At 37.8% G+C, this 516,342-nt stretch overlaps 5 protein-coding genes, 2 long non-coding RNA genes and 1 pseudogene across 12 annotated transcripts in view; 3 read left to right on the top strand and 5 right to left on the bottom strand.

Moving 5' to 3' along the window:
- LOC131352725 (uncharacterized) overlaps nucleotides 1-3,384 on the top strand; it is an 8,215-nt gene extending 4,831 nt beyond the window's left edge. The window contains exons 2-5 of one of the 2 annotated variants that reach the window (XR_009204551.1): nucleotides 1,657-1,759; nucleotides 1,901-2,010; nucleotides 2,117-2,160; nucleotides 2,280-3,384. This is a non-coding gene — a long non-coding RNA (uncharacterized LOC131352725). Of the gene's footprint in view, nucleotides 1,760-1,900; nucleotides 2,011-2,116; nucleotides 2,161-2,279 lie in introns of both variants that reach the window. The other variant, XR_009204550.1, reaches the window with a different exon arrangement.
- A 57-nt stretch (nucleotides 3,385-3,441) lies between these two features.
- On the bottom strand, nucleotides 3,442-5,273 carry LOC131352917 (pepsin A-like; annotated as a pseudogene).
- Nucleotides 5,274-10,096: 4,823 nt separating this feature from the next.
- Nucleotides 10,097-14,114, bottom strand: LOC131353281 (kelch-like protein 10). The gene is made up of 7 exons (XM_058390200.1): nucleotides 13,947-14,114; nucleotides 12,745-13,234; nucleotides 11,497-12,111; nucleotides 11,114-11,263; nucleotides 10,718-10,834; nucleotides 10,507-10,598; nucleotides 10,097-10,314 (listed from the first exon to the last, which is right to left on the bottom strand). The coding sequence occupies exons 1-7, from the start codon at nucleotides 14,072-14,074 to the stop codon at nucleotides 10,206-10,208; spliced, it is 1,701 nt and encodes a 566-aa protein (XP_058246183.1). The 5' UTR covers nucleotides 14,075-14,114; the 3' UTR covers nucleotides 10,097-10,205.
- A 3,593-nt stretch (nucleotides 14,115-17,707) lies between these two features.
- LOC131353339 (perforin-1-like) lies at nucleotides 17,708-23,812 on the top strand. The gene is made up of 3 exons (XM_058390290.1): nucleotides 17,708-17,898; nucleotides 18,318-18,861; nucleotides 20,534-23,812. Exons 2-3 carry the CDS (start codon nucleotides 18,326-18,328, stop codon nucleotides 21,546-21,548), a joined length of 1,551 nt encoding a protein of 516 aa, XP_058246273.1. The 5' UTR covers nucleotides 17,708-17,898; nucleotides 18,318-18,325; the 3' UTR covers nucleotides 21,549-23,812.
- Nucleotides 23,813-23,828: 16 nt separating this feature from the next.
- smarcad1a (SWI/SNF-related, matrix-associated actin-dependent regulator of chromatin, subfamily a, containing DEAD/H box 1 a) lies at nucleotides 23,829-36,024 on the bottom strand. Its single transcript, XM_058390289.1, has 23 exons — nucleotides 35,617-36,024; nucleotides 35,369-35,468; nucleotides 33,160-33,289; nucleotides 31,405-31,471; nucleotides 31,184-31,260; nucleotides 30,951-31,061; nucleotides 30,755-30,836; nucleotides 29,224-29,708; nucleotides 28,430-28,626; nucleotides 28,018-28,108; nucleotides 27,613-27,712; nucleotides 27,368-27,427; nucleotides 27,141-27,216; nucleotides 26,872-27,007; nucleotides 26,619-26,750; nucleotides 26,149-26,244; nucleotides 25,942-26,059; nucleotides 25,660-25,775; nucleotides 25,203-25,391; nucleotides 24,976-25,094; nucleotides 24,671-24,853; nucleotides 24,271-24,377; nucleotides 23,829-24,180 (listed from the first exon to the last, which is right to left on the bottom strand). The coding sequence occupies exons 1-23, from the start codon at nucleotides 35,756-35,758 to the stop codon at nucleotides 24,119-24,121; spliced, it is 2,976 nt and encodes a 991-aa protein (XP_058246272.1). The 5' UTR covers nucleotides 35,759-36,024; the 3' UTR covers nucleotides 23,829-24,118.
- A 26,343-nt stretch (nucleotides 36,025-62,367) lies between these two features.
- Nucleotides 62,368-64,862, bottom strand: atoh1a (atonal bHLH transcription factor 1a). Its single transcript, XM_058390150.1, has one exon. The coding sequence runs from the start codon at nucleotides 63,834-63,836 to the stop codon at nucleotides 63,033-63,035; it is 804 nt and encodes a 267-aa protein (XP_058246133.1). The 5' UTR covers nucleotides 63,837-64,862; the 3' UTR covers nucleotides 62,368-63,032.
- Nucleotides 64,863-69,579: 4,717 nt separating this feature from the next.
- grid2 (glutamate receptor, ionotropic, delta 2) lies at nucleotides 69,580-495,655 on the bottom strand. Of its 4 annotated transcripts, none has more exons than XR_009204631.1 (17): nucleotides 494,851-495,653; nucleotides 446,964-447,119; nucleotides 253,585-253,869; nucleotides 239,213-239,418; nucleotides 219,966-220,019; nucleotides 214,484-214,657; nucleotides 207,319-207,480; nucleotides 200,063-200,182; nucleotides 168,874-168,975; nucleotides 154,862-155,059; nucleotides 148,544-148,856; nucleotides 120,165-120,303; nucleotides 113,639-113,834; nucleotides 94,620-94,786; nucleotides 78,874-79,114; nucleotides 75,052-75,132; nucleotides 72,366-72,500 (listed from the first exon to the last, which is right to left on the bottom strand). XR_009204631.1 is itself a non-coding variant. In XM_058390630.1 (17 exons), the coding sequence occupies exons 1-16, from the start codon at nucleotides 494,936-494,938 to the stop codon at nucleotides 74,682-74,684; spliced, it is 2,784 nt and encodes a 927-aa protein (XP_058246613.1). In that variant the 5' UTR covers nucleotides 494,939-495,655; the 3' UTR covers nucleotides 72,368-72,500; nucleotides 74,642-74,681. The 4 variants fall into 4 exon arrangements, 2 of the variants coding, with proteins under 2 accessions (XP_058246611.1, XP_058246613.1); XM_058390630.1 differs by lacking the exon at nucleotides 75,052-75,132 and adding an exon at nucleotides 74,642-74,864 and having other exon boundaries at nucleotides 72,368-72,500; nucleotides 494,851-495,655; XR_009204632.1 differs by lacking the exon at nucleotides 72,366-72,500 and adding an exon at nucleotides 74,823-74,864.
- Nucleotides 321,556-346,871, top strand: LOC131353528 (uncharacterized). Of its 2 annotated transcripts, none has more exons than XR_009204634.1 (3): nucleotides 321,556-321,647; nucleotides 322,777-322,940; nucleotides 346,502-346,871. It is a non-coding gene; the product is annotated as an uncharacterized LOC131353528 (long non-coding RNA). The 2 variants fall into 2 exon arrangements; XR_009204633.1 differs by lacking the exon at nucleotides 346,502-346,871 and adding an exon at nucleotides 341,623-342,062.
- Nucleotides 495,656-516,342: the final 20,687 nt, after the last annotated feature.

Genomic DNA, 516,342 nt, shown 5'->3' with positions numbered 1-516,342 from the left:
GAAAGTAAAACATCTAACACTGTTTTGCTAAATACAGATCTGTAACTACCATGGCCATTGCTAGGCCATTTATAGGGGCTTCAGCCCCCCAACATTTCTACTCAACCGCTATTCTGCGATTCTCGCCTCAGTCCCCTTTAAATTTCATATGAAAACGGCGGCAGACTTTGGTTCCTCCTCGTTTTTCAGCACGTTCTTCAATCCGCAGACCGAGGATCAGAAGACAGAGTGTGTGTGTGTGTGTGTGTATGTGTGTGTGTTTGTGATCAGACTCATATTTGGCTTGTTCAGTACTCAAATGTTATACACATCTATGCAATACAGTGGAATGCAATAAGTTTACCATCCTACCGTGTTAGTCAATCCAGGCGCATTTCTAGGATTTGAAAACATCAGGGGCTGAGCCTGAAACATCAGGGGCTAATTAGGGAGAGAGGGTAAGCAAGAATAACATGTTTTGCAAGAGCATTTTTATGTAATATTATTTAATAATAAACACAAATTAACACAAATAGTATGTAACTTTAGAAAATTTAATTCAATCTTTTTTGACTCCTCCCATCATTTCACTAAAAAGGAGTTCATTAAATTCTTTACATTTTCTCTCTCACACAGGTCTACCATGCAATATTATCTCTTTTACAGCTTGTGTGTGAAGCAGTGCCGTGTAAATTCTTTTTTATTTATTATCATTTTACAATAATCTATATTATACTTGCACCTCTTATTTCATTCCTCATTTATGCTGCCACTACTGTATGTATTATTCTTTCTTTCTTTCTCTTTTTTTTTTTACCTCTCTTCTCTTCGATTATTGTTCTCTCATCTCTCATTCTCTCATCTGTGCTTGTATCTTGTCTTCATGCTCTTGGTGATTTTTCTATCCTATTTCTTTGAGGGTGGAATCATAAGAGAGTATCTCTTTGACTTGACTTGAACAAAACGTCAATTACCATACTAGTATTTATAGTGCTGAGAATTTCTTTTTCAATTGACAGAACAGTCGAATGATGGAGTCTGTTCTGGCCCATTGTTCACCTAAGCCATGTCTGTATTTTAACTTAAGTACTGCATTAGTTAATAATAGAAAGTCATGATGTTCAGACTGTAATGTCTTAGCACTTTAATAGTTTATATTTTATTTAGATCTATCTTTAGGCTTATTTAATTTAAGTACGTCTTGGGTATGGAATAATATTCAAAAGGGTCCTATGTGTCAGGGGTTTTCATAATCAAAGATAGTGGGCCTCCTTTTTGACACAACATACATTTGCCTACTTTTATCAACTGTGTTAACATTAAAAATTAAAAGTTAGACTATTATCTGGATAAGAAGATTGTTGTGTTTTCTGACCGTTTTTATTGCTGTCATGCTCAAGGGCTGTAAGGTGTTTTAGTCACGTGGTGTGAAAGCGGCACTGCACAGACCGACAGGTGTATGACATTAAAGTATCACGAGAGCGGTTCTAGAGCATATTTGAGCGCACACTCTCACAGTATTTTGGCCTGTGTGTGTGCGTGCGTGTGTGTATGTGTGAGCCCCCCTTAAATGAAAATCCTAGAATCGCCCCTGTTCCTTGACAATATATTTTAAAGGTTGACTGATTTTGTTTTATTATTTTCTAAATGAACTTGATTTCTTGCATGTTGATTCAGGTAGTGAGACTGAACTGAACCCAATAAATGCATTTCCAAAATCTACCATCTCACCAGTCAGTTCAGCACATAACCTCTTAGAGAAACACCAAGAGATATCTAGGTAAGCCCACTCAAACACACTTACACACTTTCAATGCATGACAGTCTATGTGTTATACATGTTAAACCGCCCACATTTCTCTACTGTGGACCACTGCATGGTGATATTTAAATCTAGTTTTACTTCTTGTTTCCTGATCAGTACTAAATGGAGCTTGAAATTCATCCTGGGAACCATTTTTGGCAGCATGGTAATCATTGTCATTATGGCCATCTCACTGGCTGTGGTCTACTACAAAAAGAAATTAAGCGGTAGGAATGAGTTTCATTCATTGGATCTTGATACCGTGGACAAGACCTTCTGAATAGACAGCAGAAATTAATATCAGTATTACTTCTGTGTATTCTGTGATTTCAGATAAACATCCTAGAAGCTTCCCTAGTGCACCCATCATCATACAAGTAAGACTGATTCATCTAACTTACTCATCCTCATATGACTAGGACAAATGCAACTTATTTTACCACCAGGATATATCTTTCACTAAAACATTTTGCATTACTGTCTTTGCATTCTGCAGCAGCATCCTCAGGAGCTCATCTACACCACAGTGGACTTCAAGTTCCATCAAAAAACATCCAACATTAATAACAACCTGGACATCCACACCTTAGGACCTGGTTCAAGCAATGCATTAAAAGCAAAGGACAGTGTAGAGTATGCTACAATAGTAGGGGTTTTATGATTAATGAAAAACATAATCATGATATGTGACTGTTTTTATTAGAGTGGATGACTGAATACTTTTGCCATTGAAATATTACAGTATTCACATATTACATAGGCTGCAATGGCCTATTTGTGTAGAAACTATTTTCTGAGGGTTTTGTTGCGTTTCTTTTGGGTTTCTTATCAAACAAGACATGAGCTTTTATACTGTGAAGTGTGCACATGCCAGTATTTACTTGTTTATCTATGTGTTTATCATTGAAGTCTTTGCTTTTGCTCAATATAAGTTTGAAGACAGTCAATATTAAACAGAGTCACAAGTTTTCTATTTTGCATTCTTTTCTATCAATTCTCATTACAAAATATATTATTGACAATTCGAGTGAAAAAGTCGTTGTTAGTGTTTGGTATGTCCCTTTTTGCTTTACTGACAGTGTGCACTCAGTCTTGCATGGATTTCAAGATGAAATTTGTGCAAAACTTTATGATCCAGTGTCATTTGAACACATGTGAATAGACAAGATTATATTAGTCATGAGGAAAATCTGACCTTTTGTACAAAGGAGTTACATGATATAAATAGGGCCTTAAAATCGAGCCTTGAATATTAAATTTTATTAAATATTGAACATCTACTTTCTGATTTCTCCAATTTTAAATGAAAAATCCCAGATTTTCAACAGACTTTTAGACCCCATTGTATATGAACAATAGACAATACTGGTATCAGAAAACAAAAACCTTTTGATATCCTAGACATATTCACCATAAAATGAATCGTTTTTACCCAAGGCACCTGACTATGACTATGTGCAGATGGATCCAGTATCATCAAATTACCTTTAATACCTTTATAGTGGTAAAGCACTAACACAAGTTGATATGTGATGAATATTTTTATTTTATTGCTTGCTTTAATGCTCATTTTAATTGCATGCTTTCATATTTCATTTGCAAAAGACCAAAATAAAAGTTTGATATTTAATCCTTATTGCCATTAGTTCTTAATTGAATTAGTAAGACATCACAGCCAGGCCCACAGAGCTGTTCCCCCTGTTAAAGATTGTGTACCAATTCCTGATGAAATCATCACCCAAGATCCAGGAGAAACTGCTTCCAAAGTTGCCACCTGAGAAACCCGTTTGGCATCCACTGTAGCCCTGGAAGCAGAATAATGTGATAGAATTACTTATCTACATGCATTTCTTTGTTCTCCATCTTTGTTTCTTTGTCTCACAGTTTCTCATATAGTGTAAACACAGTGAAGTGAAGTCACAAAGAGTGGCATAAATACCTGGGTGACAAATGATGAGGGGGGGATGGAGAAGGCATAGCCTTTAATGTTGAAGATAACTGAAGGCATGCTCTGGACACTGCTGGAGCTCACAACAGACTGCAATGAAAACATTGGTATTCTCACCAAAGCCAGTTTTAAACTAGTTTCATCTACTCACATCTCCATATTGGTCATCTACTCACATCTCCATATTGGTCTGTCTGAGCACCAAGATAAGAATTCAGGTTGCTGATATCTGTAAGGAAAGGACTCAGGAGGCAGAGAGAGAATCCAAACGTGCTTTAATTAACTCAGGCAGGTAGAAGGAAAAGCGTAACTCAAAAAAGGCAAATGGGCAGGTAGGCAAAACGTAACTCAGGTAAATCAGAAAAGGCAGGCAAGCTGACAAACAGAGCATGCACTTACGGCACATACACCTAAACAGTCTTAATACTCGCCGCTGACGTTAGCGAGAGGGGGCTTTAAATAGGCGCCGAGATGATTGGGTACAGGTGACGTGATTAATATTCTGGTGATTGAGAGCGGGACCGTGTTGCTGGGGCCGGCGTGCCTGTTACAATATCACTGCTTGGTCCAACAATTAAGGAAGTCCCGGTATCAACAATAGCTTGACAGCCACCACTACAACCAACAACTTGTCCATTGATGGTCACACTGCAAAAGATCAGTTAAAGCTAATTGATGGTTTATTTCACTGTGATCCATCCTACCCCAATCAAAGGAAAATGTGCTGACCACTAATCTAGTCCCAATTTACCTGCCATGGATGTAAATTTCAACAGAGCCCATGGAAAGACTGGTTTCAGTGATGAGATCTTTAAATATTCAAGTATAATAATCCTATAGTAATATAATATAACAAATAATAATATTCTAATACTCACGGCAGGCTTGGCTTGAAAAATAGACAGACGGCACCCACAGTTTAGATCAGCCTGTGTCCATAAGCACCGTGAAGGACTGAGGAGGTGTTCCGATGGTGATTACACCATAATAGTAAAGCTAAAAGGCACAAGTATACATTTCAGAACACTGGTTTTTATAGTGGACATTGTATTAACCTCCGACTGGTGAATATATTGAATATATAGGAGTAAATTAAATAAAAATCCTAATTCAGTAACTCGGTTCTGGTAAACATACATCTGCATCGTTGGTCATGGGCTCTTGACCATTCTGAACAAACTTGACCCAAGGGGTATAAGGTATATTTCTTCCTGTATTCCTCCCATAGGCCTTTCTCCTGCAGCCTCTCCCATGTAGTTTTGCCCTTGAACAATGGCACCCTGTACCATAAATTATAATGATATTAATACAACTTATACAGCTTTCTAAGAAAATAACACACAACTTAACATAGCTTTACAAACAGTGAAAGCACAATAAGCATAATAAAAAAACAACCTTGAATGCTGCATTCTTATATCAACACAGAGGTAAAAATGTGACCAGACATTTAAAATAATTATACTTCTAAAAAAATATCGCATCTTACTTGATGCACTGCGAGAGTGCCACCAGCGCACACAGGATCAGAATCTGTTTCATTGTCCTCTTCTGTATGAAATACCACACAGAGAGACTGGATGCATTTTGCTTTTTATACTGTTCTACTACAATCTCTTTCCTTTACTTTTCCATTTTCAGCTGATGACTAGATGAGGAATATCTTGTTGTGTATCACTGAAATTGTTTCCATGTGTTTTTCTGAATGTTTTTGGAGCTTTTATCTTAGAATGTCAAACTTTTTTTTTTTTTTATCAAGGTTACCAGGTCCCTTCCTCATTGTGATAACTGAATACATTTGATACAATTAATGAATTATATCAAATGTCAATAATGTGCTGGCATTATGCATACCTTAAGCTTTATCACAGTAAAATGATTGCTGATATAGCAAGAAAGAGATATACATAAAAACATGACCGTAAATTATGGATAAAATCTTTATAAACATATGTTATATTTGCATTCATTTCAGTGTCACACTATTCATTTATTTGTTTGTTTGTGTTTTTGATTAATTAATTCAATTAACTTCAGAATTTAATCACAATATTTAAAAAGTTACTTTAAGAAATTTGCAGTAATGTTAAAAAAAATATGCAACAAATAATCCTGGTTAAAGAAGTGTTCAATTCATGTTTGTGGAAATCAAAATATGAGATTCAAAATCTATTCTATTTTAAACACTGATAAATTCTGGCCTGACTTACAATCTTTTGTTATCAGTATTTTCCACATAAACACAGGGCCATGTTTTGACATGTGATTTCATTTCCCACATCCAGTGGATTGTTTATAATACTTCTGATAAGAAAGAATATTATTCCACTGAATTTGAACTTTTAAGCCTGCAGTAGTACAATATCCATCACAGTCTATTAATTCATAAACACAATGAAGTTTTACTTTTCTTCTATATATGTAACATCAAAGCTAATTCAATAGAAGGAAAAAAAGGCTGAATTTCAAATTTCAGGTATTCAGATGGGTTAATTGATGATAATAATGATTTTTATACTCATCACACAATTCAGTGAGTCCTTGTACCTTGTGGATGGGAGCTTTTCAAAAAGAAGCCACTCCTATCATATTAAAAATGCTTTATAACGGTGATCATTCAGAGCATTTGATGTTCGAGTCTGGAAGGTGCATGCACAGGATGCTGGGATGTACAGATGTGAAATTTCCAGTATTTGTGTATTTGTATACATTTCGGTGCTTGTATTTGTGTATTTGTATTTCCAGTTTCCAGTGCGACTGCTGCCCTACCCCTGGTCGGAGTCTCGCCGCTTGATGGTGCCCACTGATGCTGTGGATGGATCTGTGTGGACCAGGAGACAGCCATGGACAGAGCCACTTGGGGACTTTCACACCATCACAGATATGCCATTTCATCTGTCAGCCCGTGACAGCAAATAACTAGTGTTTATAATGACCTTAGAAACTACAATGACCTAATAGTTCCTCATGGGTCATTGATTGCTGTTGTAGAAAGGACATTAATCAGCTACAGTTTCATTATTTACTGTTTAGTGTCACCCAAATGAGGATGGGTTCCCTTCTGAGCCTGGTTCCTCTCAAGGTTTCTTCCTTTCCATCCCAGGGAGTTTTTCCTTGCCACCGTTGCCACAGGCTTGCTCATTAGGGATAAAATAGTCTAATTATAGAATTTAATAATTTATTCTTATTTCTAGTTAATTAGTTATTTTTTTATTATTATTTTTCATTTTCCCCTCCCCTTTCTCTGTTTTCTTCTTTTGTAAAGCTGCTTTGAGACAATGTTCATTGTAAAAGGCGCTATACAAAATAAATTGAATTGAATTGAATTGAAATCCGTGGAACACAACAATACCAGGATTTTCAAGTTGTTCAAACCGGTAAAACCTCAATTACTTAACTTGGATTAGATGATCTGTGATAACCTGTTGCATAGTTTGGAACTGGCTACATCTTCCTATGAAGCTGTGTTCAGCTGAACTCTGCTTTTAGCATGAGGTTGCATAACTGTATTGAATAGGGCTGAAACAACGAATCGATAATAATCGATGAGGAAAATCGTTGTCAACGAATGACATTATCGATTAATCTGCCGGCGCACGTCACCACGCATTCAATCATCGTTCCAGTCGCACATCGGAAGAATGGAGGAAAGTACAAGGTGAAAGTGTGTGACCCAAGTCCTCTAAGACATGGGAGCATTTCATATTGGATTTCTCATCAAATGTAACTTGCAAACTTTGCAAAGCGGAGCTTCAGTGTCACGGAAACACGACAATGATGAACGAGCACATAAACCGCATGCGGGAATCACAGATGAAGGAGAAACTTCAGGACGATAAGTTTAATGCAGATTTGTCATGTGCCATATCTGTGTGCTTAATGTGTTGGTCATTCACACAGAACGTGTTTTATTTCTAATTCCTTTTCCATTATTTTTTAATGAATGCGATATATGAGTATGTTTGACCGCTGCGCGCGCATCTTTTCCAGCCCCTCGCGCAGCTCATGTTCAAATCATTTCAACTTTTCCAAGCAGCGCAGCTCATCAATGTCACTCACAAAACATTGGACCAATCAGAAGGCCCCAGAGGCGGGGCAAGCGTTGCAAGCCTCGTTTACAGTAGCAGGTTGTCATGGCAACTTCATGGCACATCCTGAGCCCTTGGTGTTCTGTACTGCGCTTTTAAAACTATTCCTAAACACAGAGTCTTGTATTTGTAAACACAAACATACCTTCTGTGTGAATGGTTTATTCTGTGTGAATGGTTTATTTACATGTTTACAGTGTCCGGTGTTTACTGTGTAAAGAGCGCTGTTACTCCTCATTCACAATGTAGATGATAAACAGTGGTAATAGATGTAGTGCAAGACCGTTAAGTACTGTCCAATTAAAACAGTTTGATCAAAATAAACAAACAATATTTCCTTTTAATCAGTATTTGTTACCAATTAAAAATAATGCAGTGCAAAATTTCTGGAAGACTGAATGGATCATACCTTGGTAGTCTAGTAGTTCTGCCTCTTTAAGAAACACAAACAGTTTGTGGTTTAAGTTTTAAAAGGTCAAAAGTTTTCTGCTTAAAAGCTGGAAAAACATTGTGGTAGTGTAAAGTTTTAGTTTTATGTTCATATTTGTAATACCCAATGTGTACATTTAATTTGAAATAAAAATAAAAAAGGTATTTAAAAATGTGGTGTTTTTATCCGATTAATCGATTAATCGAAAAAATAATCATAGTTACAGCCCTAGTATTGAAGCTCTGCCTTGTACAATATACTGTACAATTTGAGTTCATTAATATCTGAATCATTAGCTTAATTTGATTCACTAAAATTTTAATTATTCCCTATAAAACGGAATTTTTTTTTACAAATGTAAAATAGACTATAATCTTCTGATCAGGTGAGAGAAAAATATCAGCTAGAATCAAGGGGAAGGTGTACAAGACAGTGGTGAGACCGGCCATGCTGTTTGGTTTAGAGACAGTGTCACTGAGGAAGAGACAGGAGTCAGAGCTGGAGGTAGCAGAGCTGAAGATGTTGAGGTTCTCTTTGGGAGTGACAAGGTTGGACAGGATTAGGAACGAGTACATCGAGGTTAGGGAGGCCAGATTAAGATGGTTTGGACATGTTCAGAGGAGGGAGAGTGAGTATATTGGTAGGAGAATGTTGTACATGGAGCTGCCAGGCAGAAGGCAAAGAGGAAGGCCAAAGAGGAGGTGTATGGATGTAATAAATGAGGATATGAAGCTAGTGGGTGCAAGTGTTGAGGATGCAGAAGATAGAGATGATTCGCTGTGGCGACCCCTGAAGGGAAAAGCCGAAAGAAGAAGGAGTCTTCTGATCAGGTGAAATTTATAGATACTGTACCTAAAGGGTCCTTCGAATATTTTTTTCCCTTCGTTTTTCCATAACAAAAAATGTTTTCTCTGTAAATCACATGACACGTTCTGTGACATACAATTTCAAATCACACTTAGAAACAATGAGTTTACAGTTCAAACCTACGTTAAAGGCAAAAATAACATAAAATGAAATAAATACACTGGGTTTGTAATGTTTTTTTTAAATTGCTCAGCTTGGCAATGCACAATGTTCAAAAGTGTCCAGTGATACAGTTAAGTTGAAACAAAACCGCAGGTGACTATGATTTGATATGAATGATTATTATTATTATTATTAGTAGTAGTAGTAGTAGTAGTGGTAGTTTTTATAAAAAATGTTGTCCCAAGGTGATTAAAAATATCTCATAACAAATAATTTATGGAAAGTTTGGAAAATCAACATTGATACCCCCTTTTTCACAAAATTCTGCTGAAAAAGTCCAAAAAAAAGAAAAGGTGTATAATTGTTTCTGTGCCTAATTACAAAAGGCAAAATTGCACATTTAAATAAATATTTAACCTGTCCAAATCTTCTGCATGTGTAAATGAAGTGTCTTTCATTTTATTAGTTAACAACATATTTATTAAATAGATTTCCTCATGTCCAGCTTTAAGATTTCTAAAGTAATTTAGGAGATATTACCCTTACAGTTCACATTCTAGTCATTTGGCTGCATCTTACTCTTCCCAGGAGATTACGTAGGTTTTTGGATTCATATACGTCACCATTTTCATTCCAAAAATCAGTTACAGAGTGTGTGTTTGTGTGATTGCTCCGTATGATTGAAGGGTGTGGTAGACATTTTCCAGTATATTTTATTGGACATTTAAAATGAAAAGCAAGTAACAGTTTTAATAGACAATATTAATTTATTTTTTAAATTAAATGATGAATAAAAAGACAAAATTATTGTGTGTTATACACTTAACTTTTATACATATCTGTAAAAAAAAAATGACAGAAAATCTCAAAAAATATATTTATCATTTGAAAAAAAAAAAAGAGCTGGAGAAAGAGGTTCTCCCAATAAAATATGGTTTAAAAGTTTTAAAAGCTTTAAAATTTTAAATGTTAATAAAAACTCTACAACTACAGAAGACCATCACGATCAGTGATGTAGTCAGTGATGTTTGGAAGTCCAGAAACCACACAGCAGCTGATTGCACTGCGGGAAATGTTCATGTTCTGGACTTCAAACCTGCAGGAAATAAAAATTTTGTTAAGTTCATGATGTTTCTGTCTTTAATTATCATCATAACATCAGGTTTATGCTGGGGTTCTGGTTTACTACAACACACACACACACACACACACACACTATGAGTTTCTGCTATAAAAATGTTAAATCCAGAACCCCAGGTCTCTGAACATGACAGTAAACGGCTCGTACCATTCGTCTTTATACACATCGTAGTACTCGCATGTGGAGGTGGTGCCTTCACTGCTGTAACCACCAATCACATATAAGCGACCATCCATCACCTGGAAGAAGAAGAAGATGACAATATGATGTAGAGATAGACAGCAGCCAGATTTTAATTCTAATTCATTCCAGGGTTTGGAGTTGGGTCTAAGTCTTGTTTTAAGGCCATGTTTGTTACCTCAATGCCAAAGTTGCTGCGTTGGGTAAACATGGGGGAAAGAATCCTCCAGGAGTTGGTTTGAGGGTCAAAGGCCTCGATGCTCTGCATACGACTGTCTCCATCAGAACCTCCAACCTGTAAAAGATCAGGCTTTCTCTTAGTCAGTGTGAAGGAATAAATTAATAAATGAACGTAAACAGTGTGAATAGAAACATGTCTCGTTCCCATCGCTTACAGAGCAATGATATAAACTTCATTTATTTCAAATTTTCATTGGATTATTTTCACTTTTAAGATGTCACCACATTTTAAGATGTCATTTTTGTTTAATGTTTGAAATTTCTACATTCATTAGAATGTACATAGTTCATATGGTTTCATTTTTCAGATGTGTGTGTGTGTGTGTGTTCTTACCGCAAACAGTCTGTTGTTCAGCACAGCAACGCCTAAACCACACCGACGCATGTGCATCGGCTCGATCAGCGTCCACTGTTCATGATCAGGGTCATAACACTCAGCCGTGATAAGACACTCGTCTCCATTGAAGCCTCCACAGATGTAGATCTAAAAAAAAAACAAAAAAACAAAAAGAAATCAAGGTCCTGGGTGTCTCCAGTTTCAGCTTTCAGGTCTCCTCAGGGACTGGAACATTATATTAACTTCAGGGTTTGATTTTATTTTTTTTTTACCCAAAGGCCCCTAACCCTCTTTGCTCCAGGGTGCTGTATGAAGACTGACCCTGACCTCTGACCACAATTCACTGTGCTTGTGTGTTTGTGTGAGAATTGAATGCTTACCTTGCCATTTAAGGCGGCAGCGCTGGCATCACTTCGCTGCTCGTGCATGGATGGGATGACGCTCCACTGGTTGGAGCTTGGTTCATAACATTCGGCTGTGTTAAGCACCTCGGTGCCGTCGAAGCCTCCCATAGCAAAGATGCATCCGTCCAGCACGGCCACGCTAACATAGCCGCGACATGAGTGCATGGGCGCCGCCTCACTCCATGTTCCCTCCAGAGGATTGAACGTGCACGTGGTGTTGAAGCACCCCATGCTGTCAAGGCCACCAATGATGTACACCAAACCATCCAGGAACACTGTGCCGTGATACGCTTGAGCTAGCTGTTCTGTGCTGGAGATGCACTTCCAGCTGTCCAGCTTCGAGTCGTAGGTTTCCATGGTGCTCATAGCAGATTCACCATTAAAGCCGCCGATGGCAAACAAGGTGGAATACGGAAGCCGTGGACGGGTAAACGGATCCGAGAATCTGTTGTAGGGCTCAGCCATGTTGGAGAAGTGCATGGCCTTCATGGCCCGGGTGATGATGGGCTGACACTCTGGCAAACTGCTCACATACTCGTTTTTCTTTATATTTTCCAGGAAGTATTCTGGAGTCACCAGAGCCAGCCGCACCTGATGGAAGGTCAGAAATTTCAGTTAGAAAGTGGAAGAAAAAATTGGACTATTTTTTCACACTGTGTGATTTCACTAAAGTTTGAGATTATTATGTGTCAAATTAAACAAGATCCCTATAAATTCTCTGACTGAGAGATAACATGTTTATAGGATGAAGATCCTCGAACGATATCATTGTCAGCTTACATCATGAGTCAACAAAAACAGACTTTTAAAAAAACCGGAGGTTTTCAGAATAAGGAGGTTTTTCTGGCCATGTTTTTTTTTATTACCATAAAACATCTTTTATTATCATACCATGTTTTGTTTATTACCATCACCACTATGTATTTATAGATGTCCACTGAATTTGCTGCCTTTCTATTGGTTGTTTTAGACAAGTGAGAATTGAATCAAACATTTTGTTTTTTTTGGCACTAAATTGCACAGATTATGCATCCAAAAATCTTAGGTCGTGACCAAATAATCTTCTACAATGTAAGGTTTTTTTCTGAAGTAACAAAATCAGCTTAACTAAACTCAGACCTATCACTGGAACCCTAACTGCATGTTTACTGTCTGCTTTCAGTTCTCCTCTAACTTGTACTGAGGATCGGTCAGGATGGTCTGGTCGAGTGTATGGACACTCACCTTCGGCAACAGGTTCACGAGGTGCTGCATTCGGACGCTGGGATCATACCTGATCCACAGGTATATAGCTTGGAATGCTATTTTCTCCTCCTTGATGTTCAGCTCGTCGTTCTCCAGGATGTCACTGAGCTTCTCCACGGTCAGGTCCAGGAGGGATCCAGACGGTGAGAAAACGACATCCTCAAAGTGATGCACCGCGTACATGTAGGCCTGATCTCGCAGCTCACAGCACGAGTGAGCATCAGCAAACTGCCAGACCCTTAAGCAGTTATCTGGGCTGAGATGCTCCTGTAGCAATTCACAGCAGCTGCTTATGAGATCGTCGACGACCAGGTAAATGGCCGTGGCCAAGAGAGTCTCAATTTCATCCACGGTGACTTGAATGTGCTGCGTGTACATGTAGTGGATAATAATCTCCATCATATCTGGAGATACATCAGGGATGTTGTACACTCTCTGATCCAGACTGTCCCATCTTGTAAACAGAGCCCTGTGAGATCAGGAAGAGCAGAAAATATATCAGGAAAAATATCTAGGTGTAACCGGTGCAGTCGTGACACCCTTGTTGGAGTTGACGATGTTATTGGTTTGAAAGTTAAAGCTTTGAGAGCTGATCTTTTTAAGCAGAATACAGACTAAAGCACTAAAGCACCGCTGCATAACTCCCTAGGTAAAGATGAAGTGAAGGCTAAATCCCACTGCACCCTATAGTCGCACAGCATTATGGGTATTTATAAACCTTAAAGACTTCAATCTTTTAATAAGACTGAAATCTATTAAGTCTTTAAAAATACAAAAGGTAGAGAGACATGTAACAGTTCTGATGTTTACTGAGAGCCATTTATATGAAGTGACACAGGAGAATTTTTCCACTCAGTTTTCACTCCGTTCTGCAAGTAGAACAGAAAAACCTTCCACTTTTTTATTTAAACTTTAATTTCAACACCAATATTTCTTTCACTTCACGACAGAGAGTTTTTTTTATTTATCGACATGTAAAAGTACAGATTTCAGTCAGAGCAATGTGAGGAAAGCAGTGTCAGCGTTCAGAAACCATTCAATCAGACTAGCCGAGTTCTGTTTATTTAATAAAAAAGATAAAAATCATTTCATCTTTCACTTCATCTGTTGTACAGTTTTCTCATTAGGGAACATTTTCTAAGATGAAAAGTTTTAGTTTAGTTTAGTTTAGTTTAGTTTACCTGAAATACTGGCTGTAACCTGAGAGGATGGTTTTGTGGACGTTGAAGTCCACCTCTCCCACCCTGAGCACGGCGTCACATAGTGACCCGTCCAGCCTCATCTCATTCAGCACTCTGAATAAGGACATGTTTTCACTTTCTTCTCTCTCTGTAGCTGTTACTAACTCTGTTAATTCACACTTTTCTCGATCTTTCTAGACGTGGTCTATCTATCTATCGTGGTGGTCGTAGTGAGTCTGTGGTCAGTGGAGCTCCGTGATGTAATGCCCGTTGTCATGGAAATGGAATCAGAATCGGAATCAGACTCAGAGGGGTTTTTTTTTCTTTTTTTTTTTTGTTTTTGGAGGTTTAGACCTGGGCAGGTTTGGAGCTCTGGACACTGAACTCTCAGCTCCTTCACACTCGGTTTTCCCGTAGAGGAAGATCCAAAATCCCAAACATTTAGAATCCTGAATGAAGTGTGTGCAGAGCTGAGAGACCCCTCTCCTGTCCCTCTCCCATACAGCACAGTAACTGTACAGGACACTCTCCATTCATTTACCTCTCCACTCCACACTGTCTATACACTCACCTCTATCTATCTATCTATCTATCTATCTATCTATCTATCTATCTATCTATCTATCTATCTATCTATCTATCTATACACTCACCTCTATCTATCTATCTATCTATCTATCTATCTATCTATCTATCTATCTATCTATCTATCTATCTATCTATCTGTACACTCACCTCTATCTATCTATCTATCTATCTATCTATCTATCTATCTATCTATCTATCTATCTATCTATCTATCTATCTATACACTCACCTCTATCTATCTATCTATCTATCTATCTATCTATCTATCTATCTATCTATCTATCTATCTATCTATCTATCTGTACACTCACCTCTATCTATCTATCTATCTATCTATCTATCTATCTATCTATCTATCTATCTATCTATCTATCTATCTATCCACTCACCTCTATCTATCTATCTATCTATCTATCTATCTATCTATCTATCTATCTATCTATCTATCTATCTATCTATCTATCTATCTATCTATCCACTCACCTCTATCTATCTATCTATCTATCTATCTATCTATCTATCTATCTATCTATCTATCTATCTATCTATCTATCTATCTATCTGTACACTCACCTCTATCTATCTATCTATCTATCTATCTATCTATCTATCTATCTATCTATCTATCTATCTATCTATCTATCTATCCACTCACCTCTATCTATCTATCTATCTATCTATCTATCTATCTATCTATCTATCTATCTATCTATCTATCTATCTATCTATCTACTCACCTCTATCTATCTATCTATCTATCTATCTATCTATCTATCTATCTATCTATCTATCTATCTATCCACTCACATCTATCTATCTATCTATCTATCTATCTATCTATCTATCTATCTATCTATCTATCTATCTATCTATCTATCTATCTATCTATCTATCTATCTATCTATCCAATATTAATTGAAATCACAATTCTACTGCAATATAGACATGTGACACATCAAACACTCAGCACAATGAGGGGAACTGGGTTATGTGTAAGCTGATGATGTCCCATACTAGTATTTATAGTGCTGAGAATTTCTTTTTCAATTGACAGAACAGTCGAATGATGGAGTCTGTTCTGGCCCATTGTTCACCTAAGCCATGTCTGTATTTTAACTTAAGTACTGCATTAGTTAATAATAGAAAGTCATGATGTTCAGACTGTAATGTCTTAGCACTTTAATAGTTTATATTTTATTTAGATCTATCTTTAGGCTTATTTAATTTAAGTACGTCTTGGGTATGGAATAATATTCAAAAGGGTCCTATGTGTCAGGGGTTTTCATAATCAAAGATAGTGGGCCTCCTTTTTGACACAACATACATTTGTTAGCCTACTTTTATCAACTGTGTTAACATTAAAAATTAAAAGTTAGACTATTATCTGGATAAGAAGATTGTTGTGTTTTCTGACCGTATTTATTTTTTTTTATTGCTGTTGTGCTCAAGGGCTGTAAGGTATTTTAGTCACGTGGTGTGAAAGCGGCACTGCGCAGACCGACAGGTGTATGACATTGAAGTATCGCGAGAGCGGTTCTAGAGCATATTCGCACACTCTCACTGTATTTTGGCCTGTGTGTGTGCGTGAGCCCCCTTTAAATGACAATCCTAGAATTGCCCCTGGTGATCTGAAGTCAATCAATCAAGAATTAGAATCTTTTTATGGGTAAATTTACACACATGTAAGAGCATGAGTAGGATATGCATAACTAACATGTCTTTTTGTTTATATTTTCCATTTATGAATGGAAAAAGCCAGAATGTGATGTTCTTACAATGCACTACAAGCATATGAATGTGACATGGTTAAATGTAAACTTGGTTAAACCCATACACATAAAAAATAAAAATCAATCAATTCTACAATATTTTGAAAGACATTTTACTAAAAAAAATGTTCCACAAAAAAGATTCATTGTATGCATTGAGACTTATGGGACACACTGTAGAATGAGGAAGCTGGAAATTACAGTTCAATCACTTAGTTCCAACTGTTCACCAGTTCAAAGAATAACTACTACTATTACTATATTTCTTCTTAGCTAATCAATGTTACTAGCATCTTATTACTTCTGTTGTTCATGTGTAATGCATAGAATATATTGCCCCCTTTTTTTTTTTGCTTATTGCATCACACAGATTTGCAGGGAAATTTCAAACTGACATTGGCCTTGTTTTCTATACATAGTACAATTACTGAATGATCACATATTGGGACACTAATGATGTCAGAGGAATAGTGATACTTCTAAGAAAAAATATAACATTGAATCTGCCTACATTAAATCCTTTTGGCTTCCTCTCTGATAGAGAAGTGCTCTGCCATACAGCTTTACATTTAAATGTTTCCTCAGAGACAACCATTAATGGTCTATCTTTAAACCATTAATGGTATTTTACCTTCAACTTCAAAATACACTATATTGCCAAAAGTATTCGCTCACCTGCCTTGACTCGCATATGAACTTTAGTGACATCCCATTCCTAATCCATAGGGTTCAATATGACGTCGGTCCACCCTTTGCAGCTATAACAGCTTCAACTCTTCTGGGAAGGCTGTCCACAAGGTTTAGGAGTGTGTTTATGGGAATTTTTGACCATTCTTCCAGAAGCGCATTTGTGAGGTCACACACTGATGTTGGACGAGAAGGCCTAGCTCTCAGTCTCCGCTCTAATTCATCCCAAAGGTGTTCTATCGGGTTGAGGTCAGGACTCTGTGCAGGCCAGTCAAGTTCATCCACACCAGACTCTGTCATCCATGTCTTTATGGACCTTGCTTTGTGCACTGGTGCACAGTCATGTTGGAAGAGGAAGGGGCCAGCTCCAAACTGTTCCCACAAAGTTGGGAGCATGGAATTGTCCAAAATGTCTTGGTGTGCTGAAGCATTCAGAGTACCTTTCACTGGAACTAAGGGGCCGAGCCCAGCTCCTGAAAAACAACCCCACACCATAATCCCCCCTCCACCAAACTTTACACTTGGCACAATGCAGTCAGACAAGTACATTCTCTTTTTCAAGCCAACATAATAATAATACAAACTAAAATCCCTTCTGCATGTGGAAACACGACATAAATTTTGTAATGATATCAACATGCCTTCTTCCTCTACATAATCCTGTCTCATTCCCAAGAATACGACACACCCTCACATACCACAATCGTTTAAGCTCCCTCCCACAGTACTGGAACACTCTAAAAATATCTAAACAAAACCAGTTAACAGATGAATTCTGTCGACATTGGAAAGAGAAGAAGGAAGAGAAAGGAAAACACTCCTGGCAAATGCCTCAGCCTTTCAGGGTGAATCTTTTCAGCTGGAGCATTCCTAGAACCGGAGCAAAGTGATATCGTAACAGCATTCGGGTATTTATCACAAAATAACTTTTAGATTCATTTAATTTTGAGAAATGAGATTGTTTCATGTAGGAGAAATACAAGATTAATGTGAGATATAGTTGAATTGTAGCTAGTTTGTGGTTATAATTTCCTGAAAACGTTTGTTTGTGTGACCTAAATATGTGGGATAATTTTGCACTAGTGGAAGGTAGGTGTGATTTTATTTGTAATAATCGCACACTACTGCAGAAGAAGGGGAATTTCAACTGAAAATGCTATGAAGTAGACATTACCTATTCTGTAAAGAGGTACTGTATGTGTATCTGAAATAAGCTTCCTCTATTTAGTCTCAATAAAACCTGTAATTACAACAGAAAAAGCAATGGTATAATTTTCAGGCACAGTGAATGGTACGCTTACATCAGCCTTATTTTATCTCTTTTTAGAAGCAGTCATGGGCCTTCACAAATGCACTGGTCTCTACTTATTACTCTGTATCAGCACAATTTTGACCCTCTGTCATCAAAGTTCAGCCTGTCACCTGGGAACGCAGACAGAATGTGAGAAAGCACCCTTTGTGCCTGGCTACAACCTTGCAGGAGAAGGATTTGATGTAGTCAGCCTGAGACGCAAAGGTGCCTATTTGATAAATGTCGAATCCCACAAATATGACAACAATACATGTACTGTGTGTGAGAACCGCTTCCAACAAGGACAGATGCAGAAACTTCCCTTGGCCATTGTGGACTGGCGTCCTTTGAGTCACTGTAGCAAACAGCTCTCAAGCGCTCTTTATTATTCCACTTATTCACTTATCAAAAGCTCCACATCACAAATCAACAATAACTGGGGAGTAGGCCTTAGCCTGGATGATTTTGGTAAGGCTATTTTAGGAGGGAGTCATTCAGACATAGCGAACTTTGCCCGATCGCAGCAGATTATGGACAAGATGACCTTTGCTCTTCACGAGATCAGCTGCACTTATTACAGGTAAACACAGATGACATGTTTTTCTGTGGTATCTGCCACTCCTTACCTATGCAAAAACATATCCGTCTTTTATCACAACTTTAGCATAATTAGCTAAAAAAAAAAAAGATTTTCCTCTTTTGAAAATAGTAGGTTATGTTAGTAATTATAATAAGTACCTGTAGCTCTGAGACAAAATATGGAACTGCTAGGGCATTTTCCTTAGCAGAATGAATCCACTTTTCCTCATCTGTTCATTTTTTACCCGAGTACTAAAAGCAAAGTTGTCTGTCAATGGAGTAACCTCCTGACTGTGTATGTCATGCTTGTCATCTGACCATTCTGATCAATCTGAAATCAATCTTCATTTTAGAAATATTGTAAACTATATGAAAAGCATTGGGAACAAGGTGAGAGAATTCATCCTGAATGAGATGAACTACACCTGCATATACCTGCTTTGGACTGTGACAGATGTAACCCATGGGAACATGCAGAGAAATGCAAAGACAGTAACCCAAGTCTAAGACTGGAGCCTGGAGTTGTAAAGCAGCAATGGCAGACACTGGTGTTAGCATGCCATCTGCTGTTTTCTACAGAGAATGAGAATGTCCCTGCTTATAGCTCTCTCTGCTTATAGAACTGACACCTAGATAGAGCATGTATGCAAATAAGAGTATGTTGGACCCCTTGCAAGCATGCAAATACCCTAAGCTCACTCTCAGGTGTCAGTCCCAATGTGGGGATATGGGGATTGGTGTGCCTGGGGTAGCAAGTCCTTTCAGCATGGTAGTGGGCACAGAGCATCAGTAATAGGAAAAACCACAGTCTGCTTGGCCAAAATGTGTCTATCAACAATATCAGCTGCACAGTCTGTCTGGTCATTTCTAACAGTGACAGCAGTGGAATATATATTCTTTAATTTGGCCAATCATTATGACCAAGAATCTTTGTTTCAGTCCTGTCCTTGAACCACATTGGACAATCCAAGTCCAAGTTTGCCAACAGACTGTCTCCTTCTCTGGCACAGGTGATCCAAATGATGTGAACCACTTTTTGAATTACCTGATCTATACACACAGGCTAGCTGAGAGACAGTGCATTCTGACTGTAATGCCCTTTGTATGGAAAAGGTGTGCATCTCCATAAGAATAACTAAATAAGACAAGCTAAAATGGATTCTTTTGATAGCAACAAGTGGGAATGATCTGTCTGGAATCTCCAGTAATGGGTGTTATGTTCTTGAGGGCCATGAGTAAATATGGTGTTAGCACTACCCGTTACATTGCAAGTGTATCATTCCACTGCACCTGCTCTTTTACATTTGGTTTATGTGCAGTGCAGGTGCAGCTCTATTGAGGTTACCAGTCTTCTCTTCCAGCAACATTCATTTCAGTCATTTGGCTTCTACAGCTGGCATTGCAGCAATTATCCATGCTCTAGGACACAGATTCAATCTGCTTCTTCTGATCCATGGCAAGATGAGAATGGAAAGTAGGACAAATGATTTATAGCCAATAAGTGTGCTTTTAGTACTCGACCAGGAACCATTTCAGCTTAAAAAGGGAAAGTGTTGGGATATTTTCTTAACTCTAGTGGCCACATTGTCCAGGTAGAAACCTGGAGTCATAAGTTATAAGGTAGCAAAGTGAAGAACAAAAAATAACGTTTTTTATTCCACATTTCTTTCCAGCTACAGGGTAGTGAATCAGCCAGAGCTCAGTGAAGAATTTAAAAAACATTTACTTCAACTACCTACACACTACAGTGAGAAAACTAAGCCCCAGTATCAGAGGATTATTGATACATATGGCACCCATTACATCCGCCATGTCTATTTGGGAGGACGCGTGAGACAGGTCACAGCCTTCCGAACCTGCCTTGCAACCCTAATGGGGTTTTTGGAGATGGATATAAAGAACTGTCTGAACATTGAGTTAAAAATCGCTCTAGGATTTCTGCCTGCAAACATATCATATTCTAATAAATGCTCAAACATTCTCAAGGATAACATGAACACAGGCTTCTATCAGGGCTTCTTGACACAGAAGTTTGAGGTCTTGGGTGGCGAAAGTTACATCCCAAGCCTTGCGTTTCCAGCCGACAGGTATGCAAGCTGGATGAACAGCTTGCGTGAAAACCCAGAAATAATTTCCTATGACATTTTTCCTCTCCATCACCTTGTTGCTGACTCAGAGCTGAGTGCCAGCCTCAAGAACGCAGTGTCTGACTACATTAAAGAAAATATGCTTCCTTTGGAGAAGAATCCAAGCCACAAATGCAACCTAACGCCAAACTTGGACCACAACTGCTGCCCTCTGCGAGCACATCGTGGCACCATGAGAGTGGTGGTGCAACGGGCCAATGGTCTCAAGGCTGACCCATTTAGTAAAAGCGATGCTTATGTCAAAGTGTGGTACAATAACAAGTATGAGCAAACATACATAATAATGAATAATGATAATCCAGTATGGTACATTCCTTACAATTTTGGTTCAATACAATTTGGTCATGCATTAATATTTGAAGTGTGGGACAAGGATGTAAGGTACGATGACTTCTTGGGAAGGTGTTCCATCTACCCTGAACGTGGAGATCACTCACATAGTTGTAGGTTAAACAAAGGAGTCTTTTATTACAAGTACATTGCAGAATGTGACACTCACCTGTCCGGTCACTGGTGTGGACATTACTCCCCAAAAGCCTAAATACTTAATTCAGGCAATTACAACTACGAAAATATGACAAATTTTTTTTTTTTTTTGTATATCTATACTTCAAATGTCATTTCAAGTCACCATTAAGAATAGACATGTATAATCAATGAGTTCTAATTTGCTTATTAGTGTCAGCACTTTCTAAATGGAACCATGCCTATAAGAAAACTTCCCTGTTGAATTTGCAGCAATATTTCTGGGTTAAAATGAATTTACTTTGTACTGCGTATATAAAGTGGGGTCTGTAAATATTTAGACTTAAGCAATTCTTGTAAATTTGTAAACTTGTGTAATGCAGTATATAAGAGCTGAAATACAGTACTGAATATGTTATTTACATCCAAATATGAATTGTGTAGGAATTACAGCACATTTTATGTGGTCCCCCAATTTTAAAAAATTATTGGATAGTTGGCTGCTCATCTGTTCCATGGGCTGAGTGTGGGGTGTTGTGTGATTCCCTCATTATTTCACTTACATATAAGCAGATAAAAGGTCTAGAGTAAATTTTAATTGTGCACTTAAATTTGGATTCTGTTGAAAAAGTTATCAACATGAAGCCCACTCTCATCAATTAGCCTGAAACACTGAATTAATAGTTTTACTTGGCTTAAATGTGTGGGTTTGTGTTGGCTCACATTCATTATTTTTCATTTTGTTTAATTAAGTCTAGTAACAAAAAACAATTCCCTGACTAAGTGAACTAGCATGAGAATGTGTTTTTTTCTAGAGAGACAAAGCGCTACTATAATTCACTCTCATCTGCCAAATGCTGTAAATGACCAAACTGTTACAATGGGACTGTTTGTGAGCCAAGACACAATAATGATCTGAAGTCAATCAATCAAGAATTAGTATTAATTAATCTTCTTATGGGTAAATTTGCACACATTCGAGAGCATGAGAAGGATATGCATGCTCTACCAAAATAAAGGAATTTTCATGAATTACTAAATTCTTATGTAAACACTTCTACAAATGATTTATGAATGAAACCATTCGAATCCATCTTTATAAATAGAGAGACAGAGTTCGCAATAGGCCAAATCTGTAGCCAGCCTTGTGCATCTTAACACATTGTTCTTTCGGCTGCTCCCTGTTCAGTGTCGCCAGTGGATTGTCTGGTGATTTTGGCACAGGTTTTATGACGAATGCCATTCCTGTCGCAACCCTCCCATTTTATCTGAGCTTGGGACCAGCACAGAGTTAACTCCTCAGTGACCAGGTTAGCTCCCTGCCATGGCAATGATAGTACAGGATCCTGCCGCTGGACCACCAGGTGACCGTGCATCTTAATATGTAAACTGCTAAATCTTAGTCTTGCTTAGTATAATTTGCACAATCATATTGATATTACTGCTGTCAAGAACAATTCAAGAGCTTTGAGTCATGACTGTATGAGCTAGCATTTAGTTAGTGGGCATTAGCTAATCTAGTATCAGGTATGTATGAAATGCAGGTAAATATACTGCTGGTAGCTAATGTAAAACCTCAACTGAAAACATGCCAATACACAGCAGTCAAAATTTACACTCAACACAACCTATTTCTTAAGTGGGGGCAGAGTATGATTTGAAACTAGCTGACTATTCCAGCAAATTACCATCTGAATAGAGAACAGGTTCTTTTAGGCTCTGCTCATTTTAGTAGTTGAGTACACTTTGAACATCAGCCAAGGTCATACAGTCTATAGTAAATTGTTGGGAAATGCAGCTAGTGCTTGCTGCCTTGGTTTACACGACCATTTTGTTTACACACAGGTTTTACTACTTATACTCTATAACTCTCAAGTCAAGCACTGTTAGAACATCTTACAGTAGAACAAGACATGGCATTGACACAAAACTGGCAAGAGTTTTGTAGAGTTCAGCTGCATGCTGGAAAGTTTGTGAATGTTCATGAGGCTTGATCAAGTACAAAACTTTTAATGAAATAACTTCTATAAAAATGTAATTTCCCTTAGGGAAAATAATGGAGATAAGCTCAGCTGAACATTTAAAAAATGACTATTCCTAAAAAATAATATGTGGAGATGTAATCTTAAATGTTTCACTTCCATGGGAATAGGCAGGGTTGCACTGATACCAGCCACTAGAGGGACTTGAACATTTTAGGTTCTCTTTTCCCAGTCACAACATCAACTAAATACATACTTTTTCACTTTGTTCTTAATAAAAATAAAATAATAAAAAAAAGCAACTAAAAGAGACTATAAAAATTGTCTTTATTTGACAGGAACATGTACAACAATATACAATACAACACAGACGGCTATAGTACAGTTAATCCAAAAAAAAAAAAGACTAATAAGCTACTGGCACAAACATTGCCATCATAACCCTGAAGCTGGATTCAACTGGGCAGTGCTGGGATTCAACTGGGCATACTTTCAACATGAGCCAAAATGAGGATATGAGACAAAACAGAATAGTTTACCTCAAGTAAACTGTGAGAACTATGAAGTTGTTACTGACTATATGGCAATCAAGTGCATGTGTAGTCAGTGTTTTTACTGAGTCAGCCATTTAGCAGTGGTGCATTTTCTATACTTATCACTTTGGTCAAAGGCCCAGTGATACTTTTAACAGCTCAGCCACATCCTCTGACATGGAGCCCTCTTCACCTAGGAGGGAAAAAAATGGCTTAATTACTGCTGTTCACTGAAACAAGTGGTTAACAATTGCACAGAGTATTTTCTATGGCTTGTGCTCACCATCATCAGTAGTCATGTCTTGTTCAAGTTTGAGTTTCTCCTGCCCTAGGCGAAGCATGCAGGCCTCAATGGAATCTTTACTAATCAGTTTTATAACCTGCACAGCCCTGTAAATAGGCAACACTGTAGCATAAATACAAAGTGATCTAAACATTTCTGGTATGTTTGTGCAGCAGCTTGGAAAAAATCTTCACATGGTCAAATTTTTTAAATATATTTATGTATTATTTTTTACATTTTTAAACAGCTTTCCTAAATTACCAGTCCACTTCTCTTTTACATTTGTCTCGATCATGATTAGTAACAGCATTCAGCAAGGACATAATGAACCTGAAACAAAATCAGAGACAACCAGTACAACATGCAATCTTGCTTTGATTCATGTCCATACTCTACTAACCTGCGCTGCCCCATTCGATGACAGCGGTCCTCTGCTTGTTTGTCATTGAAAGGATTGCAGTCAATATCATGAAGAATCACCACATTAGCAGAGGCGAGGTTGATCCCCTGGCCACCAGCACGAGTTGACAGAAGGAAGACAAATATTTCAGGGTCTGTGTTGTATTTGTCTATGAGGCCAATTCTAGACAAAAAGGGGGAAATTGCCAAAAATGACATTGTGATGAGAAAGAAGAATTAACCCATAAGGGAAACTGATGTATGAAAAAAAAAAAGTTATATATGGTGAGCAACATGCATACTAACCTTTCTGCCATAGGAGTAGAGCCATCCAGCCGAACATACTGGTGACCGAGGTGTTTTAGCAGAATCTCCACAATGTCCAGTACCATGGTGAACTGGCTAAAGAGCACTACTCTGTCACCCTGAGCAGAACAAATGTTTTATATCAGAGTGGCCAGCTAAAATGAAATGGTCTACAAATGAGCAGGCCACAGAAGGACCCTTATTTAAATTTCAATGTCCCACATTACCTGCTCCTTGAGCTTGGCTAATAACTTGGTGAGCAGTGAAAACTTTCCGGAGTCCAGAAGGAGCTCTTTTTCCAGCTGAAACTTGGAGATGGAGCTGTATTCCTTACAAAGGTTATGCAGCTCGAAGTCTGACATCACCTCCATGTCTTCCTGGATCAGTGCAGGGTCTGCATCAAAATGTGTTGGTTCCTAAATAACAAAGCAAATCACAATTAGAAGAGCAATGAGAGCCTCACCAGATTAGTGGACGGTGTTACCTTCTCCCAAGACTTAAAATAATTGAACATTATGCTGCCATTCATTTACTCACTATATGATAATTACTAAATTCGCTATGCCTTTTCTTAGCCTTGAAATGAAATTAACCTAATAAATAAAAATACACAATAGATAATCAGCATCGTTTTAAACTATCCACATACCACTATTCCCTCTAACACAATTACCAGGTGCTGACCTTCAGCATGGCTCGGCTCATGGCTGCAAGCTTCTCTGTAGTATAGTACTGCCGGTGTAACAGTGGATGGTTGGCCATTTTTCTTAGCTGCATCATCACATTACACAGCTCTCGCTCTGAAAACACAGATGCAGGTGTATTTATGGATAGTTTTTCTTTGTGCTGATGTGCACTAGACAAAGAAGTGATTACTATATTAGCTTCATTTTTTTATAACATGTAAATATGTACTTTGAGATTATGTTTTATGTAAAATATGCACAATTTATGTTAAACACATACTCTCTCCATTAGCAGTGTTCTTGAGCCTACGAAAGAGACCATCATAGAGTTGCTGCTGAGCATCACTCATGGGACACATTTCGATCTTCTCCACCTTGGGAGGTAGTTCTTTCAGCACCTATGTAATTACACAGATTACTTTTTAAACGTTCCTGTGCTTTAAGTTTTGGCAACACCAGGTTTTTATTCTAAATTCAGAGTCATTACCTCACTCTTGACCCGTCTCAAGATGAAGGGCTTCATGATGAGTTTGGCTTGTGCAATTCTTTCTTTATGGAAACTACTTTCCTCTTCTGATGATTTCTAACAGACAATAGCATGAGGAATATTGTGAATGAAGACTACTTTATTATTCAGACTATAAAGCACATTACTGCAAACAAAAGCAAATATAAACAGGAAGGCAGCAAAAAAAAATAATGCAAATATTGTATTTAATGGATTAATCATTCCTCATCTAAATGAAGTAGTTTTCAGATTCATGCTATGGTCCCATTAACTAGAAAATTGATTACTATGGCATTCGCAAAATTTCATCGGTCACATACTATAAAAAAACAACAAAAAAAAACAACTTAACACCACAAGACAGGCTACTGGTTCTTTAAACTTAAAACTAAACCTTTAAACTTGCAAACCTACAAAAAAAACCATCCCATTTCTCGCATTTGCCCTACCGTGGAGAACATCTTGGAAATCTGTGAAGTGCTGCTGGAGAACATGGAGGGCATAATGAAGTTGAGCAGAGATATAAGTTCCAGTAGGTTGTTTTGTAAAGGTGTTCCAGTGAGCAACAATCTCTGTTCAGCCTAGAGAAAACAAACATTTCAAACTAGTTTCATCCAAATTGAAATGCTTGTGGAAAATATTTGAAAAATATTTAAAACACAAGTTATGTCAATTCCTTATGCCATATCAAACTGCACTAACATTGATGGCCATGAGATGGCGGTAGCGTAGTGAGTTCATGTTTTTCAACATGTGACCCTCATCAAACACAGCACACTGCAACTTCAACTTGCGAAAGAGACTGCGGTCATTTTCATTGCCTATTGTTAAGTTATATCTGCAAAAGGAACAAAAACATTCACAGAACATTACATGGCACTAAAACCACACAATTCCTCAACAATACCAAGGTCATAAATAATGTCCAGTAAAGGTGAAGGTGAGATCACAATTTTTTTCCACAAACTTACGTAGAGACAATAACATTGAATTCCACTTGGTTGTTGAGAATATCGTGGCGGAGGTATTTACGGTCCTCTACAGAGCCTACATAGAAAAGACATAAATGTAAAACAATGCTACCACTGATGATAAATACCAGTGTGAAACACAAGGTCTTTTATAAGCAGAGTTTAAATTTTATTGCTTATTAAACTTTAAGGAATGAAAGAATATAGAATTATAGTAATTTACCCACCATAATAAACAATGACCTTCAGGCTGGGACACCACAGCTCTAACTCTCTTACCCAGTTATCTGAAGGGAGAGAAAGTTTACTTCAAATATGCTGATAAAAAAAAACTGAGCTAAGGCACCACAATACAGATACAAATAACATCCTGCAGTTTTGTGTCAGCTGATAGATGCCTTGCAAATTATTATTTTTATTTATTTTGATAGAGAGATGGAGATAGAAAGATAGATGTGTGCGTTGGTCTTACCCACTGTGGAAGAGGGTACAGTGATAAGATGAGGGCCTTTAATCCCCTTCTGATAAAGATGAGCCAAAAAAGAAATTGCCTGAATTGTCTTTCCTAAGCCCTGAAGGAAAAGAAGAAAAAAAGAAACAGATTATAAAAGGGCTTTTGCATCTTTGCCAACCTTGAGATGCAGAATTCAGAAGAATCATTGTACAATTTGTGCTGATTTATTCATTTATTGAAAGTAAACTCCCAACATCCAGCAGGATGTAACCTTCACTTCATTTTAGCAAACCCAGAAAGGTGACTTTAAATTGAACAGGATTATTCCACCTATCGTTACATACACTTGGATAATTTGCTTATACTTGCTTGAAATTATAAAGTACAGTAAGGTCACAAAAGAAAATGAAAGTATAAACTCACCATCTCATCAGCCAGGATCCCACTAAGATTGTGTTGGTGTAAGAGAATAAGCCACTTCAAGCCTATCAGCTGATATGGTTGTAATTTTAACCTGAGTAATACAAAAGTAATTAACAATTAGTAAATAAATGATTTCACATTACACAAACAATAATGCATCTGCAATACATCTATTACTGATACAGAAACATTGTTGTGGATGGCTAGCCAGGTACTACATTTACGACTCGGACTAGCTTCTAATTATTAACTTTTATTTAATTATATATCTATATTTATAAATATTTATAATATTTATCATGGAAATGCCATTCATCCTAACTGAAAAGCCTGTAAATCACATTTTAGTGTCATTTTGTAAATCATTTTATGTGCCATTTCCACAAGAAGTATATAGTAAATGAAAGCTCACTTGCTGTTGAGGGAGGTTGGCTGTTTCATGGAACCCATGCCATTTTCTATAACCTGGGATATGTCTTTAGTCATCTTCCTGGCTATGCCCTCACACTTGTTCATGAGCTGCTTCAGTACTTGTCTTTCCCTCAGCACGTTCCTACAACCGTGTACCAACTCCATAGACAAGCCATTATCCTTATAGAACTGCTCATTCTGGGGGGGAAGATAACAGCAGAGTCACACAAGCAAAGAATACTGACCATTAAAAGCCTATTGTTCAGTATTTCCTTACGTAATTCTAAAATCACATATTTGCCCTGTCCCAGCACATCTGATACATGAGAAAGTATCCCACCATCACCCAAAAAATGTCTTAATAAAATAAAGGGGCTTAAAGTCTGACCTACATAAATTAGTACCAAAAAATCATCTGTTGTCTGTGTGCTTTTCTTGCATTGTCTCCCTTATATTGTTTGACTGATTGTATCGTTAGTCTATGACCATAGGAAACCAATATTAAGCTGTATTAATTGATGGCAATTTCAGAGGACCTCAAATCTTCTCTTACAAATAAATGAAAGAGTTTTAACTCTATGTGAAGAGCACTGCAAAAGCTAAAAATAAAATGTGGTCATTTTGTCCAAGTATACACTGGACAGCACTGCACTTTAGAGGTGAAACAAGCACTACAAGAACGGAAAACAGTTTCAGTTTCAATATATCAGACAACCTGGTTATAAAAGCTACTCTATAGAAAAGCATCTTTTTTTCAAAATAAATAAATACATACATACATAAACAAACCCTTACCACATCTTTCCATGTGTTAAATGGTCTCAATGAAATAATCTTCTGGGCTTTTTTCAATGAGCAGCCAGATATCAAAGTCAGTTCATCCACTGAAGCCTCCTGGAAAAACTGCAATATCTGCTCCTGGACCCCAGGATCAAAGCTACTGTCCTCACCTTCCAGGTCAAATTCAGAATCAGAATCCTCCTCAGCCTCGCTATCAAGCTCAGAGTCATCAGAGTCTTTGATTTGTTTGGGTTTTATCTTCTCCGTTTTTGCTCTTTCAGACTTATGACTAACTGTTTCACTTTCTCTTGAGGTCGATCTATCAGAGGGGGTCTGTGGTCTTGAAGGAGATTTACTTGATACAGCTGATAGCCACCTTGTCAGACTAGAAGAATCTGGCTTTTGCTTCTCTTCTTCACTGCTCTCTTGTCTGCTCTTTGAAGGTTTTGAATTACTTGACAGTTTTGGCGTTGTCTTCTCGATTGCTCCAGGGCTAGAGTCTACAGAGGTAGAAAAAAAAAAACAAACACACACCAACATCTTTTAAAATATCACTGCTCACAATTTTAAGTGCTAGTCAATAAATCTGAAGATAAATTTTATGGCTGGAAAAACATTATTTGACACAAAGCTCACACTTTGAAACATGTGGGGATCAGAAACACTCAACAACCTGCATCATGAAGTAGAGTACTCATTCATAAATATATGATACTGTTAAAGGTTTTGACATTTACTATAAAAATAACTAATAACTTCTGAAATATCTTAAATTATGAGATAAACACACAGTTAGGCAAGTGGCAAGTGTGTTAGCATATAATGCCTGAGAAAAACAGCAGTAGTTACAGTCAGCAGTTAGATACTGCAGTGTGTTAAATCTTCTGAGCAGTGTCATGCCCATTCAGACTGCATGCTTAATTTTATATTAAAGATATTAGCAGTTCTCTGTTTTTGCTGCCTTGATCACACATAAGCCTAACACTTCAATAGGTGGCAGGTGTTGCTTCGCTGTTTATGTAGTAGTAATTCACATTACTCAGCATCTGCATGCGGTCACGGGCTTGTAGCCGCACAATTTTTTTTTTTTTGCTGAAGAATTAAAGTGTTGTTAGCAAAAACCCCATGTACCACAAAAGATTACAAAACTTACTTGCAAACGCAGAGGTAATGCGCAATTTACCCTCGCAGTGTATAAAGATGATGGTTCAAAAATCTATTTGCCTACCAACAGCCTGTTTGTGTGTTGTGCTCCCTTAAAAAAAAAAAAAAAAAAAAAAAAGTAGGTGCATGATGCCCCTGCTTAGGCAGTCTGTCCCGGATAAATAGATCAGACAAAACTAGTCTGTCAAACTAGTCTCAATAATTGTACTTTTACAATATTTTAACATATTGTGAATGGAAACCTGAGACACATTCAGGCAATGCTTATTTACAAGACTGAAAAAAATGGATTGCATCTTGACACCAGCATATTGTATGGAAATTTTTGAATTTTTGGTACAACACGACTAACCAACATGGTCCAAAAATATTTCACTCTTACCAGATTCTGAAGAAAACATGAGCAATGATCCCAAGGCATTTTTAAAATCCCACTCATGCTCTCTCAGAACATCTCTCAGTACCTGTTTTAAATAAATAAATAAATAAATAAATAAACAAACAAACAAACACACACATCATACACAGCCCAAATACATACTCTAGCACTGCCTTCTAAAGCAACAATTTTAACCCACCTCTTTACCCATTTCTGGAAATTTCTTTTTTAGTTTGCAAACCATAGCATCTTGTTTTTCTCTGTTTGGCTCATCATTCTCCTCTTCAGACTCTGGCTCAAAAGCTGGCTCCTTAAAAAAACAACAAAAAAAAACACGCAAACTGAGTTATCAAACACACATCCACAGATGACAATTATTTATTTAAAAATTGTCCAAATCGAGCAAAAAAAATACACAATGTTAAAGATTACCACAGTTTTCCTTCGCTTCTTTGGCTGTATCTCAGCATCATCACCATGTGTGGTGCTTCCTTTTGTCTTGGATAAATCTGTCATATCAATAACACCAGAGATAACTAGCTTTACAATATTATATGCATTTCTGTTAGCCTACTTTGAGAGTTACATGAAAAATTGATGAATTAGAGCTTTCTGATGTAACGTCTGATCTAATTAATAGATTGAGTCTATACCTTTATCTTTGTAGGCCACCAGACAATATGCTACAGCTCCCTCCAGCGTGCTGGTACTCTTCACCACCTGTTACATAACATTTAACAAAGCTTAAAAGTAATGCAACCTGAATGCAAAAATTGTCTCGTCCTGGTGCATTTTGACAAGTCCAGCTTATATGTAATTAACTTATCTTTCATGGTTTCATATAGCGATTAAGGTTTTCGAATAGAAGCATGGCTCTGAAAGCAGTTCTGACTAACATGGAAGATATATGGTTAATATTAATGTGCATATTCTAGTATACTCTTGTTTCCATAGTAACTTACACAGGGACTTGTACAGCAGACTAACCTAATAAACTAGCTTTAAAAAGGGTGGAAGGGGGTGTTTTAACTTGTAAAGTAAAACCTATGATTGATTGGGTGACCTTTTTCCTGTAAGGAGCTATTTACGGATTATGCAGTTGTATGTGCTTAGTAACATCCTTTTGCAACAGCCGGAACTACCGTTATGCAAAAATAATGCACGCTTTCTGAGTCGAGCATTCATCCATGCTGTGGTATAAACTGTTGTATCTGATAGTATCTTTTTGTTTATTATAAAAGTCAGCCATATTTTAACACAAATTAAAAGATTTGTATTACAAAACATGCCATACTTGCATCCGAGGGCATTTATTATTTCAATAGCGTGTAGTTAGCTTATTATTATTAAATCAGTAGAAACAGTAACCTCAAAGTTAGTGTCTTTCAGGAAAAGAAAAAAAAAAAAAAAACAAGTCATTGGCATTTTCCACCTTGAGTGCTGCTAGTCATTACATAATTATCATTGGCGCTATAGGACGAAGTAATGCCACTTTGTCTGCCAGTGAATCAATGTGCTGGAAAAATACAAGAAATTCAAACTAAAAGCTGCATCAGATTCACATTGAAAGCTGAGTATAAATGTTAAATCAATAGCTGATTTGCTGGAAAGCGAACAATGACTGTGCCGTTTTAAATGTTTTCCAGTTCACCTTTTCCTACCAAACTGCTCTGCTGCCAAGAAACATCCAGGTTAGCAACTAGTTTACACGGTTGGCATTTAACAATAATAATCTTAGTTTTGTTGCACTTATGGTGCTGCTACTTGTTTGTGGTCTATAAAGAATAAAAAGACATGGTGTACTGTCATTGTAAAATAATCAATGGCAGAGTGCAAATCTTCTTAAGGCATTAGTAAAGCTGGATGTTGATGTAGATACTATCATTACCTCAGTGTGCGCTGCTCTTTTAGGCAAACAAGTGACCATGATAGCCCTATGTCCAAGCTAAAGTCTAAAGAATGGAGCTATGGTAAGTCTTTCAGCAGGGTAGATGGTTATCTTTTGTTCTTCCTTTCCCCATCTCAAACTTCTACATGTAACACACTTGTGCAGCACACCTGATACAAATCATTTTCCTTGTTACAATCCACATTTCAGTGGAAGATGAGAAGTTTTGGTAATGTGCCTACCTTCGTGGGCAACATGTTCATGCTAATGTCTAGTAGAACAGGGATGTGAGGAGTGATGAAGCATGCTTGCCAACCTAAATCAACTCATCAGGCTAGATTATGCAATTCAGTTTTTGTGCATAAACTGTTTTGGTATTTCAGTTACTCTGGGAAAAACTCCCACCACTACCAAGTTCTTCGAAACCCTATTCTTATGTAGACAACATAACTGAATCACATATTACCAAGCACAAACAATACTAGAACTCAAAGCCCTGCAAAAATTGATCCAAATTTACCTCCAGCAATTCACTTCTGTTCCTCTGAGGGAACATTTCCAGAAGCTTGGTCAGTTTTTCATCCATCTCAAGATCTGTCTGCTTTTCACACCCCTTGGTATTCCACGCTGACGAGTGTATTGTAGGAACCCTAAACCACAAGCATATTTTAGTCACTTTTATGCAAACAAAATGAAAAACCCTTTATAGTTTTATACATATACCCTTAAAACACTTTGTACTGAATTACAAAACACTGTATTGGGAAAATGATATCTGTAGAGAGAGATCTGTGCCACATGGAAGTATGATTGCTGAATAAACTAAAATGCAATAAACATAGCACTTTTTCCCTAATTGGGTCCCACATACAAGTTTACAATCATTTTGTGCCATCAACAAAACGGCATCAATAGCAGTGTGACAAATTCAAATACTGTATGTGCTGCATGCAGTAGATCTGTATAAAACTGAGTAAGATGATGACGGGCTAGGGAAAATTGGTCATTATATTCTTATGTATGCGATCATATTCAATTAAAATGTTTTGACTGGATGTTTTTGGTATACATTGTAAACATCATGCTGCTTAATGAGGAGTTAAATAACGAAAGGCATTGCAGGAGGCATGAAACCTACAATGCTTGATATCCTCTATGTGTAGGGCTAATCTCTGCAATTGTGATTAGGTTTGATTATCTGTAATCTCCCATGTATGTATGTGTGTCTGAAAAACTGGCTCAAAGATGCATTTGCATGGGAATTAAGCAGCTTTTCTCCAGACTTTACATTTCATCGAGCATCTTTTATGAATTTTCTATAGGAGCTTTGATGCTTACTTATTTATCCCAAAAACGTTTTAAGAACTGTCGAGCTTTTCTGAACAACTTTAAATCATGTTGATCGAAATGATTTTGATTCAAGTGTTGGAAAATAATTAGCATTTTGTTGTGTGTATGGGACGCATATCTAAGTCCATCGTGTAAAATTTTGAACATTAAAGACTCAAAACCTTAGTGTTTAGACAGACAGACATATACATACATACATATATATATTATTTATATATTATTTATTTATTTATTTATTTATTTATTTATTTATATATATATTTTATTTATTTATTTATTTATATATATATATATATTTATATATATATATATATATATATATATATATATATATATATATATATATATATATATATATATATATATATATATATATATAAATATACATACATACATACATACACACACACACACACACACACACATTTATATATACACTTTAATTATACATACCATATACTATCTGTATATTCACTGTAGTACATACATTGTACATAATGCACACACATTCAGCACAATTATAATTACACCTTTCACTTTATCTGCTGTAAATACTACCTGCACATACCTTTCTATGCACACTCTAACATAGCCTTATTTATTGATGTACATATTTACCTGCACATTTGCACAATTTCTACTATTTGCACTTCTGGTAGATGCGAAACAGCATTTCATTGCTATGTACCTGTACTTTGCAATGACAATAAAGTTGTATCTATCTATTTATCTATCCATCCATCCATCCATCTATCCATCTATCTATCAATCAGCAGAAAATATAAACGATCAAAATATATACAAGTGACGATAAAAATAAGAGACCACTGCAAAATAATCAGTTTCTTATGTTTTTTTTCTTACAGGTGCATGTATTGGTGAGATGAACAGTTTTGTTTCATTTTTTGTGAACTGCTGACAATATTTCTCCTAAATTCAGAATAAAACTATTGTTATTTACAGTGTATATTAAAAGGAAATGACATCACATCAAAATAACCCAAGATCATGCAGTATTTGCAGAGCTTTAATAACTCAAATAAAACAAAATGCAAATGATTTGTAAACTGATTGTTAATGCTTTGGCTAAATAACATTAAGAAATCAGTATTTGGTGGAATAACCCCGATCTGCATGCGTTTTGGCTCCATGATCTCCACCAGTTTTTCACATTGCTGTTGGGGAACTTTATACCACTCTTTATGCAACAAAAGCAAACAGCTCAGCTTTGCTTGATGGTTTGTGACCATCCATCTTCCTCTTGATGACATTCCAGAGGTTTTCGATAGGGTTTAAATCTGGAGCTTGGGCAGTGGTCTCTTGTTTTTGTTTAACGCATTGCATCTTCTTGCTAACCTTTATAAAACAGATCAACTCACCTTGCCTTCTTACAGGCCTCATCATCAGAGGACACATCCTCCAGGGCATGGCGTGGGATTTTCCCTCTTCCTCGTCTGCCATCAGGTTTCACTCGGCGTTCTATAGACACATACAGAAATAAAGGCTCATTCACCTACATCATTAAGAACAGCCGCTATTAGCAGTGCAGATGCTAACAGTCTGCTATACAGAGTAAGTGTTGCTTCCTGTCCGCTAGCTCCATCACCGCTCCACTGTAAACACTTACCCGGGTAATTCTCCTTATCCGAGTTACAGTTGTTGACCAGTCTGCGCTGCTCTTGTTTGGGTGAACTGACCGAGGACGAGAGATTTTCACCCGTCTTCTCTTTCTGATAACGGAACCGCTCAAGGTTGAATAAACTACTCATCGCTATATTTCCAGCCACTAGACACCGGGGGAAAAAGCTTTAACGCAGATTTTGCCGGGTATATAACACCACTCTGACGAACACAGGAAGCAGAAAAACACTCCAGAGTTTCCACTACAATACAAAGTACGTCACTAAAGCTTTATCCATGCCAGAAAAAACACGAGTCTAACAGTTTAACGCTAAAAAGCCACAAAGTCTCTCCAGGGGAAAAAACTCAACAGCCCCGAAAAAGAAAACTACCCGGCAGCGTTACTGGAGTTATTTCCCGCCACTAGTAAGCCTGCGTCATTTCCTCTTCAGGTCTCACTGACCAATAGAAACAAGGAGCTCACTGAGAGCCTGATTCCAGACCAGCGGAGCAGAAAACCATGAAGGTTGCCTGATTTGTTCTTAGCAGACTGCATGTATTTAAAAATATAAGATAAGATAGACAGACAGACAGACAGAGATACAGGCAGTCAGATAGATAGATAGATAGATAGATAGATAGATAGATAGATAGATAGATAGATAGATAGATAGATAGATAGAGGTGAGTGTATAGATAGATAGATAGATAGATAGATAGATAGATAGATAGATAGATAGATAGATAGATAGATAGATAGATAGATAGATAGAGGTGAGTGTATAGATAGATAGATAGATAGATAGATAGATAGATAGATAGATAGATAGATAGATAGATAGATAGATAGATAGATAGATAGACAGACAGGCAGACAGACAGATAGATAGACAGACAGATAGAGATACAGGCAGGCAGGCAGATAGATAGATAGATAGATAGATAGATAGATAGATAGATAGATAGATAGATAGATAGATAGGCAGGCAGGCAGACAGACAGATAGGCAGGCAGGCAGGCAGATAGACGGACAGACAGACAGATAGATAGATAGATAGATAGATAGATAGATAGATAGATAGATAGATAGATAGACAGACAGACAGGCAGGCAGGCAGGCAGATAGATAGATAGATAGATAGATAGATAGATAGATAGATAGATAGATAGATAGATAGATAGATAGATAGATAGATAGATAGATAGACAGACAGACAGACAGACAGACAGATAGGCGGGCGTTATGTTGCATTGTACAGCAGTTAGTTCTGGCCCACTTATATAATTGTTTGAGCATCATTCCATGAATGCTTATATTTCCTCTATCATCTGTGTTCGCACCATAAAATTCGACCTCCTAATTCGAAACCATACACTGTAGTGTAGGTGACATCATCAGAGGACATGCCAAATGGTAAATTTCAGGAATATAACTTAAAACTTAAAATATAAGTGAAGGATTGTCAGCTGAAGTTGCAACAAAAGAAGGGACAATAATTAACAGAAGCATCTGCTAAATGTTAAATGTATAAATCAATGTGAGCCAAGGTGATAGCTAGATTCTTCAAGATCTAATTCCTCTAGCAGAGCAAAATAAACAGAACAAAATAAAATAAAATATGATTTTCTTGCAGTTCTTGTTTAAAAAGCTGTTGTACAAAAGCAAAGCTAGACCTACAGCAAAGCTGTGCATACACGATCAGGCATAACATTATAACCACCTGCCTAATATTGGTGTTGGTTCCCCTTTTGCTGCCAAAACAGTCCTGACCCATCATGCTCTGTGTATTCTGACACCTTTCTGTCAGAACCAGCATTAACTTCAGCAATTTGAGCAACAGTAGCTCGTCTGTTGGATCGGATCACACGGGCCAGCCTTTCACTCCCCATGTGCATCAATAAGCTTGGGCTGCCCATGACCCGAGTGGCCTGCAGCACAAAGCCCTGATCAACCCACTGAACGCTATTCTGAAAACTGGAATGCTGACAATGTGCCAAACCTCCATGCCCAATGTCAGTGTCCAACCACACTAATGACCCTGTGGCTAAATGAACAAATGACCACAACCACAATCCAAAGTCTAGTGGAAAGTCTTCCCAGAAGAGTGAAGGTTATTATAACAGCAACAGGGGACAAAATCAGGAATGGGCATTTCAACAAGCATATATAGCCAGGTTTGTTTGGACATGTAGTGTTTGATTTATATTGAGAAATGAGCCACAAAGCTAATTTTAAAACTTAATTGTGAAAAATAAAGCTTCTAATCCCTTCCAGACTGATGTGGAGTCCCCAGAGAGATGGAATTCAGCTTTAGTATACATAAGGGACTTGCCACACTCTTGCACACTGCAAAATAAATATATGAATAAATGAATGAATAAATAAATAAACAAACAAACAAACAAATAAATAAAAAACACATCTTAGCAACTGATAATATATTGAATCTAGTCAAGTGAATTTATTATTATTATTGTTATTATTATTATTATTATATTCTACCCTTACTGTCTTCTATATCTTATTATAAAATTACAAAAATATAAAATGAATAAACCTATTTCCAGACATATTTTGCTATTTTTAAGCTTCAAACAATTATTTGTTGCTCTATTGGCAGGTTTTATTGTTTTATATTTTAAGCATTAATTTCTAAAAATAAGCAAATTAAATGTAAAGATTAAAATAATTTAATATGCCTAGAATAGGCTTAATAATTGTATATACTGTATATGTGGGTTATTTGCATCTTTTAACAAGAAATTGTACATAAATGCGACTAGATCCAAGATCAATTACTAATTTTTTTTTTTTTACAATGTATTCAAGGTGACTTTTTTGGGAATTGGGCAGTACTCGAGTTCCAGTCACTGCGGTGCATACCATTTATGGAACATCTTGCACCTGAAGCCATACAAGGCTTAGGTATTAGGGACTCATGTTCAGGAGTGTTTCCTAGAGTACTAGGTTACAGTCCACAGTCATGGATCATCTTGTGGGGTAACCTGGCTGGGGGTGTCAAATCTTCCCCTCAAACTGGTATAGCATATCTGCTCAAGGAGGAAGATTCTCCAGGGACCACTGGCAAAGGTAGCAGGTAGCTTATATGAGCCTGAGAGTGGGACTCTCCACACCCAGTGACTGGCAGATGGGGAATGCTGGACTGGGTTAAAGGCAATGCTGCTTTAATGATTCTGAACACTGAGCTCTTCTTTCCAGCACATCATTTTCAGCAGGTTCAAAAAACCTGGCACACAGAGTTTAGTTTAACACATCAAAACAGACTGTGTTAACCCCAGCTTGCCATTGTAGACCCCAATGCCCATATTAATGAAGTCCAGCCAACTTAATAAGCTCAGGATGACCCTCTCTGGATAGACAGCAGAGGACATAAATGCTTGGAGGAGGTAGCACTGATCTCCATCAACCAAACCCATTAAAAAAAGAAGTTGGAGTGCTGCTACTGAACAAACAACACAGAGCAGTGAAGCAAACTCTTCCAGATGCCATATAGGCCTGTATTGCCTGACTGTAAGGAAACTTGCCCCACAGCAGCAAAAGGTTGGAGTCTATTGCCAGAATCTTAGGAGTCTATTGCCAGCTTTAGTGGACAGGTTACCTGTAGTTCCATTGATAACTTTAGGCCAACATCTTCCATTCACAAGCTGTTAAGCAAATAGCAGCGTATGGTGTTCTGTACATCTGGTCTGACGTGTATGAAGTGAGAAGAAGAAAAGGAAAGACTGCTTTATGACATTTGTTTATAGCAAAAATGCATTTTAAGGTTTTAGTATGTGAGCATATGTACACAACATATCCGGGTAATTGTCACTGACACTAGTGGTTATAAGGGTTGAAGATGAACTAATATTCCCTGATACCAGTATTTATATTATATATGATGTCCATAACATATAAATTTTATATAATTATAAAATATTAAATATAATTTATAATTAGCCTGCTTACTGTGGAAATGGCAGAGTAGGGGGATGCTGAGAAGGTCTGTTGTGGCATGTGGAAATTACTGGTATGCAAGCAGCTAAAATAATTTTCCATGATAAAATAAATTGTTAGCTTTTTTTTATTTTATTTTTTTAAACACGCAGTCTGTCAAGAGTTAGGCATTATGTACTTTCAATGGCATGTCCCCCTTCAGGCTTGGAAGCAATTGTCCAAAAATTAATTGGTGAAGAAGATGGCTAAATGACTACATGTCTACTGATGTCTAACGTGCACTTTTCACACTTAAATTAAATTAGCTGTTTGTTTGATATACTCATTTTATAGGAACACCTGTACATCTGCTCATATCTGCAGTTATCCAATGAGTCGATCATTTGGCAGCAGCATGATCATGCAAAAAATCATGCAGATGCAGGTCAAGAGCTTCAGTTGATGTTCAAATGAAACATCAGAATGGGGAAAATGTGATCTCTGTTAATTTAACCGTGACATGATTGCCAGTGACATGATGGTCTGGTTTGAATATTTTAGAAACTGATGATCTTCTGGGACTTTCACACACAAGAGCCTCTAGAGTTTAAACAGATTAGTGCAAAAACAAAACAAAAAAAAATGACTGAGTGACAGCTCTGTGGGTGGAGACACCTAGTTGATAAAAGAGGTCAGAAAATCATCTCAGCATGCACAAAAGATCAAACCTTGAAGTCAATGGGCTACATCAGCACAAGATGACATCAGGTTCCACTCCAGTCAGCCAAAAACAGGAATCTGAGGCTATCACAGACACACACATGAAACATATCAGTTGTAGACTTCAACTGTCTAGTTTTGGTGAGTCTCTGCCCATGACAACTTCAGATAGCCTTAGATTTCAGCCTGCAGATCCTCCAGATACAGGATGTTTTTCACTCCACTTTGTGTAAATTCTAGAAACATTTCTATGTGAAAATCCCAGGAGACCAGCAGTTTCTGAAGTACTCAAAACCAGCCTGTCTGCCACCAACAACCATGTCACAGTTAAAGACACAGATATCTCACATTTCACCATTCTGAAGTATGATGTGAACATTAACTGAAGCTCTTGATCTGTATCTGCATGTTTTTATGCATTGTGCTGCTGCCACATGATTGGCTGCATGAATAATCAGGTTTGCAGGTGTTACTGATAATGTGGATAGTAAGTGTATGATTCTCATATTTATCTATACTCTATATCAACATCAAAGTCTACAGCATCATGGTCTAATATAGCTCAGTAGCGCCCCGGTAGTCAAATCTTGGCTGCCTAACAGGATGATATTTGTTAATGTTTTGGCTAAATTACAAAATTATAAGAATATTGCTATCATGGTTTGTAACATTGTTGTGTAAATGAGTAATCTATTCAAATATTTCAGATATTTAGGAACACCTACAAGAAAACCTTCAACACCTCCCAAAAGAATTAGTCCCCATTACAAATTTAATTGACAATCCACTCTAAAGTACACACAGGGCATGTAACACAGGTAAAAGGTAGGCTTGTGTTGGTTTTTGGTGATAAACAAAAGCTGACAGGTTTGAAAGTAAATTGCTCTTCATTATTATTCAAACTATTATGCATGACCATATAGTCATAATGCATAATAGTCTCAATATGCTCACTATCTCATGACATGTCTAGTCTTATAACACAGGAGGACAAAGATAAGATTAACTTTAACCTTCTGTGGATTAAAACTAGGTCAATAGATCCAGTTATTATTTACTGTTACTTGTTTTGAAACATAAGTATACGCAGAGGAAAGAGGGAAAAAATTAGTAGTTTGTCCACTAGGTGACACACTTTCCTTCGAAAGTCCTGAATGGAGCACTTTGCTTTGGACTGTCTGTTCATCAGATGTGCTGGTGAGATATAGGGAACAAGCTTTCTACTACTTTCTGCATCAACACCTTGGACTCAATACTATCTGCAAAAGCTGGCAAGCAATGCTTTTTAATATTAATTATATTTAGTGTGAAATTATTCTTTCAGTAAAAATGATTCTGTAGTTAATTATTGTTAGCTTGCCTGTGCTAGTTATTATCAAGATTGAAGGCAAATAGAACTGTTTTATTCTTAAATATTGTTGTGACAAAATCGGAAAATTGGCTACTAAGAACAAGCTGTCCTGATATTTATGTATTTAGATAGTTTCCAAGAAGCTGTCTTTAAATGACATTCGTTTTACAGAATAAGTGTCATACCTTAAACAGCAACTTAAATGTGTATAAAAGCAGTGATTTGCAAGGTTTATAAGCAAGTTGGTTTTTTTTTTTTGATCATGTTTATTCCTAACCCTGTTATTTGCAGCTGCTGGTGATTATACACTGTTTACCATTTACAAAATTAATAAATGTTTAAAAACAAAAACTATCTTTCTGTCATTCCAGAAACAACCTTAAACAATTCTCATTTCATGATATTCTGCTCTATTAGCCCCTAGTATCTCCTGTTTTCTGTTGTAGGTGGTTTTAGTTTTTTTTTAGTCTTGTTGCGATCCTTATTGCCCAGGTGTCATTTAGATTTGCTGGTTAATCCCTGAAACCCTAAGTGTTCTGTTAAAAATTGTAACTCAGTCCTCCATGTTTTAGCTAAACACTAGTTACATATGGTCTATGAACCCAATTTGACCACCATGACTACTATCATACAACCATCTTTCCCTGGAACCTTCTTGCTGAACCAGCACAGTTCCACACCACAAGGAGGTAAATGGGAATCCCAGAATTACAATTATATAATGAGCATTCTCTGTCACCCCTACTAACTAACCAGGTGCGGTGAGAATTTCACAGATAGCATGCACCATGTAATTAGAAACAAGACATATCTCATGATTATACTCTAATGTGTTCAGATGGCTGCTGTACAACACTGGGAGGGGTGATGTAGCAACACTGACAAGGTGGAAGATGGTAGTCAGAGGACCAATTGCAGTCTCATGGCCTTAAGGTGCTTAAGCATGTGTATGGCAGGTGAATCGAAGGAACTGGGATTCAGTGACTTAAAGCTGCATGTGCACAGTATTTTTAGCTGTTCTGTATTCAAAATGCAAAACTGATGCCTCGAAAAGAGTGCTTTTTTATGTCAGCACGCTTGAAGGGCTCTAGAAAACAAAGCAGCTTCTGCAGTATTCACCCACACATCACCCAGCACCAGAACTGAGATGTTATTCAGTCAAACTTCTCAAACATCTGCAGATTGGGTGCTTCAGTTCTAGTATACAAAAAGCTACAGGGCATGCCGCCTGCCATACAATATCATAAATTCTTATTAGGGCATCATTAGTGTGTCAGTAATAAGTACTTAGTGCACATATATATGAATAATGCTTCATCTAATTAAACGTAACTAACCTGTTTGTTTGTGATTCTTTATACTAGCCAGAACATGACATGGTGAACAGTGGCTTGTCTAAATCCCCATTAAAGCCATTAATAAAATCGCTGAATTGTTTTTTCACCATAATGTAGTGTCATAATGTGAAAGAGTAAACTTAGTATTTGTTCATCATGCCATCCAACCATACATGGGCTGGTGCCATCTATAGAGTGGTGCCATGGCTAGTTTAATGGTACTTGTGATCCACAGTCTGACATGATAGATGCAGGCTGTCTTGGACTAGCCACATTCAAGGACTTGTACACTGCACCTCTTATTGTACACTTCAAAAGCCTCCCACTGAGGTGCTCCATAACTGTGATTATAAAGGAGTAGCTTTCCTTAAAAGTTTAGCCACAGCATTTAGTCTACATGACTAAATTTAGTCTAAATGACAATATTAGAACAACAAGGCTAATTATTTTGCATTTGCTATATATTAAAGTTATTTGGGTTTGAGATCAAAAGATGAATTTGATATAGATCAGATACACTACATACAACATTCAGATTTTAAGCCTATGAGCTCTAAAGCCTCAACTTTTCTAGATATGCTACTGTAGCTGATCCTGCACTTTGACCGCAGCTCCTTTTTATCTAGCAGTCACAAGACAATAAAACAAACCCAAAAATAATAAATAAACAAAACAGAAAGCAGACAACCGACCCCCCCCCCACCACCACCACCAATTTCCTTGCACTACACATTGCTTTATACCCTAGTCCACTAGGGTATACCATGTAGTCCACTAATGCAAGGAGTGGGAGGCACTTGGGATTAGGTTAAAAGTACACAAAATATTTTTTTGTCAATTAACCTGCACATCTACATAATTTTACTAGTGATAAGAAAGTTAACAAGGTTAGGTCAAGCAACAAAGCAAACTTAATAAAACTAGCCTCAAACACAGAAGTAAAGCTAAATGCTGAAGGAAGACACTTAAAAAAGAAACACACAAAGCAAATTAGAAAATGAAGAAACCCATTTGGAGATGCAACTTAATCAAATAACATAAACTGAATTGAAAGTAAGATACAAACTGAACAAGTATCTGTAAAGAACCAGAGTACAAAACAAATTTGTCAGCATATTTAGAGAGGAAAGACTAAACTAGACATTAATTAAACATAAACAAAAACTAAGCATAGACAAGAGCATATCAAAATGGTATAAAATCTAAAATGGCACAAACACAAGTACATGAACTGTGGCAGGTAAAGCGCATTCTGAGACAGAGAACCAGTTTGCCACATGGAATGGCAGATTATTTCAATGTGTTACTTACATACTTATTTTATTCAGTAATATACATGTCAGACTACACCATTTCCTAATAATACAATAACACCTACATCTTTTCACATGTTGCATAAAAACACCTCATTAAAAACAGCAAAAATCATTATTGCTAAAATAATGAATAAATCAACTGTTTACCAAATTAATCACTGGAAATATAAATACGGGTATAAGGGTAAACCCTTCACCAGTATGTCAAAATAACATGCAAACATGCATTCACAGAATGCTGCATTATACAGCATCCTCTTGTATGTGTAGTTAGTCCAAATTTGATGCTGCTTTGACGTTTTAGCTCTAGAAAACACATTCCTAGCCAAATATACTGTATAATTTGTAGTATTATAAGGACAGATGAGTGCAAGTGCAGATTGTTTGGTTTCATTAAAATCAATGTCACAGACAAACAACAACAAGGCAAACTCAGAGGTAGGCAAATGGTCAGGTAATCAGTGCAGAGGCATTAACTAGACTATAGTAAATCAGTTAAAGTGATGCAGGCTCTGGTGAAACACTGATCCAAATATATAGTTCCAGGCTGGAACCTTGACAAATACAGTGCTGGAGGCAGCACTGAGAGTTCAGATCATTTTAGTGTGTAATGTAATTGTAAACAAGGCGGTGTCAGTAATCAGGTTACTTTTCTTTCTAATCCAGGCATCTTTCACTGCATAGGGTTGTTTATCAGGGCAGGTAAGTCTCCATCATTTATTGTAACTTCAAGTGTTTGCTTTACCTTTTCTGAAGGCTACAACTGTGCTGCTGCATTGTTAAACAAAGCATTACCACACCTTGCCAGACCATGTCTCACAAACATGACCATTCTTAATTCAATTGATCATATAAAAAATAACATTGTGCTTATATATTATTTAGTTTATATTTGGCCACAGGTTGATATTGTTTGTAGTTGTCTAGACTCAGTAGTGGCTTGTTCAGAGGGGCAGTAAGAGCAGAGCAATACAATCCATTTTAACAAATGTGTTGATGTTCATAAAGTCCTCATTCCCAACTTTGACACTATATTTGACAGATTTAAGCTGACATAGATCTACTTTTTAGATGTTGCAAAACTTTGTATGAGACTCTTAAAAAAAAGTGTACTAGATATCTACCTGCCTCAAAGCACTGACAACTTTGATCATTAATGGATAGCATACAACTTTTCAAATCCCAGACTAATACTACGTACACTGTGTAGAACTTGCTCACTGCTATTCCACATAATATTACAAGTAAACAAATACAAGATTATTAAACCTATTTCTAGACATTTTACTCATTTCAGGTTTCAAACCTTCTTGTTTTATTAGCAGATAACTTAGCTTCTTTTTAGAAATATTTTTTGAAATTATAAAGAAATCTGTCAAAAGACCTATACTATACCTATTTTATGTATGAAATTAGTCAAAATTACAGTCTAGTGATTTTAATAATCTCATATATGGTTTGCTGTAATTTTGACTATATTCAAGATATTTTTATTTACTAAGATATTTTTTTTTGGCAAAGTGGTGCCATGTCTTGTGGTGCCATGACTTATTTGTTTAGTTTGATGATGACATGAGCTAAACATCTTTCTTGTGACTACAAAGAGGGAGAAGAAGTTCCCCAAGTTTGGGGGAACCTTCAAGTAAATTTTGAAGTTTGAGAAAACTTTGGCCTCACTCTAGCACCATGAGTGTTCTTAAAGTGTGTGTGGAGGCATTAGGATCCTGTCATACTTCAATGGCTAGCTCCTGTGTGTCCTCACCAGGAAGCAAAACATGTCCACCTCATGCATAGTGTGGTATTGGTGAAAAGAGCTTGGAGAAAATAGCATGATGAAAAAAATTCCCTAGCACCAAAGGTTTGGCATAAAATTTGATTCACTAAGAGCTGTAGGCATTTTGTAATCCAAGCAGCAGATATTATCAAGCTTTCAGAAACAGTTCATGGAGGAAGCTCTCTGCTGATGACACTAAAACTGACTGCAGCTGCAGTAGCAGTAGCATTGGGCCTCATGGAATCTAGAGACTTCCAGAATTGGATTATAAACTTGAGGCTAAACCACAAGTGCTTCATTCAGAGGTGATTTCTTACCCAACAAGAGAGGTACAAGCTCTAACGTACTGGAGATGTGAGGCTTTTCATTTGATAGGGTTTAGCTCAGATGGAGTGGTGTTCCACCAATGACTTCCCTTGCTGGCTGGAGGGAGGAGCAGTGTAATGCCTCAGAGGCACATATGGAGCCTTAGTGTGAGATCAGAACACATAAACCAGCTGAAACTAAAGCCAGTCTCTCTGAGACACTTGACTAGTTTATCTGTTCCTGTGGGTTTGTCCCTGAGTGAAGGACAAGCTGAGGACTATGACTTAGCAGTCCAGGAAACACTCCTGAGAAAAGTATGTGGGCCTTGCATGCTCTTAGGACTCCGTGATTGGTGTGCACCATATCCTGGATCCACTGCACTGACATGTTATTAGTATTATGGTCTGTTAGACAATTTCTAAGCCAAAGGTGTATGAGGTGGCCTCTGCAGTATGTCACAGGACAATGGATGACATCTTAAATTTAACAGGACAATTTGAAAAGAAGCAAGATGCCTTCATTTCCTACTCATGCAGGATGCTGAACTGAAATTTGTTTCTTTTACTGGTTCCTGCCTTTTTGATAGCAGTCACCACAGCCTCAGAGTTTGAGAAATGGACAAGCCTTCTAGTACATTCAATATTTTAGAAACTACGGTTCTTTTGCAGTTGTTATCTTTGTCTTTTCTATATATAGCCTGCCATTTAAAAGTTGTTACACATTAAGATGAACTCTCTTACACTTTTATTTTATTATTATTATTTTTTTTAACCAATTTTTCATTAAGGTTATTGACGTAATATCATACATGCCTATCTCTGATGCATTTAAATGCTTAATTTCTCAGGTCATTATTTTAAAGAAGCAAAAAACCCACAATTGTTCTGTACTTCTGTACTCGACCTGTTTTTCCAAGATCCTGAGAAAAATAAGTAGTGATAATAATTATAAAGAAAACAATTATTTCTTATCAGCCAGATAAGTCCATATTAACCCTGACAAATGTTACTCTCGTGTTAGTATAACTAAAAAGCAAGCAAATTATTAAATGCTCCATTGCTGTTAGACAGTAAATTATGATTGATTTTTTTTATGTTTGCTCTTGGAACCAAATATGGAACCAAAGTTGTTTTGGCACAAATCTTTGGAGTAATGACTGGCATTATGAACAGAGCCAAACTGCACTTGAGCCAAGAAAGTATATTCAGCACTGTGTATAGTTCTTAGTTGTGCTAACCGGCCTATGCTGCCGCCACTCAGTCGCCCCTTCCTTGTCTCTATGGAGACACCTATAACTTACACCAGTGCCATGTAGACAATGGACACTCTGACACTAAGGTTGATAAGACTTCTGACCTCTCACAGCAGGTCTCCAAATCTTGACTCCCTCTTAGGCTTTTCTGCATCTTAATTCACCAGATAAGTTTGAGAATGAAGGTTGTAGCCTAATACTAATATCTAAATAAATATATAGCTATAAAATTACATATCAAGCTTTTTTTCTGTGAGTTAATTCAGATTGTTTTTGCTGATATTACACATGTACACAGTAGGCTTTTGCAAAAAGAAATAATTCATTTAACATCCTCAGTGTAGCTCTGTTGTGTACATGTAAAAATGTTCTGAATAATATTTAGTCTGGAACGTTTTTAACATGATCATGTTGTCATGTACTTTTGAAAATGAAGTTATTTCACATTATGCTGGATAATGTAATGATAGTAAATAAATAATCAAATCTTGAGACTAGTACTTTTTCCTGATGGTTAGCTGGTGCTACACATGATACTGTAGTAGCAAGGTGAATAGAAAACAAAAGTTGTAAAAACCTTCCAGGAGCAAGGTAGGACCAGCGCCAAGTAAGAGCAAAGTATAATGTGAATTGTTTTGGAAGCTACCAAAAGGGAACTAAATACTTTTTCTCTATTCTTGTCCCTAAGTGTGTCACTATCCAGTCTGCAGTCTCCAATTGTGACACTATCCAGTCTCCATGGCTCCATGTCCGAGACCCGACGGCGGCGGGCACTACCTTATCACCGTGGCAACATGTCTGGGATGTCACCCCCCCCCATTCTGTAAAACACAATGCAGCCCCCATCTAGCAGCAAGATCATCAAAAAATTAATTGCTATTGTCTCACTATACATCCATCATACATTACCTAACAGCTGTCAAGGCAGAGTTAAAAATGATGATGGATAATACAAATAGATACTAATGATGATGTTAATGAAAGATTCTGATACACTGGTGTAATTAAGCAATTAATAAAATGATTGTTTTGGTACAATATCAGTGGTACTGACTGCATGAAATAAGGTACAATCAATTAACTGACCAAGTATGATGATTATTTGTAAGCATCACATTTTTTGGAACTAACACAATATTATTATACAGTATTTGTCAGTGTGAATACTCAAAGAAGTAAACAATATGTAATAGTGCAGGTGAGAAGAGTGCATGTGTGTAGACTTCATGTTGCCCAGTCAGGACAGAGAGAGTCCACACCAAGTGTGAGAATGTTGTATGTGTGTGCAGAGTAAGGTACTCCCTACAGTCCAGTGATGGGTCGTACCCTGGCGGGGCGGAGGCCCAGGATGGTGCTGCTGGGGACTTTAATTAAATCAGCCCACAATGAACCAGAAATGAAGGAGAGCAGGAGGAGGGAGGGGGCTGCTATGGTTGATGTGGGGGATCTGACAATCTCCAGGGGTAAAAGGCAGTGTGGGAAGAGAATGTGCACCTCCTCACTAGGTCTCCTCTTTGTGTCATACCGATGCTTATATACTGTGGGAATTCCCAAGGAATGAAAGATGGAAAGATTTGATTCAAAACTAAGATGTCAATATATGAGTAATTGCTCTAATTATCATTATATTAGTTATACTGATAAAGGTTATATTAACCATGAAAGATTTGGGAGTACATAAATTTAACTGAGCATGTGAATTAGCTCTCTGAATTTGTATTCTAACCATTAACGCTTATTAGTTTACTTTTCACAGTGTAATAGGAATGGTTTTGTTAAATATAAAGACTGGGCTAAATATAAAAGCTGGTAATTACTTTTCACAGGATATTAGACACCAGAGAATGCAATCACTTGACTGACTACTCAATCATGCGACACTCAAATTAGCAATGTGACAGTAATAGGTATAATTTATACAAAGCTATTATTTAATGGCTACATTTTAGAACTGCCTCCATTTCAAAATGAAAACTTTCTGGATTTCAAAAGGCACTGACTCAAGTGTGATTTAACAAAGAAATTGGATAATAATATGACAGGATCACTCATGCACATTCAGGTCTATTCAAACCATGAATCAGCCATAAGAGAGTGTGAAGCAGACAATCCTGACAAGATCAGGGATGGATGAGACCTGCAGTCAGACGGACAGGGGGGTGATGAGAGATGAGTCCCCTCACCACCCTCCCACTGATGCGGACTGGTGGGGTTGGTCATAGAGGGACGAGCACCGCAGGGGGGTGGTGACAGCCACAGCGGAGGAGGTTCAGCCCACTGTGGGGGCCGATGTCTGACATGACCTCTCTCAGCGTGGCCTCCCGTCATGGCTTCCAGAGGTCCCCCTGTGCGTGTGATCGATCTTTGTCTCTCAGTCAGTTGCTTTCACTGCCAAAGAAGTCTGCATGCACTAACAGGTTTATAAAGTGATTGATTTATCTTTATAAACACAATAGTTGTTTGGATTGAAGTCCATCAGTGGTAACAATAACCTTCCTCTGAAATGCAATACACCTCAGATAATCATTATTATGCTTAGACAGTGTCATAAGTCAGATGCCAACGTAAGCCATGACTTCCTGGTACTATTATATATGAAAAGAACTTAATGGATGTTTATAATAATGTCACTACACAGTATAATGTGATGACCTGTCCATGCATAAAATGATACTTATCCTTGTACAGTGCATTCATTTCTAAGTAGTATTGTCACTGCATCTATATATAGAACGACAGTTTCCTGCTAGCACCTGAGAGGTGTGATTATCTGTTCAGTGAATAAAGCAGGATATAGTACAAATCTACTCTCTCTTTTATCTACATCTGACACACCATGAAAAAATATATTGCTTGCTTGTAACATAAGCTCACATATTTAGCCAAGCCTGGTACCTTCATCTGTCCACTCTGCCCACCCCCTTTTCTTTGACCTTCACTATCTCTTTCCACCTCTGAGTGCTCAGGTCTCTCTGCCAACAATATTAGTATCCTCGAGGTGCACTTTGAATCTTCCCAAGCATGTCCACCTTTCTGAGACTTTTTTTCTTACACCACCAATGGATTCCTGCTCTCTTTCTTTTGCTCTCTCTCTCCACTCTCAACCAGGGGGCCGTTGCTGTCACAAAGCCGCCACTGTGTCTCTGACTCGCTCGCTCTCTTGCTCTCTGTTTTTCTCTGTCCCTCTGTCCCCACTGGCTCCTGCAGGAGTAGTGGAGCATGAATCAGAATTACTTATCTCCAGTTTTCCCTGCCTCACCTTCCTCTACTCTAGCTCCCCGGGACAAAGGCCATGGCTCTTAACGGCAAACAATGATGCAGACCTGAAAAGTTACTTTGCTGAATTTCCCCCCTTCTCCACTAGCCTACCCCCACCTCCAAGTGTCTTTCTGGCCGTCAGTCCCCTTCCGCAGCGTGCATGAAAAGAACATCTAATGGCCGCTTGTTAGCCACTCCACTGGCTGCACTGATCCGCGTTATCTGTCCCATCAGTTGTTCCCGAGATGCCTGTGTGAATGTCAGGATGATCCCAGCCGGGGTCATGTTTTTATTCACCCAATCGGCCGCAGGTCCGATAAGACAATTTGTCAGAAAGAAATCAGAGAAGGGGACTTAGGACACCAGGGTTCACAGGGAGCTCAAGGGGCCCCCTAGACTGGAGATCCACTGTACTTCACCTTTCATCCACACTCACCTCTGTATACTATCAGTCTCTGCTGTTCAGTTTACATTTTAAGTAATCTAAGTTCATAGAGTTCAAAGGTCTCCTTCTTGACTTAGAGGTCATTTTGAGCCTTTCACTATTATGTTGAGATATATACTAAATTTGAGACTCTTTAAAATCCTATATGAACTGTACAGGAAAGTTTATTTCAAAAAACTATATAATATGATAACCATTATGAATTATTCCGTAATTGGAATAATTGGAAAAAATGGGATTAAGAAACCTAATTAATTAATTAATTTTTTTACCACTAAATAAAACTCTATTCTATTTCTTCTCTTTAACTCTAATTGTCATGAAAGGTTTTGGTTTATAATTTTTGAAAAATGAAGCTAAAAATAATTCATTGTCTTTACTTAACAAAGGTTATATTCAAATTCAGTTTACTCACATTTTTAAGGAAGCAGGTGAACTTTTGCTTCTAAGTTATCCGTCTTAAAATGCCATTCAGTGATGATGATGTTTCACACTTTGCTTAGCCCAATTTAGTTATAGAACGCTCTCATATTGAGGCTGTCTAAAATGTTCTCGGATTTAGCAAAGTTTTATCTAGAGATCCTGCTGAGAGACATTGTGCTTAGCCACAGGCAGAGTTGTGGAATTGCTAGTCATCCCTTTTCTCTCCCATTCTGATCAGTATGCCTCCCCAGTGGTCAGCTTCCTGCTCTACCCTCTAATCCAATCATGCCCTGTCCCCATAGTCACAGTGAGCTTTTGAATTTTACCGAATACCCACCAAGAAATCTCTTAAGCTGCAGTTATTGCTTGGGATCAAATTTGCTGCGAGAGGGCAAGTCTTTAGTGATGTGATTTCAGTCAACCTAACTCAATCTATTTCTAAAGCTTTTCTTTTACTCTCTATCTTTCATCTTGGCTTGAAGCGATGGCATTTTAATTTTCATTCTCGTATTATAACTTATTTAGTTAGCTACCACTTTTTCTTGCCTTCAACATAGATACAGGTCGGTTATGTCATTGGTAATGACATTACATCTCTCTCAGGGACTGTAGGGAGTGTGATTTTTTGGGGCGATTATGTTATTGCAGATGTATCCCTGCTTCTAGGAGTCCTTGTGTAGATGAGACAAGCTAGTAATAAATGTGTTTGTTCTTCATTTGAAAATATTGAGTTGCAGTGCTTCTGTATATAGGTGGTGGTTTGGTCACTTCTTGCTTGCAGGGGAGTTGCAATAGTTTCTCTAATACTGATGCGTTTTGTCGGATTTGGATGTTGAATCAATAGAGAAATTTTCACGAGAGAAAACATATTGTAACCTAAGCTTTTAGTGCCCTTTGGCTCCTATAGGATTTGTAACTATTGTAACTAGCTTAGAAGAATCTCTGTCATAAACTGATGAAAGTTTTTTTTTTTAATCATGTTTTGTTGAAAAATAGAATGTACATGATGACTTGTTTATTATGTTTCTTCATTTAGATGAATCAAGCCATTGCATTATTTAAATCGATTGAAATAATTATTTCAGTCTTATTACAGTGTAAATGTTGCTTTTCTGATATCATGATTTAAGATAATAAATAATTAAATGATTTATTCTTGTTTATAAATAAGCCAAAGTGACTTGAATTAGTAATTTTAGTTACATTACTGCAGTTGTGTGACAGAGAAGAGTGTGTGAGGCAGCCTTAACAAGCTTAATGAAACATGTCAGTGTGTTATTTTCCGCTCCATGCCTCAGTCATAGGCAGTCAAAAGCCCCCTACTGAGGAAGCTGCATTGTTTGGATGCTAGACTAGCGTCCCAGAGGTCCAGCTTCTCAGTCTCTACCAGTAGTTACTATTGCACAAACACACTTCTTGACCTTGATGACATTGTACCCTTCTTCCTACAAGCAACCATCACACATACATATAAATGACAGGTGGCCAGTGGTGAGCTGGAGCTGTGTGTCACTCATAGTGCCTCCACTGAAAGAAATGGGGGATATAACCCATAGGTCAGGGATCCCACCACAGGCTTTCACACAGTGGCAGAGGCAGTAATTAACTAGCTGACTGACAGGGAATTGATGGCAACAGGCAAAGTGGAAGGAACACTCACATCACTGTCATCTTATTGGTACAGACCAGTTGGATACAAGAACACCATTGGATGCTGTCAGAATAAGCTTACAGTGTTGCTTTGTAGCTAAAATCTGCTCATTTTAAATAATATCATCTGATTGGATGCACCATTGCATATGCCATATTAATGAATTTCAATGTGATTTTTATAGGTTATCTCAAACATTTAAGAAAGGACAGAAATCTACATATATATTCTTTTGTTTAATATCTAGTCAATAAATTCAGAATTATTTAATGCAAACATGCATAGGTTGTAGTTGAAGATGACAACATCTTTCCTCTGTTTCTTGTTGTTTCAAACAGTTGCAAGTGTGTCCGGGAGGGTTACGTAGCAGTGTGACTCATGAGATACTGAATGCAGAACTTCTCAGTCAGATTTGAGGGTGGGACCACCTCAGTCTGTGAGGTAAAGGAGCTCCTCCGCAGATAACATGTTCACCTTTGAAGCATGCACTTAAAAGGGTCTAAATCTGCAGAATTAAATGGTGTCTCTCCCCCTTGCTTCTGAGGGGACATTTTCTCCAGCTACATAAAAGACCTGGGATCGCGTTGCAGCACCGTATTCACTGGTCCACTTTGTTTTCAAATGGTTTTGTTGGTTGTGACACTGCAGTCATCCAACACCTTCTAAGAATCTGAACTGTAAAAAGCTCTTGTTCTCCAGCAGCTAACCCAGAAACAGACTCGGGGGCCCAGAGACTGTAATGTCCTGTGCATTGGTAAAAACGCTCCCCTCTGGCGATCCACTTTTTGCTCTGTGCCCCAGGGCTTCCTCAGTGTGTTGGATGGCTAATATAGCAACATCCACCACATTATCTACTTCTTTCACATGTTCCACTCAGCCTGCAATTCGTCCTCTGACTCATCACACCCCAAGAACAACATACACACTCACTACAATATATCACTCACACACTTGCATGCATGTACATATATATGATAGTTATCAAATTTTAGTCATAATTTAAAGTGTAATCATTTGAGGTTTACTATGGAAAGAATAAGGAAAGAGCATTCAGTGAGTACTTAAATGACACATGCCACACTTGGCCACCTTTGTTTGCTTCGGAGCAGAGGTAGTCATGAATTAGAATTTTCATGTCATAGTAGGAGGGTGTCCATCCTAACAGACAGAAGGAGACTTAGGGACTCACAGAGGCAGGCAACAGAAAGACTATCCACTGCATTAACCTTCTGCGGCCCGCAAGAGCTCTTTCTTCACTCCTCTTTCAGCAGGACCCAAGGGAGAGGAACTCTGAGCTCGGCCCATTCTCCCTGAGAACTTTGATTTCCTATTAGGTTCCTCTAGCCTAGTGGGAGGGGGGAAGCCCGATCGTCTCACGTTCGACGGCGGGCCCCGTGTGGGACAATGGCCGGGCCCGGCCTGGATACAGGCCCTTTTGTTAGCTGTGCCATTTTGTTTTTTTGCCCCTGTCTCTCTGGCAGAGTATGGAGTGTTTGCATCGCATGCTCATCCCCAAAGTGCACACTTTTAGATTGGGGTGGGGGACAAGGATTGAAAGAGAGGGATTATTCAAGTGAGTGTCTTTGCATCAGGGGACAAGGGGGAGCAAAGAGCAACAAAACAAACTTTTTCCTCTGAGAATATTTTGTAAGCATATTCAAATTAATCAAAACAGTGCAATAAAATTGTGTACAGTTCACTGTTTTAATACACTTGCATTAAAAAGCAGACATCTGCAATGGTTTCTGGGTTAAGGGAAAAAAAAAACAGTGAATATGGGTGCATTCTGCCTAAAACCCACAGAAAAGTCAGCAGAGTCTTTAAAAATCTGAAAAAAAAAGTAAAAAAAAATAGTTTGCCATGACTATCTTGGTCTCAAGACATTAAGAATGGATAAATGGTTAAAGAAATAATTGATTCTGACAGTGCCGAAAGGGTGGGAATACAATGTATATTAATATTATATTTATAAAGAGAAAAGAAAACTTTTCACTTTATTGGTTTTCAGTGTTTAAAGTCTAAAAGTCCCTTTTATTAGGTAGAGAGTTCTATGAGGCACTGTGTATTCTGTTGTCTTCTAAATTGTCTTTCTTTCTCTTTAATAACTGAGTGAGACAGACAAAAACAGAGGGAGAGAGAAAGAAAGAGAGAGAGAGAGAGAGAGAGAGAGAGAGAGAGAGACTCCGTAATTGATTGATTGACAGGTGCAATGAAGCAGAACTAATCTGCAAAGGAGCTTGAGGATGTGGATTGGACTTAATGATATAACAACAAAGGATGTAAGAGTTAACCTGCTAGATTAGATAGATAAGTGAATAAGTGTGGGAAAAAGTAAGAGCTTCCCCCCCAACAACTTTTGAGTTTATTACATTTAAACTCAGTGCCTAAACTTCTTTTATTTAGCATGACCAGTTTGTGGAAAGATTTAAATCATGCTCTGATGTGTTTATTAAGATTTATAAAATAACACGTTGTCTTTTGTTATGTAATAAAATGTCTAAGTGACTATGAGTTTGTGTCGGCAAATTGTGTAATTTAAGATTAATTGGTTCCTGAGAAGTCAGGCTTGTTAACTAATTACTCAGATTTCTGTGAACTAATTACTTATATTTCCTTGTGGGCTAAGTAAATGCAGAAGGGTAGTTGGTGTTATGGTGTACACTGATTCAGCGAGAAGGGCATTTATTTTAGGAACACCCCCAGGCAATGACGCTCACCTCTCTATTCCTGGGTCTCCTCAGTGGACTAATGTTACTGTGGTAACAATTTCTCAACTGAGTCATCATAAGACTGAATAGTATTATTGTTTTCCACACAGCATTTATTCTTTTGAGTTTCGGTGACTGTAAATAGAAATCATTTTCTATTGTCTGTTAGTCTGACAGTCATGAGTCACCTTTGCAAAAACATTCACAATACCTCAATCTTGCTTAATAATAAACAGTTATATGCTAAAATCTGCCATATCATATTTGGTGAGTTTACAACACTGCCCTGAGGGTGCAGAAGTGACTCAGACGAGTCCTTTCTGTACCATTTCAGAGTGATCTGTGACCAACTTTCTATATGCAAATCTCAACCTTTACCGCTGTAAGGAAAACCTCTAAACTGATGTCAGATCAGATTGCAGCTTCCAACTAGTGCCCCTCTTGTGGTTTTTTCGATTTGTATAATTGCTTTTCTGTAACTCTGCATTGTTGTACATTCTTGTTCGGGGCTAAACAAGAGGAACAGAGAAGAGAAATGAAAGTGGGCTCAGACGTGTACCCCTAATTGTACGAATGAGGGGTGGGTGGTGGAAGGCTGGGGGGTTGCTTGTCTTGCACTGGCCTGAAAATGATACCCTTGTCTCTCCCTGCCTGACCCGCTCCCCTTTACTCCGCCCACAGGATACCTGAGAGTGGGGGTCTCAGGGGAACTGCACCAGGCAAGGCTTTCAGTGGCCGTGAAAGGAGAGCAGAAAAAAAATTGAGAGAGAGAGAAAGAGAGAGAGAGAGAGAGGGAGAGAGAGAGTAGAAAAAATCCTAACAATATACAGTATCCATCCCTAGAGTAGAGCTAGCAGGTGAAATATTATCTGCTCAGTCACTGTACAATGGGGGCAAGAGTCCTTTAATAGATGTGGGGCCTTCACAGGTGAGTGGGTGGGACTGACAGTTCTCTCCAATCCTGTTGGAGTTAAATGAGTTCAAGGCTCCAAGTAGCAGGACCAGAGAGGGCTCAGACTGATGGAGCATCCATATCATCCATGTTCAATGTTTGACATATTCATTCATTTAAGAGGGCTCTATTAAGAGAATTAAACAATGTTTGTTGCTGTCTACTACTCTAAACAATCTGGACCTGCAGATAGTGTGATGACCGTACAAGGGACATTAAAGAATTTGAAAAAGAAACTTAACATACTGTACATTCATAATAGCAACTAACATTAATGGTGCAGTTGTGTTCTGCAAGTAAAAAAAATATTTTAATGTTTGCATGTTCTTGGTTTGCATGCATTTCTGACATAGTAATATATCCAATCTGAACCTATAGTAAGTGCACAAAAACATGACCAGATTTAAGTGCATGACAACAAGCAAAGCCGGAGTCATGTGTTCTCCACGTTTATAACTTCCAACTCCAATTATTACAGATTTATCACTCTAATATGCCTACCCATTTTCATATCTACCTTTTTTTTAAAACAAACAAACAAACAAACAAAAGAATCACTGTCATGGTCTGTGGTGTACAGTAAATGTCCTGTAGCCAGCTCTGACAGTAGAGACTCACCGTCAGAGGCCACACAGCCTTCACACCTCAGAAGTGGCACAGCGTGCTGGGCGTAATCCAAGCTGTGAGGAAGTCGCCGTAAAGGGTAAATACCCCTAGAGTCGAGGTGTTTCCTATACATATACACACACATCCATATCCTTGCAATGAATGTAACTGAGACTCGGAGGCCACTGAACGACATTATAATTGGCCTTGCCATTGTGAGCTTCTGAATGGGATGGTTACCCAAGAAGCCTCATGTTGGTCTAGGTACATTCGCTTTGAACATTTTGCAGACACAAAAGGTCAGCCTGGGGAGGAACAAAGATGAGAGAGCTCTGCAGTGTTCTTTCAGTTTTCCTTTGGCACTGTGAAGAAAGACAAGTGGACAATGCTGTCTAATAAACAGTTCATACTTCCTTTTTCCTTATGCTGCAGGCTAATATTTACACTACAATCAAATGCTTTGTTAAGGAAAGCCTTGTGACTTAATAGATTTTAGATGCAATCAAAAGAATAATTTCACACATTGATACAACTTGTCACTGTTGTTGCTAGTGTTTTTGACCTCTAGTAAGAGTTCAATTATTGGCTTGTATTATTGGCTTATAAGTTGTTATTATCATAAAATGTAGGTATTATCATTTTTGGGTGAACGTTATGTGGATAAAAAAAAACATGTATTCATTGTAGAAAACACTATCCCTGATCTCATATAAGAAGACTTCTACACTGATATGCTACACTGTTACACTGTTCACTCTTCTACACTGATATGCATCGTCAAGGGCTACGGACTGCTGTGAAAAGCTTATGCATTATTCATGCCATCATCTCATGTGACATTTTCTATTATTTTCCCTGCATGCTCGGATAATGATCTTCCTAAAAAGGCACCAGCTTTTTTTTTTTTTTTTACCTTTGTGGTTCATCCACAGGTGCACATAGTGTGTGTTCATGCCACATGAAATTAAAGTTTTATGCAGCTTCTTCAAATTAAGATCCAAATGGTCCTTTTGTTGCTGGAAGAGCAACAGATGCCCAATGAAACCAATGTTTGGGCTGGGAATGATACACTGGACCTGGTGCTTAAGACTTAGGTTTAGCTGTGTCAGAGGATATGTGAAGATGAACTTCTTGCTCCTCCTGTGGTGTGACTTCCACCTTTAGTGCATCTTATCTCACACTGCCATGCTCGCTCTCTCTCTCTCTCTCTCTCTCTCTCTCTCTCTCTTTCTCTCTCTCTCTCTCTCCCCCTCACTCTCTCTCTCTCTCTCTCTCTCTCTCTCTGCTTGTTGCTCGGACTTGCAGCAGATGGAGAGTACGGCCTAGTTTTAGCTTTTGTTCTGATGTCCCAAGAGAGTCCAAGCCCTTTTTTCAGACTCCTACTCTCCTTATCTCCTATGAAATGCAGGGACTTTGCTTTTCAATGGGGTAAAGCACAGAAACAAACATGTACTCTGTCTACACATGATGAATGAAAAATACTAACTTTTTTTTTTAATTGTGCAGAATATCCAGTTGTGTATGAATATCAATTTATACATTCATGAACAGGATCTGATACCAGATGAATAAATGGATGCAACATAAAAATAAATGAAATGAAATAATATGAAACAGTGTAAATAAAAAATATTAATTTAAACAGAGTCAGAAGTCGGAGGTAATGGTAAAGCCTCATTCTAATTTGGTTAAATCCTGTAGGTACAGTGTGAGAGGAAGCGATTAATTATTATATATTTTTAATAGACATCATTTTTATGAGATAACAGATAGAAGCGGATAGGTTAATGCACTCTTTGTTTACGCCCAAGAAGAACCGTTTAAAGCATGTGAACGGTGATTAAGAAGATGAAGAACTGAAATGAACAACTGATGGTTTTATAGAGTCTAACAGAATGTGTTGCTTCGTTAATTTCCCCTTTCAACACAAACACGAGCGCGCACGCACACACGCACGCACGTGAGGAAAGGGCGTGTTGTTTACGTTTTGCCCTCAACGCTCATGCATACTCAATATTTCATGAGACTCGAAACAGTCTCGACTTATGCAGTCTCCCAGCTGTTACCACCAACACTACACAATTAAAATGAAGCGACAGTGTCGATGCTGCAGGGGCATTTTCATTTGAGTTTGGTGCGAGCAGTGGGGGCTGGGGGCAATTACTTAAATTACTAAGGGCATTAGAAGCCTGTTGCTCTCTGGTTAACAAGGACTTGTTGTTTAGTTAACAGGTTGAAATGAAAAAGCGTGTTTCAAGTCATACAAAAAATGGCTGAAGTTGTTTGAGATGCGTATGAAAAGAAAATTGCAACTAAGATACACTAAAATAAAGTTAAGGTCAATTAACTCAATCACGTTTAAAAACTTCATATAAAGCCACAAAGTCGTTTTCTTGCAATATAACAAACAATATCCTGCACTGTATTTTTTTCTTTTTCCAGTTCAAGTAGTTTCAGTGTACTAGTTTGGAACCTATTTTATCTTAGAAGACTAATTAAAATTAATAACTATAACTTGTATTATAGACAACGTAAAAGTTAATGCGAGCTGATAAAGATCTTTTACTGACAATTCGCCGCAGGTGAAAAAAAAAGCCTCAAAACTTTATTGCTCTGAAATTTGAGAGTATTTGTCGTTTAAGCGTCGCATGTAGCAGGAACAATACAGATAGCTTCGGTCGTTCAAGGGAAGATAACGGTATAAAAATAAAAGTTGTAAATAATTGATCAAGGCAAGGGTACACATGATATTGCCTGTTATTATCCACATGGTAATCTGATTGGGCAAAACACGGGGTGGTACTGAGAGCGCATAGTCGTTAATAATTTGTTAGCTTTTCCAGTGAAATGTTTTTGCAAGAATAGTGGTGGTGGTTCCACATCAGAATATTATGTGGAAGTAAGAACATGAAATTATGTAATTATTAATGGCGCACGTGTGTGTGTGTGTGTGTGTGTGTGAGAGAGAGAGAGAGAGAGAGAGAGAATGCACGGGAGCAAGTTGGCGTGCGTCCGCTTGTTTGTAAGTGCGTGCACGGGCACCTAGAGTTTACTGTGTGTGTGTGTGTGTGTGTGTATGGGCACCCGGTGCGTATTGGCGGGCGCGTGAGCGTGTGTGTGTCTCTGGAGTCAGGTCCTGAGGGACAAGGCAGCTCGCGGTGTGTAAGGACGTGGCGCGCTCACCAGCTGACAGCGCGTGCTACTCTAAAGACATTCAACACCGCGCGCACGGGCCTGCCAACAGAGCGCGCGCCAATTAATATACACCACTACAGCAGCCGCGCGCGCAGCTCTTTATGTTCAGTACTTACAACGCGTCTCTGAGACTGACTTGAGGCTATACTGAAGATTTGTCGGTCACTTCAAAGCCAAATAACTGCATAGATAAATAAGTTGTTAAGGTGCTGATTGCGAATATTTATTATGTTGTAACATACAGTAGCAACATATGGACAGCGAGGACCCCAGTAATATACGACCGAAGCGATTAATCTGAGAACTGTTGCCTATAAAACTTGTGGCAAATAATTTATTGCCATTGCGGTTTCCTTAGTTGGAAATCCAAATAAGTTATGCAAGGTATACTTGAAACTTGGTTTCAACGACTTAATTAGCAAAATGCGAATACACAAACGTGCATATTTCGGGAATTAATCGTATTTCTTTTTAACATGGATCCGTGTATTATTATTATTATTATTATTATTATTATTATTATTATTATTATTATTATTATTATTATTATTATTATTATTATTATTATTATTATTATTATTATTATTACGAAGGGCATCCAGTCTGCTCTGGCGACATCCAACAGGTAGTAGCGGAAAGAACATTTATTATTATTATTATTATTACTATTATTATTATTATTATTATTATTATTATTATTATTATTACGAAGGGCATCCAGTCTGCTCTGGCGACATCCAACAGGTAGTAGCGGAAAGAACATTTATTATTATTATTATTATTATTATTATTATTATTATTATTATTATTATTATTATTATTATTACAATAGAAGTAGTAGTAATCGTAGTAGTGGCAGTGCAAGGGCATGTTCTTTCTGTTCGACAGTTAGTACTAGTAATTGAGTTTTTTTTTAACCACACAAACCCTTCTCTACCAGTTTGGTAGTGTATTGCAGTTATTATAGTCATTTTTTAGGCTTTCCTCTTACTTTTTGAGTGTATTCTGTTATATCTGGTAAATTAGTACATATATAACGAAATATATCAGGCTTCTTCAAGAAGATACAATGCATTCATAATGATATTTTAGCTACATGAAGAAGATTGCTTGAATCTGAAGCCAACAATACTACACGGTAATACGCGCTAGCTCAGATACTATTTAGACTAAATCATGTTTCACTTTTAGCAGTGTGTTTTTAATTTGCAGTTAGTTTATAATCACTAAAATTAAAAGTACTTTACACCATAACTATTAACACTATTTAGAGAGCAACTTTGTGTGTCCTAATTTGTGACATTTATGAGAAAATACTGACCAGTCAAAACGTTTTTCACGTGGGAAAGCTGAATGCATCATCATCCCCATCACCACCACCACCACCATCATCATCATCATCATCATCATCATCATCATTATTATGATCACCATAATCATAACCAGAGACATCAGTAAATAATACAAAAAGCATTTTGATTCTAGTTTTTTTTATTCCAAAATCAAATAAAACATAAAGCATGTGGCAAATTTGCTAATTTTCAACATTTAAAAAAAGATAAGGCAAACGGAAATAAATAGACACTTTAACCGGCATCTCCAAGCAGAAGTTGAATACAAATAATAACCTCGCGTCGAAATCGAATATTCAAACTTAACAAATGTACAAAACATCTAATGGCTATATTAAATATCCTTGACAAATTGGCATAACTAGACTACATACAAACAACAGAAAAAACTCGTTCTATTACAAAGCGTGTTTCTCAAGCCTATGGCCCGTATTTAAAGTGCAAGTGAAGTTTAGAAGTTGCAAATTCATCGAGTTAAAAAACAAACAATCAAACAAACAAACAAACAAAAAAAACAATCGTATTCTTGTCGTATTTGCACAAATTGGGTCACTTTTTTTCGGAAGACAAAGTTTTTGCATGACATTCGGGCCCATGGCACTGCTGCGCGCGGCAGTTGACGTGGCGTGGGGAATCTCGCCAATGTCACGACAAGGCAAACAGATTCTATTGGCGTACAAGTTACTGAAAACTACAACAATAACAACAACGGCGTACAATTCAGATGGTCATGAAATCGAAGTCAAGACAACCAATTCAAACTTAAACCTGTTACAAAAATATAGGGCGAATACGATTGACACGAAGAACTGACGGACATCTGGATCTCTTTGAGCGTCTCTAAAAGGCGCGGTGGCGACTCAGCTTCAGTTCACACAGCTCGTCTTCACTGTGCAGCTCCGCGTGTGGCTCGTCCGAGTCGCTGAAGTGCGAGTGTGGCGAGAACTCTCCATCGCTCCGACTCGACCGCGGGGAGTCTTTGCTGCATTCGGAGGCAGACTTACTCGCTCCGAGCGACACAAACGCGTCTTCCTCATACGGGAATGACACGCCGGCGAGCTGAACAGGAAACGAGTTTGGTGATCTCTCACCTCCGAAGACGGGCGGCAGCACATCACCATTATGCGCGTCATCCTCTGCGCCGGGAGCACGCAGCAGGTCGGACAGCGCGTTGATGTAGATCTGTGCCATCTGGAGTGTCTCGTACTTGGACAGCTTTTTCTCGTTGTCTAAGGAGGGGATGACGCTGCGCAGCTCGTCGAAGGCGTGGTTCAGACCGTGCATGCGCCGGCGCTCTCGTGCGTTCGCCGCTATGCGTCTCTGCTTCTGCACCACGTTGGCGGGCTTGCTGGTCGGGGCGCGCTGCCTGCCCTCATCCGCTCGTGTCGCTCCCTTGAGGCGGCACAGCTCGCGCACACGTACGGCGCCCCCCACCCTTGCGCCCTTGTTTAAGTGCGAACCGGACACGCCCTCCGTGCTTGAGGACCCCGAGCTGTGCGGCAGGTATTCCGCGTGTGCAGGAGCGAGCCAGGCGCGTGCATCGCCGCCTTCCATCAGCGCCAAAGTGAGCGGAAAGCGCTCCCCACGCGCCGCGTCAGACTCCACCGTCCTCGCGTCTTCGCAAGAGTTAGCCATGACGTCCATTTTCGTGTGTTTGTTTTCGTCACGTCGGGACGGAGGTTTCCAAAAAGATATGAATTAACGGTGAGTGTGTGTGAGGTGACGGGGGCTCTGCTCTCCTTCCTGCACCTGTTGCGCGTACTCCTTCCACAGGAGGATTTCTTTACTGGGTGTCTCTATGCGACGCGCCGTTTTTAAAAGCGGCACGCGCCTGGGAGCCCCCCTTCTCAAGCCGGTCGCGTGGCGCTTTGACCAATAAGAGCACTCGGGGCAGGCGCGTGTGACCGACCAATGAGAAAGCCGCAGAGAACTCGAGACAGGTTATTATGTCCAAACTTTTTTTTTTATAGTACCGCTGCCTGTTTAACTGGAGTGTTATTATCACAATGGGTTGTCCCACAGGACGCGCGCAGAAAGGTGCAGGAATGTGGAGAGCGCGAGCAGGGTGCAAAACACACACAGGCGTGTGTTCCACAGTGCAGCTGGCATGGGCATGCAAATGCACCCAAAGCAAAGAAAAGGCTAATGGGACAGACTGGACAAAATTTACTCTATCCATTTCTTAATATTCTCAAATGAGACAGCAAATAGCTTACGCCTTTATCACACCTTTAATCCTGTTTTCTGTCACAGATCATGCCAGCCTAAATTATTTCTTTAAAACTCACTACCCGGTTTAAGTAGTTTAGAGAGGTTTATGTAAAAGTTTAATAAGCGAATGAAATATTTCAGTGTAGCCTATGCTGAAAACCTATCCATGATTTAATCAAACACAACGCCCTTAAGATATCTAATATGTCATATAATTACCACGGAATTTAAACTAAAAAAGTATATATATAAAAAAAGATCTAACGACAAATGCATATTACTCACGTTAACACTTATTTAGGTTCTTTTTGTATGTGAAAAAACCCAATACTTCCCTTGTGAGCGCTGAATGTTGCAACCATCTCAAGTTTCATTTTCTTTAGAACAAGCTCTTTTGATTAGACTGAAGAAACGCCCTGTTAGGTAAAAAGCGTCTAATGGATAAAACATAAAGCACAGCGTTGGCGTTTACTGTCACGACCCTAATTCAAAAAAGTATTATTATTATTATTATTATTATTATTATTATTATTATTATTATTATTATTATGTACAGTGAGTACGAAATATGTGTAATTTAGGCTTCAATTGAATAATAATAATAATAATAATAATAATAATAATAATAACCTTAAATAAACCAATACTGTAAAAACCTGAATACTAAATTGCTATACACACACAAGAACAAAATAAATTCAAATTTCCTAGTTTTGCTAAAAGTTTTACACTGCAGGATCGGTGACTTTGTGATTAATAATAATTAAAAAAAGACTGCATATTCTGGCAACACACAAAAAAAAGATCCTTCATTTCTTGTCTCTATGATGCCTAACATCACACTCTCAACACAAATCTAGAACGAGGTTCAGGTTTATGTTGGTGCTGTTCAAACAGAAGTGGATTTGATGAGATGGAATAAGAGGCGCGATAAATGGCGCATTTCCGACGCTGAACCTTTGTGTTGGATGTATTCATGAAGCCGTGGCGCCTGAGCGCACTGAGCCGGAGCCGCGTCCAGTCAGCCTGCGTGTCTTGGAAGAGTTCCTAAAGCAAACAACAGGTTGGATATGGTTGCTGCCGATTATTAAAGTGTCTCGGGGACAAAGAGGACTCTATGTTCCATTGGACACGCCAAGGGGACTCTTTGGACAGAAGACACACACTGGGGCTTCAGCGCGAGCGAGTCTGCGTGCTGCATTCTTTATTCCTGTCGCCCAGGAAACGCCCACATATCGCTTAGCTGATAGATTAAAAAAAAAAAAAAAGGCACACAACAACAATAACAACAACGAGTACAAAAAGCCCCTATAGTGTTAACCTTCAATTCTATAGAAAATAAATAATTTTGCCTTGACTGCCATTGAGTGAATCGAAAATGATAATATATTTTTATTATATATCTGTTATAATATAACTGTTGTACTAATCATCTAAAACAAATTCCATCACATCTAACTATTTGCTTATAGTTTAGTCCTTATAATACCATGCGCTATTCAAGGATATTTATCTGGAAACCTCGGGTTTCACCGGTTGATGATGCTGTAAAAGGTCAAAATGCGCTCACTTTTGTCTTACTGTTACTACTTAGGTCAGTAATCTAAACCCCTGTCCATGGCAGGTAAGCTAGACTGGAACGTGCAAGTCAACGAACCTAATCTTTACATGCGCCCTCCAGTGGAAATTGAGCGTACTGCAATATAACTTGAAATTACTTTGTAATAAAGTTCCAGGGACTACAGGAAAGCAATTTTCAATATCTACTATGTTATATAGCAGTTATATAAACGAAAATATAATTACGGATAATATTCTTATAGTTTTTTTGGAGCCTAGGAAGTGTTTTATTACTATTACGTCACTCTTATTTTACTGTCACAAGACTGCCTCCTGTACAAGTGTACAGGAGAAAACTATAAAAGTCCTCTTAACTGTGGTGACTCTAGACACTGTGTGAAACCTAGAAAAAATACATGAAGCCCTTCTAATCTTGTATTTCTGATTGTTTGTGTATTGTGTTTTTAGGTGGTGCAATGCATTTCTGATTGTTGGTTATTGAATAATGATTTTTTTTCTCCTAATTATATAATACATTTTAAAAATCCAATACGAATCACATTTCAATGTCACTATAGGCTGATCAGATTTTTCTGGTAAAACTTACTTGGAATAAATGTTACCCGCATTGGTACTTGTAACATGGATTATTTTGAAAAATACATTTAATGAGCAAATAGACAATTAATGGGACATGCAGCATGGTTTGGTTTGGCAAGCCAAAATACCCATAATCCAATTCGTTGTTGCCTTTTCCACTGGCAAGCCAGATACTATTGTAGTACTAGTGCGCCAAGCTGGGATATATGTCCATTTGTCAAATGACTTACATGAAAAAACCCACTAACTGTTTCTCTGGATGACATTTGTCATACATGCAATACATCTATTGCACATTACATTAGTAAACAAGTCATTATAATCCCTGTTTTATTTGTAGATTTTGAGTACCAGTGTAACTATTCTGAGGTGCATTTTCTAATGCATTCTTCATGAACTAAAAATGTTGTTTAATGAAATATATTTCCAAGAACTTTGTATATAAAGTTCTAATTAAACACATTTTAATGTAAGAGTTTGTTCCTTATAAGGTAATTCTTAATTTAGATTAGATGTGTAGTTTATTGTAGATGATGATGAAGATGATGATGATGATTATTATTATTATTGTTATTATTATTATTATTATATCCCTGTACTGCTTAACCTACATAGGGTTGTGGGGAACCTGGAGGCTATCCCAGGAGATTTAGGGACACACGGGACACAACTGCATATTGCACTAAAACGTTATGGTCAATATAATGATGCAGTTAGCCTACAGCACATGTCTTTGGACTGTGGGAGGAATCTGGAGTACCTGCAGGAAAGCCATAAAGCAGAGGGAGAAAATACAAAGTCCAGGAAAACTCAGAGGTGCGAGACAAACATGCTAATCACTAAACCACCGTATCTCCTCCTCCTCCTCCTCCTCCTCCTCTTCTTCTTCTTCTTCTTCTTCTTCTTCTTCTTCTTCTTCTTCTTCTTCTTCTTCTTCTTTGTCTTCTTCTTCTTCTTCTTCTTCTTCTTTGTCTTCTTCTTCTTCTTCTTCTTCTTCTTCTTCTTCTTGTTATTATTATTATTATTATTAAAATTTTAGGTCAGTATGTAGTCCAGCCAGTTTCAATATGAATTCATGATTATGAATTTTTCTGATTGTTAAAAAAAGACAGAGAAAATAATTACACACCATAGTGTCCTCCAGGTGAACCTGTTATTCCTAATGATGTGCTATGATCTCATATAAACCCTGTGAGAGAGTAAAGAATGAGAACTCAGTAGCTTGTTAATGAGTGATAGTGATTTGTTACTAAGTGCTGCACAATTACAGCACGTAGAAGAGAAACATTTCTCATAACATGTTGGAGATCTGATTTAAGAGTTGACAAATCAGAAGGCCTTAGGGCAATACTAGAGAGGGAAAAAAATAACAAGCTCTCAATATGGAAGGCTGTACGATAAGAAGAATCAAGAAATAGAGGCTAGAGTGAGAACACAACTGAGAGTTATAAGAAAAATTCTTGTGAAATGACTGGTCTTTATATTTAATATTTAAAATATTTAATATTTCTCCATAAATGTTTGTTATAAACAGTCTAATCACTATTACAAAGTGCCACATATTCTTTAAGAATAAAAAATATTTCTCAGGAACACATGAAGCAAAGAATATCTAGGTATACTACAATGTGCATTTCAAATCAAATTTACACCCTAAATTAGACCTAAAACCACTGAAAGGCAACATGAATAACACTAATCTCATTAAAATTGCACCTGCCAAGGGGAAATAGATTTTGGGTAAAAAGATTTTCAGTTTTGAGAAGTGACTTTTCACTTCCCAAAACTGCTGTGTTAGAAGCAGCAAAATGGGCAAGTATAAGAATCTGAATGATGGATAAATTGCGATGGCTAGAGAACTGGGTCAGACCATCTTCAAAACAACAAGACTTGTAGGATGTTCTTGGTATGCAGTTTTTAGTACCTCAGGGAACTGGTGACTGGTTCATGGGCCCCCAAGGCTCATGTCTATGTGTGTGGGGAGTAAAGGTCAGCCTGAAAGTGCCTACAATGGACATGCAAGCATCAAAACTGGAGCATGGAGCAGTGGAAGAAGGTGGACTTGTTGGATTAATCATATTTTCTTTTAAATCATGTAGATGACCGTGTGTGTGTGTGTGTGTGTGTGTCACTTATCTGGGGAAGACATGGCACCAGGATGCACTAAGAGGGAAAAAGTTGACAGGCAGTGTGATGTTCTGCTGTGAAACCTTGGTCCTGGCATTCACGTGGATGTTAAGTTGATATGCATCACCTACCTAAACATAGTTGCAGAACAAGAACACCGCTTATTGGTAATGATATTCCAAAATGATAGTGGCCTTTATCAGTAGGATAGTTCTCACTGCTACTCTGCAAACATGACAAAGAGTTCAGTGTATTGACACCACCTCCAAATTCTCCATATGAATATAAACGAGCATCTGTGGGATGTGCTGTACAATTAAGTCTGATCCATGGTGGACTCACCTCGCAACTTATAGGACTTAAAGGATCTGGTGCTAACCACAGATACTGCAGCAGGCCTTCAGAAGTCTTGAGGAGTCTATGCCTCGACGAGTCAGAGCTGTTTTGGAAGTACAAGGGGACCTACACAATATTAGGCCGGTGGTTGCAATGTTACGACTGATCAGTATTCATGTTTATTTAGACAACATATGCAAATTATATAGTAGAATTATGTAAAATGTATCTCCATGCTGTGAGCAGTCAACTGTTAACTAAGGCTTTTAGGAGACTGTAGCTAAACGCTATCATTTTATATTTATGCATGTAGTAGCACTTTGTACCATCAATCAACATTCAGTAGACATTTAGCTCAGTGACATTTGATTGACAATTATTATTTATTTGATAATAAAAAAGGGTTACCAGTATACCAGATGGAATAACTAAAATAACCAAAGTAATACAATTTATAGTCTAAATTAATACTCATCAGTGGAGTATATTTCAAAACACTCAAGCTGGAAAGTCTATGAGACAAATCCTTTACATTAATATTTGGTCATGTTGGGATTAACCAAGCAATGTGAAAACAAAACTAGCAACAAGCGCTTCAAACATATACTGTCAACACAGTAACCATGACCATAAATATAAGATCACAAACATCCTTCACCTGTGACCAGTTTGACTGTATTTTTTTTGGCCCATATATTCATATGATCAACAATGGTGAGCCAAGAACTTGGCCTTTTGAAGTGTTGCGAGGGGCGAGCCTAGAGGGGGTTGTACATGCACTAAGTAGCCGTGGCTCTTCTCTAGTCATTCAAGCATGATACGATGGGCTGCTGTGCTATTCATTGCGTGCCAGAGGGCATGACGCCTGGTGCACACGCTCAGTGATCATCCAAAACCAGCCCGGACCTTCGACCACACTACCTGGGGTGTGGTGTAGAAACCATTGCGTCTGGAATCAAGGATCTCATCTTTGGCATTAGTCAAATATCTATGAAATAGCTTCCATAAACCAAGAACGAAAAACACAGAGGACCTGAGTTACTGATGAAACTGGCTACTGCAATAAAATGCCAATACAACGAATGTAAAGCGAGTCCTCCGATACAGCAAAGACAACTAAACCCACTGTAGAAAACATGTTTATTAGACAAATTATACACAGAAAGCTTTGCCACTTGTAACAGAGGCCTCAGTTTGTTCCATTAGAATAATATGCAACACATACAACAAAATAGGCCTATATTAAATACTGTACATTATAATCAGTTGAAAATGATCAAGGAACTCCTGTACATACTATGTAAGAAATTAAAAATGTTACAGGCTTAGCAAGTCTTACATGTTTTTTTTTTTTCTTTTGGATAAGGACTTTCATTCTTACTCATGAATCCAAAAATTAAAACAAAAAAACAAAACAAAACAAAACAAAAAGAAAGATGAAGTTAAAATGGGACTAAAATTGAAAGCTTAAAGACTGTCTTATCAGATGGGTTCTGGGGAGTTGAGTTAGTGTAAATGATGGCTAATGCAATGCAAGGTTTTAATGTTAAACTCTATATCTTCTTTAATTCAACAAAAATTATCTCCATGTAAAATATACATTTTAATGTCTCTTCATTTTATACTAAATAAAAATCTTTAATTCGATACTAAATAAAAACTTTTCCTATTGTCATTCATAGCTTAAGAAAAGTACATCTAGAATGCTGTCATCAAAACACTGCTGCTTTTCTCTACACACAACATTTGCGAATTAGTCTGAGGATAACAAACTGAAAGCTCATTCTAAACAACTAACATTAGTTATATTAATACAATGTTAGTGAAAACTGTTTGAATGTTTTTCGTGTTTTTATTTTTTTTCTATTTTTAACGTCTCAAAATGTGTCTTTTTTAACCTGTCATCACACTTTGATGGCCTTGTTTGAACAATTAGCGCTTTTAAAAAAGTTAGATAAATATTACCCCTTACTGTTTATGAAAGGAAATAGAAAGTTATTTCAAATAATTCCCCAAAATGGGCTGTCTTTTCTCTACCTTCAGATGGCCTGGTGTCAGTTTGAGGACACGTGAAGAATTAAAAAGAGCCCCTGGCCTAAGACTCAGGAATCCATTTGAAGGTTTTCTTCTTGACTTCAGAAACCTATAACACCTAACAGTAAGATGATGGCACTGAAGCATTCGCAAAAATGTCTATAAAAAAAAAAGAAGAAAAGAAACAAAATATAACCTGCACTATTTTTTGTACCATTGTTTAAACTTTCCAATCAAACACATTCCACACAAAATGATTTGTTCTAAGCAAAAAAACAAAACAAAACAAAAAAAAAACCCAACAAAAAAACACATTTAGAGGCCTCATTTGCAGTTGTCCTTCTATGCTTTAACTTGGTTTATGTATATTTTTTTCATTACATCTTTCTCTTATACATTGTTCAGTGTGTAAGTGAAAAAGTCTCAGAGAGACGGCACAGCCAGACGTAAGGATGTCAGAACATCAGTCTATATGTCTGGAGCTCAGGTGCAGTGTAGAGCAGCAGAAGGACTTTATTCTCTAGCTATTGACACCCAACTCAGCACACCACATGGCTGAACTCAGTACCGAGCATTGACCAGCATACACTGAGAAGCAGACAAGATTTCTCAAATAAGCCTCAAGTTTATTGCCAGTCTGTAGGTCAGTCTGCAAAGTGCAGTGTTTTTTTCCCTTTTTGTCCGGAAATCAAAAGAAAGAAAAAAGAAATGTAAACATCCCATGATCTTTAGATTCATCGAGTTTTTAAATCTCTCCCCACAGAGCTAATCCCCAAAATTCCATGTGAAAAAATGAAGGCAAAGTCATGTTTACACAAGAGATCTCCCAACAATCACGACAACAATAATGAAATTTATCATCATCCTCAACAGGTAGGTGAGTTCAGGCAGGACGAGCACCCCCAACAGCGAAAAACGTAAAAGCAAAGCTTTTAAAAAGCAAAAAAACAGGACAACAAAAAAAGTAGACGGGTATTTACATTTGGATCTTGTTTAGTGTGTGCCTCCTCATATGGAGGTGCCCCGGTCTGGATCATTGCCGTAGCTGAAGCTTGGGGCTGGTGTGGGCTGGTAAGGGATGCTGGACATGGTCTTGATGGGACTGCGGAAGAAGCCTCCGTTGGGCGCGCGCTGCCTGAAAGGCCCGGCGCCAGTCCGCTGGTCGGGCATGGCGCCGAAAGCGAAGCCGGATGCCGCCTTGGCAGATAGGCTGCGGCTCAGCGTCTGGATCTGTTCGGGGATGAAGGTGGTGGTGGTGATGTGTGTGTTACGGAAATCGCTGATCTGCTCCAGGGCCTGGCGTGCCGCTGGCAGTGAGTCCATGTCCAGTGGTGTCAGATCCATTGAAGAGGTGGAGAACTGCTTGTGCGGGCTCTCGTCCTCTGTGCACAGGCTGTTTACGCGCCGGTGGAGGTGCTCCAGGTCTATCTCCTTGTCATCCTGAGACGAGGGGTTGAGAAAGGTAGGAGAGGTGGAGTGGGGAAGGGGTGGGGGGAATAGAGAGAAAGTGAGAGAGAAAGACAGAGACAGAAAGAAAGAAAGAAGGAGGAGGGGTGAGGGTTGTTATAGGAGCAGCAGGAGCAGAGGACAGAAGAAGTAAGGGGTATAAAAGTGAAGAAGTGGGTGTACGGTCGGAGGAGTAGAAGTATAGGCGAATGTGTTAGTGTGAAACAAAGCAGTGTGGCAAAATGTGATGATGGTTAGCAGACGAGGCAGACGTGAACAGACGTGTTGTAGGGATGAGTAATGAATAAGGCAAAATAAGTCACATGCATGTGTGATTATAGAGATTATAGAGATTTAATTGGGAACAGGATTGGAAAGACATGGTAGTGAAATGGAGTTTTGGATTTGGAATGTGAGCAGTATAAGTGAACAGGTACAGGATAGAGAAGGCACAAAAAAGGACAAATGAACGATAGTAACAGGCAAATGGAATTTTTTTTGCCATGGGATCAAGCATTGTGTAACAGTAATGGCATTTTTAATTAAAGGTTAAAACGGCAGATTTACAAAATCCTACCCTGTGATTGAACTATTATGCTATCAACATAACCATTTAGAGCATTCAAGTGACAAAAAAATTGAAGAGATGTGTGTCCAGATGATTGCATCTCACACACCAGTTTAAGGCTATTTTAACAGATATTAATTATTAAATATTAATGCCCATGATCCTGCTTACATAGCCACACCCTTAAAATGCAAACATAGACCTTTGGAAACTTTCCAATTTGATAAGCAACATGATTGCCAAACACACACAGACCCTTCTTGTCTTGATTGTTTCGAATGATGGTGGTTTGTATCATTTGTATTTTCTTTCATTCACAGAGACTGGGGCATGGTGTAGTTGAGCTTTTTCATCTGTGAGCTGACTGTAGAGCTGCCAGATGGTAAGAAGACCCTATCTTTAATATTAATGGCAATGAGATCATTAAAGTTGCCTATTAATATTCATGAACAAAATTGATCTGCCAGTTTTGTTTTATTACCAGCCACTAACCTAATCACCTCAGAATTATATATATTATTATATACATATTTTATATATATATATATATATATATATATATATATATATATATATATATATATATATATATATATACACATATTTTTTTTTAAAGTCATAGTATCTGCAGTGAGCCGTTCAGATGAAACAATAGCCCAGCGGGCAGCAGAAGCCCAACTCTGTAGAGGTGTAAAGACAATTGTAGGGGTACTCATGGGAATTTCAACCATTTAGATAAGCTTTAAGCAGATTGTCAAAGAACAGGACATATCAGAGCTGATTAGAGCAAAGAAGAGGAAGTGTGGGGATTCGTATATAGATTGTGTGCATATAGCTTGTATCCGCAAGTGCATTTGTTAAGACGTTAAGGAACGAGGCAACTTTGCTGGTCTTTGCTTACGTGATTGCAACAAACTTTGGCTATACAAATTATTTCCTAATGAGAAGGCCATGGAATATAGATTATACTGTCCATTTTAAAGAATACCATTTAACTCATTTAAGTTTTTCTTGAAGCAAGACATTGATGAGCCTCATGAATCTAAGCTACAGTTTTGTCTTTTAATTTCAAGGATGTAGTTGCTCTGGTGTGCTGTAATTTATCTTCTGGCAACTATGTAAATATAACATTCACATCAGTTCCAGGACTAGGCTTTTCTAAACGTTTTAGAAAATCATCATTCTGAACTGAAAATGTATATAGTAAAAGTTACAATATATCAGAATTACTGACCTACAGTAGGTGTCTTTTCAAGTAATTTCACCTGCAGCTACTTCTTTTCAAAAGATTCAAATATAAAAATGTTCCAAATTCCCAGACTTCAAATTACAAACATCTCTACACATTAGTCACCTGCATATAATCAAACTGTTGAAGTTTCTAGAACATCTTCACAGCAATGGCTTGTCTAAATTGCTCAGTCACCCTGAATAATGAAACCTCTGGGAATCTCTCAACAGGCAAGATGTATTTATTTGTGCTTTACTTATGGCAGAGCCAATTCATAAGGCAAATTGTGCACTTTGCAGATTGCCGGGGGTTTATTCCACTTATTCCACTACCTACGTGGGCTTGAAGCTTGGTGCATGCGGACAGAGAGGGCGGCTCAGTGCTGGCAGAAGACAGTTCGCGAAGGAATAGCAAACGTGTGGCGCAGGCTGGAGTCCAGAGGCGGTGCACAGCATGCAGGCGACAGGTGATTGGATGTGGGCCTAAGCGTGAGTGTGATGTCACTCCGAGGCTCATGACAAGACTCGTCTGGCCTGGCAGACGGCCCGTCAACTCGTGTCTGTTCAGGCCAGCGGGCCACAAGCCAACAGAAGGATGGTGGGATGGACAGATGGATGGATCAGGCAAATGGGACGAGGGAGAGGTCGTTTAAGAGAGGTGGGAGATGAGCAGAAAAAGACAACAAACAAAACAGTCAGAATATAGACTTTGTTTTGGTTCTTTTCTATTTCCAAGGAGCCAGATACCTGGAAAGGTGAGATGGTAAAAATGGCATATTGCATTTCTCTCCCTCGCCCGCTTTAACCCCCTCAACACAGAGTACTTATCTACAAAACAAAACAAAAATAAATAAAAAACAAATAAATGGAATGCTGTCATCTCAGATGAAGACAGTAAAGACTTTTTTTGCTGCTTTTGGCAGTAAATCAGACAGTTTCTTAGGTCAGAATCATGATCAACACAGAAGATTGTGTGGTGCTCAGCAACCTCAGGTGATTTTGGGCCATTAGCTATTGTTCCACATGAATATAACTTAGTCGAAAAGAACTCTTGTTCATCAATACTCAATTTTTATTCTTCAACAAAGCAATAGTGGCATCTCTGTTTTTTTTTTTTTAAATTATGGAAAAATGATCTGTCTGTTGTTCAAAGATATTTAAAGAGGACATGCTGGACTCCACATAATCACAACAGCAATGACACAGCAGACATCTAAAATCACTTTTTTTCTGGTAAAAGACACAATTTGCTTGCTCATCACACTGTGCATTCTCTGGTTCTCCTGATCCCAGTCTATCTCCTCACTATTGGCATGTGTTAAGACAACACTGCACATTTAGAAAGAAAATAAAAAGACACACCAATCATTGACATTGAAGTAAGAGGCCTGACTTGGAAATCACAGAGAAGCAGAGAGTGGAAACAGGGTCAAGCTTACACCATGACTTATGCAGAATGTGATAGTGTGTGTTAAGAGACAGAGACACAAACACAAACCCCTTGTTCTAAAATTTGGGTGTTTCAATGCACTTGATGTTAGCAAGGAGATATTACATGGAAGGCAGTTAGGACAGGTTAGAAATGTGTTAAGATGCAAGGACACATCGTTTGGAAACTATGTTGCTGAATGGAAAAAAAAATAAGGCAGACAATGGAAACTAGAAAGGTTAAACAACAATGATTTAAGTTTAGGCCTGAATGTGACAGATCACTGATATCCATACTATGGTGGTAACCGCAACAACATGGTAATGTGGCATAAGTGGACATCTTAGCTTTTATCTTTTGTTTTCTATCAATCAGTTTGCTCCAAACATTAAACTGATTGATCACTGGACTGTGAGTAGTGTGCTCATCGATGTGTGCCTGTGCGTGTAAGCTCTGCCAAGCTTCAAGTCTGATGGAACCTTCTGGAAGAGTGCTCAGAAGACCCGCCTCAGCGTGATTGCACCACAGGACTCGGGAGGAGGTTCAAGTGTGACGGCCAGCCTTCTGGAAGCCACTTTAGAAATCCTCACAAGAAATCAACTTTGCATGTCACCTTACACTGCTAATAATCATATCAAGCACTACCATTAATTACTCAGCACATACTATGTGCTCATGTGCACTCACAAAATAGGTATGCATAGCCAGAGCAATAATTAAAGCATGCACAGGTGTTTCTGGTAGCAAATTGAATCTACATCTGTTTGCTATAAACAATCAATTAATATAACAGCCTGTAAGTGAGCTGGGAAGGAATATAGGGAAGTGAGGTGAATATGAACACTTTCAGGATGAGGTTAAATTCATGTGGACCTAAAGTTTTGTTCAACAGCTCTCCAGCATGTTTTTTTTTCCTCAATTTTATACATGAGAAAGATCTACAGCAATCTCCTAAACTGTATAATGCAATTCATGTTTTAATTCAAAGTCTGAATGTATACAAGCTGAGACTCCAAAGTAAGCTTGTGTAAAATTGATTTTTCCCTGCTCATGATTTAACATTAAAAACGGAAATAAACTATTTAATTCCCTCAAAATAGCCATAAAAATCAATAGGAAAGTCAACTTTCGCCATTTCAGGTTTAAAGAGCATATGGGAGAGGATAATATCAGCTGTGCAGTCGAATTCTGCTTCATGGCAGTGCAATCAAGTAATACCAAAGTTATTTACAATAAAAATAAAATTCAAGTATATTTTCAATAATTTGGAGGGGGCGGGACTTGCAGGTAATGTCACAGTTAATATCAGACAGTTCATAACACCGGCACAAATCATTCTAGATTCATATGTTGACTAGATTTTTTTTAACTAATTCACACTAGAGAAATCTGAAAAATAATATTCAGAGTAAACCTCGCTAAATATCATGGCATTGTAATTAGAAATGATTTAACTGTTATATCGCCTGTAAGAATTTGCACCTTCTTGATAGAAAATGTTCTTTGCCTGTAACAGCAGTGCAACAGTTTTTTTCTGGCATGCTATGGGGTGATGTGTGACAGGTCTCCCTCACTGCCTGATGAAAGCTGTTAGAAAGACTTGAGGGAAAAAGTGGCTCAATGCAGGGCCAAAAAGCAATCATCAGCAGTTTTCAAAAGGCAAAGAGGTAGCTATAGTCTTTTTGTTTTGTTTTTGGTCTTACAAATAAAACCCTTATTTTGATTTTGGTCTAAGAAGAGGAATTAGGACTTGATGGATTGGAGCAGGTTCGGGCATTACCAGACAACAGGAACTGGGGTAGTGTTCACTAAAATAGGTACAATTTGACATTTGAAAAGATGGCATGAGGCAATTAGGGTTAAATAATTTCTTCACCCAGAAACTGATCAGGTGATGTGGGCTTTCAAAAGCCGAAGGTCTTTTGTACCTCTTACGTTGTTTCAATTTCCACTAATTGACATGCATTTCAGTGTTTAAGTAGGTAATAAAGCAAAACTGAGTGACCATTTAGAGTGCTCAAGTGCATTCAGAGTGTTTACAATTACATTTTAATTGCTATATCTGAGCTACCAAAAAGCAAAAATATGCCGTATTTGGTTTTGCCATTATTGTATTTTTGACATTAACAAAAAGCAAAAAGGCATGAGGAATTTTAATGCATTAAGCAAGTTCCAATAAAACCAGACTGAATCTTTGGGATACAAAAACCAATCTTCCAGCTGCTGCTTTATAGCATTTCTTCGATTTTAATTTGTTTTTGGTGGACCTTGCAGGAATTTCAACATTGTGTTGTTTCGAGAATGCACTTGTGAGAACATCGATTTTATAAGACCTGTTTGATTTATTTTAAGACCAATTCTCTATCATGGCATGTCCCTGAAACAACATTTAGTTCATTTCTTTGGAGAGTCTGTATTTATGTCTTTGTCTCAAAGAAAGTAGCATTCTGTTGGCCAGCAGGGCTCTATTTTAAGAGTTTTTTCATCAGTGTGGAAATATTTTAAGAGCTTTAAATTTAATGTTACGCTGTATAGCCAAATGTTTGTGGACACCTGACCATCATAACTACATGAGCTTTAATTCCAGATTGAGTCCCTGTTTTGCTGCTATCATAGCCTTCACTCTTCTGGGAAGATTTTCCACAAGATTCTGGAGTGTGGCTGTGGAGATTTTTTGTTAATTTTGTCACAAGAGCATTAGTGAGGTCAGGCAGTGATGTCAGGTGAGCAGACCAGGGGTTCAGTTCCTCTCAGAGGCCCTGAGGAGTTGAGCTCAGGGCTCTGTGCAGGACATCAAGTTGGGCTTCCTTTGACCTTGGCACATCTTGTGTTAATAGGCCTTGCTTTGTGCACGGAGGCATTGTCATGCTGGAACTTATAATCATACAGCATACAGAGACATATACATGTACAACTGTGTTGTATTTTGTGTGTTCCAATATGATGGTCAGGTGTCAAACCCTTGGCCATATAGTGTAAACAATATAGTCTCCTTACAAGATGCTAGAAAAACCCCAGTACTTCACGCTGACCCTTGGCAACAAAAACTAAATTGAATCTAGTTAATGACTAACTGACAAATTAAGACTGTCATATCATTTGTGCCCAACCCCTAACCATTCTCATGATGTGATTCTCACCTCCTTAGAGGGTACTCTGGATCCCTTCCTCCGTGTCCACCAGGTCTCGACAGTAGCAATAAGGCAGGACAGCACCACACCGGCTGCAAGCACAAAGAACACGCCAGCAAAACTGTGGATGTCCAGGGCGCTGGCACTTTTCTTGGTCCCCATGGCAGAGTACAGGTCACATGGGCTTTCTCTAGGCCACCACTTCAGCTTCAGGATATCCATGTCCCCGTTCTGCTGCAGCTCCAAGATCCTAAACACAGCATGGAACAGACCTTAGATACTGAACCGATGTGGAGCCCAATCTGTGAGGAATAAAGAGCTGATATATCCTATAACATAAATTGTATACTATATTGAAGTCCTGACCTGATCAGAGGTACATGTCTGGGACAAACAAATGCAGATTTTCTGTTTTCAAGCATTTCAAGAATTTTCTCTACATGCTACATTGGCACTGTATGTCTGATTACCATGAACCTGAATTTATTTCCTGTACCCTCGAAATAAATGCAAACCTGTTTATTTATAACTCACTTATAATGGATGTTAATTGGGGCTGACAGTTGACATTAAAGAAAAAGTTCATTTCCAGAACAAAAGTCTACAAATAATTTACCCCCTTGTCATCCAAGATCCTCATGTCATTCTTTCTTCAGTCATAAAGAAATTATGTTTTTTTGATGAAAACATTTCAGATTTTTTCCCCATACAGTGGACTTCAATGGTGCCCGCGAGTTTGAACTTCCAAAATGCAGTTTAAATGCAGCTTCAAAGGGCTCTAAATGATCCCAGCCTTATCTAGCGAAACGATCGCTCATTTTCTTAGAATCTTCTTGGAGAAGGAGGACCGCTCCAAAGTTGTTGAACTTTGTTAAACTTTGTGTCATTCCACACGGAACAACTTTGGAGTGATCCTCCTTCTCCACACTAGTAACCACTGGGTCTGTAGTTCTACCTATGTCACGCGTGACCTTCCGACGTGATTACATAGAACGTAGCATCATGGACGTGCATCCCAGAGCTAGTACTAAACAATCTTTTGTGATCAATTTTTTATTTTTCTAAGAAAGCTAGATAAGACCCTTCTTCCTCGGCTGGGATCATTTAGAGCCCTTTGAAGCTGCATTTAAACTGCATTTTGGAAGTTCAACCTCGGGGGCACCATAGACGTCCACTATATGGAGAAAAATCCTGAAATGTTTTCATCAAAAAACATCATTTCTTTACGACTGAAGAAAGAAAGACATGAACATCTTGGATGACAAGGGGGTGAGAAAATTATTTGTAAATTTTTGTTCTAGAAGTGAACTCCTTTTATGCCAAACATGCATTTTTGTTTAAGGCTTTAATTTGCCAAAGGTATTTTTTAACATAGTTGAGTGCGTTTGGTTACACATGAACGCCACAAAAATGAAGAGAAAGTGAAAATGAGAGTGACTTTTTGTTAAATTGCTACAGTCTTGGAAAGTTGGGTAAACTACAATTACATAAGAACAACATTAGCATGGCTTACTGTCATGTCATCTTTGGAGTGTAGAGATTTGGATGTATATTGTAAGGAATAAAACACAACACCACGTGCTGTTATAGGAAAAATAAACCTATGTGAAGCAGAGTTATTATTCATGGTCCACTCTTCTACAGCAGCAACTTGCCAACAAACACAATTATAAATGTATTAATGAAAAACACATCATGCATCTTAACATCTTACAATTCCATGTAATGCACTGGAGTGCCTGTGAGACAAGTTAGTTAGCAATTATAAACAGTTATTCCCTCACCAGTCTTCTCCCATAAATATTAAATGAACATCTCCTTACAGAAATATCACCTTATCAAAGATAATACAGCTGTTGTTAAATAACTGCACAATTTAATACAGCAAAACAGCTTATTAATAGCCTTAGGTTATGTAGCAGGCTGCCACATGAGTCCCTCTGAATGAATTATACTTTATAATAATGCGTAGTAACATGTTTTACAGAGAAATACATCAAATCCTCATTCTTATCAGTAGTAATCTCACATGTACCACAGACGCTACAGTGTTTAGAGTGAAAACACTGCACAATACCTTTAAGTTCCAATTTAGCCAATAAAGAAGTAACACATATTTGGCATTCCACTGTAACTGTCTCAATAGCTGTTAGCCAAATTTAATCTTCTACAGGATTACAATCTCATTTACACTGCGCAGCAGAGGTCTGTACACTACACCATTATCCACTTTTTATGTTCTGCCCAGTGGCATCTGTTGCTGCAGTGCTCAAAGTTCCAGTCTGTTTGCCCGCACTAGAGGGCAGTGTCTCCACAAAAATGCAGGCAGATGACAGTCTAATTCCCTGTCCAGCAGTCATGAGAAACAAGCATGTTTTAATGTAGAGGAGCAGTTTGCAGTAATGCCACTGCATTGACAAGCGTGATGATGAATACAGAATGCAGAGCTTCATCACAGTCCTTCTCACTGATGGATTGTTTGCATCTCTGTCTTTTGGACACAGTGTAAAGCTCCATGACAAACTCATTCTCTGAAGGGGATGAATAGGGACCTGCCAAGCATGAGCACTCGCTCTCACGCAAAAAACATGCAGACGCAAATGTACACATGCAGGGAGTTGAATGATCTTATTTTGTACAAATGTGCGCACATACAAATGCAAACAGAATGTGTGAATTGAATTGTCTATTGAACGCTGACAGTATCACAGTAGCACTGTGCCATTATATGCACTCAGAATTTCACAATAATTACAAAGTACGTTAATATAATACCATGTGCAATATCATACCATCATGCCAAGTGCAATATCACATCATGTGCAATATCATATTATGTACATTATGTTCCCTAGTTCTTAGTTCCTCAGCACATTTTTGTACATTTTGCATATATAGAATATTTCATTTATTTTTTATTTATATTCCATTTACATTTATTTCTCTTGTAATCTGAAGCAGTCTCTGGCAAAAGGATTTCCTTCGGGATTAATAAAGTTCTGTCTTATCTTATCTTATCTTATCTTATCTTATCTTATCTTATCTAATTTTATCTTAATGTTTCATGTTTAGCAGATAAAAAAAGCATCACTAAAATAGATAATAATAGCCTTAGAATTAAAGTAACATTTTTGAAAAGGGAACCATGACCACACTGATAATTACAACACCTAATAGCAAGTCTTTCAGCAAATAGCAACCTTTTAACTTCATTACATACAGCAAGCCAAGCGAAAGTAAATTATTTTACTCATCGCAGTAGTCTTAGCAACTGATTAGATAAGATTTTAGTCAGATAAGTATTTACAAAGAACACTGTTAAAGAAAAAAACACTCATTCTTAACTTGTCCAGTACACTGAAAATTCTCTTGCTACCTTTTTTTCCAATTAGTCAGTCATTATCAGTCAGAAAACTGGTACTGCTGAGATGTAAAAAAGCAACTTTTTAAAACTCGATGCAATCTCTTACTCAAAGTGCCTCTTGTTGAAATGTTTACTCTGGGACTAGACAGTGCTGCTTTAGAACCAGACTAACCTAAATGACACATTTTAAAAAGAAAAAAAAAATAAACAGCACTAACACAGAAGAAATGGTTGTCACATTTTTCGATGTGCAGCCCTTCATGAATCTGCTTTGTACCTCACTAACTGGCAATATTCAGCAAGCTGAAGATTATGCATAGAGGGAGTTATTAGCACACAATTAGCCTTTGTTTGTGTGCATCACTGTAAGGGAGTAAATTGGCATGAACCCACAGAAGCAGAATCTAATGAACACAATCTATAATTATTAAGTTAAACCATGGATATGACCAGAAGCAAAGCACTGAGCCTGCTATGTTACAGAGGTGCTCAGAAATACTATCTGTCCTTCTTCATATTATGCCAGCTGCAATTCTATATTTTAAAATTCTTTATTAAAGTGCATGCTTCTAAATGTGTGAAATGAACCTGGTGCATTTCCCCAATTTTATGTGGTTCATTTTAGCAAGTAAGAACACAGGAATATCACTTGGGTGTGGATCAAAACAACTGGTCCTATAGCAACTGAATGAGCAGGTCTTGGTCCAGTTCCAAGTGAACTTGTGTGGCTTGATTGCAGAGCGAAAGCAATTTGACCCTGAATTGACCCAGCTTCAGGAAGTGAACCAGACATGTTGTGTATTTTTGGGCAAAGCATTTTCTTTTGTAGATGCAAGCTGCTGAACTGACCCATGAGGAGCTAACTGTACAGAGTACAGAGCTTTAGCACTGATGAAATGCCTTTAGTTCTGGACATTTGGACTGATGAACAAAAATAAACTTTGGATGCAATACACTAAACAATTTTAACATTTCTAACTAAATCTAAACTATAACTGAATCATGCTAGCTCTGACCTTTCTCTGACTGGGTGAGTCCTGCAGTTTTCATGCAGACTTGCCAAATATTTGTTTACCTTTGGCCATCACTGCATTTCAGACCAATGAAATAAATAGTTTTATGAAGACATTTTAAGTGCAACGTTCCTCAATTTTTTTTTAACTTTTTGCTTAAATTAAATGTTTAGTGTCAAACCAAAGCAGACAAACCAAAACTATCAATTTTGCGCTGATACAATGGTGACAATGATAATAAACTAAACTGAAATTATCATCAAGTGCAACAGATGAGATATTATATACGGTACTAAATTATATTGTATTCTACACATAAGTATAATAGATTTGTTATTCATAGAGCTGTAAATATAAACTGCTTTTCCCCAGGGCTGTGTAGATGTTATGAACCACAGAGGCATTAGAAAACACACTTCCTGGACAAATGATATAACTCTATGCATTCTCTCACCATCAGCCACTCCTTTTCAAGTGAAAATCCATTAGATGCACTGGGGATGCCATATAATTAATCAAAGGAAGCACTACAACTTGGGGAGAATGGCAATCAATGAAAAGGCAAACAACTAGTCATTGTTTATATTTACATTTATTTATTTATTTTTGTTCTTATTACTCACTTGCCTATCCATGGGAGCCCACAGAATTATTTACCATAAAGTGTGTGGCATTGGATCATTCATGAATTTGCAAATTAGCTCTCCTCCACTCCATGGGTATTATTTATTTAAAAAAAAAAAAAAAAAGTAAAGTGAATAAATATATTTTGAGAATCGAGATCTGAAGGTTTGGTAATGACCTTGCAGGGTTTTAGCAGCTGTGCCCAGGTAATTTAACACCCCTGTTGTGTCATACATTAACATCCAGCCACTTATATAGAGGCATGTAGAGAGAAATTGGATGTATAAGGGATAAAGGCTGGGCAAACTAAGAACAATCAAAAGTCTAGTATTACTCATTTGGATTCACTTCCTGAGCAGGTCAAAACATCAATGACATTATCTGTCATATCTAATTATTTTTCCACAAGCTATAGTTTAAAGCAAAAGGAACATACAGTGTATTTAGAACTCTGTAAGCCATACTATATGGCTCAAGCTCATGTGGATAAATGGATTTGCTCTCCAGTTGCTTTTTTTTTTTCACCATTTCTTCTGAGCATCCAGCTGTTTTGTTAAACCATTAACTACACAGACCCACTGTGTCTTTTTCTCTCTCCTCTCATGTCTTCACCTAAAGTTCCAGCAGAGAAACAACACGTTATCAATTTGCAGCTGTGAGCCTCTAATATTTTTATTAAGTTTCCCACGTTTACAGATGGACCGGCTCTAAAGCTGTCTTGTTGTTACTGTGCAGTGAAGAGAGACTAGATCTGCTTGACTTATGTGTGGAATATGTGCTTGCAAAAGCAAAGCTTTAAAAAAAGTTAGCAAGAAACATCAGGAATGAACAGGAGCTATGCTTATTGAGCAGGCTGTGGAGACCCGAGTTTTTGCCCTGACACTGCTGGCTCTTGTCAGGGTGCCGTCAGCGATGACTGTACATGTTTAATCAGCATCACAGGCTGACAGGAGTGTAAGAGCTTTTTGACTGAGTGTTCACTTTTGTGAAAAATAGCTAAATTTTTTGGTTACCTGAAGAATTATACTAAACCACAAGACCCTGGTATACTGATTTCCAAATACTAATTCCAAGTGCTGATAACTGATTTGTGTATTATGTCAGTGGCCAATGAGCAGATGCTTTACAAAAATGATGACCTAGAAGATCATGTCAGATAAAAATAAACGATGCCATATGGAAACAGTTTTGAAATAAGCTATAATGAACATTAGGTACTAATTCTCTCTATATCCTTAGAGAAGTTAGTGTTCAGAAACTCACAAAATTGCATTAAGATTCCACCAATTAAAATCACACTAGAATGTAGACATGAGTGTTAATAGAAATGCAAAAAAAACCAACAACCTGTTTCCTAGTCTCATTGCTATTGGTTTCAAAAGTGCAAACCTCTGTGAAACACTGAATATAAATCGAACTTTACTGAGGCAGCATTTTGATTCATAATTTTGAGAATTTTAATTCGTCTTCAAATGCCTGACATGCAAAAACTAAATCAGCCTAATGGTTGCATTCATTCATTCAGATTTGGTTAAAAAAAATCACTGTGGGCTACATACATGCCTTCTTTTATTTGCAGTGAGTATAAACAAAAACTCCCCAAAATATTGAACTCTCTGTAGATAATTTGGGACTTTTCTCCATGATGCTTCAGATTTTCATTGATTATGAAATCCACCTGTGTATATATAGTATTTCCAGGTGAAGACCATGTCAGTTGGTGGCTTTATTCTTCTCAAGTACAACTTTTTATTGAAGATGGGACGCAATGACAGGCAATCTTCAGTTAATATTACCTGGCTGTAGGTGTTCAACATCATATAGATGTGTCATTGCACAACAGCTGGTCAATTTTTCCTGAATCTCCTCTGGCAGTTTGGTTACACAACTGCAAATCACTTGCAGTTGGATCAAATCAGATCCATGTCTAATTGCTGAGTTAATCGTCAACATTCGACTTGAGTTAAACACGTCATTGATGACATTATCTACCTCAATGATACGTGAAAGCAAAAACTGTAAGTTTTTCAGTGAACCATTTGGCTGTACGTTTGCTCAAATCTCATTCCTCTCTTCTTTGTGGGCACAGGGCAGGATTTTGTGTCTCTCTTCTCAAGGTCTGTCTGTCATGCAGTCTCCGCACTTGGCTATCGTCCCTCCTGGGCCCTCGCACTCCGATTAGACTGTGGACTGCCCTAGCTGTTGCCATGGCAACCAGCTGCAGCAGAAATGATCACATGTTATTAGATGGCTCTGACTGCAGGCGGACAAACTGCTTGATATGACTGAGAAACAGAGGGAGAAGGAAAGAGAAAAAAAAGAAGAAGAAGAAGAAGCAAAAAAAAACAGAAGGCAGATTTTTTTTCGCGGCTGACAAAACGAATTAGAAGACTGCAGAGGCGCCAGAGCTGTCCCTCCTAATACAGAGAGACCGCTGTATTTTAGTGCAATGCTCCCCTCTAAACACACACACAGATAACCAAAAGACTCCCAAGTATAAGAAGCGTGCAGTGTTAACACAGTGTATTTGCAAAATACCAGCACTGCAGTTGCATGGTGATAGGAAAGAAACAATGCTAGCACCCTGGAACAGCATGACAATGGACTTGAAATGTCATGTGTTCACATGCACAATTTGTTCAGAGGCTTTCACACTCAGTGGTTAAAACCTGCTCGTGTGAGTGTCTGCCAAAGGCTTATAACCAGCTCCACATCTGTCCTGTTAATGGAACTGCCAGTGTTCAGAGCCAAACATCAGTGATTAGCAACCTGAGGTAGTTCCAATGACTATACTTCAGCATTTAGATCAATATTATCAAATTTAAATTTCTTGAAGGTGCTGCGTGGATCCCTGGCCAGGAAGACAGAACAATTCTGTTCATATATTTCCAAACATCAGTATATGAGTTCACACAGTGCACCATGAAGAATAACTAGATTCAATAAAAAGTCCAATGCCATATTAACAGTGATCATTAAGATACAGGAATTAAAGTAATCATTAATATAATTAAATATTCAAAGTGATACATGGCAAGCAAGTCAAGCATACATCTATTAGTTATACAGATAAAAATAATAAAAACTCATAGATGTATTATTGCTAATTTAGTTAAAAAAAGAGAAAAAAAATATTTCAGTACCAATATGTTGAATAGAGTTGAAGTTGGTCTAGTCTTAAAAATCATAGTAAACAAAATTTTGTCTCTGACATGACATTGCTACAGGTATAATGAATGAGTGTATATAGGAGTGGACAATATGGCACCATTTTGGCTCCCATAATGCTCCCTTCTTGGTCTAAATGGGAGTCTCCATCTTTCAAGGGTCTTCATAGTAGAAACCCTGGAGCCAGAGCATGAGCAGTAGACACTGCCAGTCAGACAGAAGATCTGCCTCTTATCTGCCTGTATAATGCTACATTCAGACATTCAGAGACTCGCAGCGACAAAGTGAATGGAGACCATTCATTCATGACAGCTGGCGACTTCTTGTGACATGAGCGACAGCAACCGTTAGCGACTAGACGTGGACATGTCCAGCAACGTGACAAAGTTGAGAAAAGTTTAACTTTATGCAAACATGGAGCAATGGGAGTAAAGACAGTAGTGTGTACATGATCCGTGGTAAAAAGCACCCACTTGATTCTTCTTCATCTCATGTGATATGTATTCTGTTTTTCTATATTTCTGTAAAGCTGCTTTGAGACAATGTCCATTGTTAAAAGTATATATATAAAATACATAATTAAAATGTAAAGTGCAATATTTTTTGCATACTGTTGTATATTTTTATGGTTGCTTTTACCATTCTCAAAAAAAAGCATTTCAGAGCTATTATCAATTAATTAATTTATTTTTAGAGTTTAAGGAAAACTCTCTGCTTTCCATGATTTTCATCTCACTCTGACAGCTGAATTAATTTACTCATCTAAATACAGAAGTGCTCTTTTATGCTCCACTCATTCTGCTGGTGGAGTTTGTTTAAAAACAGAGTGCCTGCCTAACCTTAAAAATCACTTAACATTCGAGTGTTAGCTTAGGGCCTGCAGTCACAATTTAGCTAGTATTAACTGCCTTGGTTTATAACATTACTTTGTTTACTCACAATGCTTTAATATAAGTGCAATAAGCTAGCTAAGACATCAAAATGAGCAACATACCAGAAAACCCTCAAAAAGAGTTTACAGCACAAGACATTTACTGTCCTGAGCTTCAGGTATGTGTTGTAAAGTTTGCGCACATTCGTGAGACAAACTGTCCTGCAATGAAACACTGTTTCATTTATTTAATTAATTACAGGGAAAATATTAAGGAGATATAAGAAGGTTTAAATTGCTGAAAATAATTGATGGAGATATAACAAAGTTTAAGCTTGTGTCCAACTGCCTAACATGGGAATGGGCGGGGTTAACAATTGTGCCACTAGAGGGCCACTGAGACATTCTGGCTTCACTTTTGAAATCACCTGTGTATGTAATTAATAGCTGTAGCACATTGACCTTATCTGTGGTCAAATTTAAAAATGAAGAGGACATGACATAAACTAGAAAAGGTTTTCTTAATTAAATATTAACCCAACCACTTTACCCCTGAAAACACTAGAAAACCCAGACTTAGAAACATCGGTACTGTCATTTCGAAAATTATAGGTATCAAAACATATACATAGACACCTATTATACATAATAGGTCAAAAATAGAGATATGCATTCTGTACCTGCCTAAGATATTTTAAAAAAGGGTTATATTTTCAAAATATAACCAACCTTCCAGTTACTAATGATGAATGAACAAACACATTAAAATGTATCTCAAACTAAAAATGTACTAATGCCTATAAGATATCTGGCATAAAAAATGCCAAAATGTTATTCAGTTCCTTCTCATAGAACTTGTAGTATTTATTTATTTATTTATTTATTTACGAAGTGACTGATTAGACAAAAATGCATTTTTTGTGTGATTGCCAAGACATCTTTAGATTTCCATCTAGAAAATGTATTTTCCTTACTCCATCAGCCTAATCAAAAATGGGCTAACAAAAGCCTGCCATTATCAAACATAGTGATTGCTACATGAGTTGCAGAATATAAATCCCACATTTTAGCATTATATGTAGCCAATACATTTATGTATTACTGCAGAGAAAGATAAAGAAAATAACACATATTCACTACATAGATAGCTCTTCTGATTATAGGCCACATCACCCAGTCATTTTGCTGGCTTATCCCTTTATGCATAATTTTACATTTCCAGATATCAAATCTTTCATCATAGTTTACAAAATGAACACAATATTGCATTAAGACTTTATAACATTGCTGAAAATATCTCTGTTTCTAGCTTTCATGGTGCTCTACATATAAGGCTCCTTCACATTTGTTTAAACTGCAGGATTTTCAAAGGCAAAAGTCCTTATTCTGCCCTCCAAATGGTATACATATTTTCTGGTAGTATAAGCACTGCCTGAAAATGCTGCTTACCTAGCAGTCTCATTCTAAAATGAAATATGATAGCAATCTAGTGTGTGCTAAATATGGTAGGATAATGTATGGCTGACTTTAGGGCTGTCATAACTGCTACTGTGTAACAGCCTGTCTGGTTCATGCTGTGAATTTTTTTTCACTAGCTAACACAACACTGACCTTTCTGAAAGAACTTTTGCTAAAGAGGGCAACATGCTCCACTGCTATAGAGAGTTCAGTCTTGCAGTGATAAGAAAGAGACACACAGCATCTCCAGCCTAAAGAAATGCTTCAGCTTGCTTTAATGGACGATTCAAAGAGGGAAAGTTGAACACAATGTGATTTTTGCTTACCTGTTATATGTATGTGTAGTTATGTTTTTGCCTTTGTTCAAGTTTTTCCTTTTATTTTAGCCTTGAGCATTATCTGTATGGTCTTGAGTGTGTCCTTTGCACATACACCTCAGTATAAAAGTTGACTGTTTTCAACATATATTTAGACTTTGAAGCTCAGACTTTTTTTGTGCACAATAAACCCATCTCTTTGACCCTGGCTCTTATTCTCCTGATTCTTCAGTCAACTTGCTTCTGGTGAAACCACACTATTTGTGATCGACCAGAAAGAGTGCTGCTACAGTATTTTCTCCTAAATACCTTTTTAAAAAAGCCAGTGACCCTTTGTGGGTGTAGCAGAAAATTCTGAGCTTAACAAAAGTCCAAACAGACAATCTCATAACATCTACTCTCACTTTTTCCCTCAGCAATGACTCAGGAACCTCAGAGGACACACATTATACTGTATTAAAATCAGAGCTGACAGCTCTCCATGAGGCCCAGAGTGCTCTAATAGCAATGTCAAGAAATTAAACATGACTGTCAATTAACAGCTTATTTATTTTCATTAGCACCATTAGAGACAGTGCAGGTCACCACATACCAACAGAATAAAAAAAAAACAAGAACAGCGTGAATACTGGGAGAAACTAAAGTTATGAACAACTCTTCTCAAATCCTCGAAGGTTGTAGCAAATGGAAATAACAGATCATGCACTCAAGATCAAGACATTCCTTGGGGTTCTGTACTACCCCCAAAATGGTTCTGTATAAAACCCTTGAAGAAACCCTCAAGCAGAGTCTTACATGGTTCTTTATGGTTGCAAGAATGCATCAGGTGAAATCAATGTTGTTACTATCTGAAATTGTATCTATATGTAGATAATGCTGTATGATTTCATATTTTAGAAAAGATAAAAAAGTTTATCAATTTGGTGAAATAATTCAAACTGAAATGAGAGAAATGCTTAAATAAGAGGTAGGAGTGTTGTTGTATTTACTCATAATGCAATGCAGTGATAAAGAAGACACACAGCACCTAAAGAAATGTTTCAGCTTCTTTAATGGACGATTAAAGTCCATTAAACGATAAAGTCATCCAAAGTGGGAAAGTGTGGGATTTATTGTTGTTTCTGTGATGGAAGATACATAATTTGATCATTTAAGATCAACACAATGTGATTTTTGCTTACCCTTTATGTTGTTAGAATTTGCTCTCTTTTCTTGTCTACAGTTGTATATAATAGTATTAACCCCTAAATGATTCTCAAAAGAACCATCTAACTTGGACTCAAACACCCTCATAGGGTTCTTTTCAATGAAACCTTCAAAATAGTTCTATATTTAGAATCATTTGGGGTTCCAGATATGAAGCAAGTTCTATATATAAGAGTGCAGAAATCAGTACTGCTGCAAGCATCAGCACAGTGAATTCTTCAGAGAAGCTTATTTTTAAGCTAATTGGAGAGTCGTAGACTCTGCCACCATTAGAGGACAAAGAACAAAAGCTAAATATCAAAGCCCTGAATGTGAATGCAAAACTACAGACTTGATTACAGTCCAGAAAGTCTAAATACCCCCAGTGGAGAGGGCATTGATAGCAAAAATTACAGCAGGACAAAACACAGTGAGACAGAATAAAATGACAGACTGTATTAGCATAAATGTAAATCAGAACACAGCATAAAAGCCTAAAGATACGAATGGCTTTTAAAAAATGTAATAAAAAACATCTGAGTATATGTATTAACACCCTCTGTGCAGAGTTTAGATTATTTCTCAACAGGCTGCTCACATTGTGCGCTTCTGAAACATAAATCTAGTGGAATTGAAAGCCACCATCTTAACTGCTTTTATGTGGGGGGTGGGGGTGGGATGGGGATTGGTTGCACTGGGGGGTAAATGGAGTCCGATAATGTGCAGTAGATACTGCTGATCGGACAGTGGGTTCACCTTTCGCTTGCCCATATAGGTCATGGACACTCTCCTTCATGCTGGGAGGACACACTCAGAGCGATATTGCCTGAAGTGTAGATTAAGGCGGCAAGTACAGTATGCTAAATGTTACATTACATATACACTACTCACAAAAAGTTAAGGATATTTGGCTTTTGGGTGAAATTTATGGAAAATGTAAAAAGTTCACGCTACAGTGATATTATATCATGAAAGTAGGGCATTTAAGTAGAAGCATGCAATGGTGATTTCCTCATCTCAAACAATTTATTGAAACAAAAGCCAACAACAGTGGTGGGTATACCACAACAAAAAATGTCAATGTCTCAATAATTTGTCATGTGCCCTTGACCATCAATTACAGCTTGACAACGACGTCTCATGCTGTTCACGAGTCGACTTATTGTCTGCTGAGGCATGGCATTCCACTCTTCTTGAAGGGCGTGCCTCAGGTCACTGAGGTTCTGGGGTGCAGGGTTAGAAGCCTCTACACGGTGACTTGGCTGATCCCATAGGTTTTCTATGGGATTTAGGTCTGGAGAAAGTGCAGACCACTCCATTTGAGGTACCCCAGCCTCCAGCAGCTGTTCCCTAATGATGCAACCTTGATGAGCTGGAGCATTGTCGTCCATGAAGATGAAATTAGGCCTGTGTTGTTCATGCAGGGGCACAATGACTGGATTAATGATGTTATTCAGGTAGTACTGGCTTGTCACAAGATGTAGGGCAGTTCTGTATTGAGTAGACGTACCTGCCCAGACTGTAACACCACCACAACAGTGGCTGATGCATAGCGCTCTCCTTGACATATCCAACATCGTTGGCGGCCATCATTTCTGCTCAACGTGAATCGACTTTCATCAGAGAACAGCACTGAGGCCCACTGGTCCCTCGTCCAGCGTAAATGCTCCCTCGCCCGATGCCTGTGCCTGGTGGTGTGGTCAGGTACCCTTGCAGGTCGTCTAGCACGCAGACCACGCTGATGTAAATGGTTTCGAATGGTCTGACGTAACACTTCGGTGCCTCTCACCTCCATTAAATGTGCCTGGAGTTGAGTAGCATTCATCATCCGGTTCCGCAGGGCACTGTTTACAATGAAACGCTCATCAACATGGGATGTGGCCAAAGGACGTCCACTTCTATGCCTTTCTGTGACTCTTCCAGTCTCTCTGTATCTCTGTCGCAACCTGCTGATGACACTCTGTGACACTCTAAGCTCAGTTGCCACTTCCCTCTAGAACATCGTGTTTGAAGCCTCGCAATGGTGAGGTACTGCTGATCTGGTGTGGTCTTGGTCTCACGATGTCAAAATGTGAACAGCATGATGAAGAGGACTGTTTAAATACCAATTCTAATTGAACCAGAAAATTTATTGGTCGATTCATGGATCAAACACCAGCTGTGAATTGAGAAGGTCAAATTAAGTTCACCTGTAAAGGTTATAGTGCATTTTAGGTGCATCCTGAAATTTCACCCGAAAGCCGAATATCCTCAACTTTTTGTGAGTAGTGTATAATTTGCCGTATCATTTATGCAAGTATATTGATTTTATCAAATACATGAAACTGCCTGACTGAGTGACATTTGCTAGCTAGCAGACATTGGCTAATCCATGTAAATAATAATCACCTAATAACATACCAATGCAAAACATCAGCCAACATTTACATACAACAAAACCACAATCCCTGTTAGAACAGTTTACAACACAACAAAACATGACTTTGCTACTGAAATGTGAAGAGCTTCAGGTGTGTGGTAGAAAGTGTGTGTGTGTGTGTGTGTGTGTGTGTGTGTGTGTTCATAGAGCGCGTTTGGCAGCCTACCACTAGAGGGCCTTTTTCACATGCGTTACAATGTCCACACATAGACACAGCCATTGACATAAGCAGCTCAGAAAAAGTTCTCTCTTCCTGCCACACTGTTCTGGTAATTTGCATTTTCTTATGAACACTTAGTCATGCAGCGGAGCACATTCAGCTCCAGACTGATCCAGCCATGTGTAGCAAAGATCCTTCTTAGCCACTGCTATCTATCTCTAACCCAGCAATCTATCTCTTTTTGCAATTAATATATGCAAACTCCTTTCAGCTAATGATTATGTTACTGGAGAAGATTGCACAAGTGGCATTTTGTAACTACTGACATCATTCATAACAGTCCTGGGATTTCAAATTAATTTTCAATTAATTTTGGAATCTTCTTCTAACATTATTACCAAATTTCAAACAGGCTTTCTAGTGAAAAAGGACAATAAATCTTAATGTTGTAAATGTATACAAATGCTGAAAACAATTAGTAGAAAAATAATGGGTTTTTTTGCATATATGTGTATATGCATGTAGAGTATGTATATATGCATAAATTACTTTTTTCCTGTTTTTTTATGTTGAAATTATGTGAAATAAGCATTATTGATATAAGATAGAGTGTGGCTTTATGCTATTAGAGTAAAATAATCAAGACTTATATACTCATAGTGAAATATTACTTATATTACTAAAATGGAAATAAAAGTTAAATTGCTGAAATGGAAATACAAATATTTGACATTTTAAAAAACAATTAAGCCTTGCCAAATGTGTTATTTTTTTCTATACTACTTAATAATTGCTAAACTGCAAGCAAGACCCATATGTTACTGAATTTTAAATTCAATCCAAATGTTGGAATAAATCTGTAGAATAGACTTGAAGTGAGAATGTATAGTTTGTGCTTGCATTTGTGCACATCATTCCTGCTACTAATCTACAGGTCAGCATATGGATAAAATAGAGCAAGCTGACACTACAAAGACCTCCATTTCTCAAACCATTAAAAGTGTTTGAAGTGGGCAGCAACCCTCTGACCTTATTAAAAGTTACTCACTGCTGATAAGGCACAATATATTTTGTGATTGCATGTATGCTGCTGAAAATCAGTATTTGCTCCATGTTTAAAGATTTTAGATTGCAAACAATGCAGGAAGCAGTCTGGGTGCTTGTGTCATATGGTACCTCTGAGAAAAGATGTCTCTGTATGGGCTGCCGTGCTGCATGGCAATGCCATAGCCTCTGTCTGGTGCATTGTTGCTCACAGTGTAGAAGGAGCAGTCCTCATCGTTAATGGCCACATACTCCAACACAGCTGCATCCCACACAAATGCAAAGCGACCGTACTTTACCTGAGAGGAAAATAAAAGAGAAGGGGGTAGACAACGCAATCAAATGAGAAACTTTCAAAATAATAATTATTATTCTCAAAGACAAGCTGTCTGGTAAATATGCATGGAGTTAGACAAATTATAAAACCAAATAGGAAGGCTGAAAGACTCATTTCTAATAATGCAAACAGGTGTTGACTGTATTGGTAAGAATAGTGAGAGGGAAAACGGAGTTGCTGAAAAGGAAAACATCTGCTTTCAATGGGAACACAATGGGGTCCTTTATCTCCTTTAACTGAATGACTTATAATAAGCTTATTAATACAAACTGGAAAAACAAGACTAAAAATGGACCCATTTTATCAGCTAAGGAAAATGAACTTTACTAGGATTAAAAAAAAAACAATATAACAATATGGTTATATCAATAATCACCTGTTAAACTCGTTGCTGATTTCATTCTGTTTCTTAGGCTATTAAATAACATCCGATCCCAAATCAAACTAAATATTTGTATTAAAAATACACCTTTTTCCTTATTTTTTTTATTGTGCTATAGAATGAAGAGCTGCTTAATAACCGAGAAGCTTAAAGAGTTAAAGCACAAAAAGAAAAGAACATTTTCTAAAAATCCAAACCATGAGACTTCAGTCTGGTTTCATCAGCGCCTTTGCCCCGCATGCATCCTGTACTGATTGCATGCCGGTAGACAGAATGACAGGCATTAGTTTGCGGTATGTAAGGTACTGCCTTAAGCCATTCATGTAAAAGAAGTCCTCTCCCCTCAAAGGGAACATTTCAAGGTTAGACTTTATGCAAAAATCAATGGGCCCTGACACTATGGCTTCTTTTACAGCGTATCAGGGTCTCAGGTGAAGTTATTTTGAATGCTTCATGATCTGGGATTTTTGAAATGGTCTGATATTAATATAAGATTAATGATTATTGCTTTATTTAAGTAAAAATTTAAGCAGAAAGAAAAAAAAGCCCTCATTTCATTTCCAAGGCATGTATCCGACATTGAAACATTTTCATGGTCCACTCATAAAAGCTGCACATGTCTGCAATCAAGCTGCTTTAGGAAATCAGAGAGAGAGAGAGATAAAGAAAGAGAGAGAGAAATTTCCAGAGAAACTGCTAAGTATAAACAACTATAAATGGCCAATGCATAAATGTGTAAGCATAAATATCTTACTTACTGCACACCATATGACTAGCTCAAACATGTGGCTACAGGTCATTATGTACTACTCTGTCAATTTGTTGATATGAAAATGCGATTTAAAAGCTTCTCCATCCGAATTCCCAGAGGATTTACATTCATTCAAGTTTTCTCATGACAGAAGGAGCTGCAACACCTCTGCAACCACAGCAGTCACAACATCAGCAGTTTAGGAATTCAAATTAGGTCTACATCCACATTTGCCGTCTTATCTCTTTTCGTCTTCGCTGTAATTTCCACGGATGAGTGCATTAGCTCTAGCTATATAGCTATATATATACACAACCTCTAACCACCAAGACACTGTCTCCATTTTTTTTTTTCAACTGGGGGTCTACGGACCACAAGAGAATGATTAGAGAGGGTTCATGGCATTGTTTGAAATATAAAAAGTGGTATTTTTATTAAATAGTTCAAAATATAATGAAGAGGCCCAAAAATTTGTGAACATTTTACTGGTCCCCCAGTATGCAAAAATGTTTCTGATAGACTAAAAATCTGAGGGCTAAATTGTCATGGCTAGATAACGGGGACAGAGTATCTTCAAAGCAGCAGGTCTTAGTCTCGGTTCCCACCAAAAGTGGTCCAAAGACCAGCAAAAGGATCTCGGGAGCTCAAGGCTCATAGTTGTGTGTGAAGAGTGAGGGCACCAGACCAGTCAGAGTGCCCATTCTAACCTCTGTTTACCAGTGAAAGCACATACAATGGGCATGTGAGCATCAGAACTGAACCATGGAACAATGGAGGAAGGTGGCCTGGTCTGATAAATCAGATTTACATTCTTTTTTGGGTCCTGGCATTCATGTGGATGTTGCTTTCACCTATCTAAACATAGCTGCAGATCAAGTACTTCCCATCATGACAATGGTATATTCTAAAGGCAGTGGCCTTTTTCAGCTGGAAAATGGTTCAGGAATGGTTTGAAGAACATGACAAATGTGTTGCGGGATGTGCTGGAAAACCTGGTCTGTCCTATAACTTTCTCTTCTGCTAACATCTTGGTGCCAGATACAACAGCACACCTTCAGAGGTCTTGTGATGTTCATGCTTTAACAAGTCATACATAGCTGTTTTGGCAGCACAAGGGGGAGAAATGCAATATTAGGTGATGATTTTAATGTTATTAAAACTGATTGGTGTACATTATATTATATGAATACTATAAAGGGAGGTGTGGGTCAGGGCTCCTTGAGGATCAGGTAGAATATGCTAGAGGTCCACAGATACAAAAAGGTTAAGGGCAACTGTGCAATTCTAAGAGTGATATCATATGAGATGAACCCTTTTAACAACTAGATATACTTTATTTACCAGTGTTTAGCTCTAACAAGCAGATTGTAGGCATGCTTCCTTCCCTGCTCTCTAAGTGACTGTGTAAGAACATTAAATTGAAGACCAGAGGCCGAATGGAGTGCATCCAAGCATACCAGGGGCAGTTTCCATTGATTTCATTTCAATTGACCTCAGGAGGCCAGGGTGGAAAAAAATTCAGGTAGCACAAAAAGCACGGCTGCATTAGAGTGAGCCTGGGCCACAGAAAGGAAACGTAACCAGAGTACCATGACACAGAGCAAAAAACCTTGAGGTCTGGTTAAAAGAAAAAGAAAGAAGAAGGAGAGAGTGGGGTTGCTAGTTCTTGAGTCAGAGCACATTAAGAAGAGGATGATGAAGCAGCTCTCGGATTGACAGTGGTGCAGCCTGCAGTCATGGCAATCAGGGAGGTTTGATTCTAATTGTGCCAAGGTAATTTGAAGCAATTTTCCCATGAACAAACGATGCTGTGCACATCCTAATCACATCAGTATTTTCCAGGGGAACACACACACACACACACACACACACACTCTTGTGAGATTCATCAGTACTACAGTACAGCTGTTTAACACATGCACAAACATGCAATCCCATACACATTGCAGGCAACACTTACATTTTTTACATCATTTTTGTAACCTGTGGCAAAATATTCAAAGACATTTCTTATCTAATGATCAGTGTGAGCCTGGAAAAATTACTCAGTTACTACCTGAACATAAAATTATGTGAAGTCTAATCTTTTGAGACTAGCAACCTCCCATACGGCAACATAATGGACATAATGGATCTTTTTATTTTATTTTATTTTATTTTATTTTATTTTATTTTATTTTATTTTATTTTATTTTATTTTATTTTATTTTTTTATGTTGAACCATCAGTGAAATGGCTTTGCAAAAATAAAAAAAAACATCAGGCACTATTTAAAGCAGAAAAAGGTCAAAATCAAATGTCAACAGGCCATATTCACAGTATGAGTAATGCATGTGATCTGTTCAAAACAAAATAAAGCATATTCAGGTATTCAGGCCTCAGATGGAACTACAGACTTACGCTCCGCTTGGACAGATGCACAGGAATTGCAGAAGTGTTTAATTTATGCAAATTTCTTACCACAAAATTAAGCCCATTCTTAATCGTACAATGCCTGCCCTAATGAAGAGTATTATTAAGTCCAGTGTCACAGTCTGACAGTTCAGATTCACTCAATAAATTGTGAAATATTAAAATACACAGATATGGCATTATGAAAGAATAAACCATATGAATCGTCCCTGTAGAGACCACTGTTTAATGATTTTGTATGCGAGGAAGAGATTAGAGGAGAAACATCATAATCAGAGAAGTTAATTCTAATCCGTGAACTTCACATGGGTAATTTTAGTAATTCTGAGTGGGTCAACCAGAAAATCAAGTTAAGTACCTGAGTAAGCCGACTCTACATACAAAGAACCTGTTAATTATAGAACAGAAAAAAAGAAACCTGGCAACATTGAAGGCATGAACTATGAGAAATTAATTCCAATAATATGAAAGGGCTTTGAAAAAATAAAAAATAAATAAACTTTTCAACTTGGGTCTCTGAATACAGCTCAGTGTTATCATGAGTGAAAATCAATTATTAGTAAAAGTAAAGTACTTTAAAGTACTTTTAAATCAGAAAGCAGTCTCTTCTGCACCGCAGCCATGGCAAAGGTCTGTGACACAGACCTTTTTTGACATAACTGCCACTAGTTTAATTCTCATTAATGCCTCTGCATTCATCTTATTGAAGAGTTAAAGATTATTATTACTCACTTTTCCTGTTCTTCTCCCTCCTTTTATTGTTGAGAAAATAAAATAAAACAACAAAAAAACTATACTTATGTGTAGACATTCAATTATTCAATATTCAACATTCAAACTGTTCTTGTCTCATGTGTTTTGATGTATTTAGATTTAGTAGAAATGTTACTAAAGTAAACTTAGTTAATTACTAATGTAATCTTATGATACTGGTGAATGAAAAAGCAGAGCTTCAAAAAAAATATTGTAGTGAGTAAAAATATAATTACAACAAAGTAATTGCACTTCATTATGCACCACCCCCTACGAAAGGTTTAATAATAACCTCTGCTTTCCTTTGTTTGAATACAGTGACATTTGTGTTTACACCATCCCTCATCAGGTGCACTCCTAAAAGGTCATCAGCAAACATAAATTAGCTTCAGTGTCACCATATTAGCTGAAGACAAGAGCACATTAGTTAATAACGAAGGGCATATCTTCAGGAGACCATCCAGCTACCCTGTGAGGCAGCCAGCTCTTGTTGCTTTCATGCTGGGTCTTCAAGCCTTAAAGGTCTGATGTTAACACTCCTAGTCCATCTCGTCCTGCTTTCACTAATCAGATATTTCAAAAGTCGAACTGCTGTTTTTGGTGTGCAGATTTAGTATGTAAATGGCACGAATGGAAAGATGATGAGTGGAACCAATTTTACATCATTTGTGGTATTCTAAAAAAGTCTGTCTAAACCTTAGTTATATAAACCGTATAAAAGTAGGTCTCATGCACACCAATATTCTATTCATGCATAATGAAGTATACAGTATTAAACACCAAAGTAGATTGCATAACTACGTGGGAGTTGATAAATGAAAATTTAAGTATTACCAAAAAGAAAGAGAGGACATTAAATGACCTCAAAATTGTATATGTAGATGTCTTTCAAGCAAGACTAAGAATACTATGAGTGGGGTGACACTGGTAATTAATAATGACAAGCTCCAGTGACCAAAGACACCACAGTCCCAGCCACTTGGTTTCTATGTGTTCATGAGAACTGCTACTGGAAGCAAATGTCCAAATTGAAAAAATGCTACACCTAAACTGTAGATATTGTCACTTTTGGAATATGTATTTCAGGACTGTAGGTACAGGTTTCAATTCCAATTATGCAGGAGCTTTCCCTGATTCCAGCTGTTTAATTAATTAATCTGGCCCTTTCTGGCTTAGATTAGATAGCCCTGATGTTTAGTACATATCTTAAACACATATCCTGTAGTTTCACTGTTACAAGGTCCTTATCATAAGAATTATAAGATGGATTTAATGCCATTGATGAATGGAACTGAATTGCTTTATAATTGTCTGACTCATGTTGACTTCTGTAGAGGATGCAAGGTGGTTAGGGTTGCCAGATTTGCACAACAAACCAGCCCACTGGGATTTATAAAATAGCCCTGAATCTGGCTCAAAGGTCAGTTATCCAGCCCTTTATGATCTGAGATTCAACTGCACAATCATGCCTATTGCTGCCAAATACATTTACAAACATTTACAATTACAAGATTTAAAATTACAAACATACAATTTGTGTACATGTAGCCTTTGTCGAAGTTTTCTTTGTTTTTTCCAGTTCAAGTCAAATAGCTTTGACTGTCATTTTGAACATATATAGCGCCGACCAGTGTACATTCTCATTGTACATTTACTTTCTTTTCACCCTACAAAAACACTACAAGCTACTTTTAATTGCCCCTAGGGGATCCAAGGTGTATTCGGACAAGGATAGAAAGATGAATTAATGAATGTTTAAAACCTCCAAACATGCAGCAAAGTCCCTCTGACAAGCCCATCACCCTCCCAATGTCCTTTGATACAGTTTCTCTTTCTTATTAATCAAAGCCAGAAAAATGAGTTTATTCTTTAAACTAGAAAAGAGTCAAAGACTTTAATTGGGTGTGTTTGGATGTGGATGGTTGAACAGCTATGCTTTTATAAGGAAAAAGCCTCACACACAAATGACTGGTTCTCAAAACAGACTCTCTGTGGAATCAACACGCTAAGAGAAGCAGAAGTGTGAAGACTTCCTCTCCTGCACTGCTCCTCCTCCTCCCTAAGTGGCCTTGAGCTGTCATTAGTGCTTTATGTCTTCTAGAAAACTAAAGAAAGGCAATTAACAGTTTATCATAAAACATATGCAGATTGGCAAACATCTCCTCAAAGACACAAGCTGGTAGGGGAGAGGGGAATAATTAAGGACAGATGTTTCATAAACAGTCCAGGACCGTTCACTGTGCTAGAACCAAAACACTGTTACTGATATAAGACAACATAAATTGCTTTAAAAATGACATGAGTCCTGATTATGCAAAATATAAATTCAAAACTTTTTTTGTCTTAAAGTGCAACTGTGAGACTTTCAGGCATCATATTCACAGCATGTCCTTCATAAATGAATAGTTCATTTGCTTAGCTAAAAGCAAACAATTTTCTTAAAAGCTTATGTTTAGAAAGGTTTTGAATGGATGAAAACTGCTTTCGAAGTCTCTTTAGAGTCATAAGACATTCATATTTCCCATTTGTTTCTCTTGTGATGTGAAGATGTTCCTTATATTAGTAACACTGAAAGAAAAACACAAAAACAATTCTTCTGCCATGTTTTGATAAACCTGTCAACGATCTTACTGACAGTTAGGGATAAGAACACAGTTCTGTAATTGGTAGTGAAAGCTCTACAACAGTATGCAACAGGTCTGGCAAAGTGCAAGAAAAAGAAATTCCCCTCTTGTATTGAGGTGAAACTGACTATGGCAGCTGTAAATCTGTCTCAGGGCCAGAGGTACACAGCTCTTTGGGCATAATCAGGCCACATTTTGTGCAAAATTACTTGTTTGTTAAGTACCAAACCGGTATGCCAAAAATAGAAAGTTCGGCTGACTCTAGGCAATTACTGACAGCCGGTTTTATGCATGATTATATCCCTCTCCCAAAATCAGAAGTAAATCAGCACCTTGCTTGCTTTCTCAGAGCTCTATAGAGGTGTGACCAGATGCATGACGTTCCCACAGAAACAAAATACTTTTATTGTTACCTTTATTGTTTGTTTATTCCTTCTCATTCAGATGTTTAATTAGGACCTGAAATAACTATTAAGGAAACCATTTCCTTTAGTGCCGCTTGTCCATTGGTCTGCTTTTTTACAAATCTGCAAATGCTTGTTACCCAATCTGGCAACCCTGGTCAATCCACAAAAAAAAGGAGAAACATTTATTATAGCCACATATACTTTGTGGCACAGTAAAATGTTTTCTTCACATATACCAACTTTGGGGCTGGAGCACAGGATCAGCCATGATACAGTGTCCATGGAATGGACAGGGTTAAGAGCCTTGCACAGGGCCCCAACAGTGGCAGCTTGTGATCGGATTGTGATCAGATTGTGATCAGCTAATCTTCCAATCAACAACTCAGAGCCTTAACCACTTCAGCTACCACTGCCCTTACACATATAGCAATAACTTACATCTAACAAATAACTCCATCATAATAAACAAGGCTATGTGAGATTAACACTTTTCTAAAGGCTAAAGAACCTGCAGTTGGCAATGTTTAATACAGCAACAGCACATTTCTAATATAGAAAAATGTGATACATTAATGACTTTAAGTAGAAAGAAGAGTTAATTTCCTCTGTAGCTACTCTCTGGTAGGGTTCTTGAACGTATGGCAGAACTTCTCCACCACTTCACAGGAGCTTCACAGCAATTTGTTCCTCATGCAGAGTGCATTTAGCAGACAATCTCAGGCGTAGTGTGTGCGATGAGTTACAGCCATACTAAACTGAGTGTTCATTTCATATGCATTGTGAATACATTTCGCGACTGCATCAGACAGTATTATGTGCTGTGCCTCTTTACATATGCACATCTGGCCCTCTGTCACCTCAAGTGTTCTCTGTTAATAAATGGAAGACTACAAATAACTATAATGGCAAATTCAGCCTTGAAAATGAGTCTACATATAAGCCTCTGTATTTCTTTGATCTTTTTTTGCCAACACACTGGAGTAATAAATAATCCTTCTCACAAGTGGGCGAGTGGGAAGGAAGATGATCCGGGCGTGTTTCTCTTTCAAGCGACCGCACAAAGGAAACAGAAAGAATGAGGACGTAGTGCTGTAAGCTTAAACGAAGGGTGGAAAGCACTATGACCCTTGTGTGTTCTTCTGTACTTTCTGCCCTTCCTGCTGCTTTAAAAAGATATAATTTTTTTTTGCAGGATCTGAGTTGTAGGTTATCTCTATTTGACAAGGGCACCATTTTACCAAGCGTCTGCCCCTTTCTCAATTTGTTTCAGGCTAGATGTCCTGGACCCCCTGAGAAAAGCATATACGGGGCCCTTCACTCCACTTCATCTCTAGAGGCTCAATTTTTCCCCGACTTCTTAATGTCAAACCATATCCATTTAAACTACAATGTGGGACAAGTCCAAGAGGAGTTACACAAACGTTTCACTTCTAAAGATGTGTGAGTAGAATGAATACATTACTATGCAAAACTGGAACACTCTATGGGCCGTGATCAGAGTTGAGTTACGAGAGCGTACTGAGGAATTAATACCAAGATTGCACACAGCAGTTTTCAGAGTTGGGAAGGAGTTTGCTGAAAACTGAGTCAGCTCTCACTTAAGCACAATTCTATCCTTGGACTTTAGTCCATATTCATGCATGATATTGGCTTGATGTCAGCTTGAGTGTGGAGCATTATTAAGTCCAGCGCCACTCTATTATAAATTGATGTAACCACAATGTCACTCTGAAATGTGAGCATTATAATTAAATTAAAAAAATATAATATGCCACTCAAGGCTAATGCTCAATGCATAAACATGGCACAATTGATTAATTAACAGTATTATTCTTTTAAAGTGCAAAAACAATAAGAATTAACATATCCTGTCTTTGAATATGAGGAATTTCTCCTGCATAAATATGGACATAATCTTTGGCCTTAAATCTTCAACTCTGAATATGATCCAATGTAAACAATCTATGGGTGACATACCTTTAAATAAATGACAAGGCAACCGATGTGCTCAACTGCAGCCAGTGTTTCAATTCAGTTCTGTAAATATTGAGTTTTGCAGCAGCAGCACGACGTCTGCCCTGCCCTCCATTGAGACAGCCAGAGAGAGACAGCACTGCTAATTATTAAACCATATTTGCACTTCCAAATGTTCTGTAGTTCAAAGTGGAGAAATTAACTGGCCATTAGTGTAAAGGATTGCGTTATGTTCGAGGGACCCATTATAGCTTTGGACTCCTTATACAAGAGCTTCCTAGCAAATGGATTTTCTACAAATATCAATAATAATTGCATTATGAGTGAATCTAGATTCATGTGCATGTTGGGAATTCATGAAACCTTCACTGGTTGTGCTTATAGAAAGGAAAAATGATTTGTTTTGATCCTCTGTATAAATGTAGAGTGATGCCAGGCTAATCAAAGAAATGTAAAAGGTCAAATATGAAAAACGGAGCAATTTTCTGTCCTGAAAGTATCAGGACAGTTGTTCAGCTGTCTGATGAGTTGTCAAAGAGCTGCAGCTTGAGAAGATCCAAAGACAGATTTGTAAATGTTAGTATTAATGTTTTTCATTGATTGACACTGCAAATAAAAAAAATACAACACAACAACAAAGACTGCAGATTTCATATGGATCAGTATTATATGGCTTGTACTACAGAGGAGACAATGTTGTGCTGCAGTGGGTCAAAGTCATCCCTGCTCCGCTCTCCCGTGTGTCAGTGTGATGACAGCAAAGCACAGATCACAGAGGTGTCATCAGCCCTCTGGGGAAAAAGCAGCCATGTTTCCCTCAGGAGACGACGTGCACAGGGTTCCAACTCACAGAAACGCACGGGTGTTCAGACATGCAATGTGGTGTTCAAACAAATCTGCCCTCACTCTGATACATGTGTACACATCCACACTTCACAGACATGTATTCCTGATCCTCAATCTCACTGATCCCCTTACCACACACACACACACACACACACACACAGTCTGTTGAAAGTTGTGTATGTTTTATTACAGTTAAATCACTATTATTGCCACAGACCCGATGAAACTATACAGAACCGCAATAAAATAAAGCAACTGAAATCTTTGTGGAACTTTAATAAAGCACTGATTAGGATCTGAAAGCGAGTAATTTAAGTCAGGCACAGGCGGAGGGTAAAAGTGTTAAGTCTAAAGATACAGACAGTGTTAATTTTAACTGTAAAACATAAATTACTTTGAATTACAGTGATAAAAATTTATGTCTAATTTATCTGTAATGCATGTCTAATTAATGTCCAATTATAGTGATGAAGATTTTGGCCTTTATACTGAGATCGTTCTAATAAAATGAAGTCATTTATAACATTTCCCTGTTTACCTATATCATGAAACAATTTTTAAATTGTTACTGTTTAAACCAACACACACACCTGCATTGTATATTTCCATTTACAGCATTTAGTAGATGCTCATATTCCAGCAACTTACACAAATGCTTTGTAGCATCTGTTCAAAATCATATCCTCATGCTACTATAAATACACCTGGACCTAAACATTAAGCTACATTAAGCTACAACCCTTTTAGTCAGGAGCTGGCATCAGAGTTTTGGTCGGCAGACATCTTTTATTCAATTGTGTCAGGATGCCTCTGATGTAGATCCATTCCAAAAAAACGTGATTACAGCTCTAAATCGATTTCACCACCACAGAATGTAAGCATGATAAAAGGCTGAGTTCAGACTCGGCAACTTCAATAAAAAAGAAAAAAAAAAGAAAAAAGAATATAACATTGTTTTTCCTTTAATGTCAAATATAATATATTGCAACATAAAAGCAATTCAAAAATTAAAACAAAAAAGACTAATTTCCAAAATTTGGTCTACTTTAACATAAAGTCTTCCACCTCAGCAGCTTTATAAATAAGCCCTTGATCCAGATCCTATTATTTAGAATTTTGTAAAATATTGCACATCAATAGTTAATTGTGTGCTCAATTTAATGAAGCCATAAGATACTAAAATGTTGTGTGCATGGGTTGCTGTATTCTCTTTAGCATGCTTTTAATTCCATATTATGAATTGCTTAATTATTAATATAATGCAATAAATATCTAAATAAATATCTAAATAAATAAATAAATAAATAAATAAATAAATAAATAAATAAATAAAACATGCCCAGGGTCTTTAAGGATAAGCTGAACAAGCACTTATCTGCTACTTAAAGTTATTTTTTAAACTTTAAAGTTTAAGGAATGTTCAAACTTTTACTTTGCTGTTTGAGATAAGTTTTTAAGATGTCTCTAAGATGCCATGTCCTCCCATGTCCATTTGGGGGAAAATAAAATCCCTTTTTGTGGACCTTAAAGAGTTGATACTATTAATTAATTATGTATTCAATCAGCTTTTAATATCAGACCATAGTTTTTTTTCCAGGTTTTTTTCATATTCAACTCTCAATATGACCCATACAGCATAAATTTAACTGTATATTTAGACTACAATATTGCATACTGCTAGGAAATGGGTTAATATTAAAACTACACTGCATAGAAAGTTATTCAAATAAGCACAAGTTAATGCATCCTGAGGAATAACTATAGCAGCATCTGTACAATAGTACCTATTGATATGTATATTGGAGTTTGGAGGTATTACAGTTTTCTGCCTTTTTTAACTTTTTTCTGTAGACCTAAAAATATACAGAGAACCATTTAAAAAAATACTGGTAATATCATGGTTTAAGCAATATATAAAAACAGAGAAAAATAAGAGTCACTGGTAAGCATTTACAGTATTACAAAACATCATGCCTTTCATTATGACTAGCAAGACACAAAGTAAATCTTTTGAGTAATTATGTACATTATGCAGTATTACATCAGAGATCAGAGCAGGTGGATGTTTGTCAAGTTTTATGACAGTTGTCATGAATTATGAGTCATAACATCTACCATTAGTGGCAGGATGGCTGAGTGGCCTAAAGCACCAGACTCAAGGTTCAAACCTTCCACCTGATTAATGGAGATTTCTGGTCTCTTATAGGAGGTGTGGGTTTTAAATCTCACTTCTGACATAATAGGTTGGTACATGACAAATAAAATACTTCAATCTTGAACTGAATAAAACAAAGTGCTAATGTACTAATGGACACTTAGCATGTGACATAAGCTACCCTGACATCAAACATGACAATTACTAGTAACAGTAACTAGTAAATCTTCCACGACAATTGTTGAACAAGTGAGACACGGGCTTGTGCATGTTGTTATAATAACCACAACATTTACAGCAAATTTTTAACCTTTTTACAAGTACACAGGCATTCCAATCCACTTAGACTTTTCAATCAGTAAAAACAAATTAATTATTTTATCACCAAGTCTGATATAAAATGAGTCAGGACACTGTTGGCTTTTAGTATGGTATGTTTTAACCTCTTTTTGAGATAATTGCACACAGAATTTTAGTGGATGATAACGCCTTCAAATATTAGATGATGGACAAACCCTTTGGGCATCTCTGAGTTGCGAAATGGGTTCGATTTTACCGTTTAATTTGATATAAACATTTGTGTAAAGAAAAAAAGTAATTGTTTTTTGAAACTTTTCTATGAATATATTGCCCCTAGTAGGCTAGGAAAACACAGATATACTTAGGAAAAACTACAAATTCTTAAAGCCCTGAGTGTCTACTTTCATATGAGTCATTAACCACCACTGTGGAGTGTGACATGGCAAAGAAATTCAATGCTGAACATTAACACCCCCAACAGGTGCAAATTCCATTTTTCAGCCCTGGTAAAAAGAGTTTGTGTGAGAGAGAGAGAGAGAGAGAGAGAGAGAGATATTGTGCATGAATGACAGAAGTGTAGCTCCAGTCATTTAGACTACACCACAGATCCACTATCTCCAAGTGAGTTGAATTGAATTATATCACTTTCACTGAGTAAATGTATCTTCATGTTGACACCTGAGCATTTAACAGAGAAGGCACAACAGTGCGAAAAAAGCACTTTCCTCACAATCACATTACATGCTTCAAATATTGCCTGCCAAATGATTTTAAATGGCTTCCAGAAATTGCTTTACCTTAAATAACCCAAGCACACAGGTGTGGGTGTGTATACTGCATGCATATATGTGTGTTTGTGTGTGTGTGGTGGCCAGCAAGAGAAAGTGAGATGCAAAGCTAGAAAGAATGGAAAAGAAAGGCAGAGTCAGTCGGGGCGAGTCTAGGTGGATTCTCTCTCTTTTAGATCAGATCTAGCCATTCTCTTGGATAAGTGCAGGCCTAGAGGACACGTTTTAAAGGCTTTGCTGTCTGTCTCTTTGTCTCTCTCCTTCCCGCTGCCCAAGTGATATATTATTTTCTCTGTTTTCCAAAAGTCCATTAGGTCTTGGCGGTAGGCCATCGTGTCTCCCGCAGACAGAGATAAAGACGCAGTGGAGCAGCGCGAGGGCAAACAGAATGCGAATGAGGAGGCTATTGCTGGAGCTTACTGTGAAAAACACACAGAATTACAGCACACACACTCACACATACAAGTACACACAGACACACTCATGGTGCACCCCTCTACTCTACACATTCTCCTATAGCTTTGTGTTTTTTAATTCATTTACAGATCCATAATTGAACTTTTGTGTTGGGGGAGAAAGAAGACGAGATTCATTCCCTTCCCTTCACAAGAATACAGATGTGAAATTTAATGACCCAATTTTGGTCATCTTGCTGGCGGACTGGAACCTTGTTAAACAAGAGATTAAACTCATCTTTTAGACACTGTTTGTCTTCAGGTTTCTCACACATCGATGTTTCCTGCTCTGAATTTACACCACATGCAACTTTTCACATTATGTGATGAGATCATGCTCCTTGCCGCCTCGCTCGCTCTCATCAGTAATGCTCTTCCATTTGTAATTTTCAGCAGCACAATTTATCTGGAGTGGCTCATTAAAAGTGTGAGTAAGAGCAGGGTGTTCGGGGTAAAAAGAAAAATAATGAGGTGAGACACGGGAGAGCAGGATGCGGGGTGTATTTGTCTTATCTGATATGGCACTCTTGTTCACATTCAGCAAAATGGAACAAAGCAAAACAAAACTGTCGATGCCTCAACTTTCATTTGGTTATTTCCTGGAAAATGTGAGGCTGAAAGCATGAAAGGACAACATAAAAAATAAATAAATGAATAAATAAATCAATCCTGGCTTGTACTCTTGTGGCCAGGATTTTCATCATGAATCAAGTGTGTAAATACTTTCTGATTTGAGCGGGACTTCAGAAGTAGCTCAGTTTCACTGTGCTAATGGGCAACAGTTTGCATAAATGCACTAAGTGCAAGCTAACAAATGCCTGCCTAATTCTAGATAAAACTAGAATTAAAGAGGCTCCAGAAGACTGGACTTAATAAAGACAATTCCACAACAAAGTCGATCAGCTCCCAGTGAACCTCCAACACCCAGTGAGTACGTTTTTCTTTCCTCACAATTCTCTTATCTCACTACAATCTCAATACAATACACTCTCTTCTTCAGCCTCATGCTTTGTATCTCTCTATTCGAGCCTTCCACTTAAAGCTATAGCCGCTGGGGGCTCCTTCAGATGCCTAGCAACAATTCACAGCTAAATCAATCTGAAGAGAGAAGATAAGCCTCAGCTGATACCCTTTAAAGCTGCCTGCCTAGTTTTCCTCAACTCATCCTCTATTTATCCCTTCCTGTCGATGTCCACTCAAAATTATGTACCCCCCACCTTCTGATTCTCTCCACTTGGCCAGAGAAACATTAAACGTTACCCTGAGTCTAGGGGTGTAGGGTTTGTGTGCATTGGATGTTGTGGTTATTATTATTATTTTTGGGATTGAGGGGGGTGTAGTTTTGAGGTTAGCTGCATATTGGGGGTGACTGCCATTTACATCATTGTCAGTTCACTACCAAGTTGCCTGAGCTCATCCTTCCTTGTAGGATTAAACTACATCTGTTGTTCCTCACGTTTCCTGTGTTTGTGCACACTTGTTCTCATTTATCAGTATCCCTTACATATTTTCTGTGATTTCTCCTCTTAATTACTTAGCGTTGGTTGTTTTGGTAGACGGTTGTCAGTGTTACTCGGTTTATGCTAGGCCATGTGTACTTGTTTTGGTCCCTAGTTCTTGATTTTTCTCAGTTTCTCATCTTGCCATGACTTTGTATGTTTGGTCAGTATTACTGTTACTGAGGTCACAGCAGATAAAATGGTGGTGATCTGCAGGGGTAGATACAGAAGGATCTGGTTTAAGATATTAGATTCCCCATATTACTAGATGATGTTATAATAATTACAGTGGAACATTGCTATTTTTTATTTAGTATTATATTTTCTTTTCTTTTTTTTGTAATATGGCAATATTGGCTGATGCTTGATCATGCCTTATCATTTTGTATATCAAAACTGCTTCTGCTACTGTGCAGCATCCACACAGATTGCATAAGTATGTCAATAAGAATGTCGCATTATATGTACCGATCATGTAGTGATATTATTTACCATATTTCCTCACATATACACCTCCCCGACCTGGAAATACATTCCTGGCTCCACAGTGAATGGTGGCTTCTCGAGGTGATGAGCAAAGCTTCTACTGGAAGCAACTCAAACTGCAGTGAGAATAGTCACACCATTATTGTAATACCTCCCACAGTCACACACCAGGATCTCATATCTCAGTGTGACAACACACTAATGAGCTAACTGAGAACAGGATAAATGATAAATAAGTGTTTGTGTAATGAATGCAAAAGTAAAGCTCATTTTGTAACAAGTGTTTGCTTAAATCCAAGGAACAGAGACCGAGAATGAGTGCATTAGGTCCCATTTGGAGGAGCCTCGATGCAAAGCTTATTGTAATGAAGTCATCTTGAATCAGGCAAAAATATAAATGGATTACAGTTACTAATATGCATAAATGTTATACAGGGTGTCATGGTGGCACAGTGGATAACCTTGCAGCCTCACGGCTCCAAGCTCCTCATCTTTCACATGTTCTCCCTGTGTTCCTTAGGGTTTTGTCTGGGTTCTTGAGTTACCTCCCAGTAGATGGACCGTGCTACTGCCAACTGCCCGTATGTTCACAGTATATTCATGGTGCACTGTGATAGACTGATATCTTGATCTAGCTCCTACCCAGTCCCTATCTATCCCCACCCCTGACCAACACACAGCATAAACCTGAAGATCAATGAATGAAGGAATAAATATTACATGATATCATTTCACTTTTCACTTTTATGTTGTCTCATGAAGGTAATACTTGAATGTCAAATTAAACTTTTAGAGTGATTAATTCTGACATCAAATGTTAAATCCTCAAAGGTACAAATTATCATCTCTCTCTCCCGTTTTGAAATCATTCACATCAACTATATAGAGATCTCACATGCCCACATGCCGTGCCAATCAAACGCAGTATGTCACCATGCGTAGGCTAGTCAGGAGATGAGGCCCTATAGGGAAAGCCATTAAGCATAATAACTACTCGAGACCACAAAGGGTCCATGCGCAATAGGACACCAAACACTGATAAGCTACAACAGGGAATGCAAAGCTGCAAATGTCATAGGAAATATGAGTCACCATTATCTCACAGTGTTATACTATCAGCTTTATCTTTACCATCTTATCTGTGATAAAGAAGCCCAGCCTACCTCGGTACTACATCATCATCATACCTCAATGATTTTTATTTCAATCTTGGTGGCTGTTTTCACGCCTTTGCCGATTATTCAGAGATCTGACACGGCTAGAGACAAAGCGAGGAATGAAGCAAAAGCAAAGTGAGTGAGAAAGAAAGGCTCTGTGCTTTCTTTCACAGCCATTGTGAGTGAGTTAGACATATGCATATTCCAGCACTACAATCAACACAGGATATTCTGCAACAGCATAACCAGCAATATTACACATCAAAGACAAAAAGGATAAAAGCGTACTTATCCCTGACGCTTTCAAGGTCAAAAGAGGGCGCTATGTGGATAGTGAGGGAAGAACAGCACTGAAAACAGAGACCTGTACATTCATGGCACTACAAAGACATTGTCCTGCCATACAATATTTATCAGAACACCTGCGAGTCGAGATTGCCTGAACAAAGCGCAGTGTAATGGCAGCGAGCCTTAATGAGCGTTTCATTCTGTCCAACCCTCATGTGATCAGATGAAGGTGTAAAACCTGAGCTTTCATGCTTTACTCCCTATTTAATTGCGGCATGCGAGTTGAGCTCAATTTCTGAGATAAAACCAACCTTGGAAGAAAAGAAAAAAAATCACAACAATAAAGCATTAGGCTGCAACATAATATGTAATTAGCAGGAGAATGCTTCTTGTAAAATCAGTTAAACCGTACAAGCAACATTAAGAAATGTTATCTCAATTTCTTATTAATAAAATGAAAACAAAAACAATGCTGATACTGGTAAGCAGTTTAATATTAAGTAAGTAAATGTACTATACCACATCTTACTATAAATGAGTATGGCAATTTTGGTAAAAGTTAATTGGAAATTTAAACAGAAGTGTGTAAACTGTAGGTCGCCTTAACACATGACGCGCTTCCCAAATGCTCCTTCCCTGTTTTGTTTTGATTTCCCTCCAAGTTCTTTGTGTTTACATTGACATATGCATTTATTTTGATCCTTCTCCTTCTATACCCAAAATCCATTTTTGGTGTGTTTCCCGATTACGCTCGTCTCTTTAAAGCCTGTTGTGTTCTGCTTTCATTCTAGGTCTCATCGATATTACTGTGCATTTCGGAGCTGTGTTTTCTTGTTTGCACTAGTTCCTTGGGTTTTATATCTTGTTTTAACTCATGTTTGTTTTCTCACTTCTGAACACAGACTATTCACATCTGCCTGGGATTTGGCCACTGCCAGGAATTATGACCATGATTATGAGACACACTTGTGAATTTATCTACTTGCATCCTACTGTACATATTACATTACTTATTACATATCTGTAAATGATTCCACTTTAAAAAATTATGAACAAGCACATTAGTAGTAGTGTTACATTCACTCTTCAAACCGTTAAATTATTTTTCACATACAGTCATGCAGTTTTTCAAAGAAATCCAGTGGAAAATCTTGCACATCTTTCCACAATTCTTTGGTTGTCTCATTTGCTTGATAATTTTCTCTTCTGACACAAAGTACCTTTCCATAAATATTGCTGACTCTTGAACTGACTATGAATGTTGAGTTGATAAATTCTTGTTTCATGTATCTTCAAGATCATGTTAGTTTATATAAAATGTTTATTTGCTATTTTTAAAATCAGGGAAGGCCCAGATTGATTGGAGATATTAAGCTTGAATTTTATACACATCAAGATATCTGCCATGATAATTGTTTATTATCTATTAGCCAGAAATCTGAACATCTAATGCCATTGTCGATTGTGGCCCATATACCCGTTCCTGTAAATAAGCATCTTTCTGCAACTGATTCATAAGTGTGATGGCCTACCGCACCTTGCGAATACCCTCCTTTGAGTCCTCCACGTTATTATCGGCTCCTCCTGACTGGTTGATCATCCTCCACATCTGCGAGTACATGGGATCTCGCTCAAAAGGGTTCATGCCTTTACTGCGCAGCTGGTCATACACGGCGGAGTCCAGCACAGTGCCGTACGGCAGCTCTGTCTGCTTGGACAGGTCCTGGAGTGACCTGTAGAAGACCACACACACCACTGAGTACACACTGAGTACACGTGTCCATGCTTAGCGCTCAGGTAGACTCACGAGGCAACTCCAAATACGGTTAGGATCGGCAGATTTATACAGTCGCGCAGGCACAATTTGGCATAAATACATTCATGCATTCTTATCTTGCTCTCACACCACCCACACTCATTTATACCACACGCATATTATTATATCACATTAGATCACACATTATGTTTATTATATTGCAGTTTGCTTCAACATCCGAGTTAATCTTGCCTCCACTTAAAAGCTGGCGAGCCCACAGAATCGTACTTCGTGCAGAAATGAACATTCAAGAAAAGTAATTGAAATATAATAAGCACATGGCACAATCTGTACCTTTGAGGGGAAAAAGCTTTGCTAATTGAAATATTAAATCTTCACACATATCAAACAGTGACACTTTCTCTTTTGTGCTAAGCAATCAATTGTATCACTTACTCTTTCTTTTTTTGCTCAAAATTTTACAAATATAAATAAATAAAATCCTTTTAAGGGCAACAAGTATGAGCAAGTGCTTGCTTTCATTAGACCTTTGAGAGGATGTCAGCTAGAATCACAGAAGAGTGGTTTGGCTACTTTAAAGATTACTGCACTTAGCTGAGCTAGCTTTGGATTTACTGAATATTATTACATTAGACAGCTGTCATCTTTCAAAAATCATCTTCTAGTGCTTAACTCCAGAGGCTTTTTAAGATTTTATGAACTTGAGCCACAAATGTTCATCTTTCATCGCTTGAAAATTATACTCAACACTTAATTGACAGGAAGTCTCCCTACACCTTGATAATAGTGGGCGTGTAGTGTCATTTAACTCTTATAGAGAATTGTCCGTCAGACGCCTTAAATCAGACTGCAGTACAATTACTCTCCACTTGGCGGCTAAAGCGGGTGCTAATCATACCTGTAAGTTTAACCTCGAGTATGTGGACAACACTTAAAAAATAGAGAAGCACTCCAGATTTATTGAATGGAGACGAGCAAACATTAATATAGATATTGAATGAGGTGATTATTAATACTTTGGGCTTAAGCATATGAGCATGCTGTATGGAATTATACAGTTTTCTTAAATAGTGCTTAGGTTATGTCTTCTGCATGTCACTTGTTTCAAAATGATCTCCTAAATTGCTGAAGTGTTTCCCTGGAGAGACTAACAGCACTACACCTCCTCCTGTAATCTCTAACAAGGTTTGAGACACTAGTAGATGATCTTAGATTAATGTTTCATGCGGATCATTTCAAGCTTCTCGTGTTCTGAGGTTTTCACCTCACCGTTCATATGCAGAGAATGAGTTGGTCATTGCACAAGAATTATTTATTTAATCATTTTAGTGTTGATTTTGGGATTATTATCTAGTTGAAAGATCAATACACTAAAATGTTGTGTTATTTAGTGATATTTAACAGAGTTCATAATGCCACAGGAGGCCGTCCCTGAAGGCCCGAGCTGCAAATCAGCCCGAATAATCAAGCATCACCTTCTACATTGAGCTTTTATTTTAATAGCATTTCTTTCAGTCGCCAAACATGTTCATGTAATACACAGACAAAAATGTTTAGGTCTGAACGTTCAACTCAATTCCTTTGTGTTTAGTGTTTATTTGATGCATTCGTTCTTTTTTTAGGGTGCTTAAAAATCCTAGATCTGACAGTATGAGAGCCATAGTTAGCTGACACTCTTCATCACACCGTATTGTATAGGCATACATTTAACTCATTCAAAACTAAACCATCCTTATCCAAACCACTCACTGAAGAAACCTCAGAAGTAACTCAGATGAAAACCCATTTTCTTTTCGACATGTTCCCCTAGAATGAACGTTACTCTGTGGTTTAAAAAGTGTCACTAAGAGATTCTCTAGTTGCTGTTCTTTATTCTGTCAAGAGTAGAATGCGCTAAATCACCAAATGGAGGCACTTTTCTGAGGAATCTCTTTGGCTGAACAATGTAAATGAGTTTTTTCTTTCTCAGAATTTGAGAAGACTTCTTGCTTTTGTTACCCAGCAGGCAAATTGGTAGAATTATGCTACACGTCATTCAGCACAGCGCAATCAGCACGACCGAGACACGTTAAACTCCCTCACACTTGTGTGTGTGTGTGTGTGTGTGTGTGTGTGTGTGTGTGTATATATATATATATATATATATATATATATACACACACTATATTGCCAAAAGTATTCGCTCACCTGCCTTGACTAGCATATGAACTTAAGTGACATCCCATTCCTAATCCATAGGGTTCAATATGACGTCGGTCCACCCTTTGCAGCTATAACAGCTTCAACTCTTCTGGGAAGGCTGTCCACAAGGTTTAGGAGTGTGTTTATGGCAATTTTTGACCATTCTTCCAGAAGCGCATTTGTGAGGTCACACACTGATGTTGGACGAGAAGGTCTGGCTCTCAGTCTCCGCTCTAATTCATCCCAAAGGTGTTCTATCGGGTTGAGGTCAGGACTCTGTGCAGGCCAGTCAAGTTCATCCACACCAGACTCTGTCATCCATGTCTTTATGGACCTTGGTTTGTGCACTGGTGCACAGTCATGTTGGAAGAGGAAGGGGCCAGCTCCAAACTGTTCCCACAAAGTTGGGAGCATGGAATTGTCCAAAATGTCTTGGTATGCTGAAGCATTCAGAGTTCCTTTCACTGGAACTAAGGGGCCAAGCCCAGCTCCTGAAAAAGAACCCCACACCATAATCCCCCCTCCACCAAACTTTACACTTGGCACAATGCAGTCAGACAAGTACCGTTCTCCTGGCAACCGCCAAACCCAGACTCGTCCATCAGATTGCCAGATGGAGAAGCGCGATTCGTCACTCCAGAGAACGCGTCTCCACTGCTCTAGAGTCCAGTGGCGGCGTGCTTTACACCACTGCATCCGACGCTTTGCATTGCACTTGGTGAGGTATGGCTTGGATGCAGCTGCTCAGCCATGGAAACCCATTCCATGAAGCTCTCTGCGCACTGTTCTTGAGCTAATCTGAAGGCCACATGAAGTTTGGAGGTCTGTAGCGATTGACTCTGCAGAAAGTTGGCGACCTCTTCGCACTATGCGCCTCAGCATCCGCTGACCCCGCTCCGTCAGTTTACGTGGCCTACCACTTCGTGGCTGAGTTGCTGTCGTTCCCAAACACTTCCACGTTCTTATAATACAGCTGACAGTTGACTGTGGAATATTTAGGAGCGAGGAAATTTCACGACTGGATTTGTTGCACAGGTGGCATCCTATCACAGTTCCACGCTGGAATTCACTGAGCTCCTGAGAGCGACCCATTCTTTCACAAATGTTTGTAAAAACAGTCTGCATGCCTAGGTGCTTGATTTTATACACCTGTGGCCATGGAAGTGATTGGAACACATGATTCTGATTATTCTGATGGGTGAGCGAATACTTTTGGCAATATAGTGTATATATATATATATATATATATATATATATATATATATATATATATATATATATATATATGTGTGTATATATATATATATATATATATATATATATATATATATATATATATATATATATATATATGTGTGTATATATATATATATATATATATATATATATATATATATATATATGTACACACACATTTTTTTTATAAAAACTCCTAATAAACATTAAAAAAAAACAAAGTTAATATACAAATGTGAACACTGAACTTTGAATTTAGACCTCAAAAAAATGTAAGCATGACTTGTACTGAGAAAAAAAAAGGATGGAGCTAAGATGAATCTATCAAAATTGACAGCTTTATGACTGAATTACAGCAAAAGGAATGAAAACTCGGAAAAGGTATTGTGAAAAACTTTCCAACAAATACTACCAATCTCTAAAATTTTGACCGTCTGAAAATAATAACCAACTGAAAATAAAAGTTGAAATGAATCAGTCTGTTGGCTATTATTTTGGAATGAACTTTTAGAGAAATAAATTAGATGCCTGAACTGACAGGAAATGCAGGGTAACATGAAATGGATTGACCTTCGATGTCTTTAGCGGAGGTGCATGTAAAAATCTGACCACAACTGTTTATCGTCTCGAGTGAGGAGCAGTATTAAGTCCAGCACCACTATCTGTCAATCTGATGTAACTGTAATATATATAAAACTGAATTTTATGTTTTGAGCTTTGGGAAATTTATGTTTTATAAAGACAATGAAAACTGTAAACGTGTAAACTAAAAACTAAGGAAAGGCATTTGAGGCCAATAGTCAATACATAAATATGACACATTTAATTTATTCATTGAAATTGTTGCTGTAAATTCCCTGGAAAGGAAGAGAACAGATGAGGCAGCATATTACGAGACTTATCTCAAGGGCAGAATTTTATACAGATCGAAAATTATGAATTAAGTTCAAGTGAGCTGTAAATGTAGCAGAAGAGCGCTTGGTCAGGTTATAATTTAACTATAGGCACATTTTCTTTATAGAAGATCAAATTACTGTAAACACTGCACACACATGCACACACAAACACACACACACACACACTGGATCAAGTGCTATTTCAAGTGCTGCCAAGAAATGAGAGTGGAAGCCATATTATTAAAATTGTTAAGACAAAATCAAAATGATTGATGTGGTAATTAAAACTAGGACTATTCAGGCAGCAACATATTGGCAATGTGCTAGATTCTGACGGATATTTACTCCATGTGAACTTTTTCATTGATGGCTCATTGTATTAGCCCTTTTTTTTATTCGTTCATTTTTAAATTGTCCCTTGCTTTTATGTTACACCGTGTTAGAGCTGCCTGTGACAAAAAAAACTTCCTTTCCCACAGTTTTTTGGGGGATTAAAAGCAAGTGCTTGTGTTTCAAGACAATTTAGGCTGTGTTTAAAACCCCATCTCATACACCTGATGAAAAATCTAACAACCTCGGGCGGTGAGAACTACGTGCAGGGAAATTTTAATAACCAGAATTGAGTTGCCCAGGAACTTGGCTTAATCGCTTGCAAAAGCTGACTCTGAGAATTTTTCCCACATGTATATTAACGCACCTATTTAAGTCGCCAACTTACATCACCAAATCTGAATTCAACCCTTAGAGCCTATTTACTCTAGCTGGTAATCAAACTCCAGTCAAAATCACAAAACCATCTAATTATGAGATCTGAATGACTTTTTTTCCCAATAATATTTCAATGCTTCCTGACAGGCATGGTTCATCTCTCACTTTTAAATACAACAGACCCATGGGGGTGGAGTTTAGGCTGTAATTAAGACTGTAATGACCCCATCACTGTCTACACATTAACAGATAATGCATTTAAATTTATGGAAATCCTAATTAGCTGGATAGAAGTAGAACCAAGTGATCTAAGCGCAGGCTCATTAATGACAATCTAATGCAAGTGAAAATAAACAAAGTGAGGGGAAAAAAATGCTGCATTCATTTCCCTACTCGCCTCCTCATATTTAGCCGTTTAGTAATATAAAATATTGTACAAGCACAATTAACTCTATCACTGCTAGGCGTTGTGGAATATGATTAGTCTAATAACCGTGCTAGATTAGAGACCTCAGTGAAACAAGCGAAGGCCCTGAGCTATGCACAGTTTATTATATATAGTCATGTGATTTCCCCTGTGTATGCTTATACGTGTGCCCTTGAGCTCTTTTGCTGCCTCTCTGTGAGTTACCTGGGCATGGACGTAGTTATTCATCCATAAATCATAGACCTAATGGTCAAATAATGAAAACCTTTTCTCACATAAGAACATAACACACATACGGCTACACTTTGAAATACAAAATGTCCATTCCTTTTCCATGGAGCTTTGTGAGTATGACCAAAGTGGTGTTTGGATCTCAGTTGTTTACACACAGCCTACCCATAAAGCCCTGCTCGCCTGATTTATTTGTGTGTGATACACATCAGTGTTTGCATGTGTGTGTCTTGGGAGTGATGGATACAATTAGCTTCTTCTGGCTTCTCCTCACTTTAGGACTATGAAGAATGTTACACTAGCTTGCATGTTCTTGATCCTGCTTGTCTTATTCAGCTCAAGTCTAATACATCAGTGTGGCAGTAGAGTTTTCCATCTGGATCCCATGCAATTGTATCTGGGATGCAGAATGATTTTTGTTCCTCCCTTAAGGAGACAAGAGGCGAATTGATACAAGTTTGCTCAAGCCCAGATAATAGTATTGCCTAGAAATTGAGGCGAGAGAGAAAACAATCCTGATATCATTTTCCCCAATACAAAAATGCAATGAAGGTCTCAAAGGTAAGTGCAGGGCTGAGTTAATAGAAACATTATTGCAGACACTTACTGGATAGAGTTTTCGATGCGCGAGATGGTGAGGAAGGCTGCCAGATTAGCCGTGTAGGAAGAAATGACGATTAAAGCAAAGAGCCACCAAACACCCATCATCAACCTCGTGGCCAGAGTGGTGTAGGGTACTTCTCCACCTAGAGAGAGAGAGAGAGAGGGAGAGAGAGAGAGAGAGAGAGAGGATTGATCATTTCATGAAGGATATTGACAAGTGCAAGGTATACAAAGGGTAAAAAATATAAACATCCTGCAAAAAGCAATTCAGTAAGTCAGAAAAAATTTATGTCCTCTGTTTACGGTATTAGAAAAATATCAAACATTAGTTTATATTTTTATATATTCATGTAAAATATACATAATATTTAACAATTTTACAATTATACATAATTATAAAAGTTGTGCTAGAGAAGAAGTGATAGTGTACCATACTGCATTCTTTTAAGTATCAGTTACGGCATCACCTAATTGATACCAGCACATTAAATATAACAGTAATATGAAAACTATAGTGTATATAGTGTCTCTAATTTAGACATGTATGTGCAGGGAAGCTTCTGGATCTAAACTGAAAGCCACCTCTAGCACTGCCGAGGACAGAAGCTGTACAGGATTGGACATAAGTGATGGATTTGCTCCATTTTAATTTTTCGGTTATGTTTATGGCTAAGGTTAAACATTTGTGTAATTTATTCTTATGACTCATGGAAATCAACCCAGCTGTCTGTGTACCAGTGACTTCTCTTAGTCAAAGCTCAATACTGTAGTCCATACAGATAAGTCTTAAAAAATAAAAAAAAATAGATAAGAAGATAAAAAAATCTCCTTCTACCATGCACTCATACAGTCTTCTTTCCACATCCTAATGAGGGCGAGAATGTAATCAAGACTCACATTAGCTACAATGTTCTCTAGGGAATCCTTTTTCAGATTTTCTTATTTATGACATGTCCATGTTTGGAGGACGTTTATGGCTTGGAAATGTCTTCTTTAAAGGTCAATTCTTTTTTACTTATCTTGAAGCTTTAACATTAAATTAAAGTTTTTGGACTTTTAAATTTGAAGAACTGTCAGGAGGTCTCTCTGAAGGTCTGGCAGAGTTTTTCCCCCACAAATATAACTGCTGCAGCAATTTTTCATAAGCATACTGACATTCTCTGTGGGAATGATATTAAAAACCTTGGCCTCATCAGTAAGGCAGAGGTTATTGCATAGGTAAAAGTGTCAGAGCTATATAAGAACAAAGAGAAAAGAAAAGAAAAAAAAAAACCCTAACAAGCTATTATAGCTCACCAGATCAGAGAGCACTGTTAGCTTGCAACACCTTCATACAAGAAAAAGCTGAGCATTCCCAGTGTATTGCGGTGAATTATGAAGGAGAAGGATTTGCAAAAAGGCTGGGTAAAAAGCGAATATGACACCTTCTCTGTGGTGAATATTGCTACAACTGGTCCAGAAAGAAAGCTGATTGCATCCCCTTTTTTTCTGACTGCAGGATGTTGATCTTTAGAAAAATGACCCAGCCAGTATTGTAGCTTTTATCTGGGAGACTTATGACTGAGATTCAAAACCACCCCGCTACGCACATCAAAATCAGCAGGCACTATATCCAGCAGGTTCCGCGCTCCCCGTTCTTTTATTCAGTAGGAGACCAGACGTGATACACTCCACTCAGCCCCTCACAGTATGTAAGCATTCACTTGGAGAGGGGCCTCAGACAAAGAGATCTATAGGCAAAAGAACCTTATTGTGTTTGCTCATATTTGAGAGTTAGTTAGGGATCCAAACAGAATTGTTTTCCAGACCGTTAATAGGAGTACACTTACCAAACTTAAATATGCAAATAAAGATGCTTGAACTTCAGGGACAACTATTAAACAAATTGCTACAGAAAACTCTTGCAGTCTCAACAGATTACTTCAGCTTTAATGAGTTTACATAATGAGTCTTAATGAATCTACTTACTGAACAAAAGTAAAATACTGCTGGAATATCATGCATAGCTCAACTGAAGTAACTTCAGGGTAAAAAAAAAATTAAGGTCTCTATGAAGGTCCCTGATGAGGGTGAGTAGATGGGGCACTCTGCTTGCTCTCTCTTCCTGAGATGCTGAACTGAACTATCATTTAAAGGGTATTCTTCAGAGTACTGTACCATTTACTTTTTCATTATTTTTAAATTTACAGCATGTGTTTTGGGGCTACTTTAAGCAGAATTTAAGACACAAAGTATCTTAGTGGACACCAATATGACAGTGTATCTAAAACAATTCAAAAAATAACTTTTCTGAAACAATTTGCAATTATTGTTTAAGGACACGTGTCCGTTCTCGTCTTGGATTTGTCCATTTAAATGTGTATGTCCCACAGCTTTTTCACAGTAAACATGGTTCCTTAGTGCATTTATGGCTGTGAATCTTCCTCCAAATTTTCCTATCCCTTTGTTAAGGGAAAAATGTATTTATTTGTAGTTATTTTATTCTGAGGTAGAGTGGAATTTTACAGTAATATGACACATTTCAAAAAAGAGTTTTACCAGTGTTCACTGCCAGAACTGCCAGAGTATCTTTCTACTTCAGACAGCTGATTCTATTGTACAAAATGTCTAGGCTTCTCCATCAGAAGGATTAAGTAATATATTTAACATCAAACAGTAATATTTAAAATTCATTATAAGGCTATGACTCAGACATTTCAGATGCCTCCTGGTGATGTCCCTGTAGCTCTCTATCATCATGTGACAGCTGACCATGGCTCAAACATACAGCAATTCCAAAGACACTTTATTTTATCACCTATTATCTTCCTTTTTAAACTGGACTAGCGTAGGTGAAGGTGTCTGTAAAAATGTATCCACCTTTGAAATACAGCTCTCATTATACTATTTGCTAGTCTCCATATTTAGCTGCTATCACATCTGATGAGATTCAGCAGGGTGCGGCTTTTACGGCTACTGTTTGTTGTGTAATTTAGTCAACTTTAACATACCGACTTCTTATTTCAAAAAGAATCCAGTCACAGCTTCAAGTCAATTCATGGGTATTTAAATCAACATATAAGTGATTTTGTCGCAAATGATTTTACATATCTGGCTTACATGCTAAATGATAGTCAGCATGATACCTCCATGCTTACTACAGAGTGTTTTGACTTAAAAATCAAACCTGCAATCTACCTACTAAAGCAGCATTGCATAAAAATGTTTGCTGATACTTTATTTAATGGCTACAAAAACTTTTAAATTTAACCCAATTATGCCCAATTATTTTTGTAATAATTAGCATTCAATTTAATATAAATATAAATATATAATATTTATATTTATATTATATATTTATTTATTTAAATATATAAAACTGCAGTATTTGCTGGAGAAATGTTTTCCACCGTATCGGCTTTATTTTCCTGGCATGGTGCCATTTGCAGTAGGTTTGGGTGTGTGAGTGTGTCGGAACACATGAATACATGTGTGTATATGACTGAAATTTATTCAAGTCATCAAGTATCCCATTAAAAGGCTAGCTGGCACCTAATTCCTTCAATTTGCATACAGTTTAGCAGTCAGAAGCGTGGCCTTAGCGCATAAGCCTCTATCTCACCATGCAGCCACCCTGGAGCTCTCAGCATTATAAATAATCTAAATAGAAATAAATAAACTCTAAGGTGTGCCTCAGAACATATTTCTTCAGCTTCCGTTCTCTGGATGGGAATGTAGCAAGCTTCAGGCATGCAAGAGGAAGGGAACAACAACAACAACAAAAAAGTGACTGCAGTGTGTATCATCTGTGAACACAATCTAGCCTTGGGCTGGAAACATTTTCATAGCTAAGCCTGTACATCCAAGAAATAAATCTCGCTGCCGCTAAAGCTCAAATACAGAGCAAGAGCAAACACATTTTTCATGCAATTATGTCAACTTGAAGTGCAATAACAATTATGAATGTTTAACATGAATGAACATCTTATCATCCAGTCATCAGACCTGTGCTGAGGAATGGTGCTGACTGAAGCACGTCACACATGTTCCATTCAATGAGCTGATCTGTTCTTTGTGAAATGTTGTAGAAAGTTAAAATGCTTATAGAGTAGCTTGATATAAATAGGAGAAATGACATGAACATCATGCGTAAGCCAACTCTTGTTATATGACCAACCAAAATCTGAAAAGTTACATAGTTATAGCCTCTTTCAATGGTTTGATGTGCATTTTACTCTTATATGAAGCTTATTATATTCTGCTTTCTGAGACGATATCGTAGACAATCTATTCAGAAACATGTGTCCTCTCAACTACTTTTAGACTTGGATAACATTAAACCATTTAAAAACCCAAGTCACAGTGAGTGAGGTGAGGTGAAAGAGCTCCTTCTCATTAGAATGAATAAGACATTCACTTCCATTCCCTTTACAGCACTATCTGAAGGAAATGCCACCTCACGCTGAATGCATATGCATATTCATGCAGTCTTGACAATGACAGACATCATTCCCATGATGAGATCTATAGAATGGAGCACAGCAGCTCATGACACATTAGACAATTGAAATACGGCAGGCTAAAAGTATCATCTTTGTTCTGTTCGCTTGTCATGATGTGATGCACACTGACAGCTTGATGCTATCAAAACATCCAGAGGGTGCAGGAGTGGAAAGAACATGTTTTTTGAGGGGGCAGAGAGTTTTGTTCAACACAGTTTTTTTACTATCCTGACAAGAGGCAGAACATTACATATAAAGAGAGACAGTTAAGATTTAAATTCCTGCTCCACAGTGATTACATATAGTCTGGAAAACTAAAGATATTCATGCAGGTCTTCTTCCAAGAGGGATATTGCTTATATTATACATACATAAGTGTTCTAAATCCTTCCTGTTTTTTCCAATCTTTCTACAAAGATTGGAGCTGTAATTGGAATAGGAACTTCTCCCAGCGGTTCCCAAGACACCAGCTCTAGCTGTGCCTCAACATTTAGTTATGCTAATGCAGAGTCTCCAGAGAGATGACAATCAATGACCATGCAATTCACAGCTCTGTGCATTTGAGATATATTATATCTGGCATTATCTCATTCAATCATCCTTATTTTGTAGCACTTATCTTCCACAGAGTTGCAGGGAGCCTGGAGTCTATCCAAGAGGACTCAGGGCACAAGTCAGGGCACACCCTGGATGGGGTGCACAATCACCCACCTTTACACACTCTTCAGACACTTTATAGATGCCAGTCAGCCTACAACTCAAATCTTTGGACTGAGTGAGGAAACCAGAGTACCCAGAGGAAACCCCAGAAGAATGGAGCAAACATGCCAGAATCAAACCCCCAACTACAGAGCCGCTAAGCAAACATGCTAACCACTAAACCACCATGCCTTTCCATCAGATAGTATTCATTTTTTGATTTTACTTTACTGAGGTCTCTAAATACCTGAACAGATATACAGGTTAGACAGATAGTAAGCTAGGTTGGTAAGGCAGTTAGTTTGGTAGATCAGTTGATGGGAGGGTAGGTCATTTTACCAAAAAAAATCAATCAAAATCTCATACCCTGCCTCCTGCCCATCATCAACATACCCCAGAAAAGAAGAAAGATCTGAGAATTTCTGCAGGTCACATTACTCAGAGTTGTAGAGTACTGTAAAGTAAAGGTTTATAGCAGCTGAGCAGATACAATCGCTTGTGGGACCCTTGGCTTGCTCACTCTCCTTCCTAATATACAGTGCTGTAGCCTAACAGAACAAGGTCTGCTAGTCAGTCCATGCAATCTTTGAGGCAGAAACCTGCATTCACCCTGTGGCATTCCTTGCACTGCTGGTTAAATAGTGTTGAACACACTAGGAAAACATGACTGCACATAATCCACACAGTGTTACCAGTAACCCCTATACGGCATATATATCTCTGCATCATCTGCACTGATATGAAGCTGATAAGAATACAGCAGGCAGTCCTATGATGGATTAAACAGTTGACTAAGGTGGACCAGCCTCTTAATCATCTTTACAACATGAGAGGACAGTGCCACCAGTCTCTTGCTAGTTGTTGGTATTGGGAGCGCAGTACTGGGGTAGAGAACTGCGCACAACTGGTTGGCACAAGCAATCAGTACTGACCCTGATGTTTTGTGGTTCTATGGGTTGGATTCAGACTGTTTTTTTTACCTCAGAGGGCTTGAGACACTAGAAATAGTTAACTCTAAATAGAATCATGGGTTATGTTTTTTCCACATTTCACACTGTATTTTCCTAAACCCTGGGTTAACATTCTTATTTGCACATTTGCAGTGTCAGCAGCTATGACTGGATAAATACAATGCACGAGCGGTTTGTAAATTTCAGCATGTAAATCCTCCAGCAAAAGTGGTGCAAGCCATGCTTTAGAGCAGCAGGTTTTCAGAAACCCAGGTAAAAGTGGTGCTAACCCCGCTTTTAAGTGACAAGTGTGAAACATTTCTCTTCACAGGGTTGAAAGCGGGGTTTAGAACAACGATATCCTGGTGCAGTATAAAAAGCCCTTAAGAAACCTGACTCTCTTTGATAGAGACTGTTGTTGCTGTGGTGTTCTGTGATCCATGGCATCCTTGGAGCACACACCAGTATTTCACTTTCTTTGTTCCCGACTGTACCGTGTTGAATGCACTGGACAAAAGTGACTACACTTAATCCACACCCTCTGCATCATATACATCACTGCATCATCCACACCAACATGGGGTGGACAGACAAACTGCAGGGGTCCGATGATGGATTACCCAAGGGTCTTAAAGTCAACCAAGGCCAGCCAATAAAGTGTGTGCTACCAGTTTGTGACTACTGAGGCATGCAAGTTGTCCATTCTTTGCAGATGGGACACTGAACAATGCGTTCCACAGTACAGGAGCTTTGTGCAGGCCATCAGTTATGGGGGGATGGTGTAGCACGGAGGCTATAAAGGGGTCAGGAAGAAAGTTATGGTGTGGAAGGATGATAAAAGGCTGTTCAAAGTTGGGATGCATGAGGACTGATTGACTGACTGACCTCCTTCACACCACACAATATTATTCACACAATCATATTATTCCTCTGAACTATCATTCTTATTTAAAAGGGGCATTACTTTTCCTTTTCACATGCCTCACCTACTGATTATATATATATATCCTTCCTAAAGAACCTCAGAATCACAGGTTATCCAGGGTTTGTTGTTAGGAAAACAATATTAGTAGTTCCCTGGGAATCAGGGGTGAATAAATCGCTAGCTCGGTTGCCAGTGACAAGCCGATTACATATCCGGGCTATTAATATTTCATTTACAGTTGCCTAGAGGACAATCGGGTTCAATAAGCTGTTAAAATAACACCAGTGTTTTTATGCGTCTGCCACTAGGTGGTAGAGGCATTATATTTTCATGGTGTCCATGCTTGTCTGCCTGTCTGAGATTCTCGCTAATGTGAGATCTCAAGTTTGACTGGCTGAAAGTTTGCAGGAATTATCATTAAAACCAGCAAATGAACTGATCCAAACAGGGTCAAAGACAGTTCTACTTTTTTTCCCCACCCAGCTCAGCAAACAACACAGCTCCCACATTCCGTCAGCTTGTATTAAAACAGTTCATTGAATGAAAATGAGGAACACGTCAAATAACAAGTATGATGAAAAAAGTGACGAGAAACTATGCTAGCTACATAATAAGTCCATCATTCTTTGAAGTTATATTACATTAGCTGCTGCTTTTTTCCCTTGGTTGAACCTAGCTGAACTGAACCTCATGGGTTTGAGCGGCACATTGGAGCTTTCTTTAATGCTGCAGACCAGTTAAAAGATTTATGATGTGCCTACCTTTTAGGAATGTTGTTATCTACCCTGATTTTGATATACCAGCTTACCACAATATCAGTACTGTCCATGGCCTCCCAGTTCCCTGTGATCACAGGTTGCTACAAGCCACAACCTTGTATAGTTGTGTCAAATCAGAGTGGTGCCAAATTACAAGGGTTTTGTTTTGCTACTCTTACATATTCAGTATTCCGTGCCACTGTCAACAAGAATGGATACACCAATTTCATCCAGTCCAGGGGGATTTTGAAATGTATAAAAAACAACATAGTGTGCCCAGCAAGGGAGATTTTTCCTTCTCATCCATTTTTTTTAAAACAAGAGGAGATTATTCACCGCTACAGTATAGATGGTTCTGTGGAGCAATCCAATGCATATTTACAACTGCAAATACAGTATACAATTTCACTTGTACCCTCTATACACAGATACTGGAAGCCACCCCCCCCCCCAAAAAAAAAAAAACAGTTTTGTTTACAAATAGACAGATTGGTGGATTAGACACCCCCACCACCACACACAAGAAGTGCTGCCAACAAGTCAACTCTTATATTAAAGTTGTCCAGAAAAACAGCAATTTCCTTACTTCTTTTGATCCCCTAAGCAACATAATGAAATCTCCTCCCTTTGGAAAGCAAAGTGGCTGATTCAGCGGATCCTTTTCGCCTCAGTTGCTGGTTTCTCATTTTGATTTTTGCAATCAATATATACAGTGCAATATCATTTAAGCGACTGTAATAATGAAAACAAAATGACTTTCCTTTTCTCACTTAAGATGAGATGGATATTATTGCTTTTAATTCAAATGAGACAAAAAAAATGTCTCAAATGAGAAAAATCCCCCAAACTGAAACTGTTATCTGTTATATATATCCAAGAGAGAGAGAGGTAAGTGTCATTCTCTCTATTGCACATCTCAGCTAAGCAGCGTGAGCTACTTCTCGCAAAACTTTAAAAAGTAGCCAAAAGATATCAGTCTTAGTATATGATGTCTTAAAGGATTTGAAGACACTCAGAGCTTAGCACAGAGCAATCTGTTCCAGCATCTGTTGTTGTTGCTTAGATTATTTTTCCCCCTCTCAGTGTTATTGCACATCATGGAACCATTAAAGTATAGGCCTGGCTATAAACATTTTTTGTTGCTGTATGGAAGCATTTACTGATGATAATATTATAGCCAGCAATACTCTGCATTCTATTATTCTAAAATAGTAAATGTGTATGGTTTTTCTTTTAATTTTTAATACTTCTATGATATGTTGTTAAATATAAGCTTGTTTTATAGACAAGTCTAGACAGATGACTAGACACTGTGTTCTCTCACTACTCCAGCTAGTCATCTTTCCACACATTGATTAGCTTCATGATAATCTAAGCGTAAGCTGTACAAATCACTTAAATCTTGCTAATATGCTGTTATGGCTCATTTATTGCCTGAATTGGTTGACAGACACATAGGATTGTGTAAGGGTACATTTTGTTAACTTATTTTTTAGCTCTATGTTGTTTTATGTGGCACCAGGATCCTGGAGGAACGTTGTTTTATATCACAGTGTACTGTGTCAGCTATATATGGTCAAAATGACAATAAAAGCTTCTTGATTTGACTTAATATTGTAATTATGTTTCTTTACAATGTGTTTTGTAATGGTTTAGCTTGGCTCACGTAGGTAACAATGTGTGTTTGTTGAAAATCCTTGAACAGCAAGTTTTTTTCTCCAACTCTACACATTTAGTGCTAGCTGAAATTAGCATAACAGCATAACAGAGCCTGAGCTTAATGTGTGGAACAGTAATAGTGAGAGAAAGGTGGTGTATGAGTGATGAGGTGTTTGTGTCACATACCAAACCAATTAAAAATGGCTCAGTGCAACGGTTTCACTGGTGTTCGCATGAATATGGAGGATTCCAGTATGGTGGACCATAACGACTTTTCTGCTTAGTGCCCAATGAAGATTCCTAACCCTAACCATGCACTTACATGATATAAGCAGAGGAACACCAAGTATAGTTGTGAAATCTCTTACATGCAAAAAAAAAAAAAAAAAAAAAAAAAAAAAAAAAGAAGCACTTTTGCTTACTCTGTGTATTGCAAGCTTTTATGGCTAAGAGGTGCTGTACATTTTTCTTTTATAGTCCAGCATCGGAATGAGTCCACTGGAGCGATTATAGAGTAAGTTCGGTTTTCTGATAAAGAGCCAAACAGCAACTTGAGCAAAGCTTTCCTGTTCATCATCACTCTGGCTTACTGCAGATACAACAGGCTTGGCTCAAGTTGCTCTTTCAACAGTCTCTTAATATTTAATCCAAGCCTTGTCACTGTCAATTTTTCCCGTTTTTATTTCGGTCGCGACTCCATTAACAAAGTAGATGTGATGACACGTGAATTAATTCCAGAAAGAGCCTCGTTTTGAGTTTCATTTTCTGATTATTTGATTGTGACGAGACATTTATGCATCCTCAATGAGACATTTTATATTGGCAGCACTAAACGAACTATCAATCCAACCGACTAAGACTACTACAAGCAGCTCTAGCTCTGTACAGTCAAAAATGGAAAATAAGCATGTATAATGCACACCCTTGCCGTTATAATTACAGAATCAGTTTAATGGCACAAGATGTTGCCACTTAGCTAATTACAATGGATATAAAAAGTCTACATACCCCTGTTAAAATGGCAGGTTGCTGTGAGGTAAAAATAAAAATTAAACGAAGATAAATCATCTCAGCACTTTTTCTACCCGCAGTGTGAAATTACAGCATCTAAAAATTGAGTAAAATAAAAAAAAATATTTTAGGGAAAAATAGGAAAAAGTAAAAACTTTACAATAACCTGGATGCATGAGCATGCACACCTCTACTTTGTTGAAGCATGTTTTAAATTTTATTACACCACTCAGTCTTCTTGGGTAAGAGTCTGTCAGTGTTGCATATCTTAACCTGGCAATATTTCTCACTATTTCTTGCAAAAACATTCTAGATTCATCAAAATATAAATGTATTTCCAGTACACTGCCCACTTCAGGTCACCCCACAGAACTTTAGCTAGATTCTTTATGGCTAGGTCAATCAAAACATTGATCTTCTTTTGGTTAAGTCATTCCTTTAGTGATTTGGATGTATGCTTTGGGTCATTGTCATGCTGAACGGTGACATTCCTTTTCATATTCAGCTTACTAGCAGACGCCTGAACCTTTTGTGCTAAACTCAACTGTTTTTTGTAGTTATTCCCTCATTTTGTTGAATGACAGCCATTATAGTGTTCTATAGTACATCTAATGTTTCTAATAAAAATTCCTTTATACGCCTCATCTGATCAATAACTTTCAATAAATGAGATGCCATACATGCTTTGTAAGCTCTTTGGTGACCAAATCCTATAGAAAGAACTAATATTTATTTGAGGTTAATCAGAATCATGTCATTGATGAGAGCTGTATGCTAATTACATTTGAATATAAGATTGAATGTGATTGGTTCATTCTGAATGAATGAATCATAAAATGCTTCCATTATTTTTGTACTTAATCTATGTTGTCATTTTACACTGAGGGTGGAAAAAATTCTGACATGATCTCTCTTGGATTCTTTTTGTGTATCACGAAAACCTGTCATATTAACTGGAATTTGCAGGCGTTTAATATCCATGGTAGCTGATGTCAGACCTAGCAGCTTGTAGCTTCACTGAACGTTTGCGTATACAATAACGTGTGACAAGGTGAACAGAACTTCTTTTGAACAGTTGATGTGAACAGCGATATTCAGTAAATGTAGCTGCCAGTAGAACGATGACATGAACGACATGGAAAGAATAGCAGAACCCAGAAGTCAATACAAATTCAGCAGTTCATGATTCAGAAATAACAGCCCTTGGAGTGGCTGATCAAATCTGAACATCCTATGTTATAATTTGTAGTCATGTAAGAAAAGTGCATTAGATCCAGGCAGCCCCAACAGAGACCTTTGATTGAATGTAGGTGACACTTACTAGCAATCAATCAAGGACAAACATGGATACAAATGGAAACCAGTGCATAGATGATGTCCTGGAGAAGACCATTTGGAAACGAGCATGATTAATGGACAGAGAATTTAAATTGTGAAAAATTATCCACCCCCTCATTTTTATATGAGAAAGAGCAGAAAATGTGCAATCTGTGAAACTTCAATCTTGGAAACTCTCTATATTTCCATGCCACATAAAAATGAGACTTCAGCATTCAGAGGAGATACTTAAACACACAAATTTGCTGACAGAGCACACTGTGAATAACATGACAATTATTCACAGAACAATTTTCTAAGCTATTAATCTCACATATATAACTTTGATGATTATTGATTAGCCTCTTTTAAAACTGATTGTTACTGGATCTCAAAGCATTTGCATCTTGTAAAACAGATTTTGCATTTCCTCTGCCTTAAAAATAAGAAATAATTTGTTTTCACAATTTTTTCCCCTTTCTGGCTGCTATGACTTTCTAATGTGTAAACATTCTTCTTGACAAAGCCTTCATAAGAGTGACACTTGAACTGACTGATGCTATTTGACTGTTGGGAAACATGTTGTCATGAGCTTAAATGCACTTCTTACACTTCTGTCACAAGATATCAACTATGTTTTTTATGCCACTTATAATGGAACAGCAATAGCTTGAAAAGCTCAAAAAGTCAACTGCTGTTTGTGTGGCCCCTGTAAAGATGTACAAGATGAAAATGGTTCACTCTGTATAATCTCATGGACTGGTTTCTTCACTTCAGGATGTCAGGAGCACAACAGCACACTAGTAATTTAACTCCCCAGCACATTACAAAGCCTTTCATGAGCTACATTAAACTGTGAAGTACTTAACAGGACTACATTAAAACGAATCTAAAATATGAATCATTCCCAGTTTTAATTTTAGTCTGTAAAAATAATACAATATTGCATTGAGGTGGTATATATCCAATTATATGAACACAATACATAAGACTATACAATTTATTTTTTCACTAATTGAAAAATGATGTTATAGTTTTATTTTACACTCACCACTCTATTTTATATTAAAACATATTTTATATATTAATACACAGTTAACTGTTTAAATGGATTAATTATTAACCACTAATACTGAGCACTGTTATGTATTAATGCTGAAGCTGTACTCAGGAAGTTAGCATTTATAGCAGGGAAAGACAACCCAATTTGAATCTAAAAAACATTTCACAATACAGCCACATCAGTCAAGAAGCCTAGATCGGGTTTATATTGTACAACAAAATTATTAAAATTCAATACTGTAAATGAAAATCAGTGTACATGCCAAACAGTGAACACTTCATGGTTCAGATACTCTCACTGTGTTTAAGAGAGAGACAGAGAGAGAGAGAGAGAGAGAGAGAGAGAGAGACAGACAGACAGACAGAGAGACAGATCTCCAAGGGGAAGAAATCCTGGAAATGAATGATATTGAGGGGGCACAGATAGATACTGAATTGTGCATGAATCAAATTATATTGGGACAAGTGAACTGAAGTGTAGTGAATCTATACTGTTCAAGAATCTATACTTATTTAACTGTATTGTTTTTGCCATGTACCATATAGTCTGAGGGATTCATTGTTTGATGTTTTGATGTTTAATAATAAGTGTGCTTTCGCTATGAAAAAAAGTTCATAACTAATATCATATCTAATAAAACTAACAGCATCAGCCCACTGAAAAGCTGTTCTTCCATCTCTTTTTCATGTAAAGACAAAAATACTTTCATGTCCCTTCACAGGTTTTATCATGACCTTTATGTAAATCGCTTAACATTGATTTGTTAAGGATTCAAGGGTAACGCTTTATTTGGATAAAGTAAGAATGCACTCTGAGGTATTCTGGAAGAGCCGGATTAAACTACACACTAGAGAATATGGAGCTCAGAGTAGCATGAGAACAAAAGATTGGTCACTTATCCCTCCTTCAAATGTGCCAGTAGCAAGACATCCAAACACAGACAAAACTTGGACATGCACAGCAACTGCACAGGATCTTTCTGTCAGCCAAATTAATGCTGGCACTAAGTTGTTCCACTGCTGTGGCAAACAGAATCAATGTATGAGCCAGCCAAAATAATTTATCCTCCCAAAATAAATAAATTATACACATTGCTAAATATCCAATCTCTCCTAAGCACAGCCTGTGCTAACTCTTCCAGTTATATCAACTCTGCCATTTGCACCACCTCCACTTACAGCTACCATATGCCCAGACTAGCACACCCTGCTCATACACAGAGGCATTTGTACTTCATTAAACAACTGGCCATATTTCTCTTAAAATGGATTTAGTTCAGGTTGATTTTTTGACATTTATGGTCATCAATATGATGCCTTAAAAAATATTAAATTTAATGTGCATCATAATAAAAATAAACAAGCATTTTAACTTGACAGCGTAATCCATACATAAAAACCAGCAACACTTTTGCAAATTTGAAGCTGTGTTAAAGTTGATCAGCCAAGCTTTACATTAATTAGAATTAATGTATTTTACACATCTTCTTATGTGTAAATTTATATACACTCAGTAGCATTTATAGGACACAGAGGTTTTTCAGTTTTTCATGAATACCAAATTTCTTGTGTAAACTCGTTTAGAAAGGATTTATTAATAAATCTGTTGGTGTCCAGTTTGATAAATGAGGCCCAATAATTGCGATTTAATCCATCACTTTTCTTATCCAGCACAGGGTCTCAGGGAACTTGGAGCTTATCCCAGGGGACTCAAGGCACAAAGCAGGGGACACCCTGGATAAGGCACAATGACACACACACACACTCTATAGATAATTTAGAGATGCTAATCAGCCTACAACACAATTCTTTGGGTTGGGTGAGAAACCTCCAACCCTCAAGGTGCCATTAGAGAACCAATTAAAGATCTGACCTTTTTGTTTCCTTTTGGTCCCCAATTAAGTTATTTGCCATTTCTCACTCACTAGCCAACTGTCCCTTATCACACAACAGCTACCAACAGGGGAAAGTGAAGCAAGCAAGCTTCCTCCAAGACATGAAGCCAGACTGTGCATCATTTCAAATGTCTGTTCATGCATCAGGAAAGCATAAGACAATTGGAAGAAAGTAGTAAGAGAGTTATACCATGTGTAGCCAAAATAGCTATCTAGCCCTCTTTGGGGTCTTAGAAACCCCAGACACTCTTCAATGGCTTGAAACATATGATTTACTTTATCATACTTTTTAAGGATATCAACTTGTTTCAGATGTCCTTTAAAAAAAATTGCACACCTTTTATCCTTGGTAAGAAATAGTGTAAGGAAATAGTGACAAAAAGGAATGGTGTATTTTGTCCAGCTTTTGCTGTTCAGAAGAAACAAGGCTAGCCCTCTCACCAGACTGCCACAATGTGCTCACAGTTTTCCCTGCCACTATGTCTTTGAAATCATTTCAAATGTTGTCCTGTGTCATACAATTTGATGACAAGGAGACAAGGGGACATAGAAGGTAACATGACCAATTGGCAGCTATTAGGGGCGTTTTGGTAGTGAGTTGAATAATTGCCCTGGCTTTAGAACCCAGGTCCAGTGTTACTCTTGATGAATGTCTTGATCATTTCATAGTGAAATGTCCCTTTTGACGAATATGTGCCAAGCAAGTCTGCCAAATACTTCAAAAAATATGGTCTGCATGTGACTCAAAAACATGTGGTGTGTCCTCCACCACTGCCTTAGTACCTTGTGGGGCTGGAGTGACATTGGTTTCATCTTGTGCCAGGGTTTCGTGGGGGCTGTGTCTGGATATTCCAGATTGTTGTCATTGTGTGTAAATATTATACATTTTTCCATAGTTCATCTGAACAATGGACTATTATTATTGTTCATTCGACTGTTTCTATACCTTTAATAAATGTTTTTCAGTGAGGTTCAAACTGGTCCCAAAGAATGTGGTTCTCTATAATCTAATGATTATAAACAGTTGAATAAAATTATATACTTAAAACAAAACAAAGATTCTACATCATTATCAATTTCAGCATCTCTAAAACGACTGTAGTCTTTAAGACACCCGAGGAGAAGGGAAGTGAAGTGGATATGAGGATAACGGAAGACTCCCAATGGGTTAGGACTCCCGGTGAATGATAGCTGTGACACAGGGTGAATGCTTTTCTGCTGTGAAATTTTACAATTGTTAATGAATTTTTCCACTAGTTTATCCTGCAGTGGAAGGCTCAAACTGTTACAATGTACAGTTCATTGCTCTTTACTTTTTTCCCCCCAGAAACTAAGAAAAAGGAATTTGTGCCTGTTGTGGGGGTGACAATGTTCAGCATTAAATTTCTTTGTCATGTCACACTGGTGGTGAAACATAGTGGTGGTTAATGACTCATAGAAAGTAGTTTTTCCATAAGTATTTCGGTTTTATTTAGCCTAATAGGGGCAATATATTCATAGAAAAAAAAAATCACACAAATGTTTATATCTTAAAAGTAAATGATATCAACCTATTTCTGCCCCCTGGGATGCCCCAGTGCTTGTTCATAAGCATCTAAAATTTGAAGACAGTATCTTCAACCACTAGAATTCTGTGTAAGGTTATCCCAACAGAGGTAAAACCATCTCAAACTGAAAGCCAAAAGTCTCCTGATTCATTTTTATACCAGACTTGTCAATTTCCATTCCCACTGGTTGAAAGGGTTACTGTTATGTAGACAATCTATACACACTTAGAATATCAACTTGTCTGTTTATTTATTTATTTTCTATTTAATTGGATTGTCCAGTTTATAGCTCTGGATATTTAGATCATCATCATCATCTCGTCCCTAGTCCTTTTAAATTTCAAAATTCATCTAGACTCTGATACATTTTATGACATAAATAAATGTGCTTTGACGTGTTAAGAATCGGTTGGTCTATAAATGGTTTGTAGAGTGTCTAAAGTGGACTATCCAAATGAAGTGTTAGTGATTTATGCAACAATGTTTTATTGTGTCCCGAAAGCTGAGTGTAGATAACCTTCAAATAAAGTGCTACCAAGCATTCCATGTCTGTTGAGACACTGATCAATGTGGCATGACGCCAGTTGTAAAGCTGCCTGACTCAATGATTATATGACTATCATCAGTTGTAGATAATACTGCACACAAAGGCCAAAGCTTTGCACATAAAAGGACGTGTTGTTTTACATGTTATGACTGTTAGAAATGCGATGTTATTATTCCACTACAGCATTCGAATGAGCTGCGTATTGAATTCCCCTGGGGTTTATAAAGATGTGAACAGTACTGGTTTATCACCCAGACTTACAGCATTAAACAGCATTAAAACCAACAGCCATACTAAGGACGTGCTACAAAATAAATATTTGGAATAATAAAATTTTGCTTCATATGAGTGCAGGGCAAATATGAAATGAAGAGAAATGGCATAACTGCACCAGCGTTTAATTGAATTAAGTGGGCCATAACCATGTTAAGTGCTTGTTGGCAGGCCACTAATTAAGTGCTACCCAGCAGAATATGAGAACATGCGAAAGAGTCATTAAAACCTAATAACCACAATGCAACACTTTGTAAGGAGAACGCTATTTGGATGGTCCAATTTTGATCATCAACTGATTAAATTGTCAATTAAATGTCACTGAACTGTCCATTAAAGATAGCAAGTGACATTAATATGATGATTAAGTAAATGTCATCTATGTCTTAAGAACTAATTCACAGAAAGAAAGCTGTTCAAGAAGTTGTCACGTACATCTCACTACACTGTAAATATTGATCAACTAATAAGCTATCCATGTACCTCCTAGTAATCTAAAATCATGTCCGTAAGTGATTTATTTTGCTTACACAACAGTAATTTTCCAACAATTACACATATTTCACTTAATAATAAAAAAAAAACCAACATATTGCTTCTCTGTGTAAAGTAACAGTGTTATACCGCTGTTGCACTCAGATCTGATTGACCAGGTGATTAAGTTTCTGTAACAGCACGGCTGTGATAGCAGTGCTACTTCAAAATAACATACATTTTATTTTAAACAAAAAAAAAGATGCATGGAAGGAGATATTTAACATTTCTGGAAATTCTTCCAAGTATTTGGGAAAGAAGGCTTCATGGTTTGAGATTTACAAGTATGACAAGCTGGATGTTTAGTTTTTTCTTTTTAGCTTTAGACAAAACAGAAGCAGGTAAAGGAAATATAGCTGTGGATGGCTGCTGTGATATAAATGATGACAGAAAAACCCATTATGCAGATGTTCCACATGTAACTAAAAGACACAGGAGCATGGTAAATTAGCCTGGCCAAAAATAAAGTGAGGCACAGAACTGAATACAGATTTAATTACACTGGCCTCATGACATAAACTGTGGTAATATAAGGAGAAATTTAGTTTAGAATCATGCATGTGTGACCAGTATGCGAAAATGCAATGTCCATACTTTATCCTATTTACTTGTTCTACCTTTAGAAGTGTATATCAAATGTATGCTAATACATGCTAATATTTACCAATCTTTAATTATCTCATGCTACTTTGGGCAAAATGTCAGCAGTTTATATGACAGCTTAATGGGTTAGAACTGCCTGAACATGGTTTCAAATGAATGCGACATTCATTTTGAAAAACAACTCATTTCACAAAACCAAACTAATTTACTCTACATTGGCTTTATTCTCTTTTAGTTTTGTTTTTGTGTATTTTATTAATAATGAATGTTGTTGTTAATAATGCATTTGCAGGGATCAGAAGTAGAAGCTGTGTTACCAGGATTAATAAAGCGAATTGAATCAGCTGACAATTACTAGATTTTCTTTGCCCTAGAACAGCTGAAAAAGAGATCCAGTAAAGGTTACATAGGCTAGCAGAGTAGCCAAAATAATAATAATAATAATAATAATAATAATAATAATAATAATAATAATAATAATAATAATAATAATAATAATAATAATAATTTTTATTTCCAAGAGGGCATCATGTACTGACTGAAATGCTAGAAATAAAATTATTTTTCTTAGTATTTAATGTATTTATTAAATAATACAACTAATAGATTAATAGAAAATTTGATGATTATCAGCAATACTAAGAAGGTATAGCCCTAACAAACAGAACCCATCCACATGTGTTTGTTCCATTAAAGAAAAAAAAGAAAAATCATCTGTTGCCAGCCTTTCTCTTTGTTCCCTATCCCCCTTGAGAAGAGCATGTTAAATAAATCTTCATGTTAAATAATGATCTCCTCAGAGAAACCTTCAGCAGAACAACTATGTTTTTCTGTGTTAAACAAAAAACACTTTATAAAACTGAGTGTCCAACATCAACAATTCCCTGAAAATAAGTGTTGCAGCTGGCAGGCACTGCTCTCAGACCCTCGCTGTATTAAAAGTTTAAACATCACCTTCTGACCAATCAGATTCAGGAATTCAGCATTTTCTTTTCTGTGCTATATTATATACCACAATGCTATAGAATGACAAAGTTTACAATTAACAGTAAAAAGTGTTGCAGAGTCTAAATAGGGAAAGCTCTAATGAGCAACAGGTCTAATGGCAGGTAACTATGGCAACAAACTAGCATTTAGGAGATTGAAACCTTTGGCTGATAATATGACTCATTTGAGAGAAACAAGGATAACTTGACATGTCAAGTCAAGACAGCAATACTAATGATCTTTGGTAATAATGTGTTTTTTCCAGGAAGTTGAATTACCAGTAATTATGCATTGTTTTTTTTTTTCTGTGAAAACATGGTGGCTTCTCTAACTCTTTATAAACTTATGTTTATCTTATGTTAACTTAATATTCCAAATTAACAACTTATTCATATGTAGTAATAATAATACCACTATGTTAATCCCAACTAGAATTTAAGTTACATTTTGAAATAACAAGATATTAAATAAAAGTCTTAGCTGATGTTTTAATTAAGACAAAATAATGAGATTGTGGGATGATATAATGATGTAATTGAAAAACAAAATTATATGCTCTTGCATTCGATGAAACAAATATCAGCCTGCTTTTACCAGCGTATCTTGCGACAGATTAAACCAATTGGCTCATTGTAGACTGCAGCCAATGTTCTCATCCTTGGTGTCCAGCACCTGTGTCAGTAAGGTCAGTGAATTTGCAATGGCTGCTGGGAAGCTATCCAGGCCTACACGGTCAGCTGTAATTATGAGTTGGACCACATGAAAACAGGTACTGGACTGCAGTGGGATTCTCATTCATAAGATGAAATGGAATGGAAATTCTTGTGTTTTGTTAGTCCTCTGTTGCAGTCTAAATGTTACGATTTCTATTGTTCAGACCTCAGGGTGGGTGTTGCGGTGTTGGGCCAGTAACTGAACAGATTAAAGCTTATAGCAGACGGACAAAATTCTCAGTCAGAATCCTCCACACCGGGGTCTCTGTCTGTTAGCGATAAGGGGAAGGGCCAGAAGGACAAACATCGCCAGATTTGGGCTGTCTTTTAAATTTTCCTTTAAATGTCAGAAGAAAAAAGCCTTCTTCAAAACCATTAAAAAGTCCTGCCTCAATACAAAATCAAGTGTGAAGAATAATGCTGGGGAGGGGGAAAAAAATAAGGGCAGACACCTACATTGTCAGGAAAAGAAGAGGATGTTATGCTTTTTCACATTTCAAAATGTGATAGAGGAAGAAAAGAATGATGAGGAGCACATTGAAGAGCAGGATGAAAGAAAGAAATGGGGAAGAGTAGTACTAGAAAGTGGAGATGAAAGGATTTCGAGGGACCTGTGGATCTGCACTTAATGTGCTCGTGCTTTGCGTGTATGATAGTGAACTTCAGAGAGACAAACAGGAAGAGAAAAAGAAAAATGTGTATTAGCGAGATGCCAAGAAAAATGCAAGGTATTCGCCAACACTTTTCTGAAATAAGAATTACACATTGTTCCTTTTGTGAGATTGTCATCTGCCATCGCTACAGAAAGGTGAAAGGGCGTGGTCAGTTCAGCTGCAGCATGATAAGTCTTTTCAGAAAGATTGTGTGTTCAAATAACTAGAGCCAAAGGGGAGCTTGAAGACATATCTATTTGAAAACAAAATTCTATCATATAGAAACATATACCCAGGACATTAGACCTGCAGGTCAGTAATGCTATTGCTCCCCTGAATACTAAGGAATTCTCTTCCACATTTACCTCTCAGTAACACTCGGCTTTACAATATATAGGCACATGGTTCACTGCTTTAACATCCCTCGGACCACTGCCTGTCTTTGGATCACTGATTTGGTTTTATTGTTTTCAATTAACATTTGTCTTTTGGCTCTTGCCTGCTTTTTTTTTCGAATTGTGTTTTGGAATTGTTAATGAAGTTTATACATGTGATCCTCAGTATTCTGTCATATCCTGTCCTTTATAGCATCAATATCCTAAAATAAGCCTTCCAAAGAAAGCTTTTTAAAAGGCAATTTTCTAGTTTTGATAAAGCTGGTTTCATATTTGAGATTGCTTGTCCAATGATGATAGCATTCAACATAACTAAACTGTAAAAAGTTTCAAGCAACATATGAAAATCATCCACACCTACTTTAAATTGATATTGTATATTGAGCAACGCATCTCCCTGCCTTTAATCGGCATGTTATATTATGCTTGATGTGTAGTTCTGCAGGTGTGACAGGTTCCTCTCATCTGGAACTTTTTTTGAGATCTGAAAGCGCCTCGGAAATGGAGAACAACACAGCACATGAAAAAGCCTTAAGTGAAAAGTCTAATTTAAATACTGGTCCCTTGCATGAAACATCCGTCCATCCATTTTCTTTACCATTTATCCTACACAGGGCTGCAGAGAGCCTGGAGCTTAACCCAGGGAAGTAAGGGCACAAAGCAGGGGACAACCTGAACAAGGAGCCAAGCCATTGCAGGGCAATCACACACACACACTCACAGGGTCTGTATGTATTATGGGTACAATGTATGCAGCTGTCGGAGCAAAACATGATGACAGACATAGGAGTACAGCCGTGTGTCTAAGTGTACATCCTGGCCGTGTGTGTCACAAGTGTTTCACAGAACAGAATATAAGCTATGTACTAGTCTGACCTTCATGCTCTCAAGCGCTGATCACATTCCACTGACAGTCTTAATTACCCTCCCATCTCTCTGTCTCTCTGTCTGTCTCTCTCTCTCTCTCTCTCTCTCTCTCTCTCTTTAAATATTCAGCTAACTTCAGATTCAGGCACCCACAGATATACTACACCTATTTTCATAAGAGCATCAACAATGCATATAAAAAGTCTGCACACCCCTGTTAAAATGTCAGGCTTTTGTGATGTATAAAAATGAAACCAAGATCAATGATTGCAAAAGCTTTTCAACATTCAATGTGAAATTGTAACAAATATTGCCATTGGAATTAACCTTGTAAATATTCAAATTAATTGAAAAACAATCAAAAACATTTTTGGGCAATATAGGAAAAATAAAAAAGTAACAATGAGCTGATTGCATAAGTGTGCACATGCTTCTATAATTAGGGGTGTGGCTGTTTTCTGAAACAAGCAATTACATTCAGTGTCATGTTGAAAAGTAATTATTATACAGCTGTCAACAATGACAGTGATGTCATGATTGAATAAATGATTCTGATTAACGCCAAATAAAATTCGACTGCTTCTGTATGATTGTCTTCATATTTTTAAAGACATTGTCCATAAAGAGCTAACAATGCATGCATGACATCTCACTTTTTAACTGATCAGGAAGGGGGTAGAAAAGAATTAACAAATCATTAGTTATACTATGGAATGCTGTACCAAAAACAGAGAAAATGGAGTGCCACAGTAACATCACAGAGAACAGGATGTCCCTCCAAATTCTATTAAAGGACAAGACACAAACAGGGAGGTTGCCAAGAGACCTACAGAAACATTAAAGGAGCTGCAGGAATATCTGACAAGCACTGATTAGTCTCTGCATGTGACAACAATCTCTCATATTCTTCACATGTCTGGGCTGTGGGGTAGGGCAGCTAGACAGAAGCTATTTCTCACAAAACACATCTAAGCTTGACTAAATCACCCCAACCTTGTGGCAAAATGTGTAATGTTCTGAAGAGTCCAATTCTAAAAGGTTCAATAATTCCATAATTTCATAAGGAATGTTTAGTGTAAAGCACATCACCAGCAGAACACTATACCCCTGGGGTAGTATGGTGGTGGCAGCATCATGCTTTAGGGCTGCTTTTCTATAACCAGTACTGGGGCTTTTATTAAGGTGGATGGAATCATGAATAGCTACAAATACCAATTTTTAGTGCAAAAGCTTTAGATGTCTGCTAGTAAGCTGAAGACGAACAGGAATTTCACCTTTTACCATGACAGTGACCAAAAGCATACATCCAAATCACCAAAGGAATGACTTAAGCAAAAGATCAGTGTTTCAGAAAGAGGTAGCCAGACCTCAATTCAAGTAAAAGTCTGTGGGGTGAACTGAAGCAGGCAATGCGCAAGAGATGCCCTTATAATTTGATGGATCTACAATGTTTTAGCAATAAAGTTAAACAAAAGTAAAGTTTTTTGATTATTTTTAGTTGTCCTTTACTTAACCTTTTCAGTGCTATGAGATGGAAGTGAAGACATATGCAAATGCAGTTTGAGGTTTTATTAAAGGGGCTGGCAACCAAATCCAAAGCATCATTCAAAATCCCCAAAACAGGCAACGGTCAGCAATCAGCAAACATCAATACTTGGGCAAAATCCAAACTTACAAATAAGGTGCAGAACAAAGTCAAAACCAGAATAAAAATAAAGAGAGATGAAAGCCTGGTAAGTTAAAGCAGACACACAACAAGCATTACTTCATAATGTGTGTGTGGAACTGTAGTTCTTATATACTGTGTGGAGTTGATTGTTTTCAGGTGTGTGTGACAAGTGCTGCATCTCAATTCGTACTTATACTTTGCACTAAATGTATGTACTCTTTTTGCAAAAAAGAAAAATATTACAAGCTTTTGAAGTGTGTAGCAAAACATTATTGCAAGTCCTGGAACATACTATACATCATGTAACAGGAGACAATGCTGTTGCCTAGTTACACACACTCCTTGTTGCACTTTCTTGTTATATTTTTCATTAATCCTTATGTAATTTATACTAGATAATTTAATTCACCATTCAGTTATTTTTCCACATTCCATTCGCAGCCTCTGTCGAAAATGTATATGTCTACATGTCTTCCCCTCTAATTGCATACTTATGCACTATTCTACACCATATTGTAGTATAATAGTCTGAGTAGCATGTTCACCCTGAAAATTCACTGAAAGTCCACTTTAAGTACATGGATGACGTACTTATTCAGTGGAAAAAACTGTGTGGAATGTTGGACACTTCATGAACTCAGTGCTCGCAGCTTTGCTTATGTAGCAGAAGAGGGACGGTCAGGCTACCAGATGCTGATGCTGGATGAGGGGAAAAAAAATCATGATAGCAGACAACATTCTGGTGGACAAGACCTCTTACAAATGTCTTAAATAAATTAGCCCATGTTGTATGATTTATTGCTTAAAATAAATATGTAGTTTTTCTGCACGTCACAATGAATGCATTCCACGTAATTTCCATTTTCATCAACTGGGAAATGGTTTATGTTTCCGGTTAGTAAATAACAGTTAGTGTTCCATTTAATACTATACTACTCTTCTAAAATGCATACACTAGACAGTAGAATACAGAGCGCACAGTGTAAGTGCATAATGTATGAAGTACATCATTTGGGGCATAGCTATTAATTCTGTAGGTTTCAGGGGAAGTCCATGGGTATAGTTAGTTGTAGTCCATGGCAGGTATATTTGTCGGTGGCTGTGTTTTCTGGGAAATTTCTTGTCAGTTCTGGTGTTTACCTGACAAACAAATTTATTTATTTATTTTTTGCTGCAGGTTGTAGCAGCAATGCAGCACCATCAAGTCCATCAAAACATGCCTCTAACTAAAAACACTGCACACGTAATAAATTCTATTAATAAATAAATCCATTTAAAAAGACTTTACACTGTTTCAACACGAGTGCACGATCACGTGCTGTGAATAAAGAAAAAGCCACTATAAAAACTTGCAGTGGTGTTTTTATACAGATCTGCAGTTCGTCATGACGGAGTGTGTGCAGAACAAGCAGCATTTAGACACAAGTAGGATATAGCAATATTTTGGTGACAGGCTGGATTCATTATACGCGTGTGTGTTTGCCTTGGCTTTAGAAAATAACTCTCACAGTCCTCCTGCCGCTGATATAAGAAAACACGCATTAAAGGTGCTTTCACTTCTGACACACTCATCACTCTTTTACTTTGTGTTCATATCCTAGTTTGCACCCTTTTGTTCTTCACATCTGTAATTGAGTGCCAGTGAAAAGCTAACAGGTTAATTAGCCACAAATAAAATGACTACCACTGAGGGTCATAACGTCTCCAAACATGAGATTACTACAGTTTTGTTCAGATTATTTGGTCAAGACTGTCTCATCAAGTAGCATTCAGCTACTGTTTAGATTGCTTACTTATGTGTTAATCACTCATTGACTAGCAAAACAAAAAAATCTGAAATGCTCTGAATAAAAACAGAGGGCAGTGCATTTTCTTGCTAGACTTAAAAAATCTTTAAAAAAAACTAAAAATGAGGCAGATGGTATTTGACTATTCTGATTTTAATTTCATATAAATATTTACTAAACAAGGGTCATTTCCAAAAAAAACCCAGTAGCTATTAAGGAGAAGAGGGAAACAAGTTCAATATAAATGAAGTTTTTAAATAAAGCATTGATAAGTTGCTAACTTTGCCGAATAAAGGCTATATTCATTTACCAACTATAAAATAACAGCTAATATTAGCCTAATTAGTACTTTTTACCCATCCACTTATTATTTTTCTCCTAGTTGTAGACTCAATCAGAGAACTTTGTTGTTTTTGCGTGGACTAATTTTCAATACCTGGGAAATTTGCAGCTCCAGATTATCCCCAAAGCCTGCTTGAACAAGTGAAACATGCAGATGATTCAAAATACACAAACGAGGATCTTTTGGTAATTAAAGCAGCACTTTAAAGCAGCACTTCAGTGTGATTAACACATCCAGTGCAATGATATTCCTGTTGTTGATAAAATCCTGCACTGGGCCCATTTTCTTCAATCTGAATGAATTCAGTCTGAATGCAGATTTTCAAAGTACTGCTTACATGTACCCCAAACACTGCAATCTGGTTCATTTTATGCGCATTACATTTATTTCAATCAAAATATCTGTTCAAATGTAAGATGTAAATAAACATATGCAAGGTATTTTTTAATCCGACTGAGAAAATAGTCAGATTCATGCATTTAACTAGCTATTTTTTTTCTTGTTTAATGAATTATTTCAGAGCTACACTACTCCCTTCAATCCAGTTGAAATTTATCGAGCTTAATCAGATCGGTTAAGTTGCTTACATTAAAGTTTTTTTTTGATGGCTCAATCGGATTACTAACAGACTATTTGGCTGCGTATGAATCATAAAACAAAATCTCATTGTGGGGATGTTTGCTGTGTATGTACATTAATAATTCATTTGGCCGCAAGCTAAAGTAAATGGGAAACTGCAAGAAACATGAAAAATCAAGGAATTGTCTAATGGGTAAAACAGTGGTCTTCAATCAGTGGTCGTCCACAGAGGCCTGGTGTAGCTGCATGTTTTCATCTCGGCCAAACAGGAGGCACACTTGATAGCTGGTTAGAGCCCAAGATGAACTGATTACACAAGGAGAAACAGGTGTGACTCCTTTCTGGTGTGAATGAAAGCCACACCGGCCCTTTTGTGGCCAAGGTTACAGCCCCCTGGTGTAAAAGTCTAAGCTTTCCTGCAGTCATATAAGTGCCAATAAGAAACCTCAACAATGATAAAAACAAGTTGATGAACTCAAACATTACATGACATTTCAGGTGTCGCTGAAGCACTGATCCAGGAAGATGATTGTTTAAAAGACCACAGAGTAGGTGAGATGTGTTTTGTAGCCAGTGTAAAGTGAGTCATCACTTTCGACATCATTCCAGCCACGTATTTTGCTCCCCACACTCATTTCCGAGAGTGAGACAGAGACCGGCCTTATTTGTCCAGAGCTCCATTAATAAAAAGATGAAAAAAAAAAAAAGAATCAGATAGAGAAATAGAGACACAAGTCATGAATACATTTTGGTTCCATTTCTTTCATGTGACAGTGCTGTAGCAAACGCAAAATCTTGGTCATCACTTCGGCACTTTCCATCTGAACTGCTTACAAATACAAAATCAATTCTATACGCTCCAGGTGTGAAAAGCTCAGGGAGATCAGGAATTGCGGAAAATACAACAGCCACATATAAAGTGCTCCGTATGTGCACTTATCTGCGTGCGTTTTCACGGCTGTGTAGCATTAACTGGGCATTGTGGCATCTTATTCGATTGGCCACAATCAGTGTCATTTAGAAGTTTTTCAAAGCCTGAACAAATTGTACCACTGTTTTGACTTAAGTTCACAGATGCATTAATGAACTGCATTTGTCAAACTGACTGCGTTTTGAAAATAAACGAAAATTACAAGTCGAAGACGGATAGCTATGGATATAAAACAGCAATTAGCATATATCATTATCGTCATTATAATCATTAGCTGATGAAACTAGACAATTTACTGATTTTTCAGAGAAGCTGTCCATGTTTGTTTTGCAAATTAAAGCCTCCTGCTCCTCAGCATCTGAAAATATTTTAATGAATAATTAGATGCAACAATAAGGCTAACAGTGCATGCTGTTTCTTCTTTGCTTTGGCAGTACACCAGCCTCTAGGTTATTTTTCGCTCTCTCATTACCAGGCATTTCCTACTGTATAATTTTTTATTTATTTATTTATTTATTTATTTACAAATTTTACTAGTTTGAATTTATTGAATGAACCCTGCTGTTGTGAATACACCAGAGACAGATAGCTAGAACATCTTTGCAGTACACAATAAAAATATGGGCTGATCTTAAACATCACTAAAGACACCACTAAGCATCTTAGCTAGCATGTTATGATTATGATGGTTTTATTTGAACTTCTCAAATAAATTCCTTCCAAATGTTTTGTTGGTGCTTGAAAGGAAGATGTTTTAACAAATCTTAGCACAGGACACGGATAAAAGTTTTTTTAAAAAAGTAAAGATCATAAAGTTATTTGCTGTGTGTGGAAAAAAATGCTTTTAATAGATCATTTCAGAAACACAGCTATTTCAATGTTAAAATGTTATTAAGCTAATAAGCTTCAGTATTAAGACATTTTATATTGGACTTTCTGGCTTCATTTTGTACAGAAACATTTATCTTATACCACTGGCATAAATGTTGTGAATGCCTGCGCTATACTGCCAGCTTCCCGGCTCTGAGAAAAAATATTTTAAGGAAAGTCACAGATTCTGTAACTGACCATAAAATGATGCACAGTTGACAATAGTTTGGCTTATTGTCATTTTCCAAAATGGAAAAAAAAAACCTAACACCCACCCATTAAATCATATGCAAGCACTAAGCAGATCAAGCCAGTCCAGTCCACTCACCCTGCTGCACGAAGGAGCCGTAGACGAACCACATGGAGTTATAGAGAGTGGTAGAGGACACAGATCCCATGGGCAGACGTGGCGGGTTGAGCCAGTTAAGCAGGTACACCAGCGTGCCTACTAGGATCACCGTGCCAGCGATGCACGCCCACAGCGACAGGTCGAAAGGCGCCAAGCAGGCAAACATGTCCACCGTGCGTTCAGCTTTCTTCAGCAGCACACCCACTGAGTAGTCCATGTAGCGTGTGGTGAAGTCCACAACGCTCTCTCGCTCAGGCGTGATGGTCAGCGCGGAGATCCCCACGTCTGCTCTCTAAGGAAGCACAAACAAGCTCTGGTTTATTGCACACAGCACAGAAACACAGACAAAACCTTAACCTTACCAGTATATTGCACGTTGTGTATATCTAGACTGTCCATAAATACCTACAAATATTACACCTATACCCATCAGCCATAGCATTAAAACCACCGTATATTGTGTGGTCAGCCTTGTACCACTAATACAGCACCTTGCTATCATAGCTAATATAAACTTCTTCAGCAACGTGTGCTACTTCTATAGGATCTGGCCAGATGTGTTAACCTTCACTCCCCACACATATCAGTAATTCCTGGGCTCCCAGGAGTCTGTTGCTGGTTCACCAGTTGTCCTTCTTTGGAACACTTTTGGTATATAGAACACCCCACAAGACCTGCTTTTCTGAGGATGCTCTGACTCAGTGGTAATAATAATGCTATTCATTTCACCCCTCAATCAGTTTCATGTTATGGCTTATCAGTGTACATAACACATTTTTATGTAACGGATTGTTTAAACCCCAATGTGATATATATTGTAAGCATGCCTAATAATAATGATAATAATAATAATAATAATAATAATAATAATAATAATAATAATAATAATAATAATAATAATAATACAATTATATCAATCAATCAATAAATCTGTCTGTCACTATTTGTCATTTATCTATCTCTCCCTCTTATATGTACAGTGAGGGAAAAAATTATTTGATCCCCTGCTGATTTTGTACGTTTGCCCACTGACAAAGAAATGATCAGTCTGTAATTTTAATGGTAGGTTTATCTGAACAGTGAGAGACAGAATAACAACAAAAAAATCCAGAAAAACACATTTCAAAAAAGTTATACATTGATTTGCATTTTATTGAGTGAAATAAGTATTTGACCCCTTTGCAAAACATGACTTAGTACTTAGTGGCAAACCCTTGTTGGCAATCACAGACGTCAGACATTTCTTGTAGTTGGCCACCAGGTTTGCACACATCTCACATCTCAAGGAATTTGGGTCCACTCCTCTTTGCAGATCATCTCCAAGCCATTAAGGTTTTGTGGCTGACTCTTCAGCTCCCTCCACAGATTTTCTATGGGATTAAGGTCTGGAGACTGACTAGGCCACTACAGGACCTTAATGTGCTTCTTTTTGAATCACTCCTTTGTTGCCTTGGCCGTGTGTTTTCGGTCATTGTCAGGCTGGAATATCCATCCACGACCCATTTTCAATGCCCTGGCTGAGGGAAGGAGGTTCTCATCCAGGATTTAATGGTACATGGCCCTGTCCATCGTCCCTTTGATGTGGTGCTGTTGTCCTTTCACCTGGGGATGGTGTACTTGGGGTCATAGGAAGCATTCCTCCTCCTCCAAACATGGCGAGTTGAGTTGATGCCAAAGAGCTGGATTTTGGTCTCATTTGACTGCAACACTTTCACCCAGTTCTCCTCTGAATCATTCAGATGTTCACTGGCAAACTGCTTCCTTTAGCAGGGGGACCTTGCGGGTGCTACTGGATTTCAGTCTTTCACAGCATAGTGTGTTACCAATTGTTTTCTTGGTGACTATGGTCCCAGCTGCCTTGAGATCATTGATAAAATCCTCCAGTGTAATTCTGGGCTGATTCCTCGCCGTTCTCATGATCATTGAAACTCCATGAGGTGAGATCTTGCATGGAGCCCCAGACCGAAGAAGATTGACAGTCCTTTTGTGTTTCTTCTATTTGGGAATAATTGCACCAACTGTTGTCACCTTCTCACCAAGCTGCTTGGCGATGGTCTTGTAGCAAATTCCAGCCTTGTTTAGGTCTACAATCTTGTCCCTGACATCAATGGACAGCTCTTTGGTCTTGGCCATGATGGAGAGTTTGGAATCTGATTGATTGCTTCCTTCTGTGGACAGGTGTCTTTCATACAGTTAAGGAGCTGAGATTAAAAGCACTCCCCGAGAGTGCTCCTACTGTAATCTCAGCTCCTTACCTGTATAAAAGACACCTGGGAGCCAGAAATCTTTCTGATTGATAGGGGATGAAATACTTATTTCACTCATTAAAATGCAAATCAATGTAGAACTTTTCTGAAATGCGTTTTTCTGGAATTTTTTGTTGTTATTCTGTCTCTCACTGTTCAAATACACCTACCATTAAAATTACAGACTGATCATTTCTTTGTCAGTGGGCAAACGTACAAAATCAGCAGGGGATCAAATAATATTTCCTTCACTGTATATATATATATATATATATATATATATATATATATATATATATATATATATATATATATATATATATATATATGTAGAAAGAGAGAGAGAGAGTGCACATGCTTATACTATGAAACTGTATAAAATACTCACACACTACATACTGCTCACGGTTATGATTATAATCATTTCAATTTCCCCCATGTCACATCAAAAGAAGTGGCAAGGCATGGGACTTATTTTTCTTCACCACAATAAATAACTCAATATCAGATTGAGAAGCAAACAAACAACCACAGGAGCATATATTTTAGCTTGAGGCTATATTGGCTGCTGCTGAATGGAAATTGCATCTACAGTGCTCAGACGCAAATCAGCATCCTATTTCTTTTTTCTCCCCCCCCTTCCCCTCTAGTTCAGGAACATTCTGTGTTGTCAAGCAGGCAAACAGGAAGAGCAGAGCCTATAGGGCTGGGTAAGAGGCTCTGTCAAGAATCATTAGCCACGTGTGCATGTGTGAATGTCCATTTTCATTATCAGTGAGCCAGTGTTGAGACTCACCTGGCTGACTCTCATTAGCCAGAATGGCCATCGTGAGAGGAAAGGAAGAGACGGATGACCTCTGTGTATGCACAGGGTTGTAGTCCTGTCCACTTCCTGTGCCTTTAATAATATCTGCTTGTGGCATTAGAGACACTGCCTAAATCAGTTCACTAATATGCTGTGAAGAGATGAAATTTGTGCACATGCAAAAAAAGCATTGTAAATAGACTTTTTTGTTTCTTTATGTAAACATGGGCCTTGAAGAATTTTGTACACTTGATTGTGCAAATCCATTAAACCTGAGGCAAAACAACATTGCCACATGATGCACAAGCACTATGTAGCATTATTGCCACAATGAAAATAGTCATTTATCGGTATACATTATTTCAGCGCTAGATAATATTTCGTTCTTCATCTTCTGCTCTCTCACATTATGGCATCTCATTTGACTAGTTTTCCAAACTGAGGGAGATGAACGACACTTTTACTGAAACTTTCTCCGCACTGCATCTGTCATAATGATAGCCATTTTATCACACTGCATGCAAGACTGGAATACTGCACACATTTCTCCTGAGCTCACTAAGCACATCTGAACACATCTGGTCCATGCTTCATAATGATTTCTTAAATTGGCCCAAATATGTCACTAACAAACCTCTTTCTCAAACTTATGTTAGGGGGAAAACAAACAAACAAACAAACAAAACATAAACAGAAAGGGTACTCACTTAAGGTAAACAGTGCAAGCTGATGATTTTTATCTTTCTATCCACAATTAAATCACAGCTGACTAAACTTGCTAATTTCACGGTCTGACAGGAAAGCTAGCCGCTTAAACTGCCAGAAACGGTCATTTTTACAGAATATTAAAGCTGTTCAAAGATTTGAAGTTCTAACCTTACTAGCATAAAGAAATATCAAAATATCACTGTGTGTATGTGTGTGTGTGTGTGTGTGCGTGAGAGAGAGAGAGAGAGAGAGAGAGAGAGAGAGAGAGAGATTCAGTTTGATTTATATAGTGCTTTTAGCAATGGACATTGTCACAAAGCAGCTTTGTCCTTTTTGTGCAAATTTGAACTGGTGAAATTTCAAGCCCATGGTTATTCTTTTAAACTTCTACCAGTGCAGACACATATGTAATTACTTTCTAGGAAAGCTATACTCTTGTTTGATGCATGTGAATTAAAGAGGGCTTCAACTGATTGCTGAATGTCTTGGCCCAAATCTGCAGACATTCTGCCGTCATTTTCATTTCTCTAATTGCAAAAGGGGAAAAATCCTGAAAAGACTGCTATATGGCCAATAATTACCAGTTACCAGGAAATTCACTCTCGTTTCAACATGGAGTCTATCTTGTTGAAATTATCTGCTCACTGACGGAGACCTAAAGTGCAAAGCTGTCTGTGGAAACTCATGGTTTCTAAGTGCTACCATCCACAGTTTCCATTCTACTTCCTTTAGGTTACTGAGGTTAAGGTTAGATTTCTGTGCAGACACAGCACTAACTAGTTGCATCAATAATTATTTCAGTCAAAGGTCTTTTATATTATACAGTATCATGGTTTAATATTCTCAACAGTTTTATGAAGTGAAAGAAGCAGTACAACTTGCAGGTCAGTTTTTATGCTGCAACTGCTGAATGGATTAATTCCTCTTTAGTAACTTCTTTATCCTTGTCAGTGTCTCAGTGGAATTTGAAGCTTACCCCAGAAACACTGGGTGTGAGAATTCACCCTGGATGAGATGCCAGTCCATTGCAGGAAACATTCACACACACACACATTCCCACACCCATCCACAACTCTGGGCAATTTAGCACAGATGATAAGCATCTTTGTTTTGCAGACCATCGTAGGAGACTGATGAACTCACAGGGAACCCATGCAAACATGAGAACATTATTATGATAAACTATGTTAAGCAACCTGATGTAAGGTTGCTTCCCCTGATATAAGGAAATGAATATTGTCTTACTATATAAGAACAGTTCTATGAATACCTTCATTTATCTCTCACACTCTTGTCATAAAGTAAACAACATAACCAAAAGCAAGCCAAATTCCTAGTTTCGGCTAGAGAAAAATAGCAAAATGCTCAGGTCTGAATGAATTAATAAACATATAAGCTTAGAAAGGCTTAGGACTACAACTGCTATGACTGATTTAGTGACCAGTCACAAAATAGACTTAATGATGAATTTCAAGTCAATTAATTTAATTTTACTTACTTGCTTTTAACTATTGAAATTAATAATTTATCCCTAATAAGTAAGTCAGAGGGAATGGTGGCAGGGAAAAACTTCCTGAGATTATATGAAGAAGAAACCTTGAGCCAGACACTAAAGGGAATCCATCCTCATCTGGGTGATATCAGATAGTGGGATTAAATAATGTCCTTTCTACAAGTGTGGAGTAACCAGGAGTTTCTGAGCAATATGTAAGTATGAGCATCTCTGAGTTCATTGTAGATTTAACATGAATTCCTACTTGCCAAAGCAATCAAATGTACAATGATGGAGGCTTGAGTGCAAGAATTTCCTGGTTACATAATTGTGCTTTTTGAACATATAGTACATAGTTATAAAAGATAAACGATTTGTAATCACACTATCTGGTTTCATCCAGACGATGCTGGGTTTTCTTTTGTCTGGTTCCTTTCAAGGTTTCTTCATGTCTCAGGGAGACAGTATCGCCTCTGGCTCGCTTATTACAGATAAATTTATGAATATGTAAAATATCCTAAATTTATATACTGTATTTCTGTAAAGGTGCTTTGTGGTAATGTCCATTGTTAAAAGTGCTCTACTAATGAAATCGAATTAAACACATTTTAAGCTGCCACAAATCAGTGTGCTCTCTGTGTTTATCTTGCTGGAAATTTTGATCTGTTTTCTGGCTGTCTGGTTGAGAAGCGGGCTATCCGTAGGGACGGTGCAGAGTGGAGAGTGGCACTGAAGAGATACTGTCAACAGCTCTGAATGGAAAGCAGCATGCAGTGCTGTGTAATGGCCCTGAAAATGCTCAGATGACCTCTGACTGCTGAAATAATTTTACCTTTTTGTTTGCTGGCCTGTAGAAAACATTTCAGCTCTAGGTATATCCACATTCAGGGAATTTGTGCCAGTTTTTCTGTAGTCTCAACACCAACATCACAAGTCAATCAGGATTACATAGTTATAATATTCAACTACACATATCCGGGCTTTGTTTCTTAGAGCAGGAAAATGCTTTCCACCTGTTGGATTGACTTTCTGAGCAAATGGCTCACCTTGAACACCAGCTCTCCAATTAGACCATTCCAGCTTCCATCGGCTTGTTGGCTGCCGTATTTGTGGTCAGGAGCCAGATAGATTTCATATTTGAAGCCGAGGTAATTAGACAGAGCATCCAAAACATCGATGGCGAATCCTTGATACTTTTTAGGCTTCCCCAACACGTTCTCAGACACCATGACAAATGGCTCCTCCTGCAAAATACAACAACAAAAAAAACGCATTGATATTGTAAAATTAACAATAAGTCCAATGAGCTGTCTTCCTTGGTCCCTGACCTTCCCTTGTCTAGTATCCAGCCCTATCTTTATACCGAACCCTAGTTATACCAAAGTTTGTTGTCTGCTTCAGATCTCATATTAAATCTATTCCCCTTATCTTGCTGTATTATGTTTAGCAGTTTCTTGCTTTACATTTATTGCTTATCTTGCTTGGATGTGCCTTTATAGCTTATTTCACCATGCTCTTGTTTACTTCACACATTGGTCATTTTCCTCAGATTTAATTTGCATTTATCATGTTTTGCTTTCTACTTCCTAATTGCCATTTCTTTCTTTAAACGTATGCAATATTTTATAAAGTTCTTTTCTCTCACACTTCTGTTAATTACACACACGAATGTGAGATTTCACACCAAAATAGTGTTTAAAGAAATTACAAAAAAATTAAAAATAAAGCCACGAGTAATGTTAAAAAACATGTATATGCATTGATCTTACTAAGATGTTATAATTATGGTGCTCAAGTGGTGCAACAGAAAAATAAAATAAGCATTATACCACTAACATCTGGAGATTACACACTACAGTCGCTAATAGGTAGGAACTGGCAAATGGGGGGGTGGGGGTGTCCAAAGATATAATTCCAAGATCATGAAGTCCATTTAAACTGATATTGGTCTGTTAAACATACTGTACATATGTAAAGATTGCATTTCTTTGTTACTTTACAAACATGCATTTTGCATATGTTATACAAGCTATATATAATGGTTAAGGCTCTGGGCCAGGGCCACTGTTGGGCCCTTAAACAAGGCCCTTAACTCCCTTTACTCCAGTGTCCAGAGCCACTGTACATTGGCTGACCTTGGTCTCTTATCCCAACTACTTTATAGGCAAGGATGTGTGTGTGTGTGTGTGTGTTAAAAGCTCCTTCCTCCTTCTTGACATGAGATTAATTTCAGCCAAACCTGGAGCCATTGTATTTTAAACACAGCAGGACAGAACAGCATGCACTGGAATCTATAACATTAAACAGCATAAAAACCTCAAAACAGTTGTGTCTATCTAGAAGTTCAAAAAACTGAATATACAGTATTTCCCAAATGTATGGATGCTGGAATGGAATTCAGCATTTGAATCAGCACACACACACACACACACACACAAACACACAAACACACTAAACATCAAAAGGCAAAGCAATGAAAACAAAAGCACTGTACATTGTTTAGTTAAAGCTCTTCTTTTTTCGTTTGCAGTATGTAATAAAGCTTTAATGTCACTTCACATTAATGCAGCTTCATGTGCTCGGACATTATTATGTGCACAGTCACAAGGGCTTTACTGCTTTGTCACTTTCAGTGAGCAGTGATGAAAGCAAATAAGTCCATATGGCTTTGATTCTGCTGGAGAGCAGCTCTGGACACCGTGGACTGGATCAAAATTCTCAGAAAAAAAAATCAAGTGTAATAAGTAGAAATGTGAAATGGTTACAGAAAAACTTTCTTAATGGGAGGTTTAATTTTACTGTACAGGTTGTCTTGACCACAACAGCTCCAGTTTCTACAGCTCATGATCGTTTAACTTTAATAAGATTCTAAAATTAAAGAAGCAGATGGCAAATGAATGCAGATATATTGTTTTGTCCATGCACGGTAAATGTGTCTAGTGTCAGAAAAATATTGAAAGCTTTGGTGACTGGTTCATTCAGACTGTTAGAAATAATTTGTATATGAATTTCAACACCAAGAAATAGCTGTGTAAAAAAACGATTCATATCAGAAAATCAATCCAGCAGTCTCTGAGGCCTCGTTCACATCCTGGGTGATCTGATTGTAAGTGGACAGTTGTGTATAGAGTCCAATGTGTCTCATAATCTGATCGCTCAAACGACCTTCTGAGATAATTTGGGAAGCGTATGAACACATAACATTCATAGTGTGACAGCAACAACGGACCAACTAATCGACTGTGTCATTGCCCTAGCTGGAAAAATGTAATCAAATTTATCCTTCCATTTTCTGTACTGCTTATTCTACACATTGTTGCAGTGAGCCTGGAGTTTATTCCAGAGGATTCCGGGCACAATGGCCTGGACCTTGGATTGTGTGCCAAGCCATCGCAGGGCACAATCACACACTCATTCACACACTATAGGCAAATTAGAAATGCCAATCAGCCTACAAAAAGCATGTCTTTGGACTGGGGAAGGACACTGGAGTACCCAGAGGAAAACCCTGAAGCACAGGGAGGACATGCAAATTCGTGGTGGTGTGAGACAGCTACTAGTGCCAAAGACCAATCCATTGTACAATCCATAATCAAATTTAAGTGAAGTTGCTTAAATGCTTTTTACAACTGCCCAGTGACACAAAAAAACTTACATTAACACAGATTTGCTTAAAAGAAAGTAGAAAAATAAACATATAAAACATAAATATATAAAGGATACAAAAGAAAGAATAAGAAATGACTATATGTGGAATAAAGTGCACATTTGTGCAGTTGTATGTACAAAAGTCATATATTCATTTCAAGACTATGTCATGCTAAAGAATAGAGTTCTCTACTGCCAGGCTAAAGGATAAATGTGATGTGAGGAGATGAAAGCAACTGGTTTTTCTAGCTTTTTTCCATTCATTTATCAAGTCTTGTTAGCAGCACATTATCAAAATAATTGAAACATCTCACAAAGCTAGAGGATTTGGGAGACATTTCTGCCTAGAAACAGATGTAGCATAAGACCGATGTAATAAATGTGCAAGGGCTTTAGGAGCAAAAAGCCTTCAATCACTTATGAGTAAGACTATAGATTGAAAAGGCTCCGAGTAACTGCTTCTTTCATGGAGACCATCTGCAGTGACTGACCCAGCTAGACAGATGGAGGTACACAATCTCGGAGGGTTTACTCAGAAACCAGACCACACCAGTTATTCTGAAGACATGGGATGATGCGATTTGGAACAAATAAGTGCTGAGTGAAAAAAGGTCTGCAAACATTGTCACAGACTGTTGTGATGGCTCTGGAGGAATTCTAAAGGTCACACAATTTTAAGGGAGAAAAAAAACCCCATAAACACACACACAAAAAAAAAAACAAGAAACACAAAACTTTCTGTGGAAGTTCATCAGCTTAAGTTGACTATATTTCTGTTGGCACTTGCTATTTTTGGGCACTGATTTTTTTTGGGGGGTGGGTTAAATGTAAATATATGAATATCAGATTATAGAATGGTTCTACACAAGCTTTTAACTGACAGATTTTACATCATCAACTCATATTTGTAGCTCTCTGTTTGAGAAGAAATATACTGTATCTCTTTCCAGTCCATCCATCTATCCATTCTCTACACTACTTATATATAATATATAATAAATAATAATCTTATTGGATCATGAGAAACCAGAAGCCAAACCCAGGAGACCCAGTGTACAAGGCAGGTACACTCTGGACAGGATGCCAGTCTATCAGAGGGCACAATCACGCACATACACACTACAGAAATGCCTACAATGCAAATATTGGACTGGGGACGGAAATTCGTATACATGGAGAAAACACTAGGCATGGGGAGAACATGAAAACTCCATATGCTGAAGCGGAAATCGAACCCCCAACCCTGGAGGTATGAAGCAAATGCACTAACCACTAAGCCTCCATGCCCCCATCTTTCCAGTTTATCTACATATCAAAAAATGAAGCATAGTGATCTTATAGCATAATAGCATTGAAATCTTATAGCATATTATCTATAACAGAATCTCTGCAGCTGAATTTCCAGCACAGTGCTTTACAATGCTCTATAGATATCTGTAATCAGTATTTAAGCACTGCACTCACTACAACCTGTAAATTACACTTAAGTGTAAATGTTGTAATGCAAAAAAACTGCCACTCAAACCTGTGGTGGACAACTAAGCATGACTTATTTTTTGCCTCAGTTAAATGACAAGTAATTAACCATTACGAACTTTCTTTCAGATGCTTTAACAATATACTGTATATCAAGATGCCAATTAAACTTAATTAATGTAAAAAACTTGTTGAAGAGTGGCTGACGGAGCCAGGGCAAGAAGCATTTTATTCCAGTACAAACAACCAGAAATTGATTTTATTTCCTCTCTAAAGCATTCTTGCTTTGGCTTTATGTTCCTGCAGAGTGCACTTGTATTATGATGCCTTCTGTTACATAAAGCAGTCTTCCTGGGTTAAGATTTAACCCTAGAGATCTTCAGTCTTCAGGTGATCACTTAATTTGCATTACAGTCCAAAGGCATTTGAGTGATTAGTGCTATAGAAGATGAGAATAAAGGAAAGAGTAAGGCATCTAGAACTTAAAGAAGTGACAGACTACTCCAGCTTACAGACTGAACTTTAATCAACTTTGTTCCTCTCTTAAAGTCTTAAATTTACTGTCAAATTGTCATAAGCAATGTGCCCAGAATGCTGTCAAAACCAAATTGGAAGGCATTAAAATGTGCTCAGGAGCTTATAGGACATTATATCACATCATTCAATCTATGACATAATCTTAACGATCAAAGTGAGAGGCTGCAAAGAGATATGTAAATGATAAAATTCCCTTTTCCTGAATAATATCTGGAAGTCATCAGGCTGGAGAAAGTAAAATGACCCTAAACGTAAAAGTCTGTTGCGATAAGAGAAGCAGATAAAAGATTTCAGGGTAGGAAAGAACTGCATATAAAGAAACAGAATAATGTCCATTACTCATCTCAACAAGAAACCACAATAGACTATGATTCTGAGCCTTTTTCAGCCCTGTTGTCTTGGGACTTTCCTTGAAACCAGGCTCAAGTCAGATATTTTATCCTTATATGCTGAACTGTGCAACTGAATAATAATAATAATAATAATAATAATAATAATAATAATAATAAGAAGAAGAAGAAGAAGAAGAAGAAGAAGAAGAAGAAGAACATTAACTTAATTACACTGAAGACATAATTAAAATTTGGTTGTAATTACCAGTAAAACATTCATTTGAATAAAATATTTGGAAGCAAGCATTAATTAATTTAAGAAAATTACTATTATTCAACAATAATTGGTAGATATTTGGTTAGCATGAAAAACACCCAGACTACCAGTACACTTTTTGTTCTGTAACTGTTCACACTAATTACTGTGTAAGCCCTTTCTTGGCTCTCTCTGAAACTCAGGTAATCATCACTGTGTAGTGATACAGAGAGCTTCAATTACATGTCTCCCAACAGGAAAACCTGGATCCCCAACTGTTGATGCTAAACTGTGCTGATTATCTCCAGGAATTGTAAATGGCTATGAAATAATTAAACAAATATAAAATGTTCTCTAATTCTGGTACCTAACAATCCATTAACTAAACTTTTCCACTGATTTTAACAAGTTAAAAGAAAAAAAGAATGATTGTCAAATCCTGCTTTTCTTGCCTAGCAGACTGTTTAGCACAATGACACTTTCTTCCGAGGTGTAATGAGAGCAGGCAATTTATTTATTTGGACCAAGTGAGACTGAAAATACTAGCTAAATAAAACAACAAAAGACAATTTAGGTGTTATCAGTAGGTGTTTAACCAGAGTTAAAAACAAACAAACAAATAAATAAAATAAATTACCCTTCTTAGACTCACTCTTAAATACTTGTATCAGTATATCGCTAATTGGACCAGATATTGTTCACCAAAGCTAAACAAGTGAATTCAAATCAAAACCTTCAACAGGCCAAATAAAACCCACTTTTCTCTAGCATCAGTACTTTCCTGTAATACCATAGCTTAAAGTCTTTTCTACTTCCAGTACATATCCCTGGACTGTTTTTACTGGAGCTCAGTTATCAGCTATAAACTTTGGGCCAATACATGAAAAGTATCAAGTCTCCAAAAGTTTCCAAAACTGAGTACTTATATAAACTTACATAGCTTAGCGCTACTCCATCATTACAAATCAGCATCGGCAACTCCTTTTTTTACCACCTGCAAAAATTCCTACATTCCTTTTTCCTGCCCTTTACACCTGATTAGTCCAGGCACTCGTCAATCAACCAAACGTCCCTATTAAGAACCTCATTTAGTTACAATTTCCTGGCGGAAAAACATAAAGGACTCTGGGAAGTGTAGTGTTAATAGGAACAGCTTACAAATACATTAAATATGAACATGTATTAAACAAAGTAACCTTTCCACAGTTATTTATGGTTACCCAAATCTTAAAGAAAATGTGTAGGATCCAAATCGTTGATAAATAATAACCAGGCATATTTTATCAGTGACATACAAATGCTTGCATTCTTTTTTGGAAAAAGTGGTTCTAAATGTGCTGAGACAAAAATACTGTAGAATACTACAATTAGTAATGATATTAGGAGGATGAGAATTCTAAATTGGTACAATATTTTACAGAAAAAATATTTTCCCGAATATGTTTTAGAATAAAATATTTAATGAATTAAAACCTTACAAAAGTACAATTTATGAAACTTAATAATAAAAAAATATTATAAAATGATGATCTGAAAAATTATTATTTATTATAATGTAACAAAAAACAAAACATGGATAAGTAAACATTGGTTCTCTTAATTTTCAAGGAGGCATGTCTGGCATGGCCTTTTATTTTATTTATTTTTTTCGAATCCTGCATTCTTCAGTGCCAAGTAGAGACTCATACCTGAAGCTAGCAACTCCCCAATCACACTGGTGATTTTTTTCAACCTGGACCGACACAGTGAGCAAATCAGCAGAGCTGTCTCACTGCCTGATACAGTAACAACACATTCTCAGACCACAAAGAACCCCGCAGAGCATTGTGAGAACAGCTGAGAAGATCCTGATCTCTCTTCACACCATTGATGCCTGTAATCTCAACCGTTCCAGCATCCAGCAGCATCCAGCAGTGATGTTTATGACCACTTCAACCCCTCTCACATGAATTCATCACCCTTGAACCACCTGACACAAGGTCTAGGAGCATCTGTGCTACCACCACCACCAACTTCTTCCCTGAAACAGTTACTATATGCAACACCTTCCTGCTTCCCAACACTCACCTGTATTAAGTAAAACCTTTGCAAGGACCACCACTGTACAACCATCACTGCACATCTGCACTTTAAAATACAGCTGTGCCACAATAATAACTGCTACCTATCACTTGGTCTTGCTATTACCCGCTCTTCACTGCTTTCAGACAATTGTTTGAACTAGTTCTCCCATCAATACTGTTCTCTTGACCTGCTTACTTTATGTGCACTTTCACATGTACTGTATTTATTCTATATTTTTCACTTAGCTCTGACATGAATGTAACTGTACTTTATGTAGTCCAGTGTACTGTGCTACTGTTTCATGTTTGTCTTGGAGAAATGACATTTAATTTCAACATATACAGGCTATACAGAGAAATGACAGTAAACACACACTAGACACAAATGTGTGTGTGTGGCCAGTTGGCTTTGTGTTTTCTTTTAGTTTTACTTACTAGCATAAAAGGGTGATGCTGGTGCAGATGTGGTGCAGATGTGCCTGTGGTATTAGACATATTTGACATATTCAGCACACTACTGCTTTGAGATAAATTGGAAGATACTTGTTTAGAAGTTAAATGTGTATTACTCTTCACATAATATAAGCAGGATTTTACAACTTTTGTATGAAGCCTGTTGATGGTTTGATACTTAGATGTATCGAATCAAGAGCCTTGTTTGAAACAAAAATATGCCATATTCCACACCGCTAATCACTATACTTTATCTTCCGATACTCAATATGTAACAAAATATATGATTGTTGGAATTGTGCTAACAAATTTCCACAAAGGAGCATCATATGTTCATGTATATTTGTTTGACTTTTTTTTAACAAGTTAAATGGTTACAAGTGTTCTATTAGGTAGTATCAGGTGTTCTATCAGGTAGTATCAGTTTATGTTTCATTTTAAGTAATTATAAAAGCACTGACATTTGCCAAATACAAATGGCAAAAACTGATTGGAGGTAGAAGTGTAGAAATGAGGCACTGGTGAAAAACCAATGAAAACATGAAAATACCTTCTTTTAACAGTAAATCATCCTGGTCATGTAGATTCACCTTCCAGTGCTATCAACCCATTAAAATATGGTGAATAGATAACAGTGATATTTCACATAAAGCATCACAGACTTGGTCCCTGATACTGCAGTCCACCTTTCAGGTGAACTAGCTGATCTCAGTACCACAAAACTCTATCTTACTGTATGTGCAGCATAGTCAAAGAAGCAGTGCAGAATAACGCACCATTTCTTACATGACAACTCCTATCACCCAACACCTTGTATTCACCACTGCTGTGTCCGGCATTGGCTGCGCCAGTAAAAGTAATAGTCCGCTGCTTATTTTTCATATTGGCTTTAATAAATCCCTATCGATGAATGAAGAGTTTCTGGGAACGTCGGGCAGATTTATCTCAGAGAAGGCATTATTGACTGCATGCTGCCTGCACATTAAGCCAGTGCTTTCTAATCCACACCAGGCCCACCTCGCTCAATAAGCTATTAGTGGGAATGTGGACATGCATGCCAAGGCTCACAGCAGCCAAGAGGCGCCATCTATCAGAGTCCCTCAGAGGAGATGCTGACGTAAGTTACTATCACTGCCATTGGAACTTTGCACCGTTTTCAAAGTATACCGCTTGGTTTTTATTGTAGCACAATTTATCCTTTATCTACACTTAACATGTGAAATTCGCCGGTGGGGGTAAGATCATATCGATTCCCTTCTCGTTATTTAGCCATTCTTTCCATTTAACTACATATTGAGTTATTCAAGGTTGTACAAATGAGGAGCAGGCAGGAAGTGGGGGATTATACAAATATAAATGCTATACTGTATGAACATAATTATCATATTTTACAGCAAAACAGGAGTTGGATTAGAAATAGGATTGTGTGTACAAGCATCTACTGTATGCCTCACTCATTTTTTCTTTCACTCGTCCCTCACATATGGCTGACTTTGGTAGCGTATGGCAGAGCTTTTCCCTCTATCTCAGGCTTATCCCTAGGATCTCTGCTCCCCTCTCTCTCTCTCTCTCTCTCTCTCTCTTACTCACTCTGGCATACTGTTCTGATCCACAGTGACAGTGATGAAGACAAGAATAGTGCTGGGGTGGTGGGAAGCTGACAAGCTCTATGGCAGCGGCAGTGTTTCCCTGCCAGTCCGCCCATGTCTAGAGCAGCTCGACACTCTTGACTCAGGTGCCTATCAAAAACTCCATGTTAACTGTGCTATAAATCCTGACAACACAGTCCCTGGGACACTCAGTTACATCCAGTGAACTCATGAACCCTTAAAACCTTTGTGACTAATCTATCTGCCATCAAGAAAAAAAAATTCTCTTCATTTATATGGAGCTTTGATTTATAAAAGACTAAATTTCCCATGGGTGCAAACTCCTTTCACCCATAAACACATGTTGTTATTGCAGGGAAGTAGGGAACTCAGCAAATATTGTTTTCTTTCTTTCTTCTTCTTCTTCTTCTTCTACTATGACTCATTTGAAGTGTTTTTAATGAAGTATTATCACTGTAAAGGGGAATTTTGCACTTAAATACTTCATGAGCTCATTGGTCTCTATGGGAAAGCAATAGGTCACTGGTTGGATAGTGCAACAGTAAGCTTTAAATAACTTGAAGTGATGTTATTCATGAGTGTTTGAGCAGAACTCAAGCTCTGAACTTCACACATCAATCTACAGTAATAGAGTACCTTAATTTTAGAACTCATTCTAGTTGGACAACTGAACAAGTGTTACTATTCATTTCAATTCGTTTTATTTAAAATGTGTCTCTGCAGGGTCTTGCATTTGAGTTTTTATCCCCAATGGTTCACTAAATTCATTCTATGAGGTTTGGGATCTCAGATTATTTTGAATAAAGCAGTATAGGAAACCACTTAACTTTTTAACTGCAACATATTTCTCACAAATAGGAAAAGTCTCACTATAATAATTCACTTTTAATCCATTTTGTGCTGAAGACTGCTGTAATGAAGCTCTTCCTACAATGAGCAACTTGGACATATCCATACTAAGCACTTCCTGTATATGCCTATGTATATATCTCCCTTTATAGAGAAGATTTGTAAACAGCTTTGTGGTGTTCACCATGACAATTTACAGTCCTTTAAAACTTTCTAAATGATGTTAGACTAAATGCTGACTCTAGCAATATGAAAGTGTTAGTTATAGATAGCGAGTTTTATTTGTAACACTGTTTCCTATATATAGAGAGAAATAGAAAACTATACATCTTTTAGACTGATTATAATGGTTAGGACTGCTTCCAGTGGTCCTTAACTGGTCCTGGTTAAACAGAAATTAGATGTTATTTTGTCACCATGGACAGTAAATCTGAGTGAAACTCAATGACTTACTTAAAGCCTTATGCTTTCTTGATGCCAATTCAAATGACATTATTAAAATCATAGCTAAACAGACAACACACATCTTTTTACCTCATCTGTTTAAAATGTCCACACAACTTAATTTAAGTAATAAAACCGTAGTGTGTATGCAGGATATAAGCTATCTAATTCACACACTTTCAATTCACTATTTTGACATTTCTGAGTAATAAAATAATGACAATAGTGCTGTTCATTTGATGTTTATTCTTTCCTGTGCCCATAGTTTAGAGGATAACATGACCAAGCGCCCATATGCTATGTTTACAGCTCACTTTAATTTAATTTATTTAATGGATGCCTTTAGGATGCTTCTTTGTGTATCTCTCACATTGCTCCTGAATAGTGCCTAAAAATTTCTGTATGAATCCTTGCTATATGCACTTACTTCAAATCTGAATATGGCTCCTTGAATCCAAGACTCTAAAGATCATGTCAGACATTTTGGCAAACTACTGGACTCAGATCTCAAAAGCATAAGAAGATCCATGTGTTCCATATCTAAACAGATTGTAGAGAAGCTCCTTCATGCCTTCACGTATAAGAGAGTGGATTACTGCGTTGGTCTCTTTACTGGTCTGTTTCCTCATTAAGTGGTGCGTTCAAGTCATGAGGGAAAGATTGGATTTCTGAGCACCTGAGCACCACCACAAAGAGTGTGAGAGTTAGGGGCACATCAGTTAGAAAACATGGAAGAATCAATAGATGCAACTTTCAGTAGATGATGGTAAATTTGTTAAAATTAAATCTTTACTCCGCTCAGAAGCTGATTTCAGTTATTATGTGTTTTACATATGCAGCAAGTTGTTGAAATTCAAGCAAATTATTTAACAATCATACACCTATAGGAATGAAATGGTTTGATTTGCACTGTTGCACAGGCATTTTGTTTATAGATGCTTTCCCCTCTCTAATTTTATAGCATTTATTGATACAAAAAAACGGTTGCTGTATTTTTTTTAAGTTAATTAAGAGAAGATTGAATTCAGTGCACCTGATGTTGTAATTACGACTTCCCAACTCGTATATACAAACTTCCCAGGAGGACTTAAAGAGAGTGGAGCACATCACACCTCCAATCCTCATATCCTTACAGTGACTACCAGTTAATTACTAGACTGATTATAAAGTGCTGCTACTTGCTTACAAATCATTTAATGGCCTTGGAGCAAAATACATCTCTGACCTGCTTGAAGAAAACAACCCTGAGCAGGCTGTTCAGATCATTAAGGGCCGGTCAGCTAATAGCACCTTAGACAGTATCACAGGCATCCATGGCTTGCAGACTAAAAGGTAATTGGACAATTGATACTGCTCTCTAAGTGTGAAGCACAGTGTTCTACTGCAAGCATGCATCTTGGAGGAAGCATATGCTTGCATTCGCTCTCTCAGATGAATTAGTTGAATGATTTGGCTCAGATGAAACAGAAAGGAAGCAGACAGAAGTTGGGAAATGGTGACACCTAACATTAGCTCTGTTTCCGACTGTGTTTTATGAAGAAAATATCAATCACAAATATAACTGAACAAAAATCAAAAACATTATTAGACTTTCTTGAAGTAGAAATGCTATGGTTAACAGAATTAGGATAAACTACACATTGTATTCACACAATGATAGTGTACTAAAAGAAGGACATAAAAGACTTGAAAAGGAGGTAAACAGCTGAATAAATTCCTCTTTCTCATAAATTTTGGAACAAATAGTCTTTTATATTAAACAAATTATTTAAAAAAAAAAAATTGTGAAGTCTACTGGAGAAATAATAGAGAAAAAAAAGTGTATGTGTGTTTTGGCAAATATGACAGAATATGAGATCTCTTGTATAAAAATCACCTGTTTCTAGTTTGTAGAAACGTAAAAGTAGGGTAAGTAAGCTTCTGAGAATGTTTGTACCAGCATTTTACTTCCTCCTGTCCACTAACCATTCATTAAAACATGGTAACAATGGTATGTTCAAATGTACAGCGGTGGCACAGATAGCATCCCGCTCATTTCTGCATCCCAGCACCTGCTTCTACATTACACACAGCAGCCGAGGATGCACTCCATCGGGGGGAACTAATGCTGGAATACATTTGTGTGAATGGCAATTATTTATTTATTTTGGCAAATCATCAACTAGTGATGGACAATAACACATACGAGAAACATAATCATAATCACTTACAAAACAGTTGAGTTGAATGAAAAAAACAACTTGTCTTATTTTTGTATTATCTTATTTATATTTTACTTTTATGTTAAAAAATAGAACATCAAAACAAGAACAAAAAACTATTAAATTATTATTATTATTATTATTATTATTATTATTATTATTATTATTATTTACTATTTTAAACATTACATAGAAATTCAAATGCTTAATATTAAATAAAAAATTAATTATTTTCAAAAGCACTCTTTTCCAATATTGCTACTATATTTTCAGATTGCACATTCCTATCAGCTAAATACAGGCATGTGGATTCGGTGCCTAGCTAATAATATGCTGAGAGAAAACTAGCCAGACCTGAATAATATATTATATGTGTGATAAGAAGACACTGTGACTCATAGCCAAAATTTTTACCAAAGACTGGCTGGCAATTATTGTTATTATAAATGAAAGACAATGGCTCTTTAATATATCATGCAGTTACTGCAGTTAACCATCTAAGCATCTTGTCATACTTTGGTGTTAGGTTACTTCATCTATAACATCAGACATTAGTTGATTAGGTTTTCCAGTAAGCTTGCTCATGTATGAATTGTTCACCCCGCCTTCTTCCAATCCCGCAACTGGTAGCTTTTCTGTTCTGAGAATTCTCTGATGTGCATTCATTTGGTTTGGTCAATTACACTAGAAAGAGTCATCATTTGGGAACAATTACTCACTGTTTCCTGTGCCCATTCCCAGGTACACACTCTGAATTTTGTCAGACCGACATTTCATAATATTTTCAGCAAGCATATCACCAAAAGCAGAAAAAAAGGTTAGAGAAGGAGTGAGACATGAACCAGACATAGCATCTCTTTTTTCTTGTACTAACTTCAAAGCAGGGATATGAAGAATTCAGACAACTAAATCTTTAACAAACTCAAGGGACTCACTCAAATCTGTGCTGGAGGCAATATAGAAGAACTGAAATCTCAATATACAGCTAGCTCTTACTCATCCTCCAATCCCACACTCGAGCACACCAAACTTCTTTTCAACGTATGTACGAGAGGTGAGAGTATTGGTGAGAGTCTGCATTCCTCGGGATCCAGTGAGAAAATGACCATGTAATTCACATCCAAATCTCATCAGCTAATTACAGAACAAAAAAAAGCATGCTGTGGAAAATATTAAAAGTAGCTCTTACCAGGACAGTAACAACACGTAGCACCACCCCACGCATGTTGTTCTCCAGTTTCCGGTCTGACAAGGTTCCGTTTAGCCCATGGACAGGGTCCCAGGTTGCCAGCTTAAAAAATAAATCAAATAAAGATAAAAGAAAAACAAGAAAATACATCATTATTTAAATCTCATAAGAACAGAGAATTTAAAACAGGTCCAAAAACAGAACACAGATCATGTTTTTGTAATCTCTACACAGTGCATTACACAAACCTAGAACTAAACATAGAAAGATAAATAAACCATAAAAAGGTTTTCTTTCTTTTATTCTTACTTTTTATTTATTTTTTAGTTATGCAACACTGTAATGTACTCAAACACTTCATCAGATCTGACTGATTACTATCTGGGAATGCAAGTATCAGCTATCAAAATAATATTATTATATTTCATCTAATACACTTATGGAGCATGTATTACTGTATTATACTGTATTGTACAGTATTACTGTAATACTGAAATAAGTCTTAATAAAATACCAATGTCTCTGTTATTTAATCCCAATAGAAAGTAAAAGCAAAAGGAAATATACATAATATGTGTACTCACAATGCAAAATTTAAAAGAAATGCTGATACAGTCCTCTTTTTTTCTCTTTTAATTTGATTTTCCCTTGCAATGGCTGCTATATGACACTTAACAATAAGAGTACATGTATAATTCTGCACTAATACCCAAATTAATTCTTATTTAAATATGAAATAATGATGATGCATGTACTAATCAAGAGCTAACCTTAACTACGACGCGAGTCTTATGAACTCATGCATGAATAACGATCAGCTTGATGTTAGCACATGTTTGTTAGTTAATATATTAATTAATATGTAAGGGTAAACTTAATCAAACATGCGCTATAATGATGAATAAAAATTAAATCCACATCATTTCAAATTGTTTATGTAATTTGTCATATGCAGAAACATCATTGCCTGGTGCTGGATAACTTTTATAATTTACACCGATCCTCCTTACTGAACCTAGAAACAGACACTAATAATAAACATCAATAATTTCATCTCAACCAGTTTTGTGTCATTCTCTATAAATTTCTCATTAAATTCCACTGCAGTACTAATACATGCTCCTTTACCCACAAGGGTGAAATGATTACAGTAACATTTATTCATGTAGCCGAAGCTATTAACTATTACTATTTAAAACCAGCTCTTTTTCTCTTGCTCATGTTTTGGGCCACTGTCTCTCAAAATATCTGCACACATTTATATTCTTTCTTATAGAGCACATTATCAATGTTTACAGAGCAAGTTGTTGTTTAACCTGAAATGTTAATTAATACAATAACAAACAAACTGTACATGTACTTAAAGTGGTTAATATTTTGCATGAATTCATAATAGTTGCATCCTAGTAAAGGTTAACTTTTCATTAGCTCATAATTAGTACATGCCTTCACTTATCAGTAGTTCATATTAAGAAGTGTTAATTCAGCTATTTTTTTATTGCAAGATTTATCTTGGTTTATTTTTTTTTTACATCATAAAAACCTGCACTTTTATCAGGAGTGTGTATACACTGAAATTCATCAATAGAACTTTAAAGCAGGAAATATCCTTATAAACGTAACACTAGTTTTAATACTGAACAATATTTTTTGCTCCTTTTTCCTTAGTTTGCAAACAGACTCTTGTTCTTCTTCTTTTTCATTCTCTTTTCTTTTTTCTGATCAGAAAGCTACCATTAAAAATGATGTCCACTTTTTCCGTGTCTCGCTTATCTGTGACCCGTTTTTCTTTGCGCTGCAAGGTCGTGTTCACTGATGATGTCACTGTCATTTCACACTTAAGATATACTTAAGTTCTAAAATGAAAACTAGTTCTAATGGGAAAAATAGTTCTTTAGGGTAAATACTTTTTTTGTCAGATTTCAAACATAAGACTAAAATCTGAATATTTTAATGTGTTCATTTGTGCACAGACTTTATGTTATTACACTTATTCACACTAAAGGGCATCAGCAGTTCACCTGCTGGCAACTTTTTGGGAGTGGGGAGGAAACTGAAAAACCCAGATGAAAGTCACACTGATACATGAACAGCAAGCAAACTCCAAATGGATAGTAATCTTAGCTCAGGATCAAAACAGGGAAAATATTTTACTTGGCTAAACTTGTTTAAATTGCTGTTTGACAGTTTAGGTTTTTTCTACACAAAAATATGCACTCCCACATTTAATTTCCCTATATTTAGGGAGTGAATGGCATCCAAATTGAACTGGTTTGATACTTCTGAAGTTAATGAGTCAGAACAGATTTAGCTATGGGCTGTTGCATGCAATTTTATCTACTGACCTTTCCATATGGATAGTTCTTAATGGTTATTGTCAAATATTGCTGCATATAATGGTATGACAATAAATCATAATGATCAGCTTTCTGCCCCTGTGCTCCAGACACACAGTAGTCCAGCCAAGATGGTCAAAAGCTTTCTGACACTGGGCAGAAACCAGAGGTAGATGGATAGATAGCACTAAACTACAGAAACAGTATACTATACTATTTTCAAAATCCTTACTAGAACCAAGGTTACATAAGAAAGTGGGATATTAGTCGCTAAACATCACAACACAGCAAAACTGTATAATGCTCAATTAGACAAACATTCATATCTACTAATGTCCAACAAGACTACTTACACATCCATAAGTGTTCATTAACATTTCAAACATACAAACAGGTGTATTGGGATGAACCAAATAAAGTTACTAATCCAGAACACCAAATGCATTTAAAATCATACTTTCTACTTTCGGAATGTGTTAGGGACTATAATTTAATTGTAAGTTTAGAGAAAAAGAGCTAGTCTTTGTTATAAATCTTTGCTATAAACTTGCCTACTGACAAAATCTACCAATGATGCCATTTTTAATTAGCAAGCATAAAATCTTACATGTTAACCATGTATCAAATAATCGTGTTAATAGTTTATTTAGTTTATCAATTAACAAAATGGAAAGTTAAAAAACAGAATAGAAATTCAAATCAAGTCAATATTTCAGGTGACCCCCTTTGCCTGCAAAACAGCATTGATTCTTCTATCAACCCTTGTACACAGTTTTTGAAGGAACTCAGCAGCAAGGTTGTTCCTAACATCTTGGAGAGCTATCCACAGATCTTCTGTGTATGTAGGCTGCTTCAAATCCTTCTGTCTCTTCATGTAATCCTAGACAGACTCGATGATGTTGAGATCAGGGCTCTGTGGAAGCCAAACATCACCTCCTGGATTGCTTGTTCTCCTATACGCTGAAGATAGTTCTTAATAATATTGGCTGTAGCTTGAACAGCACATCTTGAAACCAGAGTCTGCTTTGAAATCTTTGCCTGGGAGAGACCTTGCTGATGCAGTAGAACTATCTTGTGTCTTGTTGCTGTGCTCAGTCTTACCATGGTGAGGCACAACCTCATGTTAGTAGCAAAGCTGGCTGTTCAGACTGGCTGTTCCTCACCTAGATTTCAGCTCCTACACAACTGTCCCCGTTTCAGTTAATGACTGGGTTTCAACCTACATATGAAACTGATTATCATTAGCACCTGCTCAGTATAGTTGGTTAATCATACACTTGACTCTGATCCTACAAAATCCCTGACTTTGTACAAGTGTAAGAACTGATGTTGGTTTAAAGCCAAAGGGCAAAAGGTAGTGTCACCAAATATAGATTTGATGTAGATTTTTCTTCTGTTTGCTCACTTTGCATTTTGTAAATTGATTAAAATCAAACAATTAAAATATATATGTTTGAAAGCATTCTTACTTTACAGCATTTCTTTACTCCTGCCTAAAACCTTTGCACAGTACTGTGTATATAAGACCTTTATGTATTGGTAATGTCAGACAAACAATAAATAAGAAGGAGATATGGAGATAAATGTCCAACCAATTTCACACTGTACTATAAAATAGACTTCATTTTAAAACTAGAATTAATTTCCTGGTTAGACAATTGCACTTTTTGACCATATTATAATACCGTATAATAGTTCTAAAGGGAAATGATTTGTAATTACACTCTGCAGTGTCACCCAGTTGAGGATAGATTCCTTTTTGAGTCTTATTCCTCTCAAGGTTTCTTCCTCATGTCATCTCAGTGAGTTTTTCCTTAGCACTGCCTCTTCTGTCTTGATCATTAGGAATAAATTTAAATATAAAAATTATAACTTATATCCTGAATTTATAGATTTCTGTAAAGCAGCTTTGCGACAAGGTCCAACAGTTGTTAAAAGCGCTATACAAATAAAATGTAATTCAGTTGAATTAATATGGCCTGTTAAGTAAAATGAGTTTAAAACCCCTGATTTAAACATTTAAGACCTTGAACATGCTCTTAAAGACTGACTCTAATAATTAATCTTCCAATAGTAGCTCAAAAGCTCCAGCCCCGCTACTAGGAAAAATCTGTTTCCATAAGAAATTTCTAGAATAGGTGCAGCTTACAAAACTGCCTGGCATATTATGGCTCTACTCCTATAAATTACAGCATGTGGCAACAGCCGTACAGATCGTTCACCTGCATAACAATCAGTGAGAAAGAACATTTCAGCATGAAAACGTCTCGTTTAAACACAAGGATAAATCACTGGCTAGTTGAACGAAGCAAGTGTGTGCTGTGCAACCAATCGATTTGCCACCATGCTCTGCTTTCCTCACAGTCAGATAAGGTAAAAAAACAAAAAAACAAAACAAAAACAAAATCAGTAGATTTTGCTTGCATAATAAAAGAAAAGGTATAAAAAACACGAGTAAAACAATACAGCCTAAGTGTGTTTTTTATTTCAAACATCAAACGAGCCACTCCTCTTCTAAGGATTACACAGAGGAGAGACGAATGATTTCCCTGCTCACAGCCAACATGAAGAAATGTCTACTCTTCCCATCTGCTTTCAGAACTCATCATAAAATACAGAGCTCCTTTCATGACAGAGAATAAACTGAGGCGTGTAGTGAAGGAGATGATGACAGCCACACATGTGCAGCCACACAGCCCCCACACACATTTCTGTAAAATGAACAAAACAGACCTTAAGTCGACATAATAACTAATTTCATTTATGTTTCAAAAAGCTCTTCCAGAATGTGGAAATAATGCATTTAAATGACTCATCTAAAAACACTCTGCTATTGTCAGCAGAATGACAAACAATATACAACACATCTCAGTGTTACTCCACATACTATCACTGCATGTCATTAGAGGGATCATCGAGCATTTCCCTACATAGATTTGCATAATACATTGTCATGGATTACACAGTGAGGGCAAAAAAGCATTTCCAGCAATGCCTGTGAGCACTGGGCCTTAATGCGTGTGCTTTAACACATGTAAAGGTACTGAATGGAACATGGCCACAAATGGAACATGGTCTGAAAGTAGCATTTTCACCTGTTATTACAGGATGACCCTCTTTGTGCTGCGAATGTGGTGTGTGGGTGTATGTGTGCGTGTGGGTGTGTGTGGATGAGAAGAGAGAGAGAAAGAGAGAGAGAGAGAGAGAGAGAGAGAGGGAAAGAGACGGAAAGAGAGAGAGAGGGAGTGTTTGTGTGTCAGATAGAGAATGTATGTGCTTGTGTTTTTGTTTCAGAGAGGGAGACAGTGTGTTTGTGAGTGTGTGTGTGTGTGTGTGTGTGTGTGTGTGTGTGTGTGTGAGAGAGAGAGAGAGAGAGAGAGAGAGAGAGAGAGAGAGAGTGTGTATGTATGTGTGCGTGTGTGTGTGCGTGTGTGCGTGTGTGTATGAAGCGAGAGAGAGAGAGAGAGAAAGAGAAGACAGCTACAACACAAGAACATTTAAAACTTTATAGTATAAAGCAAACCAATCCTTTCCCATTATCACCAACTAAGTGTGCAATTAAATTTAATTCATTTTTTTTTGCAGGGGTGTTAAAAAGAGAGTTTTTATTTTTGGTATTTGACAGCTCATTCCCAAGAGACTCGTTCATTTGAGCATGCTTAAAAATCTGCTGTGCTTTAAAGTGGGTTATTAATTCTTAGTCATATCATGAATTTCAAGTCTTGGCTCAGGATTCACAAAATCCTCTACCAAAACGTGTCCAAACTAGTTAATTTTCTTCTGCAAGGGTTGACAAAGTAAACGACCTGCAGAAAATGATTGCAGAAACTCACATGTCTAAAGAATAAAGAAAAATTGTTTGCAATACATTTCATAAACCCATATAATCGATATAGAGCTGTTTGCCAGTGGACCTTTGAAGAGACGCAGCACAAGTCCACACATCAGGACCTGTGTGTGGAAAAACTAGGGACAAATCAGATCTTAACAAATGTGGCAGGAAAATCTAGGAGGCACACTGGCCCAGAGACTTAAACACTTCAATGTGAATTGAAAAGATGATGCTATGCTCTATAAGACTCCTTTATCCTGAGCAGTCAAGCGGAATATTCTCATTTTTAGCAATACCTCTCAACAAATGCAACAGCTACAGTATGCTAGGCACATCAGACTCATGGTGATGAGAAGATACATTTACTATTCAAATTAGTTTTTCTGGCTGAATTTCAAACCCAGTGCTGGTTGTTGTCATCTACTAACCGGAGAGATAAACTACCTCATCCTAAGCAACGTTCCCGAGAGCTCTCAGGAGTGAATAGAAGGAAAGAGAGTAAGGAAGAGAGAGAGAGAAGTGGGGGAAACAGGAAGAAAAGCAGGTAGCGCATCTCCTTATCTTCCTAGCACTCATTTCTTTTTGCCGAACATCAACAAGGGGGCCTGTCCAGACTCTGTGAGGAGAATGGCACGATTAGCATACCATAAAGCCTCTCTCTGTCCCAAGCTAATCTCCCTTTGTGTGCCATCCTATCATGAGTATTCTTGACATTTCTACATCTTATGCAAGGACTTGCTTCCCTTAATCATACTGCCACTGATAGGTGTGTGTGTGTGTCTGTGTGAACGCAAGCAGGTTGTCTAGGGACAGGGTCTCATGTGTAGGTGACGGCCAGCTCTAGTCACATCCTGGCAAATTAACAACATCTCCAGGCCTGCTGGGATATCATTAATATGCAGCATGTGAATATTAACATGACCAGCAAGACAGCACATGATCCAGCTAACCCAAAGAAGGGCAAAAGAAGAAATAAATGACCAGGCTTATGCAGCAACCTGGCCACAATCTTGCAGCCAATAATTCAAAAGTGAATCAGTCATAAGGTCACTTTGATCTCTTCCTGTAGAGGTGAAACAGGTATCCCTTATTTATATGGTACCTATCAGTGTCTAGGTTTTACCTGCAGAGATTTTCTCAAATCCACTTCTTACTGCAGAGTAGACTGAGAGACACTGTGGACCATCTTCATTCATGTGAATGTTTTCTATTCCAATTGAGCTGTCAACTTTACGTTTACATGCAGCCTAATAATCTGTTAATAATCTGACTGACAGCTCGATCAGATAAAAAAAATGAGCATGTATACACCACAAGGTCTACAGGACTAGAGTAAACCAATTAAAGCCAGTCCAAATGAAATTCCAGAGCAGTCAAGCAGGGTGAGAAATCCCTTATATAATCCATTAAACAGAAGAATAATAGCCATGTAAACCTTTCTGTTTGATTGCTTTCGCTATCTGAATCTGCATTGTGTTCTGCGCTGCGTTACGTTCAAGCTCTCAGAAATCATTTCGAACTCAACAAACAAATCAGTGTGATTAAAAAGCTAAATGTGCTATATGGCTTTTTTGTTGTTATGGCAAGGCTGGCACCGAACCTTGCTTCCCATATGCGCACACCTTTGAATTGGATTATAGAGTATAAATGGTAATAAATGATTTTCTACAGAACATCAATTTTAGGATACAGACTATAAACAGCTCAGTCTGAAGCTGTAATTGGAATGAGTTCATACATAACATTGTCTACGACTGGACATCAAGGCAGTACAGATGCATGCAATAAAATGTAATGCTGTTCAGTCTCATGTGAACACCTGTCTTCTACCCTTCTGCTAACTACCGTTAGGCTGCAAGACTCTGCGTCAGAAAAAAAAACAGTTTGTCTATGTTAATGCATGACAATCAATATTGTACCTGAGCATGCCAAATCAATGACTTGCTTCTATAAACTTTCGCAGCCTTGCTTGAGGGTGTTTCAGTCTGCTATCAAATTGCAGTCAGAGAGTGTGCTTGGTGTCACTAACGTGGTGCCTCAGGCACTCTGTAAACATAGCCTTAAAGCTCAAGCACTCCGTGGTTCTAGCCACGGTAATGACACGCTGACAAAGCAAAACGCGGTCTGCTCGGCCCGATAGCTACGGTTCGCCCAGTCGTATGACCGAGTGTTTAATTGCCATAGCAACAGCTAGCTGCTTCACTGCATGCCGCTTCGATCTTGGTCTCCCTAGAGCACCAGGTCATGAATATTTCAAGAATCCCGGCATGTGACAGCAAGGATAAGTTTCAGCTCAAGGAAAAAAAAATCACTCTACATTCAAAAGTCATAATGGAGATGAGCTAAGCACAGAAAAAAAGAAATGTGTTGTAATGGCCTGAGAGCCTGACACCCTGTGGAGTAAAGCACCGAATTACCTCTCGCTCTTGTTAGGGAACCAGGTGGTTAGGGATGGAGGGTCTGAACTTAAAATAACCATGAAGCATATAATTTCTTTAATATTGAGCAATAAATTGTTCAACTTGGCATTTTCACACAAATGTCATTTAATAAAAGATGAAGTAGCAGAAACACCTACACTTACCACTGACAAGGTTCTATAAATTAGACACACCCTCAGCCCTACCCTACTGCTGCACCCCCTTGCACTTGTACTCAGTTTTCACATGGCATGTGTTTGCATATTGAACATGATATTGAATGCGTTTATGATTAATAAAAATCTTTATCCTTGAAAAACATTCACCTATCACATATATATTTAAATCTGACTGATATTGTTTATTCAGATTTTCAGCTTCAGTTGGTTAAAATAACATATAAAACACTCCTCCCTTGTTTAAAAAACTAGTCAGAATAATTCCTCCTTTGTTAAAGAAAGAAAGAAAGAAAGAAAGAAAGAAAGAAAGAAAGAAAGAAAGAAAGAAAGAAAGAAAGAAAGAAAGAAAGAAAGAAAGAAAGAAAGAAAGAAAGAAAGAAAGAAAGAAAGAAAGAAAGGATGCTAAACAGGCAAAGCATATTAGATTTATGAGAGTCCTGACAGGATATAGCAGGAGTTCTGCCTGTAGCCTCCACGGGTCACTTTTTTTTTGGACAAGGCGAGATGTCCCATTAAACGTCTGTCACTCTGCACAGCTATTGTAACAGCAGTGTCTACAGGCTTACAATGGAACAAGGTAATTTAAGTGAAATACAGGACAGCATGTCAGTAAAAGTTTCACTGATTTTCTTTTGTTTCTCCCTCCAAGTATGCACAAGCTTCTTCTAATAGAAAAAAATGTTTTTTTGATGTTTGAATGTGTTTACTTTAAACTTACTGTATATACAGTACATGATTCATCAGCACAATATTTTACTCTGGCATGCAGCTATTCAGTGTTTACTGACTTTCGGACGCAATTTGTCAAAGCAAATATAAATATAAACTGGTAAATATTTTGAGAAAATAATTACAAAGAAGGATGTAATTGGACATTTGCTTAATTAAAACCACATATTAAATTTAAACATTCATTTGAGATAAAGACTAGGAAACAAATAATGAATCTGAACATGGTGTTTGGAAGTCAATTCGTATTCAATGTGTCATTTTAATAGATGTTATGCAGTCGTCTACAGGATGTCAGTAAAAGCAGAGGATGCAGAGCAGAGAGAAGTAATGGCTGGATAATAATAATTAAAAGATTAATCATCTTTGGAGAAGAATTAGCAGTGTGTGTTTGAGGCTATTGCAAGACATTTCAACAAAAACAACACACATAGTGTTCAGAATCTTTAAAAGACACATCCGTGGTCAAGTGTCTCTTCTTGATTGGATGGTTTCTAAAAATATAAATATCTATCAATAGTCACTTGATTTAAGATCAACATAAGTATAAAAAAATCAGTGTGCAAGCCACCTTACAAGCTAAACCTAGTTTTCTAAAGTCATCATATTTGTGTTGATGTTTCTTATACAATAAGGCCACAATGATAAAATAAGCAGTAATAAATTGTTAGAATTAATATTGATCTGAATTAACCTACAGGTGATGAAATATATTGATGTATTTATATGCACAAATTTAGGCAAATCAAAACTATTTTTTTTCTCTTTTATCAACAAAATAAATACAATTTAAACTGAGATTAAGTACATGGTGTATGTGTGTATGTGTGTGTGTGTGTGCGTGTACACCAGATGTCCCCACATGGACAGGACTACCTGACAGTTTAACCTTTGGCTGGTTCCCTCTAGGAAAAGGAAATGTTATGTATGCATTAATAATTACATCAATGGAAGATCCTCACATGAATATATGCCAAACTATCGAGTCGTTTTTAGGATTCTTTCATGAACATCAGTATGATGTCATTTTGAAGGTCAGTAATGCAACATTGAATAGTTCTATATCAAATTGTCAGTGTAATATATTATACTAGTCCCTCCTGTGAAAGTTTGATTTAGTCAGTGAGGGCTGGAGACTGATAAATGCAAGTGGGGCAGCTGTAGGGGAAAGCTGTTCCTAAATACCAGAAGCAAACACCTGCAATGTATGTGCCGCTCTGTAAATCTACTTATACCACAGCACTGTTAAATTCTCAAATCAGAAGGAGTGGATTAACATTATATAAGAGCAGCTCTGACAATTCGGCCGTTATCCAAACCACAGGTTTATATTAAAGTGCTCATTTTAATGCATCATATATTCTCTATAACAGCTTATTTCCAGGGGCATGTATAGCACTAAACATAATAATAAACTGAATAAAGATTGTTGATATTTATGAAAGAAAAATATCTAATTAATGATATGTTAAAGCTTTCTCTAAGGAGATGTTTATTTAACATTTATTAAAGAAGATTGTGTATCAGTATTTTATTCATGGAAAAAACTTTGAAATTTGCATGTTCCAGCTTCTTGGGATCAAGATAAGCTGAGTTTTATTAAACATCAAGAGAAAGAAAACAAAAGAGGCGTTAGGTAAAAGGTTAGGGAATGACTGTTAATACCTGCTACAACATAAATGAGTGAATAAAACTAAACTCAAGCTGATGGAGACGATAATCACTATACTCACAACATTCAACTACTAGATGTGCAAGAACGTCTTATCTTGCCAATAGTTATTTATTCTTTAATTCTTCTCTTTTATTTATTTTAATAGATTAAACGTACATACACTGACCAGGCATAACATTATGACCACATGCCTAATATTTTGTTGGTCCCCCTTTTGCTGCCAAAACAGCCTTGACCCTGTGTATGCACTGTGTATTCTGACACCTTTTTATCAGAACCAGCATTCACTTCGTCATCAATTTGAGCAACAGTGGCTCATCTGTTTAATCGGACCACACAGGACAGCCTTCGCCCATGACCCTGTCGCCGGTTCACCACTGTTCCTTCCTTGGACCACTTTTGATAGATACTGACCACTGCAGACCGGGAACACCCCACAAGAGCTGCAGTTTTGGAGATGCTCTGATCCAGTCGTCTAGCCATCACAATTTGGTCCTTGTCAAACTCGCTCAAATCCTTACGCTTGCCCATTTTTCCTGCTTCTAACACATCAACTTTGAGGACAAAATGTTCACTTGCTGTCTAATATATCCCACCCACTAACAGGTGCCATGATGAGGAGATCATCAGTGTTATTCACAGTGTTATTCACTGTCTGTGCTTATAATGATATGGCTGATCGGTTTATCTGCTCACTTTGCACTATTTTGCACATTTTGTACACAGTTTCAACTGTATATCTGTTTACAATTGCATTTTGTACTGTCTGTTAACATTTATGTATGTTTACATCAATATCTGTTTATATCTACACTATATTTGTTTAGATCTTCATATGAATCTATTCACACTTTTTGTATCATCTGTTCACCTTGTATGAATGTGTGCACCTTTTAAATGAGAGCCTTAATTTCGTTATGCAGCTGTACAATGACAATAAAGTATTCTACTCTATTCTGTTCTGTAAATAAATGAATTAAAAAAATCTTGCCTCACAGACATTTTACAAAGTTAAATGTAACTGGTTAAAAATACTGCTCCTTAATAAATACACTAATCAGCCATAACATTAAAACTACCTGCCTAATATTGTGTAGATCCCAGTGTAGGAGCTTTCAGTGGTGGACATTAAGTTTTTCAGCAGTTTGTGCTACAGTAGATTTTATGTGGGATCGGACCAACCGTGTTAGCCTTCACTCCTCATGGGTATCAGTGAGATTTAGGCACCTGTGACCCTGTAGCTGGTTCACCAGTTGTCCTTCCTTGGACCACTGTTGGTAGGTATTAATCACGGCATACTGGGAAGACCTGCTGTTTTTGAGATGCTCTGACCCAGTCATCTATGCATCACAAATCTGATCCTTACACTTTTCCGGCTTCCAACACATTAATTTCTAAGACTGGCTGTTCACTTGCTGCCTAGATATATCCCACTTCTTACAGGTTTCATTGCAGGGAGATAATCAATGTTATTCATTTCACCTGTCAGTGATTTTAATGTTATGGCTTATCTGTCTATAAAATAGTAATCACTGGCAAACTGCTGTGGCTATACTTCACAGCAGTAACATTAACTCCACTTCATGTCGGGGCACATCACACCACCCTGTGCTTGATTATTTTGCACCCTGTTGTGCTTTGTTCCTTCCAGAATTAATATGAGGAGACCCATTTCACCTACAGTGTTGTAAAATATTCTCTATCACTGCGACTGTGACAGAAAGTAGACTCACTCATCTCTGCTAATACATGCCCCCTAGCTACAGAGGCAGAGAATAAAAAAATAATAATAATAAATAAATAAATAAATAAATAATAATTAAAAAAAAAAAACAGTAAGACACAGACATTTTCAAAAGGAAGCAGAGGTCTAAAAATGTGTTTTTTCTGGACATCAAAAGCTGCTTTGAGGCTGGACCTTATTATATAATTTTGTAAGGTGAATTTCATCCATTTTATTTGTAGTGCATTGAAAGAGGAGCGTCAGGCCAGTGATGGTAACAGAGAGAGAGAGAGAGAGAGAGAGAGCAGAAGCCACAGGAGCATATTGTAAGGTCTCATCCCATGCCTTTTCTCTTTATCCAATTTGTAAGGCCAAACACAGAGAGCACTGGGGACAGCCTAATGCAGTCATAAGAGCCCCAACACATAAAGCATGTATGGCATAAAGAAGAGAGGGGAGAGAAAAGAGAGCGGTGAACCAAATGTCTTCCTGTAGATAATGATGTGCTGCTGCTGAATATTTCAGTGTGAGGGTTGTTAAATGTCTTTTCATGAGAGTCATATTGTGTGCTGAAGATAGAATGGGACGGTTTCTGACATTTTCTGATAAACTTACTTATCAACCTCAACAGTGAAAACAGTGTAACAATCACACTGGGCTCTGAGATAGGACGATAAACTGAAAGTGATAAATTGATAAAACTGAAATAAAGAATATCAGGATGGATTAAGATTTTCTTCTATAACACACACAAATCATCCAATGCATGTAAATCTCCAAAACTCTTCTTTTTCCATAACTTAAAGCAGCAGTTTAATCTCAAAGCACAAAACGCTGAGCATACTGTCATACAGTACATACCACTTCTGTTGAGTGAAACTCATAATTGTGCTGTCCGACTCATGAACAGATTGTTCCTCAACAACATTTCTTTTTTAATAATCAGTTTGCAAAGCCACACGCACTGACCTTTGGTGCGGTTGGGTTCAAGAATGCGCATACAATTCTCAGCTTGATAAAAAGTGCGCAAAACACAACAATTTCAACAGTTATGCTTTTGATTGCCTGGTTATGCACTTAGTCATACAGTAGAAGGAAAATCATTTACAAATCTCTCTCAAGGTTTCTTTTTTATTCCGTCTCGTTTTTCCTTGCCGCTGTCACCTCTGGCTTGCTTATTAGCAAGAAAATTGATAAATTTATATCCTAAGTATATATACTATTATATATATTTAAAAATATAATATAATATATATATATATATATATATATATATATATATATATACACACATATATACAGGGGTTGGACAATGAAACTGAAATGCCTGTTTTTAGATCATTAGTATGGTGTAGGGCCTCCTTTTGTGACCAATACAGCATCAATTTGTCTTGGGAATGACAGATACAAGTCCTGCACAGTGGCCAGAGGGATTTTGAGCCATTCTTCTTGCAGAATAGTGGCCACGTCACTACGTGATGCTGGTGGAGGAAAACGTTTCCTGACTCGCTCCTCCAAAACACCCCAAAGTGGCTCAATAATATTTAGATCTGGTGACTGTGCAGGCCATGGGAGATGTTCAACTTCACTTTCATGTTCATCAAACCACTCTGTCACCAGTCTTGCTGTGTGTATTGGTGCATTATCATCCTGATACACGGCACTGCCTTCAGGATACAATGTTTGAACCAATGGGTGCACATGGTCCTCCAGAATGGTTCGGTAGTCCTTGGCAGTGACGTGCCCATCTAGCACAAGTATTGGGCCTAGGGAATGCCATGATATTGCAGCCCAAACCATCACTGATCCACCCCCATGCTTCATTCTGGGCATGCAACAGTCTGGGTGGTACGCTTTTTGGGGCTTCTCCACACCGTAACTCTCCTGGATGTGGGAACGTCAGTGAAGGTGGACAATACATGTTTCATATTGTCCACAGCCCAAGATTTTCGCTGCTGGCACCATTGAAACCGACGTTTGGCATTGGCACAAGTGACCAAAGGTTTGGCTATAGCAGCCCGGCCATGTGCATTGACCCTGTGGAGCTCCTGACGGACAGTTTTGGTGGAAACAGGAGAGTTGAGGTGCACATTTAATTCTGCAGTGAGTTGGGCAGCTGTGGTTTTATGTTTTTTACATACAATCCGGGTTAGCACCCGGACATCCCTTTCAGACAGCTTCCTCTTGCGTCCACAGTTACTCCTGTTGGATGTGGTTCATCCTTCTTGGTGGTATGCTGACATTACCCTGGATACTGTGGCTCTTGATACATCACAAAGACTTGCTGTCTTAGTCACGGATGCGCCAGCGAGATATGCACCAACAATTTGTCCTCTTTTGAACTCTGATATGTCACCCATAATGTTGTGTGCATTGCAATATTTTAAGCAAAACTGTGCTATTAATCTGCTAAATAAACCTTCACACTCTGCTCTTACTGGTGGAATGTGCAATCAATGAAGATTGGCCACCAGGCTGGTCAAATTTAGCCATGAAACCTCCAACACTAAATTGGCCAGTCCAACGCCTGTATATATATATGTATAAAATTATATAATTATAATATATATATAATTTATAAATATATTTAAAAATTAATTTAAAATATATGTATATTTATTTATATAATTAATATATTAATATAATATATTAAACACACTATATTGCTTTGGGCAAAAGTTTTGGGACACCCCTCCAAATCATTGAATTCCGGTGTTCCAATCACTTCCATGGCCACAGGTGTATAAAATCAAGCACCTAGGCATGCAGACTGCTGAGGTTCACAGTGTGCAGAAGTCACCAATTTTCTGTAGAATCAATAGCTAAATTGTTATAGCTGAAAAGGGCCAACGCTACAGATTAAGAATGGGATGTCATTAAAGTTCATGTGCATGTAAAGACAGACATCCCAAAACTTTTGGCAATATAGTGTATATAAATATATATACATATTTTAAAAAAAGTAATTATTTTAAACTCACATGTACCTGAAATCATATCGTCACTGGACTTTTTTGACTTTTTATTATCCCAGTCCATGTGGTGCTTACTAACAAAACTAAAAATAAGTCTGATGAAACTGATTATGCACGCAGATCAAATATACAAATGAATCCCAGGACACTGATGTCGATAATATTTAACTAAAATCAAACCACATTTCTTGGTCTGTTTGAACAGAAAATATAGACAGCAAGACATCCACCTTACATCATTATTTAGGACACCGTCAGTTTTTGTCCCAGTATTCAGATCTGGGAACAACTCAATAGCAATTTTTAAGTCCTGAGTGACTTCCTGTCACTTCTTCTGCTGTCTTTCTATCTTGTTAAGGATTTTTTTCTGAATAGTGTTGGAAAGTATTTGACAGGTATCCATAAGAACAGGAAGCCCAATCCAAGCTATAGAGATGGTGGTGAAAGAGCTGTATTGTCACTAGGGATTGGCCATGTTGCCAGGATTGGAAAGATTTGACTGCCAAGCCCAGAAAAAAGATCCTGAGTCACCATAGTTCCACACGTCTTTATGCTGTTTCTATGTCTGTATGCTATCTATAGAACTACATACACTATATTGCCAAAAGTATTCGCTCACCTGCCTTGACTCGCATATGAACTTAAGTGACATCCCATTCCTAATCCATAGGGTTCAATATGACGTCGGTCCACCCTTTGCAGCTATAACAGCTTCAACTCTTCTGGGAAGGCTGTCCACAAGGTTTAAGAGTATGTTTATGGGAATTTTTGACCATTCTTCCAGAAGCGCATTTGTGAGGTCACACACTGATGTTGGACGAGAAGGCCTGGCTCTCAGTCTCCACTCTAATTCATCCCAAAGGTGTTCTATCGGGTTGAGGTCAGGACTCTGTGCAGGCCAGTCAAGTTCATCCACACCATACTCTGTCATCCATGTCTTTATGGACCTTGCTTTGTGCACTGGTGCACAGTCATGTTGGAAGAGGAAGGGGCCAGCTCCAAACTGTTCCCACAAAGTTGGGAGCATGGAATTGTCCAAAATGTCTTGGTATGCTGAAGCATTCAGGGTTCCTTTCACTGGAACTAAGGGGCCAAGCCCAGCTCCTGAAAAACAACCCCACACCATAATCCCCCCTCCACCAAACTTTACACTTGGCACAATGCAGTCAGACAAGTACCGTTCTCCTGGCAACCGCCAAACCCAGACTCATCCATCAGATTGCCAGATGGAGAAGCGCGATTCATCACTCCAGAGAACGCGTCTCCACTGCTCTAGAGTCCAGTGGCGGCGTGCTTTACACCACTGCATCCGACGCTTTGCATTGCACTTGGTGGTGTATGGCTTGGATGCAGCTGCTCGGCCATGGAAACCCATTCCATGAAGCTCTCTGCGCACTGTTCTTGAGCTAATCTGAAGGCCACATGGAGTTTGGAGGTCTGTAGCGATTGACTCTGCAGAAAGTTGGCGACCTCTTCGCACTATGCGCCTCAGCATCCGCTGACCCCGCTCCGTCAGTTTACGTGGCCTACCACTTCGTGGCTGAGTTGCTGTTGTTCCCAAACACTTCCACGTTCTTATAATACAGCTGACAGTTGACTGTGGAATATTTAGGAGCGAGGAAATTTCACGACTGGATTTGTTGCACAGGTGGCATCCTATCACAGTTCCACGCTGGAATTCACTGAGCTCCTGAGAGCGACCCATTCTTTCACAAATGTTTGTAAAAACAGTCTGCATGCCTAGGTGCTTGATTTTATACACCTGTGACCATGGAAGTGATTGGAACACCTGATTCTGATTATTTGGATGGGTGAGCGAATACTTTTGGCAATATAGTGTATGTTCGTGTTATTCTTTACTGTCTTGTCTATTTTTCTTAGTCACCATTCATTTATAATCAATGTATTATTGTTTCTATTGTTATATAAATTTGATTTCCCTCATTTTTTCCCTTTATAATCTAGTTGCTAGTCAGTACCTATGATTTTGATGAATTTAAGTGTTTCAAATAATTTTAAATAGCTTGCATTTATTGAATTCAGATTCTCGATTTCTGGCTTTACTTTAGGGAAACATGCTCTCGTAGTTAGAAAAACAGCAACAACAACAAAAGTTAGTATGATAATGCCTAAATTTTAGCTTAGAGTTGAGAAAAACTAATCAGTTCCTATATGCACAAAGGAACTGTGTGGCAGACAAGACAATGCTTCTTTTGTGAGCACGATTCTCCTAGAAATTTAACATCTCCTGTGGTGCGAATCCACCTGTTTGCACCTTACTCATGCTTTTCGCCGGATAGATGAAAGCACTTCTCACATTTACACCCGTACCTGACCTTTAAAAAAAAACTCAGGCATAAGAACGCTACCTCATCCCAGTGGCTTTATCAAGGTTAAAGAATTGCAAAGAGATTAAAGCTTGAAGTGATCAGGTGGATAAGAAAGAGATACTGAGGGAATGAGCAAGAGAAAGCGAGCGAGAGAGAGAGAGAGAGAGAGAGAGAGAGGGAGTGAGAGAGAGAGAGAAAGAGAAGTTATTGAGAGTATGTGAGAATAATGGCTTTACTTGAAGGAGAGTGGGAAACAAAGAAATAGGTATAGAGAGAGACTAACTGGAAAAATTAAAGAGATTGTGAGAGAGAAACTACAGTATGTGTAACCCTACAATCACAATAACAAGCAACAAAGGACAGCTGGCCATGTATGTTCTATGTACAGTGAAGGCAATTACTGTTTGAAAAAAAATTAAACGGTTAAACATAAAACTGTCATTAACCATAACTTCATCTCATCTTGTCATAAATGCTTATTTAATACATATAGTGGCATTGCAAAGAAGAATGAAGCAGAAGGGAGTAGCAGAGATTGTTAGTCAGTGTTTCTGGTAAGATTACAACCAGTAAAGTTAGCTCACTTTGCCTGAGAAGTATAGAAACACTACAAGAAGCTCTCTGAAGTATAATCAATTGTATCTGCATGTATGTACTGTTGTATCTATCTTTTTTATTTGTATCACTGAACAAAACAATATTGCCACATCCACATTCAAGGCAGACCCCAGCAGAGGTAATGTTTTCCAGGGCACTGATACTTTATCACATATGTCAGGGGATAATCCACGGCTTGGTGTGCAGTACACAATTTTAATACACGATGAGATGAGTAATGCACACCCAGCCGTGGATTATTCTGCTTATAGCTTGATTATTTGTCAGCATTAGCAAGTTGTTACTGTCACTGATGTATGCAGTGCAAGATTTGATTGAAAGAATAAAAAGTCTTATTATTCATTTTTGTTATCGGTTGTTAGATCTAGAATTTTGCACGCTTTAAATTATATAATGAGATGAATTAGTCAGGTAAGATTTAATTGAATAAATTAAAATAAATAATCATGCAAGAGAGAGAGAGAGAGAGAGAGAGAGAGAGAGAGAGAGAGAGTCTGAGTGCTGAGTTTAACTACTTTAAAAATAAATTTTACCAAAATTGTTATATTCAAGTTAAATGACATGCAAAAATCATCTATTTAGCTAAATAAGGTAAATGTTTACAATAGCTGTATGATACTATGGTAACATGTTATTTTCATTATGTTTATCAGGGAGTGCATTCATTTAGAAGAGTGATTAAACTGACTGGAACTACCTGAGCATTAAACAGCATGAACACACACCTTCCAGCCAATCAGAATCGAGTATTCAGACAGACTGTAAGTACAATAGTTGTGTTTAAACACATATTACAGGGTATATGGCCACAAGTATTTGGACACCTGACTAATGTACCTAAATGTGCTTGCTGAATATCATATTCCAAAAACATTAATACACAACCAAAAATGTGATGTCCACGTACTGTATGCTGACACCAGGTTGTAGGAGGATAAACCTGTGTCACACTGTCTAGAATTGCCCTAGCTAATACTTTCATGCTGGAGCAGCCTTTTTAAATTAAGCTCGCTCCATGTCTCTGTCACAGATAGACAACAAATAAAAGGACTAGTCAGTTCAATGATACTACTCTACTCAAATCTCTATTCTAATTCATCTCTCATTCCACACAAATTGCACATAAGAGATCTGAATATATTCCTTTACAACCTATCTCAATAATATGCAAAATAAAATGCGACAAAAGGGTACAGGGTAGGCGGGTACAAAACAGTGGAGAGAAGGAAGTGCCAAAAGAGAGACCACCTGATTGAAGGAGTTATAGAGACACAGTCTAAGAGAGAGAGAGAAAGCAGTGGTATATTATGAGCACCAGAGTGTGGAGAAGGTGATAGAGTGCTGAAAGTAGGAAGCCACGTTAATCCGCTTCCTGTAGGAAGATGGAGATGGAGAATGAGTGGAGCTGTGCAACACAGCCATGGGAAGCTGGAGAGGAAACACCCGCTGTAATCCCCAGCTTTACATGCTGTAATTCTGCAGGGGAACCTGAAACACACACACACCTGCATGCACACATCAGGACCACTAAAGCTGCCTGCCAATATCCACACTTTAAAATATTTATGTTCAGAGGTGGACAAATTGTAAAATCATTAGCAAGCACAACTGAAAAGTGGAAGCTACAATGTGCCTGGATTAGTTGGATTTCCATGGATTAGTTGCCCAGAATCCTAAATGACTATGATAAAAATATCACACAGCAAGCTAGTTTTCTATTTACATAAATTAATACAGATTAAAGTGAACATGTATATGATCAAGTTTGCACCCTGTGCTCATGTTACATATAAAATAAGTAAATGGAAATTACTACTATTTTATCTACCTCTGTGCTTATTAAGCTGTCTAATAAACACCATTCTACTGTTAGCCAGCAGATCACACATTTGTAATACCATGAAGCACATTACATTTGAGCATACAAACCAAATGAAAAGTCCAGTTTTGTAAAAGTCAATAAGGAGCACATTTTCTGACATATCTTCTGGCTAATGATAAATTAAAAATACTAATAGCTTGAAATTTGCTCAGACAGCATTTCATTTTCCATAGTTGTTATAGTTTTTAAGATGTGCTGTATTAAATACAAGGATTTTTTTCATTATTAGTATTTAAAAGCATTCTAGAGAATTCCTATGAAAAATTCTGGAGAATTTCAAATGCCTCGGATATATCAGCAGAAGTCCAAGAAGGCTATGATACTGTTCTAAAAATGTTACAGCTCTAGAGGGTAGGCAGAAAAATGGGGAGCCATTTGAGATGCCGGGACAGACAACTGGCAATAAGCACTCTGTACTTGTAAAAAGGAAAAACAACCTGATGTACAATTTGTGTGTGTGTGTGTGTGTGTGTGTGCCTCCAGATGCCACACACTGTTTAACTCCACTACTCTCTCTTCTTTCACACAGATCCATGGAACAACACCATAAATAAATAATACAGAAGCTTGGTGTACTGTGTCTCGAAATAAAGTAGGGATCTCCTCTGGCCACAGAGCTGAAGATGCATAACACCTAAGAGATTTCCTACCCATGGGTGGAACAAAATATATGGCTTGAGGACGAAAATCCTTCTAAGGATGCTTGGCTTAAAGATGTTTATCACTGCAGGACATCAACACAAGCATGAAGCATATGTCAAAAAAGCAATATACTGTATACCTAAAGGGGTAACATCTGAACATAGTTCTTACAATTTCATAGTTTTATAGTATCATAGTTTAAAAAATTCAGTAGAGATAGATATCATTTTTTATTTATTTCTTGGCCTTTGTGGTTGATCTTCAAACATTCTGAACATAAGACCACTCTGACCAGAAATCGTTTCCTAACATGAAAATAGAGTGGTACAAGTGAATCAAGCACAGCATCAGTGTTGCAGTATTTAAGAACAGCATTATTACCATTATGGTCATTTTATTAGACACACCTACTTTTTACTTTTGTTAAAAAAGGGGTATCAGGACAGAACTGGCTGGAAATTTGTGCACATACCATCTACGTTAAGCACAGATGTGTATGTTTCAAAGATTGATAAAAAGGAGCTGACAGCCAGTCCAAGGAGAGTTAATGCCTAAGAACAACCATCCACTTACATTCAAGGTCAGAATCACATGTGACTGAGGCAGTCCTCTGTTCTAAGCAAAATCCAGTCTGCACTCACGTCTCATACGTGGTCTATACCCTGCATCTGTCTGTTGTTATGTCTGAATTCTGAATACCTATGTGAACGTTCTTATTATTAATTCCTAACTACATGCGTGCAACGCTTGTCAGGCATGCATTTCCGGGTTCCATGTTGCTACTTCCGGTTCCGGGACGCAACTTCCGGTTTCGCGATCTCATTTCCGGTTTCCGCCATTTTATGCTCCTCTGTCCTATATAAGCTAGCGAGCAGTCCATGCTCCTTGCCAGATGGTCTCTTCAGTCAGCCTTGAGCTTCTGAGACGGCATCCTGCCCTTTTCTTCAGTTCCTGTCTGCCTGGTTTGTCTCTGCCTTCCTTCAATCAATGACTCTGCCTGTCCTACGTTTAACCTGTTCTCTGGATTTTGGATTATTGGACTGTATGCTGCTAATGACTCTGCCTGTCCTACGTTTAACCTGCTTTCTGGATTTTGGATTATTGGATTGTATGCTGTTAATGTCTCTGCCGGTCCTACGTTTAACCTGTTCTTTGGATTGTGGATTATTGGACTGTATGTGGTTGTTTCTTTTACTGATTCTACCAGCCTGCTGTATCCTGGTTTTTCAGTTTTTTCTATTGAAGTTGACTGAACTCCATTTTTTGTGCTGTTCGTAATAGACTCTAAGTTTGAACTCGGACTGTGTTCTGCATTTGGGTCCTCACCTGCCATCCCTGACAGTACCATCTGGCCAACATGGACCCAGCAGAGCCACAGAACATGCAAGCCCTTCTAAGCTCCTTGTCTGAGACCTCCACCTCTCACGAACGTCGTCTCCAGGATCTCGCCTCGGCTACACACGAACTGATCCGTCGCATGAATCAGCTTTCAGTCACTCCACCCTCTTCAGCTCCCTCGGCGACAACGACACCCACGAGCTCACCAGGTCATCTTCGAGAGCCACACCTGCCTTACCCCGAACGCTTCTGGTGAACCAGGACTATGCCGTGCATTTCTGATGCAATGCTCAGTGATCTTTGAACTTCAACCCTCTTCCTTCCCATCAGACCGCTCCAAGGTAGCATATGTCATCTCCCTGTTGTCAGGCAAGGCCAAGCTCTGGGCGACCGCCGAGTGGGAACGTCAGTCTGTACTCTGCTCCTCCTTTGAGTCTTTTTCCGATGCACTCCGCAAGGTCTTTGACACCTCTGCTCCCCAGCAGGATGCTTCATGCTCCCTCTTTGAAGCTTCACAAGGGAGCCTAACCGTGGAGGAATATGCGGTGGATTTTTTTCACATTTGCCATCGACAGCGGGTGGAATGCCACCGCACTCTACGATGCCTTCTATCGGGGGCTGGCTTCTGAAATTAAGGATGAGCTCGCTGCCCGGGAGCTACCAGCCGACCTCGACGACCTGATCGCCCTGGCTACCCGCATCGATCGACGCATTCGGGAACGCCAAACTGAAAGGTCAGCCCGATGTCTTGGACGACCCAACTACCGACCCACTGTCTCTCGCTCCCCGCCTTCTCCTACCCTCCCTGTCTCTGCATCCAGGAGCCTTCCTCTCTCCCATGCGAGAGATCATGGAGATCGGTCATCGTCACTTATCCCCTGCTGAGAAAGACAGGCGTCGGGCCTCAGGACTATGCCTGTACTGTGGAGAGGCTGGACATTTTGCCGCTTCCTGCCCGGCAAAAGGCCGGGCTCATCGCTGAAAGAGGGGCCAGCGGCGAGTCTACGACCATCAGTCCCTTCCAAGCCACTGCACAAGATCCGCATCTCAGTTGACCAGCGGGGCTACGACCTATCTGCCTTTGTGGACTCCGGAGCTGACTCTGAATTTATGGATCATGACCTGGCTAAACAACTAGACCTTGGGACGGTGCCTCTGTTCTCGCCCCTCCAAGTTCGGGCCTTGGACGGCCACGTCCTCCATCATGCCTCCCAACGCACTAAACCCTTGCTTGTCACCATCTCTGAACATCACCAAGAGTGGTTGTCTTTTCTTCTGATCCCTTCACCATTTGCCCCTGTTATGTTGGGCTTTCCATGGCTCCAGAAGCACAATCCTCACGTGGACTGGACCAGCGGCCGTATTCTGGATTGGGGCACCTACTGCCTAGCCCATTGTCTAGGATCTGTACCTCCGACCAAGGTGTCTGACATGGACAAACCACCCCCTGACCTCAGCTCAGTACCCTCCGATTATCATGACCTGGGAATGGCATTCAGCAAGGTCCGAGCCTCCTCTTTACCCCCACATCGTCCATATGACTGTGCTATTGACCTCCTGCCTGGCACTACCCCTCCCCGGGGTCGGCTCTACCAGCTTTCAGGACCCGAAAGAGAGGCTATGACCCAATATATTCAAGATTCCCTCGCGGCCAGGATCATTCGTCCGTCTTCCTCACCTGCTGGGGCTGGGTACTTCTTTGTAGGGAAGAAGGATGGGTCCTTGCGTCCATGCATCGACTACCGTGGGCTTAATGCCATTACTACCAAGAACCGTTACCCATTACCCCTTATGTCTACTGCTTTCGAACTCCTCCAGGGAGCCACTGTCTTCACCAAACTCGATCTCTGCAACGCCTATCATCTGGTGCGTATTCGAGAGGGTGACGAATGGAAGACTGCATTTAACACCCCAACAGGCCATTATGAATATCTGGTAATGCCGTTCGGGCTCACTAATGCCCCTGCTGTATTTCAAGCCCTGGTCAACGACATCCTCCGGGACTACCTAAACCAGTTTGTCTTTGTGTACTTGGATGACATCCTCATCTTCTCCCACTCCCTAGAGGAGCATGTTCACCATGTCCGGTCGGTGCTCCGTCGCTTGCTTCAGAACCGTCTGTATGTGAAAGCCGAGAAGTGTGAATTCCACACCTCCAGCACCACGTTTTTGGGTTTCATACACTCGGCCGGTAGCATACAGATGGATCCCAGGCGGGTGGAGGCTGTGAGGGACTGGCAGTGCCCTGAAAGCCTTAAGCAGCTCCAACGTTTCCTGGGGTTCACTAATTTCTACCGGAAGTTCATCAGAGGTTACAGTGCCGTTGCGGCACCCCTGCACCGACTCACTTCCTCGCTACACCCCTTTTCATGGACTCCAGAGGCTGAGCTAGCCTTTGCCCAACTTAAGAAGCTCTTCACTCCTGCTCCTGTCCTGATTCTTCCGGACCCATTGCGCCAGTTTGTGGTGGAGGTGGATGCATCTGACTGTGGGGTGGGGGCCGTCCTGTCTCAAAGGGCTTCTAAGGACAATCGACTTCACCCCTGTGCCTTTTTCTCTCACCGCCTTTCCCCAGCTGAACAGAAGTATGCCATCGGTGAACGGGAGCTTCTGGCAGTGAAACTGGCCCTGGAGGAGTGGCGCCACTGGTTGGAGGGCACTGAGCAGCCTTTCATTGTATGGACTGACCACAGAAATCTTGAATACATTCAGACAACCAAACGACTCAATCCTCGACAGGCTCGTTGGGGGCTGTTCTTTGGGCGTTCTTTTGGGCCCTTCGTCGGTAACCATCCGTGCTCTTCATCTGGGGATCGAAAGGAGAGTGCAGCAGGCCATCGCAGGGATACAGATTCCAGGCAACTGCCCCAGGAACAGACTCTTTGTCCCTGATCACCTTAAGTCTCAGGTCATCCAGTGGTGCCACAGCAGCTGCCTGTTTTGTCATCCCGGGGTTTCCCGTACCTTATCTACTCTCCAACAGCGTTTCTGGTGGCCATCACTCAAGCACGACATCCAGAGATTTGTGGCAGCCTGTCCCACCTGTGCTCAGCAGAAATCATCCAGGACCCCACAAGCCGGGCTCCTGCGCCCCCTTCCGACCCCCAGACGACCTTGGTCCCATATCTCCCTGGACTTTGTCAACGGACTATCTCCTTCTGCCGGCCACACTACCATCCTTACTGTGGTGGACCGATTCTCGAAAATGGTCCATTTCGTGCCCTTGGCCAAGCTTCCCTCCGCCAAGGAGACTGCCCAGATGCTACTATTACATGTCTTCCGCTTACACGGGTTGCCTCGCAATATTGTCTGACCGGGGGCCACAGTTCACCTCGAGATTCTGGAAGGAGTTCTGTCACCTCCTGGGTACCTCCATTAGCCTTTCATCTGGCTTCCACCCGCAGACCAACGGCCAGACGAAGCGATTAAACCAAGAGTTGGAGACTGGGCTCAGAATCCTCTGTTCTGAAGACCCTACATCCTGGTCATCCAACCTCATTTGGGTCGAATATGCCCACAACTCTCTTCCCTCGGCAGCCACAGGCCTCTCCCCTTTCCAGGCCGCTTACGGCTATCAATCACCTCTGTTCTCTTCCCAAGAATTAGAGGCCTCGGTTCCCTCTGCCCTCGCTCTGGTTAAATGGTGTCAACGGATCTGGAGGAGGACCCGCTTAGTGCTTCTCTGCTCATCCAAAAGCTATGCTCGGTGGGCCAATCGTAAGCGCTACCCGGCGCCCCCCTACCATGTTGGCCAACGTGTTTGGCTGTCCACTCGGGATCTGCCCCTGAAAATCGCCTGTCGGAAGCTCGCTGCTCGCTTTGTTGGTCCGTTCCCGATCTCTAAAGTGCTCAATCCAGTATCCGTCCGACTCAAGCTTCCCCAGGCCCTTCGCATCCACCCTAGGTTCCATGTCTCCAGACTCAAGCCTGTCTGAGCCTGTTCGTTAGTTCCCTCCACCAGACCCCCTCCTCCTGCCCGGGTCATTGATGGAGGCCCTGTTTATACGGTTCGCCGCCTTCTACGCTCCAGATGTCGGGGTAGAGGTTTCCAGTATCTTGTCGACTGGGAGGGCTACGGCCCTGAAGAATGCTCCTGGGTGCCCGCACGTCACATCCTTGATCCCGACCTTGTTTCCCAGTTCCACCGCGAGCACCCTGATCAACCAGGAGGGGCGTCGTGAGTAGTCGTGACTACTTCCGGTTCCGGGACGCAACTTCCGGTTTCGCGATCTCATTTCCGGTTTCCGCCATTTTATGCTCCTCTGTCCTATATAAGCTAGCGAGCAGTCCATGCTCCTTGCCAGATGGTCTCTTCAGTCAGCCTTGAGCTTCTGAGACGGCATCCTGCCCTTTTCTTCAGTTCCTGTCTGCCTGGTTTGTCTCTGCCTTCCTTCAATCAATGACTCTGCCTGTCCTACGTTTAACCTGTTCTCTGGATTGTGGATTATTGGACTGTATGTGGTTGTTTCTTTTACTGATTCTACCAGCCTGCTGTATCCTGGTTTTTTCTATTGAAGTTGACTGAGAACTCTGCCATTTTTTGTGCCATTCGTAATAAAGACTTTAAGTTTGAACTCGGACTGTGTTCTGCATTTGGGTCCTCACCTGCCATCCCTGACAACGCTACTCAACAAAAACAAGATTAATACAGATTTGGCATAGATTGGGGTTGGCTTGGTGTGTCTGTCTATTTTGTCTAATGTCTATTCAATCAAATCCAACTATCAGCATTATTACAATAACATCCGCATCACAAGTCCCAAAAATGTCGTTCTGACAAACTGGTAAATTGAGAAGAGACCGCAGCCCAGCATTAGACGCCCAGGACATTTAACACATCAACTATCTACTGGGAGTTGTCCAGGTGAATTGTGCAAAGAAAGAAAGCCTCCGAAGCAGGACAAATCAATGAGTCTCTCTCTCTGTCCCTGTGGGCAAAGGCAGCTCTTCTAAAAGAACACCTGAATCTACCTAATGGAATGGAAAATTGGGGGAAATAGAGTAATGTACCCACGGGGATATCCTTTCCACCATGCAGTTTTCACATAGTTAATATGAAAATTCCTACAACCTTCACTCGGTCAGTACACTATTACTATTCAGAAAAATATCCACCTGATAATATGCCATTAAATAAAAAAAAATCTGCTTAACTACCCACAAGTCCTTGTAATGTAAGTTGCTCCAAAGCGCAGGTCAGGCATTACAAAAAAAATCATGAGAAAACACCAGCTAGAAACAGTAATAACTCAGCAGTAGGGAGGTAGGGAAATCAACCTCTCAACCATTCACATTGAGATGACATTGAAATGAAATGGATATTTTTTAAAAGTTAGCATTTAAGTGAATAATATATGTCAACAGGAATAACACATGCATGACACAACTTCCTCAACTTCAAAATTTTCAAAGGCATGTGTTACACAGTGGATAAAGAAACACCATAAAGACAGGCAACAATATAGAACATGATCCGCAGCAAGGCAGTAAGCATAAGGCATAAAGCGTAAGCTTTCTCTTTGCCACTTCAAACAGGTAGTAAATTAACTAGTTACCTCAGTCCCTAAGAGTATTTACATTTTACGTTAAAAGCAGGCACTTTTATACAAAGTGACTTACAAGTGAGGAAATACAAGCAAAGTTATATACCCAGCCGAGGACAATGTAAGTAATGCTAGACACAAGATTTTAAATTAAATTCTAGAGCAGCAAGGTGCACAGAGGTGTAATAGCTAGCATTTTAAGCAGGGTTTTTTTTGTAGTAGTGACAAGTTAGGGATTAGTTAAGTGTTCACAGAAGAGTTGGGTCTTTAGCCTTTTATTTTTTTTTTTAGTGACAGATTCTAGATTGGATTGAGATTGGAATTTCATTCCACCAGTGAGGGACAGTCAGTTTGAAGCTTGAAAGAGCACTGAATCTACATCATTGTCATAATAACGGACTTCTCAAAAGTTATGTTACAGACGTCTGCAATGTCTCCTCTCTTATAGCCAACTCTGCCGCCACATTTTTCAATCTGCTGCTTTATAATGTGACATTACAGGGCAGTCTTCTGGCCTTAGAGGGCAGTGAAGATCACTTATTTAAACATCACAGACTCCCAAGAGTCATTCTTATTGACAGGGGCAAAAACAGTGCCATCCTTCCCGCTCAGAGATCAGAGCCAATCTTACTCTGTTGGACTCCTAGCGATGTGCGGCAGTGGCTTCATATAGTTCTGTTCTTGTCACTGTTTTTATTGTGCTCTGTGAAAACACCTACCAAACTCAGAGGTTAGACTGGGTATTTTAATGCAACTTCAGTGAATACATTTTGGTCTTATTAATGCAGACTAGGAGGCATGGCGGTGCAGCAGGTACTGTAGCCTTGCAGCTCCAGGGTTTCCAGTTCAATCCTGAGCTCAGATTTCTCCCAACTCCCAAAAACATGCTGGCAGGTGGATTGGCTACGCTAAATTGCCCCTAGTTATATGTGAGTGTGTGAATGTGTGTGCGTGGTGTCTTGTGATGGACTGGTGTCTCATTCTGGGTGTACTGACCCCCCCCCCCCTACTTCCAGTGTTCCTAAGATATTTACCCCCATGGAATCTGAATCCAATGTGACCCTGACTAGGATATAGCAGTTACTGAATATGAATGAAAAAAAGAGTGAATAATGCAAGCCTACTGTGACATGTTCCTGGTCCACCGGTTTGTTTTAATATATATTGCACCAAAGGTACAAATGTTCCTTTTCTATTTCTGCAACTTGATATTCCACATAGTTCTTCACCAGTGGTGAGAGAGAGAAGGAAGTGCCTTACGACATGTTTGATCCCTTCAAAAGCAATTATCTTCCCTCATTAAGAAATCTTGCTTAATGTAATTACTTTGTAGTTAAAATATTCATTTCATCCTCTGGACGTGCGGTACGGTTCTGGGTTTGTTACAGAACAATTATCTTTAATGAGATCAGACAATTTAATCTGTGCACAGTGGCATTCAATGCTCTCGTGTATATTAGCAGGCTGTGAGCTAAAAAGAAGGATGAGCCTCTTCGGCCAATGACAAGGCGAGAATCAATAACATGCCCCTCCTCCATGGCCAACTGATGACCCTCGTGTTTACGACCATGTCACAGCCTCATCTGATTCCTTTTCTCTGCCTGTCAGTTTCTAATATGACGCTCATGCATGGAGTTCTGTATTATACAAGATGTCTCCATTTGATTAGGTTAAAAGCACAGGCTAGTGGATTTGCAACATAAACAGTATAATCAACTGTAATAAAGCACTTGAAACGATTATGTAGTTTATACTAGTTATTCTTACAAAAGTGGCAGTCTAACTAAAATCAAACGTTGGAGGCATTGCTATGATAGAACTGCTATGCAGAGGATTCATTATGCATTGACGTTTCTTAAACAGTCTGAGCAGCGGTGACTCATTCACCTTCATCATTGCTTCTTCCATGTCTAAGCCATCAGGATTAAATTATAGTTGGAGATCTGGATCAGGCTGCCAATTTATTTCAGTAGAAGAGACACAGAAGGAGTATTATATGAAAGCTACCACTGCAGAAATGGGACTTCGGGCAATAGTAATTTTACCAGTGATTTGACCCATGGAAACAAAAGGACAGGGCAAAAAATGCTCATGACACCATCTAGTATAACATATAAAAATCACTAAAGCTGAAAAAGTAGTGATAAAGTGGTAAAATTGGGTAGATTTTAATGGCAAGGCATGCTTTTCACTGACATTTTACTCCTAATCCACCAAAGTGCTGGAGGCTTTCAGTCTTCAATGTTGTCACCTTGATCTTAATGAGTGCTGCTAAATTTAGCCCAAGAACACTCTCGGTTTGGCCTCCCAGGCAACTTTGACAGTGACATGCACTTTATATAGCGTAGTTCTGTCATGTTACTGGCTGTTAGTTCATCAATCAAACTAGATTGTGAATGTGCTCTACATAACATTGTTTCCTTTAATGAGTGCTCAAATATCCAATAGGCTTTGTGATGAAAGTAAAAAAATAAAAAATAAAAAGAACTAACACAGGGGGAAGTTTTATAAGCAATATACTGCATGTCCCTGGAAGCTGATCTGTGCTGAATGATGGATCTGTAATCCTCAGGGAAAACACAGATGGATGAGAGCTGACATTCACCCAAGCAACTACACTGAAATATGACTAAGGCAATTAAAGCAAAAAACAGGAGATAGAAAGCATTAATTATTTTTTACAAATCACTTAGGGGATGGGTTTTGCATTATGGTTGCTTGAACTACCACCTGACTTCTGCATACTGAAGACAAATAAACAACAAAACAGGGTAATCTAGATAAATCTAGATGAATAACCTGCACCTGCACTATGGCCTTAATTACACTGCTGTGATCATCAATTAAGAATATTTGCTCTTTGAAGCTAACAACACAGCAGCATCGCACTTCAAAAAGAGAGATGATATGAGAGCAAATGAGCTTTAACTGAGACAGAACTGATCGATTTGTTTACACAGCTCTTACCCTGCTGACTCCACGGCCACGGTCCTCTCCATAGTTGGTCCCCAGGATTTCAAAGAAGATGTTGGGGTTTGTGCCATTGTCGTTGAATTCCAGCAAATTTGTCAGACCACTAACTCCACTCTGAAAAAGCAAATACAATACTGTTCACTATACATTACATTTGGCAGATGCTGTTATCCAGAGCGACTTACATTTATTTCATTTATACAACTAAATAGTTAAGGGCTTAGGGCCTTGTTCAGGGGTCCATTTGTGGCAGTTTGGTGATCCTGGGATGTCTTAACCAGTGAGATACCTCTCCCCATTCATATTGATACACATGGGGTACATTATTAATCATTACTTAATACAGTAGGAAACATAAAAGAAAAGTAATACACCTATTAACCAATAATTAATGAAAACGATAATTTAAATTTTGCTTCATTTGTTTCATTGTTTCTTCTTTTTACGTTTTAGCAAGGATGCATTAAGAAATGCATCTGACCTCATGGTCAGATGCATCTGAATGCATCTGACCTACACTGACCTAATAGTTCCTCATGGGCCATTGATTTCTGTTGTAGAAAGGACATTAATCAGTTACAGTTACATTATTTACTGTTTAGTGTCACCCAAATGAGGATGGGTTCCCTTCTGAGCCTGGTTCCTCTCAAGGTTTCTTCCTTATTCCATCCCAGGGAGTTTTTCCTTGCCAACGTCACCACAGGCTTGCTCATTAGGGATAAAATAGTTTAATTATTAAATTTAATGATTTACTCTAGTTATTTAATTATTTTTATTTATTTATTTTTATTTATTTTTTTCATTTTTCCCCTCCCCTTTCTCTGTTTTTCTTCTTTTGTAAAGCTGCTTTGAGACAATGTTCACTGTAAAAGGCGCTATACAAAATAAATTGAATTGAATTAAATTGAAATTGAATAGCACATGCTCATTAAGTATGGGAGCACACATTCCCTCACCAGCCTGTCTTTTTCCTCTCTGTTTAACTTATATGACAAAAATCTGCAGCGTGCAACGAAAGTGCAAACTCCTCTGTCCTGAGAACTCTCCAGTGGCGAAAAACTTACTGACTGTCACAAAACGCTGACACCCGAGACTCCTTCCTTAAATTTATCATATGAATAATTATGTTTTTCTTATTTTCTTATTTAACAACAAACACATGGAAAAAAGATCTATTTATTATTTGGTGTGTCACAAATGTCCCTTTGGAAGTAGCATAAATAAATAAATAAATATACACACATCAATATAAACCTATTGTTGAACTACTCTCAAATCTGCTGTTATTGAAAATTAATCAACACCTCCTGATTTAAGAATTGTGATAAAATAGCATTATTAAACCGTTAAAACTAAACTTGAGTAATCGTAGTAATGATTATTAACTAACATTATTTCCCATCATCAATGAAGCAATGTTAATATCAATGTGCGTACTGCTTAACTGATGTCTATGATGTTAATGTCAAGTCTAGTTTTCTGAGTTTTGATTGTTTGATTGATTGAACTTTGATTGATTGTTTATACTGTCAGTCTGGCCTTCGGCTGTTTTTTGACTTTGATTCTGCCCAAACATTTTTACATCTGCCAGTCTGCAAATAAAATACACTGCACCTGTTTCCTAACCACTTTCTGACAGTTAACTAGTCTGAATCAACTCATTACTAAGTCTTCATTTACTCGTAGGCAAATAACATAAAATGTAAGGCACCATACTTAAGAATTTCAGTACAACAAAAAAACGACAAATTAAAGCATTCTCTGTAAGTGTATTGAATGAGTATTATTTTGTATTTGGGATATTAAGATACAGATAAGCTCCAATTTACTTAAACTATAATAAAACACAAACAAACTTCTTCAAATCTCTTGTTAGTGCCCATTCTGACCTACTTATGGATTGGCAATGATAGAGTCTGACTGGCTGTAATGTTATGATTCTCATGTTACTTCACTTACCAAAATCACCTTTGTTCACCTTCAGAATATTGCTAGACCAGTCAACACCCACAGAAAGTTCAATTCTCAACTTTACTGCAATGCTCTTTATTCTGCTAAACTCTACAGTAAATCTCGAAACAGCTAAGGTCTTCAACTCACACTGAAAAAAATCTGCTTACCTTATACTTATTCCATATGAAAGATATCAGTTACTTGCCCATTTCCATATTCAATATTTAGAATAACCTTCAAGGCCATCCACAGGTATAGACCACAGCACAGTGATGACCTTCGTCATCACTCTTCTAGCATATGCAGTCATAACTACGGTATTGTGTTTCTACTAATGCTTCTGCTCATGGCCATGAGCTTTGGGGTTTTCTTTATCAGTCATTGCGTTTCTCAATATGTTATGTTTATTTATACATCTAGACATATCTGTACATATGCTTCATCTCTGATCTCTTTACCATAGTTTGTATATATAAAAGTGTAATGCAGGGCGGACATGTTTGTAAGCTGCATTGTGGTTTGCTTGGGATTGCAGTTTGTGGCTGATGGAGACGTGACAATCAAACAGTTTTATTAAACTAATTGCTACATCACGTTCAGCCACAAACTCCAAATCCCAGCAAACCACATGGCAGCCTACAAACACGGTCGCACAGCACTACAATCCCTACAACACACATACTTCCCAGTTTACAGTCACCCTGTTACTGAATGTACACACACTTGTTCAATCAGTCACTCACACATGCTCACACTTTGGAAGGAAATTCATTCATTCATTACCAAGCTTTCTTTCATTCTGAGTTCTGACCACAGATTTTGTCTCTTGTTTACCTGTGTTTCTGCCTTTGCCTTTCATATCCTGCTTGTTGATTGCCTCATCACAGCCTGTTTTTGACTAAGATTTTAAAATATTTTGGACTGTTTGCCTGAACTTTCATTAAAGATTATTATTCACCTGCATTTTTATTTGCTTCTGTGAGGTTTTGTGACACTAATCATTAGCATTAACAACTTTTCCTGTGACACATTCTGTGCCTTATTAGCCTTATTAATAGCTACAATTAAATTACTAATAATAGTGCTTAAGCATTACTCTATCATATTCAAACCTTATTTATTATTATTATTGTACAATGTTTTTACTATGGCAGCCTTCAACACCATATTACCCAGAATTCAGTGCGGCCTATAAGCATGGCTGTTCACTCTCTTATGTTCACACTCCTTATGTTATGTTATGATCCACACACCTGGATTAATTATATTCACAGCACACTCTCACAGTTTAATAGGACTTTCAGTTCATACATGCATTGCGGTTTTGAGCTAGTTCTGGTTTTCTCATGTTGACATTCTGCAAAACCCAGTCCATGCTGTTTGTTGATCTGCCTGACCCTTGCCTGTTTGTTTATATTGTTTTTGAATTACATGTCTCTCGTTTGCTATGGTTAATAAAACCAGTGAGTCCCTGCACTTGTGTCCTCATCTGATTCCTGACATCCTCCTTTTGTCGACCTCTGTTTCCCAGTGTGCCAAGCACTATTCTGATAGTTTGTTTTTTTGTGCCATGAGAGCCTTTGTTGTGATTTTAGACATGTCCCCTACCACCTTCATCCTGTTATTGGTGCATGCCCTGAATGTGTCCACCTGTGTCCACCTAAATTTTGATTGTTTTGTTATGCCTTGTTCTATCATTGTTTATTCGTGTAATCTTGTTGATTATTACAGTGTTGCTTTTGTGACAATTAATAAACTAGACTACACAATAAAGTTTAACCCTAACTATAAATTAGAAATATTCTCATTATTGAAATAGCTTGAAAACCTAGCTGCTTAAAAATGTAAGCACAAAAAATTGTAATTATGCTTTAAACGCTGCTTATTATTCACCATCATTACATTTCTGAAGTGTTGTCTAATAGACATATGTTACAATATGAGACACAAATAGACGTAATGATTCAGTAATGATTATTAATTGTCCCTATTCCTTATGAATTGTCAACAAATGGATGTGTGTTTTACATTTGCACAATATGGCACAATTTTACGGTTTAAAAATGAAATAGTTATTAATCACTGTTTCTTTTGCTGGAGTGTCATAGTTTTTGTTACTCAGCATGCCCAGAAATCTGCCAGCATTCACAAAAGGGAATGCTTGTGACAAATGATCAATCACAGAATACTTATTTCTGTGTGATGTCAAGGGGGAGATGATAAAAACATTTCTGCTTGCAACAACCTGGATGCAGCATACTTTCCTCTCACAAGACATATTTCTAAGGTGTCTCAGACTGAAACTAGAATATTGTGATCCTCACAACCTTCTTTTCTTTTCACTGTTGACACAATGTTCAAAGGGTTGTTTCCCTGTCAGACTGATAAAAAGGAAAGAAACTGTGTGTGCACAACAATGCAGATACAAGTGACATTGTAACTGGCAAGATTCTGATAATTGTGGCCATATAAATGTATAATACAGTTCAGACTGTCTATGAGCAATGCATCTGAGGTTGAACCTAGGGAGCTGTAAGAAAAAGAAGCAATGTAGATTGCCTTTGAAGGACTGGTTTGGGAAACAATGGCCTGCAGTAATAGCATTCAATGTTTCCTGCTGTTGTGAAAACACTTAACATAATTTTATTTCCATTTCCGTTTCCATATCCAGTTCACAATCCAATTTAACTGGTAATAATACATGCAGGATAACCATGCTGGTAGTGGCAGCTACCACTACAAGTCAGTCATGACAACAATGTGAATAATGACATTAAAAAGAAGCAAACATTGTATGTATTTGTGCCAAACAAACCTCTTATTTTTAGCAAAATGTTCACAAAATAGCCTTTGGACTTTGCTCGCTTATTCACAAAATATCCATAACACACAAAATCCAATTCAGCTTGACCTGGCACTACTGAGCAGAGAGCTACAGACCCTGAAGCAGTGAACTACTCACAACTGACTGTGAGCCTACAATCACAAATAGTGAGATCTGTGAGAAACTTTGAGGAAGAAAGACAAAAATAAAATAAAAAAAAATAAACACAACTTTTTATTACTGGTTAGTGGAATTTAGTCTGGCCATGCTAAGCAAAGCAATAGTTTTTAGTAGAACATTTACCAAAAGAGGCAGCTAACAGCCCAGTGATTTGATTTTCGTATTTTATATAGCAGGACAGAACTATCAAGTTTTTTGCTTGAATTTAAAGAAATTACATTATGGCCTTTAGGTATGCTCTAAGACGAGGCTAAAAGGTGATGTATGTATAGTAACAGCTTGCACTATCTAAGCAACAGCTTACACTTTATGTTTGAGGTGTACAATTTTTACCACCAGGGTTCTCTGCAAATTCATACAGTGCATATATTACAGTGAACACATATACAAAACAGATTTTCCAGTTTTGATGGTATGCATTATAAAAGACAAATGTGTAAAGAAAACTTTAATCCATTCCTCAAACCCCAGAACCCTAAACATAGCACATGATTATAAATGAACCAAGGAATAAATTAATCAAAGGCAATTATAACATCCCATGGAAGTTCAGTTGCTCCCAAAGAGGAAATGTAGTCCAAGTATTTGCACTGTATGAATTTGCCCTAGAACCCGAGTGCTAACAATTGTACTTTTGGTATAGATAGTGCATGTTGTTACCTATATATATGTTATATTCATCCATCCATCCATCCATCCATTCTCTACTCCGCTTATCCTACTGTGTCGCAGGGTATCGGAGATTATCCGAGGAGACTCTGAGCACAAGGCAGGGTTCACTCTAAACAGGATGCTAGACTATTGCATGGCACAATCACACACACACACACACACACACACACACACACTCACACCCATTTATACACTACAGATCATTTAGAGATGCCAATTAGCCTACAATGCATGTCTTTGGACTGGGGGAGGACACCGGAGTACTCAGAGAATCCCCCCAAGTTTGTACTTTTTGAACAGCAACACATCATTTATCATTGGGATCAATGATATGAATAAACAATGGACAATCTTATAAGCACAATTTAGGAAAGAAATGGGTTGAAATCCCTAGCACTGGTCACCAAAAGCTTATAACATATTGGGCTACTCACTCATATCAGTATATATGTTTTTCCCTTCTGACTACAAAAGTTATAGCTTGCTGAAAAAAGCAAAAAATTACTTTATTTCCAATCAAATCTGACCTTAGAACACTAAGCTATGCTTGTGGCTACACATAAAGAAAGCCCATATTTTTTGTTAGAAAGTAGTAATCATAAATAAAAAAGAAGGGCACAGTAAGATTATGTACATTTATGATAAACACCTTCCAAGCCTTAAATCCCAAATTTTGATTAATCTGCACAGCATTGTTCCACTGCTTGGGGAGTAGAATAGAGACATTTACCTGGTTGCTTTACAGTGAAATGCTCAAGTGTCATATGATCTAAAGGTCTCTTTAAGGCACTCTATATCCTGGTACACCTAAACTGGATACAGTGTGTGTGTGTGTGTGTGTTTCAGGTTTAAAACAGACCAACAAATGATCTTAAATGATGAATTCCACAGAATGGTTATCGTTCAATTTTACATTTAATATGGACTGGCTCAAGATTTATTTCCACCATGTGATCAGTGTTTTTGAGGCAGGTGCACTGTGACCTGGTGAAGTTGTTACTGAAGATGACTAATTCTGCTACATACTGTATGGTACTGTATGAATTTGCAAGAAAGCTTAGCAAAGGCAATAACAAAACACATGGTCATATCTCAGGAGCTCCTTATACAATATGAGCAAACAATGCTCAAATGACTGTCAAACTCCCAATGAATACTGTAAGTATTAAAGATCTGTGAATTTATACACTGTGCTGTAGGGCCCAAGTACTGAACAGTCGCAGTTTATATAACTGCCCTCAGCAGGGTAATATCTCTAGTGGCAGAAGTCCTGATAAGTCTGCATTCAGATACTCTACAGCACCCTGGGGGCAAGGTCATTCTACACAGAGCATAGCCAACACACACACACACACACACACATACAAACTTGTGTCTACTCAGGCCTGCTGTTTTCCAGGCATGATAGAATAAAAACCCCAGGTTGAAAGCATGTCTGCTGGTGAGGAAGAAAAAGGCATTTTGGAAAACATCTAGCTGTCCATCAAAACCCTGCGGGTGACAGAATACACATTTATGCCTGAACAAACACAAGGGATATGCACACAAACTCTCACACAAATGTTCTGTCTTTTCAATTTACACGCCCACATAACTCTCCAACACTCTGGCACTGTCCTACCTTTTTGACAGTCTCCAGCATGGAGCGGCCACCCTGCCATGGCTTGGAGCCTTTGCGGATGCAGGAGAGGCTAGCCATGCTGTGCCACTTGCGGTCCTCTAGCTTCCTGTGGAAGGTGTTGGCCAGCAGCAATACTGTGTCATAGATGTAGCGGTTGGTAATCTAGACAGATGGGGTAGGAGAAAAACAGAGAAAGAATGGTTTATGGGAAGCCATAAGGCATTTTAATTAATCATTACCTTACAAGAAAAAAAACACAAGGTTTGTGAATCCCACAAAAAATACAATAAAGAGACAAAGGGTTGTTTTATTCTGTTCTTGCAGTAGCAAGAGTGCCACTTGTACACGGGTCAACTACAATTATACAAACCACTGTGTTATCAGTCCAAAGACTGCAGATGTTACAAGGATCCTCAAGGATTTTTAAATGGCTACGGGTTACAGTTCTTACATGCAGAATGTCTCATCTGGGTTATGTAATCTGATTATGAAAATTAAGTACTTCTAATGAGTGCTGATTATGAGAGAAGATGAATCACTGAATAGTAATTATTTTACCATATTACTGTTCAATTCTAACATCTGATTGACCAGAAGGTATTGATTAACTTTCCATAATAACACTGGGTGGTTTTTATTACTTTTTTTTATTTTATTAAATTTTAAATTCTAGCATTTAACATAGGAACCTGTGCAGACTTATAATTAATGGATTTAAACGTGTTATTTATGAACAAAAGTAAAATGTATATTTGATGATATGGTGAAGTTTTTTGCAAGAAGAAGTCATCTTGGTGTCAGTACTTTGTAATGATCACTAGGTTTCTTATCAGTGAAGGTGAAGAAACTTCAGGACAAAAGGCAAATTTGCTTTCTGGTTCCTAGGTAACATACCAAAGTACACATTTCTGTCAGATTAACATTAAGAGAAGGTAGTAAGGGAAATACACAAATGAACCTTTCTTAAAAAGAATTCCTAGCATTAAATTGAACGATAAACAGTTAAAAACATAATTTAGTTCAGGAATAAACTGACATACAGGTAGCTACAGCCTTCAATCCTAGGAATTTTTCTTACTGCCTGTTCCAACACCGTGCAATAAACTGGGAAAGAGGCATTTATATTTGCTGCTCCTTCTGCCTGGAAAAAATTGCAAAATGAGTTGGAACTTAGGGAGCTGATCCCTGTGGATACTTTTAAAGTAATTTGAAATGGATTGGTGACAAAAGTATCTGGCTATAGATGCTTTGCCTGACTCATGAGTCATGTACTGATATTGATCCTTTTCTCATTTTACATTTTATTATATTGTAATTTGATTTAATTTATATGATGTTTGTATGTATGTATGTATGTATGGCTACAATCTGTTAAACCCACACAAACTGTGCTGCTGGTGATCTTGGCCAGGATGCTTTTGAAAAAAGAGATTTTTAATCTCACTGTGCTTTTAAGAGGAAGAAGACTTGCTGTTATTGGAAAATGATCAACTTTAGACTGGTAACATCACCGCTTGCTGCATCATACCAACCCATCATTGATTAATTACTTATAACAGCATGTTGAGTTTTATTCCAACCTATTTTGTGGAGACATATTACTGGCAAATTTCAACATGTTTGTGCTCATGGACTTGGTATTGGCAACAATTACAATATGCACAGAACTGGTATCAAGTCCAACAGCTCTGAAAATATCTGGGATGGTGTCAAATCATTAATGATCCAACCAACATAGGAATCTTCATTTGAAGTAAGGGCCTAGAAGTAATTTGACTTTTCAAGTGATCTCAAGATTAACCATGATCAGTAGTGGATTATATTTCCTGGCTAATCGAGCCAACATTAGGAAGCAGTAGCAGGACCAGTGGAGCCTGGTGTTTGTAGCACATGTTTTGAAGACTGCAAATATCTCCGGCTTAATGTTATTTGCGCGAGAGATTCAGATCCCCAGCTACCGTTCAGGACTTTAGCTGATGCTTGTTTGTCTTTTCTTGTGTTTCCTTTTCTTTTCAGTCTGACAGCAGGAATAATGTAAAGCAAATTTGCAGGGTGGAGGATAGAGGAGTGGAATTGATAATTAGATCATTACAACATCCTCCACTCCAGATACGCCTACACACACACACACACACACACGTGCGCACAGACACACACACACACACACTGCAAACACAGAAACAATAGGCTATGTGGAAGGAGAGTTAATTCCACTCTGATTGATCGCACTGCTCTAATCTTGCCCAAGTGTTGTCTCTGTTTTAATGAGGCCATAATAAATAGTGTCAAGTGGCCATTGCGCTTTTCCCATTGTTGATTAACCCACGAAGCTTGTGCACACTTGACAGTGTGGGTGTGTGTTGGTGTGTGTGTGTGTGTGTATTGTGTGTATGTGTGTGTGTGTGTGTGTGTGTGTTCGTTTGTGTGCATGCATTCAGTCTTTATCCAGGCAAGAATATTCCAGAAATTCTCTGGACATCAGCATCTGTCCTTTGTAATTGTTCAAATAACAAAAACCCACTTTAGACACTACCAAAGAGGTTTGTCTCTACATGAATAAAGGTAATGAATGCTCCTGCTTTACGGTACTGATAATTAATTTAAAGGTTGAGTAAAGTATTGTGAACAATTAGAGCAATTACAAGGCCAGTGTTTGTGTCTGTATTGTGTACATTACAAGTGTCTTAACTCTGTGTGTAACACTGGATATCTCATTGCTTCTGGTCATATTTGATGATTAACTCCCCTTTAACTCACCTCAGGTTTTTAATGTTCTTAGAATCTGAAGTTCAGTAAGATTTCATTTGAGTTAACAATGAGTTTAATTGTCAGGTTGGCTGTGTTCTGTATATCATAATCTCACTTTCTGAACTTCTACTTACTTTCTGATACTTTCTGGTTGATATTGTTGATTCCTGATTATATGCATTTAATAGATTACTTCTCAAATCTCTAATCTGACTTCTTACTATTGCACATTTACATCAGCCTTCATCCCACTGTTTTACCAAAGTTTTCAGAGGTTAGACTCACACAATCAGCCTTGCATGTACATTTGCATTCACTTGATCTGCTGTAAGCAGACATATGACATTTGTAACAAAACACATTTTGAAAATGCAGTTCACTTATATAATCTGACTTACACCTGACTTTATCAGGGTAAACCTGCATTTCCTTATAAACGTTTTTTTCCCTGCTAATATCTAGAGGGTGCTGATATGAAAGTAATTATTAAGAGCAGCTAATGAAGTATCTACGTTTCTTGGTATTCACCAATTTTCTTTTATATTTACCAGCTATTCTCAACTCTGAATTCGCGTGTTTATTTGCCTTAAAGAGAATTCAAGCATACAATATAGTAATATTGTATTGCAATAAACATTTCTGCACTGCGGTGCACAAATTTGATGAACATCTCCTAAATGTGATTCAGCATTCTATTAATTACAGTATACATCTAATGCAGTTGTACTATCTGAACACCAGAGGTCCTAATCTGCAAAATCCTAGGGTTAAATGATATAGAGTTCACACGGGGCCTGATAGCTCTGGATTAACAGTCCTGTACCTCTGTGATCTATGATACCCAAGAAAGAGACCTTGGAAGTCAGGGATATTAGCCGAGCTCGATTTCTATAGGGTGCCTCAGACTCGAGCTATGGAGCCAGTACTGTGAATCAAGTCAAACTCTGACCAGAGTGTGATGTTGCTCTCATAATTCCTACTGTATATTTGAATGGAATATTCCCAGTCATATATGTGATCTAAAATTAAAATGAAATGTGTTAGCCAAATTGCATGATATGTTTCTCCATATAATCAGAAAAGAATTATGTGTATGTTGTTTTTGCACTGATGTTTTTAAGAACAGTAAGCTAAGTTTTATGGGCTGTGACGCCACACGGCACTCCATCAATGTCCAAATTACACCAGGATTCTTGTTTTTTCATGCTGGGAACAGATGTGTAATTTTATTTAAGGATTTCTCTCTTTTTTTTTGGAATTTATCTAGCATAACTTGTGTAAAGCTGTGCATCATGCAACGCCTATAATCTCATCAAACTCTTAATACTTTGTACTGTACGGTAATCTGTGTCTAATCATGTCAGTCTTTCATTATCTTACATGTGGATGATGTGGGTTAGTGTACAGTATGTGGACCCTGTGTAAGGGTACATCTTCAGTCTGTTTCAAATGGATCTTTCTTCTTAGTTTCCTGTGGCTCCACCCTGAGGGTCTGACTGACAGGTACAATGATGTGAAAATGAAAATTTAGTTGACCTGCAGGTCATTTTCACACAGAATCAATGCAGCACTGAGAAAATGAAATGGCCAAAGGGAAAGAAAGTCATTGTTTCTCTCTTTTATTTGAATTTTTCTAGCATGGACTTTAAACATGAAATTTCACATGCATGTCCAGGCAGGTCATATTGTATTATGTATTTAAAATAAAGCTACTCACTACATCTCAATGTTGCTGTGTACGTGAATGTCAGTAGTGAAATTGTCATCTTTTGTTCCAAATATTACATTTATAAAAGAAGCATTGACTCCTAATTATGTGACTACATAGCTGGCTTTTTATATGTAAATGTACTGTACTTGCATATATTTTAACTTGATTTAAACCTTAATGAGGGTTAAAGAACCACTCCAGCTGAGTTTTTTTTTCCTGCTGTCACAACACTATGTTCGAATTCCATCTGTATCACCGGCTGCTGGCTGACCTGGCCTAATCACACACAAAATTAGCAAGTGAATTAATTATAAACATGAGCTTATACAGTTTGTTCTTTGTGCTTTTGGCAAAAGTTAGGGGCAGAAAAAGTCTTTGGCTGTTTTATATTCATGTCTTTGAATTGGTTCTGCCTGTGTATCATGGCTAGGTGAGTGAATATTTCAACACACTGCTCGATGAAGTGTTAAAAGTGTCAGATTAGGCCTATTTTATCATGCTGATAAAATTTATTTGACTGTATACAATGGCAAGGTATGTTTATAATAATCTGACCGCCCAATACAGACAGTTTGCCTGAATAGTTGGAACTTACTCACAGTGAGAAAGAGCATAAATAAAAATGTATCAGGTTGACTACTGATACAATACAGTTTACAAAATCCCTTCTTCAAAGTGGATAAATCTGTAAACGCTGATGTATTGTCATGTGACCTTCGACAGTCCCAAGATTGTAGAACTTACGGCAATGTTTAAACACTGAATAATGATAGAAGCAATGAAGAGTCATGTAAAAAAATAAAAAATACTCAGGTCAACACAAATGAAAATAGTGGAAATATTGAAAAGGTCAAGTCTCAGGCACCTAGTTTGCTTGTCCAGCATGCTGTTTTTACCAGTTTTGAGAAAGCTGTAAGAAGTCACAACAATGTGAACTAAAATATATGCCCTGTCCAATAAGCTGAATATATAAAGAACATATAATGATAACATATAAAGATAACAGCTCCATTTCTGGAAGGATTATTATTATTTTTTTCTTTCTGCAAAACTTCAGTTAATGTGTTTAATGGAGTTTTACTCAACAATCAGTGCCTAATCATGTTCTGAAAAACAAGTAAAGCAAAATGGCCAAAAGAAGAATGTGCTGTACATTTTCAACAAAATATACATTTGCCTTTGGTATTGCTCTGACTGAGTAGAAACACTACTTGATTTTAGGTTTGTGTTGCATGTTTATTGACAGACTATAAATGAGAAATTGGATTAGTGTGGATTTTTAGATCCTGTTTTCCTGTGACCTCTCACTAGTGCTGGGTAGATACACGTGTTTGTGTCAAACAGACCAGCACAAAGATGCTGTGCTTTTAGAGTATGGGAATGAAATAAGCCCAGTTCTGGACAAGACCATCCCCCCATCAAAACATTATTTAGGTTTCAAGTCGGAAATGATCCAATTGAGAGATAATGGGATTTACAATGATGTACATTTTTCAAGAAATCTGCTGGTGTCAAAAAAGAAATGATCCACACAACCTCAAACCTCTAGCAAAGATGCCAGTGCTCCTATTTGCCTTAACAGCCCAGTGGGAACCATCCAGAAAGTGGACTGGCAAAAAGAGCAACAATCCTGGAAAATATCCTTGACTGTCAATACTGCCTGTTATGGAGTGGTGCCATCATTACATTTTGAATGTGCTCAGTGGTTCCTCCCAATTCTTGTAAGTTTTCATCTTGGAGAGGAAATCAAACTGTGTTTTGAGAGAGTGGACACAGTGGGGAGTTGATTCAAAGGTTGTGGGAAATTCTTTCTCTTTTAGGGCCAACAGATTCATGATGTGGTAGCTGGAGAAGTGGGAGAGAAAACAGGAAACAGGAGAGGCCAGTGGAAGCCTGAGTGCTGTAGCCTCTCTTCATGGGTCAACATAATCACTGGTCCAGAGGGAGCCAGTGAGGAGGGGGGGAGGGGGGACTGAGAGAGACACTGAGGGATAGGAGATGATACGCTCCAGAGCTGTGTGAAATTGGGCTTCTTCTGGCCTGAGCTCCTGATCTCTGATCTGTTCTCCCTCATTCCTGCCAAACAAGCCTAGACTAAATGCTCCACTCTATACTGCTCTAATATACACATATGAACACACACACACATTCTATGCATAATAAGTCAAATCCCCAGAGATTAGTAGTCAAAACACTGGTATTCAAGTGTACTCCAGAGACATTCCCTGAAAATGCAAGAAGAGACATCTTTAATTATATGAATTAAACGTCGGGTCAGTGATTTCTTCTTAAAATTAGTGTTATAATATTTGGCAAAGTTCAATTTTGTTGTCATGAAAGTATCTACCCTGCAGAAACTAATGGAAAAAAACAACAATTAATGAGGAGCACCAACGTCAATGCAATAAAAACTGGGAGGCATCTCTACTGACCTGCCTATCAGAAAGGAAAGAATCTCTTGCACATGCATCCTTCTGTTTTGGGGTTGTAGTTTTGTATTATTTGTTTGAATTCATTTTAAGTTTTAAAACTGGCAGCTGTACAAAACTCACTATACTGTTATACTGACCTATTTGTTACAAATTTTGCACTACACAGTCAATTAAAATGATATTGTCAGATGATTTATTATATATTCACTATGAAAATGAATACACGGACAAAGTGAGACTGTATATGAGTACAAGAGAATATAGAGGGAATTACCTCTAATGTCTGAGCCTTGGGGTCTTTGGGGTTACAGAGGGAGTTGTTGATGCGGTGGTTGTTCCTCACACATTGCTGGCTGGTGTTCTGAGGAAGAGGGAAGGTCTGACGGATGAGAGTCAGCCGTCCTATAGACTTCATCACCAACTCCTGCACATCCAGATCGGAGATCTCCTGCAGACAGAAATCACACATGAACTTGAATTAATTGGGATGATAAACAAATGCTGCAAAAAATAGGAACAGATGCTGATCCACTTAACTATTAGCTCTTTTATGCTGGACAGTAAGGTATGGCATAGGACTATATCTAATCCAGATCTAACTGTAAGGTGCTAGAGTACCTGTGCTTTCTAACAGATAATGTTATCCAAGTAGAATTCTCTGGAGGTTGTAGAGTGAAGATGGGACTTAGTTTTAAAATTCTTTTTGTGGCTAAATCTCAAAATATGTTTGGGGTATATGGGGCAATAATATGAGTCAGTAAATGAAGTCAAAATGTTACATCAATATTTACTCAGGGAAAGTAGATGCATTTTCAGAGATAGGTTATGCAGCTGCTTAAGTCGATTTTCTGGGCTACCCATTCAAAATATGCAAATCACCTGTGTGGAGTGCATGCCTCTGGGATTGCCAGAGTTTTCTTGAGTACACACATCCAAGATGGGTTTTCTCAATAGCATTTAGATCAAAACATTTAAACAAGAGCACTTGCTTTTGGGAAAAAAAAAATAGCGAGAGATAGAAAATGCTGACTGAAAAAGGAAATAGTGTTTTTGCTGCTAACTGTAATATGATGTAACACACACAATTTAAAACAAGAAAAAAATAGAATAATACAAAGATTAATATGAATGAAAAGATGACAAGCATGTTAATATATTTCTAATAAAAGGCTAGTATATTGAGTACATTGAAATTTTTGCATTAGTTCTAGTTGTAATTATTACATTAATTACATTCATTGAATTAATTTGGCTCAATTTAACAATATGGCTTCCACCCTCACTTTCTGAAAGCTTATAAAACAGAACATCTTTTATTATATATTTTTTTTATCATGCACTGATAGTTACTTGTGTGCAAAATTGAAAGTAGACATGAGATACTAAATTGAGGTCATGAAACCATAATGTGTCTAATAATATAATTCCAATGTTCTTATGATTTTAATCCACACAAACATAAATGGTGATGGTTGTAAGGATAAGTTGTGCAAGCACTCAGCTACTATGGTTACAACTCATATTAACACCTAATTTTATTCATGTGAGAAAAGAAACCTTTTCATAGTTTAAAAGGGGCAATAATGTGGATGAATTACTAGTGCCATTTTTATGTATATAATATAGGACTAGAAGTACATTCCATTATATTTTGAGTGTATTTACAGGAAATTTCATCAACCTGTAAAAAGAGAACAAACCTTTGAGAGACTTTCACTGAAGACTGTCAGGTAGAAAGCAATTTACACTATCGATTTACGATTTAGCAATTTACAATTCTGTGACAAACGCATTTAGCCAATTAATGATCTCTACCATTCCTTATACAAGTCATTTTCAGTACTACTGGTACCTGCGAATGAACTGTAAATCATTTTAGCACTGGAACTTCATGTACCATGGAAACAATGACAAATGATATCATTGTTTAGAATCAGCATTGAACACTGTTAGAAAAGAGTCACATTCACACACTTTCAGTTCAAGATAAATCCTTCAAGCACAAAAGTTCTTGAGACCCCAAAGCCTCTCTCTACTCGCAGTGATTCTCCCAGGTACACAACAACTCTATCTTACATAAACTGTGAACTATTTATTCTTCCGGCAAGGCCACTGTCCTCCTTTTGCCGTTAGTCAGAGGACACCCCATTCACACTCTCTGTCTTTATAACTGCTGCCAGAGATTAAGTAGACCATCTATTTATAATAGCCATTTATATCATAGATATTTCCCTTATGGGTGCTAATCTAAGGGAAGAAGGTGAGTGCAGTCATAAAGTATGGAGAATAGAGCGAAAAGGGAACACGAGCACATACCTCATACCTCATGCGACCCAAGGAGGAACTTGTACTAATTTAAGCCCAAAGCCATGTTTCTGGTGGCATGATCAGGGATGATGAGATGGGAGCAGATGTGGCCAAACTGCACCGTCTGACAAGTCTCACTTTGGGGAATTTGCCATTTCTACCTGTGACAACTTAATTCCCAGTGACTGGTTTTCATAAAGCAAGTCATCTTCATAATGCTGCTGGGGTTCCACCCACATGGAAAGGACAAACTTTTTCCTGCACATAGGCCAAACAGCGCCTGATTCCACCCTTCTTGTGGGCAGAACACAATCCTGTATGCCCACCATTCTCAAAAAAAGAAATGTCTTTCACAAATGTTAATTAAGTTTTTTTTAAAAGAAAAACTATGGCCACCAGGCAAGCAAATAGGACAGAAGCTACATGAGTTCCTCCTAATAGTTGACTCATACTTTAAAAACTTAGTTGATGGCACTTTAGAGGGCAGACACACTCTCATGAACCTGAAAATGTCATAGCCCAGTTACTGTTTTTACCCCTAGCTGACAAATGCAAAAGGCTCTTGATGCTTAATTAGTGGAGCTAAATCAGAATGACACAAATAGAGGCCTACAGGGTTATGGCCTAGTTTAGAGGTACAGTTTTGTTAGTTTTTCCTACCCTTAGATTACTGTCAAGTCAGGCCAGGCATAAGCAATGTAAGGAGTCATGACATAGATAATTTAGAGCTCGCAATGTGATATTGTTTCAGTGTTTCGTGATTATATAAATTCATGGAGTTGGATGTTGGATATTATTTTTTCCATGCTGTGAATGCTAGTTAACTCAACCTTAGCAGATGCACTCCAGATGCTCATTATGATTAGTTTTTACTTATAACTCCTAAGTAACTCCCTGTTTTACAGGATCCAACAGTAAGGCTCGTCAAGATAACTGTGGTCCAGCATCTATTTATTCATTTTTCACTATCCTGTTCTGGGATTAGATCACACACACAAGCAATTTAGACATGCCAATCCATCTACTGGCATAGCAAATATAAGAAAACCAAGGAGGAAACCCTAAGTAAAACCCCAGATAGAACCATCAGCTCAAGATCAAACTGCAAGTTAATGCTAGAGGGTGGTACATACAGTAATGTACTCATGTGGAATTACTCTTCTTGCCCGGCTAGCATACAAACCAACTAAACACAATAACAGCTAACAGTAGCAAATACTTCTGAAAACAACTGACTGGACAAACACAAATATCAGAGAATCTTGATTATTATCAAGGAAAACATATCTCTGCAGCAGTATTGTGACTAGCTAATTACTAATTAGTTTGAGTTTACAGTTCTTATCCAGGATCCAAGTAAAAACTGAGCTATTCCTAAAAGCATTCCTATTTCTTTTGTGGCTCACATGATGTGAAATAATCATATAATAATAAAGTAGAAATCATGTAAAAATAATGATAAACTCCGGTGTATTTTTTAACTGAAGGTTAAAGTATTGGACGCTTTATAATCTTCTTCTTTATCTTTTGGCTTTTCCCTTCAGTTGTCGCCACAGCGAATCATCTCTCTCCAACTATCCCTATCTTCTGCATCCTCAACACTTGCACCCACTAGCTACATATCCTCATTTATTACATCCATATACCTCCTCTTTGGCCTTCCTCTTTGCCTCCTGCCTGGCAGCTCCATGTCCAACATTCTCCTACCAATATACTCACTCTCCCTCCTCTGAACATGTCCAAACCATCTTAATCTGGCCTCCCTAACTTTGTCCCCCAAATGTCCAACATGAGCTGTCCCTCTGATGTACTCGTTCCTAATCCTATCCAACCTTGTCACTCCCAAAGAAAGCCTCAACATCTTCTTTACTTTACAATCAATCAATAAATAAATAAATCATTATGAACAATTGCAACACCCTGATTTTCTAACAGACTTGGTAATATTCAGTATTCAGTAATATGCAATTGTTGTATTTATTATTTTTTATTTGCATTTACATGTGTGTAACACATGTCTGCAAGATGCCTATCTCTGTTTCTATATTTAGAACCGATGTGCCGTAAAGTTATAATTATTTGTTATCAAATGCCCAATAAGCCATAATACTCCTTTAATATCCTAATGAAAATAATGCAATGCAGCAGAGAGGGAGAAGATTGCCATTAAGGTTGAGAATCAATTACAGGAACTGAGTATCTATAAAGTGTTGTGCTTTTATCAGTCACCTAAAGCAGTGCCAACAGAGGTGCGTTATCATTATCATTACCTACTTCACTGCATGAACAGGTTTACACCTTGCTCCAGCATGCTCCAATTAGTGAACCCTTTATGATTTGAATCCAGAACACTTGAAAGGTAGCAGACTGTATGGTTGTGCTGTGACCTTCCAAAAAACTAGATTTGAAGAACAGGACTCTGGAGGAGTGTTCCAGTTTTTCTATCAGCTGACCACAAAATAGGGCAGATAAGGAAACACAGGCATACTGTAGAAAGTCAGGAGGGTTTTTTGAGTCCAAAATTAATTGTGCAACATGTAATGTTAATGATTAGTATTTTCATGAAATTAGATTTCAAAAAAGGTTTTTAAAGTTTTTTAAAAGGTTTGCAAAATGCTGTATTGATTATTGTACTTTAGAAATAGTAGATTTGCTCCTGCATGTCTGTTCAGTTTAACTGAGCACACAGTAGATTTCCTCACTGGGCTGATAAGAGGACATATTTGAATAAGTGCAGAAATTTTTAATTTGCATACATGAACAGTGAATATGATTAACTATTCTGTAGATACTGTATTTATTGTCTATGAAAATATTTCTACTACTACTACTACTATTACTACTACTACTTCTATTTATTATTATTGTTGTTGTCATTATTGTTATTATTTTATTAGTAATGCACAGATAGTGCTCACAAATAATGCTCCAATATCACATGCTACTTTTAACCTGAAAGTACATTTTTGGGTTAATCAGCAGATTTCATGTCTAACGGTTCCAATAATGCCAGAAGACTGCAACCTGAGCTCTGTGATGTTAGTAATGCAGGTACCACAGCATCTTCCGGTAACACATGTAATCTGCTAAAACATCATACAGTGTTAGTGTCTTTAATAGAGGGAGTGATGGCAGCAGACCACAGATATGTATCAAGTAGAGTTATCATTAAAAATGCATGAAAGAAGCAGAAAAAGCAGGAGCTTGTGGAGCAGTGAGTTCACAAATAAACTGTTAAATGTGTGTTTTACTCTGAAAAAAAAAACTTTGATGGATTTTGAAGAAGAAGAAGAAGAAGAAGAAAAAGAAGAGGAAGAAAAAGAATAAAAACAACAACAACAAAGAAGAAGACATTCTGTTTCATATTAAGATGACAAGAAGGTTGAAATATTTGCTTTTGTAGCTTGGTTTCAGTAATACCTAGTTTCTAGTAAATTTAAGAAGCTTACCTCATTTATGATGATCCAGTGGCAGTCAAAAGCAACCAGGTTAGTTTCCACTACCTGTGAAAGAAAGGAACAATCAGTACATTGATAGAACTTCTACACAAAGAAGCATTAAATAATTACTATTCAAATCCTACATGACTACATAAGAGTGTACAGATGGGCATGAGCATTAATTTGCAGATTATAAATTCTCTTACTTCCTTTCCATCTGTCTTTCATGACATTCCTCATAAACAATAATCTGCATTTCCTATTTGCATATTTTACATAGATGTTTCTCATCCTCATCTGCAATGTTCGCTCATCTGTCTTCTTCATCTCCATGTCTGTCTTCACCCCTCTTTACAATCCCATCAATGCTTCTCCTGCCCACTGTATCAGGGCTGAATTCCATTATCTGTAATTGTGTAGGTGACTAAAAGCGGGTGTCATAAACCATGCTGTTTCTAAACAAAGGCAGCAGCTGGAGAGTATGATGGTTGGTGCAGTGCTAATAGTGTTTTAATCTTTCACAAAGACCTAATAAAACATAATTACAGCCCAGACAAGAGGCATAAAGCATCCTATCAACTGGAACGCAAGTGGAGAATGTTTGATTAGGCAAATGGAGCTGAAGAGTCTGTCTATTCCCAGCATGAAGATATAGTTTCTCGGAAAAGACCCGTATAGAAAACCATTTTTCATGCACGAAACACAGACCGTATGTTAAACTGTTATCTTTAATGCATAAAACAGCTATTAAAAGTCTGTCTTTGGAACCGCGGTTATTATATAGTGTGTAATGCATTACTACAGACGCCTTCACCTTAAAAATAAATAAATAAATAAAAAAAAAGCAAACAACAGATGGAGCCAAATATGATGCGACTTTTATTTTGTTACTCCGTGCGTGTGACATTAATATTTTATGCTTGCCAAGGTTACAATAACAATCCATGGCCCAGCAGTTGTGTGGGTGGGTGGAGGGGGTCAGCTTATGCTTCACCGCCTGCTGTGTGTGTGTGTGTGTGTGTGTGTGTGTGTGTGTCGGTCACAGCGTATGACTCAGTCTGTCCTATACATTCAAAATGCACCCTCTGCATATCCAGATGTTTCCACTTATCTGGAGCATGTACTGCAAACAGCAACAGAGCGATGCTTAGCTCGTGCACAAAAAGCAAGAAAGCTGTAAATACAAGTCAAGTGACCTAATCACAACTGTGATATCCTAACCATTAGAATGGCAGCATCTTTGAAGCACTAATTCATCATCTTGTAAGTCGTGTGATTGAGTAATGCATCAATACTGGCAATGTCCCTAAGACTGACAAATAGGCACTTGTGATGTGACTTGGCAGTGCTTTCAGGATGTGGTAAACAACAGCCCTATGACTAAGCCAGTGTCTCCCCTTGAGAGGATTTCAGCAGATCCACCTTCTTTTGAAAAAAAAAAAAAAAAAACACTTTCAAATAACATGAGGGCAGTCCCAAGGTACACACTTCACATCAGTAGAAACAAAGGGGCCAACAAGTGGACTGTACAAAAACCCAATAGAATTTGACAAAGTGCCTGCATCTCTGATTCAGCATTGAACAGGGTTCAAGCCTCCTTCTCACTGAGTGACAAGTGGCTTGTGGTGAGGTTGTTTGCTTGTTAGATCAAAGCCATGTATTCACCCAGAGATTTCTACTCATTGTTCATTACTGTCACCTGCACATCTACCTCTGACTTTAATCCAGGAAGCGGCATTGAGAATTCAGCATGTAAACCCGATATGAATTGAGTGGAGTGCTGTGTTAAAAACACTCTGAGCAGTAAATAAATGTAGCAGGTTATTATCCTCAAAAGTACTTGTCTACATGGGACATGTGCACCTAGGGCCACGAAAACAACACTCCTGGTGTGAGTACTCTGTGTAAACCTCACTAAGGGCAAAAACGTACATCGCTTTATAATTTTCGAAGTGATAGAATAAAAGATGTACATGTGCTTTACAATTTACAGACAACATTTAAAATTAAAATGTGGGTGGATTTTTATAACAATGCAATAAACCAAAGCAAACGTCAAAAGAGAATTTTGTGGTGTCCTGTTAGACTCCAGACCTATTTTGAAGAGCATACAACATCTGCCAGAATTATAACTTATATATCAAGGGGTGGGGTGGGGCAGGGGTTCCCTGGTGGTCCAGTGGCAGGATGGCATGCTCACAGCCTGGATTTGATTCCCAGGCAGAGAACCAACCCAGCCACTGAGAGGTTAAGTCTCAGTGCAGGTCCAAAGCCAGGATAAATAGGAGGGTTGCGTCAGGAAGGTCATGTTGTGTAAAACCTGTGCCAAATCACAATATGCAGATTGGATGATCTGCTGTGGTGACCCTGAACAGGGACAACAAAACAACAACAACTCTGGGCAAAGATATCAGAGAAAGAGATCTCTGAAGAACAGTGGAGGGAAACTGTTTAAAAAGTCCAAAAGCCATTAAAGTAAATTATAAAGTATTAAAGAGTATTTATCACATTAAGATTATTTTATTTTCTTCCACAATTATTATGGCATATAGGACAAACTGATATTTAACTTACACACTATAGCTCATGTCCTGCACTGTATGTACATGAGGAGGTGAAGCACATATCTGATGCAGTCACAAAATACATGTGCAACGATTCAGACATTAAGACTCTATTTGCTCAAAACAGAACAGCAAAAGTAAGCGCACTTACTTTTAATACACCGTAAAATCCCCTGTTGGTTTTATACTAATGAAAAGACGAGCACTTTGTATAAAATGTAAGCAATGAAACTGGATTTCAGTTGCAAACCTGTGGACAGTGTTGACAGATCTGGGTGACAAAAGCAGTCCAACAGAGAAGTAGTATTAACACACATAGTTTGCCTGAAATGTTCTTTTATCAAAGTCCTAAAGTAGACATGTTTCATGAATAAAAAATTAAAAAGTAGCCTAATTCTGTGTGAATTGCCTTAAGTTTAGTACATCGAACAGAATATGTAATCAGTCACACTTTCCTTATCTCCACCCTTCTCGCACTGACTTCCCACTTTTTCGATGAGATTTTCTTCAATACATACACTACCAGTCAAAAGTTTGGACACATCTTCTAGGTCTTTCAGGTCTTTCCTGATGTTTATTTCTTTCTACATTGTAAAACAATGCTGAAGGCGGCCGAAATACACAATAATCTCGTTTGAACAGTTGATATTGAGATATGTCTGCTACTGATGCTCTGTAAAGCCTTCATAACGGCTCTAATCTGAGGTGCTGTTAATTGGTGATTTCTGAGGCTGGTAACTCTAAATGAACTTCTCCTCTGCAGCAGAGGTAAGTTTTGGTCTTGCTTTACTGGGATGGTCTTCATGTGAGTCAGTTTCATCATGGTGCTTGATGGGTTTTGCAAATGCACTTGACAATACTGTTCTTGCAAGAACTATTCCAGAACACCTGACCTTCGTGTCTTAAAATAACAACTGACTGTTTTTTGTTGTCATTACATATGGATTACTTAAGTCCATGTGTGTTATTTCATAGTTTTGAAATCTCCAGTATTGTTCTAGAATGTAGAAAATAAATCCCTAAACAAAAAACATTGAATTAAAAGGTGTGTCCAAACTTTTGACTGGTAGTGTATGTATAAAGGGGAGAGGCATAATCAGAATAAGCTACATGTTTTGGCTTGTACTCCAGTTTCAGACAAAACAGCAATAATTTTTTTGAGACCTAAACAAGCCTGAAAATAGACATCAACAGCTTATATCAGACCCCACATAGAATAACTTGCTATTAAGGAATCCTTTGAACTCAGCTATACAGTATTTAAGTCTCTACCTGTCAAACTGTAATCTCCTCAATACCCCTCAAACTATGGGTTGACCTTTATGGGTCTTATATTATATCCTGATAATTAAGTTCCAAAAGTTAGTACATGCTACTGGAGATTGGAAGAGTCCCACTGCTACACTTAATCTGTCTACCACAGTCATTTCCCACTAGACATCTGTCTGTCATCTGTGTTAGACAGACTTTGACTTGACCAGTGTATAGCTATTATGGTTTTAGCCAGAATGCTGTTGATGATAATGTGTGGGATATTCAATGGGATAAAATTTGTTAAATTTGATAACCAAACAGTCAAACAAGATTTGACATGCACTGTATAGCCAAATCAGTATTTTATGCTAAATGTTGTTTTTTCGTGATTATAGCTTTACAGCAAACTAGCTAGGTAAAGTTTATTTTGTTTAAAATTGAGTTTAAAAATATCTAACATTGGGTATGTTAACCTAACAGATGTTTTAAGCAACTTGCACTGTGTAACCCATGTGTCACTTTTTTTTTTTAAATGATTTAAAGCCTAAATTTGGTTAATGGCCTCTATTTCTTCTCATGTGCCCATAACACCCCCATTAAAATGATGATATTAAAAACCCGCACTCATTTTTCATTCAAATTGAGCCCGGTGCTCGTGATCTGCAAAAGTTCACATATTTCACATAAAATACTTAAGGAACTCACATTTTAATCCAGTTCCACAGATCTTCAAATTACATGGCGGAAGCATGTACTTCAAGATGGCACTTTCAAAGAACTATGATTATTGTTATTATGCCATATTTTCCACCTGTCTGGGTTCTTAAAGTGGTGGAGAAGATAGTGAGTACTCATTATGGTGAGCAAGATACAACGATGATCAGAATTAATGATGCACTATGACACTACACAATACTGTTTCTTTAGATTATACACAGACACCAGAAGGAAGGTATCCTTTGATCGTAAAAAAAAAAAATGCTAGCAAATAACTACTTGATTAAAAAGAAAAAAAAAACAGTACAACATCAACTATGTAGGATCTACGGAGCACAGGAGTACACTTTAGAAAAGTGGCATCATGCAATTAGGCACTGATGCAAAACACTGAAGATGATCGGTTGACATTGCAGCATCATGGTTAATGTGATTTCCAGTAATTGAAGCACAGTGCACTGTATCAGTTCCTGTGTGACATCCGCTTTGTTGCCTGCAAATAAAAGCAAATGAAGAACCCCTGTGACTCATCTCACCCCACATACTTAAAAGGGGATCCATAATTAGTTTTTATGCAGGTGACTGGGGATTCAAGTTCATCTAAATTTGAAATGCTCTATTTTATATGCCATTATGGGTTCTTTAACTATTTTCTAGTGTTTGTAGCCAAATTATAGCATGACTAGCTAATGTGGGTGAGATATAGATTCTTCAAAAACTCCTTAACGTACATAAGATGAAGTACACAGACAACACAGTGCAGTGTTCACATCAGTTTGTCAATGATAACTAAAATAATGTGGCTATATATATATATATATATATATATATTTTAAAGTGAGTTTGTTAAACAAATTTTAGGTATTGTGAATGGGTTTGTTAACTGGAAGACAACAAAAACTGAACTAAGCACTCAAAAAACACTGTAGCATAACAGATCATGAAAAAAACATGGCTGCAGTTCAGTGCCTTCACTTTATCATTATCGATTATCCATCATGTTACACCAAAGCACATGCATGTACATTTTTATTACATGCAACTTAACTGGCTTTGAAAAAAAGACAAAACAAGAGTTATTTGTTCAATGGCATTAGTCAAAAGTCAAAACCTCTTCAAACTCATGTATTTTATTTATAGCATTTAACAAGTAACAAATAGCATTAAATGTGAACTGTTGCCACTACCCAGTCATGTTAGTTGCTTACCTGGACACGTCTAAACAAGAAGTGTTATGTAGCAAGATCTTTATTTATTTTACTTTACTTTGACAAAGTGAATCCTTCACATTCACTTTAATACCACGGGATTTCCATTTGTGGGTCTGTGGTAGGAATGAGCTGAAAAAAAAATGAATATAATCATGTAAGATTGTAATACTTTCATTATAGTTCAGTATAATTACTGACAGAGAAGTGCACATCTCAGTACTGGTATTTTTACATTATTTCGAGATGTAATTTTACATGATTCATCTTGCAGATTGGACTTAATATGTCATAGCTGTTAGTATGCTACAGTCTGACATTTACATTAATGTCAGTTCTTCAAACCTTGCTTTTCATGTGGTCTCTATCATGTAGAATTAGCGTGGAGTGTTTCATAAGTACAGCCGTCATGTCACTGCGTATGCATTCACTAGCACGCTTTCCTGTCACCACATGACAATCACACAGACAGTACAGACAAGGGCAGCGGTAAGGTTTCTGACATATACAGACACATACACCTTGTCTGGCTTGTTACAAGCTCTATTCTGCAATCTCTTGTAACACAGGCTGGAGCGTAGAAGCTTGCAGGTTCATGATCTAAAACGTATCCACATGCCCTGAAGCCAAACATTTAATCTCAAGTTGCTGCAAGGGGAATTATTAACATGGTGTCATGCATTATATATATGTAACTGCACAGAATTCTAAATTTAGGTACAGTACTGTGATAAAGTCACACACACACACACACACACACACACAAATCTGCTATTATTTATTGTTGTTTGTAGTGATGAGTAGATATTTAGAAACAATTCATTTCATCCATTTTGAAAGCTTCATCTCTTTTTTCTAAATGTGAATTCTAAAATCTCACATTCACTTAATTTCCGCTGCAGTCAGTATAGCTGGTATCACCATGGCAAATGCTACTTCTCATCTAAGTGCTGCCCAGCAACACTAATTTTCACAGCTGGCAAAAAGGCAACATTACATTTAGTTGGTGAATAACATGCCATTCACTCTGGCACTAATGCTAGTTTTCATGTAGAATCCATGTAAGAAGTCCATTCCTGATTTTATCTTAATCACATGGATTGTGTCCTCCGGAGTAATTATGTAGAGAGTGAGAGAGAGAGAGAGAGAGAGAGAGAGAGAGAGCAGAGGAAGATCAATTTCTCTGGTCTGAGTGTGCCTTTTGAGCCAGCTAGCCAGGTAAGTTATTTAACTAATGAGGTGAGATATGAACACCTATGAATTAGACAATGTTGTCATGTTAAATCATTTGTAACCTATTTAATAGTGTGTACATATCATGCATGCAGGTACAGTTAAGTGAAAAATATAGTTCATACATGTAGTGGACTTTGTTACATTTTGTGTATAATTGTGTAATTACAAAATATGTTATGACAGCCTGAAGAGTTGCCATCTTATTGTGACACCTGTTTCTTCTGTCCCTCTCTATAAACTTCCTGTGACCTCTATACCTCATCACATTTGCTAATGTAAAATAGAAAGATGTTGGCATATATTTTCATGCCTGTGTCAATCATAATTAATCAAGCATTTACAGATGTGAAGTGAATTTCAAACTGCTACAATTATACTCTATGGCCAAAAAAATATGTGGACACCTCACCAACACACAAATATGTGCTTGTTGAACATCGCAATTCAGATTTAGTCCTCCCCTTGCTGTTACAAAAGCCTCCACTCTTCCAGGAAGGCTTTCCACTAGATTTTGGAGCGTAGCTGTGGGGATTTGCCCATTCAGCCACAAGGGCATTAGTGAGATCTGCACAGTGAGGAGCACTGATGTCATGCTGATAAAACCTTGGACACAGACAGCAATTCAATTCACCCTAAGGGTACTTCCCAAAGTGGGGTTGAGGTCAGGGCTCTGTGCAGGCAACTCTAGGTCTTCCACTAAATCCCTTCTTCATCATCTAATCCTCTTTGCTTATGCAGTAACTGAAGAGGTATAACATAAATATGGATTTTCAGAATCATTTGCTATAGTTTATTAGAAAAACACTCAGATGTTACACTCAATGTAGTGTCCACCAGTTTGCTAGCTATTTTAAATAATGTTAGCTCCCTAGTAGTTTAAGGATATATAAGAATAAATATAATACATATCAAAGAGAATATCAATGATGTATATTCTTTCATTCATTTTCTGTACCACTTATCCTACACAGGGTCTCAGTGAGCCTGGAGTCTATCCCCGAGGACTCAGGGCACAAAGATGAACCCACACACAACCATTCACACTCTATGGGACAATGTAGTGTTTGTAATCAATGTATAAATATGTGTCTTTGGAACAGGAAAGGAAACTAGAGTACCCAGAGGAAACCCTGAAGCACAGGGGGAACACCCTGCACACACAGCATGGTGGTAGGAAATGTACCCCCAACCCCAGAGGTGTGAGGCTTAGTCATTGTGCCCCCAGTACACTGTATATGTTGTATATTATTATATAAAGGCTTATATTCCCAATCATCAACAGTCTTCCTCTTTCCTCCTGCTTTAACCCTCACTTTTGCACAAAGAACCAGCAAAGAACATTTCGTTTTTCCCCATGCACCCAATTTTCCCTTATTTTTCGCTGTTACATATATATATATATGTTTAAGTGATTTAAACCAATAAAACAAGCTACATCAGCTCATTATCTACAAGAGTAAACCCCAACTGAAACATAACAATACCTATAACATTCAGACATTAAACAAACAACTAGCACTGCTCTGTATCATTGTGGTGCAATAAATAAAAGCCAGAGGATGCAGCAGATCAGTCTTTTGTGAGGCAAATTAAAGTGACACTATTTCCAGTTATCTCTCTAGCTGTAGTGCCTTACATAAAATAATTACAGCCTGCTTATAAGCAGCTACCCAGTGGGCACTCTCACTGCCAGCACAGTCCTGGAACTTCAACGGACAACACAGAAGTAATTTTCTTAACACACCTGAACTATATCAGGCAATGTGTGAAATGAAATTAAATCATAAATTGCATTTCATGTAGTGCAAATAACTGTGCCTCAGCCAGCAATTACTGGCATAATCTTTTTTTATATAATGACAATTTACTGATAATAAACATCTTCTTTGAAACTGCCAGAAATGCCAAAGCTCAAAGGGATGAAAGATCTGCACATGAAATGAGTGCCACATACAAGAGATGCATCCAGGTGAAGCCAGGGTGAGAGATATGTTAGCTAATTTCCCTCGTGCTCAATTCCCCCCTTGAAACATTTGTTCCCGAATCTTCTAATGTTGCTCATGTTAATGACTGAGGTTATGCACTAGTGAATTATGAAATCAACTTTTGCTCATGTTTGGAAGTTCCCTTCTGCTGTGCAAGCTGCCTGGAGTAGACCACTGTGCTCATGAAAATAAAGTCCTTCATTTTATACAGATTTGACAACATAAATTGAAAGCTGACTGTCTCCTCCACACCCTTCAGGCATTTTATAGCTCTAAGTGATTAAATGAACTCCCAGCCATTTGAAGCCTGACCATAGTTAAGGTCATAACAATGAAAAGCCCAGACATTTTTATTCTTAGCCTGAAAATTACTGTTTTGGAGATATTACACAAGCAAAATTATGGGTATATTTCAGCTCAGAGATGACATTCAGAAAGTTCTTATGTTGTTTACAAGATTTTAATTTTATTTTATACCCTTTAAATTACCCTCCAATTAACGATAATAATCATTATCTTGCAGTTTTAATCAAAATTTTGGCTTTGCAAACATGTATGCTAATCGGTCCATATTTTGGACAGATTTTACTCTTTAAGTACTAATTGCTAAGTAGTAATTTACTACTTTTGTGGGGGTAACATGGGAACAGGTCATCAACAGAAAAATCAACTACAATTGGTTAATGGGGTCCTGATTAAGGAGAATGAGGCAGGAAAAATGTGAGCAAACAAAAACTGAAAAAGAGGGAAAAAAGTATTGCTATTGCTTATCACAGAGGATGTACCCTCATGGGTAGTGCTTCTCTACTTTTACTATGACCTGGAAAATGAATGTGGTGTACATCAAACATTCATTTATGGTACATAATTAGAACCTTACGGACCACTCTTGCAACTTAATTGAGGTACAGTACACTACATTATTGTTCTTAGATGAAAGATGTATACTGAAGGTACAAAAGTTATAGAGGCCCCTTGAGGATATAATCTCAATGACAAGCCACAAAAAGCCTCATAAACTGCATGCCATGTTTTGTCCTGTTCCAACAAAATACTGTATAGCCAAACTAATGGAGCATTATCTGATGAATTAAAAGCACCAACAAACACCAACAAGCAATTCTCTTTCACTATTAATAGTGTTAGTTGGAGCCAAATATATATACAACTAGAGAGACAACTGTTTCAGAAGGAGGAGGAGTCAAAGAGGCAGTGAACATCAAGCTAGAACAACCTTCAACACAGGGGAATCACTTACAACAGCAACAAGCAAGTGAATCTTATTTAAATTTCTAGAAAAGCACTTGACAAAATGTTTTGTCATGTTATACACACCTCCAGCTTTACTGCTAGAAAACAAAGACGTGGCAGAATTTAGTGCTAAATTGCCTGCTTTACCAGCTACTGTTTTGTGGGAAAAACCTTCGATTACAAAGGAGATGCAGCTGGATTATGAATAACATGCATTAAGTTAAATTATTAAATTCAAATGGATCAACTGGATCAATAGCTGTAACAAGAAATCATACATTATTTGTTATGTAACGATTGGGACATAGAGTGCTAGACATTTTAAAAGTGTGGAAAAACTTTACAGGCATTTTAAAACTTTCTTGCTACAGAACTTTAATCACTGAACTTTCACTACATACTCAGTTCGGTTCCAGATTGTTGATGTCGGTGAGTCAGGTACACAGGCTGTAGACTCTGTTAAAGTGAGTTGCTCTGTGTATGTGTAATATTGTAGGATGTGAAATATTGTGGGTTGACAGATTAGAAGCGTAATCCGCCCACAGGCTTATCAGCACATGCCATGGCTGTGTCATCATTCATCAAGCTTTCTCTACGGGAGAGTTCCAGTTTGAGAATGAATGGAAAACACACTCAGATGCAGATGCACATACCCCGAAGTGAATGGCACAAAACCCAAAAAGTAAATTCAGGGTGACTTGCACATTTTCTAGGCAGCATAAACTGCTGACATAGATGCGTTCTAGAGGAAAGTACAAAGTGAACCTTTAAAATAAATCAGCACAATAAAATATGCTTAATGGGTAATGATTTAAGTGTCAAACAAATGTTATTGTGTTTAACAAAGAAAAAAAAGTAACAACTTATCATATTTATAGGCTGTTACCAAGAGTGTGAATAGCAATTAAATAAAGAGAGCTAAAAAACTAAATGCTTTAAAATGTAGGGGGAAAAAAACAAGTATTCAAATTTTGCTTTCGTTACATGGAGCTCTAACAAGAATATTTTATCATGAAGCATACGGAATGCTATCACACTTACTCTAAGGACAATTCCAACCCATCTGAGTTGCCTTTGATTCTTGAGTACCTGATTGAGACACGCAATAACTCCCCATAAGCCCCTGACACAAGAGCCCTCAAGGCTCTACTCACAGTCCCAGTCATAATCAATGTGTGAGGCTTCTGAACCGCCAAGCAATAAGATAGGACTCGCATGACTGAGATGCAAGTAAACTAGAAATTAATGCATTTGAAATGCAGAGAGCACTTCACGTTTCTGCCTCCAAACTACAGATGATACCCAATTTCAAGAAAAAAGCCCTTCTTGAGAGCATCTCAAAAAATATAGCAACTGAACTTCTCATTAAAACTACAGTCAGAATCGTGTGTAGTAGGCAACTGACACCAGAATCAGACTTTTTGGTCATCAGAAGGCTGAGCAGCAACAAAAAGGGGACAGTATACAAGGAAAAGCACATGATACCCCACTGTGAAATGTGGAGTTGGATCATTGATGCTTTGTGGATGGTGGTTCAGTGGCTTTTGTGAAGATTGATGGCATCACAGATTCTGCCTCTGCCAGGAGGTTTGGGCTTTTTTTATTGTCTTCTTGTGTAGCTTTACAGATGATCAATTTCTATCATACAAGTCCAAACAGGGATGGCTGCTGCTGCATATTATTTATCTAGCTACTGCTTCTAGCTTTGAACAACATGAACCAAAACATGCTGGTATGACAGACAATAGTAAACAAAAAAAAGTCATGAGCATGAGCTAGTTGTCAAATATGAATATTTAAAAAAATAATGAGGCCCAGGCTCGTTAACCTGAATGTGCAGTGGTCCTGTAGCTAGCAATTTCAGTTTATAGTGGTTTAAATTAGGCTACTAATTTGTTTATACTCCTAGAAAAATTAGGATACAAAATTTTAGCTAGAAAATATTTCAGTCAGGTACAAACATCAATAATAAGTGTGAAAGAGATTAAAAATATCTCTAGTTGAAACCAATTACGATCTGCCAGAGCTGGAATTCACACACCATGCTGAGAGTGCAGGCATTTTTCTATCTCTGTATCTTTTTTCCAGTGTATTCCACAGTTTTAGGAGGCATAGTGGTTTAAAATCCAAATACACAGACATATACTCTATAAATCCTAAACTGATTAAATTAAACGATTTGAGCTGAGGGTAGGCAGTTTTATGTTGCCCCACCAGGACATCTGCTGAGACTCCTAAGGTGATGTATCGCCTCTACAGATCCATATAAAATAGTCATGCTCTTTTCAGAATGAAATTAAATACACTGTAAGGATAATTTAATTGAGATGTGAAAGTGTCTGGCAGACTGTAATTGGTAAAGTAATAAATACTTAGGACTGGCTTTTGAGGAAGTGAGTCGGAGTTGTAAATAATGCAATTTTCCATCTCCTGTGCTCTGAATACTCCACTCTGCTTTTATAAATTGCACCATATGTTTTTGACTGTAAACATTTTAAAGTAAAAAATGAATTGTCTTATGTTTCGACCAAGTAATTCAGTAAATTAAAAAAAAAAAGAAAAACGATACAATATTAAACGTTTTTTTCTAATATAATACTTTACATAATTATTTAAATATCTGTAATGGCCTTAAAACAGGATAAAAGCTAATATAATATTTTCTTTAGTATATTAATAACGGATAATAACTGACATGAATGTAGAATTCATATTAATGCACTGATGTAAAATAATAAGCCAATGAAGCTGAATGTTTTATCGCATTCATAACTTGACCAATTTGAAGCAAGACCTTAATGGACATGTTGGCAGCAGAGGTTGCATGATTTAAAATAATATTGTTTGAAAAATTTCAATTTCACTTCTTAACTTCTCAGCATATAAACACACCTTATTCAACCGATTGTCTGTACTTTGTTTGACCCTCTGACTGCTCAGAGTTTGGATTTGGATTAAAGTATCTCTCTCTCTCTCTCGCTCTCTCTCTCTCTCTCTCTCTCTCTCTCTCACTGAGTCTGTTCTGCTACACATTGTTTTTTTATCTGGCAAAATTTAATACTGAACCTAAATATCAGTATCAAGGTTTAATATTTGCACCCACACACCACAGTTTAGTAAAGTCTCAATATTTATTTATTTAATTTGCCACTTTATTGTATTTTACTTTATCAACTTCCTTATTTACTTACTTTGAATCATGTTAATTGAGTAAATGCAAGTGTGCTTCGTTAAAATTTTAAATTAAATGTCAAATGACAAATATTACTTACTAACTTACTTTCTTAAAAATAACTTACTTTCTTTGGGTCATTATAAGTTCATGGTTGGTTAAGGAGACCTAAGTATAAAAAGTGGACTAAAAGTTCCAAAAAGGGGTTTTGAACATTGCTATGGTTTATGACTTTTGCTATGGTTTATGTTTATGGTTCACATTTATGAGCTTGGTGCATTTCACCTAAACCTGCACTATAAACTATAAAATGAAAAGAATTTGACATTCTAAAAGTTAAAAGGTGAAATAGAGAACAAATGGGCTAAATTGTTAGAAAAATGTCTTTATAATTTTAGAAACTTTTTTAGAAACCACCTCTGCCCTATACAAACTGTTCACTCAAGCAAGAGCTGTGGTATTCTTTCAGCGCTGCCACCATTACATAGCCACAAAAGGCTCAGAGCTCGAGGTACAATGCTCATAGCCAAGCAAAGAAGCCATCATCTCCTACTCTCCATTTTAAATAATGCATTTAAAAAAGCCTGTTCTGCTTCTTGCTGGGGTGACGGAAATGCGGTGAAACAGGAAAAAAGTTGCTTCCACATCAGTCATAGGAGTAAGATCACATGAAGCTGACAACCTTACTGTCACTTTGAGTAAGCGTTCTGAGTACAAACTGGACTGCAAAGCACGAGGAGGTCTGCGAAACAACGACCTTGAAAATGTAGATTATCTGCTCTTTACTAGAAATGCATCTACGCTTGACATCACCAGATTGTTCACCTATATCATTATCTAATCTGAGATTTACCTGGACAGCTTTGCCTCTTTCATTTGTGTTGCTTAGGTTAAAATAGATCACACTGGTTGTACTTTTTCCAGTCTAGCTTTTTGGTCATTTTTTCCTAACAGAGGTCTTAAAGGCGCTTGGGGTAACACAAGTTTGACTGTGTTTGTCAGGTTCTTACAATCCAAGATTGAATGGTGGTAAATGATGCCTGCCCAGGCATGACTCTCTATCTCTCCCTGTAGTGCATCCATATGTGTACAGACAGGTTTATCTTTCAGCCTGGTAACCTTGAGTTCAAGCGGCTAAAGCACAGTGTCAAGTGATGCGAGAGCTGAATCACACGCTGACCACGACCAACAAAAACAGTAACATTTTTCCGTACTCAAGCAGTGGAGAGAAAAATGTTTATACTAAAATGCAGTCACCCCTGCCTAATACATTATCTAAAAGGAACACATTCAGGTATTAGTGACAGTGTAAGTTATTAGCCATGTATAATGTTGTTTACATTTTCACACATAACACTCATTAGAGTTTAGACAGAATGGTAGAAAATACAGTGAATGGCAGTTATACAGGTGGAAACACCATCATAGAGGAGGAGGATGAGAGGAGAATAATCAGGTTCAAGTAAGCACATTTTTACAACTGTGATTTGCAGAAAAACCTCCATTCACAATATGGAAACCTGAGGCAGACTAGATACAAAAGATGAAGATCATTGGGTTTCACTCCTGTCAGCCAAGAACAGCAATTCTCTGACCATTACACCTACATGTGCTTACTGTACACGCACACACACACACCAACACACCTCCTGCCTATTACACTGTCACCGGTTCACCAGTTCTCCATCCTCAGACCTAGGTAGTAATCACTACGTACTGGGAACACCCTACAAGACCTGCTGTTTTGGAGTTGCTCTGACCCAGTGGTCTAGCCATCACTATTTGGACCTTGTCAAAGACATTCAGATTCTTATGCTTGCCCATTTTTCCTCCTTCTACCACATCAACCTCTAGAACTGACTGTTCACATGCTACCTAATATAGCTCTACACCTTATAGATGCTATTGTAATAAGATAATCAGTGTTATTCGCTGCACCTGTCTATCTATCTATCTATCTATCTATCTATCTATCTATCTATCTATCTATCTATCTATCTATCTATCTATCTATCTATCTATCTATCTATCTATCTATCTATCTATCTATCTATCTATCTATCCATCTGTCTGTCTATCTGTCTATCTGTGTGTATGTATGCTTTGGTAATAAACATTCTGCACATGAATCTTCATCCACCTCCTATTATGTTACAAATACATCCATCTGTATTGGTCAAGCTGTCAAAGCTCTACACCACTGTTCAGTAATCTGGCTTTTTTGCAGATTATGTGTCATGGCTTATTCATATAAATCGGTACACCTCAAGAAAAATTCAGCTATAATAATCTAGCATTCTTGTGTATCATTTCCCTGCTTTGACGTCCGCACATCTGTCAGTTAGTCAGTGGAGACAGGATGGGCACGTGTCCTCACCTCTCCACACACACATCCTTCAAACAGAGTGACGGCTTTTAGACCCAGGTCCACCTCCTTTGCCGTCACACCTCTCACTTCAGTGACAGCACCTCTTCTTCTTCACCCTGCATCATGTCTTCTGTCTTTCAGCTGTGTCTCTGACCTTCTAGACGACTGGCTCAGAATCTCACTCAGTATGGTATAACCTAATTGCACATATGTGTATAAGAGATCCTCTGACATGCCACACTGATAGGCTATTAAATAGAAAAGCGTGGAGCGCCTTGCTGTCACTGCTGGACATGTGCCAGAAAATCTGCTGTATTTTGCTAATGTAGGACTAGTGTCCCTGCTGAATAGATGTGTTTTAGGAGGGCCGTGTTTGTAGAATAAAATAAGCAAAGATATTTTCGTGGTCTGTTCTAGGGATGTTTTTGATCAAAACATATCATTACACAGGTGCACAATGACTCGAGCTGAAATATAGCAAATGTGAAATTATGTTTGACAATATTCTGAAATAAAAAAAAAAATCAGAGAATATTGTCACAAAACATATTTAAATGCTTATACAAAACATTATGTAATTATGGCTCCATTTTCCTTGTCATCAGAATGGATGGTTGTCACCATTAACCACAAGATTTAGGTGATAAAAGTGCATATGAAGCCTGAAATAACTTACAGTACATACCGCACGGGATATACTGTAGCATCACTCTCAGTTTAAAGCCACTCACCACTTTGTTTTTAAACAATAACCTTATTCTGGCAGCAAATAACAGTATGTCAAATCCAAGTATGGAAAAACATATTGATCCCAAACTTCTGCCACAGTGTATTTTACATCCCCAGCTCATTTCTGGCCAATGTTCTAAAGGCTCTAACACCTCCTGATAGGGGCTTTAACGAGAATGTCCCTCATAACCCATAAAATCAATATCACTGAGCAGACAGTGTTTAAATATGCCAAAACTGGCACAGAGACCAGATTTTATGTGAATTTTCCTACTTAGACTAAAATGGCCTAAATTTAAATGCACAGACTGAGAAAGGAATGCATGCTAGCTCACTTAGCTAACAGATGCTTAATAGCTTTCCCCGCTGTGGTAACAGAGCCCTGACTATATCCACTGTGCGCAATCAAGGGGCAACAACAAGGCTGCAAATGTCACACTCCCATCCATCATGCTTTTGTTTGTAAACAGAACAACGTGCATTCCTCCTAAACCCTCAGAGTACACGGCCGGAAAGCTTCGGGCAATAAGATGTTTGCAAAAGGCACAATACAATGTCGCGAAGTATTCTCTCTGTAAACACACACTGAAGCAATTAACACAAACAACAGTGTCTTGTTTTAACCTTTCCCCAACACAAGGTCTGACACACAAGATTCCTCAAGCCAACACTCTCATTCATTTTAGAAACACCTGAGGCCACAGTCATTACCGCCAACAGTGGCAGACCTATTTATCTGCTGTTTCCTCCTACATTGTGTGGCAGCTTGAATGGTTTTTAATTGCTTTAGACGAAGTCATGTGTGTAAAGGTGAATGTCATTAGCATGTTAGCAAGTATTTACTATTACAGTCTATGGCATAAAAAGGAAGGAAAGCATTTATTTACTTATTTACATATTTATTAATTAATTTCAAAAATGTCATTCTGGCAATCAGAGCATGGGCACGCTAAATCCTCAACGGGAATGCAACAACTGCGCTGCCTTACTGTGATTAAACACTTTTTAGTGTTTAAGTGTCCTGGTCTTATTGCTGGGCCACAACAAGCCCTACTTCAATGTGTCTTTGGCATAGAAGTCTCTGTAACTGAACTTGACGGTTGAATAGGCTCTGGGTTACTGATCAGATGCTTAGCGGTTGAAGCCCCAGCACCACCAATCTGCCATTGTTGGGCTCTTGAGCAAGGTCTTTAACCCTCTCTGCATCATACCTGACACACCAGACCCTGTGCTCTGACCCCAACTTCTCAAGCTGGGATATGCAACTACAGGAATGTAACTGTGCTGTAATGCATGTCACCAGTAAAAATATCTTCTCAGATTAGCCAATTGGTGATTTAATGATGGTGCTGTCTAATATGACATTCTGAAATCTCCTGCTGGTTGGGGATCTTGTGGTTGTAAAGACCACAGCATATGATATTCATACTCAAACCATTCATCCGGGACTCCTCATGCACTGCAGATGAAATCGTCATCCTGGAACAGAACACTCCCATCTGGATATAAATCTTTTATCACAGGATAGGGGTGATCAGTCAGAGGAACTTTGCCTTAATTTAGGACTTTATGGCCCCAAACCATGCCAAAAAAATTGTCACCCATCAATGAATGCGTTGCATTCATTCATTCTTCTTCAGTGCCTCCTTTATCTTGGTCAGGGTCACAGTGTATCCTGAAACTATTCCAGGAAGACTAGACAAGGTGCCAGTCCATCACTCACACACACACACGCACACACACACACACACACACACACACACACACAACACAAATTCTCTCTAGTGTATCTAAATCTACCTGCAGGAAACCCTCTATGAATGCCACACAGACACACACACACACACACACAGGGGAAAACTTTGCCCCACCAAAATCAATCCCTGAACTCCAGGATACATTAGTACTACCTGCTAAGCTATCATGCCGACCTAACTATCTAACACTTAACACAAAATAATTTTCTACCTGTTCCTACTGATTAAACTGGTGGGAACACTCTGCAAACTGTTATTTGAGGACAGAAAACAAATGGCTGCCCACTGAGTTAATATAATTGTTATTCAGCTATGTCCCAATTTTTCTTTCAGGTGCACTAATTATTTTTTTACCCCTTTGTTATGTTACACATTTGAGAAGAAAAATGAATTGACTCTTCTTATTCTTCAGGGCTTTCATAGTGAACAATAAGTGACAAAAATGGAATAATGAAAATTAACATGTGGATACTACGTGCTGCTCTGCATCCTTAATTTTGGACAGTGTTTGGACAGTGTGGTATTACAGAGAAGAATTAGATGTTAGGCTGCACTGACCACACAGAAACTCGACAGATAAAGATTGAAAAAATATCACCTAGCCTTTTTTTTTTTTACAGACTTCATCTGTCTTTTGGGAGACTGTATCCACTGTAGCCTCAAATTACTGTTCTCAGCTGACAGGAGTTGAACCCGGCGTAGTCTTTAAGCACCTCAAGGTGCTTTCCTGTTCATCTCAGTTGTAAAGAGTCGTTATTTGAGTTACTGTAGCCTTTAGTAATAGTCTGGCCTTTCTCCTCTGACCTCTTGCATCAACCCGCCTGCAAAACTACTGCTCACTGAAAGTTTTATTTTGTTTTACTTCATGCACCGTTCTGTACAAACTCTGGAGACTGTTGTGTGTTAAAGTCCCAGGAGATCAGCAAATTCTAAAATAGTGAAAAACTAAAATACTTCAGCAAACAACATTCCCCAATTCTGATGTTTGATGCATTAACTGTGGTGTGTGTTTTACCTCTGTAATGAAGCCCTTGGCACTTGCAGGACTCATAAAGAGAACGGCTCGGCGCAGCGTGTCCCTGTAGCGATGCAACTCTTCCATCCTCATGGTTCGGAACATCCCGGTGATCATCATGTTGATGTTCGACTCCACCTTCTGTAGAGACACGTCCATACCCTGCTGGGACGACCTGTCCAGAAAGTCCTGGATCCCTCTGATATCTAGATATGCAAAAATGATGTCACCACAGTTACATTTCGTACCCAGAGTGATCCTTTCAAGCATTTTATTGAAATGGAATATATGTGCAGTACAGTGAATATACGTTTCGCACAAATAAATGTATCACGCACATTCAGGACCCCATTTATAAGATTGCATAAACCACAGGCAGGGGAAATAACATCTCATTTAACCATCATCTTCAGTCAGCAGGCACAGACATTAGTGCGTTTCCAACCAATCTCTTCTGCCAGGAACTTCAGCTTGAAAGCTGTAGCATGTACGAGAACATTAGCATTTGCGTTAATGACACAGAGATAAGATAGACAGAGCAAGAAAGGAAGAAATGGCAGAACTGGAGCACTGTCTCAGACCTGGGGTAAATAAAATATGAATCTCCTCCAGTTAAAGCAATGCTGGCTGCATGCTCATCCTTCTGTGCAGTCAGCTCTGTCCTACATCAAACCAGTTCCAGCATGGAGAGAGGAAAGCAAGCCGAGTGCACAATTAAAGCAGGCAGAATAATAGGACTGGGGCAAGAAAAGGTGAAATGGAAAGGGGTATCTGGAGACTCTCTAACACTTCATGCAGCACTTTTTGAAACACAAATAACATATGTAGGCATGGAAAGCATAGAGTAAACTACCCTGTTGTAATGCATGTCTGAGGATTAGGCTTTTTTGTAGTGGACACTAGCTAAAGGTGGAATAGGCAATCATGCAAGGCATTGTCCAGGGCATCCACTTTACTGCTCTCCATTTCTGGAAAGCTGAATGAGTATTAATATTCCTAGGCTACCTACAGATAATGAGAGATCAAATTGCTTTTCACCAGGGAAGCCACGGTTTTCCTTTGTTTCTCGCTTTCCCTCAGAGTTCAATCAAATTCAAATGGTTTATCATCTTTTATTGGCACGTCCTGAAAATCAAAAGGCATGATGAGATTAATTGCCAGAAATATTAGCATCTAAAATGTATGAATTTGATGCATTGAATTCACAATGCATAATAGTTGAATATATTACACCTGACTTTCCTCACTGCAGGGCTTTTATGCGCTTTTGTTAACACTGCTTATAATACTGTATAATAAGAACAACCTTAGTCTAAGGCTTCTGCAGAATTTATTATCATGTATCATTGGTTTTTAGATTTTCTTTTGAATCGCTGTCTTTGCAATCTCTTGAGTAAGATTAAACATTATCGCTGTTCAAACCGATCTCAATTTTATTATTTATGTATGTATTCACATATTTGTATTTGTGTACCTTTTACACAAATTATAGGCCTGAGATGGATTTTATTTCAAGCCAAAGATACGAACTTTAAACACATTTTTATTCCCTCTAACTTACAACTGGAATCTGAAACTATGCTTTTCTTTCTCAGTCGAGTAGCAAATGATAGCAGTTTAAGCTGCTCATATGATTGTACTTTATGCTCTGCAGTTCTACTCTAATGAAGCCACCTGTGCGTGTACACACATCTCCAGCACAAGAATATTGGCTAATTCAAGACTTTTTTAAAACAGTCTATTGAATGGCACCATGCCCACATATTATTTCCAAACCACCTCCTGACATGTTTCAGGTGAAAAGACACCCACACAGACACAGAGAGAACATGCACACAGACTCCACACAGACAGTAGCCTAGGCTCAGGATCGAACCACAGACTTTAAAGCTGTGAGGCAGGAACACTATCTGTTACACCACATGATGCCCTGAGTGGTCAGACTACAAAGCTAAATCAAACCTTACACTGGCTGGCCTGAAAAACCTTGCCTCAAGACAAAAAAACAAGCCAAACACTTTATTTATTCTTTTTGTTCTTCTTGTTAGAAATTTGTTTGACTGAAATAATTTTAAATATACTTCAAAAAGTAAGAATGTTCTTGAAGAAAAGCTGGTTTAGGCCAGTGACCTTGATGTGAAAATCAAGTAAGTTTATTCTCTAGTCAGAATGTTAATTCCATTTTAAACAACAGACAACCACTCGATCTTGCTCTGTGGAGAATCTTAGCTAGATCGGTGATAGACAGACACACAGATTGAACAATGGCAAAAATCCCAGTTAAACATAAAACGGGTCTCTCAAGTTCCTGGGCATGAACAAACAGGAAGGACGCTATTGAATTCGGATCAATTCCAATATCTAATCAGTTCATCTGCTGGTTACAATGATAATGCTTTATACTGTTAGCTAGCTCACCAGTTTAACCGCCTATGTGCAGATGTTGCTGTCACGCTTTCTAATGGTTATCAATAACAGACATCTCAAAAGTGATGTAGGTGATATAATTATGCAGTATAGTTTTTTTTTATTTAAGTTAGCAATTAGACTGCACAGAAAACACAATCTAGAGAAAAAGTTCTAGCTCTAGTAAAGTCAGACTCGACATGTTACTATATCACTTGCCAACTGTAGCTTTTAACTTGATGTCACTCATGTAGATAGGTCTATGAATGTAAATTTATTCTTTTTTAATTTTTCGAACATTAATTTTTTCCTCTTTAGTCTGCGACTGGCCGCCGTGGCTGCAAGCCAAATCGGAGACACACTAGATAGTTAATTAGTGACCAAAATGAAGTGATTAAACAAGTGAAATCAGGTGTGGATAAGATTAAAGACCCCTGTCTTAGGTGCAGCTGCATAGAAGGCATTATGTGTCTTCTGTAAGTCTTTTAAGTTGAAGTTAGCAAGAAAAAAGGCACCAACAATGCAGGTGTAGTCTTTCTAAATTTCCTTTCACCTTCAAAGTCCATCAGATGAAAGTCTAAAACTTTAGTCTTCTACCTGGACTTTTTGAAAATGAATGACTTTTTCCAAAATCCAAAACAAGGAAGAGACTCATGCTGTTTGTGCTAAATGATCATGCTTCCAAAAGATATATTTGACATGATATCATAGTACATGTTTTATGTCCCTTTAAGCATACACAAATCATTTGACTATTCTATGAAATTTATAAATGAGAAGTTTATTCATGCTGAATAATTCATCCTGTACATTTTCTTATACAGTATACTGTTGGAGCAAAGGATATACAACATGCTTTTGGACACAGCTGGTGTATAAAGACAGAAGGCAGAAGGTTACATGGTCACCTAAGGTTGGGAGCAACACAAACATGTTCGACTGGGTCGGGAGAGAGCGACCAGATTGTGTAAGGTCATGTGACCTGTCAAGGGTGGCAGGACAGGACATGGAAGCCTGCAGCATGCCAATAGTTCTCATGCCATTTGAGCCTTTCCCCTTGCACTTTGATTGAAGAGATTTTGGGGTGATCTGACTGGGCATGCATCTACGTGAAAATATTTCACTATCATAGTGCTTAAAGATACTTGTGTATAAAAGTATATCACATACACACTGCAAATTTCTCACATCACATTTCTTTATGCATTTGTATATTTAGCATAATGCTTATACAACTTCTGAGAAAAAAACAAAAACAAAGTTTGATTAAGGTTTTTGCTTTAAAAATATTGCAATGTAAGAGAAAAAGTTTCCAGCTGCATGGAGAGATTTTACGCATTTGCCAAAAAAATCAATCTGCCAATTCCCAGGCCACAGGAACATCATAAAGCGTAGACAGATCCATCTGTTTCCTCCACTTACATAGGCTAATAGGGACACCAGAGAAAACTATATTGCTCTAAGGACAGTTAGGTAGATGTCATAAAAAAATAAAAATAAAATAAAATAAAAAAGCAATTTGGTGCTAGTCAGAAGTGACCATCAAATAAATGTACTTCGAATTCTGATTCAAGATTCAAGAATATAGAAGCTTTATTGTCTTGAATCTTGAATGATGATGAAAACGTCATAGTAGTACATGTAATACCACTGGCCCAGGCAGGATCATGATAGGGTTCTTATGTCATACTGCATTTTTTATTACATATACGTAACTGTCCTGCGAGCAACATAAGACCACAGCGTGCAGGTGATGCAATTACATTATATGTATGCAAGATATAAAATTTAGTATCTGCCAATAATATAGTCTTTATAAAGTTGCAAATAGTTTTTCGAACGGCACGTTTCGTCTGCATAGTAAGTTTCCCCAGCTGGGTTAATTAGTGGGGTCACTGCCCCCTGCGCTGCCACTGGAAAACACATCTAAATATGGAGGACAAGTTTCGCAGATTGTTGGAGGAGGGTCCAAGTCACCATCTGTGTGCTGGATCGGGTTGAAAGCAAAAGCAAATCTGTGGCTGTGTTTCTCCCAATGGGCCGTGAGCAGATGATGGCACATGCCTTTAAACGCATGGACACATGCAGAGATCACACCCCAGTCTCTTCATATGGGGTCCTTCAGAGCAAAGTTCCTGCACAGCTTCTTTCTGCTCTTTCATGTCTCTATAAAGCACTCGACATACCTTGACACTACTCTCCAGATTTATAACTGCTGGAATTCTGGCAGGTTGAGCAATTAATACAAGCAGACACGAAACACTGCACTAACGCACAGACCGTGGGGGCCTTAATTTATTAGAAAACACACATGTAATTATAATCAGCGTTAGCATCTCTATTATCATTAGTGGCTGGCACAGCTCTCCAGCTGTGACTCTGCACAACACTGGGGTGGGTTTTGTGAGCCCAGCTTGGAAAACTTTTCACATGTCGCTTCAATAATTAAGCGGATGCTGGCTTGTTAGGCAAACATCGGATTAATTAAACACAGTGTGGGCAAACTCACTGTAATGTTAAACTAACAAGATGTCATGTCCTTTTTTTCCATGACCCAGAAGCAATAGACCTACATTTGTCATCAAATACCTGTAGTAGGAACTGCTGGTAATACATTTACAAGTGCATTAGTGCAGACCATAAAAAGTCATCTGTCCTCCCCAAGTAGGATATCAATTCATTCATTCTGCAAATCTCACAAGAATTACTACTGCATTTTTAGGTTAAATGGCCAAACTGCTGTTGTATCTTGCACATAATATGCTTGTAAATGACTTCCATGTTAGACTAAAGGGAAATAGTGAAATCAAAACAAAACATGTAAGAATTTATACTTCCAAAATGAGGAGCTTCAAGCGTTCTGCTTCACTGACTGTCCTGCTGTTCAGAGTGAAACTCACAATGTCAGCCTTCTTTAGAGCTCTGCTGCCTCTTGTCTTTCTTTTTCAACTTTGTTCTCTTTACTAGGAACATTTAGGTAAAAAAAAACACAGAATAGGTCAAATATATAGTTTAAAATCAGTTATTTTCCCCTTATGATTGTACCTGTACACTGGTTAGAACTAGTCACATGCAGGCTATGGTTAGGTTACACCACCCAACTGAAACAAAAGTCAGTGTTAGCCTACTGCTGTCACAGTATAATTCCACCCCACACCACCAGAGATCCCCATCACCAGAATATTAGGACATTTCTGTGACATTTGGACTTTTTCTTGTTTGTTTCTGAACTACTGGATTGCTTACTGCTTAATGTGTTTTTGCTTTGTTTGGATTGGCTTTTTTGTTTAATTCCTTTTGTCCCTTTGCCAGCTTTTACTACTAATGTTGCATTCAAACTACGTCATAAAGATTGCAGTAACAGGTTTCAACGCACATGAATGGTACCAGGAATAGGAAAGAGAAAAAAACGATTTTCTTTCAGCTCTGTGTTTCCAAATTAGGTGCTTGTGAGTAAGAAAACATGGTGGAATCAATGGATGCAACATCTATAGTTGCCAGTAAATTTGTTGAAATTGACTGAATATTCCTCTCAGAAGCTAATTTTACTTATATGTTTGATATACGCGTCGAGTTATTGAAATACAAGCACTGTATTTAAAAATAAATAAATAAGCATGTTCTTTGTTCTTTATTTTCTAGAAGTAGAATTTTAAAATATATATATATATATATATATATATATATATATATATATATATATGTATATATATATATATATATATATATATATATATATTTTTTTTTTTTAGTTTATTAAAAGAAGGCTCAACTCTTTCTTCCTCTGACCAAAATGACTGTGCACTTAGATCCAACCTCTAGCTCTTACTGTGCACAGAGTTCCAACAACATTTGTTATGAAAAATACTCTATGACCTTGCATATGAAGACAAAAGTAGCATTCAAAAACCTCTGTGTTTTTACCCTGAATCTCAGGGTAAAGTGCAGGTGGAGTTCTCAATGTGGTTGCAATTAGGCCCATTGTGCTCTTCAATATTAGCAGTTCTATACATATATTTTGCTTCTGACTTTGGTAGAGGTTAGAACATCAAGGAAAAGAAACTTAACAGTGAAACAAGAATGTATTTTCTTCCCCAACAGGAAGGAAATGAGTCAGTCTTACTTTATATTAGTGTCTCCCATACCTGTATAGTTACATAAACAATACATGCAACTAAAATCAATAGATTTATCTTATGTAAATGTGTGTGTATCAGCTCAATTTATCCTGGGTAAGTACTCAATGTACAGTGGGTTTGGAATGTATCCAGACACCTTCAGTATTTTCAAGTAATTGTGTTATAAACTTAATTTAAAATGTTTCAAAAACCCAAAGAAGTCAAGAACCAAAATCTCTTTTTAGATAAATATTAGATAGATAAATATTCGGACCCTTGGCTACGATGCTCAAGATTGATCTGATGTCCATCTGTGGTAAATTCAATTGATTGGACGTGATTTAGAAAGGCACACACCTGTCCAATAAACCACAGTGCAGGTCAGACCAGAAACCAAGTCAATAAAGTCCAAGGAACTCTCAGCGAGTTGTGTAGAGACAGATCTGGGCAGTGATATAAAAACTATTTCAAAAGCTTTGAATGTTCCCAGTAGCACAGAAGTCTGGAAACCAGGACTCTTCCTAGGAGGCCCTCAGTCAGGAAGGTGACCATGAACCCAATAGCTGTTCTAACAGAGCTTCAGAAGTCCTCTGCCGAGATGGGAGAACCTGCTAGAAAAAACATGCATCTTGAAAATACTTCCTCCATTATTTTAGAGTGGCTAGACAGAAGCCACTCCTGAGGAAAAAGCATATGGCAGCCACTTAAATGACTCTGAGAACACAAGGAAAAAGATTCTCTGGTCTAACAAGACAAAAATGGACCCCTTTGAACTCCATGTGCATATCTGTTGAGAAGCTTGATGGTGCCGGCATCATGTTGTAGGTTTTTCTCAGTGGCAAGGAGAGTTTGGACTGTTCAGAACTGAGGGAAGGTTTAGTGCAGCCAAATATAGACAGGACCTTGAAGAAAAACTGCTGCAGAATGCACGCAAGCTCAGACTGGGGCGAAGCTTCACATTTTACCATGACATCAACTTGATGCATACAGTTAAGACAACACTGCAGTGGTTGCAGGACAAAATCCCAGTTTGCAGCATTTGTAGAGACCTATTCAAGAGACTCTATTCTGTAACTGTTGCCAAAGGTGTTTCTGAATAAAGTGTCAGAGAAAGTGCGGTTTCTAATACATCTTTTTTACATTTATTACAAAAATTCAATATGATCAATTTTAAATAGAACCTGTAACACAATAAAATGTGCCAAAGCTGAAGGGGATGCTGAATATTTTCTGTTTATTGACAGGTTGTAGTATTATAGGGTTCTATCTGCCACTTATTTCTTATCTGGACAGAACCGTCACAAGGTGTAACAACAATCTGTCTCTAATTTCTCTAAATGTCTCTAAATTCTAATTCACCTATAGAAGCTTTCTTTCTTATTATGTAGAATTAACTACATTACACTATACTACCCAGTACTTACAGTGCTACCCCCCAGGAAATATCAAGTTTCTTAATGCTAAGCTAATTGTGCTGCTTGTGTAGAGTACTCACTGTACTACAGGCTTTATACCAGTCTGTAATTCAACAGTACTTACTCAGCCGTTGTAGTTACATATCTGATTAGTTATAGTTGCAATAGTTACAGCTGCACTGTAAAACATTTCAAGATGGTTAAACTTAGAAACAAAAGTTCATTTGCGGCGTTAAAAACCAAGTTATCCTTTGTTTCAACCTACAAGTGTTCATTTTTAAAAACATAAAAACTTGACTTCAATATCCAAAACGTCTCATGACAATTGGAGTTAAAGCGAAGAAATATGTCCGCATGATTTAATGAGCCTCTCATGTTTTACAATGTGAACAGTCTGGTTACTACACCACTGCATTGAACTGCATCACTTTGTAATGTGGTTTGATGCTATGTTCACTAGTTGCTATAAAAATGAAAAAAATCCACAGATGCACAATATACAGTAAGACCAAAGCATGTTATGTTTATGATTAATCACACAAATTAAATGCCAGGAGAGAATCCCCATCAGTCTTACCAGCAGAAAGTTTTCCCAGTAATTACTGTAATTTTGAGATGATGGAAATGCTACACATTACATTAGCTCAGTAGTTTCAGTTATGGGAAAACTGGGTAGAATGAGGGAAAAGACTACTAGCTTGACAGAGAGGGACAGATAATAGAAATAGATACACTATGTGGCCAAATGAATGTGGACACTTGATGCTCACACTCATGTTGGCCTTTTCTAAATGCTGCCACAAAGTTGTTTAGGATAACACACACATATGCTTGTATAGGATGTCTTATACAAAAACTGTTCAAGCATGACAATGCCCCTTTGCACAAAGTGAGGTCCAGGAAGACATGGTCTGCCAAGTATTAAGTGGAAGAACTCGAGTGGTCTCCTGCACAGAGCCCTCAGCTCAACCCCACTGAACACCTTTGGTATGAACTGCAACACCGACTGCATGCCAGACCTCCTCATTTCAGTGACCTCAGTACATAATCTCACTAATTCCAATAATCCCCACAGCCATGTTTCAAAACCTAGTGGAAAGTCTTCCCAGAAAAGTGAAGGTTATTCTAATTGCAAAGGGGAGACTAAATCTTTAATGGGATGTTATGTAAAGCATTATATTGTTCAGGTGAGATAAACAGAAAGACAGACAAGACAGACAGAGGGACATGCAGACAGACAGCTCACAGCTACTCTAAATCAAACTCCACATCAAATTCCGGTGCTAGTGGAAGTTTTTGGAGACACCCCGAGAGAAGCTTTGTGGGCCGTGACCTGAATGCAAAGAGCTAGATCTGAGGCTCAAGTGAGCTAGAGCTCTGTGCGCTTTGCATCAATCCCCACTCTTAACAGCAGGCTCTTTGCTGTGTCTAATGCTTTGACTATGCCTGCTGAAACCAACCAGCAATAACAGCACTGAAAACAAACCAGCCTGCCACAGCACACAAGCCACAAGTGAGACAACAGGTGAATGTTGTGTGTGAAAACGTAGATTACTGAACTAGATAAGTGTAAAATCTGGAAATGGCAAAAACCGATATGGCAGGAAAACTAAAATATCCCCTAAGAAATACATTTTTTCTTGGGTCCAGCTCAGGGCAAAGTGGGCAGCTGGCTCTGACGCGAGGATAATTGGGTCATTCGCCTGAATCATTGCTAATTATATCCATGAAGGGGGACAAAATTTGATTTACTCTATCTGTTTCATCTACTCATTTGTTCAGCATGGAGTCCTGAAATTTAGACAGTGTGCATGCTAATTCAACTGCATCCTGCAGTTGGCTACATGTAATTAATAAGTGATTATATCATTCTTTGCTTTGTGAGTGGATATGTATATGGACGAAGGTGGCATGGTGGGTGGCATGGTGAACACTGTGTAATTATAATGGGGTCAGTGAAATGTTTTCATTTCTTTATGGGATGTTCTATATAAATTATACATAACTAAACTTTTAAAATCCATATTTAAACCAAAAGTGCTGCACATACTATCCTACTATATAAAATATTAGTATAAAAACAGACACAGACGCACAGACACAATCTAAAAGCTATCATTAATTCTTCCCATAGTACATCCTGGTGCTATCTCTTTGAAAGCATAAGTGACACACACCCACCTAGTCATGCACATGATATAAAAGAAAACTTGACTCATCAGGCCAGACCACCTTCTTCAATTGTTCTGATGCTCACATGCCCATTGTAGGTACTTTTTGAAGTGCACAGGGGTCAGTATGTAAACTCTGACCGGTCTGCAGCAATGCAGCCCAATACATGCCAAGCTGTCACTGTGTGTCCTGACACCATTCTATCATAACCAGCATTAACTTTCAACAATCTGTAATACAGTAGATCTTCTGTGGAATCAGACCAGACTTTCACTCCCTATGTGCATCAGTGAGCCATGACCATCCATGACCCTGTGGCTGGTTCACCGGTTGTTCTTTCTTGTACAACTTAGGCTAGGTACTAACCACTCAGATCCTTACACTTTTATTTGTCCTGGTTCCAGCACATCAACTTTGAGAACTAACTGTTCACTTGCTGCCTAGATACACCCAACCCCTTGACAGGTGCCAATGTAATGAGAGCATCAATGTTTTTCACCTTACCTGTCAGTGGTTTTAATGTTATGGCTGATGGGTGTATAGTATAAGCCTTCTAGAGCAAATCTAATGTTTAGCAGTAAACTGTTCCACAGCCTCAGGATAGTGACTACAAAGGCACAGTCACCCTTGAGTTTTAGCTGGGATCGTGGCCAACAGACCTGAAGATTGCTGAGACCTGGAGGCAAAATATGCCCTGAGTACATAGATGATGTAGGGAGCCACAGGTGCATAAAAGGCTTTAAAACCAAATACAATCATCTTAAACTGGATTCTGTAGTGGACAGTGAAGGAAGCCTAAATTGGGGTAATAGGGGAACTCTTTTCTTGGGACCACTAAGCAGTCTTGTAGCCACAGATTGGCTAGCTGAAGAAAAAAAAACAGGTATCAGGCTTATCCCAAGTCACTTGTTACAAAGCAATAATTGTTACAGAACTGAATAAATTGGCAAACTGGCGAAGGCTTGTCAGGTCAACCCTTCACTGTAAAGAGTTCTGCTTGAACTACTAAACCGTGAAGTAAGCAGGGGACTATGAGGATAGAGAAATCAATTTAGCAACACATTCAATTGTCCAAAAAAGCTATTTTAAAAACAAAGTCAAAGCAATTTAAGGGTAAATTGTTCTAACTGAAAGAATGCTGATTAGAAAAGCACAACTAATGCCCAGTAGATCTATCTTCCGAATCACTGGACAAGCTTTCAGTGAGCTTTAGGCAGGAAGAAAGAGGGGATCTCAGAGGTTTCATTATGGAGGACTGTGTGAGAAGCTCAGCTTCCTGGTGGAACTGAAAACCTATCCGTTTCTCTCCGTTTCTCTGTAGAGACAGATACTTATTTATCGTGGCCTTATCCTGCTGCAGTCGAGTATGGCCTCCACGGGGACTGACAGGAAGATGGAGTTCTCTCACACGCAGCTGTGCAGCTTCCCTATCTCTCTCTTCCTCAATACCAGTCACACACACACACACACGCATTCAAGTACATACACACACCTACAGGCAACACTGATGGTTTCTCTGCCCCCCACTCACTTTTTTTTCCCACACAGACATTCTTTTAGTGGCTTCTGTCTCACTCTCTCTCTCTCACACACACACAAACAAACACACACACACACACACACACACAAACTTTTTCTTGTTCTGTTTTTCTCTTTCTTTCACCCACACACTCACACAAGTCTGACTTTTGTGGACATATAATGAGCTACAATAGAAACAACCGCATATCCTTTTTTTCAGGAAATGATAAGAGGGTGTTGACACGAAGTGGCCAAGTCCAAATTGATGAATAATATCAGCGATTATCAAGAGCCTACATGGTTAACAACGAGCAAAACCACTCAATCCCTATTACGTCTGGTAAGTCGCGTTTGATTATAAAACATGGCTTTTAATTCTGTCGCTATATTACATTCTGTAGCTGTAATTCCTCAGGATTTTTCTCTGTGTTCCAACACGATCGCCTAGTTCCAGCTTGTAGGCAAAGTGTCACCTATGTAGCTGCCCAGAATGTAGATTTCATTTTGGTGATTTAATATGCTACAATGGCAACTAAAGACTCCTTGATTCATAAGTTATAATTCATAAAATCTTACACTTATCTAGTTCAGTAATCTACGTTTTCACACACAACATTCACCTGTTGTGTCACTTGTGGCTTGTGTGCTGTGGCAGGCTGGTTTGTTTTCAGCGCTGTTACTGCTGGTTGGTTTCATAACTAGTAGCTACTAGTTTGCATTCTGTTTCTCATTATTCCTTTATTTCAAAATTTAATTTAGATCAAAGTTAGGATAATAATAATAATAATAATAATAATAATAATAATAATAATAATAGTAAATACATGTCAGGTAATCGCTGAGAAGGTGAAATCAAGTGTGATTTTGTTTTGTTTGTAAGTGAGCAAACTTGACAGAAAGAGAAAACAGAAAGCAAAAAGCTTGACCCTGAGTGCTGTACAAGACATGACTTAAATACAAGAGCTAATTAGTGTGACTGTGAGTCAGGTGTAAACCAGTCATGGGCAGCATGAGTGTCCTGATCATGTGGTGTGCAGTTGGCTGATGAGAAGCTGATCGGGCAGAACAATGACATACATGTTTGAAATGAAGACTTAATACTAGACTAAATGCATAAAAAGCTATAATAATAATAATAATAATAATAATAATAATAATAATAATAATAATAATAATAATAACAATAATAATAATAATGGCCTCCTGGGGGTCCAGCAGCAGGATCCCGCGCTCTCATTGCCGTGGCCTGGGTTCGATTCCCAGGCAGGGCGCCAACCCAGCCACTGAAGAGTTAACTCGCAGTGCCTGTCCCAAGCCCCATAAAATTGGGAGGGTTGTGACAGGAAGGGCATCCGGCGTAAAACCTGTGCCAAATCATGCGGATCAATGATCTGCAATAATAATAATAATGATGGGGAAAATTGATAGAAGGAATAGTTTTGGTTACATATCCAAAAGAAAACAAGTTCATACAAGTCTATGGTAGATATCATGAGCAGCATTTGATTATGTTCTTTGCTAACAGTTACTGTAATTGAAACTCTAATCTGGTCATTTGTGAGTCTGAGTTATGTTAGAAGCACAGGATTTTACATCATACACTGTATTGCCATTTGAACACCTGATCCATCACACCCATATATGCTTGCTGGACATCCCATTATAGAGTTAACCCTAACCCTAGTCCCGCTTTGCTGTCATAACAACCTCCACCCTTCTGGGAAGACTGTGTAACATAGCTGTGGGGATGTGCTCATTTAACCACAGAAGCTTTAGTGAGATCAGGTGAGCTGCAGCATATGAAGATGTTTGCGACAATTGTTTTCAGATGTGGGTGTGATGGTCAGGTGTACATACACTTGAGGCTATATAGTGTATATTGATTGGTTCTAATGATCGCATCAGTGCTTTACACAGCAACAATCAGACACCATTAGGTTAATGTACCAGAAATTTGTTGCTTTGCTGAAGAAACAAAGACCTAGATGAAGGGAAGAAAATTTACCCTGTAGTCAAGACAATATAAATGTCTATATCAAAGAAAATTTGTAGTCATTATAGTTTTTAAGAGGTTTCAAAACAGATCTATAGAGTAAGTGAAAAAACAAAATGCAACTGCAAATGTAAATGTAAAAACACAACTGCAAAACACTAACACTAACTCAAAAGTGCAAGGGTAAGTCCTTAATAAAGATAAAAATAGAGAGCTGGAGAATGTTTGGAGAAACATAACTCTCAAAGAATTAATCAAAGCATTTATTCATGCTTTCATATGACATTATTTTAGATATACTGTCATCTTTGTACAGCATTAACAGTACACAAATATTGCACAATTTATGCAGAGCTATTCAGAAGAAATAATTACTTTTTTATATAATATAAATTACTTTACATTAAATAACTAGGCCTCCAGACTGAAAATGTCCAATTCTTTTTTTCTTGTGATAATCCTGTGTACTGGTCAGTCAGCATTGTACATGTGATGGTCATTCTTTTTAGAGTTAATGTTTATTCATTTGCTGTTGGCTTTTTGGTTCTGCTGTTGCAATTTCTGAAATTCCCAGTGTGTTTTAGGTTTGTTCACATTTTTCATTGTGTGCATTTTGTGTGCTACTGCTAATGAACTAACCAAGCATACTGGGCCAAATGAGGTGTCAAAATGTCTTATTAATGCTCACACCAAGTCCTTGACTTACTGCTACTAGAAATTTGTTCCAGAATGGCATTGTACTCTTACCATAATCAGTGTCATAAAAGATGATAAACTTCTGCCAGGTGTACTCCATCACCACTTGGAAGATGACATCGTTCAGGTAGACAGGAGGCCGGACAAAGAGTGTGTAGTCATCAGGTTGCCCATGGCTGGTTGGAGGGCAGCTGGACCGAGGGGTTCCTGCTGGTGCCCGTTGGATGAACAGATGGGGGATGTGCATGGCATCGGCCAGTGTCTGAAGTGAGCCTGCAGACATGCATCCGATTGAGCTCACCAGAGCAAGGATGCCCCTGTTCATCAGCTCACAGGCTGTAGAAAAGGAGAAAAAGACAGAGAGAGGCATGCTTCATTAATATTGTATGGGTTCTCTACTGTTTGGTACTAGGGAGCACTTTTAGATATATACGCTGACAAGAGAAATAAAGTGAAGACAGAGAGTGGATGTACATTAAAAGTAACTGAGAAACACCAAAAACAAATATAGCTCCCTTTACCAAAGTCAGCTTCTTGTTCGCTTTAGGACATGGTGATTATGTGACTCAAGTTCAGATATAATTGCAAACTTGAAGCCAAGGACTAAGTAATCAATGTGCCTTTTCAGTGTGCTTAATTACTAATTAAATATAGTTCAAATAGATTCAGCACCATCATGAGGTTGCTATTGCTGCCACAGAGGCCATGGCATTATGGCTGCTATTGGATCTCAATACAAAAAAACTTAAGCTCACTAGCATCAGCTTATATTACATACCGCACGGTGTAAAGCACTCTACATGAACCAATTAATTTCTCAAGTGCATAGTTTGCAAAAAAAGAAAAGGAAAAAAAAAAAACAGCCCAGTGATCTATCATTAGAGGGCACTGGTGCTGCTCCTGAGCTCTTTATATGCTCTTTTCACCTCTTGCTACTGTTCCAATCCACAGTCATGACTTTGATAGATGTGTGTGCAGTCATGTAACCCAACCCATCCTCTCTGTCACTGCCCTGAAATAGAGTGTGTTATTAATGCTAATAATATTTTAATGTCAAAGGAAAAAGAAAAAAAACACTTCAAAAAAGCATTCGCTCCAAGCAAGGGCCAACAGATTTCCCTGCCACCCACTGTGCTCCTGGACACACAGGAGCATCAATGCCAGACACATACATTCATCTCACTTGGCTTGTTTCATTGCTTGTCACCAGATTCGGGGAAGGTGAAACATGGAGCATGTCGCCTGAGCTGAGGTGCGATGTAATTTGCCAGTTGGCAGAAAAGTCCCATGTCCAGGGCAAAGCATGACAGTGGCTGTTGAGCCTTTTAGAGATCAGAAAAATTGGTCACTATGAAAAAATACAAAAAAAGCACATGATGGTGCTCAGTATAAAACAATGCAACAAACAAACAAATAAATACCATGAATGTCACCATTTGTTTTCATTCTAAGAGTACACTAGGAGTTTTTACATGCTCCCATTTTCATTAACCTGAATGATTTCAATTTGATTGAAGATTCTGAAAATACTATTTATACATACTCTAAACATTGCAATTTTACATATTTATTTAACATTTACATTACATATATTCTGTCTCCACCTATGACCAGATATTTCCACAGGATGATATGTTTAGGCTGTAAAACGTAAGATTAATAAACACATGTACCACTGAACTGCACATGTGAGCAAGGTATTCCTGAATTTGATTGAGCACGTAGTCAGATTCAAGTGTTCACAGGGCAAATTGTTCCCTATTTACCGAATTATTTCAGATCTACACCACCCCTTTTAAATTCACTCTAAATTCACATTCACAAGTCAATCGGATTGATTGTGATGTTTACATGCTTTGTGATCTGATTGAGCTAACAGATTATTTTGCTGCCTGTAAATGTGCTTAAAATTGCTTAGACCATTTTAGTGTTTCTCCATAAAAACACACTACTGCAAAGCAGAATCTTTTTTCAAGTGATAATAATTGCTATAACAATTCTAATACATGTGTTTTTACCGAGTGACCTAAAATGTCACCATTTCCTATGTCTGTCTGAAATTTTGCTAAAACATGTTTCTGCAAAGTGACAGTGACAAGTTTAGTGAAGCTCGACTTTATGCAAATAAGCACAGCCACAACTCTGTGTTTAGCCTTTATCAAGCTGTGGCTTCACAAAAGGGAAGAATTTCAGTTGCCTGTAACCAAATCCATAGAAATGTCATCAAACTACCCGCCAGCAGCCAGCAGAGCAAGGCATGTGCATGCGGCGACAAAACAGCGTTAATCCTTAGGAAAATATAACTCCCTTCAAGCATAAACATACTTACACTTAAGCAGATTCGCTTAAAAACACACACATTTGCAGCTCACATCCAAGCCATGTGTCAGATATTGGACTACTGGATTAGACTGAATTAACTGCCTGATTCTAGTTTACATTTAATCTGCCAGTGTTTTTATTGATCTCTTCAGTTGATCATGCTAGTGGAATTAGCATGGTTACAATGGAATATTCATTAAAAAAATGCATTAGCACAATTTACTAGTTAATGTGTGTAATTAGTAATGTGATCTAGCATTTGACCGTAGAATATAGCAATTGCCAGTGTGAAGCAAAAAGCCATTATTCTAAATCCCGTGGTCAAAATAAACCACTGGAAATGTCTTGGCGGGTTCAGCCGATGGTCAGGCTGTTAAATCAACTTGAAAATATAACCTCAGAAAAATGCTTTCATAAAGCTGGTGCACAGAAGTAGCCTTGTAGATTAGACTGTTGATATATTCAATTCATGTCATGTACTTTTATGTACTGAAAGGATTGGACTTTAATCAGTGTGATTTTGCAAAAATAAGCCTAAATATTCATCCATTCACCTTCTATACCCGCTTTATTCCTAACTAGGGTCACGGGGGTCTGCTGGAGCCTATCCCAGCACACATTGGGTGAAAGGCAGGGGTACACCCTGGACAGGTCACCAGTCCATCGCAGGGCCACATATAGACAGACAACCACACACACACTCACTCCTATGGGCAATTTAGAATTACCAATCAACCTAATGTACATGTTTTTGGACTGTGGGAGGAAACCAGAGTACCTGGAGGAAACCCACGCAAGCACGAGGAGAACATGCACAGAAAGGCCCCTGCCTGTTCGAACCCGGGATTCGGACCCAGGACCTTCTTGCTGTGAGGCAACAGTACTAACCACTAAGCCACCGTGCTGCTCTAAGTATAAATATATAAACGTATAATATATTTTACGACGCGTGCTCGAGTGCCAGTTAGTGAATGGAGGGAGGAGAAGGTGAGCAGTAAGAACTGTACAACCGCGGGGAATTAGACTAACGAATGTATTGTGTTGCAGTGATAGAAAGGAGTGAGAGAGAGAGAGAGAGAGAGAACTAGCATGTGTACTGGCACATGCTGAAAAGTGATAGAAAAGATGAATAAAGCAGTCCAGCTTCATTATTCCCTAAGCAAAACTGGGAAGTGTTATGTATTATTTTAAAATGTTTCAATGTGATTTTGAATTTTGGCAATGCTACAACCATCAGTGAGAGCTCTTTAGGTTAGCGGGATGGTGTAACTCTTATTCCTTTCTGTCACAGTGACATTAACCAATCACGGGCAGCAGTACACCTAGGCAGAACAGGAAAGATAACACTTTCCTTCAAGTGTGTACAACTGACCTGCATGAGCAGCATTTAGAAAACATGTGGTTTCAGCAATGATTTTCTCTGCTTTGTAGCTGTGAGATGATAGGGGAGAGCTAGCTGGTGAGTAAGAATAAATAATCAGATTCTGAGAAAATTAAGAAAAAAAAACAAAAATATGGGGAAAAAAGTGTGTTCCCCTATAACACAAGACTTTGTGTGAACATTTTAATCTGAAAATAAATTAACTGAGTGCATAGTTAATATAAATTCATGCTAATTAATGCTAATATAAATTCAGAATACAAAGACAACAAATTAGTGCTGGGCCAAAATAATTGTAGGCTGTATATGCCAGGTGATGTGTAAACATGTATGCTCTTAATCTACTGGTATCGATGAGCTCTTCAGAAATAAGTAAATGAATACAATAATTAGATGAACACAACAACCAAGCAAACAAAGTGGGCTTCTACAAGCAGAGAAACACACACACACACACACACATAATAATAATAATTTCACAGCAGTTTAGTGTAAAGGAGAAAACAGTGAAGTAGAGACGAAGGAGCGGTCAATAGTCAAGATTCCAAAGTAAAGCAAATCCCACCTGCTTATCTTTGCCATTCTCACAGAGCTAAAACAAACAAAACAAGTGCTCACCATTTAACAGGAGACACAGACAACTTCTTTGAAAGTCATACAGTGTGATCATCAATCACAAGTTATAAAATAATGAGCTTTTAGTAATAGAGGCCTGTGTGAACCGTACAGGTTCTCTTTCAGGAGGTCTAAGCATTCCTAGGAGAAAAGCTTGTAGAACACAGCCAGTCTATGCAGGGTTGAAGCATTAAGTGTTGTCCCATGACTTGGCAGCCCCACCTGATATAGCGGCAGCGGCAGTCATAGCTGAGTGCCTTTGTAGTGACTGTGGAGTGTTTCGGCAGAAAGGCCCCATTTACTCCTGACAGGTGAACACGACAGAAAGCTCAATATCACGCTCTGCTGCCTTCACAGTGCTTGAACATTCTGTCTAGGCATTACTGCCCTCCCTCACACACCTGCTCAAGCCGTGTTTCCTAATAAAACCCGCTACTGTTTATTCACAAAAAGAGAGACAGCGTTCTGTGTCCTGAAGCTCACATGAGGCGTGTTAATCATGCATGTGTTCTTACTGCAGACTTCAGCTGAGTGTCACTGTCTGCTGAACAGTTATACCAATAGTAGTACCTAAAGTGTGACCATTATAACATTTCAGTATAATTAATGTCAATGAGTCTTCCGTCAGGAATAGCAGATGAAGCAGAAACTTCTGTTCTTTTTATGAAACATCTGTAGCATTGCAAAAATATTACAGTAAATAATAACATCTATTTTGGTGAAATTTGGTCAAATATATCTAGTATTTATTATTATAAGATTACAATAAACCAAATATAAGATTATTAAGCCTATTTCAAGGCTTTCAAGCTTTAAATGATCTATTTTGCTTCTGACTAGAAATTAGCAAATCTGCAGAGAAGAAGAAAATTTAAAGCTTAAATATTGTAAAATATGTCTAATATTATAAAATATGCCAAATACTATAATAGTTGGTTTATCTTAGTCTTATAATATAAAATAGTAGATCATTTTTACTAGATGCAAGATATTTTTTAACTTGCTAAGATACATTTGCTCATATGTTCATCCATCTTCAATTCATCCCTCCAACCTCATTTAGTAGGTTATTATTTCCATAGTAACGACATGCACAAGGAATGAATCTTTTTTAAAACGTGATCGTTGATATGGTTTTCTGTGATGAGACATTTGTTTAGTCAGTCCCTCCAGGATCTTCAGTGGTAGGAGTTTAAAAGAAGAATCCTATACTTGCAAATTCACCAATTTAAGTCTTCAAGAAAAAAACTCCCACAAAACACACACACACACAAAAAAAAAAATCTTGAAACTTAAAAAATTTTTTTGTCTGCAACAATCAAAATCACAAAAAACCCCAGGACAGACTGTAGAGTGGTTTTAAAAGAAGCCCTCAGTTGCAGCATTTTGTAAATGTCAGAATTCAGAACCAGGGCTTTCTGGTTTCTTTCTGCTTCTTTTTTTTTCTTTGTTTGTTTGTTCCTTTGTTTGGTTGGTTGTGGTATATAGGCCACCTTTCATGTTATGAGTTTAAGTGGTATGGAATTGTGTATTAATTATTAAAAACACTTTAATAAACACGTGTGTATAATAAGTCCAAATTCCATAAAATGCTATTTAAGTGCAGTAATGAACTACGACTGCTCTACTCTATGCTGCTTTCTGCCAACCTTTGTCTTCATGAACGAGTTGTAGTACAGATCATATTTAGATACTGAGGAAAGACAGAAATTAACCATCATTCCTGCTCTTTTACTGCACTTCCCCTCTTACTTTGCTTTATGTTTGTCACACCGCACACTGCTAGAGGTATCTAGAAACACACACAACAGTAGGGGAGAATGATTTGAACATTTCCGTATAGGTAACTCTCCAAATGTCACAAAGCAAGCGTTTGATGGAGGGATGATCTCGCGGTATTAAAGGGACCTGTCTTACTGTCTCTGAGCGTAATGAAGACTCATGAGCACGTTAGCATGCCAGCTGGCTGCAGACAAGAGGAACACAATCAATGCGCAGCAGGCCCACCTGCTTCTGTGTGTTTAAAGTGTTTTTAAGAGGATAACGTAGCTCTTCAGAGAGATAAAGAGAAGAGGATGAGGCAGCCTCGTATATCTTTCTTCAGCTTAGAAGAAGGCAGAGCTTGCATCACCATTTTTTAATTTTTTTTTGTAGGGGGGTGGAGTGTGTAAGCACTGGCATGTTCTCTTGCCTCTTCACTTAAATCAGTATGCAGAAGTTTTCTTTCTAATTGAAGCGATTCAAATTGAGCCATTTATCACAGGGCCAATCTCCTCCGGGTAAAGCACAAGCATTGAACCTGTGACTCATTAGAAACCTCCCCAGTATCAATCCTCCCTCTCCTCTGCTTTCATCTCTCACTTACATTCATCTTCCTCATCCTGCTTGACTACTTCCTCCATCCTTCCTAACACCTTAAAGTGGAATCTGAGTTGGGGGCGGTGTTTTACAAGCATCCAATATGTCACTATTGTGATTCCAGTCCCTGTTTGTCACATCAGTACACAACTCCATTCTGTCTTCTTGACACGTTCTGTTAGTTTTTTTCTTTTGTTTCATTTGATTCTTTGGTTTATTTTCATATTTAGTTCTTCTATAATTATCATTGCCAGTTTAAACTCTTTCTGAAAATGTACTCTGGTATTCAGCACAAAAAATCCATGAGAAAACAACCCATTGTTTATTCTCCATGTCACCTGCATGCTAACAGATGCGTAAAATAGATGATGATGCACATTTCATTGCTTTTTAAAAGCAGCTTTAATTGAGAAATGATGCGTTCACTTTCATTTTTATCCTGAACCCTGCAATAATTCAGTCTAACTTTGCCTTTGTGCCTTCACACAGGCTGTGTCTCAATCTGCTAAATAAATTGTATGTTCAAAAAAAGTAATGACACCATCGCTGGTGTTCTAATTTGCTTCTTTTTTTAGTATGCCGTTTGCAACGTGGCCACAGCATGCACACGGCATGCAAAAAAAAAATCTCTGAGGGAGAGAGGGTGAGTGAGAGAGAGAGAGACTGAGAGAGAGAGAGAGAGAGAGAGAGAGAAAGAACTTCTCTACATGAGAGAGACAATTCTCTTTCATGCAGCACCACCGTCATTACCCCACTACAACTCAGAGACTATACTTTAATTTTGATAATCAGTTTCCTCTCTTTATGGACACATTTAGACAACAATGGAGGGAAATCAGCTGTTTGATGATGATGGTAATGATGATGAAGATGATAATGATCACGGTCTGGTTTGCTGCAGCTACAGCCAGGGACAAGGCCAAGCTGCAGCGTGTCATCCACTCTGCTAAGAAGGTGATCGGCTGCAGTCTCCCATCTCTCCAGGAGCTATACGTCTCCAGGACCCGGAGACGTGCAGCCAAGATCACAGCCGACCCCTCTCATCCCGGAAACAAACTTTTTCAGTCCCTCCCCTCACACCACAAGAACAGTTTCTTCCCCACTGCAGTCAGCCTGCTGAACAGTGCCTCACTTCCCCTCAGATGACACATTCTAAATTGCACTACTGTTCATTCAAACTCAGACTTTTGTACACAATATTTATTTCATTCTAGACTGTGTACATACTTCACGTCTGTATATATGTTTGGACAGTCACTTTCACTTTTTACATTCTAAATTGCACTACTTCTCATGCAAGTCACTTTATACAGTATTTATTTAACTTATTCTAGCTCTATTCTAAAATTGTGTACATTTGTACAGACATCTCATACCTGTGTATATGTATATATACCTGACACCAAGACAAATTCCTAGTACTGTAAAGTGCTCTTTGCTGACCCTTTGCTGTACCTGGCAATAAAACGTTTTCTGATTCTGATGATGGGACAGAGTTAAGAAACCAGGTACATAGCCTAGCTAGATAAATAAGGCTAAGAAATGATGAGCGTATGATTATATCATCCTTTAGAACTGGTTTGTGTTGTGCTAGAATACACAGATGTCTCAAAAAACATCGGACTTGTGATAAATAAGTAGCCAGTTTAAATCAGTCATAGCTCAAATTTTACTTCAGTGGCTTAATACTACTACTACTACTACTACTACTACTAATAATAATAATAATAATAATATAATTGTATACACTACTACTATCACTACTACTACCACTACTATTTCTTCTTCTTCTTCTTCTTAGTAGTAGTAGAAGTAGTAGTAGTAGTAGTAGTAGTAGTAGTAGTAAAGCATTTTATTTATAAGTGCTTTTCATTGTACACAAACATTTCAGAGTGCAAAATAATCTGATAATAAAATTTTAATAAAGGAGAAGTAATAAAACAACAACAGTGAAGAATAATATAGAAACAGAATAAAAGAAAAGCTGCATATTTTATAGTTATGAGATAGCAAACTAAGAGGTTGAGTGCAGATTAAGAGCTGAATATAAGTTATATAAGGAGGAAAATGGTGCAAGAAGTCAGATGCATGTATGTAATCCCAGATGACTTGTACATACTACATAGCAGAACACCAAACACTACAGTGCTTCTGTAAGTGCTGGTACTCCTAGATTTCTGAAACTGACACAAACTGAGATTGAGCTCTGACACAAACTGAAACTGAGATTTGAGCTCTTAAAAGATTTGAGCAGTAAAAAAATGACCAATCAATGAAGTCTGTGCTTTATTTAAAATGATAATGAACTGAATAGACATGTTTCACGTTTGCCATTTTGTTTATTTGAGTGCTTTTGTTATGTGAAATTAGTCACTTAATTTAGGTGAATTAGGCCACAATAGGTCACACTGCCAATGTGTCATTATGTTTAGCTTGGAATGTTGCTGAATTCCTGAGTGAATTGCAATAATTACAAAGAATGTAAAAGATGTTATTGATGTGACATTGTGTTTTGAACCCTGAAGGCAGCCTGAAGAAGTAATTCTAGTTGATGCATTATATTAAATGATATTTTATTTCGAGCAAATGAAGTGGACAACTTTAAAGCAAATTCAGAGTTGATTTTTGATCCCAGGTGGTAGGAAAAATAATTGGTATTTGTAACTTTATTGGCATTCAAAGTAATACAAGAACAATACTGTTAATGCCTTTTTTGATGATGATGATGTCAATGCATGAGATATGACCTATAGATATACACTGCTTAAGTTTAAATGAACATCTTTCTAAAAATCCTGTTCACATATTCACATATCACAATCATCCCATATAAATTCATATTAAAGATTATTATGTTGATTTGTAAAGTTCTACTCAGATTTATATCCCAAAGATTCCCAGGCTCATAGTTGCAACTGACAGTCACTGACAAGGGAATCAATCCATCCATCCATCCATCTTCTGTACTATGTATCCTATGCAGGGAGCCTGGAGTCTATCCCAGAGGACTTGGGGCACAAGGTGAGGGACACATTGGACAGGGTGCCAAACCATTACAAGGCACAATCACACTCACACACTGAGTCACACACTGCGGACAATTTAAAGATGCCAATCAGCCTACACTGCATGTATTTGGACTGGAGGAGGAAATCGCAGTACCTGGAGGAAATCGAAGAAGCACAGGGAGAACATGCAAACTTCACACACACAGGGCGGAGGCGGGAACTGAAACACCAACCACTAACCACTAAGCTTCCACACCCCCTGGGGTATCTAATACGGCAAAAATAAATTCTAATACATTTTGGAATTTGCAACATATTGCATTTTCCTACAGGACAACTACGCATGCTGATGCCTACCGTCAAATGTTTTGCACCCATTTTTTATCCTGTCAAAATACGAATGCTAACTAGTGAAGTGATGCTGATGTATCCTCTCTGGAAACAGTTACTGCTATGCTGCGTGGCCGTAAACCATGTTACATGATGACGAGCGGAAGGCATTTCTAGGCTTGGCGAAGCAGTGGAGGAGTGTCATTTTTCGTGCAGCCGGAAAACTGCAGATTATCTTGACAGGGATTGATTTGTTGTGAAATCATATGTTTCATTAGGTTTGATGTATATCAGACTTACAAGGTTTGAGTGCAGCCCAACTCTGGACCTCTTCATCTACAACAAGCATGCTGTGTCTCACTATTTGCACTATGTGTAACTAGGATTTGATATTAAAATCGCTACAGTTTTACACTGAGCAGCAGTTTTTATTAAACTCTTAAACTCCCCAGACCAGTGAGTAGGTCCTGATTTATATTCCTCACTAGCCTTTTTAAACTTTGCAATCAAACTTAATAAATAATATGTTTGAAGATAAATAATGGAATAATAAGCTAGAAGGGTTGAGTTGTATAAAAGAATTACTTACAAATAAACAAAAGTTGTGTGTTTGTCCAATGTACTGAACAAATTCACTGAATGTCAATCAAATGAGCATAAATATGAGCATAGATTTGAGAGAGTAGTTACTGATTTCCGTGCTTACAAGATGAAGCAGACAAAAAAAATGCAAAGTAGAATCATACAAAAGCCACATGTTATACCCATGTTATACTACACTATTTTAGACTATGCTAACACCAAGACACATTACCTCATTTGAAGATTTGTCTCATGCAGCTTTGCAGAGGGGAGGATGCATTTTTTAGGAGGAAACTCTTTGTTGCCCAGTGCATCTCTATTTTAGAAGGTTTAGCCACTGGCAAATTTGAAAGAGAAGTTAGAGAGGGGTAGGGCTCTTCCATACTACTCCCTTATACAAGTACAATACTGACATGACAATGTCTTACATGCAGCCATATCACTCACACTGCAATACATTACATTTCCACATGAGGCAGCAGAAAAGACAACAATGACTTACATGATTTCTAAATTTAATGGAATGCACACAAAAAAAAAAACATTTGTACACATATTGGTTTACCAAATATGATACAAACCATTTTTCTTTTACTGTAGTTTTGCAAAAAACTATCTGTACTTCATAATCAGTAAACTTTTTCTGACATGCTCCACTCCATGCATCCACTACAAACAATGTATTGGGCTTTGTTTACCATGTATGGAATTTGGGGCTGTAAATAAATGTAGCTGTACAAGAGAAAGTCAGGATTGTGTATTTGCGGTTTTATGCACAAATTTAGATCGTGCACACTTTGACAGATGACATTTCATGTATTATGTCTTAATAAGAAGAGTAAAAGTCACTTTGGTAATTTAACATTGTCACCTACATTATTATTAATACTTCTTTGGGATAGAAGTAAACCCCAAAGTGAATTTACATAAAATTGATAAGTGCTTCAGACTTAATTATTAACTGTCTGAAGACTTTGATAATATTATGTGTCTTGGTTTAGTGAGATAATGATACAGATTATAGTACAGTGAGTCACTGGGTGCATTTTCTTTCCCGTTACACAGGTGAATCTACTTATATTTGTATTTTGTTCCTGTGAAAAACAGGTTGGCATCATGAGATGCCAGCATAGCTTCAGTGCTTGGATGTGCTCCTACAAATCTCTGTAAATGCATTATATCTTCTTCTTCTTCTTCTTCTTCTTCTTCTTCTTCTTCTTCTTCTTCTTCTTCTTCTTCTTCTTCGTCACCTTCCACAAGATTTTCCTTCAACTGATATTGGTACAGAGCATTTAATCGAATCTAATGTTATATTCACACATTCTGTGACTCACAGCGGCAAAGAGATCAGAGACTATTCATTTTCAATGACAACGTCCGGCGAAATGAGCGACAGCAATCGTTGGCGACTAGATGTGGGAATGTCCAGTAACACGACAAATATGAGAAAAGTTTAACTTTATGCAAATATGCAGTGACCTGGTGCAGCGACTACCAATGGGATTGAAACAGTTCTCCTTCATCTCGTATGATATGATGCAGATATATGATATTTTTTATATATACAAACACTTTCCCTCCAGAATGTTTCATTTTAGTAGCAAGAAAACTGATTTAAAATGCTAGTTACACCACCCATTGATAAACATTATTACTATGGCAACCAGTAAGAGTATAGCAACTGCTGATAGGCATCCACTGTGTGTGTGAACGACGTTTAACACTGCAGACCAAAATCTCTTATACTGTAGATCTTCAGGCTGGGATGTTATCTATTGACTATGAAGGCCATCACATATGGTTTACATCATTTTCTTACTCATTCAAGCTATTCAGCAAGTCCTTGTGCCCTGTGGATGGCTAGATCATGATAGATCAGGATAGAAATACTGCATCACAAGATAAAGGTGATCAGTCTGAAGACCTCCATATTGATTTGTAGTGACTCTTCTCTCTAAGGGAACAAGTTGGAACAAATCATGCCGGAAAAATGCCCCCATAGCATAACAAAACCACACAGTGTAGGGGTCAACCATTCCAGCCTGTATCGTTCTCTTGGTCCACTCGCCCACATGTACTCGCCCACTTGCTCAGAACATGGTGAAGGATGACTCATTTAACTAGAACCTTTGTACAAAATCACTCTAGACTTCTGAAGCTTTTGTTGCCTTAAACATTGATTTGATGAGGAATTCTATTTGTTCAGCTTCCAGCATCGTCTCACTTCATTCAACATTGGCTCGATTTTCATTGTAATAAATAAAATGCTTTGCTGAATCACATACCCTATGAGTGAAATTCAACAAATAAAAACACATGACAAATATAATAATAGTTTGGTATCACTGAGATATTATCAGTGATATTGTCACCAGGGAAAAAGAAGCTGAATACAAAAAAACAAAAAATGTCTATCTGATGAATAATAATTAAAGGTTGCTTTCTCGTGGCACCAAAGTATAAAATTTAACTGGGAGCAGAAGTCTTCAAGGCAGCTGAAGCTTCAAAACCATTTCCTGCAGAAATGCAAAGTGAGAGTGATTTCAGTATGCTAATGACGTGGCATAACCACTAATGGTGGAAAGAATTCAAATTTGACATTTTTCTTCACAAAGCTATCATAGAACAAGAGCTGCTTAGATTCAGAGGCCCAGGGTGCATTTCAGGGCACTTTCAAGAAATTCCTGGCTTTTTTATTGTTGCATATTTTAAAAATCATACATTAACTTTTAATGTTTCTTTCTAAATTTGATATCATACAAATAAAGTCATAAGAAAGAGTACAGGCACTAACCCCACCCCATCTCTTCCACACATTTTCACACTCATTGAGCTGTTATGAATTTACAAGGGACCATGTTGACAGATAATTAGACTGAAGTCTGTTTTAGACTGTGCATCTACAGCAAGCTTTTAAAATCGCTAGGTGTAACAATGTATGAAATGATTCTCGATAATATCTCAGCCAAATTCTATAACAGACCTGCGATTAATGGAAATCACTATGTTCTGTTTATGTTATCAGTTAAGCTTGTGCAGAAGATGGGACTGCTTAAGAGAAACATTATTTAATTCAGTCTTCGTATTAAGGATGGTTTTGTGTCCATTCACATATTTTATTAATGCTTCATCAGTGCCACTGCAGTATGTGGAGCTATCCCATGAGTTTTGCATAATCCTAGGCCATCCTCTACACTATGAGATTTTAATATTTAATTTCTGACAATGCCAGAACTTTGGAGTCAGCTGTTTTTGGTCACACTGGCAGTAAATTGGCCTTCGGTGTGCACGTAACATTACGCATTCTGTAACATTTGCCCTTCTCAACTCATAACCAAATAATTCTCTAATGACGTGCAATTTGGTTTGTGGCAGCAAAATCTGACAGAAAAATTATACAGTAATCATACAGTATTTCTCTTTAAGGCTTCATGCAGTCCTGTAGGAACCAATGGTCTTGTGTGAAAATCTATATATTACATTAAAAAATTGTAACAGTCGTCCACCACTGTGCCTCTTTATTTAGGTTTGCTTTTCTATACACTGATAAAATTATAATGCACTTTTCTGCTGCTGATCTTTCATCATAACCTTCTGCTGACCTTCTCTTTCTCTAGGAATATAGTCTAAGTATAAGATAATTTCTCTCATTCTGTCTCCCATTTAATTTTTTTTTCTTTATCTACCTAGAAATAAGTGCCTTTTCAGTATTGAGGAGAGAAAAGCAGAAATATTAATATGAATCAATTTTTGACTATGACTTTATTACACATTGAGGAAATCTGGATTTTGGTTAAACCCTCTTCAAACACCACTGATTTCATGGAATGTATTTGCATGATGATTTTTATTTTATTTTTGGCTTCACCATGTTTGAGCTCACTGCTGAGTCTGCAGCCCAGACCTTTCAAGCATGAAACAAGAGGTGACAGCGCCACTCTCCTCTACTACAGTGGCAATCAGAACACAATCAGGTCGATATCCATTCATCCATTATTTCTAAAAGGGCCCGTAACCTCCAAGGTGAGATCTGACTCAGGCGAACAGAATAGAACATATTAAATGTTAGGGGAAAAAAGAGGAGAAAGAAAAAAATGTGCCAGGAGAACACAGAAAATGTGCACCAGGGAGAGAAAAGAAGGAGCGTGAAAGGAGCAACGGCATGAGATAATGACAAGGGCGAAGAGAAGAGAGAAATGATACCAGGAGAAGGAGGGGAAAAAATAGTTGAAAACTTAAGAGAGAAAGAGAGAGTGAGCATGGCACATCTCTGGCAAATGTATGTGCTCAGCAATTTGGGACAAAGACAACTGGAACAGGCTATTCACTCGAAACAGATGGTGTGTATGGCATGAGATCATGTCTGTGAGCTGTAGTTTAAAGTGTATCTCAATGGGAGCTGGGAGTCTCGTCTGCATTTTCGACTGTAAAAGTGTCCCACGGCATCTGCCAGTGTCTTCCTGAAACTTCATATGGAAGCCTTTGCTTTCTCAGATGTGGAGACAGACAGGGACCATCAGTGCCCATCATTCAAATCCATTCACAGATGTTCAACTATCTAAGAATCACACCAAACTCATCTATTAAACTTCCCAAGAACATGAAGCACGAGTTTCTTCACATACTTTATATATATATATATATATATTTATATATATATATATATATATATATATATATATATATATATATATATATATAAGAATCAATAGTGCAGGCGCACGAAGCTTTAAAAATAAGTGGCAATGAAACTGTTCCATTAACCAATCAGATTTCGAGTTGGCATCACTGGGGCCATCTAGCAGGCATACGATTACGTCAGCAATTTTCCGTCCTTTGATTGGATAGTTGGAGTAGTCAGAGGCAGCGACCCGCCCATATACAGTGTTTCTATATTCTCTGCGTCTCATTTCAGATGCTGCGTCCTCCGGAGATTGCAGTTTGCTGCACACGGCATCAAGAATGTCTTTTTGAGAAAAGTAACCGTAATAAAATTGACTGTTCCTTGTGATGTGTGAAATACTGTAGCCGAATTTCTTTTTTACTCTGTTATTTAACGGGTGATTAGTATCTATTGCCATGGCATCCATGGGCGATTCTAGAATTTTCATTTAAGGGGGGCTCAGCCCAATGAGGGTATAATAAAAAAAAATTAAAAAATAAAATAAAGGTTTGACTAACAGGGTAGGATGGTAAACTTATTGCAGCATTCCACTGTATTGCATAGATGTGTATAACATTTGAGTACTGAACAATCCAAATACGAGTCTTCTTGATCACACACACACACACACACTTGTTCTCTGATCCTCGCTCTGTGACGCCGCGGTCTGCGGATTGAAGAAGGCGCTGAAAGACGGGGAAGAGCCGAAGACTACCGCAGTTTTCATATGAAATTTAAAGGGGACTGAGGAGATCACGAATTTGTGTAGAGTTTATGGAGAATCGCAGAATTTTAGGATTTAATCATTACTGAAAATAGTGTATTTGAGTGTTTTCAGTGCATCTCTAGCAGCATTCCATCAATAGGATCAGCCTGTTGACAATTCAGTCTGCCTACTCTACACCATGCCTTTGTATCTTCAGTGAAAACATCTTCATTGTGCAGATCAGGAATAAAGACAATATTTAAATGATATAGGACACCTCAGGTAATAAAAAATGGTCAACTGCAATGTGGCAGCATTTTGTATGAAGCCTAATTTTAAAAAATATGTTTAGAATTCTAAAGCTGGTATTCATTTCTTCATTACTACATTACATGACCACGAATAAACATTGTATGAAATATTTTTTTTATCTTAAAGAAAGCTTGATTTTATTTATTTTTTTGCAGTTTTGTTAGCATATATATATAAAAAATATAGACTCTCACAATAGCTCATAAAGCTATAATAATATGCTATAAATAATAACTTGATAATGGAGTCATGTTGAAATTCCACTGCCCCAATGATTGCTAAATAATTCTAAAAAAAAATTTAAATAAAATGAAATAAATAAATAAACAACTGTAATAATTATTAAAAAATAAAGTGTTACAGACTGTTTTATTGCTACACACTGGTTATGGCTGGCATGGAATGGAAAACAAAACTGTAAACCTTTTGCAAACCTTTATGTTTGTGTTTCATCACTAACTGATAACAAAGCTGTATCTAAAAATGCACAATAAATAAGAATATATATGCACAAACACACACTTAGAAGAGTCCAAGAGTCGACAAATCCTCTCCAAAATCCAGTTACAAAAACATCCTGAAGTCTAATGCCACAATTACCTAAAGTCATGGAGGGCCTGAGAAAGTAGTGTTGCCCATCAAAATAAAGAGAGAAGTGTACTGCTGCAAGTGAAGAAAGAAGAGTAGGATGCAAAGCCGAAAAATTACAGCAGACATCGTCCATGTGATGGTGCAGCACGGCCTCCGGATAACACAGAGTTCAACCGAACTGATTACTTTTTGTTACCTTGAAAAAATAAACTCCCTCTGAATCCAAATATGTTCACCATAAAGTCTCTGTATTGGTCATAGCTACATCATAATTGGAAATTCTGTACATTAGCTTTTTCTCATTAGTAGAGTTTGGGGAAGGAAATACCCACTACAAAAAAAACAATTATGAACTGATTTTAATCTCAAGTCCTGCACTAAAATTTTAATAATGAAAATTCGATGGAATAATAAAGTGTAACAACTGTGTGCTATGTATTGTTATGCTAGTCCAACATCATTACGTCAAGCACGCAGCTAGCTAAGAGCTGGCATGACTTGGAGCATGCAATGTTAATCATTTAGCTAGATTTCTTGGAAGAATTTTGCTCAAATAGTCTTTATAGCTTGTTCTTTTAAAGAATATTTTGTAGAGAATAAAAAAGCCAACACTTTAACAAAGGTGTGCTGATGTAGCCAATCTAATGGAACGGTTGTTTATCTAAATGTATCATGCGGAATACAAGCCCAACACCTACAGCTAGCTCATCATACTGTATATTAAGGCAATAAAGAGAGCTGCTTGCATTTTTCTTAGAATCCACCTTTGTTGGTTGTATAACATCTCTTAGTTGCTTAGTCTTTTTCCTTCTGGTGGATACAGCAAACAAGAACAAATTCCACTGAACTTTAATGTTATTTCTAATTGTAAATGTCACAAATTGTTATGGAGGAGCAAAGAATTCCGGATAGAAGATTCCTTCTCCTGTGAAAATAAATGATTTCTCTGGTTCCTCAGTTTCTGGCTTTCTGTACAATATTTGTTTTGCCTTATCTCTGTAAAGCTCTGGGGAAGCAGTGAATAAGTACACACACATTGTAGATAAGCATGTACATAATTTAGTTTAACATGGATATGACATATTAAGTGTGTCCATATATTCTATGCGCACAAATGACATTTTTGCTCAAGCTGCTATTTATGGTCCTTACATAACATCATGAATGAAATTTTGCCCACATTTTGGTTAACATGTGAGCACAATGTAATGGATAAGCAGCCCTAACACATTACAGCTCAGTTTAATTAGGTCTCAATTATGGATAGAGATTTTTTTTTTTTTAAATTAATATGTACACAGGAGGTTCTATATAGAGACTATTCTTCTAAGTTATAGAAATCAGCAAGGTTGGGAGGTGAAGATGGATGCAAATGCAGAGTTTTATTTGTTGAGTGCAACTAACTAATTTATTAAGTGCAAACTAACCAAAACTGTGAAAAAAGAAGGCAAAAATGTAGACTAGGAGAAACGCAGTGGCACACACACACACACAAAACACACACACACACACACAAAACACAACACAACACACAGAAAGCAGAAATTGAAAATGAGTGCTAATGAGGAGTAACATGAAGCAGGTGTGACTGATGGTCATGTGACTTGCTGGGGCTGATTGGTAATTCACCACCAATTCCCAGTGTAACCATGCAACAAGGACATTAAGGATGTATGAAATTTATCATTTATTGATTTAGAACAAGTCAGGTAAGATGTTACAGGTAAGGTGTTACAAATATGCCCATACACAAAGGAATTACAGCTTTGCATTAATAATGTATTAATTTGTTTTACTGATGTTGACATAAGTACTTTCAGACAGGATTGGTTTTCCAGCCATGTGTCTTTTAGTCACATGGGATAAATAAGTTCGGTATAAATCACAGAGATGGGAGTATTTTCATGGCATACTGTACGCATGGCTGTTACAATTTGACCTTTATGATAAGTGCTTGTTGTAGGGCCCCTGCAGGGCCTATGACTTTGCAAGTTGGGATTTCCTTGATCATTAGCAAGTCATGTGCCCATAACATGCCTGTAGATTGTAACTCTTCACTCTTCAATAACTAGGAAATCGATTACCCCCAGAAGCCTCACTTACTGAAGATGGGATATATAAATAATAGAGGATAAAATATGGTCTACATTTGTACAATATTTTTATATTAAATATAGATATTCTGAAAATAAACTAAATATAAAACTAAATTAAATAAATAATCTCTACAGCAATATATAGCATATATTTCCCCCTCCTCTTTCCAACACATGCACACACACACACACACTTGAGCCCTCTGCCAGAATCCAGCTGAGCCCTGAAAGCAGTACTATGTCAGGCTGAGGGTCTCCTCCCTTTCCTCCTGTTTGAAGCTTTGTTTTCCAGCCTCTCAGTAAGATAAAAATCACAGTAAACAAACTGAAAAAAAAAAAACAGCAGCGATAGCTATGCTTTCTCCTACACCTCTGCCACAAACTCACACAAACATATGGTACTATGACTGACTCCAAGCTGCATACATAAAAGTGCTGAAACTTTCCTTTATTTCCTCTCCAGTACAGCACAGTGGCTCATGCTAAATAATAGGCATCCAAATCACTTCACAATGTCAATTTTAACACAAATCAGTACAGTGTAACTATACAACTTGTCCTAATTATACTTGAACTGAACAAAATTACACTGTATTACACTGCAGTTTAGTGACAAACCTCCAAACCCAAGTATGATGCCATGACCAAGATCTATTATCAATTATAAAACAAGCACAAAATCTATTTTCCAAATGAAATTAGATAAGGTAAAGTAACAGCGTAAATATTAAAAGGGCAGAAGTTAATACGTTTCCTGTAAGAAGACCGCAAGCCATTTATTCTACAGATTATATTTGTAGTATCATCCATCCATCGTCTATACCTGCTTATTCCTAATTAAGGTCATGGGGGTCTGCTGAAGCCTATCCCAGCGCACATAGGGCAAAAGACAGGGGTACACCCTGGACAGGTTGCCAGTCCATTGCAGGGCCACATATAGACAGACAACCACACACACAGGCAATTTAGAATTACCAATCAATCTGATGTACATGTTTTTGGACTGTGGGAGGAAACCAGAGTACCCAGAGTAAACCCACGCAGGCATAGGGTGAACATGCAAACTCCACACAGGAAGGTTCTTGCTTCTTGCTGTGAGGACCTTCTTGCTGTGAGGCAACAGTGCTAACCACTAAGCCACCATGCTGCCCTTGTAGTATCATATATAGCAATATCTTATGTGCATGGTGGATATTCCAGATGAATAGATGGAGGTAAGACTGCTACAGGAATGTTCTCATGCTGGAGGGCTTTGTCTCACTTCTCAGAAAGATGGAAATGGGCAGGTAAGAGAATGACTGTTTATAGCTGCTGTAACACCTCACCACACAACATCATTAACTACAGTCCATGCCTAACCATGTTCTATTCCTTTTATAACAGTGCATTTTGACAAGCCTTTTTTTTTTTTTTTTTTACCTCTGTCAGCCCCTGCTGTAATGCATGGGTAATTACCATCAACAAGGATTTTGAGAAACTCACTTGTATATTCAAAATTCAAAGGGCAGTTCTTGGGACTACAAGACAAATGCTTGTATGTAGAATGCTTCCATAAATCATGCAGTTAAAATTATCATCAAAAGTAAATACCACACATTTTTTCTCTACTTTCTTGTCCCAGTAATGGAAAATTGGATAACATTATATAAGAACAGCTTTGGATACATTCATGTCTGCCTCTTTCTAAAGCAGCAATCAGACTTAAATAAAATTCTACTTTAACAGAAAAGGATGCAGGATGCTTTAGACTGAGTGTGTCTTGCTTTGGACAAGCAAATCTTGGTAAACTCTGATCCATGAATTTGTGATTTAGGCTGCAGTCTCTTCTGTGGAGGAATGATAAAAGTATAGGTCACACAAAAATTACTACTACTTGGCAAAAAAAGGTACTATTATCACTATATTTATGAAAGCAAAAAAGTGACAATTTTTAAAAAGTGGATTGAATTTTAAAAGCTAATAAATTCATAACAGATATTAGGTTGAAAGTCACATATCTGTATTTATTTATGTATTTATTTTTATTATAAATATTTACATTTTATTTGCATAACACTTTTAAAAATGGACAGTTTCAAAGCAGCTTCACAGAAATATAAACATTCAGAATAAAAATTACAAACTTTACAAAACTCTATTTACCCCTAATGAGCAAACGTGTGGTATGGAAAAACTTCCTGAGATAATACGAGGAAGAAACTTTGAGAGGAGCCAGACTCTAAAGGAAACCCAAGGGTCTGGGTGACACCGGTTAGTGTGATTATAAATAATGTCCTTTTTGCAGCTGTATATAGTCAGGTGGATTGTGTATCTAGGAGATTTTTAGCATCTCATAAATTACTGTAATTTTATGAATTCATTATAGATTTTATGCTAATTCCTTCCTGCCAAAGCCATCAAATGTTCAGTGATGGAGACCTGAGCACAAAACCGACTGCCGCAACTTTAAATTAAACCCACTGAAGTTCAAATAAGGTTTATTTCACAGTTCAGAAATGAAATTTTTCAAATGGATGTTTCAGATATCAAGCACTGTGTATTCTACTGTATATTTAAATACTCATATTCAGTGCTCAGAAATGAACCAGTCAAATATGAAAATACAATTTTGTTCAACAGGAGAAAAATCAAGTTTAACTTCTGGACTTCTCGGGGTAGGAAAAAGTACTGTCTTGCATCCCCTGATGTCATTGGGGGCTGGTGTTGTTTGTCTGTTTTGGAATACATGTATGTATATACTGCATGCAGCACATGTGATTTCATAGCTTTCATTTTATGCACTTATTCTAACATGGTATCTGTTCTACAGTAATTTACACAGACTTATATGGCTTTGATTATGCTCCACATAATCTAAGAATAATATTACATACAGCCAATACATTTTACTATACGACAACATGTAAAAGGACATGACTTCTGGATTAAAATTTTAGGCACTGGTCTGGCCTCCTGTTTACTTTTTAGTCTCTGCTCATAAGCATCAAGAGACTTTTCTAAAATCAGGCCAACATTAGCAGTGTGTGCCATTTCTTGGAAAAAAGGAAATAAGCTGAAAAAGGAAGTGACAGCTAGCTGGCTAGACTTATTAAATATTCAAACAGTTTATTTATACTTACAGTTTATTTACAATATTTACAAATGACCTGCAGGCTCAAAGAGATTTCCACTAGTGCTGATATATTTAAGTTTCAGACGTCAGTCATGTTCATTCCCCGCTCTTTGCTTGGCGGTCGGTTACGAGGTTTCCCGGCTTTGAGAGGTCAACAAATCATCCTAAGGAGAAGCTGTACGTCTGCAGGCAGGACAAATGAAGAATGCACTGTCCAATAAAACATTGAGATGTGTTTTTCTGTGCAATAATGCACCCGCCTACACTCCATTTACTCCCAGTGAAGCCTGCGCATCCAGGCGTGGCTCAAAAAGACGTGTGAAAAACCTGGTGTCCAATAAGTGTTAATCTTTCATCCCACTGACACGAATTTGTAATAAACAGCCAGAGATGCACAGGCTTCACTAGGTGTCTGTCAGGGGCTTTTTTTCTGCAGTCTGAGAATCTTAGCTGAATGAACAAACAATGCAATACTGCAGTGAGATATTTGATCATTTTTTGATTCACTAAAATATTGAATTCCACCAAGATTGATGAAAAATATAGATGCTTTGGTAAACATTTCATTGTTGCATTTTAATGAAATGTTAAGGAAAGCCAGGCTTCCTGTTTAGTCTTAAAGCAATCACCTGCGCCTGCTGCCAGATGACCCAATATCTTCAAGCTTAAACCTCTTCTCTAAACAGAAATAAAAACCTGTTCCTTAAGATCTTTATTGTTAGAGTGTAACAGCATTGTGAAGAGTAAATTCACTTTATACTTTCACTTCTGTGATCTTCGATAACCATTTCCCTGTCGACGTCCATTATAAGTGAGTTTTATTTTGTCCATGGTAATCACTTATAATGAGAATATTCCCCATTATTTCATGTACTGTATGTTAATTAAGTGTCCTTGGCAAACACATGTCCTTATTAATATTTGTGTGGATGTCCAGATATCCACTTTTATTCCCAAGCCAGTGAATCCATGTAACCAGCAGGCTAAGCCGCACAATGGGTTTCTGCTCAAATCGTTTGTCTAATATCTCAAGGGAAATGATGCAAACCTGGCCATGTGCATTGTGCCATCTTGATGATTCTGGAAGAATGAATCCTTTCGAGATGAAGGCTGGTTAATTTGACTTGATTAACTGAGTTCACTTGGCAGGGTTTTTTCCTTGGTATTTACTATAACTTTTCAAGCCCTGCTGGTGATTTGCATTGTGTTATTATTCCGTATGTGACACACAGATGAACGTCACAGTAAGCGCAATAAAAAGTTAATCATAAATCAGGCTGATGATTGTTGTTGCTAGTCTTCTACAAAAGAGACAAGAGTCATGCTGTTGATTTGTTTGTTAGTGGCATGAGAGATGCTTATTTTTTTTCTTTAAAAGATTAATATTATTAAAAAAACAAGGACATGCTGATTTATTTTATACAAGAGCTTCATTACATCCACCAACAATAATCAGAACAGCATGAACCGAATGTGTAAATAATTCAGTCAGTGACAACAGAAAAGAAAATATCCAACAATGTGTGTTTTCTGTAAGGAATCTGATGAGGTTACAGGCTTGCCACAATGTTACAGACTGACAAGTGTTTTATTATATCATGTATAACTGCAGGGGATACTAGACTCTATTTAAATGGACTTCATTTTACAAGTGTGAAAGCTGGCAAAACAGCAATTCACAAACTGTCCTTAGACTACTCCCCTTTATTTAGAGATTTTTGTTTAAACCAGACCAAAGCATCAGGAGGTTTACTGAGTTTTTGTCCGTGTCATAGGTCATACAATGGGTGCATCTCAGTCAGCTCCCTACTTCAGTCTGCTGTCAGATAACGAGAGGCTGAGAGGATGTGAATGTAAGTAAGTCTGTTTAAATTAAGAATAACCAGACAAATCCAAAATGTCAAGATAGGAACAGGTCAGACGATCAGCAAACAGTAACAGTGTGACTAGGCAAAGCACAGGATTCAGGAAATTAGGTAAAGTCAACAAACCGGGTAATTAAACACAATCGAAAGCTTGGTCACGTCAGGACAGAGTGGAACTGAATGTTTGCTTCACAATAAATTTGGTTTCTGAGTGCAGTGTGAATGGGAATGTGTGTGTGTGATTAGTAGGAAGGTGACTGTGTATGGGGAAGTGTGTGTGTGTTCTGGGTAGTGATGTCCGTTGCGTAGTATGTGTGGTGCATGTTGGGAATTGGAGTTGACATAGTCAGGGCACTGATCAGAAAGTTAGACATTTTAAAAGCTGTCTCAATCACAGCATCCTTCAATTGCACTGGATCGTTTACTCCCTAAAAAATCTCACAGTGCACCACAAAATCCAGACTGCATCAACGCTCACTATGACACTACTAAAAAAATTAATGGATGAACTAGCCAACTTCATCTACAAATAAGTAGCTTGTTAGCGTAGTCGTAGCTCTCTTTATGCTGTATTTGATTATATATATATATATATATATATATGGTTAGTTTACCTCTAATGACTTAATGCTTTTAAAAATCCACTAGCTAGTCTACGATCCTGCTTAAAGCTCCATGTTAGATGGGTTTTTACAGTGACTGATGAGGACATTAGAGTGTTACCGAAAATAGAGTTCTCAGCGTCCCAGTGTGTCCTTACCCGTGCCTGAACTTGTGTACACAGTATACTGATTCATGACCTAGGGAGCTGATTGAGACGCACCCAGTCTGTTTCTGCTCACTGCTTGGATGCTTATATGACATTTACACACTGAACATTTCCTTACGTACAATTAAATATCTTCCCCTTCATTTGAGTCTCAGTGAACTCGTTGCTCACAATAAGTCTTACCCACGCAAGTCGTTCTGGAGAAGGCCGTCTGCCAAATGCCATAAAAGTAATTGTAAATGTAGGATAGCCTTGCAAACATCAGATTATGAATTCCTGACTAATAATGTATTTTTTCATACAACTGTTGCTGTAATACAAAATCTCCTTCTCTTTTCTAAGACATCTTTTCCAACTGAACATCAACATACTTTCTACTGTTTGCCTTTATAATAGTCAACTATAGAACAGTACTGATGTATAATCCCTCAATCTGTCACCCAGAAGATGATAGTTTTGAATCTCTATGTTTCTTCCTAATGTCATCTCAGGGAAGTTGTCTTTGTCTGTGTTGCCTCTGACTTATGTATCGTTCTGTCAGAATATCTATTGCTAAAAGTACCTTTCAAAAAAAAAAAAAAAAAAAACCTTGAACTTAATTAATGCTGTAGCACTGAAGCAGGTTAGATCATCTACACCAAAAGAAGCAGAGGTCAGTTATCCAGCACACCATGCAACTTAGCTAGCCTTCCCATCACTTTAGTTGTGTTGTTTTTTCAAGGTGAGATATAAACAATATATGTGAACAGAAAGTCAAAAAGGGGGATAGTTAATATTCTGTATAAACACAACAAAACAACACTGTCTAGAGTTCACCTTAGCTTACCCAAGAATAGCTTTACTTCTTTATTACTGTCTTGTCATTTGGCTTACTGACTGAAAGTATGTACTGTACTAAAGAATACAGATTGGTTGATGCTGAAAACTGTGTTGCACTTAGCATTGGATGTGGACTGTAAGACCACATATGAAAACAGAAAAAAATAGGCAATTAAATTGATTATATATATATATATATATATATATATATATACAAGTAAATATGTCAGTTTGCTTGTCATACTACAAACACCAAGCAGAGAAGGCAGACAGGGAAATGAGACGGAGTAGGATACAAAGGTCACAACAGCAGAGAGAGAGAAAAGATGGAAAAAAGGATGAGTGATGAGGGATAGTCAAGAAAAATAGCTAAAACTCAGCAGGAGATTGTATTAAGTAGCAACAGCTTACTATCTTTAGTGCAACAACCTTCATGTTTCTAAGAACAGATTATAAAACTTTCACCCTTTTTTCATAAAGACTCAGGGCTTGACAGGTTCACAGAGAGATTCTGAACAAAAATAAATCAATCAGTACAGCAGCCAGTTGTATGCTATTGTGCTGAGTGGTATTAGTGGCAAAAGGGCATCTGCAAACTTATTACTTACAAAATGTTATATTCAGTTAGCAGAAATAAAAATGAATGTAACAAAACTAACACATAGCAATTCACAATAGTTATTTGTATACCGGTTAATAGATTTTACTGGTAGATGCACTGTTACAGTAGATCAGGGTGTCCAGTTTTACTCGCAAGGGCCAGTGTGGGTGCAGGCTTTCATTCCAATAAAGCAGAAGTGACACCTGATTCCACCTTTTCAAAAGATCTTGGCTTTCAGAAGTAGCTGTGTGTGGCTTCTGTTTGGTTGGAATGAAAACCTGCACCTACACCGTCCCTTTCCGGATAAACCTGGACACCCTGGGCTAGATTAACCATGGTTTCAGGAAGACTGACTGGATTAACTGCAGTTTTTATATGAGCTAACAGGTGTTTCCACAGTGTGTACCACTGAAACATTTCTGTTTTGTTATAAGCCATATCCGTTGTGATTTTGTTGTATCGTAGCATTTCCGTACTGATGCTGCCATATTCAGCATGTGCTTTTGTATCAGCATGTTGGCTCTGGTCAGCCAAGACTAAAACCCTTTCTGTATCTACATCATGTTGGCTCATTCATGAAGACCAAGATCCTCATCCTGTACCAGTTTACCAGAATCTCTGTGTCTCTGTAAATCTGTCAGGGTTATGTCTTCTCACTACAACACAATGTCCTTTGTAAGATTAAAAAGAAATGACTGAAGTCATATAACTGAATTAGCTGTTATTGTCGGGTAAACAACTTGTTATTGAAATCATGTGGTGATGGTAATGAAAGGATAATAAAGGTTGGATTATTTGAATTTTTGGCTGCTATGAATGCATTTAAACACAGCTGGTGGTGTGTTTAATGGACAGAGAAGCCCACCCTCCACAACCAAATCCCTCCCAATCATTACAATCACACACATATGTCTATCAAATATTCCTATCCTTGTGGGAACCTTGGGTCTTCAGTAATATATAAAAACATTAGCCCCTCTCCTTCACCCTCACCCCACCCCACCCCACGCTCCCCACTATCCAGTTAGAGTGCAGTTGTCCTATCTCTCTTTCTGTCTCTCACACCTTTTAACCACCATTTCAGGGACAGTCATCTTGCTCTTTCCGTGTTCCCTGACTGGACCTAGACAGATGCTGTGTTTAATGCCTTAATTCTGCTCCCTGTCAGCTCTCCAATCTCTTTGATACCTCAACAACGATTTCAATTTAAAACAAGCCTGCGATCCAATTTTGCCGACTGGCAGCCTCCCAGTGACTGCGTGCAGAGAGCCATTTGTACGAGCTAGCCTGCCGTCATTTAGGCATACACGATGTTATGTTTCATTACGGAATTAAGTAGCAGTCTTAAGAAGAAGAGGTAACACTTCACAATCACAGTACAGTACATGAATAATCCTGCACTAATGCCTGAACTAATACTTACTTAAATATGAACTAATGATGAGTTAAGGCATGCACCAATCATGAACTAATAAAGAGCTAACCTTAACTAGGATGTGAGTCAAGTACATGTTTGTTAATTAATGTATTAATTACCGTGTAGGGAAAAACTACATCACACATGCTCTATAGCAGCTGTGAACACAAGCATCATTGGCTGGCACTGGATTACTTTGATAATTTACACCGATCCTCCTTATCCAATGTTGAATGTAGACACTAATAATAAACAACAAACATATCATCTCCACCCATTTTGCATGATATTCCATTCATTTTGCTTCAAATCCAACTGTAGTAGTAGTACTGTATATGCTTCTTTACCTACAAAGCTGAAATTAATACAGCAACATTTATTAATTTAGCATATATTTATTGCAGGTATATTCATGTCCTGTTATTGTAAAGTGTTACTAGCAGATACCTTTTTCCTCCAGAGTGTGTTTCATGCAAAAAAATCTCCTTAATAATGTTTTTACTTTTCATTTGACAATCTTCTTCTCTTCAAAAAAAAATTTAAAAGAAGTAAGAAGCAGTCCAGCTAACATGCAATCATCCAGGTGGGGAAAATAAACTACCCAAGGCAACAGCTTTTTTATCTGCATTTCTTCGTGGATGGCATCTCTAAAGCTCTTGTCAACTGAAGCTCTTGTCTTGTCTTGCAATATACCTTAAACAGAGTTTAAGCATTTAGGCAGCCTTTGTAATGAAGTAGAAATAAGTATGTTTTGCTATTGTTTTTTTTTTTTTTTGGAACTCACAGCTTGCTGGGCTTCACATGTAGAAACAACTCCCTGAACATGTTCTAATGACTTCATTTTTCTGCTATTTGTTTGCACGTCAGTCTGCACTGAGCTCCAACTAGCAAAATCAAAATGAGCCAATCAAGCTTATAAGTGGAGATTATAAATGGCAGGATTAAGTAACTCAGCAAACCAAACGTCATGGTTGTCAGCCATTTTCTGACTAAAGAAACCAAATACTTGAATGGCAATCACTGAACGAATGGAAACCAACCTCCATTGAGACAGCTGTAGATGAATTTGATTAGTATCATTTAATTAATAGAGTGAACATTTGGACAAATCAGTTTGTCTCATTTTCATCTAAACAAATATCAAGAGACCTACAGACCACTGCCAAAGGAAAGTGAAAGTGATGCACTAACATGTAGTAGCTGTATATCAAAAATACAGTCACATTACACAAGCTTTGTGATATCTGGAATCTTAAATTCATGAAAAGGCTAGTATTTTACGTGGCACACTGGTGGTTTTCTCTGTGTGAATCAGACATTTGATTCATTGAAATGGACAGTTCAGCTTTTTAGTGTGAGTCTCTATAAAACAACGTTTGTCTTGTGCCTGTAATTCTGAGCAGTGTTTCTTGTTTCTCTCTTTATTTAGCGCTCACGGGTTGCTTATTTTATTTTATCCTCTTTCATTTATCTAGTGCTTTTTACAAGCGACACTATCAAAAGAATTTCCTTTCTCCCTTTGATTTATCTGTATTTCCTAGTGCCTATGAGGGGCAGAACAAGTTTTTTTTGGCTCCATAAAGAAATAGTACTCTGGAACTCATCTGTTCGTTAATGTCATATTGTGTCTCACTTCTGCAGAATTATTGACCTCCGCCTGCTGGGGGTCTTGACACAGCATTTCACCCCATTAGCAATGGTGTCTGTTCTCCAAATTGTTCCTCTGTTTAATTTTAACCTTTGTCTGAGTTTAAGATAATAAAATGATCATTTTCAATAATTATTTTTTTTCCCAAGATAACATGGGTCCAACTACAATAATCTGTGAATAGAAAGTAAAATCAAGCAGCATGTCAGTTTTTGTTTGCTGCCTTTTGTAAGTTTTCTATCCCAATTGTGACAGACCTTATATAGACGCTCAGAAATAATGCATTGTAATACACCGTTACACAAGCATGGGATAAACTGCAGACTTTCTGTCTGTAATGTTTGAGTTGGAGTGCTGTGTGCTATCCAGATAGCGGGAGCTGCTTATTTGTGTGATGGAAGAAGAAAATTTGCACAGAGCACATGTAGACCTTTGGACTGGAAAGCCTGGAGTCACACAACTACATTAGTCCTTAAAATGAAGAGCAGATCACCATAATGCTCCTTCACAACACTACATAATAAAATACCTTGAGATTTAGACTTGTCTGTCAATCCTGGAATGTGTGTGTTTGTGTGTCAGAGGGGGGTGGGGGGATGGGGTTGGAACAAGGGCCTAACATTTTTCAATGGGCTGCTCTAGCTCCATATCATCTGCTCAGTTGGCTACTATATAGTGACAGTAAGACCAGATTTGTCCTTCTCTCTTCATCGCCCTCCCTCTCCATCTGCTTCTCCTTTCCTGTATCCAAATCTCCTCCTTTTCTCAATTTCTTTCCCCTTCTCCCTCTTTCTTCCCTCCTGACTCTGCCCTTATCACTTTGTCCCATTTTTTTTTACCCCTTTCTCTCCCCTTCAGAAGACCTTCTCATCCACCTGAAACAGCATAACCTAAAAGACTCCAAATTAGCATTAGAAGAATGGAAAAGAGAGGAAAGGTTGCCATGGAAACATGATTCAGTTCTATGGCTAGCTAAGGAAAACGTCTTTGTATTTCTGAGATTCGTATTTAACCTTGTTTTGATTTATTCTTAGAAGTGGTAACAATTGTAGGATGCATATTTTACCCCTGCCTCCGGCAGAACATTTTCCTGGTAAATTGTCATGCCTGTAGAGTAATTATGGGAAAAATATTTCATGCAGTTATAGTTACCTGAAATCAGTACATTTTTGTGCATTACCATTTTAACCTTTCCTTTTAGCCTGGTATTCATGTTCAAATTATTCAAATGTGATTTCTTTAGGTTAGGTAAAAGCTCTGGGCAAATGCAGAAGACATAATGAGTAAACAGCAATTGCAGAGATTAGGACACATGCTCAGTAACCACGAAGTCTATAGTGTATATACTTAAAAAAAAGTTGAAGTGGATTCTATGGGCAGACAATGTATTGACTTCTTTTTTTTTTTCTTTCTTTTTTTTAAATAATTGGCATTAAAGCATTAAGTGCTGTTTTGTTGAAAAGGTAAACTGTGTTATAATGCCTACTCCTCTTCCTCACCTGACAGCAGTGCCTGACCTCACTAATGCTCTTCTGGCTGAATGGGCAAATCCCTAAGCGACACTCTATCTAGTTGAAAGCCTTCCCAGATAAGTGGAGGTTATTATAGCATCAATAGGAGACTAAATCTGGAATAGGATGTTCAACAAGCATGTGTATGATAGATAGATGTCTAAAAATTAGCACATCGATACACACTTCATAAGGAACTGGTGTGGTTTTTGCTATTGTAACCCATCCAACCTCAAGGTTTGATGTGATTCTGAGATGCTTTTCTGCTCACCACAGTTGTAAAAAGTCCTTATGTTAGTTTCTGTAGACTTCCTGGCAGCTCAGAGCAGTCTGCTCATCCTACACTGATCTCTTTCATCAACAAGGTGCTTCAGCCTGCAGACTCTCTGCTAACAGGATGTTTGCAGCATTCTGTGTAAACTCTAGAGACACTTGTGTGTGAAAATCCCTGGAGATTACTCACACCAGCCTGTCTGGCACAAACAATCAAGCCACGATTAAAGTCACAGAGAACACACTTTTTTCACATTCTGATGCTTGAGGTGAACATTAACCGAAGCTCTTGACCTATTTCTGCATGATTTGATGCATTGTGCTGCTGCCACATAATTGGCTGAATGGATAAGTGCATAAATGTCCAGGTGTACTAATAAATTGGATTGATATATATAACACCTGTGTCTGTTTTAAAGAGCCATGCTGTTGTGGAAAATTAAACTCCATCGAACCATTCATATTGGATAACTCAACAATGCTGTGGTAAAGATTTGATATACTGCATTCCTTGTATTAGTATGTAAGAAATAGTTTCTATTATTTATTAGTATAAGAGCTATCATTTGGTCTGCTACGCAGTCATGTGACTAGACATGTTGGTCCAAATCATGCTGTTCCTTTATAATGATGTCAGACCGCTTCATTTTTATGCGAAGTATTTTGACAGTTCCTGTTTCCAAAAATGTGTATTGACTTTCGACAGTTAAAGCCAAAGCTGATGCAATGAGGCTGCAGAGAAAGACTTCAACAGGCAGTTAAAAACCTGTTTTAGACATACAGTTCGAGTAGGAGTGGAGTGGAGGAGTGAAATATAGTAAACAAATTAGTGGCATATCTAGAATACCTACTGAATTAAACTTCCTTAGCGTATCATAACCGATTTTAGCTTTAACTTTATAAACTGCAGTGTTTATTTTAAATCAAAGAGTCAAACTAGTTATTTTTGGTTACTGAGGTAAGTAAGGCTTAGCATTAATTTAATGATTAATAACCATGTCACTTGCAGTTCTGCATACATAGTAATATAAACGTGTGTGTCTGTGTCTGTTTGTATTTGTGTGTGCGTGAGATTTGATGCCCTGCTATATTTCCAATTATAGTCCAAATAAGGACTTTTTCTTTGAAAGCATGACCTCCAACACAACTAGGTAAAACCTACCCATCCTTTCCCGCTCGCTCTCTCTCTCTCTCTCTCTCTCAGGACATATACAATATACTAATTCAAACCATGGGTGGAGGCGGCAGCGCACTTTTTCATCTGGAACAAAAAAAACATCTGCTCAATGTAACGGAAAATGTCGAGACATGAGGAAAATGAGAAATAATAGAGATCAGAGAGTGAAGAGAGCACAAAGAGAACAGTTTCAGAGAGAGAGTAAGAGTGAGCCAGACAGAGAGAGAGAGAGAGAGAGAGAGAGAGAGAGAGAGAGAGAGAGAATGAGAAAGGGATGTATGAGAGAGCGGGCGTGAGTGGAGCAGAAAGAGCTGCGAAGTGGATGCTGTGGAACATGAGGTGAGCTACAGGGAGATGAGAACGCACTGGTATAAGGAACAGGAGACGAAAGAATCCTGCAGTGCCAGATGATGAATACCTCCTGGAGACAACTCTCTCTCTCTCTCTCTCTCTCTCTCTCTCTCTCTCTCTCTGTCTCTCAGCATGAGCAAATTTCGTTTTTTCTCTGGAGTGACTGGACTGAGTACAGATTTTTAAGCAGCTGCCCTGTCTCTTAGAAAGGTCTCATTGACCTATTACAGTATATCACAGTCTAAAGCATGAAAGGTCAGGTGAGCTTGGGGGTTTATGTACCGCCACACACTTACACACATACTGCAGTTTAATGATTGCATAATACTGCATAATTTCACTAAACCTTTAGAGGCACAGACATATGCTGAACTTCATAAAACAATGTCATTTAAATGAACTGAACTGCTCTGCGATTCTGTACTCAAGAACAAATTCAGCATCTAATCACCATAGTCTGGCCATTTCCACGAATAAGTGGATATGAATCAACAAAGGAAATTTCTCCCACAAACACAGAAAGCACTTTTGAAGCATTCTACTTCTGGCCTTTCTATTGCCATGCAATGCTAATTGAACTAAAAGAAATTTCCTTCTGTATGACAACCCAGGTTTTTAATCACTTTTATGACTCTTTTATAACCCAAGTGTGATGATATATTACAGTATTAAATAAAAATGGCACTTAATGTTTGTCCTATACCATGACAAACATAAGGGTGCTAGAAAGTGGGGATTCAGTGCAATGCCTAAAAGCAACAGTATAGAAGAAGATTAATTTTACATTCCTGAAATAACCTTTCAGTCGATGGTTCTTTATCATTTTTTGCCACAGCAAACAATAAACCAAGATATTTTGCAAAATGGCAAATATCGTTCTTTGTGGTGCTATTCAAAACGTTCTATAGGAAACAAACCTTTTCCGGCACTTTTATTTGAGTGTAAATCACGGATATATGACTTCATTCACTTTATCTTATTATGCTTATGGTAGCAAGGTCATTTGTTTTGTCCCAGGCTATATATGTTACACCAGTATAAAACATTTACTTCAACCTTTAAATCAATTCACCACTTAGCGTTTGGAATCTTGACAGAATCCACTCTAAAAACCCACTAAAACAGTAACTTATATAAATAGTTTGTGAGTGTGTGTGTGTGTCTGTGTCTGTGTCTGTGTGTGGAGGCAGAAGGCACTAGCTAATATTGCTTATGATAAATCACAGCGAGATATGAATGCTGAAAGAGGTATGGCCTCAACTTGTATCATAGCACATTTTAATACAGAACTAATTATGGCTTTCAAATGCTTGCGATCAATAATAAGAGTGGGAGGGGAAGAAGCTTTTGGAAACATTTTGCTGTGAGGGAAAAAGCTAATTTGTCAAATGGATTCCTGCAACCCTCTCGCTCATGCGGAAGCAGCCCTACTGCCAAAACCCATCCTCTGCTTATTTAGCATTCCTGTTACAATATCATGTCCAATTTGCCCAATCCTTCTAAATGACTGCCAAACATGTGCCAAATTCTGGCAGGGATTTGATTCAAATCAGCAAAACAAGTTATCAAAGGAGCCACGAGGCAGTTGAGTGTCTGTGCCAGGCTAACCTGTGGCAGAATGACTTACCAACAGGCCCACTTCTCGCAGTCAGGGAAAATAGTTTTACTTATTTATGTCAGCAGCATGATCGCTTAGCTGCTTGTTTGAAGATTCGGTCTGGGATGATAAAACCTGTTGTGCTGTTAAAGATTGCCACAGTGCAATCTCTCCATCTCTTCCTGCAATCAAGCTGATATCTTTCCCTTTTTTTCCCTCAGACTCCGCATGTCATCATGTGAAAAGATTTGCCGTTTGATTTGAGAATTGCCAGATATTCTCTCGAGCATTAGGAGTATTGTAATCAGCATTGACTTCTGTGCCACATTTTCACCAACAGTCCTTAGCATTTGTTTTCAGTGCTGGACAAGAAAAATAAAGTACATCATAATATATAGTCTTTTTTCATATCACTAGTGAGTTGTTATGTCCTTTTTTAGCTTTAAGTATTTATTTTTACCACAATGTATTGACTGTATAATTTGTAGCAGTATTAGAGCTGTAGTGAAGCCATGCAGTCTCTGAACCTCAGCATGACTCTTCACACATGCATCATTAATGCCTACATCTGACTCTAATCAAGGATAAGACGGGTTTAAATCAGCTAAAGTGGTCCCTATTAAGTTGGAAAAGGGTAATCCTTAATGGCTTGCGCAATGCACGTGTGATCTTTCAAATAAACAGGGGTTAAATTGTGCAGAAGCACTTGGGAACGCTGCTCTAGCTCTTCTGGGTTATTTAAAACCAGTGCTTGGCTCCAGTATGATAATTGTATGATGGAAATGTAAATAAATTCTAATGCAATATTCGAAACACATTTCATTATATGAGATGATGTGATAAATAGTGATGACAGACAACCCATACACAACTACATGCTAACTAGCCTTCTCTTCTCTACTGTTCAATGCTCAGCCATTCTATAACCCTTTCTTAAGTAAGTCTGTGTTTTGCATTTTTAGATAAAATTATTACCGCAGCTGTCTAAATTGTACTCATATTTTTTCTTAATTTGACAATAAAATTGTGCAATTGAGTCTGTTGCTAAAAGGCACATACAACCTAGCTAACTATATTCCTATGCAACTTTGTCTAGCTAACTTAATATTCATGGTCAGAGAAAAAGATTATTTACTATCAGTTACCTTCAAAATAAGAAATGCTTATGCTGATACTTTAATATCATGTTGATGGCAAAACCTAAGGACCTAAGGTCTGATCACTCAGTTGTAGTTAGTTCAATTGAAGCATAGAATAAAATAAATGTAAAATAAATGAAATAAATCTCTGCAAAAGAAATTTAATATTTCATTAAACTTAATTCAACTTGCTTGCCCATTTGAATTTAATTCAATTCGATTGTATTTGTATACTGCTTTTAACCATGGACATTGCCACAAAGTTGCTTTACAAAAACATATATAATTTCTGGATAAATTATAACTAAATAAACCAGCATGAAGCCCAGAGCTGTGTCTATGAAAGAAAAGCAAGCCATTTGGAAGTTGAGAAAAGATGTTGAGAAATCGATCACAAGCATTGGACATAGCCAATACAACTATTGTTAACTGTTCAAAAACAGAAAGAAAGAAACCACTGGTGTATTAAAAAACATCGATCAGGCGGACCAAGAAAACAACAAAAACAACAGTCAGCGACATCACCAACATCTTCTACAGGGCATTGAGAAGGTATCACAAACCACTGTTTGAAGAAGACTTTAAGAACAGAAATCTAGAGGCCATACCACAAGATGTAAAACTCTCATCCGCAACAAGACTCAGAAAATTGGAATTGGAAAAGAAATACAGAAATGAGCCATAAAAGTTCTGGAGCCAAGATTAACCTCTACCAAAGTGATGAAAAGGCCAAAGTGTGGAGGAAGAAAGGATCTGTTCATGATCCAATTACTGATATTAGATTATCAGTCAACCACTTTATTGGGTCCTGGATATATTGAGGCTCTGCCTTAAACTTCTCCTGGCACAGTATCTGAAAGGAAGGTCAGTTAACATTTTTAAGCTGACATCTTTTGCACTCTTTGTTGCATGTCTTCTTCTATCAAGGTTAAAATCAAGGGGAAGTCAAGCAATAATTCAGGTTCACACATGGTCAAGTTAATTGTAGAGTATATCCCAAGTCCTGAATGCAGATAGATAATTGTCATTTAGCAAAGAGCCTTTTTCCAGATAAAGTTCTTTATAGTGTTGTAGTGGCTGCTTTCCCATAGTGCATTGTAGCTGTTAAAATCACCCCTGAGAGCATATGAGTGATTTCACCTGACCTATGATGTCTTCCAGGTTTTGTTATGTCACAGAGCCTTCAGGTAGTACATTTTCATTAAATGTTTTTGCCATTTGGCTAATGTCCTTAACCAGAGCCACTTGTATTTCATCTATGGGATTTAGGGCCTTGCTCAAGAGCAAGTGGAGAGATTTCCTGAGATTTGAACACACAACCTTCTGATTCAACTTCCTAACCACTTTACTACCACTTCTCACTTCCTACATAGATAGAGCACAGTGTGATGTGTTACTGTAAAGTGTTCATAGAAAGAAATATATTTTGTACTTCCCTACAAGTCCAACATTTTTATTTTTAATACCATTTTGTAGGGATATTAAGATGATTTGCTATGTTCATGGCAATATTTATGTTCAGGCTACCTTGAACATAAATGTTGATAGCACTGTCTATGAATTATGGATTCAATTCTACAAAGTAAATAGAGTTAAATCACATTCCAATATACATGGTTTATTGAATTGGTGGGTTTGAAGTGACTGGAAGTGAAGCACATCACAGAGCAACAGCCCATGCATGCCAGTATCTTTTCTCCATCCTGAGCACAATAAAAAAGAAATGGTGTATGAGATCACTTCATCCAAGTGGACGATGTGGTGCAAAACAACTGTGTGATGCAGCTTATACTTTCTGAGGCCAACAACGTTTCTCAGATGCTGTACAGATAAAAGGTGCACTTTTAAAAAATGCATTATTTTTTCAGAATGGGCTCCAAATAGGAGCCTTTTTGTGAAAGCTAAAATCCCTTAATTATCCAAAGAACACTTTAAGAAACCATAAAGAATTGTTTTTTTTTTTCAATGCATGTCAGAAGGGCCTTCAGAGTTCATGCTGATCTAAATGTCAAAGATTGCATACAATTGACTGCTCTCCACAATAATGATCAGTATTTTTAGCCTTAAAATGAGATATAATTTAATTTGAAGATAGGTTTATGTAAGTAACTTTATTATGTTCATTTATGTTTCTTGGTGGAGTTTGCATGTTCTTCTTGTGCTTTGGGGTTTTCTCAGGGTACTCTGGTTTCCTCCCCAGTCCAAAGACATGTGTTGTAGGCTTATTGGCATCACTAAATGATCTGTAGAGAGTGAAAGTTTGTGTGATTGTGTTCAGATTGGTGTCCCTAGCTGTCTGCTTACGTCCTCTGGGATAGAGTCCAGATTCCCTGCAACACTCATTAAGTGATACAATAAGTGATACAGAAAATGGATGGATGGATGGATGGATGGATGGATGTTCCTTGGTTAACATTATGGATTATTCATTAGGTGAATAATCAAACTTAGGTTTGTGTTTAATGAAATCTTGAAAGCAACATTGCTTATCTAGTGAAAATGTGTATTTTGTTAGTTTTATTAATCTTTAAAGCCCATGATAAACAACAGCTGCTAAGCTGAATACCATTATTGTGACTACATTAAATCTAACCACAGTATATGTATTTCATGAACGTTGCATATAGTTTATGTTTCATGTTTAATGAAGCTTTTTGCTGCATTTTTAAACCTATGTTTAATGTTTTGCATGTGTCTTGGAGTGATACTAATGTAAATAATCATTCAGGTGGAACAGAGGTTGATGAGAAGTGTGGCCATATACTGTAACTGCATTTATCCATTCAGTGAAGTGAGCTTCAAATAGCACATTTCAAATAGCTTGCAAATCATGAGTTCGCCTGAAGGCTCAAAGCCGAAAACAATACAAGAGATTTACAGTTCTGTTTGATCAATCTACACATCTAAATATATTCTACATCCTACAGCTGCAGACTTCTACGTAGAAATGAATTCACAAGACAGTTTGGGTTTTAGGTTTTTGATGAAAGTCTTTCTAGGCTGATTCAGGCTGCTTCTGTCAGAGATGTCCTGCAATATTTTAAAAACAAGTTCTTTGCTTCACCAGAAAAAAACTTCATCATCTTGCTAGTATTTTTTGATGCTAATACAGAAAAGCAAAAAAAGAGCAAGCTGCCACATTTTTTTAAAGCAGGCTACAAACCAGCATACAATGGTGGACCCTCTAACCATGCCGCAGGTTCCTGCTCTAAATAGTCTCGATTATTTCAGATATTAGTAAATGCTCCGGACGTGATAAACTGGCTAGCAGTTGAGCAAGATGTGTATACAAGAGAGGAAGTAATTCTCCAAGAACAAATATCTGCATACAAAATATACCTTTAAGAGTGCGGTGTAAGCAGATGCTTCACTGATGACACATTATGCAAGCATTACACCTCCACCATTCTGCCCCCCATTTTTTTCCATGATGCCCTATATACTGTCAAATCCTCCAAACCTGGCATGCACAATTCTTCTATTAATGTGACTACTGCTTTTTTGTTTCACTGGTTGTTTTCTGAGCATGCTTTCATACCAATTAGCATGTTTCACAGAGAGAGAAATGGGTACTTTTGATTTTGTTTGCTGTTTGTTTTGATTTGGTTACAAACTGAATATAAATAAAACAAAACTAAAAGCAAAAAAAAAAAACCCTCTAAAACACATTTCATCATTTCATTCATTATGAAAACAGAATTAGAAAAATATCTATGATAATTTTGGTTGTATGTATATAATGTATCTGAGCTTACACTATGTACATATTACATATTCATAATACAGTAATACAGTATGTGCCCTTTGCACCTCATGTATCAGCTTCTAGACATCACATCATCAGAAAAATGCTCCCCAAACCCAATGGCACGATTGATTCACTTCCTGAATGTTGGTTCAGGGTTGAAAGGCTTTCTCACTGCAATTTACTGGTACAATTGTTTTCAATTGGAAGCCTCTTGAGACCACCTCACTCAGATGGTCTTGGACCCATCCAAACCTGTGTAACAAACCACAAACCACTAAAACAAAAGAGGAAAACAAACCATGGTTCAATTCAAAAGCACTTTAAGCTACATGTGAAAGCTCCTGATGACAGAAGGTCAGGGATCTGTTCAAATGACTTGTGTTCTTACACAAACTATGTCTTTATGGAACTCACTTTGTGCATAGCAGCATAGTCAATAAAACATATTTGGGTCCTGTAGATTAGCTCCAGGGAGGGGAAATCTTACCGTTACAGCAAGCAAAGACATCCTGATTGTGGAAGTCCCACATGTGGGTGTCCACATACTTTCGGTTATATAATATTCACAAAGTGAGCATGCCTCTTTTCCTGCTTTTTCTCTATTCCACTGAGACTGAACTCTATCCTCTGTCTTAAATCAGCTATAGTCACAAACAAGGTTACCCCTCCACCTCAACCAGCCTGACAAAGACAAAGATTTTGATCAACTGGATGCTGTTAAAGAGATCCTGAAGTGTAGCAGGAGAGCACTTCACTGCACATTGAACTCCCTTAACTCTTCGTCTCTATCTGTCTCAAGCCTTCAGTGATTTAGATTTATAATGATTCCACAGATCAAGTAAACACACACACACACACACACAAAAGAGGATACATTGTTAAATGGACATCAAAGATGAGTGAATGAGACAGAGGGAAAGAGAGCAGCAAGAGCAGGAAGCAACTGTGGCTTTGCACATGAATGTTTTATGGGTATTTAAGCAAAACAATTTCATGCAAATGCATCCACTGCTGGTGTGGTAGAGTTTATAAGCAGCCGGCACTGGCACAGGAAAGCAAGCACACTCATGAGTATAAGTTAGAGTATATTGTGCTTCAATGTAGGGCTACAAAAAAAATTCACGAAACAACTGAAGAATCTGTTGACAATTCATTCTCATCTTTTTTTCTTTTGTAAACAGAGATCGTTTTTATTTAAGTAAACAATAATTTTAGTCTACAATATCTGAGTAATTATCATTCAGCATTGTTATGACCAGATTATTGGGGATCGTTATTAAAAATACAAATTAACAACCAAACAAAACCTGGATTCCTGCTCATTCTTTAAACACAATGGATTTCTGAGAAATGCATACAATTCCTTGGCCAAGTATTACTTGAAACTGAAATGCATTTAAAAGTGTATGCTTTTTAAAATATGACACATTAGCTAACAGATAAAAGCTATTTGTCCTGTGTTGTGTTTCATGCTGCATGTCGACATCAGTGGTGTAAGTTACTTATTACTAATCAACTGCAAATATGTGATGAGGTTGAATCGCTTCTGTGTACAGAGTTCATTCGTTCATGTTAAGTAATCATTTTATCCTGTTTAGAGCCTCGCTGGATCCCGAGCCAGCACAAGGCAGGATGGGATGCAAGCCCAATGCAAAACAATGGCACACACACACATTCACGCTTAGGGTAATATATCATAGCCAACCAACCCACTAGCATGTCTTTGGGAGGCGAGAGGAAACCAGATGAAAAGGCTGGACGCAGGGAGAACGTGTGAAATTCTGTAAAAACAGTAACCTGAGCTCAGGATTAAGCCCTGACCCACTGAAGCTGTGAGGTGCCAACATCAAGTGCTATTTATAGAGTTTTTATTGACAGTTCTTGCAACAAAATGTGCCACTGTTTGAATGACCTTTTATAAAGTTGTCCACAGGTTTGTTGGGAGGTTAAAAAAAAATCTATCTGTGCATTATACAATAATACAGCAAAATCCTCTGGGTCAAGTTTTGTCACTAACACTAACACAACACTAGAGGTTTTGTCAAATAATTCCAATGAAACATTTAGGTATTACTATAGTACTTTAAATATTATTATACTGATGACCAAAATTCTCAGCAGTACATTGTTCATGTTGATAATATCGAATTAGTTGCTGGCTGACCTATGTGGGTTAATCTACTGTAGTATAAAAGACACATCTTTTTCATATCCAACAAATCCAAAGCCACAGCGTGGCAGGCACATCGACGGACACATCACAGAACCTAATTTTACACATTTCAGCCCTCGCTTTCAGTAATTCTCCTAATGCAGCAAAATGGCTGTTTTTTTTCTCAATTTCCTCAGAGGCTGCAAGCTGAACAACCAAGAATTACAATTTTCATACACAGAAATGTAATATGTCAAATCAAATCTTGCCCAGGGCCAACACTGTGTCCTCTCTGCTAATGATGGAATTAAGGTGTAAGAAAGTTAAATTATGAAATACTACCTAAATGACCTAATATACACTGCTGCAAGATAGAACTGTCACAGAAAAAAAAACATTCATTTGAACCGTATGACTCTTTAATCTGAGACTAATCTTCATCATGTTGTCTTCCTGCCATCTGCTGCATGCTCTGTGGAAAATATATCTCAGGCAAGAAATGCTATAGATACATTAGATCTGTGTTGTCATGGGGAGAACAAGCCATACATATGCACTATCAGTTAAAAAAAATGTATAAAAGCATAAAAAACATAAGGGTAACCTCAAGGATACATCTTTTGTATATTTAGTGGGTAATTTTTTTACACAGAAAGGTTAATTTAAATCTCTACAAAAAAGGCAATTTTCACCAAATGAAAGAAGTCTTAATAATAAAGTTTACCTAAATTATCACTTTAGAAAATACTCGGAAATGATTATTACACAATATTTCTGTGTGAAGTTAGTTTCTCAGTGCCTCTAGTCACCATTATACTTGAGTTTCAAGTTCATGTTGCTCTTCCTGTAGTCTCTGAGATCTGTACTACCTCAAGCATACTGGGAAGATTCAGCGCATCATGCATAATATTTGCAAGCGCGAGTTATTTTGCATATTATTAAAACAGAGCCTAAAGGTTGAAAGGACGCATCGACCCAAGGGTACCGACCTAGCAGCAAGGAAAAACACTACTATTTTCTGAGAGTGTACTATTACAGCCAAAAACTGGTACAAACAGTATATATAAACCTATAGAAATGTATCAGTGACAGTATTTTGTCATTTCATTCAGAATTGCAGAAGCGCAGTAGATTTAAATACCGGCAAGGTGCAGTGGCTTGTACTGACACTTAACAACTCCAGAGTCACCAGTTTCATCCTGAGCTTGGGTAGCATCTACACATGATCTAAAACCTACCTCATCACCAAGCACTTGAATTAGCACTTATTTAATTTCTATTTCAAAAAACATCTTATGACGTTGACTGTGTTTTTGTTTCTCTTGCTGTACTAACCTTCCATCACTGTGTTTTAGCTTGATGTCAATATTTTTAGTCCCTGACTTAGTGAAACAGAATGCAGATATATCTTTCTTAGAGAATTTTCTCCCAGCTGTAACAAACTGCCCCAAGGTGTGAATGACTGTATGAATGTGTCCCATCCCGGGTGAATTCCTGCTTTGCTCCCAGTATCCCTGGGACAGACTCCGGATTGATCTTAAGCCTGAACAGGATTAAGCAGTTACTGTAGATGTAGGTCATTGGAAGCCTGGAGTCTATCACAGGGGACACCATGGACAGATGCCAACTCTTTGGAGGGCACAGTCATACACACCCTTACAAACGAAAGACAATTTAGTGACATCAATCAGCTTATAATGCATGCCTGTGGACTAGGGGAGGAAACCTGACTACCTGAAGGAAACCCATGAAGCATGGAGTGAGCATGCAAACTCAATATGTACAGGGTAGAGGTGGGAATCAAACCACCAGCATTGGAGGTTCAAGGCAAAAGTGTTGAAAAAGCCACTATGTTCCCTATGTGACTTTTAATTCTTCTTAAAATGCTTGTATTTCTATGGGGAAACAATAAATTATTGTAGAAGTTACAAAAAGACACAAAATGTAAATAATTACTACTAAGCAGTGCATAGGATAATCTGTATTTCCCATCGTTGTTGCTGCAGCCAACAAATTAAAAAATTATTATTATTATTATTATTATTATTATTATAACCTAAACCCCTCAGATTAAGAAATGCCCAGTGTTCTATTCAGTATATCACATATGTAGCAAATATACAAAGTTCTGCACTGAGGGAGGTGTTGTTTAGGCTCTGTGGATGCGAAAAGACATGTGGGAGAGCTGTGAGATCAAAGCTCTCTTTTAGAGCAGAGAAAATTGCTTAAGACAGATTTCCTGGCATTTCTTTTTTTTCCCCCCCAGCAGCTTTTTCCCTTTCAAGTGTACTTCCACTATATAGTATCATAATCAAAACATGTGCCATCGATCCACTGCAGTGGGGAACGAAATTCTTTGCCGATACTTACATGATGGAATAAAATTGGCAAAATCTCAGGGATCGAAAAATCACAATCTAAAGCTTATCTGAGACAGAGCCATGCCTGGAAAGCTCTATTAGACTGCACTGCTACTCGTAACCATTCTTTTCCTATCAGTGCTACAGCTGGCATTGTGACTGAGAGCAGATCGTAATCTATCTGTGAATTGGATATTACCCTTGGGGTGGCAGCTCTTGCTCGGAATTACGTGCTACTGTACAGACGTCAATAAAAACAGGGGGCTTTGTAATTACAAAGGGACACATTTTCTTTACCATAGATTCATTGTTTTAAAAGCTTTGCTTCTTGTTGATGCTAGAAATTATGGGATTTTATAATCATGTTTCAGATACACTAAAACAGGTGCATGAGTGTATCATTAAGCCGAATTGCTCTGTCACACATGGTACACATGTGCTGTGGAAACTAATGACGTCGCTATTGGATAACACACATGTGCAAGAATGTGCAGGTTCGGTACCACAGTGCACTTCCTGGTCCACAAGACAAGACAGCTTTCACATTACCAATTTTTCATACAAACTCTTCTCTGTTTCATACTAAACTGCCGGCATGAAAGCAATCTTAATCTGCTTTCAACTGCTTTCAATCTGATTCAACAAATTTAGGACATTAAACCTGTTTATGAACACATAGTATAGCTTGGAAAAATAAATTCCAGAACTATTCACAGAAAATTAAATGAAGCCATCCTACTATCACCACACTTACATTACAGCAGAATTCTTTTCTTCACATATCCCAGCTGAGGAAGTTGGGGTCAGAGCGCAGGGACAGCACCCCGGGAGCAGAGAGGGTTAATGGCCATGCTCAATTGCCCAACAGTGGAGCTTGGTGGCGCTGGGGCTTTGAACCCCAATCCTCTGATCAACAACCCAGAGCCTTAACCATTTGAGCCACCACTGCCCCTAAAATAAGAGACATCCTGGCAGGGGTGGGATTTAAACCAACACCCCCGAAGAGCCTGGAGCCTTAATCCAGTGTCTTAGACCGCTTGGCCACACTATCCACAATAGTGGTGAGATTTGATCAGAATATATGTGACTTGAAAAAATATATCTTAAAATATCCACATCATAATCAGTGTTTGGCAAGAAGCAATATGTGAATATGTGAAATTGTGAAGACACACAAAGAGTATTCTGACATTTAATGATCAACTTCTAAACGTGAACTTCATGCCTATATCAGGCAATATTTATGATGAAAGATCTGACAGGATGAATGTTCAAACGAAGCTGTTTCTACATGCAGCACAGGTGAGTCTCTGTCTCCGCGATGTCCTATTGAAGTTATTGACACTGACTTTGTTGAAGACTCTCCTCGTAGTTAAGCAGTTCTGATGTCAAGCCAAATCAATCAAAAAATGTGACAAGCAAGTTTCATTCGCCACACAAAAAGCTCTCCAGTACAAAACAGTCATTCATATTTCTAACAATCATGAAGGACAAATGGAAAGGAATTCAATTTCCTTTATGTCCTGCCTGCTTAAGGCTTTGTCCTGTGCATCACTGGAATTGCAGGTGGAGAAATTCCCATGTCAATTACTATTGCAAACAGTATATGTTATGGTTGGACTGGAAGCGCCAGCCAAATTTGCTCAGATTTTTCCAGCTCCAGATGGCCAACACAGAAAGTAATGTTTTTTTGTTTGTTTGTTTGTTTTTTTTTTTTCACAAAACCTGCTTAGCCATTGGCAAGCTTTTAGCAAGCAGCAAATCTGAGACTATTGAAACATTGGTGCCTTTAAATATTTGGGCAGCACTGGATGGCTGGCTGAAAGAAACTTTCTGTGAGATGCTGTGTCAGTACTATGTCCGAGTCTTATTAAAGCATTTTATAGATAGTTGTGCTTGGGTATTCAGTCATGTATGAATATCTGTTAAAGTCATCTTAGCATTTCAATATTTGTATGCTTAAGAACTCATTGGAAAATATACAATAGTTCAAAACATGTGACACTATTACAACCTTTATTACACTGATTTGATTTTTGCTTCTGAAGCTTCTTGAGTCCTCAGATTTGAGTGTAATCTCAAGTTTTCTATGGCATCTGCACTCTAACTTGTATTGTCTCTTGCACCGGTGTCACTAAATATGGTCTCCAATGAGTAAAAAAAAATGTATGTGTTGTCTTCTTTTTGCATACACAAAGTTTGACAAGAAGTAATACCTTTTAGCATGACTATGCACATGTTAATCTGGGCTAGAGCAGATGAAATACTATAAACACTTATTTAATCAAGTCAGGAAGCACTTCAGGCAGAGCTAAAAAAATTTTGCATATCTGCAGCGCTAAATCGTTAGGGACCATCATTAAGGTGTAGCAAACAAGGAAAGTTTGACATTACTCAGTGCCTGATTTCTGAGGATCTCTCTCTCTCTCACACACACACACACATCTCTCTCCCTGTCTATATCTCTTCTGATAAATAATTCTTTCTATTATTGTCTTGTTATGCATATTATTTCTAATCTTAAGCTTTTTCCTTGCACACCTCTCTCTGCTCAGAGAATACTTGCTGTTTTGGTGCTGAAGCAACCTTGCATTCGTCTAGTTGTATATTTCCCAAAAATGGTTCAAAAACCATCAGGGGCTACCATTTTTGTTCCTCTTTGTTTTTTAATAATAAAGTTATTGAATAATAAAACATGAGTTCATGCATATGGGGTCATACATGCAGGGTTAGTGAACACTTCCATATTGAATATCCAAATGAACTGAATTTCTTGATGAGGGTAAAAGTAGAGAAGAATTGACATTTCAAGCAATTTAATTTGCTCTTAATTTGGTGAATTTTAGACCTTAATTAATCAATTTGAAAGACTCTGAGAGTCCACTTAGTTGATTGTTATGATAATACATAAACAATAGTGAATAGAAATTCAGTTCAGTAGAGTTTTTACATGAATGTTTAAATTTACTAAGAGGATCCCTTTTAATAAGACTAAGCTACATCACATTTAATCTTTACACTTCTCATTGCAATCACATATAAAGAGCAAAGTCTATTAGACTAGGGTTGACTATATTTCAGTCTTTCTTGTTTTATGTCATGTCCACATATTGTAGATGAGCTCCACTACTGAGGATAAGCTTCTTGCCAGACTATTGCGTGTTATACGCCAGTGCAATCAGGCTCATCAAGTTCAGTCTACCTTTCACCGCATTTGAAATGTGTTCTAGCCTTGTCACTTAGAGGTCAGTGAACAGTTATGTTTCTCCGCATTCTTAAAGCATTCTCACTGTAATCATCCACGCCATCATCAATATACTGCCCACACCACACATACACACACACACACCATAACAGCATCTGAACATCCAGTGCAATCTCATTAAAAACAGTAGGCCAGGACATTTATAATCACATTTATAATTGGGAAATAATTGTAAAGTTCAGAATCAATTTAATTAAAATGTAAGACCACTATAGGCTAACCTTTTGCTCCCTTTCATTTCTGAGCTCCACTGTCACACTACACTGTGTTGCTATCTTAATGAGGAATGCAGGCTCAATTCGCTTTACATTACGCACTGTCTTCGCTTTACAATGACTGCCTTTATATAATGAAGCAGTGAAAAGAAACAGAATTCAACGCAATTAATGGTGCTGAAGCAAAGATTTCAGCACATCCATATCTCCCCACTTATATTCACACAATAATATGCAAAAAAAAAAATCTGTTTTCTTAGCGACTCAGATAGCATTCATTGGCATAATTGAAATATTTGCAAATATCTATAAAAAAATCATCAATTTTCTGTACTACTTATCCTACACAGGGCATATCCCAGGGGACGCAAGGCTGAGGACACTCTGGACAAGGTGTCAACCCATCAGTCACAGCAGTCACAGACAAGGAACCCATCCATCCATCCATTATTTGTACTACATATCCTACACATGGAGCCTGGAGTCTATCCCAGAGGACTCGGGGCACAAGGTGAGGAACACACTGGATGGGGTGAAAACCATTGCAGGGCACAATTACACACGCACACACACATAATCTCTTTTTCACACACACACACATACATGCATTCACACACTTTGTGAAATTAGAGATTCCAATCAACCTACAACACATGCCTTTGGACTGAAAGAGTAAACCAGAGTACCCTGAGGACACAGCAAAGAACAGAGGGAAAATGCAAACTCCATGAACACAGGGCAGAGGCTGAAATCAAACTCCCCAACCCCAGAGACGTGAGGCAAATGTGCCAGAATTGTTGTCAAGTATTGTGCTGTCAGCTTTACTGCATCCCTATTCATGTACAGCTGTGCCACACATGTTCCTGGAGGCATAATTAACTCAAACAAATGAATTACATAAAGAGTTTGTAAAATGTATTTTAAAAAGAAAAAAAAGAAAAAAAGAGCACTATACTGGATTATTATCAACAAGCATCATAAAAGTTAATAAGATCTATTTTTGGTATCTTTGTAATCATCGGTGTTTTTAGCCACAAAGTTCCAAAAAGCCCCCAAAAGGCAAGAGGCAAGAAAAAGAAATGGTAGCTGTGGTATTTGTGTAATATATTACATCAGATCATGAAATACTGTTCAAAATGAAGGTGGAACTGTGTGCTTGTATATTACTTGTAAAAGCATTTTTTTTTAAATAATAAAGTGCTGTTTATGTGAGTTTAAACCTCTGGTCACAATTGCTGTGATAGCTTTGTGACTACAACAGCCACAAACAGTTTTACACTCTAGTCTCCACCAGTGAACTACATGTTAAAACTAGAACAGATTTCCTGTTTACATATTTTTTGAATTCAGAACACAGAAGGGAACTGATTTGTAATCACACTCTCCAGTGTCAATCAGATGAAGATGGGTTTCCTTTAGAGAAATTAGACATTTCTGTATCTATTTCTGTATCTATTTCTGAATGCATATATTTCTGTAAAGCTGCTTTGCTTTTATGTCTTTGCATTATTAAAAGCAGTATACAAATAAAACTGAATTGAACAACCATTTTAAACTTTTGCACCTTCTGAGAATAAACTACTTTCATCTTCATTAACATAGCTCTATCCTGCTGTTCTGCTTCTAATCAAGCAAAATAATAATAATAATAAAAGACATTTTCCATATCCACCCTCCCATGCAACTGCCCTACTTTTGAAAAAAATTTGTAATGGGTAATTCTTGGGTATTTTTTTAATAGCACCAGGGGGTGTTCTGGGTTGTAGTGTATTGCATCAGCAGCCCAGTGCTGCTTCTCATTTGCATAGTCACAATTCCCAGTTTAAATTTTCACTTGCCACTTGATTATTGTATGAATTACTTATGATTTCCTGTTGCTATATTTCCCCGGTTATGTTGTTGTTGCTTAAGAATTCTCTTTGCGTTGTGTTTTTCCCCCTCATGTGTCTCCTCACTGTGGCAAACTTTGTAGAAGAGCAGACAGTGGCTGTACAGAACACTGCATTTCATGAACGCCACTAAATAAGATTTATGAGTTCAGCTGCAAGTTAGTCTGATTTATAATACACGTATATTGCATTTCCAGCATGTAATTAGTTTGCTTCAAGAACAGGCATTAAATATTTACTTCAAGGGTAATAATAGAGATTTTAAGGAAAGAATTCAAGCCATTTGTACATGAACGAAGTGCAAATTTGTTTCCCAAATATATTTCAGCTAGAACATTTGTCACGCTACTTCTTTTAACATCTAAATCAGAGCAACATGACCACACTGAAATGGCATCACATCTAACAGGGGTCTGATCCCTTTCAAGAAATGTTTCAAAGCATACTTCGTAATATAAGTAGTGCTTTTTCATACATCTACAGTACGTGACAAACTGGTCATTCAGCACACTGGTTCTTAAAATGAAATCTCAGGGATTTTTGAAGCATATACTCAATGAGTCTGTGATTACTATTATTAATATTATTATTTTACATTTAGAACAATTCTTTGAAAATCACAGTCTGCTGTTCAGTGATCAACATTATATTTATTACTGAGTTCTCTTAGTTATTACCCTGTTCGACTGATCAGTTTTATCCAAACCTTAGGTTTCCAAAGACGTGTTGTAGGCTGAATGGCATCTCTAAATAGTTTGTAGTGTGTGATTATGCCCTGTGATGGTTGGCACAACATCCAGGGTGTCCCCCACCTTGTGCCCTGAGTACCCTGGAACAGACCCTAAGCTCTGTGTAGCCCTGTGTAGGATAAACAGCACAGAAAATGGATGGATGGATGAATAAAATGTTACATTGAGGAAAATATGAAAAATGTGTAATATATTTTATTCAGGCAGATAAATTAAAAAAAAAATGTGTGTAAATAAGTGAACGCTATGCAAACAATAGAATTTATTCAACCGTTTAACAATGAAAACATACTAATCGTTGGATTTGCATTAGCCGCAAATGTTTTCTCATTTGTGCCTTTTCCAGCATCTGGGAGTAATGCAGGCTTATCTGTAACAGCCAAATAAGCCTGCAAAAAATAAATAAAAAAATAAAAAAATAAAATGAAATGAAATAAAGTGGAACAACCTCAATGAAACCTGGAAGGTAATTTGCCAACTATTCATTAGTGGATCAATTAAGTGTTTGTTTAACAATAATCCTGGTCCTGCAGACATGCAGGTAGCTCCACAGGGGAGGACAGCTGTGCACCTTATCTGCTGCAGATGTTGTTGCCTGGCATCTCTCGCCGTCTTCATCCTTGATGAATCGTCTCCCTCTTCTTTACTTTTCTCTTACTTTTACTTAAATTTGTTCTTCGCCTTTACACACACAAAAATTACCACTGATCACTTACTTATTTTCTTATACATCACAAATGATTGACAAAAATGTGGCAACAGTGATGTTATCTATTTTCCGTTGGCTTTATTATAATATTAGAGCACAGTGCTGCTGAATAATCAATTCTGATTTGTCAGTAGGAGTTTTTATAACAATAAAACTCAGACTGTAGTTTCATCAGCCAGATTAGAAAATGTATATTTATTTAACAGATTTTTATAATGTGCTTCTTCTAATAGTGAAACTTACACAAGGACTTAAAAATGAATTATTATTTAATACATTTTTTTTTTCAATTACAGCATATCAATTTTTATTCCTTAGATATAAAAATAAGTATTGTACAAACGCATTCCATGTGAAAATGCTAGTGACTAGCTGGTGAATCAGCTGGGGTTGCATTATATTAAAAGTACACAGTATATCTCAGTCATATATAGCTTCTCAGTTCTTGTGTTCTTATGCGCTCGTTCTTGCAAGGTAACTTTTTGAAACGTAACTTCCGAGATCTGAGAAGTGTCTTCTCCATGTTGTTATAGAGAAACGCCTTACATTCATATGCATATGTAGTAATGTCATTTTGTCCTGCTTGTTTCTGTTTCTTATCGTAGATATAGCAAATTTAGCAAAGCACTTTGTTAAAGCAAAGCAAACGCTTTGTGATGAAAAAATAATACTATTTCAGTACTAAAGACATACATGTTTCATCTACTGAAAGTTTGAAATTCACTATTTACAGCATTACTGCTTATTCCTTTTTACTGGTTGTGTTTTTGAGCTTTTTTGCAGCCTAAAATGATTGGGCTTTTTTGCATAAAACTAATTGCGTTGCTGAAACTACAAGCACAGGATTCTCCATTTAAACTCCTACCTGTGAAGACACATATGAAAAGATTTTGAATGATTGAGGTACTCATGCCCGATGCCTGTGAATTGCAGGGGAATCTGGCTAAATGTCCATTTTGATGAAGTCAGAAAATCTGATGTAATTTTGAAAAATTGCAAACTCCTCAGAATAACATGGAGTTTTTGTGATCACAAATTCACCAAATACTGACGAGTTATACATGATAGGAATATGAAATAACAGCATTATTCATGCTGATAAGTGATAAGTGCATTCTTAAAGGGTTAACACAGTTACATTTTATGTTGCCCTACAACTCTATTAAAGCTATAAAACAGAAAGAAGAATGAAAAAAAACAGGCGTTAAGCCTACTCAGAGAGACTCACATGGACTAGTTTCTCTGGAGAAAAACAGAATGCAGAGCCAAAAAAAAAAAATCAATTGCAAAAAAGGCCTTTGTGTTTACCTGACTCCAGCCAAACTGTTTCTTTCACTATGGGGTCACTGCTTCATCAGCGTTGTACTTACCACTATTTGCTGGACTATTACCAGAAAAATAGGGATAAGATCTTCGCTGTGTGAGAAGGAATCCATGGCAGAATTATCAGAAGAGGTTCTAGCAGACAAATAAAAATCCTACGAAGCATGAATTTGAGAGCTGTTCATTCTTCCAGCTTTCTGCTACTTTGGTCTGATTATTGGATATCAGATAGCTGCTGAGGTCTGTTGAGTCAATCACCTCAACATGTCCTTGGATAAACATCTCAGTTGTTGCATTAGCACAAACCATATACATGAGCATTTTACTGTTTTTGCACAAAAGTGTTAGGTCTGTGATCCTGTCACCTCATGCGAGCGCTGGAGGCTTTACCGGGAAAAGAGAACGGTGTGTATGAGGAGAGAACGGGGAGTTTGGAAATTCTCCCGAGCTGCTGCTTTACAGAGATAAAGCCAAATGGCTGCTGTGGAGCTGTGGGGGGAAAAGATAGGACAATGAACATGCTTTATTTAGGGAAGGCCTTGAAATCGAGGTGCAATTTCACTACACCTTAACAGCAAGTGGCCTGTTGTTAACTGAGGCCCCTGAGCAGTGGACATAGGCACTTAGACGAATTTTACTGTGATGGAAAATAGAATAAAAAAAGTCTAATCTCTCTCTCTTTCTCTCTTTCTCTCTCTCTCTCTCTCTCTCTCTCTCTCTCGCTCTAGATTTTTTTCTTCAATTTCCTTTACATTTAATCCTTCTGTTTCATACATAATGACTTACCAAGGTCCAGTAATCAGTCAAAAAAAACTGAAGTGGGAAGATTGACAGATTACAGAAGTGCAAAGAGTGCTGATGTTAAGTTTCTTTGTGGCAATCTCCAACTCATCAACATGATATCAGCCACCGGTTTCCACTCCACATCACGTAAAGCATTTTATTATTAGCATCAGCTATTTAATAGTCAGGGTCAAGATGTTAAGGCATACAGCAGAGCTAATGCACAACAACAACAACAACAACAACAACAATAACAACACACAAGGTTTTTCTGCATTTAAGCTCTGCAATATTTTCTGTCATTTAATATCTATATATAATTATTAGCATGTTGAATTAAGTGTGAAAACTGCTTCCAAACTTGAGTACAGTCGAACAGATCTCTGACCTACCTGAAAATTGGGATAGGATTTACTTCAAGTAAATTGCTCCTGGGGCCAGGCAGAGTGAATCCTGAAACTACATTTTGGGATTTCACCATCTCTGTTAGCTATATATTCAGAATGTTTTCTAACACTACTTTTGACAGGCTGTGTGTTCATGGCTGTGTCCCAAGCACACAATGCACACTATGGTAAGTTGAAGGGCTAAACAGGGATGACACCAATTGTGTACTGACATGCCATTTATTACAAGTATGCAGTTTGTGAGGTAGTGTGTGTTGGCACTCTAGCTTAAACACACAACTGAGAAGGAAAATACATGGATCTCCTGAGATACCAGTGATTCTGACCCCTTTTACTCTCCAGACCTGCAAGATCCATCATGATACTCTACTTCTGTTTAGAGTTCCCATCACTTGGAGGCCATCTGCTATTGCTGAGGAGGGCCCCGCATAGAGAGCCTAGAGATACATAAGATTACTTCGAATAGAACCACTTACAAGTCATGGAGGCTTTGGACTGCAATTATCATGAGCAGTTTTGCTCTCAAGCCACCATCAGTAAACAAAATAACTCCATACTGAAACTAGAATGAATTTCCTGGTTATATAATTGCACACACAACGCAATACAATTTCTGACTATATAGTGCACATTTATATGAGGGAAATGGTTTTAAAATAACACTATCTGGTCTCACCCAGATGAGGGTGGATTGCCTTTTGAGTCTGGTTCCTCAAAAGATTTAAACTGGACTGAATTGAATCAGATGAGAAATTTGATAGATCAAATCACTCACTTTCACCCAATATCAACAAAAAAACAAAAAACAAAAAAAAAAAAACAAAGATTGTCATTACCAACTGTGTCTATAGCACCTTCTTAATTGGTTAACAATTCAAACTCCACAACAGTGATAAACTGGCTGATTATCATTGTTCAGTGTTGAGATTCCTAGTGAATAAACTTCTAAACCTCTGAATCCTTTCCAGTTCTAGCAAATATCAGAGTCTTTTATTTCATCATTCTTGTTTACTTTGTGTATACTCTCCTACTTTCTCTGATTAGCTGTTAGATTACATTTTGCAAAAAGCAAAATGAAGAAAGAAAGAAAGAAAGAAAGAAAGAAAGAAAGAAAGAAAGAAAGAAAGAAAGAAAGAAAGAAAGAAAGAAAGAAAGAAAGAAAGAAAGAAAGAAATTCATGTTTTTTCTATTGTTCATGGGGGCTTCAGCCAGACCCACAAGCATGGCTTAATATTAAATCTTATAATAAGATATTGAACTTTGTTTTACAAGGTTCTCTATGCCATTCATTTTCATCCAGAAAGAATCTTAAAATAGTAAGGTATGTCATTTGGAAATATGACTGGTTATTTAGAGGATATCATTCACCTTCCCGTCTCTTAAAACCACCCCGTGTCAGATAATAGCACATCCTGAAATGGTTTACGTTTATCCATCTCTGGGGTTTTGTGCTATAAATAAAATCCCTCTCTTTGACAGTTTCAAGACCAGTTATATGCTTAGAGTCTGTTAGTATGATGTCCTGAAGCCTTGGCTCTAATAGTAGTCCATGCTACTTCCTCAGTAAAAAATGCACTAAAGAAAACAACAAGCTAAAAAAAAAACTCTCAAGCCAATTTAATTGAAAGCACCTGAGTAGCACTATAATACAAATTACAATTATTTCTCTCTTTTTCTTTGATAGAGTATCTCACCATAATAAAAGACAACAAGAGCCAGTAATTTAAAACATCAAACCCATACGAGTGTAATAACCGTTTAAAAAGGCTATTGTGTGGCATAAAATCTTAAATACTATAGACAATCAATATATAGGAAGACAAGCCAAACAGCATTAAAGCATATATTCATTTCCTAACATGATCTTTCTAGTATGAAAAGATTCCAAAGGAAAGATTTCCTTCATTAAATTGGAAAAAAATCTATTTAAACAAACAGATGGTGAAGGAGAGAACTGAATGGAGGGCTGCTTGGAGGAGCAGCATGGATAATCCCAATGCCTGGCGCCTCATTCCTTACAGAGATTTGATAATATTTTAACAGAGACCAGCCATGAAGAAAAAAGCCCTCATTAGATGCTTGTGCATAACGTGGAACAGACAGCACCAATTTAGGCACAAAGACAGCACGTAATGCATCAATATCGCAAAAGGCAACCAAAAACATGTAGTGCGTGTGATGGCAACCAACAGCGATGTTTTTTTCTTTGCAGCTGGCAACATCAGCAGACCAGGTGTTTGCAGCTAGTTCAGATTTGTTCAGAAGTAACAGTGCTGCTGGGAGGCAGGACACCTGACGACAGGGGAAACAAAAAGCATTTGTGCTGGGCAGCCTCGCACATCAGAGGCAATGGAGGCATCGATTGAGTCTCCAGTCTTTTACTGTAAATAGTATTACAGAGAGATTAGTGTAGAGGTGTGCGTCTGCCCCACGGGAGAACAGAAATATTACTGGGGGAGGTGTGTGGGTTTTTTTCCTTTCATGCACACAAAATCATGGGAGTGTACTGGATGTGGCAGGTTGCTCATGCTGCACAGTGTGTTCACTGCATTTCATTCTGTTACTAAATGCTTTGGTATGGTGATCATGGTGATTTAAATGACTAGCATGTTACTATTATGGGAAATAGAACCAAATAGATTAATTGGAACATATATCAGCCAGGTATGAACAAAAACAAGAACTGTGGGAGCAGGCAGGATTGGAAAAGAAATGCTGCGAGAGTGGGCAGGATTAGTCAGAATTCCCTCAGGAGTGACTGAAAGTGGATTTAATAATACAAACACTAACATGAAGGGAAAGCTTCCAGAAAACATATCTCATTAAAACCTGTCACTAAACAGTGGAAATGTGTAATCCACTCATACAATTCCAGAGATACCAGTGTGTGTATTTGTATCTAGGTTTATTTCCATATCAGCATCAATGGCTGTGTCATGGCCAGTGCAGATATTAATCAAACATTCAATAACATTTAGCTTATAAAATTTTAACAATTCTGTACATGACAACTCTATAAAAGTTTGTGATAAAAATTGTAAAAGATTTCCTGGGTCAAACTTAGCAAAATAAGTTTTTTTTTGTAGCTTGGCATTGTGTCATGACATTTAAGATAAAACAGAATAAAATATATGCGTTACAGTCAAGGGAGTGGTACAATAATGAAGGTTTTTCCCCCTTGAAATAAGATCTAAGAGTCAGTCTGGTGTGGCAACTTCTGTAGAGTTTTCCATCTATAGGGTTGATATAAGTATGCCATTTTTACATTTTTACATCTGTACATACATATATACACACATACATATTTACACATATATGTGAGATCATTTGCCACTGATCTCTCTTATTTGTTTTTCACACCACAATTCTGTTTAAACTCCAGTGACATTCCCGGGAGATCAGCAGATTTCGAAATACTCAAATCAGCCCATATGGTCACCATACCATATACAGTTTGTGCGAGTGTGTTTGTGTGTGTGTTTGCATGTAATAAGTGTCTATCTATCTATCTATCTATCTATCTATCTATCTATCTATCTATCTATCTATCTATCTATCTATCTATCTATCTATCTATCTATCTATCTATATGTATTAGCTAAATTTGTACATTATTTTCCTTTTATAAGCTAAATCTGTACATTCATTTTATCTGTGTCTTACTGGAACAAAACTACTTATGTTGCTTTCAGAACCTGCTGTAACCAGAGATGAGAGAGAGAGAGAGTCACACACAGAGAGTGTGAACTTGAACTGTGAACTTGAACAGGTCAAAACCTGTGAGCTTGTGATGGCCCCTTTTCAGTTGGTCCCTGTTGTGGTGCATTTTTTGAAGGGCACTGTAAAGTGTGTGAAAAATAAACCTGAGCACGAAACTGTGTCAAAAGCCTCCTTTCTCCAGATTCCTCCTTCCCACCCACACACATCCTACATCCCCAACTGATGTCAAATGTGAAGCTCTACTTGTATGATTTTATGCATTGAAATTGTGCCACATGACTTGCTCACGAAATAACTGCATAAATATGCTGTTACTAATAAAATGGCTGCAGACTGCATATTGATATGTATAAACATTCAGTCAACTAAAACTAATAAAGTTGTGGAAATTATAAGCTTGTATACAGAAAAGTAAAGTAAGAAAATTTTTAGTGCTTCTAAGGTTAAATTGGCCAGAAATGAATGAAGGCATCAAGATAATATGAAGATATTTAATTTACACCAACAGCAGCTTGTTAGTTTTTTACAGGCTGTTCCTTCATTCTCCTGATAGTTGATGTTTGTGTATTGAGCTATTGTTTTCATGGTATCTTTGTTTTGTGTTTATTCCTCAGACTCTCTCATCCACACAGTCCTTAGCCTGTCGTGTCATACAGGAGTTTTCATATCTTTTTCTGAATTTTCTATTAACTTCCTACTTTACACTGTATGGCTACAGGTCATGCACTGCCTTCTTGAAATCTCCTCTAGAGACAGAAAAGGTGGTGTGAACTGCATTCTTTTCCAGACCAGTGCATTCTTATGTATTTTACCAATATTCCAATACTTATTTTATTAATGAAACATGCTTTATAATTCACATGAATTTATACTGAATCATCATAAATTAATTTAATGCAAAGTGCTTATCCCGTGTACACATACACAGCCCATGCTCATACTGTGGCATATTTTGTATTGTCTATTCCATCATGAATGCATTTGTTCTAAGTTTAGCTTTTAATTTGTTTGTCTGTGGGGGGCTTATGGCTTTTGTGGTTAGCAGGTTTGCCTCAAACCTCTAAGGTTGGGAGTACTCCTGGTACTCCATTTTCCTCTCTAGTTCATAGGCTGACTGGAATCTTTAAATTGTCCAGTGTTTATGATTGTGTGTGTGTGTGTGTATGATTGTGTGTGTGTGTGTGTGTTTGTGTGTGTTTGTGTGAGAGAGAAAGTTCCCTGCAGCTACCTTCCACCCTGGTTCAGAAAATGAATGCATAGATGGATAGTTTTATTGTTTATAACCTCCCATGTCTTATCACACAGTCTCGACATTGGTATACATTATTGATATCAATGTGCGGACAGCCCCATATAAATAAACATCACACTGATTACACACACCTGATTGCATCCTGCCTCTCACTCCACATTACAGTTACATCCGCCAGATGAAGTAGAAACAAGAAACACACAGCTAAGAACACGAGTTCCCTCACCAGTCGCTTTCTTCCATTTCTTAGTTAATTAAGATAAATAAATACACTCTGTCATGTTACCATGAAAAAGAAAAACTGCAATGTCCTCTGTCCTGATGCAGAAAACTGAATGAACATTACTAAGCGCTGACACCCGAGACTTCTTTCCATTAATATTCTCCTTACAGAATGTTTCATGAATTTAATACGTTCTTCATTGGTAAACAAAAGGTCCATTGTTTAGTCCATTTATTATTAGCCTTGGGTTATTTAGATCGCCCACCATTGTAAGGGGTTACTATAGAAACGAATATATTATAACTAGCACATTAATATAAACCTCATTTAAATGAGTTCTTAAATGAGTTCTTGGTACTGCCGACAGTCAATCAACGCCTTCTGACCAATCAAAATAGAAGATTCAACATTAATTATTCTGGCAACTTTTGCCCAGTTGATGAAGATGCCTTTATTTGTCACACATTCATTACAGCAGAGTGAAATTTTTGTCTTCACATATCCCACTAAGCATCAGCATCAACATCAGTTCAGTAAATCACATTTGGACTTAAAGCACATATAAAATTCCACTACATTAGTCAGGAACATCTCTACCTCAATCCTAATCTAATAAATGCTACTGGCTTTATTCACAGTTTCTCAGAAAGAGCCAATTACCTGCAATGAAAATCACTGCATTTAAAGCCAACTAACAATTAACTTTATCAGCAGAATGGCACAGCGCTGTTTCGTTTCATCGTACTTGGACTATCTATATCGACCTGCATATTATTCAGTAGAAGCCAGCTAGCGAGGGAAGCAGAAACCCAACGAGAAAGTATAGCTCGAGCATTTCCCTTCATGTGGGATTCTATTGTGAGCTCTCGATTGACAGTGACATATGCTGGAAGACAGAGCATTGATGCCTTTGTGAGACTGGAGGACAAAAGGAAGAACTGTTTAGTTTGACATGATGGAGCTGGACAGGTGAAATGCAGCTCTGGCTTGGTATAGGGTTTTTTGCTTGTGAACTGGGTTTCACAGTTAGCATGGGTCATGGATGAGAAAAATCAAAGAAACTTAATCTCTGGGTTGTTTTGAATGGGCTGTCTGATGTGTGAATAGCCTACAGCTTGTGAGTGCTTTTCATAGTGTGAAGTCTTCCGCAGTCACAATACACTTTGTTTGTATTGTGTGAATATATTTTTGAAATAGTATAGAAAATACAAAATAGAATAAAGCAATACTATTTTTATTTCTTTACTTATTGAGGTGAAGTCACACTGTAGCTTAAAGTCCTTTCTCCAAAGGGTCATGGTATAAGAGTGTGATGTTGATGTTGACACTGATGTTGATGTTGATGCTGGCGTAGGGGCAGTAGCACATAGCGTCTAATCCTGACCTCCTGTTACCGTGTATGCGGTAACTACTCTGAAATGCCCTTTGGAATAAATATATGTGTGATCTGTAACAGACTAGAGTTGCATTCCAGTGTGTATTTCTGCCTCACATTCATATTTTCCCAAGACCAGGCTGTGGATCGTCCCTGACCAGAACAAAGCACTAACTGAAAATGAATGAAATGAATAATGGTTAGTACGTATAAACACATTATACCTGGTCATGCTAAAAGTGCATGAAATAAATGAATATATTATTGCAATTTTATGGTTGCTGTTTAAATGAATGCCACTCAGTTTTCACTGTAAAATATTTATTTGTGATTACAATAACAACTTTGCCGACCCCAGGTTAGAAAATCTATCACGCGTCCATTCTAATAAACTTTTATTTGAAAAGGAATTTCAATTTAAGTTGTAGGTGTGTGTGTTTGTGTGCCTGTATGCATGTGTGTTAGTTTTTTAGCACTCTACACCAATCTGCCACCTGGGTCCCAGGCCTCATAAATCAGTGCTGTGAAATAAAACTGCTTTTTTTTGGTTCCATATGACTTTCATCATTACCATTCAAAGCTGAGCTGCTTCCCTTTATCACAGTGATGTGCCTTTTCTCTCCGTTGCTTCCTCTTTGCCTTTCTTGCTCTCTCACAATCCCTTTTTCATTTCACTTGTCTGGTGTAATACAGAACTTTCCATGTCCTCATATTATATGAGATACCAGAGATCTGAGAGACTTCTGTTTTTAGCTCTTCTTTTTTTTTTTCTTTTGTACTGTGGAAGTTGCAGCAGCAAGAGTTTGATATAAAATCAATAGTAGAAATGGCCCTTCCTAGGTCGAAATCTTTCACCCCTTTATCTTCCAGAGTGTTACGATCCAGCCCACCTGGGTCACTGTTCAACCTTGTCTTATTAGATCCATATCTCTATTTATCTGGTTTGCGGACCTCGATGAGATGCCGTATGTTCTTTTTTTATACTGTTGCTCAGCACCTATGAAATGCCCTTGCGATCCAAATGGCACTACAAAAAGGGCCACAATCTAATGTGCCACCTCACTCCCTAATTAATCACTTAAACTAATTGGTGAGAGAGCGAAAAGCACTTTGCCAAAAAAAAAAAAAAAAAGTGGGTATTATTCTTCCACCCCTCAAACACAACCGGCCACGTGTACCAGAAAGAACTCATAGTGAAGATGCTTTGAATTATAGCACGTGTTAGAAGACAAACAAAAAGGAATAATTTGCTCACTATTGTTGAAGACATTCATTAACACATGTCTTGTCGAGTGAGACATTTCGCCATGGGTGCCATTTGTTCCAGCAGTGACTAATCTCCATTTTGAAGAAGATCTGAGCATTCTTCATCTATCAGAGGTACAAAGAGAATGCGTGCTTAATAACAACAGCGTGCATGATGATTTCATCCAGATTCATGTGATTTCCTTTTGAACATCACATGGACAATAAGGTGCTGTAAACATCATTTCCAATCTGCCGCTGAATAAATTTAAACAGTCCATGGTAATTAAAGTGTACTTAAAATAGACAAGAGCTCTCAAAACGTGTCCTTTTTTCTCCTAATGATTATACACAACGAATTGCAAATTTCCCATTTAATAAACAAAAAGTTTTATTGGCATGGAGTAATAATTCTTGGTACAAGGTGAACCCTATGGCTACTAGTTATACTGTAATTAGTTCCAATCAATTAATTATTTATAATGGAAATAATTAGACAGAAACAGTGATTGTACTATGCTGTGATCTGCAATGCTTATAGTAATGTTGAGAACTAGAACAACCTAATACATGCAAATAACTTGTAAATGTAATAGACACATATTCTATTGAAAAGACATGAAACCTGCGATGTGCCATTCATTTAGCCGTCCATTTCGTATCTTTGGAATGTCATGTATTTCTCCAGACTGATGTCTGATGGTGAGAATTCACACAAAAAAAAGAAAAGAAAAAAAACACTAACTATTAGCACTTCTCTGTCCTCACATCCTTGATCTACACTCACCAGAAAGGGCATGTGATTAATATCAGTGGTAATTATCTTGATCTCCTGGGGTTTCAGCCCACACACTCACACACACTACAGGCTTCTTACCAAGCACCCCACTCCACATCACACCACTGCAGCTTATATAAGATATATTTCCTAAACCTTTGGTCTAACGTGATCAGGCTGATGACACAAGTGATTAATTAAAAACTCTGCTAGCAAGGTGTCTTTCACTAGGCAGCTGGATGAGTCACTAGAATCATCACAGGTTTTTTATTGCTGATGCGTATTTGAAAGAAAAGAGATTGAAGACTGTGGGTTCACAGAGAACACTGACTCACCATCACCAGTCTTAACTCACTACTAATTTGAGCTCTTAGATAATAGTGTTAAAAAGGGGCATGGTAATGATTTAGGGGGATTTCACACTGGGCGTTTTTGCAGTGGTTCAAATCTGAGTGTGATTATTCCCAGCGCCCATGCAGAGTTGATCTGGTATCGCTTGATTCTATTGAACCCTGATGCATTTGCTGGTGCATCTTACCTAATCACAAACGTTCATGGATAACACAAATGCGACTCGACATATTTCTGTTGCTATTATATGCAATAAGACTCCTCACCTCTTCTGTGAAACTAATGATGTTGTCATTGGCTAAAACACATGCGCAGGTCACTCGACTTGAGGAACACAGTGCAACCGAACTCCTCAATCTCCTACGAACTACTAAAATCACCTCCTACAGGAAGTCTCGGGTTCAGTATCACAGTGTACTTCCGGTTCCACATGACAGTTTTCACATTCCCAATTTCTCATGCAAACCTTGTTCTGTTTCAAGCTATACTGCCAGCATGAAAGCTCCACACGGAAGAGTCAAAATGACCGTGTATACTAATAATTGAAAAGTCTATGAGAAGTGAGAATTATTGCTATTTTCTAAGCCCTCAATCATTTTGACAGGGTTAACATAATTGACACAAGAAATTATCTCCAAATCAGTCCAAATTTTGATATATGACAGTTGGCATCAACCCTTCTGTCAAGTGGAGTCACATGTAATGGCAAGGCTAGCATCAAATACCAAATTAGCATGATGTTTCTAAGTCATATTGGCTCATGAAGACAGATAAGGATTATAAGCGAGGGCATAGGTTCATTCATTTAACTTTCCTTCATACTAGTGCTCTTGGAAAACCTAATTAGCCATATTTCTCAGACTTCAATTGGGCTCATTTGTGAAAAAGGTTCTGAAGTCCATTCAGAAGCATGCTGCAGTAAAGCTTCACTACATGAATTAAGGATGTTTTTCCCCACCTGTTTACTACATTCTGTGATAGGGTTACTTTTTTGGTGTTGTTGCTGGTTTCATTTTGCAACAAATTTCATGCACACCAACCTGTTTGCAGAAATCTCCGCTGTTTGATTAGAAAGTTGATAACTTTTTAATGGTTATAACTATGAATTATTTGTCCTCATGCAGGCAATGAATTTTTAGTAGGAAAAAAGCTACTAGTTAACAGTGTGCAAATACACCCCATAGTTCTACATGCATCTTCAGAGTGACATTTAGAGCCACAATTTACAGTGAATACACATTTCAGTTAACCCTTTTGTGGTAACCGGTTTTATATTTTTACTAAAACATTGTTGTTGTAAATCATCCACATCTGCAGATGCTGTTTTTAGAGCTGCCAGTGACTACAATAAACTTTTGTTTCTCGTGATTCTATTGTTCATCACTTGTATTTGATAAATCATTTCAAAATAATAAACATCCATTTAAACATTGTTCAATTTCAATTTTTTTTTCTAGATTTATGACACCAAGGTCTTGATTCTAGTATATTAATATAATATACTAATATATATCACAAAAACGAATGACACTTTCATTGTTAAACGTCATTTAGTGATTGTATACATTAATCACTAGATTGTGTGAGGTTGAGACACTATGTGTAAATTTTTTATTTATTTATTTTATTTTAAAATCTCTGTAGTGCTTTTCCTGGACTATGTTCTGGGTCAATTTGACCTAAACCGTACCAAAGGGACCAAAAACCAATTTATACATGTTTCCAAAATTCTTCTAATGTAAAAGTATTAAAGTTATTTATAGGATAACAAACGTACTGTATGTGTATTGATCACAGAGATCAATCAGAGATCTCTATTTGTTCTTGTTGCTCTGCAGGGAAAGGTGGTCTTTATGATTCACTATTAAGACAAAGAGTCATATGCTGGTTTTCACAGAGCCTGCAGAACATCTGGTGCGCATAATTCTCTGGCAGCAGGCACGGACTGAACGACAGCTTCTGCAGTCTGCTTAATTGCTAGAAGAGCTGAAAAAGACAAATGTCGGAAATGAAATTTTACCTCAGTGATTGAAGTGCTTGGTCCATTTCAGTCCAGACCATCATATGCTACACAGTTAGACCCACAGTTCTGACCCATGGTCAGAGCACAGGGTCCGCCATGATGCAGTGCCCCTGGAGCAGGGGTGGTTGGGGGCCTTGCTCAAGGGTCCAACAGTGGCAGCTTGGCAGCACTGGGGCTTGAACCCCAATCTTCTAATCAACAGCCCAGAGCCTTAACCACTATCTGTATTTGTATTTGATCTAGAAGGAACTTTGTTTAGCATAAGATCTTTGCTTGTTAGCTGTAAGCTATTTTTGCAGTGTGATCTTACCACTATTTAAGTTTATGGCACATGCACAGTGTGCAATTATGCATCAAACTTCTCAGACGTGCACAAATACACACATCTCCTCTGCTATCCCATTTATACCAGCTGCCCATGAGATCCATTTGTGATGTTGGTTGAACTGACAGTTTGTAGTTGCAGTTATAATACTATTCAGTACATCCTTAAGCTTACCAGAGACCTTTAACATTCAAAACTAAGTCTATTCCTGTGAATATGAGCAAAATATCTTGAGGGAGATCAATACTGGAAATGATACTAATATTCTAGCTTTTATGTACCTATCTAAACATCTTTATTTCATTTGCCTGAGGGCTGGAGACAGGGTCTGACAAATGTTTAGCTAAAAAGTGATTTATAGTGTTTATAACACTGAGGGAGATCCACTAAAGCAACCTATAAACAACATGAATAATGAAACAGGATAAAAGCTGTAGTTGGCCAGATAGTGGAGCTGCAGTTCCTGGGCTGCATATTTTAAATCTTGTACACATACTTCACACACAGGATCTTGTTTTACCACCTGCATAGACCTTGCCCAGTGAACTATATAATGTAGTGGGTAAACTTTACAGCGTAAATATCTAAACCGAACACTAATTTGAAGGTCAGTGTCCGGAAAGTAAAGTGATTTCTCTCTTGGCTCTGAACACTTTTTTTGCATTGTACAAAATGTCTCATAATGTACAAAGTGTATTATGAATATACACACACACACACACACACACACACACTTGCACAGATTAAGGATTAACCAGATCTGATTGATGAGCATTCATCATTAACACTCGGCTGAAGCCTGCAAACAGACAGCAAGGGGGTGTGGGGTACAAAGGAAATGCCATAAAAATGAAAATAATAGATGCATGCTACCTCCCTAACCACTAAACAGCCACAAGCCCCCTAACTCCCCCCTCCCTTCTGCCCTCCCTAAAACTGCAGGAACTGTGACTAATTGTATTTGGGTACTTGCCATTATCTTTGATAAGGAACATTGTGTGCTTGCATTGGGTTTTTCATTACCAACCTAATTCACATTAATTCTAAAATAACAGCACTAATTGTTATGTATTCTTTGTAGTTGGACCCTTTTTAACAATGCATAACAGAGTCAGGACGGTCGAGCGCAAGGAGCCGTATTGACTACTGATTAACTGTCATAGCACCTTAATCAATATGACTCTAAATGAAAACCTCTGGGACGATCTGCACGTCGCACACGGGCTTGTTTGTTTGTCTCTGCTTGTCCATGGTTCTGTATGTGAGCTGGTGCTTCTGTGTGGTCCACAGGGAGCTCTGCCTCAGCATCTGTCTCTGTGAATGCATCCCCATGGTCACACAAGACAAATCAGAAATATCCCAAGACAGCAAATTGCCCGTGCTGGAAGATGTTCTATCCGCTGAACCACATTTAAAGACATGCATGTTGGACTTCCTCCCTGAATTAGTCAGCTGGCCATAGGGAGATAGGGCATGTGGGAATGTTACGGTCGTAAGCCAAGCTGAATCATAGGCAGATTGGTAGTAGGGCTGTTATTTACCCAGGCGCCCTCAAGCGGGGTCAGTACTAGGTTAGGGCCATTTCACTGGTATAAATAGCAACTTCTTTGCTGTGTGGATGGAGCGAGGCTATGAGTGGATTCTGTAAAACTGAGGCACAAACCAACCAACAAACAAAACACACATGCATTTTTTATAACTTCAGAAAAAAAAAAAACATTTATCTGAATTACAAAGTATTGCATTTTCATGTGAGGAAAAATAGCACAGCTTTGTCCATTTTGTCCTAATGAATAAAATAAAACTCAGTCATACATCATGACTAAAATCATGTTGTAAAATCATGTTGGTATTTATGCAAATAAATTAATTTAGCACCTGTAGTGTGATTTAATGCCTGAAAGTCACTTCAGGGACGGTAACAGCATGCACAAATCAATACAACTGGAGGGCATGTATTAAACAAAAGAAACTAGATGGGTGACAAATGAAAGGAATAACCTGAATAAATGAACTGAGAGTGATAACGAATACAAATGTTTAGGGTGTTTTTTCTGGCATGGTGTGTGTTTGCCTGACCCTTAGAGGGGTAAAATAACTGAAAATGAATGCAAAGTTTACTAAATGAATGGTTTGATGAAAAATCACATGCTATGGCCTTCACCTTCTCAACTCAACTGAACACATACAGTAGAGATTTTGGACTGACATGCTAGACAGCATTTTTCACTACCACATTAAAAAAAAACCCTTCCATCTATTTCCTGTACACAGGGAGCCTGGAGTTTATCCTTGAACAAAATGCCAGTCCATCACACACTTCAGACAAACTTAGAGATGCCAATCAGCCAATATTACATGACTTTGGACCTGGGGGAGGAAACCAGAGAACCCTGAGGAAACCCCAAAGCATAGGGAAAACACGCAAACTCCCTGTACACAGAGTGGTGGCAGGAATCAAACCACAACCCCAGGGGTGAGAGGCAATCATGCTTGCCAATAAGTCACAACGTCTCCCAGCAAAACACCAACTGAGGGTATATCTTTTAGAAGAATGCTGCTCATCCCTCCAGTACAGTTACAGAGACTTGTAGAATTTGTGCCCACATTAACTGAAGCTGTTCTGGGAGCTCGTTATGGCCCAACAACTATCTTTTTCTTTTCTTTATTATTTTTTTCTGAAGCACAGGACACAGGAGTTTTTAATTTAGTATCTGAACATAGTAATAAATTGTTTTGTGGAGCAGGTTTCTTCAGAGAACAGATTATGAGCATTTTTAAATGTTTCCTGCTCATTAGGGACATTTTTTATTTTATGTAAGACAGTTTTATTTTTCCGTTTTACTCTATTCTTTTCTTCCCTCTCTTTATAGGTTTGCATCAATTTTAATTTAGTCAATTTTGTTCATTTAGAATTTCAAATGCACCAAAACTATTAATAAAAATGTGTGAAAACCTAATAGAAAATTTCCTTCACCTATTTTGCATCTAACTTCATTTATGCAGTTATTCATTGTTAAAAGCTCATAAAATGTCTAATAACCACTACCAATATTATTTAAATTAGTCCCTTTCCCCATTTTTTTAATCTGACAGATTTATTTAATAGATCAGGGCTGAACAGTGTGCTAACACAGCAAGAGTCTGTACTGTATAAGAAGATGAAGGAGAACGGAAAAGGTGAGGATACGTCCTGTTTCTGCATCTGTCCATGTGAACACGTCCATGTGTGGCTGATTCATGTGTAATATCAGTGGGTGGATGTGAGATAAGGTACATATGCATGTACGCATATGCATGCACATGTTGTTAGTGACCAAACACTATATGTAGTCATAACATCTGGTGTTTATGCATGAGCGAGTGTGTGTGTGTGTGTGTGTGTGTGTGGGCATGAGAGTGCTCTAGCTTAGCAGCTCCCAGTCCTGAGTTTCATCTTCTCAGATATGAAATGAACAAAGCATTATTAAAATATAGAGCTCATTCTTAGTCAATTGCATCTCCTATTTTTTATTAGCAGCAAACCAGAACAAGTATGAATGAGAGCTTAGAAAAAAAATGGAGAGAATGTGACTAAGAAAATAATATTAAAAAAAAAAAAAAGGCAATCAATTGAATTCAGTAATTGAAACAGCATCACTTCTACCCTTATCTTTAATAAAGGTAAAAGTAAAGTAGCTTTCATGCTGGCAGTTTAGTCTGAAACAGAGCAGCATTCACATGAACAAATGGTTATGTAAAAGTTGTCATTTGGAGCAGGAAGAGCATCCTGGTACTGAACCTGAGACTTCCTGTAGGAGATAGTGTGAGCTTGGTTGCACTGGAACTTTGCCATGATTCCTATGAATGTGAACGCAACTCAAACTCAGGTCTGCACTTGTTCAGGAGGTGAAGAAACCTGCGTATGTGTTTTGACGACACCATTAGTTTCCAAAACACACATGTACCATGAGTGAGGACACTGTGGGACACAGAAAAGGTGAGGAGTATAACTTACTATATATAATAGTACCAAAAAAATCGGGAGTTGCATTGTGTTCTCCATGAGTGTTTGTGATTTAAGATGAATTAGGATTTGACAGAATTAAGTGAGCCTGTAACCAGACCCATGCTGCAGAACAGCAGGAATAATCACACTCAGATTTAGTCCACAGCAAATGTGAAAATCGTTCAACACTGTGGAAATCTTAATAGCTAAAAGTGATCAGTTTGAAGGTTTTGTGTAAGAATTCTGGCTGGCCATTTTCAGTGATTTTAGCCAGTAAAACTAGAATTGTTTATGAAGTTAGGCAGATACCTTAATAACTGAAAATTCCCTATAGAATCTCCATCTACCTCCTAAAATGAAAAACTTCCCCAAGAAGCCAAAATGACCATGCTTTGTCAAAGTGTAGGTTTGCTCTATTCACTCTGAAGAGAAAAACCTCTGTGGAGGAGTATCTATATCTAGAGAAATGTTTGATTTTAAAGGTTTTTTTTAATTATTTCTTCTTAGTATAAAAATACTTGTAAATGTCCTTAAGGTATAAAAAGTTAAAGCAAGTGAGTTTTTGCAGCTAATAAACAGTTTTTGTTTTTTTTAAGGAGAACTCAGTGACTCCATTCTTGAGCTGTTCTTGTCAGGTCATTAGCAATAACTCAAGGTATGATTTGTATTTTAGTACATTTCAAAGCATGTGTGGAATCAAACTGGAGGTCCTGCACAAAAAGAGGAAATACGAGCTATTATTTTCTTCCTGGTTTAAAAATGAGGTGGTATCCTTATCCCCCTGTTCAGGAAATGAGCTTGAGACAGTGTCATATTCATTGTCCCATCTTAATCCGAAATGTGATTCTCACCCTTGCTTATAGGATAGGTGGTTTCTGGCTACTGTAAATAACTACACATTGAATAAAAAAAAAAAAGAACAATCTTTTGTGGTGACCCATGCCCTGGAGAAAGGACAAATGATCAAGAACATCAACCCTAAACCCAGCTACCTGCCCCAACTCATATGGCAATTGAGAGCCATTCAAATCTATTCTCTCTCTCTCTCTCTCTCTCTCTCTCTCTCTCTCTCTCTGTCTTTCTCTCTCTCCACATCTCTTCTTCCCTCTTCTTGTCACAGGTGATTTGCCAGGCAGGTGGATTATTATGGGCTGGCCCCTGTGGACTCCTCCTCTCCATGTATATCAGTGTTAAATGGAAGAATTCAGCTGGCTGCCTGCACTGATTGGGCCTGACACACACTTTGGGCATTTTGCCTGCCATTGGTTTTGGGTCCCTAAACAGGTGTGTGCTAAAGTCATTCATCCAACTTTAATTCTCTTTCTTTCTAAAAATCTAAGAAAATAAAACCTAAGTATAAGGAATGAAAACACTGGAATATTGGACACCTACAAATGTGGAATGCAAATCTTAGAAGACTATATTTGAATTTATATTTAAAAAAAGAATAAAAATTTAATGGTTTACAAGCTGGCACGATATAGTTTCTATACCTACACCTAATCACTATCTTGTCACTAATATGCATCTTATTCCTTGTTGCCATGGTTTGAGTGTCAGTACCCTAAAAATAGTATTCTTGTGATCAGTGTTACAAACTAGGCTACTCAGCAACAATACATGTTCTGCTGAATGTTCTCCGACTTTTATCTCATTTTCACAGATTGTGTTTTCTAGATGTCTAGGTTTTATTCTGCAATACCAGGCTGAAATTAGGGCAATCTAGCAATATTAAAGGATCTATAGCCTTTCCTTTTTCTTTCTAGTATAAGATGTTGCAACAACACCGGGGAAGTCTGAGAAATCTGCACTTCAGTTCCACAGTTACAGAAAAAGACTCCCTGATTTTATAAATCATTTAAAGTTACACACAATTTCTCAACTGCATAACCCGATGTGATTGGCCCTTATCTAAGAATAACATACAGCACAACTGTCAAAAAGGGTCCGTCCCACACCGCAGACCAGATCTTCTCAGCTAGAAGGCTACTCTGGTGGAATGATTTGGGACAATACACCCAGCTCCTGAGAGAGAAACATGAACTCAAAGTGATCACTGGAAAGAGCCTGGAGAAATGTGCTACTACTACTGCAAAGCAGCAAAAAAAAGTTCATTTTTTTCCCCAAAAGCACAAAACTCCCTATAAATGCTGAGCCATGCTGTAGAATTTTTGTCCATCTTACAGTTGCTTTCCAACTGCCCATATTCACATAACAACACCTTTCTTTCTGGACAGTGAGAATGGTCAGAACAATGCAGGCATTTAATATATCTTGTTGTTTCTTGACGTTAAATAATGAATAATTTCTTGTAATTTGTAACAAGAGGTTACATCTGCTGGTATTGATATGCAAAATGCTTTTCTGTCCATTGAAAAGGCTATTAGCAAGCCAGTGAATATTAATGAGCATTGAACATTAGTGGGGGCTTACAGTAAAAACTGGCAGAAAGCCGAGGGAAAAAAAATGCAGTGTATACATCAATTTATTATAAGCATGGTTTTCAAAGTAAAAAGGCTTAAAATGTGTTTCATGGACCCTCAGGAATAATATAAACATGCCTGAAACAGGCCATTCATATCAAAATCATTTAATAAGGTCTATGAAGGTATTAGCCAGCCATGGATACATTCACATCTCAACCATTGACTGACTTTCGTACTGAAAAATTAATGACTTCATACTTTGCTGTAAAGGGCATGGTAGCTTATTGGTTAGCAATAACCAATTAGTTTGATTCACATCGCCGGGATTAGGGCTTCAATTCCCACCTCTGCTCCGTGTTCAGAGTTTCCTCCCCCAGTCCAAAGACATGCTCTATTGGTTGAGTGTCATCTCTAAATTGTCCATAGTGTGTGAATGTGTGTCTGATTCTGCCCTGTCATGACTTGGCAACCACCCTTGTGCCCTGAGTCCCCTGGGACAGTCTCCAGGCTCCCTGCACCCCAGTGCATTAAAAGCGCAACAGAACATGGATGGATGGACACTTAACTATGTTCTTTTGTTGGGAAAGATATCCCTCACAGTGGGTACCATCTGACAGGAGTCTTCCATTATCAATTTCAACACCGCGAGAGAGCAGGGACTCTGTGCCAAATAAAACACGGGTGGACGTTTCAAATCAGCATGTCAAACATACTAAGGAGAGCCGGGACTTTCAATTCAGCAGTGTTCATGCAATATCAATAAGCACACAGATCAAGTGTCTGACTCTCCAAAGGCAGAGTAGGAAATGTGTTTCTGCCTACTCCATAGAAATGTGACATTTAAAGTCTCCATCACTGTACACTGTTAACTGAGATATCTTACAGATTATAGACTAATCAGCCATAACATTAAAATAAACTGCATAATATTCTGTAGGTCCAAAAAAAGTTCTGATATGCAGGCAGCTGTGATGCACTCTGTGTTAAGACACCTAGCTATCATAGAGGGCATTGACATTTTCAGCAATTCATGCAACAGTAGCTCTTCTGTGGGATCAGACCAGACAGATTAGCCTTTACTCCACATGCACATCAGTGAGCCCTTAGGGCCCATGACCCTGTCACCAGTTCATGCATAGACCACTTCTGGTAGCTACAAACCACTGCATACCAGGACCGCACAATTTGGAGAAGACCTGCTGTTTTGAAGATGTTCTGATTCAGTTGTCTAGCCATCACAATTTAGCCCATGTCATTTGTACATTTTACCTGCTTAGCTTGGTAGCCAGTTCATCTAGTGGCATGCTTATGGGAAACTCCACACAGGATCAGACACACAGCCTTTACTAATTTATGCAAAACTTTAGTGCACCTTTTAGTCAGTCAGTTAAGCAGAGAGTTCAAAACAATTACTAAACAATCCAGATTTGAACTGGCTTATCTGTTGTTTTTATTGAGGGGGGGAAAAAAGGAGACTGCTCTTTTGGCCTGTTTTTAATACATAGTAGATATTAACATGCAGAGCTCTTGCACAAAAAGGTTGAAAGGTCTGGAGAAGCCTCCCCTTGTGTTTCTTATTCACATATTGTTTTCTATTCTGGTTAAAGCAAAGTCATAGACCACAGCTTTCCTGAGACTGACCAGACACAGATGGGTCAAAGACACAGGTAGCCTGGCCATGCTAAAATGTGCTCTGGTTGAATTTCTTCTGCTCAGGTCATGAAGCTCACTCCAATAACAACTCACAGGAGATCTTGATATCTGAACCTCCAAATAACTTGTTGCCAAGTAACTGAGCTCACAGATTGCTGCGATGCCCAGCTAGGGAAAAGCACATGTACTTGGTACACATCTGGATGCATCTGACAAGCAGCACCTGAGCCAGAAACAAGCAGCCAAAACTTTCACACTCAGATAACCAACACCTGGCAAGACCAGATCTAAATGCTTGGATGAACGACACATGAGGTACCGTCCCTGCTAGTTGATATTAAGTGGGGTGTGTATTTGTACACACACCAACAAAAACATCTTAAACATTCATTATAAATGCTCTCATTAATGAGCAACAGATGGTAGGAAAAGTCACCTCAAAAGCAATTACAGGCACTTTTATCTATATACAAAGGAAATGCAAATGCCACGTTCCTCAGAGATCCCAGACCTGGCAACACCTTCAGTCTCTTCAGCTGACATGTTTGTTCAAAAGGTAAACTACTAAATATCAGCCAAATAAAGCATCCCATCTTGTCATGCTAGCATGAATATTGAATATTAGGATTTATATTAGCAAGAAAAAGCCTTTGATTTCTTTTCAAACAATTATAGTGGAATATATGGAGTTTAAATTTATAATTCATTGTAATATAATTTGTAAATGCTTTACAATTTTACATTGAGTATTTTTCAGATTTGGAAAAGTTTTTCTCAGCTTGAAGCTTTGCGTATGTTCATTATTCATGTCATCCCACTTCAACATAAATAAGCTGCTTTTATATTCTTAACAAATATGAACAAACATCTAACTTGTGGCCAAAAATCTAAGTATCAATGTGAAATCTATTAGAGAAATTACTTGATGTCTTTATGAAAATATCTCTGCCACTGGCAGACACTCTGTCAAACTGCAGTTTTTAAAAGGAATGAAAGGAGCTAATTGGAGTTCACAAACCCACATAGTCTCACAAGCCAGTCTGACACTGCCAACAAACAACCAGATATGTTTTTGCAGCCTGTGGGTAAATGTGCTGAAATATCGCATATCATTAATTGCTTTAAACAAAACATTTCATTGGAATAGTTTCCCTTCAAATGAGTGCTGTAAAAGATTTTTAATCAAGTGATTCATCACACACACACATTGTCCAATATAATAGGAACACCTGTACACCTGCTCATTTGTGTAGTTACCTAATCAGCCAATCATGTGGCAGCAATAAATTTTGCAGATACAGCTCAAGAGCTTCGAATAATGTTCACATCTAACATCAGAATGGAGGAAAACTGTCATTTCTGTGATTGTGGCATGGTTGTTGGTGCCAGATGGGCTGGTTTAAGGATTTCTCCTGATCTCTGAAGATTTCACACACAACACTCTCTAGACTTATGTGAAAAACAAAAGAAACATCCTGTGAGTGGAGGGTCTGCAGGTTGAAACACTACAGGTTGATTACAAAGATAAAAGGATACAGACTGGTTTCAGCTGACAGGAAGTCTACAGAACCTCAAATAATCACTCTTTTAAGCTGTGGTGAGTAGAAAAGCATCTCAGAATGCACAACACATCCATCCTTACATTGAATGAGCTACAACACCAGACGACGACATCAGATTCCACTTCTGTTAGCCAAGAACAAGAATCTGAGCCAGAACTGTACTGTTCAATTTGGGTGAGTCTATGCACATGATACATGGCCTCAGATACCATCTACCTCAAAGTTCAATGTTTTGTGCATGCTGGGATGCTTTTCTGCTCACCGCAGTGGTAAAAAGTGATTATTTAAGGTATTATGTCCTACCTGGCAGCTCAAACAGTGTTGCAATTTTTCCTCTTTTCTCAACAAGGCATTTCCAGCAACAGAAGTGTCGCTCACTCAGTGTTTTGTTTTTTGCACCACTCTGTGTAACTCTGGAGACTGTCCCAGGAGATCAGCAGTTTCTGAAATAATCAAACCAGCCCATCTGGCACCAATAACCATGCTACAGTTAAAGTCACAGAGATCACACATTTTCCCCATTCTGATGTTTGATGTGAACATTAACTAAAACTCTTGATCTGTGTCTGCATAATTATATGTATTGTGCTGCTGTCACATGATTGGCTGATTTAATACACGAGCAGCTGTACAGGTGTTTCTATTAAAGTGGACAGTGAGTATATAGTGTGTAGGTTCCTAATCTCACTTTAAACCTAATAACAGTTATTTATAATATAGTCTTTCTAATTGCACCTTTTGTACACTTCACTGCTCTTCACCAGGTTACAGCCTGGTCACAGAAATACCGAGAATACATCTGTCACACCAACTCGCAGTGCAGTGAATGCGTTCATCTCAAAATAAAGGCCTTAACGTCTCCAGGAGAAAAAACAAGTTCTAAATGAAGATGGAATAATATGTACAGCAAGAATAAGACAAAATGATCAAATATGATAAATAATTATCATTTACTGTAATAGGGAGAGCTGTTTATATATAATATGACTAATCTGAACAGTAAGTTCTCAGGTAGTTTGACTGGTTCCATATCCTTTTACCCATGTAATGACTCGTAGCATGAGCTATACTCACTTTCTGTGACATACTGTAAGTCAGCAACTTAGGTTTAAAAGTCAGTATTAATAAACAGCCCGTTCAGATTACTACAGTGCAGTTCAAGTAAATATTGTGGTTGAAATGAACTGGCAGACAGTTGCACTAGACTTAATACTGCTATTCATTCAAGCTGAAATCACACAAGAATTAAATGAAACGTGCCTCTTTTTCTGGCAAACACCACTTCTTGCAAAAGCAAATCCCATGCAACTGTCTGAATCGTGCAGAAGTCTGTAGTTAGGTCTGAAGTCTAAATACCAATATGCATGATTTCTGTATTAAATCCTCACTATGTGCACAAAACACAGCTCTGAATATGACCCGTAGTGACCCAAGCGTAAGCCACACATGGCAGTAGCCTAGTTTGCATAAACATAATTAAAAAATGAAAAATCAATCATGTTTCCAAAATTGAGGAAATAAAGCCACATTCCAGTTTGCATTCATATCTAGTCTCTTGCTCATTATTTGCCGAATGTCATCGACAGTATTCACTTGTAGCATTGTGGGATTTAAATGAAAGACAGCATGACCTTGTGGGCACTTAATCAACAAGGGGCCTCAGAAAGTAGTCTGTTTTTGAGGGAGAATAAAACGCTGGATGTATTTAGAAGCTGTATTGTTCATTCAGAGCAGAGCCATGGGACATATTATGCTAGCCTGTCTTTTAAATCCGGTCGAAATCTACACATCCAACAGGGAGCGGATGCTCAGCAGCTAGCATTGTTGAAGAATATGAGCACTAAGTAGCTGCACAGCAGTTAGTGATTATGTGGATTCTTTCAAACAGTGTATAATTATGCAGCAATGAATCGTCAATATGTCTAGCCATGTTAACTGACACTTGCCATATAAAAGTCATAGAAGAAAGAAAAACATCTTTGAGGATAGGAAAAAGTCACCTCCCACTTTATTAGGAACCCCCTCTCATAACAGCCTAAATTCTGTTATTCTGTTAAAATTGCACAAGGTTTCAAAACATTCCTATGAGATTCTGACCATGTTGACATGATTGCATGACATAATTGCTACCAATTTGTCAGCTGCACATTTGTGCTGTTCTACCACATCCCAAAGGTGCTCTACTGGATCAGATCAGATATGTGCCAAGAAAAATTTCTACACACCATTACACCACCAGCAGCAGGATGAATTGGTGACATGAGGCAGGTTGGGTCCCTGACCCTACCACCTGCATGCTACAGCAGAAATCATCTATCAGGTTTCTAGACCTGTAGCCTCAGATTACTGTATCCTCAGATTATTGTCCTTGGTTGACTGGAGTACAACTAGATGTGATCTCCTGCTGGTGTATCCCACCCCCTTAAGGTTTGACATGTTGTGCATTCAGAGATTTTTTCTGCAGAACACAGCGGTATAAAGGGATTACTTGAGTTACTGTAGTCTTTCTGTCAGCTCAAACCTAGTCTGATCATTTTTCTCTGACCTCTCTCATTAACAAGCCATCTCTGTAAACACGAGGGACTGTTTTTCTAAAATACTTAGGTGTTTGCTGTAGTCCAAATCTGAGTTGCAGCTGTCTATGCAGATGTGTGTTCATCTAACATCATCACAAAAACACATGGAGAAAACAACATGAGTCAATATATTTTCTGTTGTTTTTTTCTCCCAATATCTGATTAATGCATCTCAACTCTTCTCTGTCCCATTCCACTCGTGTGTTGTGGTAACTAATGAAGTCGTCTTTGGCTAAAACACATGCACAGGTTACTTTACTTCCTGTGTGTAGACCCAAGTACGAGCTGCATCACATTCACAGGACAGTTTTGTAGCACAATTCCGGTGCAACTGAACTCACGCCACCTCCTAAAGGTAGTCTCAGGTTCAGTACCATGATGCTCTTCTTGCTCCACATGACAGCTTTTGCTTTACCAAATTTTTCATGCAAACCCTGCACTGTTTCAGACTAAACTAACAGCATGAAAGCACCCATAAACCAATCTGCCTGACACCAACAAGCATGCCACAGTGCAAGTCATTTTGCCATAATTGTGATGTTTAATGTGGATTTTAACTGAATCCCTGTATCTGTACAATTTTATGTATTGCACTTCTGCCACATGATTGACTCCTCTTTGACAATCTTGGATAGAATGATATTTGGTTAGCACTACATTGCATGGCATTTGGATATTCAAAGATAAATTATGACTTTGATTCAATCTGCTAAGCCTTTTAACCATGTATTAGCTACAACAAATGCCAAAATTCCTCCTACCTTCTATCCTTAAAGGTAGGCTTATGCAATTGTACAGGCACAAGAGAAAATATAGATAAGGTGTAAATTTGGCTCCAAACAGCAGCCACTGGACACTTGCATGCCAAGATGCAACTCCAGCTGTTCTGTGTGTCATAAAAATAGATAAAAATAACTGTATGGTCTGGTGATGAAGCTGAAGAGGTTGTCGGGTCTTTCTCCACACATGGACTTGATGCAGCATCCACACCAGCGCCGACTGATGACTCATAGGCTCTTGTTGTCCCATGACGTATCCCATGCGAGGCTACTTCATCAATTCCTTGAGTCCCCAAAGAGAATGAGGGTCTCATTGTAGTACATGTCATCCTGAGGGATCAGCACAGCTTGAAAGGCCTCTGCTGTTGCAGCCTATTAAAATTGCCAGGGTGAGGATGCTGACTAAGGCTTTGCAGCCTTCTTTCAAATTGATGTTAAGGCAACCAATATACCATTCTGTCTGTCTGTATACAAAAGCAATTTTATCATCACTGATGCAGATAACCAAAGAATAAACCTCTTACCGGCTTTTGGGAAAAGTGAAATGTGTATTTGAATAAAAACTTTTTTTAATATTTGTAGAAACGACAGAATGTCATAGATAGTTCATAAAATGACATCAGATAAAAAAACCCATAATAAATGCAATTTGAGAGACTCAGAGGAAAGGAATGCACTGCTAAGCATCGTATGTATCAACACACTTTGATACAACTCAGCTAGAGCCGGGATGTAATATCTGAGCATGTGTGTTGTCAGAGAATGCTGTGGTGGCAATGCCAAGTACAACAGAAACTTGTCCAAGTGCAAATTTCAGTCCCAGATGATTTTGCAGGCTTCAGGGATACCTGTCCAGCTCAAACCCATAGCACATTCAGCAATTTTTAGGCAGCCAAAATGCACCAACCATCTGGCATGCTTATAAGACTGGCAGGTAGTTGAAGGACTAAACTTTTTTTTTTTTTTTAACAGTCAACTCCAGAATTATTGGCACCCTTCATGAAAAAAGTACAATATGCTACCCCATTCACAGTATGACCTTACTGGAGCACCAAGTCAATAAATAAAAACATATTTCTTTTCTTTATATAGAAATGTAGAAGAAATTTTATTTGAAACAGTAAGGCAGGGTTTTAGGTTGGGTTACTGAAGCAAACCACTGATGAAAAAAATAATTTTCCGCTTCCTATTTTTATCATATTTATGAATTTGGTCTTTGTCCTGTAAGCAGGGTTGCCAGGTTCTGCATATCATTTTCATGTATAAATACATACTACTCTTAATCCTAACTTGAATCCTTAACAAAGACTTAGAAAAAATATGCTTTAAATTGTATTTGGGGTGGCATTTCTGTTGAAACCTGGCACCTCTCTAGACTAAGCTAAAAAGTAAAAAGCTCTTGCTGATTCTGTGCTTATTCTCATGCTATTTTGTTACAGAGGTAATACCAAATAGGTGATTTTTATACAAAACTCAATAATCAACTAAATTCTGCAACAGAAGGGGTACTTCTTTGACCACTGTGATAAATTACAAAGTATTTCTACCTGTAAGCAACCTTATATGTGGTCAAAGCCAATAATTGAGCTCCTAGAAACTGAGACTGTTTGCACTTAGTTTAAATGCTCAGAGTAACAATGTTTTTTGCTTCATATGTCTCTGAGAGAATGTAGCAGAATTATACTAATTAGAATTTATGAGAATGTTGTTTTGGTGGAGGAAGTAGTAAGTTGGTCTGTAATGTTTCTTTTAAATAGTTTTTAGGTGACGGGAGTTCTGGCGTTGTCTCTATATTTCAGAGACTTTATGGACTGTGCCCACAAAATAATCGTATTTTTAAAAGAAATTAGCTCTCTTACCTTGATAAGGGGAATTATAGCAGTGTTGGAGCATGAAAGAGAAAAGAGAGGAAGGAAGCAAAATAATTAGTATAATAATAAAAAGTATAAACGCAAAATAAGCTACAACAAACAGAAAGGCAAAATGTGAGACATTTTGGCCCAGTCTTAAAACTGACATTGAGAATGAACTTTAAATGCCAAATGAAATTATTAGCTCGTAAAAATGACTTTTATTTGCATGGATCATAGAGTCATCAAGCAACAAATCCTTACTGAAGTATAAACAAAACTGAACAGATAAAATTCATGTAGTCAGTGCCATTGTGTTCATTCATAGATGACGGACGGACGGACGGGCGGGCGGGCGGGCGGACGGACGGACGGACGGACAGACAGACAGACAGACAGACAGATAGATAGATTTAAGGTGAAAATCGAATTGTTTTTGCATTTTAAAAAAATCCAAGAGAACAGAACAAAATTCACTCAGATGTCCCTGAACATAATGCAATTCAAACAAAAGTATCCTCACATGAAATGTTAAAGAGGATTTCATAAGGCATAATCGAACCCTGTCCTTGTTCTTATATGCCTAAAAAACAGCCTCTAGTGTCTATTTGATGAAGTGTTCTACTGTTGTAATACTAAAGGGAGTAAAGTGACACACTTGGTTGATTTTCCCATTTGAGAGATGGAATAAACTCCAAGACTCTAGAATATTACCATAAATGTCAATATCCAAGGGAAGGCTGCATGAAATTAATTTGTTGAGGCAGGATAATGCAGGTGATTCCCAAAACGGAGAATAAAAGGGCAAAACGGTTGCATCATCTCTTACAGAACGCTTTGCAAACCCTAAACAAAAATGTGAATACACATGCAGTGTTTGTTAGACTTAGAATAGAAATGTTCAATTAAAGGCTATAAATACTATAAAAGTCATTCAGTTATTTATCAATAGTTTGCTGTATCTTGGTCAGGGGTATGGTAGGTCCAGAGCAGAGGAGACCCCCCCCCCCACACACACACACACACTGGAAAAATATACACGGAAACTAGAGGTACAGATGTGAGGGAGCAACTTTACATACTGTACCACTGTGCTTAATAGTTACTGCAGCTAATAGTGCTTATTTAATGCCATAATATGGACAAACTGTATTTCTTTATTCCTATTATCTTGTTGCAAAGTATATGGAGCTTTAATCACTCTTACACATATACGCATATACAGACAAAACAGATTTATTTCTCCATCCATCCATTTTCTGTACTGCTTATTTTATACAGGATCACAGGGAACCTGGGGAGAACATGCAAACTGCACACAGACACACACACACAGGGCAGAGGCAGGAATCAAACCCCAAAACCTGGGGACATGACGACGTGTACATATACGGTTACATACACTATATTAAGCATAATATAATAGAGAGAAAAAGAAAGACAGACAGAGAGAGAGAGAGAGAGAGAGAGAGAGAGAGTGAGAGAGAGATCTACTGCTTTATGCTTATTACAGTCAGTCTTTAGCATATTATAGCATGTGTCACCTTTTAGACCTTGCTATAGGTATGCACAAATGATGTTAATCAGGTCTGGATCTTAATCATGTCTGCTTGTGTTACATGCTTGTTTTGTCTAGACGAAATGAACAGATCTCCTCTTCCCATGTGGTGCACCTGAATTCATTGACTTCCAAATGTCACCCTGAATCATGTATGCTGCACTTGTCAAAGCAAGCCGGACCCTCGTGCATAGCTCTTTTCTCTGCTACAGAAAGTGTATGGTGAGGACGATCAATATGGCATGGGAGTAATACACAGAGCCCAAATATGTGACCCACAAGCTATATATAGTAGAAGCTAGATAAAGAACAGTGGAAGTTACACAACTAACTCCCAACCACCTACCCAAAAGGTGAAAGGAGCTACACTTCTCTCAGGGGTATGTATAGTGTGTATGTATGTGTGTATTATAGTATGCTTTTGTGCATGAGAACAAGAGCAGGCCTATCAGCGATAATATATTTATCCATCCAATAAAAACATAGCAATGGCAATATATATATATATATATATATATATATATATATATATATATATATATATATATATATATATATATATATATATATGATGTATGAAAGGAGATAATCTATTTACAAATGATATGAAAATATGATTGTGACCTTACTGGAGTGAAGGTAAATATAGTGTGATTGAGTGATCCACCTTCTACCTCTAGGAGAACACTGAAGTATCATCCCACATATACCCACTTAGGAAAAGGTCGCCTATACATACAATCCCAGTAACAACAATCCACTTAAAAGATCAAGCTTAATAAGCGCATCATAGCAGCATGTGCCATTGAGCTCAACGTATTCAACGAAACGTAAGGTTTCAGGATTATAAATAAATCTTTAGAACTTGATGCTGGTATTAAAAAGCACATGGATTTGAGTGTGCTCATGCTCAAAAGTAGGATGTGCTCAAGCATGTGCAACTGCATCACAATAAGAAAAAATGAAATGGAAATCCATCTTGGTAAACTATCCAGGATAGGGTTTTATATAAGCATCTATTGATTTCATTTGGTGTCACCGCAATTCTTCAATTCCATAAAATATATTTGGTCATAGTTTTGCCAAATGTTCAAAATATATGTCAGAAAAATATGTTGTTTCTGGGAGATCAGGAAAATACCAAGCATATAGGAGCATATTTATTTGAAAGTATTATCATTAAAAATTAAGCGAATGGTAGGTTTATGACATAAACGAGTATCAGTGAGTTTTAGGTGAACAGATTCTTGAGGAGGGTGGTGCACTGCTCATTTAAATGGGACCTTGTGCCTGGTTTACTCTGCTTTCTTAGGTTACAGCCATCAAGTTAATTATATGGCCACATGTTTGTGGACTCCTAAACATCGTTTCCATATACTGTATGGATCTTCCCCAAAGTGTTGAAGGACGCAATTGCATAGGATGTCTTTGCATGCTATAGCAGTACACTTTCTCTTCAGCTTAGCATGACAGCACACCTGTGCACAAAGCAAGGTCCATAATGACATGTTCTGCCAAAGGTGGAGTGGATGAATGCAAGTGGACTCCTGCACAGAGCCCTAAGCTCAACCCCACTCAACACCTTTGTGATGAACAGGCCTCCTAACTTGACATCACTGCCTGATCTCACTAATGCATTTTTGGCTGACTGAACACAAATCCACACAGCCCCACTCCAAAATCTAGTGAAAAGCCTTCTCAAAAGATTGAAGGCTATTTTAACAGCAAAGGGAACCAACATCAGGAATGAGATTCAACATGTGGGTGTAATGGTCAGACCCATATGTGCAGAAACTTTTGGCCATGTAGTGTAGCTTTGTAAAAGCGGGACTACTTTTGCTAGAGAGTGAATCAGAAACTGCACAAGAAGAAGACATTTGATTGACATTGTAGACAAATCCTTTCCGGGTCATGCAGACAATCAGGTATGTACTTGCCAGTGGAAACCCAGGAATAGATATACCCAGATGTTTTTCAACTCATTGACTAACACTTGCTCTGAAATACTAAACATGGCATTTTGTGGAAAGTACTGTGCACTGAATGGTAAAGAGTTCTTGTTGTCAGGTACATGTATAATGCATCGTGTATCATGCCGGAGGCTGAAACTAGGAGTATAGTGACAGACAGTAACAACAAGATAATCAGAGATTTGTGTAAAAAAAATCTGTTAGAAAGATCAGACAACTTTTACAGACTAATAACCAATATCCCAGTTGCTGTTAATGCAATAAAATTTAATTAATTAGATTAAGCATATACAGTATTTATAAGTCAAGAATGAAAAGTGGATAAATATTAATAGTGAAGAGGTATTGGGAAAGATTAGGCTTTCTAAGAAGTTTGTTTTCTGGGCTGTCCATTTTAGTAACGTGTTGGCAGTAAAAGTCTTGGCCAGTAGATTTGAAACAGATGTTCTTTGCTCAGTATTCTCTGTCAAGCTGTTAATTGTCCTTAAAGGGTATTCCATGAGATGATGACTGCCAAAATGACAGGACATCCGCCAAAGCCACAGCCTTGTTCTTTGTTCACTCTCATTTTTAAAGCTGACATTGAACATTTGGAAGCAGTGCTGAATTCTAACTCAAGCTCTGTCTTCACCCTCTCTCTCTCTCTCTCTCTCTCTTTCTCAGAGAAGAATGTAAAGGTAATCCCATCCAATGAGGCATAATGTTAAATGCTAAATTGTAAGGTCAAGTATCGATCACTGTCAGACAGCGCCAAAGGTGCACTTTCAAGTTGAAACAGGAAGAAATCGATAACGTTGCTATAGAGATACAGGAAATCTAAAAGACATTTGTTTTCCTGTAGCTATAGTATGCATGTGGGGTGTATATATATGCCTTGCTTGGTTCAAATAGTGTTCGATAACTGGGTGTGGATTGTGAGTTATGACTAAAAGAAACTTCTGTGAACAAAGAAGTATCTGTGCTGCTCGTGGTACTAGGTTGCTTTTTGGAGGATCTGTGCTTCATTGGAATGTCTGCAAATAGGGAAAACTGTTTAGCGTATTCAGGCATTTCTGCTGATGGATAGCTAAACATGAGGAAATGCTGCACAAGTGTTATCTGACCTGCTGTCAATACTATCACAGCATGGGTGCCAGTCATGCTCCTGCATTTTAATCTTACTAAGTGGAGGTTAATTAAACACAAATTTTTGGGTGCAGTGGCCATAACTGGAGCGACAGTATAATTTGGACGTTGCATAAACTTTTTTTAAGCTATTGATATGCCTTAGTGTTGTTCATGTTCAGTTTCAATATACTTTTTATACAAGAAGATTATAACAGTAAAAGATGTGATCAGATATGTCGTTCAATTCAGGCTCTGCCTGCTGTTTCATTAATATACTTCATCGACTAATTAGTATTGTTTTGGGGGGTGGGATGGGGGGTTAACTCAGTGAGAAAGATAATAAGTCTGAAGCGAAGACCCAGAAAAGTGCAGCCCTCCATTAGCAAAGCAGCAAGAGTGATTCTCTCACTAAAACCTACGAGGTCATCTCACCTTTAGCTCTGGAAACTTTCCCAAGACACTCAGCAAAATGCTAGCACTGGCCACAATGCTACAGTAGATAGCTCATTAGCACCAGTCCAAACAGCCATTAGCTAACAAGGACAATACTGACTCAGACTAACAGCTTCAACATCAAGGCTTCGACCATTATTCTCTTTCCTGTCAACTTTTATGGGCTTGTTATTGTGAGGACAGTGTATTTAACCAAAAGAAGCAAAATTTAGCAAGCTGACAGATCAACTTCTATTCTAAAAAGTTTTGCTAGTGATTTCCGACCTTGATGAGTAATGACTCAAAACCCTGGCTCGAGCGCTTTAATGAATAGCATTCAGGAGATTGAATCTCCAGCAGCGTCTGTATGTTTAATGATATTTCACTTGGTAGTTTTTCGCCCTTGTAGGGAAGGTTTACTCTCTGATAATTGCAAATCACAGGTTAAGGTTAGGGTTAGGGTTAGGTGAAGCCTTAGCATTAATTATCTTCATTACTAATTATGTTAGTGGGAGGTCTTCACAAGGATTAGTAAGAGAAGCTGTGTGTGTGTGTGTGTTTGTGAGAGGTTCTTTAAAATGCCATAGGTTTGAGATAGAATAAGCTTCTCTGAATGCTATAACATTATACTATGTATTTATTCATCCAGCATTTGAAATGTACAAGACTGCATGTGTTAGTGATTTTGTGCTGAACTTTTCAAATCAGTTTTCAGCATCTCATTTCACAACTTCCAGCACATTGAGCGTTTCTGTTATGTTGTCCTGGTTCTTGCATTAACCCCTTACATGCCAGATCAAAATTCATGTTTCTACTGATTTTCATCTTTAATTCTTCCACAAACTTTAGGATTTTTTTAATATAAAATAAAAGTAGATACACATGAAAACCCTATAAGTAATGTTATATAGCTTACAAAATCATCCATATGCAGCATTTTACACTGTACCAAACAAAGCTAATTCATTCTTGGCACCTAAGGAGCTTTTTATTCACCCCATTTCACAAAGTGGTAGACCTAGCCTCAGGAGGTCTGTGAGTAAGCACCATTAAAATGCAGTATGAGTATCTACAGTATACACATGTACATGGTGTTAATTGCACAGTTAGTGAATTTCACTGTCAATGATGGGGCTCATGTTCGGTTTCAAGCGAAGGAAATTAGACGCAACAATTATACACATCTTTATTGCTAGAGCAGTTGCAAGAGTCTCTGCTTGAAATTATAATGGCAGGATGTTAATCGTTGCAGTGCTTTTAACCAAGCTAACCTCAGCCTGTTTTGCTGTATCTAATGCCCGTGGGAGTGTGATTGCCCTGTTACTCTACCATCCTAGAATCTAAGATACCTAGAGGGCATTAAAGAGTGCACACCAAATGACTAGCTGCTTACTTCATCCCCTACATTAAGAAGCTGGTCCTACTTACACAGAGTGCATTTTAGTTGGTCTCTGCAACCTGCATTTGCATAATGCCTTCTTGGTCATAAGTTAGTAATATATTTGTGGGATGCATGCAGTTGGCTAAGGATGGGATCTAGGCTGCATAAATATATAATTCACGCATGCCCTTGGCCTAACGGAAACACTGCCTCGAACACTGACTGGTATAGTAAAATACCTTTAATTATGCTGGGAAGAAATTTACTTTCAGACAGACTTATTATTAAAAGTGGTTTGTACAGGCACTCGGCAAACGCAGGTAGCTCACATTAGGACACTGACAGAAGCAGTTGCCCCTTGCATACCTAAGCATCATCCATCTGGTGTTTCCATCTGAATAACATGCCAGTGAACAGCAAATATCATAAAATCAAAGCTTTTTTAAGTAAAGAGTGTCACAGCTCTTCAAAAAAAATTAAATGTCAGCTGCTGTGCTAACCAATATGTGGGTGTATCAAAGCAAAAACAAAAATCTTTACCAGTTCTAATTAACATTTTATATCAGAGATTCTTGAACTTTTCAGGCAAACAAATGGACATTCAGAATCTTCTCGATCAGCTTGCACTTCGCAGCCTGTGTTTTGGGATAGGATAGCTAGTCAATAGGGATTAAGTGCATTGTGGGCAGTGCTGTCTTTTCTTGTTTGTAGTTTGCACACATTCTGAATTGGATGGCATGGCATCACAGGGCACCACACGCACACACATATTGTCTTTCATACCTTGGGGCAATTTAGCACAGCCAATTCACCTACTGACATGTTTTTTGGGAAGGTGGGAAGACACCTGGGGAGAACCCAGAGGAAAAACCCTGAGGACACAGAAAGAACATGTATAAAAACGTCATATATGATTGAGCTGGAAACGGTGGTGCTGTGAGGTGGAAACGCTACCTGCTGTGTCACCGTGCCGCCTATTTGCAATTGTAATTGTTTTATCTACTCATAATGGCACACACCTTCTGTCAGCATGAGGGAAAAAAAATCATCTAGGCTGTTGTTTTTAGCCACAACTCAGTTCTGCTCTATGAAACAATTTTCAAGCCTCAATGCCGCTGTCAGTTTCAAAATATCATTATCTGATCAAAAATATATGGGCTTCCACAGGCAAAAATATCAAAGCAGAAATAAAAAGCGTGTAGGGATCTGCTTGTTTCACATTGTGAAACGCAGACTGCACAGCATTGTTTCTGCAAGAAGCAGCTGACCTGTGATAAATGCATTTCCAATGTAATGTCAGGCATAAGATCCCATTTAGCTTCATGTCAGTATGGAGGAGAATTGGGTTCTTACAGACAAAAACAGCACAGGACTCCAGAAGAAAAGCATGTTCCCACTGCATGAGATTACCAGTGGACCTTATAAGATCTGTGGATATTAGCAGGGCTGGAGTGAAGATAGATAATCCTTTTACTGGCAAGGGTTCATATAAACGAAAGACACATGCAACATGAATTCATATAAACAATACCGGAGAACAAAAAATCACCCTCACAGTCCCAACTCTGAAGACTATAAACTCTGAACATATATTCAAATAAGATTTTTGGTAAACTTCATCCAAATAAATTGCCCTCCTACATGGTTTTCTGTGAACGTTACACTCCCCTGCAAATCTGTCCTTATATTTATAATGGTAATGAAAATCCCTGCCATTTCTCTTTTTCTTTTTATGACCAGAGGCACTACATGGCAAAATCATTCCTGACAACGTATTTAGAATGATTTGCATAGCCAGTTGGAAGTCTCTTTGTGAACTGTGCCATAGCAAATCTTTTTTTTTTTTTTTTGGTTTAAATATTTATAAGTAAGTGAAGTCTCAATTGTAATGCAAATGAAATGTGATGAAAACTTTCACTCAAATCGTCAAAAACGTTGAGTCGTACCGAATAACTGTGGGAGGTGCGAAGCGGACCTCGTTTGGCTGCTAAATAAATAAAAATGATACATTCATAGGTGCCTTTCCTCTCCTTAGTTTGGCATCTCTGTAATATTTACCAGCCCGTGGGTCAATCTAAAGGTCTGCCAAAATTGTGAGAAAACATATCTTACAAAGAAACAAAAAGACCTTCGATGCTGCAATGATTAAAATTTTAAAATAATGGCTACAATCAATCTTTTTTATTTTATCACACTCAATATCAATAGTGAAATAAGGATTTGTGTTTAATGCAGGACTAAATGAACACATTCAAGCACAGATATTGAGAACTGCAGAGATTCAGTGTAGACAATCATCTATTACATAGACTAATCCTACTAATAATACAGTACAAGGAAAAGGCTTTTCTTTTGTTGTAAGCACTCAAGCTGAAAGGTTTCACAAAGTCAAATAAAAGTGGGTACTGAGTGCCTTGTTCAGTGCATAGAGTGTATCTGCAAATATAATAAGGGTATATTGTTTGTGCTCTGGGAGAATTGAGCAAAAAAATAGGAGGGGTATTTATGATCAGAAGCAAGCCAATTATGGGCTATTTATGGTGCATGACATTCTTGAGAAGAGAAGAAGAGGAAGAGGGGAGGGTAGAGTACAGGGCAGAGGAGCAGTAAACTAACAGAAGTCAATGAGGTTTCTTCATCCATTCATTTTCTGTTCCACTTATCCTACACAGGCTCACAGGGAACCTGGAGTCTATCCTGGGTGACTCGGGGCACAAGGCAGGGGACACCCTGGATGGGGTGCCAACTCATCACAGGGCACAGTCTCTGACACTACAGACAATTTAGATCAGCCCACAACACATCTTTGAACTGGGAAGGAAACCAGAGTACCTGGAGGAAACCTTCTGAAGTACAGGGAGAACATAAAAACTAGAAACACAGACAGGAACCAAACCTCCAACAGGTGTGAGGCAAACTACTAATTAAGGCTTTTCGTTCGCTATTAATTGTTTTGTGTTACACAACAACACTCAATTCTCAAATCTGATTGGCCAGAAGGTGTGGACTAAATTTTCTTTATATCAGCACAGCTCAGCACGGGCAGCCAGCAGTAATTCAAATCTAATGTGTCTAATGTGTTATCCTTTCTCATTTGCATCATGTAATCTAAGCCTGCTAATAAACAAATTGATGTTGAGCAAAGAAAATCTGATCATATGGTGATGTTTTCTGTAACATGTTTATTGGATGTTAAGTCTTCAGTGACAGTGTATTCTACTCGTTAGCTAGTTTTCAGCTACAGGTATGTCCTGGAGGATTTATTGTGTTCTCTTCTGATCGCTAACATAACAAAACATTTTTTGTCTTGTTGACTTCTAAAAGAGAAGATGAGATATTGACTGTTTATAGCTGCCATAACACAAGTGACAACTGGAACTACTCCCTGACAATTTGATGTGGTATAAGAGGAATAAAACCACAAAACCATAATCCATCATTTTCTAAAACAGCTCAGCCATCATCTTTTATTCCTCACTTAATTACTTTATATGCTTGGTTGCTAATTAGTCACATTAATATCTAATTAAAAATTCTAGATCATGCAACCCCTTCCCCCCAAACCACTCCACTCCTCCCTGCATCCTTCGACTAAATTTCTACTACATCCTCTATGCACATTACATGGTTCATTAACAGTGCAGAAACAAGTCGTTCTAGTGTGTTTCCCGGTACACTGATTTATTGTTCATGATAGCAAATAGCAAATGTCCCTCAGAGATCTTTGCACTGACTAATATAATGCTGACTTTTGTTCAAAAGACAAGATACAGGAACAAGTCGAGACGAAGGTGACTACGACCTTCAGGTGAGGCAAAGAGACTTCAGAACTAAAAAAAAAGTGCCAAGGGAAGATAGCTGTTGCGCCTTTTTTTTTTTTTTTTGAAAGAATACACTCCACAACACATGCTCTCTTTTGCCATCAGATCTATGCATGGCCTTGCAATTTAAAAGGGAAGGAAGGATAAGCATGGCTTTACCCTACCCTGAGCTCCACAGTCTCATCCCCATGGTAACGCCACATCTGCAGGCACGGAAGCTTTCTATTCAGACAGCTCATCAGTGATGTTAGTCACACAGTATCAGGCCTCCATACCACCATCAGCACGGGCTTTATCCTCATGGACCAGAAACAGCTCTCTCAAATGTGCAGGGTATGAAGATAAAAGGCATCTTACAATATAGGAGAAATCATGGGAAATAAATGAGAATGGTGATAGCAGTATAAAACAGTTCAAAAAAGGGCAAGCAGCTATGTTAATAAATCGTTCAGTCCAATAAATCAAAGCTCTTTCTTGTTCCGGCGGGTTTGTGTATGAGTTGTAGAGGTGTTTTTCCGGCTGGTTGCTATTTCTGGACTTGCCATTAAATATGTGCTCAGTTGCTGTTGTGACACATACACAGCCTACCTCATACACCAGCTGTATTTCTATTATGCAATGCTGTACAGTCTCTGTAACCTTGAGGTAATTGGCTAGAATTGAAAAAATGCTCCATTGAAACGCCTAATCTTTGACAATTTGATGTGCTCAGATGAATGAGTGTAATAGAGTGCAAGACCACTGCTTCATATTTTATGAGGACAGATATGCATGTCACTAGTGTTAGGCCTTATCTCCTGATCCTAAATCCCGATAGCTGAAAGATGCCTTTGCTTTAGAATGAAAGCACTTTGTGTAATTTATTTGAGGTAATGGGAATAGGGATGTCAAACTTCAAAATAGTTATTACCTGGGCTGTATCATGGGTTACACTGTGCAACCCTAATATATATTCTCCAATGAGTAAGGATGGTACTTCAGATAAGCAGTTTCATTTTGGCTGATAATGTTGTAGGAGATCAGTCCATTAGCCCAGTGCTGTGGAAACCCTCTCTTGTTGGGTTCAAAGACTTTAAGTAAGGTATAAATCACAACAGAGAGTGCTAAAATAATCAAAGACAGAGTGGTGTGCTGTGGTCCAATGCAAAGCAGAGGGTCATTGTCAATGCAAAGTTGATTATTTTCGAATAACAGCATATCCTAAAGGTTTTATTCCTCTTAAACTATAGCAATATGGCATTATCAACATTAACACACATGAACAAACATTCAATAAACTATCACTATCACAATCCACTCAAATTCACAACATGCAGGGTGACATTCTCTCTTACTTCCATACTAAAGCAGTTATCAACATGAATAAACCTTTCAATAGCATGACCCAAAGTATTGTTTAAACACTTTCCCAGTGATTACAACCATTTAATTTATCAATGAACAACATTTCATGCTTTTATAGCTACTTTTAATTTTGTGTAAGATGTAAAAGACAATATAGTTCCTGTTATAGCAGCTATAAATGGCCGTTCTCTCATTTATTTCCTCTCTCTCAAAGATGCTTACCGAAAGACTGCAAGTTCAAATGCTGTGTCCTTTCCATGCCTGGCGTTGTTCAGCCGTGGTTATTGGGTAGGAGGGATGTGATGCTCTCACTTCCCTATCAATCACAGTGACACTAGCTAATCATGGATGTCTGTGAGCTCATGCATGTAGAAGGGGGAGTGGGTTACGCTGACCTGTGACGGAGCATGAGCAGCTGTTTGAAAAGATGCAGCTGACTGCCTTCATGTATTCAGAGAGAGCACATGATAGCCTGCGTACTCCCAGGTCTAAAGCTCTCATACGATAGGGGAGAGCTGACTGGAAGATGGGAACTGACCAAGATTAAATTAGGGAGAAAATATGAGAAAAATCCCCTATACTATCATGAAAGTATATGCATTAATATAAAACTATGACTTAAATTACAGCGAGCACTACTGTCTAAGTAGAATAGATTATTATTATTATTATTATTATTATTATTATTATTATTATTATTATTATTATTACTAAAAGTAATTAATTATTTATATTATTTTTGACCAAAAACCAATATATATATATATATATATATATATATATATATATATATATATATATATATATATATATATATATATATATATATTGGATTTTGGTCAAAAATAAAAACAGTAAAAAAATTATATATAGTATATAAATATATATAAGAAGTATAGAAGTATATACATTAAGTTATAAAAGAGCATGAAATAAAGGTCACACAGAGAAGACAGAGTGCACCAGAAAATGTCAGCTCTGTGATGAAGAACAGCTGTAAGTTTTCCTAACTGCAAAAGAGTAGCCGCCTGCCTCATCCACAGTTCAATACATTATTATTTATATAGTGCTTTTAATGTGGACCTTGTCACAAAGTAGCTTTACAGGAACATAAAATTTAGAATAAAAATGATAACGTTTGAAAGGTTTATTTAATTAATCCCTAACCAGCCAGAGGCAATGGTGGCAAGGGCAATGTACCTGAGACGAAATAAGGAAAAAACCTTGAGAGGAACCGGTCTCACAAGGAAACCCATCCTTATGAGTGACACCTGTGATAATAAATAACTTCTCTTCTATAAATGTATATAATCAAGTACAATTAAGTAACCAGGAGCTTTTGAGCAACTCATGAGTATGAACATCAACATGATTTCTGAATTCACTTTAGTTTAAACATAAATTCCGTCCTGCCAGAGCATCACATGTTCAATGATGGAGGCACAAGCACAAAAACGACCACAGCAACAGCAGTTCAAAGCCATGACCAGAAGACCGCAGGATGCAGGATATCTCTAAAATAACATCACTGTCTCTGTCCTTTGCCAATTACACATATAACTGATAAAGCACACAAGAGAACGAATTTAAATCCAATATTACACAGGGAAGTTTCATAAAACATGACAGTCATATTTATTCTTTCCGATGAATTCCAGTGTAGGTTAATTACCTGTCTCATAGTGTTTTGTTTAGCAGTCATATACTGTATGTGTTCCTACAGCACTTTTACTCTGTGCAATTTATCCCTGCTACCCAAGACGCTGAGCTGATTTCTGTGGAGAATAAATAATAAAAGACTAGAGAACAGAAGACAACGAAAATAAAACCACCTTTTCATGCAGCTGGAAGCTTTAATGTATTGTGTCATGCCTACGCACAAAATGGAGTACAACGCTGCTAGGGAGGGGAGAATCTGTCAGTCAGCTTTTACACAATTTTCTCAACTCATGATAACCTGTAATTATGGGCCAGAATGTGGCTTATATTGACTAACATGTGGACAGTGAAATGTTACTGGCCATAAACGGATACTAAAATTTACAATAAAATAACAGCTTTAAAAATGCTAAAGGTGAACTAGAGCAGCTTTAGAGTTGTGTATATTTGAGGAAAAATAGAGGAGGAGGCTCACTTCATGCAGATTTATAGAGACTAGAATCTGTTGTTGTTATTTACTGACACTGTAGCAGACAGGGCTTATGATTGTGCTGCCACTATTTGCTGCGTGTCAAGTGTGGCTCAGACATTCCCATAGACGTCAGATTTCAAATACAGAATACAAAAGACACAAACAAACATTTAAGAATGTATCAATCCACCCGCATTCACAATATACAGAGTGACTTGCTGGTTCATTGCTAAGCTTTTTCTTTCTTTCCTTCAGGTTCTCCGGTTTTGGGACACCTGACAGACACATGCTTGTAGGTAAACTGGATGCTTTAAATTGCAATGGACTTGTGACTTGGTCAGGTTGTATTTCTCCCTTGGTCCAGACTCTGGATCCATGCCAAACATAACCAGGATAAAGTGCTTAATGAAGATGAATGAATGAATGAATGAATGAATGAATGAATGATTTAAATGTCAGCTGTTGTTCCATAAAATTATAATTAATTAATTGTTAACATCTAATGAGCAACCAGGTTTGAGGTTTCAGATTTTCAGATACAGCTCTGATATAATCATAGGTTCAAACAATGTGTGGAAACATTACAAATGCAGGAGATCTCTGAAAGAATTTCACTACCTCTGTCCCCTGCTTAATAATTGATGAAACTGCAAAAGCTCTTAATAAAGATGAATGAATTCATTAATTAATGATTGAATGAATGAATGAATAAAAGTTCAAAGCTGTACAACTGACTTTCTGTCCAGCCGGATGACCTGATCAGCAAATGAAGCATTTGGGATTTGTAAAACTTTTTTTTTCCTCTTTAAAAAAAAAGTACCTTTTCCCTTTAATATTCTTCTTTTGTGTACAGCTAAATAATTCTACTTTTTTATTTTAAATTTCCATTCTATTTTTTTTTTAATTCAGTTTTTTCTATTGTTTTCCTATTCAATTTTCATTCCATCTCTATTTTTATAACTCGGTCAGTTGTGAAAAGCATGTTGTACTGTGTATGATTGTGTATGTGACTAAGAACATTTTAATTTAAACTTCACTGCAAGTCGCTAGCCGCTGTATTATGAAGTCAGCAGCAGACGTTCCTACTACTGGTTGTCATAGTAATAATGTTTCTCAGTGTGTGGCGCACCTAGCATTACACTTGACAACAATTCTGCTTTCTTGCCGCTAAAATAAAAGATTCTGTAGAGGGGTTTTGGGGTTTGTATATAAAAGTCAGTAGTATATACATATATACATATATATATATATATATATATATATATATATGCATCATATCAATCATACAAGATGAAGGGGAAGCAGTTTGTGCTGTCTACATGTGCTCTGCTGTCTTCACTCCCATTGGTAGTCACTGTATCAAGTTGCTCCATATTTGCATAAAGTTTTTTCAATGTTGACATGCTCACATCTAGGCAAGGTCGCTGGGGCTGCGGTTGCTCAGGTTGCAGGAAGTTTCCAGCTCTTATTCTAAATGAATAGTCTCTGGTCTCTTTGTCGCTGCGTGTCACTGTATGAATGCAGCATTATACTTTGGATTTAAGACATTTCGCACACTTCGTGCTTGTTCTGATTCATCGTCATTTTGTACTCAAACTTATTCTCCTCATTCCCATTTCACATCAACTACATTTGAAAGGAAGACATTTTGCAGCGGAATCCGATTGTATTCTCATGATACTGAGCCCCTGTGCACAGTGAAAAGCAGCATCATTTTAAGAGCATGCAAAGATCTGTCTTTGGACTGTATAGGTTTGAATGTTTTTTTTTTAATCCTAGAAAAGTTTAAGAACAGAATCCTACTAAAGGATGAAGCTATTGTTCCATTGATTTTTTTTTTTTTTGGCAGGGAAATAACAGCACATCAGCAATATTCTCTGAAGTAGATCTATTGTATAACTGAGATAAAAGCTTAAATGAAAAAAAAGATAGCACTGTACTGTATTATACTTTAACCTGGATGTATAGTTACCTCAATTATTCAGTTTTATTTTTATTTGAAATTTTTAATAAGAAAGCAGAACTAAAATTCAAAAAGTAGAAGAAAAATACTAAATTACTGATGCTTCTGGTCATACATAATTAAGTTCAATATTGGAGAGCACTTTCAGTGATGGACGCTGTCACAAAAGCACAAAGGAATATATAAAAAAAAAAGGAAAACTACAAAGTTTTATATTTATCCCTTATGAGCAAGCCAGACGCAACAGTGGTGAGGAAAAACTCCCAGAGATGATATTTGAGAAGAAACTTTGAGAGGAACCACACTCAAATCCATCCTTATGTGGGTGACATCAGATGCAATTATAAATGAGTTCCCATCTATACTTAGAAACTAAAGTTCACCTTAAAAACGTGAGTGACCTCAATTTGAAGATAAGCTTTGTTTCATCTCAAACAAGTAGTCAATATGATGGATTACTTTAAGTTTCATTTCTGAAAACTTATCAACTTAAGTTCAATATCCAAATTCTGTTGAGACAATTGGAGTTAAAAAGAATAAATAAGCGCGCATAACTTAATTTCCTTTGCTGTTATCAGCCGGCTAAAGAGTCTTCCTAATGATGTTTGCCACAGCAGATCATCTGTTCTGCATGTTTGATTTTGGCACAGGTTTTGTGCCGGATGACCTTCCTGATGCAACCCTGCTGTTTTATCCGGGCTTTGGACCGGCTCTGAGAGTTAACCCCTTACATTACTGGGTTAGCTTCCTGCCCGGGAATCAATAAGTGCATGGAATCCTGCCACTGGACCACTATATAATAGTCTCCCAATTATTCATCAGAACTCTTCACATATTCCCAAATCCCTGCCTGGAGACTCTTTCCATCTCATACCACTGCAGAAGAGAAACACTTCCTGCTCTGTTACACCCACGCTTCATAGAAAGTAAAATAACACTATTGCATATGAGCAAAAACACCAGAGCAGTCTATTCTTCTTGCTCCTTTTTTTAATTAGAGACTGACATTTTAGTTTATTAGCTACACAGTACATTACACCCATGGCAAGCTATTAATTTCCACCCAGCATGTTGCCGGACAGTTAGGGACCCACCGTCCTGAATTATGCTATTCCATTAAAGGCAGTATTTCTGAGGAGTGATGCCTAAAGAGGCTTTATTCCATTTCTCATCCATAGCGCTTCACCATCAACAGAGCTATATCACCTCTCCAGGGAGAAAGCGGATTTAAAAGCAAGTCTACTCGATAGTACATTTTCCTAACAAATCACTCTTATTGATTATCAGTTGTCTGTAATATTGCAGTACGGGCAAAGCGTAAACTAAGCAAGTTCCAGGAGGTATTGGAGGATCTAAGAGTCTCCCAGGCTCCATATAGTGAGCAGTTTAAAACAGATTTTTAAGTAAAATGTAACACTGTTTACAAAACAACCCCTGCATGATTGCCATTTTTTCTCAATACATATGGAAGTTGACTCTTCCACTCATGATGAACTTGTGTTAACACATCTGGAATTGTGTGTGCAATTGCCTATCAATCACTGCCTTGTGACAGATTCCCAATTCAGCAATGAAAACAATTTCACAATGTTCTTCTTTAGTCAAAGGCATTCTTATGGAGCTTTCATGCTGGCAGTTTAGTCTGAAACAGAGCAGGGTTTTAATGAGAAATTGGTAATCGTGAAAGCTGTCATGTGGAGCAGGAAGAGCACCATGGTATTGAACTCGACACTTCCTGTAGGAGGCGATGTGAGTTCGGTTGCGCTGAAACTATGTCACGATTCCCATGAATGTGAACACAACTTGTACTTAGGTTCTTTAGTTTCCAAAACACGTGTGCCATGAGTGACAGATGAATGTTGGGGGACACAGAAAAGGTGAGATGCCTTACTGCATATAATAGCACTATAATAATAATAATAATAATATTAATAAATAAATATGGTGAGACATGTTGTGTTCTCCATAACTGTTTGAGATGATGTAAGATGAACAAGAATGCAGCGGGTTTTGATAAAATTGAAAGAGTTTGAAACCAGACCAGCGCTCAGACTTGAAGCGCAGCAAACGTGCTCAGTGTGAAAACCACCTTAAAGACTATATAAAAAAATATACATAATGTAAACGCAACATGAAATTTTTGGAAGGCAATTGCTAAAAAGTGTTTATTTCCCTTATTTCCCTATTTTTGGGACACCAAAAGCCTGGGATACAGGTATACAGTTTTAAATAGTTGATATAGTTTAGTATAAAGTTTTGCTCAGTATTTTCACTGTGTTTGGCGTAATTAACTATTAGCTCTGCTAGTTGAGGATGTCTGAGGGTAAAAATGCCAAGGGAAATTCAAGCAACTCCATTACAGAAATGTTAGTCATAGAGACTCATAATTGGATATATTCACATGCATTCACAAATAGGATCCATGAAAACACCAGTTATCCAACCAATAATCATGATTCATTTATTTACTCTGGATTAAGTATTTAAACCAGCATCTAAAAACAAGCATAAAAAATGATTGATACATCAGTTCAATTCGATTCAAATTGTATAGCACTTTTAACAATGGACATGGTCTCGAAACAGTTTATACAAACATAAAAAGTCTAAATAAAAATGACCATTTCTATTTATCGCTAATGAGCAAGCCAGAGGCAATGTCAGAGAACTTCTATAAGTCACTCTGTATAAGACTTCTGCCAAATACTATAAATGTAATGGGACATTGCCAGTCACCACTTTCACACCATGGGGCAATTTATCATATCTGCTGTTGCATCCACCTGCATGTTTTTGATCCAGCAAACCAGAGAGCACTGAGGAAACCCACGCAAAAAAACTGCGAGAGCACTCACAGTGCAAAACTCAACACAGACAGTAACCTGAGCTCAGGATTATATCTGAGACCCTGGAGCTGTGAAGCAGCAACACTACACACTACCTACTGCACCACAGTGTCACCTGTTAGCTCACAATCTGACTGTTTAAAATTATACATTTATATAAAAATCATTCGTTTGGTTGTTTCTGAAATCTTGGAAAACTTGTTTTATTCTGTAGACTTGCTGTCAGAATTGTGGTCTTTTTCTTAATTTTCTTCTTTTATTTCTTTTTATTGATGTTTGGAAATCTACTCTTTCAATAACAATGCAGGGGCCATAAAACAGCCATGGGCATTTAAAAACCTTTCCATGACACTGAAGTTAATTATTAAGAATATATTAGTAGACTGGAATAAATAGCACTAACTGACTAGACACGATGCGTAAACTTGTACTAAACTGAGAAGCTTCTAATTCCGGAACACAATTTGAGACATATAGAAAATATCCTCCACTAATACATAGTCCCCAAGCAAATGAAAGATTGTCCACCACTTGAAACTCCCATTCGCTCGTAGAAAGCACAGCAGAAAAAGGCCCTTAACTTAGTGCACCCTATATAGCCTGTCCACAAAGGGTAATTACTCAGACAGCCCTATTTTGCTTTGCACTGAGGCTTTTAGAGGGTGTAACGTCTGCTGGCTTTTTGGTGAAAAGGAAAATATTGAAATGTGTAATTAAATGAGCCAGTAAACAAATAAAACTTCTGTCTTTGTGGCGGCGGAGTGTGTGCAGAGTGCTTGTTCAACATCATTAATGCCACAGTATAATAGCGCATTCAGCCTCAACATTGTGAAAAGAAAAGAGACTTGAAAGCTGAATGCAATACAGTGGCTACAGGGGTTTCGAGAAGCTTTTCAAACTAAAGACGCTTTTCAAACTCATATGCACACCATACCACATTCTCATCACACTCGTCTAAAACCTTCTGATGGAAAGAGAATGAAGATGGTTTATGCTGTTGCCTCGGCCTTGATGTACTAGAAGAAAACTGCCAATAGTCGAGCTCAGCTTGGGTGCGAATCCTTCTTTTCATTAGATTTATGAAAGTTGATAAAGCTGGAAGATGAGGTATATACACTGCAAAACGGTTTTCTAAAAAGGCAACGGTATATGTAAAGACCAGCCATATTTATTAATAGTGAAAGTCAGCTATGTGATTTCTTTACGTGATTGTTTTTAATTGGTGCTTTGTATGTATGCTCGTATGCTCCAATCACATCCTTGCTTGTGGAAAATGTCTAAAAACTTGATGATTTTGCAGACGCTGACAAGAAATGACTTTATCTATAGTTTTAATCAAGAGATAGGACAGAAGAGTCAAACCCTAAATTGTGCAGCCTTGGGAAAATGAGTTTTTCAGTTATTTTCTTTTATAGTTAATAGATATTTATAGCACAGTTTTACTTGGTGCTTTGTCTAATGGGAAAAAATACTCCTGCAAAATTACGGCTCTAGGTCATCATCGGGTCCCACAGTATCCAAGTCCTGATGAACACCTTCCTGAAAGTACTGCAACTTTACTGCATTGGACATGAGGTCAGCTTTGTCCTCGTGGTCATTATGTCATCGATTCTTTGTCTGCCTGTAGTGAGGGTCTTTATTTCTTGTAATCAAATGTAAATGGACAATTATTACCAGTCGACATCATGGACAGCAGCTTAGACAAGCATTAAATGTCACAGAGGTATGCTGCGGCGTATTAATGGACTAATTTATTTATGGCACTTGTTGAGATCATGGGTTGAAGCTATACATTAAGACAGGCAGTAAATGTCCCAGAGGAAAGCACACACTCGAGTATTAAAGAGTTAATTTATTTACGGCCATCTTTGGTTCCTTTACTGCACCTCATTCCTCGCATACAGTTTTCTAAGCCTCTCTCTTCTCCTCTGTGAGCTGTACTGTAGGTGGTTCTTCTCCCTACTCACAAGAGCTTGTATTCTTTTCTCAAGAAGACCATGTGCAAGCCAGACACACTCATTTTCACACACACACACACACACACACACAAACACACACACACACACACACTGTGTGAGATCATCAAGATGGTGCTGACTTAATTACCTATTCATTTTCCATCTATGCATTTAATAATTTAGATCATTATTAAATCCATGACACAAACCAGCAACACACAAAAAAAACAGCTAAATGAACAAAGAGGCACAGCATGAGTGCTGGCTGAGGCATTGTCTATGGTTGAAAACCAATCTAAAAATAAGGATTTCCCAATAGAAAAAAGGCTTGAGCACATAACACGGTGTGGACATGTGTGAGAAGAAATGTTGTGTGCTGCATTTATCCTTCTCTACTCTGTTTTGGCTTCTCAGCTGAACAGGGAGCCGTTCACGACAAGGAGTGGGAGAAATGAAGAAGAGAATGTAGAGACGTTAAAAATCAAGCCAAAAGAAGAACATTTTAGTGTTTACTCTACATTCAAATAGCTGAAAATACCTGAAAAGCATATAAGGTAATAGAAAGGTTGCTTTGGTCCAGACTGGATTGCAGTTGTTGTGTTTTCACACACTTCCCAACTTCCTAGCTGCCTAAGCAAACTGCACATAAGGGCTCAATGCTACACACTTCATATGTGAAAGCAGCCTTGGTTTTATGGGAATGTTTTATGTGCATGTCCACTTATTTATTGCATTGTTATCCAGGGTTTTGGAGATCAATAGCGCACATTTAATCATCAGCTTTGAATAAACAAAGAAAAATTATGACTGAGGAGATTATAGAAATGAATACAATAAAATCCTGACATATTGATAAATATATTGATTAGCCATGCAGTCATCATCCTGAGGCTAAATGACCCTTGCAGTTAATAGAAAGATACTGCTACAATTCTGGCACCGGTATAATGTGAAAGCCACTGATTCAAAGTGAAAGTCTGGCAATACCACAGGTTTATTTTTTGATAGTTTTAATACAGTGAGCCAGTGTCTTTTCAAAGAGACTGAGCTCTTCCTGTTTGAGGAAGAACATGAATGACCTGGAGGAACACTAGAGCACACTCACTGCTTTGAAGAAGATGGTAGTGAAAACGTAAGCCTTTCATACACTGTGGTCTTTATCAGTTTGAATGTCAAAGTTGCATGCTAGTCTTTTTCTGTTATATTTCTACACTTTACAATACTTTCAAAAAAACATGTTTTTCAGCTACAGAGATATGGAGGGTTGGTTGTGAATTTGATTACAAATCTAGAATATTTTCTTAGAAAAACAGACTATAGTTGCTTTTGCTGTTTCTGTAATGATCCAGTGTTGAATGTTTTAAATACAGTGCTTTAGAAATTGCATTTTTGATTTTCTTATAATATCTTTTAATAAACATTTTACAACATTTTTGATCATCCTTAAATAAGAATTAAAAAAATCTTAAATCAGGCTAGCATAATTTCTGGATCAAATTGTTAATTATGTTGCACTACAATGGCATGTTAGGCTGTTTTTTATTTTTATTAATAATTTTATTAATAATTTCTGGCTCAGCTGATGTGCACATGAATGCGGTTGTGTCTAGAAAGTGCTCAAAAAAGAATCGCATAAAAATATACTATCTCTTCATCTACAGATAAACATGATTAATATGCTACATGTAACAAAAAGAAATGATGAACTGGTAACAGAGCCGTGTTTTCTCCCTTGCTAAATACTCATTTCCTGTTACATTTTCAATCCTTTAACCGGTTTGGAGCCCTGATGCTAAATCCTTCAGAGGCAGAGGATTACATTCATTCAAACGTTTTGCAGGGAGTCGCTAATCTGAGTGATATTAACACACCAGGCTCTGGGATGAAATACTATCTGTATATAGTGTAATTCAATCGCAAAAAAAGGCAATGCCGGCTAATTAGTCTAGTGAAATCAGGCCGCATTACAGCTTGTTTCCTTGCTGTGCAGGGAACAGGCATTAGCACTCAGGTGGTAATGTTATAGGCTTATTTTTTCTTTTTTTTTTGACTGCTGCTATATGTAGGCCTTTTGAGGAGAGTTAGGCACACAGTATGCAGCGTCTCTGCGATCCTTGGAGAAATGTGCTGTATATGGTAAAGTGCATTCCATCACCATTAATAACTCCACAACAAAGTGCACGCCAAAAGTTTTCTCAACCAACAATCCCTCCAGGTCAATTCAGAGGAGCTGCTGTTCATTAAACCTGCTCCTGTGTAAGGAGACTACAGTTACACTACAAAATTTTGAGAATACCTAGACAGAAATCCAATACAAATTCAATTCATTAGTTCAATGAATATCATTAAATGTAGACATCAGTAAGAAAGGTAATGAAAGGAGACCAACTGCTGCCCAGTGGAGAAGGATGGAGGAAATAAATTGAGAGGAAAAACAGCAGAAAGATAAAGTTAAATTAAATGACACAGCTGCTTTTTGTTTTGTGGATGATTTGTGATTAGTCTGTCATTTTAATATGTTAATAGAATGGCCAGGGGTTACAGTGACTTAGCTCCAGGGTGGGGGTTCGAGTCACATCTCAACTCTGTGTTTGCAGGGTGTCCTGTTGCTCTGGGAGTTTCCTCGGGGTAATCCAGTTTCCTCCCTCAGTCCAAAGACGTGTGATTGGCTGATTAGCATCTCTAACATCTTTTCAGTCATGCTTATTTTTATCAAGAGCATTCACGTGAAGTCATTTCTGTCATGACGACATTCCTCATCAGTCCCTGTACATGATGATATCATGAACATCTGCGTCACATTAATGTTCTTATGTCTTTGCCTAGTTCTTGTTCTTCTAACTCATGTGTCTGTTTTCGTGTTGTGCTTATTAAACCATCTTCTGCGCTTGCATCCGCATGCAACTCAATATCCTGACAATTTTACATGGGAAAACCTCGAGTTAGAAGAAAGAATTACTCTTTAAAATAATAAAATAACCATAACTGAATTAAATCTTCTAGGTTAACTAGATTATTATAGAGATATTTCGTTTTTCTGAGTGTGTTTTCTGATTTGCTGTTGCATTTTAAGTTTTTTTTTTTTTTATGTGAGTTTCTAGGCCACCATCTATTTGGATTTGTTGCCCTGGTGCTAACAGGATAATAGCAATAGCAGTGTTAAGATCAGTTAACATGATCTGTAATTTATTTCTTCATCAGCATGGTGTTGCTCAGTAACCATATTGACGATCTGCATGGTACATGAGCAGCCAGCCTCGCTGTGATACACAAATGTTAATGAGGTTCAATTGAACATAAACAATGCTATCACTGAGAGAAAATGTCCAGCTCTTTCTGGAAAACAGACACATCATATTAACCATGCTTCCTAAACCTCCTCTGTGTCTATATTTTTCCCTCATCTCCTTTACTCTGATGACATGTGAAACCTCCAAGCTGAGCTGTGAATGTCAATGTTTTTTGTTTTTTTTTTCTTCAGGTGACCGGAGATGCGGACAATAAACTTTAGATTTGATGGTCTGTATGAGGACCTAACTCATAAAGTACTCATGGGGTTTTCTGCTGTCTTGTTCAGGCATTCATGGAGTGTGTGAACAGTTAGGGTTAGGTTTTCACACAGGGCACGTTTGCTGGAGTCTGACTCTGAGTGTGTTTGTTCCCAGTGTCCCTGCAGCGTTGGTCTGGGTTCAGACACTTGATTCTGTCAAACTCTTATTCAGTGACGTAGGATAATTCAATCGTTTGTCATATGTCATCATGAGAACACAATGCTGCTATTATACACAGAAAGACACCTTTTCTGTGTCCCTCAACGTGCACATGCACAGAGAATTTTACTATCTGAACAAGTGCAGACCTGAGTACAAGTTGTGTTCACATCTCTGGAATTGTGCCATAGTTTCAGTGCAACCGAACTCACTACGGTGCTCTTCCAATTTCTCATGCAAACCCTGTTCTGTTTCAGACTAAACTGTCAGCATGAAATCCGCCTAAGATCATTCATAGTGAAGCTTAACAAAGCTTAAGCAAAGCAGTATCGAACTGGGTGTAGAATAATCAATACAATTTTTTAAAGTCATAAACTGTTCATTTGTACAAATCCATATAACTTCTCTGGCAATGTGGTAGCTCTAATTTAGATTTACTTTATTTCTAGCTTGAATTTAGATTGTTGTGTGTAGGATATAGCCTCCAGATATTTGCCTGCAGGATGCCCACTACACACACACGGATACTGCACACACATAGAGGGATATATGAAGATAGAAGGAAACAAGAGTACCAGAGAAACCCCAAGCAGATGGGGAAAAGAAGCAAAACACTGCACAGCATTTAACCAGATAACAAGCTCAAACCGTGAACTGTGGAGCTGTGCAGCACCACGTAACACTGCGCGTAAAACCTGCCACTTTCATTGGCTTGACCTGACCTCACAGAATGCACCATTGTTGCAACAATTGATTATTGTTTGGATTTGACATTTAATCGCTGTCTTGTATACAACACAAAGCTCAGTGAAACCCATTCTTTTTCAATTGGAGGTTAGTATATTATTTTGCAATTAATACTTTAATCTCCTGTAATTTCATCTATAAATATTAATGAAAATAAACAGAGCTGAATCAAGGCTTTGAACTGTGAGGTTTATGGAGCTGCTCCGCTTCGAATCTGAATAATTCAGCTGTTATCCTCTCTGATTGTATAATTTATCGATTTTAAAGGGTTAAAAAGGTGCATTTCCAATTCAGACACACACTGACACACTTATTCGAGATGTCTGAGAAGACTCTATCAGGCTAAGAATGTGTTTCCTAGTGCAGTCTCTCATATTATAGTACATCAGCAAGAACTTACTGTATTGTCTTTTTACTGGAAAAATCCCACAAACTGGCCTTGATAACAAAAGTTACAGACTGAGCAACATGCCTCGAAACTCAACTGGACCTGAAAGTGAGATTTACAGACAGATCTGTAACCGATCCACCAAAGATCGGTCAGCACTGGGCAATCTAAGCAGCGATGAGAAAGATTGGACCGCCACAGATTAAACGTTACATCTGCAGTGAAGATATAACTCATTGAATTGAAATTCGTCATTTAAAGAGGGACAATCCAGACATTGTGGGTGAAACACACAGAATCAGGCATTACAGGATGAATGTGAAGCTAAGAGAAAGAGCTCTTTCATGTCTTAGATACAGCAGTTGATGGAGAACCTCTATTGTACATTAATGAATCTCAGTGGGCCTATGGAACAAAAATGCATTTCCATCCAAAAAGGCGAGTAAAAGAGTCTCATCTGGCAGATCAGAAAAGATTAGAACTGGTGTTTTTGCATATTAACAATTACAATTCCGAGTGGTGCTTTTAGCATTGTGTGACTCGAGGATGAGTAATGCAGAACCACAATCACACAGCATTCATATGCCATTTTCAAATGAATAAATGCATATCCCCCAATAAGGCATTATGAGGCATAAAACCTTTCTGATGTTTAGGATCGGAAGTTTGCAGACTGTGAGGGATAATGGAGCCACAGTATTTCATTTTATTTCTGTGCATATACTTTATTTTTGTCACATTCTGTTAGGAGTAAAAATTCCTAAATTTGCAGGTACTATTAGATATCAGAGCATGTCTGCATGTAGAGTCTGCTATAAATACTTAACATGACAAATGTTTTTGCTTTACTCACAAAATTACTTCATTACAAATTTACACAACATGCTACTCTGACAACACAATACTACAACAACTATTTTATGATGCACACACTAAACATGTTAAAGGTGTCATGGTGGTGCTCGGCTTGCTGGCTGTAGGGCTTTTCACACTTGAAATAATTAACCCTGGACCAGTCTAAACTAAAAAGGAATCCTTGGTTATCATGTTACATGTATCACACAGCTCACACTTTACCTGGGGGTTAACAATTAATCCTGCATAATCATAATCTGATGTTTTCACACTGTACATTCCTAAACCCTACAAAAATGCTAACCTTCTTATCTGCATATTTGTGGTGTCAACAACCATGATTGCATAAATACAATAATTTCATCTTGCCTCACTTTTGCATCAGTGAGAATAAATGTCACCGGGTAAATCTTCCATGGCTGTTTTAAGCCTTATGAGATGCACCAAACAAAAAAGACTAAAAGAAAAGTAAGGTAAACAAACTTTATAACTACTGTTTACACAACATGCAGGGATTATGTGATTGTGCAAATCACATGATATGAGGCACATGCTGTTCAGTTTCTGATTGGGTGTCACATTATAACACTGAATCATTTCACTTTGTACAGTATTGGCAGTGCAGTGAAGGGTTAACACTGCAAAAGTGTTGCTGGAGCTGCTTCAGAGCAGCAGTGTTTCATAAACCTGGGTATAACATCGCGCTAACCCTAAATTAGAAAAGTAAAACATTCCACTAAACAGTTAAATATTACAACTATCCAGGGATAAGCACAGTGAAAAGCCCTTGTGTGGAGATCCTGTGCATGCTTTCTGTGTCCATATGGGGTTCCTCCTGGTTCTACCTCTCAAAACATTCATGAATGTGGAAGATTTGACCGTTAAGAACTGGCCTCTAGGTGTGTGTGTGATAAACGTCCCATTCAGTGTGTATTCTCACCCCACACCCAGTGTTCTCAGCATAGGCTCCAGATCCTACGTTTACTGAAAGTGGGTGAGTGAGACAGTAAAAATGTAACATACTTTTGTTCAGCAGCTCTATGTCTTGTATCTGCTGCATCTCCAAGACATCAAGCTGCACAAGTTTGAATTTTGTGTATCCATCATGCTACAATCCCCGATATGGATTCTTCACACAGATCCTCATCGATGCTTCACGCTATGCCTCATTGGCTTAATAATCCTTGGACCTCAGGAGCAATGAGCCGATCACTCAGTAGCTGAAAGGGAGTTGGTGACCTGGTGAAGACAAGCTATCACAAACCAATTATCCACCCAGACAAGCCCTGAACTAACAACCCATACTCTTCCCCAGTGCTGAGTAAGGCAATTCCACAGAGAGAAGAGTGTAGCTGATGCCAATTCAGTGCGAGGCAGTTGCACAATGAAAGGGCTGATATATTCAAGACTGCTTTTCCTCCCACCTAAACCTGCTCTTCAGCTCCTCCTCTTCCTCTGCCTCCTTCTGCTCACTACTGCCAGCTAAACAACAAAAAAAAAACTCCTACAAATGAGCTCTCTGACTGGCTGTGGGCTGCGCCGCCGTCTCACACTCCTGCCTCATCTGCATAAGCAATATTCCTCCTGCTCTATGGCACTCGGCTTCCATTTAGAGTCTAAGAGAAGCCATTGAAGTGATGTGAGGCCGCTTGTCTGCCTCAGCTCCCTATTGTTGGCCAGATCACCCAGAGTCTCAACTCACCAGACATGCAATTTCATCCTCCTAAGAGTGTTTAGGAAATCCAGAGCACATATATTTTAGCTGTTAAGACAGCCGCACACACATACAAGACATGTTTCACCAACAGACACACTGCCACTCATATGCCTTTCACAGCATTCATATGCCATTTTCAAATAAATAAATGCATATCCCACAATAAGAGGCATAAAACCTTTCTGATTTTTATGATAGAAAGTTTGCAGACTGTGAGGGAAAATAGAGCCACAGTATTTCCTTTTATTTTTGTACATATACTTTATATTTTGTCACATTCTGTTAGGAGTGAAGTTAGATTAGATTACTATACTATTAGATATCAGAGCATGTCTGCATGTAGGTTTTGCTACAAATACTTAACATGACAAGTATTTTTGCTTTTCCCGTAAAATTGCTTCATCAAAATTTACACAACATGCTACCAAAGAACACAATACTACAAAAACTATTTTATGCTGTACACACTAAACATGTTGAGGGTGTCATGGTGGTGTTCGGCTTGCTGACCCTAGGGACACTGGATCAGTCTAAACTAAAAAAGGATTCCTGGGTTATCATGTTACGTGTATCACACAGCTCACACTTTACCCAGGGGTTAACAATTAACCCTGCATATTCATAATTGATTTCACACGGTACATTCCCAAACCCTACAAAAAGGTTCAACTTCTTATCTGCATATTTGTGGTGTCAACAACCATGATTAAGACAGCCCCATACATATACATGACATGTTTCACCAAAAGACACACTGCCACTCACCAGATATGATGTAAATGTATTACCTGTTATTTATTTAATGAAAAACTTCCTTTACTGAGCATCAAAACTAGGAGGCTGTAAGAGAATAAAGCAAACATGTTGGGTTACCACCTTGGGTAAACTTGTCATTTAAACCAGCCGTCTACACACACAAGACAGCGTATGGAGGACAAAGCAATTAGTGTGTGCTGAACATTTTTCCCCCATTTTTGCTTAAGCACAAACACTTTGCCTTGACATTATAAGTGCTATTTAAATGTCAGGAGATAGGACTAGAATCTAATATTCAGCAAGCAGTCAATGAAGGTTAATTAACACTGAGTAGTGCAGAGAAGTGTGGGAGGTTTATAATTAAATGGCCAAGGAATTTAGGCCCTCCAGTGAACAATCATATCTGCTTCCAACTATATACTGCAGTTTAACTTACAAGTGGTTTACTGTAACACTGCTAGGAACTCGATTCAATGTACATTGTGGTTTTCCTGCTCTAAGGCACCTGAATCAGCTCGTGAAATCAGATGGTCCAAAATAATACATTCATGGATTTAAGTCAGTAAGTCTATAGGAGATCTTCTGATCTTGCAGAAATGTTATACAGAAACAAGATCTTAAGAGGAACAAGAATGGCCAGCCTTGTCTTTGTGTGCTAGGACTGCTTATGTATGGTTGGTTAGGAATATAAATAACCTGCTTGCTGCATATGGATTCCTGGTTCTCCACAGCATTCAAGCTGATGCTTCCAGTCCTTACTAGAATATGCTGGAAAAGATATTGAGTGGGTTTTATGATACATTTTTCTCAGAGAGACAAGTGTGGGTGTTGTGGGAGATTCAAATTATGTGTGCCTCGCATCAAGCTCACGGTCTTGCACTGGCTACAGCAGAGACAGATATAGAAACAAGGTGACATTATAACTTAATGGGCTGTTGAACTGTTGTACCCTGTACCACCTTCCTGGCTTAGCCACAGGCCATCAAAACATTGTAGCTGCTTCTGAAGTTCACACTTGTTGACAGCTCTAGCCTTGACAGCAAGCAAGCAATGGCAAGCAGTTACCAGGACTACATTTTTGACAGTGCTTAATTGAGTTATTATGAATATTTCCATTCCAACCTGCAGTAGCGATGTGCAAGGCGGCGAGGTGTTCATTTAGCAGCAGAGCTTCACCAGTGATGCGATTAGTCAGGATAAAAAGTCCACAGACAAGAGGACAACATGATCTCTCCACTTTATTTCTATTATTCTGTTCTAAGATTATTCCAAATATAGTTACTATCTATAGTGGATGCAGCAAAATGGTCTTAAATGGTTTCTAGGGCAATTAACCCTTTAATCCAGTCATTATGGCCTGATCCTTGTGCATCAACTGCAGACCAAACACATCAATCCAGAACCAACCAGGAATTTATTCTGTCCATCAGAAAACACCTACAGTTTACACACTTCTGAATAAAAGCCTGTGTCTGGCTGCAGTGCCATATGCTAACAGCAGTGGCTCAAAACCTATTCTATTATTCATTACTCTGTACATTACTAGTCACAGAAATTATTTATGTACCAAGCAGCAGTGCAACCAATACCTCAGGCTGCAGAAGCAACTTTTATTTGTGCTCTACAACTTTATGTGACAGTTTGTTGACAGAAAGAGGTGGTATACACCGACAAACTCATGTTCACTATTTATCCCAACATCTCTAACTTCACAAAAAAGAAGAACTATATCTTTCTTTTTTGACCAACAGAGTTTTTTTGTAAACCTGGAGACATCAGGCTAACTGGCAAAAGTCAGATTGCTGACAGGAATAAAAACAATCCACACTAGCAAACTGATGTTCGCTTCGCTCTGGAAAAAAATAGTTATCACTCTCAGTCAAAGAAGAACAAAGCAATGCTCTCAAGATCTCACTCAGCCACAAGGATTAGCATTTGGGTTCATTTCCTAATGAGGTTGTACTTAGAACACTCTGTCTTGTACATCAGGGCCACACCAGAGTAACCAAAGCCAAAAGAAACCCTAAAGATATCAAGGTCTAATATTTTAAGCATGTACGAGTTAATGCCTGCATCTTTTTAGACTTTCTGTAAATTATAACCACGTCATGTCACATCTATCTAGCATGCATCATATCTTAACTCGTAACTTATAAGTTACTATATCAACAACAGAAGTTTGACAGACACAAAATGCCAACTGGAGCTTGGAATTTCGTGTCACAATCATAGTGGTTTGTGTTAAAATTTATAACATTTAGTCTGCAATAACATTTATAAATGTCAGTGTATGATCTGGGAATTAGATATATTAAAGCTGCAAGTGTGTTTTATGAGAGGAGGCAATCTGTCTGTGTCTCTGGGAGCCATTTGCTATTCCATAAAACCTCATTATGAGCAACTGCCATTGGTTCTACATCACAAGCATAAAAAGGCCCTTTCTTGTCGCTATGGCAAACAGACGTGAGGAGTTAAGCAGAACTGTGTGCTATCTTGGGCATGGTGTAGTATACGTACAGAAGGGAAGTCCGCGAGGGTTCTGTGTGTAATTAGGTAATAGGAAGTTGGAGCTCTGTGATAATAAAAGCAACATGGACCATGGAGATGTCCATATGAACAGCATAAAAACACCAAAACTTGCCAAATGACATTCTCAAGCCAGCCAAAAAAAATTAGTACAAACAAACAATAAAACAAGTCCAATAAGTAGCACACAAAACAGCACAAGCATGCCAGAAACTCTCACAATACATTCAGCTACTATTCCAAAACCCACCCTGTTTGGGTCACTAGATTGCAAATGGATGTGCACTGCTACATTAGCTTCCATACACACTAAAAATGTGGAGGGGTGACAAATGAACAACATAAATATAAGCAGATAAACACAACCCAGGACAGATCATATTATTATGGCAGCCTATTCCCATTGTATTAAATATAAAAACAGACACATAGATTAGCATTTTTGGTTTCCAGCCCTCTAGTTGCCTTTGGGTCCAGCTCTCGTTAATTTTACATGTCCTATACTACACACTGGAGGTGTCAAGGCACACTCTACAGGCCATTTATTGCTGTCCAGGTTCCCTCAGATATATAGCATAATAATCCACGTTTTTCCCCCCTGAGAATGTCCATACTATGCTACGACTAGCCATTACTTATCAGCATCCGTGTGAAGACTTACTCACGCCACCAAAGCTGCTGGAGCATTGCATTAAACATGCATAATGCATCTCTCAAAATGGGTCTGAGGATCAGGTCTGCTATTTTTTTCCCCTCCCTCGATTTCCTGCTTTATGACACTTTTTTTCCTTAGCGCATGACATCCCATTCCTCACCTGCAGAGGACAGAAGGTTTCTTTCTTATCGCATGCATGAGACGTGAAAAGGCAGGAATCTTGATTAAATGCCTGCTCTAGTCTTCTTTCAGCACTGGCTGTTATAATAGTGGATGAGTCATAGCACTTTCCCCTCACGTTGATAATCATGGGCAAGCCATTAGAGCGGACAGGATGAGAGCAGCCTCCACACCAAGAAAAAAAAATAATTAGCGTTCAGTTAACATCACACATACACATACACATACATACACACACACACACACACACACACTGACCCACTGATCCCTTTCACTGACTTTTCTGATGTCTTTAATGTTTCAAGGAATCTTAGATTTGTCTGCATTAAGCCTGTTAACAGGAAGTGTAATGTTTTACAGATGTCTCTATCCTGACATGTCAGATGTACACCAAACAGGGTTTCCATCCTTTGGTGCCCTTTCTAACAGTGATGTACCCTTCATAACTGCTTGTAAATATTATCTCATCTGAACAACTGCCGGAGAGTAAACAGGGATTAATTAATGTGTAACAGATTGACACTTTAGGGGAGAGAAGATTGTTTTGGAAAAAATAATGTTTAGAAATTTAGGACTTTAAAAGAAATGTGTGAAAGAGAAATGATCAGTCTGACTCATCACTGGAAAGAGTGACAAGTGATAATGGCATGGCATTTTGGCTGCAAAGTACAGGCATTAACAAGCCTCCTTGACAGCCTGTAACACCCATGTTTAGGCTTTAAAAAAAGGAAGAGAATGATTGACAAATCAAAGCACTGAAAACTTGGCAACCACAAGCTCCTTTTCTCCCCGGTCAAGTTTAAAGTTCAAACAGAGTCAGAAATAGTTATCAAAATAGTCCACCTTCAGGCCAAGCCCAATGCAGGTAAACAAAATTAATCGTACTTCAGTCGCTGCAAACGGTGATGCTGAGAGAACTAAGATGGAAGTATTTTTCCACTTTTCATACAGTAGAAACAAGATGTTCTCTCAGGCACATGCACAACAGTGAATGGCATTGAGAGGCATTTGAATAATTGGACCAAATCCAGACATCACAAGCATCTCTGTGCACAAGGATCAGCCAAGACCATCCTCAGCCATTCTCAAATCCTACAGCTGCTTAAAATCTTGAGAATCCAATCTTGACAAATCAAGTCCATGTGTTTTTAAGATCAACGTAGGCTTAAATATAGCTGAGCTCATGTTTATGCCGTGATTCCTAATATTTCACATGTATAAGGTAATATAAATGCCATTTTCTATTTAATACCAAATGTAAGATGTGATGGAGTTTTTAAAGATTTATATGCAGGCAGTTATCACCGTTTCTGCCTAAAACCTCACATACATTAAACAAATGATTACAAAAGACAAGGGATTGAATGGATTAGAAGAAAAAGGTCAGTAAGGAAAAGGCTTTACGACTAGCTAAACATGGTGAGTGGGTGCTGTACGTTCAATTAGACTGGATGCTATTTAAACACAGACAATATAATGGTTTACTATCACTGCTGGAGGATTATACCTTTGCCAAGAGGCTAAAAAACAGCTTAAAAGCCACACACACACACACACACACACACACACTGAGGAAAAATGCCTAGAGTTGAGTTTGATTCCTTTGTTCACAAAGGCAAAACTTATATATATAATGCTTTATTGTTGAGTATTTCACCACAGACAAAAAAAATATATATAAAAGCTTTCTTCTTCCAATTTATTCTCTCTTTAACACTGACCTTTACTTCTTCAAATACTTGATTTTCCATAAGGGTAGGAGACACAGCTGGGATTTCTGCTGGCACACAACACAGTAGAATACAAAGCACACTCATAACCTACCTATTCTCTCCACACAATATAGTACAGAACAAGATAGCTCGGATCTAGATGTATTCATTTCTTATTTGATGCCAAATCTGGAATAGAATAAATCACAATCAAAACTCTGCATGTAAAAAAATGAAACAATTAGCTTGATTTTGAAGGTTTTGGAGACAGTCAATACACTCTGATTTTCTTCAGCATTTCTATATAAGGCTGTATACTCATTATTGACTTGTTTCACATTAATGAGTCCCAATTTTCCTATGGCAGCATGGTGGCTCTAAAATGAGGGCAGGGTTAAACATTGAGTTTTTAATTGTTATATAATATCAATAGTAGCAGTTTTGTCATTTTTACATGGGAAAACTGCTAGTGGTTAGCATGTTTGCCTCATACTGAGGGTTAGGGGTTCAATCCCTGCCTCTGCTGTATGTGTGTGGTGTTTGCAGAGATTTTATTTCTGCCTCTGAGGTTTCCTTTGGTCCTCTGGTATAGTCCAAAGACAGTTTTGATTGGCATTTTATAGTGAATGGGTGTGTGAGGTGAGTGTATGTATGATTGTGTCCTGTGTCCAGGGTGTCCCCTGCTTTGTGCCCCAAGCCTCCTGGGAAAGGCTGCAGGTTCCCTGTGACCCAGTAGGATAAGCAGTGTAGAGAATGGATGGATGACAAACCCACTGCATACTCCTCAACTCAAGCCCTGGTTCAACCAGTCATCCTACATTTTTCAGTCGACATTCATCTGTGTTTTTCTGTTGCTTAAATCTCACCTGGTCTCACAACACATCATACCTGGTGAAGAAATCTCCACATTGTCTATACCCCTTGAGAAGGCTGAGGAGATTCAGCATGCCAAGGATCATCCTCAGTAGCTTCTACAGCTCTGCAATTGAAAGCATCCTCACCTGCTCCACAGTCATGTCTGGAAGCTACACAGTTCAGGACTGTAAGGCTCTACAGTGTGGTGGTGGAAGCATGTCATTAGGACATTATTAATCCTTTTCACCAGTACACTGGCAGTCCATTCTACAGACTTAATGGAAATCAATTCAATGGACATTTTCATTGCGTATAAACGTGAATATATAAACAAATTAATTATTTTATAGCTGCAAGTCTGATATAAAAGTGGTCAGAAAGCTGTTGGCTTTCAGTGTGAGATGTTTATACCTCTGGAATAACCTTACACAGAATTTTAGTGCTTCAAGGTCTTGGGGCATCTCAGAAAGCAGAAATGGGTTTGATATCACTATTTCCTTTAAAGATATAAACATTTGTGTGAAATAAAACTAACCATTTTTGTTTTTCTGGAACTTTTCTATGAATATATTGCCTGTAGTAGGCTAGATAAAAACAGAAAGACTATAAACAGGTTCCATTCCATGCCTTTTTGCCCTCTAGTAAAAAGAGTTAAGAACAATAGCCACCCGAACACCTGCAACACCTATTCACACTTCTACCATCAGTTAAACGCTCCAGGAGTGCGATAGCAGGAACAACACAGCTGAAAAACAGTTTTTAGCCACAGGCCATCAGACTTGTGAATGACTCTTATCCACTACCCCCCCCAACCCCCCCTCCCAACACCACCACCGCTGCCCTCTGATCTTGCCAAGATTTACCCCGCCTTGCCGACACATACATTTACAAATGAAAGTACCATCATGGACTGCTGCTGTTTACACCATGTTTACACAGCACATACAGCATACACATTTTCTTGTTTACAATGAACACATATACATTTTTCTGCAAGTGTACATCTTTTTTTTACCTCTCTATTTTTTATTTGTAATTTATGTTTTTGGGTCTTCCTTATGTCCTGTTTAAATGAGTTTGCTATTGGAGTCACAGTGTAAAAATTTCCTTGTATTGTGTACCTGATTTTTCTCACAATAAACTCTTAAATCTTAAAGTCCAGCTATTTGGAGGATGTGCTTTCAGCACGTTTCTGAGGACAGAAAATGCACCAACATTTATCACAATGCCCTCACATCAATACTACACATCATTAAAACAACAAAATTATTAAGAAGTGGTGTAATTTCAAAATCAGTGCTTAGCCTATGAATGCTCGAAGTGAGAAGCTATTAGCAGTGCAAGCTGAGGAAAAAGTCAAACCCTTTGACAGAGACAGACAGCCGCTAAAGAAAAGGCAAACGATTCTTCCACAGTGAGTCAATGTGTTCATGCTTCATTCAGCACTTTAGCATTCTCCACTTCTCTGCAGGGCAAAACACCACCTGAAGCGCCATTAAGCATTGATGAGAAGACGTAGTTAGCATGGCACCCCATGCGGTAAATCTCCACAAGGCAAAGAATCAAAAAGGCAATGTAAAGTTATAGTCAATCCCTTCTTTCTCTCCCTCTGACTATTCAAGTCAAAGCTGCTTAATGGCCAAAAACATAGAAACTAGTTGGTATTTAGTAGGGATTAGTCATCGTCACAGGGATCATTTAACATGATTCTACTGAGAACAATATCAATAGAAATACCTGTTAGAGTGTATGCTGACTTGCTGAGGTAAGACATTTTTTCTTAGTGTTTTTTTTCTCATGTGTTACTTATTCGCAACAGAGATTTGGCTTTAAAGACACAACTGCCAGATTTACTGTGGACAAACGAAACCAATATTCAAGAGCATTTCTCACACAATGTGACGTCTTTCCGAGTAAATTTAAGTTTTATCCTTTGGGTTTTTTAAAAATCAAGGAGATGCTAGCCTGCAGTAAATTGTGGAGCAATACTTGCCTCCCACAGCACCAGTAACACGTGAAGAGGCGGAGATTGACAAATCCTGTTAATGCAGGAGGCAGAGATGGAGGGAAAAAATTTATCCCTGGAGTGAAGCCATATATGTGAGCCTGTATGTGCAGTCTAAAACGGAGTCATAGGATGCAAAGGGTAAGGTTTGTGCTGATCCTTTAAAGCATCTCAAATAACTCACATGGGAGGGAGTCAAACATGACCCAGAATAATTGGTTTTGTCTTTTAAGTGATTAATACAGATGAATGAGCTCAAGAGCACAAAGATGCGAGCTAACAAGGTGAAAAAAGGTCAGATTGGATTTCAGGCTGTCTTTTAAAAATAGATTTAATTTGCAATGCACTTCTTCATTTCATCAGAGGTCATAACGATGTCTTTATTCAATTCTTGTGATGTAGATTTGTGGTGATTATTGATGACATCTTTCTGGCTGACTTTTTGGATGATTTTTGACAGTTTGACTTTTATATCTCAGTAAACCTCTGAGATGTCTGATCTGTCTAACGATGATTACGTGATGATTATATCAACCATCGACAGTAAGCTCACTCTTATTTAGGATCAGTCATGACATGTATTAAGTATTTTTTTATTTCTTAAGTAGAATTTTTTCTTGATTGAAAGTGTTACATTTTTTCCCAGTTTAACCTTGACATGCCAAACAGTGTGACATCAGCATTACGATTCTAAAATACTCTATTATTAAACAATTGGTTGAGTGGCACTCGAAGAGCATCTACATTTCCTGTAACTGTGCTAGGATGTTTCACTGTGTGTAAATCGCTCAGTTCGCCTGTGTTTGCTACAGAAAATTCCACTTCCTAGCTCAAATCCTTTACTACTCTGGAGTTAGTGACACCATCAAAGGACATGGCAAATGACAGGGGCGTTAGCTGGATTGTTAATTATTCTGGGACGAGCCCAGTTTCTTCATTAGCAAAAAAATATTCCATGATTTAGCTTGATATGACATGATCAGACAAAAAGTTGGACGTATCCTAAAAAATTGCCTCTGGTGTTATCACTCATTAATAGAACTACCAACCTGATAAAATATTAATAAAAATAATAAAACTTTTTGGCTTCCATAAGAGTAGTGTAACTAGCCAAGGGGAGGCACAACTAACAGTTTAGCTGGCTATAGTGCAATAGAAATTAACTTGGAAATCATACATACATTTACACACCCTGTTTCCCTGGCACAGCATGAGAGGATGTTATTGTCTTAATTTCAATCCGTTTACTGGTTTAAAAAAATCAGCATATATCAGTTTCATCTTCACACTAACTGACTGTGTGAACTAGCATTTGGTATAATTGAGACCTGTCAGCCAAGACACTAGTATTTCCACATATTCCACTTATTTTTCTGTAAACCCTGTCTGATTGGTCTTATTTCTGTTCATTGAAGATAAAATACAACACTCTGTCCTCTGAAAATACAAAATTACAACACTGCCGTCTTCTTTTACTGACATTCAGTTACGTCGTAACAAACCACTCCAAGTGGAGAATTATTTGGGCATAAATAAAAAATCTTCAAGGCTACCTCCCTGAACACCCAGGTCAGATTACACCCCTGACAAATGACTGATGCTTCATGAATATAACTTTTGACTTAAAATATGAAAGCTCATCAGTTGAAAATGAAACAGAAGAAGGGATGAGGATGTACAAATCAGTGTGAGCTAGTCTACATGCTGTAAAGCAAATGAGGCATTTTCAGGGTTGATGTCTGCTAGTGGAGCAAATACAAAACAGCTCATTTAGACATATTCTGCCTGAAAAGACACTTACTCAATTTCTTGTTTATAAAACCGTTGTATAAAAGCATTGGCACACTGATTTGTACAGTCTTTCATTTGTGAATACCTACAGCACTCGCCCTGTAGCCAGGCTGATATCCATTATCACCACACTCTTACTTGTGTGATGTTGCTCTAATGTCTGGTTCAAAAACTCAGGAGGCAAGTGTGTAAATTCACAATTATATTCATTCATTATCAGAACTAGAAAACCGGGTGAGATTCCAATCGAAGAGACCACTTCCAGACTTCAACAAAAGTAAGCAAAGCTTAACGGACACAACAGCATAAAAATAGGCAAACTCATCAAAAACTCTTACAAAAATACAACACAACCAGGTAATGTGGCAATTACAAGTTGGGGTGGAGACAGCAACAACAGAAACAAACATGAACACAGGGTGCTTGTCACCATGGGAACATATACATAAACAATCTCAGAAGAGCAATAGTGCTGTTATGAGTGTTGAATATCCGCATATCTGTGATTGGGCTGTAGGTTTGGGGGAACCGCAGCTGCACTGGTAGGCAGTAAAACGTCACTATTACAGCATGAAGTATGACACGGCTTTCATATAACAGCTCTATATACTAAACAAATATATCAAGTAACTGATATTTCAGACACAAAGGCCAAATATTTTGTGTTGTTTTGCTCCGTCAACAAAAATATTTCCTGAATATTTCTCACTAAAAGCTGTAACGGTATCCCAGACGGTATATGGCTGTCTGCGTACTACTGCTCCCTAAGGATATGCAAAATAGGGCACATGAACTAACTCTTTCTCTCTCTTTCTTTCTCTCTCTCTCTCTCTCTCTCTCTCTCTCTCTCACACACACACACACACAAACACACACAGAGATTACTGTTGGACCCTCGTGATGTTTCGTAGCATTTGCTGTTGTAAATGCTGCATGTGTGTAGGTGTGCTGCTGTATTTCCACACAGATGATGTTTTCAAAGCACATATTTTGCATAAATAATCACACTAATTATCCGGCTTGATGCGTATGGAGTTGTTTATCAGGGTTAAACGCAAGACTAAGCAGAAATTATATGTCTACATTGGACTGAGACCATGTGAAATGAAAAACAGCTGATGGTTTTGCACAATGCAGCAAAAAGCTGTTCAGGCAAACGTAGGTAGTGACGTATCAATGGAATCTTTAACAAATTCAGATCTAGAGTGGCAAACTTGAGTTGAGGAAAAACAATACAAAACTGTTCTGCAGTTATAATATACAATAATGTTCAATGTATCAGTGCATATAAATAGCAGTATAATACAGTTTAGCTTTCTTTTAAATACATGAAATTTGCTGCCCATTCTGTGCTACACTGGAGTTTTTATTTATTTATTTATTTTTGTCAGGACCACCTAAATCCGTGTAATGTGAGCACTGGCTTAGTTAGTTTTTACACTGTCACTTTCATGCATTCATCTTACTGCAGCCGAGCGAGCCACAAGCAGCCTCTGCACAAGCAGTGAAAAAAAGTATGCTTGTCCGATCTAAAGCTAGAGAGCCATGGACATCTTCTGTAAGATAAAATAGCACATTGCATGAAAAAGAGAAGCACAGAGATAAGACTCAAGATCCTGCAGCAGCCCCTGGGGCTCAGGAGAATCTCCGAGGACACACAGATACAAGACTCTGCTGTCCTGTTATTGCTCTGCACATTTTCTTAGCACAGATAAAAAAGGGTTTAGGTTTGTCTCGCTTCTCTGTGTATGCGAGTAGCAGCTTCTTCTTTTTTCACTCCCATAGGAGTTACAATTAAGCATGTAAACAAATGTGTGACTACATTTACTGTGTAACATAGTCTGTGTATGAAAAACAACTTTAGTGCCAATTTTTGAAAATAATTATATGTTTACAATTACAATTTGCTATGGCATAACTACCTATCCAACTATTCAACATTAACACACTTAGCTAGCAAGCTTGAAGCCATCATTAGCCATGTTTATACCACATTCGCTGCGGCATTTGTTTAATTGGCGACATCCATTGTGATCTTTGCAGGCTGACAGCCAAGACAAGGTTAGAAAGTAACCTAAATACCATCACTTTGGTGACAATAAATAATTGATTAATTATTAAACAATCAAACAATAATAATAATAGCAATAATAATAATAATAACAATAATTATATTATATAATAATAATTATATAATTTTATTCAGATGTAACTGTTCATATACATAGGTTGAAATGCTTTTTTTTTAAATCTTTGTGTCATAAAAATAGAATTGCACTAAAATTTGAATATAACTATACCAAAAAATGTTAAAAAAAGGTTTTAAGATTTTTGTATGTTCTCAAGAAATAAGCTGGACAGATTTCCATGTGTTTTTTTCACTTAAAAAAGGACTATCTCTCTCTCTGTCTCTGTCTCTCTCTCTCTTTCAAACACACACACACAGCATTACAGTACATCTCTGACAGTTCCAAGATTTGGGTATTTGTCTGTCTGGATTAGTGTTTGATAACAGCCTGCTTGATGTTTGCTGATTTAGCCTTGTCTAGTTTCTGCCTGCATGCTGATCACCTGACCATTTACACAGCCTCACAGCATCTTTCACATATTCCCTCCATTTCCACATGGGTTTCCTCAGGGTTCTCTAGGGTTGTCCTAGGTGTGAATGAGTGTGTAAACATGTGTGTGAATGGTGTCCACTGATGGACTGCTGTTCCATCCAGAGGGGGGGGCGAATTCTGCTGGCTTGCCTCCAGTATTGCTGAGAAAAAAGCTCTGGATCCAGCAAGCACTCAGCAGGATAAAGCATGTACTGAGGAATAATGAATAAATAAATGAGTAAAACCAGTAAACCTGCAGATCCATTTCTCTGAACGAACACTTAATTAAAAGAGAATTTACTTTAAATCCATGAATTCAGGATTGATAGGTTCATTTGTAAGCTGTGTTGTGTAAAGGTACGCCCTTTATATGACAAGCTCTAAGTGAGAGGAGTCGAAAAAGCTATTCGTGGCATATGCAGTGTGTGTGTATGAGTGTTTTTATTCATGCTATACTCTTGTGCTGACATGCTTCAATGTCTACACATGCCTATTCCAATCCACGTTCACAAACCCTTTGTTAATACTGCAAAAGTGACAAAAATGGGGCTCTTAGAGTGAATGGCAGATATTAATGGCCATAAATTTGCCCAAGTTGTTCAAGAAGGGCCATGAAACTGAGAGCCGTCACACAGCAGCACTAATGAGACAGAGAAAGATGGCACAGCTGTTGCTCTTAAGCTAAGCAAAGACTGCTTGAAAATGGACAGCATTTCATTCAAGGTTTTTTTTTTTTAAAGGATGATTACACTAAATGATTAGGCAAAGACAGGACATGACATGCATAACAAGATTGATTGATATATGGACTCTAAAAAACCCTCAATCCTAAATCTCTGCCCAGTCATGGAACAGAAATTAGACAGTAAAAAACTTGCACATTTGTACTCTTACAGAAACAGACAAGGTAAGAAATTTTCTGAATACTGAAAGAAATCTCAATTAACATATTTTGTAAGAGAGGCATCTAAGATGTCCATCAGAAATGATAGTTTATTCAAGTATTAACCCTCAGTAAACCTCAGTTTTTCACATGGATAAAATGCATCTAACCTTAACCCAGCAAACAGGAGACATCTGCCAGGCGTGTAGATCATGTCTACATTACGACAGTGGGTCCCGGACCATATCTGTACGTCTGCAGGTTCAGTATCTGGACGTCTGACTGTGACCACTCTTTGGCATTGATATGCAGTTCAATATTTGAACGCCTGTCTAGGAGTTTTTTTGGGCTTTAGTGGACGTGCAAGACAGGTGTAGGAAATTGTCATACTGTAGGAACGGTCAGTTCCGTTCAAGTGTCAGTTGTTCATATCGCAGTTATTGTGTACTTTCCAAATATTTAATGCTTTGGCAATTGTTCTTAAAACCTTCAAGCCAATAAATTCTTCTTGAAATGAACTAAAGTGGAAAAATAAAAACCAAAACGCTATGCGACAACCACACAAAGCCATCTGTAATCATACACAACTGAGGAGTTGTGGGAGGGATTGTTTAATATTTGTTAATTGTTTCACACACACACACACACACACACACACACACACACAGTGTCTGTAGAGTTCTACAAATAGAAATTATACTGAAATAATAGTAAGTTTTAATTGAATGCAACATGAAACTGATCCAGCAGTAATGACGCTAAAATAAATAAGTCTGTAGTTACAAGACGTTCAACTACTGAAAAGATTTCCATAATGACCACATTTGGACTAAGTCTTTTCCTTGTACAGAGCTCCTGTGGATATCAGCATTGGATGTCCAGAAGGCAAAGCAAAAAGGCGGCATAAAAACATTTTCATCGTGTGATGAAGATGTCCAAATGATGTCTTTTGTACCTATCTTTGCTCATTGGGAAGTTAATCAAGTTTAAGGAATATACTCTTCATATAGACCAAAGTCTCTTGTCATCTGTATTAACATTTTAGTTCTGATTCAGCTCCTGACCTGGGCATTAACTTTCAAATCTAGAAAAAAAAAATCACAATCTGGGAATAAAAATCGGCTAAAAATTCTGTAGCACACACCCGGCTTTGTTTCCTCCCTTTCATATTTATTTCTGAAAGGACATTTTCTATCAAAAGCACCCCCCCATCTCTCAAATCTCTCAAGCACACACACCTGGGTAATTAATCTGTGTATTAATTATTGTCAGAAAGATTACAACAGGCACATTCAACATGCTGCATGTACGAGAGAGAGAGAGAGAGAGAGAGAGAGAGAGAGAGAGATGTGGATCTCTTTATTATAATCTTAGAAAACCAGCACTCTCTTCTCTCTCGCTTTTATCTGACAAAATGACACAGCATAAGCTAGACCACAGCTCTTAAACATTGTGGTTATGTGGAAAGTTCTTCATAATAGACTTTTTGCCACTGCTTTAAAGAACTTTAAGATAAATGGATTAGCAGTGTGAAATAAATATGTCCTTTCCATTATAATTATTTTCAAGTGGAGGAATGTTAAGCTGAGCCGTATCTTCTCTAAAAAAAAAAAAAATGGTCATCTTGGATGTACTTTTAGGTCTGGTTTAGTTCCTTCCAGCTTGAAGGCTGCTGATTTTATTGCCTTTTCTGACAGGAAATAGAGAAAAGACATGCAGTATGTTCTGGGTAAAAATACCCAATTACAGTCACCTACACCAGAGGGAAAAAAACTCAGCTGTCAGAAAACTGCATTTTAAAATATACTGTCATTTATATAAAATGTATGAGGTGTTGTTAATTTAATGCAGGTGATTTTACTGTATGAATTGTTAAGAACTGGTTTATGGTCTTGAGACATGTTCCAACCTTCATTTATTCATTCATTCATCTATCCATTTATCCATCCATTCATTCATCCACTGCTTTATCCTGTTCAAGGTTGTGGTGCGAATACACCCTGGTTCTATTATAGTTTTTATCTCAGGACATTATGCACCCCCACATTCACACCTTGGTGGAAAATTAAGAGTATCCAATACACATACTGGTATGGCAGAGATGGGAGGAAACAGGAGAACCCAGAGGAAACTCACTTATTGCTTGTTGAACATCCCATTATAGATGTAACCGCCTTTACTCTTATAATTCTTCATTCTACACTCATCTGCGAGATTTTGGAGTGTGATGGTGGGGATTTGTGCTTATTCAGGCACAAGAATATTAGTAAAGGCAGGCAGGGATGATGGCATGTAGTTGGTGTTCCATTTCATCCAAAAGGTGTTCATTGGGGTTGAGGTCAGGACGTTGTGCAGGTCACTTAGACCAAACCATGTATTCATGGATGCCACTTTGTACACAGGGACATTGTCATGCAGGAACAAGTTTGGTCCTTTTAGTTCCAGTGAAAAGAAAGTGTAACACTACAGCATATACAGACATTCTGGACAATTTTTAATGAAAATCTTTGACAAGTTATGTCACATCATTACCATTAGGTGACTGAGTTCCTACGTTCTATCCAATGTCAGTCCAAGTGTCAATATACAAACTTCAACAAAAGTTGTTCCAGGTGTTATGCAAACCTAATGTCAAAAATTTCAGAAAGCAGTTTTTAGGCACTTGTCCTGAAGAGCTTATGTAAGTGCAAGGTAGTCTTAAGAACACTATACTGTATACTGTATATAATTAATTCTGAGACATCTGTCTGAGACATGTGCTGGCACACTGTGGTATATTTATTAGCTTGTTCACCATTTCTTATTAACTCCAAAGCCTACTGACAACTGCACACATCTCCATAATCATAATTATACTATATAAGTTATAATATAACATAATATATATACAGTTTAATTTATATATAATATATATAAATTAAACTATATATATATATATATATAGACAGAAATCTGTCTAAGAGGAGGGAGAAGTGGTTGTTAAATCGTTGTTAACTCCATTAAAATCACCATGGTTTTGATGTAAGATGAAAGTGTTCAGTTTTATCACAATGTAACATAATCTACTTGTTGCACCGTGTCTTTTAGGTTAGCATTCATTCACTCGTTTTCAGGAAGAGTTTGATTCTGCTCAGTGATGTAACCAAGCCTTAGCATTGGTTACATTACTAAGCACTAAGCATTTTAGTGTTTAAAATCCATTCAGGTTTTCTTCTGAACAGAGAGTCTAAGAAGTGAGTCAGGCTTTGCTAAAATGTTATTTCTCTCCAGGATGCTGGACAATGAGAATGTTGATTGTCCACCATTGTATTTCCTCCACCCCAGCTCTAGTTCAGCAGGAGAACAAGAGCTCTTCACAATTCCTCATCTGAGATAAGTCACCATCTACCACTGACTCACCTAGTCTGTGCATTTTCACCAAAACGCTCTGCTCTATGCTGTAGAAGACTTAGTTGATTGGTTTACAAGAAATATCTTAGGACTAACAGGTTGCTGCTTCTCCATCAGATGATCTCATCTACAAATATACTGTATTATTTTACAATATGTACAATAATGTGCTGGGGTGGGAAATAAAAACAAAGTGGAATCTAACCTAAGTATATACACTCACTGAGCACTTTATTAGGAACATCTATACACCTACTTATTCATGCAATTAAATAGTCAGTCATGAGCACACTTTCATCAAAACTAAACAACTGAAGACTGGAAAAAGACCAGGCGATTTTTCTCTAATCTCAAACTGTCCAGTATCAGTGAGTCTGAGCCAATGACAGCCTCGGATTCCTGTGCTTGGCTGATAGGAGTGGAACCTGATCTGGTATTCTGTTGTTATAGCTCTTCCACCTCAAGGTTTGATGTTTTGTTGGTTTGGAGATGTATTTTTGCTCAGAACTGTTAATTGTGTGATCACATCATCTTTTTTCCGGGCTTGAACCAATCTGACCATTTTCCTCTGACCTCTCTCATCAGCAAGGCGTTTCCACCAACAGAACTGATTTTTTTTTGTTTGTTTTCCACACTATTATGAGTAAACTGTAGAGAGTGTTGTGTGTGAAAATCTCAGTGAGCAGCAGTTTCTGAAATACTCAAACCAGCCTATTTGGCTCCAACAACCATGCCAGAGACAAAATCACTGAGATCACACATTTTTTCCACATTCTAACGTTTTGATATGAACGTTGCCCAAATCTGCTGGCTCGTATCTGCATGATTTGATGCATTGCACTACTGCACATGCATGAATGAGAAGATGTACAGGTGTTCCCAATAAAGTGCTCAGTAAGTGCAGTTGTAGGTATACTCATCATTAGTTGGTACACTATAAAAACTGGCTTTTGAGCTTCAGTGATTCTGGATCAAGGCTGATTACATTCTGAACGTTAAGTGCTTTTGTGTTGCTAATTGTTTATGCAAGGTCAGTCCAAGCTGAGCTCAAGCATCATATGGCATTGTTTTGGGTTTTGCTTCTACATCAGTTAATTCGTCAGCGTTTGCAAAGATTGCAACAGCTGCTAGATACGGATAGTGTCCTGAAGCTGTGCTGCCATTTCTCTGCGTTGTTTTAGTCCATCTCACAAATGGACATACACACACATACGCGTGCACACACCCACACACCATTAACCATTAACCTTGTTGTGGACCTTCCACTGTCATAATTATTAATGCAAGTAATTAATACTAACCTGAATACCCAAAAGGAAACTTTTTTTTTTTCACAGAAAAGCTGCAATTAATTTTGGAGAGCGGTCAAATTTAACCACAAGGTCTACACTGTAAGTATGTTCTTATCTTTCTGGCACATTTTTATCGAGATACAGTATAAGCATGCTAAAATCTGATTTCTGCAAAGGCCACAGAACAGGTACAGTATGCTTTTGTCTCCGCCTGTATGATCACAGTCTTTGTATTTTTCCCCTCTTTCTGCCTCTCTCATGCCATACAAACAAGAACTCTTACTAGGACACAAAATGGGTATTTGCTTTGAGGCTCAGGCATATCACAGGCATCATGGCTGTACAGTGTGACAACAATATCTCATATATATTGCAGCAATACAGGAATTTCTTATTAGTCATGTTACTTCAAAATCCAGAATTCAGCAACACTGCGGTATAAAACTGTGAAATAAACTAGGGTAGTACTCTGATAAACAGTTATGCCAAATGTTTAGTAAGGAAAGTTATTAAATTCTTCAGCTTTATAAGACCACTTAAAAATAAAAATAAAAACACAGACAAAGCCACAGGCCGCAGAGTCGTAGTCATTAATACAATTTGCATCCTCAACATGCTTTGGTACTGAATTATTTTATTAAGCTCATAATGACTAATTGCATTTGTTGCATCATTGGTAGGGTTTGAAGACAGAAACTTTTGGAGGATGTGACAACATGCCTTAAAAAAAAATTCTAATCTGCTCAGGGCAGAGCTTCCCAGCACAGTTACTGGTTTATTTATTTGTTTAATTTGTTCTGTTGTTTTTTTCCCCTCACATGAAGACTTTGTGACACCCTATGATAATGGTTTGGTTTTGAGGCATTATGCATGCTTGTTGTCCTAACCACAAGAATGTTCTTGTTCCAGTTTATTAGTTCAGCACATGTTGCATTAATAAGGGTAAATCTTTTAAATGGCTGGTGTACATGCCCATAAAGTTCCTTCAGAGAGCCAGCTGCTGAGTCAGGTGTTCCAATCACTTCCATGGCCACAGGTGTATAAAATCAAGCACCTAGGCATGCAGACTGTTTTTACAAACATTTGTGAAAGAATGGGTCGCTCTCAGGAGCTCAGTGAATTCCAGCGTGGAACTGTGATAGGATGCCACCTGTGCAACTAATCCAGTCGTGAAATTTCCTCACTCCTAAGTATTCCACAGTCAACTGTCAGCTGTATTATAAGAACATGGAAGTGTTTGGGAACGACAGCAACTCAGCCACGAAGTGGTAGGCCACGTAAACTGACGGAGCGGGGTCAGCGGATGCTGAGGCGCATAGTGCGAAGAGGTCACCAACTTTCTGCAGAGTCAATCGCTACAGACCTCCAAACTGCATGTGGCCTTCAGATTAGCTCAAGAACAGTGCGCAGAGAGCTTCACGGAATGGGTTTCCATGGCCGAGCAGCTGCATCCAAGCCATACATCAGAGTTCCAGTGAAAGGAACTCTGAATGCTTCAGCATACCAAGACATTTTGCTCCCAACTTTGTGGGAACAGTTTGGAGCTGGCCCCTTCCTCTTCCAACATGACTGTGCACCAGTGCACAAAGCAAGGTCCATAAAGACATGGATGACAGAGTCTGGTGTGGATGAACTTGACTGGCCTGCACAGTGTCCTGACCTCAACCCGACAGAACACCTTTGGGATGAATTAGAGCGGAGACTGAGAGCCAGGCCTTCTCGTCCAACATCAGTGTATGACCACAAATGCGCTTCTGGAAGAATGGTCAAAAATTCCCATAAACACACTCCTAAACCTTGTGGACAGCCTTCCCAGAAGAGTTGAAGCTGTTATAGCTGCAAAGGGTGGACCGACGTCATATTGAACCCTATGGATTAGGAATGGGATGTCACTTAAGTTCATATGCGAGTCAAGGCAGGTGAGCGAATACTTTTGGCAATATAGTGTATATTGTTATATAATGAAAAAATATTTTCTTAATGTTTACATATAAAACCATTGTCACTGTTTAAGGAAAAAAAAGTTTGTCTCTAATGCTACTTGCTGTTGTAGCTGTACTGCCGTTTTAGTATATAATATTACATGAGTGTTTGAAGTTCACTATAGTAGAACAGTACCAATAGCCAGTCAGGCCTGTAATTGTAAAAGTGTGGTTATGAGATTTATGTGCTCTGACAGAGCAAACAAAAGACACTCTTTTATGGCAATGTCCATTTTTCCCCCGTTTCCCCCAACATGCTGAGATAGGAAACGATGCTATTACAACTTGCAAATTACCATTTACAAGGCACCATGAACTCAGCGTTTCCCACTGGCACCACTATCAGCAAGTAAATGAATGTCATTGTGGGTATGTAGTAGGAATGTAGAAAAGCACTGACCCAAGTAAAAACAAATCAACATTTCGATTAACAAAATTGTAAAAAAAAAATTTTTTTTTAAAAGTGTATAAGAATTCATTACAAAATAAATATTGGCTGCCACTGAAGTTTTCATTTTTTAAGATTAATATGCAAGATGGCCAGTGTTGATTGTTCTTTTGAGCTTTACATTTGAAACTAATTTACTCAAATTTCCAGGCAGTCACTTTCCTATTATGTCTAAGCTAATTTATTACTTTTTAAAACTATATAATGTAATTTATGAACTATTTTTCCTACATGAAATGTTCCAGTAAATTAAAAATTTCCTAGTGGTGCCTCGGTATTAGCCTGATAAAGGAGTTCTCTTCACTGAAAGAGTTTTTGTATAAGTGGTGATGACTTACTGATATCCCAGTGTGGTTATGAATGATAAACTGGAATGGGTAGCCAAAACTGAGACAGTGTGCAAGAGATGTAGGAGTTGCCTCTACTGTTTGTAGGCAACTGAGAGACTTCAGTGGGTGGCTTTCTGCTGTGCTATGGATTTTCCACCAGTCTGCCATTGTCTGTGCATTAGTTTGTGCTGAAGGAAGTTGGGGCAATGGTATTGCTGCATTTTCTACAAAACAAGATCTGCAAAGTTCATCATTGTCTTATCAATTAAACGTCATTCTTTGGAAACTGTAACAGAACTGAGAACAGTCAAACTTTTAGCTGTAATGTACAATGACTTCCATCCTCTGCATGCCACTTTGGATAAGTAGAGAAGCTTCTTCAGGGACAGAATGATACACACACCAGGGAGCACCATGTTGGGTCTCTGTGCCCCATAGCAAGAAGATTGTATAATGAGTCACATTACTGTCAGGACAGAACCAATCACTCACTCTTTAACTGGTATTGTGGCACTGAACTGTTACTTCCACACTATTTCTGTTATATAAAGGGAATTGCTTGGTGAAATCTCAAAAATGTCATTTTTATACTTTACTTGTAACCTTTGCCTTTGCATTAATTAGTCCTTAAACAATTGTTTCTGGCAAAAATGAGTTAACGTATATGTATACGAGATAACGTATTTCCATGCCACTGACTAGGCGATAAATTTGACGTCAAAATATTTCTTAAAATGCTAAAATATGGCTGGATTTTTTTTTTAAATCACAGAATTGTCTATATAGAAATATATATATGTATATAATTATAATCCAAAGGTCATGAAAATTAAAAGTTATTTTATTAAGCTAAGCCTCTTATTCAGTTTTGTAAAATTGTGCTGTTTTGTGCTCCTACTACAGCACCATCACAGTTTCCCTAAATAACGTTTCTATCCATCTGTCTGTTTTTTTTTTTTTTTTTTTATAGGCTACCATCTTCTCGGGTACAGACATGCAAAATGAGAAAAACATTGAAAATCAAAGAGGTTGGATATCAAATTCAGTGTCGCTGTCAGTGCTAGTAATAATAACAAAATGAATAGAGAGCTGAGCAAAAAGGCTTCAAGAAGAAAGCACTGACAACAAAGTAAGTCATGCATGGCTCAAGAATCCTCTGTTCTCAGAGAAGAGCATTAACGCTATAATTAAGGCATATAGATTTCATTTTAAATGGTATCCGGTTACAAAGGTGACGTCTATAATATACATATGGTTTATTTTGTTTTATTGTTTTTTTTTCTGCCTCTCTCATCATTTACGTCAGCTTGTCCTGGAACTGTGTAAAAATAATTATTAAAAATAATTATTTTTATTATTTACTCTTTATTTGCATTGTTTGTTGCAGGTGTAAATTTACATAAATTATGTATATTGCATATGCAGTATACTTGTGTGCTTATTTGTTTGGTTGTTTTTGAAGCTTTTTCACATTTTTGTGATGAATTTATATGGACACATGGTGTCCCAATAAGTAAGTACGTCCATCAGTAATTAAGTGAGACAATTAATACTGTAAGTAGGTAAAAAGAGAAAGTCAGTACGTCAGTAAATCAGTCATTAAGCAATACAGCCAGTAAGTAATTATATTTTATTTCTAAAGAATATTTAAAACAACATCCATTGACTAAAGTGCTGTTACATATAAACAAGTATTTTTCATCTTTCATTGCTGCTTTCAACCCCTTCAAACATTAACATTTGTAAGCATATACAGCTCTGGAAATAAATAAAAGCAAAATAATCAGTTTCTTATGTTTTTTTCTTACAGGTGCATGTATTGGTGAGATGAACAGTTTTGTTTCATTTTTTTGTGAACTGCTGACAATATTAATATATAAATTCAGAATATAACTATTGTTATTTAGAGTGTATATTTAAAGGAAATGACAACACATCAAAATAACCCAAGACCATGCAGTATTTGCAGAGCTTTAATAACTCAAATAAAACAAAATCCAAATAATTTGTAAACAGATTGTGTTAATGCTTTGGCTAAATAACATTAAGAAATCAGTATTTGGTGGAATAACCCCGATCTGCATGCGTTTTGGCTCCATGATCTCCACCAGTTTTTCACATTGCTGTTGGGGAACTTTATACCACTCTTTATGCAACAAAAGCAAACAGCTCAGCTTTGCTTGATGGTTTGTGACCATCCATCTTCCTCTTGATGACATTCCAGAGGTTTTCAAAAGGGTTCAAATCTGGAGATTGGGCAGTGGTCTCTTATTTTTTTCCAGACTTGTATATACACTCAACCCATACACACACACGCCCACACACATAATTAAACCTACATACAATTCCTGTAAATATTCCTGTAGACTGAGTCAGACTACTTCAGTCAAAGATCTATCTAGAATAAATAAGCATTCATTCTGAATATTTTCAACATTGATTTATGAATAGAAAAAACTCACATGGGTGCAGTGTGAAAGCATGCAGGCCTCCAATACCTTTCATTCTCAATATATACCACAATATTACAGCATGAAACCCTGGCTCTAAAAAAAGATTTTAAAAATAATGATAGATGTAAAACTGCTCAACTGTCAGTAAATCTTTTTCTGCACATTTTCTACACACTAGACACTTGACTCGCAGGTCTAAACAGTGTGAGGTGTGAAGCATTCCAAGTGTCACCATATATCACAGCATGAAATTGATATCGATTTGAATTACCTTTATTGGTTGACTACATTAGCACTGTAGATGTTAAATGGAGCGCAGGACACGCTATGTGCTTGATAATCGCACACTGGTGAGAGGAAATGGTCAGCAATTATTTTGCATAACACTGTTATATGACACATTTTTCAGTTTTATGAGCGCGTCTGCTGTTTATTTGGCATGGACATTCCATGTGTGATGTAGTAGACTATCACCTATATTATAGCTGATAGTCTTCCCTGTCACACATGGAATGTCCATGCCATTAAGTAAATACATCCATCAGTGCAATATGTTATAGGTCTTATAACATACTGCACTGAACACTCACCAAATTCACACTACATTTTTATTAGTAGAATCCATGCACTGGATATTGCCTGCCTAAAAGCCCTAATTCATTCTGGCTATTTAAAAACACAAAACAGCTCTACATGGCCCCACCTACTGATATTGTATTAAGATGATCAGAACTATTTCAGCTTTACTTTTAGGTTTACACTCAAATACGAGGTGTTGGCTTGGGCACTAAATAGGGAACTTTCAGTGTATATTTCAGCAGCTTCTTGTGCCCTTTTAAGCACAAATCCTCACAGCCATGTTCCAAAATTTTGTGGATAGCCTCCCCAGTAGCGGCTTTTAAACCAGCAAAGTGGGAACAGCTCAATATTTAATGTCCCTGGTTTGGAATGGGATGTTCAGTACACCAGTTTCCAGGTTAGAAGGTTCTTGAAAACCACCAGCCATGATAAACTTACTAATAGTACAACTCTTCCCATCCTTATCCCGAGCCAATGAGATTTAAACACCTTTGCAGTGAGAGTGAAGATTTTCTTCTTTCAAATAAGAAGAAATGTGTGATTATATTATAACTGTAGAAATTCATAGATCATGCCATAGCCCCTATTGCCACTACTGACAGAATGGATGCACTGACCTCTACACAATCCACTGCTAGCACAGAGAGAATTCCTTTAGTGCTCACTGATCATTCTACTAATGAAACTGGCAAAAAAAAAAAAAATTGTAGAAATCCTGCAGGATGAGACCACTGAGATCACTTCCCTTTTAAATGATCTTCCACTCATCTCCTACAGACAGGGGAAAAGAAACATCAAAGACCCGCTCATCAGAAGTGAATTAAATGATTAGCTGAAGAGTAACTGCAGTAGTTCTGCACACAGCAGATCAAGATGTACCACTTTCAAATTTAACACAGCCACTAACGTCACAAACCATAAGGGAGCCATTTTTGTTACCCATCACTACTTGTGTATCATGACAGGAGTTCATTGTATCTCCTGGAAGAGATGTAATCAGCTGTGCGCTGGAGAAAATCAAGAGGAGAATGGCTGATCATTTTGTTCTAGCACATCAGAGTGAAGGATTTCGCCTTTCCACTGCTGAGACACTTCAACACTGATGGACATTAATGACATCTCTGTGTACAACGCTAGGAGTTGTTATGAAAGCAGTGAACTGAGGAAATGTAAGGGAAAATGTTATGTAGTCTGTCCTGTATCCTGTAGTGTTGTCCAAGGTTGAAAACACTTGCAAACTCTTCTCCATGCAGAACATTAATTACATTTTTAGCTCTGCACATGTGGATTGCCCTTTTTAATTAAGACCACAGGTTTGCTTTAGGACTTAAATCCTACTGAAGTGATCGTTGAAAAGCACTGATTTTGAACCATTTCTCTGTTGGATTATTGATAATTGTTTGGGTTCTTGCTTACCTTGCTTAAGATTAATTAGGTCAATTCATTTATGGCTAACCTCATGACCAAAGGAGCCAAGCTGTAGGCTAAATATAAGCAGCAGAATTAATGGCATCATTCATCATAACAGCTTTTAGACCAGCCACAAACAGCCCCAAAGCTTTGCTGATGGCTGTGTATGGCAAAAATGTATGATTTATGATGATTTATGATTTATGATGGTCTCATCTTAGTCGGAGCACATGATTCACGTTGTTCTTTCAATGTATACTTACATTGAACAATATACATACATGAACAAATCTTATGTTTAATGTTTATTTTATGCAATTAATCCTCTTAAAATGTGCCAATAATCATGGAGTTAGCAGCACATGTTTTCAGTTTGACAGTGAAGAACAGTGGCTAAGGTGGAAGAGCAACAGAAACTAAAATCAGAAGGGTTGTGTGTGTGTGTGTGTGTGGTTAAACTGTGACTTTCTTATTGAGGGATAAGTGTTAATATGTTAATGTGGACCTGTATTTAGTTTTGAGCTGCAGGAGTTTGGTAGAATACTATGTTAAATTGCATTTTATCTTTGTAATGCCATTTGTTCAATTGGACTGATAGCATCATAGTTTACCACAGGGCTCGTTTAAATAACTGACAGGGCCGCAAGAATAAAGAACAATTCTTTTAAATTCTGGGATTGTATGCCTAGAACTATTGAAGCAAGCAAACATTTCACAGCAGATCTTGCTTTTGTTTCACTTATGATAAACAGGCAAGCTGGAAAATACTGAAATGTTACAAAGAGGAAATTGTGATCAAACACAATTAAATCAAATTAGCTACAGTATTCACTTGCTTCTTCCATTCTGATGGTAAAGAAATAAATTAGAGTAGGTTTAAATGTTGGAGCTGTGTGCAGGCAGATTTAAGGAGCTTTTTAGAAAATAGTGTCTATCCTTTTGTAAAATCTCATCCTTTGCTCAAGGTCCTTGTACATTTGGGGCTAATCTCCACAGAAATATTACCTTCACAGATCTGGATTAGTCTCCTGGGTTAAAAGGTGAAGTGTTTCACACATATATCAGATTCTCATTGTCTGGATGAGTATAAAATTGAAGGTAATTTTATTCTAATGTACACATTACTACCTGCCTGTCAAGCTCTCACTCAGTGTCTCCATTCAGAGTTTTCCACTTGCCCTGCCATCTAGATGACTAGTGGGCCAATGGCTTGCACCATTAGCCTAAAAACAGTGCTCATCGCTAGTCAACAGTTGGAGAAAAGACCCTGGGGGCTCACGTATCTAAACAGAGACGTTCGTTGCATTGGTGAAAATCATCATCATGGCCATGTGGCTGATTACTCAGCTGCTACTGTGACATGCCATTCTTCTCCAAATGGACATTACTTATATGTGAGATAGATGTTAGTTATGTGTCTAAACATTGTTTGAACAATACTGGATTTCCAAGTGGACTCCCTGTCCTTCAGCATCAGAGTTGATCTAGTAGGTTGAACAACAATGAAGATAGATGCCTGCATGACAAAATTTTGCAAACATTACCACATTATAAGCCACTTAGTAAATTTGCTTAAGGTTTTGCATGCTTGTGCATACACAAAAATGTATTCAAGTGATATTCATCTGTCTAACATGCATAACTAGCTATTTCTGATCTCTTCTTTGTTGAGTTTTCTACATTGCTAGGATGCTAGGAGATTTCAGTCACACCTCAGTGGCTTAGGTATCTTGCTTATGAGTGTACATCAAAATAATGTTGCTGGAGTGGCAATATTCTAGCCTCTAAATGACTCAGGGTATGCTGATGTGACTCAACCAGTACACCAACACTAGTCTTTATTAAGGTATCTTTCTTCACAGGTTGCATAATATCCTGTGACTTTCTGGTAAGGATACCTCCAGGTGTCATATTCTAGATGATGGATATCTACACAAGTCGTGTAAAAAAAAATTGTCATCCTGATGTTGCTTCAGCGCTATAATCTCAGATTCCAGGAAAAAGCCAAAGCCAAACCATGATGCCATATAGGATATATACATATCGGATGTATACATACACACTGTCTGGACTTTATTTTATGGTTGTTTTTTGTTTTTTCATTTACTCTCATTAACAGACAAGTTAGAGTCCATTCTTTTGTTTTATAGATGCTTTGGGCTAGGATTTGGGAAACCCACTTGTTTATGTTACTTCCCTTGACATATTCTCTCTCTCTCTTTCTCTTTCTCTTTCTCTCTCAATCAATCTCTATCAATCTATATCTATAGCTATCTATCTATAAATATAATCCCGTAAAATGGCAATGGAGAATCATTTGTTTGCATTATGTCAGTGCAGTTTCAGCCTTTGACCTATGCTAGCCTCACATGTTGTGTATATAAGCTACAGAATATGCTCACCCATGCCCACACAATTTAGCCCTTTATCATCTTGTGTAATTTCCTAGATATAGCAGGTATCAGATATTTGCACTCTGCAAATGCCAGATAATTGTGCCCTTTATAGCTAACTGATGTCTGTAGAGGAGAGTGCCTTTTGTTTTTGAAGCAGTCCTTTTCTTTTTCTTTTTTCGATAAATAGGAAGAAAGGTGGGATGATATATTTTTTTTCCTTTGCCACCAAAGCTTTGTTTTCTATTTTTTTCAATAAATTCCTATCTCAATAAGAAATCTGATGTCTGGTCTATTGGAGTTGTGCTACAAAACCTGCTTCCATTTTGCACAACACAGCTGTTTTATTGTTTTATTTTTAGAGGACAAAAAAGGCTTCTGACACAGCCAGACAAAAATTTCACATCCACCAATAACAACATTTCATTGGACAATCCAAGGTTGCACACCTGGAAATAGGCAACATTTGAATTTCTGGTCAGTGAGAATGAACACACCACCGATGCTCCCACATACAAGGATGTATGAGACACCTGTGTGTGGGCTAAAATTGGCAGAAACTCAAGACACAGCAGGAAGCACACACATGTTCTAGCCAGTTAGTATGTTTCAATGTTTTGAACCTGCTGGGATTGTTGCATTAATCCACTTCAGTTTGTCCAAAGTCTCTTGTCCATTGGTAGTATGATCATATTGCATTTATAAAGTGGTGCATAATACTGAAGGACTGGGTAATCCACCCCAAATGGAATGAATATCCAGGTCCGGATAGCTTCAATTACTGAAAAAACATGTGAATTTGAGCCATTTAAAATGATAATGCATATGAGAAAAGACTACTAATCTTATATGAAAGCATCATGCTGCATTGTGTATCCATTTGCATCCTCCATTTCAGTCTTAATTCAGCAGCATTATTGAAAATAATAAAATATGCCTGAAAGATGGTCAGTTCACAGTCCACTAATTACAGGCCTTTAGACAAAGAGATGAACCATATGATTGATGCCTTAAATTACATTGTGATGTACAAATGAAATATTACTCCCATATTACCATAGCTGCTTCACCCACATGTATATCATTCTCCTACTTATTGTGGCAAAGATTGCCTGGGTTAACAATGCCTGCTGAGAAACGAGATGGTGATTAACACTTCGAAGAAAATAGAGGCATCTGCACAGGAATTACACAAGGCTGTGTAAGTGTCTGAAGAACATCAGCTAAGAATCAGACAGTACATACCATGTCTCAATTGAATTAGAATGGAAAATGGGGCATTTGGTGCCACTCAGTAGTTCTGACACGCAATGATCACACTAACAAATGCCTTTAAACTATTTATACCCAACATAATAGAGACCAGGCTGGCTAGTCTTAACTTTTGAGCATGCAGTTTGCACAAATAGTATTGGTGCATAAAGCTGAGATAGCATCTTTCACAGTGTTGCATTAGAAACAGGACCCATAAAACCCTCCCATGCATTGCCAATGTGATAAATCTGTAGCATAAGTACCAGAGCGTGTATATCACTCTCTCTAACAAGCTTTTGAAAAAAGCAGAGGAGGCAGCTCTTTTAGTTGAACTAAGCACCAATTCTATATGACTGTGTTCACTTTACATATGGATCTCATTTCTATATACTTTTTCTTTATTCTTTCATTCATCATCAGTAAGCATGTCATGCTGGTCAGGGTTGCATTGGCTCTGGATCACCAGAACATTGCATGTGAAGCAGTAATACACCCCGTGTAGGCTATACTTTTCTTGATTTCAAGAATTTTCATAGATATCATTCCTTCTTTTATGTTGCTTTAATGTGTTACATTGACTGCGAGGCATTGGCTTTGTTATGACCCATAAAGAGCAATAACATGAAGTAAAGTGTGTATATACATATATAAAGTTTCAGCTGGACAGTATAAAGCAAGCATCAGTGCAAGACTGGTCATGCGGCTATATGAAAATAACATATGCTGGGAGGTATGATGCCTCACAATGTGTATACAGCATAGTCTACAGCTTATACCTCAGTGATTTGCCGTGAATAACAATTATTTATTTATAGAACAATACTACAATAAGATTTAACACAAATACAGAACAGAACTAGAATACCCATAATCCCCTTCACCTCACCTGACCACAACATTCTGTTCTCACTTGATTAACGTTTATGTTTAATCAGCACTAGGTGTATAAGACCTGTTGTGTAACACTCATTGTCTAGCTTTTGTTGATGTTGTTGTTTTGTCCCTGGCTCCTACTTATTTTACATTCAAGGTGTTACCCGGCATTGCGATTAGTAGAAGTAATAGTAGTTTTAGTAGTTGTTGTGGTGGTAGTAATAATAATATAGTAGTAGTAGTAGTAGTAGGTCTGGTGGTAGTAGCATTAGAAATTGCGATTGTGGTAGTCGTGGTAGTAGAAATAATAGTTGTAGTTTTAGTAGAAATAGTAGTAGTAGCATTAGTAGTACTAATGGCAGTAGTAGTAGTAGAAGTTGTGGAAGTGATAGTCATTGTAGTAGTAATAATAGTTGTAGTAGTAGTAGTAGTAGTAGTGGTGCTGATGGTAGTAGTAGAAGTATTTTAATTGCAGGTTGTCAGGAAGAACATTTCTATTATATGTGTTATATTTGTGACATTGATTCTCTTGTATACCAGTTTGAGGCGTTTAGAGGCCTGTGACGTTCTGAAGTGACTGACTCTCCCCTTATGATTTATTACTATGGCTTGGTAGCTAATCATTCATTTGTATTGCTTCAGTGCGCCTGTTTTGAATAATACATGTTCAATTCACGCTCTTTGAAAATATGGATGAATATTAAACAGTGCTACTATCTTAAGTATCAGGATCTTAGAATACGCAGGACCAGGATAGAGAGTGAAGCTCAGATCTGAATTGGATAGGAGACGACACCATCTGTAGCACCCTGTGGAGCTTCGTGATTACTACATGGCTCAAGCGCTGATGCTAATCTAAGTAGTTGATTAAAGCAGTTGTTGGTGCAAGTCTGAGTCAGGGTGCCTAATGCCACGTTGTCAAGATGCAGTGAATAAGCCATTGTTATGATGATTCACACAGAACTTCAGCCATAGACCTTTTATTACCAGAGCACAAGATCCACGCCCTCAGAGTATGCATTTCTGTGACCATGCACAGACATGACACATTAAGAATCCTTCATTTCACCCTGTGTGATGTGATTTAAGATATAACCATACTGTATACACTGGAGCAAGCAAATCTCAGTGGTTTCATTACTTATGAGACAGAAGTTCCAAGCTCATCTAGCCATAATCCTCTATCGAATCTGACCAAGCCTCCAGAGAAGCATGTGATGGGGTTAAATATGCACACTGATCTTATAGCAGAAGCAGATAAGCGTTTAGTAAACAGCTGTAATCCTACAGTGATGTTCGCCAATCCTGTTCTATAGTAACCTGATAGTGCCAAACCGATGCTGCTCAAGGATCTGATTAGCTTAATTAGATGTTTTATTGAAAAGATTGCAGTAAAGACAAATTCCCAGCACAGATCTGCTGGGATTGAATTCTCAACCCCTTCCCTCCAAGAAAATTCCAAGCCAATACACTAGCTCTTCTGCTGCGAAACTGAGATGTAAATGAAAGGGAATTTAAATGACTTACCAGAAAATTACTATCAGAATGCACAAGCAAGAGATAGGCAATAAGAGATGACCTTAGCAGCAAGAATAATTCCCTAAATAAAACAGCAGGACCTCCACAACGTACCATCTGCCTTTCCAGCCATTATTTGGATTAATCTAGTGCCCTAGAGTCATGCAGTAACACAGTTTGCTTTAACTGTGCACTCAAGCACAGAGCTTCACCAATCACCTTAATGACCAGAATTTCCTGCACTATTACAAGTTTTTTGTCTTCACCATTCAACCAAATTAGCAGGACTCCAATACTAATGGCTAGGGTTATTTTATAATTACAGGTTCACAAGCTAGATATTGTATCATGCTTAGATGGGAAATGCATCATGGTAGACAAAATCTTTATTGGTATTTTCAAGGTATTGAAAGCAGGTTATTTGGATTTATGGCCTTGATTATTTAAAAATCCAACATCTCCCGTAACATATATGCAATTACTGTATACATGCATACAACATCATACAGTATATACAACCAGTATAGTCTCATTCGGTTTTAAAGTCTAGTTTTTTAAGAAAGGAATTCTGATGCTTAGTCTGTCTATTACTCATTGTGTATTGTGTGTACATTTTATACTGGATTAAAACTGTATTTATATAAAAACTTGTAAATGTAAAGCCTGTAAATGTAAGTTTATATATAAGAACATTTGTACAAGCTAAGCTCGCAAACCTAGGTGTGCAATTTGTAGAGTCTTAGTATAATTTGTTTGAATTATACATACACTATATTGCCAAAAGTATTCGCTCACCCATCCAAATAATCAGAGTCAGGTGTTCCAATCACTTCCATGGCCACAGGTGTATAAAATCAAGCACCTAGGCATGCAGACTGTTTTTACAAACATTTGTGAAAGAATGGGTCGCTCTCAGGAGCTCAGTGAATTCCAGCGTGGAACTGTGATAGGATGCCACCTGTGCAACAAATCCAGTCGTGAAATTTCCTCGCTCCTAAATATTCCACAGTCAACTGTCAGCTGTATTATAAGAACGTGGAAGTGTTTGGGAACGACAGCAACTCAGCCACGAAGTGGTAGGCCACGTAAACTGACGGAGCGGGGTCAGCGGATGCTGAGGCGCATAGTGCGAAGAGGTCACCAACTTTCTGCAGAGTCAATCGCTACAGACCTCCAAACTTCATGTGGCCTTCAGATTAGCTCAAGAACAGTGCGCAGAGAGCTTCATGGAATGGGTTTCCATGGCCGAGCAGCTGCATCCAAGCCATACATCACCAAGTGCAATGCAAAGCGTCAGATGCAGTGGTGTAAAGCACGCCGCCACTGGACTCTAGAGCAGTGGAGACGCGTTCTCTGGAGTGACGAATCGCACTTCTCCATCTGGCAATCTGATGGACAAGTCTGGGTTTGGCGGTTGCCAGGAGAACGGTATTGTCTGACTGCATTGTGCCAAGTGTAAAGTTCGGTGGAGGGGGGATTATGGTGTGGGGTTGTTTTTCAGGAGCTGGGCTTGGCCCCTTAGTTCCAGTGAAAGGAACTCTGAATGCTTCAGCATACCAAGACATTTTGGACAATTCCATGCTCCCAACTTTGTGGGAACAGTTTGGAGCTGGCCCCTTCCTCTTCCAACATGACTGTGCACCAGTGCACAAAGCAAGGTCCATAAAGACATGGATGACAGAGTCTGGTGTGGATGAACTTGACTGGCCTGCACAGAGTCCTGACCTCAACCCGATAGAACACCTTTGGGATGAATTAGAGCGGAGACTGAGAGCCAGGCCTTCTCGTCCAACATTAGTGTGTGACCTCACAAATGCGCTTCTGGAAGAATGGTCAAAAATTCCCATAAACACACTCCTAAACCTTGTGGACAGCCTTCCCAGAAGAGTTGAAGCTGTTATAGCTGCAAAGGGTGGACCGACGTCATATTGAACCCTATGGATTAGGAATGGGATGTCACTTAAGTTCATATGCGAGTCAAGGCAGGTGAGCGAATACTTTTGGCAATATAGTGTATGTATGCTGTGAATTTAGATAAATATTAATATTAATTTCTCATAAGAAAATAAGCAATATGTCACCTAAAATATTCCCTCAGCAGATGTTTTGATACCAGTGGTGGAGAGCACTCCCCTGTAGGCTCATGTTTAATTAGGTTGAGTGACTGCAAAGGCTAGAGCATATGATTTACATAATTTTCATACTCATCAAACCATTCACTGAGCCCTAGACACGTTTCCTAGGATAAAGGTGATCATATGATGAAGGTGATCAGTAAGAATAACTTTATATTGATTTTTGAGGTGGTACGATTCAAATCTCAGGATATCCAGATTTGGTATCAGGCAGAGGGTGGCTCAAATATTGGAAAAAAATAGGGAAACCTGTCAGAAATGAACAGATTATATGTGAATTTGGAAAAGATTAGCTAGAACATAGAAACGTTTACAGGTAAAGAGACTGATAGGATATTTTTTTTATTATATTTATGTTTTATTATATTTGCAACGTCGCTAATTTCTGTGCGAAAGCTTTACGTATAAGCTGTGTTTTACCTATGTATTATTTTTCTGTATTATGTAAGCACTAAATTGCTTCAACAACAAACAAAAAAAACATATTTAAGCAGTTTTTTAAGGACAAAAATTGTAATACAGGTATTATTATTATTATTATTATTATTATTATTATTATTATTTGGATTCAGTATCATTATTGGTATCAGAAAAGAAGTGGCATTGTGCCTTTCCTGTCTCAAAGGTGGCAAGTGACAAGTCCCAAACCATTCAAGCAAAATCTCTCCCACTGTTTTATCCTTTAATTTGTTACACATCTGTACATAGTATCCATGATATACACACATGGAAGAAAAGTAATGCCAGCTTCCAGGTGAAACTGTGAAATGGATCTTAAAGTTTAAAGACATATCAGTTCTCTCTTAACCTTATATTATGTTGCCCGAAACCAGAAATGACGAAAGTGTACAGTTTAGATCAAATAGCCTTTACGAAATTTCAACAAGGATTCACCAGAAGCCTTTTCTCTTTTATTTCAAGTGAGCCTCTTAGATGAAATGCTGCTTCTTTGATGAAATAAAGCTTCTTAGATGAAATACAGCTTCTTGGGTAAAATACAGCAACTTAGATGTTGCTCTCAATCATTGTGTGTTGGTCAGCATGTATCTTACCACAGACACAGACACATTTCATTCAGCAGCACATTTTCACAATGAATGTTACATGAGCCATTTGTTACAAGTTATTTATAAGACAATGTCCATTGTTAAAAATGTTAAACTGAATACATTAAATTTATTTGTTTTATACTTTGTAAGTAGAATGTCACTTATGAACTGTAACACAAGTGCTCTAAATTCATATCTTTAGTACAAAGTCTTTTCTTTCATAGTTTAACAGTTTAGTATGCTGAGGATCAGAGCACAGGTTTAGTCCTGAAACCTGATACCTTGCTTAAGGGCCCAACACTTGTTAGCTTGGCAGTACCAAGGCTTGAACTTGCAACATGATCAGCAGCCCAGAGCACTGAGCCACCAATGCACTTTTCTTTTGCCCTTGAAAAAACTGCCAGCACTGACATCATGGTCGTTTAATTCTAGCTATGACCATTCCTCAAACTCTGCTACATCATTCCAGTTCATAATTTGACTCAAATGCTTTTAATCCTAATAGTTGATAACAATAATAACAACTGAGTTATATTTGTTTGTGAAGCGATTGAGGATGTGAGTGGCACAACCGCACAAATCTGTGAAGGTCAAAAACTATTAAAACAAACAGGCGCTGGGGTGCTATTTATTGGTAACACAGAACAGATGTGAGTGATTAGTACATATGACATGGACATGTGATGTGACAGGGCTGCTGGGTAATTTACATTTATGGCATTTGACAGATGCACTTATCCAGTGTGACGTCCAAATTGCTTTGAAGTCACTGTCAATGAATATGTCAATACTGGATCAATAGGTCGCAGACTAAGAATGGCATCAGTCTAAATAGACCTTTTTTTTTTTGTGAAATAAAACAATTGCTAGTTCAAGTATTTCAGAAAGATGCAGGTATTCATCTGTTGTTTAAAGACAGCTAGTGACTTAAAGTCATAACATAAAGTCTTGATGCATATCTACCTCGTACCATGAGAGATAGTGGATAATGTAGTTCACTGTTTATTTCGTCATAACCATGCTATACTATGTAAGAATTTTGCTAGTTCTATTTCCTAAAATATAAACAAATTAATTGTGAAATGAAAAACCTTTAAAAAAACAAATGGACAAATGATGAACGACCGATTGAACAAACAGGCTGGATTAAGTGTGAGATCTGCAAAGTTGAAATAGTGCTGTGGAAGTGAATGGAGTGATTCACAGCCACAGCACCAGAGATAGCTTTTTCTCAGAACAGAGGTCTATGGCTCTGTCTAACTAACAGAAGTCACTTTAATTCTCAACTTAAAAGTCTTGCTGCTCAGCACGGTTTCATGATTCACGGGATTTTTTTTTTTTTCAATCCTACTCGTATAAAAAAGTCGCAAATGATTAGCTTAGGACACAGTGAGATCACAGCTTTTCTCATCCAGCAAAAGAAAGACAAGCAACAAACCTCTTGCTCATTAGGAATCCTACAGAGCTGAAGTAAGATTGGGTTGCCCAGTTAGACCCTGACACTAATGACCACTTCTAAAGAACCCTGCATCACATTCGTTCCAACAGCATGATTTTGGGAAGCAGTTTGTCAGGCTTTCAAACATCAGAAAATAGTCACATATGCCATCCCTGACTGCACAGTTACAGTCAGATGCTGCATTGTTTTTTAAAGTCAACAAAACACACGCATATCACAGTTCCTCCAGGATTTCCCAATTTTGTGATAGCAGAAGTGGAAGCAAATTAAGAAAAATCGACAATATTTGGAGTTTTCCTTGTGTGACGCTGTTGTGTGACAACATTCAGCCAAGTTCCTCTTCAATTCACATGCATTAAACATGAGTATAGCAATTATAAGTAACTACATATGTGTCTTCAGTGGTGGTCATTAAAAAAATCCTGTGCTTGCGATTTAAAAAATAAAAATAAAAAATCTGCTGCAAAATCAAGCATTTTTGGCTGTAACTATCATGAAATCTTTGTGAAATCCTAGAGGGACTAGTATTGCAAGATTTTACTCTTGTGCTCAATCCAAAACCCTCCACACTTTCATCTGTATTCCCCAGCAGAATAATATAACCTCATCTGGCAAGTGTTTCACCCCATTTTACCTGGCACATCACCCCCATTTCACAGTCATTCTGGCTAAACCTTAAAGATGCAGGCAGACATTACATTCTCCCCAAAGCCACACATGACCCTGTCATGCTTATTCACTGAGAGTCTGAGTGAACCAGGGCTGTTCCAATCATTAGAGCTGCAGCACTATAGCATGAATACAGCTTGAGTCATGCGGAGGGTAGCTTCACCATAAACATTCACTATTCATGAGCTAAGCAGCTACAAGCAGTAATTTATGTTTGTTGTTGTACAGAGGGGAAATAGCAGGTCTCAGGAACTTTTGCCTATCAACAGGGACCATCCACTGTGGAATTCATAATGTTTTGAGTAAAGTTTTTCAATCATTTCTAGCAATCAGCAACCATCCTGTTATATGGTAAGTAATGCACTTACTTATTGGCCTTCCTATAATCTAATAGGAGACAGAATTTTTAATAAAATACATGTTCTCTTAGGAACCTTACACTTACTTGCATATCTATCCTTCCCAGATGTTGCTGCTCAAATGGATGTGTTTGGGCTGAATACAGCTTGGCATCTTTTAATCATTTAGTATTTACACAAACCTTTAAAGATGCTGGGATCCACCAGTCCAAACATTTATTGCCTCATTCACTGCTGCTTCCTAAGGCTAAGGCTGGCAGCATATGGACAGCTTAAAGATCACCATAAAATTGCAGTGGTTGGTTGCACATAGAATCCATAAGGGTGGCTGTGGCTATTTTCCTTGGCGAGAGTGCATTTGCTAAGAACTGTTTGTGTTCATGTCTAATAACTTCAGTTTAATAAGATGAGAAATTAAGTGAAAACAATATTGAATTTAGAAATAACGCCTGTTAATACTATTAACATTTTTGACCACTGCTCTAGAAAATAAATTATTTATAATAACACTGTCTCGTGTAACCAAGATGAGGATGGATTCCATTTTGAATCAGGTTCCTGTCAAGGTTTTGTTCATGTCATATCATCTCAGGGAATTTTTCCTTGCCACCATTGCCTCTGGCTTGCTCATTAGGGATACATTTAAATTTTATATACAGAGTTTATATATTTCTATACAATGTCATCTTGTTGAAATTAAATGAATCCTAACCAAGGGGGGAAAAACATTCTGCTCAATATGTCTGTCCATCTGAGTCATGTACAAGTCAATTCAGCTTCATCAAAAAAAAATCAACACATGAATTTATGGATGGTTGCTTTGGTAATGTAGCGTTACTTAATGTACCACAAGTATAACAATTGAAATATAAATTGCCTATAATCAAAATCACACAGTCAAGACCTTCTAAATGACATTTGTGAAACAAGCACTACAAGCAGCACTGAAAAAATGGAATATGTGGTGAGTCAGATTTAAGAAAAAAATATTCCATACAGTTTATATTAAAAAATGATTATGGTTCTTAACAAAACATGATTTCCTTGCTTATACTATACCTAATTTAAACAAATTTCTTGATTACTAGATTGAATTATGTAAAGTGAGTGTGATCATTTAGTATTCATATTAACTAAATTGATTGTGAAATCTCATGAGGATCTTGGCAGTGATGGGAATTATAACTATAGTATTACATTTAGGTAATTAAATCACACACAGTGGTAATGTATCTGTTGTAAAACCCCAGCACTATGGGTTTGATTCTCAGCTCAGGTGTAAGCTCAGTGTTTGATTTTAATCAGGGTTCTGAATATACTTGCTCAAATCATGTTGGATGTATAAAAAATCTAATTGTGTTAATTTTACTCAGTTCAATCATGTGGAACAGATGTACGCATATAAATGAAGTCATTTCAACTTGCTTTTTTTTTTCCTTCAAGGGAACCATACATTTTCACAACTTGAATCCACACACAACCGCTAAGAAATGTCTAAATATTGCTCAAACCGAACGTGAAGGATAAATTAGTCATGTGTCTAAGAGAGAGGAGACTTGTACATTAATAATTAACTGTGATTCTTTCATCGTTGATTATCAGCCTACGTGGCAAAACAGCTTCCGTGGATGAAGGTTTTAAACCAGAGACATGTTGAAGGACTTTAATTCAATCATTCATCTTCAGTAACTACTTTATCCTGGTCAGAGTTTCAGTGAATCTGGAGCCAATCCCAGAAAGAGAGGGCTGGATGGGACACCAGATGAGCTGTGAGCTCAGGTAACTATTACACATACTGTTAAGGCTTTGAGCACAGGTGGAGCATGCCTTCCCAAACTACAATATAATCTCGGTAAAATTCTAGGTTATGAAAGTGTGGTACAGGAAGAAATATTGGCCCTTCTACAGTACATGAGAGAAATACCACTGCCCAAACAGCAACATCCGGATTTGCAAACAAGAACCACACAAGATTACCCTGCATATGGCAAACCTTTTTTATTTTGCCCATTTTTATTTCTAAACCTCAGTCCATTTGGATAAATGTTTCCTTCAGTTTCCTTTCAATAAATAGGAGAGTGAAAGAGAGTTGTAAGAGAGGATTCTCTGTAAGCATGGCAGCAGTGGTTAAGTTCGAAGCAGTTTGAGTAGCCTGAAGAATTGTTGAAAGTGTTGCCAAGTTCTGTGCTTATCACTGGCTACGTGAATTTAATATCAGTTTGAATTACGCTTATGTATCAGTTCATTAGCTAAGCTTGACTCCTAAGAAATGGATTATTCCACTGAGCAGTGAAATGGGGGTTGGCATTACACACTCACTAAAAGTAACTAGGCATAGAAAACTATTTCATTTAACATGCCAGTGGAACACATCAGTCTGTGTGACTGTTTTATGACAATTTACATCATTCTGGTGGATTTTTTTTTTTTTGTTATAGTCTTCTTTGGTTTATGGTCCTCTTTGGTTTAGGCTTAAAGTTGTTATAATGATGGAATGGTTAAATTCCTACAATTATAAATGAGGGATATGTGAGCAGTGCCATTCAGTCACTCAGACTATTCAACAACTGGCCTTTAAACTATAATTTTGGATCCCAGTTGGACATTGTGGGGTTCTGTGGGCTGCATCCAGAGTGCACTGGCATACAAAAACTCTTTCTCATTGGAGAAAAAAGCTTAAAATGCTGCAAATGAATCTTAATAGGTTTAACGTGAAGCTGATCTTGCTTTGTGGGGTTAATATGCTTAGTTCATTAACTGACCATTAATTCATCTCAAATCATTTTATGAAACATCAAGCTTGCATGTAATAGCATCCTCTTCTTCTTCTTTCGGCTTTTCATCTCATCATCTCTCTCCACCTATCCCTATCTATTGCATCCTCAACACTTGCACCCACTAGCTTCATATCCTCATTTATTACATCCATATACCTCCTCTTTGGCCTTCCTCTTTGCCTCCTGCCTGGCAGCTCCATGTCCAACATTCTCCTACCAATACACTCACTCTCCCTCCTCTGAACATGTCCAAACCATCTTAATCTGGCCTCCCTAACTTCGTCCCCCAAACGTCCAACATGAGCTGTACCTCTGATGTGCTCATTCCTAATCCTGTCCAACCTCGTCACTCCCAAAGAGAACCTCAACATCTTCAGTTCTGCTACCTCCACCTCTGACTCCTGTCTCTGTCTCAGTGACACTGTCTCCAAACCATACAGCATGGCCGGTCTCACCACTGTCTTGTACACCTTCCCCTTGATTCTTGCTGAAATTTTTCTATCACACAGAACTCCCGGCACCTTTCTCCACCCATTCCAACCTGCCTGTACTCGCTTCTTTACCTCTTTCCCACACTCTCCATTACTGTTGACCCCAAGTACTTAAACTCCTGTACTTTCTTCACCTCTTCACCCTGTAATCTTACTGTTCCACTTCCCTCCCTATCACTCATACACATGTACTCAGTCTTACTACAACTGACTTTCATTCCTCTTCTCTCCAGCGCAAACCTCCACCACTCCAGGTTTTCGTCCGCCTGCTCCCTGCTCTCACTACAGATCACAATGTCATCTGCAAACATCATTGTCCAAGGAGACTCCTGTCTGACCTCCTCTAACAACTGGTCCATCACCATAGCAAACAGGAAGGGGCTCAGAGCTGATACCTGATGCAGTCCCACCTCCACTTTGAACTCCTTTGTCTGACCTACAACACACCTCACCACTGTCCTGCTCCTCTCATACATGTCCTGCACCACTCTGACATACTTCTCTGCTACTTCTGACTTCCTCATACAGTACCACAGCTCTTCTCTTGGCACCCTGTCATACGCTTTCTCCAAGTCTACAAACACACAGTGCAACTCTCTCTGACCATCCCTATACTTCTCCATCAACATTCTCAGAGCAAAAATTGTATCTGTTTTGCTCTTTCTGGGCATGAAGCCATACTGCTGCTCACAACTTTCCACTACCTTCCTTAACCTAGCTTCCACTACTCTTTCCCATAGCTTCATTGTATGGCTAATCAACTTTATTCCCCTATAGTTGCTGCAACTCTGCACATCACCCTTATTCTTAAAGATCGGCACTAATACACTTCTTCTCCATTCCTCAGGCATCTTCTCACTCTCTAAAACCCTGTTAAACAAACTAGTTAAAAATTCCACTGCTGCCTCTCCTAGACACTTCCAGACCTCCACCGGGATGTCGTCAGGACCAATTGCCTTTCCACTTTTCATCTTCTTCAAAGCCTTCCTGACTTCATCCTTTCTAATCTTATCTACTTTCTGTTCCACAGAGTTCACCCCTTCTACTCTTTGTTCCCTCTCATTTTCCTTATTCATCAGCTCTTCAACGTACTCCTTCCATCTCCTCTGTACACTCTCCTCACTTGTGAGCACCTTTCCATCTCTATCCTTAATAACTCTAACTTGCTGCACATCCTTTCCACCTCGATCCCTCTGCCTAGCTAACCTGTACAAGTCCTTCTCTCCTTCTCTAGTGTCTAACCTAGTGTACAACTCATCATATGCCTTCTGCTTGGCCTTAGACACCTCCCTCTTCACTCTGTGCTGTAACTCCTTGTGTTCCTGTCTGTGTCCATGTCCCACATATTCTTGGCTAACCTCTTCCTCTGTATACTATCCTGAACTTCCTCATTCCACCACCAAGTCTCATCTTCTTTCCTCCTTCCAGATGACACACCCAGCACCTTACTTCCTGTCTCCCTGATCACTTCTGCTGTAGTTTCCCAGTCATCTGGCAGCACTACCTGACCACCCAAGGCTGTCTAAACTTCTGTCTAAATTCCTCACAACATTCCTCCTTTTTCAGCTTCCACCACTTGGTCTTCTTCTCTATCTCTATCTTTGACCTCTTCTTCTTACAGACCATCAAAGTCATCCTACACACCACCATCCTATGCTGTCTGGCTACACTCTCTCCCACTACCACTTTACAGTCACTAATCTCTTTCAGATTGCCTCTTCTACATTGGATGTAGTCTACCTGTGTGCTCCTACCTCCACTCTTGTAAGTCACTCTATGCTCCTCCCTCTTCTGAAAATAAGTGTTAACCACAGCCATGTACATCCTCTTAGCAAAGTCCACTACCATCTGTCCTTCAAGGTTCCTTTCCTTAACTCCAAACTTGCCCATCACCCCCTCATCACCTGTGTTCCCCTTGCATGTAATAGCATATTGAAAAATAATAATAATGACAGTAATAAAAATACTATGTTTGCCTTGCACCACCCGTGTTTGGGTTATAATTTCCACCTTTGGCCAGTGTGCACAGAGTTTGCATGTTCCCCCATGCTTCTGAGGTTTCCTCCATGTAGTCTGGTTTCCTCTCTCAATCCAAAGACACATGTTGTAGGCTAACTGGCATCTCTACATTGCCCATAGTGTGTGAGTGTGTGTGCATAATTGTGCTCTGTGGTGTATTGATAACCCAACCCATCTTGTGCTTCAAGTCCCCTGGGATAGACTCCAGGCTCATCAGTATATAATAAGCAGTACAGAAAATGGATCAATGGATAATAATAAAAGAACAAATAAATAAGGTACACAATGTGCTGGTGTATCAAAAGAAAAAAAGCTAAAAAAGCAGATTTTTAGTGAAGTGTTTAATGAAATGTACAATATCCTAATGTATTATGACAGGAATCATTTAATTTTATATATAATCAATAGAACAAATATATACTGATAAAAATGAATGAATAAATAAAATAATCTGTAAGAAAATCTCATGCACAGTGTGTATTAATGTATGTGAATTAGGAATTTAAATAGGAATATTTAAACTGCATACTTTTCTGACAGACTATACTGTAGTGTATGCCAGTAGCTTGTAGTTTGTACACATATATTTTAAAATATACCTGAATTCAGCATTTAATTTTATTTTTTTTTTAATGTAATATAAGAACATGAAATGAGCTTTCAATCTAAATTGACTGGTGTAAACATCTGTTATAAGCAGCTATGTTGGTATTGTTTATATCAATATGGAAAAGGAATTTATGAGTGCGAATTTTAACGTGGCCAATTATTGGAAAGCTATGTAAACACTGATAAACAATCAATAGATGAAGACAACTCCACAATTAATAAAACAATCCCAAAGTTGACAAAGTTGTGTATGTTATTTAGTAACATAGGCTTTTTTTCAGTTACATAATCTTTTCAAGTTTAGATTTTCTTACTTTTTTTTTGCTTTGGAGTAGAAAATTTAGGATTGGAGTCTTAATTTCAGGATTAACAAAGCCACTTTTTAGATTTTACTTAAATCTTCACGTTCAGCCTTACGATTCAGCCCCTGAGTACTAAATACTTTTCATGTGCCGTCAGTTCAACCAAACTTCCGCTGTTCACATATCATTAGCTTCTACAGTCTGACTCAGATGGAGGAGACAACTTTCATTTCCATCTCTGTCAAAGCAGCTTCTGAAATATTAAATTCAGTTTTATTTGTAGAGTGATTTTAACAGTGGACATTGGCACAAAGAAATACTGAAATAAAGGAATTCAGTATATAAATTTTAAATTTACAAAAGTATCAATTTACTGGTAATGAGGAAGCCAGAGGCATTGATGGCAAGGAAAAACTCCCTGAGACGATATGAGGAAGAAACCTTGAGAGGAACCAGACTTAAAAGGGAATCTCTCTTCATCTGGGTGACACCAAACACACAAACTATAAATCATTTCCTTTCTATAACTATCTACTACAAGTGCAATTATGTAACCACTAAAACCATTCTTATGAAGTCTATAGTGTTGAACATTTTTTCACTGATAAAGGCTTTAGTGTAAAACTATTAGTTTGCATTTTCATTGCTAAAGCAATCACGGCAAAACTGACCATATCAGTATAATTTGCATTCTTCTTTAATTTGAGAAATTGTGTCGTTTGTTTGAATAGATCAGAAGTGTGTTGGTTAGCTGAGGATCATGGGAAGTGTAGTGACATATTGTCAGCATGAAAGATCTGGAAATGTACAGTTTAGTGCAATTAACTTCCAGTCCCCGTTGATCCTGAGAGGAAAATTAAGGCAAATGCTGCTAGCTTAACAACATGTTTTTGACAGTAGCTGAACTACTTTCATGACCAGTTCAACATTATCTAAAGAACAGGATCATGGTACAGCTACAGAAGATGCATTCTTCTAGTGAGAAAAACAATATGGCTCTCCATGGCCCTGTTTATCAATGTTTATGAGCTTAAAAGATTTATAATGTGCGGCTGTTTTGTAACCTATGCAAATAGAAAACACTGCCTTGAAGCCACAGGTACACACACACACACACACAACACTTATTTGTCACACTGTCAATTCCGCAGATATTGCACATGCAATATATAAATGCCAAGGCTGAACATATACATATAACATATATATAAATAGAACTCTGGCATATGAACCTACATAATGTTTTATTTTTTTATTTGTTTACATTATTTGACGCTGTTTTCTATATATAGTTTTTTTTATGATGCTATTTCTCTTGCATTGCTGTAACTTGGATTTCTCTGCCACAGGGGATTAATAAAGGTACAAATCAATATCTTCAATAACTTTCCGATATGCTTTAGCCTAATATGAAATAACAAGCAATGATGATAAGCATTAGTGTTTATATTATTAAACATCCAAATGTAGCTATTTAATTCAGCATTATTTGGAGGACTATTAGAGGATGGTCAGCTAGCTAGATTGGCAAAAACTGAACCAAGAGGAATGGAGTCTAGAGTATGACAAATAGTGATCATTATATATTACAAGCACCATCTCATTAACAACTTGATATGTTAAAGCAGATTGCCTTCCAAACTAAAGGCTGATGTAGACCTAGGGTTAGAGCTAGTCTTACTGTTTCTTCTCTAGAGCATGTATAATGGTGTCATAATATTAAATAAATATCAGAAACTGTAATAAGCTACATCATGTTTAAGAGTAAGTGATCTGACAGCTAGATCACACTGACAGAATGCAACCTAATTTAATTAGCGAAGATTTATTTTTGAAATATAGCAGCAGGTAAAAAATACTCACGATCTTCATGTAATTTATTCACTGGAATAAATCTCTAAAACACTAGTCTGAAACAGCCTTATCTGCACAGCTTGATTTGCATTGAAAGCCACAATGGTGTGTGTGTGTGTGTGGGTCCAAGGACAGAAAAATTTTAAAGGCTGTCTATCTGTCGATTCTGACTCACTTCCTAACTCTTTTCTTAAAAGACAAAACTTCACTCTTCTGTCTCCATTCCCATTCCAGAAAGAATGTTGCCTGAATGTCATTGTCACTTTCTCGGTCACGTTTGAACGTGACTTCTCTAGTAACGTGCTCTGAGGAAGCTCTTGGTGTGTACGTGACAGGTTTCTGCAATAAAATTGTCAGCTGTGTTTCATGCATCAAAAAGTGAAAGAAAATGAAATAGGAATCAGCAAACAAAATATAGCCGGAGCAGTAAGATGAGTGTGAGGGAATGGGCAAAAATGTTTTAATTACTCCCTGAGTACACTCATCTCGGGAGCAGCAAGGGATGTAAAGTGGCTGTTGTGTGTATGAGAGAGAGAGAGAAAGAGAGAGAGAGAGAGAACTGGGAAGGAATAATGTTTGCAGATGCAGTGCATTACTCCAATGCATCATGAGCAGAGGCTTATATTCATGCTATGTTTTTTTTTTACTGTGCTCCAGGGGCATTACGCAGATTGAAATATCACATGCAGAGCCAAATCTTATTACTGAGCCCAGACTGCACTCACAACTTCTGGCCCTTAATTGACAGCAAAGCTGCTTCTTAAACCAACTTATAACCTTCTTTGGCTCTTAGAATACATTATTCACTATTAAATATGTGCAGACTTGAATGTCTGCTTTTCCTATTTCATTAATATACTGTTATATACACTCACCTGCCAATTTAAAAGGAACACCTGTAACCCTGCCCATTCGTGCCGTTATCCAATCAACCAATTATGTGACATCAGTGAAATGCATAAAATCATACAGACACAGAGCTTCACTTAATGTTTACATGGTTATCTTCTTCTAATCTTCAACATTCAAATTTAGGTGTCTACTGCTTCACATTCCAGTTATGAATAGAACCTGATGTGGTCTTTTGCTGCATGTTTTAGTCCCTCGTCCTTAAGTTTCAGGATGTTATGCATTCTGAGATTATTTCTGCTCATCGTGATTTTTAAAAAGTGTTTGCGTTAGCAGAGCCTTTCAGTCAGCTCAAACCAGTCTGACCATCGTCCTCATAACTGATCTCGTAACTGCATGAGTAAGCAGCTGCATAGTGTTTCCATTAAACTGGACAAAAAGTTTAAATGTAATAAAAACAAACTGCCATGAAACCATCAGAAAATTAAATGCATTTATATGCAAATGTGTTTCATGCATAAATGTAATAGAAAACAGCTACAGCTTTAGAGTTACTAAAAGTAACATTTAAATAAGCATAGGCTATATTCAAGCCTCATTAATACACTATTTATAAGCACATCCAAATCAAAGGAAGAATATATATACGCTACACAAGTGTGTAATCAGTCATAAAAATGTTATCAGCCATGAGATGTAGGACTTATACATCAAATAAAAGCTGCATAACACAAAATAATCCAACACAAAATAATTTGAATCAATGCTGCAGAAATCCTGAAAGTGTTAAGGATGGAAATGCATCTGACTGATTTGACTAACATGCAGATAGCGGTTGGTAAAATGAGGGGGAAAAAATGAAATCCTTAATTAGATTTGTTATAACGCCGCAGGAAATTCATTCCTTTTGCTTGTCAGGTGCGACAAGCACAAGGGCAAAGCACAAATAATGGCTGATCTATGATCTCTGAGTTATGACAAAGCTGAGACACACACAAGACAGATTATCTAAGCAGAAAAGCAAAGCATTGATCTGATTAGAAAACAGGTTGTGTTCCTCCTCACTCTGTGAACGTTGCACTCGGGTCAGATGAGATTTCCAAATTAGGAGGAAGAATGGGTGCTGCATACATATATATATATATATATACAGCTACAGAAAAAAATAAGAGACCACTGCCCAATCTCCAGATTTGAACCCTATTGAAAACCTCTGGAATGTCATCAAGAGGAAGATGGATGGTCACAAACCATCAAGCAAAGCTGAGCTGTTTGCTTTTTTGCAAAAAGAGTGATATAAAGTTCCCCAACAGCAATGTGAAAAACTGGTGGAGATCATGGAGCCAAAACGCATGCAGATCGGGGTTATTCCACCAAATACTGATTTCTTAATGTTATTTAGCCAAAGCATTAACACAATCTGTTTACAAATTATTTGCATTTTGTTTTATTTGAGTTATTAAAGCTCTGCAAATACTGCATGGTCTTGGGTTATTTTGATGTGATGTCATTTCCTTTAAATATACACTCTAAATAACAATAGTTATATTCTGAATTTAGGAGAAATATTGTCAGCAGTTCACAAAAAATGAAACAAAACTGTTCATCTCACCAATACATGCACCTGTAAGAAAAAAAACATAAGAAACTGATTATTTTGTGGTCTCTTATTTTTTTCACGAAGCTGTATATATATATATATATATATATATATATATATATATATATATATATACAGGGGTTGGACAATGAAACTGAAACGCCTGGTTTTAGACCACAATAATTCATTAGGAGGGTGTAGGGCCTCCTTTTGCGGCCAATACAGCATCAATTCGTCTTGGGAATGACAGATACAAGTCCTGCACAGTGGCCAGAGGGATTTTGAGCCATTCTTCTTGCAGAATAGTGGCCAGGTCACTACGTGATGCTGGTGGAGGAAAACGTTTCCTGACTCGCTCCTCCAAAACACCCCAAAGTGGCTCAATAATATTTAGATCTGGTGACTGTGCAGGCCATGGGAGATGTTCAACTTCACTTTCATGTTCATCAAACCACTCTGTCACCAGTCTTGCTGTGTGTATTGGTGCATTATCATCCTGATACACGGCACTGCCTTCAGGATACAATGTTTGAACCATTGGGTGCACATGGTCCTCCAGAATGGTTCGGTAGTCCTTGGCAGTGACGTGCCCATCTAGCACAAGTATTGGGCCTAGGGAATGCCATGATATTGCAGCCCAAACCATCACTGATCCACCCCCATGCTTCACTCTGGGCATGCAACAGTCTGGGTGGTACGCTTCTTTGGGGCTTCTCCACACCGTAACTCTCCCGGATGTGGGAAAGACAGTGAAGGTGGATTCATCAGAGAACAATACATGTTTCACATTGTCCACAGCCCAAGATTTTTGCTGCTGGCACCACTGAAACCAACGTTTGGCATTGGCACGAGTGACCAAAGGTTTGGCTATAGCAGCCCGGCCATGTACATTGACCCTGTAGAGCTCCCGACGGACAGTTTTGGTGGAAACAGGAGAGTTGAGGTGCACATTTAATTCTGCAGTGAGTTGGGCAGCTGTGGTTTTATGTTTTTTAGATACAATCCGGGTTAGTACCCGGACATCCCTTTCAGACAGCTTCCTCTTGCGTCCACAGTTACTCCTGTTGGATGTGGTTCGTCCTTCTTGGTGGTATGCTGACATTACCCTGGATACCGTGGCTCTTGATACATCACAAAGACTTGCTGTCTTAGTCACAGACGCACCAGCGAGACGTGCACCAACAATTTGTCCTCTTTTGAACTCTGATATGTCACCCATAATGTTGTGTGCATTGCAATATTTTAAGCAAAACTGTGCTATTACTCTGCTAATTAAACCTTCACACTCTGCTCTTACTGGTGGAATGTGCAATCAATGAAGATTGGCCACCAGGCTGGTCAAATTTAGCCATGAAACCTCCAACACTAAATTGGCCAGTGTTTCAGTTTCATTGTCCAACCCCTGTATATATATATATATATATATATATATATATATATATATATATATATATATATATATATATATATGAATATATATGAAGAGTTTATTTGCAAACTCTGTGTGCATTCCAAGTGAGATCAATCAAACTGGAGTTGGGTTGTTTTGATTAAGTAATAATAACTCATAAAAATACACTTCATTGAAAGTTCATTGAAAGTATGTTTTTTTATTTATTAAAAGTCTGTTTTTGAACAAAAGCAGATAACTCCAACAGTCGTGTTTTGGCAAAAAGCAGATAACTCCACATTTCATCTTTTAGAGTTAAACAAAACCAAGTAATTGCATTTAAGTGCAATATTTAACATTGTTTATATTAAAACAAGTAGTCTAGGTAAAGAGCAGTAAAAAAGAATAATAATAACCTTTGTAATCTCCTCAGCTGACGATGTAGATGCCTGACAAACTTCTTCTTCTTTCGGCTTTTCCCTTCAGTTGTCGCCACAGCGAATCATCTCTCTCCACCTATCCCTATCTTCTGCATCCTCAACACTTACACCCACTAGCTTCATATCCTCATTTATTACATCCATATACCTCCTCTTTGGTCTTCCGATTAAACGCAATACAGGGAACTTTTCCCTCACCACTGTAACGTGCTGCTTTAGCAATGTTCTGTGAAAATGTTTCAGTTTTTTCCTGTTACGATACTATATCACAGGTTCATCAAGCCTGTCAAAATTATCCATACCATATATCCATTGTCCTCCCTCTGTCCATTCAATCCCATCTCTCCATGTATCCTAACTGTCCACCTCATCTATCCTCTGATATGAAAACGACTGAGATAGGATCATATCGAGTCTAACATTAAACTAGCATCCAGAGTCTGCTTGTCATACATTGCTGACAAAATGCACAGTTTAAAGTCAACTCGTTTTCATGGTAAGAATATTCTAATCTACATTAAATATATAGCTAACAGTCTAAAGTTACCTAGCAACAACCATGTATGTCAACGTTAGCTCAGTCAACATTAGGCTAACATCAACAAGTGTAGACAGCAAATATGATTATCCTGACCTGAGAAAATTTACTGAATCAACCAACTCACGTCTCCTTTCTTTCTTTTCATCCATGATGACATTAAAATCATCTGTTGCTGCTTCTGGTGTTTCATTGCTGACTGTGCCACAACCACAATACCTATTCATTACACCTTTCAGTGAGATAGTTTTAGAGTGTGCATGCGGCGTTCTTGGACTCGGACACGTGCATCGAAACAGGCACACTCTCTGTGTCCTGCTCGGTCCGGCTCCTATGTGGCGATGATGGAGTGTGGTTAAAAAATCATAACAAACCAGTTTGAAAAGTGGGGGGGGACAAAAACAGGATTTTGAAAAGTGGGAATGTCCCCAGTGGAAATAAAGCCCCTGTATATATATATATATATATATATATATATATATATATATATATATATATATATATATATATATATATATATATATATATATATATATATATATCATGCCTGTTGCATTTTTTTGTATAGTAACGTCTCTTTTTACCCAGCTTCTCCGAGTCAATTCAGTCATTGTTGGAGCTGAAGAAGGAAAACCAATAACAGCAATCGAATGGTATTTTGTGGAAAGCCTTATGAACAGTGTATGAGGGAATAACTATTTCAGCTTCAATTTAGCACTGGCCTTACATATACCGAATTAATGTCACAGCGTACATTTTATTAGAGGAGTCACTGCTTCATTGATTTTATAACTTCATAAAAATTACACGCTTATTTCTTTTAACTAACTCCTGAAACTGTAAATTGTTACTTTGTTCACTGAACTGTGTTGATTTACCTGATCCTGAGTAATTGCCTGCTTTTTCACAGCTATGTATAGAATAAGAGTGTGTGTGTGTGTGTACTATATAAGTGGTAGCAGTTAAGATGATGGTGTCTGCTCAGAAGGTTGGGAGGACCATCAAGCTGCCATTACTGGCCCTTGTGCAAGGACCTTGCTTAGTTACATAAATGAGATAAATGTAAGTCGCTCTGGAGAAGCATATCGTCCAAATGCAGTAAATGTATTTGAGAGATATAAAACTTAAGTTTCTAAATCCTTCATTTCTCCATTTCATTCATATTCTGTTCACAGTTGTCAGTGTATTTTTTTAGTATTTCTTGTCAGCTCCCGGTTCCTGTTGGTACTGCAGCTAATAAGTAACAACAAAAACAGACCAGAGATATGAGAGAGAGAGTGAGAGAGAGAGAGAGAGAGAGAGAGAGAGAGAGAGAGAGAGAATAAAAAGAAAATGACAGACCTGTGAAGAATTGAACTTTCCTAGCAGGAGGCCACGTTGCAAGTTACGAAACGAGAAAAACACTATTAATAATACAATAGTACTGCTGAAGCAATTTTTGACGTTGCAGTCAATGATATGTTTTCATAATCATGAGTAATGTATGTCCGTAATTGGTTTTAAATATGAGTCATAGCAGAAATGTAGCTCATATCCTGCAATATCGAGGAAGCAGAGCCTCCTCCATAAATATATTCCCTAGCTCCACATGAAGAAGGGCTGAAGTTATTATGCATATGCAGCACCTGAATATGCATAAATTCATTTTCTTAACTTATTTGTTCAACCATCTCAATTCATCCAGCAAACACAGGGTTGGATATAGGTTTCAGTTCTGCCAGCTGATTCAACAAAGGTTTATAAAAAAAATTTTTTTTTATTATTTATTTCCTTTTTTTGGCATGCAGGCTGATTTCTCTAACTATTTACTTTTGCTATATTATTACTTTAGGTCAAAAACATGGTCAAATGACCTCAGTGCTCTCCCACACTGTATATATATTGTATCCACATATTGTATCCACATATGTATATATTGTATATACATATATAGTGTGTGTATATATATATATATATATATATATATATATATATATATATATATATATATATATATATATATATTGAAAACAAGACATAAATCATTCACGGGGTCAAGTTGGCCAGTTGTTCAACTAATTACTAAGAATCAATCTGAGGCATTAAGCACAGTGCTCTAATGCAAATGGTACTTGAAAGGCTACTAAGGCCAACAAATAAAAAATCAGGTACAAGACGTCTTGAATTTAATTAAAGAGACAAGGGGGCAGTCATTAACACTTGATGAAGGTGGATGTAGGAGATAAATTCTGGCAATCGTAAGTGACACTCTTCTTGATGTCATTACTGTTCTAGAAATTCTGCAAATTGCAGTTGAACTACTTGTAGATGTTAAAAAATCCATAAGGACATGCTGCCAGTTTAAAACACTGCAGTCGATGATACATTGGCATTCACATTCCAGGTGAAACACATCTGCATAAATAGCTACAATTATGCAAATCCACTTTGAACTTGGTAAATACTCTTATATGCAGTCTTGAAGTATGCAATATACTGTAGGCCTGTGCAACACAGCACACTCCTTAGTAGCTTAATGAGAAGCTATTAGATTGAGCCATGTCTGATACACGGTCCAATCCAATAAAAGCACTAAGCGCAGAGGGCTCTGTACCCTCTGCCAAGGCGTGCAGTGTGACAGAGAAATCAAATAAAGAGATCTGCAGCTCTGCAAGAGGACTTGAAGGCACCCAAACAATCGATTGCTGTCGCCCACCTTTCCCATCCAGGAGCATTCTACACTCTTTGGACGCATGAACGTCTGATTTAATGAAAATAATGCAGGAAGCACAAGTGCATTTGCTCCGGCACAGACCTAGTAGAGGAATCTCTTCATCATTCTGTCACTCTTAAAACACGGAGATGCTTTTAATTGATATTGTTGAGATACTCAGTGGAGGTGTGACTTGAAAAGGACAGAATTTGGAGTGTGAGTGTGTATGGGTTTGTGTGCTGATGAGTGTTATTTGCTAATGTAATTTTATAACTACAGCCAAGTTGGCATTTGTGTAGTGGTAATTTATAGCAGTGTCAGATAATCAGCGCTGCATATCGGCAACGTCTGAGGTAGTCACGAGAAAACAACTGCAAGCAAACAGAAAAGCAGTGTTGGAAATAATGACTTCATTAAAATGAATAGAGACAAACATTTTTAGGACTGATCAATGAGGCCTAAAGTAACAGTGAGTAGAGCAGCATGCTTGTATCTAAACATTACTGGGAGGATAATCATAAGGATATTTTCAACTTTTTAACATTTCCAGCATAGACTTGCATTCCTCACTCATATAACTGCTGAGTTTTCCTATTACTTTCACTGCAGTTACTGTACTAAAGACTTGATAACACGTTTTACAAGCTTTAAGATGGGCTTTTGAGGGGTTAATAATAATACATTTCATAAAAATGTATTCATTTTAAAACTATGGCAGAATTCATCAGAGATTATCGATTGTTTTAGAATATAACAGTGCCATTTTTCTCCACTTTCATTTCTGCACTGTGAAAAAGTGAAAGAGAGAAAAGATGAATAGAATAAGTCATGAACGAGACATCTCTTCTCAGTCTTTCACGTCTCTTCTTTATAGCTTTGTGGAGCTGAAACGCTAAGACAAAGGACTGCTGAGAACTAAACAGGAAGCTGAGTGACAGTACTTAGCCTGAATGGGCTTCCATGATTGTAAGGAGGCTCCTCTATAGCCTTCATGGCAAAATCCCAAGTGGTTAATTAACTCTTACAGTGTTTATTTTCTGTCCAGCTGCATGAAAATGAACACTGGGGACTGCTGTGTTGACTCCCCTGGAAACCTGCATGTCACAGCCCAAAGGCAAGATGACAGCAACAAGAGGCTCTTTATGGCACATGTGATGTCTGCTTGTTTAAGGTGTCTGTCATTTGGTAGATTATGAGGCTCCAGGCGACCTACAGTCATGAAGGAATTCGTGAGGAAGCATTGACCAACGGGCTCAGTACAAAGGCTTGCTAATTAACTTCTTGGCCAACTCATGCAGTGATTATCCTATATTGGATCTTCTCAGTATTCACAATGAACGTCTGTTCAACTTACAAATTCCATTCCTTCCAGTAGACCTTCCAATTGGTGCTTAATTGAATGACTATAGAACTCGATTGTACAGTCTCACGAAACATTTCTACACCGTAATGAGATGCTTATTAAAGTATTTCCAAGAAACCTTTGTGCAGCGGCGACCAAGGGAGTCAACAGCCCCTGTTGTTCAGTGCTGTTCTCTCAACAGCAGAACCAGCTACAATTCTGCAAGTGGTTAATGGTCATTGAAGCTTGTTTCTTCCACTGATTCAAATGAGAGCAAATGTGTTGTTTCTCCAAAAGACATAATCCAGACATGCACCAGTACCTCCAGCTAATTAAGCCCCTCTGTAGATTGGTGATTAAATAGAGGGGAACTATGCAAATAAAAAGAGAAAAAAATGACAAATTAAACCACAGGGACACAATAAGCAGCAGTATTTTATTTTATTTTATTTTATTTTATTTTTTTACCACAGTGATCAGTGTGCAAACTTTGTCACCATCTAGAGTGTACAATTTCATAGAGAAAGCAGAGAAGCTGAGAGACTGGTTGGTTGAAATTTCCTTGCTATTGATCTTAGGATTACTTATTCAAATTAATCTGGGAGAATGCATAGCTTGCACAAAAAAATGAATTACCCAGAAAAAGCTAGACCTGTAATGATGGAGCTTTATCAACCTTGAGAGAGACAGAAAATGAGAAACAAAATGAGAAAATATTATAGGGAGAAAATTCCGTGCCCTGTTCATGATACACAAGGCGGCAATCTATACTCATTTCGGGAAATTGGGGTTAGTGATTAGTATGACCTCACCACCACCAATTAAAACAAATGATACCAGTACATGTTTGGCCTAAAAAGGACAGAATAAAAATGAAGTTCCAAATCAAACCTGACAGTAATCTTGAGGGCTTATTATATCTTCATTGTACTTGCTGACCTTGCTTCACCTCTGACCTTTTCATTCAGGAGTCCATTTTGAGATATGCCAAGTGCATCTAATGCCACTGGCACACAGAAAATCTATGCCATGCATATCAAATAGCGAAAGAATAGCAGACCATCAATTCTTTCCTGTCAGTTACTGACTTGCACAAGAGCAAGGTTCATTTTGCTGGGCAAACATTTATGACATGCAATATCTATCCTTCAGATTTTACAGCTATGCCCCAGCAGACAAAGGCAGCAAAAGTGAAAGCTGTCCTCAAATGCAAGTGCCAGATTTTGAAAACAGAGCTATAATCCTTTCATTTTCTCCTGAGACAAGATCAAAATATACAGTTGAGTTCAGACATTTCTCAGACAGAAATTCCCCACTCACTGGTCTCTTGGCGAAAAAGCATTAAGGCCTTTGTCTATTTTACAGTTTACCTACGACCCAGAATTCCATGTTCATTTAAAAAACTTTTTTTTTTTAAAGGTCATTATTACAAGCAAGTACAAGATTTTGTATTAATTTAGTTAAGTTCTTTTTGTTTATTTTAATATATGCCAGTAAGGTTTTTAATGTCAGTCTAATGAAAAACAGTCAACACATAGTCTATGTTTACTTTTAATAAAATGTGCAGCAAGCTAAGACTGAGTGGAAGAATGCTATCACTGTACCTAAAAAGAAAATACCGGTCCTTTCACAGAGCTGGAGAACAGTAAAAAAAAATATATCAGTGTTGAGGGACACCATTATCAACAGTATGAACCATAATTCAAACAATAATAGAAGAAACAGACAGTGAGGTATTACCAAAAAAAGTGGAAGAAAAATAGCTGGAACAAAAACCCTTTCATAAAATCCAAAACAAACATCAGGGAACTGAAAGAGTCCCTAAAGGACAGCATTTATTTTGATTCTTTCACTATCCATGCCTTAGTACACACTTTTTGCCCTTTTTTATTACTTGTCTTTGGAGAAAGTGCATTTCTTCATAACCTGCATTAAAATGTCTTACAGGTTCTAATTTGATAATAATAATTGATGTGTTGTGCGAGGTTTTGCACTCACCTGGACATACTGAACTGATTTCTACCACCTGAGAAACTAGTCCATGTCAAAACATCACGGGAACATGTCACATCTCCCTCTCTGCTGATAAAAGTAATGAGTTCCAAAAGAAAAAAATCATTTATTCCTCCTCCTCCTCCTCCACCCCGTCTTTCTCAAATATGTCGTTTGCTAATAGTGAAGGTTAAAGCTTAGAGGTTTATCTCCTTTCCCAATCTGGCACCGAGCTAACAAGTGATTCAACTGCACAAGTTCTAAGATGCAAACACACTGTATTCCTGAACGAAAAAAACAAAGTGCAAGATCTTTTTTGTGTTTGTTTCTTTTCACGTTTTAAAAAACTTAATAAAATAATAAAAATAATAAAAATTGAAAGATATTACTTGGAAGATCAAGACTCCCAAGGCACAGGAAGTCAGGAAGTAATACTTTGTTTCCATAAACATGAAGGTGATTTAGCATTATATATCTTTAGCCTGTGTCCCCAAATATAAACTATTATTAGATCATATCTGCAATTGTGTTTTTTCAAATATTAATTAGTGCAGGCCTATTTTACAGTTCATTTTCTTCTCTACTTGCATTAGCATGTGTCTTCTCGTCTAAGTCCTCTGTGTCCTCGCCAAAGCACACCTCAATTTCTCACAAACGATCTGGAAATAATTGAGACAGCATCTATGCACAGTATATCTTTCTATGGCCCTATTTGTAATAATCCTGTGTTCCCATTCAATTTTTGCATCAATTCTGCAAATAAGATTTAAGAAATGATTGTCAGAAGTGTTGAACAATTTATATGGTTTGCTAAGCCCACAGCTAATGCAGATCACTAGTGCTATCTATAGTTGGGACTGAATTTGGGTAATGAGCATTTTGTAAAATTTTTTGAGCATATCTGTGGTTAACACTAACTAACTGCATTGCAATAATCTGTCAGTTACTTCCATTGACACATTTTTTTCATACACAGTCTTGTGCCAGTGTTTATTTTTTTCGCATGTAAGCATAATCAGAAATGCAAAAAATCAACTTAGAGGTGACGATTCATAGAATCCTCTCTGATAAGAAAACCCTGTGTTCTAGGTTTCTGTTTGATATAATTTCTAATAAAACATAACCCAGAAAGTTAGGATCCATTGGAGATGTTTTGTTATTTTGGACAATGTAATGCAAATTATTTGTGGATGTGGGAACTGAGCACCCAATCCCAGATGTGTGAGGTAAATGTACTAACCACCAACCCACCATGCCCCCACATGCTAGTTCATACATTAAAATGACATTTGCAGTAATACACACATCTAGTTTCACCACACCACAGTTTTACATGTAATTAACTGATTTATTTGACTTGTGGGTGTGTGTGTCTGTTAAAAATATGTCCACATGACACCCCATGTTGTACACAATATTGTTGAGTCAGCTAATTTTAACTTGAGTCCAAAGCATTGCAGGACAAATCAGGGTGTGAATCTTCTTATGAACCCAGTGTCTGTGATTTATGAACCATTTGTTCACTTCAATCAATTCAAACCCTTTCAAATCAGTTCAGGGGTCGATACGAAAGTGATTTAAGGCACCAGAGATGGTAGAGGATCAAAAAAGGTCATTTAGAAAACTGAATCAATGCATTCATAGAGAAAGTGAATAATTTCTGTATACCAACTAGGATGAATGTGTAGGCATTATACGCAGCTCATTCAGCTGCCTCTGTGATGGGTTACACAGGAGTTAATGAGCCAGCAGCTAGGATCATGCAGTTAGCCCTAGGCCTAGTCTAGCCTCTATTGCCTATACATTATTTGAAGTTTTTAAAAGAATTCTAGCCACAGGTAGGGATTTTGTATTAAAATCAATGTAAAAACCATTACGAGATCTCTTACTGAAAATTAGAGTCATTAGCAACAATGCATTTCTCACCAGCCTCTATATTTTGCTCTGTCTTTACATTTTAATACAAGAAGCAATTAGATTCCTGCATAAAGATTTTTAGTCCAGAAAATAATCTTTCTCAGGCAAACTCAATTTACACTATGTGAAAAAAATACAGATATAAAGAAATACGAAACTGACACCAGGTTTAAATAGCAGAATTGCACTATAAGGTGATATAAGATGTGATCTGCATGTAAGAGTCAAAGGTACTGTAAATTCAAGAAAAAATATATAATTTTAATAAAAGTGCACCCTTCTTTATTGTGTAATAAAATTACTTAGAAAAAGTGGATGTTTCAACTGCAAATCAACCCTATAATAAGAAGAGTCCACATTATAAAGCTAACCATAAATGTTTCAAGAAACATGAAACAATAGCAATAAAAGTACAACTCAACCTCCTATGTTTGAGATCATTCACTTAAATAGCATATAAGACCTCCATGCCTGTAGTCACAAATTAATAGCACGAACAGCTAATGTCCTCACCTTCACTTTGAAATCTGCCATCTGATTAACTCTGAGTCTGACGATGAATAGGCTACAGTCCTTTATCCCCATGACTAATGGATGGATGGATGTAAATAATCAACAACTGCAGATATCTGTACACCGTGCAAGTAGACACTTCTCTGTTACTCTATCTTCTGTTTTTTATTCAGACAAATGGCATCTCATATTATTTTCTCAAATATGCATCATAATATAACATAACTGTAATAGAGAACCATTTAAGTGACATGGTTGTTTTTTTATTTATTAAAAAAAATAATAATAATAATAATATTCTGGGCAGAAAAAAATCTACTGAATAATCTATTGATGCCAAAGGTTAATCTTTCAAGGACAAAAAAAAAGTGTAATTATATGTGACCATGATAAATTATGCAACCTGACTCACAACTTAAAATATCTTGTGGGAATTTCACACTGGGTTAGGTTTAGGGTTAAGAATTTCACATTGCAGTTAATTATAGGTTGGCAACATGCACAAAAATATATATTTACTTTGAAAATTTATATAAAAAATAAAATTAAAAAAAATACACAGATAATGTGTTGTTTTAAGATCTAAGTCTGGAGTAAACTTAACAGAGCTGGAAAATGCATGCGTTTCTTTATAATACTTAAGTGTTTGTTGTATTTCTATTTTTCCTCAGTCTGAATTCATGTACTCTCATGTAATGCTAAAAAATATATACATACACATTCTAAGCTTTGTATAATTAGACTTCAAAGTACTTGTTACAAAAGGTACTTCTCTCATCTAGCCAATGATTGTATTCTACGCTGTGGCTAAAAGCATGAAAATAGGAATAAACTGTGTTATTATTCACATGAAAACATTTCATTTCATTTGAAAAAAAACTGTAATACTTGAGTAGCAACTTTTTCCCATTCCCATTCCCATTTTTCCCATTTCCATTCCCATTCCCACTTCAGTATATTTTTATTTGGATTTCCACTTTTATCTGAGTAAGATTTTAACACATCATACTCTCCCTGAAAAATAATTACTGAGTATTTTCTCCACCTAGTTTCTCTGCATAGGTTTCAGTGGCCACAAAAATCCAATGCAATTGATTTTTCTGTCTCAATAATTTTAAAATAGTTGCAATGAGTTAGTATTTTGCCACAGTGAAATAGATCCTGTGAAAGTCTCAGTATGATCTGTGGTCTCAGAATGTTAATTATAGTGGCTACACCATATTAAAAGATAAGAAAAAGGAGGGAGAAAAAGAGGCAGTGTAGAAGTAGTGCTGTTCATGCCACTTTCAGTACTATTTGTAATATACACTTTAAACAACCTAGACTATATAAAATAACTGTTTATAAGATGTGCCAATCCTGCTTTTGTCCCAAATGCAATGCACTGTGAATGTGATTGTGTTTATTGGAGCAAATGGTACAAGCGCACAGACAAAATGAGAAAGTGTGCTAAGGCATGCACAACACTCATTATAGAAAGTTTAGAGCTGGTGTTCTAAACAATGACACGAGATTGTACAAGCAAATAGAACACTACTTCTTTAATCTTACGTGTAACTCCTTTAAGCCATGATTTGTAATCGGAAACAGTGTCTGCCCAAGTAAATCACTTAACGTGCCAAGCTTAGCGCAGAAAATACACTTGAAATTGTACAAACATTACAGGATTTCACAGGAGACTTCCTTACTGACAAGCCACCCAACACACACACACACAATGGCATCTACAGGCACCACCACTTGACTTGATAGCATCAGCGTCACGTTGTGCTTTCTAAAAAATGTAATTGAAGACTGCTCATAACCAGTGCTTGAGGCTTTGTGAATGTTGCATTTTTCTCTAGGTGCCTGGATATTGTGTTTTCTGGTTTTATAGCTGCATGAAGAGCCATCAATCAACACAGAGGTGCTGAGAGTGAGACAGAAGCAGAGTTTCCCTTGGTCGCTGCCTGCTGGACAGCAAGGGGGCATGAAGACAAAACATATGATCTCTGTCAGAAACAAAACTAATTAAAATGACTTAAAGAAAGCCCTAATGCACTAATTTTACACTTCTCATAGAATATCAAGAGACCTTCTACCAACAGGCCATCAGGTAGCTAGGCAATACTACACCATTGTGGTCATTTCACCATTTTCCAATACTGTAATAATCTCTGACATATTAAGACGCAGTGGCCAAATAAAACAGGTCCCACTAGACTCCTTCTTATTTCTGGGAATCTGTGCATCAGCTCCAGGTGCTGAACCGGGAATAACGGGAGGGCACAAGGACGGCAGATGCACCAGTACTTGCTTAAAAGCCACAGAGTGCTGCCAGAATATGATTCTAAATCCTGTCCATCTGCTGACACTTCTGTCTCTCCAAGAATACCAGCCAGGTGCTTGGACTACTGTGTCCTTATGGCACAGAGAAAACAGTCAATCTGTCTGCTTACATCATAAACATTTATGAAATGTTCGCATTTTAACACCAATTTGTAAAACAACTGATTATAATTATTGAAATAAATAAACCAACCAATGACAAACAACCACTGCTCGCTCTCTATCTCTCTTCGTAACAGACAAGGAGCATAGAAAAGCAAGAATAGGTTACACTCCTTTTAAAGAAAATGCTGCACCTATCTTCTGATAATCCATCTTGAGCTAATATTAGTACTAGCTGTCTCTGGACAGAGTCACCAAGCAAATTATTTTTAAGAAGGAATCTATTAAATCTCATAGAGTGTGACTTGAAGATAATATATTAGCAGCACTGCCTTAGGGGACAATAGTGACAATCCCTTCTGCATGACTGGGAACAACCTATGGGAATTTAATGGTCTAGTCTCTTAACAGCCCATCAGGAAGATTTAGTCCCTGCCACATTTATGCTACTAATGAGTAAATAATGGACACTGTCAGTGCAGACTCAGACATGTTGAAGACTGGAATGCTCATGCAACATCTTATCTGCAGAGCTACTCAATGCAAATTGCCTTTACCAGGTTCACCAGCTTTTTGATTCTCTGATGTCAGGTTAATACAGAAATTCCATTAACGGCAATAGCAAAGAGCATTTAAATGGCAGGTGACGGCTGAGCGCTTTTCCCTTGAGCTGGACAAAGGTGAGGAATGTGATGGGCATGCTGAACCAGGTCACGCCCCAGGGCATGGTCCTCAAGGGGAGCCGCCACTACGGTCTGGTCCTGTTTGCCACCTCAGCGTGTAAACCGTCAAGTCTGTCATGATGCCAAGACAGAGACGAGAAGGCACGCTGTCACCCTCAGGATCTTCTCAAGGGTACAGAGAGACACTTGGCAGCACTCTGCTGCTGTTTACACATCATATGTCACTGAATCAGCCACCTTTTTGTCTACTGTTTAGCCTGATGGTGAATTATGTTGCTTAAATAGATAAAGCCAATAGATCCTGTAGAGATGGCAAGATCAATAATCCAATATCCAATATTACTGAGGGAGATGTATTTAAACAAAGCCTTCATCATTCAGCTTCCATCTACCAAATGCCAACTAACCACTGCAGTGTACAGCAGATGAGATTGAAAAAGTCCATTTTAATCTCTAGATTATTCGCTTTTGACAGAATATTTACTCTGAAAGTTTGATTGGCTTTCCATTACCCTTCACCTTGAGTGATGAAAAGCTGCTAGAGACATTTTACTATATTAATATACCAAAAAATTACAACTGTATTGGATTTTAAAAGTCTTGGAAATTGCAGACTGCATAATTACAAAGAATAATAATGAAAGGAAAAAGAAAAGAAAATGGAGTACTGATGCAGTAGTTTGCCATGATATATTTTTCATTTTTTTAAATTTGAATAGTATTTTTAGCACCATATATTTTTGGCCTTTGATGGAGATGCAGAATCTGTGTAACACTTTCCATAAATCTCTTTTTCGTTGCAGTGATAGAAGTAGAAGGATCCCCTGGGCATTGCTGATTGCTGTTAGAGTGCTTCCTGTAAAAGCTTAAGGTCACGTTTCCACCTTCCACCAGGGCAATGAAGCATCTACAAAACACTCCATAATTCAAACTCCTGAAAATGTGCTAGACTGTAAATAAAGTCAAATAAAATGAATGGCTTTAGTTTAATGATACCAAATCTTAATATTGTAAAGCAGTGGTTCAGTGACAGGAATTCCTACTCACTTTAAATTTCTAACACTTCCTAGCTTAATTAGAAAAAAAAAGTAGCAATATCAGCTACAGGGGCTGGCTATCATTTCAGTAACTAGCTAGAGAAACAATCATCATATCAACTCAGCAAGAACACTACACGTCATCCTTTTAAAATCTGGCAACAGCTTCACATCATTTTAGCTCTGGCGCTGTCACGGTTATTTGCTGGCTTTTTTAGGCTTGAAAATAATAGTAATCATTGTTTGGGGCTACTCTCCATGTCTCTGGCTTCACAACACTGACACTGTCACACAGCTGCCAGACCTGCTTTAGTGTATACAGATGTTCATGTGCATATCATACATGATAATGCATCAAGCAAAACAAAATAAAAACATAGTACTCTGACTGGTGCTGAGAGTTTTGAGCTTGATTTTAACATTTTTTTAGGGGATTTTTGAGTGACTTGCCTCAGTGGTAAAAACCCTTTTTGTTAGTAGCATTACTCAATTAAGTGCAACAGGTTTAAATTTTAATTCAATATTATAGAATTCAATATTATAGAATATAATATATAATGTATAAATGTATATATATATTTGAATATAACATTCAAATATCCACAATATTATGGTAGATTACTATTAAATGAGCACATTTAATATGGAAAATATTTTATTCAGAACTTGAATCATTCAGGCTGATCCATTACTTCCACCAGTAAATTCTATATGAAGTGGAATTTACGCAAACACCTATTGTCACACTGCTGTAGTTGTTTTTGCACTTTTTTGGTATGGTGGCACAGCAGTTTGCACCAAGGTCTCTGATTCAATCCTTAACTTGGTTTACTCTCTGTGTGGAGTTTTGTGTATCGTTTGTCAACAGGTCTGATAGGTTTCCTCTGGATTCATGGATTTCCTCCCCAAATACGAATTGGTAAGGCAAAAGTGTGAATGTTTGAGTGCATGGTGTCCTGACATGGCCTTGCATCCTATCCAGGGTGTATTCCAGACTCTATTCCATATTATCCACATTATACTTCTTGATAGTCTACTATATTTTAAGTTTATTGTATTTTATTATATTTATGTGACAAATAAAGAACCTTGAACCTGACCAGGACCAAGTGTTTAGTGAAAATACTAAGCGAATGAATGAATAAATGGACAGATGGATGGATGGATAGAATGATGGATGGATGGATGGATGGATGGATGGACGGATGAACGGACGGATGAACGGACGGATTAATGTGGCACTGGACACAAACTGAGTGAGTGGAGTACACTATACTATATAAGCCATGTGTAGAAGTCACTAAGCCTACAGAGGTCAGTCCTGAGTGGCGTGAAAATGACCATTCCATAAGATAGATATAACACTAGAGACTGTAGAGAAAACAAAATGTGACAACGGAAATAATTATAGGGCCTGCGTGTGTGTGTCTGGAGGGCAGTAAGTCACGAGAGATAAAAGAAACCTATTTCACGACTAGCTGTCTGATCTGTAGCTGTCTTATTGTGTGACTATACTGAAGCAGGCTTTTTTTTTGCTTTCAGTGGATCGTGAGTATACTGTTAATATAGGATCACAATGTTCTGCAGCCTTCAGCAGTGTGTGTATGTGTGTGTGTGTGTGTGTGTTTGTGTGTTGTTTTAAGCCCATTGCTCTTATTATTCCAGATAAAAGGAGCTTTGTTGGTGGCTGGGTGGAGTCAGATTAGCCAAGAGTCATCTTCTGTCTGCCCCAAAAAGACAGAGGATCTTATTGTGCTTTAATGCACCTTAATGCTTGAAAGAAGTGACAAAGAGAATGTCTCTTTCATTGTGATGCTGTGCAGCATTACTCCAGCTCTGAGAGTGGACTCAGGTTCCATCAAGAACAGGACAGAGGAGGGTGCGAGAAAGAAGAAAGACAGGGCACATGATGTGGTGGAGAGCTGAGCGTGGCATTGCTGCGTAATGTGATCAGAAACGGTGGCTTTTCTAACACCTCCCCACTTACATTTCATCAAACTACTTTCTTTTATTCGATTTGGACTTTATTACTTGGACTGCCGGGACTGTTTTGTCCTCCACTGTGGCTGGATGCAGTATTTATATCTGTTGAAGGCACAAGGTGCAGGAAAGTACGATGAATAAGACCCCAGCAGTATGCAATCGACAGGGCTAAAGGGTCTGTCTAGAGCTGGCACTCATTGGAGTGTAATTTGTGACCCCCTCTCAGTTTGCACACATCTAAATGCAGACATGCAGAAGAATGAAAGCTGGCAGACAGCAATCTCATTACTGCCCTATGTGATCCCTCAGACATCACAGACTCACATGCATACACACATTGGCATCAATAATAACTGCCCTAAGAAAGCTGCACAAACACACACACACACAAACACACACAAAAAAACTACAAGGGCTGCATGTGTATGTGAGAAAGAAGCTAGCAATATAAAGTTTCAACTAACTTTCTAGATTTATACAAATTAAAGAATAATAGATGTTTTATTTATACATCATCTTTCTACCACTCAAGGTTGCTTTATAGTTAAAACCCTGACCAGCATAGAGCACTTGCTAAAGATGGTCAGTAGTCTCTTCCAACAGCACCTTGGGAGCTATGCTGCCCTCTAAACTCTAATGTCTAAATCTCAGTAACCATTTTCATTTTCATTACATTTTTCTATCTTAAGAGCAGCAGGTAATCAGGAGACGTTTCAATCAACATCCTGACCACTTGAAAACTCTCTGAATGTCTCTAGAGTCACTATCTGCAACAATCAGAAAATGACCTTGATACTGGACAGCATAACTGGCATTCTAAAACAATTATCAGCATGCTACAATAGGATATTTCTCTCTGAGACCTTACAAACACTACAGAAAGGTTCATCATATGAGTAAAGTGTTAACCGAATTACCATTACCAGCAATAATAAAATCCAGCTGAGAGAGTATCAGAAGAAGAGACAGGTTACTGTGTTAAATATGAACAGAACAGAGCATGTTCTGCAATGCCCAACATGGCAGCAATATTAACTAAGACCTATCCTTCAATAAATAGAAAAAAATATTATTTTTCTTTTTGTTTTATGTAAAATGCTTAAACTATCAAAAGCCAGACCAATCAAATCCTTACATTAACACAGATGCAGATTTAGGGTACACATGTCAACGGTCCATGACAACAGATACATGACTAAAGTTCTCAATCCTCTCACCATGACAAAAATCAACAGCCAAAACTTACCACTCTTAACATATCATACCATTACCTTACAGTCTATTTAAAGGCAGCATGCCAGCTAAAATATTGGGAAATTCATCTTTTAACTTCAGTTTAAAGGCCAGGCTAGACTATTCTAGACTTGAATATTTGTCAGCTGTGAAATAAAACTGAAAAAGCCAAAAGAGCAAAACTTCAGGGCAACAGGCAGCCAAGCCGTTCTGAAGGGTTGACCCTGAATAATGTCCTCCTGGCCTTATAGGGCGCTAGAAATGCTTAAAGGCCAATTGCTCTCATTTATCAAAGTTACTTTTGGTCATATTTGTCTAGACAAAAAACAGCAATTTCCTTATTCTTCAAAAGCTCAAACTCACTTTTGGTAAGCGTGTGTATGTATTTGAGTGTAACAACCTAAAAAATAATTAATTTACAATCTAAAATGTTTGATTTGCAATTAAATTAATTAAAAATAAATTATAGCAAATATACTTTGATTGACTAAGTCCAATTACAGTACATACAAGACCACCACAGAGCTCTGCAGTATTTCTGATGCATAAATCTATATTTTTATGTTATTACATAATTTCACATCAGCACCCTGAGGTGTAGAATTTCCATGATCCCCAGCCTGTAGCATTACTATATGATTCCTAGTTCAAATAAACAATCAGCAGATTAATAACTGTTTGTAATCACCTTCACTCACATAAGTAAAACAAACTCACTGTCTTGTCCCTGGATTGATTCCATATGCCTGCTGTGATTTATGTTTTAGCCAGCCTGATTATTGTTTACTTCTTCACTCTTACAAGACCATCTGCTTGTCTCACGATTCTGCCCTTCATTGGCCTTTGTTTGGCACCTAAAGATTTAACAAAACCATAAACTTGCATTTGTACTAAACAACACACTAAAACACACTGTGAAATTTTATTCGTTTCAGTTCTATTTAAGTACTAATTTATTTTAGGATTTTGTTAATTCCTATCATATCAACACTCAAACATGCCAGAAGTCGTTTTCTTCATTTTTGTGCTCTGCTTTTCGTTGTTAATTTGAAATGACTTTCACTTATGTCTTACTTATGTAATAGAGTCATAAAAACCCATACACTTCACTGTCTACATCACAGACTTCATTAAAAAAATAAAGAATAAAAAAAAAGAAAGAAAGAATTGCAAAAACACACACATAGGCAATCAATTGCTCAATTAAAACAGTGCAAAATAGTTGATTCTGGGGTTGTTGTTTTTTTTGGCTTCAGGACGGAATATTTTTATTTATAGCATCCTCAGAGACCAGCACCTCAGCTTCAGGAAAATAAATTCTTCCCAGCTTGATTTACTTCTTTCCCTGGATCTGGATAGTCTGCTGAACACTTTCCTTTTATTGGTTGTAATACCTGCATAAATTGGGCATGCTTCCTGTATATGAGCTGTATATTAACAGAAAATTGTGGTGTGTCCTGCATATGACATGTAAATAAGGGACTAGTGGGCAGGAGCGTCTTTCCCTGCAAACTGTAGCTTATTCATCTTTTGTGCCCAATTCATCACTCTTTTGGAAGCATGAGATGAATAATGAATCACACAGTTTAGTACATACGTCAGTCCAGCATTCAAATCTGTGATGGTTTCTATGCAACTCCAATGCCCCATGTAGTGCAAGTATGTTGTTTGTAAAAAGCCTCTTGAGGCTTCACTCATTCAGTCGGTTATGAGAAAATTGAAGCAGGAACTAAATGCATTTGTCAGCTAACATTCAAAGTTGTATGCTCCACCACTAAAAATCTATAAGTGCAGCTCAAGGCAAGACTCAGCTCTACATACTGCATGCATTATTTTACCTCATATGCAGCTCCGCCTATAAATGTCTATTATGTAGTAGTAATACATATTAATGCATTGACAGATGTGAAAAATTCCTCCTGAACTTAGCATAACACTATACATACAACATGACTATAACATAATCTGAAAAGTTCTTCTTTTCCACACTGCATATTAGAATGCAAAAGGGTCATGGGTTACACAAATCTCATGATGCAAACCTCTGTTAAAAGCCTATGGCAAACATTTAAAAAATGATATATAACAAAAAATAAATAAAACATTCCAAAAGGGCAAAGGAGCTGATGCTTTAGGATATGAGAGACAATAATGCCAGCTATATTTTAGTGTAAGTATAGAACCTTATACAGTGTAACTCATTAAATTTTGGGGAGATAACCAAGGATAATGTATGTTATGTAGCAAATTGGGTTGGCATGGTGGCTTAGAGTTCAGCACTTTGCCTTGCAGCTTCCAAGGTTGAGGTTGAATTCCCACCTACACCCTGTGTGCACAGAGTTTGCATTTGCTCCATGGTTTACTTTGCTGGTACAAGTCCAAAGACATGTGTTGCAGGTTGATGGCATCTAAATTGCCCACTGTGTGTGAATGGGTTTTAGAGTGTGTGAGTGATTATGCCCTATGGGTTGGTACACTATCCAGGGTCCCCTGTCTTGAGCCTTAAGCCCTAGAATATGCCCCAGGACCCTGTGAAGGGAAAGCACTACAGGAAATGAATGAATGTAGCACCTTGTGCAAATGATCAATAGATAATGGCAGGCATCTGGACAATAGCTTATAGAAAAGAGAAGAGAAAAATGCAAGCCCACCTAATTGGTTAATGATAGCATCAGGCCACTTGTTTAAAAAATGCTCACTCCTTGTAATAGGCTGCCTACACCCCTGCTGCAGCCCCCTATACACTTACACACAAACATCGATCAGTCTGCAGGAAGACACACAGAGCGCTTAAGCGAGAGTGACACAGTAACGGTGACATTGCTATGGTGACATGCTTCTCCTGCAGTTTTTGAATAAAGGCTCTGATTCAACTGGGCAGGTCTGTTCTTCTCCAGAAAAGCTTAGGCAGTATCCAACTGCAATCCCATTCCAACCACCCTGCTGACTCTAACACTCAACCTGCCAGGAGATGTCATGGCCTTCGTTTTCACAAAGTTTAATGAGATTGCTTTAATAGATCTCATGATCTGCAGCAAATGCTAGCCAGGATGCCACCTGAACCCAACCTTACCCTTGTAATGGCTTCTATTACAATATCCTTCTTCTGACAGTCACAAAATAATAATAAATAAATAAATAAACAAACAAAACAAAACCACTCAACACATTCAGACATTACAGTTCAATGTCAGCACAAATTTAGCCCAAACACCCACACGCTCACACCTGGTATTTAAAGTACAGTAACTTTTTTTTTTAAATAGCATATTTCACCATATTTTGGACATTATGAAATAAAAACCCACTGAGCTTCCTGGTGGGTTTTTATTTCATAATGTCCAAAACAGTGTGAATTTTAAAAATTGCTTCTCATTAGATTGGGGAGGAGAATGCAGGTGTTGTAGAACGCTGGATGAAGTAGACACCAATAGTCGATGAAGCTGAAGTCAAAGATCATAACCCATGAAGTCCACAATTCAACATTCATCTTCCAAAAAAAGGGTGGCAATAATCCAGGATTTGTTATGAGCCATGTAAGATATAACACTCCCCAGGAGAATAAGACCATGGTGGCTTTGTCCAGAGTTTAACTAATGATGTAAAAGGTTACTGTCATGAGGTCAGAGGAAGAAGTAGAGTTTTAGAGGCCACTATTGTAGTATTATGGAACAGAGCTGTTGCCAAGAGGATTTCAATGATGAAAAGAGTTAAAAGAGAGAGTGGACAGGAAGAAGGGGTGTGACACAAAAGTCATGATTTGAGTGACAACTCAAAGATGCCTTATATCCAGTTCATCTTATGTCTAGTTCAGAGATGAAAGCTTCCACATCCAGCTCAAAACACATTTATTAACGCTATCTTCACCCAGGGGAAAGGGCGTGACACTGAAGCCACTGAATTTACCCCTTATTAATAAATATTTTATAAGCCTCTATAACAGCTATCACTACTAAGAGTTATCACCACCCAAGTGAGATTACAGAGAAGACCAATATTATATACTTTCACCTAAGCTTTGAGCTTGCATAATGTACTTTTGAATTACTAGTGATATGACATACCATTTCCTGTACTTTACTACAGGATGGAAGGAGAAGCGTTTCCATTTCAGTGTTACATCCGAAAGCTGCTTTGCAAGGTGTTTGTGCAGTACATATTCTATCAACAGATACAGTATGCTTTCCTGGAACTATTGTTCCTTTAGAAATTGGCAAAAAAATATCCATTTTGTGCACATTTAAAAAGGGCATCTGGACACCCTTAACCTTTCCATATCTGGCCCTCTACTCATCAAATATCCAGTTCCTCATCTTTGACCCCTCTTTTTCTTCACACCTCCTTCCCTTGACCTTCCCTCCGGTGCAGGGCTGAGAGCTCAGCAGTAGAGTTTAAGTGGTCTTCACCGTCATAAAGTGATGCTGAACTTGAAAGGCATGGTTTTAAGGGCCAGAACACAAACAGTTTCTGATTTAATACCCGTATGCTTTATTTGTATCATTTGTATAAAGAACCAGATTCACTAGAATCGAAGCTGCTGTGGAATGGTTTAGATCTAACACAGGGCCCAAACTTGACCTGCAGTCTGGTTTCATTTGGCCTGCATGAGCTTAGAAAAAATAATAGTGAAACAGCCCACAATAGGCCATTCCATAATATTAAATATAAATATAAATGAATAAAACATATGACATGTCGTTCATTAATTAATCATAGAAAATTGTATATAAATTATTAATATATTTAATAAAAGAAATTATAACTGTTGAAAAATTGCTGTTATAAAAAGTGAATAAAACACTTCTGGACATGCCGTTATCAACATGTCAATCTAGCTTCATAAATAAATTACATGAATAAAAATAAAATAAGGTTTCATAAATAAAATAAAAGCAATAAAATGCTTACCAGACTGTCTGAATTATTGATTAATCTTGCTTGAATTCAATATTTTACCAAATCAAATGATCAAATATCTCAGTGTAATATCAGGCTGTTCATTCATTTACCTCAAACTGTTACTGTGAACAGTTCAAGCTGCATGACAGTCTCCTCTGAAGCCCCTGACACAGAGCTAATAGATATTCAGAAAAGCTGTGCATTTATCAGTATCTGTTAGATGTTCATGTACTATTTTAATTGGACGAAAGATAAATAGATGAAAGATTACTGCTGCTTTTTTAATATGTCATTCTGAGTCCCACCTGGACACAGAGGCTTCACTGGGAGTGAATGGAGTGTGGGCAGGTGAGTTTTTCACTGAAAAATACATCTTGACATTTATTGGACAGAGCACTCTTCATTTGTCCTGCAGGGATGCATGGCTTCTACTTATAATGAACGGTCGACCTCTCAAAGGGGCGGAACCTTGTAACCAGCTGCCAAGCACAAAAACACTAATGAACATAACTGACAGCTCAAACTTAAGCATATCGGCATTTGGTTGAAATCGCCTGAAGCCTCTAATAGGTAACTTGATTTGACATTGAAGTTTGTTTATAAGTTGGACTGTTTATACTTGTGAAAAGAGACTGGAATTTAAACAAAAGGGCAGAACAATGACCATGATATGAATTATAAAAAAATAATAATAATCAGTCAAGAAAAAAGGTCCTTTTAACTGTCTAAATGTTATAAAATTGATTGTCTGTGTTTAGTCATAGATTTCCTGTACATGCAGTTATCCAAGCAGCCAATCATGTGGGAGCAGTACAATGTGTAAAATCATGCAGATCATGACCAAGAGCCTCAGATATTGTTCACACCAAACATCATAATGGGGAAAAATTGTTATTGGTGGCAGATGAGATGTATGAGTTTTTCAGATTACCATACATAAAAGATTCTATACTTTAAACAGAATGATGCAAAAAATAAATAAATAAAATATTTCTGACTGAGTTACAGTTCTATAGGTGGAAACACCTTGATGATAAGAGAGGTAAGCAGAAAAGCATCTCAGCATGCACAAAACATCAAATGCTGAGGTGGATGAGCTACAACAGCAAAAAAAAAAAACCATCATGTTCCACTACTGTCAGCCAAGAACAAGAATCTGAGGGTATTATGTGCTGGGTTCAACCAAACTAGACAGCTGAAGATTAGGGGAAAAAATCACTTGGTCTTTTTCTTTAACTGTCCAGTTAGGGTAAGCCTGTGCCCATTATAGCCTCAGATTCCTGTACTTTAAGGGCCAAGGATCCTTGGCTAAGGGAGTGAACATATATAGGTCAATAATGGAAAGCTGTGCTTGCCCTATCCTTTGCAGAGTTAACAGCTAATGCCATTAGGCAAATCCTCAGAGAATTTCAAATCAAAACCTTGTTAGTGCTGATTTTATGCCTTATGTTCAGGGACTAATAAAGCGAGCTACAAAACTTGCATTCCATTTCTTCAGCCTGATTTTTTTTTTTTTTAAATTTTCCTTGAAAATCAAATCAAACCACTGTCTCCTTGAATTATTCCCAGAAGGCCAAAGGCTCTTAATCTATTCCTTGATTTTTACAGACAAATTAGTATGGTATAGTATAGTATAGTATAGTATAGTATAGTATAGTATAGTATAGTATAGTATAGTATAGTATAGTATAGTATAGTGTAGTATAGTAAATATAAGGATAATCATTATGAAGACATAAAATATCTCTCTATACTCAAGGCTTAATTTACATCACTGGAGTCAGACAAGCCATCTCATTAACATTGGCTGCAACAGGTCTTTGCATCTAACTGCAGATGCAAATCCCTGGCAGAGTGATGGATGACACTATCATCTGGCAAACAGTGTGATAGAGGCTAACTTAAGAGGTGAGAAAGAGGAGTGGGAGAGATTAGAGGATGGACAGGGTAAAACATGAGAGCATCTCCCGAATGATTGCCTGTTACAGCACACAGTGGTACGTATCAACATAAAACCCAGATCATCCCAGGATCATCCTCTGACATCCATGGACTTATATTCTGGACATTGAAAGAGTGACTTAGTGAGAGAAAGAGAGAGGATATACAAGAGAGAACTCTGGACGCAGGCCAATTTAGACATAGCAGGAGAATTAGCAGGTGAATTAGATGTAGCAGGAGAATTAGAAGAAGGTGGATACCTACAGCGGAGTTAGAACACCTCTGTCTTGTCAACAAGGGGCTCAATAAAATCAATACAATAAGATTGATTTCCTCATGGAACCTGCTTGGCTTCACCGTGGCTGCTGGCCAGACACTAGAGCTTTGGATGTGAATGGATTGATCAATGGCACATTCATTAATCCCACTAGTATCCTCATCATGATTCAGAAGAACCCTTTGATTCTGTCACTCACAAGACTTTCACTAGGTCATAACCTTGAACCATGCTTACTGACTAACATTCTTGCTCTCTTACAATCTCAGTAAGTGAGTGGGATTATAGGATTGCAATATTGCAAGCAAATATTTTTAACCGGCATATCATCTGTAATACTTTCACTGAAAGACTGACAGTCATCAAATCCAAATATTATTAGTATTACCTGCAATAGAAGACCAAGTGATATACCATGCATCATGCACAGTAATATATAGCCAAAAGTATATGAACATCTATATGTGGGCCTTCTTCAACAGGTTGCCACATAGTTGGAAGCACATATTTGTATAGGATGTGTTGTATGCTGTGGCATTATGACTACAGAATTTACCTGGATTTACCTGGCAAGACAACGGAAGAATTTGAATGGCCTGCACAGAGCCCTGCCCTCAACTCAACTGATCATGTTTGGGGTGAACTGAAATGCCCGCTGCCTTCACACTCAACATATTCACTAATGCTCTTGTGACTGAAAGGGCCAGTCCCCACAGCCACAACCCAGAAACTAGTGGAAAGTAACAGCAAGGCGAGATCAAATCTGAAATGGGAATTTTAAAAAAGCACATATTGGTAGGGTGAGATGTCCGCAAGCTTTTGGCCATATAGTGTATGTTTATATGTGCTACATCAACCGAGACTTAGATTGAAATTGGCCTTTGCAGAACTTAGAAAAGTGGTTTAGTCCTGTGAAATTGGAAAGACATATTCCCCTTGAAATGATGATATGTAACTACACAGAGTTTGACAACTGAAGCCTATAAACATGAGATTACACCATGGTGTTTTTGTGGGACCTCAAAATTCCACATTATTTTAGATTATAGAAATGAAAGGGTATGAAAAATGATATAGCACTGTAGAAACAGTGAGAGTATTAACTTCTAAGTTGGATGATCTTAGACTTAGACTAGTTTATCAAAAAAGATTTGAAAGTGCCTGAGATGCATTAGAGGCCTTACTTCTTAAATTCTCTTGGTACACCTCAGGGGTATCATGTATTACCTGGGATTACATCAGAATTAAACACTTCCTTTCCAGAAGGTTGCTGGCATAAAATGAAAGCAGTGAGACACTCATCTAAGCCTGTGTTATCACTATTCCTGAAAAGGCTTCAAATCAATATAATGGGTGAGTACATGCTGATTTGTATTCTCTTTCAGTGCCTTGAGGAAGAATGGAGGCCAACCGAAATATTCCCAGTGGAGGCAGACTGGTCAAGAACACCTCATTCTGCCTCTCACAACAGGCTGCGAGGATCAGACCTGAAAAGTGTCATTATAGTGACAGGATCCATTGGGGCGAATTTAAAAGAGCACTATTGGGGTTAAGGGGGAAATCTGGGGAATAGATGGAATTATTATTTCTGCTTTAGCTGTGCTTGGAGCAGTTGAAGAAAAAAGAGAGAAAGAATGAATGAAAGAAAGGAGGAGGAAGGAAGTGAGATAGATCCTCTCCGAGAGCTGGAAGCAGTCACTTTAGCCCCAGGGTGTCTGAACCTCTCCTTTCAGACAACTGAAAGCAATGTCTGTGCTTTGGACAACTTCAATATGGGAGGTTGAGGACACACACAGGCACACACATACAATTAGATTTGGGGAGGAAAAAGATAAGTAAATATTAAATATTTCTATGCTAATAGCTGACAACAAAAATAAAGTGAAAAACGGTTCTGTATTTTGATTTGTAATGTCCTGACCTGCTCTGTGGTGCTGTGAAGATTGTGTAAGATTATTTTTACTGTTAAAAACCTTCTTTGAAGGACAGCTTTTTGGCAAGAGGCAAAACTGCCATATACTATCTACTAGAGAGCCTATAAAACTTAAGTACAAGACACTTTCTAGTGGATCTTTGCTATATTGTTTGAATTCATTTCATTATTGCACTGACTGCCTGTTGTAAGGCTGTCAGAAATATTCTTCTTCCCACCACACAGTCAGACAAATTTTCTGCAGCTTAATTTGTTAATAAACGAGGGTTTGTACAAGGGCTGAACATCTTTTTCAGGGTTTAATAAGCCTGGCAGTTATTCACATGGCTACATTTACTGCCATAGCTCAAAACCAACAGCAATCTCTATTAGTTTCCACAACTGTTTTGCGCTAAAGATCAGTTTATTCCAAAAATATCTTCACTTATTCAATTAGAACTAAAGACTTTTTTTTCAAAAGCCATTGGCTGCTGGTGAATGTTTGGAATCCTGGTGTTTCGTTATAATCATTTCCGATGGTCGAGCCAAGTTCAGACTCCCAGCTCAAGCGGATAGATCTCTGTAGGAGCAGGAAGCTCTCTGCCTCTCCCTTGATGTCCAATAGAGACATTCTGTTGAGAGCTGTTTACCAACTTTCCTTCGTTGTTCATGGGGGAGAAAAAAAAAAGTCTGAAAGCATCAGTTTGCCCATTTAAGCCACGCCAAATGAACCTATTTGCAAGGCCAAGTTCCTCTTAGGAACCATGAAGCACTGGCAGCAGGGTTTTAGCCAGCTGTCAGCTGCAGAATGCAGTCATATCGCTGTTTTATTATAAATGTCAGCCTCGCTGCTGGAGACACCTCCCCTATTGATTAGAAGTTGGATAATTGGATTGGAGCTATTTCTCAGCAAGCCTGCAGTTTATCTGGAGGCATTTAGGAGATGAAGACTAAGCCTCGGCATGGGAGGGGATATGAAGTCACACCGGGGAGTTGTAACCTCACATCCCCCCCCTGTTGTGACTCAACATGTAATACAGTGACAGATAGCACACCACAGGAAAGTAATGACTGCTTCTAAGTGTATTTTATATATGTTTGTAATGTAAATGAAATAAATCATTGATTATTCAGCTAATCTTCATCTAATGAATTTGAGAGTTTTGTCTAGACTCAAAAAATAAACAAATAAAAGCAAAATGTTTGCCTCTGAAATATTTAGCACAACAGAAATTGCCTCTTTGGGTGACTAGATCCATTCAGTTTTCAATGTTCCAGTTATGCTTCAGACTCTGTCACTGTCACAGGTCAGATGGTTCATATTACATATCTGCATATTTGACCAGTCTGGCCTTTTAAAAACCAAAATGGCTGTGTGCTTGGGAGAAAAAAAAAACAAACTCCCAAACATCTTTCTCAGTGTGACGGCATGTCCCTAAAAAAGCCAGTTTTACTTCAGCTGTAATATATACTGAAGTATCAAAATGAATGACCATGGAGAGTAACTAGAACATGTAATCATATCTGAATTTTTCTTTTTAAAGTAGATGTTTTAAAGTCTCTCTCTCTCTGATCTTTTTACAGACCAAGACAATTTGTACAAGCTTTGTAAAAATCCATTTATTGCTATCCAGCACATTGCTGACTGACCCAAAACAACATACGACATTAAAATATTGTTTCTAAAATCAAACATGCTTGTTTATTTTATTTTGAAACACACAGACTGAAAATTATATTCAAATATTCCTGGTTGAGCTGTGACCCATAAATGTGATAAGCATAAACATGCTTGCACATGACTGTAAATATGCATGGAATACCTAAAGGAAGCAGTAGGGAAGATTATCATAAGAATTGCTTACCATCTGCAAACCAAATTCAAATTTTATTTGTCCCATACACAGCCATATGACATATGACATGTACCGAAATACTTTTTGCCTGTCCATGAGATGAAAAAAAAGCATAAAAAAAGAAATAGAATAAAATAGTTACAATAAAAAAATAGAGTTTTCGGTAATTAAAATTATATTACATATAAGTAAAAAAAAATCACCCCCCCACATATATATATATATATATATATATGTGTGTGTGTGTGTGTGTGTGTGTGTGTCTGTGTGTGTGTGTGTATCTAGACATTTAGGATTTCTCACTTTGATGTGTTATTCCCACAATAAACTTTAGTCAGGTTTCAGAAAGCCGAGATTAGTTTACGTGGATTTCTTAATTCAATATGAGCCTTTTTATCTTAAGAATGACTTTAATATAAAAAACAATCAATTAATGGTGCTCAGTTGACTCTGTTCTGTTAACACTATTTGATCTCTATGCATTCACTCTGTATTCATGTAGTTTCTCCATCTTTGTTAGGTGGAATTTTGTAGATCTGAATGAAAGCAGGCTTGTCAATCTGTCAGCCATCCCTCACTGTCGTTGACCTTTTCTATAGACAAACAAAGAGTCTGCTGGCAGCTCCTTGAAAAGGACAAAACAAGGTGCATCTATGTAAAATCACAACATAATTACTGGGTTGAGTGCAAGGAAAGCTGTCATGGCCTGTTCAGAGATCAGACAGGGCACTGATGGGAAAATAACCTCTACCCTTCTCTCTCACCCACACACACACACACCATGCGTACTATCTGGCAAATGCTGTCAGAGTGTGTGTGAGGACAACAAGAACAAACTGCTCTTGGTATTGCCTCTTGCTTTATCTGGCCAAGGGACTGACACAAGAAATGACTGTTATCAAGAACACAGTTTTCTATTTGTTCTAAAACCTTTGGAAGAAATTGAAAATATTATTTATATATATTGGACCAATATCTATCTATCTATCTATCTATCTATCTATCTATCTATCTATCTATCTATCTATCTATCTATCTATCTATCTATCTAAAGGTAAGGGAATGAAATATATATACACTATATTGCCAAAAGTATTCGCTCACCCATCCAAATCAGAATCAGGTGTTCCAATCACTTCCATGGCCACAGGTGAATAAAATCAAGCACCATGCAGTCTGCATGCAGGCATGCAGACTGTTTTTACAAACATTTGTGAAAGAATGGGTCGCTCTCAGGAGCTCAGTGAATTCCAGCGTGGAACTGTGATAGGATGCCACCTGTGCAACAAATCCAGTCCAGAAACAATCCAGAAATTTCCTCGCTCCTAAATATTCCACAGTCAACTGTCAGCTGTATTATAAGAACGTGGAAGTGTTTGGGAACGACAGCAACTCAGCCACGAAGTGGTAGGCCACGTAAACTGACGGAGCGGGGTCAGCGGATGCTGAGGCGCATAGTGCGAAGAGGTCACCAACTTTCTGCAGAGTCAATCGCTACAGACCTCCAAACTTCATGTGGCCTTCAGATTAGCTCAAGAACAGTGCACAGAGAGCTTCATGGAATGGGATTCCATGGCCGAGCAGCTGCATCCAAGCCATACATCACCAAGTGCAATGCAAAGTGTCGGATGCAGTGGTGTAAAGCACGCCGCCACTGGACTCTAGAGCAGTGGAGATGCGTTCTCTGGAGTGACGAATCGCGCTTCTCCATCTGGCAATCTGATGGACGAGTCTGGGTTTGGCGGTTGCCAGGAGAACGGTACTTGTCTGACTGCATTGTGCCAAGTGTAAAGTTTGGTGGAGGGGGGATTATGGTGTGGGGTTGATTTTCAGGAGCTGGGCTTGGCCCCTTAGTTCCAGTGAAAGGAACTCTGAATGCTTCAGCACACCAAGACATTTTGGACAATTCCATGCTCCCAACTTTGTGGGAACAGTTTGGAGCTGGCCCCTTCCTCTTCCAACATGACTGTGCACCAGTGCACAAAGCAAGGTCCATAAAGACATGGATGACAGAGTCTGGTGTGGATGAACTTGACTGGCCTGCACAGAGTCCTGACCTCAACCCGATAGAACACCTTTGGGATGAATTAGAGCGGAGACTGAGAGCCAGGCCTTCTCGTCCAACATCAGTGTGTGACCTCACAAATGCGCTTCTGGAAGAATGGTCAAAAATTCCCATAAACACACTCCTAAACCTTGTGGACAGCCTTCCCAGAAGAGTTGAAGCTGTTATAGCTGCAAAGGGTGGACCGACGTCATATTGAACCCTATGGATTAGGAATGGGATGTCACTTAAGTTCATATGCGAGTCAAGGCAGGTGAGCGAATACTTTTGGCAATATAGTATATATATATATATATATATATATATATATATATATATATATATATATATATATATATATATTTCATTCCCTTACCTTTAGCTGTCTAATCCCCAAAACAGACATAGAACTGTACATAATTCCCACAATGTCTATTTGTGAGGCAATAATAATATATTATAACAAATAATATATTTGTTTATATTCAAATAGCACTTTTCAGAATCTTATTCCAGCCAGTGTGTATGCACAGCTAAATTAAAAGAAGTGTCTATTAATTAAAAGTTGATTAAATTAAATAAAATACTCATTTGAAAATTTGTTTTCTATTTGTATTAAATGTCTGGCTCATTTTGGAGTACAAGGTCACATGGAAAGTGTTTATGAGAGAATATCAAGACATTGGATTGGATCTCTGATATAATCATAAAATTTAATATGTAATGCTATATTTATATAGTCAGACCTAAACTGTACAAAAAGAGACAAAAAAGATAAATTGGAAGATTCAAAGCCTGCACAGACATAACACAACTTGGGTGGTGTGAAGAGACCATTGTTTTAAAAAGAAATGAAATTGAAAAAGCCAGCGTAGTTGCACAGCAGAAGGTAGAACAGAACAGATGTTTAAATAAATGAAGAATGTATAACAAGTCCCAGAATCAGGCATCCATAAGAAGTGCAAGCATCAGCACTCAAGCTGAACCATAACACATGTACATCTGTAATTAGGCACTTTCAAAGATATCTTCAAACAAACACTGAAACCACAGAACAGGCTGACAGCCTTTCATGAGTGTAAGCACCTTAGATCAAGCAGTGTAGTTAGCTAATGGGGCATTATCCATTAGATAGCCAGGGTTAGCCAAAACACAGCTTACATCTTAGTGCATACAAGACATGACTCACTGAAAAGTCTCAGTGAATTACGCAGATTCTTAAAATCACTGGCTCTCTGGGCTCTGAGTCTAATGGAGGTCATCAGCAAGGCAAGTGAGCATAATGATGGTCATGTTTAGTGCAAAATTATCTTGCATATCTACATAACACCATAATCAACAACAACAAAACGTTTGCACTATATAGTATAGTATGTACAATCCTACAACTAGAACATGTAACACAGCCTATTAACATAAAACATGTTCTGTAGTATTATGGACATAAATATGTGCACACCTCACCATCACACTCATATAGCATGTGCGTTCAGAACATCCCATTCCCCTTCAATTCCCCTCATACCACTACACTCTATCTTCACTCTCCTGAGAAGGCTTTCCACTAGATTTTGTGGAATGGCATTGGGGATTTGCCCATTCAGCCACAAGAGCATTAGTGAGGTCAAGCACTGATGTCAGGCAAGAAGTCCTGGGATGCAGTCAGCATTTCAATTCATCACAGAGGTGTTCAGGGTTGAGTTCAGGGTTTTGTTCAGGTCACTCGAGTTCTATCATTCCAAACTTGGCAAACCATGTCTTCATGGAGATTGCTTTGTGTCCAAGGGCATTGTCATGCTATGATATGTTTGAGCCCCTTAGTTCCGGTGAAGGAATATTGTAACGCTGTATCATACAAAGATATTCCAGACAGCTAACTATGGTTCTAGTTTGGGAGATTCCCCAAAAATGAGTTACCTTACCTTCCTCCTGGATATCTACTACCTAACAAAATTCATCTTGTTTCAGCCCTGCAGTATCTTACATGTAAATATTTATGTGATTTATTAAGGTCTGGTCTCCTCAGATGAGCACAAGGTCCATATGCTGTTTTTATTTAGCCAGTCATGGTTTAAACAAAGAAATAGACAATAATGCCCTAGAACAGTGAATAATAAATATTGTACATTAATATACTTTCATTATTTTTTTTGTAAACACTTATGTAATAATGAGTAAAGTGCTTATTTCATAATAATTGAGTACATTGCCATATGTAATACTATTCTATAGCATTATTAACTACTGATGAACAACTCAGTAACTTAACTAATTATTAATAAATTTCCATCTGTTTCACTTTACAATACTGTTCCACATATTTATTAACTACTGAAGAACTTTATACTAACACTTCAGTCATTACTATTGAGTTTCACTTTATTGTTTAACTTTATAGTCATATTGTTAAAATCCATTAAAACCACAATCTAAAGTGATTCATACTGTTTGGAGCTGCTATGGCAATACAGGGCTTAAAATGTAAATAATAATGATTTTAAAAAAATCTCAAATAACGTCCTCTTTACTGTAAACCATGTTAGGGTAAAATGAGTACAGACTCAAAAAAAGGATCTTTTTCCAGTCTTCAGTTGTCCAGTTTGAGTGAGTCTGTGCTCATGACAGTCTCAGATTTCTGTTCTTGGCTGACAGAAGCAGAACCTGATGTGGTCATCTGCCACTTCTTCATATCTCATTCATCTCAAGGCATGATGTTTTATGCTTTTCTGCTCACCACGGTTGTAAAGTGTGATTGTTTGAATTATTCTAGACTTCTTGTCAGCTCAGACTAGTCTGGTCATCCTTCTCTGATTTCTCTCACTTCATTCTACAGACTTATATAGACTCTTTAGACTTTTGTGAGTCTCATACTCATACCTATCTGGTACCAACAACCATGCCATGTTTAGTTACAGAGATCATAATTATTATGATGTGTGATGTAAACATTAACTGAATTATTGACCTGTAACTGCATGATTTTATTTATTTTTGTGGCATTGCACTACTGCTACGTGTTTGACTAATTAGAGGTGTTTCTACTAATAAAGTGGACAGTGGTCGTATATAGTATATAGTAGATCTCTAACAGGAAGGTAGAACGATAAGGATTTGCTATTGGGAATGAATGTTGGTGTGCTCAGTTATTAATCATCAGTGATTATAAAAGGGTCATAGTTAACTAGTAGTTCTACAGGAACAATAATTACTTTAAGACTCAGTAATTAATGTAAGACTAAGGCTTAATATTTAAGTTAATTACTGCATAGTTAATATTGCACTCCCACTACCATACTACATAAATTAATTAGTATTATTTTATAAGATAGATTCTTAGTTTCTGCATAGTTACCTATGTATTACTAACATAGTTACCTAAGTATTGCTAATTTGTCAAATTAATACATTTATCATCTTCCTCATAGCTACTTATGGCATGATTTTTCATGAAAAACTTTTCATTAAAAATGTAATAGCATAAATAGTAAAGGTTTTTCCCCATTTAATCAGGCCTCCAATCTGATTAGCAAGATTAGATGGCTGTCTGTACTCAAAACTCTTCAATTTAGCAGTGTTCGACAAAATAAGTGCCAAAGAGACTTTCTATAGACAAATTTCTCAATTTTTTTAAAAGGGTTGGGAAAATCTTCTTATCTTGAAGCCATTTAAAGCAATCAAATTAAGCCGTTCTTTCAGAGTAAGATGAAGGTGAGAAAATGGGAAATGCAGCAAAAGTGAAAATGAAACATACTATAATTATCCAGAGTGAGTAAGAGAATAGCACCTTTTGAATGTGCTCAATAGGTACACATTTTCTGCTTGAATAATTTCCAAAAGTATCATGAACCTGACAGACATTTTTGATATGCTCCTGTAAGGAACTGTAGTAGATTAGAATATTGACAACATAAATGATAACCCCATCTATCTACTATAACCTTCAGTACCTTCTTAATAAACACCTGAAAAGCTCCTTGTGATAAGCTATCCAGAGTGTTTGAGAGCGTGTATGGCATGACTAAGTGCTCATAGTGGCTCCTAGTGGTGATGAGTGCAGTTAGGCATTTATTACCTTAGTGAATACTAATGAGATAGGCACTCTTAAAATCAGGTTTTTTGGAAAAAGGGGAAAAAAGAAGGCCCCTGATCTGTTCTAGCAGCAGACACAGGGAAGCGGCTAATAGTATTTGACAGGACCTGTATTCACTATCCGATAATCAATATGAGGGTTTTACTTCAACCTTTTTTCAGCACAAAAAAGACAACTATTGCTGCCAGAGAACTGAATATAACCCAACTTTACGGCTTCATTTCTATAGTCCATAATGGTCTACATAAACTACATACAATATTCAAAACTGTTTGCTCTACTGGAAGAGCTCAATAAAATACTGGGCCATAGCATAATATTAGGATTTTGGGAGAATCCGTAATTTGCAAAATTAGTAATTCATGCCAAAGCTCTCTTCAGTGTTTACATGCAAACTCAGCCATGTCTAGTTTTGCCAAAAAGCAATAACATAATACAGGAGTGGGCTAGCATTAAAGAGTTGGTCCTAAGATAATCAAATCATCTTTGAATAAAGAGTATACTGGCAATTTGCAAGTCATGTGGACTGGATGGCAGGAGTCGGAGCTTGTGGACCTCAGGGTATGTACCCAGTAATTTGGTTAGGAGAAGAAATAAAGAAAAGGAGAGACCAAAATATTTAGGTTTGTAGTTCAACACATGAAAAATGAATTTAGAATTTATTATTAGTAGTATTAATAAATTAGTTCAGCATGAAACCAAGCCTATCTCCTCAGGCAAGACTTTCAGTGCAAAGGCCAGAGGTGATGGATTTTTGTTGTATGGTGGACTGCAATGCTGATGCTGTTAATAGTATATTAGTATCATTTTCAATAAACATTTACATAAAAATATGAAAGTTAATTCCTACACAATGTTAATTAAAACGACTTGTGATTGCTGACTTGAGAAGAATGGAGTCCTCTAGAAAGATTTCACACTGAGGGTCAGAAAAGTGAAATGGTAATGAATCTGCTTAGAGATCGAAACAGCATAAAATCCAAATGTAATCATAAAAGAGACTAATGTAATTTGATCTGCTTCTATGGAGGGTTGCTCTGGATGGTAATAGAGATACCGTATACACTGCTATAGAAACCACTTACATTTTCAGGCCTTAAGGATTCTGTCAAAACAACCAAAAAGGCAATACTCTGGAAAGAGGTGTGAGTATTAACACTCTGCTTAATGAGGCAGTCTAGCTCCAAAGCTGCTATATTCGAGTTAAAAAAGCATCTATGACACTGAGAATCTAGAATGGAAATCTAAGTGCAGGTTTGCTGATTCACAACCCAACACTTACTCAGGAAATGGTGCAAATTCAAAGAAATGCTATATCAAGCCAACCACAACAGATAAAGGAAAAATAAAGAGGCTCTTCGAAACCACCAGAAAGGTTTAAGTAGTGTGGTGATAAGTGTGTAAGCAAACTATAGACTATAGACTAAACTAAGACTATAACCGGTGGCTTTGGCTGAAGATCTGAATTCAAGAGACTTAAACCTCTGGGTGCTGCCATTCCCAACTGGAATCTGGCCTAAAATAACACCTTTAAGATTTTCAGAATTGTGTCACAATCCTTTGCACGATTTGGTTAGATGTGTTCTGTAAGCTGCTTTTTGTGTGGGTAGGTATGAGTGATGGGTGGATATATGAACCTCAAACTGCTCCCTTGTCTTGCATGACTCAACAATAAATAATTAATGATAAAAACAACAGCATGCTAAATTTGCTGCATTCATGCTTATTGTTTTTTTTACAATGTAACATGCTAATACACAGTCATGCTGCACAATGAGCCAATAACAAACTAAAGATTTGCACTGATAATTTCCTAAAAGTGACATATGGTATAAGAAAGAACAGTGAATCTGTTCCTTATATATTGCTTAATTTCTAGCTCTTTATACTTTGCTGAACTGCTAGCTTAACTCTTTATATGTTGTTTAACAAGTAGACTGCTAGCTTTATCAGAATTTAGATTAATGTCAAGAAGTCTATCTAATGATGATCGACTGAAATTAGTTGTACTAGACCAACTAGCATATGTTCCATTTGCTTAGCATTTTTACTTCAACATAATATTACAAACCTTAGCAAATGTTTCATTTTAAATGTCACACTTGGAACAAGTTAATCACCATATTCATCACCACAGTATCCTTCAGATTCTGACTCTGGATTTTACATAAAGAGTCTTAGTGTAAAGAGTCTTAGTCTCAGCTTATGGCAGCTTTATAAAAAGCCAATACACATGCATACTCTACATTCTGAACCTTGTTAACTAACCAGGGGAATTTCTGAGCACTGACACAAGGGGAAAACAGCTGGTCTATGTAGTATTATGAACTGTAAAAAGAGAAAAATAGTACAAAAGAATTACATGGAATAATTTCAGTATCCAGTACCTATGCCAGGAACACTGTGTGTGAGATGGGACAGGATGTCAATCTATTACAGGGTATAATGCATGTATACATTCACATATCCACTCACACTTAGCAGCAATTAGCCATAGCCGATCCAACTACCAGCAAAACTGAAAATGGCATGTTGGAGGAAACAGAAGAACCTGGAGAGAACATGACTCCACATGAACAGTGAGCTCAGGAATGAAATAGGGACCATGGAGCAGTAAAGATGCTACTGACTACACCATGATGCCCAATTAAACACACAGAATCTAAATAAAAATTCAATTGGAATTGAGCACACGCAGATAAACACAAACTATAACTGCACTGCCTGTGTCTACTTGCAAAGTTTTCTCCTGATGCTCAAGGTTAAAGACATGTCTTATTTTGCTCCATCGTCCTTGTCCACAGCATCTGCCAAACAGTTCAATGTGTATAAAGTGAAGTGTTCAGAAACTAAAGGATAGCACCCACATCAGTGAAGTTTTTGAAAAGTGTATCCAGGCCTCGTGTACTCCATGCATTTTGAAATCATTTAATGTATGATCAGCCTGTCTGTTCTCTGAATTTACTTTGTAAAATATCAAAATATTTGCAATTAATTGCTGTGATGAAAGATAATTGGTGTTGGTTGTTCTGATGATCATGACAGCTAAAGCTTTTGCGCCCTGCTGCATTCCATCATTAAAACCTTGTAAAGAAAAAACAACTTTGAGTTACTAATATCTATTTGCAGTACAAAGACTGTTTAATTCGTTCCTCCTCATTTTAGTTTAGATACTATTGCCTGCAAAGTTTTCAATGAAATAAATGCCTCTGTTCTGTAGTTCAGGGTCAAAGCAATCAGAAGGGAGTGGATCTGAGAGAAAACCTACCTTCCTGCACTGCCTGGAAGGGATTGTTCCCATCCACAAACTCAACCGAGAAGGTGATCTTCTCTGTCTCAAGGATCTCGTTGTTGAGGTTGAGGTCAGCCACCGCCATTCGGAACACCTCGTCATCTTTTTTGGCGGACTCATCAAATATGGCCCCTGGAATTTAAATGAAATCATGAAATGAGTAATAGTAAAAATTTCAAACTCATGTCTGATGTTTTTTAAAATGTCACTATTTGGGTACACAATATGGCATTTGCAAATTTACCGTAAAATGCTATTATCCTTATTTAACAACACATAAAAAAAGGGTTTGCATGCTTCTGCCTGTGTGCTTATGTTTATTATTTCGGCATTCTGAAGGAAAAAAAATGGTTTTATTCAGTGCTATGGTTGATCATCACATGCAGCTAATGCCAAAGTGTTTTGTTTCTTTTTTTTTTTACACAAAAGCAATTGATTAAAATAGTAAAGCTAGGATTAGGTTTAGGTGGAGGCAAAACACTGCTGAGCTGCTGTAATTATCCAAGCGGTGGTAGCATGTGAGTTTGAGTGTGTGTATGAATGTCTGTGATGTCCACTAGCAAATTTCTGGTCACTGCTGTTAAGCTCAGGCATGAGAGAAGGAGATATGTACACATACAGGCATGATATTTAAGAAACAATAAAAACAAAATGTTTTATTTCTCAATTACTACAGCAGTTTGTCACATCATATTTTATCCATTTATAGTTACATTTAATGTTAGTGCTATAAACATTAGCTCCTGTTATCATGTCATGGCAGCTGTAAACAGACATTCCCTCATCAGCTTCATTCTAAATCTCTCTTTTGTCTTTACTAAGAGAAAAAAAATACTTTACATCATAGAGAAATTACAAAGCCCTCTGTACAAAAGACTTTTCAGATTGGAAAAATCAAAGTTTCTGCTTTACCCGTACTGTTGTAGTACTAGCACTGGAGACTCCCTCGAAATTCTTCTATACTGCTCATCAGGGAGCAGTGAGCCTGGAGCTTATCCCAAGTACAGGAGTGCAATTTTCCGTAGAAAGGGTGGAAACCCATCACAGATCATCTCACTCACACCCTACAGACAATTTAGAAAATGCCAATCTGAAGCCACTGGCCTATTTTTGGTCATATATACATTACAGCACAGTGAAATTTCTTTCACATATCCCAGCACAGAGCACATGATTAGCTATGATACAGAACCCTTGAAGCAGAGAGGGTTAAGGGTCGTGCTCAAGAGCCCAACAGTGGCAGCTTGGCCGTATTGGGGACTGAACCCTGATCTTCCGATCAACAACCTAAAGCCTTAACCACTTGAGCTACCACCTACCCCACAGAAATGGGAAAAGTAACTAGAGTAAACTCACAAAGCACTAGGAGTTTATCCAAACTCCAGATACACACAGTTCAGCGGTAGGAATCAAATCCCCAACCACAGAGGTGTGAGTCAAACATACTAACCACTAACTCCTTGTGATACATAGACGTTCCAGTTTGATAAGGAAATGTTAAATTATGTAGATTACAAGTCACAGAATCCTTTGTCAAACTTTGATAAAGCTAAGCAGAAAGAAAAACGAGCTTCATGTCCCATTCTGCAAGACAAACTCATGTACCGAAGACATCTGCCAAATGAAAGCCTGTGATCAGTGGTGTGATTCTTAAGTACAGTCACTGTTCTCAGAGGTTGAGAAAGCTGAAAGAACTTTCAGAAGACAGTTCTCCCTCCACGATGCCATAAAGACACATACTTTTTTTTTAAATCCCCCGCAAAACATCATACAAACATCTTTTATCTGTTGCTGAGTTGCCATAGAAACACAGCTCAACGTGGAGGTTTCAAAAATGTACACTGAAGATACAGCTCACCCTTAGCAGCACTTGCGTCACCTGTGTGGTTAGAAACTAAAATAAAACAATCAGAATTTAAATCTAAGCTCTAATTAGGAGATCTACAGGATCTGTTCCGGTGGCATTGTTTCTTTTGTGAGCATTTTATATGACTGAATGTACATGATCCTTTCATCAAATGACATTGTTACAGTATGAAATATGCAGTATTAGTTGATGAATAAATACTTTTCAACCGGGTCCATGTTATGTACCTTCCATTTGTCTGTGGCTTGGTTCTGCTCCAGGCTCCACCCTGACCAAGCCTTTTATTCATTACAGCCTGTTCTATTGTCAGTGATGAGGCAGCATTGCATGTTTGCTTAAGTATAAGCTGGATAGCTCGTAAAGATATAAGATATGCTGAATAATGGATAAGTGCTCCTCTAGTCTTGTTTTCTAGTACCCTTAGTGTGCTCAGCCTGTCTGACTGAGTCTGTCTGACTCAGAAATACTTAACTGTGTTAATCTTGTTTGATGGATCATGACCACAATTTTTGCATAAACCTTAGGAGAGTCTTCCTACTGGCTCTGGAGGCATATGTTGACCCTCCCCCCCCCACCAACCTTGGCTGCAAGTTGTTGTGCGATAATGGGGAGCTGACTGTTTAGAAGAAATTGCCAGTTGACCAAATTGGGAGAAATTGGAGGAAAAAATAGGGTAGGTTATGCACTTCAGGCTAGAACTGTGAGTAAAGGAACTAGACAGTATTAACATGCTTCTCAGTAGTGCATTTGCAGCAGAAAACATGGTGGTTTGATCCTGAGTAAGTGCAAGTCCAAACCCTGTCTTACTTATGCTTTCAATGCCATCAGGAAATGGACCTATTTTGTATGTCCCCAGAAGGTGTTAGTCACCAAAAGATTGGTTACTAATGCAGATCCTAATCAGCTAATGGGTTTGAAGAGGCTCAGGACAAAATATATCACAGTGTAGATTACAATCAAATCCTTGCCCTCATCTTTTCAATACCTGTGTCTGTGCCTCCTGCTTCCTCTTTGCCCACCTCATTTCTCTTCCCATTTGTGTCTCCAGGGATGCACGGAATTAAGCAGTCTGACCTCTGCCTTCCAAAGGGCTCAGAGTCTAACAGCTGTTACCAAGGGCTACATGATAGGCAAGGGGAAAACAGCTAAGGTTAGGAGACTGCATCAAAGTAGAGAAAGGGTAAAGGGAGGAAGTGCAAGACTCCAGATTTAAATGCAGCTCTTAACCAAACCTTGAAAATCTATATCCCCTATCCTTTGTAAATTTAACTGGTTGCCTGTTCCTTAAGATGTCGTAGAAAAAAAATTCAGCACTTTCAGTGTGCTTTATGGTCAAATGCAGACTCCTCTATTTTATCTATCAAATATCTTATAGTATAAACTTATATCTTATCTCTGCATCACTTTACTTCCTAATTATATAATTTCTTTTTCTTTTAATCATTGTTGATTGTCTGTTGTTGTTTTTTCATTGTTATTATAAAAAATATATAATCTATATCCTGTAATTAAGTAAAGTAATACTTGCGTATTAAGATGTTGGGTTTTTCACTATAATCAAGGACAAGCTATAACAAAACTGCAATTAGTTAGTAGTAACTGAAATTCTTAGACTATGTCTAATGAATTTTATGTAATATATTGTGTATGTGTTTGGAACTTGATCAAACTAGAGCATTTCTTCTTGCCTTGCACTGTGCATATTAATATCAAACAGCTTCTTTTAATATGGCTTACTTGAGTCCACTCTATCACCTGAAGGTGGGCTCCCATCCATGGTATGACAGATTGTGTGTGTGTGTGTGTGTAAGAGCAGCTGTGAATGCTGATTTACAAGCTGCTGTGGTCCTGCACCAAAAAGCTTGTGTGGCTGCAGCTCTTGGGCAATTGGATTGTGAAGGAAAAGGCAAACGTCAACACATAAATCAGAGATCAGCATTATAGCATATCTGGCCATATCCGACATGTGAAGGGCAACTTCACCGTAACTGTAACCTGGCCACTTGTCCTCTTTTTAATTCAGAGTTGTAAATGTGTCCTGCAAAGTCTGTAGGTATGCACTGAAACACTTTTTGGTATTTTTCTAGTTAATTTTACAATTCACATTAAGGAATGTGTACCAACTTAAAACAAAACGTACAACTCAAAACTTGTGGTGTGACATTCAGAGGCAGATGTACATGTGTGAGGACGCAAAATGCAAAACACAGCATGATGTGGGCGGTATGTGTGCTTGTAATGTCTCTGACATTAGCACTCAATTTACTAAAGCTGTAGCTAATCATGCAAACAGCACCTGGGACCTTCTACTAAAAGCACTCTGCATGAGGCGCAGGGTTTAATTCTTTTTAAATGTCCATACGCTCATGTCACAACAAGTAAACAATGTGAAGAGTTTTGATATGGCTGTCATAGATACCTATGATAAATGAAAATCGGTTGTATACAGAATAATGTGTGTCAGATAAAAGTGTATTCCATTTGTCATCTGTGGCATCTACAATATTTGGAAATGTAGCCTGGTGTACGACCAGAAGAAATCAACTAAAATCTGAGTCATATACACTATTATATTCTTATCCTTACAGACGCTGTTGCTTAAAATGTTCCAGACACCAAAAATTACCCTGTCGCAGGCAGTTTCACAGGAAAGAATGCATTGTGCAGTAGGTTTTAGGTCCTCTTTCATTTCTCACATAAGAGTAGTAATCAGGTGACTGCTAAATCAGAACCTTTGGATAATTTTCTGTACTGAGAGTTAAAATAATGTATACGGTATAAAGCAAATATTCTGTCAGCACATTTTTCAATGCCTTTGCCTCTGTCAAGCTGCCGTGACACGTACAGAAAATATGTGCTAAAAGGTTTTTTTTTTTTTACATCTGGCCCCAAGTGTACAAAATGATGCATATCCCACCATAATAAAGTTGAATCCATAGTAAACATTTCAGATGCCACATTAAATTGCAATTTTTAAATAACAGGGAGGGAGAGGGGGTTGCCATTACGTGGCCATAAAAAACAGAAAGCAAAGCGAAAGACATGTCAAACCAAATATGTGTAGCAGTCCAACAGAGCAATTCAAGTAGATAGAGAAGAATGTATTGCAGCAGATCCATCAGCTTTAATTCCATTGGCCATGAAATGCTTTACAATGCCTTATTACATTTCACCAGGCAAACTTTCTAAACTTACACCTACATGTCAGTTAGTGCAGCTAGTTACACTATACAGCTAAGCTACTAGAAAGAATAATGAGAACTGAGGCAAAGCAGGAGAAGCTGTCGGCATTTAATGTATCATGAAGCATTGGGAATATAACGCTAATCTGAGTGAGGAGTCTCTGTAGCTCATTCATCTTCGGTAAGCGATTTATCTCGGTCAGGATCATGGTGGATCCAGAGCGTTTAAATAACCTGGAATAACCTGAGGACGGGTCAACAGTCCATCACAAGGCAACATGCACACATTCAGATCCACTCATTCACACCTAAGGGCAATTTACTGTAAGTAATTAACCTAGCGTTGGGGAGGTTAGAAAAAAACAGAGAACCCGAAGGAAACTCACACAGCATGTAAAATGACGTACTTCATTTTGTAAATTCATTTAAACTCTTCCTGCTAGGCGACGGCTGCTGCTATTCTGTCATGCGTGAACGAGTGCGTGTGCACTGCCATATATGAGTCACATAACAATAATCAATACAGAATGTCTCTTCGGATGCCCAAATATCCTTTATTTGGCAATATCAAGCTTGACAATCTCCAAAGAGCATATCAGGACACTGTCTGCCACCAACACTGTCATTTGTGAAGTACGAGTAGCTGTGAGCTCAGACTGTGGCCGGCATTGATGATGAAGGCACCATGGTAATGTATTAGTTGGTGCTGGCATCAGGTTCCTACTGAATCCTGCCCTCAGATTTATAGCCACAGGGATGCATCTCTCTCAGGGGGATGTGTTGTGCACGCTGATGCCACGGAAACAGGACTGGATTAATAAGGCCGCTGGGCTGGGGCGCGTAGTAATGGACTGATATAATGTGATATAAAAACAGCAATACCAGGCAGAGTTTATCACACTGCCACTGGCCCGCCACGCACAGTCAGCCATTAATAACTCAGTTTCTGCTTTGCAGCCACGCAAATCCATGTCTTCTCCTGCCAGCATGAAAACAACGAATTTAAGCTGAAGAATTGATTTGAATGTGAGATGAGTGGGATGTTCCTAAACCCAAAATGCTGGAGGGTGGTTATAAGCTGAATTTGGATAAAAATTCAATAAATAGATTTAAAAATGGCAGGACTACTGAAGTCCCTTACGGCTAAAAGAAAAGTAACCAAAAAAAATCAATACAGTTAACTGAGCAACTTCTGAATATAAAGCTTTGAAGGAGCTTAATGGAAAATGGCAGGTATAAAGGAATTGTGTGAGACAATCTGAGACTGGGCCTACCGATACAGATCTTGTCTTGCAGTCTGTGAGAGGCAGAGGAAGTATTTTTCAATGCTTGATGGAAGGCTATTCAGAAGGATGTGATAAATCACAGCTACTTGTCAATGATTAACATAATAACATAATCATCTTATGATTAAATGACGGTTTATGCACAAGTGTAATAATTAATTGATGCATCATTGGCATTATGTAAACTGCATTCTCTTGCAACACCTTGAACTGACTTAGTAGCTAAGCAACACAATGCTTATCAACGGCACTTGCTGTCTTACTGTGCTGGTCCATTGGCATTCAGGTAGGAGACTCGCACAAATATTAAAGGGCTTAAATAGCTGCATAGCATTGTCTCACTGACAGTGCAGAGACTTGCTGCATAATATCCACCCTGAGACTTTTTTTTTTTCTTTTTTTTAATAAATCCCCAAAGACATAATCCCTGCCACAAGAATCAGGATGTGTTCCTTCGATCCATCTGGCTTCAAACTACTACACATTATTACAATATAAATTAATTTCTGTTCATTGTACGTGCATTGAGCTACTCTGGATTCTGCTCCATGCATCACAGTCCTCTCCTGCAGCGATCTCTGCTTCTGATATTTAATCAAACCCAGCTTAGAGGGGCCAGAGTCCTTTGGCATCATTAAAAGACAACCACAACACTGATGCGTAACCACCAAGGCAAGAGGGAGATAAAGACCCAGAGGGTTGCAGAAGGAGCAACATCTCTCCGTAGGGCAGAGGGATTATCAGTGCCACTCAGCCTGGCTCCTGCCTGCTCTCAGCTCACACTCTGGTTGTGTCCTTGCCAATGCTGCTTTAACTGGTTGATATAGCTGGCTTATATGGCACCATTCAAAGCTCAGGGGTCCACTGGCTGTTTTTATGCTCACACAGTAGAGCCATATCATGGCAGTCTTTTGTTATGTTATGTGTTTTGTGAGACTTTTATGACCAGGATTGTTCTTTTACACTTAGTCTCTAATGAATTGCAACACCAAGCACGTATTCTGTTGGAGTGCAGGTACAGACTAGCAAGCTATCTGCTTAGATTTATAGTAATTCACTCACTCCAGATCTTAAACGTGTTGTAAATGAGGCGTGCAATGAGTGCTACTGTTTAAATCAGAACCGAGGTTCGTTTTCTCTGAAATCCTCTCAGACGCCATGAATGACTTTCATTACAGCACAATCAGGCACAGACTGTGACAATGGACACGTAGAAGCACTATTATCATTATTGCCATATCAAAGAACAGGCAACCGCCTATTAACCCGAGCAAGCACAAAACCAATGCAACCAATGAGAGAGCCAAAGTAATAACACATATTTGAAGACAGTATTGCTGAAGACAATAGCTAGTCATCTTCCCTATTACCGTGGGTCAGTGTGCCCAAAAAGATGATGTTAATGGCTTATTTGCTGTCAATATTCCTATATTAAGTAAGCGCATTTTGCTACTGCAAGGGGTAGAAATAGGATTTAGCTCACTCGATACAGATGCACGAGGAATCTTAGCATGGCCTTTGTAATGAAGGTTAGCATAAGATGAGAGGAGAGAAGAGATGAGATAAGGGGTACAGCAACTGTGACTGAAAAACAAGCTGAGAAGAAGACACTGATTAGGAAAAACTGTTATTTCCAAGCATATTGAGCACAATATGAACAGGGCTTAAAAGAGATCTGTAAAGAATTAACTGGCCATGGGCTTCCACTTTAAGCCTCATGGCAGGCTTTCTGGCTCTGAGAGAGCCGATGTGTATTATCTCCAATATTTATGCCACAAAGAGCCCTGGTGATGGCAAGAACAAGTTTCAACTGAGCCAAGCCACCCAGAGCAGTTTGACCTTCCGCTGTTGGCCAATCTGTGTCTGTATGTGTGTGTATGTGTGTGTGTGTGTGTGTGTGCAAAGCAAAGATGTTTGGAAGTACAGCCCCACTTGTCTGCTGGTTCATTTAAAACAGAGAGAGTCAGCACAAACGTGCCTGTTGTTTTATTCATCACTGCAGCATATTTGGGTGGCCTGGAGGATGAGGAAAGGAATAGAAGGGGAAGTGAGGAGAGGCGTGTACCAAGTAGAGATGAAAACAAGATAGAATGCAAACCCCCCTTCCCCCAACCCACCACCCGCCAAATAATCTCAGGGTTTAACAGCAATGTTAATTAATACTCACGTTGTAAGCACTGTGGTGCAGAGGTCAGACTTCAAGTGGACAAGAAAAGTGCTTGTGTTGTACAAAGACCAAATTTAAATGATCTAACTGTGCACTGAAAATAAAGTCGGGGGTAATAAAAGCAATGTGGAGGCCAATAAAGTGAGTACCGCTCACACAATGCTCTCTACAGTGACAATACTGGTTTCTGTTATGAGGCAGATGGTTATAGAAGGCCACTTCATTTAACTGCATATCCAAGTGCACATATGGACTTAATAATTATCAGTAGAACACTGATGAAGTGAATAGTTTTGTTCATAGCCGTTCCAGCATCTTTAAGTCATACAGCATTACATAAGAACCAGTCTAACCCTGTTCCTTCTGCTTTGAAACTTTATTTCACAAGAAATAGAAAGAAATATGGTTAAATTTGGCTTAAAATGCCAATCTAAAAAGTAATAATTCTTTGAATGAGAAATTTCAGCATGAGAAATCCTTCTCGGTTAATTCACGTGTAAAAACGGTTGACCTTTAAAGTTTTTTTTTTTTTTTCCAGGAGGCATGAAGTGCAAAACAAACGAATGGACAAAACCCTGAACATATCTGAGAACACAAATGTGAAAGAAAAATATGACAGAAAATTCAGTCACATGAATGCAAATAATGAAACAAATGAAATAACACAATGTAATAACATGAATGAAACAGAAAGAAATCTTTATCAAAATGCACTACACTCTTAATTGCATGATTTTCTACAATGAAGCAGGTGTTTGTTGCGAGCACAGCTGTCACAGAGTGGATTCAGTTGTCTGCTGTTTAAATTACCTTAGAAAACAATGCATAAAAGTAATAAATTATTTACTGGTTTATTTATTCACCTTGTGCCTTTGGTGCATAGTGAAAAATAAATGCCATTGATGTGAAAAAACAGGTGTTCTGTGCGATTGTATAATTTTTGTCTGTAGTTTCTGGCTGGTGTTTGTAGGTCTGAACTGAATATTAGTTTCTCTAGATGAAATAACTGAAGCTTGCTGGTATATGTTGCTCTGCAGTTAACAACAATTTAAGAGATTTCTAAGACTCGTTTAGAGATGATTGACATGCTCTGTATTCATAATGTGACAAACTCTGCTGTCAGTAAGCAGCATTTGAATGACAAATGCGCGTATTATATTCAAAACTAAGCCTGACATGCCATACTTAAACATATAGATGAATGCTTTTAATGTTAGGCTGTTTGACTGAATGCTGATGATAAATAAAAAATACGATTGTTGTCACACAGTAAGGATGCAATGTACCTTGTGTTTTTGTGTAGGATGAGATTCGTGCCTTTGTGAGTATGTGCAAATATATGTGCATTTATCAGATCCTGCTGGTTCCGATTTCTGTCAGTTTCCTCCCTTCCAATAATGACGCATACACGAGCGACATAAGTAATTACTCCCCTTTGTGGAGATCATCCGCCTGTCAAATGTGAGCAAATGAGTGTGCTTAAATGAGTGCTTTCATTTCTGTTTGGCGATATCTTCTATAGCCGAGCAATAATGAAAAGAAATTTGAACCTCTCTTATGTGCAAATCATGGCAGATCACATGGCCAGCTAGTTTCATCTGAGTCTCTTTATGTCCTGCCAATACAATCATAACACGACTAACAATACTAAAATGTATTATTATTATTATAAAAATGTATTTCATTCTGGCTAACAAATTAAATATTAAAACTGAAGAAAATATAAAGAAAAGAACAATGGATCCACCTACTCATCTGTTCATGTAGTGCTCCTGTAATGCTCTCCAAAAATCTTCAGTTTTGCTTACTGATTTTATTTGTGTACTCTTGCAAAAATGTTTCATACTTCCTTAGCAAGAGCATTTGTTGTGACATTTGAATCACAGTAAAGATTATCAATTTTTATTATAAATAAGATATACTCCAGAGTAATGTATGAGGGAGAGCTGACCATCACACATGCTGTTTTTGCTGCTTGATCATCCCATTCCAGATTTAGTCCATCTTTACTAGTATAATAACCTCCCCTCTTTGGGAAAGGCTTTCCACTAGATTTTGGAGTGTGATTGTGGAGATTTCGGCCCATTTATCCATCAGTGAGGTCAAGTACTGGTGTGTGAGGAGACCTGATATGCGGTCAGAGGCTGGATGGATGGATATGCGGCTGGAAAAAAAATTAGGCCACTTAGTTCCAGTGACATCTTAGACAATTGTGTTCTTGAATCTCTGGAATATGGGATCGTCAGATTTCCACAAACATTTGGGCAATTAGTGCCTGTAGTTTATTAAAATATGTTGGGCTTACCTTATGTAAAGGTCCATACCTTTACTTTTTGGTTTCTAAACTTTGAAGAGTGTAATTTGCACAGTAGGATAGGCTTCACAAGGGAGAAACGCTGCTCCCTAAACAGAGTAAATTTAATCTTCAGCTCCATTAGATGTAGTAGAAGCTATAAATGAAAATCAAACATTTAATTTAGAAAAGTAAAAGGTTGGGAAAGAAATGCACTACTTTTTCTTAGTAATTGTCACAAGGTCTTTACCCTCAAAGTTCCTTCTTTTGACTGAAGGTCCATCTTTGTATTTATTCATAGCCCCCCAAAAAACACAGCACCACACAACACACAGATAGATTCATTCTGGTGAGAGAGATTTAACAGCTTCTGCTGAAAATGATTGGGATGGCGGGGGTTATGATTAGCATAACAAAAGTCAAGCATTTACATAAGCACACTAGGCTTCTGTGTGAATCTTTTTCCCGTATAAACAAGCAACAGAAAAATCTTACTGTGGTAACGATGTAGCTGTGCCTACATAAAATTTGTTTATTTTTTTTGCTGTGTTCTATTCGAAAAGCATTTTCCAGCAGTGTAATAAACAACAGAAATCAGAACGCATTATGCATTTTATAACAAGTCGGTTAGATCGGGCTATTAGAGCAATCCTTATGTCCTGATGGTTCTGCCACATGCTCTCCAAAGCAAGAGCAATCAGAACCTTAGAGATCATTTCATTAAGGGTTGTATAAGGTGCATGAAATGTGTCATTCTTTTTCAGTGTTTAGTACGAGTTCTTTTATGCCAGATGGTAAACCACTGTATTAGTACATTATTCACGAGAAAAAAGCAGGGGGTGCTGGGAAAAATACCCTAAGCATCAGCTTGAGAGGTCTATTTGAGAAAAAACGAGTAAATGCACTGTGTGTGCAGTAATATGTTCATTGTAGTATTGAGTTTCAGTAAATAATGTGTAGGCTAACTGCCAGTGGTGAGACAAAGGACATATTCTAACTCACTTTTTATTACTTTATTTATTTTTATCAGGCTGTTTTACCAGGCTGATGCCCAACAGTTTCCCAGCTAGGTCTGCTTACTTGGAGACACTGAACACCATTTAATTTGTCTTGATTCTTACTGAAGCGTTTTGATTGGTTCCTTATGTTAGTTTCTATGGATACCAGCTATTTGTTTTAGAGGACATAAACGTATTGTGACTTCAGATTGAACTCATAAATTTGTGATTTCCACACAGGAAAGTGTCGGCAGTGTCGACTCCAATGGTTATAAAATACTGTTGCTAGGCAACTGGAGAAAATACAGTAAATTAATAAAGTAGCTTATTTTAGGGGCAAACAATTTAGCCAGCAAACAAGTTAAATGTTTACACAGGCAGTGGAAATAAGAGAAAATGAGAAATGAGAACGCGTATTGAGATTTTGGAAAACGTGTTGGTAAATTACAAAGAAAACTCTCCAACTGACTAAAACTGCAGTGTAATTACTGTAAGCATCAGCTGCAATTTCAGTGGGCTACTACATATAAACATCAACAGTGAATCATATGCAAATCTGAATTCCAGAAGAAGTGTACCTAACCCGCTTTTTGTTATACAGATTTTTCTCATACCCATGGACGCTTGCTAGAGCCTTAAACCAAGTTGTCTAATTAAAACACATTAAAGTCTCCTGAACTTTGGATATATGTCAAACTCAAGACCCATATGAAAATATAAGCTGGAGGCAAAAACTCCTTTCCTGTGCCAAACTGTTTACTTTTCGTAGTGAATGAGAAAACACTGTAATCTATTTTAATGCCTGTACAGGATTAATGTTACAGTATTCATCTGCATTATCCTGCTGCTTTATAAGCAGTACGGTGTTGCACATCACACTGGCCTTTGTTTTATTACTCCCGATGTACTGTATTTCACCTTTATCACTATCATTATTTAGAAAAATGTGGGCTGGAGATTGCTTATGCTTTTTTCTGTGCAAGCCTACAGTACAGTGGATTAATTAACAGTTTCCCACACTTATGAGTCTCAGGATTATTGACCAGAAATGTGCTTCAGGAAAATATTGATCTTTTTAGTCATTTCTAACCACTCAAGGAAAGAGATTACAACTACATAAATTAATCATATATTAAAATGTTGTTTTATAGGAATTGTCAAGATATAATTATCGTACCAGTGCATGTGAGTTCTAATTTTGTTTAAATATATTTAGGATAAATCCTCTGGAAGTATAAAATAGCAATAAATAATATGATTTATATGATATCTTTATATACTATATATTATTTATAAATAATATAATTATATTGGAATCTAACTCTTTCCTATTTGTTTTGATATTTACATATTTTGTTGTAATGCATAATTATGCACAATTACTAATGTATATTCAAGACAGCATTACAAGCAGAGCAATTTTATATGATTGCTTGCATATTGCTGTTTGTAGTGGAGTAACAATTTCTATTAGTTAATGCATATTTTCAGATTTTCGTCAAAATATTTATTCAGTCCAATTTTATTAGTCTCAAAGAAGCTTTATAGAAATATAAAATTTTAGAATAAAAATTACAAAGTTTGAAATTAAATTTATATTTATCCCTAATGCACAAGCCTGAGGCAACAGTGGTAAGAAAAACTCTGTGAGACAATATGAGGAAGAAACCTTTAGAGGAACCATATTAAAAATGGAACTCATCCTCATTTGGGTGACACCAGATAGTGTGATTATAAATAATGTCCTATCTACAACTGCATATAGTCAAGTGGATGGTCTGTGGCTTCAGATATATAGTTGAGGTCATAAGTTTGCATAAGCCTGGCAGAATCTGCTAAATGTTAATCTTTTTTTTTTTTAATAAGATCATAAAAATTGCACTTCGTTTTTATTCAGCTTGGCCCTGAATAAGTTATTTCACGTAATAGATGTTTCCATATAGCCGACAAGACACAAAAATAACTGAATTTATGATGATCTGGGAAACATGTAAATATCATATGCAGATTCTAAAGGGCAGTACAAAAGGGAAAAAATAAGATTAAACAAAATAATATCAATGTACATCGATCATCCGGTTAAAAAGTTTACATTCCCCTGACTCTTAATGGATTATATTATCTTCTTGAGAATCAGTGAATGTGTAAAAAGTAAAAAGATGGATCTCAAAATCATATAGCCTTTACTGGCCAGGGGTGCAGGATATGCAGAATTTTTCTGAGGTTTAACTGCTCAGAACAAGCAAGTGACTAAAACTATCACAAAACATAAAAACAGTCATTGATTTCCCATGTAACAGCACACAGTATTAAGAATCAAGTCAATTAACTTTTGAACTGGTGCATTATGTAAATGTCTGTATATTATAAAAATTACATTTATTTTTTTTATTCTCTTCTGCCCTAAAAAAAACTATTTCAGGGCAGAAGAGAATAAAAAAAATAAATAAATGTAATTTTTATAATCTCTATCATTTTTATAAAATGATTAACATTTTGCAGATTCTGCAAGGTGTACGTAAAACGTATGACCCAAACTGTATGAACAAATCTACAATTTACCAAATATTAATGTAATTTTCCTGCCTCTCTTGTGGCAAGATGTGCTTGAATTTTCTCCACTAATATTGTAATGTATAAATAACAGAATCTGTCCGTTAATGTATGCGTTTCTTGAAAAAGGGGGTCAATCAGGCTACTCATTAGTTACTCAACAGTGACAGATTTTTAAAACAGATAAAGCACAACTGTTATGGACAAATACATAAACACACTACATGGACAAAAGTATGTAGACACCTGATCTTAACACTCGTATGTTGGCCTTCAGCAAACTGACGTCTGACATTTGTCTCGAATGTCTTTAAGATTTCTCTTTACTGGAATGAACATACCCAAGCCAGTTCTAACACAAACACACTTTGTCCCACAAACACACTTTGTCCCTGAGCACAAAGTGAGGTTCCATAAAGACATGGATGGATTGGTAGACCAACTTCATGCCAGTAATGTTCATTAAAGTTTCAGTGAAATGGTTGATATGTTTTTTTTTTAATTATGCAAAACGCCTCCCGCCCACACTCCCAATGAATCTGCATGGCTTCTGGGCAGGACTCAAAATGACGTATTAAAATCCTGTTTTCTAATGAGCCTTAATCTGTCATCCCATTAAAATAAATTGTACATAAATCTGCCACAGGATCCCAGGAAAGCAGTGTCTGAGTTTCTAGGTTTTTATGCTGTCTTACCTCAGCACACAACCACATGCTATTGCTCCGTTCCGCTGTTTTTATTCAGCAGCCGGTTAAATGTGGACCAAAGCTCAGCTGAGAAGCCTCAACTGTTTTCCCCAGCACAATTATACATTCAAAGTACCATCTGTTTAAGAACAATTACTTTGATCGTTACTTGGTTTGTTTTTGTGCATTTTCTGGAAAAATGAGCACCACCTTGCAAGAACTGAATTCATTAAATTTTCCGCAGGGAAGCGCAAAGAAAACGAGACAAATGTCAGACGAATTCCACAAAAGAACAAAAAACAATTCCTGCCAACTATCTGGATAACAAATATGGGCACAATTTATTTACTGATCACTCATTTGCCAGTGTAGTATGAATTGGGTCATTTGAAAAGGTGAACAGCAGGAGCAATGCAGAGAACAAAACATAAAAGGCTGCAGTTTTCAAACCTGCAAGAACAAAATAAGCTAACAGATCTGACTGGGTCTGAAGCACCAGAGGGGGATTCAGACCGCATTGAAGTGTCAGGCAGAATTTTTTAGAAAGGCCTAACGCCGAATTCAGCTGTAGCAGATAACATAAAAGGGTGCTGTATGTGGTGAAATTCCTTTCCACTCTACAGTTTAAGCACCACACATTTTTCATCTCCACATGCATTCTCAGAAACATGTAGATTTGCTACGAATTTGTTCTTCAAACCTGCAATTAATCTCAGATCCGATTCTAATCTAATTCCATGTAGTGTGCTGAACTGAAACACAGTGTTGATGTATCGCAGCCTGATCTCACTATGTGGGGGGGAGATAAAAATAAGACTGGAGGATTTTTTTGTATTCGTCAGAAAGCAGAATCTACCCAAGCAGGTTTGGAACTGAGCTCCTGGGTGGATGTACCCAGTGAATATAAGGTCTCTCAGCTTTTTGCTGCGTTGATAGAATACCATTCAAAATGTCTCTTCAAAATGGTGTCAGCCTGCCACCTTTCAGCAGTCACTGCTACTGGATCCTATTTTAAGCTTAACAAAGCACCTATATGATTATCTGTGAAAAATGCTGCAGATTACCGTGGGATTCCTCTGCCCCCTGTGGCCGCTGCTCTGGCTGCTGATTAAAAAAATAAATATTAGTAATACAAAGTGCAACATGGAAGTTATAGTTTAATGCCCTCGTGGAGCATTTTGGATTGGATGTCTTCGTTCAGGGGACAGGTGGTACAAAATGAGAAGGGAGAAATGATGTGGACTCTCAAGGGTGTCTATGAATATCCAACTTAATATCTGGCAGGAGCTGTGCTCTCCCCACTTGAGAATTCTCCAGTCAAGTACCGTTTTTTTTTTTTTTTTTTGCCAGCTGAAATGCACCCAACTCAAATGACCTGTCAAGGCATAATGAGGTCCCTGTACCAATGTGACATTATAAATAATGAACTAATTCCCATCATCCAGGAAAAAGCGCTTAGACAAGAGCAAGCTGGATTTTGATGTCCCCACAGAGCTGTGTCTTTGCAACATCCTGCTCACTTCTGCTACACCAAATGCCCAAGAGATACTTTCTCAGCCTTCACAGGCTTATGGGAGACTCTCTGGTGTTGTAACCCACTTGTTAAAACTTAATGATTTAAAGAAGCTAATTTATTTTATCCCACTGCTCCTGTGACCCAGATAGGGGAATTTAAATAGGGATTTTAAATGAAGGAGGCACATTAATTGGAACAGATTCCTTTCAATTATTAACATCTCGCACAGAATGCTCACGTGAGTGCTAAATTTATTACACTGTACATCACTTGTCCCATTCAATGTTCCAGGGAGGGTCCTAAATCAAGTCCTAGCTTGATGATTAGGAAAGTACAAAACTGGATCCTGCTTACCCAAAGCTCAAATATGGACATTAGTAAGATCTTTCAAACTGAAGACCACCAAGACATCTCTAGAGCAGCACACTTCTAAAGAGACCTCAATGCTGAGCTTGTCCTCAAGCAACCAGAAACCCATGTGAACGTACTGCCTTGTGAACGTACTGCCTTGTGTAGGCAGGTTTACTAAAGTGACTTTTCTACAAATCACATATTGCTATTTAGACATATCTTGCAAAAATGTTTGAACAATACAATTTGAACTTATTACAAGGTGATGTTGAAATGATTAACACAAGTTGTAGACACATGTATGTTTACATTACTTTAGCTAACTACAATCGAGTGGCTAGTATTCATCAAGTATTCAGTGTTCCTAGGTTGGCATCACACTGATATCAAAATATCTTCTGGTTCTTTGCCATTAGTGACACAGAGTACATACAGGGGTTGGACAATGAAACTGAAACACTGGCCAATTTAGTGTTGGAGGTTTCGTGGCTAAATTTGACCAGCCTGGTGGCCAATCTTCATTGATTGCACATTCCACCAGTAAGAGCAGAGTGTGAAGGTTTAATTAGCAGAGTAATAGCACAGTTTTGCTTAAAATATTGCAATACACACAACACTATGGGTGACATATCAGTATTCAAAAGAGGACAAATTGTTGGTGCACGTCTCGCTGGTGCGTCTGTGACTAAGACAGCAAGTCTTTGTGATGTATCAAGAGCCACGGTATCCAGGGTAATGTCAGCATACCACCAAGAAGGACGAACCACATCCAACAGGAGTAACTGTGGACGCAAGAGGAAGCTGTCTGAAAGGGATGTCCGGGTGCTAACCCGGATTGTATCCAAAAAACATAAAACCACAGCTGCCCAACTCACTGCAGAATTAAATGTGCACCTCAACTCTCCTGTCCGTCGGGAGCTCCACAGGGTCAATGTACATGGCCGGGCTGCTATAGCCAAACCTTTGGTCACTCGTGCCAATGCCAAACGTCGGTTTCAATAGTGCCAGCAGCGAAAATCTTGGGCTGTGGACAATGTGAAACATGTATTGTTCTCTGATGAGTCCACCTTCACTGTCTTTCCCACATCCGGGAGAGTTACGGTGTGGAGAAGCCCCAAAGAAGCGTACCACCCAGACTGTTGCATGCCCAGAGTGAAGCATGGGGGTGGATCAGTGATGGTTTGGGCTGCAATATCATGGCATTCCCTAGGCCCAATACTTGTGCTAGATGGGCGCATCACTGCCAAGGACTACCGAACTATTCTGGAAGACCATGTGCACCCAATGGTTCAAACATTGTATCCTGAAGGCAGTGCCGTGTATCAGGATGATAATGCACCAATACACACAGCAAGACTGGTGACAGAGTGGTTTGATGAACATGAAAGTGAAGTTGAACATCTCCCATGGCCTGCACAGTCACCAGATCTAAATATTATTGAGCCACTTTGGGGTGTTTTGGAGGAGCGAGTCAGGAAACGTTTTCCTCCACCAGCATCACATAGTGACCTGGCCACTATTCTGCAAGAAGAATGGCTCAAAATCCCTCTGGCCACTGTGCAGGACTTGTATCTGTCATTCCCAAGACGAATTGATGCTGTATTGGCCGCAAAAGGAGGCCCTACACCATACTAATAAATTATTGTGGTCTAAAACCAGGCGTTTCAGTTTCATTGTCCAACCCCTGTATTTCTACTGAACACTACAATTTCATCGAAATCTTAGCATAACATAATGGCAATAATAATGATGTAATACAGTTTCACACTGCTTTAATGGTCAAATGTACATATATAGAAGGTAAATACTATACTAAAAACAAAAAGTGTTCACAGTATTAAAATGAAAGTATTTCTCTATAAATCAGCATGAAGCTGTATTACATAATAATAATTATCGCCTTTATGTCAGGCTATGATGTCCATAAAATTATAGAAATGTTCTATAATAACTCATTATTGATATAAACCACTGGTGGAGGCTTCTGTTTTAAACCTCCCACTTGCTCAAAGCCTCGATGTTGAGGTCTTATATACATATATATAGATATATAAAAGCTTTGACTGGCACCTTTTTTATGCAGGTTGTCTTGTGTCAGAGCTGCGACGGATGTATGTGTGGTTAGGCGTTTATTAGAATAGCAGGCAAACAAATCCAAACCACAAATAAAAATCATGAAAGGAAGGCAACACAGGCAGAGGTCAGGAGATCAGCGAACAGTTAAAGAAGAGCTAACTGGAGAATCACAACACAGAACAGAAAGGGGTCAGTAATGCCAGGTAGGCAAAACACTGAACAATACTTCGCACTGAACACAGAAACACGAGGGTTTAAACATACAAAGTAATGAAAGGGCAAACTGAAAACTACAGTATCTCGCAAAAGTGAGTACACCCCTCACATTTTTGTAAATATTTTATTATATCTTTTCATGTGACAACACTGAAGAAATGACACTCTGCTACAATGTAAAGTAGTGAGTGTACAGCCTGTATAACAGTGTAAATTTGCTGTTCCCTCAAAATAACTCAACACATAGCCATTAATGTCTAAACCGTTGGCAACAAAAGTGAGTACACCCCTAAGTGGAAATGTTAGATCAAGCCAAATAAGCTTTTATATTTACTTGATTTTGGTATTTGGTAAATAGTGAGCACTGCTTGTGAAACTGGGGATTACTGGATGCTATTACTTTATTGCTGCTACTACTCCATACTGCATTCTGGATTTTTATTCATACTTTATTTCTTCCTGCTTTATTACTTATGGCCTGCCTGGAATCTTTTTTTTTTACATAATAGGATACATCTATTATTATTATTACTATCATTATATATAACCACACCAACCTTTCAAAATAAAAATTAACACTATTAACACCAATTTTGTATTGTTTTAATATGAATTTAGGTCATGCTCTGCTTAATAGAGTGTATTATTCCAATCTATGGTGAATCTGGCTTGTTATGTGACCCATAATCATAGTTTAACTGCTGATATTTGACCACAGTATTTTTCTACAGCACTTAGTGCTTAAATGTGCCTGAAATGTGTTTATCATGAGTGTTGCTTATGTGATGCCACTTGAACTCATAATGCTTGAATAATGACCACACTGATTTTACTCAATAAAAGAGGTACTGAACGTTTAGACAAAACTTATTTTATGGAGATCACCTCATTTTAACATTTCTAGTGTCATATATTACTGCACATGACCTGGACAATAGCAAAAATACACTAGAGAAAATAATTTGGAAATTACATCCATATACAGTCATTATGGAGGTAGACTGCAGGATACTATACATTCTAACAGCAGATTGTAGCCTCCCATTTAATCAATCTATGCATTACCCTGTACTGTAGACTAATTACATATTACTAGGGGTATAACAATATACTCCAGTGACTATTTTAATTTGATACTGATACATGACACTGCCTTTATAATTTCCATTTGCTTAGATTTTTATTTTATTTCTGAATCATAAGCAATGCAAAACCATCTGTACGAAACCAAATCAATCAAAAATTGCACCAAACAGAGGTTTAATATTGTAAACAAAATGTACAAAAGGATCATGCCATCTTAAAATAAATTAATTAATCAATTCTTCCAAAAGTTTTGATTAAATAAATAAACTCTCACTTGAAAATGATCAACTAAAACATGAGCTCAGTAACAGAAATAGAGCCCCAAAGTTGGCTAAAATGGCTGATTTCTGTAGTCTTTGGTGCTTTCTGGAAGCTACTAAAGAGCTATTTTTAATCTTTATAACATGGTTAACCACACATGTAATGTGTATTGTACAAACCATGAGTATAATGTGTGCTGATCAGTGAAATCCAGCGCTACCAGCTTATCATAATTCACAAATGCATTATTTCTATTATAATATTAATATCCATTATAATATTAATATCTATAGTAATATTACATTACCAGCGTGTGCTCTATACAGTTTAACTTTGCAGATTGGGATGTCTGTGGTTCACACAGTGTAACTGCATAACAACAGAATTAACAGAATGCTGATTCCCATTATGTGAATCTCACATTTCTTTTCACATTTCTTTTGCATTGCAATGCACCATGTAACAATGCATCCTTATTCCCTTTATATACACATTATTTGCCAAAACAACCTTTTATTGCATATGTATAAGTCTTTATGATTCTGCATGTGGCTTATTACATGCGTATTCATACATACAAGTGACTACTGATTACTATTGACCACTAGTTGCAAAATGTGGGATATTTTACTAACAGGATAATGCTACACTATTTTCAGAGTATGTAATTGCTATAACATTTGATATAATTCTTGTGATAAGTCTAGTGCTCCTGAGTGGCACAAGAGGAAAATCGTCTGATTTGGGTGTGGTCCTGATGATGCCACACCCATTTATGACAGAGAGTCCAGAAATGGCCATGGTCCTTGAATGGGAATGGTATTATTTTGATTTATAATTAATCGATTTCAAACTCAAGATCTCTGGACAATCAGGAAAAAAATATCCTAACCAGTGCCTAGTAGTAGTGAAAAGCACACAACTGGCACTGAATGTATGAATATGCACATAATAAACCACCTGAAGTATCATGCAGATTTATGCGTATGTGATAGGAGGTTGTTTTGAACAAAGCATTGTTTACTGCATGTGGCTACATTATTATTCACCTACAACACTTTTGTGGTTAGTGGAACATGACCTCTGATCTCGTGCTGCTCTCAATTTGCCAAAACTGCCACCTTCTCATGCAAGTGATTCACAAGTGCCATCTCTGCTTCTGGCCAAATTATTAACCCTCATGGAACAGCAAGGGTGCTGTTTGTATTGCAGCACTTCTCTCCTACACTCAGTGGCTAGGCAGTAAATTTCCTTTATGTCATCATTACTTAGAGGGAACCTCTGCTCACATCAGCTGCATCAGTCACAGATAAATTACTGCCAGTGATCATACTTAGCGACTGTTCCACAGAAGTGTAATAGTGAGAGTAGTGATATGTTACAGCAAGGCTTTTGAGAGCACAGTAACTAAATGGTATTAGATATTGTGTCCTGTGTCTTGATGTTAGATGCTAGACAGACATTCATCACCTACCCATAAAATGTCTACCCATAAAAATATGTGCAGAACACAATGTACAAAAGAAGAATCTAACATTATTGTTTAAAAACCTGCTAAGAAAAGATTCATTGCAGGTCATGAACAAACTAAGTTCTTAAAATGCTCTAGGTTCATTTAAATTCCCTAGTACTTCCCAGTTCTGTAGAAAGGAACTAAATCACTTATTAAATGTGACCTAAGGTATCCAGTGACTTATCTTAATACTTTTTCAATCTTTCTTGCCCAATCTTTCTTGGTTTTGAATCACTCTTTTCCTCCTCTACCTTCCAAATCCTATTGTCACTACATCCACAGCACTGCTTGTTCTTTCACATTTGTCGCTCCCTTTTTCTTACAAGCATTCCTCTTATAGTGCTGTGGCTCACTGGGTGGGTGAAGGCCAGGTTAAGGTATACATAACACTTCCATTCACACTGGGTAGGAGCCCCAATGATTCAAAAAATCCATCTGAACCTGGAAGCAAACATGAAATATGGTTAAACGCAGTAGGCACATGCAAGAAGTCCTGCATAAATTCATGCTAAAACATATTTGTGCTAGCCTTTGGCTAGAAAAACCTCCTGTCCATGGGGCAGGAAGACTGAAATCTACTTAATAAATAATTATGAGTTCAAAGTTGCTGTTAAATATTTAAATATATTTTCAAAGTATGAATTTTGGCTTAATTCTGCTATTACACATCGTAAAAGAATTCTCTGCCCATGAGTTGGCATGAGATTGGTTTTTATAGAGTATGCTTACGAGTGGCCAATTTAGTTCTGTGGTAACCCAAGACAAGCAACAACAAAAGTTTGAAGCATATAAAATCCCAGTGTGTGAACACTTCTGATGCTTATAGTAAAGACACCCACAGACTGACAGCACAGAATTATGGAAAACTCACAGAACGGCTAAAAATAAGGCTAAATGAATCATGCTAATGGATGGAAGAAAGATCTAAAGTCACATAAACAGAATGTTTCTCTTTTTCTGCGCGAATTCAGATAACACTTGATTGATACATTGAAACATAAGCAGAGCATAGTAATTTTCTTTAATCTTAGGTCTACTGTTGTCATCGTATAATCTGACATGGAGAACATGTTATCACAGTCACTGAATTTGGCCAAGATATTATTGGTCTCTCAGACAATATGACAAGCAATAATATTAAAAGATCACTGTAACGGCACTGTCTTCCCAGTTTCAAGTCCTTTAATTTCCATGTCAACTCAAGCACCTCCTCTTCCTCCCAGAACAGAATTTGAAGAGCCTTTGTCTCTAATAAAAAATTCACCAACCATTAGCGTGAAAAATATCACGTATGCCTTATGTAGGGCAACAAACTTTGTCCTACATTTTAAAAAAAGCCTAGAGTTCTGCTGACATCAAGAGATGAACAGCACCTCTGCTTTGGAAAAATATTGGCTGCTTCCACCAGAAAATCAATCCCTGAGAGCTTTTCATTAATCTTCTTTCATGATGAGAAGAATGAGATCACACCTTTCTCTTACCCAACTCAACCCTGACTGATTTAATCCTTGACAAAATAGTCCCACAGTTGAGAACCCATTACAAATTGCCTGTCTGTGCTCTTTAAACCAGTTACTTTTGGGTTGTCAGGAGGAGTTATGGGTCATCTGGCCGCATAGGAATCAAGCCAGCTGTCAGTAATCCAAGGTAAAAAAAAGAAAAATCTTGTGTAAAATTCAGTGAAAGGCACAAGATACAGCACCAAGAAGTACAATCCTCAATTTCCCCAACAAATTTGAGACACACAGTGTGTGTTGAATGTGGCTGCATCAATGCTTTCTTATGAAACTGACCCAGCTGTCCAAAAACAGCCCTTCTGCACTTGTCATCTGTTTACCCATTGATGCAACCCCTGTCAGAGAGTTCCATTTGCCCTAACAGCAAAATGAGAAAATGGAGAAAAACACAAATGGCCTTCCACTGCTGCCAAACAGAATAACAAATAAAACTCCCACTGTTGATGTCATGGTATTAAATGATTTTATTTTTTTCCATTTATGAAAGCCTCTGCTGTCACTCCAGGAAGATGAGCAAGAGGAAATCAGATAGTATCAAATTATTTGACTTGGAAAAGGTAATGTGAGCCATGGATTCCTGTGACAAGATTTTGTGATGTCAGGTCATCAGCTAATGGTAACAATGGCCCTGAAGTGGGTGTAACATAAAACAGACTGCTGTTACCTTTTGCAATCATTGGCCAAAATGGAACTGTCCATCTCAATTCAATGTAAATATGATTCCTAAACAAAACAAAAATTCTGGATGATGCTTTTGGAATTGCTTTAAGGACCAAAATCCATATATATTTTATTACACAGAAAGTTCAACTTTTTGTATTAGTAAGTACTGACTCTTCTCTTTTGTCCTACTTTAACTCCATGTTAACTAATGATATAAACTGCTTTGCCAAGGATATCTCTCACCAAGCTTTTACTTTTACAAGATAAACCATCTATACATTTCATGCATCTGCTAGAAATGTAAATAACCTGTATTCATGTATTCATCCTCAGTAACTGATTTATCCTGGTCAGGGTTGTGGTGGATCTGGAGCCTATCCAGCTAACACTGGACATAATGCAGGTGAATTCACCCAAGATAGTGTATAGCAGGGCATCATTTAGCCACACACACTCACACACACACACCTACAGGCAATTTGGTGTAGCCAATTAACCTACCTACAGAGAAGGAAAAATTCTCACAGGAACATCAGGAAAACATCTGAACCTCTACAAAGCTCAGGCTCAAACCATGGACATGCCGGCACTACCATCTGCAAGGCACCTGGGCTGTACTTTGTAATATTAAAACAAATGAATAAAGCATGTGCTGTCAACTTTAGACTCTTGCCTGAAAGAATAGAAAAAATAATTGTTTAATATAAGTATTGAACACACTGAAACACAATGATTTGGCTTTCCCCCAAACAATCGCAGACACTTATTACTTTCCAAAACAAAAAATAAACACAATTGTTCTGGGGTTTACAACTGGCACAATGGAAAATGTTCAGCCTGTGCCTGGAAGAGCCCAAGTTTAAGTCTTGATGATGCCCTAACAATCCCTGGGCTCGATGGTAGCAAAATTGGCCACACTCTCTAATTGGAAAGCATGGCATACTTTCTCCCCTGTCATTCACAGAGCTTCTGGAGGGAAAATCATTTTCAGTTGATTTAAATAAATGAGATGCTACGCACACGTAAAATCTGTTTGTTATCCATCACCATGGGGAAAACAAAGAGTATTCAAAACAAGACTGATGGTTGTTTATCTGTAAGTCAGCTATTATCTATAAAAAAATATGTAAGCACTAAGTGCCAAGATATTTCAGCTCAATACCTGACTACCTCTGTCAAGAGGTTAAGATTGATCTACAGATCTTTCAACAAGATAATGACAACACGCATACACTAAAACTAACAGAGAAATGATTGCAAGGCACAAAATCAATGTTTTGCAATTACCAACTCAGTCTCTGGATTTGAACCCCATTTAAAAACCTGTGGTTGGAATTGGAGAGGTAAGTCCACATGCACAAACCTAATATCAACAAAGTTCAACTGTTCTGCATGGAAGATTGGTTCAACATCGCTCTAGAAGTGTGTCCAACTGTGTTAGATGTTACAGGAAGAGACTCTATGCTCTTCTCTACAGGACAGGCTTCACCACGTGGAATGTGTCTGACCAGTGTGTTTTTAATAAAACCATTTAAAATAGTAACATGAATTCAACAAAATAAGCAACTAAACACTAAGTGAGTCAGAAACATAAAGAGAGTTCCATAAACACATAGAAAAAAAGATGCACAAAATATTTTTTACAATTCACAAACAAATATTTGGTCCCCAAATATTATTTGAAAAGCACAGTCTCACTCACCATGTCGTTTATTTGTGGAATGGACTATGTGCAACCATGTGCTATTTGTGGAACAGGCTGCATTTATTCGTGGATTTCTGAAACATGTTTCATGTCCACTCACGCAGTTCAATCAACAAATGTGGTGTGGGGTTTCCGTTGGGTCTGCTCTAGCCAATTAGATGGCGAGACATTACTTCATACACAGCAAGGTTAAACAAAATCATGAACTCTATTTTGCTCCAAATTGTGATTGCTGCCATGAGATGCATCATAAAACTTCTTTTTTCTTTTCTTTAACTTTCAAGAGTATTTACTAATCTAATAAAGAAGATTGATAAGCAAAAGAAACCTTTCAGTAGATTTGAAGGCTACATGAAATTAAAACACTAACTTTAATAGAAAAAAATGGTTAGTGTTTTTACTCATGATGGTCTAATATACACTATATTGCCAAAAGTATTCGCTCACCCATCCAAATAATCAGAATCAGGTGTTCCAATCACTTCCATGGCCACAGGTGTATAAAATCAAGCACCTAGGCATGCAGACTGTTTTTACAAACATTTGTGAAAGAATGGGTCGCTCTCAGGAGCTCAGTGAATTCCAGCGTGGAACTGTGATAGGATGCCACCTGTGCAACAAATCCAGTCGTGAAATTTCCTCGCTCCTAAATATTCCACAGTCAACTGTCAGCTGTATTATAAGAACGTGGAAGTGTTTGGGAACGACAGCAACTCAGCCACGAAGTGGTAGGCCACGTAAACTGACGGAGCGGGGTCAGCGGATGCTGAGGCGCATAGTGCGAAGAGGTCGCTAACTTTCTGCAGAGTCAATCGCTACAGACCTCCAAACTTCATGTGGCCTTCAGATTAGCTCAAGAACAGTGCGCAGAGAGCTTCATGGAATGGGTTTCCATGGCCAAGCAGCTGCATCCAAGCCATACATCACCAAGTGCAATGCAAAGCGCCGGATGCAGTGGTGTAAAGCACGCCGCCACTGGACTCTAGAGCAGTGGAGACGCGTTCTCTGGAGTGACGAATCGTGCTTCTCCATCTGGCAATCTGATGGACGAGTCTGGGTTTGGCGGTTGCCAGGAGAACGGTACTTGTCTGACTGCATTGTGCCAAGTGTAAAGTTTGGTGGAGGGGGGATTATGGTGTGGGGTTGTTTTTCAGGAGCTGGGCTTGGCCCCTTAGTTCCAGTGAAAGGAACTCTGAATGCTTCAGCATACCAAGACATTTTGGACAATTCCATGCTCCCAACTTTGTGGGAACAGTTTGGAGCTGGCCCCTTCCTCTTCCAACATGACTGTGCACCAGTGCACAAAGCAAGGTCCATAAAGACATGGATGACAGAGTCTGGTGTGGATGAACTTGCCTGGCCTGCACAGAGTCCTGACCTCAACCCGATAGAACACCTTTGGGATGAATTAGAGCGGAGACTGAGAGCCAGGCCTTCTCGTCCAACATCAGTGTGTGACCTCACAAATGCGCTTCTGGAAGAATGGTCAAAAATTCCCATAAACACACTCCTAAACCTTGTGGACAGCCTTCCCAGAAGAGTTGAAGCTGTTATAGCTGCAAAGGGTGGACCGACGTCATATTGAACCCTATGGATTAGGAATGGGATGTCACTTAAGTTCATATGCGAGTCAAGGCAGGTGAGCGAATACTTTTGGCAATACAGTGTATATTATAGAACATATCAGAATGCAATCTGATATAGCACACTCATTTGTTAATTTGTTAATTCCAACACTAGCACTACATGTTAGTATGGTGGAAAAAAATAAATAAAAGTGCCATTTCAGAATATTCAAACACACAAAAAAGAAGAAGACTGTGATTTTCTCCTACAATACTAATTGTGAATCAGCCACAGAGTCATGACTTCTAGTTTGGGAACCCCTGTGTTAAATTCAAAACAAAACACAACAAGTTTAATTTAAAATATAACAAAGCATATATTTTTTAAATTCTATAACTTATTCATATATAGTATATTTCACTTATTTTCATGAAGGGGGTGCCAATAATTACTGAGTTCAACCTCATATGCTCTGGCACCTAAAGAATTAGACCAGAACATCCTCTGAGGAAATTGACTGCAGAGATTAACTGCCAGGCTGTGAATCTTCTTTATATGTTTTCTATATGGATGAAAATTGTCAGCCCTTCAATGTAAATAAAGGCTGGGGATTGTGGGATAATGGCAAAATGTTTACAAGGAGGTGTGAAGGACGTTGTTCATCCATAGGACAGCTATTTCAAATCATAGCTATAATTTAATGTTTTCCATGCACACACACACACACACACACATATATATATATATATATATATATATATATACATGTACATTTTCAGGCTTTCTCTTAATCTTTCTTAACCTTTAGACAGCTGGAGATGCAAGTCAATCCCCCTACCATATGATACTCTTTTCCCATATGATTTCATGTAATTCAATTCAATAGGTAATGTCATGAAAGATATTTCACTTTCAGACTGGAACATTTTGCATCTGCTTACATATGCCCACATTTTTTCTTCATTTTCTCCAAACTATTTGCCTACATCACACTATGAAGTTCTATTTGTTTTAGTCTAATTCAGGCAAAAACATGCAATCAGACTATGCTGGGGAGAAAAGGCTCAAATTATTTTCACTTTTTCATTCAACAGCTTGTTAATTCAGTCTATTATTCATGCAGCAACAGTCAAATATATATTCAGTATTCTTCCCATTGCCTTAAATGTGTGAAGGTGATTAGGGACTATGGCTGTCAAATTAAACTGTCACAAAGATGAACCAATAAAGGCCACGCTGTCAAAAAGTCAACCATTTTTTATTAGCATATTTGTAGACCCAGGGAAATGATTGTTGCTTTACAACTGCCGTGCCTGGGAAAGTATAAGCATTGGCATTAAGTGTGAGCCGATTGCTGATAAAAATCTGTAATTACAATATAAAAGTGCTGTTTTGAGTTGTTTCAGATAAAACAGGCTACAAATGTCAGTAGAAGGAAACTATGTTTGCCAGTGCAAAGGTGGCTTTTAGGAGTGAATACGAAATCATTTATATGCATCTGCGCATGCATCTGAAGCTTCGGTAATAACAACACGGTGGCATTTACAGAGTTTTCAGTAACATCAAGGTCATGCGCCAAAGTAATTCCTAGCATGGCTAGGGAAAAGTACTGAAGGACATTGCAATGACATGCATTTTATGACAAAGCCACATTAGCATCACAAAAAGACAGCATCTGAGCTCGTTTTACTCTGATGAGGAGAAACAATCATTCACAAATCCCCGTGGCCATAGATGCAACTGTGCTTCGTCAAAGCAGTGCCACCTACATCCAAACATTAAGCCCACACTCTTCTCTCCCAGGGCTCTGCAATGTCATCGTATCCACTGCATGAGAAAAAATTTCCAAATTTTCATCACACACAAAAACATACAGAGGAAAACAGCGACAGAGATACAAGGAGATATCAAGCCAAAGTACTTTTTCATTAAAAGGCAATTTGGAACTCGGCTACTATATAATTTCAATTAGAAGGAGTTATTTAACTCTTTTTACCAGAAGCCAAAGAAAGGAATCTGCGCCTGTTTCGGGGGTGACCATATTCAGCATTGATTTTCTTTGTCATGTCACACTCCACAATGGTGGTAAATATGTCATATGAAAGTAGAGACTCAGAGCCTTACAAATATGAAGGTTTTTATAAGTATATCTGTTTTTACCTAGCCTACAAGTGGCAAAATTTTCATAAAAAAGTTCCAGTTTCCCACACATATTTTTATATATTTAAAGTAAATGATGATATCAAACCCATTTCTGCTCTCTAAGATGCCCCAGGTGCTTATTCATAAGCATCTAAAATTTAACGCCATTATCTTCAACCACTAGAGTTCTGTGTAAGGTTATCCCAACAGAGGTAAAAACATCTCACACTGAAAGTCAGTGTCGATTAATTTTTTATCAGACTTGCATTCATAAATTAATGAATTCATTTTGAATAAAAATGTCTGTGAAGTTGATTTCCATATTGCCAGCAAATTGGAATGCCAGTGTACTGGTAAAAATGGTTAACTAAACAGTGTACTGAGTACTGACACACATATTTACTATATAAAGGGGGTTCTTTACTCTTATGAACACTGAGTTGCTTAACGGAACTACCCAGAACACAAATGCCACAGTGTGTAGCCCATATGCTATGCTTGCAGGAAGAGGTTAAAAATAGAGTAGTGAACACAATGAGATTCTGGAGTCGCAGGGTTAGGTTCAACTGCAGATTATATTTAAATTGCAGAACGAGAGAGAGAGAAATATGGAATGTTCATAACTTAAGATGAATGTGTGTAGTTTGTGTGTGTGTGTGTGTGTGTGTGTGTTTAAACAAGTGTAACGTTTATGTCTGTGTAAAAAGAACCTAGGTCAGTGGGTCAGTGGGATCTGTAAATAATGGGGTGCAGCAGCAGTGCCTAAGGGAAGTGAAGTCAATGGTTGTTCCCACTCAAATGGGTGTCCATGGGTTTCATCCAGTTCAAAGTGGCTGGCTCACTTCTCATCTCCTTGGAAAAGGAGAGAATTCAGGGTCCCTGTATGGGTTTCTAGGGCCTCAAATAAACTAATATGAGGTGAGTGATCCGGTTGGGTGAATTAAATGGTAAACAAAGCACACCTTTCAAAGGGCCATCAAAACCATTTAATGTTTTAGTTCTCCTCATTTAGCAAACTGTTTTGGTCTCTGATTCAAAAATTTCCACAAAAAAAAAAAAGTTAGGTATCACTTCTTTGCTCCAATTAAAAACACTTCTTAAAGATGTGGGCGTAAATCATTTTGCTTCAATTAAGAATTAGTAAGTTCAAAATGAATGGATGAATTAATAAAAAAAATAATAATAAAAAGAAATTAGGATTAATGCATGTCATTCCACTTGACCAAAGATTAAATAAGTATAAATGCAATACAGTATATTTTCTATCCTATTATTATTACTATTTATTTACTATGTGAGTAAAATATTATTATTTACACACCTTATATTTATTACAGGTTATTTCAGAATCATTACTATGTTTTGCCTACTGGGTGACTAGCTATTGTTTACTAGCTTATTCATGTATCTAAAACCTCTGATGATCTACATACATGTGCCATGAGCTATGATGTCATACCCATATTTTATTAACAGAGATTGTGTGTTAATGATTGTAATATATAATACAGTATAAGCGACTTAATTTCAGTAGCAGCATAGATCTGAATATTCAGTAGGTGATATTAAATGATACAAACGTCTGGATCAACACACTCATTCTAATGTCATAGTTCTTCAGTACAGTTCATTCACAAGGACTTGTATAGCTGACGCTACAAATGATCTAGCTTAATAATGAATAGATTAATCGTGCGTTGTATAACAAAGGACAGCATATGCTCATTGATATAGTTTTCTCTTGGGAGATGTTTTATTAACATTTATGGAAAGAGTGCCAGTGCTTTTTAAAAAGCAGCAACAACTCGGGCGTTAGTTTTCTTTTCTTTGTTAAGCTAATCAAACATAATAAAATAATGCTTGTATTGTTACGGAGAAACCAGAAAGCATGAGCTCCACTGCTTTAAACACTTTAGACACTAGGTGTGTCATTAATAAAAAAAAAAAAAAGAAGCTAAAGCAAATTGTTATGGTAAAGGAGTAATACTATCCCCGAAAAACTGAAAACTGTTGAAACACTCAACTTTAAAGCCTGATTTTTGTGTATGATAGATAGATAGATAGATAGATAGATAGATAGATAGATAGATAGATAGATAGATAGATAGATAGATAGATAGATAGATAGATAGATAGATAGATAGATAGATAGAAATTTACAGCTTCCAGCAGTACAGGTAATAGATTAAATAAGAAGGAATGTAACTAAAAGTACATAAAATACCCGAATTTAAGGTTACAAAAATATAACAAACACCAAATATTACAATTTAATAAAATATAGCAAAAAAATATTAATATAATAAAATAATATAATTATTATTTTATATTATTACTCAGCTGCATGTACAGCTAATCAGCTAATCCTGACTAATATGTAATATATTCCTACATGAACAGTCCTGGTTCTATGACTGCAAGTATAATGACTGCAAATTTGTCTTAATTTAATAATATGACATGCGCCCTCATTACTCACCAACACAACAGAAAGCATCAAGCTTAGGAAAGGGGTAAAGAATGTTATAACTTATGTTGGCAGGATAGGACAGGACAGCATTAATTTTTATAGTGTATACTGACAGTTAATTGTGATACTAAATCACTAATATTCATTCAAAATTCATACAAAAAAAGAGTATGACAATTATAAATAAATAAAATTATGCAGATCTTTTGATTAATAGGACGTACATCCCTTTGAAGAAAACATAAGTACAGTTTGAAGGATAAGCTGACCGAGCACTTGGCATCTCACTTTAAACTTTATCCACAGAAAATATGCTCTTCGAGATAAGCAATGTTTATGATTAAGGTGAAAATCCCAGGCAACTCTCAGAGTCTGTCAGTATGCAGTAATCTGAGGGTTGAATATTTTGAATATTGATGTGCGCAATTTTGGTATTAAATCCTCACTACTTCCGCATAACTCCGCTCCCAATGCGGCCCTGTGCCAATTATTGTCCTCCACATGGTAGGTAAATGTTTATTGTGTATATAAATCAAATGTTACACACAAAGCACACACTTCCGAACTGATACTGCAAATCCACTGCCCTTCATTCCAGTGCCAAATATTTAATCAAATGAAGCAGAGCTCAATTGGCAAAGCAGCAGCATAAATCTGTGGGTGTGATGTAGCCCTCCTGTTACACAGCAGCAGGCAGCTGAGAGAAGCCAAATCTCTACTGCACACATGTACGCTGAAATTCACCTGGCCATATCTCTTCTACCAGCTCTCTAGCCGTGTTGGCATGATGGGTTTCTATACTACGTCTCCCAGAGGTCCCATGGTAGAGGCTCACGTTATCCTTGTGTTTAAACCTGTCAATCATGTCCTAGTTAATGCACTGGATATGTGCCCAGATCTCTAGCCAGAGCCACAGATCAAAAATAGCACTTTTCCTCCGGTGTGAGCTATTACAGCTTTAGAAAGTTCATTTATTTGGTCAGTGTTTTCTATATGACCTTCAGTAATTTATTACAGTTTTATTAAACAAAGACCTGCATACTATTTGTCTTGAACAACTAATGTACATTTTACTACATGCAATCTTGATTCTTCATTGTGTTCCAGGATTTCTTTTTTTCCTTAAATGCTTTAAAATACATTAAACCAATTACTGTTCAATAAAAACAACTGAAAAATAGTGATCCAAGCAATAAATTGGAAAGTGCACAGGAATTGACTGTCTTTTAAAGCCATATTTCTCAGAAAGGCACTACTGCTGCTCAACTGTAAACAAATCAACCCTGATAGCAAAGAGCTTCTTCTCAAGAGTGTTCCTGTAATATAATGTCATTTATCTGTCATCAGGTTGGTTATGCTTTCATCTAAATATATTTGTTGTATGCTTTTCATTTTCTGGAAAATGGAGATAACAAATGACATTTGATGGAAAGGAGTCCTGCTACTGTCTATATACTTGACAACAAAAGCACTAGTTTTCACAAACATCATGGCTGCATTTCTTTCTTTCTTTTTTCCTCATCCTAATCAGGTTGCATTGCTTTTTGACAGCTGATGTAGAACATCCAAACAGATGAATAAACGTTTATGACTATAAATTTTTTGACTAATATGTCAATTGTATATGCTCAGAATAATATACACTTCAGTATGAATATGTCAGTCTTCAAGCTTTCCAACCAGTTGCTAGCCGTTTCCTCTACAGGTCAACAGAGCAGCTCCACATCATCACTCTTCTTAAGGTTACAAGTGACAAAAGTCCAGAACAATTAACCTCTCTCCATTTCGGAATGGCTACAGTATAAATGACACATTAAAGCATGATGCAGGTATATAAAATACCTAACTGACTTAAGCCCAAAACATTGTATATTTTAACAAGATAATATCTCCAAACATACATCCAACTCAATAAAGAAATAGTTTCTGGAATAGAAAATCAATGTTTTCCAATGGCTATCTCAATAACTGAATTGAAATCCTACAATGCGATGAGCTACTTCAGTTATTGCAAGCCCCTTTATTCTGTTCAACGTGTACAAGTGGATTGTCCACTTCAGTTCAGATCACAGATTTTCTTATGAGCCAAAGTGAATTCTATAGATTCTGTGTGTGTGTGTGTGTGTGTTTGTTTAGAGTCAGTTTAGTTGGACTTATCATGGAATAATCCATACCCCAAGTCATAATAGCAGCAGAGAGTGTAAAAACAGAAAGATCTATAAAAGAGGAAGGGTCCATGACAAGACGTGATTGAGAGCTGCCTTGATTCAGATACAGCATCCTTGCTCTGAATAAAGACATCTGCTAACCTAAACAGTCCTCAGACAATTTTTCAGCAGCCTTGTCTAATGAAAGCTCATTAATCTGCTCGCTGTTTACAGCAGAGCATTGCCCTCATTGGAGAGAAATAAGCAAACTCACAAAGTCCCAAATTACTGTGCATGTGAGGCTCTACCCACCCATTACTGCCTGCTGTTACACACACAATAGGTGATGTCATAACCAAATTAAGATGTTTATCTTCTCTATCAGAAAAGCACAGTCTTTACAGGACATACACCCCTGCCAAAACCTTTTGGAGCTAGCCTTCCAACATTTCCAAATTGATTATGAAGAGGGACGACACGGGCAAAAGGCTCAAGACATGTTAACACTCTACTCAGCAAATGGGCTGCCACGGCTGTGGTGATAAGCTTTGCTCTTTGATGGAAGTGCAAAGAATTTTCCTCATACTAAGGAGGCAAACTCATTGCTGGCTTTGGCTAGATATGGAAAAGGTAATAAAAGATGTGATTGTGAGCTTGAGGTTCATCTTGGGGTTTAATAAAAGGAATTACCCTGAATCATGTTTCATTTCTGGAAAGTGTAGGGCTGATCGATTTTTAATGACATTAAAAAAAATGAGCTTCATGATCAGTAAAGGTGGTCTACAGCAAAGAGTTGCAAATTTACATGGGCTTTTCCACACTTGTATACAATCCCAAATTAAAAATAAAATCCCAAGTTTTTTTGTTTTTGTTTCGTTTTATTTATTTTTTTGAGAGAGGGGCTGTTTTTTGTTAAAAACCTGTTAATTTTTTATATCTGAGAACTGTAGCATTATGTTGCAGGAACATACGTCAAACAATTAGAACTCACACGTTTCATGTGGTGATCAAAATCAGTAAGCGAACGATCCCAATTAAATGATCGATTTGTGTTTATTTCCTCAGCAGGATATTACTAAAATCCCTCAGTCATAATAACAAATTGGTGTGTATGTGTGTAAAGAGAGGACAGGGCAGATTTGGGTGGGATTCATGACGACCGCTAGTCTGTGTGATTCACAAATCTAATTATCCTGTGTCTTGACATACGGCTTAAAGCGAGATTGGAAATGGGAAGATTGCTGCCTCTTTTTCACACCCATCTAAAACGAGTGTTCTGAGATAAGAACAGCTTCCATAGTATTCAGTTAGAAGAATATGAATAATCCATGCAGACACTCAATCTTTTGATCTTGAAGTGTCAGAATATTCCTTACACCCTTTTCCTCTCATTTAGGATTAGGAGGCATTGTGTTTCTGACCATCCAGCTTTTAACCCTCTTGCGCTCCCATTCATTAAGTCTTACTGAGTGCATTTAACACTATAAAAGTATGTCTGTCAAAGTTCTGTTAAGGCTTTGCATTAAATTGCAGGTGCGTTCACAGCGGACAGAACCCTCAGAGTCCATGAGGCAGCTTCTGTAAGAGTGGGTCAACATTGGAGATGATACTTTTAACATATATTATGCCACCATGACCTGCCACGTACACAGAAAGACCATTAGAAAAGAAGCAGGAAAGCTGCAAATTATCCTGAAATGCTTCAAAAGGTCGCATATTAAAGTCATTTTCTGGTATGAATATTTCATCCACTCGCCTCGAGTGGAAATGTAATATTGAAGAGTGCTGGAATCCCATGTCGTCATGTAGAAAGCAATGTAAAGCAGAATCTGGACTTACTCCAGAATCCAATTATCAGAGGCGAGGCATTCGGCCACAGAGCACAAGGAGATTTTCTATTAATCAGAAACACTGTTCAAATAAAAGCGAATTCTGAGGAGGCGTGCTGCACTGGCTTATAACCAGCCCTATCAGTCCTAACAGCCGGTTTAATGATCAGTACAAATGATCTGTAATCCGCATTTGTGATTGTTCATTTATACCTTCATCTGGAGTATACTTGTTTATCCTGGAAGGGTTTTTATAGCTAAGCTACCCACCTTCATGCTTTTGGGATGTACACAAGACATCCTCCGCCCACAAGAGGAGCTGGGTGTATGTTTTTAGCATAAATTTTTAATGGCAGCATTATTCCTTCAGGGTCAACACATCTAGATTCTATGCAACCAGCCAGAAACATGCAGACAGCACCAATCTGAACTGATCTGTGCAAACCTTGGACAACAACAATGAAAAAGCCATTTCAACACAGTTTTGCAAAGGTCAGAAATGGCTAACAGCGACAGTGACCAGCTTGCTGTTGTTGTCTGTTACCCCTTTTCACCCCTCCTCTCCTGTGCCTTCATCTAATGCTTCAAACGGCTTAAGCCAAAGTTACAAGACCTCTCCAACAATATTTTTCAAAGAATTATTGTTTTGTAATACTGATATATTTAGTAAACCTCATGCCAGATACAGAATTGTCCCACAGAACAGCTACTACAGCCAAAACCTTTCCTTTCTTTGCATTTAGCCATTATAAATTTAATAAACAGTTCAATACACTGCAATCCAAAGGGAGTTATAACAAACAAATTGCAATGTAACCATCTTATTTGAGGCTTTTTTGAAGAAGGATACGAGATAACGAGAAAGCCAATTTCCGTGTTAGACGACATGAGCAAGTGTCTCAAAGAAAGACAGACACATGAAACAAGCAAGCAGCAAATACCAGCTTTATTTATTATAGAACTCAGGAAATGCTATTTATTAGATTATCTTTGCTATAATGGACTAAACTATGCTAGAAGACTGAAATAGACACAAACAAATTTTTATTAAATTGTATTTCCTGATCTCTACATGCAAAGCCTGCTAACTAACAGTTTTGATTTTCCATTTTCCATAGTTTTTCATTCACCGGTTTAACTACAGTGTGCAAATATCTGTTCTGATTACTATCAACATTAACCAACTGATTAAAATATCACCCTAATCACACAAAATCCATTAACCCATTAAGATTCACTTTTAAATACTGTGGCAGTCAAATTCAAAAAAGTTTTAATATTAAAAAAAAGTTTTATGTCCTGCTTTCTAATTCCTGTGGGATTAAGGGATATACAATTCTTCAATTATAATGCAGCAACCAAGATACCATACTTTCCCCACCCAAGCTTATTAGCCAGCTACGTATTCTAAGGCAAAGCTAGTTTACAAATGGTGCCTTTTTGAACCGCTGTAGGATCATTTGGCAGGTAGATGATAAACATGTTCTATTGCAAGACACAACGCAAAAAATGACATCTCATATTCTGACCTGACTACTAAGCAGGCTTACTGCCTGTGAGCTATTTTTCATAAAAATTGCTTTCTGCTTAATCCCAATTTATTGTTGTTTTTCAAAGAATACGTTGGTGGCAAAGAAGCCATAACAAAAGGGATTTTGCCCTGGCAAAATCTAGACAGTAAGACTCATTGTGGGCCGCTGACATGGGGTTAAATAACACAGGTAGAAATGTTAAAGGAACAGCCAGTAGGATTTCAACGATAGATCAGTAAATGTCGAAACGAAACAGGAGATTATGTTTCATGAAGGAAAGGCCATGAAGCGTGGACTGGGGAATATACAATAGCTTGATCTTAAATCTAATACAAATATAGACTCACTGTGTAAGTTTATTTATGTGACCTTTGTGGCCAGACTGCATAAAACAGCCAAACTGTTAGTGTTGGTCAAGGTTGCAGTGTGAGCAGAGCACAGGAAGAGAAGCTGAGTCTATTTATGGAAGATGAAGCTCATGCGACAATAAAAGGAATTTTGATTAAAACCTTTTGAAAATGGATGCACCTTATTAGAAAATAATAAAAGTAATCTTGGATTAAATAATGGTTTAAAGGTAATATCTTTCCATGTCGCTGGGATGGCAGCCTTATCTTTTGTACCTTTAACACATATCTTTCACTTGGAAATGTGGATATAGTGAACCTTGTGAAAAATAGTGAAAATATAGAGAAAAATTATTTTAGGTAAATAACTGTAATGACCTTTTAGAGTAAAGCTATAGATATACACTACAGGCACCTTTCTAAGTCTAAGATACATACTACTGGCACAAATTGATTACCCTTGAAGGTTCCACCCCAGCAAAAATGAAGGGCTGCCCTTGTTTCTGAGAGAGTAAGCGGCTGCCTAAGTAATACAGCTAAACTACTATGCTTGTTCCTAGAGGGTTCTACTTACATCCCTTTCTTAAACAGAAACCATGTCTTGTATAAGGTTCTGCCTAAAACTTTTATGGGGTCCTCAGGACAAATCTGATATGAAGTGTTTGAGAATAAAAGTCTGGATAATAAGAGAGAAAACATGTAATTAATCTTTCAACCGTTTCAATAAATGAAAAAAAAATCCATCTTACTAAACACAACTCTAGTTTCTGAAATTATCTGGATTCTAACCTAAGAATTTACACATTTACAAGTAATATTTTATACTTAATGGAGTTTAACTGAGAAAAGAGCCCTGCAAAAAAAGTTTCAGCTAATCTTTTGCTAAAAAAACATTACTTTTGTGTATATCATTGGGATATCATTGCACATATTGAATGCAGAGGTGCAAGATCAGTAATATAATGCCAAGCACATATATTAACATAACAGTATGCTGTAACCATATTAATCCAAGCCAGCCTTGTAGCGTTTACACTAATGGCAGATTGTGTACACTAATGGCAGATGATCATGCACACACTGTTGCTGTAGCCTGCTGATTAACTCACCACTAAGTGCTTTAAACAAAACTCAACATAACTTTATAAACATAACTTTTTCTAAATAAATTTTTTCAATACATAAACATAACTTTTTCTAAAGATTCTGTAAACTTTTAAAATCTAGCGATTAGCTTATATATATTGTTACCCTGCTAAAAACTGGCGAGCGGAATTGCACAGGAGTGTCATCCCTTGTGTAAAAGTAATACTGCCAAAATTCCATGCTAAGCAGTTCACATGTATTGCATAAGGACCGTCTTTGCACCGACACTATCAACCATGTAGGCGTTTTCATAATTATGCTGGTTTCATATCATATAAACGTGTTTTCAATTTACATACAAACCTTTACCTTTTTTAATGCAAGCTTAAAATGGAAGTAAACAAGCACTGTAAACACAAATTTACCTGAATCAATTTAGCCTTAAACCAAGACAATATTTCCTTATTTAATCATATAACTTTATCTAAATTCATATTTACTAAATGCTTTGTCACTTAGCCATAAATGCCTATAAGTCCTTGCTCCCAGGAGTGCCTTTGACCTAACACACCTTACTGTTATTAACATGCACATGTTGGTTCCTACTGTCCTCCAGGCTTCCTCTTACCCTTTTTTTCTTTATCTTTTTTAACAACTGTCATAAATTAATGCACAAAAACTAATAACATTATTTTATATTATGACTCTATAAATATTCGATGCCATACCAAGCTTTTAATTATATTGCACCATTTTATGGAGTCGGTTTTTCTATGCCAAAATGTTAATGAAGACACACGAGCTGCCGGGCTCACAACTCATTAAAACAAAAACAAAACCTAACTATAAAGAACTACCAGAATTCCAGTTGCTTACATAAGTATTCACCCCTCTTGAACTTTTTAAAATTTTCACCATAAGTGTATTATTTAATTTACACAATATGTTTGTCTGAAGCTGTGAAATACTTTCTTTTGTGTCACAAAGGTTAATTAAACCAAAAAGCAGAAATGTTTTGTTTGTATACTCAACCACCTGGGTCAATACTTGGAAGAGCCACCTTTGGCTACAATTAGAGCTGCTGGGATGTGTCTCTATCAGCGTTGCAAATCTGGATGCTAATTCTTCTTGGCAAAATTGCACAAGCTCTGCCAGATTGCAGGAGACCACTGGTGAACAGCAATGTTCAAGTTTTGCTACAGATTCTCCATGAGATTGAGGTCTGGGCTTTGTCTAACAAAACCGGGTTTTTGGTTTTCAACCATTCTATTATTATATCAGTATTAGGTGCTAGCATAACCACAAAGAATCATGTGTACAGCTTCTTAAATAATGGTAAATACAGTAACTCCAGTATGTACTAGCTAGAAGTAAGTTTAAGAATTCATGATGCCAGTGCTTGATGAATCCTGTGTGTTTCTCACTCCTGGTTTTTAAATAGCATGATACAACATAGACCTTTGCTCTACTGTCTGTTAAGAATGATGATTTGCTTGAGTTGCTCAACTCTAGACTTGGTCTGGATTTGCATGAAGATGACCTTGATTAAATCAAGACTGGATTTACCTGGATTTTACAAATCTGCCAATAGGGTTAATGCTCAGACAAACATGCATTAAATCTGCTTCTATGCATTTTGCTGTACAATGCAACACTGCCAGACAATACTTAAATGAAAAATAGTGTTGCCATGGCAATACTGACAAAATTGATGCCAGTGGCTCCGGAAATGCGGAAATCAGATTTCGACCTTCAAGATCCTTAACCAGAGAGTTGCACAAACAATATCAGACACTACAACCTAGACCTCTAGCGAGAGAAGCATTGAACCCTTTTTTGAGTACAAACTGTACTTGATGCTAATAAATGTGATGCAAGACTAACTGGGTTCCTTACAGCTTATGTCAGCTTGCCTACTGAAACAAAGCCCTATGATTCAGTCACAGCCTCCGTACACACTCTAGATCCACTGTCTTCCATAGTAAGCACAGCACACAGATCTATGGCAGTGTAAACAAATGGAGATGGAGTTTTACATTAGTCCTTCTACACCTAATTAACTCAGAGCCATAATTCCTTCTGTGCAGCCCTCCATCCCTCTTTATAAAACATGCCTTTCTTTGTCCAATAAAATCCTGGCATGCAATTTTTGCTGGACTTGATGCCTCCATGATGCCAACAGCCAGACATGGTAAGCAACAAATAGTTTTTAATGTTTAATGTTTTATTAGTTGAGACCAGAAGGATGATGAGATGAGGATTTACCCTGACACAAAGCAGGATGTGACCTCTCATAGTATCAAAGGGCAATACACAGGGTCAGAGACAATCAAAGGAATTAGTGGGGACGACACAATATCCACACGATTAAAGCAAGCTTCTTCCAAAGAGGATTTACAGCTTAACTTTTAAGATTTGCCAGACTTATGCTTATGCCAGAAAGTAACTGAATAAGGTATTTGCATAAGGATTACACCATATATAATTCACTTTTATTCCATAAGTCCACTAGCCAGTGAATGTGTGCACAGATTCAATCAGTGCTTCACAGTTAGAATCATGGGATATAAAACAAGACAGATAAGCAGGGAGAGTTAGAACAGCGATGGCTTGCTGAATCACACACTCAGAACGTGAAGCATTCTATATGACTTCTCGAGCACTGAATCCTTCTATTCGCCATGTGGCACTGTGTACTCTGGCCCATGTGAAAATAAAAAGAGATAAATCTGCTCTTTCTTGGGAACCATATGCAAATGAACTAAGAAAGAAGTACTGGAGCTGGCGTGTTTTTAAAGAAGGTTCACAATCTACAAGACATATAGTTTGTTTGTTGTTTATTTAAAGGGTTTCTGGTTGGATAACTGACTTTTTTTTTTGTTTGGTGAAGGGAGGCTGATGACCATGTTGTTCAGTGTAATGACTTTCAAGCTAAGCCAAACTAGAGAATATTGTGCATATTAGAGTTTGCATTGCTCTCTAAGGAGTGTGAAATAAGTTCCTAACGCAAAGAAATTGGCACAGAACAGAGCAAGACTTCTGAAGCTCATAGCATGCATGCAGTAAAGCACACAGGAGTTGATCAGAGCTGCTAGAGAGAACTGAGAGAACGGGTAGGAGGAAAGAGAGAGGGGAGGGGGGAGGGTAACAGGAGTCAAAGTACGGGGCCCAAGGCTCCATGTGAAAAAGACAGCGATGATCAGAGCCACCACCTCTCAAAGGGGACCTTTGAGGGAGGATTATGGTTGCAAGAGCTTGTTTGCAGGGAGCTTGAAGTCTGATTCTTGTTTGTATGTTCTGTATGAGATCTGCTATGCTGAGACGAATCCTTAGTGCCAAGCCACGAAGATACCTTCCTGGTGGTTTGCCTCCTGTGTCTTTTATCTCTCCACCTGACATGATTAACATACACTCCTAACATTCCCATACGGCTACTACAGTTCACGGAACAGCCGTCACTACAGTAAAATGTTTTCTCTCCAGCTCAGCGTATTGTAATTATGACACCGCATTGCTCCCTTTAACCCCTGTAGTGAAGCTTGACTGATGTGCTCAGTCTAGCGCTGCGTTACAGTTCACTGGGAGCATGTTTACTCAATACGTAGGAAATATCTCAAGTCCTCTTTGCATCAGCAATCCAAAAATAAAACACAAGGAAATAGTCTTGCAGAGTCAAGTGTGAAGTGTCAGATGTACATTGATCTTTGTAAGACAAAAAGAGAGAGGAAGGATTCAAGCAGACTGATAATGATGGGAGAGCTTTTTTAAGGATCAGACAACAAAGCAGATTGCTGCCAACACAATTACAAGCCGTTGTATCTGTAATGAAAAAGCAACATTTAACCATTCACTCCTGCATCATAAAACCTGTTTAATAAATTCTGTTTAAAAAAAAAAGGAGAGGGGGAAAAAAGCAGATCTCTGTAACAGTGTTCCCACACTTTCCAGGGCGTACAGCTCTAGCTCATTTTATTCTCAGTCTTATTAGGATTTATTAAAATGGCTCTGATAAAGATTTTTATTTTACAATACTCTATTCTGGTAGAACACAACTAAGAATTTCAGGAAATGGCTGACAGGGTTCATCCTGACAGGCATTCACATCCTAGATTTGCTGCACATGACTCCACTACCCTAGAGATTAGTTTGAAGTGAAGTGACATGCATAAGGACCTCAGGTGATCCTTCTACAAAATTTCTTTGTAAGAAATAGAAATGAAGTAAGACTAAACCCAAGAGAAACTCCCGGGCTGTCACACCCTGGTTGGAACGGACCTTTCGTTTCGTGAGCATGCTGCTTCTTTTAATCAACTAAAGAAGGCACAAGATCAGGCAGTGACACTTGTAAGACTTTAATTATTCCTGAGCTTTTTCATTGCCATGCCCTTGACTGCACCGTCATTGCATATTGCAGCCCTAAAACAGGGATATATTGGTATGCACTATGCCAAACACTAAAAAAAACCCCAGCCATGTCTGACTCACTTCACTCTATAGTCATCCAGATAAGCATATAATGCAATAGACAGCTTTTATGGAAATAACAAAACTCTAAATGCCACATGAAGTGACAGTGGAAAGCTTTGTCTTTCAAGTGCCATAATGTGTGGCCAAGTGCGCTTTACCAAACGCTAGCACAAACCCTAATAAAGCGCACGTAACATCAAAGCTTGTACAAAAGCACAATAAAATAACCCACTGATATTGTTCGCTGACCTTATACTCCCAATTTAAATGCCTGCATTTTTGCACCTAAATCAGAACTTGAGTTCACACTGTTTAATATACCATCAAGTATTGACGTTTATTTATTTCCGTGTCGCGCAAAAGAAAACAAAACTCACACCAGAACATGCCTCTACACTCTATACCTCATGACGATGATGAAAAACACGTTTCAGGAATGATTTGGGGATTTAAACGTTAAGGAGCCTCTCCAAATAGATTGGGCCATTTCAAACAATTAAGAACAATTTCTAAAGCTTTCTGAAATTTCTCTCAACTGGCAAACACCCACTCACTAGATGCAGTAAGTTAAAAAAAAGTGGCTTAAAAGGGGTTTTATAATTAGTTCATTCAAATAGCATGAATAAACAGAGTTGCCAGGTAGGTAGTATAATTAATATTTAAAGATTTAATTACAGTAATTGCACATTTTTCATTGTATTTTTTCTAAATGCAATTTTTTGTAATAGTAAAATAATAGTACCATAAACAACAGTCACTATTGACTGGCTGTGCTTCATTTGAAGGGGTGAATATAAAGTTGCTCATGAGCTTATACTTTCTTGTTTACACAACTGTGCTTTGTGTCCATTTAGTATTAGTCCTAGATGTTATGGAAAAGAAATAATGACTTATAATCACACTATCTTGGTATGACCCTGATGAGGATAAATTCCTTTTTGAGTCTGGTTCCTCTCATGAGTTCATGTCGTCTCAGGAAGTTTTTCTTTTCCACAGACACCTCTGACTGGCTCTTTTTGGATATTTTTGGATAATTTATATATTTGATCAGAATAAAATGGTTACTAAAGATGAAGAAAAACAATGTTTCTATTTGCTCCCTGTAATAATGCATTAAACATTTCACTTTCTTATTTTTTGTTAACATTTGTTATCCAGTGTTTTGTGCAGCCTACTGATTTACTGTGAAATAAAACATCACAGCAAAGTTTCTTCAGATCGAAAATGGTAAATACAAGGATGTAAATTGTCTTTCAAATGGCATGACATCAAATACACTACATGCAAGGCCTCTGCACCACTCACTTAGCCTCTGCTCTCTCACATAAAGACACTGATGCTTCTCATACTTACCACTGTTTGACCTTATAGCATACAGTTGTAGAAAAGTAATGGCTTATAATCTTACTGTTTGATGTCACCTTCTCAAGGTTTCATCATGTCATCTCAGGGATTTTTTCTATAAAGCTGCTTTCTAACCATTTCTACTGTTAAAATCTGTATATAAATAACACTGAACTGAAATGAACTGAGATGTGCCTGTCTGAGGTTGCCAGATACTTAATATCAGAATCAATATATTCATAACATGTTATATGTTCATTGCATCTGTCTACAGTGAAAGCTTTCTGCTGACTGTGAGGAATTTTTAAAGTAGTCCACAACCATAGACTTCAAGTAAAGATCATCAAAATTGCCACTTTGGATGTAACACTAGCTGACCTGGCAACCCCAGTAGTTCACACTGAGAGTCAGTAAGGAGTGTGGAAAGCTTTCAGCTGCAAGATTCTTTGGTTCAGGTCAAACTATTAAATCGCAAAACAAAGGGGCGGATCTTTTAGAGCCTGGGGAGAGTTCACTGTTTGTTTACTGACGCACTGCTGCTTCTGTCAGAATGAATCTGTTTGGGGAATGTATGACTTAATATCATAAGCCATTGCTATGAAAAACAGAGGGCAGAAGTGGCCCTAAACAGCGTGCGGAATCTCCTATGTGATGAAGTAGTGCATATGAAGTACTGGCATGATGCGTAGCCTGCAGGCTAACACGTTACCACTGTGTTCTTGTGATGGAGGCCAAGAAAAATGTCCAAAAATAGATTGCCGAGATGGGACTACCCATCTGGCCCACCTGCCAGACAGTGCTGGAGATTATTATCCGCAATTCCCTTTGGCTTCGGACAGAACCATGTAACATACCATGACAGTGCAAGAGATGGTGATGAGATTATCAGATATCAGATATACCCACCTTGTTTGTTTATTTACTCTTTAATTCAATTTCATTTGCATTTGTGGAACAATGAATAACAAGCAGGCTGAAACCAATCTGTCTCAGAGAATCGGAGAGTGTGTCAGAGTAACACATACAGTGCATCAGTTAGGGCAGAGCTCATCCTTGTGGAGACTAACCAACAGAAAGCAGACAAATGGCACATATTTTACACTGCATTTCAACACTAGATTTTTTTATTTTTTTTTTAATTTAAAGAATGACTAGGGTTGCTCAGGTGAGTGTGGTCAACCCTGACCTGATACATTTAACATTTGGTATAGAACAAGTGTTGATGTAGTATAGTATTCCAAGCAAGTAAGGTCCTGGCACGTGTACTGACTGAACAGTGCTGGAAGGGCTGTATCTTTACAGTGTCTCAAGAAATATATATATATAAAAAAACTGCACAATGCCTGATCTTTCCGGACATAATCTTTCCGAAATAATCAACCTGGTCACGTACAGTCGAATAAATATTGGAGAGAGCAGAGCGGCCACTAGGGGGAGCGAGCTGAATCGTAAACCCTTTGGTTTCTGCACAAACACACACTCAGTCTCTCTCTCTCTCTCTCTCTCTCTCTCTCTCTCTCTCTCTCTCTCTCTCTCTCTGCCAAACCAAACGTTTGCGAATTGCCCTTCAAGAGTCACTCTAAACTACCTTATCGTGAAACATGAGTCTGGAGTCTACTTAGAAGGAATGAGTGCGCACTTGGCGTTCCTGTAGTCGCATGCCAGCCAGGAGAGTCGCTAACGCCAGGGACATTGTGGCTTTTCAGTGACAGGAATAAATGGCAGTGGCTTTGGTACTAGAGCTCATAAAAGCAATGCGCCACCAAAATACAGCCCATACCATCTGAACAGCTTCGGCTCCTTAACAATTCAGCTCTGAAAAGATTAAACGTGTCATCTGTGAAGTGCCAACATGACTGCGCTGTGGGGGAAAAATGCGCTAAAAGAACTAAACAGCGTGTTAATGTGTCTGCAGCAGCGCATAGCTGTTTGGGGTTTCTTATCTTTTAGGGCTCATCAATTTCCTAACTTTGCAACAGGGTTCAGGAAGGGCTCCAACTGTGAGATGATAATACAATACAGGGGTGTCTGGGAAATGTAATTGGTTTAACGAGTGATGCAAGACACAGTTTTAGAGCTTGTGAGACAAAATAAGAATAAGGCCAGTGTGATTGACATGAGAGTTCAGTGTAGGGCACCTGTTTGTTGCTTTGTCTGCATTGCATTGTTTGAAGCTATATGAGCTGATAGTACACTAAAATGCACTTGCAAAGTAACAGTGAAAACTCTCATTTTTAACGGTGTAAACTCTCGTGTATGTAGGGTATTTTCGTTGCACTTCCATGTTCTTACTAATTGCGTAAAGCAAAAGAGAGACAACCGTGCCCATCAGTTGTTAAAGATTTACGCACAAATCAGGGCCTAAATATCGCATGTAATATAGATGTGCACCCTTATCTAATAGCGCTCCACCTCCCCACCCACAAACACACGCACGCACGCACACACGCTCGCTCACGGAGCAGGATTTTGCAGGCGTCCGCTCTTGATTTAACATCATTCCGAGCGCGTCCACTCGTGCACACTTTATCCAAACGGGCACGCGCGCTTCCACACTTCTGTACATCTCTTTCACAGTTCTGTGTCCCTTCTGTCCTCACACGCACACCGACCTTATCCTTCACTGATATTCAGCATTAGGCTACTTAAGTCAATTATCGATGCTTGGCCGATAAGCGCGAATTATCACGATAGAACAATTTCTTCCGGTCAAACCAAACCACCTGTTCTCGACCAGCAAAGAGAATATAATGGGCGCATTGTCGGGAAGATAGCAGTTCATGTACAAGTGCGTCTTTCTGTAACAAAATCCAGTCACTGGGAGCCTAAACGAGTCGACTGTCATTCAGCAGAAAAGCCGCAGACATCTGCATTGAGTTAATTGCATAATAATGTAGCAGTGGCTTTTAAGCATGCAGAGAATAAATGCGTCTAGGAATAACAAACACCAAAGGAATCCCGAAACTGACGTCGCTTCAAACACAGGGTTAAACTCACCGATGTGAATAATGGAATCGGCAAGCACAGGCTCCCACTCCAGACTCCAAAATGCAAGCAGAAGCATCACAGCCGTAAAAACTTTCATCTCTCCAACGGCAAATCAATTCTCCTACTGCGAGACGACTGCTTTAAAATCCCGAACCCACCCGAAGATCCAGTCCAGATTAAGGAGGAGGGAGGGATGCGCGTCCTCCTTTAAAGCCGCACTCCCTCGAAGCCCTCCCGGCTTGGATGCGGTTGCTTTCTGTCGAGAGCAAAAGAAAAACGGAGATATCCTGCAAACAAGCTCGGGAATTCTATCTAGACCACGTCAAAACATCCAGATGGTCAAGGCTGAAATATACTCCGTCCGGTCAGCCCGCGTCCGATCCAAATAGACACCAGAGAAAGTCAAGAGCAATGCGACGGCGATGATGGCTTTGCTCGACGACTCGCGCGCCACAGCATCAAACGGCGCACAACTTCCTCTTAAGCGCACGATTCAGGCTGGATGATGCAGCTCTAGCTCTGAGCTCGTATTCCCATGAAGCGCTGCTTGGATGAACAGGCTGGACGACTTTTTTTTTTCCTGCGACGGAGAATTAAGTGGGTGTTTCGCATGAGACTTCTGCTTAGTATGCGATGAGAGGAGACACGAAAAGATACGCAGCATCCGTTACGGATCCCGCGCTGAACGGAACTGGATTACCTCAGAGAGAGAGAGAGAGAGAGAGCGAGAGAGAGAGCGAGAGAGAGTGGGCGGAGCCATGATCATGCAGAAGAGTAATCTGTGTGGTTATGGCTCCTCCCCTGTCCAGCTATGAAGATATTCCTCAACTTCTTTCCAAAAAAGGTTTCCTCAGTGACTCTTGGGATTTTCAAGGGTTCTCAGCCTTCTGAAAGATTTCTGCTTCGAAGCCTCTCTGAAATGAAGACACTTTCTAACAGCCATCTTCCCCAGGAGGGAAAAACCATTCACAGCGTTAAATAGAAATCATTTTAATCTTTTTTAAACATAAGTAATGTTATAATCTGCCACTGCCATGACTAGAACTCTGTTAAGTGTGTGCTGAGCCATCAGCTACTATATGGAAAAAGACATCTTTCTTCTAGCTTCCTAAAGGGGTTCTACTTAGTAGCTTTTTGTGGAATGAGGTCCTTTTGTTAGATTTTCTGCTTAGCTACGTTCACACACATGGATACTTTCACCAGTCGCTGTATACCGGGAAGTCGCCAGTAGGTGTTCCTGTCACTGGTTGCCATAGTAATAAAGTTTATCAGTTGGTGGGGTAACTACTATAACAGATCAGTTTTCATGCAGCTAAAATGAAACATTCTGGATGGAAAGTTTTTGTATATAAACTTCACCTGTGAATATATGCATCACATCATATGAGATGAAGGAGAAGCAGTGTGTGCTCTTTGCCACAGATCCTGTGCACTCTATCGTCTACATTCCCACTGGTAGTCGCTGCACCAAATTGTTTGCATAAATTACAAATTTTCTCAGCTGTTACATCACTGGACATGCCCACATCTAGTTACCAATGATTGCTGTCACTCCCATCACAGAGAGTCAGCACTGAAAACGAATGGCCTCAGGTTTGTTGCTGCGAGTCGCTGTTTGTGTGAACACAGCATAAGAGGAAAAGTCTCTGTTATATGGCTCTACATTGACCTTTTAATGATGCTCCTATAGGAATAAACTGAAGAACACTAGAATTGAAAAAAAGTTCTAAGATTACCACGCTTCTTAGATCACAATGACTTGACTGTTGAGCCTTCACCTGATATACAGCCTTAACCCCTAACCCTAAAACTAACCCTAAACTCTTACCCTAACCCTAGGTTCCTCAAGGTTCTAGTTATGGCTTTAGCCTTATAATATAGATCTACTTTAAACATTTGTATTGTATGCTCTTAAAAAATGGTTCCTCTGAAGTCTTTTGGAGGTTAAAAGCTTTCAAAAATGGTTCTATGCAGAATCCTTTCTGAAAGGAAAAAGCTCTTTGGTAGGGTTACTCAGTGCTTCAGGGTTCCCTAGAAAGACAAACCTTTAGGGGTATCGAGTTTTTGGTTCTACACTAATCTAATAAAGTCTCATAAATAACCCAAAGAGGCAATTTCAAGTGCAAAATTCAACTTTATTTCTCTATTATGTTTTCTAAGACTGTTGATCTCCTGTTGTGTTTACATCAATGATGTGGATTATAGGTCAGGTAAATCAAGGGGCTGCAAGAGATGAGAACACACCACCATTGTGAAGCCATTCAGAGCAAAGAGAGAGGGCGTGACGGCTCATTAACCTCTGTGATTGGATAAGGCACAAGTGAAAATAGTGCTGCAACATATCATTGTATGCCAGGGCATTCATCATGAGGGCAAGCAACAGCAGGGATTACAACGGCAAAATTACAAAACGCATATAGGAACAAAGATATAAACAATTATAAACACTATCAGTGTACAGTGTTCAGCATTCCACACAAAGCTGTGTGTCATTTCTTAATATTCCCTGTTTTAAACGAAGCACATAGACCTCATAGTACTCAAGGTCTCAGTTCTGTGACCTCAGAAAAGAGTTTTTTTCTACATGGAACTAATAAGACCCTGTGAGAAAGAATACGCACACTGATGTGCAATGTGTCGCCACAAGGACATGCCATTATTGCAGACAGGCAACTGACAATTCAGAGCAGAAAAGTGACAGTGTCAAACTTTGATCAGTCAAAGATCAGTTCTTTTATTCTGAAAGTCAAAATGAACACTATTTCCTCACTTTTGTATTTCCCATCGCAACAATGACACACAAACACATAGAGTGCTGCGATTCAAGGGCCACCTTCACAGTGATTTGGAAAAGGTGAATTATTTATCAGTAAACAAAAAGAATGAAAGGAGCTTCAGCTCAAAATGTTGGAGCTTAAGTACCAATGGAGGTGTGTGGGTTGAGAGACAAATAAGCATGACTTTGGAGGCCCTGTTTTGGCAATTGCAGCTGTCCTAAGAAATATTTATAGCCTCCCAAACATCTTCCGATGCATTTTTAGATCTGTGGAGGAGCAAGGGGACCTCTGTCATAAATAATCCAACAACTATAAAACTGTTTTTTAGATCTAGATTACTAAGTAATGCGTCTACTCTACTCAGACACTGTAGCTGGAAGTAACACCTAATCAAAAATGGTTCATGTTAACCGGGTCAGGCTATTTCTCATTCTGAGTGAAAGACACTAGAGAAACAAGTTCAGGAAAATGAATAAAACAGGACAAGGACATGTCTTACAGCGCACACGGTGGTGCATTACTCAATGCATTAGCATGGCAATTTGTGGCCATTGTGTATAATTTGCTGTCTTAGCATAAGAGTTGTTGGGTCATTTATATAGCACTTTGCTTCCACAGTAAATAGGATGTGTTTATTATAACTTGCACGTCAGAGCCTCTGTCTGTCCTCTTTCTGTGCAAAGAAAATGAAAAGTGCTTGAAGAGACATGGGAGCTGTCCACTTACTAGTGCTGAAACATAACTGCGTCATATAACTAACACTGCCGCTGCTCTTCTCTTTGCATTCATTAAGTGTAATGTTAAGAAAGGGAACACTTCATCTCTACACACCAGCCTCTCTGTGATGGCTGTTCTTATAATGGATCAGATTAGATTACCTAAAGTAAAAGTATTAGAATCATGGAAACTTTAGCAGGATTAATGGAAACTGTTATGACATGTTTAACACATGAATATAATTTATAGAATTCATTCCTTTAAATGTAAATTGAAGCTTGATTAATATGTTTTTAATGCTGCCGTAGGAGGTCTCTTATTAGCTAAATGGACAGTGTGAAATTCTTTCCTGCAAACAGCAGAGGTCTCCCTTCTATTTGAGCTGCTTAGCATTGGGCTTTAATGCAGCACTCCATTTGTTTCTTTTAATCAACATATCGTTTAAAAGAGATGTATTTCAAAGCTTTTTAAAAGACATTTTTCTGTTGTTGAGAAAATAAGAGTGTCATATAACTAAATAGCTTCATTTAGTTCATTAAAGACATGCAGTATATTTGTCTTAGAATAAAGATGGCTGAAAACCTCACAGTATTTCCTTTGTCATCCTGCCTTAGTGACAATTTGAAACATTTCTGAGAAAGAAGACCTGTCTCTATACAGATATGAGATGAAAATACACTGTGTATGATTTTGTGCTGAGAGTTTTGGACAGTAGGGTGGTTCTGCATAATAATGAGCTACAGGTTATTTTCAGTTCCACTTTTGGGAATCAGACACTCCTGGAATTGATCGACAAACCTGGGCTGTGCAATGAAAACACATGCGCACACACACACAGACACGCGTGCACACACACACACCCACACACACACACACTGTTGTGCACCCTGTAGTCATGTTTTCCTTCAGCCAACATGTCCTATTTAAAGACTTGGAACATTTCAATTTGGTCTCCTAAATAAGCAACACTTTTGCCACTATTCTTCTCAAAGTATTAACACAACAAAAATGTCCTCGGATGAAGTTTGGGCTATTTTCCAAGGGCATTGAGTCATGCAGTTTAATGCTGAGGCAGGGTGGAGCCCCCGCTGGGCAGAAGGAGCAACAGATGCCTTGCATTGACCTTCATTCCATCATCATCATCATCTTCATCATCATCATCTTCATCATCATCATTATTATCATTATTATTATTATTATTATTATTATTATTATTATTATTATTATTATTATTATTATTATTAATCCTTTTTCATATGAGTAATGGAGCACCTCACACATGGGTAGCACAGTAGTTGCTCATATTGCCTGATGACATACTTTGGCAGTATAGGAGGACTGACTGAACCCTCCTCTTTAGTGGAGCTGAGATCAGTGGGTACAGAATCTCTGTAGAAGAAACTCAACAAGCCAAAGTAGGTTACTTTATTACAACCTTGTGGATAATACTAGTGGGAGACTAAAATGATGCATAATTATCAGATCCACTTTCCTTTTTTATGAGAATAATGCAGTATAATTGTGTTTATTAACCCAGTCAATCCTTCACTGATCATAGGGTATGACCTGCCACCTTCACTGAACAATGTTGTATCATGCATTCAGTCACTTAAGAGGAAAAGGCTTGGTTAGAGCAGGGGGTCACAGGACAATTTTTAGTTTGAGTATGTGTATAAAATACTCACCTAATGCTATCACCTAGATGCAGCATGATCACTAATTAAATACTGATTGGAAGAGGTCACATGGGCTTAGCAGTTTGTGGTTTATAGTCATCAGGAAGCAATTTCATTTCAAGTACAAGTATAATGTCAGACTCATGGTTGAAAATAGTTTGCATCATTTCCTCAGCATTACTCAGCAACCATCCCACTGAGTCAGCAGTCCAAAATATTGAAATTATTAATCTTTATCCATCTATCATTCTGATTGTGGGGTGGGAGGGTTGCACTCACAAAACGGTTAAGAACTGCTGGGTTAGAGAATATATCATGAAACAATCATCCTCCTTAATGGCTACAGGAAGTGAGCTTGTGCACAAATGTGGTGCACATGAAATTCAGAATTGGCAGAGTCAGGATTTGTGTGCCTAGCATGTATCCCTGCCACTTTCTACACGACTCACTTTCAGTCAGGTGATAAAAGAACCCTGACTAATTGGTTTTCTGGCTCACTGACCTTGAAAACACAATGAGAAGAAGACCTGAAATGAAGTGCACTGTCTGGGGGCATTGGAGGCTTGAAAGACGGATGCCACAGCTGTGATAAGGGTCTTCTGCATGGACAAAATGCCTACTGAGGTTTGGTAAGGGAGAGATCAAGAGACAGAAGTAAATAGACATTCTAGGCTCTGAGACCACGGATCCTCTCAGCCATGCAGTTATGCTAAAAAGAGGGTGAATGACAGAGAGAGAGAGTGAGAGAGAGGGGGGGGGATGAAAGAGAAACAAAAAGAATGATTTTGTTTGCTCAGCTAATGAAGGAAAACAAGGTTAAGGGAGCTCCTTGCAGGAAACGAATAGCAGCGGGATCTTAATTGAAGTAGGTAGGGAGCAAGCTGGCATGACACTGTTTCTGCAGGGCTATGCTGTCAGACTGACATGGGCTTTAATTCAGAGTCCAGTGGTTGTCATTATCACTCAAATGCATAAGGGTTTTGTGGTGCAGTGTAACTCAGGTGTTAACACACACATTTCTCATAACAGAGGGAATTTCTATAACCTTTTACAAATAAATAAAATCCAAATGCATATCTCTGGAAAATAGTGACTCATTCTCCTGCCTTGTGACCATCAGATCCATCATCACCCTGAACAGGACAGAGCACATACTGAAGAGGAATAAATGAATGTTTACCAATCTTAAATCTTTAAAGACAGATCAGTGATAAGTAAGTGACACAAACAGCATTCTGTAAACAATATTCTGTAAAGTGTAGTGCAGTACTGTCTTTGAAAAGTCTAAAGTCTGATAAAATGCCTGTAATTAGTTATAAATATAAATAGTTAATAACCCAGGAGTCTGATTTATCAACAGATTGTTCTCATCATGCATAAATCATGCACACACCCATTTGTACACATAGAAAGTGATTTATTCAACCAATCATTAATCATTGTTAAAAGCTTTATCCTGGCCACATTTGCAGTGGCCCAAGGGTGCAACTAGGTGTAAGAATTCACCCTGGATGGGATGCCAGTCCACCATAGAGCACCATGTGCACACACATTCCTTAGGCCATAGTCAATCACTGGCATGTTTTTGGGAGATGGGAGGAATATCACACGGGCATGAGGAGAGCATGCAAAACACTTCACAGCCAGTAAGCAAGGCTCAGGATCAAACTCAGAGTCTGGTGCAGTTAAGCAGTAATATTGCCCACTCATCATGCTGCCTAGAATGTGATTTACATAACTTTATGTGATCAAGATATTCTTGTGTGTCAGAATGTGTGTATATTTACTACTTCTGACCATGATTATGCAGAAACTCCCCATGATAGAAAAGTGTAGTCACGGGTAAACCGATTATGAAGCATTTCCATCCCACTTATTGTCAGTAGTGTCAGCAGAACTGACAGGAATTGTTGGCTGTGGTGCTCACAACAAGGTGCAGAATAATGACAGATGGTATGTAAAGTAAAAACATATCAATGGAATACACTAAATGACCTTGCCTTACTTGAATATTTGGCACATACAGCTTTGCGCAGGAAGGAGTGCAGGACTCTCTTTGCTGAGAGTGGCTCATCCGTCAATTTTGTTTGCCTGGTGCAGTTATAGTTGATCTCTGCCAGCAAATCACACACCTTTTGAAAAAGCCAAAAAAAAGTGCAGAAAGTGCAACCTCGTGTACACTCAACAGATTAAAATCAAGAAGGTCGGGTATTTTCCAAAAACCCATGAGCCAAATAAGGATACATCCTACATGCATTCATATGGTTTATGTCCTAATGCATTACTTTTCCAAATACAGCAGCAAAAAAAAACATATCAACACTGAGGGGTTTTTTTTCTATTGCTTAAATGGGGCAATTGATTGCACGCACACAGCCATAAAATCACTCGATCAAAGTGACATTGCTTACCATATATGGTGATTTGGCGGCATTTCTTTATGTAAATGAGCGTGATCATGCATGAGCAGAGCAATTTAGTGGGATGCGTGTTGGATTTATTGACATCCATTCCATACAGCTGTGCACACATGTGTGTGATAAATACCATTTTCTAGTGCAGGTGAAGAAATGAGGTAGATTGTTACACGGAATAAGAACTTGATAAACGAGACCCCTGAGTTCTGCACATACCACGATCTGAAATTAACAGAAATATGATTTGTCTATTTGGTTTATGTGGATAAAATATTTAGATAGGATCTACTGTTAAAGCATGCATTTAAGAGCTACGGTGGATGAATGAATAATAAGCAAGTGCCAACACAAAGTCTGGTGTTATAAATAATGAATTAGGCAGTGCAAAATAAGACAAATTGACAAAATAATTCAAATTTTAAAGATAGCTATTAGAGCTTTCTTCTAGGAGCTGACTTTTTCCTGTCAAAAGAAGTTGGATTGCAGAAATAACACAGACTGTTACTGAGGACTGAGTGCTTGTGGAAGCATTTGGCCGAATTGATATGGGCAGTGAAGTGTTGGCACTGCACACTACCCGGCAAAACCTTTATCAGCCAACATCTATTACAGGTCCATCAACATGGCCAAAGGCCTGCAGATCTGTGTAACAAGGTAATGCAGCTTTGCAGGTGTTTCGGATGTTTTTACCTCATTGTTCCTGGCCCGCTGCAGGGAACAGCTTTACAAGCACTTGATGTGACTAATATCTAGACAGTTTTGTGGCCAAAAGAAAACCCCATTTGCATTCTTTAATTAAAGATGTAAAGGAATCCCATTTCTATTGGTAGATGTAGTGAGATTTACTGTTAGGCAAAATAAAAGCCTTTAAGTAAGAATGTGTCCGAGTATGACATCCTGGAACATTTAAACTGAGAAAAACAAAGCCAGTGTGTGAGGAGGTAGGAGAGTGAGAGACAGTGTGTGAGTGTAAACAAAATAAAGAGATGGCAATCACTCTTTCTTATTGCTAATCGTCATTAAGTGTAAAATGTCTTATGTGGCCATTCTGAGACGGATGGGCTGCTGCTGCTGGTCTCTGGGTCTTTTATATTCTGTTTCCGTTCCATTTTGTAGGCAAAATGCTATCAAAGACTGCTAATAATGTATATCAGGATTTCATCAGACATTTGTCTTAGTGGAAGAAAATAACAAAGTCCCTTGGTTTTCCTTGTGCTTTCTCTCCAACCATCGTGAGAAGAATAGCAACCAAACATATTTGCCTTTGGAGGCTTCCTGCTTTTGTTTGGCTGGTGCAGAGGGCTGTTGAATGTGAAGCAGAGATATAAGGATATTACAGCTCAGAAGCCACCAGAAGCCGTAACCTCTCTGGGAGACAGCTTCTGAGGATACAGAGAGACAGAAACGCTCAGCTGATGTTGTTTGATCAACACAAAGTAGGCTTTTCTGGCTTTCGTTTCAGCCATGTGTAGACCAAAAAAAAAAACCCCACAAAGGTAAACAAACAAAAAAAATACAATGATGAGAAAAGCTATGCTGAAAGGTGATTGTGATAATGATTGAGGAGATACTGGATTCTCTCCTTCACTACCAATCTTCTCCAATCATTAAAGTAACAGGCCAAGTCTTCTTCTAATCGTCAGCTAAGACATCTAAGAAGAACACAGCATGCTAGCTTTATCTGAGAGTATTATATGATTTAGAGTTATGGGAATCTGAGTAGAAGCCATGGGAAGATGAGAATCTCAGTATGGGTTTAGTAAAGATAAGGCATAAGTTGCCGGCCCATTATGACCCTTCCAAGAGTTTGGTGAGCACCCTGACGATTTGCTTTCTCTCTTGATTTCTTGGACCCCTAGGGTTTAACAGCAAGGGGTATGGATAGATCTTCCAATAAAGGCTCCACATATGTGGACGAATAGGTCCAGTTATGTTGGCCACTGTTAACTTTGCTTCCTAAATCAATGTGTACTGCAAATTAGCTGGAGGTTTACTATGACGAGATTATACAGGGATAATCACTTTTACTAGATGGAATATTCCTGCACCCTACTTTCGCAGTCATCTTACCTTTCATGAAAATGATACTATGAGGCATCACACCTCATAGTATCACACCAAAACAAACATACAGTCTTTTTTGACACCAAGTTCATTGATAACTTAATGTTTAAAAGAGAAATGGTATGGGAGAAAAAAGGCTGTAGAAGAGTTTTCATTGGCAAGCACTACAAAGAAGACTGAAAATACAGTAGTAGATGTCAAAATAGTATACACTGAATTATGTGTAGCAGGGGTGTGTGTGTGTGTGTTTGTGTGTGTATGTGTGTTGGGGTAGGGATACTGGGGGAATGTCAGAACCCAACAAACAAATTCGTGGGAGGTTGTTTTTTTTACCCTTATGAGTATATGAGGTCAGCTGTGAACTGCACTCTCATATCTCAGGAAAACTTCGCCTACTGGCAGGAAAGCATTCTCGCAGTGCTGCAATACACACCAATATGACTTGCTTTTTATATTATATATAGAAGTAGTTAAATTCTTTAGAAAATGTCAGCGCCTGGATCTATTCTAGATCTATTGGAACAAAAATACCTGAAATTCCTTTGGGAGCATGTGGGAATTGGATTAATAAAACAATACTTTACTACCGTCTATGCTGTATAATTATGCAGGGAAGCAGGCCAAAAAAATGGAGTCTGCACCTGTTTTTGGTGTTCAGCAATGAATTTCTTTGTCATGTCACACTCCACGGTGGTGGTTGATGGCTCATATGAAAATAGGCATTAAAGACTTTAAAGAATTTGTAATTTTTCATAAGTATATTTTTTTATGTAGCCTACTAGGTACATACATTTCATTGAAACCAAAAAGGCTAGATTGTTTCCCTCTCACACATGTTTATATCTACAAAGTAAATGTTGATGCTGTAAGTGCTGGTTCATAAGCATTTAAAATTTGAAGGCATTATACTCAATTCTGTGTAAGATCACACCAACAGATGCAAAAACATCTCACACTGAAAGCCAATAGTGTCCTGCCTTATTTTATATCAGACTTGCAGCCAAAAATGCAGTGGCAACCAACAATCAAGGCAAGTCAAAAAGCTTTTATTGTCATTTCAACCATATATACCTGGTGCAGTACATGTGAAATGAGACAGTGTTTCTCCAGAATATTGGTGCTACATAAAACACACAGCTAAGTAAGCAAGTAAGTTAGCCAAGCCACATAAAGTGTATAGTGTGCAACCTAATGCAAACAGTGCAAGACAGAAGACATTGCAGACAGACAACACAATACGCTATAGGACAGATATATAAAATAGCACAGACCAGTATACAGTCTGTATTGATCATTGTGCAAATAAGAGGATATGTAAACAAGAGGTTTTTTAAGAAAAAAAGGAAATTTTCTTGGGAAATAAGAGGTCTATTAACTAACTAACTAACTAAATAACTAAACAACCTATTAACTAACTAACACTTGGACTAAATCTTAACAGTCCTGGAATTTAGGTTAATAAAAAATAATCTGCATTTGAATAATATAATAGTATAGTCAGCTTGTTTTCGATGCATTAACACTTGTCACATATTCTATACTAACTCAGACCTTCCAATGATATATTCAACTTTTCTTTTTTCTGTTCTTTTTTTTTTTTTTTAAAGTTCCAAAACTGCTGTATTGACAATTTACACACTTGGACCAGTCTGTTCAGTCAAATGGAAGAATTTAAGGATTAAAAAGGAGGGTTTTAATCTACCGAATAACCTTTATGTAAAACTCACGACCTTCTCCTCACCTTTCCTGTACTTTGCTTTCATGTAATAAAATGTATTGAAACGGTCATTTGAGAAAAGAAAAAAATACTATCTATGCCATAAAGATAAGATTTTTGTTAGAGAGGCCAAACATGATCCATTTGGTGCTTTTGCACCCAATAATTCTAGGGCCCAGGAAGTCTGATTATATCATCTGCCATAATTAAATCAATTCAAATTAAAAAAGCATTGAAATACTAATATCTTACAGTGTCAGGATATTGGCAGTTATGATGCCTGACATTTTGATTCCAAAACATATGACATGCCTTGTCAAAGACACCTAGCATCTGACATTTTTCAAAACATTTTTTCAAAAATAAGTAGTTTTTACTCGTAGTGTTCACACATTTCATTGGGTCACATCATTTGACATGTAATAATGTAAACGTAAGATAAATATGTTATGAAAATGTCAAATGCAGTGATATTTATGAGAGACTCACTGACCTTGACAAACAACCCATGATGCCCTTCAAGCATCTTATTTCCAATATTTTTCCTGTCACCGCTTTCTTTTTAACATGACAATAAAATGTCTCTTTTCCCGTGTGTCAGAACAGTGATATATTCCCCGTACCCTACAGACCGCCAAATGTATTATAGGTCATTGGTCAGAGTCTATGGCTTGTGAGCTACACTGGTTCACCAACATATGATTGTTAAAAACTTCAAACTATGACATAAAACTAGACAAGTTTCTTCAATTACAATGCATTTGTTGCACATTCTACTGAAGTAAATGAAGTCAGTATAAAATACAATATATTTCAAGCTGTTCCGTCCAGCGTGTGTATATGTAGCAGACCTCAGCCTGTAACCACTGGTCATCGTAGAATCACAGTCACACCACGGATGGGATGATTGAAACTCTGAATTTATTAATTTGACATAAGAAGTATGCGGCAAGATTAATATATACACATATAGAAGGCTGGATATGTGTGTGTACATACATACATTCATACACACACACACTCACACACATTTAACTACTTAATTAATGAGTAAGAGTGAAAGAACTAGAAATATGTAAACAGCAAATGCATAGCACAGAAACTCAGCATGAAAATGCACCACGTAGTAATTAACATACATATAGCCTACCAGGTGTTAGATTACACATGCTAATTAAATCAAATTCACAAATGACACATAAAAATCCGAATTAAATGATCACATACTGAACCAAGAAAACTTTAACAAAAGCAGCGTGAGCTATGATTAATATATACACATCAGAGGCCTACTCTTTCACCCCTGCATACAAAACACGTGCAAGTGAGACGCTAGAAATAATATGGATTAAAGCGCCACTTTCAAAGAAAACTCACTGTACACACATACGTACATCATGACAAAAAACGTAAGGTTTTAACATCATAAACAAGGTGAGTACATTATAAACAAAACAACCTCTTTGTTCTCGTTTGTGTACACAATGCAACTGAGAGAGAATGCTTAAACAGGAAGCGATACATCCTCCTACAGTGTGCCACTAATTAAAGCCTCACCTACAGCAATTAGTAGGAACCCCCGACAGGAGCCATTAAGCAGCGAGCATAAATAGTAGTTAAAACAAACCATTACAGACAAGTTTTGCTGAAGTTCTTAGTACCTATTCTTAGGAAATATTTTTAAAGTAATTAATTTGTTATTTTAAATTGTATAAATTAAACTTCAATATCTCAGTGAACCGGTTATGTATGCATTTACAGTGTCACAACACCAATCAAAGGTACACCGCTTGTGTAACAAACCTCTCACGCTCAGATTCAAGCAGCTACTATAGCTAGTAGTATGGAGATCGCGAAAAGAAAGATTAGCGTCGAAAATTTGACATAAAAAAGTGACATATGCTTCAGTTGAAAGCTCTGGTGGTCTGATGTGTCTTAGCTGGCCCTGAACGCATTGCCTCCTTTAAAAAAATCAAATGTTAAGAGACATTTAGAAACCCGTCACACAGCTAGTGCAACAAAATGGGCAAAAGCTGAAGGAAGGGCCATGCACTGAGCTTCAACGTAAACTCTCATATTGAGAAGTTTATAGAATAATTACTGGATTTTGCACAGTGCCACGTGTTAGTGCGCTTTTGCTGCCTATATTTGGCTCCACTGACTTGTGTGAGCGCTCTTTCTCACATATGAACGATATGAAGTTCAACCAGTGCTCATGTTAGACAGAGGAGAGTTTGAACACCTGCATGCAAATGAACCTGACCACCTACGAATCGGAATACAAAGCTATTAGCAAGACCATGAAAAGCCAGAAGTTATGCTAATTGTGAGTATCGCTAATAAAGGGAAATGTGTTTTTCCATGGACATATTGTATGTGTAATGAAGTTTAATTTTATGGAAGCCTGATTTTATGGTAAGCCTGTAAGTAGTTTATAAACAATGGAAGTAATTTTATGGAGGCCCGAGTGTAAGCACTATGCTTTGTTCTTCACTCATACACTCATACACACACACACACACACACACACACACAAACCTGAAGAGGTTTTATCTGCTCAGGTGGAAACTCAATTTCAAAGTGAAAGCCCTGCACAATTAATTCCATATTGCAACATGTTACGTATTGTTTGTTGCATATTTTGTTTGTTTTTCGAGTTGTCTATGGACCTAAGTAATTAAAATGTTAATGAATAAAAAGTGTCCCTGTTATAGGTGATTCCATAAACTACATTATTTAGTCATGAACCTGCTGCAATGCATTGTGGGGACTTTATTTTTATCATATGGATTTAAAAAAACTCACTTTTGTTCTCTTAGTTATTTAGAATTAATAATATCTTAAAATAAATAATATATTATAATATATCCTAATATGCTTTCATTTTGGCATAAACAAAATCAGCATTTTAATAACACCCTTTTGTGTGTGTAAAAAAAACACAAGAAGATAAATTCCTCTGTCCTGAAGATTTTCTGAAAATCTTTAGCTCTTGTGATGGAGACTCCTTCCATAAATGTGAAAATAAACATCCCCTTACAGAAAACTTCACCACGATTACACACGATTTTAGCCAGGTTATGTAAAGTGTTCTGAGCTGTTACAATGAGTGCATTAGATAGATAGATAGATAGATAGATAGATAGATAGATAGATAGATAGATAGATAGATAGATAGATAGATAGATAGATAGATAGATAGATAGATAGATAGATAGATAGATACTTTGTTCATCCCAATGGATTAATTAATATAAATCTGCTATTTGTCTTGGAGTCAGATTTATTCTCAGAGCTGCTGTTACATAAAATTAATCAACGGTGCTGTTATAAACAATTTATGAACATATATGGAAATTTGCTTTAAATAGTGAATGATTTATTGTTGTTGTTGTTGTATTTTCAACTGTAAAGAACAAGCCCTAAACAAGCAGAAAACCCATCGAAGGGCTCAGTGTATCCAGAGTATCCAGTGTTCTGGATATTCACAGATTTGAGCTTTTTCAGATGAATCAATGTTTTTATTTATTTATTTATTTATTTATTTATTTATTTATTTATTTCAGTTATTTCATGAGGTGAGATTTTGAAGTGATTGTTTCTGCAGAGGAATGGGTTTAAGCAGTTCTGTATCTACTGTGGGAATAAGCAACTGCAGCAAATGTTTATGGAGCCGTGTCTGAAGGGAGAACACTTACACACACTTACCGTTCGCTTTCCACAGTTTTGTAGTCCAGCAGAGAGAGGTGACTTTTCATCTTTATTGTTTTATATTGTGAAAAAATTTTTTCCTCCTCAACAGGAAGAATATGTCAAGCGGGGAAACTAATAGACTCCAATTGATTTCTTTAACAACACAGCAGTGTGTGATCTCAAACTAGTAAGCTCATAGAATATGCAGCCGGATGCATATTTATCACAGTCCTAATTAAATATGAGTGATAAATTATGCATGCATTTAATGAGGCATGATGGAGGCAATTTACAAAAAAGAAATGTGTAAAAGATGGCACAATATTTAACATGTTGTTTGGGGTGTGTGTGTGTGTGTGTGTGTGTGTGTGTAAATAGTTCATGAAAGCTGTGATGAGTCAATGGAATCTCAAGGGAAAACTGAAACATATCTGCATAATTCCTCTTCAAGAATGAAAGAAATACAACACAAGCAGGCATACTGCTATAAAAAATAATCAACCACTGGAAGCAGAGTTACTGTAACCTCCCTGAATTACCACTCCAGCAATTTGCCAACAGTTACATTTTTTATGTACTAAGAAAAACCTTTTATCTGTTTATAGTTACATTTTAATGCTGAGGTTAAGGTTAAGGCTAGAAAGTTATTCCCTCACCAGCCTCTTGGTTTTTTTCTCTGGCTTTTGTTATTTTGATCATGTCTGAATTTGTTCCCTCTCTACAACATTATTTGGGGTGCAGCCAGTTTGTAGTCCTGGCCAAATTGTAAGTGGCTAAATTATATTTCCTGCATAGTTCACTATACAGGGTGTCCAAAAATATCAGAAACCAATGAGAGTAAAAGTACATATACATACAGTCCACTTTGAAAGTATCGGAACAGCAAGGTCAGGTCATTTTTCAGGGTTTTGTTTTATTTTTTATTTCTTTTTTTTTTGGGGGGGGGGGGGTATACACACACATTTGGGTTTGGGATGAAAAGATGAATATGAGGCAAAAGATCAGATTTTCATCTTTCATTTCCTGATATGTACATTTAGATGTTATCTAAATATCAGGAAATGAAAGCTGACATTTTCATCTATTCATCTTTTGATCTCAAACCCAGATGTCTTGTAAAAACAGTGCATAGTAAAAACAAATGATTTGGCTGACACCTAAAGTCCACTGCGAATCCAGAACCAAAGCACATTATTTCATTTCCACAATACATCTATAAATCCATCTATGGTCCATTCATTTTCTGTGCCACTCATCCTATACAAGGTAATGGGGAGCCAGAAGCCTGTCCTGGGGGACTGGGAGAACAGGGGAAGGGGACACCCTGGATGGATGGGGTATCAACCTATCACAGGGCACAATCACACACACACATACACACACACACTCTCACCAGGCAATTTTTAATGCTAATCAGTCTACAACAACACAGGACTTTGCACTGGGGAGGAAACTGGGAGAACATGCAAACTACATGCGCACAGGACAGAGGTTAGATTTGTGCACCAACCCTGATATGAGATATGAGACAAGCGTGCAAAACACTAAGCCTCTGTGCCCCTCCTCGCATCTATGAATGTAAACAGTGGAAATGTAATAAATTGTGTTAATCATTTGTTAACACCATCAGTCATTTGTTAAGAGTGTGGTTGTAATTTCAAAATTCCTTTTTATACTACTTTATCTTTGTTCTTTTTTTGTGATTTTAGTTCCTCGGTAATTTGTAACAATCCCTTTAGTAAACCAGAGACTGAAATTGTATCTTTCTAAAGCGAAACTCAGTATTTTCATTTTCTTTTGTTCCCTTGTTTGATATCTTGCCAGCTTCTTGCAATAGAACAAATACAACTGAATGAAAAATATCTCTATAAAAGATATTCAGGTATTTCAAATGATCACAATGTCAGTTTCTTCTTTACTTATTAACATTAAACCCAGTCATTAACTACATCTATATATTATGTAGCATTTGACGTGGCCAACATGTCAAATTTCATTCAGTGAGAATTGGAATTAAAAAAAGACAGAGATATATATATGAGAGAAACAGATAAATGTTAAATAAACATTTATGATAAATAAACATCTTCTTCTTCTTCTTCTTCTTCTTCTATTTTATTAGGTTTAGTCAGTAAGTCAGGGGTGGAAACATGTAACTAACTACATGTACTCAGTTCTTGAGTATGTTTTACTATAACAAGCCATAGCTTATCCTACTCACCAGTCTTAACTCCAACACCCAGCGGCCTCAGACATCACATTTCCATATGCCCCGAGTCTATCACAGAAACCCCCTCACAGAATGCTTTTGGATCTTTGCCAGATGGTGGGTGGCATCAGCCTTTAGCATCGGTTGTATCTGGTTGTTTTGCGTTCCTCCATATTAAGATACTGTGCATTAATTTACACAGAGGAAGTCTGCTTGTCTTGGGGGGGGAAAAATAACAGTAAAAGAGATAGAAGTAATAAAGCAGAAGGTCAGTAAGGGACAATGTGAGAAATAAAGATCATGGCTGCTGTAGAATGGTATTTGAATGGCCATAGTAAACATTCCATAACCATTACATAACATTATACAGAGCTTATTTATTCCATAGTGCTGCTAAATCCTCAGCGTTATGATTGGTCAGATGGTAGTGATCAATTCATTTTATTTAAAAGCAGTTTTGACAGTAGTGCTGGCTGTAACTCTATTTATGCACAGGTTCTACTGCATGATCGTTTCTACACCAGATCTTTCACAGGGACTTGTACAGAGGATGCTCGTAGATATGGTTCTAATCATCCGTATGGTGAAGCTTTCTATTAGAAGATATTTAGTTATCATTTATAAAAGGAGTCTCAAGTGTCAGCATTTTGTAAGTTCAACCATGGGAGTAATCAGAACACAGCACCTTCTGCTTTCTCTGTATTTCTTGTCCTATTAATTGCAAGAGGCAGAAAAGAGAGGCTGGTGAGGGACTCTGTTTACAGCAGCTATTAACATAAGTGATAACAGGAACTCATCTTTTTTTCACAGGTTCCACAAGATGGATAAAAGTATGTGTTGTTCTTTTGTGAATGAAAAATTGCAATCATTGGGGAATTGCTATGGCATAAAAGGACTAAAATACTTCATGATGTGCTGTTAGAGAAAAATAGTCCACTTCAGGCTGGTAAGAGTGACTCTGCTTTGTGCCAGGTGGCATCACACCACACTGTCCTTTATCATTTTCTTATAATAGCTTGCCCGGAAATGTTGATTCATTACTTATTCAACTTGTGTGTTTACTAATTGAAAAGTCTGAAGTGTCACAGATTTTTAATTGGCAAGTAGTACAAAGTTAAACATTACATGGCCAAACGTTTGTGGACACATGATCATCAAATCACATGTGGTTTGGTCTCCATTTTGCTGTTATAATAACCTCCACTCTTCTTTAAAGGATTTGACTTTGGGGCTGCGGGGGTGTGGCGGTGTATTCGATCAGCCACAAAAATGTTAGCGAGGCCAGGTCGTGATGTTGAGTGAGGAGGTCTGTGGATCAGGCAGCGTTCCAGTTTATTCGAAAGTTGTTCAGTGAGGTTCAAAAGTTCAAAACTCTATGCAAGCCACTAAAGTTCTTCCACATGAACCTTTTAATAAGCATGTCTTCATGGACCTCATTTTGTGCACAGGGACATTGTAATGCAGTAAAGGGTTTGGACCCCACAGTTTAAGTGAAAGAAAATTCACTTTAATGCAAAACTGGAAGATATTGTAGACACCTGTATGCTTCCAATTTCGTGGCAACAGTTTGAGGAGGATCTACATATGGGTTGAATGGGTGTCCACATACTTTTGGCCTTATAGGACAACTTTTTTCCAGCAAAAACTACTGCACCAAATAAATATATTTTACACATTTCCAAATTGCTTGAGTCTATACAGATGAAAAAACAACCTGTGCAGTCAATTTCAATCAATCAATCATTCATTCATTTTCAGTAACTGCTTTATTCTGTTCACACTGGATCTGGAGTGTAGCCCAAAAACACAGGGAGCGAGGAGAGAAATAAACCCTGGATGGGACTCCAGCCTATCAAAGTTTGTTTATTCACTGATCAGTTAATTATTGAGCAGCAGGAACACTCCACCATACAGTTAGATTTGGCACAAGGGATAAATCCTCCTAGCATCCAAAACCCCATGCCTTCATTATCAGTGCAGATTCTGAACCAGCTCCTTTCCTGCCGAGCGCCACCACAGCGATTTCCTCTCTACAGCTCCCTCAAAGCTGCCTCTGGCCTCCTTTTAGTCTGCAAACTCGTTAATAGGATGAATAAGAGAGAAGAGTTGCGAGCCATGAAAGCAGGCTAGTTCAATTTGGGCCAAGGAGGCTGAACACGAACTGCTGAAGGGCGGAAGAATGGATACTGAGAGGGAAAGATGCCGCTCTGAGCCATAAAGTCTAACACAATAAATTACCAGCAATGCAATAAGCGATTTCCAGTGGACATTTTTTAAAAAACTAATAACCATCTTTTCCAGCAACCAGGAAAAAATGGCAGAAGCAAAGAGGATCCAATTTATACAGGTTCAAGCTATCCGGTGAAATGTCATAGATTTTTCCTATGGTTCCTAAAATGTTTACTTGCAGGGAAAAGGAGTCAGAGTAATAGTTAGCAAACAGCTGCTGGAAAAGCAGGCTAAACCTCCATGGACTGTAGTTCTACACTTCTACATAGCATTCTGAAAAAATGGACTCTGTAATCTTGGCATTGAGTTCCTCACATTCTGCCAGGGGTCAATAACATATCTGCCCAGAGATCAAAAACTCTGATCTTTGTGGCACCACTTGTTCTGTGCATGAGAAAAACTAATGATGCGACCCATTACTAGGCAATCAGTCAGCACAAGCGGGCATTTTAGAAAGTTTTCCCTCTTGCTGTCAGGAACCTCCTAGCCCAGGGTGGGTTTGCTGTTGTGTTTGTACATGAAGTAGATCTGAATGTAAGGTATTTGGATTCAGATTTAAAAAAAAAAAAAAAAAGGTAGTTTTAGCTCACACACACACATCAATTATTTCCAATTATTTTATTTTACACATTTTTTTGGCGCTATCTGTACTGTCTTTTGTCTTGCAGTGTTAACACCAGATTGCACACGTTGCAGTTTATGTAGCTAGGAGAACTACTTTCTGTCCTTAGCTCTGTGTTGTTTTGTAGCTATATATTGTTATGTTGTTTTATGTAGCACCAGGGCCCTGGAGAAATGTTGTCTCATTTCACTATGTACTGTGTCAGCTATGTACGGTTGAAATGACAATAAAAGCTGCTTGACTTGACTCTCTCTTGACACCTGTTAGCTAAAAGTTAATTAAGCTAAAAATGAATTACTTTTGCACTGGTCAGCATGGTGGTCATTGATGCCTCACAGTTCCAGGTTCCCTGGATCGATCCTGAGCTCAGGTTACTTCACTGTCAGTGCAGAGTTTCATATCTTCTACTTGCATTTATGCGGGTTTCTTCTTTTGGGAATGTTCTGGTTTCCTCCCAAAAACATGGCAGTAAAGCTATGTTCAGAGATGCATATGCTGCAAACCTACAGTCGCTGTACTATGACGTCACTAGCAGGTGTTCCTACTGCTGGTTGCCATAGTAATAACGTTTAGCGATGTGAGAAGCAACTAGCATTCCAACTGACAATAAGTCAGTTTTCTTGCTGCTAAAATGTACAGTAACATTGTGGAGGTTCAGCATTTGCGTATAAAATTCACCAGTGTGAGTATCACACGAGATGAAGGAGAAGCAGTGTGTGCTCTTACTCCAAAAACTGACATATTAATGACATAATATAATAAAATATTAAATAGAGTTAAATTGACTTAATATGTCCTATAAGATTATATAACATCAGATTCAACCAATTTTCAAACATTTAAGCATTTATTCCCAGAAAGAAGCAAAATGATTTGAAAATAGAGTAAAAATGACTAAGTATTTCATTAAAATTTTAATGTAATCATTTTCTATTTGGCTTCATTTTAATTTCATAATAGATCATGTGAGATCAATTTCACTGAATATTTAAAATAATATTTAAGATATTTGATGTCATTTCTTGCAGTGAGTCAGTGTCAGGTTGTTTATTTGCTTATTACCATCACTGTATGTGTTTTTAATATCTTAAAACATTTTGCACTACGAATGCTGTGATGTGGCATAGAAATATACATTTGTTCTGTTTTTTTCCCCAATTAAGAAACTGCTCATGTACATTCATCTTCACTGAAGAACTAAGAAGCAAAGGTTTAAAACCAAACAAATCTTGGCCTTGGGAATGCACAAGAATACACAAAAATATGTGGCCTTCACAAAGCTACATTCAGAGGCAATCCACAATATTTGGGTTGATTCAAATTGTTTTTATTTATCCTTAATGAGATATTATATATATATATAATTATATAATTATATAT

The sequence above is a fragment of the Hemibagrus wyckioides genome, linkage group LG05 (genome assembly GCF_019097595.1).
Source record: "Hemibagrus wyckioides isolate EC202008001 linkage group LG05, SWU_Hwy_1.0, whole genome shotgun sequence".
NCBI lineage: Eukaryota > Metazoa > Chordata > Actinopteri > Siluriformes > Bagridae > Hemibagrus > Hemibagrus wyckioides.
The sequence above is the reverse complement of the archived record's forward strand: the minus strand, read 5'-3'. Positions and strand labels throughout refer to the sequence as shown.

Coding starts and splice junctions, on each gene's coding strand:
- LOC131353281 (XM_058390200.1), bottom strand. CDS start 14,074: ATGTCCTTATTCAGAGTGCTGAATGAGATGAGGCTGGACGGGTCACTA. Junction 13,235..13,946: donor GGTTACAGCCAGTATTTCAG/GTAAACTAAACT, acceptor CTGATCTCACAG/GGCTCTGTTTACAAGATGGG. Junction 10,315..10,506: donor GATGTGTATAAAGACGAATG/GTACGAGCCGTT, acceptor TATTTCCTGCAG/GTTTGAAGTCCAGAACATGA.
- LOC131353339 (XM_058390290.1), top strand. CDS start 18,326: ATGGGCCTTCACAAATGCACTGGTCTCTACTTATTACTCTGTATCAGC. Junction 18,862..20,533: donor ATCAGCTGCACTTATTACAG/GTAAACACAGAT, acceptor ATTTCTTTCCAG/CTACAGGGTAGTGAATCAGC.
- smarcad1a (XM_058390289.1), bottom strand. CDS start 35,758: ATGAGTAGTTTATTCAACCTTGAGCGGTTCCGTTATCAGAAAGAGAAG. Junction 31,472..33,159: donor ACAGAAGTGAATTGCTGGAG/GTAAATTTGGAT, acceptor GTTATGTAACAG/GTGGTGAAGAGTACCAGCAC. Junction 27,713..28,017: donor GGATCCTGGCTGATGAGATG/GTGAGTTTATAC, acceptor CTTTTCCTTCAG/GGCTTAGGAAAGACAATTCA.
- atoh1a (XM_058390150.1), bottom strand. CDS start 63,836: ATGGACGTCATGGCTAACTCTTGCGAAGACGCGAGGACGGTGGAGTCT.
- grid2 (XM_058390628.1), bottom strand. CDS start 494,938: ATGAAAGTTTTTACGGCTGTGATGCTTCTGCTTGCATTTTGGAGTCTG. Junction 120,304..148,543: donor CGGCTCCTTCGTGCAGCAGG/GTGAGTGGACTG, acceptor CTCTCTCTCTAG/GTGGAGAAGTACCCTACACC. Junction 79,115..94,619: donor AGAGACATCTTTTCTCAGAG/GTACCATATGAC, acceptor TGCTGTGTTTAG/GATCTTGGAGCTGCAGCAGA.